The following is a 576716-nucleotide window of genomic DNA, read 5'->3' on the forward strand; positions in this document are numbered from 1 at the left end:
CTACAACAGAATGATAGCACTACAAATTTATGGACACCCATCATAGCGGCAAGCCTTGGTGCCTCTCAGGGATACTTTTATGAGACATCTCTCATTTCCAGTAAGTGCTGTTACTAACCTTTCCCACTCTCTTGAAGACCCATAGCAATGATCATTTTCCTCTCTTCACACATGATTTTGCTTCCTGTTGTGCAGCGAGAATTCCCTGGCAGAGTATATAAGGCCTTTTATTATCTGCTTCATACTTACCGCTCGAGCCTCTCTCCCCCTTGTACTCAACGTTCTGGCTATACTGAAATGTCTGCCACTTGAGATGAATACTGCTTTTGCTTCCACTCAAGTGCACATATTGCCCCTTCTGTCTGGTTAAGAGACGTGAGACCCTTTCATCTGCATATATATGGCTTCAGTGCAGGAACATTTTGTTCCATTCTACCTTCAAGAATTGTTTCTTCTCCATTTGTTCTGGTCTCTTTTAGGAAGAGCAAGTATTTGTGATAATTCTCTGTTATACCCGTTTGTTCAGCAGTAACTCTACAAATGAAACACAAAGCTCCAAGACAAGAATAGCTGGAGAAACTTAAATTGTACAACATAACTTGCATCTTTCCTGTTTCTTATTCCATCGTGAACCTGTGCTAAAAATAGAACGTGCTAGAGCTCCAGATGAGCAGAAACAAATCCGACTAGGAACCATGAGGTTTCCGGCTCAATCCCTGGCCTTGCGCAGTGGTTTAAGGATCTGGCATTGCAGTGAGCTGTGGTGTAAGGGCACAGACATGGCTCAGATCCTGCATTGCTGTGTCTGTAACTCTGATCTGACCCCTGGCCTGGGAACCTCCATATGCCACAGGGCAGCCCTAAAAAGCAAAATAAATAAATAAATACATAAAAATTAAAAATCATTGCAATTCTCACTTAAAATTAAAAATTAAAAAAAAAAGTTTCTATTATTGAGATTTTCATCTCCTTCCGCCATTCCTTCTCTTTCCTGCCTCATCCTGCTCTTTCAAGTCATTCTATGGACTTTCTCTCTCACCCTTTCATTTCCTTTGGGCTTTATGGAAGGCATATCTTCTTGCAAAAGGATAAATTGGTCATTAAAATTCTTCTTTCCGACTCCACAGTCAATAATTTTCATAGATGTCCTCTTCTTTCTCTTCCACAATAAGGTTTTGTTTACTAAAAAATATATATGGTGAAGTACACCAAACTAATCACTACGTATGTATACATAGTCTTTTGATTCATCTTTGAACAAGGTGATCTTTGTGAAGACTTTTTTTCCGGTTAATAATAAGAAATCGATTGGCCTTGCTCTGTATGATGCTTATATGGACAGAGAGGTTAAGCAGTTTGCATGAGGCCTCAGAGCTCTTGGTGGGTATATGAATAGCACACACATGTACATACACAGAATAAGCCTAAGAGAAATGCAACGTTGTCAGCCTTTACATTTCTTTTTCTTTGCTTTCCATGCAAAGCCACACCTGCTGCAGAATGTCAACGATGCTTAATACAAGGGTTCTGTATTAGTGAGAATAAATTACCCTATGATAGCAATCCCAAATCTCAATGGCCTATAGAAACAAATGTTTATTTTTCACTTATGTTTCAAGTCCATCATAGGTCAGCTTTGGTTCTTCTGTCTGGGACCCAACGTGAAGAAACTGACCCTATCCGAGACATTATTGGTGTTCCATCAGAAGAAAAGGAGCAAGAATGGAACTGTGCATTGGCTCTTAAAGCTTTAAAGCTGGGTCAAGTTCTGGGAGTAGGGCCCAGCAGTTTCAACAATGCTCCAGAGGATTCTGAAGCATACTCCAGTTTGAGAACCACTTCTCTGTGGCTTGTACTCCCTGTAAGCTAGGGCATAGAGGCTTGATAAAATTCAGAGTAGCTTTTTTTAAAAATTAATTCTTAAACCAGGAAAAAAAAAAAGTCACATTAAAAAAAAGAGAGAGAGGAGGAGTTCCCGTCATGGCTCAGTGGTTAATGACTCCGAATAGGAACCATGAGGTTGCGGGTTCAATCCCTGGCCTTGCTCAGTGGGTTAAGGATCCAGTGTTGTCATGAGCTGTGGTGTAGGTCGCAGACACAGCATGGATCCCAAGTTGCTGTGGCTCTGGCGTAGGCCGGTGGCTACAGGTCCGATTTGACCCCTAGCCTGGGGAACTCCATATGCCCTAGAAAAATACCAAAAGAGAGAGAGAGAGAGAGAGAGAGAGAAGAGTTCCTGTTGTGGCTCAGCAGGTTATGAATCCAACTAGTATCCATGAGAAGACGGGTTTGATCCCTGGCCTCACTCAGTGGGTTAAGGATCCGGCATTGCCGAAAGCTTCGGTGTAGTTCACAGGTGCAGCTTGGATCTGGCGTTTCTGTGGCTGTGGTATAGGCCAACAGCTGCAACTCCGATTCAATCTCTAGCCTAGGAACATCCATATGCTGCAGGTGCAGCCCTGACAAAGAAAAAACAAAGGGGGGGGGGGGACGCAGGCTTTGATACAGACTTAGACCAAGTGCCATTGTCATTTTTGGAGGGACACTGCTTCTGGGGAAACCTGCCAGTTGCCCTGACATGTATCTCCAGCCATCCTTCTGTACAGGTTTCTTTTTTAAATGCTGATGTGAGAATAAGGTAATTAGGAAGATGTAGGACAAAGAGCTTTCTCCTCCCTTGACAGTGCTGCTGGCCCAGATTTTTCTCATAGTTTTTGTCTAGAAGGTTTGTATTATGTTGGTCATGGCTTCAGCATCGACATTAGTCCTCCTAACCCAGGACTGACGGAACCAGGTGCGTTGTCTCTTTCCTAAACTATCTGGCTTTGGTTGTGTTGCTTGATACAGTCAATGAAATTTGCTGTATAATGATTAGCTGGCTCTGATCCTCTTTGTCTTCCATCCCGTGATATAGGCACTTTTTTGAGGATGCTGTCCTTTCTGTACCTTTGCTTTTTTTTTTTTTTTTTTTAAGGGCTTTGTCAACAGCAGAGCACAGACAGAAATGATTTATACTGTTTGGGAGAGGATGTTTTTAGACAGGCTTATGCTGCGGATTCCTTGTTTGCTCATTCCGGTCACCACCTTTATGTCTGTTTTCCTGCCGCGATGGAGGACAAATTCCTAAACGAGATGTGGTAGGGTAGCTGCTACTAGCCCTTCGGGTCCCATAAATTAATTCTGATGAACGCTGTAATATCTGAAGCAGCTTGGCCCTGGTTCTGAAAGCCATACACTATGTGTGGTTTTAAAACAATGTCTCACAACTCAGTCACTGTTTTGAAAAAAAATTTTTTGATCGATGTGAACTACCTACACTTTTTTTCTTTTTTTTTAAAAAAAGTCATTGGAGTGTTTTGGGGGGACAGCAAAGTGAATCAGTTTATGCATATGCATATATCCATTCTTTTTTGGATTCTTTTCCTATAGAGGTTATTACAGAATATTGAGATTTCCCTGTGCCATACAGTAGGTCCTGTAACTTATCTATTTTATACGTAGTATTGTGTGTATGTTAATCCCAACCTCCTAATTTATCCCTCCCCCCAACATTTCCCCTTTGGTATAAACCATAAGGTTGGCTTCCAAATCTTCGAATCTGTTTCTGTTTTGCTAATAAGTTCTTGTGTATCATTTTTATTAGATTTCGCAATTAGTAACCTCATATGATATTTATCTTTCTCTGACTTACTTCAATTAGTATGATAATCTCTAGGTCCCTTCAGGTTGCTGCAAATGGCATTATTTCATTCTTCTTAATGGCTGAGTAATATTCCATTGTGTATATAATATATTTCTACCACATGTTCTTAATTCATTCATCTGTCGATAGACATTTAGGTTGCTTCCATGTCTTGGCTATTGTAAATAGTGCTGCAATGAACATTGGGGTGAATTATCTTTTCGAATTAGGGTTTTCTCCAGATAGATGCCCAGGAGTGGGATTGCTGAATCATACAGTAGCCCTATTTTTAGTTTTTTAAGGAACCTCCATACTCCTCTCCATAGTGACTGTACCAATTTACATTCCCACCAACAGTGTAGGAGGGTTCCCTTTTCTCAACACCCTCTCCAGCATTTATTGTTCGTAGACTTTTTGATGATGGCCATTCTGAGAGATGTGGGGCGGGTACCTCATTGCGGTTTTGATTTGCATTTCTCTAATAATTAGCAATGTTGAAAATCTTTTCATGGCACGTGCCTACTGGCCATCTGTATGTCTTCTTTGGAGAAATGTCTACTTAGGTCTTCTGCCTATTTTTATTGGGTTATTGGTTTTTTGATATAAAGCTGTACGAGATATTTATATATTTTGGAGATTAATTCCTTGTTGGTTGCTTCATATGCAAAGATTTTCTCCCATTCTATGGGTTGTCTTTTTGGTGAACTATCTATATTGATGCAAAGCAAAAGGGAACAATGAAGTTAGGTTTAAAACTTAATTTTACTGCAAAATAATAATTTGTTTAAAAGTTCATTACTCACCTTATTAAATCTTCAGTGTTCCCCTGAAGCTTTTCCCCCAAATCCTTGACAGATTCGGTTCATATCTTTTCTTACCAGAAGTGGTCAAGTTTTGTCCTGGCACAACCCAGACATCAGTTCCAAAGTCATTAAGCTCTGAAAACTTTCATTTGCTTTCACTCTGTATTTATTAGGTACCCCACAGTTTCTTCTTAAATTGTCACACCAATTTCCACTCTCCCTTAGACTGGGAAGGAAGGAGAACATAATGGACCCTGTGGTAGATTTTATAATAATACAATCAAAATATGTACTGCTCTTCTCTTTGCAGGCTCCCTACTTGAAACTCAAAAATGACAAATGTGGCTCCCATTTTATTTCCATTGGACAGCTGTGGTCTCAGTCAGTCGTGGCAGCAGAGATGACTATCCACCCACCGAATTCCTTGTGCCGTCCCTTACATAGTATAGGGTAAGAACCAAACCAGTCAGGGACTATACTTCCCAGCATCCCTTGCATCTAAGTGGGGCCATGTGACTAATTCTTGCCAATGAAACCTGAGTGGAAATAATGTGGGTCCCTTAGAGACCAAGGTGGTCGGGAAGTAATGTGTCTTCTCCATACTCTTTGCCTCATCTGTCGGCAGATGCAGAAAAACATGATAAAGGAGTTTTCTGGTGGCTCTGTGGGTTAAGGACCTGGTGTTGTCACTGCTATGGTGCAGGTTTGATCCCTGGCCTGGGAACTTGTGTGTGCCATGGGCCCCCCCCAAAAAAAATTATAAAATTGGAAAATGAGGGATCTGTAAGATGAAAGGGGCCTAGTCCCTGAATTACCACTCAGAGGAGAGTTGTAATAAGGCACATCTGTTATGGGTTTCACATGAGGAAGAAAAAGGTTCTATTGTGTTTGGGATATTGTGCATCTTGGGAAGAGGGTGGGGGCTGTTATAGAAGCTAACATTACCTTTACTAATACGCATGATCATCTCTTTCCCTTTGGCCAGTGATTAGCTTAGGGGTCAGTGTAAGACCTAGTATGGGCCAATGAGAAGCAGAAATCTTCTGGGAGCTTCTGGGAAAGAGTTTCCTCCTTGATAGAAGGAGGGAACAGTACAAAGGGCAGCCTGCCACTACCGTTTTCCATGACTTTGACACAACGGCCTAGAAGATGGGATGCTGGCACCACAGAAAACTTTCTAAGAGCTGAGAAACTCAAAGAAGGGCCTCCCAGAAACCTGTCATTGGAGCTTTGTTACACATTACGTACAACCAATAAATATCTTTAATGTTGAAGCCACTTTCTGTTGCATTTAGCGGAACCATCCACACTGGTGTACTTATCTCCAATTTAAAAGAAAATTCATTCAGAGTTCCCACTGTGGCACAGCAGAAATGAATCTAACTAGGAATCACAAGGTTGCAGGTTTGATCCCTGACCTTGCTCATTTGGTTAAGGATCCAGCGTTGCCATGGGCCATGGTGTAGGTTGAAGACACAGCTTGGATCTCACATTGCTGTGGCTGTGGTATAGGCCAGCAGCTACAGCTCCAATTTGAACCCTAGCCTGGGATCCTCTGTATGCCGTGGGTTTGGCCCCAAAAAGACAATAAATAAATAAATAAACTTGCAAAGAGAAAATCTTTGCAAATGAGTCAACTGACAAGGGATTACTCTCCAAAATTTGTAAACACCTCCTACAGCTCAATACCAAAAAAAAACAAACAACCCCATCCAAAAATGGGCAGAAGATCTAAACAGACAATTCTCCAAAGAAGACATACAGATGGCCAAAAAACACATGAAAAGATGTTCAACGTCACTCATTAGTAGAGAAATGCAAATCAAAACCACTAGGAGGTCTCACCTTACACCAGCCAGAATGGCCATCAGCAAAAAGTCTATGAACAGTAAGTGCTAGAGAGGGGGTGGAGAAAAAAGAACCCTAGTACGCTGTTGGTGGGATTGTCAATTGGTGCAACCACTGTGGAAAACAGTATGGAGATTCCTCAGAAAACTAAACATAGAACTACCATTTGATCCAGCAATCCCACTCCTGGGCATCTATCCAGAGAAAACCATGACTCAAAAAGACACATGTACTCCAATGTTCACTGCAACACTATATACAATAGCCAAGACATGGAAACAACCTAAATGTCCATCAACGGAGGAGTGGATAACGAGGATGTGGTACATATACACAGTGGAATGTTACTCAGCCATTAAAAGGAACAAAATACCAGCATTTTTAGCAACATGGATGGACCTAGAAATGATCATGCTAAGTGAAGTCAGTCAGACGATGAGACACCCACATCAAATGCTATCAACTTACATGTGGAATCTGAAAAAAGGACACAATGAACTTCTTTGCAGAACAGACTGCAAAAATGTATGGTTTCCAAATGAGACAGTTTGGGGGGGTGGGAGGATGCACTGAGCGTTTGGGATGGAAATGCCTTAAAATTTGTTTGCGGTGATTGTTGTACACCTATAAAAATAACAAAATTCATTAGGTAATAAAAAAAGAAAGCCAAAAAAACCTGTAATAATATGAAAATGTTTAACAGTAGATCTGACCTAATCACCCATCACGATTGCAAATAACTTCGTAAATTATTTGTCTACTGTCTCTCTTCCCTGCTAGACTAGGGGCTCCAGGAGAGTGGGGACAATACCTGGACTCGATCTCTGCTCCATCCCCATCTGTAGCCAAATGCTTGGCATGGCGTAGGGAGTAGGTATTCATACGTAATTGTTTAATAAGTGAGCATTTGTGACATGGGTTTCCTCCAGGATGAGGAAGAAATATCATACCACTGTCTGTGCTCCCAGATGGGGGTGCAGGCATTCTGCTGGACTGAGCAATAGAAAAGTCAAGTGCCCTCAGCAGAAGATTCCCAGGGGGTTGCAAAGTCAGCAACAACTGGCAAGGGAAGCTGGTTGAGATCAGTTGGGAAACCGGCAAGTATAGCTAGGAGATGTATAGCCTGGCAAGAGCCTGAAGGGGTTGGGTCTGTGTGACTTCCCCAGGCAGGAACTTTGAAGTGCAGTGGGACAGGGCAAGCATAGTCTCCAAAGCAAACCTTACTTTGGCCTAGCTGTGTACTTCCTGGCTGTACATGACCTTAGACTTCACCTGCCTTGGCCCTCATGGTAAAGTGAACATGGCAACAGCAGGTGCTTATCTCAGGAAGCCCTTCTTTTTTCTTTTCCTTTTTTGGCCACTCCCTCCCCCGGCATATGGAGTTACCGAGCCAGAGACCAGATTCAAGCCATGGTAGCAACCTACACTGCAGCTGCGGCAACAGTGGTTCCTTTAACCCACTGCACCAGGCCGGGGATCGAACCTGCGTCCTAGTGCTGCAGAGATGCCACTGATCCCATTGCGCCACAGAGGAAACTCCAGAAAGCTCTTCTTTTTTTTTTTTTTTTTTTTTGTCTTTTCTAGGGCCGCACCTGCGGCATATGGACGTTCCCAGGCCAGGGGTCTCATCGGAGCGGTAGCCACCGGCCTACACCACAGCCACAGCAATGCAGGATCCCAGCTGTGTCTGCGACCTACACCACAGCTCATGGCAACGCCAGAACCTCAACCCACTGAGCGAGGCCAGAGATCGAACCCGCAACCTCATGGTTCCTAGTCGGATTCATTAACCACTGAGCCACGACGGGAACTCCCCGGAAAGCCCTTCTTAAGGTTAAGAGAGAGAATGCATGGAACGCCCTTAGCACAATGCCTAGCTGGCTCTGATTCTCCAGAGCAGACTCTGAGACCAGTTAGCAGGCAGGAAGGACGCGGGGAGGACTGGGTGGGGGGATGGCGGGGCAGGCGGTGGGGGGTCGAGAAGAGAAGGAAGCAGAAGCCAGGATTTGGGTAGCAATACACTCTCAACAGAGGCCTCAGCTGAACCCGAAGGGGGCTCTGAAGCTGGGACAGCCCTTCTGCGTTGCCCAACCTTGAGGCAGGGGTCTTCATATATCTGAATTATCCAGTCAGGATCCAGCCTACCCAAAAGCTGCCCAAGTGAAGGGATTTAACCTTGGTGAGGTAGCCTCCATCAGTCAAGGGCAATTCTTGGAGAGGAACTCCACCAGCACCCCTCAGCAACTGGACCTCCAGCATCTGCAAGTACAAACACCTCAATCCTCAAGGGGACGGCCGTCCAGGGGGCGCACCACGACATCCGCGACACTAGCATTGAACAGGAACCTTGAGAGTCAATAGAGCAGCTGCTTAAACTTTCCCGAAGCCTGCTGAGGACTGAAGGCTTCCTCAGTGTCCAAGAATAACGTTCCAAAGGCGAAAAGCATAGTCGGGATGTAAACATACAGGGAGCAAGTATCAAAAATGTGTCGTAAGCGTTCAAATCGAGCCTCCCTCAGATGTGCCGCTTTCACGTGACGATCGTTTGGAGCTGAAGGTCGCCGAGAGGCTGCAGATTCAAGAGAAACCACCGTCCACCTTTGAGAAGTTGACTCTCTTAACCAGCTGAAGTAAATTTTATCTAAGTGGCCCCATCTATATGGCAAGCAAACACCTGCTCTTCTTCTTCTCATCCTGCGAGTGACACTCCTGTCCTTGGACGCCCCAGACCCCATCCCATTGCTTAGCGCAGATGGCACGTAAGGCCTCACGTTACTTTTCTGTCTCCGAATGCCTCATATCCGTGCAGACTACCACTCGCAGGTGTGCAGAGTTCCCGTATGTAGGAAATGTGATTTGCTCCTGTTACTCTGTCTCATGTCGATTTCATTCTTAGATCGGCCAGAAGAACCTAGAAAGGCAGAAGTAAATTTTTTCCCTCCTGGACAGTGTTGAACTCATCGAGGAGCGGGAGGACGACGCTGGATCAAGGCAGGGTAGGGAACCGACGGTTACAGGCACAGAGGGGTCGGTATACACACGGCACTACACACGTCTATTTAGTGGGGCAAAGAATGCGGGAATAAGATGGCAAAGGGAGATACAAAATTGCTTAGGGCCTTACAGGGACCAAGAGGCATCACCTTTGAAGTCAGCTTTTTTATAGGACAAAAGTCACCCGCGACTTTCTGTCTGCAAGTGAGTAACTCCGGACTGGGTCCCAGACCACAGCACAGGGGAAGTCAGGCGAAGTTACATCTCCTGAGACTCAGCAGCGGCCTAGGCTGCCTTGTCGAGACTGTGGGGTTTTTTGGTTTTTTGTCTTTTCGCCTTTTCTAGGGCCGCTCCCGCGGCATATGGAGGTTCCCAGGCTAGGGGTCGAATCGGAGCCGTAGCCGCCGGCCTACACCACAGCCACAGCAACGCAGGATCTGAGCCGTGTCTGTGACCTACACCACAGCTCATGGCCACGCTGGATCCTTAACCCACTTGAGCAAGGCCAGGGATCGAACCCGCCACCTCATGGTTCCTAGTCGGATTCATTAACCACTGCACCATGATGGGAACTCTGAGACCGTGTTCTCACAGGGCTTGTAAGGGCACACAGTCAGCTCTCGGCCTCATGTCCACGTTCCGAACCATTTCTCACCATCGGTGAATACGGAACACCTCATATCAGCCCTCGGGGCTGTCGCTGTACAGGGGCGACCCCTGAGACCCCTTCAGAAGGCCAGGTCCATCGAGCAAATGGAATTGATTCTTTCCTCCCAGTGATACCAGTACAACTCAGTTCTAAAACAACCATGGTGACCCACTATGGGGACTGCATTCAACCCCACAGCCTCTTGGAACAGCTGCTGTGCAGGACCTAGTACCTTCCAAGCTACCACTTGTTTGTTGCCAGCTCCCTGGCTGGCTCCGAGCTGGGCCTGCACGCGCGCCTAGGACAAATGTGATCGGAGACAAGGACGGCCAACGGGCAGCCGTTGGCTCTAATTCGGAAAAGAAGTCCTTTTCCATAAAAGTTGAATTCCTTGGGCTCTGTTCCCTACATTTTGCATTTCCTGAGATGAGGTGAGATGGGGAAAGGCTGCCTTCATACTTTCTTGGAAATCCAGAAGGTTGGCCGCCTTAGCCCTTTTCCCTAATACCACCCAGCGCTCAGGACCAACTGGAAGAGTCACACTTCTGCATTTCGGAGCTGCCGCCGAGAAGCTTCTCGCTTATGTCCAGCAGAGCTGCAGGCAGGCTCCTACCACTCCACACCTTAAAAGGCACCGGGTGGACATCTGATAAGTAAGCCCATGTTTAGCATTTGAACCGATCTCTATACACAGAGAACGTGAAACCACACACCAGAGAGCCCCCGTGAACTGGGTTCGAGAAACCCCGGGCTAACTTGGCCTGCTGGAATTTAGGGGAACAAAGGCAGCGACTGGTTCAAGGAATACTGTTTTCAAACCCTGTGTTCGTGCTTCCAGATACAGTGGGAACTGGAGCCAGTGGTAAAGCCAAGCTCTGCTGCTCTGAGTTGACAGATGGGTGGGTAACCCCTGCAAAAGCACACTCAGATGAAAAGGTTCTAGAATCAGATGGCAGGGATGGCTGCACGACTGTGAAGAAATCAAAGACACAGATGCATACTTTATAAGAAAGGAATTTTTACGGTATGTGAATGGTATTGCGAGAGTTTTTTTTAAATAAAAAGCACACTCAGAACTACCATTCTCCACAGGGGTTCTGGCCCTTCTTGGCTACAAGCACCTGCTCTCACAAAACACTTCTGCTGCTCTCAGGGGCCAGAGAGCCTGTCCACTCCCCTGAGGAGACCAAAGTTGTGGCCCCTGGGTCAGCACCAGCGGTGCCAAGTTCCGGCTGTGTGTCCTTAGGTAAAGTAAGCCTCCTCTACCTCTGTCTCAGCCTGGGCAAGTCTTGGGACCACGTCGTGTCCAACAGGAATGCAGGATGTGCTGTTAGGGTGCATTCCTGCAGAAGCTTAAACCCCGGCGAGCAGCGGCCACTGCTTCCCAGCCCCTGAGGTCAGGGCAGATCCCGGGGAGGGAGAGGCATCAGTTCAAGGTATTTAGAGGTTGGTACCAAGTCTTGTGTCCAAATTTTTCCCCCGCCTTAAGCTTCGAACCACAATTGGCTCCTGCACCTTGGACTCCACTGCGAACTGGATCATTTCCTCACTGACTTCTAGGCCCTTACTCCCCCCACCCCCATCAGAGATGCAGACCTCAGGAGACACTAAACCACGTCTTTTCTCTCTCTCTCCAGAAACAAGTGTTCCACCCTGGCCCCATCAAGCATTACATTCTTTTTTTTTTTTTTTTTTTTTTTTTTTGTCTTTTTTTGCTATTTCTTGGGCCGCTCCCGCGGCATATGGAGGTTCCCAGGCTAGGGGTCCAATCAGAGCTATAGCCACCAGCCTACGCCAGAGCCACAGCAACGCGGGATCCGAGCTGCGTCTGCAACCTACACCACAGCTCACGGCAATGCCGGATCGTTAACCCACTGAGCAAGGGCAGGGACCGAACCCGCAACCTCATGGTTCCTCATGGTTCCTAGTTGGGTTCGTTAACCACTGCGCCACGACGGGAACTCCAAGCATTACGTTCTTATATGTGTGTGTGACTGAGTCACCTTGCTGTATAGTAGAAAACTGACAGAACACCATAAACCAACAATGGAAAAGATAAAAATCATTTTAAAAAAGAAATACAAATCATTTAGAAAATTATTTTTAAAAAATTCTTACATCTCTGGGGTATGTCGCTGATCTCGATTTCTATCCCAGATTCTATTTCTCTATTTCACTACACTGTTTTAGTTATGGCAGTTTTGCCATATATTTCACTACTTGTTGGGAGGGAAACTGTACATTTTTAAAAACTCGTAAGTTTCTTGGAGTTCGCATTGTGGCTCAGCAGTAACAAACCCAACTAGGATCCATGGAGGCGGAGGTTTGATCCCTAGCCTTGCTCAGTGGGTTAAAGATCCAGCATTGCTGTGGCTGTGGTGTGGGCCGGCAGCTGTAGTTCCGATTCGACCCCTAGCCTGGGTACTTCCATATGCCGAGGGTGTGGCCCTAAAAAAGCAAATCAATAAATTAATCAAATAAAACAACTCATTGTTTCTTAGCTTTGTGTTCATTTTCTTACATGAACCATACAATTGTATTTTCAAGTTGCAAAACAGAAATTCCATTGAGTGGACTTTCATCTAATTTACACAAACGTGATGGAGGGTCACCTACTAGTCTTCTTCAGGTAGGTAGGTTTTCCCATTCAGGGACATGGCCTGTCTTCCCATGGACATCTATTCTAATGTCCCCTGGTCAAGTTTTAGACGATGCTGTTCTTTTTGGGAATTGTATGAGTTTTGTCGGGATCCATTTCCTGTTTATTTTTATAGTTTATTTTTAGACTATTGATTTTTCTTCATTTGGCAGTTGGCTCCCCTCCGAAACTCTTCTCAGTTTCCCAAGGATTTCTCTCGGGTTCCCCGCAGAAAGACTACCCGCAAAGGCTTCTCTTTTCTAATGTGCCTAAGAGTGTGTGCTCCATTCGCCTCCATAACTGTGCTTCCTGAATGATGCTCAAGAGTGGGGAGGGCGGAGGTCGCCCGGTGATGTGCCCCAGTGTAACGGGTGTAACTCTAGAAACAAAAGTTATAGCTCTTTACAATTGCTTTCCAAATGTAAAAAAAAAAAAAAATTTACAAAAGCATTTGACAAATAAGAAGCCTACACCTCCTCAGAAAAATTTAGGACGTTCACAAAACAGAAATTGCTCTTAGGTGTGACTGGCCACGACTCAACCGGCTCAGAGCGCATGAGGACAGAAGCTACTTGTCATGTGCGGTCAAAGGTCAGCACGTGGAAGGGGTGGGGATGTTCACTCTGTGCTCTCGCCAGAGGCGTTGTCGACAGAGCTGGGGAGGGCGGCAGGGACTGGGCCCTCGCCTTCAGAGACAGCCGCCCAGAAGTTACCACGGGTACCTGACCTCCCCAGTCTAGTCCTGGTCCCCTGGCTCCTAGTCTTGGCTGGAGACAAGCCAGGCTGCAGACACGCCACGTGTCTGGAGATACCAGAAAAAGGTGGTGCGGGGTTTCGGCTCAGTGGAAAACCGGGGTCACCATTCCCATTATACTTTATTTCAATGCCAGACTGCTTTGTGGACTGCTTTTGTAGATGACACCACAGTTAAGGGCTCTTAGTTCGCTAGAACTCACTGGCATCGGCGGCATCAAAGCACAGCAACTTTACTGCACGTACGCGTTCATCATGTCCTGGGACAGCTCATCCCTGCAGCTTATTTCCACAGTTGGTTTCACTCAGAACTGACGACAGGGGCATTTTAATGAGTTTGACAGGGTAAGGACACACACATAGGATTTCTGATTTTTTTCCAAACGGGTGTTTGAAAATCTGATATGTGGCTTGGTTTCAGAACATGTCCTCACTGGGCCTATGGAAACAAACAAAGCACTAGCACGCCATCAGACGCTTCAGTGACAATGTATTTCACAGTACACACCATGTACACGTCATGCAAATGAGGCATCGCCACAATCACAATGGTTCTGTGAGGTACAACAGACCACAACCAAACAGACATTCAGCAAAACAGGGCGTGTGAGAAAGACGGCAGGGCATTTTTTGAAAGTCAGACCATGCTATGATTTTCTGTGTGCTTGTCACGAAAGGAGCTTCCTCCCATATTCACCAAGATCAATGAATGGCACTGTGTTACTGGAGGCATAGATTTTATTTAGTATATACACATACACAAACATACACAGCTTCCATAACTAATACAGTCTCACACTGCAGCTGGTTTTAAAAGCACATAAACAAGATTGTTATTAGGATTCCTTTTTCTCTCCTGGTTGCAAACCTCGGTCAGAATTATGGATCTTTTCAAATTCTTTATCATACAAGACCAAAAAACAAAAAAGCTTTCAAAGAAGAAAAGGTTATTTTAATCTGAAAGTCACACTTCACCACAAGAAATGAAATGAAGAAAACACATCGTCACACGGCAGAAAACATGTGGCGTATACATTCTACCATCATTTGTCCCCATCCGGATGTTTGTAAGTTAAAGGCGGCTGAAGTGACACGCTGGGCCCAGTTCAGGGCCCCCTTGATTCAGAGCGCCATGCTTTTCATTCGTGACTGCCTTTATTCGAGTTGAGTAAACGAACAAACAGAAGCCCCAAGATCCAAGAGAGAAACTACAGCAACAACATGAAAAGCAACCACCTGTGCAGGAGATGCCCAATTCATTCAGCCCAGAGGTCGCTCGAGGGTTTGGAGGGGCTACAGCTTGGAGGTTCTGAGGTGCAACACGAAAGGTCCTTGCGGGATTCAGAAGACCGGGCCTAGGAGGGCGGGCGGCGCTCCACGCCGGCCAACGGCCCCTCCCGCAACCAGACCCGCGCCGCCGCCGCCGGCTGTCCAAGGGGTAAGGGGGGCCGACACTCTGTGCAGGTGGCTGAGCTTAATAACAAAAGCCAGCTTCCTGATGGCAACTTCAGCAGAGAAACCCCAGAGATGGGGAGACCCTCTGGAATTTCTTCTCCTTCGAAACACAGGCGGGGAGATGCGCAGCCCAGGTTGGGTATATGTTTAAGGAGAGTCTGGGTACGTGTCTAGAGTATTTACAAGAACAGACATCTCAATGTTCATTTGCTCCAGGTTTGGGAATAAGAAGGGTCATGAGGTGAATTTCCAAGCCGAAATCACTCGGGGTATTCAGAGGCTCACTATGGCAAGAGAGTAGCATGGAAGGGCTGTATCAGCAGCTGAAGCTCGTGGGGATAACCGGACACGAAACTGCGCGAAAGCCCGACAAGGCCAGCGTCTCGAGGTTCTACTGGGAGGGGCCTGTGTCGGACATACTAACTAGGAGATGCAGTTACGCTTTGCTTTAATAATTTGGAATCCAGCGGTTAAGGACGACAGAAGCTTCTTCAGAGGGCCAGCAGCTCCGCCCGGACTACCGGCAGCTTCGCGGGTTCTGCAACCACCACCTGCATCAATTCAAAACCAAAACCAGGTGAGACCAAGGGAGAGACAGGACTTTGCGACTTGTAGCAACTATCCTCTCTCGCTAAAATGATGACTCGGGTGGCACTCTCTACCTTCTTGGTAACGGCACTTTCCCTGGCTGAGAGTGTCTCTCGACTGGAGTGCTAGAGCATTTCGTGGAGGGCCATTCTTTTCGGGGAGTCAAATTTTCTTTGTGGTGGACTGTTCAAAAACCTGCAGGATGTCTGATGTCACGAGCTTTGCATTACAAATGCCAGTCCTGCCTCCAGCCATTGGGACAACATCCCCCCAACACATTTCCAAACACATCTTCAGCAGGACTGGTGGAGAATTCGTTAACTGATGTGACAAGTGAAAATATACATGCAGTATGAATAAAATTACTCAGCCAAGATCTTTTTGGACAGAAATTTTACACTTCTTTTAGTTAGATGTGTAGGAAATAGATTTCAGGAGCCATGGACACTCTCCTAAATTTTGCGGATTTTCTGGTCCTTAACTGACGGTGAGATCAGTGCATCGAAGGGTTCAAGGTATGCTAACGACAAAGGAAATCTCTTACTAAATATTAAGCCATATAACTGAATTTTTTTAAGTGTCCAGGAAGGCAGCTGCTCTTCTAAAGCAGTGATTTGGTTTATTCTAAAAACTACCTGTCACACATTCCCTCGCATGTGTAACAGGACCACAGCTGCTTTTCCACGAGTCAAGGGAAGCAAACTCTAAAATGCATTGTTTGCAGCCAACATCTGAGGTCAGGCAGAAATGGGTATGTGAGGCACTGGGACCTTGGCCATGAAGCTTCCCCGACTTGTTACTCCACTGGAGAAGTAGAAAGGTTGGACTAAATCACGGCCGTTATCAAAGTTCTGTTACAGGAGTGGAATATCATAAAAAGTAAGGTGACTGAGAGAATGCTGAGAATAGAAAAAAAAATTAAGAGCTAAAATGGGAGGAGTAAATGGAATTAAATTATGAAAGGATTTAATGATAGATCCTAATTATGTTTTAATCATTCGAGGATGAGCCCTAAAATGAAACAAATCGAATATACAATTATGGACACACAAATCCAGAGTGTTTATAACCCAGAGATATAACTTTTACTCAAAACGAGAAGCTGCTAGAAGCACTGTGGCAAGAAAAAAAAAAAAAAAGACCAAAGTTGGGGAACAAAAGCTTCGGGGCACAAACTTCAGTTTTCCCCCCATCACCCACTCCCTTAGGTATGATCTAAGAACAGATGTTTGCTTTGAAAGCATTCAGAAGACGTCAACAGAAGAGCAAATCATTTGGTCCAACACTCACCAAAGTATACAAATGATTCTAGATAGAATATAAGATGTCACTGAATAAAACTAGGGGAGAAATGCTTTTTGTTAACACTACCTTGCACCACTATTAGAGCATTCTCTCTTTGTCTCCAAAATAAAGTTGCTGCTTGAGACATGGTTGGTCAAACATTCAGCCAGTACTTCTACACACCTCCCAAAAGCACGGGCACGCACGGTGGGGCATGGCTCCGAAAGCTCTCATACGAAGGATTTATTTGGTTTTTTGGGGGGTTTTTTTGTTTGTTTTTTCTTTTTATGGCCACACCTGTGGCATATGGCAGTTCCTGGGCTAGAGGTCGAATCAGAGCTGCAGCTGCAGGCCCACACTACAGCCACAGCAACACTGGACCCAAGCCACATCTGTGACCTATACCACAGCTTGCAGCAATGCTGATCCTTAACCCACTGAGCGAGGCCAGGGATTGCACTTGCATCCTCACGGACACTATGTTGGGTTCTTAACCTGCTGATCCACACGGGAACTCCTGAAGGATTTACTTGAAATCCATCTCAATTCTCAGGCGTGCTGTGGTATATACCATGAATTCACATTTATGTTTGCATTTTTTTTTTCATCAAAACAAACGTTCAGGAGGCAGAGTGATGTTTATCCTATCTCAGAGAGTTACAGGTTTGGACTGTCATCACAAGACTGTACCTTGCATTAAGGAGATGATGTAACGGTCAACAGAAGGTGTTCAGAGTATTTTCTTGGCCGGGACTGTTGAATCCTTCAATCAGGTTTTTGTTACAGTCATCCAGGCTGAGATTTTCGCTGGATCTCTTGGGGAAAATGGGGGGGCCAGTGAAATCTAAGAGATCTTGAAGGGCCCGGGCATTACCAGTTCCATTTTGGTCCAGAGATACCCCAGGAATCATTTCATTCACTGGTGAAAATTCTGGGATAGAGATAAGCTCTTCTTTTGAAACAGGACTGGAGGGGAAAGGGGGAGAGGGGGAGAGAGAGATGGAGAGACAGACACAGCTATCAACTCTATTTGTCATATTCTGTTGTACTATTCTTTTCTAGAGAAGATGGATTTCGAGCCAGAGCTTGTGTGTAATACATGATAAAAAATACAAGTTAGTTCACCTCGGACACACTGACAGAAATGAGGCCCCGTGAATGAGAACAAGGGGAGTGGACTGAGCAGGGCAGTGAAGGCCAAGCTCACACTGCCCACAGGAAGAAACTAAAAACCGCAGGCACCAGCACACTACTACACAGGAGCCAAGCACTTCCGAAACCCTTCAAATGGGGAACCCAGAGAGCAAATGCCAGCGGCTGAAGGGAGCTGAGGAAGGGGCCTCATCCATCAGCCCAGGGGCACCTCGGGGCCCCTCCGGGGAGAGCGTTTCCTCCACTGCGGAGCCATCCGCCGGCATTTCTGCCTGCCGGGGCTCCCAGCGCAGGCCGAGCTGGGAAGAGTTTGCTGGAGCTGCCTGGAGACCCGGCTCGGCTGGGGACCTGACTGCCCACCGGTCGGCTGCAGAGTCCAGCTCCCCCCAGCCCCCTCGCGGAAGCGAGGCTTCACCGCCCCCCCCCCCCCCACCTCTCCAGCTCCTGCCAGTGGGCCTGCGCTCTCTGCTCTCCCCAGAGAGGGAAGGCCGAGTTTTCGCGGCTGTGGTCCTGTCTCCAGGAGTCTCTCTTAACAGCAGAGTAAGGCTGCTGTCAACTTCGGCTGGTTCTCTCCTTTCTCTGTGAGAGCTTGGAGGAAAATCTAGAACAACTAGTTGAACTGCAAAAGCTCAGAGGCTCTGCCTCCCTCCTGAGCCTAGTTAAGGGCAGCAGCTGACCGAAGAGCGCCTCGGTGGCCTGGGCAGACGGGTTCATCAGTAGCATCGCCCGCCCCACATCCACCCTGCCCACCTCCGTTCCCCGGCCTTAAACGGCGCTCAGAGCCTGGGAGGACAGAATGGCACCCCAAGCTCGGGGGTACCCCCAGGCACCCCCCGTCTCCCAAATGCAGAGGTGGCCACCACAGGAAGAACGCGGCGCACACACAAAGCTCCTTCACGTTCTCGAACCCCGGCCAGCTGCCTCAACACGGCACAGGGGAGGGGGGTACGGGGTCATCCCTCGAGACGCCTCAGCGGTCTCCCCTGGGGGCAGAGTGGCGCGGGGGGGAGGAAGCCTGCCTGGACGGCGAGAGGGCGGCCGGGAGGCCGGGGCCGAGGAGCCCGGCTCGCTCTACTGCGGCCAGGGCGCCGGGAGCCCGCGTTTCCCATGCGCGGCGCAAGGCCAGGGAGCACGGGCCGGGACGGTCACGACTGCTGTGCCCTGGGAAGGCGCTCCTCCGCTTCCCTCTCCCCCAGACCAGGAGAGGACAGGAGCGAAAGCGCCGGCGGGCTGGAGCTCCGGCAGCAATTCTGTGTCACAGGGAGCCAGCCCTCGCTCCAGCTGCCCGGCGCCTCTGCCCCAACGCCCAGCCGAGCTCTCCTTTCGTCCCGCATTAATCTGCCAGGCAGTGTGAGCCACAAACATACCCGTCTAAGAATTCCTTACGTTTTCAGGATCTGAAAGCAAGTTAGTTCCTGTGTCAAGTTTCCAAAGTCAAGGTTACCTAAACACGAGACACTGGACACAGGAGGTGGGCCCCTCTGGTGCCTCACCCAGACCCCCTTTACCTGTGGCTGCACCTGTCCCCTCAGCTGCTACCCTTTCTCTGGGCAACTGCCTCTGGCTGACGGAGCAACACCCCGCCCCCGCCTCCCAGGTGCTCCACAGTCCACGGGGGACGAATACAGTGGCGCGAAGGCCCCTTTCCAGGGCTCCGTGGGACCCGCTGAGACTGCATCCTTGCTCGGAGACTTGCCCTGCCCATCCTGCTTCGCCACTGCCTTCCCTTTCTCCAATAAATCCCGTGCCCCAGCATCCCTGCCCCAGGCTCTGCTTCTAGGGAACATGGCACCGGACACCGATATACCAGTGGCAGCTTTCCTGAATGGCAACCACACCTGCTGGAGGTGTGTACAAAGAGAGGAGTGTGTAAAAGATGGAGAAATCAACTGGGAGGTGGGGGAGGTACCTGGGGAAGAGAGGAGGCTCAAATGCAAAAGCGACGGACTCACCTCACATCCATAGACTGAACTTCTTCAGTGGAATCATCCAGACTGTTTGATTTCCCATCCAGGGCATCCAGGTGAACAAGTCCCCCAGCTGGTTTAAGTCCATTAGCAAAAACATCTTGAGGGAAAGTTTCTGGGGCAGCACGTTCCACACCATTAACTTCCTGGCAGGTGTTCAATCCATTGATTTCTGATGGAGAACACAAAGTCAGTCTGTCAGCCGGAAAATACCCCCGAGAATGAAGTACCCGGGGAAATATCTGTGGAGGCAATTAACTCCTCCGCTTTGCCAACAATGCGACACTTTCGGTGAAAAGAACCCCACGCAGCACCTTGCCACGGGGAAGAGCAGACAAATGCCATCACCATTGTCTGTGCAGAGCTCAGGACCCACCCAGGAGGGTGGTGTTTCGCACAAGGCAACAGAGACATGTCAAGAGGGACTCTGAGGCGGACATGCCTTTCCCGACTCTGGCTGCCAGGAGAGAGGGAAACCCGAGGCGTTTTAAGTACAGATGACAGAAAAGAGCCGGACTCTCCAGACGTCTGGAAAGCAGGAGAAACTGCCAGAGAACAGCAGCGTCCGTTGTGAATAGAACCTGACCAGCAATCAAGCTCCCTGGAAAGCAGCCTGGTCAGCAGATGGCCTGGCTCCGGCGCTGGGATGATGAGAGGAAGTGAGGAACCCAGCGGTTTCCAAATGGACCTGACAGACTTCTGCTGGAGATGGAGTCTCCGCCGGGGAAGGGAAAGCCCATTGGCCCCTTTACAGCAATGACGCCCTTAGGACCCCCCGTGGGTGCTTTTCCCCGCAGGAAGCACCATGAGCCCTCACCGCCTGAAAGGAAGAACGCAAGAACCAGACCTTACACGCACCTATTTTGCTAGGGACCACTGGTTTTATCTTATTTTCCACACACACAGCAGGCTGAAGCTCCACTTTCGGTTCTTCTTTCTGAAAACAGAGGGAAGATTGGCTTTATGTAGAAAGACGAGTGTTTTTTGTTTTTTGTTTTTGTCTTTTAGGGTCACACCTGTGGCATATGGAGGTTCCCCAGGCTAGGGGCAGAATCAGAGCTGCAGCTGTCAGCCTACCTCACAGCCACATCCGTGACCTATGCTGGCGCTAGTGGCCAACGCCAGATCCTTAACCCACTGAACGAGGCCAGGGATCAAATCCGCATCCTCATGGACACAGTGTCAGATTCTTAACCCACTGAGCCACGAGAACTCCTAGAAAGACAGGTGCTTTCGAAAAGCATCGAAGAGAGTTCTCTTGTGGTTCAGTGGGTTAAGGATCCGGTGTTATCACTGCAGTGGTTTGGGTCGCTGCCGTGGCACAGGTTCAATCCCTGGTCTGGGAACTTCTCCGTGCTGTGGGAGTGGCCAAGAAGAAAAAAAAAAAAAAACAGAAAGAAAAGAAAAGAAAAGCATTAGAGGATGTTTGGAACCATGCTGGACCATCTGCCTGTTCCAGGGGAATTCTTTGAATTTCTTGAGCTTATTCCAAATCAGCTGTGTCTCCCTTATTATCATGCCACCACTCTCCTGTTCATCTGTGGACTACAGGGCTTCTCCCTGCACTCCCTGCACGCCCACCCCCGTTTCTCTGAGGACATTTTATATTACGGCCCCATCTCTGAAACGCCTCTCTTTGCTTTCAGACACCTACAGCCGCCTTAATCTGGCCAGGATCAAAGCAGGAAGAGGCCCTTTTTTTCAGGCTAATCCTGACACCTACAATGTCACTGAACGTATCCCGCTGTGCGGCTCTTCTCGGGGCGTGAATCATGACAGTGGTAATCTGAAGGCCTACCTTCACCTCCAGAGACACATCACTCTTCCTTGTTCTCTTCATAATTTCATCTATTCTCTGGGACCCAAAAAGAACCAGGTAAGAGTTCAAAATCAAATACACATAGCCAGGTCTATATGCAATTGCACATTTCTCAGAAACCTTGTAAAAGAGAAGCGTCAGCAGAGGATAACGAGGGTGGCAAGGTTTTCCACTGGTTTTGCAGATACACACCTCTGCCGTAGGAATAAGGTCAAATGCTTAAGAAGCAAGCTAGTAAGTAACTAGAATCAACATTCAAGTTATATCCCATCTGTCTCCTTCCTCTCATTAGGTTACCTAGAAATCAACCCATCACCACCTGCCATTCAAGAAGACCACCCTAGAGAGAGCCAAGCTGAGGCGTGGAAGGGGAGGCCACAGACTGGACCCCATGAGCATGGACCTTTATAACCAGCCTCCTAAACCCACCTTCACCCATTATTACCTCAAGGGCCCAGATACTCCAATTGAATGACAAAAATGCTCAGAGTGGATTAAAATAACAAATCCTGACTATATGCTGTTTACAATGGACACATTTATAGGGACACATCGGTTCCAAGTGAAGAGCTTTATCATGCAAACGCTAATCGTGAGAAGGCTGACAAAACAGACTTGAAGAGAACACGTATTACTAGAGGTAAAGGAGGACATTGCACAGTGATCAAAGGATCCATCTAACAGGAGAATTTAATAACTTGGAATACAAATTCACCTAACAGTAGAGCTCCTTTGGCAAAAATTAGGAGAGCTTATAAAAACAAAAGTGATAGAACTGGAAGGAGAAAGGGACAGATTCGCAATCACAGATGGAGCCGTCGACCCCCTTCAGTAACTCAAAGAACAGGATGACAGAAAACTAACAGATACAGAAGACTTGAGGCATGAGCAACGAACTCACTCTAATGAACCATTCTAAGGTCCCCGTAGCCACAGCTGCAGAACGTGACTGGACTCGCTTCCTGGCCCTGCCTCACCCTAGGTACTCCTCAGCCCTCAGCCCTTACCTTCTTCCTCTCCAGCCGCTCCTGTTCGATCTGCAGCATGATCTGCTCTCTTTCGAGACGCATCTGTTTAGCTGCCTCCTGGGCCTTTGCTTCTGCTGCTTCCTTCTGACAGAAACAGGCAAACCAAGGCGTAGGGTTCACTAAGCTAAAGAAAGCCCTAGTGCGTGCCCCGGGGTGTGCCCCTGTTCCTCCACCGCATCATCAGCCCCACGGATGCTGCTGGGATGACGCCCCCCAGCGGGGGCTGTTCCCATCCTCGGTGTGGCTGTCCACGGCCTGCTCAGGCAAGGCTGGCTCTCGCTCCTGTGACCTCGGTCGACCACGCAAATCACGGGCAGACGGTTTGTACACACGGTCTTTCTGGGTCTGAGGGAAGCCTCTGGCCGTGACCTATGCACGTGGCTGGGAGTTTGAGGAAGTTAAATCCCCACGGAGCGGCCTTCAACCAAAAGGAGCAGGAGCTGGGAGACAAATAACCCAGTGTCCTCGCCCTGAGAGGGGCCCTTCTAAGGCCTGCTGTCTCCGAGCGTCCCGGGGCGAGCGAGCTCCGGGTGCCCGCCGTAAGGGGCCCATCGAGGCGCTCACACTGGCTTTCCTCTCCCTCCCCAGCCAGCGTCCTGAGATCATCTCCCAAATACACCAAGGGCACCCACAGCCTCAGGCAGGGTCTGCCTATGGGAGAGCTCGCAGGGACAGCGAGCCAGCACCACCCGTGTCGTCCTTGTGGCCCAAAGTCGCTCCGCTTATTAACCACCCAGTTAAAACACTTCAAATAAACATTGCGAGTCATTCGAATGTACCTCATTTTACCTCCTTTTAACTAAGGCCCTCAAGGAAAGGTCGCCACGAGGGCTTGTGCGGTACCTGCTTTTCGATCACGACTTTTTCTTGCTTTTCTTTTTCTTGTTTTTCCTTTTCTTGCTCTTCTTTCAGCAGCAGCTCCTCCTTGGCCCTCCGCTTGGCCTCCGCCGCCGCCTTCCTTTCCTCCTCCTCCTCCCGCCTCTTCTTTTCCTCTTCCTGCCTACGGGCTTCCTCTTCCAGGCGACGTCGTTCCTCCTCTGCCTTTCTTTTCAGTTCCTCTCTCTGCAGCCTTGTGAGGACATAACTGTTATTAGAAGATGACGACGACGACGTGCTCCAAAGAGAACCTACTAAGAACTGGGTGCCGACAGTAGGGGATGATGTGTGACCCGCTCACAGACGCGTGCGAGTGAATGAGCTTCCACTGAAGAAATGGACTCTTCCTTCCCGGAAAGTCAGTCCAACCCATACAGTTAACCCCGCCCCCCAAAAAACACCAACCTGGGTCGACTTTAAATTCTGTGATACCCACAGTAAAAATGTACCGATTTGTGAACCCACTATAATGAAGATAAGCTGTTACCTAGCCAATCTACAAATGAGCCAGCCCCAGCATTCTTAGTTAATGACAATGCTTTTAAATCTGATTAAAACAAATATTTAAAAGCAACTTAAGTCCAAAAAAACAAGTGTCTCAATGGCCACACCTGTGCCAGTTGGCAATATAAGAGCAGTGGCTATGAACTCAAACAGTTCACTTGGGTTCTAATTAGCATGTGACGTGTGAAGTAGCAAGTGGAAGAAAATACTCAAGAGAAACCTGACATTTAATACAGAAGTTAAAGCATCTAGTCTCCATTTATTTTGGCGTTCTTTAAAAAATCTATTTTGGCTTTTATTCTTTGCTAAATGAAAATAAGAAGGCATTCAGACATGGTTCATCCACAGATGAATGGTGGCTGGTGTAATGACAAAAGGCTGCCATGGTGAGGGCAACGTCTGTGAGGTCTATGTGCTCATTTTTACATTTTGTTCTTCTTGCTCACATGTCATCTTCCTCATTTATGAAAAAATGTGGATCATTGTGCTCATCTTGTCATGACTTACTGACTGGCAATGTGCCACACGGGCAAGGCCAAGACTGTTTTCTGATAGCGCTACTTGCCGTGTGACCTTTCTTTGGAAAGTCACTCAACGTTTCTGATGCCCGTTTTAAAAACGAAAACAGGTAAATGACTGGCTCCTTGACACCTAGGGAGAATTAAATGAGATAATGCGTGGGAAGCACTTCGCACAGTGCCAGATCCTAGCGAGATTCTCAAATGCTAGTTTGTTCTACAATTTAAAATGAGTCCTCTCTTCAATTCCCAGTGATCTCTTAAGTACATCTATAAATATGTACTTTTTTCCCCAGAAATTACCTTTATTGCAAGCATGTACCACTGACTTACTGGGGTGCTGGTATATTGTTATAAAAAGATCAAGACTTAAAAAGAACATCCTTCCATCCTAATGGCTGGCTCCCAATCACGGAGGCAGTTAGCCTATGTGCCATCAAAGAAATATCTTAAAAGGTGAAGAAATGCATAGTTAATAAGACAGTAGCCGAAATCTATAGTGGTACATGATAAGGTACCCTTTGTCTACAGAGGTTGCAATGCCTAAAAGCTGGAACAATTGAAATTGTCAACGAATATTCTGGGAGTTCCTACCCTGGCTCAGCGGGTTACGAACCCAACTAGTATCTGTCAGGACAGAGGTTAGATCCCTGGCCTCACTCAGTGGGTTAAGGATCCTGCATTGCTGTGGTTGTGGTGTAGACCAGTGGCTGTAGTTCCAATTCGACCCCTAGCCTGGGAACCTCCACGTGCTGTGGGTGCGGCCCTAAGAAAGCAAGCAAACAAATAAACCCAAAACAAAACAAATATTCTGTAGCGCCCTGGAGCCTAATCAGAAAGAAACGCACCTCAACGAAACACTAGCCTCTTCAATCAAAGACTAGAATGCCCAACACAGGATTGTAAGAAATGGATGTGTCAATAACAAGGTTCCCCACAAGGCTCATCAGAACACTGGTTCAGTTCTTAGCCCTTTTTTTTTCTTTTTTTCTTTTTTTTTGGCTTTTTAGGGCCGCAGCTGAAGCACATGGAGGTTCCCAAGCTAGGGGTCGAATTGAAGCTGCAGCTGCCGGCCTACACCACAGCTACAGCAACACCAGATCTGAGCCGCACCTGCAACCTACACCACAGCTCATGGCAACACTGGATCCTTAACCCACTGAATGAGGCCAGGGATTGAATCCGCGTCCTCATGGATACTAGTCAGATTCATTTCCGCTGAGCCATGATGGGAACTCCTCTTATCCCTCTTTTTAGGAGCCACCCGTGACTCTCTAAGGCAAGTCCATGCAAAGGATACATTGTCTACGAAATCATTCACAAGCTACTTCAACTTCATCTTCATTCTCAGGATCCCCCAAACCACTCACTGTTTCTTCCATTTTACCATGAGGACTGAGCATGTGCCGGATGCAGACACATGCAGCAGGGAACACGTCCTCTTGGCCCTAGGTCTCCATAAACCCCCTCACCATCCACAACCTAAGTTCCCCCCACAGAGGCCCGTCAGCCCCCGCTTACAGATGAAATTCCCTCCATTTAACCGCACTCTGCTTCCCTCAAAGCATGTGAAAACGGGCTTCCCTGCGTGAAGCCGAGTCTCTCAAAATCCTCTCCAAGAGAGAACACGGGTTTGCTCACTTCCCCGCCACCCTCTGCTGCAGGCAGCCCCACCCCGCTGCCCTTGCTGACGTTACTGAGTCCCCGCCGGAGTTCACCGGACCCACGGGTAGTTCTGTCACCCTCTCCCATCCTTGTTCTTGTCACCCACTCCACAGCCAGCCCCTCTCCTTACCAGGTAGAAAGTACCAGAAAACTGCACTGTAGTCATCATTCAGCGGATGCGTCCCTTATCCCCATCCCTGGGCAGGCATTAGGGTCTTTTGTGCAATGACCCCCATCTCTCAACCTCCAGCCGCCAGCCCCCTCTCATCCCACCGGCTCCTACGTGCACCACGTCCCTGCCACATGCTCAGTTTTGACTCCTTCCGTCTCCAGGTGCGTATGTGGTTTTTACTGTGCTCCCTCCCTTCTGTGCTTCGAAGTGTTTGCTAAAACAAAAGCGTAACTGTCAACATCCTAGCCGTCACCCCCTCCACCTGCCGTCTCTCACCGCCGTCTCTTCGGACCCACCCCGGGCAGCAGTGGGCAGCCCTGGTTTCTGCTCCCTCTTTAATCAGCGGCCCCAGGCTGCCCATCCCCTCCCGAGCACCTGTGGAATGGCATGGAGGCCAGTCTGGGCCCTCCTGGGTTGGCCACACTGGTGAGAGGAAGGCCCAGACCAGGCTGACGGGTCAGTTCCTGCTGGGCCTCGGCCGCCGGGCCGGCCCTCCGCCTTGGTCCCCCAGGCCCCCATGCAAACAGTCCAATCCTCCAGCTTTCCTCAGTCTTTGACATCTTCCCTAATTGATGGCACCACCAACGACCACTTCACAGAGAAGACGGGGCCCCCTGACCTGGGGTCCCCAAACATCACTCCTCTGTGGCCTTACTGCTCAGAAAACTGCCCCCTCTCCTTCTGCTTACACGCAACGGACTGCAAAGGCCTCCACTGGTGCTACTAACTGCACCCCCTCCTGCACCCGTGTTCCTTCCAGGGCCTCGCCCCTCTACACGCACCTTCCTGCGGCCTGCCAAAACGCTGGGCCTCGCCCACCACTCTCCTCGGTGCCCTCCTCCCCGCCTTCTGCTGATGCCCAGGACCTCCGCCCTTCTCCGGGACTGCCCCGCACCGCCGTTCGCCTCCTCAACCCCAAGACCACCAGCCTTTCCTCAACCTCCACGAGTGCCACGAGGACCTCTGCGCAGGAGGCCGAGGGGCCCTGGCTCTCCCTTCCCGCCTCTGGACGGGCCCCCCGCCAAGCTCTCACCCCGACAGCCTGCCGATGCAACGCCAGGTCTGTGTGGCACCTGCTTCCTGCACGGACAGTGGGCGGCAGCCTGGCTGTACGACCTCGCTTGCGGGGGCGTCCTGACCCCAGTGGCTTTCTCCCTGGGCCCTCAGCACCTATTTCAGCTCCTTAACACAACTCACTGTGGAAGCCCAATAAAATCTCTCTGCTCCTAGTTTCTGCCAGTGCCTTCCTTGCCGTGCACCCAGGGTCTAGGGTTTCTTGTCCCCAGTCCAGGAATCCTGATTTACATCCTGGGCCATTAACAAGGCCAGGTGCTGTGTGCCCTGTTCTGCATGCTTCCAGCAGAGCCCCGGTGTCACTGCGAGCAGGGGCTGGACCAGCTTTTGCTCTTCTTCAGGGCCCAGCTGCCTGGCTGCCTCGTCAGCCCTTCTGTTCTGAGCAGTCTCACCCCGACTGGGATGACGTTTCCCTCAACGGTTTGTGACAATGACTGGCTTTCCACGGTCTGGCTCAAGTATCTTTATTTTTCTCTATATTCTCTCATCTGGCAACTACATTTCTGTGGCTTCAACTATCAACTCTAAGAACAAAACAGGCGTGAGGATGATCTTATTCCAAGAGGTGTCCGCTGTGTTCCAGCCCCTGGTTGTCTGGTACTGTACTTTCTCACCTCCCACGTAGTGCTAGCAAAGCTTCATATTCTGGCAAGAGAGAGGAAAACTGGTTTTTGGTCAAGTGAATTGCTCTCATTTTCACCTAGGCACCAGGCTTCAGTTCCATTTCTCGTCACCTGGCTATTTTGTAGGCACCTTAAACTTAGTTTACCTAAAAACCAAACAGATCGTTTTTAGCCTCTGAAACAAATTCCTTTGGTCCTTCCTTTACCTGTCGCTGGGTATACCACTCTCCTAAGTCCTTAGAATCAAATCTCAGCATCAGGAGTTCCCGTGGGGCTCAGCGGTAGTGATTCCAACTAGTATCCATGAGGATGTGGGTTTGATCCCTGGCCTCGCTCAGCGGGTAAAGGAGCCAGGGTTGCCATGAGCTATGGTGTAGGTTGCAGAGGCGGCTCGGATCGCATGTTGCTGTAGCTATGGTGTAGGCTGGCAGCTGTACTTCCAATTTGACCCGTAGCCTGGGAACTTTCATATGCTATGGATGCAGCCCTAAAAAGACAAAAACAAAGAAACAAACTCACCATCAACTTTGAATCAGCCCATTTCTGTTGAGTTGTGCATGTCCAATGGATGGACCACCTGACCTGAACTCATCCTCACTGCTCCAGGTCTACCTCCGCCAACTACCTGCTCTGGCCCCTGCCTTCTCATAACCTGCGACTGCACTGGCTCCTCGGTTGGACCTCTGCCCCCTTCTCTCCCTTCCCTGCAAGGGTACTGAGCATGAGCCCCAGTGATTCAAAGACCGTATCCCAGCCTTTTAAGGTGCCTAGTAGGGGAAGAAGGCTTGTGAGCAAATGAGGGGAGCGATGTGATCAGGTGACCAGCTGGGCTCGGGTGGGTGAAGAGTGGGAGAGGTCCGAACTTTCGCAGGGAGAGGACCAGAAAGGTGGTGGAGAGGGAGCCTGGCTTGACCCGAGTGTGGAGAGTGGAAAGTGTGTCTGGCAAGAAGGAGCACGAGTCCACAGGAGGCAGAGTACAAGCAGATGCGGAGGTGTGAAGCCAGGTGCAAGAGGTGGAGGGGCTGGTGGTGGCCAGAATGTGGCAGGCCTTGAAGGCCCACTGAGGGGCTGGATGGCTCCCGTGGGCAGGGGAGTCACTGCCTGTTAAAGGACAGGAGCAGGACAATGACACTTATGCGAGAACAGGCACTGGGGCCACAGTGTGGACAGTGGATGAGCTCAGCGAGGATGTCACAGACACAGCCCAGGTGAGAGGCCACAGGGGCCAGGGCTCAGAGAAGAGCAGGCACTGGGGGTGAGGCGGGGACAGGAGAGGAGAGAGATGCCAGAGGCAGCAGAGAGACGCCAGAGGCGGCCGAGGCAGACGTGACCAGTGACAGGAGACTGAGGAGGAAGGAAAAGGGAGAGCTGAGCCCTGGCTCTGACCCTTCTGATCGGGGTGCCTGAAGAGATGGAGGCCAGCTTGCGAAAGGAAAAGGCGGTCTGGGAGACCGACAGTCGGGTCTGTCTGGAAATGCTCAATTTGAGATGCTTGCAGGACACACTCAAAGGCAAGCATAAAACAGCTGGAAAGAGTGCCTCTAGGTTCTAGACCAGCGCGAGCCCAGACAACTTTCTGTGATGAGCGAAATGTGCTAGAGATTTGTGCTGTCCAGTGTGGTCGCCACGAGCCAGGCAGCTACACGGCACTTGATATGTGGTTAGTGCAGCTGAGAGACTGGATCTGGCGGATTTTAGGGTATTTACCTTGCGGGAGCCACCCGGGACGAGAGGCGGTTCTGGCGGCGGCATCAGCGGCCTGTACGATTCCCTGCCTCCCTTGTACCAGCAAGTACCGAAGGTTTACACACCAAGACGAAATTAGCTTCAGAACCAGATGGTAAAAGGAGGCAAAGAAAAGATACGGGCAGAAAGGGAGCGAGCGCAGAGGTGGGTGGGCACACCGAACCGAATGCTTAGCATGAGGACGGTGCGAAGCGTGACCCCAAGCACCCGAAGCCAGAGGTGGCTGCCAGCACGACGGAGGTGCGCGCAGAGGAGGGCGCGGCGCTGCTCGGGATGGGCTTGGCTGGCGAAGCAGGCCTCGGGCCGCGGGCCTCGGGCTGGGAGCCCAGGTGACGTGAGAGGGGATGAGGCCTGGACAGAGGAGACTGAGGAGAGACCGAAGAAGCAAGGGCAAGCCAGCCACGGTCAAAGCCAACACAGAAACGGACCCGGAGTGTGGAGTGAGGAGGAAGAGTGCGTGTGAGGAGAGGCCCTAAAGACACAGAGTCCGACTCCCTGTGAAGGACACATGAGAGGGTGCTGGCTGGAAGGCAGAGAAGGTCACCTTCCCCAGCACAAGCGACAGGCCTTCTACCCACCTGCTTGGGGCCTGCGCATCTCAAGGTCTGTCACTGGGGGGCCTGCGAGTCACCTTCCTCTCCTGGGACCCGCCTTTGCGCATCCTGTGGCCCACCCACACCGGCCCAAGCACACCACTCAGCGAAAAGATCTGTTGCTGCTGACCAAAAGGGTGGAGGTTGGAAAATCATCAGAGAAGTCCATGATCTGAAGAAGAGAAGAGCCAGACCCAGCCCCCTACCCCTTAAAAAACCAGATCAGCAAACGTATAATGAGAGACCATGAAAGACTTGCCAAGGTCACTTAAGGATCAAGGATATTCTATTAGAGATTCTCATACCAAGTCAGAAAGAGAAAGGCAAGTACCATATGATATCACTTACATGTGGGATCTAAAGTATGGCACAAACGAACCTATCTACAGACCAGAAATAGACTCGCAGACGGGGAGAGCAGACTTGTGTTTGCCGAGGGGTAGGGGAGGGAGTGGGATGGACTGGGAGTTTGGGATTAGTAGATGCAAACTATTGCATTTAGAATGGATAGGCAATGAGGTCCTGCACGGGGAACTATATCCAATCACTTGTGATGGAACGTGGTGGAAGATAATATGAGAAGAAGAATGTGCATATGTATGCATAACTGGGTCACTCTGCTGTACAGTAGAAACTGACAGAACATTGTAAATCAACTATAATAAAAAATAAAGAGATAAAAAAGAACATTCTATTATTTATTACTCTAAACTCAGCACTGGTCGTGAAGCACTGCAGCATGGCTGGCTCCCTGTCACGCGAACTCTCAATAGTATTGGACTGCCCTCTGTGATTACCCTAAAAGCCTCCCTTATCAATTTAATGATAAAAATTGACCTTGACCTTCAACATGCATTTCTCTTTGAATACTAAGACCAGAGAAGGCAGAACTGTCTGTATTTTGAGCAAGAGTCCTGGGTGCTCAATGCAGTGGTTCTCAAACTGTGGTGAGCTACTGAAGCAGGTCAGGGCCTGGGCCTACGTATTTTCCCTGCACTCCCTGAATGCCTCTGACACCCTCCAGAGGAGGGACCATTGCCATGACGTCTTCGGTCACGCTCCGGGATGGGAGTCTCCAGCCCTCGTGTCGCATGGACTATGAGGTCGGCTTCTGCCCCAACTAGGGGTCTCTGCACAACCCTCCTGTCTCTTACCTGGGGGAGTGAGTCAGGGTAATTTGGAGGTGGGGGGATGATTCAAGAACCAGAATCAAGACCACTACATCTGGAACCTCCTATCTTTTCAGAGTAAACCTCATTCTATAAACAAAGCTCCAGCTCCATTTTTGCTCTGCAAGGCCTGGCTGGTTGTAGAGTCCCTGAGGAGAATGAGGGCTTTCAGTAACCTTCAGATCCAGGAGTCTCCCTCCAGGGGGTCTGAAAAGGTCTGAGTGCCCCCACATACCTGTCTTGTTCTTCCTTCTCCAGCCGTTGCTGCTCTTCCTGTTCCTTCTGCAGCCGGGCCTGTCGTCTCTTTTCTGCCAGGATCTTTGCGGCCTCTCCTGCATCAGTGGTGCCCGCTGTGGGCTTCCACGAGGCTGCATTGGAGGAAAAGATAAGGGCAATGAAACAGTGACTGCACTCACAGGGCGGCTGCCACTCAGAATCGAAAACTCCAACCCAGAGCGCTGGAGCTACTGAAGCAGGACAGGGCCTGGGCCTATGTATTTTTCCTGCACCCCCTGCATGCCTGGGAAATGCTGCCAGGACTAGCACAATCAGCCACTGGGCAGAGAGGCTGCAACAGGCTGGCTGTGACCCTGGATGCATTTCGTGGTGGAGGGCAGTGGAAAGGCGAGGAGAAGAGACAGGGTCGCTAGCAGGTCTCGCAGCAGCCACCCCCGAAGTGCCTATCTGGAGGAACTCTGCACCTGAAACAGAAGCTTAAAGGGCTGAAGGAAAACCCTCTCTGTGGGAAGGGCAGAAGCTGGCTGGCTGCAGCTCAGCACCCCTGCGGGCCTCCGCAGCCAGGAGCGGGGTCAGCCCCTAAGTCTCCGCCAGGAGACCCTCAGGAGAGCGAGGGGAAGGACTTGGGGGGCAACTTGCAAGCCCGAGAAAGCAGCATGAGGGCACGAAGCTGTCTCTGGGACGAATTCCCCCCCTTCCCAAACACGAGACAGCCACGCGGACGGAGCCAGAGGGAGGAGGACCAGCTGGACCACGGGGGCCTACCTCCAGCGCCCTCGGCCTTCCCGCTCGCGTGCTTCTCGGTGGCGTGCCTGTCCGCCACGTGCTTCTCTGGGGCCTCCTCTCCGGGCAGGCCGGCCGCCTGCTGAGCCAGGGCGCCCTCCCTTTCCTTGTTGCTCTTCTCTTTGTCTGCTTTCTTCTTGGGTGTTTCCTGGCCAGAAAAGGCAGGAAGGCGGTACTTCACCGGAGACCCTAGGTATGGCGGCTTCGCATTCTTTGGAGACTGTGGATAGGCTTTTGGAGTTGCCCTGGAAAACCAAAACCGTGCCAGAAGATGATCACCGGGCCTGCCCACAGAACCCTCTGTTCCTAAGACACCTGGCTCCAGAAAGCTGAGCGACTTCCTCCTTGGAAGGAAGGGGCGGCACACACTCAGGAGACCCCGACGTACCATGACTCTGACGGGAGCATATGGCATCTAGAAGATGGCCCTGGCAGAAGGGACACTATTCAGACATGCCCAGCTAATGACACCAGTCCTAATTTCCCTGAAATTTGATGACAACCTAAGAATACAGCGTCAGGCACTCTCCCATCTCCTCTTTTTAGATGAACGCCAGGGTGGGGTCTGGCTTCAGCATACGGCAATGAACAAGCCTGCTCCTGTTTTTTTCCCGACTATGACAAAATACGTGTAACATGACATTTACCGTCTCAACCGCTTTTTTAAGTGCACAGTTCCATGGCATTAAGTGGCATTCACAGTGTGGTGCAACCATCGCCGCTCTCTCCCCATCTCCAGAACCCTGTACCCTTTCAATACTAACTTCCCATTCCCGCCTCTCTCCATTCCTCGGCAACCGCCTTCCTGCTTCCAGGCTGCAGGAACCTGACTATTCCAGGCACCTCACAGAAATGGAATCATGTGGTCTTGGTCCCTTTGTATCTAGCTGATTTCGCTCAGCAAACAATGTCTTCGATGTTTCTACTTCTTATTTTATTCGTTTATTTATTTTTTAAGGGCCGCGTCTGCGGCATATGGAGGTTCCCAGGCTAGGGGTCCATTTAGAGCTGTAGCCTCCAGCCTACACCACAGCAACACCAGATCCTTAACCCACTGAGCGAGGCCAAGGATCAAACCGGCAACCTCATGGTTCCTAGTCGGATTCGTTTCCTCTGCGCCATGATGGGAACTCCCTACTTCCTTTTTTAAATTCACCTTTACTGAGATATAATTGATATCTAGTTCCTCTTCAAGTTCTGAGAAAAAAAATCAGCCTAAGGGTGAAGAGATAGGGCGTCTTTCTGGAGGTTCTTAAGGTTTAAAAGAATCTCTCCTGCTACTGGAAAGATGCAAAAGAAGATGAGGACAAGCCCATTTCTATCCAGGGAAACACCATTTTGCTAAAATGTAGGACCCCGTCTTATGTCTGTTGGCAGGCGGTCCATCACAGGTGTGCTGGCCCAGGCCTGGCTCCTAGGGAGCGCTGGCTGTGGACCATGTACGTACGAGCCTGGCCTCAGTTGCCGAGTGTACCCAGAAGTTCGAAGAGGGATGTGACATTTGTACAGAGTACTTTCAGGAGGAACATAAAGTAATCTGTTCGTAAATGACAAATTGTCACTCTCAATCCTGTAGCAGGCTGAACTATATGAAACTGCTAATACTCAACTGATTTTGACCAATAAAAAAGCAATAAAAATGGCAACTCAACATAATATTAAAGGCCAATTTCTCACCAGAGACTTAAAGAGTTACCTAATCGGATCCTGGCGATAAGGAAAAAATATGATGAGATCAATATTAAACTTGGTAGTGAGCTGGAAAATACTCCTCAAGTGGTATGTGGCCTGAATAACATGCAGGCCAGCTTTCCAGTGATGCTCAGAGTAAAAAGGTCAATTTTGGGGCCCAGGAGAAGACCTTTGCTCAGTCAATTCTAGGCTGAGGGCCACACAGTGATGTGATCACTTAGCCAAATGAATACGACCTAAACAAGATGTGAATTTTTTATTACTTTTATTTTATGGTTTTTATTTTTCCATTATAGTTGATCTACCGTGTTCTGTCAACTTCTACTGTAGAGCAAAGTGAGATTTGAATTTTTAAAATTCAATTGAGTCAGCATCAACCATTTTGCTGATATGGAATCATCCATACCCCACTTCCACGGTGAACTGCCCTGCCTGCCCCTCTCTGGCAGTCTGCTCCTGAGCTGGACCACTGTGACCCCAGAAAGAATCGCTTTATACAAGCCATACTGCCTTCCCTTGCATCATCAACCTGTCAGACCTGGAGATACACAGAAACCCTGTGACACCCTGTCCACGGAGACTGTTCTCCCTCTGACCTTGGGCTCAGCTGAATCAGGCCCCACTGCGCCTAAGGGACCTCTCAACGACGAGGAGTTTCTTTCCACGTGCACTATATAAGCCTGGTTTTCTACGCCTATTCCTGGACCCTGACCAGAGAAACGTCGGGCGCAGACTCCTCTTGAGCCTCCTCCATAGACCTACACATACGTACCAGGGTTTCTCAATCCTGCTGCTACTGACACTTGGGGCTGGAGCATTCTTTCTTGTGGGGCTGTTCTGTGCACTGTTTAGAAGTACCCCTGGCCTCAACCCACTAGATGCCAGCAGCAATTGCTAGGTGGTGACAATCAAAAATTTCTCCAGACACTGTCAAACGTCCCCTCAGGGGCAAAGACAGTCCCCAGCTGAGATCCACAGAGATGAGACATACACACAGATCCTCCTCACATATACACACTTTCTAGCTGTGTAAAGCAGATAAAAGCGGAGCTGCTCTGGTTGCACGGGCAGCCATACCCTCTGAGACAAGCCTATGAGCCTCCTGAGAGCCTCAGCTTGAGAGGTAACCATTAGCGCCTTCTGCGTTCAGAGGGAGCCACACCTGGATCCCTCCCTCGGTGATTTGGAGCCCAGATTTCCTCTAGAACTCTCCAAAACTGCGTCCCTGCTCCAGCCCCGCAGGCAGAGTGCTGTCTACACCCCAGCCACTAGGCTGCTAAATGTAGAAATGTACATAGGAGTTCCCGTCGTAGTGCAGCGGAAACAAATCCGACTAGGAACCATGAGGTTGCGGGTTTGATCCCCGGCCTCACTCAGTGGGTTAAGGATCTGGTGTTGCCGTGAGCTGTGGTGTAGGTCGCAGACGTGGCTTGGATCTGGAGTTGCTGTGGCTGTGCCATAGGCCAGCGTCTACAGCTAGCCTGGGATCCTCCATATGCCGCGAGTGCGGCCCTAAAAAGAAAAAAGAAAAAGAAAGAAAGAAAGAAAAGAAACACACATATGCATGTATATGTGTGTCTCTTAGTTGTCAAAACTGGTATGACAGGTACAGTTATTATGGTTACTTTATGGATGAGGAAGCTGGGGTCAGAGAGGTTAAGTAGGTCATGGACTGCAGTCTGAGCCTATGACTCCCTGACTTGACTTCTGACAACTCTGCCCTACCCCCTGTGCCACAGTGGTGGCTAAGGCAGAGTCTGGGGGTCACCATGTCCCCCAGATAATCATGTCAGAATTGGCACAGAGTAATGAGCATGCAAGAGCTGTCAGATATAAGTACTGATTAAATATATGATAATATAAAAATCCAAATTATCCTCACAGATAAGAATGAATCAAAAGCAAAAGAACTATAATGGGAAACTGCAAGCCCTGCAACCTCACGATGACAGCACTCCACTAAAAGCATCGTTTTCTAATCAGCTGCAAAAACCCGGATTTAGGTTCAAACAGCCTGTACATCCATATGGCAAGAGATCTTCCGCTTGGCAACACCCTCCATTCGTGCTGTCATCCGAGGCCGTAATGTTGCTATAACCACCAGGAGGGTATCTTGAGGGACCTGGTCTAATGCGCTAAGCAGATAAAAACATGTCACCTACTCTCTGGAATGTCAAGTTCATGTTTTGTGCAGCTCCTGTCCAGCTACAGGGCAGGGGCGGGCAATGCCAAAGAAGCACGCTTGGGTATGGGATCGGGAGAGAGAGGCGCTAGGAAAGACTGCTACTTTATGTAGAGGACACCGACAGAAACGTCTCTTCCCATAAGCATTCCTACCTTGACTCATTAAACAGGAATTCCTGGTACTAAAAGGACTGGGGGGAAGAAAAAGGAATTCCTTTGGAACGGATAAGCAATGAGATCCTGCTGGATGGCACTGGGAACTATGTCTAGTCACTTAGGATGGAGCACGACGGAGGATAATGTGAGAAAAAGGATGTATATATGTGTGTGTGACTGGGTCTCTTTGCTGTACTGTAGAAAAGTGACAGAACACTGTAAACCAGCCATAGGAGTTCCCGTCGTGGCGCAGCAGAAATGAATCTGACTAGGAACCATACGGATGCAGGTTCGATCCCTGGCCTCACTGAGTGGGTTGGGGATCCGGCATTGCCATGAGTTGTGGTGTAGGTCGCAGAGGAGGCTCAGATGCTGAGTTGCTGTGGCTGTGGTGTAGGCCGGTGGCTATAGCTCCGATTTGATCCCTAGGCTGGGAACCTCCATATGCCACAGGTCTGGCCCTAAAAATACAAAAGACAAAAAAAAAAAAAAAAAAGGACTGGCAAAAAGCATCATCCTACAAGGAAATTGCTACTTCCTTGCCCTCATCCTCCTCCCCATGACTGCTCTGCTTGGTGAGATGGAGCTAAGGTGCTGGGCGCACAGCACCCAGTCTATTCACATGTTCTCGGGAACCCGCCTACAGTGAACCCACATCTGCGCTTCCTTCAGCGGTGCCCAAAGAGGCAGGCTCCGCCCGGGCCCATGGTGTGCGGTGCCTCGGCCACACATGCACAGACGTACAAGGGGCTCTTCTGCAGACACCACTCCCACCAGAAGGGTCCCCAGGATTGGACCCGGGGGAGTGGGGAAGAGGCCTGAACTGGCTCCAGGCCCAGTTTACACTACAGTCCAGCCTTCGTGGCAGAAAGCCAGCATGCATCTGGTCTACGTGGCTCACTCTCAGAAGGGAATGGAGCTCAATGAAGTGACACCCTCAGTCCGTGTAAGACGGACAGGCAGGGCCGGACTCCAATCCCAGGGAGCAAAGGCTGCCTGGCCTGGCTCGGGGAGCCTCTGACAGCTTCAGATCTACTCAGCCCTGAGCAGCCTTGGGTCAACTTGCTTTAACAGACCAGTCATGTGTACATTCTATTCATACCACAGACTGTAAGATTTTATTCAAAATAAAACTCTGCCAGTTATCTATGAGCACACACCTAAAAATAATTTTCACCTGAGAGGTAAAGGTAGATTACTTGGGAAAAAAAACTCAATATACTAAGGAGTCTATTTACACTCCCCGTGCCCAATAAACAAAACAGATTAGAAAATACACACACACACATACACACACAGTTATAGGCACACACAAACATGACCTTCAAATTAGAAGAGCATAAAAAGTCATGGATTTTTTTTTAACAGTTAGTGACCAAAATAGAGAATACAATCTTAGAAGTTCCCTATTTTATCTCCAAATTTGCTGTTCACTCATTCCTTCCCTGTGTGGATTTAGTTCCCTGCCAGGCCACACGCAAGAGCTGTTGACCATGGGCAGCTTGAACCAGGCAATGCTGGTCCGGCAGGCTCCGAGGCTCTCTGGCCCCCTGCTCACACTAACTTATTGCAAGTCAAATGAAGTCTGGCAAAGTTACCGTTTCTCCAATTTCCTAGAAATGGATCACTTGGCTGATGAAATGAACAGAAATTAATCAGGGGAACTCACTGTGCCTTCATAGAGTTTTAAGTAGGTTCTCATCTACTTCATAAGGGTCTATTTGATCATCACAATAACCCAGTGAAGTAGGTGGGAAATTATTACTAACTGCCTTATTTGTCTTTTTATGGTCGCACCTGTGACATATGGAGGTTCCCAGGCTAGGGGTCGAATGGGAGCTGCAGCAGCCAGCCTACACCACAACCCTAGCAACACCAGATTCAAGCCGCATCTGGGACCTACACCCCAGCACACGGCAACACCAGTACCTTAACCCACTGATCGAGGCCAGGGATCAAACCTGAATCCTCACAGAGATAGCACTGGGTCCTTAACCCATTGAGCCACAATGGGAACTCCTAGTAACTGCATTTTACATAAGAAAACCAAAGTCCTAAAAGCTTAAATGACCTTTCCCAAGAAGTGTAATCAGACGGGAGAACCAGGGCTGGCACCCAAATCATTTGATTCCTAATACTGCTTTTTCAAAATAACTTTTCCACTTTAATTTTTAAAAGTTCAATACCTCCAATGATAATCTAACAAAGGGAAGTCACAAGTTTTGTTGGGGTGACAGAGATAAGCCTTCCTGATGCACAGGGCAGGTGCCTCAAACCTCAAACCTCCATGTGAGTGAGGTTCCGAGACTGGTAGGAAATAGAAGCAAATACCTCTGTAAGTACAGCAGCAAGAATAACTCTCGGGAGAGGACTGTCACGCTTCTGAACGTGAGTTTATGGCCACTAAGAACCCCAAAGGTCTTTTTTCCTTTTTTCAACATCTTGAATCTAATGCTATTTTATCCAACGCCACTTGACTCCAGACACAGTGAACATAGCCCACCCAAAGTATGGGAGGGGTCTGGGAGACATCTATTTGATAACGGCCACATTTTACAACTTTCCAGAGAGAAAAAGAACAATTTAAAACCAGTGAAACCTGTGGATCCCACCTTAACCCAGGGATCAGAGTCACCATCACAGGTAATGAAACCACCTTACATCATGGCCTCCTGATATGATGCGCTGAGAAGGAACCAATATCCCTTCCACCGGATTCCTGCCCCAAATATATAACCTGAGTTTAATCATGAGGAAATGGCCAAGTGGCTCAAAGTGAAGAGCAGTGTTGGAAAAAAAAAAAAACAAACAAAAAAAACTGGCCTGTGTTCTTTAACAATGTCAAGTTCATAAAGAAAGGCTGAAGAACCATTCCAATTTAACGGAGACTAAGGAGGCGAGACAACTAAATGCAATGTGGGACCCAGGGCTGGATCCTGGATGAGGAAAAAAAATGCTACAGAGGATCGCATTGGGACAATAGGCAAAAGCTGTACACAGTCTATAAATTACGTAACAATACCACGGCAAAGTTAAACTTTCTGATTTTCACAACTGTACTGTGGTTCTACAAAAAAATGTCTTTAGTCGTAGGGATAAAGGGTTACGATGCCTTCAACTTACTCTCAAATGGTCCTGGGAAAATTGTATGTGTGCACTTGTATGTGTGTGTGTGGAGACTGTGTGAGAATGAGTGGGGGGATGAGAATGATGAAGCAAGCATGGCTAAATGCTAACAGGCTGAAAGGTGTGCAAGAGTTCTTTGCTCTAGTCTTGTAATCCTTCTGCAGGGTTGAAACAATTTCAAAATAACAAGGGTTTAAAAATTTGTCTAAAGTCAAATTATCCTCTAGTGAGACTGACAGATGTAGAACTAGGACTGGGTATTTAAGTATGTCTGTGAGGAGGGGGTATAACTTAACATTTGCAATCATCCTTTTTAAGAAAAATTTCAGGTAAGAACGTGAAAACCTGAGAACGATGGTGGTACAGGAAACCAAGAATTTAATTGTCAATGTGGGGAGCCCTGATCCACTGTAGATGCTCATCTGTAGGCAGAGATAACCAGGCCACACGGCTACTGGAGAAGCCTATGGGAATGGTGCTCGGTAATGACCAATCGTAAGTCCTCAGCCACCAAAGGACTCTGCCATGGACCTGGGATTCTGAGTGGGAGGTGCTTATTTTGGGCCATCCATACAACTTCAACTCAATTTTTTCCCTCGTATGTACTGTTTTATTTCTAATGTATGATAAAGTGAAATTAACCTACATTCCGGATAGAGAACTGACCTCAGAGATATGAGCTATTGCTGAAAGTGACTATCTCTGGCAGATTATCTTTTCCAAAGAAGGTCATAATAACATCTCCTCTCATTCCACATGATCTTTGGAATTCATTTTCCCATCCCGTGGAATCTGGAGTGGCCCCGCTGCTTTGAGCAAGCAAATGCAGCAGAGAAAGAATGCTGTGCCAATCCGGGACAGAGTCCTCAACTGGCTTGACAGCCTCTGCTTCCTGTCCGGGGGAATACTCACTGCTGGGGACGCTCCCTCTTGGAACACAGCCGCCATGCTGTGAGAGACCTAAATCAAATGAAGAGGCTCTATGTCAGCATTCTCTTCTGGTTAACAGCCCCAGGTGAGCTCCAGCCAACAATGCCAGCTTTCACTGCCAGCCTGGTGAATGGGGCATCCTGGACCTTAAGCTTAGGAGAGCCCCTAAGCTGTCACTGCAGCGCCAGCTGGCACATGGAAAACCCTAGGTGAGAAGAGCCCAGTGAGCCTAAGTCAATCCACTGAACAACCACACAAAAGACCTCAAGAAAGACCCTCCCGAGTAAGCAGAGCTGTGAGAATTAATAACAAATTGTTGTCTTATGCCACTAAATTTTAGGGAGTTTCTTAGAGCAGCAATGGACAACTGAAACATTCCCCATCAAAATGACCAAACTAACTTAGAATACATTTCTAACCTGAAACCGTTAGAGAATAGCTCACTCTGAAGAACGAGGAGTACAGGCAGCACCAACACTCAAAGGCAGAGACAGGCTGAGTAAATCCACTCGGCCACACTCACTTCCCTTCTCTAGCTTACAAGAAGAAAGCTATGCTTCATCTACAGCTCTGACGGTGTTGTGAAAGCTAGTTTGCTAAACACCCATGCAAGTACCCAACAATGCCAACCAACAATGAAAATGAACTTTAATACTTCAAAGAGCAATGCCACTGAAACACACAGCCGCCAAAGGGCAACGTACTCTATCTGAGATCCCGAAGGAGAACAATGCGCTGTCAGAGCCACACATCACATGGCCTGTCTGGGTTTCTGGATAGGAGTTCTAGGTGACTGACTAGGCCTCCCATCTAAAGCCATGTCACTTCCAGTGTGCTTTAAGGATCACACACTTGGTCTGCACAGAGGGGAGGTCGAAAATGCCACCTTGGTTGGGGTTTATTGCGTGTGACACCATTTTAAAAACCAAGTGTTTCTTTCTTTTCTTTTCCTCTTTTTTTTTTTTTTTTTTTTTTTTTTTGTCTTTTGCCATTTCTTGGGCCGCTCCTGCAGCATATGGAAGTTCCCAGGCTAGGGGTCCAATCAGAGCTGTAGCCACCGGCCTATACCACAGCCACAGCAACGCGGGATCAGAGCCGCGTCTGCAATCTACATCACAGCTCACGGCAATGCCAGATCCCCAACCCACTGAGCAAGGCCAGGGATCAAACCCGCAACCTCATGGTTCCTAGTTGGATTCATCAACCACTGAGCCATGACGGGAACTCCCCAAGTGTTTCTTTTTCATCTTTCTTCAATACTGAGTATATAAAAGAATATTTATAAAACATAAATGTATGAAGAATGACATAACAAATACCCACACATGCACCAACTATTTCAAAAGAAAGACGAATGATACCAGGATCCCCTTGTGTCCCTCCTAGATCCCATCCCTTCTTCCCACTCAGAGGCCACCATCACTGAATTTTATGTTTGCCGTTTTCTTACTTTGTCTAAAAATCATTTCACCACATTTATATTCTTTTTTTTTTTTTAAGGGTTGCACCTGCGGCATATGGAGGTTCCCAGGCTAGGGGTCTAATCGGACCAGTAGCCACCGGCCTACACCACAGCCACAGCAACATAGGATCTGAGCCGCATCTGCAACCTACACCACAGCTCACGGCAACGCCGGACCCTTAACCCACTGAGCGAGGCCAGGAATCCAACCCGCAACCTCATGGTTTCTAGTCGGATTCGTTAACCACTGAGCTAAGACAGGAACTGCCACATTTATATTCTTAAAAACACTTTGGTTTTGCACATCTGGGAAATCAGCGTAAATGGAATCATACTATTGACATTCTTCCACTATGTCCCTTTTCTGCTCGACACTACCCTCGTGAGCTCTACCCACAGGTTGTGGGCAGCTGTATGCCATTCTTTTTCACTGCTGTATAATTTGGTTGGATTTTCAGAATTTACTTACAATCCACCTGACTCACCACATTGCTCGGACTTGGCCTCTGCCCAGTATGGTTCAGCACTATCTTTCTTTCTTTCTTTCTTTCTTTCAAGTCAAGAAACATTTGCTATTCCTTAGACCTCTTGACTTGGTAATTTTGATTTAGAGGGGCCCGAGCAACCTCTATCCCCAGGGCACCTGGTAAAGAGATAAGGATTCTGGCAGCTGAACAGTGCACAGCACGTCCAACTGTGTCCTGCCTGCCCCATAGATGACACTTAAGGGGCTCTGAAAAGAAAGGCCATTCCACTCATTTTTAGCTGAAAGTGGCAGCAATACCCTTGCAGGACGGAATAGAGGCTGGCATCCCTCATCCTTCAAAAATTCCCCAAGTGAAATACATCGCCCAGCAAATAGAATGTTTGAGGAGCTGATCAGTGGGAGGACAAACATCCGGGAAGGAACGAGGAGGCAAAGGCCAGAGTCCTTGGGCAGGTCTGGCTCCAGCACTGCGTGTCCCTGCCAGCCGACCCCACTCTGCCCTCCAGGTTCTCCTTCGCTCCAGCTTTCGTGCCACAGACTCAGCCTGAGCACCGCCTGTACCACCACAAACCGAGCCAGCCCCGTGCTCACAGCTGTCTAGCAGGAGACGATTGAGTGCAGCGAGGCCTGCTTCCTCACCTCATGCCAGGCACTCCACTCAAATGTCACCTCCTCAGAGGAGCCTTTCCTGACCATCGGATCCAGCAATTCCCTCCACCATTATCCGCCGTCTGATCTGGGTTCACTGTTCTTCACAGAACTTATCACACCTGCTGTGACTATTGGCTGTTCACTGTCCGGCAAGCTCCACGAGGGAGCACTGGACACAGCGCAGGTGCTCTTCGGGTATTTGATGAATGAATGAATGACACAGCTATGCTCTGTGAGCACAGAAAAGGGTGCAAATTTAGCTTTGGCTGGTTCTGGAGAGGCTGAGAGCCGAGCTGAGTCCTGAGGGATGAGCACGTGGAGGTGGATGGCTTTCTCTCAGGAGGCCTGGAGCTGTCCTCATCTGCACCTACATCTCTCTCCTGCCTCGCTTGGGTCCGAGCTGAGACTGGTTCCATCCCTTTGGGGATTCTCTGGAGCATCTGGCACAGTGACCCGCATTCATTCGTTCCACAAATACTTATAAAGAATATACAGATGCCCAACGCTAGTCTAGATAGAGTGGAAATGTTACATATTTCTCTAAATTGAATTGAATTGAATTTTATTTTATTTTATTTTTTTTGTCTTTTTTTGCTATTTCTTTGGGCCGTTCCCGGGCTAGGGGTCGCATCGGAGCTGTAGCCACCAGCCTACGCCACAGCCACAGCAACGCGGGATCCTTAACCCACTGAGCAAGGGCAGGGACCGAACCCGCAACCTCATGGTTCCTAGTCGGATTCATTAACCACTGCGCCACGACGGGAACTCCTAAATTGAATTTTAAAAAGTCTGGGATTGTATTTGAGTCTCTTTGGTCAGAGAGAGCTATTATAAAACCCAGATGATATATATACCTTTTAACAAATAAAACACTTCCTGAAACACAACCATCAAGATTTTTCTACTTCAAAGAAATAGGACAGAGCCCACTCTAAGCTTGCTTCCCAACTCTTGAGTTCTCATTTCTATAGAGGGCAACCAACAACCCCCTCAGTTCGCCTCAGCGAAATTTACAGTGATGATGATGAAAACTGCCAGATACTGTCTACGCAGGGAACATGAGTCAATATCCAGGAAAGAGGGTAGAATGGGGGAAAACCCTAGTATGAACAGGCTTTCCTCGCTGTTAATTTCAATGTGCCGAACTGATGCCGGAATAGTGACATGCAAATGGAAGGCTCAGAAATAAGACAAAGTCCTTACAGCCTACCTAGTGGATTTAGAGTTTCCAAGAGAGCAATACCACAACCAAAGTCAGGCAATACTGGAACAGAAAGAATACAATGCACTTTGAAAAAAAGATGCTCTTAACTTAGTAATGTGCTGTGGAAAGATTTTCTTTATGGAAGACAGATATATCAATAACCAGTATTAGTAGTTTATAAAAACAAGAGAAATCTCTGAGCAAAATAATATTACTGATAAAGTCTCTGTTAGAAAGCAACAAATTAGTTATTCCCATCGTGGTTCGGTGGAAACGAATCTGACTAATATCCATGAGGACGCAAGTTCGATCCCTGGCCTCGCTCAGTGGGTTAAGGATCCGGCGTTGCCATGAGCTGTGGTGTAGGTTTCAGACGCGGCTCGGATCCCGCGTTGCTGTGGCTGTGGCGCAGGCTGACAGCTACAGCTCCCACTGGACCCCTAGCCTGGGAACTTCCATATGTTGAAGGTGCGGTCCTAAAAAGCAAAAAAAAAAGGGGAAAGCAACAAATTAGGAATAAGAGCTGATGTCATATTGAAGTATTTTTTAAAAATTCACAAGCTGTATACCCATAAATCTAATAAAATTCATTAAGTAATTTAAAAAATTCCCAAGTTAAATCTGTATTTTACCCTACATTCTCTGAACCAAACTGATGCAAAGTTTTCTATAGTTTCCTATTTTCCAAACTAAAATCAAATTTCTCTTTTTCTCTCAGTACTATTGAAGATGTTTCCATTCTGTTGCTGGAGTGGGTCATTTACTGAGTCATTCTTGTCAGTTGTTAGCAGGACAATAATTTTAAAACTTAAGCCAGTGGTCACACAGTATAAATTTGTTTTTCAGTTACACAGTTTTTCACTGGTAAGCTCACTCAATTCTTAACAACAACAAAAATATATAATGGCTTCATGAAAGACAAACCAACCAACCAACCCTGCAGGTGGTGACTGACAAGCTGTTAGCGAGACAGCCAGATGAGAGAGTGTGTGACACGGAGCAGGGAGCACACTCCAGAGACCAGGCACAAGCAAGCACCTCACTCCAGATGCAGCTGTAGAAAGGAGGAGAATGCCAGAAAAGCAGAATGGGACTGAGGGACCCAAAGAGAATACACCAAATGCTCCAGCTCCGTCAGTCTGAATCCCATATTCCCCAGGCAACAGGAGCCCATGGTTTATCCAGAAGCTACACAGTGAATGCGGGGACTCGAGGTCTGCGGCGAAGGGGAAAGATGCTTACTTGGGTGTCACGGGAGAAGATGACCTCTTAGAAACTCCTGTTGGAAAATCGCATCTTTTCAGAGGGGACATGAGGCCCACGCCGGGAACGGAAGTTGTTGTTCGAGGCCCCCTCTTCATCTTCTCCGTCTGTAGGGGACACAGGACAGCCATGGCCCATGATTACCATTGCTTTTATAATTTCTAAAAATACCCAGTGGAAGCCACGCATGGCTTGCTTTCAGAAGGAACCATGCAAAGCTATACTGTTTCCCACAATGGGAATCTTTGCAGAGAAGCACCAGGGGGTCATCGTATTTAGGTCACCCAGTCAGAAAAAAAATCTTCAGCCTTAAAACATAAAGATCGCCTTCTTGTCATTTTGAAAAAAGCTAAAATGGAACCAGATTATAGTCCTGGACATAAAGAACCTATACTGAGTACAAAGATACACTCATTACTTTTTTAAAAAAGCTCTATGTGGCTGCAAACGTGGTTATAAATCCCAAGAAAGTGAGCTGGGGACCCTGGCTTACCGGGGACTGCAACCCTTCCATCCCTCTACGTCTTGCCCACGGCCAGCCTCACACGGGCCTGTGTGCCAGGCCTGGGGCAGGTGCTCCACAATAGTGGTCGCCTTCTCTCCCTTTCTCGCTCTTCCCCAGCAAATCCTCGTGTGGCCCCCATGCCCCTTCCACAGTAACCCGCCCTACAGTAAAACCCTAGGGTCTCAAACGTTCACTTTTTTTTTCCTTTTTTTGCTTTTTAGGGAGGCACCCATGGCATATGGAAGTTCCCAGGCTAGGGGTCGAATCGGAGCTACAGCTGCCAGCCTACACCACAGCCACAGCAATGCAGGATCCGAGCCGCGTCTGCGACCTACACCACAGCTCATGGTAACACCGGAACTCCGACCCACCGAGCAAGGCCAGGGATTGAACCCAAGTCTTCATGGATACTACAGCTGGATTCACTTCTGCTGTGCCACAATGGGAACTCCCAGAAATATTTACTTTTCACATAAGAACCTCAGAACCACACTGGATTAAAAAACATACATGGTGTTATAAAATAAATGCCCAATAGTACAGCCATGTGGAGTTTAAAATAAGCCCACATGTCATTTGATGTGCCTCCCTTTAATGGGTGGAGCTTAGTTCCATCCTCCTTAAGTGTAGGTTGATCTTAGTGACTTGCTTTTATTTAACTTATTTATTTATTTACTTTTGTCTTTTTAGGGCCCAACCTGTGGCATATGGAGGTTCCCAGGCTAGGGGTTGAATCGGAGCTACAACCGTTGGCCTACACCACAGCCACAGCAACGCCGGATCTGAGCCATGTCTGTGACCTACCCCACAGCCCAAGGCAACACCGGATCCTCAACGCCCTGAGCGAGGCCAGGGATCGAACCCACAACCTCATGGTTCCTGGTCGGATTCTCTTCTGCTGCGCCACAGTGGGACCTCTGTGACGTGCTTTTAATGAACAGCACATGACCGAAGGCATGGTGTTCAATGTCTGAGACTGGATGGTAAAAGGCGTTGTGGCTTCCCGCCGTGTGTACTCACACGCGTGCTCTCGCTCTCATCCTCTCTCACTCTGGCTCTGGGGGATGCCAGATGCCATGCTATCTGGACACTCAGGCAGCTCTACAGAGACGTCCATGCAATAAGGAACTGAGGCCTCCTGCCAACAGCCATGTGAGTGAGTCCTCCTGGAAGAGCCCCAGCCAAGCTTGCAGATGACTGCAGCCCTGGCCGCCCTTCTGATCAGACCCTTAGAGAGACCCTCAACCAGAAGCATCCAGCGAAGCCTCTCTCAATTTCTGACCCAGAAAACCAGAGAGGTAATAAACATTTGCGTTAAGCTGCTAAGGTCTGGGATGGTTTGTGCCATAGCAAGTGATCACTAACAAAAGTAGTATGGCACGTACAATTTCTAAACACACATACATGATCAGGGGTCCCTGCTCAGCATGTGCCTTGCTGATGGTGTCAGCATAACAACAAAAATGTTAAAAGGCCACTGTTGGCTTAGGTGGACCTCAGTTCCAGTTGCGTGTAGAGACGAGACTGGCACAGAATCAGATATGCTGAAAGAAGCAGGGACAGGACGCGTGAAACATTCTCTGAGCCCTATCCTCTGAAGGGCAGGCTATAAGGGGGGCAAGGGCTTCAGGAATCTGTTCTAAGTCATTAAGATTTAGGAGGGTGCAAGAAGTTTAATGATTTCCAAAGGTTGAGTGCAATTTTAAAACAAGTCGGCCCCTTGAGCCACCCCTGGAGACGGACAGAAACAAAGCCCAGGTCAAGTACAGGGAGTAATCACACTGTCAGATAAACCAGGCCCGGGGGTGGGGGGTGGGGGGCGGGGAGTGGATATGAACCTACCGGAGAGGCCTCTGCTCCGGCAGGGGCTCCTTTCCCAGCATCTCCCACGCCAGATGTAGATGTAGTCTTCTTCCTCTCAGCATTTCGAGTGGGAGAAGACTTATAAGAAGACTTAAGGGGGCCACCAGCAGGAGCTAGACGAGGACAGGCATGGGATACTAGAGAGTTACAGCATAATAGCCAGAGACACAGAGCACAGAAGGAAAAAGTAGGGGGAGCGGGGAGTTGGGAAGAACACCACATTTGTGTTAAAACGTGACAAAGGCAATGCAATCCACATTCTCAAAATACCACCATATTTTTTCTAGTGTACACAAACCCGGCCTATCCTTTTTTCTTTGGGGCCACATCTGTGGCATGTGGAAGTTCCCGAGCCAGGGATCAAACTTGTGCCACAGCTGCAGCTATGCTGGAGCCTAAACCCGCTGCGCCCACATGGGAATTTCCAGACTGTAGCTTAAAAGACCCCCACACTCAATGCTAAAGAGTCCACTTCATGTCAGGAGTTCAAAATCTGGGCTTTGGAGCCAGTTGGACGTGGCACTGTCGCCTAATAGCTGGTCACCTTGGGTAGGCTACTTAACCTCTCTACAAGTCAGTTACCTTGCACAGCAGTAAGTTAACAGAGCATACCTACTGCTATCCTTTGAAAGGCCAGCTTATGAGGTTGGCCCTTGGCTGGCATCTAAGAACTTAGATCTCAGGAGGGCTCCCACCACTGATGAGCATCTAAAGTCTATGCTGAACCCCTGCTTTCTTGCTCAGCATCTGGAATGAAGTATCTGCACTGGGTACTGAGTCTCTCACAAGCTTCCCTGGGTGGCAACATTTCACGTGCGTGGTCATAGCTCGTTGCTGGGGGACTCGGGCACATCCTGTGTGACTCCACTGGGAGAGGACTCTTGGAAACTTGCACCTGGTGTCCTCTGGACTTTGTCTGTGCGCCAACTCCCTTTGCTGATTGTGCTGTGCAGCCTGCGGCTGTAACACATCACAGCCATGAACGCCACCACGTGCTGACTCTGCTGAGTCCTCCTAGGAAATCACCCAACCTGGGGGGTGGTCTTGGGGACTCTGACAAAATTGGTGTCAGAAACAGGAATCATGAGAATGACCCTGATTCCCTGACATGGTAAAAGCATTATTTGGGGAAAGAAAGGAGAAAGCAGTGGTGCCTGGTGGCTATGAAGTCACCCACCACACAAAACAGCAGCCAAGTTGCTGTGTGTTGCGAAAGGTGAATCACCTATGGAAGCTGAAGATGACCCATTCAACTTCAAGTGCTGGCGCGTGGGATCCTCTGGCTGCTTTTGACTGTGGTGGCTAAAGGGAGGGGACAAGTGCAGCCCAGGTGATGCCTTTGGTTTTCTCCTTTGAGTGGGAGTGGGACACAACCTCCTTGCTTTTTACCACCAGTAGTTCAGCTGGAATTTAAATTTAAATGAGTAATGGAACCAGAACAAGTCTCCATAGCTGACGATGAGTGCATAATGGAGTCAATGGGAAAAGGGAGATGGGAAAAGAGAGGCAGTCTCCACACAGAGATGCACTGGTGAAGTTTTAAAACCAACCTGGAACCACTGTAGATATGACATGTCCCTCCATGGGGCCCTAACCTGAGAAAACATCTCAGATGCTGGCTGGACCACCTGGGTCACAGACAAACACACACAGGAAAGGGCTTGATCTCTCATGGGACCATTGGACATATGTTTGCTGGTGGGCTCTCGATTTCCACGTGGAGCCTGACCTCACTGCTAACTTTTAACTCCCACCCGAACTGCAAGCTGGGAAAGGGCACTCATGGGGGGTGTGACCCCTGTCCTCCCCTGAGGACCGGGCTGAACTCCCTCTGGCGGGGGGGGGGGGGGTGGCCATCACTGCCACCAACGAGCTGTCAGGTGTTGGACATTCTAGAATGGCTGCAGTCTGTCAACAACAGACTGAGAGCCTGACTCTACTTCCCTTTGCCCTTCTTCCTCCGTTACACACACTGCAGAAAGGCACCCTGCTCAGTGCACCTGTCTCTGGAAAGGGACTGACTGCTCTAGGCTGCTTGATGGATAAATGAACAGGATGAAAGAGGTGGGGAGTGATGCAAAACTATTTTGAAATTTTATGAAAATTCAGGATCCAACCCTTCCCAATAAAAGGGCCACATGAGAGGAGCAGATGACAGAAAATGCAAGGTTCTAATTACTGAACGGGGTTCTAATTACTGAATGTGGGAGAAAAACCACAAAAGCCAGCCCCTAGCGTGGTGCAGGGGAGGGCAGGGGCAGGGCATTCATGATCTTGGTTTTCTAGAACTGTTCCTGGGAAGTATCTCCCATTTCTGAAGGGAACCCATACTGCTTTTGTAACCCAGCGCTTCAGATTCAGACCGACCGCTGAGCCCAGATCACATGTGACAGTGGGACTACGAGACGGCAGGGGCGGGCCAGCTCCTGCGCGGTCCCCGCACAACATCTCCACACGCAGTCCACACCTGGCAGGCGGTGAGCCAGTGTTGCTGGCACAACTGTTTGGGATGGACTGAGAAGCAGAGGCCGAAGGAAGCATGGGAGAAGCCACGCTGGGGGCCTTGTGAACCCGCACTGTCTGCCCAAGGTGCGTCTTGTGGGAGGAGCACCCCAACACCGTACACTCTTTGTTTCCACGGGCGAGACACGTGCCCTTGAGGACGGCACTTCTGGGGTGTGAGCTCTGGCCAACAGGACACTGCCTCAGCCCTGGAAGACTTTGGGTCAGTCCAGAGTAGTGGGCGGCCTGGACGGATGCCTCGGGCTGGGGAGAAGAGGTTCGTATGGAAACTTGTGGAGGAAGCCACCTGGCTTTCTAGGACAGAACTTGATGGTTACCGGTCTGTGTTTTAACTGGCTAAGCCCACCTCCCCTAAACGCCTAAGTGAGATCCACACTGTAGGTTGGCCTCAACCTGCTATATCCTACTGATAATAACTCTGCTGTAAAGACACCCTGGCCGGGGACCAAGGGGGTGGACTGTGCAGAAAAGAACAGAGAAACTAGAGCAGTCCTGACTGCTGTCTTTCTGAAGGCCTGCCTACCGTGCTGGCCCTGGCACCAGGGAACCTGGACTGGGGGACAGTTCCCACGTGAACTGGTGAGAGTTCTCACCGTGCCTGAGCATTTGCTCAAACGACATGCCTTACGCTGAGCGCCTGCTTTCCTCCTGAGAGGCTGGAATTTGGGTCTGTACCTGGCAGGGGTGCCCACATGACCAGCCTCCAATAAAAACTCTGGGTACAGAGTCTCTAATGAGCTTTTCTGGTTGGCAACACTTCATACCTGTCATAACTCATCGCTGGGGGCTGTGTCCTATGTGACTCCCCCGGGAGAAGACTCTGGGAGAGCCTGGGTCTGGTCTTCCCCAGACTTTGTCCCATGTACCCTTTCGTTTAACTGATTTCACTCAGGAGCCTTTTGCTGTAATAAATCATAGCTATGAGCCCTCCTAGAAAATCATCGATCTTGGGAGTGGTCCTTCTGGCATATTCCTCATTTTCAAAATGGGGATACTTCCTAAATTCCCAGGAATTTTTTTAATTTGTTTAATTCATATGTAATGCATACATCATAAAATTCACCCTTTTTTTAAAGGTGTACAATTTAGGGGGGGTTAAATATATTCACAAAGTTGTGCAACCATAACTACAGTTTAATTCCAGAACATTTTCACCATCCTCAAAAGAAATCCTGTACCTATTAAGCACTGACTCCTCCTTCTCCTTCTCCCCTAGTCTCTAGCAACCACTAACTTATTGTTTCTGGATTTGCCTATTCCAGGCATTTCATATAAATGGAATCATACAACTTGTGGCAAATACTGCCTGGCAAATTCTTTCACTAAGCATACTGATTTCTGTTGTTGTTGTTGTTTGGTTTTTTTTGTTTTGTTTTTGTTTGTTTTTTGTTTTTTGTTTGCTTTTTAGGGCCACACCTGCGGCAGATGGAAGTTCCGAGGCTAAGGATCAAATCGGAGCTATAGCTGCCAGCCTACACCACAGCCACAGCAACGCCAGATCTGAGCCATGTCTGTGAGCTGCACCACAGCTCACGGCAATGTCCAATCCTTAACCCGCTGAGCGAGGCCAGGGATCGAACCTGCATCCTCATGGATACTAATTGGATTCGTTTCTGCTGCGCCACAACAGGAACTCCACTGAGCATAATGTTTTGAAGGTTCCTCATGTAGCATGTGTCAGTAATTCATTCCTTTTTATAGCTGAATAATATTTCACTTTATGGATAAACACATTTTATTTATGCATTCATCTGTTGTTGTTGGACATTTAGGTTGTTTCCGTTTTGTAGCTAATATGAATAATGCTGCTAAGAACACTCGTATGCTTAACTGTGTATGTCTTCAATTTCCTTGACTCTATACCTAAGAGTAAAATTGCTGGAACATATAACTTTAAAAGGTTTCACTCTTTGAAACACCTGCCAGACCTTTTTCCAAAGCGACTACACAATTTACATTCCCAACCTTCAGCCATGCCTAATGTATGAAGGTTACAACTTCTCCACATCCTTGCCAATGCTTGAGCAACACAGGTTTGAACCACATGGGTCCACTTACATGAGGATTTCACTCAATAGTAAATACCACAGTACTATCTGTGGCTGCTTGAATCAGCAGATGGGGAACCAAGTATATAGAGGGCTGATTCTAAAATTATATGTAGATTTTTGACTGGGGAGGGTTGGTGCCCCCAACCCTTAGGCTGTTCAAGAGTCAGCTGTATTATCCTTTTTTACTTTGAATTTTAGCCATCCTAGTAAGTGTGAAGTGGTATCTCGTGGTTTTGATTTGCGTTTCCCTAATGACTAAGGATGTTGAGCATCTTGTCATGTGCTTACTGGCCACTTGCCTATCTTCTTTGCAGAAACAGCGTAACTTCTGGGAAACAGACAGAACTGTAGAGGATAATACGTCATTTACATGTTACCTACACGACATCTTGGGAACTAAGCCTGAGACCAGACACGCCTAACGTGGACATGGCGCTACTCATTTGCAGAGAATTCTAGTCCTTCTTAATTTTGCCATAACAGTCTGAAGTGCTATGGTCAAGGAAGGGCTTCGATGATGTGGCCCAGTGTTTCTCAGACTCAAGTGTGCAAGACTGGTGGGGCCTGAGAGCCTGCGCTCCTTACAAGCTCCCAGGTGATTCCAGTTTGGCCAGTGCATGGACCACCCCTTGGTAGCGAGACTCCAGGTATTTGTTCCTACTGTGCCCCTCATGTGCTATCTCATTTAATCCTCATGACAATTTAAAATAAGTCTATTTTATAGATGAGGAAACTGAGGCTTAGAGAGGTTAATTAACTTAGCTAAAGTGATAAGATCTAGTAAGCGGTGGGGCTGGTTATGGCTACTTTACCAAACCATTTCTTTAAAAAACTTCTACTAACCACCACGGTTCAAGAAATGGATTTTTTTCCTAATCCACATGCCCTAATCATAAAATAATTTACTCACCTCCATGACACTTAAAAGAAGAGCAACACAGCAACAACAAAACAGTGGTGGGTAGAATGTTATGAACCACTGAGGACATTTCACGCAGCCAGCATATGGGAAGCAAGATAGAAAAATTCAGGAATAACTCATAGGCCGACCAACACCACTTGGGGCCTTTTCCTCAGTGTCACCTGCTTGGCCTCTTTTACCTGAGTCACCGGCCTGCTCAGAGAGCATGAGTGCACTTCTGCTTCTGGCTAAAGAAGCCTGTGTGGGTGTCAACAGTCGCATAACAAGAAAAGTTTCCATGGGACTAAGGTGCATGCGATGAGCTGAGGGACGGAATCAAATGAAAATTTTAAAAAGCAAAATTAAAACAAACAAAACAAAATGTCTAAAACAACACAGTGAGGATGCAAATTAGCTCTTGGGTGGCAGAATGAGTGTGGAAAATAAAAATACTGTAGCAAAGGACGGCTTTGGAGCTTGTCCTGGTAGGAGAAAAGAGATGAAGTACCACTGTGAGATTGGGCGAGGGTGTTACTTCTCTCGGGGAGCCAGAAAGCATTCACTGTGCTCTCACAGTGTTACCCATCCACCCGAAGACAATCAGCCCACCTCCCAAGATGTACTATGGACTCAAGAAACCATTTACTCACCAGGGAGATCTAACACTGAAAAAAAGATTACTCCTACAAAATACTTGTTTTAGGTCTTCTGTTAAGAAATACGGCCTAAGACACTGATTCTGTTAATGCATCCTTTCATACTTTTCCCATGTAAATAAGGGCAAAAATTAAATAAGAAACATAAAAGTAAAAACAGCCAACTAATTATCAGCTTTGATGGAAGTGGTAGTACTCATAATCTCACATTCAGGGACTGAAACGTCATTTTGATGGTTTTAGAATGTATTACATGATAATGCATTAACTTTCCCATTACTTGGTCTTCTTTGGGTACCCACTAGCCAGTAAATGGCTTGGGAATTTAAAATTTTCAATTTATAATCCACAAGCAGATAATTCAGTTGCCAAGAACATATAACAACATATTGATAACTGGACATATTACTCATCACAAATATGAATTTAACATCAGTTGCTAACCATATGAATGAATGAAAACATATGGCATATACTCACAAATGGAACAGCTATACAGAGCTAAAAGCATGTAGATGTTTTCTCATCCAGCTCTGAGTTAATTCAAGGTTTCCGGGGTTTAGCCATGAACTGCATCGGAGAGCATTCGCACTGACACGTACAGGGTCTCTAACACGCACGACAGACCTCTGTGCTGGAGGTGCACGGTCAATGCCAGTGGGAAAAACAGGAACACACACTGGCTTCTTCCAAGTGCAAACATCCTCCTGCTCTCTCCCTGGTGATGACCTGACATGCTCAATACTCCACTGGCACCTGACACTCCTTCAGTGAGACTTTGAGATACACATTCAATGCCCAGAGAGCTTCCTTCCCTTCCTGAACCTACATACTCTGAAAGGTATCAATTCAGACTTTTAGTGCCTTCTCGGAGCTTCCGTTAGAACTCAGGTGATTTTAAATCTACTCAGTTTCTGGAACTGGCACATACACTGTACACGTCATCTCCCACCTCGAAACGGTGCCAGAAAAGACCACTCACGCTTTTTGCCCTTTTAAAGGTTTCACATTAGGTGTGAACTTCTGTTTTCAAACCACAAACAAGAGCAGAACCCCATTTTCTCACACACCTGAGTCTCACATGTATCTCTGCCTCCTCAATCCTGCTGTTTCTGGCTCATCAACTACATCGCACCAATAACTGGGCAGCTACTTTTTTAACAGTCACCTCTTCCCTCTGGTCAATGAACTCCAGGCCAGGGTGACGCCTACAGACACTGTGGAAAGCGTCGGTCTCTGTCAGACTGGGAGAATCTCATGAACTCCCATCCCTGCTCAACAATGGCCTGGCCACCTTCCCAAGTCTCCCTCGTGAGGCCTGGGGGCTCCCACGCTCAGATCACACAGCCAGGACAATGCGGATCTGCAGGAGGCTCAAGAGGGGCTCGCACAAAGACTAACGCTAAGACGCTCACGCCAGAAAGAAGAAAACTGGAGAGACCAGGTCTGCACATTCACTTGCCTCGGTCTGGGGAATAGGATATTGCCGCGGTGGATGAAGACAGGCGCTTACTCATGGGAGGCTCCGTCTGCTTTGGTAAATTCATGGCTGATGTTGAAAGTTTGTCACATGCTGCAGAGAAATGCATTAAAGACATTGGTATTCACACCACCATAGACCAAGACATTTCCCAAGTGTTCTTCCTGTCCTCATCCACACGCCTCCGATGCCCTGCTCTCCACTTAGCCTGCCCGGAGATGCCCAGAGCACGGCAGCCATCCGCTGGAAGCAACTTCTTCTCTTCCATTTCTTGACTCTGTGCTTCTCTTCAATTCAAATGTTCAGCCTCAGTCAACCTTTCAACGAAAGCCATGCTAATCCCACCAGCCTATCATTTCCTTATGTCCAGGGACTTTCAAGTATATTCAGACCACACAAAACCAAAACCAACTTGGACCCAGAGACACATCACCACTGCAAAATATTCTATGGTCTAAGACTGTGAGAGCCGAAACCAGACTTTTTCTGAAAGTCATCTATATTATAGCTCAGATTGCAGAGGGAAGCAATCTGTAACACAAGGAGCTGTATTTAAAGCAGAGCAGCCTTTAGCAGTTGGTTTCTCCCTCTTATCAAGAGATGGGGTCACAATGGCCCTTTCTCAAAGGCTATGACTGTTTACGGTTACAATTTTAACATGTGGTTCTGGGTTTGGTGCTCCTACCTTCCAGCTGTTATTTTAGATGGACTTCTAAATTAAACAATCGTAGCAAACTGAGAGGTACTGACAGTGCCAGCCTGCAAAGCTGTATCGGAGCTTGAGGCCAAAGGAAAGATGTGAGCTCCTGGCAAATTCATAGATAATATTTTCAAAATCTGCTCTCCTGCGCACCTTGTTTTCAAATGAGAGAACTGTCATGTTTAATAATTTCTCCTGATCAACTGACAATCCTAAATAATTTTTAATTAACCTGGGTTGAAGTAAAACTGTAACACAGTTTGAGTATAAATAAAATATTTAAACTTAAAATGGCATGAGTTTTGATATACCTACTTTTCAATATTTCCGTATCTTTTTCAAGTACTTGAATGCTCTGGAAAAAAATTAACCATTAGAAATTACATAAAACCATGTCTCAAGGGGTACACATTTCCCCTTTTGCCTCAGGCTCTGATATGGCTCAGCATGGTACTGCTCTTTGGAAATTCAATACTTTGTTCATCCTAGATGGTTTTCTGTTCATTTTGATTAAAATATTATTCCGTCTTGATTACCGAGATTTCTGGTGATCCCTTAAACTGCGCGCTCCAGTTGAGTACCACACTCACCTCACCTGGCCCTGGGGCCCTGGCTGTAATTCCCAAAGGGTAGTTATCACCTCTTCCTGCCCCTCTGTTGGGAGCAGGCCCAGTGACAGCTAATGGAGCCCATGCAGCAAAGTCTCTGCTGCTCAGTAACACCAATAAAAATGATTCATTGTCAAAGAAATGCTGGAAACCAAGGATATCTATTCCGACTGCTATAATTGGACTTTCGGTGCGGCTGGTAAATAAGTTGCGTCCTTTTCACATCTTGTTTTTTCCTTGCCAGCCAAAGAAGGGTTGAATTTCTAGTCATTATTAAACGGGAGCAAGGTTTTGCTAGTGCTGTTATTGATCTAGACCCTAAGAATTTCCCAGGCCTGTATACAAAACCAAGAGCCTATTACAAAGATGAAATCAAGAACAAAGCCAGTTTACCTTCTTGTCTGGATTCACAGTGCCAGACCCGATAAACTCCCTACCTCTCCCTCTCAAACACTTCTCCAGGAATCATCACTTTAATACCTAGACCTCTGTGTAATCACGGCTTTTGATAACCAGAAGTGACTGAAACACCCTACTACTTAATGCCTAAAACCAACGATAAATTAGAATGCTAAAGAGCTAAAGGCACAGCGGTCAAGCACTGACTTGATTTTCAAGGCAGAAGTTAGTGAGCTAAGGATGAAATGTCTCCAGGGTACTAGGATGTAACACATGCACACTGCACGATGAAGAACTGAGAAATATGGGCATGTCATTCACATCTCTAGAAAAAAAGTTCTAAGGGGTCAGACTAAGACATCAACTGTAAAAGTGCTTGGACAGACACAGTGATGGAAGAAGGAGACTGGGACAGTGGTCACAAAACGCGATGGCACAGGGATGCTCAGATATACCGTTGGTGGACTCAGCAGTGGCGGCAGCGGTCCCTGGGTCCGGAGGGAGGGTGCTGGCTGCTAAACCTAGAGGAGGGGGTGGGGTATTTCCTGATTCACCTACACAGCAAAAAAAAAAAAAAAATCAGAGCAAAGAGAGGTAAAAGAAAAAGTCCCAATTTCTGGTTGACTCTAGCTTCTATCAGGAAATTAGAAAAGGTAAGTGAAATGGGTTGTTGACCTCTCAAGACACAGAGAAGTAAAGCATATTCACTGACAACAGGTTGAAAGCATAATACAGCAAAATCAAGAAACTGAACCGTAAACATAAACCCATTTGATCTTGGAAAGCACTGCGTCATAGAATGGCGAGATCACAGAAAAGAAGACACTAAAAAGAGAGCAAAGCTACGCAGACTAGTAACGATCTACACAATAAACATTTGAAAATTTAAAGATGAGTATGAACTGGATAAAGAAATAAATAAGTCATCTTGAAACAAAACTGAAAGAGCAACAAAAATAATGAGAGAGAAATAAATAAATAAATAAGGAGGAGAAGGGAAGAACCCTAGCCCCTTTAGGGGGTGACGGCTGCTCAGCCCTTCCCGGTCGTGCCTTCTCAGCAGCCATGACTTAGCCTACTGCTACCGACCTTCCCTGAAATGAGGTTACCTCTGGCCTTGCTAGGTGGATCCAGTTAACCAGGCTCTGCACTCTTTGCTTTTCTTTCGCTTTATCTCAAAGCCCAGTTATTCTATCGACTGCTGTGTGCTATCAAGAAGGACGCACAGATGCCCTTCACAAGAAATGCATACACAGGAAGCGTGGCAGCTTTAAACACTGCATCTGAGAAAGGGACCTGCAGATGGGTACAAAGCATCCCCCAGATCCTGCGGGTGTCGGGCGTCGGTGATCTCCCTCTTGCCCCATGATCGTTCCCACCCGGCCCTGCAATGCAGGGACAGCCCTTCACTTACCGTCGCGTCCTCCAGTCCCCGAGGCCAGTGATGGTCCCCACGAGTACTTCTTCTTCAGCTCCAGCTGCTGCGTGCGCTCCAGAGACCTGCGCATCATCGCCTCCAGCCGCTCCTGCCCAGTTCATGCAAGGGAGCAAGATCAACCACCGAGCCCCGCTGCACTGCCGTGCCTCCAAGCCTCCGTGCCGGTGAGTCACCAGATGGGCTCTGCTCAGCATCCAAAGCCCCAGGCACACGTGCTCTCTCCAGCGCACCAGCGCCTCCTTAGTGGGTGGAGAGTAAACAATGCGGCTAGTGCTGGCTCCCAGCCCCAACACCTCTCTCCTCCCTGGGGAGAGGTTGCAGCAGCAGCCAGGGCTTGATTTGTTTAAGAATAATGCCAGCCAAGCATTAACTCCTTGAGGCCTGTCCCATCCAATAGGAGAACCGGATGCTCTAGAACCTACTGCATCCTCTCTAGTTGCAAAGCAGAAAGCACTCTGATTTGAGAAAACCGAAATTAAAATATAATTTGAATTTGCATAGCCTTTTTAAGCATAACTTTTTGAGGTGAAACATCACGACTTTCAGGTCTATTTTACAAAGCCCCATTTCCCTCTGAGAACTTCTTAAAGGGGAATAAATTGCTTTCTACATTGTAACTTTTTTCTGCTACAGAGAACCCTGGGGATGATACTGCATATTTCGCCATTTAAAAGAGACAAGTTTAGGGAAACTTTTGGCCACAAAATTAAGCATCTATGCATTCACAGTTAGATGGGGGGAAGGGAAAAAGAACAAAACAGTTTTTCGCCAGAATTAAAAAACGACGACCAGGCTTCTCTCCTAACAGAGCATTTATCAAAAGCATTCCCTTGTATTAACCAAACTGTTATTTTCACAAAACTGGGCCTGACTGCTGGCAAATCTTTCCCTGGCGCTGGAGTGAAACTGTCCTAATTCTGCACTCCCCACCACCTCGGTGACATTGCAAATACCAAACCCGCTCATCTCCACTGGAGAAGGCCTGCAAGGTAAATGATTACACAGCCACCTTTTCATCCTCATTAAACCCAGCCCTGAGGTGGTCCAGGAACCGGGCTAATCCTAGCCTAACTTCAAAACAAAAAGATGCTATTTTCTCATGGCTTAAACAAACAAGCAAGCAAAATCAATTTACCAACTAAGTATCTGCGACTTATGGACTGAGGAAAGGCTTCTTCGTTTCACTCACAGAAACACAGGACACTCAGGAGGGGCCTGGATCTCTCCCTCTGGCCCGCACCAGAGGGACGAGCTGAGCGTTCTCCACATGGCGGCCTCCTCTGCATCATTTCCCTCTGAAGAGCGCTTTGCTAAAAGATGGCCTCTCCAGGGAACTGTGAGCAGAAGGGGGATTTCTTTCCTCCTGGAAGTCTCAGCTCGCTATTTGCTATTAACTGCATTCCCGTTTTTGGCTGAGACTCTACAATCATGAGTGTGCATTTCCTGGCAGAATTCTGTCCTCGCGACCCTCCCGGGCCCACTAAATCCTGACGGCCAGCCCCAGTGACTCTGTCTGAGAAAAGAAGGGGGCTTGGAGGAACTAGAACTTCTTGACTACTTGAGGACTGAAGCAAGGTCACTCAAGACTGGGGCTGAACAGTATTTCATTATAGAGATCGAACAGCAAGTATTTAACCAGTGACCTAATTTAAGTGTTGGAATCTTTCACCTCAGCGCGAATTTAGTATCGAGTGGGTTATGGGAGATCGCCCACACGCCGGGAGGACCGCACAGGACAATCTCTCCCCTACTAGGAGATCCATGAGAACAAAGATCACCAAGACTCAGAGGCCAACCTGACCGCGGAACGGCCATCCAGGAGCGTAATTAAAAGGGAATGCTCGCCCCAAGCCAGACTCGTGGACCCTTCAGTTGCCTTTAGAAAATACACCCCTGTCATCTACCCCTAATCCACCAAGCTGCTCCAGACTCTACCGTTAGAGAGTCATTCCTGTGACCTGTAAGCAGGCTTATGAAAATGAAGTTTTCACTGAGAGAAGACACATTATTTTGCATCATCCACATGTGGACAGATGAGAAAAAACATGCGGTAACAAGCCCTACGCTCAAGGGACTTATAAAACCCAATGCTGTCAGAAGGGGTGATTCAAACACAGCAAAACCAAAACCGGTCCACCTCGCTCTTACGAGAGGTCAGTCCCATATGGTCTCATATTACCTAGTATGTGTGTATATCTTTCTATTCCTTCATGTGATGAAATGTAGAGAATCCTAGATTCGGAGTCAGGAGATGTAGATTCAAATCTCACTTCTGCCTGCTACTTTTTAGCCCCATGACCTTGAGTTAAGTGTTTAACATCCTTATGCATCACTTTTCTTATCTATATAAAGGGACGATATTATCTATTTTACCAATCATTCAAGTCTATAAGACAAAAACTAACATAGCAAGTTCTTATCCAATGCAAACAATCCAAATTTGAATAGGAGGATTACTAACACGGAAGTTTGGAGCAGTGGTTCTTAAACTTGAGTGAGCGTGCATCAGAATCCCCAGGAAGGCATTCCCATTGTGGCTCAGTGGTAACTAACCCAACTTGTATCATGAGGACATGGGTTGGATTCCCCAGCCAGGCTCAGTGGGTTAAGGATCCGGCGTTGCTGTGAGCTGTGGTGTAGGTCACAGACACAACTTGGATCTGGCATTGCTGTGGCTGTGGTGTAGGCTGGCAGCTACAACTCCGATTTGACCCCTAACCTGGGAACTTCCACATGCTGTGAGTGCAGCCCTTAGAAAAAAAAAATCCCCAGGAGGGATTGGTAAAGCACCAGCTGCTGAACCCCACCCCCAGAGTTTCTGATTCAGCAGGTCTAAAGTGAACCTGCTGAGAATATGCATTTCTGACAAGTTCCCAGATGATTCTGGTGCTGCTGGTCCTGGGACGATGCTGAGAACTACTGGTTAGAGGAAAGGCTGAGCCTGAGAGAGCATGTGCGAGAAAGTTCAATCGCAGTCCAAGCACATCCGAAGAACAATGCTAATAAATATCAGAGTTGGACACTGCGATTCTTGCCAAGCTGTGGCTCTCCGGACTACTGTCTTATGATCAAGAGAGGACAGGGAAAGGGCAACGCCCATTCTGTCCCTGGAATGCCCTCTGCTGGGTAGGGCTTAGTGGAAGAAGGAATGAGGGCAACTCACCCTTGACCCCTTGAGCTCTGGCCCTAGATCTGCCTGGATGAACTTAGAGGAGAACCACGACCAAGGCGACATGCTCGGCTGGCCAAGCAGTGTAAAAAGGCCTTTAGCATGGCCTGGCCACTGTTACCCAGACAGCTGCTTCTTGCAGGAGTGAAGGGCTGACTGGGCCTTTTCCAGTGCCCTTACAACATGTGTTCTGGAGATGACAGCTTAGGGGACAAGCCCTCAGGTGGTCCTAAGCATGGCTCCACGGAGGGCCTTTCTCTCTGTAGATGCCCACATGCGGCCAGAAAGTCACATAGGCACCATGGCCCCATGCCAGCCACTGTCCTCTGAGAGCAGCCAGCTCTCCGCTTAGTGAAGTTTTGTTGAGTAGACTTCAGAAACTTCCCGTTTTTACACTCAGCCTGGCGGGTTTTGTTAGGTATCAAGCAGTAAGAGTAAAGAGAAAGTTGTGATGTGTCACAGTAACTCAGAGAGGTGAAGCTACGCTTTGAAAGAAGCCTTTCCTGGTTATTTGTTTAGAATGAGGAACATGGGGGTGGCTTCTCCAAACCCCACTTTCCAAGGCCCCGAGTCATCATACTCCCGAGTGGAGATGGGTGAGCACGTTGCGCTGTGAGCCTTAACCCAGGTAGGTGACAAGGGCTTGTTCCAGAAGCTTGACTCTTGGGAGCTTTGTGGCAGATGAAGGTTGGAAGAACCCACCTTGGGGAAAAGGCAGCCTCTCCCACGAGAGACCGAGCTCAAGAGGTTAGGGTATCAAGTGGACACTGGACTCCTGCTCCTGCAGGACAGGCCGGCTCAGCTTCCGGCCCTCCCAGCCCTCAAGAGCTCTAGGAGCCAGGCTGGCTACGAGGCACACTTCTGTGTTGGTAGAGAGGAGGCCTCCAAGGTGAGCCTGGGGCTCATGCACACAGACCTGAGGTGTTCACAAGAGCAGCATCACAGCAACGACCCTAGGGTCGTGGAGCCAGGGCTGGGCTGGGGGGAGGGGAGGAATCAACATGCTTTTTATGAGCTCCTAGTACCAGACCCAGAGCCATCGGAGTTGGTGGGCAATCAGACACTTTTCAACAAGCCAGAGAAGCAAAATGGAATAAACCACCTTCCTGCAGAGGCTTTTCCCCGGTTGACAGAGACAACCCCTTACAAAAGGAACTTAAATCCGCACTGCGAAGGGAACAGACAGCCTCCAGAGTCATGTGCCAAGTAGGTAGAAGCACTCTCGAAGATCTCCAGCAACCCACAGGGCAAGGGCAAAGGCTCTCCTTTAGAAAGGACTCTCGAAGCTGAGACACAGCTGTCCTTCCCAAAGATCACCCACAAGAAGGCCAATCGGACCTCTGCACAAGCACAGCACCGACGACGATGTGGTTAATAGGCCAGCCTGCATGTGGAGAGTTCCCCAGGCTCTTGCGGGGCTCTGAGGGCGGGAGCAGGTGGAAGAGGGAGACCATCGCTTTCTGGGCTGCTCTACACCCGCAGGAGGCCCAGCTCTCAGCCCTGTCCTGCTGCGTCTGTGGAGCCTGTGTGTGTGTGTGTGTGTGTGTGTGTGTGTGTGTGTGTGTGTGTTGACCATGGTCGGGCAGCAGCCCCTACTCCCTGCCTTCACCGCATCAGAGGTGAGAGGGAGCACCCAAAGCCAACAGCAGGCACCAACCACCTGGCGTGTCGTTCCCTCATGTACAAGAGAGGGGAGTCTGGCAGCTGGATCTAAAATGCCTCTGGCACCACTGTTCAGTAAAGAAAAATCACAGACAGGCAGTGCCTCTTAGGTGGACCCCCGTGACACTGTCAGGCGTGACGGAGGCTCAAGATGTGTCTCCCGTGACTTCACGGTGCCCCTCCCTGGAAAGAGCAGTGACACACATTCTCTGGAATCAGCAGTCCCACAGGATGTCCGGCGTGGAAACGGAGAGAGCAGGGACGACGGGGACAAGCTGTGAGGCCGGGAAGAGAGGATGGGAAGAACAGCGGCGAGCCTAGTGACTCATGACGAGTACACAGGCTGGGAAAGGACAGAGCCACGCTGGGTCACTGAAGCAGCCCACCCACGGTGGCTCTCGTCTTGGTCTCTACACTCCGTGGTCACAGGATGTAAAGGAGGTGACTTCTGTGAAAGTGCCAGCAAAGTACCTAGCACGGAGTAATCACTCAGAAATGTTAGCTTCCCTTCAGCGACTTTAGCTGACCTTGACTGAAACAAGGTCAGGAGAGCGCCTCCCAGGAGGGGTGATGGCAGAGGAGCCAAAATTCACAATCTCTGCATCTGATCGTGTTAGCGATGAACAAACCTCTATGTTGTTCATTCTGAATGATGAGTCACTATACCTTATGAATAAAAAATGACCATCACCTGATACAAGGCTATGATTACACCCTGAAAATATATTTGTTAAGAAAATCTATACCCCAAATACGCTTTCTGAATATGTTTTAAACGTTTAGTAATAAAGGATTCTGTCAGAGTAATTACATTCCACTTCTTCTTTAAAAGATAACTGGAGAAAAAGGATGATTAAAGCAAGAACTGCATTAAAATATACATAGACTGGCACGTTTGTACGAGAAGGTAGACTATTTGATTTTCCAGCAGGGAATACAAGGTCATGTCACCCTCTACGCTCAAAGCCCTTCGTCTAGCCCCATGTCTGCCCCAGAAGCACAGACTCCCTGCAAAACCCGCGGGTCTACGCCACCCAGGCTCCGTCCACAATCCCCTCTGAGTCTTTGAGTCAGAGATGGGCAGGCCTGGAAGAGGCCTTGGAGACTGCCAGGTCCGACCCCTTCGCTTCAGAGACAAGTGAATCAAGGCCCAGAGAGGCCCACCTGACTTGTCCGAGGTCCCAGAGCAAACTCACAGCTGAGCCGAAAGGCTAGGTCCCTGTGTTCCTGTTCTAGCGCTTCTCTTCGCCAGCCCAGAGCGGGGCAGGACCCCTCGATGCCCCGAGCGCCAAGCCCTGGGTGAGCTGCGGCGGCGCTGGGGCTCCGGCCTCACCTCCTCCTCCCGGAGCTTCTGCCTCCTCTTCTCCTCCACGGCAGCCCTCTTCTGCTCCTCGCGCTGCCGCTGCTCTTCCAGTTTCCGCCATCGCTCCTCAATTTGCTTTTCGTACTGCAGCTTGGCTCTTTTCTGTTTCTCCAGGATCTGCTGCTCCCGGGCAGCTGGGGGAAAGGAAGGCGGAAAGAGGTTTCATGACCACAGCACCTCGGCCATTTGGCTTAACACCCAAAACACAAGAGTGAGAGTGACAGCGAACAAAGGGCGCCATGGGATCACAGGCCGCGGCGATGGAGATGAAGGGTGCTGGGGCCTCTGCCACAAGCCGGGTGACCCTGGGCATAAAAACCCGCCCTCTCTCAGCCTCGGTTTCCTCCTCTGCGAAGTGGGGACGTTGCCTCCGAGAAATCCAAGTGCTGTGAAGGTGGAATGAGACAAGGTACTGAAAGGGCACAGTCCCTGCTCCTACAGGCGGGAGCTGACGCCCATCCCCGTCGGGTCGGCCGGGCCCGTCAGACCGCATCGAGAAACCAGAGCGGCGAGGGCACCTTCATTCGGAGCACATGAGCTGTGTACACCCCGCCCGGGCGCTGAGCTGGCGGAGGAGGTCGACAGAACAGGATGAAGGGAATCGGCCTTGCCCTCAAGACTTCTACTAAGGGGCCTCAACCCCACCGGGAGAGCCGGACCACAGTTCCCTGCGGGATGCGAGGCCTGGACCGACCAGGAGGAAGCAGTCAAGCAGTCCACGCTTGTCGCGGTGCCCTGCAGAAGCCACTCCACCTGCCTCAGGGCAGCCAGGGGGGGAGCAGGCTGGGCCCACCTGCCTGGAGCCTGCAAGAGGCAACACAGGCGTTCTCAGCAGGGTTCCTTGTCCTGGCGGAGAAAAGGCCTTTGGGGCCGGCCGCCTCCGTCCTCCGGAGGATGACCCTTGGAGCCGCCCCGTCGAATGGGCCAAGTCGCAGGGCAGGCTTGCCCCCAGTTCCCCATGTTCACCCAGCGACCGTCCTGGTTCTCTTCCCACCCAGTCAGTCATGAGTTTCTAAGGATCCTGAGAAAAGGCACCGCCACACCTCTACTCCCCTGGACCTAAACAGCCAAAGCGCACGACTCACCAAGACATTTTTCTCTTTCTTCTCGTCTTTCCTTAGCTAGGCGTTGTCTCTCATCGGATTTTAAAAATCCATCCATGCCTGCAAGAGAGAAAACACGATGAAAGCCCTCACTCTCCCGGTTTGCTGACTGCCAGGGGCCGCTGGGCCCGAGCCCTGGGTATGGCCGGCCACACGCACATGCCACCCAGCAACATCCCTCCACCCTCGGAGGCCCGATCCATCGCTCCCCACCACACGCACGGTCCCGCCCTGGGAGGCAACGGACGGGAGCCACGGCTTCCATACTCACCCATCAAGCTGGGCTGTAGTGGCCCAAAAGCCAGTCCCAGAGAACCAAGCCCTTAGTCCTCTGTCCCCAGACCTGGCCCTAGGGTCCGAAAACGCAATAAGTGACAGAGAGGCTTGGCAATGTGGAGAAAAGCCCACAGAGCCTCCCCCAGTCTGGCTCTCAGGGGAAGGGAGAAGCCCAAAAGTAGATGCACTTATCATGTAGACAGTGAACATTCGACTTTCTGGAAGGAGCTAATTACTGAGGGACACATATGAGCTCCTGGGCTGAGCAATGAAAAAATACAACACTCAAGTGTGATTTCAGCTCTCCCAGATTTCCTCCGAGGTCCTCGCATTTCTGAATCACAAAAAAGGACTATAACAGACTCCTCTTGTTATTTAACTATCTACAACAAATAAAACAAATGGCAGTCCCCCCTCCCACCAAAAAAAATGACCAGGAAACATCCCAAGAGCTCCTCATCTCCACGACCCTAAAGGGCTTTCTGAATCAAAGATTAAATGATCATCATGGTCGTTTTAGGACTGAAAGTCATCTACCGCACTTGGTCACAACTGGTCGTTCACGAGCATCACTTACAGTGTTCAAGCGCTACATTCCGCAGAAACTGGCTTTCGTGTTAGGACAACGAGGTTCACATGCCCAGGACCCGGGCCCTCTTCTCTGCCAGTCATAGCTGACTTCAAAGTGTGCCTTGCTGCCCCAGGGACCTGCACCCCTTTCAGGAATGTTCCTGCCACTGCCCAGGAGAGGGACCCAGAGGCGTGGACTGCAGCGCAGGTGGCAAGAATGCATACAGAGATGGACGTGATAACCACTGGGTTCTCGTGGCTCCCCATGAGCATCTCATTTTGCAGCCTGGATTATGCAGCAGGAATATTAAAGCTCAAGAGAGAAGTCCTGGAGAATCAACCTCAACTACGTGCCACTGCCCAGGTTTGCTTTTAGTCAACCTTTTTTTTTTTTTCTTTTTAGGGCCGCATCCATGGCATAAGGAGGTTCCCAGGCTAGGGGTCCAGATGGAGCTGTAGCTGCTGGCCCACACCACAGCTCACGGCAATGCTGGATCCTTAATCCACTGAGCAAAGCCAAGGATCAAACACACATCCTTATGGATACTAGTCAGGTTTGTCACCCACTGAGCCACAACGGGAACTCCCTGTTTTCAGTCAACTCTTAATCAGCACTAGCAAGGACATGAAGAGCATCAAGAATTTAAAGGCCCAACTTCTCAGCTCATCATTGCTGCCCCCCCACCAAGCTGACCCCAAACCCTCTTCCCAACTTGATCTCAGCACTGCCCCTTTCCCCCACGCTCCCTGCACCTGTTTAAACCCCATCCATCTTCAAGACCTCACAGTTTCCCAGGCCTGTGATGCTCTGTGCCCTCACATGGCTGGCAGAACCCTAATTTCATTCTGCTTTGTTGCAGAGTGCTCTAAGTCAGTCTCCCTGTGGCAGGGGGTGGGGGTGAGGGGGCTACAAAGGACCCATATGCATCTCTGGGTCACCCAGCCACAATGTTCAAAGGCAGGTGTATGATCAGTGGAAGGAGCAGGGAGATAAAACCAGGTTTCTCTTTTACAATTCTCTAAACATTTTCAAGCTCTCGCCTCTACCTTAAGTGTTCAATTAATAAGGATTTGTTCTGTGTAAGAAGTTACAAAGAGAAGCCTAGGACCCCTGGACAGATGCTGGCATCAGCACCCATATCAACTTGTCAGCCCAAGCAGGTCCCATCACCCCCCCAGATCGAAGGTACAGCCTGAGTACCACTGAGAGTGTTCTTCATACAGAAGAAAGAAGGAAAAACTGAGGGAAAGGGGCCAACCACATTTGAAAGCAGCCATGTTATCTTGAGGCTTTACCAACCGAAGGCTGTTTGTTCCAGGGACAAGCATGATTTTAGGCTGCCCTCATGTGGACACTTGGAAGACTCATACCTTCAAATCATTTCCTTTCCAGAAAATCTTGACTGTCATGCCGGTAGTTAGCATCTGCTTCATCGTAACAGGAGGCGACAATCATGGGAGCAATTGCTATGAAACAAGGGCACTGCTTGCATGTACTCAGCCCACTCACCCCATGATTATGGAGGTACTATTATGATCTTCATCTTATAGGTACAGAAAGGGAGGCAGAGAGGTTACTTAACTTGTTCAAAGTCATACCATCAGAAAGTGGAGATGTCAGATGCCAATGTAAGAACCTGACTCCAAGATCCATACTCAATTAATGCTTTCCTGTGTGGCTCTCTGGCAAAGGAAAGAATGTAAAGCTTGATCTTGGTACCCATGAATGAAAGCTTCATGACTTTCTTTCTGAGACCCAGTATGGGACGCTGCGAACAAGTCCCATCCTTGTCTCAGAAATGAGCATGTAAATTTGGAGAGAAGTGCAAGTCCAGCCCACTAGAGAAGTACCAAGCAAGCACTACTGTGAGCCAAGCACTGGCCGGCTGGGCACAGATGTGCTAATTATTTGCTGCTGCTTCAAACTGATGGTTTGGAAATACTTGGATGCTGGGAGGGGAAGTAGGGGTAGTAGCCAGATGATCCTGGGGGCAACTGTGCCAAGCAATTCTGCTTTGGCCCCACTGAGGCGGCTGGAGTGACTCAAATAGCCCAAGGTGGGTAACCTGGACTCTCTATGCCATCATATGGCAGCCACAAGCCACATGTGACTCTTTAAATTTAAGATAATCAAAATTAAATGCATTAAAAGTTCAGATCCTCTACCACGCTGAGCCCGTTCCAGGCACTCACTAGCTGCATGAGGCTGGCGGCCACCATACTGAACAGCACTGAAGGAGGAGCCTCGAGACTCACTCTTGCGATTCTCCCCTTTCGCACTGAACTGCTCTGGAATGCACGTGAATACGCAAGATCTTAGAGTCCGACTGGGTTGAGTTTTGCTGGGTGAGAAAGGCTGGGGTAAGGCCTCATCCCTCCACACAGCATCTGCCTCTTCAGATTAAAAGAACTGTCAAGCACACAAATGAACCTACCTATAAAACAGAAACAGATTCAGGGACACAGAGAACAGACTGTGGTTACCAAGGGGGAGGGGGTTGGGGAGGGATGGAGTGGGAAAGTTGGGGTTAAGCAGATGCAAACTATTACATATGGGAAGGACAAACCACAAGGTCCTACTGCAAAGCACAGGGAATTATATTCATCATCCTGTGATAAACCATCATGGAAAAGAGTATCTTTTTAAAATGTGTGTGTGTGTGTGTGTGTGTGTGTGTGTGTGTGTCTAACTAAATCACTCTGCCGTACAGCAGAAATTAACACATTGTAAATCAACTATAACTTCAACTAAAAAAATTGTTACAGATGGCAAAAAAACACATGAAAAAATGTTCAACATTGCTAATTATTACAGAAATGAAAATAAAAACTACAATGAAAACTATCATCTTACACAGGTCAGAATGGCCATCATCAAAAAGTCGACAAACAATAAATGCTGGAGAGGATGTGGAGAAAAGGGAACGCTCCTACACTGTTGATGGGAATGTAAGTTGGTACAACCACTAAGGAAAACAGTATGGAGGTTCTCCAGGAAGCTAAAACAGAACTACCATGTGACCCTGCAATGTCACTCCTGGGCATCTGTTGGGAGAAAACCCTACTTCAAAAACATACATGCATCCCAAAGTTCACTGCAGCACTATTAACAATAGCCTCATGGAAGCAACCTAAATGTCCATCAACGAAGGAATGGATAAAGAGCATGTGGTACAGACACACAATGGAATATTGCTGAGTCATAAAAAGAGTGAAATGATGCCATTTGCAGTAACATGGGCGCAACTAGAGATCATCATACTAAGTGAGGTAAGTCAGAGAGAGAAAGACAAACATCAGATGGTATCAGTTATATATGGAATCTAAAAAAAGGATACAAATGAACTTACTTGCAGAACAGAAACAGACTCACGGACTGAAAACAAAGGTATGGTCACCAAAGGGGACGGGTGAGGGGAGGGATGAACTGCGGCCCCAGGTGGGGACTGGCATGTGCACACAGCGGCATACAGAATGACTGGCCAATGGGGAACTGCACAGGGAACTCTACCCAGTATTCTGCTATAAGCTATATGGGAAAGAACCGGAAAAAGAATGGGTGTGTGTATATGTATAACTGAATCACTTCGTTGTACAGCAGAAATTATCACAACATTGTAAATCTATACTTCAATAAAACTTAAAAAAATTGTTGAGCAATTATTTCCAGAACATCCATTTGAAGAGAAGCCAAATTAACTCCTATCTCCACCTTGTGATTCCTCTCCACCCTCCAGGGAACCCTGCCAAGAGGCCTTTGGCTTATCCCAAAGGAAGAAAGGGTGGAGCACAAACCAGGCAGTCTCGATCTGTTACAGCGCATGCACCTGACCAGTTATTACCATTACAGCAACACAGCCAGAGCAACTCAAGAAGACTATGGCCACAGACCCAGGGCAAGTGACCTTAGTACATGAACACTAACAATACCGGCAGACCTCCTCTCAAGACACGGGACAGTCAGGAGCTAATGCTGAATGTGGTTCCACAAGGAAGCCTGCTTTCTGTATGACCCCAAATCCTAGTGTTTAATTTCCTGACCCAATTACCCTTTGTCCCTCGTATTACATGTACACACTTATCATCTCTCTTTTATCAAACCAGAAACCCATTTTATCCTTGAAGCCCATGAGAACAGAAGCAGAAGAGATCAGTGCTTGCCAGGGGTTAAAGAAGAGGGGCCAAAGGGAAGTGGTGGCTATAAAGGGGCGTTGTGAAGGGACAGTGCAGTGATGACTGTCCACCCTAGCCATGACGGTGGATGACAACGCAGCAGGTCAGTACCACCGGTGGCAACTGGGTCAAGGGTACCCGGGACCTCTCTGTGGTACTGCTTTTAAGTGTATGTGAATGTGCCGTGACCTCAAAGTAGAACATTTAATTTTTAAAAATCTGGTCCAAGTGTAAAGCCCTGGGAGGGACTCAAAAACAAAGAGGGAGCAGGGGACACCTTCCCAGAGGCATCCCACCTGGCAGAAGAACCGGGGCACCCGTGTCAGAGCCACCCCTGTGCCATTTGATGCAACAATGCTTCCCAGGACAAGGTCATGCGGGAAGTGTGCGCCCCTGAAACGGAGGTCTTTTCCTGGCGATTCATCCCTCCAGGAAATGAGAATGAAACAGGGGTACTAAGCAGCCCAACAAGTATTTTATGTTAAAAGAAGAGCATAAAATTTCATACTTCACTGACCTGCTCTTGCTTGGAGTAACTTCCCGTTATCCTTGGGCTGCAGCAACACATTTTTAAAAACTAATTTAAAAACGAATTTTATTAGCCTGAGGCTCTCTCCCACTAGAATATTAATGAGTTGATATTAGTCAATTATTCATGGTACTGTAATAACCATTATCGAAATACAAAGTTTTTAGGGGAAGCCAGCTGTGTTTGACTTTCAAAATTGATCGCATTAAATGAATTTGAAAGTACCCTTCCCAATCACAACTCACATCCGTGCAGCTGCAATGTCCAGACAAAAGAAAGGGAGCCAGGAGGGAAGAGCTCACCAAATAGGAAGGCCAGTGGCAGCCAGCCCCCTCCTCCGGGGTGCCCACCCCTCTGTGGGCCTGCAGGCAGGTTTGCCCTCACAGCTCTGTGGTGACTGGTCTGTGCTGGGATGATCTCAGTGCGTTGGAGATCACTGGTTCTCACTGTGGCAACCCAATGCGACCATCTGGGGAGCTCTGGAAATTACAGGTGCCTGCCTCCCCCCCACCCCCCAGCCCCGCAGACTGCCCTGGTCGTCACAGGTGTGGCCGGGGTCTTGGTGCTCTGAGAGCTCCTGTGTAGGCGCTGTGAGCAGCAGGAGGGCTGAGAACGGTCCTCCCACCAGAGCGTGGGTCAGAACCGCCTAGAGCGCTTGTGGACCCAGGCCACTGGACAGCGCCCCTGGAGTTCTTCATGGAGTGGGCCTGCAGTGAGCCAGACAATCTGCCTTTCTACAAGCTCCCAGGGGAGGCTGATGCTGTTGGTCCACAGCCCATATCTTGAGAACCGCTTTTACAGACTATGCGGATTCTACACGGCAAGGCCCTGCCTTTGGCTTCTCTTTGGATGTCCAGAGCCCAGCCGAGTGTGGAGCCCAGAAAGTGGGCCCCAAAACACACATGCAGAAGGAACAACTGGCCAGCTGCCCGCACCCCCCCAACACACACAGCGCCTGCCATGGTTGTTTAGTGCCCTACACGCTACTGTGTGGGCCTCTCCATCTGCCCCTTGCTCCCTAGTCTTATCTGCCAACCCCTAGCACCCTGCACATGATACTCAAATGTTCGCTGAATGAGTAGCCATGAATATTATGTCCCACTGATGGAAACTTCCCCATTTGGAGAGCATTTAAGCTTGTATCAAAAGCGTCTATAAAAACAGGAAACATTTTTAAGTATCTCTGCAGCCATAATCCTGCTGGATCTGTGCAAGGAAATTAAAAGGTAAAGAAAGGAAGATAGCTTTCCCCCCACCCCCGCTGCTCCCCCATCCCCCTCCCAACTGAGGCTGAAATGAATCTTTCTTCTAAGTTCCATCATTGCTCCGGGGCCCTTTCCCCTCTAGTTCATGGTCCTCAAGCACAGGAAGCTCCATCCTCCATGGGCCTTCTCTCTTGACTCCCCTTTCCAGTTCCATTACCAGGACATTCGCTTCTCAAGGGCAGGGCCCATGTCCCATTTCTTCTTGGAGCCCTCAAAGGTCCCACCACAGTATTCTGTACACATTAAGTACTCAATAAATGTGGAAGTCACAAGCACCTACTGTGCGCCTTGCCTGGAGTGTTAAGACACACATTTTCTTTTCTTTTCAGCCGCACCCATGGCATACGGAGGTTCCCAGACTAGGGGTCGAATAGGAGCTGCAGCTGCCGGCCTACACCACAGCCACACCAACGCCAGAGCAAATGTGCTGTTAGAACCAAAAAAAAAAAAAAAAAAAAAAAAAAGGGAGGATGAAAAAAACTGCCAATAAATGACCAATGTGTTGTGATAAAGAGTTATTGTGATTACATGAAATGATGTATGTAAAGAACTTCCCACTGTAACAAATGCTCTTTAAATGTCTGTGGCCATTTTTAGGTGGGGAGGATGTATTTTGAGATTAGAGAAATTGAGATTCAGAAAAAGTCAAGTGACCTACCCAAAGTCAGGGTAGGAGGGTTCTCATTATCTCTCTGACCCTTAATCCACTGTGACTTCTCCCAGACACTGCTGCTCTTGTCGGGGGAAGGGAGGCAGGACCAGATTCAGATCAATGAAGGGCAGGAAGGTGGAAATTCCAGGGAGGGGTAATGGTATATGCAAAAAAATGTTCGAAAATAATAGGTAAAGCCTGAAATCTCAATGAACTGCAATCCTACCAGTAGGAAATGAAAATCAGTGGACAGAATCTAGAACCTTTTCCATCCCTGCATATGAGTATATTGTTGTTGTTCAGAAAGGATTACATATTCTTGCCTCATATTTTTTTTTTTTTTTGGTCTTCTTAGGGCCGCACCCTCAGCACATGGAGGTTCCAGGCTAGGGGGTCAGGTCAGAGCTGCAGCTGCCAGCCTATGCCACAGCCCCAGCCACGCCAGATCCAAGCCATGTCTTCGACCTACACCACAGCTCACAGCCACGCCAGATCCTTAATCCACGGAGCGAGGCCAGGGATAGAACCCTCATCCTCCTGGATACCACTAGGTGGGTTCGTTAACCACTGAGCCACGACAGGAACTCCAACCTCATATTTTTCAATTAAAATTTCAATACCAATTACAGTATTGTATGTACAGTATGTACAAGTGTGCACGTGCACACACCAGAGAACAGGCAAAAGCTGCAGGTTATAATGCAATCCTCTGACCCTTTTCGAATCTCCAGTAAAGATCTGAAATGCTTTTCTTCCTTTTGAACTAATGAATTCTATTTCTTTGGCTACCACATGGGGTTCTGGTATTTATTTGGGATATTTATTTTAGAAACAAATACCTAGGCAGGAATTGACCCCAAGATAATTGCAGTGTTACAGAGACCCTTCAGTAGCCATTTATCCCATTTTCTGTCTCTGGTAAGAGCAGAACCAGGTTACTTCAATTGCAATTTGTGTCTTGGGAAGATGATTTCTCCCGGTAGTTCACCTAGGAATTCTTGGTGGGGAACAGGGTAGGCAGAACTAATTCAGTGATTCTCAAGCGTTAGCACACATCAGAAGAGTCCCTTGGCGGTCTTCTTGAAAATGGGCCCCCCAGGGTCCACCCCTAGAGCTTCTGATTAAGGAGGTCTGTGTGGAGCCTGAAAACCTGCATTTCTAACAAGTTCTCAGGTGATGCTGATGCTGCTCCATACTTATGAGAACCACTGATCTAATACATTTCCTGCTATAATCATTTTTTTTATGATTTGTTTTCCATTATAGCTGCTTTACAGTGTTCTGTCAATTTTCTCCTGTACAGCAAGGTGACCCAGTCACACATACATATATACATTCTTTTTTCTCACATTATCATGCTCCATCCTAAGTGACTAGACATAGTTCTCAGGGCTATACAGCAGGATCTCATTGCTTATCCATTCCAAAAGCAACAGTTTGCATCTATTTTTTTTACAGTATTTTTTTTATTTATTTATTTTCCCCACTGTATAGCAGGGGATCAAGTTATCCTTACATGTATACCTTTGTTCTGTTGCAATATGAGTATCTAGACATAGTTCTCAACGCTACTCAGCAGGATCTCCTTGTAAATCTATTCCAAGTTGTGTCCGATAAGCCCAAGCTCCCCATCCCTCCCACTCCCTCCCCCTCCCATCAGGCAGCCACAAGTCTCTTCTCCAAGTCCATGATTTTCTTTTCGGTGGAGAGGTTCATTTGTGCTGGATGTTAGATTCCAGTTATAAGTGATATCATATGGTATTTGTCTTTGTCGTTCTGACTCATTTCACTCAGCATGAGAGTCTCTAGTTCCATCCATGTTGCTGCAAATGGCATTGTTTTGTTCTTTTTATGGCTGTGTAGTATTCCATTGTGTATATGTACCACATCTTAATCCATTCATTCATCTGGTGGGGAGAGCTGTGCCCTTAAGCATGAGCGAGGCAGGACAGAAAACCCCTTATCCCAAGCCTGATTCTATCCTTGTTTCCTGAGTGTTTCCCACACTGCACACGCCGGGTGATGGGGGTCTGGAGCCTTCAGGCGTCCAACCTGAGGACAGCCCCTTAGTCCCAGGCTGTCTGATTCTTCTTAGCTACCTCACTGGACTCCAGACCTGAACTTCAACCACCGCGGAGAACTCAACCATCCAAACCCCTATACTCCCAGTCTCATCTCTCAGTGGCTCAGCCCCACATCAGAGATGGCCCCACTTATGCCAGTGCATCAAGGGGCCATTCACAGGGCTTCTGGAACTGAACCCTAGGCATCGGTGTGGTACTAGGGCCTGCAGTTCCAAAAAGATTTCCTAGTTTCAAAACAAAATTACAAAGGGGAAATAATGAGGTTAGAAAAAAAAATCACTCTTCATATCGCAGTTTGAAGACATATTAAGAATTTCAAAAGCTATAATAACCTCCTATTTCTTTTCTCCCAGAAAAGCACGCCCAGCAGGGTTGCTGGCCCCATCCCAACCTACAGGCCCCGCACGTGGCATCCTGAAACAAGGATATCTTCAAGGGCACTTTGAGGTCTTGAGGCAGAAACAACTTCCCTGCCCAAAGAGATTCTTTTTAAAACCTGAGAGCAGAGCAAAATGTGTGCCTCCTGGAGTTCCTGTTGTGGCTCGGCAGGTTAAGAACCCAACTCGTATCCATGAGGATGCGGGTTCAATCCCTGGCCTCGCTCAGTGGGTTAAGGACCTGGCACTGCTGTGAGCTGTGGCATAGATCACAGAGGCAGCTTGGATCCTGTGTTGCTGTAGCTGTAATGTAGGCCTGGAGCTGCAGCTCAGACTCGACCTCTAGCCCAAGAACGAGCATATGCGGCAGGTGCGGCCCTAAAAAAGAAAACAAAGAGTGTGCCCCCAACTCAATATCATTCTGGGCAGTCAGGCATGCCATCATCAACAGCCGGGCAGATAGCCCCAGCTTGCTAATTAAATTTATCCCACTTCACTTCACACACACTCCCCTCCTGCCATAGCTCTTTAGAAAAACAAACATTGCATGAATCTTATAGTTCTACTTATTGCTGCTGGTGGACAGAAGCTAATTTTGAAAATAGTAAGATTATAGACTGTGACGCTGACAAGAGGAACGGTAAAACATGAATCTCGATCTTTCTTTCTGGGAAAGACTTTTGCAAATTAAAACAACAAGGCCATCAGAGGTGAAGTCCCAAGGTTTATGGACATGTGCAGGCTTTTTGGGGGGCCGTTCCCCAGAAAAGGCCCCTGCCATTCAAAACAGCATACGGTGAACGCCCTTTTGTGCACTACAGCTGTGTCTGAGCACGGCTGCCTTGCCTACTGTGGCTGTCACTGTTTCCTCTGCAGGAATTTAAAAACTGGGGATATGTCATGGACTTGGAGAAGAGACTTGTGGTTGCCAAGGGGGAGGGGGAGGGAGTGGGATGGATTAGGGGCTTGGGGTTCATAGATGCAGACTATTGACTTTGGAATGGATTAGCAATGAGATCCTGCTGTGCAGCACTGGGATCCATGTCTGGTCACTTCTAATGGAGCAGGATAATGGGAGACTAAAGAATGGATACATGTATGTGTGACTGGGTCGCCTTGCTGTACAGGAGAAAATTGACAGAACACTGTAAACTAGCCATAATGGAAAAAAATAAAAACCATTATATTAAAAAAAAAAAACAACCCTGGTGATATATGTATTTTCAAATCCTGCATGTTGCCTTTTACCTGCAAATACCATCACCCAAGAATAACAATATGCTGTTTGTTGCTCTTTAAGCATGCTAGCCCATTCCAGCAACCCGATTTTGGATCCACATTATTTTAAATTAGCCAAACTGCCACATTGAAAGGTCACTACACACATTTCTATTCCAGCTGACCTAAAACCAGTGCGTACAAGACCACTGCCTTTAAAAATACAGTGGTTCTCAACCAGGGGTGACTGTGTCTCAGAGGAAACACCTGGCGACGTCTAGAGGTACTTGGGGTTGTCACACCTTGAGGGGAAGCATGCTCCCACCATCTAGTGGATAGAGACCAGAAATGCTGCTGAATATCCGATGGTGCACAGGACAGCCCCGCCCACCCCGACACACACACTAAAGGATTACCCAGCCCAAAATGTCAGCAGTGCCAAGTTTGAGAAACCCTGCTCTAGAAGCTGCACTGCACACAATAAGTAGAAAAACCTCCTCCACAATGAATACAGCTTGGCTCATACATAATGGCCTGAAAAAAGCTAGAAAATGGTAAATACAGAATAAACATGATTCCCATTTGGACAACTTGGTTAAATACTGTAACAATTTGTAGTACTATCCATTGCATTTTTTAAATTCTTCAAAAATAGAGAATAAGTATCTTACAGGTGTTTGACATATCAACTGGCATAACTTGTTCCCCTAGGTAGGACTGTGGCTAAATGCTTTAATATTAGCGGTAAAGATTTTGTAACAATCACTGGAACAAACTGCCCCAGTGCTGCTTTCCTGCATGGCGGCGCAGTGAAACCACAGTGCAAATCTGCAAGGAGGCAAAGGCAATGCGCTGCCCTCAGGACCTGGGGTGAGGAGGCTTCCACCGCCAGGGAACCTCCTCAACAGGTCACCGGGGGGAAAGCAAACGCCCTCCATCTGCCTTCACACGGCCTTCGCAGGCCCTACGAGGCAAGGAAGTTCCCTCCTAAGGACCTCTGTACAAATTATACCCTTAACCACAGGCCCTACGGATGGAAACAATCCACGCTGGGTCTTACAATAAATATCCTGCCCACTTATAGAGCAAGAGAGGGAGAACAAAGATAGATGGAGCAGCTCTGATTCCTGTAAAATCCAATAAGCATTTGAGAATGGGTTTAGATGATTTTATCAGCACTAAAAGGAAGTCTTATGTATCTGATCAAAGTTGTTTTAAAAATACAGCATTTCCCTGGGCACTTTTTTACCATAAAGAATCAGTAGAATGTAGGTTGCTTCACGACTGCATCCCTTTTTATAGTAACAGGAAGGACGTCTGTGTTGCCCAGGCAACCCGAGGTTTCACTCATCAATACAGCACCAAGCACTTTCATCGAGCCCAGTATCAATCTTCTGAGGTTGCAAAATCAGACTTCTCTGCTGAGGACAGGACATGATGGTCCTGCACACAGCACAGCTGAGATGGTTAAACACAAGAAGCAAAGACAAAGGGTAGGGATCCGGTAAAGCACTTTCTCAAGTTTTTCTCCAGGTGATCATTCAAGCTGACAACAGGGCATTTGGTCCAACCGGCTCTCAGACCTTCATTCTTTGCAGACACACCCACTGGGAACACCTACAAGCTAAAAGGCAGATATAAGGCGGGGAGCTGGGTCCTGCTCACAGCTCTCCCCCCCCCCCCCCCCCCCGCCCCATGCATCTGTCCTGCCCTTCACATCGCTGAGGCCATCCCTCACCCAATCCTGTCCTCCCAGCCCACCTGGGTGGGTCCAGGGCCCGACCCACAGAAACTGTGCACCCCCCTCCCCAATTTAAGCTACACAGTGAGTGAATTATCCAGGTGAAGCTTCCTGGGGATGTCAACAAGAGGGGAACAGAGAGGAAAGACTGAATTCTAGCCCACAGAGGTAGATGCTACACAAACGGGCATTTGGCATAGAAACAGAAAGTAGTAAGTTTCTTATTAAGGAATTTGGGGAGCTTGGGAAATGGCTACAGGCAAGATTTTGACAACAGTCAGCTTAGAGACTAATGATCATGATGACACAACGATGATGTTGCTGATAAACAACAGCAATTCGTCAGGCCCAATCCTAAATACATGACACATCTAAACCCACTCAATGTTCCCAAGAAATCTATGACAGTACTACTCCTGACCTTATTTTCCAGGTGGGGCAACTGAGAGGTTCAACACTTTCCCAGGGGCACTGAGAGCTGCCTAGCGGTGAAAGGCAAGAAGGCAAAGCCTCGCCTCGAAGGAGGAGAAAGTATTTCCACATTCACAACAGAAACCTACGCTATGTACTCAACTCTGGGCTTCTAATTCGCCCAAGGAAAGGACCTTTAGAACTTGCCTTGGACAAGAAAACCACAAAGACAGCCATCTGCATTTTCAGAAATTACAATATTCCAGACACATGTGACTAACTATTGCTGAGGAAAATATCTGAGAAATCTTTCCACCTCTCTGCAAACTGTCATGGTCTAACTCACAACCAGCTAGCTAGTCAATGCTCAAAACTACACAGACAAATCGACTCGAAGGTTTAAGAGGTCCAGAGTCTTTTAATTTATGGATTCGGCAACTAATTTCTACACTGTAAAGCTCTTGTACACATGTGATACATTATTATGTGATGGAAATACGCTAAAAATAACACTCTGTGTAAATAGCTTGATGTTTAGAAGTCATGTCTCAGGGCCCTTGGCCCAATACAAAGCCACTTTCAGCCAAGCCTGAGAATGAGCACAGCTGCTACACCGCTGGTCCAACTCAAGTCTGGGACTCTTTGCAAACTGTAGGTAGCTACCAGTATTTTAAATAAATAGGGTAGTATTGACTGTACAGAGGCAAAGGGAATATTCTGGGATGACGAGAGTATTCGGAAACCTGATTGTGAAGAAAGCTGCACAACCATATAACCTCAAACTGTTCACTCAGAATAGCTGAAGTTGACAGTACATTAACTACACCTCCAGAAAGCTGTAACAGGAAGAAAAGGAGGGGGGAGGAAAGGGTCAGAGAGGAAAGGAATAGAAAAGTAAGCATCATGTAGGAAGAGTAAGCACTGTTTTGAAAAAATCTGTTTCAGCTACATCGATATATATACTTTGTCATATGTGTTTCTAACTGCAGAGTTATTCATGACCCAAACCCCCACAAAGCCCTGCTTCTGGGTAATGACGTCTAGAAAAGTGCTGCAACCCTGATGGGAACCCCTGGGGAGCACGTTACAATGCGGGCTCTACTCAGTAGGTCTGGGGCAAGGCCAGATTCAACACCTTGAACAAGCTCCACGGTGATGCTGATGCTGCTGATCTGCAGACCCCACGCTGACTAGCAAGGAGCCGGGGTACAAACTGCGGCTGAGCTGGCAGGAACACACAGACTTAAAACTGTCATCACTGGAAGGATCCTTAGAAAAATCTAATACATGTTTCTCAAATGGACATGATCATGAGAACCGTGTAGGGCTTTTTAAAATTTTTTTATTTTTTGACTGTGCCCACGGCATGTGCAAGTTCCTAGGCCAGGGATCGAACTCACACAGTAAGTTACAAAAAAACTTAGGATACAAAAAACTCAAATTGTAAAAGAAAAACTGATATACCAAACTTCACCGAAATTTAAATCTGCTCTTCAAAAGACGCCACTAAGAAAATAATAAGGGAAACTAGATAAGCAGAAAATATTCACGATAGAGATGTCTGACAAAGAATGAAAAATTATTTTTAAAAAATACTTCAATTTAACATAAAAACAAAAACTACTGACCAGTCTTACTTACGAATAAAGATGTATAACTGTGAAATAAAATACAAGCAAATAAACCTTTCTTGCTTAAATCAGCAAACAACTCGATTTTAAAAATGGGCAAAAGATATGAACAGACATTTCACATGCCAAGAAGCACATGACAAGGTGCTCAATATCTTCGACCATCAGGAAAATGCAAAGTAAAATCAGAACAAACCATTATACAACCACTGGAATGGCAAAAAAAATTTAAATCCAACAAAAATTGACCAGAGTTCCCTGATGGCGCAGCGGGTTAAGGACCCGGGGTTGACAATGCAGCCGCTGCTGCGGCATGGGTTTGATACCTGGCCTAGAAACTTCCACATGCCATGGGCATGGCCAAAAAAAAAATAATGGACCATATCAAGTGCTGGCATGGATGCAAGGCAACTAGCACTTTCCCACACTGCGGGTGAGAAGGTAAACTGGTACAGCCACCTAGGAAAAGAGTCTGGCAGCTCCTTTCCCAGTGGGAGCTTTCATGTATCACAAGCCCCAGAAGTCCCACTCCTAGGGATTAACCCAAGAGAAATGTGAACATGTGTCCACCAAGCTCTTTGCACATGAATGTTCACAGTATCTAGGTCCGTAATTGCCCCAAACTGGAAACAAAATAACCTGTCCATCGGCAAGAAAATGGCTCACATGGCAATGCAGCAAAAACACTATTACATTCATTTTCAGTGAGAGAATTACTCTTCAGCAACAAAAGGAATGAATTACTTAAACACACATACGACACGGATGAATCTCAAAAACATACTGAATGAAAGAAGCCAGAGGGGAGATCCTGTCATGACACAGCGGAAACAAACCCAACTAGGATCCATGAGGACACAGGTTCGATCCCTGGCCTTGCTCAGTGGGTTAAGGATCCGGTGCTGCCATGAGCTTTGGTGTAAGTCAAAGACGTGGCCTGGATCCTGTGTTGCCGTGGCTGTGGTGTAGACCGGCAGCTGCAGCTCTGATTCGACCCCTAGCCTGGGAACCTCCATATGCTGTGGGTGCGGCCCTAAAAAGAAGAAAAAGAAAAAGAAAGAGAGAAGCCAGAGTGATAAAAGTACACTCTATAACATTCCAATGATAAGAAGTGTTAAAGGCGCTGCCTGGGGCTGCGGGTGAGGCGTGTCTGCGAGGGGCTGGGATGATGAGGACTTGACACGTTCAGGAAGCACATGCAGCAGTACACTTAAAAGGGGTGCATTTTCCTTGTGTATAAATTAAACACACAAATCTATGTATGTATACATACACACATATACTCAATAAAATTAATTTTACAACACAGATTCCCAAACTCCTCCTCAGACCTACTTGAACCGGCATCTCCCAGGAAGAGGCAGAGAACCTGAATTTGTGAACAAGCAGCCCAGATGGTTCTTGGGATCGGACAAGAGGGAAACACTGCTTAAGTCCACTTCATGAGAGCAGAAAAAGGAGGCCTAGTGAGACGAAGTGACTTCATGAAGATCTCAGACAAAGAGCGAGCGCTTCTCCTCACAGGAATGAGTATACATCACTATTCACCTAAGCAGGATGAAGAGGGTGCTGGGCAGGGTGGGGTGGGGTGGGGGGTGAGGGCAGTGTTCGTGACATGGCCTGCTTCATCCCAGAAGCATTTATTGGGCCATAATAAAAAGCAGTAAATAAATTATTTCCATTTAAGACAGTAAGAGTCCAGTTCACATTAATAAATCCTTCAAAGATCATTCTGTCTACATCTCAATCTGCTTCTCAGACGCATCCCTGGGTCTGAGAGCATGAAGAGGACTGCTTCCCAGGGGACATGGCCCTCCTGCCACATTGCGTTCCTGTCCCTTGCTGGAAGGACCCAGGGTCTCTCTCACCTTCAGGTCTTTGCACAGGCTCTGCCTCCTGCCTCCACCCCGGCACACACACTTAGTATCGCTGAATGAGTAGCTACCTCCTCCAGGAAGCACTCCCTGATCTACCCGGCATCCCGGGAGGGAGAATTCCATGGGCCTGCCCAGTACAGTTCCTCTTCATCACCGCAGCTGCGACACTCCAGTTCCCCCACACCCTTCTATTTTGTCTACCACGGTTTCCCCAGCATCCGGCCCAGAGCAGGTTCCCAGGAAGTATTTGTGGTCTGAACACCTCAGGTATCATTCCATTCGCATGTCTGTGAGACCATCACGTCTGTGGTGTCTTCGCTATCACCCTGTGCCTATTAAATAAAAGAATTCTTTGACTTGGGGACAACAAATACCTCGATCCGTCACATTCAGTTCTGAGCACACAATACTTTCAGGGCTCTTCAAGGAGTGGCAGGGTGTGGGGGCTCAGCCAGGTGCCTACGGCCCCAGACAATGAGGCCCCAGAACCCGGGCAGGTCTGACCGGGGCCCTGTGCAAAAAGCACCATCAAATCCACTGGGCCAATGGATCTGTGTCACAGCCACGGGCATAACTTGGCTGTCAGTGTGGACAAACCTGATCCTCACCTAGACATGGAGAGCTGACTGGTAAATGGCAACTCTTTCCTTATCCATCCTGCCAGGATCAGTTTGAGGAACGCTACCATGGCTTGCACCAGTGGCTCTCAAACCTGAGTTTGTATCAGAATCACCTCCGGGGCTTGTGAAAATAAAAATGCTGGGCCCCACACCCAAAGATCCTGATTCAGTAGGGCTTGGGCGGGGTCCATGAACGTGAATTTCGGACAAGCTCCCAGGTGGTGATGGTGTTACCACCCAAGCACCACACTGTGAGAATCTCAGGCTTAAACCGCATTAACTACAAAGACGTGTGGGATCTCGTTCATCAAGAGGTCTTGGCTGGAGGACTTCAGCGGTTGCAAGATGAAGGACCCAAGATCCCTGTGCTTCTCTGTTCAGCCATCTTCAGCATGTCTCCCCTCCTGATCTCAAGATGCTGCCACAGCTCCAGCATCATCTTGCAGAAGAGCAAGCAAAGCAGAATGCAAAAGGAAGGAGTCGGCACAGGGAGGAAGGGGCTCACTCTTCATGCCTATTTCCCTTTGATGCCAGAAAGATCCCCAGTGATCTTCCCATTAAGTCTCCTTGGCTGGTACTGGGTTACATGGCTGCTAGAGCGGCCAGGAGAGTGAATGCATGGCAAAGGGGAATGGAGCCACTGAGAATGGCTTAGGTTTCAAGTAACTCAAAGCCCAGCTCCGTGCTGACTACCCCAACGCCCCAGCTCTGTAAGAAGTAGGGAACGGCTGTTGGGTAGGCAGTCAACAGCCTGCCTGCTGCTCATCCTCTGGTGTGGATGCCCCGCTGCCGACCAGTAAGGGGGTGTCGCCAAACAAAGCCTGTACCAGCATGCACGAACCTGGCCCCGAGCATCAGCTGCTTAATAAACTTAATCAGCGCCCTCCTCCTCTTTTCCTTGAAAACTGAGATAGTGCTGCCTTTGTCACAGGGTGGAGGGGAGAACTAACTAAAAGAATGGTTTGTCCCTTTTTTGTCTTTTCCAGACTGAGCTCTGGAAAACTAGGGCTGCATTAGCTCTGTCACACATCACAGGCAGTCACGTGTCCAGCAATCAAATGTTTGTGGAATAGACCGAGAGCTTCTTTTAAGCACCTGTCCTTTGATTCTGTCAAGGCTATTCGTAGAAATGCCTTCTGGGGATTTGCACATTAAAACAGATGTTGCTGGGAGTTCCTGTAGTGGCTCAGCGGTAATGAACCCAAATGGGATCCATGAGGACGGGGGTTCGATCCCTGGCCTCGCTCCGTGGGTTAAGGATCCGGTGTTGCTGTGAGCTGTGGTGTAGGTCACAGACTCAGCTCAGATGTGGTGTGGCTGTGGCTGTGGTGTAGGCCAGCAGCTGTAGCTCCGATTCGACCCCTAGCCTGGGAACCTCCATATGCCACAGGTGCAGCCCTAAAAAGTAAAACAAAAACAAAACAAAACAAAACAAAACAAAGCGATGCTCTGAAATAGAAGCTAGAAGGAAACAAAGACTAACACAGATAACAAGTACGAAAGACAAGCTGCTGTAAAAATAGAGCAAAGAGCATTATGGGGCTGTGATTCAGCCAGGCTTGGGTTTAGACAAGATGTTCAAAGGGCACTGCCGTGGAGGAGTGGGGGTGCAGGTCAGCAGCCTCACTCCCACTACAGGCTGTAGGGGTACAAGCCGACTCTATCTCTCCTACGAACCTGGACTGACTGGCACGTGTCTGCCTGAAGTGTGAGATCGGGAGCCTGTGGAGCCCACTTCCAGAAGGTGGTGAATCAAGTCTGACAAGGGGTGGATGGCATAAACAAGTGTCACCATACGTGTCACACATGTTCTCTCTCTCCCTGGATGAAATAACTGAGGGGTGTTATTTTGACCAAAAGAAACTAGCCTGGTCTTTGTGCTCACTTGAAGGTGCCACAGAGTAAACTCGCCAGTCTTTTCCAGGCCTAGAACGGCTCCTCAACAGCTGTGACCCATGAAAGGCAATACGCCACGTGCTTTAGATGTATTTTTCTTGTTTGCTTTTATTTCTTTTTCTTTTCTTTTTTGGCCACACCCACAGCATGTGGAAGTTCCTAGGCCAGGGACCGAACCCACACCACAGCGGTGACCTGAGCCAAAGCAGTGACAATGCCGGATCCTTAACCACTAGGCCACCAAAGAACTCCTAGATGTATTTTTCTAATCCTTAATACAACCCCAAGATGTAGGTAGCATTCATCCCATTTTATTGACGGAAACTGAGGGCCTGAAAGATTTTTTTCCCCAAGACAACACAAGGGGCTGAGGCTCTATGTAAAGACGCCTTTGGGAGGTGCTCTAACGCCGGGGCTCCTGGCCCCTGTCCTCCCGGGTGTCTGAAGGATGAGCCTGCACAGACTCCAGCTGATTCCCTGGCCTCCAAAGCCAGGTCAAAAGTGGTCCTCCCAGGCTAAAATTGATACAAACCTCTACCATCAGGATGCTCACCACTTTCTGTTTAAGAAATAAACAAAAGCCCAACAGGACCTTATTCTATTTGTCTCACACGAAGTACACAAGCAAAGGCAGGACAGATCTTGTTTTAGGAATACGCAATGCTTCCCTCTCACGTGGCTCAGAAACTTCCATAGAAAGGGCCTGCCCGCACTTGCTCCACGGCAGCAGCAGGGAGATGGGAGGGAGCAGGAGACAGCGCGCCTGCGGACCAACGCTGCCGCTTGCTCCTCCACACCAAAACCAATGCGTAGATTTATTAATTAGGATCCTGGCTCCCCTTTTCTGTCAAGGTTCTTTGTTCTGGGCAAGACGGTTTGCCTTGATTAAAGCTACCGGTGGCCAACAGTAAATGAGCTTTAAATTGCCTACAAGAAATTAAAGTATCTCCAACTCCCACCAAAAAACCTAAGCTTAGCCAGATCTTCTCTGTGTTGACGTTTAGAACCAACAGCACAGTGTTTTATGAAAATTATTTAATACAATTTATAGTCTAAAGAGATGAGTAAAATATGAATGCCAGCCTCCCTCTGCCTCCCCAGTGTTAAGAGCCGAGCTGAGGCACGACTGTAACATCAATAGGCCTTGGACCCCATTCAAAAGGTTTTGGCTTAACTCCTCACAAAACCTAACCTGATGGCTCTGAAAGCTGCAGGCACACAATGAAAGATGCTGCCCTGTTTGGCCACACCCGTGGCATGCAGAAGTTCCCAGTCTAGGAATTGAACCCAGGCCACAGCAGTGACAATACTGGATCCTCGAGCGCTAGAGCACCAGGAACTCATACTACAACAGGCCCTTTTGATGCCACTTGCCATTTACGGAACACTCACTCGTGGCCAGGCGGTGTATTAAAACCTTTGCTTACATTCCTTTATTTAAATCTCACGATGTGTGCAGTTGGATTCATTACTCTCCCCTTCCCCAGAGGAGGAGAGGAGGCTTCCAGGAAGGCGCTGAACGGACTTGCTCAAGGTCACCTAGGTAACAGGAGGAGGACAGTCAGGATGCAGACTCAGGGCATCTGGCTACAAAAGCAAGCAAAAAGCTATCCTGAATGAAAAACGACTTCTGTCCAAGTGCAACCAATACTTTCTTACTGGCAGTAACAGTGAATAGCATGCTGCATACATACCGATACAGTTGACTCTCAACAACATTGAGTTCCAACTGCAAGTCCACTTAGATATTTTTCAATATTAAACACTTTGATACTACAAGATCCAATGCTGGATGACTCTGCAGATGCAGCACCATGTACACCGAAGAACTGCCTATAAGGAAGAACTGTGTATAATGAGTGTTGACTTGATTTTTTTTTTTTTAGGGCCGCAGGTGCAGCATACTGAAGTTCCCAGGCTAGGGGTCAAATCGGAGCTGCAGATGCCAGCCTACACCACAGCTCTCAGCAACGTGGGATCCAAGCCGCATCTGCAACCTATACTGCAGTCACGGCAACACTGGATCCTTCGCCCACTGAGCGAAGCCGGGAATCGAAGCCACATCCTCATGGATACTAGTTAAGTTCAGTAGTAAATACTGTTTCTGTTAGAGAAGCAAGTGACTGAATTTACACCTCGAGAAACAGTGCATTTAATTTCAGTCCCAGCATTCGCTCACACAGCAAGGCGGATCGATTCCAGAGCAGCTTCCAGCCTGGTGGCTCTGACTGGCCTCGCTCTCAAGATCCCTACAGCCCAGCCAGAGAAAAGAAAGCCAACCTGGGAGGGGCCGGTGGTCAAAAGGTACAAACTTCCCATCACGAGATAAACAGGCACTGGGGAAGTATGGTACTACGGGCTGCCTCCAGCTAACACTGTGGTGGGACAGACAGGAAAACCAAGACGGTACATTCTAGGAGGGGTTAGCACGAGGAGAACATTTTTTCCTTTTAAAATTTGTTTTTATTGTATCTGTAGGAGAAGACGGATGTGAGCTGAACCTGTTGTGATAATCATTTCATGACGAATGTACATTGAGCCATCATGCTGTATGCCTTAAACTTATATAAAATGATGTGCGTCGATTATTTCTCACTAAAACTGAGGAGAAAAAGAGAACTCCAGCCTCACAGTGATAAAACGGAGGATTTAAAGCTAAGAAGAGGAAAGGAAGAGAGGGAGAAGGATGGAAAAAGAGGAGAGGAGGGGGGAAGAGAGGCAAGGGGAAGGGAAGAAAGAAGGAAGAAAGGAGGGAAGGAGCGAGCGAGTAAGGGAGGGACGCAACAGGGAAGGAATGTAGAGTGGGTGTCATACTATAATTTAGGGGGAAAAAATTATTAAACAAGGATCTAAGAAAGCTGGCCCCAAATCTGTAGAGACAGAATACTTCAGTGGCTGGCTTGCCTAGGGCTGGGGGCTGGGAGGAAATGAGGAGAGACGGCCAATGGGTGTGGGGTTTCTTTTTTGAGTAATAAAAATATGCTGGGAGTTCCCTTGTGGTGCAATGGGTTAAGGACCAAGCGTTGTCACTGCAGTACCTTGGGTTGCTACTGAAGTGCGAGTTTGATCACTAACCTGAGAACTTTTATATGTAGTGGACATAGCAAAAAACAAAATTCTGGGAGTTCCTGCTGTGGCTCAGCAGTAATGAACCCAACTGGTATCCATGAGGATAAGGGGTCAATCCCTGGCCTTGCTCAGTGCGTTAAGGATCTGGCATTGCCATGAGCTGCGGTGTAGGTGTCAGATACTGCTCAGATCTGGTATCGCCATGGCTATGGTGTAGGCTGGCAGCTGCAGCTCCGATTTGACCCCTAGCCTGGGAACTTCCATATGTCACAGGTGCGGCCCTAAAAAAACAAACAAAAATTCTGAGATTGATTGTGATGTTGGTTGTACACTGCCTAACTTTGTGAATATGCTAAAAAGCACTGAACTGTACACTTTGGATGGGCAAACCGTACGGTACACCAAAAATAAAAAGGCTGGCCAAGTATCAGAAAACCACAATAAAACCATCCATAAAACATAAAATATTGAAACCACAAGTATACAACCAAAATGAATGAAAATCAGAGCACCTGGTATGTACGAATGGTACATAATATCCAAAGTGGGTAAGTTTTATTATTTGCTTCAAAGCAGAGCAATCTGAAATCTCAATTTCAAATATTTAAGGCATTTATCATAAACAATCTGCTTCATGTCTGGAAACACAAGTAGTTGCAAAATTTGGGATCAGAACCAGAGAAGAAACAGAACCAGTTCCAAGCTAGGGGAGGACATCTGACAAAGCAAACAAAGCAAACAAGGGAGGTGCGACAAAGCAGAAAGAAGCCACTTAAAGGCTTCCCTAGTCCTATATAGCCAGGCTTCCAGATCATTCCTGAGGAGTGTGACCCATTTGTGAGGGTTATTCAACATCCCGTTCCATAAAACACGGCCTCATAAGTAGCTGAAAATATGTCAGGTAGCAGGGGACCCTTTCTGAATTTCAGGCTTAAAGCCTTGCAGTAGGCAGAGTATTCTTGCTAAAGCCTGTGTGGCATTTCAAGGATTTGGTACAAATATTCTTCTTTTTTAAAGAGTCTCACACTAATCCTGAAAGCTCCCTTCCTTACACCCAAGCCACCTTCAAGATTCTCTCTTGTTCCTAAGAAGCCATAAAAACCAGTGACCAGTGGGGATGACTGCACAACTTTGTGAATATACTAAAAACCACTGAACCGTAGTACACTTTACAAGGTTGAAATTTAAGTGACACGAATCATACCTCAAAAATAATTTTTGAACTCTTAAAAAAAGTCAGGGACAATTATAGAATTACTATTCGACCCAGCAATTCCACCTCTGGTTATATACCCCAAAGAAGAGGAAGCAGGGTCTCAAAAAGATAGCTGTACATCCATGTTCACAGCAGCATTATTCACAAGAGCCAAAAGGTGGTAGCAACCCAACTGTCCGCTAAGAGATGAAGAAGCAAACAAAATGTAGTATATACATAGAGGGGAATATCATTCAGCCCTAAAAAGGAATGAAATTTGGATACATAATACTACACCTTGGATGCACCTTGAAGACATTAATGTAAATGAAATGAACCAACCACAAAAGGATATATACTGTCTGATTCCACTTCCATGAGAAGGTATCTAGAAATATACAAGACGGAAAATAGAACACTGGTTATGGGGACTAGGGGGAGGGGAAAATGGCGAGTTATTGTTTAATGGTTACAGAGTTTCTGTCTGAGATAATGAAAAAGTTCTAGAAACAGATAATGGTGATAATGAAAAAGTTCTAGAAACAGACAATGTGAATGCATTTAACTGAATTGTACACTTAAAAACTGTTAAACTGTCGGAGTTCCCCTCATGGCTCAGTGGTAACCAACGCGACTAGTATCCACGTGGATGTGGGTTCGAACCCCAGCCTTGCTCAGTGGGTCGGGGATCCAGTGTTGCCATGAGCTGTGGTGTAGGTCACAGACTCGGCTCAGACCCCCTGTTGCTGTGGCTGTGGTGTAGGCCAGCAGCTGCAGCTCTGATTCAACCTCTAGCCTGGGAACTTCCACGTGCTGTCGGTGCGGACAAAAAAAAAAAGGTTAAACTATCAAGGTTTGTGTTATGTGTATTTTACCACAATAAAAAAACAATTCACAAATAAGAATCCATACTTGATATCTACTTCAAGATAATAAGGCAGGACAAAAAAAGACTTGAGAAAGTGAATACTCCTTTTATGCTATAAATTTGAGATAAAAATATTTTAATTACATTAGTCAGGTTTCAATTGACTAGGTAGTTAGATTTAATGCTTTTTCTTTTTATTTGGCTGCAGCTTGATATCTTAGTTCCGGACCATGGATTGAACCTGGGCCACCATGGTAAAAGCAGAGTCTTAACCACTAGACCACCAGGGAACTCCCTCAGATTTAATGATTATACATCCAACTCGGTCATTTGGAAGAAGGATCAAAACCGTCACAGCATGGAGTTCCTGTCGCGGCTCAGCAGAAACGAATCTGACTAGTAACCATGAGGGTGCAGATTCGATCCCTCAGATTGGGTTAAGAATCCAGCGTTGCTGTGACCTATAGTATAGGACAGAGGCTACAGCTCCAATTTGACTCTTAGCCTGTGAACCTCCATATGCTGCATGTAGAGCCCTAAAGAGACACACACACACACAAAATCGTGGCGTGGCATGGATCAACATCCACGCTTTCCTCTTTTTTTTTTTTTTTTTTGCTTTTTAGGGCCACACTTGCAGCATATGGAAGTTCCCAGGCTAAGGGTCGAAATGGAGCTACAGCTGCTGGCCTACACCACAGCCAGAGCAACACCAGATCCGAGCTGGCTCTGTGATCTATGCCACAGCTCACAGCAACACCAGGTCCTTAACCCACTGAGCGAGGCCAGGGATCGAACCTGCATCCTCATGGATACGAGTCAGGTTCTTAACCCGCTGAGCCACAGCAGGAACTTCTCCTTTCTATTAAATACCTTGCCACTCATAAGACACCGTGAGATCAGCACCACCCAACGGAACTTCCTGCAATGATGGGTCTGTGTCTGTGCTGTTCAATACTGTAGCCACTAGCCACATGGGCTACTAAGCACCTAAAAATGTGGCTAGTACAACTGAGGAGCTGAATTTTTATTTTTATTTAATTTGAATTTGAATAGCAACTGGCTATCATATTGACCAGCAGGGTCTAAAATCCTAAACATAAAAACTGACAGCATGCCTCATGTTATAAGTAAAGACACTGAGGCTTGAACAAACTGAGAAACTAAGCCATGACCCCACAGTTAGCAGGCAAACCAGCATCTGATCAGATGAAGGTTATAAGTGGTGAATTCTTGAAATTTTTGTTTTCTTTTTAAAATTTTGGGAGTTCCCATTGTGGCTCTGCAACCGGTAGCTCTGATGTGACCCCTAGCCTGGGACCTTCCATACGCCACAGGTTCAGCCCTAAAAAGAAAAAAGACAAAAAAAATTATTTTATTGCGGTAAGAACACTTAAATGATATTTACACTCAAACTTTTAAGTGCACACTATGGTAATGCTGACTCAGCACAATATTTAATATTATACAGCAAATCTCTAAAATTTACTCATCGTGTTTAACTGAAACGTTATGCCCACTGTTGAGAAGCTCTCCATTTCCGCTCAGGCCCTGGCAACTACCATTTCCTTCCCTGAGGCTCTGAGTTTGACCCTCTCAGTTACTACCCTCAAGTAAGGAGCATCATGTGGCACTGGTCTTTCTGTGACCGGCGTATTTCACTTATGCTAAGGAACTCAAGGCTCACCCATGCTGCCGCCTATTGCAGAATGTCCTTCTTTTTTCAGGCTGGATAATATTCCACTGAATGTGCACACATTTTCTTTAACCATTCATCTGTCCGCGGACATCTAGGGTGTTTCCACATTTCAGCTACTGTGAATCGTGTTAATATCTCTTTGAGATTCTGATTTCAATTCTTTTGGATAATCATCCAGAAGTAGAATTGCTGGATCATCTGGTAGCTTTATTTTAGGGTTTTGAGGAACCTCCAGCTGTTCTCCATAGTGGCTGCAGCATTTTGCAGTCCCAGCGTGCACAAGGGTTCGTTCTAACCTGTCCACATCCTCACCAGCATTTGCCATCTTTTGTCTTTTTGATAACAGCCATTCAGACAACCGAGAGGTGATGTCTCGACAGTACAGTCTTAACTGAAGAAAGTGGTGAAGAGGCTACACTATGGGCAATTTGTGCAGAAAGTCAGAGAAGGGAGACGCCAATGTCCAGGAATAAGAGCCAGACAGAAAGTCCTATTAGTGGGGAGGAAGGAACTGGGTCCTACAGATGGCCCCAGGTCTCACTGTGGAGACGGGGAGGCTGTGCGGAGAACGTGCTTAGCAGGGGCTCTGCCTGTCCGAGAGGGTGCAGCCAGAGGAGAGGCATTTAGAGGAGAGAGGTTGTATCCGCAGAAAGGACTTCTTGCCTGGGGGAGGAGGGTGCCCCTTGGGCCTCGGAGATCGTGGACTGAAGATCCATCCACTCTCCGTCCTGGGTGCAGTCAACATGCCCCTGCTTACAGGGAGCAGCTCGCCCCACATTCTCTCTCAAGATCCGCCCCCCACACGTGGAGTCTGCAGAGGGGGATTCCGAAAGGCCAGGTTCTCAGCCTCCTTGGCCCAAGATGCTGAGGAGCAAAGAGGGAGCGGGGGCCAAGTCCTGGAGGAACAGGTCTCAGCAGGAAGGCAACCACCTGAGCTTCTCTACGACGTGACTAGGCCAGGCAGAGAGGATGTCACTGGGACTCCATCCGCACATGGCCGCCCCAATCAGCTGCCCCAACCCCCCCAGTGCACGGAGCGTGCCTTCGCACCGGCATAGCTGGCTTGTCTTCACATCAGCCTGTGAATCACACATGTACTTATGCAAATCACCAAAGCTGAGAGTGTGTCAGTATGTCTTTAAACAAGGACCAACAACCCCAGCACAGGCCTGTCCCAGTAACTCTTTCTCTTAAAAGAGTGACTCCTTCATGATCCGAGTGCTGACCAGCCAGGTCTTGGTCAGCGACAGAGAGGTTTTCCCACGAAGACCGAGAAAGTCCTCTGCCACATCGAAGGCAAGGTTTTTCAAGCACACACACCCCGGACCAAAATCGTGTCAAGCCACAGGAATGCTTCCAACACCTTGGTGGCCAGGAAAGAGAAGACTGAAGCCTTGAAACCTGACAGCCCTCCTGAAACCAGGTGTGTGCCCAGCCAAGAAGAAAGGGGAACAAGCTAGAGCACGGAAAGCAGCTACTCACGTTAGCACGTTCCCAAAGGAGCCACAATGCAGTCTGCCTTTTGTCTGACACCAATCCTGCCTCCCAGACCGAGGTCCCTAGCACCACGACATCTGCGCCCACCGCACTGTCTGGGGGCATGGCAAATTCATCTCCACCCCGCCTTCACCTCCCTCTGAAATCCTGGTGTCAGGTTTCCAAGGCGGGTTTCAGTCTGCACACAGGACATTCCCTGAGGTCAAGACAGCCCTACTTACCTTGGAAGGTCTTTGCTCCTGCAGGTGAGAAGCGGCCGTGTGCTGCTACGTGAGCGGAGTCCAGGGAAAAGGAAAACCTGACTCTCTGCACAAGGCCCAAGATCAGACTCCCCAGCAGCCTGCCTGCTGGAACCGCACTTCCCTCCCTCATTTACAGACGCGGTGGTGAAATCATTTCCAACCAACGCCCTCAGGAGTCGAGGCCCAAATCTCCTTCTAGGGCATTACTCACTCACAGATGAACTACCTTGGGAAAAAACAGTGTGCAGCAGCTAGAAACCAGGTTCTTTGCTCCGGTCCTATTTTTACTGGGGAGAAAACCTACCTGGAGCCAGAGATGGGACTGTATGCACAGACTTCCATTCACGTGTTCAGCTTTGCTTGCCTCTCTGCTGAAAACGGCCCTCGGTCATTTGTTACCATCCCAGGAGCATTTACTGCACCAGCTATGCTATGACTTGTCTCATGAAAAAGGGTACAGTTTGGCCAATAAAGAGGCATGTAACAAATACTTGTAACATAATACTGATAAGTTGCAATAAATCTATATCAGAGCAAAGGAGGTCACGCTATCTGGGGGAGGCCGCTGTGGATGTGCCCCCATATCCCCTACAGAATAGCTCCAATGAGACGACTGACAAGAGTGAGTCCTGACAAGGATATGGAAGAACTAGCACTCTCATGCCTTTCTGGCAGGAACACAGAACGGGAGGCAGAATAACGGCCCCTCAGAGATGTCCACGTTCTAGGCCCTGGACCTGTGAAAGTGCTACCTTATAAAGCAAGAGGGCAAAGGCAGATGTGTTTAAGTTAAGGCTTCTGAGATGAGGAGATGAGCCAGGATTTTCCAGATGGGCCCCCATGTAATCACAGGGGAGGTAGGAAAGCTAATGAGAGATAGGAGATGTGATAATGGAAGCAGAAATAGGAGAGAAAAAGATTGGAAGATGCTATGCTGCTAGCCTTGATGATGAAGAAGAGGCCCTGAGCCAAGGGATGTAGGCAGCCTCCAGCAACTAGAGAGGGCAAAGAAATGGATTCTCCCCTAGACCTCCAAGGCTTTGCTACCTTGATTTTAGCACTTATGATTTTTAGAATTATAATAAATTCATGTTGCTATAAGCCATTCAATTTATGGTAATTGGTTATAACAGCAATAGTGAACTACTTCCACCTGTTTGGAAAAAAGTTTTGTCTATCTGCAAAAGCTGAACACATGCCTACCTTCTGACCCAGTCATTCAACTTCTAGATGTGTATGCAACAGAAATGCATGTGTATGGGCACCAAGAGATGTGAACAAGGCTGTGCTTAGCAGTTTTAGTCAAAATAATAAAAGCTATGGAGTTCCCATTGTGGCTCAGGGGGTTAAAAACCTGACTAGGATCCATGAGGATGCAGGTTCGGTCCCTGGCCTCGCTCAGTGGGTTAAGGATCCGGCCTTGCTGCAAGCTGTGGCATGGGTTGCAGATGTGGCTCAGATACAGCATTGCTGTGCCTGTGGTGTAGGCTGGCAGCTGCAGCTCCAATTCAACTGTCTCAGGAACTTGCATATGCCACAGGTGCAGCCATAAAAAGAAAAACGAATAGTAACACACAGGTGAAAATAACCCAATTCTCCATCAGCAAGAGAATGAATAAAACAAACTGTAGTATGTATGGTCACACAATCTACTACTACTACTCAGAAATGAAAAGAACCACTAATTCATGCAACAACATGGGTGAATCTTACAGACGTAATGTTGAGTGGAAAAAAACACACACACAAGAATGTCTATACTTGATTTTTAAAAAGTTCTGGAGATGGCTATACAACAATGTGAATGTACTTGATGCACCTGAACTGTACATTAAAAATGGCTAAAATAATAAATTTTATGTTATATATATTTTACTGCGATAAAAATGTACATGCTATAAGAAATCTATTTTAATAAAGCTCAAAAACAAGTAAAACTAATCAATAGTGAAAGGAAGTGAAAACAATAGTCACCTTTGGGGGTACCATCTAGGAGGAGGCATCAGGGAGCCTTCTGGGTACTGGAAATATTTAGCTGCTTGATCTGGGTGTTGGTGACACGGGCGTATATGTAAACATTCATCAGACTGTGTGCTTAGGATCTGTACACTTTATTTTTCCAATGCCAACCCCAAGCCTACTTGCATATGATTCACCTGAATTAATTGTCAACACTGTCATGGAGATGGAAGAGCAAAGACAAACCCACCCAAAGTGTGTGTGGTCAGAAGAGGCCTCAGGGGAGCAGTGAGCCAAGTACTGGAGGGTGAACCGGCCGACACAGAGAGGCGGGAACACCGGACACGGGCAAGGGCATGCGCGAGGGCAGCGAGGGGCATGCGCATGGGCAGCGAGGCGCACGCAGATGCAGAGCGTGCTGGATACCACCAGCTGGGGGTGACCACTGGCCAGAGAGAGAGGGCTGGAAGGGAAAGCGGGAGCCCCATCCCAATACATCCAATCTGAGAAACCCTGGCAGCAGTTTAGGCTGCGCTTATGCTAGACAGACGGCAGAGGAGGTCAGATACGAGGGTGACGTGATGGATCCATGACAGGGTGGGGGCCCCGGACAGAGACCCCTAAAGCTCTCGTGATAAGGGTCAGGCCCAAGATAACAGGGTCTGACCCGGGCTAAGGAGATGAGGTCATGAGCGACAGAATCCCCTGCCTTGGGTGTCACGGGGAGGGAGGGGGAAGGCTGCCAAGTCTGCAGGTTAATAAGCCTATGTGGCTAGTGATCCCACCAACTAGAGGGGAGGACAGACCGCCCTTCCCTCTGCCTCCTGGGCTGGCAGTGGGCGACCACAGTATGTCAGAGTTGGAAAGCATCAGTGGTACCGTCTCACTCCCAAGCAACCGAGCTCTTCTCATGGGCCAGCACGTGTGGCCCCAGCTGTGAGGAGAAGGCGGCTGGACGGGAGGGCCAAGGCTCATCTGCTCTGGTGATCGTGTCCTAAGGACAAGGGAACTGATTCATCAGCTGCGGTGCTCACGGCTCCCCAGCACCCTCACCAGCCTCACCTCCCGCCTCGGGCTTCTCTGGCCCCGGCCTGCAGTCTCAGTCCCTGCCTAACTCTCCCTGGAAAGCTCTCCCCACAGCCCACCCAAATCCTGCAGAGCTCATGGCTTCACCTCAGGATCTGATAATGCCTCATAAATCAACATGATTTCTCCTCCAACCAAGCTGTGTAACCAAAACTGAGGCAGGGACGGAGAGGCACCTGTGCCCCTCAGGAGCCAGAAATAAGTCTCGGCTAGTAGGTTCCATCATGGCCCCACAGGCGTGACATAAACCTTGGGAGCCAAGTGTCAGTTCTGTTCTTGGCATCCTGTGTACACCTGAGAGGGTCTGAAGGACAAGTACCAAATACCAGAGTCTGTGCGTGGGACACCGAGAATAGATGCATTTGAAGCAACTCATTTGAGGCCTGAAATACACTCCTCATTTCTGATCTAATCTGGCAAGGTTAGTAACCATTTAGTTAACTGCACAATCCATTCAGGAGCTCCTACCACATATGGCTATTTAAATTATTTAAGATCGGATACAATCAAAAATTCAGTTCTTCAGTGCTCAATAGTCACATGTGGCAAGGGGCTACCATTTGGAAGAGTCGTACAACTGAACAGAAAGTTCTACTGGACAGTGCTGTGAAGAGTATCTCTTGCCTGAACTGGCCTGATCATAAAAGGCACTCACTCTGAAATCACCTTTACACACCTTTACACATCATCTTTACACATCTTTACCACGTGGCAAGAATCCTTTTAATTTTTAACTAATAAAGATTAAATTATGTACCACAAAGGACACTCAACACGCTTCAGTAGAAAGGCACCAAGTCTTCCTGGGTCCCTCAGTCAAAACAGATAGAAAGTAAAAGGCAAGAGAAATGAAAGCTGAAAAGGGCAGAGTGAAATAGTCCGTTTCACTCTCTAGTCTGTTCTGCTATGAAGAGTTCATCTCATCCCAGGAGATTAGGGACATGTAGAAATTAATGGACCATTAATAAGAAGCAATTATTCTTTAGAAATAAATTGTGACTTGCGAAAACAAATTCAAGTGAAGTGGAAACTTGGGTGGGTGAGAGAGGGGCAAAAGCAGAGCAGGAACATGTTTGGCAGTGACAAACCTGCAATTAGAGTCCGTACTTTTTTCAAGAGAGCTTTCAGTTGGAAGATGTGGCAAAATCTGCTTAAATAATAATGGTCACCTTTTAAAGAAAACAATCAATGTTCATCTTTGTGCATCACACACATCTACACTGGGGGGCAGGGGAAGAAATCATCCACATGCAAGGAGAGTTTCCACTGACGCCTGTCATACTTCACCACCAACCACCCCCTTGACTGGTGCTCAAGAGAACCTAAGACACGCAGTTAATAAGGGAGGGAGGGGCCAAGTGTCCTAAGAGGCACTGCCCCCACACACAAGGAAGGCTGCCTCTTAGTCAGGGGATCCGAAAATGCACACCTAGGCGCTAAGGGATGAGAACATAGGAGAATCTTGCGGGAGTTTGGAGCGGGGAGGTTAAAAATAAGCACAGCAGGATAATCTTGTTTTGCCCAGTTTATGATTCCGATGGTTATTTCAACTTAAGGGCACATATTAAGGTGTTTTTGAAGTAAAGACACATAGTGCTGCCTAATAAAGGACTTCCAGTGCCTGGGGGAAATATCAAGCTGCAGGGCATTTCCTGCTCTGTATTTATTAATTCCAGCTATTCATTTGTGCCCTCTTCTCTCCCTCCTGCTTATATAAAGTATAGTAGAAATAAATATGGAAAGTGTGAAACAAAGAGAAAAACAAGAGTAGGGAGAGAAAAATGGACCTAAGAAGGAAGTTAACCCACTGGATCTACCATAGCAACTGGGGTTGCACAATGGTTGACCTGCTAAACCAATAGTTAACTCTTTTTTTTAAGGGCCACACCCACGGCATATGGAGGTTCCCATGCTAGGGGTCGAATCAGAGCTGCAGCTGCCGGCCTACACCACAGCCACAGCAACACGGGATCTGAGCCGTGTCTGCCACCTACACCACCACTCACGGCAACACCGGATCCTTAACCCACTGAGCAAGGCCAGGGATCGAACCCGCATCCTCATGGCTACCAAATGGGTTCGTTACTGCTGAGCCACAACAAGAACTCCCCAACAGTTAATTCTTAATGACTTGGTGTCAAAGGCAAAGACAGACCAACTGCTCTGGAGGAGGACAACCTGGTCTGGTCAGGAACTTGTCCTGCAGGCCCTGAAAGCGAGGGCTGGTTAACTGGCCCTGTCCAGCAAGTCCCCCCACAGCCAATGCCAGCTCTCTCACATAACCAAACTAGGACACGGGAGGAGAGACTAACCTCTGAATTCACTGGAACTATCCAATAACGTGGTCCCCAGAGTTAGGGGACCAGAACTTGTTGATCATGATCAGAGAATGGCTTCTGTGAACAGATGCTAGGAAGGCCCAACACCAGCCCTGGGGGGAAATGACCAAAGAGCCCATCTCAATTCAGCCCAGCAGACCCCACCCCACAGGGGGTCCTGAAGGACTTATGCACAGAGAAATAAGACACCAAGGCCTTTTACGAGGAAGTGGCATTTATTCGTGCTGGCACTGGCTCAGTGGATTAACTTCCAAAGACTGAGCCCTGACTGCAGCGGGGCACCGCCTTATATACCCCCTTGGTTTTCCCGCTACATCTAAATTCCTTTGTCCCCCTTATAGGGTGTACTATAAATTTTGAATACACAGTTACAGACACACCTGCACTCATGGATACAGGTTATGCCACAATGTTGGAGAACTGCATCTGCAGCTCAGATGCTTGTGTTGCATGTTGTCTTCCCCTTGCTCTGGGAGGGCCCTTCCCCCTCCCCACTCCAAGGGGGTTCCGCCCTGGACCCAACATTGAAGCTGGGAGAGCCCAAGCTGGCCATTACCGCTCTCTGCTCCCACTGGTCCATCGACATTACATCATGTGTTCCCTCGCTAACAGCCCAGCATTTGCCACGAAGCCAAGCCCAAGCCCTTTCCACAGCCTGTCAGGTCCCTGAGACAACAATCTGTGCCAGGGCCGCAGCACTTGCCCACGCTGGGGAAAGCAAAAACAGCTTCTTTCCTCGAGAGCCTGAGGGTCCAGGCCCATTTCGCCTTTATTGTAGGGAAGACCATTTTATCAAAGAATATTTCCACTTGCACTAGGCACCCCCACGCAAGAGATCTAAGATGGACTGAACACCGCAGCATAAACCCCGTTCTCTGTTCTACACTTGACAGCACGTGACCACACTCAATACCACGGTCCCCTGGGGTGACCATGCGGCTCGCTCTGGACCAACAGAACCCTCTGCCAGGATGGAAATGCTTTAGCTCACCACTGTACAATGTGTGAGCCACTCGCCACAGTTGGCTACTGAGCACCTGAACTGTGACTAGTCCAAACAGAGATGTGCTCAAGTGTCAACTACACACTGGTTTTGGAAGACTTGGTCCAAAAAACAGAATGTGAGATATCTCATTAACAATTCCTTATATTAATTACATGTTGAAACGACAGTATTTTGGATGTATTGGGTTAAATAAATTGTATTACTATATTAATTTCGTGTTTCTTTTTTTCTTTTTGTCTTTTCTAGGGCCACACCGGCAGGCCAGGGGTCCAATCGGAGCTGTAGCCACCAGCCTACACCAGAGCCACAGCAATGCAGGATCCGAGCGGCGTCTGCGACCTACACCACGGCTCATGGCAACACCAGATCCTTAACCCACTGAGCAAGGCCAGGGACTAAACCCACAACCTCATGGATCCTATTCAGATTCATTAACCACTCAACCATGACAGGAACTCCCCCATCTGTTCCTTTTTCTTTCTTTCTTTCTTTCTTTCTTTCTTTCTTTCTTTCTATCTATCTATCTATCTATCTATCTATCTATCTATCTATCTATCTACCTACCTACCTACCTACCTACCTACCTACCTACCTATCTATCTTACAGCTGCACCTGCAGCATCATGGAAGTTCCCAGGCTGGGGGTTGAATCAGAGCTGCAGCTGTGGCCTATGTCACAGCCATGGCAGCACCGATCTGAGCCACATCTGTGACCTATGCTGCAGTTTTGTAGCAATGCCAGATCCTTAACCCACCGAGCCAGGCCAGGGACTGAACTCGCACCCTCATGCACACTATGCTGGGTTCTTAACCCACTGAGCCACAATGGGAACTCCTCTTTTACTTTTTTAATGCAGCTATTAGAAAATTTAGGACTATGTGTGTGGCTAGCATTTTATTTGTATTAGATTTCTAATAGGTATACCATTATTTAGTAGTTTTCTTCAATTTGAGTTTTCATTTTTTTTACTCATTCTGAAAATATTCATGAAATTACACCTTCATGTATAGGTTATATTTCTACAATACATTTAAAGAATCTATAGGAATATTAATCTAAAATTGAAAAGAGGAGTTCCCCTTGTGGCTCAGTGGGTAAAGAGCCCAACTAGTCTCTGTGTGGATCAAAGTCTGGCCTCGCTCAGTGGGTTAAGGACCTGGCGATGCTACAAGCTGCACCGTAGGTTTCAGATGTGGCTCGGATCTGGTGTGGCTGTGGCTGTGGCGTAGGCCTGCAGCTGCGGGTCCGATTCAACTCCTAGCCTGGGAACTTCCATATGCTGCAGGTGTGGCCCTAAAAAGAAAAAAATTTTTAAAAAATCAATAAAATTGAAAAGATAAGTTTGTCCATGTGTAACCTAAAACCCTCTTGTATACCACACGCTTTAGGAAATGCTGGCCCTGGGCAGAGCTACTCAGTGGGTGGCCTGTGGACAGGGGTCGATCTCCTTATTGTTCATTATCATCCCAATAAGGACATGAGTAGAGACCACATATTTAGAAACATATAGCAATTTGAAAGTAATCTGATATCCACTTATATCTTGGCGTCTTCTATCTAATCTTTTAAAGTCTGGACTTGTGCTTTCCATGTCTCAATATTTTATTTTTTTAGTGTGTCCTTTAAATTGCATTTTAACAAGATATTGGTCAGCAAAAAACTGGAAATCAGAAAAAAAAAAAAACAAAACCCAGGAGTTCCCGTCATGGCTCAGTGGTTAATGAATCCAACTAGGAACCATGAGCTTGCGGGTTCGATCCCTGGCCTCGCTCAGTGGGTTAAGGATCCGGCATTACCATGAGTTGTGGTGTAGGTCGCAGACGCGGCATGGATCCCGCACTGCTGTGGCTCTGGCGTAGGCCAGTGGCTACGGCTCTGATCAGACCCCTAGCCTGGGAACCTCCATATGCCACGAGTGTAGCCCTAGAAAAGATAAAAAGACAAAAAGACAAAAACAAACAAACAAACAAACAAACAAAAAATCTAAACTGGTCCTTCACCAGACTTAGAGACATGCTAGGCTACAGTGTAAGAGAATCTTCCCTGGGCCTTCCAGAATGATAACCCAAGAGCTAGGTTCTCAGTCCCAGCCAATGCAGTGTCCTAAAACAGGAAAGCATACTAAGGAGATTTTCCAGACCCCAGCACAACAGCTGCTACAGAGAAGAAGGGGGTCAATTCCTGGCAAACCAGAAATTCTGTTAAATGGAACATCTTTCCCTCTAGGCATTTTTGTTGATAACAGTTTTGCCGTAATTATAAGAAATGAGGGTCCTCGTCATCTTTGGGGAAAAAAAACAACTGTGTACTAAGGAAAAGTCACACAAAATCCTTGTAAAACATGGATCAGTACTGAGCTGGCTCTTGAAAGGGGTATAGAAAATCGGAGAGGTGTGACCCATGTGCAAAAGGAGTGTGTTATGATCTATCTGGGAAGGCACATAGGCATGGAGATTAAAAATACTTAACTCTGGAGTCAAACACACTTGGGTGTGAGTCCTCACTTGCCACTTACTGTGTGACCTTGAGCAATTTGCTTAAACTCTCAATTTCAATGTACTTAACCTGTTCCAAGAAAGAATCTCCAAAGAGGTAGGAGACTCTGCCTTGCCCAGTAGGGCCTTGACACACCTCACCTCAAGAGGTGGAGTCCACTTCCCTTCCCCTTGAATCCAGGCTGGCACTGTGACGTGCTCTGACCGCCAAACGCAGCAGAAGGACATTCTGGGACTTCCAAGCCCAGGACATAAGGGAACTGGCAACTTCTGCTGCCTTGCTCTTGAAGTACACCTGCTACACTGTAAGTCCAGTGGTATTAGACACCTTGCGTAGTATTAGACACCTGGACTATGAGAGGCCACCTCCAACATTTCAAGCCCAATTGAGTCCCAGCTGACAGCAGTGGCATGGACGACTCCAGGTGACAGCAAATGCAGCAGAAGAAACACTCAACTGAGCCCAACCAAGCCCCTGAATAATAAGAAATACTTTTATTACGCAGAGATAAATAATGGTAACATCTCTAAAAAGAGAACAGTAGTTCCCATTGTGGCTCAGTGGTAACAAATGCAACTAGTACCCATGAGGATGCAGGTTCGAACCCTGGCTTCATGCAGTTGGTTAAGTATCCGCTGTGGCTGTGGCTGGCAGCTGCAGCTCCAATGAGACCCCTAGCCTGGGAACCTCCATATGCCACATATGTGGCCCTAAAAATAATAAATAAATAGAAGAGAATAAAAACAATTTAAAGGGTGGTTGTGAGGAATAAAGTGAATAATGCACGGCTTGAGTGCTCAATTCTTGAGACATAAGTGCTCAACAATTAGTAGCTGTTGCCATTTCAGGAGCTAAAGTGAACACATGTGCAGAACGTAACCACAGACTTCCCAGGAGGTTCTAGTCAGGTTCTGTGTGCTCTGCAGGTACTGAGCCGTGGATTGCCCAGGAGGTGAAAACACAAGGCTTTGCAGCCAAAGCAAGAGTTGGACCAGAATGACGGAGGGTGAAGAATGATGGTTTCTAGCCCCTTGAGGCATAGAGACCCGTCCAAGGACTTCCGGGCAATCACATGTGCGTGCATCAAGAGCGGAAGCCTAGAGGTCTCTATGGAGACACAGAGATGGATGGCTGCCAGGGCCTGGGGAGGGGGAATGGGGAATGACAGCTAATGGGTATGGGGTTTCTCTATGGGGTGACAAAAACGTTCTCAAACTGATTGCGATGATGGCTGTGCAACTCTGTGAATACACTGACAACCACTGAGATGTGCATTTTAAATGGGTAAAATGTATGGTATGTGAATGTTGTTTCAATAAAGCTATTATTACACAAGTGGGCAAAGAGCAGGTAAAAATTAAGAGGCTGAGATGACAAAGGAACGAGAAGCGTTCTATAGGGTTGTTTGGGGGCTCTCAGATGCCGGCTTATTTGGCATGGAGGGGAAAAGCAGTTGAACGAACCTAGTGCCAACCAGGAGTTATGTACCCTGGGGACAGATCCTGCCATTCCAAGGGATCATGGGCATCTGGTGTGACTGCTGTTCCCTCGAATACTTTATATGTGTGTGGCTCACTCATATCTGTTTCCCTTTCGCTTAAATAGCAACCCGAACTCCACTATCGTGAGATTATTAAAAAGAGGAAAACTTCCTAGGCAAGAGGAAAGCTAACGTTTCCCTAGAGAAAAGCAGCTCAAGGCCTACATTCAGAGAGACCTCAGAGGCGGATGAGGGGGGTCCCGAGGTCTAGCCTGCCCCAGAGCCTCCGGTGCTGAGCCAGCAGGCTCCACATCTGAAGGTGGTCACCTTAGACGTGAGGTGGGCGGTGGGTAATCCTTCCTGGGCCATGGAAAGTCTTCAAAACCTCAAAATGCTGCCACAGTCAACTCAGCATGTGGATGGCCTCCCCCAAATCAGGCACCATCACGCTAAGCCTGGTCACACCACTTGCCCTGTGAGCACTTACCATCCTGAGCACATCATGAGTTATCACTTGTTTTTTGTTTGTTTGTTTTTTTGTCTAGGGCTGCTCCCGTGGCATATGGCGGTTCCCAGGCTAGGGGTCTCATCGGAGCTGTAACCGCCAGCCTACACCACAACCACAGCAATGCCGGATCTGAGCCGCGTCTGCGACCTACACCACAGCTCACGGCAACACCAGATCCTTAACCCACTGAAGGAGGCCAGGGATCGAATCTGCAACCTCATGGTTCCCAGTCAGATTCGTTAACCACTGCGCCATGACGGGAACTCCAAGTTATCACTTGTTAAATCCCCCCAGCAAAGCCCACTAGACTATTTACCAGCATCCCCCAGAAATCGCCATCTCTCTCGTCTACCCAAACCCATCCCGCAAATCCTTCTGTTTTATAAGTCAATTAGTATAATTACTACAGAAGACAAGATGTTCTTTTAAACCCAAACCACTGCAGAAGACGGGGCAGCTGAATGACAGGAAAACATCCTTTAATCTTGGAGAGGAAGAAGGATTAGAAACAGAAACGACAGGCTGTGACCAGGGTCCTGTCCTGTCCTGTCACAGCGTCAGGACATCAGAAAAGATACAAATGATGCTCAGACACTTTCAGGAGTCTTCCCTGAAAGTCCTGCCAAGTCCAAGTCCTTCAATGCTATCATTCGACAAAGCCAGAAACACCAGACCAAACACAATTTACTTCTTTCTCTCCTGACGGGGGTGGGAGTAGGGGTGCGCAGCGGGGGCAGGTAGGTGGGGTGGCAAGGGTGAGGAGGAAGCCCTCTCACTACCAAAGGGACACCACACAATGCTAGGACATGCACACAATCTCAATCTGCTCTTCTTAGGTTCAAAGAGCTTTAGGACTAGTGTGTTCAAGAATATTTTTAAAAATTTTATGGCCACACCCACAGCATGTGAAAGTTCCCAGGCTGAAGACTGAATTTGAGCCAGAGCTGTGACCTATGCCACAGCAGCAGCAATGCCAGATCCTTTAATGCACTGCATTGGGCCAGGGATTGAACCTGCACCTCTGCAGGGACTTACCTGAGCTGCTGCAGTGAGATCCTTAACCCACTGTACCACAGCGGGAATTCCTCAGGAATGATTTTGAATGCAACTTCGAGAACAGATAAAGAACTCTGATTTCTTGGGGCCCTAGTCTCAGCCCTTCCAACTTGGCCCCACCCTACTGTGGCTCCCAGGGGGAGAGCTCCGCAACTTCGAGTCTGTATCCTTCCATTCTCCTGATCCAGGGCAGGGGATGGAAGACAGGCAGGTGCAAGGAGAGCAAGGAACCTCATCTCACCTCAAAGCAACTGCCTCCTTACCAGGGAACAGTGGGCAAGTGAATTTGACTAGGGAAACAGTATTTACCTGCAGAATGCACTAGAAAGCTCATCAGGCCTCAGGAAACATGCTTTCTAACTCCATTATCGCAAACTCCCCCACCGACACGCTTCTTTCTTCCATCTTCCAATTCATGACTATTTACTGAGCTCTCACCCCAGTGGAGGTGCTCCCAGCATAATGCAAATGTCAGACATCAGTTACAGACCTACTGTGTGCAAAAACTCTGAGGAGGAGGAGGATGACCATCCAGCCATCTTCTGTACCAGGTGGCACTGTGGGAGCCAAGGCCTTGCCCTCAAACTAATGATCTACTAGAAAGGATAACGGCTGACCAGCTTGAGCATCCACGGTGTGCCAGGCACTGCTTTATAGATATTAATTCCTTCATCCTCAAAGCAGTGCTCCTGTCACCCTACGGTGCCCTTAAGCCCATTTTAAAGGTGAGAAAACTGAAGCTCAGAGATGTCCTCCTGAGGCAAGACAGCAGGAAGTGGGGAGATGGCACTCACACGCAGGCCATCTGGACCTCACTATACTGAGCACCAGTGACAGCAGGAGCCACCAGCATGGGGTCCTGCTCGCAGTGGGCACCCAATGAACATCTGCTGAGAGGAAGTGGAAGGTTAAGGCCACACGGGCCACATAAAGGTGCTTCCCTGCAGGTGCTGCAGGCACAGACAAGAGGAATTCAGACTGAGAGGAGCCTAGAGGAAGTGAACCCTTGAAGGGAAAGGGGGGCATTTCAGACTGAGGGGAGCACAGGAGCGTTGTGACACCAAGGCAGTCTGACAGCTGAGACCAGGTGATTCTACCTGCCGTCTTTATAAAGGTATTTAAGCAGATCCAAGCAACAGGTGCTTACTTCTCGCACATTTGGTAATTTCCATTCTGGTGGTAATTAAAAGAAAAGAAAGAAAGCCTCACTGGGGGTTAATGGGAAGAAATGCACAGGATTTCAGCATCGGAAGAACCTGTTGCTAGAGGGAACAGCCAGAGAGGCATTCCCCTGAGACCTTCTGCACCAGCTCCCAGGCAAACCACCTGCCCACTCCTATCTCCCAAAAGTGCCACCATGTAATTGTTGGAGAGTCTAAATATCTCAGGCCTCTTTGTCTTTTCTGGTCTTCACAGCACTCAGCACAAGCCTAGGAACAATGGAGACCCTCAAGAAATGCAGGTTGAATCTCAGGAGGAATGGGTCCCAAATGATAAGGCCTTGAGTGGCCAAGAATCATCAGTATCAAGATGGATTAAAATAAAACCTCAAAAATCAAGACTTTTCTGAGGATGACATTATTTTTCCAAGTACCTGGCCTCACAAATCCCAAAAAGAACAAACCACAGTAGTACCTGGCAGTACCATGAAATTGTATATTCCAGTTTCTCCACACCAACCTTAATGCGCAGGGAAGTTTATTAAGTATTTTATACCTTCACAAAACAGGTCTTTCCATATTTCTAATTTAAAATAAAGGAAAATAGCTTAAAGCTATTTTTCTACAATAAAGTTTCCAACTAGAACTTAAGAATGCCCTCTTATTAAGCACCTTCAAGTAAATTAACATCTCACAGATAAATTTCAGGCCCAACCATACAGCTCCTCCTTGCTTCTAAAACATCGAAAGCTAATTAACTCTTGATCAAAAATGTGAACTTAAACAGCCTCCCTTTTCCAATGTTTTATTCTCTTAGGTCGCTCTCCCCCAACACTGGTTCTGATGGATGGGTGGGTTTGGGGTTCTTCCCTAGCAGATGCCTGTTGAGTTTCTCAAGCAAAAAGTACATATTTATAGTATTTATAGCACTATCCTGTGACATTTGTCAAATTCTGCCTTTAAAAAAAATGCATGATAACGCAAACTGGGAAAGATTTCAAGGCACCTCCTTTTCTGAATGATGCAAATGAAAGCCCAATCAGAAAATAACCCTCATATAAAGGCCATGATTTAAGCGGCTAAAGAACATGTCCCTTGGTTTCCTCCCCTTCCTAGGTACACCTTACATAAAACACGCAGATCTTCATTATCTGATAGTTCAAATCGTAGCCAATATCTGCGCGCTTCTGTGGGATGCATGTTATACAGCAGTAAAACACGTTTTAAAAATAGCTCACATTAACTTAAAAAAAAAAAAAAAAAGGTGTTGCCAGGAAAAACATGAAACCGGTTTCCACGTTTGCTTACACCCCCGCACTACCTGCAACCAATTTACAGAACGTTAGAAGATGCGCGAGCAGCTTATCTAAAATTCTGCCAAATGTCCTCCAAATCTCCCCCTGCTTCGCTCCTTTCTGGGCAGCCCGTCTGGGGACCCCACCTCCTTAGCTCCCAGCCGCTGCAGGCTCATGGGCCGGGGGCTCCACCGTCGTGCTGCCGCGGGAGGAGGTCGCGGTCCCGCCAGAGCCCTGGGCAGCGCACCTGCGGCCTGTGGGAGCGCAAGTGGGCAGCAGGGGAGCCCGGCCTGGGGCTCGCACCCGGCCGCCCCTGCCCACGGGTGACACGCCGGCTCTGACCCCCGGGGAAGCTGCGAAGCACGAAGCTGGGCTGTCGCTTGAGCAAAATGCCCCAGCCGCAGAGTGGGCGGACGCGCAGGCCCCGGCGACCCCCCCCCCCTCCCAGCACCGGCTCGGTCTGTCGCAGCGGCCCCCACGCCGGTTGCTCCTTGAGGCCGGACTGGCACCTCGGGGCCCCTGGGGCAGCAAGCGCGTCCCCGGGGCCCCCACGCCAAACAACAGCCATCCACCCTAAGCCACCCCCAAATCATTCACTCACTTAAGCCACCGAGAGGGGACCTTGCTACCTGCACCGCGAGGAAAGCGGCCCTGGGATCCAGCGACCAGGCGACCCCAGACCAGGAGACGTTAGCCCAGCTCCGCGCCCCGCCCCCTCCCCACGCCCGCGCGCTCCCGAACCCCTGCCTCGCGCGGCCCGCCCCGCCCCCCCGGGGGCCCCGAGGCCCCCACGCGCCCGCGGCCTCCCAGGAGCCCCACCTGAAGGCCGGTGGTTGGGCGGCGAGGTCCGTACCGCGCCTGGCTCGGCCATCTTCCCGGGAAGCGGGGGGGCCCGCGTAGTCCCCTCCGTCCCGGCTGCCGCCCCGCAGGCACCGCGGTGCTCCATCGGGATGCGCGGGCCGCACAGGCGCACTGCCCCGGCCGCCGCGCCGCACCAGACCCGCGTGCGACCTTACGCGCACGCGTTCCCCCCACGACGTGCACGTGCGATGTGCGCACCGGTTCTCACGCCGCGCACGCGCACCGTGTGCACACGCGAGGGGCCCAAGGGTCCTAACGCGGCTGGCGCATAGGTTGGGCACTTGCAACATGCACACCACTCCTAATAGGGTACACGCCGTGCACATGCCATGTGCGCACTAGTTCTCACAGCGTGCCCACACACTGCGTGCAGGTTCAATGTGTACCCCTGTCCTCACAGCGCGCATGCACACACGGCGTGCACACAGTTATTCATGCCGTGCTCACAAGCAGTATCCACACACTAGTGTAGACACACGTCCTCATACAGTGCACACACTCACAGCTTTATACAGAGAGGATGCAGTTTCTCAAGTGTGCATACACCTCACAGCGCGTGGCAACACAGAGCGCACACACCACGTGTACACACCTGCTCACCCAGAACGCACATGTTCTCACACACTGTCCTCACAGGGCTCACATAAATTCACACACACGAGGCATCCCCATACTTAGAGCTGCAGCTCTGGAAACAGGTCCTAGTAGGGCCTTGGTCAGGAGCCACTTGGGCCAGTGCTGACGCCTTCCTCCAAGCACAGAAATGCAGCCGTGGCAGGCGCCAGGTCCCCCTTCACCCCCACCAGGCGTGCGGCCACCCAGGGCGGGTCTCCAGGAAGCCAGCTGGGTGGACCTTCAAGGAAGATCAGGGGCCCGCAGTCGGCTTTCCACCATGCCCCCACTCCTCGGCTGGTTCCACGGGAAAGCTACTCAGTGGTTCCTTTCTTCCTGGGGCGCAAATAATGTGCGCTTGGAAAATCTCTGTGAGGGACAATTTCTGGGACCATCTGCTAAACATGTAGCCTCGGGAGGTGGGGAAGGGTGTGCAGTGGGTGGATGGGGGAGGTGTCTTTCCCTTGGACATCCTTTTACCCTTGCTAGGAGCATTTAACTTCTTTTTAAAAACACATACTGAAAAAGACATCTTTGCATAGCCCGCTGAGGCCTCCAGGTGTTTACCCAGGTATAGCCTGCCAAGGGAGTAACCCACCTCAGTGGAGCCCCAGGCTGCATGTTTCTCTGTTGGCCCGTGACCAGCTCCCAAGTTTTAACTTCCACCACAGGGGGAGAAAGAAATGCATGATTTAAAAGCCGAATGGATGCAAACTATTTAGAATGGATAAACCATGAGATCCTACTGTATAGCACAGGGAACCATATCCAATCTCCTGGCATAGAACATAAGATGGAAGAATTTGAGAAAAAGCATGGATATGTATGTGTGACTGGGTCACTTTGCTGTACAGCAGAAATTGGCACAACACTGTAAATCAACTATAGTTTAATAAAAAAATAAATTTTTAAAAAAGCCGAATGAAACTGAAGAAGGGTTTTGGGGAAAGAATGATGAAAACATCCTAGAAGCACTTATGCCAATGGTTGATTCTTTAAGTCTACTAAAAAAACATTGAATAGTATATCTTAAACATACCATGTGAACTTCATAAAGGTATGTCAATTTATACAATTTAAAAAAACCCCAACCAGCTGAAACCCTTGGTAACCAACAACCGGATTCTACGCAAAAAAGCTCGAGTCCCTCTGTAGCACAAAAATGTGATGAATGTGTTCATGACACTCCCAAAGGTGTGCCAGGAGTAGGGTGCAACTACAGTGAGAAAGCAAGAAGGGGAGTTTAGACACAAGTAAGCAGGAAAGCAGGCAAGCTGGGGCTGGTCCCTTGGCTGTAATGAAAACTGTCTCTAACCCAGTAAAACGGAGACAAGTTAATTAGGGTGTGGGAGCTGTTTCACTTTTTCTTTTTTTGTTACAGATCTTGGAGTTTATAACCAATCCAACGCCTGAGCTCATGGCTTCCTGACTTGTCAGATAGCAGTCCTCTCTAGTTTGATTCTATTTTTCCCTCTCTCCGCTCTCTATTCCCACTTCCAATCCTCTCTCCAATCATAGACACCTCCTCTGTTTAATATATTTTTGTAGTTCTGCTTTCAAACATATAGTGAAGAAATACATGGTTTGAGATTATACAAATGACACTGCACAACAGCTATCATTCTATCCATTTCAACTGCATACAAATCTATCAGAAATCGATTACTATCCATTCTGGTTTGCTCTTCTGTAAATTGCCTGTTTGATTTTGTCTTTACGTTGGGCTACTTGTCTTTCTCTTGTTGACTTCGTTTTTGTATTCTAGATAATCCTTATGGGCTTAAACATTTCACTAGTCAACTATGCTTTTCTAAGATTAACAAAACTTTAACTTCTATGCCAAAACCCATCCATTCAAAAGGCTTCTTATATGGAAATAATCTCAAACTTAGAGTTTTCACCTTATGCTTAGGGTTTGTGCTTTAAGAGGTCTTGGTTTTGCTTTGGATATAGACATACAAAGTCACATTGCAGGATGTTTATTGCAGCCCTTCAACCCAGGTGGAGATGAAAGTCAAGGGAGAGAGGGATCAACTCCAATTGTAGTAAAAGGAAATAACAAGGGTCTTGTGTAATATTTACTCCCCTAGCCACTAGACAGTCTATACTTTTCTCATCAGATTTACCTTTACTCTAAAGCAATGTTACTTCTGTATATGGTGTGACAAGGACCCACATTTACTTTTCTCTATGAAGTGTAATAGTCCAACACTATCTTTTGATTTGGAGCTTTTTTTTTTTTATTTTATTTTCCCACTGTACAGCAAGGGGGTCAGGTTATCCTTACATGTATACATTACAATTACAGTTTTTCCCCTACCATTTCTTCTGTTGCAACATGAGTATCTAGACATAGTTCTCAATGCTATTCAGCGGGATCTCCTTGTAAATCTATTCTAGGTTGTGTCTGATAAGCCCAAGCTCCCGATCCCTCCCACTCCCTCCCCCTCCCATCAGGCAACCCCAAGTCTCTTCTCCAAGTCCATGATTTTCTCTTCTGAGGAGATGTTCATTTGTGCTGGATATTAGATTCCAGCTATAAGTGATTTGGAGCTTTTTATTCCGACCTTTTACTGCATCTAGTATTACTATGGCTTATGGTGTGACAATGTCTGATGGTGAGTTCGTTCAAATTGTCTTAGAAATCCAGAATTTCCATATGAACTTTATATTATTTTTTACTTTTTGCTTTCTAGGGCTGCACCTGCAGCATGTGGAGGTTCCCAGGCTCGGGGTCGAATCAGAGCTGTAGCTACAGGCCTACACCACAGCCACAGCAATGCCAGATCCGAGCCTCATCCGAGCCTCGTCTGCAACCTATGCCACAGCTCATGGCAACACCGGATCCTTAACCCAGTGAGTGAGGCCAGGGATCAAACCCACAACCTCATGGTTCCTTGTGGGATTCGTTCCCACTTTGCCGTGACAGGAATTCCCGAACTTACCTTAGAACCATTTTTTTCTAGTCTCCCTCCTCAAATTCTGCTGGAATGTTACATGGAATTATACTGAAGTCAGAATAATTTGGGAAGAACTGGTTTTTTGTTTTGTTTTGTCTTTTTAAAAGGACTTTACTTTGCTCCGCTTTTCCCAATTGGTTAACTTCCTAAAAATCTAGTTAAGGGTTGAGGAACATCTTAAAATCTGTTATACCATCTAGTTGTTAGTCTAATGCAGCAATTCTCAGATTTTTTGCCCCAGAGACCCTTTACAGCAAGGGTTGGCAAACTATGGCCCATGGGCCACATGGAGCTTGGCATCTATTTGGTCCTTCAGTAAAAGTTCACCAACTCCTACTTTACACCTAAAAGTGAGACTCCTAAAGAACTTCTGTATCTGCTAATGGTGGTAAGACATTAAATTTTCCAATTTTTTTTTCACTTGAAAGTGCACATGTAATACTGGCAACAAACAAGGAAAACTTGGTTTTCCTTGAAATGACAAGTTTACTTGTGGGCTGTATCTATGAATATTGATGCATTAGAAAAATTTTTTAAATATTTATTTATTTATTTATTTTGGTCTTTTTGCCATTTCTTGGGCCGCTCCCTCTGCATATGGATGTTCCCAGGCTAGGGGTCTAATCGGAGCTGTAGCTGCCAGCCTACGCCAGAGCCGCAGCAACTCCGGATCCGAGCCGCATCTGCGACCTACACCACAGCTCACGGCAACGCCAGATCCTTAACCCACTGAGCAAGGCCAGGGACCGAACCCGCAACCTCATGGTTCTTAGTCGGATTCGTTAACCACTGCGCCACGACGGGAACTCCAGAAAATTTTAAACAGACTTGTTAACAATAAACATAAAGCTTTAGCATAATGCACTTTTAGTGAAAAGCAACTCTCCCCCCCTCCTGCAAGCTCCCCAATTTGCAAAGAATGGCATTGTTTCACATTTTTGCAAGTCTCTTTACTGTCTGGCTTAATAGAAAAGTCTCATATCTGCTTCTGTACTCAATGTGTTAGGTTTTGGTTACAGCACATAAGGGAAATCTGGCCTTGGAGCTATGTAGCTGGAAAAAGGAGAAATATTTTAATGACCTTTTTAGGAAGTTATCTATGTTTTTCTTTGATACCATATCAAATCTGGATAAACGGTAATTTTTTTTAAGGTTGGTTGCAATGTGGAAACCTAACACTAATTCAGTGATCTTTTCATACTAGTATACCATTTAGAAAATACTGGTTGGCCCTGCTATGAAGATCTTCCAAATGTCAACACATTTCACTTTATGGTATTAAAAAGAAACATTCATTATTACCGACAATGATCATTGTTCTCTTCAAGTCTTTACTGAAGCTGTCAAGCTAATGATGGTCATCACGATTTTCCTAAACTGAATTTTCACTTCAAAGTTCAAGTTTTATCACCTCCAACAAATGGCGTCAGTTATTTTCCTTGAAGCTACCGGGTCATTTCATTCATTTTTGAGAACCAGAAGCCTAAGTTCGAATAACCAGTCTGTCTGTAGTTATTTCAAGTAAAAATGGCATTCTATGAAAAATGATGCAAGTTCGGCTTACAATTCAGAGTCATATGAGTGTCTTCCTTGAGAAAACTGTTGGACTTCAACAGTATGCAAAATGGTTTCATGGAGCACTTCTTACTCTGCCATCCGAACTATTAAGATGTGTACTCGAGTTGGATTTAATAATATTAGTCATTTCTACTGCTTGTCATTTCGCTTTTAAAAAGAAATTGTGTTTCCTTGCCTTTCGTAGATAAACTATCAAGTTAGGAAAACCCTACTCATTATTATAATTCCTGGGACATTTAAAATCGTAAATATCCTTGCCTAATTTGCAAAAATCCAACTAATTCTATACCTGACAAGTCTAGAGGATCAAATCAGCAAATAACTTTTTACTCGGGTTTGGTCCCCACTTTTTGATCTGCCATCATCAGGTTGAGAACCCAACAAAGCCTGGACTGGAATACCTACAGCATAGGGAAATTCTCAGGATAGGGGTTGACTCAGAGCAGCAGCTAGTGGGCTACACCACAGCCACAGCCACGTCTGATCTGTGCCACATCTGTGACCTACGCCACATGCTGCGGCAATGCTGGATCAATCCTTAACCTACAGAGTGAGGCCAGGGATCGAATCCACATCCTCATGGATACTAGTCGGGCTCCTAACTGGCTGAGCTACAATGGGAACTCCAAGACTGGCATTTTAAAAGTGAGCAAGTTGACCAGAGGATAAATATCTACTTCACTTGTGTCTTTGCATAGTGTAAAATAAAGTCCTTTGAGGGTTCCTGCTGTGGTGCAATGCGATCAACAGCCTCTCTGCAGCGCTGGGACACAGGTTTGATCCTTGGTCCTGCAGAGTGGGTTAAGGATTCACTGTTGCTGCAGCTGTGGCATAGGTCACAACTGTGGCTCAGATCTGAACTCTTGGCCTGGGAACTCCAAATGCTGCAAGGGGGCCAAAAGGTTTAAAAAAAAAAAAAATCTACTGAGTAGACTGAATGGCATTCTGGAAATTTGAGATCATCTTGGACAACTGATTGACCATTAGAAAACATTGCTTTCAGCACAGGTTTATAACAAACTCACTAGCTCGGAAAATACAACCCTGTATCTGGAGTCTGACTGAACAGATTCATTCGAATCAAACAACCCAAAACATAAAAGTAAAAAACCAGACAAAGTATACATTTCCCTTATACATCACAATTTTTTTAAGACCAAATTTTGAGACATTATCATGAATAAAAGTTTAGATAAAAATGTCAGTCTGAAAAGAATCAATTGCATACATTGTTGAAAGTTATTTCATATTTTATTTCTAACCGCAATAGTTTGTATCTGATTCCTTTACATAATTTCAAATGATGTGAAAGGAAACCTCCAATAGTTAGCTGGCATGAATCTATAGTAAAAAAGACTCATTAACAACTTGAGAATGAAATATGATCAGAACTATCAATATTACTAATTATAAACTTTCTCTAAAGAAATACAGAGCAAGTTAGTATTTTGCAAAATACCTTTAAGCAATTTAGAGACTTCCATCTGTTAGTCTTATACTGAATTAAATGAGTGGTAGCAATTATTTTAAATATCGTGTCAACATGAATATACAAATATATATCCTACGCATTTCTTTTATTATAGGAACCAACGACTGCAAAGAAAAGAGAGAGAGTATCAAAGACGTGCATATTCTATCTTACACAAGTCCTAGATATTAAGTGAACGGCAGTGGACACCGCTCTAAGTGCATTACACATATGAACACACATTATCAATCCTCCAAATAATTCTGATTCTGCAGGTACTGTTTTCATTATTTCCACCTCACAAGTGAGGAGCCTGAAGCTCAGACAAGCTGGAGAAGGTGCCCATGGTCATTTGCACGTAAAGGGCAGAGTAGGGGTTGGGGCACTGGCTGGCTGACCCCAGGGCCCATGCTCTTCACTCTCCACCACACTGCCTCACACATATTAGGGAGCTGGGGGTAAGAGAGGACGGTCCGATACACTCTCCAAATTCCCTGGTTCACTCCATACCGCAAAGGGTAGTGTCTTATCACACTTATATTGAGACTTAATTCAGATTTTGTTCTTTTCTGAAGAGGAAGGATAAAATAAAGATAAAAAGGATGGTAGTTTACAGTAAATAAAAAACACAACACAAATGGTATGTAAAAGCTCATGGGAGTCCAAGCGGTATCAATGAAACTTCCCCTTACTATAAGCAGGACAGAGATTGAAACACCTCATACCAATACACATCTTTTAAATCTTGGACAGTCAGGTAACACAAAGAACTTACTTTCATTCTGAGTTGCACTGTCAAGCCACAGTTAATAATATTGGATGTTGTTAAATCTGTACACAATAAAGTATAAATCCAACTAGGTATTTTATTTGGAACAGGCTCTTACCTACTTGATTACTCACTTGCTCTGAAGTCAATACTGACAGCAGTTTGTATCTACTGAAGATGTTATACATCTTATAATATTTACACTAGATGAGATGAAGTTAAACTACAAGTCACAAGGAGTTTTCTAAGCAACTATATTTGTAACAATGATTCCACAGATGTGGTGAGTAAACCGACCCACTCCTTAATAAAATACAAGAATTTTCATCATGCATAGTTTACACACTCCTTAAGAGGTGGTCTCTTTAAGAGGCTGGATGTTCAAGAAAGATGTGACAGTCAAACAATTAACTCTTGGTAATTTTTTTTTTTTTTTAAACAAACACCTGGTTTGGTTATTTAGCCACCTTAGTAATACAACATATTTACACTCTATTGGAAGTGGAATAAACACTGCATAAAAAATGCAGTCCTATCAAACACATTTGGAATAATTACTATACTCTCTTAGCAGTAAGAATCATTATTCTTAGATTTCAAACATTTTATTTTCTTTCAGGGCACACCTTATACCATTGTATTATAGGAATCAAACAGGATAACACAATTTTTTTTTCCCTTAAGGACCACTTCCATTCCTCATGTGAAATATAATCAAATCAATGAAACTAATTTCTACATTAAAGTTAGTAAAATAACTCCTCTAAGTAGTGTTGCATAAGAACTACAAGTTTACCCCAATTATTTTAATCATTATGATTTGAGAGTCTCTAGGGTACAACAGCACTAGGGCTGTTACTAGCTAGACAAGGAAAAAAATACATCACTTGCAAACACATGAATTGGGGTCATAGTTGTAATTTGTTAAAGAATCTTTAGACAAACCATATTTGTTAGAGGAGGTAAGTAGAGAAACTAATGTTTGAGTTGCATGCACCATCTCTACCATGAATTGTAGCACAGATACAGAGTCAAAACATTCTCGGGTAAAACAATGTGGAGGGAAAATCTACACATCCTGCACACATTTAGCAAAACACTTTTATGTACAGAAGCCTAAATATATTAGCAAGTTTAGATGACTAATGAAAACAATCACTAAGTCAATTCTTCACGGCTGGTTCCTTAGAAGTATTAAAAACCAGATCATGGTCTCAGACTCATTCCATCTAGGTAAAGTGTTCAGGAACTCCATAGAATAGTAAGAAACATAAACTGCAATTGTCCACTCTTAATTTCTATTCTTTGATTTAATAATGTTTCATAGTACCTCAGATCTTTACTCCTGAGTTTGCACACTTAGGAATTTATACTGAGCATGGGATTAAAGATGTGCTTATTTTCTAAAGCCATGTGAAGGTTTACTCCCCTGTGTCTTACTTTTCACCACTGAAGAGCTCTCTGGAGACCAACAGAATAAAAGCTTCACAAACTAAATGAAGGATCTCTTTTTACAGCTGCACACCATTTCAATGCGGCTGGAGAGGTCTAACCAGCCCCGCCCCTAATTTCATCTTAGTAGAGTTGATAATGAAAAACTGCATAATAAAGCTAAGTCAAAACTCCCAGCAAAATACAAGCCAACAAACCTGTACACACAACAAGATACATCCTAAACACAAAGCAAGGTATAATATACTCTGCAGCATGACATCATCTTTATTATATTTCTCTGCATATGTAGTTCTTCCATTCAGAAATTGGAGACCATCTTTTCAGTAAGTTGTCATTCCCTCCTCTTTCCCCAGCTTCGGGATACTTTGAAAAAGGCTTAATTTGTACAAGCCATTATGAAATTAAATTTTCATTTACACATAATTTAAGTGTTTATAAAGCACTGGAACTGTAGCTTACATGTAGATAGATGACTTCTAAAAATAAAACGTCACTTTTAACAATCCTTTTGTTTTGTAAAAATATTCTACATACATGCATATGATCAACACAATCTTTTGTTGTTTGGGAAATTTCCTCCTGTGCACAGTAAAAGTTAAAAAAAAAGGGACAACTCTATCAGTACTTCCCAATGTTAAGACTAACTGGGCGCCACCTAGTGTTTGATTTCTGCAACTACTAACCTTAACAAATTCAAAATTGGTTTTAAAACCCAGGTTCTAAAAACTGCATTTTGGAAATGCCTTTTTGTTGATATGTTTACAGTGACAAAATACGATCATGAAAAGAATATACATTATCAAAATTAGTATAAAAATAGCCACATGCTACTTAAGTATGAAAAAGAGGCCAATCATTTTTGACTTCAAATACAGATTTCTGCCTCCCTTGAAATGTACCCAAATCTAAAGGGACCATCTAGGTAACTGGAATATACAGAAATTTACTGTACAGTCAACAGGCTAGTCAAATCTAGGGCTTACTTATAATCCATAATGTGAATGTACGGCAAATGGCTTATTCAAAACATCCATTAACTTAGTGGAAGTGGTCAAAGTGGGAAAGGCAGTAATGCATTTTTTCTTTTTAATACAGTAGATGTGGTCTTTTACCTATAAGCTCCATTACGTCAAAAGAACAAAGTGGGCTTAACGTTTTACCTAAGAGAGTTCAGTATTACCAGTTTTAAAGAAATACCTTAGAAACAAATCAGTCTGCTTTAACAAATTGCACTCATGCTAATGAGATTTTAATCTTCTTTAACAGGTCACAGCCAAAATCCAAATTGTTGAACAATCTTCAGAGAAAGTGGAATGTAAAAGGCTGAGTTTGATTTAGATCTGGAAAGAAAAAGAACATCAGGTCAACTGCAAGAATGTTCCTATTTCAATAGTCTACTACATGTAAGGGAGGCATGCACCTCCTTGGACTCTTGGGGAAACAAACCCAGCTTGAAGAGGAAACTCTGTATACAAGGTTTTTCTCAATTCTGGCCTGCTGTCAGTTAATCTTTACAAAATCCTTCAGAATGATAGGTGTTAATACAGAATATTCTCAATAAAATTGTGTCTCCTTCCTTTTGTGCTAGACATTAGGGATTAATCTTGGGGCTGGGAGCAGTGTGTCCCAGAGAGTATTACCTTCTTTAGGAAAGGGACTAATGTGTTACCAAATTCTCCTCCCAGTCAACCTGGTTATAGGAGTGAAGGCTGGAACACATATAAACCATATGGAGAAATGCCTTGGGGATCAGGTGATGAACAAAGCAACGCTTACTAAATGTCCAAGAAAACTTAAATTCCTTTAATAACTACTGTCTTTACTATCCCTCCCTGCCAGCCTGCTGCACACCCAGTTCTAAGGAAGCATTGGCAGAGATTCAGAAATATTTTAATTAGAAAAGCTTAACCCTATCTAGAGCCTCGCTCTTTCAACACTGTCTTTGAGGCTTCATTTTAAGGCATGTTCTCGGATTAGGTTCCTAATTCCCTAAAAAGACCTTCTACCCCAGCAGAATGTTTGGATCACTCCTTAATCTACAACACAATAGCTCCATGTCAGGTTCTTGTCATAGAATATCACTGATAAATCTACTGTCCAAGTATCACTAAGTTCAGTCACAAGAATTGTGTCTCGGGGGTCTCCAAAGGGAGGCACATTAAAAACAGAATGATGTATTTATTTCTTATCCCTTTTCATTTTCTATTTTAAGGTATGCTTTAAAACACAGTACTCTATGTTTAAAAACTCTTAAATGCATATACACATTAAAGAATCAAATTTTCTTTAATTCATGGTTTAGAGATGCATCAAAATGTAAGATAGATTGATGAATAAAGTATAGACAGATATGTGATAAATTAAGTTTAAAAATACGGGGAGTTCCCGTCGGGGCTCAGTGGCTAATGAATCTGACTAGGAACCATGAGGTTGCAGGTTCGATCCCTGGCCTTGCTCAAGGGGTTAAGGATCTGGCGTTGCCGTGAGTTGTGGTGTAGTTTGCAGACAAGGCTCGGATCTGGTGTTGCTGTGGCTCTGGCATAGGCCAGCGGCTGCAGATCCGATTCGACCCCAAGCCTGGGAACCTCCATATGCCGCAGGTGCGGCCCCAGAAAAGGCAAAAAGACAAAAAAAAAGTTAACTTAGAATTTTGATGGTAGTATCACTTGTGATGCCTAACTCAGACCTCCCCAAGACCAGCCTTTGTGGCATGGGGAGGTTCCAGGGCCAGGGATCAAACCAACGGCACAGGAGTGACCTGGGCTGCTGCAGTGACAACTTGGGATCCTTAACCCGCCGCTCCATAAGATAACTTGTGTGTGTGTGTCTTTTTTTTCTTTTTGCCTTTTTTTTTTTTTAGGGCCCCTCCCACAGCATGTGGAGGTTCCCAGGCTAGGGGTCTAATTTGGAGCTGCAGCCACGTCTTCGACCTACACCACAGTTCACGGCAACACCAGATCCTTAGCCCACTGAGCAAGGCCAGGGACCGAACCTGCAACCTCACGGTTCCTAGTTGGATCCGTTAACCACTGAGCCACAGCGGGAACTCCAATTTTTGAAAAACTCTAGTAATTCTGTTGTACAAACTATCGTGATCAGGAATAACTGCTCTAGGTATACTAAAATTTCATCTTTAAATCAAATCAAACATTAGTATCATTATTTTTAGATTTATATACAAAGGTGGTTTCTGAACTACATTTTTATTTAAATGGGGTTGAAAAGAAGAGCCCAAACCAGATTTAAGAGAAACTTAGGGAATTATCTTGTGGCTCAATAGGTTAAGGATCCAGTGTTGTCACCACAGCAACTTGGGTCACTGCAGCGGCACTGGTTCCATCCCTGGCCTGCTAACTTTCACATGGCATGGGCGCAGTAAAAAAAAGAAAAAAAAGTAACTTATAATACCACCTCAATTATTAAATAAATTTATATTTCCAAAAACTAAGTTTGAATTTCACTTAAATATTGTGATAGGGAAGGGCAATGAAGCATTTATTCTTGTGAGCATCACTACTTTTGTTAGGAAAAACCATGCACCCCCCCCCCACAAATAAACAAACCAACTCCAATTCAAGAGTTTGCCAATAGTGCATATCCAAGAGATACAATAATGTAATTGGCAAAAGGTCTTAATTAAAAAATAAAAACAAAATACGGCGGCACCCATATTAAATTCCCAGGCCAGGAATTTAATCTGAGCCGCAGCTGCTGACCTATGCCACAACTGTGGCAATGTTGGATCTAGGCCTCAATCTTAACAAGTCTTTTATTTATTTTTAGTTATTTTTTGGCCATGCCTGTGGTATGTGGAAGTTCCCAGGCCAGGGACTGAACCCGAGCCACAGCAGTGACAAGACAATCCTTAGGCCACCAGGGGACTCCTTAACAAGGCTTTTAATGTGATATTGTAATTCCAACACTGTATATCAAAACTGGTTCAAACAAGATTATTCTTTTAACATACCAGTGTTTCAATTAATAGAAGGCATGTTTGTACAACACAGGGAATATATAATTAAGTATAAACAGAGTAAAACATTTAAAAATTGTGAATCACTATGTGGTAAACCTGCAACTTATTATTTCTTACAACTGCCAAACTTCTTAATAGCTATCTTTCTGAATCTTCTTAAAGTTATACTGCCAAAGCAAATATCGATCTTTTCAGGAAGAAATACTGAAAAAGATTATAAAATTCTCCAAGTATAAACAGTTCAACTAGCTGTCTTCTAAATAATACTGTGTATTTTATTTAATTCATGCATAAATCTCAAAATGTACCCTTATTTAAGTGTTCAACACTCTTAGACTAAGAGAAGTTAGGGGAAGGAGCTGGTTTCTGTTTGTAATTTACAAACAAAAGCTGAAAAACGCAAACTGCATCTACTTACATCATCAATATCTTCATCATCATCTGCAATGTCATCAAACTGGATTTCATCATCATCTCCAGGACCAAATGTATCAGTCTCATTGATTTTAGCTAAAGAAAAATGAACAAATATAATATAACCAAGATGTTACTAAAATAAATTGTCTACTAAAAGTGGTCGAATATAAAATGCTGAACTATAAAAGGAGACTCTTATAAGTCAAACCTTTAATTTAATCTAAGTGCCATTACCAAAAAGATTCTATTTAACCTTTACCCAATAACCCTAGTATATCAACAGTATTTTATACAACAAAATCTCAAAAAAGTCAAGATGGAAATCATTTTCTTTTTTCACATAGGTGTTTTTAGTGAAGCAGGCTCTGATTACACAAATTCTAAAGCTATTACAACTTCCGGTCATGCTTCAAAAAAAGTCTGAGCACATGCTAACAAGCCACAAATCATGAGATAAACTCAACAAGCAGAAATCTTGGGTCAAATCATGCTTATCCCTAAATAATGAAAATGAACCAGGAAGTGCTAGTCCTATTCCCAAATATATTAGCATTTTCTAGATTGGAAATGCCAAGCAAATAATTTCAGCAGGGTTTCCACGCTCAAGTAAAATTATAGCTTTCTTGATAATATACAACAAAACCAAAAAAAAAAAAAAATGACTTTTTAATAAAATCCACAATATCTATTTACTATCCTTGCTTCACATTTAGAGTAGATGAACAATGATAATCTCTTTAGAAAGGAATTTTCAAATAAATACTATAGTAAATTTATTCCCTTGACTGGCATTATGCAAGTCTAGAGCTTATAAAGGAGAAGGCCTCATCAAAAGTATACTTATTAGGAATAGAATCTTACTTTTAGCTTCTTAAGATGTTTGCCAGTAAGGTGTTTGCTATTATCAAGTACAGGCAGGCACACTCAGAGTGAATCCCATTAAGCACAAAAGTATGTAAAATCCACAAAATTCTACCCAAATTCCTTCATCTAAATACCATCAGGTAATAACACCATATGACAGGTTGATAACTCAGACATTACCATGTTCTGGAAGTTCGCCATATGCCTTCAGACTTCTAGCCTCATCTGCATTGTATTTTAAAATTACATCAGCTTTATTATCCTTAAAAAGAGATGAATAACTTTTATAAATGATCATGCCAAAATATTATCTATTTCATCAATTAGTTTCAAACTGGAAAAAAAAAATTACATCTCTCACTCTTCTTTTTCAAAAAAACTTTTTTTTCCTACCCTCTGAAAAACATCCTTGGGTTTAACCCAGTATAAAGAAGCATGCATGCATAAATGAATAATGATCAACAAACTTAGGAAGATATTTATAGATTTCACTTCAATAAGAAGAGAACTGTACAGACCCAATCTTTCAGGTTATTTATAGTTACCCTTTGATTAGAACTGTCTTTTAAAATACAAAATGTTCACACTCCCCCATCTGAAAAGAATCTGACTCAGTTAAGGAAGAAAAACAAAAAAAACGGGTGAATCGGATAATTTCAACTTTAAGAAGGCAATGAAAGTGATTATAGTGATCCAAGAATGTGTGATTCAAACCACCACTTCTTAAACGGTAAGTAATGTGTATAGAGGCCCAAGAAATTCTGGTTAAAACATGAATTTTGACTTAGGAAGCCTGGGGCAGGGGTCCAACAATCCACATTTCTAATAAGCTGCAAAAAGCTAGTGATGCTACTGTTCCTTTTTATCAAGTGGCAGGGGCACAGAAAAAGAATCGCTTGAGATTAAGAATCCCAAAACTGGAGTTCCCGTCGTGGCTCAGTGATTAACAAATCCAACTGGGAACCATGAGGTTGTGGGTTTGATCCCTGACCTCGCTCAGTGGGCTAAGGATCCGGCGTTGCTGTGAGCTGTGGTGTAGGTTGCAGACGCAGCTCGGATCCCAAGTTGTTGTGGCTGCGGCGTAGGCCGGCAGCTACAGCTCCGATTAGACCCCTAGCCTGGGAACCTCCATATGCTGCGGGTAGCGGCCCTAGAAAAGGCAAAAAAAAAAAGAAAAAGAAAAAGAAAAAAAAGAATTCCAAAACTTACTGTGGCTGTCATTTTATAGTATGAATATTAACCTTTCCCACCTTCATTTCCTTATCTGTTAAACAGGCAAGTAATTCTCCCTACTTCTGCGATTATTTTTAAGATTAAAAGAAGAAAATGGAGCAGTTCCCATTGTGGCTCAGTGGGTTAAGGACTTGATGTGGTCTCTGTGAGGATGCGGGTTTGATCCCTCGACTTGCTCAGTGGGTTAAGGATCTGGCATTGTTGCGAGCTGCGGCTCCCATTCGACCCCTAGCCTGGGAACTTCCATATTCATAGGTGTGGCCCTTAAATAAAAGAAAATGGGCATTTCAGTAGTATGAGTTTAAAGCTGGCTATCTCAACCTCAGCACTACTGATATTTTGGCCCATATAATTCGTTGTTGTAGGGACTATCCTGTGCATCACTCCTGGTCTCTATCCACCAGATGCCAGCAGCACTGGCCCCTACCCCCCAGCTGTAACAACCAGAAAAGTCTCTAGACATTGCCAAATGTCCCCCGGAGGAAAATGATCACCCATAAATGAGAACCATTGATTTAAATATTCTACTTCTTTATTCTGGAACACATATTTTAAAAAGTCAAAGTATGATCAAGGTTATAAAAAATGAAATACTATCACTCAAAATGTAAATAAGCACATGATGATGAGTTTCAATAGGTGGAAACCAAAGGGATTTCACAGACCTACAATGAGGAGAATCTCCAGACTGAGATCATGAAGGGCAACTACCATTTTCTTCCTTAAGTGCTCAATTAAATTTAGAGCACATACTTTTATCATGGTTTGTATTATAATTACTTGTGTTTCTTGTTCTCTCCACTACCAGGCCATAAACATTTTGTGAGACAGAAGCTTGACTCATTTAGTTGTATCCCCTAAAGTAATGGTTTCCAGATATTGATTTCAAGATGTATAAATTAAAAAAAAAAAAAAAAAAAAGGAGCAGGTGGTCCAACATAAAGATACATTTTTATCTTGCCAATTAAGACCACCAACAAAATCACAATATATTTCACTCATTCCAAAAAAGGGAAAAAGGAACATTTAGCTTCATGAAAAATTCACACTGCCTATGATTCTTCTATGGTGAAAATGTAGACCCCGAAGACTGGCATTTGGGAACCATGACCCATGGGGTACCCAGCACAATGCTTAGGATAGAACTGACCCTTAAGAAATGTTTGTTGACAGAATGGTGAGCAAAGTACTGGCTTTGAACTGGTCAAATATGGTTATGAGTATGTTCTAAACATTAATGGCTCATTCGATTCAAGCAAGTCAACAATGAAAACTTTAATCTTGTTTTTACCTGGTAATCTCGTAGACCAACCAATATAATGTCTGAGGTATTTATCCAAACCTAAAAGACAAAAGTCACAGCAAGCTAGATTTAAAATAAAAATAATCAATCAAGAGCCAAGCTTAGTCAGTCTTCTCACAAAATATACAAACATACATATTATTTACCCAACTACGGGTAAAGTATCTATATTTAGAATTAGGAAAAAAAACTATAGCAAGCAGCTGAGCTAGTTTCAAATTTTCTATAGTTTGGGCTTAAAATTAGATTTTTCGAACAATCTCATTTAACTACTTGACATTACTAATTCCAGATAAATAATGATTAGTTTAGAAATTAAGAGATTTTTAACAGTGAACCACTCTAGGTAGTTAGCTGTCCATCCTTCACATAAGAAAATAGTAAATTAGGAGTGTGGTTTTATCTCCCTCCCTCCCTTCCGCATACACACAGGAAGCAAAACTCCTCTAGTTAACAAAAGGAATAACAAACCAAATTAAAAAAATAATAATAATAAAATCAAGGTTGGAGGGACTTTTAACCAGTCAATCTGCCCGAACACCTTTGTGATGGAAAAGTAATCGTTACTCTCGGCTTATTGATGGGTCACAATTCAGGAAATTTAACATTAATTCAACACTTAGCCAGCATAATTCCTATTCAAATTTTCTTAACACTCTTTAAAGCTATTTCCTCCACTCAAACCAGAATCCAAACAAGGGCCACCTACCCCATTTAACCATTAAGTCTCTTTAATCTCCTTTACATTGAAATAGCCTTCCCAGCCTTCCCCCCCAACCCCCGCTCCACAGCACTGACACTGTATTAAGAGGCCATTTGTTTTGCAGTGTCCCTCAATTTGTATTTGTGGTTTCCTCATCCTTAGATTCAGGTTAATCGTTTTGGGCAGTAATACAACATAGGTAATGCAAATGAGTCTTGAAACAGAATCTACATAAAATCACCGTCAAAGATATGCTTTGACTTAGAGATAAATAAATCACTGCTCCACAGAAACTTTTTCGAAACTCAAAAAAATGAGGTCCTTGGCCCATGAAAACCTTAGAGCCATTGTCCCCCCTTGACTACAATTTTATGTTCCAGTAAAACAAATCTCCACACCTACCTTTTTTCTCAATTTCCCTCTGATGTGACATAACCTCTTTACACCATCAAAACACATAGCTTCTAATCGTCCATTTCCCAGCATTTTGATTACTTGAGCATACTCTAGGAGAGGGAAAAGAAAAGGGCACAGGATATCGTTCAATTACTGATAAAAGCAATTTAAAAGTTCACATAAAATTGACTAAAATACATAGTGGTGTTGTTGGTTGGGAATAAGTATATGAAATAAAATAAGTACAAGGGAGTGATAAACAGCAAGCTAATTAATGACAGAGCCAGAACCAAGACATTTCTATGACAAGCTGTCTCTGCTACCAAATGTTGTAATTATCTTCTCATTTTGAGTTAAGTACACTGACTACTGCCTTCTTGACTGTATCCTCTGCTTTTGGAGATCAGGGTGGCTTGTCTCAAAATTTACAGGACATCTCATCAACCTCTTTGGATCCTTGCCCAATTTTTGATCTCCTTTCCCTCAGAACCTTTAGAGACTAACTGCAACACATTTTTTGGTAAACTGGAAAATAAAAGCAGCTTAAATGTTAATATCTTTGCTCTATTAGAATATCTTAGTGATTAAAGTTTTTGTTAAGCCAGTAAGATGTTCCCAGGCAAAATGCCAAACTTGTAACTAAAAAAACTTAAAAAAAAAAAAAAAATCTTCCAAAAGAAGGCCACCGGGTTTCAACGTCACTTGAAAAACTGAGATTATGAGCATTAGCTTGCACATGGGCCTATCTCTTCTGTCATTAAACGACAAGACCTGGGATGGGGCATGGAGTCACTTTAGGACCTTTAGCTTACTCGAGCTGTAAGACTGATCCCCAGAGGCTACCCACCAATTTATAAATACAATGAGACATTAACTTTCAAAGGCTCAAGTGTGCAGTTGACAAGTGGGAGTGACTGACTGAGAATACAGAGAACCTAGCACCCACCTTGTGCCTCAATATGGTTGGTCAATTTAAAGGCAAAATTCGGGGGGGGGGGTACTGGCAGTCAAAACTAAGTCAACTGCTAATAGAAGCAAGAATGACTAAGGATAAGAAAGAAAAAGGTCTTTTAGCCAGATAACATGCTTCATTTTTAATGGCTTAGATATATACACACACATGGCATGAACACACCAAATTCTATAAAAAGACAATCAGAAAAGTTCTCTGTCCACAACTGCTGGGAACTATTAAGATAACTGGAAAAATTTAAATACAGACTAAATACTAGATGTTTAATACACTCAAGTTAAAATATCTGAGTGTGGTAAGCCTACTGTATTTATGTGAAAGAATGTACTTGTTCTTAGGGGACGCATGAAATAAGTAGTAAGAGAAAAGAATCAAGAGGTGTGCAGCCAACTTTCGAATGGTTCAGGTAACACACACATGCAGATGAAGGGTTTGAGGGAATTCAATGTACTTACACTGCCAACTTTTCTGAATGTTTGAAATTACTCAACATATAAACATGGGAAACTAGTGTTATGTATCTTGGTCTCTGGGACTTACAAAATCTTAATCGGTTTGAAAGGGTGAGTCAACTGCTCAGTTTCATTACACGTTTACAGAGACGCCACTGACCATGGCTCAGTGGTTAACGAATCTGACTAGGAACCATGAGGTTGCCGGTTTGATCCCTGGTCTCACTCAGTGGGTTAAGGATCTGGCGTTGCCGTGAGCTGTGGTGTAGGTCACAGACACGGCTCAGATCCCATGTTGCTGTGGCTGTGGTGTATGTAGGCCGGCAGCTACAGCTCCGATGAGACCCCCTAGGCTGGGAACCTCCATATGCCAGGGGAGCAGCCCTGGAAAAGGCAAAAAGACAAAAAGACAAAACAAAAGAAAAAAAAAAAAAAAAAAAGAAACGCCATACATGCACAAGGCAGATGGAGTATTCTACCAAGAAATGATCATTAAGGCAAAGGCTCTGGACAAGTGTGAGGGATGAGAAATGGGGAAGAGCAAAAAAGGAAATGTGATTTGTTTGCTCAGGATGATGAAAAGCATCTTACGTTTAGAAAGTGAAATTCCTGGAGTTCCGTTGTGGCTCAGTGGTTAACGAATCCGACTAGGAACCCTGAGGTTGCAAGTTAGATCCATGGCCTTGCTCATTGAGTTAAGGATCCGGCGTTGCCGTGAGCTGTGGTGTAGGCTGGCGGCTACAGCTCTGATGAGACCCCCTAGCCTGTGAACCTCCATATGCCGTGGGAGCGGGCCTCAAGGCAAAGACAAAAAAAGAAAAAGGAAAAAAAAAAAGAAACTGAAATTCCTTATTTAAAAAAGAAAACTATACATCATGATTATCACTTATATGTGGGGTCTAACAAAAAATGATACAGAAGAATTCATTTACAAAACAGAAACAGATTCAGATTTCAAAATCAAACTTACGGTTGGTTACCAAAGGGGAAACATGGGGGAGGGGGTAAATAAGGAGGTTGACATTAACATATATAAATTACTACCTGTAACATAGGTAAGTAATAAAGACCTACTGTATGGCACAGAGAACTTAATACTACTATTAACCTATATGGGAAAAGAATCTGAAAAAGAATGGATAGATGTGTATGCATAACTGAGTCACTTTGCTGTACATCCAAAACTAATACGACGTTTTAAGTCAACTGTACTCCAATAACATTAAAAAAAAAACTATTAATAAGAGAAACCTAATTTAGAAAATGCTTACCTTGCCCATCTTCTTTGAACACCAGCTCTCTCTTTTCAGATTCATTCTCATTCTTACCTCTGCGTCGATTTTTACCTCCTTTACCTAATGGTTTTAAAGGAGAAAGACATTAATTATCTGCAGAACCATAGGAAAAGAAAGTAAAATAAACCAAGGCTTACAAAATGTTCTTAAAAAACACTTAAATTAGAAGGGGTACATGGGGATTTCCCTTCGTGGCTCAGTGGTTAACGAATCTGACTAGGAACCATGAGGTTGCGGGTTCCATCCCTGGCCTCGCTCAGTGGGTTAAGGATCCGGTGTTGCTGTGGCTGTGGTGTAGGCTGGAGGCTACAGCTCCAATGAGACCCCTAGTCTGGGAACCTCCATATGCAGCAGGTGCGGCCCTAGAAAAGGCAAAAAAAAAAAAAAAAAAAGAAAAGAAAAGGGGGGGGCAGAAACTACTACTATGTGTAAAATAAATAAACTACAAGGATTTATTGTACATCACAGGTAATATAGTATTTTATAACTTAAAATGGTGTATTATCTACAAAAATAATGAATCACTATGACGTACACCTGAAACTAATACAATGTTGTAAATCAACTATACTTCAAACTAACAAAACCAAATGCTAAAAACATAAAAATGACTTAAATTTGGTCATGTATCTTCAATCATATTAAACATATACATACTGTCACTGCCCTACCCCTCTCGGAAACTCCTTTCAGGATACCACTGACATAAAATACAAACAAACCAAAAGGAGCTATTAGTACATAAATACCTTTTTGAGGACATTAGCCTTTAAGAAGCAAATGGCAGTGGATCACGAACATGACGACTACTTGGTTGGGTACACTGCTCTGGGCACAACTCCCACAGTGGTCCACAAGGACCAAGGTCAGACGCATAATGGATTATGATGAAAAGTTACAATAGGGATGCAATCAGCAAAATCCAGGCTGGGGGATGGGGACAGTGGGACAATCGTACAAGACAATCTATTTTCTTCAAGAGATACATTATGAAGGAAAAAACAAAAACCAGGAATTCCTGATGTGGCTGAGTGGGTCACAAACCTGATTAGTATCCATGAGGATATGGGTTTGAGCCCTGGTCTCAGTCAGTGGGTTAAGGATCTGGCGTTGCCATGAACTGCAGTGTAAGTGGCAGACACGGCAGCTGCAGCTCTGATTCGACCCCTAGCCTGGGAACTTCCATATGCTGCACCTGCGGCCCTAAAAAACCAAATACCGTGACCATGCATAGACGAGGAACCTACAGATCAGAAGAGACTTAGGAGACATCAACCAATGGCAATGTGTAACCCATATCTAGATTTGGTGTGGATGGTACAAGTTTGGCTGTGAACTGATGATGCCTGGAGCCAGGAGTTGAGTACATGGAGGTTCATTATACTAGCCTACTTTTGTATATATTCAGGATTCTTCATAATGTAAGTTTAAAATAAACAGAGCAAGGTGAAGAAGAGTATAAAGTCACCACTGTATTAAAAAAACAAAAAACAAAAAACCAAAGGGCAAATTCATACTTGCTTATATATACATAAAATATCTCTGAAAGAGTACATAAAAAAAGTTTACAATGACTGCCTATGAGATCTCATTGGCAAGAAGACACATGTAGGAAAGAGATTTCACTCTACACTTTTTGAAACTGGAACTGTGATTTTACTATTCAAAAATTTCACTTTATTTATTTCTTTTAAAATGGCCACACCTTCAGCATATGAAGGTCCCAGGCTAGGGGTCGAATTGGAGCTGCAGCTGCAGGCCTATACCACAGCCACAGCAACGCCAGATCCTTAACCCACTGATTGAGGCCAAGGACTGAACCCACATCCTCATGGATACCAGTCGGGTTCTTAATCCACTGAGCCACAATGGGAACTCCACTATTCAAAATTTTAATCAAATATGACATGATTCTCTGGGTGAGAAAATACTATGGTCACTGTCCTTATTATACACAGAATGAAGCACACCTAGCCTAACTATGAAGCAGAAGGGACAAATAAGAATGTTTTTGAGATGAAAACAAAGGAATTGTGGCCAGATCTGGAGGGAGTGAGGAATAAAGGATAAATGGTGTTCTTACAAAACTTTTCAGGATCCCAGTCCTAGCCTCTGCAAATGAAGGAGTCATTTCTCAACTCTTTTTCTGACTTTTAAAGGGCTGCTTGCACTATTCTTGACCTTTCATAACCCCTCCCCCTTCACTCTATCTCTTTGGTGCTTAAATCCAAGTTCTCACCTTCTGCTTACCCACTTTCTAAGGAAAATTTTCTCTCACCCTTCCCTTCTATGCTAATCATTTTACATCTCACCGTACTATTTCAACTAAGCACTGGTCGACTGTCATTCAAATTTTACTCAAAAGTCTTTCTTTTGCAAAGCTGTTCCTTAACCAACACTCTTACTTCTGTTAGTGGTAATTAATCTAACTACCTTAAAGAATATAAATCTCTCAACCTATAAACACAACACCAATCTACCTCTCAATACTTCTCTTCAACTACCTTATGTTCAATCCAAGTAGACTTCTCACGGTCCCAGTGACTTGCCCTTAACAAGCTCATGCCTATGAGAGAGGCACTATTTTGCGTGTTTCAGAAGAGCTAATGTTAAACCACTTCCGTGGGCCTAGACCCTATGAAGTGAGAGCTGGGGTTTGAATCAGGCAGTGTGACCCCAGGGACTATGCTCTTAACCACTATGTGATAATGCCACCCATTTACTCTCCACAATCACCCCATGAGGTAATTAATATCAGTTGTTTATCGCCAGTTTACCAGTGAGTTCACTGAAGCTCAGAGAAGTAATTCACATACCCTTAGTCGGGGGGGGGGGGGGACACGACCAGATCCAACCTAAGCCTTTTTTGTTCCTGGCCCCACATCAGGGTATCGCTCCACAACATTTTGCTCCCGTTCCAGAACCTAAACCGCATTGGCAGCCATTTCCAAAAGGTGGGAGAAAGGCTTTAAGTGGTAGTGATACTAAGGGACTTAGGGGAAGAACCTGGAAGCTACGAAAAGAGGTTCATAGTCCAAAGAGAAAAAAGATCAGGTACCTGGCCACTGCAAAGGCCGACTCTTAACTTCTTGATGCAAGGTCACTTACTCTGTCCTGGGTGAGGTCCCACAATGGTCAGTGCTGTTAGGCAGCCACAATTGTACTGACCCACCCAGAGTCCTCAGAGTTCAGTATCTGAGGCAGTCTTGGGGCATGCCAAAATTCATTTCCCAGAAAGAGAAAAGTATCCTCTGCTTCAAGCCACCAATCACGCCACATCTTCAAAGCAGAGTGAAAGCTCTATGAGGGCAAGGAACACATCTACTTTGTTTACGAGTTACATATTTAGTTGGACAATTCTTTGAATCAGTCAAGAGTAGTTTATACCTTCCTAAAGGAGTGGTGACTTTAAAAGTAGTAACTTCTTTAACATGTGGGAGCACATTACCCCAAATGTTCTTCCTAAGTGGGCCCAAGGACACCCCCCCTCCCCCACCATGAGGCAATATACTGATAGAATCTAGAGGAAATAAGCTAAGAAGAATCATTCCAAAGTCATTCAACACATAGTTCATGGCAGCTTATATCCTTACTTGTGTAAACATCACTAGGATTATATTCCCAGGGCCTCTGGTTTTTCCAATGAAGAAAAACATAAAAATACAAATGAATGTATTTCACTTTAGTAAACCTCATTTCATAAAATTCAGGAGTCTTGAAAAGTACTGTTCCACTGAGTAAGATTCACAACTAAAGATAAAAGATTGGTTTTACAAGTATAGGAATGATAAACATGAAATTCAGGAATGGTGGCTACCTCCTGGAAAAGATGAAGAGAGGGGAAGGGGACCAGGAGGGGAACATAGAGGGCTTTAACTCAATCTATGTTGTAACTGTCAAATTCAGAGTAATGGATTGATTTCCAGGTGTCCACTGCTTATTTATATTTTGTGGTATGCCTCGAATGTTATTTATAAAAGAATGATTCATTGCTTGTCATTTTACTAGAATTAAGCATACTCTGATCATCCCCTATTTTATTGCCTCAAAAGGGAATAAACCGTAAAGGAGGATGGTGAACTAGATGGGATTTAACGAAGTCCAGTTCCCTTGGAACCAAAAGGGAACCTGTTATTCACTATTCACCTATGGGTGGAGTCAATAGAAGGGAGGTGACTTAATCTAACAATTATTTATTGAGCATCTATGAAGAGTCAAGTGCCAGTAATCCAATGTTGATTAACAAAGACTACTACTGCCCTTTAGAGATTACACTTTAATGAGAAAACTGGAAATCTTATCGCTAAAAATAAGGGTGAAAACAAGATACCTATCTAAGGGATCCAGTTACCATCTCAGAGGGAATGAAAGATTAGGTTACAGGAAAACCATGACTTCAAAAACTATTTTATCACCCCAATGTTTTCCAGATTAGCAGTAAAGTCCATGCTAAAAAGGCCCTGAAAAGTAAGATTTCTGAGGGCAGCAAGGTGGGGGAGTGTCCTGAGGGAACTGCGCTGAACCCTGCACACAACTGCAACCGAATGCCCCAAGGGATAAAAAGAGTAGTGACAGCCACAAAGAGGAAATGAGGTAGAATCCCTGGACCCAACTGTGAAGTAGAAAAGAGAACAGAGAAGGCCTGGTCAAGGGCAGGGGTCTCAAAGATGAATAACCAGGGGGAAAAAACTGTAACTGCAATGTATACATCTAAGGATGACCTGACCCCCTTGCTGTACAGTGGGAAAATAATAATAAAAAAAAAAAAAAAAAAGATGAATAATCAAAGGAAACTTGTGGGTTGTGAAGGACAACACTTCTGTAGGAATTACAATGTTCTCCCTGTTTCTACTTCCACAATTTCCTTTGAGAAATTCTAAGAATACTTAAAAGGACAATTTCTTTAGGACTGTTCTGTTTTGACCCAGATTAGGCCTTCCATTTTGGAAATTCCAAATAAACTTATCCTCAAATCTGAGCATTTCTGAATGTTTAGCCTAAGAATGGAAGGAACTTAAAGGTCTTTACTCCCATCCCAACATATACTGATCTAGAGCAAAAGGAGAAAACTTGGCTAAATATGGAACAAGTGTTCTTGGGGGGGGGGGCGTTAAACCGCGTAAAAGGATGGAGAAGAGTAAATCTTTAGGGATGAACCTTAATGAATCAAGGTTTCGTCCACTATTTACAAGGGAGAGGGAGTAGTCTCAATAATACCCAACAACTGTTCATAAAGACACCCATGCTGGCGTACCTGATGGCCACTTAAAGCAGGCATCACCCTCTCAAAGTTAAGAACTGCCGGAAAGGCCAGAAGCGCCCGTCAGAGAAGCCCAGGCCGCCCGTGGGGGCTCTCCCCACAGCTCTTTTTAGTGCCAGGGTCAGTGTGGCGCCAATCCGGAGCAAAAGCACACGTTCTCCCGCAGGAGGCCCTACAAAAATGGCGTCGGCTCCACCCCAATGTGACCAAACTGGAGGGCAGGAGTAACTTCCCAGCTCCTATCCAGAGCCCAGAATCGCGTCCGGATCAACCAGCTGCGTGCACGCAGGGCGGAGAGGAAGGTCACGGCGGCCTAGGCGACCCGGAGGCCGGGGGCAGAGCCGTGGAGACCGAGCCGAGCGGAGTCGTGCTCCCGGGGTCCAGGCGGCATTACCTTTATTCTTGGGCATGGCGGTGACTGCGGCCTCGCGACCTCGCTGACTCCTATCGGGGAGGTGTTGGCGACTCCTCCGGGGGGCGACGGGTGGGACAGCGCAGCAGCAGGCAGGCGCGGGAGACCGGGTCGCGTGCGCGGGAGAGTCTCGCGACCGAGTTCTTCCGAGACCCGCCTGCGCCCACGCTCGGCCGCAGCAAATGGCGTCGCGGCTGCTTGCGTCGCTTTTCCCCGCCTCCCAACGCCAACTGGGCCCGCCCACCTCCCCAGGCCCTACGGCGCAGGCGTGGCTGACTGATGCCTATTGTTAGAGCGGAGGGAGACGCGCTCCCGGAGCTTCCACGGCATTTAGCTCACAGGGGCGGGGCGGTGAGCAGAGTGAAAGCAGAATCTGGGAGGGAGTGGGCGGGACCCAGGCGTCACAGTAAAGGCGGGTTTAGGTAGCGCCCGCTGCTGGCTGACCCCAGACTTCTGCTGCTTTGTGGCAAGCCGGCGAGTCTGGGTTTGAGCTGCTGTTTCATTAACTGCAGTCTCATAGCTCAGTTTTAAAGGGGCCTTTTGATCCGCTCAGTCTGGTTGGGAGTCTGAGAGGAAGGGCTCGGCTTTCCTATCATACCCGTTACCAAAGTGTAATATTTGCGTACATTTGTTATTGTTATAAATATCTGTCCTCCCTACTTCACTGTAAACCTTATTACTCTAATAATAAAGAACATCTACTGCTTACCATTACCAGAATTTAGCAGAATGTGTGGCACATAGTAGGTGATCAATACACATAGGGAGGAAGGGAGGGGAGAAGACAAACTCAGTGTTAGGAGCTGAATTTTATCCTCTTAAAATCTGTTATGTTGAATTCATAACCTCCAATACCTCAGAGCATGTGACTGTATTTAGAGATAGGGTCTTGAAAGAGATCATTTCATCGAAATGAGATAGTTAAGGCAGGCCCTTTAACTGGTGTCTTTATATATAGAGATTAGACACAGGCATAGAGGGGAAGACCTGTGACCAAGGTGGGCAGCTACCTATAAGCCCAGGAGAGAGACCTCAAAAGAAACCAACACTGCTGACACCTTGATCTCAGATTTGTAGCCTACGGAACTGTGAAAAAATAAATTTTTGTTCTTTAAGCCACCGGGTCTGTGGTACTTCGTTGCAGTTGCCCCAGAAAACTAATGCAGCTGACTATGCAGGATGAATAGCTTCACTTTTAGGTAAGCTTATTTAAATAAATCATCTTTCTTCTGACGGGAGGGGGAGGGAGTGGGAGGGATCGGGAGCTTGGGCTTATCAGACACAACCTAGAATAGATTTACAAGGAGATCCTGCTGAATAGCATTGAGAACTATGTCTAGATACTCATGTTGCAACAGAAGAAAGGGTGGGGGAAAAACTGTAATTGCAATGTATACATGTAAGGATAACCTGACCCCCTTGCTATACAGTGGGAAAATAAAATAAATAAATAAATAAATAAATAAATCGTCTTTCTAAACACATGAATATTTTAACATTTTCTAAGGCTATGGGCATACCTACGTGACCAAAATACAGTTGTCAAACACAGTGGTTTTCTAACAGGGACACACGACAGTGTCTGGAGACATTTCTGGGTGTCACAACTGGGGAAGGAGGGATGAGCTGTTGGCACTAGTGGGCAGAGGCCAGGGATTCTGCTAAACATCCCCCAGTGCACAGTACAGTCCCCCTACCCCTAAACAAAGCATTATACAGCCCCAAACATTATTAGAGTTGAGGAAAATGAACCAATGACAGACGAACTTCTTAGAGGGAAATGGAAAGATCTAGGTTTCTATTTCCATACGCAGTATTTTGTAGTTTACACAATTGAGGATGAAAGGATGTCTATAAAATTTATTTAAATTTTGTTTCCAGGCCAAATGATGATGAACTTGGGCTTTGGAGTTGGAGGGACCTGAGTTCAAATTCAGCTATACAGAAACTTATTACTCTATGAACTTGGACAAGTCACTTAACCTATTTATAAGGCTATTTTCTCATCTTTAAATTGAGTGTTGGAATAGTACTTACTGTATTGGATTGTTGTGGGAATTAAATTGATATGATGCATTCAAGTGTCTAGCAATTGTACCCAGCACATGGCAAGCAATCAGATTCCAAAGATGAGAAGTTCAAATATTTAAAAATCAAAAGTCTCTGTCAATTACCCAATACAAAATCCCAAAGGAGAAAAAAATCAGGCTTCATTTCTGTTATAAAATGGCTTCCAAATCTGTCTGATCATCAGAATCACTTGAAAGGAGGTGAGTCATGGGGACATCTGGGGGGAAATGTGTGCTAGGGTGAGGGAACAGCAAGGACAAAGGCCCTGAATGGAAGCATGCTTGGCATACTGGAGAAACAGCAAGAAAAGGTTGATACTTACTAGCAGAAAGAAAATGAAAGTTCTTGTATTTAAGTTGTGTAGTTAATGAAGTATAAAAAAGGATGTTGCAAAACCAAAAGACTCCTTTGTTTAAACAATGTCTGAATACATTGCTCGGAAGGAAAGTGTCCTTTAATTCTGAATTCAAGATGCGCCATAATAAGGGAGAAAAGAGGCATTGTGGAGCCAAATCTGTAAATTTTGGACTTCCTCAAGAAAAGATTATTTCATCGGTGCCTGGTGATCACCCTGTATCTGTTAAATCATTATCAAATTTGGTATTGGGTAAGATCTGTGATTGATGTGAGTCCGATATGACAAATTCTTTGGGTTAACCAAGACTTTGCGTAGAATATTTTGCACTTATTAACTCAGAAACATTTTTTTTTTTTTTTTTTTGCTACACCCACCACACGTGGACGTTCCCGGGCCAGGGATCAAATCTGAGCCACAGTAGTAACCAGCGCCAGCAGTGACAATGCTGGATCCTTTACACTCTGAGCCACCAGGGAACTCCGAAACATACCTGTTTTAAATTCTATCAATCCAACTTGACAACTTATACTTTAGATTGAATAATTTGGTAATGTGAAGAATTAATCATCATATAATTGAAATAATCTCATAAAGGGACATACATGCATTTATTCGAAACTTTATTATATAAATTTTCATTTCTTTTAAAGATTACAAAACCTGTTCTGTGACAGGAATACAAGCAATATTGTTCCAGGATTATTCATGGATACATCTGAAAGAGCTTAGATTACACATTAATAGTATGATCTGAAAACTTCCAAGATTAGATTCTTAAGTAAAACAATTTAAAGTATTCAGTGATATTTAATCCTTTACAAGCATTTCATAATTATGGCAGCAGTGCCAAGCATCTGATGCGATTTAACCACCAATAAAAGGTACAATACATATGAACTCATGATATGGTGCCTTGGGCTTCTGGCATGCCTTACTAGAGAGAAACCAGTATAAAGTAAGATCATATATAATAGTAGAAAAATATTTGTGATTTTTTTCTTTTTTAAAAACGGTGTAAGTAGATTCCCACCCCTCTCCCACCCATGGCCAAAAATGCAAAATAATTACATCCCTTAGGTGTATACCTTCCTTTTTGCTTAGGGTAAGAGTTAAGATAAACTTAATATAGGTACATAATTTTAAGAGTTAAAAACTCATCAGCCATAATTATTAAGGAAGCTAAGGAATGGCAACAACTTGAAGCTTTTTTTAAATTAAAAAACAAAGCCTTAGATGGTAAACTAAGAGAAACACAAACCACAACCTTTATCCTTATGCCCTTGCTTTGTATTTGAAAGTTCTACTTTAAGTACTTGTTTGAAAAACTCTGAATACAGTTCATTCAGTACTATAGTGATAATAGGAGTAAAGATTTTCACTTCCATTAGATACTGAACTAATCTACTTAGAGAGGACTATTATAGCGACTCTCTTCTCACAAACATTTACATATATTTAACTCAAATGGTATGTGCTCTAAAGAGGTTTTCTCAAGGTTTGCACCTCTGAACTTAATCTCTAAATTTTCCTTTCCACTAATCTCTATTCGATGTCATATACTTTGCTAGTTGCTCTGGGAGAAGTCATGGACATTTAAACAGCTTATCATGCACTTCAAGGTTATATGGCAAAATAATGAGGAAAGTGCCTTAAGAGGTAGGAATTATGCTCTCATCCCAACCCTTGGTATGCCCTGTTATGAACAGTTAAAAGACTGGAATCAAAGTGGTAAATGTGAGACTGATAGTAATACAAAGCTTAAGAAAATTAAGTTGACTTAGGTTACTAGAGTTCTTTGAGCACATTCAGTCACATTGGAACCAGTTACAAGTCACTCAATCACACAGAATACAGCAGTGTCAAAAATACGTAAAGCGCACTGTAGATATAAATTCTTCTTGGCCATCCATATTTAGCTATCATTCTGTAGATTCTTCACTAGAAAAAGTGGTTAAGTGTGGCTCTGCAGAATACCACAGTTCCAAGAAAGTGAATTTCATCCCTTCATTAATTGGTCTCCACCAATGGTCACTTGGAGAGACCAGCAAAATGTAAGTAATCCGGAGGTGAAAAGAGGACTATTTTCATTAACTGAAACAAAAATTAAGTCAACTTATCTGTGAATTAAATAAGGCTCAAAGTATACATCCAGTTTGTTAGTCACATAGAGTTGGACCTCTCAGAGGGACAGAACTCTAGGACTAGATTGGAATCTCCTGGTTTAAGCACCAAGGTCAGCCATGGAAGCCATTGTATTTGTTCATCACAGAAAGCAGACTTTTCTGACCGTTTACATTCCTGAGATATCTGTCCTAATGCCTTCATAAATCTCAAATGCTCGATACCACTGTAAGAGAGAATTTTCTCTATAAAACATAGTAAAGCAACCTGAAAACTTTTAGGTCATTTATAAAGGGCAGGAAGCTGAGAAAATCAAAACCATGTTCAATTGTATATTGCTGGCTTTCATGGTGATGTGCATCTGTACCAAGCCCCCAAATCTTGAATGCCTTTCTGCTCTCACCCCAGGCTAGATCCATCCCAGCCCCTTTCCTATCCAACTCACTCTGCCCCCTCATGAAGACTTTTCTGGGCTGAGGGTACAGGGCACAGCTAACAGGCCAGCCCCATCTCCCGAGATATCCCCTGGTCCCAAGAGCAACCATTTCTTAAAAAAACAGATGGAGGAGTTTCTTGTGGCACAGTGGGTTAAGGATCTGGTGTTGTTACTACAGCGGCTAGGGTCGCTGCTGTGGTGTTGGTTCAGTCCCTGGCCTAGGAACGTCCACATGCTGTGGGCATGGCCAAAAAAGAAAAAAAAAGAAAAAAAAGAAAGAAAAAAAAAGATGGGTAATTGTTGGCCCAAACCTGTTCCTTGTAGCCTACTGCGTGTGCAACGTGGAATCTCTACTGCATATATACCACACTCTCCCAGACACTCGCAAAATGACTTTTCCCACATGTTAGCCTCACAACATCTTGACTCTGTGTCTTGTCAAAATTATTACATTTTTGGACTTGCTTGTGCATAAAGGGATCCATATCAAATATTTTAAAGTGAAGAGTCTATTGTATGTAGAAAGAAGACATCTCTATAAATTAGAAGGGGCTGAAATGACTTACATAAAAAGTTAAAAGGACAAAAAACTTACCTTCATTTAGCATCATCACTTGAAAGGGAAGATAGAAAACACACGATAGTGTAATCCGTATTTTCTAGTATGTGCTTGGCAATGTTAAATTCAACCTACCATTCTGGATATTATTTTGGATTATAAACTAAGAGAAGATTTGTAAAAGTGGCCCTATAGTTTAGTTCCTTCTTTCACATTGAATTATCTTTCAGACTGAACTAAAATCTTCTGGGAGAAGCCTTGGTAGCCAGCAGCACTAACTGGTAAAGGGCCTCACCACCACAACTATAGGGGCCCGGAGGAACTGGACTTGGAGAGAAATTAATGGAAAGGTTAACCCAGCACAAATACTACATTTAGAGCATACTGTTGGCCAAGTTAGTCTGCTGTAAATCAAAGACAATAGGAACACCAGAATCACAGAAGATTCAACTGCTTTTAGGCAGATAGCCTTCAGTCTTGTGAATATATAACTTGCTTTTCTCCAATAAAACTGGCAGGTGTACTAGACAAAGAAGGCAGTATCTTTGAAAGCAATTAACTTGGCATTCATATACCAGCAGAGGACTGCCCAAAGAAATATGTAGTTTTTGAACAACTCAGCTCCTGGTAGAGTGAATTATGAGAGGAAGGCAGCACGGTGTTAGGAGGGAAAAAAAACAGAACGGGAAGTTAAGAATTCTAGTCTTTGCTTTGGGTGTCAGGTTCTTTACATGAAGTATGAGAAAGCTGGACTAAATAAATTGTAAGGATTTACACACTTACTTCCGGTTCTAAAAGACTATGATGGACAATACCACTTAAGCACTTATGGCATCAGTGTCAAAAATCTGAAAATATATCTTTTTTTGCCTAAAGTTACATTAACATTTTTAAAGTGACAAGAATTTGAGATGACCATGGCTTGAAACACGTAATAGAGAGAAAAAAAAAAAAAAGCTTTCTTTCCAGGCAATAGAAAGCAGCTTCTAAGAGCATCCATATACTCAAGAATATTAAAAAAAAAACTTTCTCCATCTAGGTCTTCTGAAATATCTCCTCCTATACATTTTTCACTTAAAAGATAAAACTTAAGTTTGATTTCTATGCAATAATCATTTTCTATCACTTGGGCAAAAGGCATGTTATAGATTTTCTCTTTCTCTTTAATTGCACACAGGAGAAATTAAGGAATAACAAGTGGCTTCCAAGACATTTAGATAAACCATGCTTTCGTGGCTTTGTACTCTCAGGGGAAGATTTAAAGTTTCTGGCAGGAAAAAAGGTTTCTGATGTAAACTGCTTAGTATATGACTAAGAAAGATCTGTTCAGGCACATTCTTGATGAGATAGGTTAAATCACCTTTTCTTTGCTCATGTTTTTCATATTACATACTGATGTACTCTAGCTTGGCAAAGATACAGGTAATAATGGGTTCATATGTTTCTTTAATCTGTGGAAATTACCAAATTAGATGTAGATAATGAATAATATAAGCAGATCCAATAACCAATATGAAAAATGATCATTTCTGAAGTTAAAGAAAGCATTATGTGGCTATAAACCATCAGGAGGAATTCAGGAAACACTCAATGCTGAACATTCACTTAGCCTACCTTAGCTATGTGTTCAGGTTAGAACAGATACTGTTTGATCAAGAATGTTTTATTCCCCAGAATAAGAAAGTTTAAGCCCAATTTCATATAGAGGCCTGGGCCTTTATTACATTCAAATTAGTGTTTAATATAGAGCATCTTAATGGGACAGAATTCATCATGATTTACCTTTTTTTTCCAAAAAAGCATACTTTCCTTGCAGGTGTACAAGAGTAGGTATCCTGTTATTCATATGCTAAATTCTGCAATTTGATCTATGTAAACATGAAATATCCAATGGGACTTGAATGACCTGTTGCTAAATTTTCCTTTGTCAATCTTTTTATCAGGCCTCTTCAGAGGCCTTTGATGTATACTGGGAAAAATCCCAAATTTATGCCAAATACTAAGTACGGATACTATAAAAGTGCAAGGACTACTTCCTTAATTAAGGAAAAAAGACCCTAAGGAGTTGCAAAGTATATGAACTAACTTCACAGGTGTACTCTTGATGTCATGCCATACACATATGATAACTTTCTAACCAAAACAGCTCTCTAGGTTCGCCTAACAGAGCACCTGACTTTAAGAAACAAACAAATGAACCAGTGAAACAGACATGGGGAAAGATATGTACATTTTGGAAGTATTACATTCAACAGCTGTTCTACAATCTGGCCATTTTTAGGGCTGTCCAACAATACTGTTAATCCAGGTGAACTATTTAACCAGATTTAATAGTCAATTGATTAATAATAGATTCCAAGTTAAACAAGGCATGTATACATTAAAGAAAGCAGTACAGAAATGTACTGTATATGAACTGTTTACAAAAACATACAAAATGTTGGATGGCACAAGGGATACAGTGCTAATATAAACGGATTGTTTAAGCTAAGTGCTTAACATAAACTGTCCATCCCTATAACTAACAAAGAATATTTAAGGGACATGAAATATTTCCTATAAAAATAATGCTATGTGGTGTAGAGTACTTTATTCAGTGTATTTTTAGGTGGTATTCATATGTTCATTATTTCTTCTTGTTGATTCAGTGAATATATCTTCATCACGTTTCCATTTTCATTTCATCTGAAGCTCCAGGAAAATCTAACTTGCTAACAATCATTTAAAGCGAGAAGAGACGAAAGCGGGAGCAGCAGCAGGAGCAGCAGCATTATGGGTACCAGCTGGGACAGTGTGTGCTTGCAGGTGTCTCTCAGATATGTGCTACCTGTCGCCAGAACTTGTGCTATCAGCTTACACCATGGTACCAAATATCTCACTGAGGTCACTTCACAGGGCTGTGGAGGTGATTTTTTTAATACCTCTCCGCTGAGCAAGAGTAGAGCGGCCTACGGGTTCCAAAACTGGTGACTGATTACGGTTTAAAGCAGAATATGTAGCTGCCATGGCACCCTGAAAACAGGAAAGAAAGGTCACAAATAATGACAGTGAGTAGTCACTTGTACAGAGAATATGAAATGAATTTTTCCCAGATAACTTCTTCATATGCAAATTTATATAGATTTTATTAGGCTTATAATGAAAATAACCACACTGGTCCAACCCTCTGATTTAACTAAAGTTGAAGAGGCCAATGTGGGAGGTTGAAATTATGGATGAGGGAGTTCCCGTCGTGGCGCAGTGGTTAACGAATCTGACTAGGAACCATGAGGTTGTGAGTTCGATCCCTGCCCTTGCTCAGTGGGTTAGCGATCCGGCGTTGCCGTGAGCTGTGGTGTAGGTTGCAGACGCAGCTCGGATCCCACGTTGCTGTGGCTCTGGCGTAGGCCGGTGGCTACAGCTCCAATTAGACCCCTAGCCTGGGAACCTCCCATATGCCGCGAGAGCGGCCCAACAAATGGCAAAAAGACAAAAAAAAAAAAAAAAAAAAATTATGGATGAGTGTGGACAGGGACAGACTCATAACAAGCAGTCTCTACTTTTCTCAGGACATTTCAAGTTTTCTCCCTTTGCAATTCTTTACCATGAGAGACAGCAAGGCATGCTATCTGGAACTTGTTTTTGCCACTGCTGACAACCTTAAAGAGTCTGCTTTGGGTTGTGTTTAAGAAAGAAAAGTACAAAGAAAAGTTAGGAAATTCATAAAGCTTATCTGATTGATAAATTTAGAAATCATTCTGAAACCAGTTTTATTATGATATTTTGGCATGCCTTGACTTTTCCTTTTCTAAATCACCCACTTAAGAGAATCTCACACAAGAACTGCATGCAGGTTGGGGGGCAAAGGGAAAGATGCTGCGGTACAGAGAGGATGTCTCAAGGTCTTTGCTGGAGGGCATGTTGCAAACAGTGCCTGATTGGGCCACTCACCTTGACCAGATGTGGTGCATCCTGTCTGTTGAGCTGGTATTGTGGCAGTTGGTCCCAGTGGACGATCCAAGGATGTCTGAGCACAAGGGCAGCAGTCAGTCTCTGATGAGGATCCACATGAAGCATCTTTGACACCAGGTCCTGTAATGGCAAAAACAATAATAAAAACAAGCTTAAACCTTTTATTTTTTCTATAGCACTTAATATTGTTGAGTATTTTTCCTTTTTTTTCCCCCCTGGTAGCACTATTTTTTCCAGGTTGCAGACTTTTGGGTACAAAGCAGTTTGGTCAATATGACAATTTTTTTTTAAGCAAAAACTTAAGTCTTTGTTTTTTCCTCCCTGATAAGAGTAATTTTGGTGCATTACAAAGGGTAAATTTTAGGTATCTTTAAGGACTGTGGCTCTTTTTCCCCTAAGATATTCTGAGTTTCCTAAATTTTGGTAGGTTTATTTCTAAGTAATTTTCAGCTACTTAAGACTACTTAGTGCTATAGGTAATACTGAAAAGCAGAACATAGCTGTGCAATAAAAGGAATTAACTGGAGGGCTCCAAATGCTCTCTTCAAAGATTACAGAGTTATTTTAATTTTTTTCTACTTCAAAAGCAACTTAATGGGAGTTCCTATTGTGGCTCAGTGGTAATGAACCCAACTAGTATCCATGAGGATGTGGGATCAATCCCTGGCCTTGCTCAGTGGGATCTGGCATTGCTGTGAGTTGTGGTACAGGTCACAGACAAGGCTTGGATATGGCATTGCTGTGGCTGTGGTGTAGGCTGGCAGCTGCAGCTCCTATTTGACCCCTAACCTGGGAGCCTACATATGCCACGGGTATGGCTCTAAAAAGACAAAGGAAAAGAAACAATTTATGAGCATTACAGAAAAATCACAAATTCATAAAAGTAAAGCAACATAAACACCCAGAATCCTCTTCTTCCAAAGACAAATGCTTTTTATCTATCCAAATGCTTTACATGTGTAGAGATCCATATAATTGCTATATCGTTTTATGTTCTCCAAAATAATAACTGTAAGCCATCTATCACTTGTTTAAATCTTCTCCCAACAATATATCTATTGAGTATACATTAAAGGCCAGGCATTCTGCTAGGCATTGGGTATTTAGCAGTGAACAAGATAGAAATGAGGAGTTCCCACTGTGGCTCAGTGGGTTAAGAATTCAACATAGTGTCCGTGAGGATGCAGGTTTGATCCCTGGCCTTGCTCAGTGAGTTAAGGATCCAGGGTTGCCACAAGCTGCAGCTTAGATCTGGTGTTTCTATGGCTGTGGCATAGGCCTGCAGCTGCAGCTCCGATTGAATTCCTAGCCCAGGAACTTCCATATGCTGCAGGTTAGGCCTTAAAAAGAGAGAGAGGAAAAAAAAAAGATAGAAATGAACTCTGACCTCATGAACTTTTCAGCCCAATGAGGGAGAGACAAAGAAACAAGTTCTTTGATGGGATGGATAAATATGAAGTGCAGCTAGAGGAACACAAAGAGACACCCTACCTGAACAGGGTGGGGTAGCTTAGAACTGACTTCTGCAAAAGAATGTGAGATCTGAAGGATAATGGGAACTGGATTAGAGAAGGGCAGGGAGAAAGAGCATTTCAGGGAAAGAGAATGTCTGAAGGAAAGCCCTCATGTGTTACAGTTAAGGATGTCAAAGGAATGTGTCCTAGCTGTAGCACACACTGTGAAGGAGAACATGGCAGCAGAAAAAGTGGGAGAAGGGGCAGACCGTTTAAGGCCACATTAGCGAATGTGGACATTGTATGCAGGTGAGAAATAATTTAAAGCGAAGGAGTGATGTGGTCAGGTTTGTACTTTAGAGGGATCATACTCATTAAATGTGGAGGAAAATGGATTGGAGACTCTAATTTGAGACTGGTGAGAGAGACTGTAGCTTCGAGTTAGTGGAGTATAAGAGATGGAGAAATATGGATGGAATTGAGGTGCTTAAGAAAAGAAGTGACAGAACCTGGTGTTAAATGGATACTAGGAATTGGGGAGACGTGACTCCAAGTATCCCTCAGCTGTTTGATAATTACATTTCTCACTTTAAGTTGTCATTAACAGCTAAGAAGAGGAATAAGCTACAGAACAGAATTAGAAATAAAAAGCACAGTAATTAGGGACCTCCTATTCCAAATTCTAAAAGTGGGAGTTCCTGTTTTGGCTCAGTGGTTAAGAAATCCGACTAGGAACCATGAGGTTCAATCCCTGGCCTTGCTCAGTGGGTTAAAGGATTTGGCGTTGCCGTGAGCTGTGGTGTAGGTCACAGATGAGGCTCAGATCCTGCACTGCTGTGGCTGTGGTGTAGGCCGGCAGCTATAGCTCGGATTCAACCCCTATCCTGGAAACTTCCATATGCCGCAGGTGTGGCCCTAAAAAGCAATAAATAAATAAATAAATAAACAAATTCTAAAAGTGGGCAAGTGTGCAAAACTGTCCAGAGCACAACAAAACTCTTATTATAATTTTAATCAAGTCTGTGTTAACCAGCGCTCTTTCATCGAAGTCACTTAGAACCATTTCTCCTACAGCTACCCTTCAATGGCTACTACTGCTAAGCTCTCACTTTAAATGGTGGTGCTCAAAATTCCTTCCATGGCTCTCTTATCACTTTGCTCAGATAAGCTTACTGATGTTACAGCTTTAGCTACTACTGATGACAACTCCTAAAATCAATGTCTACCCTAGACTTCTCTACTAAGATCTATATCCATATAGCCAGTTTACCTAATAGAAAACATCTCTTAGTTATATATCGTGGAAGCATTTTATTTTATTTTTTTGCTTTTTAGGGCTGCACCTGTAGCGTATGGAGGTTCCCAGGCTAGGGGTCTAATCGGAGCTGTAGCCGCTGGCCTATGTCACAGCCATGTCAGATCCGAGCTGCGTCTGTGACCTACACCACAGCTCATGGCAACGTCAAATCCTTTAACCTATGGAGCAAGGATCGAACCTGCAACTTCATGGTTCCTAGTCGGATTCGTTTCCACTGAGCCACAATGGGAACTCCTATCGTGGAAGCATTTTAAATTTATAATGTCCAAACCTGCAATCATGACTCCTCATAAAACTACTTCTTTGTTATTTCACATCTTGGTGAAGGACACCAAGACCGACTCATTTGCTTGAGGTGGGAATGTGAACCTCACACTTGGTAGCTGCTTCTCTCATGCTTCTTATGCCCAATAAACCGCCAAGTCTATGCTGCTTCATAAATTTCTCTTCCATTTGGCTCAAATCCCACTATAACTGCTCTAGTTTAGGTCTTAATTACTTATGACCTGAGATGGTGCAAAATCTTACAAGTAATACCCTTAATAAAAGTCAGTGAAGACGGAATACAGTTACATAGGTAAAAGTGTCAGCACGGTCCTTGGCACTTAAGTGCTCAGTAAATGGTACCTATGGTCTGGTTCTTCTCAAAGCCACTTATGACACATATGCCCTATATAACTGATGACATTCACATATGCAGCCTGTTCTTGAGGGAACACACCAGACTGTGTTCTCCCTCCCAATTTTATGGGTATTCACAGTATTACATTATACTTGTAATTCCAAGTCTTAACTGGACAAATGAGCAAAAGCTATTAGTAATAACATGGCATTCATGAGATAGGCTGTGAGTTGGACGCAATTTTTTGTGCTCTATTTGTATCTCATTCTCACCTTGTCTTTCACTCAAAAAAAGCCTAATAAAATGCAAGAAAATAAGAACCAAAAGAGATAACCTTTATTTGCTTTAACTTACTAGCCTCACAACTGACCATGAAAAGGTCTGTGGCATACTTGAATGGATAAGAATCACTGCTCCACAGAGTGATCTTGAAAAAGGGGAATCTGATCACTACAATGTTTAATATTTTTCAACAGTTCCCCAACACTTAAACCCCAAGGCTGGAGCACAATCAACAAAGCCTTTCGTAATCTGGATTCACTGGCTCCCCTCTCACATGTACCCTGTACTAGTCATATTAAACTACTTGTGCCACCCAGGAAGTGTTGTGCCATTCCCATGCCTTCTTAACCATGCACAGCATGTGCTGCTCCCTCAGCCTGGGATAGACTACATCCTTCTTCCAAAAGCTGCCTGGCAAATTCCTTCACTGCTTCTGGAAAGCTTTCCCTGAACTCTTTCTGATTAAGCATCATCTGAGAACTTTAGCACAGAAAACATACCATTGTAACAGCACACATGACATTGTACTGTATATTTTTGGCCGTCTATGAGATCAGGATTGCAAGCTTTCTAATATCAGGAATTCGATTTGAGCCACATCTTTTACCCCTGGAGCCTTTACTTATTAAAGCACATTGTAGGTGCTCAATATATGAATTAAAAAGTGAACAAGGGAGTTCCCATTGTGGCTCAGTGGGTTAAGGATCCAGCACTGCCGTGGGCTCTGGTGTAGGTCGCAGACGTAGCTCAGATCTGGTGTTGCTGTGGTTGTGGTATAGGCTGGCAGCTGCAGCTCTGATTTAACCCTTAACCTGGGAACTTCCATATGCCACAGGTCATAAAAAAAAATCATTTTAAATAGTTACAAAACTAGATTATTATCTATACAGACACTAAACTGGTCAATCGCAGCTTCATTTCTTTGCCAAAAGTATCTACATAAATTTTTGACACACCCTATTTACTAATGCAATCACTTCACAACTTAAACTTCTACCTCTGGGAGTTCCCGTCGTGGCTCAGTGGTTAACAAATCCGACTAGGAACCATAAGGTTGCGGGTTCAATACCTGGCCTTGCTCAGTGGGTTAAGGATCCAGCGTTGCCGTGAGCTGTGGTGTAGGTCACAGACGTGGCTCAGATCCTGTGTTGCTGTGGCTCTGGCATAGGCCGGCAGCTACAGCTCCGATTCGACCCCTGGCCTGGGAACCTCCATATGCTGCGGGAGCGGCCCAAGAAATGGCAAAAAAAAAAGACAAAAAAAGACAAAAACAAACTACTTCTGCCTCTAAGAAAATCAGCAAGCACTTTTAACCAGTATATATCTTTCTTACCTCCTCTATGTTTTTCTTATACTGAAATGGAAAACTTTGCTCTTTTTTTTTTTTTTTTATGGCTGCGCCTGTGGCATATTGAAGTTCCTGGACCAGGGACTGAATCCAAGCCACAGCTGGAACCTATGCCACAGCTGAAGCAACACTGGATCCTTTAATCCACTGCATGGGGCAGGGGATCCAACCTGTACCTCTGCAGTGACCCAAGACAATGCAGCTGGATTCTAAACGCACTGTGCCACAGCAGGAACTCCTGTTCCTTTTAAAAGAGAATATTCTCTAAATAAAGAGAAATTAGAGTGGAGTTAGAAAGCAAATCAGTGTTATCCAGGGAATGGCAGAGCTTCCAGAGAGAAATGTTTTCAAATGGATTTCAAGCAGACACTATAAAGCCAAATTACTGTTTATTGTGAAAAAGACCCATTTCTTCATGATATGGACCAAAAAATAGAACCTGGTGTAGTCATTCTAGGGAACCAAGGCTTTGGAATCAGCTATTTATTCTGAAGCACCCACACGTGCCTGGTGTGCAACTGAAGATAAGTTCACACTAAAATTCTGGGCCTTTGTTTTCTTCTGTGAAATGGTGATACTACCACCTATTTTACAAGCCAAGGTTAAGAAGATTAAATGGGATAATTTAGGTACAGTGCAGTGTGAGGCACAGAGTAGTCACACAAATCACAAAGACTACCCCTATTATCATTCATCATGTCTGTCAGTAAGAAGTAGCTTGAGATATATAGATAATAAAGCCAAACCAATATCTTCTGGGAAAGAAACAAAATAATTGGTTAATTTTTTTTGCCCCCCCCCCTTTTATTTTAAGAGCTGCACCTGTGGCACATGGAGGTTCCCAGGCTAGGGGCTGAATCTGAGTTGCAGATGCCAGCCTACACCACAGCCACAGCAATGCAGGATCCAAACCATGTTGAGACCTACATCACATCTCATGGCAACACCAGATCCTTAACTCACTGGTGACACCAGGGATTGAACCCATATCCACATGATTACTAGTCAGGATCATAATCTGCTGAGACACAATGGCAACTCCCAATAATTGGTCAATTTTTGAGTTCAAGTTATTTGGTTAACATCACTTCAATACAACTTTATAAACAAATTTCTAACTGATATTATTTTTTCCTAGCCAAAGATTATGAAAAATTATTTTTCTGAAAGCTTTTAATAGAAAGCCATACTTACCTTTGCTGTGTCTGAAACAGAATTCCAGTAGCCACCACTGAGTGAGAATTTTCCACTGCCTATCCGCGCCAATATTTCCTCTGGTGTATCATCAGGGCCGTTTGCAAATGGAGTGTAACTAATTTATAATAAAATTAAAATGCTAATAAATAAAATTTCTTTTTTGGCTGGTAATCTGTGTATTTATTTGCAATGTCCAAAAGTACTCTTAAGTAGTTCATTTAATGTAATACTTTATTGAAATCTACTGAAGTCAAAAATATCAGCAACATGAAGCTTCATAAAGTACCAGATCAAGGTATAAGTAATGAAATATTAATTTGGATTTAATATATAATAAAATAAATACTGAGACATGATTCATTATGGAATAAAATATTTAAAATAGTATATGTTTATGACATAAGAGTATAAGAAAGATATAGAAAAAAATCAATTTATGGCCTCAAGATATTAATAAATAGTACATTATAGAAAACAGTAATGGTTCAGTTATAAATGTGATTTTATACACACACACACAATTGTATTATTAGACAACATGAGAAGATATGGAAAAAAGATATAAAACAGATTTAAAAAATAAACCTAGATACTTCAAACAAAATATTGATAAAATGGTACATACTCACCCAGTAAGCATTGTATAGAGGAGGACACCAAGACTCCATATATCACAAGCAGCATCATAGCCTTGTCGTTTTAAAACCTAGAAAAAGTAAAAATTAGTATTAACACACTACCGTTTATTATATAGATTTGGATAGGTTGTGGACTGAATTATATTTCCTAAATCAATGCATATAAGAAAAACAGAACATGTTTAACAAACAAGGCAGTACAGTAGTCCTATTCTAGAACCTTCTACTACTAATAATTTATATACATACAAATTTAAATTTTGATATTCAAATTAATTTATTGAATGCTGCTGTGGCATAGAGATGACTATGAAAATAAACTGAAGGGAAATTTCTTTCTTTCTTTTTTTTTTTTTTGTCTTTTTGCTATTTCTTGGGCTGCTCCCGCGGCATATGGAGGTTCCCAGGCTAGGGGTCGAATCGGAGCTGCAGCCGCCAGCCTACACCAGGGCCACAGCAACGCTGGATCTGAGCCGCGTCTGCAACCTACACCCCAGCTCGAGGCAATGCTGGATTCTTAACCCACTGAGCAAGGCCAGGGATCGAACCCGCAAGCTCATGGTTCCTAGTCGGATTCGTTAACCACTGCGCCACGACGGGAACTCCTAAAGGTAAATTTCTTACTTAAATTTATATTTTTTATGAGGCTGCAGAAATGTTCAACAAAGAACAATAAACATATAATTTAGTATAAATGGTATAGGGTAAACGTGTACATATATATCATTAAGTGCTTAATAATCACCAAATATTATTAGGCATAAACTGTGATAAATACAAAACAACTGTTTTCCTTAAGAAAATCAGAATCTAGCATGGAGAATAAACATATACACAGGTAACAATTCAACATGATAAATATTCTAACAAAATTCTGTCTAAAGTATGTGGGTATAAAGATGAGGAAACAATTTATTCTTGGTATGGGGAGAGAGGAAAGGGTAGGAGGCAGCCTGTTTGCATTGGGCCTATAAGTAAGAATTCAGGAGGCAAAGTGAAGGGGTGGGGGAGGGCAGAGGACACTCAAAGGGCAGAAGCAAGAGAGTAGAGCATGCTTAGGGGCAAGCAAGTCCAGTGTGGCTGGATTTCCAAACAGGGGATACTAGATAGACTGAAGGACTTTTATAAATATCTTGTTAAGGAATTCAGTTTTTCCCTATAGGCAACCAGATGTCACTGGAGCATTAAAGAGGAAAATAAAATAAGTGGATGTGTATACCAGAAAGATAATTCAAGGTATAGAGGAAATGCTGGCAAGAAGAGAGAATAGAGACAAGCCTACCTCATCGGAGGCAAATTGTAGCAAACTAAGTGAAAGGTCTGTGAGGATCGGTACTAAGGCAGGACATGAAGGGGAAAAGACAAAGACAAAACAGGAAGGACTTAGTAGAGACTGGATGTATAGGGTAAGGGAAAAGGGACCTCACATATTTAGGAATCAGAATGGAAAGGATTTAGTGACAGATTCAATGTGGAGAAATAACAGAAAAGGAGGATTTCTGGAGGACTTTAAAGTTTTAACTTGGACAACTAAATGGTAATGAGGAGACAAAGAATTAAGAGGTCAGTCTAAGGACAGTTTGATCATGGAAGATTTCCTGAAGGTGAATTTAGAGGCAAGGTCTAAAGCAAAAAATATTCCAACGTGACAAGGCATAAAAGCTACATGGTGACTTTAAGAAGCAGACTGGGAGTTCCCATCGTGGCTCAGCAGAAATGAATCTGACCAGGAACCATGAGGTTTCGGGTTCCATCCCTGGCCTCGCTCAGTGGGTTAAGGATCTGGTGTTGCCATAAGCTGTGGTGTAGGTCGCCCACATGGCTCAGATCTGGTGTTGCTGTGGCTGTGGCGTAGGCCAGCAGCTGTAGCTCCGATTTGACCCCTAGCCTGGGAACCTCCATATGCCGTGAGTACAGCCCTAAAAAAAAAGACAAAAGACAGGAAAAAAAAAAAAAAAAGCAGCAGCAGCAGATTGCTTATATGAAGCAGTAAATAAACACAAGGAAAAATGAGATGGCTAGATTAAGTGACCATGCTTGGACAGGAATGTGTGTCAAAGGCTGTGCATACGTGGACAAAAAAAGGAAAAAAAATCCGTCCTTCCTGAGGTCTAGTATCACTGGGAGAACAGGTGCAAATAATCTTTATTCATTTATTTATTTTATTTTTTGTCTTTTTGCCTTTTCTAGGGCTGCACCCACAGCATATGGAGGTTCCCAGGCTAGGGGTCCAATAGGAGCTGTAGCCTCCAGCCTATGCCAGAGCCATAGCAACTTGGGATCCAAGCCTCGTCTGCGACCTACACCACAGCTCATGACAACACTGGATCCTTAACCCACTGAGCAAGGCCAGGGATCAAACCCGCAACCTCATGGTTCCTAGTGGGATTCATTAACCACTGAGCCATGACGGGAACTCCAAATAATCTTTAAAAAATACTCTTCTATCTAAAAAAGTAACAAAATTACAAAAATATTAGGAAGCACAGAGGGGAAAATCCAACTATGTTAGTCATTGTCATTTTTGTGAAATATCTAGCACACAGTAAAAGCACAGACTTGCCAGCCAGACTGCTGGGGCTCAAATCTAGATTGGACCACAGGCAAATGACACCACCCCTCACCATACACCTGGTTTCCTGTAAAATGCGAATAAAAGTACTCACCTCGCATAGTTGTGATGAGAATGAATTATATATAAATTATATCTATGGGGATGAAATCCGTTTATATATCTATATCTATATCTGTATCTATATACCTGGCACATAGGCCCAATATTAGGATTAATTACGATTTTTTATTATCTTGTTCATTGTTACATTTTTTTTTTTTACATAGTGATAATCAAAAGGCAAGAAATTTTGAGGGCAAAGTAGTGGATTTTAGAGTTGCTACAACGGGGAACTATAGTTTCTTAGCCAAGGAAGCAACCTGATCAAAGCAGTGGTTGAAGAAGACTTCAGTAGCTTCGGAGCTCTTTTTTTTTTTTTTTTGTCTTTTTGCCATTTCTTGGGCCACTCCCGTGGCATATGGAGGTTCCCAGGTTAGGGGTCGAATAGGAGCTGCAGCCACCGGCCTACACCAGAGCCACAGCAACGCTGGATCCGAGCCGTATCTGCAACATACACCACAGCTCACGGCAACACCGGATCCTTAACCCACTGAGCAAGGCCAGGGATCGAACCCACAACCTCATGGTTTCTAGTTGGATTTGTTAACCACTGCGCCATGACGGGAACTCCGCTTCTGAGCTCTTTTGAGGACTGGTCACAGAATGACAAAAGGGAGCAACATGCCCCTAGGCGGTGGCATCATCTGGAGGTGTGGTGAGGGAAGCAGAAGCTAGGATGGTGGTTCTATGAAAAGAACTCTGAACTGGTTTTAAGGGATAACAGAGATGGTAACTGGTTCTACAGCTAAAGACAAGAAGAGACTGTGATGTTTTAGCCCTGAGAATACAAGATGGTGACAAAGCCAGGAAAATAGAAGGGTATAAGCAAAGGGGAAGAATAAGCTAGTTTCCATTTAATTCCATGAACTGACAAGCATGAGAGCATTAGTGATAGTAGACAGCTACAGTTGTGTGATTATGCAGAAAGACAGAAGGCAGGGCAGGAAAAGAACTGTAGATAATAGTGGAATGGCGACACGATGAACTACCAATGGAAGAAAAAGGGCTGACATTGTATTCTAATTATTTTCTCAAAAACTCTTCAATTAAGCAACTATCAACTATTCTGTATTAAATAGAAGAATGTTTTTATATTCGATATTAAACACAGCAAATCAGTTTTTAAATATACTAAAATATTGCAAGCAAACTCTTTCACAATTACCTCTGGTGCAACAAAATTTGCAGTATAACAAGGAGTCATGAGAAGACCATTTTCTGCTCTTAGCTGTTTGGCAAAGCCAAAATCACAAATTCGAATAGATTCTGGATTGCCAGATTCATCCACATAAAGAATGTTGCTAGGTTTCAAGTCTCTGTGAACCACCTAATTGAAATACAAATGAAAGAGGCACATTAACAATACAGTTCCATTATGGTAAATTATTTATTCACAAACTGTCAAGCAATGCACTTAACAAGATGATGGGTACTGACCTTCACATTATCCCAACATTACGAAATGCTGATAGCTTAAGTACAACTCTCTAACACAGAACTGGGGCAAGGAGAGGAGGAAGAAAGAATAGTATTTACCTTTCCTTTCTTTATCCAATTAAATAAGTGGATGAAGGAAACATGCAAACAGCAATAATATCTGTCTCCAGGTTATTCATTTCAACACATGTTTATCAAGTGTCTATCATGTACCAGGGTTTTATATAAGGAGCTGCAGATACTGTGGTGAACAAGACCCATAAGATCCTTGCCTTTACAGGCCAGGAGCTTACACAGTAGTTGGGGAGGCAGAGAATAAATAGGTGAGAGGTGGGGAGACTCAGGAGGGTCTCCAGAAGAGTTAATAACTGATCCAAGATCTGACAAACAGAATGAACAAGCCAGAAGAGTGAGGGATAGTCATTCTAAGTTGAGGGAATAGTATGTACAGTGGATGTACACAACAAACATGTGCTGTCAGGCTCAACAGAACAGGCATAGGAGTTTAGGAGTAAAAGGGAAAAAAACCTAGATTTATTTAAATGCTGCCTGATATCCAAGTAACAGTGTCATACACAAAGATACCATTCCTTTAAAGTTGTGTATTATTGTCCCCCTTTAATCATTTACACGAATACTTCTTGCATCATAAGCCCCTCTGACACTCCTTATTAGACTTATGTGTTTCTTCCATCACCAAATTCTGAGTCTATATTCTAATCAGTAATCCCAGTTTTAGGTCCTAACACCCAGAATGTTACTTTTCCAGACTATTTTAATAACTAACTACTGCTGAGGCATTGAGAAAATAACAAAGAAGACTTAGATGACTACAAAGTTACAAATTCTTTAGTGAAAACTGAGTTCCACTACTTTCAAGTCATAGCACTTGGCAAATCTTGAGCTCTGTTAAGTCAAGAAGCTCTAGAATTAAATGAACACATTCCACTTACTAGCTTCTAGAGGAATAGACAAAGAAAACAAGAATAATGTATTGAAAATAAACTCTTTAAGAAGAGATCTCGGGAGTTCCCTGGTGGTCTAGTGGTTAAGATACAGCGCTTTCACTGCTGCAGCACAGGTTCAATCCCTAGTCTGGGAACTGAGATCCCACTGCATGCCGCAGACAAAACCAAAACAAAACAAAAACAAAAACAAAACCAGAGAGAGAGGGAGAGAGAAATCCTTTATTTTTCCTTGCTTCCTAGTCCTCTTCACTCCTCTGCTGTTCTACTTTCTTCCCTCCCTCCCCACATCTCTGTCCCCAATTCCCTCCTAAACTTTTCAAAATACATATTTTTTGACCATTTACTAAAAATCTGTATGCAGGAAGAAATAACATCCACGAGCCAGAAACCAGGTGGCAATTATTCAGCCTCATCTGTTGGAAGGATTTCCTTTTATAAGTGAATACAGCCCATTAATCTCTCGTTCTCTTCTAAACTCAAAATGGGCCTAGTTCCCAAGAGTATACGGTGGCCTAGCAAAAAGGTGCTATGTCTTCCAGATAAGGAGATCTTACTCATTTCTTGGGAAGAATAAGAATTTAATGTTTATCAACAAGCTAAAATTTCAAAGTAGAACTTCAAGTTCAATGGGAGAACTCTACATAGAGGAAGAATAGGATAATTCAGCTAATAATAGTTATTTTTCATTACATGCATAAACTAACTTCTACCTTTGTAATTTCAACTCAAACATTAAGAAAGGAAAGGTAAGAAAAAAAGGTTATTTTTGTTGTTATTGTCTTTTTAGGGCCGCACCCACGGCATATGGAAGTTCCCAGGCAGGGGTCAAATGGGAGCTGCAACTGCTGGCCAATGCCACAGCTACAGCAATGCCAGATCCGAGCTGCATCTGTGACCCACACCACAGCTGATGGCAACACTGGATCCTTAACCCACTGAGTGAGGCCAGGGATTGAACCCACGTCCTCAGGGATACCAGTTGGGTTAGTTTATCCTGAGTCACAATGGGAACTCCTGAAAAAAGGTTATTTTTGTGTGTTTGTGTGTACGCATGTGTGTGTACATATATGTACATATATACATATATATATATATAAATACACACACACATAGAAATAAAATATTAAAAAGACTTACCCCTTGTGCATGGAGATATTCAACAGTTTTGGTTATAGTAAACAGGACAGCGCTGGCCTCTCGCTCAGAAAAAAATTTCTGTCTAAGAATTTTATCCAGCAATTCACCTCCTTTCATAAGTTCTGTCACTACATACACATATTTTCCATCATCATATACCTGTAAAATTCAATAACAAAATGTAAAAAATTATGTGAAGCTTTCAATCTGCTCAGCACAAAGTCCAGCATAGTAAAAAGAAATTAAAACTATTTATTTATTTATTTTTTTCTTTTGTCTTTTTAGGGCCGTACCCTCGGCATATGGAGGTTCTCAGGCTAGGGGTCAAATCGGAGCTACAGCTGCCAGCCTACACCACAGCCACAGCAGTGCAGGATTCAAGCTCTGTCTGCGACCTACACCATAGCTTATGGCAATGCTGGATCCTTAACCCACTGAGCGAGGCCAGGGATTTTACCAGCAACCTCATGGTTCCTAGTCGGATTCGTTTCCGCTGAGTCATGATGGGAACTCCAAAACACTTTATATTAAAGGAAAATTTCACTTACCAAAACAAATGAAGGATATAAAATGTGCAAACAATTTTATATACATTAAAACACTAAAATTGAAATTGATGAGACTGAATGTCAGAAAAACAACCTGTAACTTCCTTCTGTGAAGCTCAACTCAGTGGCAATCAAAAAAATTATGGGTATGGTATCCAAAGGAGAACTAAACTTCTGCTCTGAAGTAGTGTTCCTCTTTTTTTCTCCTTTTTTTCTTTTTCTTGGCTGCACCTGGGGCATGCATAAGTTCCCAGGTCAGGGATCAAACCTGAACCACAGCAGTGACCCAAACCACTGTGGTAACAATGCCAGATGCTTAACCTGCTGCATCACAAGAGAACTCTCAGGGAGCATTCTTCTTGATCTCTCTACCTACTGATGATGACAGTGACTGGTAGAAAGACACACTGTTGTGATTTTCCTGGAACTTTTGCAACTGCAAAACTTCTATATTTATATACACAGTACAATGAATTATTCTGATTTAGATGAAATTAAAAGACAAGTTGTGGCAAGAATTAAGTAGGAAGATTAAGTAGCAAGGAGAAATTCCATCCAAACACACAGAAGCATACCCATTTACTCCTAGTATAGAAAAAGAAAGCTCACTGTAACTTTGGATTTGTACTATATAGGCAATCTCAAACCGAAATAATCCTCTTATTAAACTTCAGGCCCTTTTATTTTTCCCTTCTCATAGAGTTACAGTACAGCTCTGTTTAGTTCTATAACAGGTACTATGTACTGGAGCCCCAAATATGGAGAAAACGAGGTACTTGCCCTCAAAATTTTTATTCTAGTAGGGAGAAATAGATATAGAAATAAGAGTTTTTGTTTTATTTATTTACTTATTTTTGCTTTTTTGGGCCACACCTGAGGCATATGGAGATTCCCAGGCTAAGGGATGAATCAAAGCTGTAGCCGCCAGCCTACACCAGAGCCATAGCAACTCAGGATCCGAGCAACATCTCACGGCAACGCCGGATCCTTAACCCACTGAGCAAGGCCAGGGATCGAACCTGCAACCTCATGGTTCCTAGTCAGATTCGTTAACCACTGAGCCATGACAGGAACTCCAGAAATAAGAGTTCTAAGAGCAATAGCTTAGGGAGTTACTCAAGCAAGGCTGAAATTATTTTCTACATTTGCTTTTTAATTCACTTGGTTGGATTCTTGGAGGCTATATTAATTAGAGAGTCAGTTAAGTGAAACAGCTGCACAGTTTTTTTTTTTTTTTTTTTTTTTTTTTGCTTTTTAGGGCCACACCCACGGCATATGGAGGTTCCCAGACTGGGGGTCAAATGGGAGCTACAGCTGCCAGCCTACTCCACAACCATAGCAACTCGGAATCCAAGCCACGTCTGTGAGCTACATCACAGCTCACAGCAACGCCAGATCCTTAACCCACTGAGCAAGGCCAGGGATCAAACCCGCAACGCAACCTCATGGTTTCTAGTTGGATTTGTTTCCACTGCGCCATGATGGGAACTCCCAGCTTCACATTTTAATGGGGCCAAGTTAACCTTCTCCTTCTAACAATGAGCAGTGATGAATAAATATCCTGAAGAAATTGGGCATTTTGGTTAGGAAGGAGAAGGGAGGATAAATGTTGGAATTTCACAAAATCTCAGAGGTGAAAGATACTTTGGGGGTCTCTGGCTTTGTTGGTTGCGTGTTCTATCTGGTCTAGAACACCCAGACATGGCCTTTGAGCCTATATAAGCACCATCAGCAAGAGAGGACTTAATGCTGCCTGGGAAGTTTGCACCCTTTGCCAACAGTTCAGTTATGATGAAAGCCATAGGTAGTAGGGAAAGGAAACTTCACCTGTCAGCAGGGGTGGGTGGGGTGGTTGTGATGGGCAGGGCAAGATTCCCGAAGGAAGTAATGCCTTAGACAAATATTAGATATGTGGTAGTTAGCCTGGCAAAAAATGGGAATGGTATTCTCAATGGAGGGAATTATAAATCCAAAGACAGACCAGCAGGAGAAAATCAGGCATGTCAAAAAAATTTGTGCAAAAACTCAAGCATGGCTAGAGCATAGGGTGTGTGAGGAAGTATGAAAACTACTACAGATGGAGGGATGCAGGGACCAGAGGTGATGGGGAGTATGAAATGTAGGCAGGGAAGTAAAGTAACATGGTTAGATACAAGTGAAAGTTCTCTCTGGCAGTACCGTGGAAGATAGTTTGGGGAGCCTATGGAGCATGAGACTAGTCAATCCCGAATATAATTAATACCCAAGTGTTCCAGTAAATATTGATATTAAAAGCAATGTAATACTTTTCTTCTTAAAGTAAAAGCAGAAAAATCAACTATATGACCATCTTTTCGTCTATAACAGAATTATGCTATGCATGTTGTCCTCTAAACTATTTTTACTCACTATGTAAGTTCTTTGTCTACTACATGATATTTGAATACATTCCAAATGTGAGTTGGACAACTGATTCAAATGATTTATGTTAAACAATCTACTTACATCCTTTAGAGTAATAATGTTTGGATGTTGTCCATAACGAAGAAGGATTTCAATTTCTTCTGTAGGGTCTCTCTTGCTTTTATCAATAATCTAAAAGGCAAAATATTTATCATAAAATTTCATGAACTATACAATATAAACTTGAAGTATTTACAGCTATAGACCTAAGGTGTTATCTTGTATAAATACTGTGTATATAAGCCATTTATCAACCATTCTTATTCAAGTACCCAGCCAAACTGTCTAATCAAAATTTGAAAGCCAGTCTTGATATAGACGGCAAGGCTATAGTAAACTCTATGCCATGAGTCACATTCATACCAGGTCTGTCTAGTTTAAGTTTGTAATAAGTTTAGGATTTAGTAAAAGTTCAAAAGCCTCAAGAAAAGGTACCAGTAGCACAGTTAACACCCTTCTTCCATACTTAAATGTTTTAGACCACTGGGAACTTAGTTAACTTCTAACCACTATTGATACAGATAATCAGGAGCAAGATGTATCTATAATACCACCACTATCATGTTTATTGAATTATTTCCTTTAATAAAATGTTTCAATGGAATAGCCCATTAGTTGTAAGCTACTTATAAAAATTAGTAGTTAAGCAGAATAAGCTTTCTTTTTGAAGCTAGACAGAAATCTAAGCAAAACACCAAACCTAGAATTCTACTTGGCTAGAATAAGTTTAATTATTATAATAAAGCCATTAAAGTACTAATGTAGCTTTCCAACCATTTTATGACAGCTGCTTCTTAAAAATACTTGATATTTTGATCTGTTAAAGTAATATTATATTTTTAAAAAGGCAACGAGTTTTCATTTCATCCAAAAGGTAGTCTGAAACAAATTTTATGATCTTCATACTTTCAATTTTAAAACAGCTTAGTAATTAACATATGCAATATATACCCAAGTGCCCCAATATCCTAGGAGAGCTTGCAACTCTCAATATTAGCCAAACCTGGGGACTTCCCATCATGGCACAGCGGAAACGAATCCAACTAGGAACCATGAGGTTGTGGGTTCACTCCCTGGCCTCGTTCAGTGGGTTAAGGATCTGCTCAGTAGTTTAAGGATCTGGCGTTGCCATGAGCTTGGTGTAGGTTGCAGATGTGGCTCGGATCCCGCATTGCTGTGGCTGTGTTGTAGGCTATAGCTCTGATTGGACCCCTAACCTGGGAACTTCCAAATGCCTTGGGTGTGGCCCTAAAAAGAAAAAAAAAAATTTAGCCAAACCTGCTATCTGAAACAGATTTAGTTGTGAAACAGTTCTTTATTTGGACAACAGGGAAGACAAACATACAGGTGTCCACTGTGATCAACTGCAAATGATAGTGTGGAATCAGGCAAATGGATGATTAAGTGGAAAGTATATGGAGTAGACATGCTAACTCAAGAGAGATAATTTGGTGCTCGTCTTCTGAAAACCAGAATATATTAGGAGGTTTTATTTTTGGCAACAGTCTCTCTGATCTGCTAATCTGAGCTGAGCTTACACTATATTTGTAACTGTGCTTGTAAATTTTAGATATGCAGTAATTTCAGTAGAATCAAGTTGTCCTGAGATTGGTTTTAGGAATCTAATTTAAATCACAATCTACTAAATAGATGGAAGACATTTTCAAGGTTTTGTTATACAGCTCTTGGTTTCTATAATTCAAAGTGGGCCTCAGGGCAGTTCTGCTTTTTTTCTGATATGTTTATGGAGGCAAGATACATTCTTAAATTGCCTACCAAGTACATTATTCATTCTCTCCTTTCATGTGTACAATTTGAAAATTTCTATGTACTCTAGATTGCAGTGAGTAGAAGAGTAAATTAAAATGTATTTCTATAATTCAACTTACATCTCACAGAAAGCCTTACAGACACTGATGACTTTTTAACGCAATTACACCCAAGTTTAAAATAGCAATAACAATTTTTGTGTGACTTCCCAGATATTTGCTGTGTATAAATAAACATTTATTATTATTTTTACACAGTGAAATCATACAAGATATGGATAGATGGACAGATGGGTGGAAGGATAGAAGTAATCGTAATTAATGCCACTCTTCCCCACTAACTAAATATGAGCTATCCATTACTTACAGACTAGTTCTAAAGTTCAAGGTAAATTGAAAGCTTCAGACATTACTTGAATTGTTTGTGATGGGAGAGCAAAGGCTTCCAACCCACAAAGTGAAAAGGCAGAGGCTTGCCTATAGTATTTGTTCACTTACAACTAAAGGTTTGGACTCTAAAACATTATCACAGAGCCAGTCATGTGCCTTAGTTTTTGGCTTAGAAAATCCCTACTGTATTAGGACACCTCACAAAATTAAAACAGCTAATGATAATAAATTTTATGACGGTGGTTCTTATTCTTTTATTGGTTCAACAGATCCTTTTAAATGTGAAGAACAGTAAGAACATTTTTGCTAGAAAAATGTAAACATATAAAATTTTGCACATTAATTTTGAAGAACTGCCTAACATCTTGATCATAAATGGGGGACTTATGAGAGCAAAAGGGGTGTCACTAAAAACCAGGTCAGGTGTAAAATGGTACTGCCCTCAAAAAACTGGATACATGTTGCCTTGCCTTACCTTTTTAGCTCACAGGGGAATCTATGGTTCCAGATTAAAATCCTTGAAGGTCACTACACTAGTTAGACATTTAAATTTATCTCACCTTTTTTTTTTTTTTTTTTTCTTTTTGCCTTTTCTAGGGCCGCTTCCCATAGCATATGGAGGTTCCCAGGCTAGGGGTCTAATCAGAGCTGCAGCCGCCAGCCTATGCCAGGGCCACAGCAACGCGGGATCTGAGCCGCGTCTGCAACCTACACAACTCACGGCAACGCCGGATCCTTAACCCACTGAGCAAGGGCAGGGATTGAACCCGCAACCTCATGGTTCCTAGTCGGATTCGTTAACCACCGCACCACAACGGGAACTCCTCTCACCTTTTTTATATATTAACAAAAGGCACACTTACCAAAGAAGAGTGTAATTTTTAACTGGTATTAGCATGTATGAAAAGGAACTATTAGAGCTGCATTTTAAACCTAAAATGCTTACCTTCACTGCAAACTCCATGTTCGTGGCTTTATGTATACATCTCTTGCAAACAGAGTAGGAACCAACCCCAATATCTTCTTTTACTTCATATCCATCAGTAAACTGAATACTGTTCCTGTGCAACTGCTACAAACACAATTACAAATTGATGAAGAGCTCTGTAATGACTTTGGTACATTACATAATAGGGAAACAGGTTACTCAGTATGCACCACTGACCTTAACAATAAATATAAATGAATTAAAAATAAAAATGAATCTTTACAGTATTTATTCCTCTACAACTGTGTATTTCATAAGTGTCTATGATAAAACACACGGTAAGAAATATACCCTTTTAAAAAGCTTATGTTTACAACAAAGACCAAAGAGCTACATGATAAGGGGCCAACAGCCTTCTCTGTGATGATGTTCCATTCCACTCCCCAAACAGCTAGTCTTTGAAGTATTTTTGCAAATGGGGATATGTTGAAATCTCTGGTATAGGAGAAAAGGTTTATTAGGAGGATTCAAAATTAGAACGTCTGGATTCTTCTCTCAGATGCACCACTTGTAGACCAAGTGACCTTGAGCCCATGTACTCTCAGAGGGCAATGGTTAGGATTAAAGAAAATAATCTATTTGAAGGTGATACCTAGTATTGGCAGTTTGGACCATCACTAGCCATGCCCTCCTTTCTCCCACCCTGAAGTCATAGTTTTAATACAACTTTGGCTAGAGAAGCTGTTGACTAATAACATGAAGCAGGATGATGAACAGCAAATCACTAGTTCCATAAACAAGCTGAGGGAAATTGTGCTGCCCTTGGCTATACTGATAGGAGATCTATTCCATGCCAACATGTTAAAACTCAAATTCTATAGAGTATATGTTTGTGATTTCTACACTAAGTACAGAAATTATAACTTAGAAACTTGCCATATATTACATGCTCACCATAGTAAAAGGAACAGACTAATTCAACATGAGCTTTGTTCAAAAACCAGTATTTAGACTGTTTTTCTAGAAAGTGGAAAGCAAGCTGACTCATGAAAAAAACTTCTGAGCAAAAGCAACTTAATCACAAGGCAAATTCAAGCACTAATTACACCCTAAAAACAATTCAATGTTTCACAAGATTTATCTACCACTCCTGGGCATCTATCCAGAGAAAACCATGACCTGAAAAGACACATATACTCCAATGTTCACTGCAGGGCTATACACAATAGCCACGACACGGAAGTAACCTAAATGTCCATCGACAGAGGAGTGGATCAAGAAGAGGTGGTACATATACATGATAGAATATCACTCAGCCATTAAAAGGAATGAAATAACAGCATTTTTAGCAACATGGATGGACCTAGAAATTATCATGCTAAGTGAAGTCAGTCAGATAATGAGACACCCACATCAAATGCTATCACTGACATGTGGAATCTGAAAAAAGGACACAATGAACTTCTTTGCAGAACAGATACTGACTCACAGACTTTGAAAAACTTACGGTTTCCAAAGGAGACAGTTTGGAGGGGTGGAGGGATGCGCTGGGGGTGTGTGGTGGAAATCCTATAAAACTGGATTGTGATGATCATTGTACAACTATAAATGTAATAAATTCATTGAGTAATAAAAAAAAATGATCTAGTTCCCTCTACGATTAGAAAGATGAATTAAATTTATCTTTCCAAAATACTAGGATGGGAAGAAGTGTATCTAATAGTTTGTTCTACTTGTGGTCCTCTAATAACACTTAATTTACTAGTGTAGTTCCCTATTATAAACACACACAGACTTAAAAACTGCCTCTGTAGCTCCTTTTTCTCCCACTCTGATCAACAGATAGGATGAGGAGGTAGGGGGCCCCCTAAGGCAGTACCCATAACCAAATTCTTCCTAACGACAATGGGGCTCTAAAATAACAAGGACACAAAACTTGAAAAACTTAAGATTTAAGTTCATTTTTATTTCTTCTATATTTTTATGGAAGAGGTTGGCAAACTATGGCCTCTGGGCCAAATCTGGTTCACTATCAGTTTTTCTAAATAAAGTTTTATTGGCACACAGCCAGGTTCATTCATTTATGTGCTTACTCTATGGCTGCTTTTGGGCTACAGTGGCAGAGTTGAGTAGTCACAAAAGGGATCCATACAGTCTACAAAGCCTCAAATACTTATTATCTGGTCCTTTACAGAAAAAGTCTGCTGACCCCTATTCTAAAACATCAGGAAACCAGGAGACCTGATGTCTCCTGGTAGAGACATGAGGTAGAGGATGAAACAAACATTTTTGAGGCATAAGAGACAAGACAGACAAGATGGTGATATTTATCTTAATTCTTAGAATTTCATTTTCAAGTCAGACAGATATCCCGGATTTTGGTGCATTCTATCTTTTCAACAGCTTATGAAAAGAATTTCTAAGAGTAATGTCAACGATATAAAACATTTTAGGCTGTTCACTTAAGGTCAGGAGATCAAATCTAACAAAATTATTCACACAATGAACTATATCTTACAGCATTTCCAATTTAAAATTAAACATTCACTCACCTGAACAATTGAATGCACACCAACTGTCTGCATAGCTTGGCTTTCATCATCTGAGGTAATAGCAACAAAACTAAACCCCCGAAAGAGTTGATGTGCATTAGCACTAGGTGGAATGCCAGGTGAATCTGAAAAGAGTAATAAATAACTAAGAGGTTAACTGCTTTGAAAGGTAATTAAGGGACGAACTGTAGACATTTTGACCTTTCTCACTTATTCTGGAATTCTACCTCTCAGGTACCCACTGTTTCCAGAAATCAGTAAGGTTCAGTATCTTGATGTCCTGATGGCTCACTGCCACCACAACTCTAACACCCTAGTCCCTCAGAGCCCAGAAAACAGCTAATTCATTAGAAGAATGTACTAAGTCAATGAATTACTGGGTTAATGTTATTCCAAATTAGCACTGCCCCAAAGAATCTCCTTCAGTGAAGGAAATTTTCCTTATCTGTGCTGTCCAATATGGTAGCTCCTAGCCACATGCAGCTACGGAGAACTTGAAATACGGTTAGTGTGAATGAGAAAAAAAAATTTTAATTTTAATTAATTTACATTTAAATGGCCATATATGGCTATCGGCTACCATAATGGACAATGCCACCTTAAATAACCTAACAATGCTACGGCTCCTGGTTAGGGGAAGATACAAGACTGATCTACAGATAATCTAGAAAACTAAACTCAAGTGTAAAATTGTTACATAGATGTGTATATATAATAATTTTTAAAGTAATTTTCTAGGACACTCACTACTATATGTAGTCCTTAAAACAGATTTTATGACATGACATGTATTGTTTTCAAATTATTTATGTAGACTCTATTGGCATTTACAAAAACAGAAAACTACTTTCACAATACAGTTAGTGTTTACTATAAAAATAAATAATAAAAATATAATAAATATGTTATTCATAAATATAAACAAATAATTAGGCATACTAATATCTAAAAATATACTATGAAGGCTAAAGGCAAACAAAAAACATATAGGTAAATCTACTTAAATATCAGCTCCACATAAAGCTTTTTTTTTAACATGAATTTCACATCTGTATCACAGTACTGTACTAAAGACTTTTGCTATGAGAACCTAACTGGGCCGAATATAGAACTGCTCTATTCTAAGATTTTTATCTCTATCAGGAACAATTATATTGAGAAAGCAAAGTAAAACATTACCATATATCATCAATTCCATGCATATCACTGTCTGTGCATTTGATAACATTTTGTTCCATATTAATCCAAATTTCTAAGACTGCCTTATAAAAATAAACATCCAATGCTTAATACGGGTTGTTAGGCTTTTGGCTGTAAAGCTTTATAGCAAGGTTTGAATGATACACTCTATGGGAAATATATGCAAGTACATTTTCTATTTGCTTGTCAGTGATAAACCTGGGATCTGATACACAGAAATGAGAGAATATTAGAGTGCAAAACATGCCATTATGTATAATACACATGCTAATTAATGAAATACAGGTTACTATTTCAAAGATCACTTCTCGATAACAGTCACTGTTCATGCAATTTTAGGATAAAGCATGATACAGGATATGAATCATTTTGAAGTTATTACATCTCATGTAGAGTTTAAGTTTTTCTATTTGGGATCTGAACTTTACAAGTACTTCCAGAGTATCATCTAATATTAGAGTTTTAAAGACCCCATTTATTCTGGAGTATTACATGTGAAAATAGCTACAGGTAAATAAATGTACAATCAAATAATTTTTTGCATAAGTAGTATCAAAGTTTAAGGCACAACAAAATTTGCTAAAAGATTTAACAAGGATCTTAACTGCTATAACATGCTGTAAAGGATTTACTAATGATCTAGTTATTGCAGCAGGAATACTGTATGAAGGGGAGAAATAAGAATAACAAAGAATTACACTAGAAAAGATTTTCTGACTGAACAAGAAAAAATATATATTGTCTTATATTTTGGTTTTCATGTTTTCTCCTTACCTTTGGGAGTTTTTGCAGTAAACTCAGGATCAAAATAGAAAGTATCTTCAGGCCTGCCAGTTGCAGGTTTAAAAGGTGGATGAATTTCTCTTCTATACAGTTTCTGTAGGGAAAAACAGAGACTTAAACATGTGTTAGTTATAAAACAATATTTCAAGCAATTTTCATTCTATACTTACGTTCCAGTCTATCGTTGAGAAAAATGAATGTCTTTTAATTTCTTCAACTCCATCTGGTCCTGCACCTATCAAAAGTTAACCGGTTTTCATTAAATGGTAATTTTATTTCAAAGACAAATATACACTATTCATTCAGTCTTCACTTTTAACATTTGTCCTAATATTTCACAATCCCACAACAAACACGAATATCCATCTCCCCCCAAGAAAGCAGACACCAACAAACACACAAAAGCAGCAAATTAATTTTAAAAATTTTACCTAATCTGTTTGCAGGGTTTCGTTTGAAAAGCATTCGTAAAAGACTCTGGGCTTCAGGACTCAAAAACTGTGGCATCCCAAGTTTAGCTCTAAATAATAAATTCACATAATAACATTTAATTTTTAAAAGTCATCTGTATTTTATTTTTAAAATAAACTTTAATATTAAGATAACTGTGGATTCAAAATCAGTTGGACGAAATAATACAGAGATTCAGAGTTCCCACCGTGGATCAGCAGTAATGGACCTGACTAGTGTCCATAACAATGAGGGTTTGATCCCTGGCCTTGCTGTGAGCTGTGGCATAGGTCAAAGATGTGGCTCAGATCCCATGTTGCTGTGGCTGTGGTGTAGGCCAGCAGCTGAAGCTCTGACTGGACACCCAGCCTGGGAACTTCCATATGCTGCAGGTGTGTCCCTAAAAAGCAAGCAAGAAAGCAAGCAAGCAAGCAAGCAAGCAGGCAAGAATACAGAGATCCTACATTGCATGCTCTTTTACCCAGTCTTCCCCAATGGTAACATCTCACAAAACTATAGTGCAATATCATAACCACTATACTGACAATGATACAACCTGCTAATCTCATTTAGATGTCTCCAGTTTTCATTTCATTCACTTTACAGTATTATTTTAGTTTCCAGTGTATAGCATAGTGATTCTGTATTTTTGCAAACTATATTCCATTTTAGGTAATTACAAGGTAACTCCTCTAATTCTCTGGTATCCAATACATCCTTCTTGCTTACACATCCTTGTTGCTTTACACATTTGTCCCTCCCCTCTTCCATTTCCCCTTTGGTAACTGTGTTTGTTTTCTATTTCTCTGAATCTCTTTTGCATATACATTCATTTATATTAATTTTTGATTCCATGTAAAAGTTATATCATGCAGTATTTGTTTTTCTCTGTCTCACTTACTTCACTAAGTACAGTCTTCTCTAGGTCCATCCACATTTCTCCATTTTTCATTCAGTTTTATGGCTGGAGTAGTACTCCATTGTATATATAAACACACCAAATCTTCCTAATCCAATCATCTGTTGACCGGCATTGGGGGTGCTTCCATGTCTTGGTTCTTGTAAATAATGTTGCTATAAACTATGGGGTGCATATGTCTTTTCTAAACAGCATTTTTTTTTCCTGGATATATACCCAGGAGTGGAACTGCTAGATCATATGGTAGTTCTACTTTAGTTTTTTGAAGAACCTCCAAAGTGTTTCCACAGTGGCTGTACTAACTTATTTACATTCCCACCAACAGTGTACAAGGGTATAGTGTATACTTTTCTCCACACCCTCTCCAACAAGTGCTATTTGTACACTTTTTGATGATAGCCATTCTGACAGGTGTGAGGTGAAGTTCTATTCCACTTAATCATATTTTTAAGTTCCTGTATCCACCATCACAGTAAAGATACTGAACAATTCAACACCACCAGGATCCTTCAAGTGGCCACTCTATAATCACACCCATTTCCTTCCCTCCTCAATTCCTAACCTCTGACAACCACTTACCTATCCTCCACGTCTATAATTTTGTTATTTTAAGAATGCAATGTAACTTTTGGTATGTAACTTTTTTCCACATAGCATAATTCCCTTGAGATTCACCTAAACTGCTGAATTAACAGTTCATTCCTGGAGTTCTTGCTGTGGTGCAATGGGATTGGCAGCATCTCTGCAGCACCAGGATGCAGGTTTGATCCCTGGCCTGGCAAAGTGTGTTAAAGGATCTGGTCAGTATTCCCTTAACATTCAAGATGATGGTCATCTAAACACTTGTATTTAGTATCTCTTTTCAGAAAATACCTATGAACATCTTATAGAATTAGGGTTCTGTTAAACAACAGAAACAAGGGGAAACATTGCTGTATTAGGTAACAGGGACACAGCAGAGGTCTGTAAACAGTGGAATGACCTGATATTTTAACTCCAACGGACGTACAGAATGATGTGGAGTAGGAACTAGTGGTAAGGAGTTCTATTTAGAAGCTTGGCCCTATAGCATTGCTGAGAGATTACCATGGGGAGATGTGAGAACTGTAAACAATGCAATGTAGAGGAAGGCTGGGTCAGTGAAATATTTTTCAGAGCAAATTTGGTAAATAAGTGTATATGCAAGAGAGGAAAAAATAAAGAATGATTTCTAGGTTTCTGGCTTGGGAAATAGGGTGCATGGAAATGCTGCTACTTGGGAATACAAGAAGAGGAACAGACCAGCAAAAAGAGATAAATTTAGTTTAAAAATGTTAAGTCATGGATGTCATATGTTTTGGAAAGGACACACAAGTGAGTAAATAGAAAAACAGGTTTGGCCTGTAAACCGAGGTAAGAAAAGGTGATTTGGGAGTAATTAAAATGTTGAGTAGTTACTGGAAAGACTGATGTCAGACAGGAACGTGAGCACATAGAGGGGGAAAAAAGCATATCAGAGATGGAACCCTGGAGAATGAAAACATTTAAAAGGTGGTCAAAAAAGAACAATCTGGGCATTAAAAATAATGAATACAATTGGCTGATTATTAAATCCCCTGAGTTCGTTGTAGTCATCAAGGAAAAAGAGAAAGTCAGAACTAATACAAAAACTCAACTCAGTGGACATCACCCCCACTGGGAGTAACTAGGGCTCTGACAAATAGAATTAATTAAGAAAAGAGTCAAGCATTTATTCCGCCTTTCTTGTTTGAGACTTATTTTAAGGTACCTAAGTAGCCCTAGTTAATGAAGGAAAGTTCACTGTTTCGGAAAATACCAGCTAACAAATGAAAGAACAACAGTAATAAAAAAAGTCACCATTTAAAACTCCCAATAAAACAACTGTTTCAAGTAATGATTATCAATGGATGCAACTATTAAATGAAAGCTTGACAGCGAATTTTACAATGGAGGGATCAGCTATAACCATGGGAGCTCATTACCATAACCATGGGAGCAGGAGTGTATTGTAAGCCTCTTGATGTGACGCAGTAAGGTGCAAAAGCACAAGCTATGAAATAATTTTGCCAAAAAAGTTTAACCAAAAATGTGATAAAGAACAAGTGAAACAATATCACAAGAAGAATAAAAAAATTTCCACAGTCTTAGGAAAAGACTAATTATTGTGGAACCATGGTAACAAGCGAGCCACCAGAACTGGTTTTAAATCCATTCTGTTGATCAAAGACAACCTGCCTAGGTGAATAGTTTTTCGTTTTTTGTTCTTGCAAACAAATCAGTAACTGCTTTTCATCTATGAAAATTAGCCAAACAAGAATGAACTGACTCCAATAACCACATCTGAGTGCCAACAGTCCCACCCAAGTAACCACACTCTTACAAATGATGTCAACTCACTATGGCCCTGAAGATCTACCAATTCTTGAACTCTACCCTTCCCCCAAACCCTAATAAGAACAGTAGTCTATTCACTTTGGACTAGCACTGCTATCAGACTAGCACCGTTCTCCCTTACTATAATAAGCAATAGTCATCTTTACGCTTTTTGTGTCAGATACTGAGAAGTCTCATTTTTCGACAAGATAAATTTGGAAAGTGAAATTCTACAGAAGTAACTTGGTTTCTACAAGTAAATGGCAGGGGGAAAACAGGGTAGACTGTTCTAGATGAAAAGAAGCTTAAGAAATACAACCAAATGAGATGTGTAGACTTGATTTGGGACACAGTTTTGGAGAAAACCTGAAAAATCTGGTTAAGGATCGGCATTAGATGATTATTACTAGTCTTGTTACATAAGAAAACGTCCATACTCTTTAGTGATGCAAACTGAAGTAGGTGAGAAGTGACATGTCTGGAATGTTTAATATATTTCAGTAAAGAAGAAAAAAAAGAAAGAAGGAATAGATAAAGAAAATGTGGAAAAATCTTGATGACTGTTGAATCTGGGTGATTAGCATATGTATGTGCACTCTATCACGCTATTTTTGCAAATTTACACTTGAAATTTTTCATAATTAAAAAGAAGATCAAAAAGATATATATATAAAAGATACATGCACCCCTATGTCCATAGCAGCACTATTTACAATAGCCAAGAAGATACAGAAACAACCTAAATGTCCATCGATAGATGAATGGATTAAACAGATAAGGTACATATATACAATGGAATACTACTTGGCCATTAAAAACGAAATAATGCCATTTCCAGCAACACAGATGCAACTAGAGATTCTCATACTAAGTGAAGTAAGTCAGAAAAAGAAAGACAAATATCATTATTTTATCACTTATATGTGGAATCTAAAATACAGCATAAATGAACCTATCTACAAAACAGAAACAGACCCACAGACAGAGAGAACAGACTTGGGGTTCCCAAGGGGATGGGAGGAGGGAGTGGGATAGACGGGGAGTCTGAGCTTGGTAGCTGCAAACTATTACATTTAAAAAGGATAAACAGGAGTTCCCGTCATGGCGCAGTGGTTAACGAATCCGACTAGGAACCATGAGGTTGCGGGTTCGATCCCTGCCCTTGCTCAGTGGGTTAACGATCTGGCGTTGCCATGAGCTGTGGTGTAGGTTGCAGACGCGGCTCGGATCCCGCGTTGCTGTGGCTCTGAGGTAGGCCGGGGGCTACAGCTCTGATTCAACCCCTAGCCTGGGAACCTCCATATGCCGCGGGAGCGGCCCAAAGAAATAGCAAAAAAGACAAAAAAACAAACAAAAAACAAACAAACAAAACCCACATTCTAAAAATAAAAAATAAAAAATAAAAAAATAAAAAGGATAAACAACAAGGTCCTACTGTAAAGCATAGGAAACTATATTCAATCTCCTGAGATAGAACGTGATGGAGAAGAATATTATAAGAATATATATATAACTGAGCCACTGTGCTATACAGCAGAAATTGGTACAACATTGTAAATCAACTATAATTTAAAAAAAGAGGAAAGCAGGCAGAGAAGAAATGGTAAAGTAAGAGAGACCAAAAGAGGACCGGTTAGAGAAGTGGGAGAAGCATATTAAAGTAAGAGGAGTGGCCGGCAATGTCAAATACTCCTCAAAGAGACCTCTCTTAACTGTCCCATCTAAAATGACTCCTGCCTCTGCCCCTTTTCTCACACTTCAAGAGTACCCTGGTTTACCCCTACTGCTCCTATTAGTATGGAAAACTATTATTTGTTTAAATATGAATTCCCTGTCTCCCCCACTAGAACCCAAGCTCTCTCCACAGAAGATCTTGTCAGTCCTGTTCACATTGCATCCTAAGTACATAAAGCAAGACTCCAATCATCTGCTGAATGAATTGGGTGAACAAATGGTACAGAGAAAGAAGTTTCAAGACAGTGGTAGAAAAAAATGACAGGAGTTCCCGTTGTGGCGCAGTGGTTAACGAATCCAACTAGGAACTATGAGGTTGCGGGTTCGGTCCCTGGCCTTGCTCAGTGGGTTAACGATCCGGCGTTGCCGTGAGCTGTGGTGTAGGTTGCAGACGCGGCTCGGATCCCGTGTGGCTCTGGTGTAGGCCGGTGGCTACAGCTCCGATTCGACCCCTAGCCTGGGAACCTCCATATGCCACGGGAGCGGCCCAAGTAATAGCTAAAAAGACAAAAAAAGAAAAAGAAAAAAATGACAAATAGGCTATGTAATAAAAGCAGCCAAAAAAAGGTAACAGAAAGCTGGCTACTCTTTAAAGAGGCTTTGTGTTGAAAAGATGCAGGAAGACGGTGCAGAAACTGAAAAAAAAAAAGCCAGGTCAAAGAAATGGTTTGTTCTTTTTCAACAATTGCATATACTTATTAGCTGAAAGGAAAGGGCCAGAGTAGATGGAGTGATGAAGGTTCAGTGAACGTTCATTTATATAGCAAATATTTTAAGCTTTTTTATTGTGAAGAATAACATGAAGTGCAACCCCCCCCAAACAAACTCAATGCCACAGTGCAGAGCTCAATGAATGACCACGAAGTGAACAGTCACCTAGCCAAGAAATGCAACTTTGCCAGAACCCCTCATCCAATGTAACCACTTTCCTTATTTTACTGCAGGCTTCTGCCATCTAAATATGGACCCTAAAAAACTATGCTTTAGTTTGTCTACTTTTAAAACTTTATAAATAGAATCATCTATGTAGTACTACTCAATCTTTTGTGTCTAAACTGCCTTTGTTCAACATTCTTGTGAGATTCTTATTGCATATAACTGTGGTTTGTTCATTTTTTTTGCCATGTGGCACACTCCATCCATGGGCAAAAAGCTTCAGCCTATTTTTGTATGGCTTTTCAGCTACAAATGATTTTTACAGCTTAGAAGTGCTGGAAAACAATAAACAATACAAATATGGGACAGAGACTGTGTGTGGCCTACCAAACCTAAAATATTTACAGAGAGTTTGTCAATGCCTGCTGCGTTCCAGTGTGTGAATATACCATAATTTCTTAGTCCATTCTTCTGTTAACTATTTAGTTTCCACATTTTGGCTATTACAAATAATGCTGCTATGAATATCTTGGTACCTGTTTCTCGACGTGCAAGTACCTTGATGTATATAAAATGGGTTGCAGTTCCCACTGTGTCTCAGTGGTAACGAACCTGATTAATATCTGTGAGGATGTGGGCTCGATCCCTGGCCTCGTTCAGTATGTTAAGGATCCAGTGTTGCCGTGAGCTGTGGTGTAGGTCACAGACATGGCGTGGATTCCGCACTGCTCTGGCTATGGCTTAGGCTGGCAGCTGTAGCTCTGATTCGACCCCTAGTCTGGGAGTTTCCATATGCTGCAGGTGTGGCCCTAAAAAGAAAGAAAAAAAAAAGATAATATTTTGAATATACTGGGTTACATAAAATATATTATAATTAATTTTAATTGTTTCTGTTTATTTTTTTTCACATTATACTTCTACTGGATAACACACATTTATAACACTAGGTCTGTCATAATGTGAATACAGTACAACCTCAAGTTGTTTCAGTCTTTTAAAATTTTGTAACATTTTCTAAGTTTTCTGCACTGAGTTCATGCAAAATTTCTGCTAGATTTATCTGTAGGTTTGGTATTTTTTATACTACTATAAACATTCCTTTAAAAAATTCCATTTTCTGTTGCTAATATATAGACATAAAATAGATTTTATTTACTGACCCTTTCTCCAGCAACTGTGCCAAAGTGCTTTTAATTTTAAGGATTTATATGAAGATTTGGATTTTCTACAGACACAATCATGTTAACTAAATAATGACAATTTTCTTCCTTTTCTCTAAACCTTAAACTGTACTTCTTTTGGTTGCCTTACTGTTCTTGCATGTACCTTCAGGACAACATAAACAGAAGTGGAATAATGGGCATCTTTGCTGTACTCCAAATCTTATAGGTAAAGGTAAAGCTTTCTTTCTTTATTCTTTTTTTCCCCCACACTCACGGCATGCAGAAGTTCCCGGGCCAGGGATTAAACCCACCCCACAGTATCCACCTCAGCCACTGCAGTGGCAACACTAGATCCTTAACCTGCTGAGCCACGATGGGAACTCCAAAGCTTCCAATATTAACATGAAGATAATATGAGTATTCTAGATCTATGGGGTTTGTTCATACTTAAATCACATAATATTGATATCATAATATCAATGAATTTCTTAGTTATTTCTTACACTATAGCTAAAAATATCTCATTTTTTAGTTTGAAGCATTTATTTTAATTTTAATTTTATTTATTTATTTTTTTGTGTGTGTGTCTTTTTGCCATTTCTTGGGCCGCTCCCACGGCATATGGAGGTTCCCAGGCTAGGGGTCGAATCGGAGCTGTAGCCACCGGCCCAGGCCAGAGCCACAGCAACGCGGGATCCAAGCCGCGTCTGCAACCTACACCACAGCTCACGGCAACGCCGGATCGTTAACCCACTGAGCAAGGCCAGGGACCGAACCCGCAACCTCATGGTTCCTAGTCGGATTCGTTAACCACTGCGCCACGACGGGAACTCCTAATTTTTATTTATTTATTTGCCTTTTAGGGCTGCACCTGCAACATACGGCGGGTCAAATCGGAGCTGTAGCTGCCGGCCTACACCACAGCCACACAATGCTAGATCTGAGCCACGTCTGTGACCTACACTACAGCTCATGGCAACGCCGGATCCTTAACCCACTGAGCAAGGCCAGCGATCAAACCCACAACCTCATGATTCCTAGGTAGATTCATTTCCACTGCTCCACGACAGGAACTCCTGAAGCATGTATGTATGTATGTATGTATGTATTTATTTATTGTCTTTTTGCCATTTCTTGGGCTGTTACCGCCGCATATGGAGGTTCCCAGGTTAGGGGTCGAATCGGAGCTGTAGCTGCCAGCCTACGCCAGAGCCACAGCAACGCAGAATCCGAGCCACGTCTGCGACCTACACCACAGCTCACGGCAACGCCGGATCATTAACCCACTGAGCAAGGGCAGGGACCGAACCCGCAACCTCATGGTTCCTAGTCGGATTCGTTAACCACTGCGCCACGACGGGAACTCCTGAAGCATTTATTTTTAAATTTCATCAAAACATCCACTAGGGAGTACTTACTTAAGAATCATAGTCATTGTTTCTTTTCGATCTTTTCCTTGGAAAGGTAGTGTACCAGTAAGCATCTCAAACTACAAAAAGGCAAAATAATCAGAGGTATTAGTAAGTATGAAATCTCAGGGCCAGAAGATAAAAAAACATCAGCTTAATTAATTACAACCAAATCTTCTAAAATTGCTATATAATACAACAAGTGACTTATATTTCTACTATATTAACTACTGAACTAGGCCAAAAAATACCCCAAACCTTACCATTAACACACCAAAAGACCACCAGTCTGCACTCTGAGTGTGACCTCGACGATTAACTACTTCTGGTGCCATGTATTCCACAGTTCCACAAAAAGAATACGCTTTCTTTTCATGGTCAATAGACTCTTTACTTAGGCCAAAATCTGCCAAAATAAAGATCAAATTTATAAATTTCCTAAAAATAATTTGCACAAATAAAGTTTAAACTTTGAGTTTCAAAATTTACATTAACAGTTCCAATATTTACATTGATTATTTTAAAATTCTAATTCAAGTTTTTAACACCGTGTACTACATAATATCTGTACTGTGATCTACCTTAAAAGAAATTACATAGAGTAGAAGAGATTATTTTAACAAAATGAGGATTTTTACCTGTTAACTTGATATGACCTTCTTCATCAAGAAGGATGCTGAAAGAAAACAAAGTCAGAAAATCTTTCAAACCACTAGAGATTTTTTTGAAGCTAAAACTGAAATTACTTTGTTAAACATCAGATCACAACATTCACTGCAAAATCCTGCTTTAGAATGAGTAAGAAGGCAAAGGTGGGATTCCCTGGTGGCCTACTAGTTAACAATCTACTGTCATCACTGCCATGGCTCAGGGCACTGCTGTGGTGCGAGTTTGATCCCTAGCCCCAGAACTTCTGCAAGCCATGGGTACGGCCAAAGAAAAGGCAAAGGTAAAGGAAGAGAAAAATTATTTTTCTGGACACATATATGTAATAAATACCAAAGGCAAAGCCTTAGAAACTTGTATTAATGAGCCAGGGACATTTGAGAACTATTAGGGAAAAAACCAAAACCTATACTTCTCTAAGTTGTCTAATGCCTTTCTGCAGGGGTGCCTAACAAAACTCCCTAGTACTTGCACAGTAGACCGAGGATCCACATATTTAAGTCAAATGTATTAGAGTTGTCATTCTCTCGGTCATTTAAAAAAAATTTTATTGGAGTGTAGTTGACCAGTGTTGTGTTAGTTCCTGGTGTATAGCAAAGTGAAGCAGTTATACATACACACGTATCCATTCTTTTTCAGATTCTTTTCCCATATAGGTTATCACAGATTATTGAAATTTCCCTGTGCTATACAGTTAGGCCCTTGTTGCTTATCTATTTTATACAAAGTAGTGTGTACATGTTAATCCCAACCTCCTAATTTATTCCCCCCCCTCATGTTTTCCCTTTGATAATCCATGTTGTTGCTGCAAATGGCATTATTTCTTTTTTTTTTTTTTCTTTTTAGGGCCGCACCTGTGGCATATGGAAGTTCCCAGGATAGGAGCTAAATCAGAGCTACAGCTGCTGGCCTACACCACAGCCACAGCAACATGGGATCCCAGCCACTTCTGTGATCTACCCCACAGCTCATGGCAACGCCGATCCCTGACCCAGACCAGGGATCAAACCTGCATCCTCATGGATACTAGCTGGATCCATTTCCACTGTGCCACAATGGGAACTCCTATTTCATTCTTTTTTATGGTGAATAATATTCCACTGTATATATGTACCACATCTTCTTTATCCAATGCTCTGTTGATGGACATTTAGGTTGCTTCCAGGTCTTGGCTATTACAAATAGTGTTGCAAAGAACACTGGTGTGCATTTATCTTTTCAAATTACGGTTTTCTCTAGATAGATGCCCAGGAATGGGGTTGCTGGATCATATGGTAGTTCTGGATTTAGTTTTTTTTCTTTTTTTGTCTTTTTGCTATTTCTTGGGCCGCTCCCGCGGCATATGGAGGTTCCCAGCTAGGGGTCTAATCGGAGCTGTAGCTGCCGACCTACACCACAGCCACAGCAACTCGGGATCCAAGCCACGTCTGCAACCTACACCACAGCTCACGGCAACGCCGGATTCTTAACCCACTGAGCAAGGCCAGGGATCGAACCTGCAAGCTCCTGGTTCCTAGTCGGGATTTGTTAACCACTGAGCCACAAGGTTTCTGGCTTTAGTAGCTACTTGAGTGGCGAGTAATGTCATTAATTAAGGAGCTATAGAAAGGGTCAAGTATTAAGCTGTAGGCCAATAACTGTATTTCTGCATAGGTATTTTAGTATATTGACTTGAAAGTTCAAGTAATATACTTTCACTTATATGTAAAACTATTCCATGATAGAGGCATTTCCTTACTTTTAATTCTAACTAAAAAATGTGCAAGCCAAATTCTGTTATGATAAAATTTTACTACGTCAAAAAGACTATGAACTTTCCTATATCATCAATTCAACTATAATGACAATAAAGTTTAGCAACGAGGGTAATTGAGTAGGGACATAATTTCTGAGTCTCTTTCATAACAAGGGGGTTGTTATAAAGAAAATACTACTGAGTATGCTTGATTAGAAAGCAGACCAATACATTAGGGAATATAAAAGGAATTATTAGGTATGTTGGAAATCATCCTCTTTTTTTGTCTAAGGAATACATGAAAGGCAGTCCTAAAAACAAAACAAACCTCAAATGATTCTCAGTAATTTTGAAAAAATTTAAAAAGAAAATATGGCTAAAAGAGTATTACTTATGTTTCCCATAGCAAGTGCATTCTTTTAAGATAACCATGCCCATTCTTTACCCTTTAAAGAAAAAGTCAGCTGTATTACTCTCAAAAAGCAAAGTTTCTTTTAATTATTAATAATTATTTTTAGCCATATTTATTATAAAAGAGTTCTAGTTTAAAAGAATCTGGACAACACCTCATAGTGCATAAAAACAATTGTTCTAAAAATTTAAATCTCTCAAGTTCTATAAGATGGTATCTACTTGGATCATTTAACAATTAACTGTTACTTCATTTTAACAGTGTTATCTAGACATTTATGTGAAATATCTCACTATAAGCAATCTTACCTACACTAGCTCTCATTTGACCTTTGAGACAGGGCCCATGCCCTACATGTAATTTTGTGACCAACATTAATACAATGGTCTACAATAAATACATTCAAGTAAATGAAATAAAACATGAACATATTATTATTATGAATGTATAGTCTTATATTTATAGTAAGTCTTTTCTCCTAAGGATTATATGCTTGAATATTCTCACCAGAAATTATATTTTATGTCATGATAGTTACAAATTGGGGAAATGACAAGAAAAACTCTAGTCATTATCTGGGGAATAAAATCAGAACCATATGAAACTTATCTAAAAACAAAACACCTGAAAAACAAATGGGAAATGTGAAAATAAAACCTTTTCCAAATGATCACCTAATAGGACTCCAAAGGAGAATTTCCTATTTCCTGTTGTAATATAGAAGTAAAACTGTGGGAGTTCCTGTCATGGTGCAGCGGAAACGAATCTGACTAGGAACCATGAGGTTGCGGGTTCGGTCCCTGCCCTTGCTCAGTGGGTTAACGATCCTGCGTTGCCGTGAGCTGTGGTGTAGGTTGCAGACGTGGCTTGGATCTCACGTTGCTGTGGCTCTGGCGTAGGCCGGTGGCTACAGCTCCGATTCGACCCCTAGCCTGGGAACCTCCATATGCTGTGGGTGTGGCCCTAAAAAAATTAAATAAAGCAAAAAATAAAAATAAAAAAGCATTAAAATTTCGCATGTAACATTTTAATGTAAGTAATATCCAAATTCTTAATAAAGATAATAGTTGCACAACTCTATGAATCTATTAGAAACGACTGAGTTGGTTTTTTTTTAATTTTAATTTTATTTTATTATTTTGTCTTTTTGCCATTTTCTTAGGCTGCTCTTGCAGCATATGGAGGTTCCCAGCTAGGGGTCTAATCAGAGCTGTAGCTGCCGACCTACACCACAGCCACGGCAACTGGGGATCTGAGCCCCGTCTGCGACCTACACCACAGCTCACGGCAACGACGGATCCTTAACCCACTGAGCAAGGGCAGGGATTGAACCCGCAAGCTCATGGTTCCTAGTCGGATTGGTTAACCACTGAGCCACGACGGGATCTCGCCTGTTTTATTTTTTATAGGTGGATATTTAATGTATGACACTGGTCCCAAGACCAAGGCACAAAACTTAAATAGAGCATTTATTTTAAAAAGTTTAAAAACAAATGAAACTAACCTATATTGTTTAGGAATTCATATGTAAATGGGAGAAGTATTTTTTTATTAAAAATTTTTTTAAACATATATATTTTTTTTTTTGCTTTTTAAGGCCGCACCCACGGCATATGGACCTTCCCAGGCTAGGGGTCGAATCAGAGCTACCTGCCAGCCTACACCAAAGCTCACGGCAATGCTGGATCCTTAACCCACTGAGCGAGGCCAGGGATCGAACCCGCATCCTCATGGATCCTAGTCGGGTTTGTTAACCACTGAGCCGCGACGGGAACTCCTTAAAATATAATTTTTAAAGGTTACTTTTCATTTACGGTTATTATAAAATATTGGCTCTATCCCCCATGTTGTACAATATATCTTTGAGCCTATGTTACATCCAATAGTTTCTGCCTCCCACTCTCCCAATCACTAACTGGTAACCACTAGTTTGTTCTCTGTATCTGTGAGTCTGCTTTTTCATTATATTCACTAGTTTATTTTTATTTGTTTTGTTTAGTTTTGGCCGCACCCATGGCATGTGGAAGTTCCCGGGCCAGGGAGTGAACCTGTGCCACAGAAGTGACAATGAAGGATCCTTAACCCACCGAGCCACCAGCAAATTCCAGTTTGTTGTGTTTCTTAGATTCCACATAAGTGATCTCATACAGTATTTGTGTTTTTCTGACTTATTCACTTAGCATAATGCCCTCCAAGTTCATTTTACACTGTCACAAATGTCAAGATTTCATTCCTTTTTATGGCTCAGTTGTATTACATTGCGTGTGTGTGTATGTGTGTGTGTGTATGCGTGCACAACATATCTTCTTTATCCATTCGTCTCAGTGGACACTTCGGTGGCTTCCATATCTTGGCAACTGTAAACAATGCTACTATGAACATTGGGCTATGTGAATTACACCTCAAGAATGATGTTTAAAAACTTGATAGAGGGAGTTCCCGTCGTGGCGCAGTGGTTAACGAACCCAACTAGGAACCATGAGGTTGCGGGTTCGGTCCCTGCCCTTGCTCAGTGGGTTAATGATCCGGCGTTGCCGTGAGCTGTGGTATAGGTTGCAGATGCGGCTCAGATCCCGCGTTGCTGTGGCTCTGGTGTAGGCTGGTGGCTACAGCTCTGATTCGACCCCTAGGCTGGGAACCTCCATATGCTGTGGCAGCGGCCCAAGAAATAGCAAAAAAGACAAAAAAAAAAAAAAACTTGATAGAACAAATCTCTTGTTTATATCCTTAAAAAAGAAAAAATATTCTTTCTTGCTCAAAGTGGTACACAGTAAACACTGAAAAATTAAAACACAGAAGTATGTATAATGTAAATAACACTAGCTTCTCAATAACCACTATCATAAATGCAATAGGAAATTTGCTCAACTCACACTAAAAATTTGAAATCATGTGAAGAAGAGAATTTTCGATAAATGGTATTTGGAAGAAATAATTAGCTTCATGCCATCCCTCGTAACAAATTTCTAGATGGAGTTAAAAGTTAAAAAAGAAACCATAAAATTAGAAGGAAAACATATGATGCATGAGATTGGAAAAGTCCTTCTAAGAAAAAAAGTCGTAGAAGAAATCACAAAAGAAAAGGTTGGTAGATATGACTGTGAAAAAATACTTACGTTTAAAATAACATAAAGTTCTGCACAGCAAAGGAAATCCTAAACAAAACGAAAAGACAACCCACAGAACGGGAGAAAATATTTGCAAATGAATCGACCGACTGACAAGGGATTAACCTCCAAAATTTACAAACACCTTCTGCAGCTCCATACCAAAAAAACAAACAACCCCATCAAAAAATGGGCAGAAGATCTAAACAGATAGTTCTCCAAAGAAGACATACATATGGCCAAAAAATACATGAAAAGATGTTCAACATCACTCATTAGTAGAGAAATGCCAACCAAAACTACTATGAGGTACCACTTCACACCAGCCAGAATGGCCATCAGCAAAACGTCTACAAACAGTAAGTGCCAGAGAGGGTGTGGAGAAAAAGGAACCCTAGTACACTGTTGGTGGGATTGTCAATTGGTGCAACCATTGTGGAAAACAGTATGGAGTTTCCTCAGAAAACTCAAAATAGAACTATCATTTGATCCAGCAGTCCCACTCCTGGGCATCTATCCAGAGAAAACCATGACTTGAAAAGACACATGTACTCCAATGTTCATTGCAGCACTATATACAATAGCCAAGACATGGAAGTAACCTAAATGTCCATCGACAGAGGAGTGGATAAAGAGGATGTGGTACATATACACAATGGAATATTACTTAGCCATTAAAAGGAACGAAATACCGGCATTTTTAGCAACATGGATGGACCTAGAAATGATCATGCTAAGTGAAGTCAGTCAGACAATGGTCTCTTACAAATCAATGGGGGGAAAACTAACATTCCAAAAGAAAAATGAACCAAGTCCACAAACAGAAAAATCACACAAAAATACAAACTGCCAATATACCTATAAGCATAGATTTCAATTTCATTAAAAGTCAAATGCAAATGAAAATAATATAATGTAAACAGGTATTTTACCAGATATTTAAAAGTATGAGAATACACAGGGTTAGCAGAAATGTGAAGACCAAGCAGTTTAATTCAATGTTTGTGGTAGTTTTATGAAATAATATTATTTTTATATTACATCTTAAATAATTATATTACATTTTATTTGACTTAGTAGCATAATTCCTTACTTTTCTGGTTTTAAGTCTCTATAGATTATTCCCAGGCTATGCAGATGGTCTAGAGCCAACGCAAGTTCAGCCAAGTAGAATTTGACATCTTCTTCTGTGAACATCACCTAAAATAAAATAATAATTTTTCTAACTTTATTTTCTTTTTGTGTTTGCTATTTCTATTTAAAGTTCTATCCTACAGTCTAAATATTTAAAAAATTATAAACATGCTAATTCCGAGTAGTTTCATCCACAATTTACTTATGAAAGGAATTCGCGAAAATGATCAAATCAGTCAACTAATATTTAGTGAATGCTAAATATTCACTGTGGGGGAAATAATTTTACATTTTGTTAAATAACAACTATATTCAAATTGTGCCATTGTCGTTCCACCACAGTAACACCTTAGAAATGAAAAATGATCTTTAAAATGCAAAGTACAATTAAAAGGAGGCAAAAGACAGTTTATCAATTTAATATCTATTTTCAGAATAAATTCAAAAGTTAAGAAAATAACTTTTTTTGGCTCTGACTCTTCAATGTAAGAATCTTGTGCCACTGGAGAAAACATGATAAGCATAATATTTAAGTGTAACAAAACTTTAGTTGAAACAGGATACGTATAAATAGATTTAAAACAGAGATTAATTATATACCTCTTTGGATAAGCGTGTAAACAAATCTCCTCCCCTGAGAAAGTCCAATATGAGATACAACTTCCCTTCGGTTTGAAAAGCTGAATGAAGAAATGAAAATTTCCATTTAATTCACCATAGTTTAATTTTTTAGGCTAACATAAGGTCAGTTCATTCAGAAATGAACACTATTTTTGGCAAATTAATGACCATATCATAGATCTAAATTGATTTGCATTTAAAAGTTAACCACTGATTTCTCTTAGTTTCCATGTAGAAATGTTAAATACACTGTTTCTTATTACAGAACCACTAGAACATTTGTTAGATTTTATTCAGGCCAACAGTCTCTCAGGAATACAACAGTTCTAAAACAGGTGATCAATAATATAAATTCTCAACAACAAAAAAAGACTTACTTAACTATGAAATGAAATACAAAAACCATGTCACTAAAATACACACAAACAAGTACATTCATTAGCTTTAATTACATGAAATAAGAATGTCAGGACATTGATATTAGGGATCTCTCTTGCTTGTTAGGCTAACATACCGACTATAAAATACTGGTATGTTACTATTATTTAAAAATGATTATTACTACCTGTTCCTATGGCTATCACTCAGAAACTGTAATGTTTAAAAGAAACATGATGGTAAATGCAATAAAAGCTTTTAACATTTATCTAAGAAGTAATGTTTTAATTTCCATGACTTTACTATATGTATCTACTAAACACATATAAATATAGATGAATAAATATTTATATACATTAGTATATCTGAATACATTCAGGGAGTGGGAGAATGAGGTAAAAGTATGAGATGGGAGGTTGTTCATAACTTACCATAATGTAACTTGACAATAAAAGGATGATTAACTTCTACCAAGATATCACGCTCCATTTTTGTCCGAACACGGTCTCGAACTATAAAATAATGCACAAGTGGTTATACTGTAATAGATTTCAGAGACAATTTTTTTTTTCTTTTCATGGCCGCATATGCAGCATATGGAATTTCCCAGGCTAGGGGTTGAATCAGAGCTGCAGCTGCCAGCCTACGCCACAGCCACAGTGGACCTGAGCCGTATCTGCGACCTATGCTGCTGTTTGCAGCAGTGCCAGATCCTTAAACTGAGCAAGGCCAGGGATCAAACACATATCCTCATGGATACTAAGTTGGATTCTTAACCCACTGAGCCACAACAGGTATTCCAGATTCCAGACACAATCTTTAAAACAAAATCTTTTTGGTGCCCATTTTAAATAAAACTTTGCTTATATGGATAAAAATTGGAGTTGCCATTTTTATGCATATGAATAAGGCTATTTACATGTGTAAATAAAAACTATTATTCTTGAGCTTTCAAAATTAAAAACTATTTTCTACTAAATTGTATTACCAGAAGAAACTGTATATATTTACAAAATCTGTGCTTTACACTAAAAAAATACAAAGAACATACTCGATGTTGACTTTAACATCAGATGTGCAAGTATTTTAATCAAAGTTATGAAAAATGGCCCAAAAAGGAGTAACTTTTTTAAAACAGGGCATTCCAATGAAATATTAAAACATACCAAAAAACGAAATAGGTTTTAATACACCTCCCTACCAACCTTATCATCTCAATTCAACAAACATTCGTTAAACATCTAAAATATGTGGCAGACATGGAGACGGATGGATATACTCCAAAAGGTGTATTTTGAGCGAGGCAGGAGAGGAGAGATACTGAGAGGAGATACTCTGGTGCAGCTGAAAGAGTAAGGCTTTCTGGAGTTAGAAAAATCCGAATCCAGTCTGCGTAATTTTGAACAAGTTACTTATTTAAACTCTGTGCCTCAGTTACCTCTCATCTACACAATAGGGATAACACCGTTCTATCTCTGAGGGTTGTGTGACCATCTGAGATAAGGTCTGTACATCCCAAAAGCTGGTATGTAAGAGATATTCAATTAAGTGGTAGCTATAGTACCATGGATATGATAAAGGGATAAAATGATGTCTTACCACCAGTAACTAACATAGGAATTCAGAAAAGCGAAAGATCAGTCTTAACTTGTACAGCAGAGAGGCTAGAGTGAAAAGGCTGGGTTGGGGATTTTTAGAGTGGAATTTAGACAGGCAAGGATTGGACCTAGAGAAGAAAATTCCAAGTATGGAGTACCAGTGCAGGCAAAGACATGGAGGCATTCACGGTGAGCGAGAAGGAACCACATCAATGTGGAAACTGGGGAGGTGAAGTAGAGAAGATCAAGATTCTTGACAAGTTGGACTGCTGGGATGAATTTACATTTGACCCTGTAAGCAAAGCTTTTTTAACAAACATTTCCTGAGCAAACTCTACGTGCCAGGCACTGTGAAATACAAATACAAATAAAATAATCTTTATGGGAATGACAGACAAGTGAAGAGATGATTAAGAAAATGATCTGGGAGTTCCCGTCATGGTGCAGTGGTTAACGAATCCGACTAGGAACCATGAGGTTGCGGGTTCGGTCCCTGCCCTTGTTCAGTGGGTTAACGATCCGGCGTTGCCGTGAGCTGTGGTGTAGGTTGCAGACGCGGCTCGGATCCTGCGTTGCTGTGGCTCTGGCGTAGGCGGGTGGCTACAGCTCCGATTCGACCCCTAGCCTGGGAACCTCCATATGCCGAGGGAGCAGCCCAAGAAATAGCAACAACAACAACAACAAAAGACAAAAAAAAAAAAAAAAGAAAGAAAATGATCATTAAAGCTTTTCTGTTGCATGAGAGATAATTAAGGATAAATCATAAATAACTTCTGTTTTTCAGCCAGAGAGACTGAATAGTTGTGCCAAAGATTAACACAAACAATGGGAAAAAGTCGTTTTCGGCAGTGGGGATGGGAACAGAGAGAAGGAAGAGTTGGTTTTCTTGTCAATTTAAGGTGACCATGTACTTAAAACTCATAAATAAGGCCCCTGGGAAAAATAAAGAAAGAAGATTAAAAAAAATCCTATGTTTCCCATTCTACCAGTTTTCCACCTCCAAGTGGGAGATTTTGGTGCCAGTGACTGAAAATAGGCAAAACAGGAAAAGGAATCAATTGTTCTTGATATCAATGCAGCTATCTTTTAATTGACTTGTCTTGTAGATGTATCAAATTCAATTTCAATCTCTGATTTCCTTATCTTGTCCTATCACTACAACCTGGTGTCTTATGTCCCACAGGCTCGTTCTATTATTTATGGGAATGAAGTTCATCACCCAGGCCTGTTGGTAATTCTACTCTAGGCTAGCCCAAACCTACCCTTTTTTCCACTGCTACCCATACAATCTTGGATTACGTTCTTGGATTACATTCAAGATTAAGATAATATTAGATTACTTTAAAGCTAGATTTCAAATTTCTACCTCTTTCAATAATTATACAAAGCTTATTTAAAAATCACCTAGCTGCTTAGTAAGGCACAAAAATATACATCAATATATTTACTATATATCCCTCTTCTATTATTCTACCATTATGAAAAGAACAATTACTAGGGTGTCAAAAGGTATAGTTGAGTGGCCATGCTAATAACTAGATGAGTTACCTTGGGCAAATCCTTTCATTGCTCAGGGACTTCCTGCTTCGTTCTCTATAAAATGAGAGGCTAGAACTAGATGATTTTCTTTCTATTATGATTATCTCGTGAGATAGTTCCCTGACATGTAACATCAATGAGACCTTGTTTAGTTCAAAATGGACAGTGAAATTCACTCACTAACGAATTCCTTCCTCTTGTCTAATCTGGTTTCTTCTATGTATGTAAAGACCTAGTGACAAATATAAATCATCCTACAATCAGGAATTTTGATTAGGACATAAGTGGTTAGGAAAAAGATAAGTTTTACATGGTTAAACTCCAAACTCTAAAATAGAATTAATATTAATACAGACTCATGTCAGTAAAGCAACTACATTCCTCTGAAATAATTTTTTTTTGTCTTTTTGCCTTTTCTAGGGCCGCTCCTGCGGCATATGGAGGTTCCCAGGCTAGGGGTCTAATCAGAGCTGTAGCCACCGGGCTACACCACACGGCAACACGGGATCCAAGCCGCATCTGTGACCTACACCAAAGCTCATGGCAACACCGGATACTTAACCCACTGAGCAAGGCCAGGGATTGAACCCGCAACCTCCTGGTTCCTAGTCGGATTCGTTAACCACTGCGCCACGATGGGAACTCCCCAGTCCTTTTTGTGTAAGCTATTTTTCCTCTTTCAAAGTCTTTAGAATCAGTCTACTCTTTATCCCTGGTATTCTGAAATTCGTATAGTATAATTTCTTTAGTGTGGGTTTTTAAAATTCATCATACCAGATATGGTGTGGTCTCCTTCAGTCTAGGAACCATGAGGTTGCGGGTTCGATCCCTCGCCTTGCTCAGTGGGTTAAGGATCCGGTGTTACCGTGAGCTGTAGCGTAGGTTGCAGATGTGGCTCGGATCCTGCGTGGCTGTGGCTCTGGCATAGGCCAGCGGCTATGGCTCCGATTCGACCCCTATCCTGGGAACCTCCATATGCTGTGGGAGTGGCCCAAGAAATGGCAACAAGACAAAAAAAAAAAAAAAAAAAAAGGACTGGAACCAGATTGGCAATAAATTTCATAATTGCAACACAGGAACCTGGAAGACAATGGAAACAATGCCTTCAAATATCTGAGGGAAAATAATTTCTGATCTACAATTTTATGTCCAGCCAAATTATAAATTAAGTGAGGGGGTAGAATAAAGGCATTTTTCAGACATGCAAAGCTACAAAAAATTTACCATCTATTCAGCCATTCTGAAGTAGCTACTACTAGAAGATGTGTTCCATCAAAACTAAAAAGTAAACCAAGAAAAAGGTAGATACAGAATTTAACAAAGGATAATCCAATACAGCAAAGATGTGAAGAATATGTGACTTGACTATACTATTTGGCTCAGCTAGGAACAATATTTATAAAGCATTATAAAAACATTACTAGGAGTACATGAAAAGAGAAACTGTGTAGGTCGTAGTATAAGAGAACTAAATCTTAATCTTTCATGGTAGGAAGTCAAAAGATTATGTCTTCAAATAAAAACAAAGAATTGCAATTTAAGACTACTGAATGTGGAGGTAAATAGCAGAAGCAGCAATTAGAAAGATGGAAGTCACTGTCTCTGGGGATCAAGAACTGGGATAGGGAGAAGAGTAGGATAAGCACTGCTATTTTATAAGACTCTATACATATTACTATGACAAAAAGAGAAATTAAAGAACACATCAGCAGCCTACAATTCCAATATGTCAAGTATCTTCATTTTTCTATGGTTTCTCCTATAGCTTACATCTGTATAGTTTTACATCTTGTGGCAGCCAAATTTACTACCATTGTTCACTTATAAATTTTCATTATGTTTAGTTTTGTGATTATATTTGAAATTTCATTTAAATAATATTCTATTAAGTGATATACTGTAATTTTCTAAACATCCCTCTATTTTTCAATATTGATAATAGTCCTAAATTCTTCATATTGTAAATAACGTTATAATGAAATTTTTTTTTTTTTTGCTTTTTTTAGGGCCACAGGTGTGGCATATGGAAATTCCCAGGTCAGGGGTCCAATCGGAGCTACAGCTGCCAACCTATGCCACACTCAGCTCACGGCAATACCGGATCCCTGGCCCACTGAGTGAGGCTAGGGATTGAACCCGTCCTCACAGTTACCAGTTGGTATTCGTTACCGCTGAGCTATGATGGGAACTCCTTTTTTTTTTTTTTTTTTTTTTTAATAATGAAAATTTTTATGTGCACAAACTACTTGAGATTATTTCCTCAGCTTACTTTTTGTACCTACTACAAAACTATTTTCTTTCTTTCCTTTTTTTTTTTTTTTTTTTGGCTGCCCTCATGTCATGTGGAAGTTCTGGGGCTCAAAATCAAACCTATGCCACAGCAGTAACCCAAGCTATGGCAATGACAACACCAGATCCTTAACCTGTTAGGCCACCAGGGAACTTCAAAACTGCTTTCTAATTCATGTTGCCATCATATGAAACAATAATTCATTAACATATGCATTTCTTTATCAGAAAACTGGGACATTTTCCCAAATATTATTTTATCGCCTTGTATAAAACGTATTCTTACATCCTTTAGGTAGAAGCTATAATGTTATTTCTTAGGAACTCCTAACTCAGTCATTTCCTTTACATTTATTAGTTGGAATTATACTGTAAGAGTTTTCCCCTGTTCCCCATTAATTAATTTACAGATTAACTCATGGATTCTTTGTTTATTCCATGGGTTGTAATCTATCACTATCATTAATTATTGCAATGTTTAAACTGTCCTAGATTTGACCAGGAGTCTTTTACTCAATTCTTTACATATTAATATTTTATATAATACTTGAGAGGAATAATTTCCTAATCTCCTATTTACACCATTTTTCACTGTACGCAAGGCCAAATTTTTTTGTACTGTCAATTTGTTTGTAATTTTTGATTTGCTCTTCACAAGCTTCCTAGGCTGTGTTAAGTTATAAAATTCAGTTAGATTGTTAGTTATTATGGTATAGGGTTTAAGAGAAAATTCTATTTTTTTTCCAGGTTGCTCAGGAGTATTTCAAACAAAATTTATAAAATCATTATTTAATTTCCCATCATTTTATATACCTGCTTTATCATACAGCATAGCAATTACTCAATATTGTTGTAACAAATACATTAAACTTTAACATCTAAAACTTTAGTACAATTATGTTCCACTGGTTTATATGCCTGTATCATTTTCCTCAAAACACACTGAATTATTACTGCTTTAAATAAGCTTTAAACCTGTTAAGCTTGTTCCCTTTTCACTCTTCTTTTTTCAGAATACTCTGAGGTACATGCTTTTCAAGCGAAATTTTGAACACTTCAAGGAAAATGCAACGAGAATCTTGGGGATGTGGTGGTAACAGGATGGCTACAGGAATACTGACAGTCTTAGCCTTCTTGAAAAGCAGTTGGGCATTTATTTCCTTTCCTGGTATCTTTTAGGCTTCTCAGAGTTTGACAGTTTCCTTTACATGTATTACGCACAATATAAATCCTATCTATATATATCATTACAACTCAAGAGTTCCTTTTGTAAATGAGCCCTCTTAAGCCCCATTTATGCAGTTTTATAACACGGGATTCATGATTATAAAAGTATAAAATCAGTGATATCAAATAGGGCAATAAGGATATAATTTAATTCCCTGATCCTAGCATGAATCAAGTAAGTAGTATACCAGGAGGTGGAGAATGGATAGGAAAGAAAATACATTCAGGAAGGAAGCAAGAGAATGAAAGCAAAGAGTGATTTTTATAAAGGAAGGTAAAGTTTCTTGAAATGATGTATCCAGTGTGAGTTACTAACTGGGAAGACTAACATCAGAAGCAACAAATGATCATCACAAACATTCCTTCCAGAGTATTTAAAAACCTGTTGAAAATACAGGTTAGTTAAAGAAGAAAAGGATGTTAGGAATCAATACATAAAACAATTAGAGGTTACGTGGTAAAATAACTAATACTACTAAATTAAAGGAAAATTTAGGTATTTTAAAATCTATGTACAATTTTTTCTAAGTGACTATTTACCTGTAAGAGCCAAATCTGAGATTAAATTTTTCAAAATTAGGGGATTAGAATAAAAAAAATTTTTTTTGTCTATTTGTCTTTTCTAGGGCTGCACCCACACACGGCATATGAAGGTTCCCAGGCTAGGGGCCCAATCTGAGCTGTGGCCCCCAGCCTACACCAGAGCCACAGCAATGCGGGATCCAAGCCTCGTCTGCGACCTACACCACAGCTCACGGCAACGCTGGATCCTTAACACACTGAGCAAGGCCAGGGATCGAACCCGCAACCTCATGGTTCCTAGTTGGAGTCATTAACCACTGAGCCATGACAGGAACTCCTCAGAATAAAATTTTATTTGGAGGTCAGAAGTCAAAATGATAACATCCTTAAAATGAAAGTTATTTTGCATTCAGTATTCAGTAGATCAGTAAGTTTTTAAAACATTAAAATAATCATATGAATTGGAAGATGAATTAAATCCAGTTTAAATATTCTAAACTCCTTGCCTAATGCCCAAGAAGAATTTATAATACTTCTTTTAAAACATGGTAACTCCCATTCTCACTAGTCATATGATTCTTAGCCCACTAGGAAAAATCTACTCAACCAAAGTCTAAATTTAAAGACAGTAACAGGAACAGATTCAGAATTTAAGTAACTGGCCTAGGAATCATGAGGTTTACTGAGATTTTTCGGTTTGTTCATTCTATGCGAACTACAAACAGCAGCAGCACTTACCTTTCAATGTGGCCTTCTTCAATACTTTCATGGCATAAAGCTGTCTAGCATCAGAGCCTGAGATTTTTTTGACTAAGAAAACCTGTATTTAAATAGGAGAAAATAAGTTTTACAAAGTATAACAAACTATACTATTGCTAAAGTAAGACTCCTATTGTAATATAGGTTATTAATAGAAAGGTTCTGATATATTAACTGTTTGCCAGCTTCCAAAGACCAAGCAACATGTAAGACAGAAACAAAAATCATTAAACTAAACTATGTGGCAATTAGATAAAAGTCTAACATCTTTAAAGTATAAAATAAGTAGTGATTGCTCTGCTTTTAACAAAACAAAAACTCTGATTCCACAAAAACTGTTACATGGGAAGAGTTCCCTTTGACCACAAATTTCTGTTGATGAATAGTCTTTTTTTGGGGAGGGGCGGCATCCCTCAGCATATGGAGCTCCTGGGCCAGGGATCTAATCCAAGCTGCAGCTGTGAACTAAGTTGAAACTGAGGCAACGCTAGATCCTTAACCCACTGAGCGAGGCCAGTGATCGAACCCACGTCCTCATGGATACAGACAAGTTCGTTAGTGCTGAGCCACAACAGGAACTCCTGAAAAGCCTCTCTCTTTCTTTTTAAAGATTTTAATTTTTGCTATTATAGTTGATTTACAACTGAATAGTCTTTTTTATATTTGAAAATTTCACATAAATTTCTCATTGATGGGTGGAATAATTCTTTTAAATTTTTAATTTTTTTTTCTTTTTAGGGCAGCACTTGTGGCGTATTGAAGTTCCCAGACTAGGGGTTGAATTGGAGCTGCAGCTGCCAGCCTACACCACAACCATAGCAACACGGGATCCTTAACCCACTGGGCAAGGCCAGGGATTAAACCCACATCCTCATGGATCCTAGTCGGGTTCGTTAACCACTGAGCCAAGATGGGAACTCCTAAATTTAAAAATTTTTAAGTATAGTTGATTTATCATGTTATGTTAGCTTCTGATATACAGCAAAGTGATTTAGTTATACACAAATATATTCTTTTTCATATTCTTTTCATTATGGTTGATTACATGATATTGAATATAGGTCACTGTGCTATACAGTAGGACCTTGCTGCTTATCTATTTTATATACAGTGGTTTGTATTTGCTAATCCCAAACACCAAATCTATCCCTCTCCCACTCCCTTTCCCCTTTGGTAACCACAGTTTGTTTTCTATGTCTGTGAGTCTGTTTCTTTTTTGTAAATAATTTATATCTTTTTAAGATTTCGTATATAAGTGAAATTATATGATATTTGTTTTCCTCTGACTTAATTGATTTAGTACGATAATCTCTAGGTTCATCCATGTTGGTGCAAATGGAATTATTTTTTATTTTATTTTTTACGGATTGAACCCGCAACCCCATGGTTCCTAGTCGGATTCGTTAACCACTGCGCCACAAGGGGAACTCCTATTTTTAGTTTTTTAAGGAACCTCCATACTGTTTTTCACAGTGGAAGCACCACCTTATATTCCCACCGACAATACAGAAGGGTTCCCTTTTCCCCACACCTACCCCAACATTTGATATTTAGAGACTTTTTAATGATGGCCATCTGACTGGTGTGAAGTGATACCTCACTGTAGTTTTGATCTGGGCAGAGCAATTTAAAACACTTATACTGAAGAAGGCTACTCACAAATTTTTAATGTATATTAAATCAGAATCCTGCTTTCTTACCTTTTAAAAATCAAATATACAGGTACACTTAAATATGAAGAACACAATTCCCAGCTATGTTATTGAGCATCTTGATTTTCCAAATACTTTAAGTTGTTTTTAAAATATAGTGTGGGATTTATGCAAAATAAAGAGCCTGCTCTAAATAATTCAGTCATGCTATAATATGACTCATGTAAAACTATCGATAAATCCCCTCTACTCATTTTGACCATTAGTTTTATGATCTCTTCCATCAAACCTTTAAAAGGTCTTACTTAGTGGACCTTAATTCCAACTATTTTCCTCCTACCCATTCTTTTCTAGCAGTGCTATTGAGCTGCCACAGATAGTAAGAAGAGATGCGGTTACAATCAACAACTTTAGGGTCATCTCTCAATTATCTGCATTAGAACAATAGGTTACTGGCACAAAATCAAAAAATGATTCATTCGACTTATTCAAGGGCAAGGCAGAGTTCCTTACTTTGAGAAATTGTGCCAAAGACAATGGGCAATGACCTCAAATCAAGTGAAAAGTGCCACAATGTGTACAGAAACCCTGATGCAGGGTGTGTTTCTCTCCCCAAATCACTGCCCTGTCCCCCTTTCACTGTGACCCACCCTTTAGTTTCTTTCAGTCAATTAGCACTGAGCCAACCTAGGCAGAGATAAGTATTCTCAATCGGGGTGTTTCCTAAGATGGAATGATGTTCAAATGCTAAAGGCAATCAGAGATTATGAAATTTTTTTTTTTTTTTTTTTTTTTTTGCTTTTTAGGGTCACACCCATGGTATATGGAAGTTCCCAGGCTAGGGGTCAAATCGGAGCTGAAGCTGTCGGCCTATACCACAGCCACAGCAACTCAGGATCTGAGCCACGTCTGTGACCTACACCACAGCCCACGGCAGTGCCAGGTCCTTAACCCACTGAGTGAGGACAGGGATCGAACCCATATCCTCATGGATAGCAGTCGGGTTTGTTTGTGCTGAGCAACTACAGGAACTCCCTGAATGTTTTTGAGCTGAAATAAATTCTAATTTGTTAGGTGGAGATAATTAGGAGTCATCTGATGCTTATTATTCTTTCTTAAGATTTCCTAATCAAGCCTCTTTGTGCCATTCTATAAGAAAAATTCTCCTCATGGGTTCCAAACTTTCTTCCCCCTTATTCGAAAGCACCTTCTTTATACTTTTCAGCATTTCCTATTAGTTTTTGCAAAGGACCTTCACAAGCATTTGCTATACATCATCATGATAATTTTGGGAGGCAGGCCTACTAAGCAATGCCTATTTTATAGCTGCCCAAGCTAGGGCTTCGAGAGGTTAAATAATTCACCTAGTGACACAGTGGAGGTACTGGGACAAGAACCAGGCCAGCCATTCAGTTCTGTGCTCCTGCTCAGCGCACTCAATCTGTTCCCTCGGGCTGTCACCAGTCAAGCACAGCAGGAGCAGTCCCAGATGCCATTGGATCTTCCCCCACTAGCATTTCTGACCTTTCGAACTCCTCCATGAAGCTATTCTTAGGCTCTGACAGGTCATCCCTGTTTCCTTGGCTTAGACTGGCTTTTGAGGATGAGTAAGAAAGGAGACGCCCTACTTTTAATGTCTGCTCTTTATAGTAAGGTATCTAAATTACTTTTAAAGAAATAAAAGGAGAAGTATGCTAACTCCTGGAAACTTCAATATTATGTTCCCTGGAAATAAATCCATCTATTTGGGTTTAACCATAATAAATTGCATGATAATACAATCTTACAGCAGATATTACATGCTTGGTCTTATATTATTTAATTCTCACTACTACCCTATGAGGGCAGGACTATTATTAACTCATTAATTCTTTTCAGAATTATATACTAGGTACTGTGCTACTGGTTTAATGCTGAGACATGGTACAAGGCATGCATGGGCCCTGCACTCATGGAACATATAGTCTAGTAGGGGAGATAGCTAATAAACAAATAATTATACAAACAAAACCCTCCAACTGTGGTGAGTGCTGTATAGATGAGGTATATACCATTCTGAGAAGGTATATGAATGTGACCTAGTCAGGATGGCTGGGAAGACTTCTTTGAGATCATAAGCATGAGCAGAGGTAACCAGATGAGGAAGGGGTAGGGGTGGGGCAGGGTACTTCAGGAAGAAGAAACATGTGCAAAAGGCTTTTGCTTACAGTCTAAAAAGGAAGGCCAATGTGGCCAGAATAGAGGTAGTGAAAAGTATATAAACTGATGTTGTTGAGGTAGCTAGTGGGCAGATTGGGGGGGCTCTTCAGTCATCTTAAGAATTTGTCTTTCTCCTAAAAGCAAAGGGAAGCTATTGAAAGGTTAAGGGAGTAGAGTATAAAACTAGCTCTTGTTGGTTGTCATATGGCAATGGCTTGAGGCAAGAATAAATTTGGGAAGCCCAAGTTAGGAGCCTCCTTCAATAAGCCAGGAAGAAATGATGGTGGCACAGACTGGCTAAGTACCAGGGAGAAGAAGAAAACAGGCAAGACTTGAGAAATCTTTACAGAAAATTTCTGATCCATCCACAAATCAACAGAACTTGTGGGAGTTGAGTGGGGCAGGGTGGGGGTGGGAGGGATGGTGGGGACCAGAAGTTATGTGTCAAGAATGCCTCCCCAAGCTTCTGGCTTGCTTAATTGGATGCCATTCATAGTGACAGAGAAAAACGAAAGAGGAGAGGTTTGGGGGTTAGGAGAAAGCATGAGTTTGGTCATAGACACGCTGAGTTTAAAATGCCTTTGAGACATGCAAAGAGAAAAGTAGTGGTACATAGAGTTCAGACTGGGAGGCACAATCTAGAATGGAGAAACAAATTTGTTATGTCAGCTGAATGTGGGTTTTATTAAGACAGTTGGCATAGAGAAAATAATTAGTAGGGAATAAAGACTGAGAAGAGAGCCTAGAACGAACCTTGAGGAACTTCAATACCTAATGACTGCCTAGAAATGGGGCTCCAAAAAGTTAAATAACTTGCTCAACCACACAGAGCAAGTAGAAGAAAAAAAAAGAGAATCCATGTCTGGCTGACCTAGAGCTTAAACTTGCAACCATTATCTTCTGCTGGCTACTTTTGGATTGAAAACATCATATTGGGTTTGGAAGATGTTAACAGCTGTAACAGATTACCTATGTTCGCCAAGGATTACTAAATGGTTTCATTAAAATACATAAAATGGTGTTATTTTGAAGCTTGCAAAGCATGATATCTTCAAATGTTTCCTGAGAAAGCACAGCAATGAAAAAGTTGAATGCAACATCAGAATGTTCCTCTTGCTGAGAAAAGGACCAGACAGATCAAGCAGTAGTGATTATAATGGTGTACTTCTCAAAATGGAGTACAGGAAGTGCTCTTGAAGTATGCAGCAGAAGAATGACAAGGATGTTATATCTTCTGCAGCAATTTTGGTTGGTGGATTTGGGAAATATTTTGTGATATTAAAAACACACAGATATTACTGAATAGAATGCAACCCCTGCATTCACTTTGAAGCCAAGCTATAAGTCCCCCAAATTTCATACTTATAGTGGGAGTGCCCCACCCTGGTTCCTTAGGAGTACCCATTCACTTTCTGCTGGTATTAGGGATTCTCTGGAGGATTGAGATGCACTGGCATTGCAAGATCACCTTCTAATTCTACACAAAGACTCAGAAAGAGGCCAGTGTATCAAGGAAACATTTTGTGATTTTTAATCATTCAGGAAGTGCAATTAGGGAGATCATATAGTCTTGAAGATAAAACTAACATGAGGTGAAAACTGCCAATTTACAAAAGTTTGCAATGTACTTTTGAACAACTTTATTCATTTTCTCACAATTACTGACAGTGAGAAATGTAAAAACACAGAAAATGCTGCTTTGTAGGGAGATCAGTAGTATTTCAAAAAATATTTCCGTTCCCCATTTGTATCAAATATATATGAATTACAGAAAAAACAACTTTTAAAAAAGCACACATTCATTACTTACCTTTCCAAATGATCCCTGCCCTAATACTTTTAAAAGTTCAAATTGGGAAGGATCCGCCTTTTCATGTCCTTCCTTTACATGATGTGTGATTGCAATTTCTTTGATACTGCCTTCTTCCTGTTGATGCAAATTTAAGGGGATAAAACAGAGTTAGAGCTACTTCCTCTGGCAATAATAAATTTGCAATACAAATTTAGTTTATCATATTAGAAATCCTCAAATTAATACACACAAATCAACTTTACTGGCGTGCCAAGTAAAAAGAGAACATATACCAAGCAAATATACTTTTTAAGTGTCAGAGACAGAATATTAATAACAGTCAAGGACACTGGCCAGCTGAACCTCTACATAACATTACTACTGAGTATTTTCACGTCTTCACTCTTCCTATTGGAGATAATCAGAGTAAGTGGTTTAGCTGGGTGAGGGCAGAGTGTGTAAAGAAGTCTGAAAACAGATCAGAGTAATCTCTTGTGCTCTTACATGTGGTTGTATCAGGTAGAACCAATGCTGGTCTCAAAAAATCCTGGTTATTGGGGAGAGGGGCTGAAAAATATTCCAGGGTAACCATGTATTTTCTACCCTCAGCAAGGCCATTTGAACTGGCAGGCTGAAGTTCATTGTGTTTGAAATATCAAAGTTACTTTCTGTTTCAAGGACTACCTGAGATCTGAGAGGGGAGAAAGGGATAACTCTAAAACACAAAATCAAAAAAGATTTAACACTTGGATGGAGGATTAGATAGAAAAAAAACTGTTCAGTATGATGCAACGGTAGGAAGTCTTGGGGTTAAGAGAAGGATACTTAAAGATGGTGGGTACTTTACTATATATGAGAAGTGTCTGATGAGAAAAGCTGAAAATATATGTAAGTATATACAGAATTTCAATTACTTATTTACCCTGAGTCAACAGATCAAGTACACCTTATTTAATCAAGACACATATTATAAATCAGCCCAAAACTACAACAATAAAACAAAACTCAACAAGAAACATAAGCTTGTGAAAGACTATCTTTTTTTGCATATAATATTTTTCTAGTGTATATATACTATTAGTAGGATCTAAATGTGTTACACAAACATAAGTAATTCATTATTTTTATTACCATTGTATTCCATATAAATGTTTGAACTCAAATAACATTCTCTTGCACGCTCAAAGAAGGCTGGCGATATAGGTAATTACAAAGATTTCTCAAAAATATATTCCTGGCTATCCTAATGTGGTAGCTTTTGAAAATAAGCAGTAAAAGGGAAAAAAGCTCTTCTAAGAGGACAAAAAAAGAAATCCAGGTCCATGATTTTACTCTGTAAGACAGAAGCTGTAGTTTGTAGAATGTTCTACTAGTGAGGCAGCTTAATAATCATTCTGGACTTTCTTGGAACTTTGGCAACAATAATAAAACAATCCCTTAATACTGATCCTGTGCAGCAGGCATTAGGGTAGAATCAAACATTAGCTGACTCCTTTCTGGGCATCTCTCCTCTCCAAATGAGATCAATGTACAAGAGTTTGAGAGTGACAGCTGTCCCTGGGAACATCAGGAACAAAAGAATGCAAATTATCAAAATCTTGAAAAAAAAAAAAACCATGGAAACTGTCAAAGAACAATGTATATGTGGGTGTAAGTAAGAAAGATTTAGATTAAAATCCAGCAAGTCTTTATTAAGCACGTAACATAGATGAAGCCTGGGTTACGTGCTTTTTCACCTTTTATCTTATATTTATGCTTCATGACAAATCTTCGACTACATATCAGTATTAGAGAGGGCTGATGGTAACAGGGAGTAGAGTACACCCCAGAGCAAGCAAAAAGATTTCAGAATTCTCTATGGTAATTCTTCCATTCACTGTTAGAAATCTGACAGATCATTTAAAGGTAAAATGCTTTGAAAACACTAGAGTCTTAAGTTTAAAGAGATCAAGTAAAGATCACAAGCTAGTAACTGGCAGACTTAGGACTCAATTCCAGGTTTTCTAACAACTTCCAAAACAAGGATCTTAGCATTATACCATGCTGAGACTGTCACAGGGCTCTTGGTGGTTCTCCACCCAAGATCAATCACAGGAACATAGAGACTTCCCTGGTCTTAGTAAATGTTCTACATCTCTTGGGTCAGTTCACTAAACTGATTACAGAAATGGTCTCTGAACTTTTGGTAGCACACCCTTATTAGTGAAAAACATGAGCATATACCCAGTATTTGTATACTCATTGGCTTGTAATTATATACATATACTTTCTGTATTATTATCTATATTATACATGGATGTGAAACTATAAAGAAGTTCTCTTTCTTTTCTACACCCTAAAGTGCTGTCTCATCAAAATCTGAAGACTAGTGGATTACAGACTTGAACTCATGATGCCAAGTTCACTGGTTGGATTCTAGCATGTGTCAGTGAGCCTCCTGTGGGAACTACTGTTTAATAGCCTAACTGAAATCTATTGCCTTTATATCATGACGTTGTGAAGAACTATACACTGTAATATGCTATATGTTTTTCTACTTTTCTTTCTTGGGTTAAGTGGGATGTGATTTATTAGGCTGCAACATTTTTTCATGTTATATTTCACAGCAAACACCTACCACAACTGTCTGTCACAAATAAAGATGCAACACAGGGAGGGAAGGATTACTGAATTATAACCATTTTGCATTTTGTTGCAGGTACACAGGAGCAAGCCTTACCCTTACAGCGTGAGCTACAATTAGGCCATGAATCAAAATAAAAAGCAGTTACTGTTCAAGAAAGATTTCATCTTTAATAACTACCATCTCTTTCCTTTCATGGTAAAAATTACTAAAAAAAAAAGTCTCTCTTTGATCCTTCGTATGATAGACCCATTAAAATATCCACTATATATCAAACATCATACTGCGAATACCTTTCGTTCTTTCTATTTCTAATAGTATCATCCAGGTACAATCCTTCACTACCTTTCCTGTAGAAAACTGAAACTAGCTTGGTCACTCATAATGTCCCTTTCCTCTACTGCCACTCCAATTCATCCTCCTGATAAATTCATTATCTGAAAGTAGGTAACTTCAGTTATATGACCAGACTGCTCAAAAACTCCTCTAAATTTCCCTAAATTAAATGCAGTGCTTTACCCTGGCACTGGAGGCCCTCTACAATATGGAATCAACCTGCTTTTCCAGTATTATTTCCCAATATTCCCTTACCTTTTGTCAACTTGGGTTATTTCCTGTTCCCTAAATGTATTGTTTTTAAAATCAAAGTAATACATGCACATGGGTAACAAACAAATCAAATAGTGGCAAAATAGCTTATGTGGAAAAGCAAGTCTCTTCTCACCCCCATATCTAAGTTCTAAAAAAATTTAAGTCTCTCTATAGCTACTTTGATAATTTCTTAGAAGTCATCTTCTTCCTCACTGTTCGATAATTATATTACTTTCATATAAACTTTATTTTTTCTATCAGTTTTAGACAGAATTCTAAGCCCTTACTTTGTAAAAGGAGGGTAAAGGTGCCCATTACATTCTTTCCCTCAAACTTCCCCCACCTGGAACTTGCTGTATTTTTACATTTTTATTAATATTAAGGCTATTAAGAAAATTAACATTCTCTCCTGTAACCACAATCAAATCATTTGTGCTCTCTCCACAACCTGATCCTAAAATCTGAAAGTCTGTATAAGCAGCCACGTTTTCATGGCAACCTATTGTTCAAACACAGGCTAGGAAGTATATTAAATATCCTTTCATAGTGGCCCGTAACTGACTTCTGGGACAATCCAAGGGGACTTTATTTTTTATTTCTTTATTTTATTTTTTGCTAAAGGGGACTTTACATCTTAGCTTTTAACTATATTTTCCATTCTTCTGAGAACCCTCTCTTACCCCCCATCAGGACTGGTTGTTCTTTAGTCTTTGCTGCACAGCTATTACCTTGGGATACATCTTCAGTGCTTTCCTGGTTGAATCCCTTATTTTCAGTTTCCTACATTATCTCTCTTTCTTAGATTACTCCCTGTAACTTCCTAAGAAAAGTGATGTGGAAGAAAACTTTCTGGATCTCACACATCTGAAAATGTCTCTATTTTGTCTTCACATTTGTATAGTTTGGCATGCTACCAAATTCTACAATAAAAACAATCTTGCCCAAGAATGTTGGCGCCATTCGTCCACTGCCTTCTAGCAGTCAGTGCTGCTGATGAACTGGATGATGCTAGTCTGATACAAACTTTTTTGGTATGTGACCTGGTTTTTGTTCATGGCATCTTTTTTAGGATTTTTCTCTGTCCTTGTACTTTTGAAATTCTACACTAAGATAAATATGGGTCTCCTTTTCTTCAGAATGCTAGATGCTTGGTGAACCTTTATAATCTTAAGACAAATTCTTTACCTCTGGGAGTATTTTAACATTTCTTTGATAATTTCCTCCCATCCACACTTCAGGGTTTCTCTTTTTGCAACAACTCTGTTAGTTGGATATTGTACGTCCATAATTGAATTCGTTTTTTTTTTTCTTTCTTTCTTTTTGTCTTTCTCAGGGCCCCACCGGCGGCACATGGAAGTTCCCAGACTAGGGGCCGAATTGGAACTGTAGCTGCTGGCCTACACCACAGCCACAGCAACACAGGATCCGAATGCACCTGTGACCTACACCACAGTTCACGGCAACGACGAATCCTTAACCCAATGAGCGAGGCCAGGGATCAAACCTGCATCCTCATGGATGCTAGTCGGGTTCATTAACTGCTGAGCCACAACAGAAACTCCTGGAATTGAATTCTTATCCTTTTTTCCATTTTCTGTCTCTTTTCTGAGAGACATCCTTATTTTCCTCCCCAATACTAAATTTTTTGTTCTGACAAATCTTACTTTAAAACAAAATTTCAAGTGCTTCTTTTCTCAATGTTTCTTTTTTTAAACAGCACCTTCCCTCATTCCCTTACCATCTTCCCATACCTCAAAATGGATGCAATCATTTCAAATCTCTTTGAAGATATTAACCAGAATTTTAAAAATATTTTTCTAGGAGTTCCGGTCGTGGCACAGTGGTTAACAAATCCAACTAGGAATCATGAGTTTGCAGGTTTGACCCCTGGCCTCCCTCAGTGGGGTTAAGGATCCAGCCTTGCCGTGAGCTGTGGTGTAGATTGCAGACACAGCTCGGATCCCACGTTGCTGTGGCTCTGGTGTAGGCTGGCGGCTACAGCTCCTATTAGACCCCTAGCCTGGGAACCTCCATATGCCGTGGGAATGGCCACAGAAAAGGCAAAAAAGAAAAAAAAAAATCTTTTTCTAAGTTGGGATGCAAAAAAAATGTTCTTGGGAGTGGAGAGAAAAGATAAAAGCTACTGTTCTATCCCCAACAAATTTTTCTGTTACTTCTAAGTTTAAATTTTTACTAATCATACCAGCAAAACATTTTCTATCTACTTTTCACTGGGATCGTCTAGCTCATACCTAGAATTCAATGAGATGGATGCAGAGAGGAATATCAAATTTCCGAAGACACTGATTACTAAGGACAGACTGATATTTGCATGTGACAAACCTATCTTAAGTCCCTAAATCATCTGTTACTGAAATAAATCTGTCATATGAAAACAGAGAACTATAGTTCGATAGTTTGTCAAATTGTGTTTTTGCCTATGAGTACAGAGTGAAGCAGCTATAGTTTTAAGGAAAGAGAATTTTATCAATGAAGTAGAGCAGAGATATAAGTTATATCCATTATAATTAGTCTGTGAGGCTCACACTGTTACATTTTCCAGCATAAGTGTACTTTAAATGATAGATGGATTCCTGCCTATTCATTATCACTAAAAACTTATGTTGTGGATTTTAAAAAATTATAGTAAAATCCAAAATTTTATTTTTACAAAGTCTACATTTATTTGACAAGAACTACTTGTAAGCAAAACTGTGAGGCTGGCAGCTGGTCCACATCACAACCCTGTATCATTCATCTACACTCCCAGTACTTTCAGACATTTGCCACTCCAGCCCAGGTGTTCAACACTCTCAAGGTATGAATGGGAATTCATTTGTTCATTCATTTAAACATTCATTTATTGAACACCTAATACATGCCAAGCACTCTTCTAGTTGTCTGAGATACACAATAAATGAAAAGGCCAAAATCTCTGCTGTTTTGGGAGAGATACAATAATAATAATAATGAGAAGAAGAAGAAGAAAGTTCATGTTAGAATATGATAAATACCATGGGAAAAAAAGATACTAATTTGGATAGGAGAGATCAGAAGTGCATGGATGGAAAGGAGAGCTTAGGATTTTAAATAAAAGCATCAGGGTAGGCTTTACTGAAAAGGTACTATTTCCCAAAAGAAGTGAGGGAGTCAACCATCTGGGGAAAAAATACCCCAGGGAAATGGACAAACCACTGCAAAGCCCAGTGTGGAGCACACATGGAGATAAGTGTTTGGATTAGAGTGTAGGATGGAAAGGAAGAAAAGAAAAGGTTCAACAGGGGACTAAAACTTGGGTGGCTCTTTGTGCTTTTGCATCCTCGATTGCCTGACCCTGATGGAAGTGTTTCTGATCTGTGACAAAGGTTCTTTCCTTTCTTGTCAGAAGGCAATTTGGATTATGGGCCAGATACTGTGCTAGGTATTAGCAACACTAAGATACAGAAGAGTATCCACCTACCAGCAACTTACCTAGGCTTTCAAAGATTACTATTGGATAAATACCTCTTGAGATATGACCCTGATAGGTAAAACCAATTCAGCTCAGTTTTTAAAATCTATAATTTTAGGAATTTGTAAAGAGTATAATTTTAGACATCAGAGAAAAATGGAAGAAGAAAATTCATGGACAAGTCGATCTTTTGGTGTTCCCATAGTCAGAGAAAGCCACCTTGTTTGTTTCCCAGGACCAGCAAAAAGTACGTAGTTTCCCTCTTAAATGGTTTCTGAGGTTCACCCTTTTAATGGGAAAAAACTAAACATTTCCTTCTTAAGTTGAAAGGGAAAAAAATAAAATTTTGTTCTTAAAATGCTTCTAGAAAGGGTGAAAGGAAAGGAACTGAAATCGATGTTACCTACTTGAGTTATATAAAACCCAATATTGTAACATGAAAACATCTAGAAAACAAACTGGGTGACATTAACTGATTTTAAAGAATGATTCAACTGTTGGCACTATGCCCTGCCTTGTATACATAATTTCCTTTTTCCTCCCCTCCCTTGAGTCAGGAAGTGTGTTCTTAAGGCATTGGTATTTTTTAAATTGTTTTGAATGTCAGAAAATATTGTTGAAGCTTGAAATAAAATGTTTAAGTATTCCTTAGCAAAAGCCAATAAATAAGTATTTTCCAATCATGGATATGTTAACCATTTTTTGCTCTATTGTTAAAAAAGACCTAACGAAGAAAAAGGGTACACTGTATTTACCTCTAAAATATAATCCAAAATTAAATAAAGCACTGCTCTCTATATAGATATCTACAGTTCCATAATGTACAGTTTTTTTTAAATTTTAAAAAAGATATGTTAGTTTTTTTAGATGATCAAGATGCATAAAAATTATTTGACTGTGACACATAATTAAACTGGTTGTTCGAGCTGTAGTGAGAAACCACATTTTAATTTATTCTAGACTACAATTTGACCAAATCCAATTTACGTGATTGCTAATGGATGATAAATATGCCCAGCATTTTTCATTCAACCAAATTCTTTAAGAGAGTATGCTAGCTAAGCCAGCTTCTTAAATCCACATTTGATAAAACAGCATTGCCAGTTCTCCAGGCTAACATTCTCAACAACTGCTGCAAAGAACACAGTTTTTTCCCAACTGGGAATCATGATCGACAACTTTAAATCTCTTTAAAGAATAACAGTTGATTTTGGCAAGATTTTTAGATTAAACACAATGTAAATTATCGTTCAGTAAGCACATTTTAACAAAGTAATGCTTTGAAAACTATACCTACTTTAATATTAACTTGCTTGAAGTTAAATATAACTGATTAAAACCTTCAAATTTTTAAAAGAACCAATTTCAACAAAAATCTGATTTTAAGTTCTTGACTGTTTAAAATAATATATTCCCCAAAATACTGCTTACATTATTATTACACAGCAATCCTCTAAATATTAGTAAGTTAGCAATTTTGTTCACGCTGAGTTACACCCATCTGTTTTATTATACAAAATTACAAACATTAGAAAGATAAAAATTACTTTAGCACTAAGAAGCTAATGTAAAAATAGGTTTATAAAATATACAGAGTTGAGATGTATAATATACATATAGTAAACAAACACTGCCCTTTAAATATTCCATAAGAACTGGTTTTGAATTCTGAAAAGCTAAAAGAATGTATAAAATGAAATTATTTAATTAGTACAATTATACCTAGCTCCAACCAAAATATTTTAATCTTTAAGTTGAACAAAGCTTACCTGTATAGAGCGAACACGAAAAGACAAAAATTTAAACATGGCTACGAAACCATGACGGTGATAAAAGAATTTGACGGTAAAACTTAAGTTAGAAAGGGAAGGCCAAGCCCCTGCAAAGTTTTTCCCTACCAGCTGTTCCGGTGATTAGAAAATTTCCTGTCAGGCGGGTCCTGAATGCTAGAAAAAGAGGCCTGACAATTTTCCTGTGGTAAAAGAAAGGAGAAACGTAATGACGAGGGCACTAATGTAGCTGATAGGTAGGGAGGCCAGAACAGGAAACCAAAACAGATTTGCTGATAGCAAAATCCTGTTGAAATGTTCTTTACTCCTGCTTCCCAGAAATCCAGACAATTTTCACGACTAGTGAAATGAACATAATTTTATTTCAGAATCCTGAGAAATGCCGGTTTTTCTTAACTATATGACACTTTAAAAGCAACTGAAACTAGTTAGCACTATTAAAATAATAAAAGTCATGGATACACATGTGAAATTTTACCCTTTGTAATGTTTATACACACTCCAAAGGATAGTTTCAAGACTATTTTAAGGTTATGTCTATATATAGACATGTCATGGGTGTTCCCTGTCAACGAGGAAGAGTTTTCTAACTATGAGAAGAAAATGACCCATATGCAAAAACCTTTTTGAGTCTGATGTAAGGACAAATTCTTCCCGTATTAAATGAAAGTAAATTAAATTTAAATTCACACTGGTTATAAACATCAATTATCAACCAGGATAAAAACATCAAGATTCATAGCTAAAACTCACATTCCTAGCTGATAAAATCTACATTTAAAAAAAAGTCCACTCCCTCAGTTATTAGTGAGCAGAAGGAACATTTACTGATGAAGTCAACCTGTAAAAGAAGGAGCGGGTCAACCTACCAGACAATCCCTTACTCCATTTCATCCTCTAATAGCTTTCACAAGTTCTTTTAAGATATTTTTGTTTTGGAAGCTATTTTTTAAAGCATGCCAATATTCAGAACATGATCACTGACCTCATAGCATTTAAACAAAACCAAAGGACAGAAGCATGAAGCGCTATGGGAAAATACCTAATGTACACTTAATCTATGCAGAACCAATAAAAACCTCAAACGTGAAGCTACATAGCCTATATGAATTCAATAAAATCACTGAATTTGCAAAACCTGAAGAATCTCTTGAAATCACCAAGCATGCTCCAGGCTTAAAGGACTATGGTCAAGGTAGGCACATATCTGGTAATAGAGCTATCTATCATGGGAGCTCAGTGCTGCTGTCCTGTAATGAACAAACATTAGAGGGCCCATTAGGTGCTACAAGCACCATGTGAAAGGTCAGGGCTCTTCCTGTTAGATCAAATTTTTATGGCAATGTTCTATAAATGTTACTGCTAGATCAAATTTTTATGACAGTGTTCTATAAATGACCTAATGTAAGTTGAAGAGTAAAAAAAACTGCTCAATTTAAAAAATTATTCTATGTAACCAAGTACATCAGAATCAACCAGGACTCAAATAAATATCCCAGATAAAACTTTCAATTCTGCTCAGGAAACTGTGCATATTTCTTGATTAAAAGTGTGTGCCTAGGGAGTTCCACCATGGCTCATAGTTTAAGAGAGTCAGTGTGCCCATCATGGCTCAGTGGTAACAAACCTGACTAGTATCTATGAGGACGTGGGTTCGATCCCTGGCCTTGCTCAGTGGGTTAAGGATCTGGCATTGCCATGAGCTATAGTGTAGGTCAGACGCAGCTAGGATTCTGCATTGCTGTGGCTGTGGTGTAGACCGGCAGCTACAGTTCCGATTTGACCCCTAGCCTGGGAACCTCCATATGCCATGGGTGCCGGCCCCAAAAAGCAAAAAAAAAAGTGTGCCTAAATTTTTCAGCAAGGAAAGCATTAAGGAAGTTTTCCATTGCCACATGAACCCGCTCATCTCCCAAAAGGAATTACTTAAGGCTCCTTATAAGACTGCAAAAGGGCAGCAAGCCTAGGGCAATCACCCAACACAGAACTGCCATCTGAACATGAGGTGCTTCTTAAGAATGTCAAGAAGAGGCAAACATCATGGTTACTGCTGAACCAATTAAGGTGTACAAAAAAAAACAGGGGTGTCTCTGTACAGAGCCATCATCAACTTTACTCAAGTAATACTTAAGAACAGGAGCAACCAAATAACCTTTTTTGAATTTAAAGGATGAGTCTAAATTGGGTTTAATGACTAAGTGATGCTCAAGTTAGCAATCCACATTGTTCTTTTTAATATTACCACCAAAAAAATGAAGCAATATTTCAGATATCAAAACTAAGTCTCCCTGATTTGAAATACCTTAATTAAAATAGCATGGTACTGCTGTATAAAAGATAAGCAGAGTGACAGAAAAGAATAAATGTGAAAGCTGAAAGCATTTCCACTAGGATTAGGAAGAAGACAAGGATGTCCACTCACACCACTCTTATCAACATAGTTTTCGAAGTCCTACTGTTGGCAATCAGAGAAGCAAAAAAAAAGGAATCCAAACTGGAAAAGAAGAAGTAAATGTGTCACTGTTTGAAGACAACATCAAAGTCCTAAAGATGTTATCTGAAAACTGTTAGAGCTCATCAATGAATTGGGTAAAGCTGCAGAATACAAAATTAATACAAAGAAATCCCTTGCATTCCTATACATTGACAATGAAAGATCAGAAAGAGAAATTAGGGAAACAATCTGATTTACCACTGCATCAAAAAGAATAAAATACCTAGGAATAAACCCATATAAAGAGACAAAAGACTCATACTCTGAAAATTATAAGATGCTGGTGAAAGAAATCAAAGATGACGCAAACAGGTGGAAAGATATATCATGCTCTTGGATTGGAAGAATCAATATTCTCACAATGACTATACTACTCAAGGCAATCTACAGATTCAATGCAATCCCTATCAAGTTACCAATGATATTTTTCACACAGCTAGAACAAAAGATATTAAAATTTGTATGGAAACACAAAAGACCCCAGATAGCCAAAGCAATCTTGAGGAAAAAAAAATGGAGCTGGAGGAATCAGGCTTCCTGACTTTATACTACAAAGCTACAGTCATCAAAACAATATGGTACTGGCACAAAAACAGAAATATAGACCAGCAGAACAGGCTAGAAAGCCCAGAAATAAACCCAAGCACTTATGGTCAACTAATCTATGACAAAGGAGGCAAGAATATACAATGAAGAAAAGACAGTCTCTTCAATAAGTGGTGCTGGGAAAACTGGACAGCTACATGTAAAAGAATGAAATCAGAACATTCCCTAACAACATTCACAAAAATAAACTCAAAATGGATCAAGGACCACAAGGCCTGATACTCTAAAACTCTTAGAGGAAAACATAGGAGAACACTCTTTGACATAAATCACAGCGATATCTTGTTTGATCCGCCTCCTAGAATAATGAAAATAAAAACAAAAATAAACCAATAGGACCTAATTAAACTTAAAAGCTTTTGCCCAGCAAAGGAAACCATTTTTTTTTAAAAGACAACTCATAGAATGGGAGAAATCCTTTGCAAACAGAGCAACCAACTACAGATTAATCTCAAAAATGTACCAACATCTCACGTGGCTTTATATCAAAAAAACATACAATCCAATCAAAAAATGGGCAGAAAATCTAAATAGACATTTCTCCAAAGACATACAGATGGCCAAAAACATATGAAAATATGCTTGACATCACTAATTATTAGAGAAATGCAAATCAAAACTAAAATGAGGTATTACCTCACACCAGTCAGAATGGCCATCATCAAAAAGTCTACAAACAATAAATGCTAGAGAGGATGTAGAGAAAAGGGAACCCTCCTAAGCTAGTGGTGGGAATGTAAATTGGTGCAACCACTATGGAGGACAGTATAAAGGTTCCTTTAAAAACTAAATATAGAACTGGAGTTCCCATCATGGCACAGTGGTTAACGAATCTGACTAGGAACCATGAGGTTGCAGGTTCGATCCCTGACCTCACTGAGTGGGTTAAGGTTCTGGCTTTGCTGTGAGCTGTGGTGTAGGTTGCAGATGCGGCTCAGATCCCGAGTTGCTGTGGCTCTGGCGTAGGCCGGTGGCTATAGCTCCGATTCGACCCCTAGCCTGGGAACCTCCATATGCTGCGAGAGCGGCCGAAGAAATGGCAAAAAGACAAAAAAAAAAAAAAAAAAAAAAACAAAAACCACCAAAAAACAAAACGAAAACTAAATATAGAACTACCATATGATCCAGCAACTGCACTCTGCACATATATCCAGAGAAAACCATAATTTGAAAAGATACATGCACTCCAATGTTCACTGCAGTGCTATTTACAACAGCCAAGACATGGAAGCAACCTAAATGTCTATCAACGGAGGAGTGGATAAAGATGTGGTATATGCTACATGATATACATATATTTAAGTATAATTAAAACTAATCATAAAATTGTTTAAAAGAAACCCATGTATATATAATGGAATATTACTCAGACGTAAAAAAGAATGAAATAATGCCATTTGCAGCAACATGGGTGGACCTAGAGATTATCATAGAGTGAGGTCAAAGACAAATATCATATGAGATCACTAATATGTGAAGTCTAATAAAAACTGATACAGGGTGGGGGGATGTGCTGGGGGTTTGGGATGGAAATGCTGTGACGATCATTGTACAACTATAAATGTATTATATTGAGCAATAAAAAAAATTAAAAAAGAATGCCTTAAAAAAAACTGATACAAAGGAACTTACTTATAAGTCAGAAACAAATTCACAGATTTCATAAGCGATCTTATTGTTACCAAAGGGGAAACCATGAGGGGGAGGGAGGAATTGTGAGGATGGGAATAACATACACACACTATTGTACAAAATAGATGATTAACAAGAATTTACTGTATAGTTCAGTAGGTTCTGATATATATACTTAACAAATTTCATATATACACACACACACACACATATAAAATACCAATTCACTTGGCTATACACCTGAAAGTAAAACACTGTAAGTGAATTACACTCCAATAAAATTAAAAAAAAGAATAAATGTGACATGACATCTGAGGGAGATGTTAGGACATGTGGCTACCTGTTCAGAAAATGCAGAAGCCATAGAGGAAAATACTGATGTACATTTGATTATAAATTTCAAAAAATCCTTTACATCAAAAGGTACCATAGAGTTTCAAGACTAGCTCACATGATTACAATCCCTTATAATCGTGTTACACACTCATCACTGAGCAATTGTTTTACTTGATTGTGTAGCTATCTCCTAACCAGAATGAAAGCTCTTAAGGCCCTCCAGTACATTGCTTATGCCATTTAATAGTGTTTAAGCACATCCCATTGCCTCTACCAGATTAATCTCCAGAACAGGCACCATACTTATATTTGTATCCTCAAAGCAAACAGTACACAGGAAGAACTCAAATAATGGCTAACCAATTAAGTATCAATAACTAGATAGTATTGTTGATAATTTTCCTCCTCTTTTAACTATCTTTAAATTTATCTTATTAAATTTCCAGCTAGTTTTTCATTTTTTCATCTTACTGGTTTTATCAGTTCCCGTCGTGGCGCAGCGGAAACGAATCCGACGAGTATTCATGAGGATGTGGGTTTAATCCCTGGCCTTGCTCAGAAGGGGCAATGGGATCTGGCATGGCCATGAGCTGTGATACAGGGTCACAGACGTGGCTTGGATCTCATGTTGCTGTGGCTGTGGCGTAGCTGGCAGCTGTAGCTCCAAGTGGACCCCTAGCCTGGGAACTACCATAAATGCGGCCCTAAAAAGCAAAATAAATAAATAAATAAACAACACTTACTATAAAAATTATCCATGTCCAGTATAGAAAACTTAATAAACAAAAAGAAGGGGGGAAAACAGGGGAAAAATTCACTATTTTGGCTCTTTCCAGTCTTTTTCTGTATATGTACATGTACACAGTTGGACCATACTACACATATATCACTTTTTTTTTCTGTAAAAGGCCAGACAGTAAATGTTTTTGGCTTTGCAGGCCTTATTGGTCTCTTTCAGTACTGCCATTACAGCAGGAAGGGGAATGGGTAAAGTTGTGTTCCAATTAAACTTCATTTACAAAAATAGGGTATAGGCCTTGGGTATAGTTTTCTGACCTTTGTTCTCTATCATTAAGGTCATCTTCTATACACTACTGATGATTGCAGAGGATGCTACTATACAAATCCCCTCTTGGTGGGTATTTGATCTTCTATATTGTTGGGATGTCCCCATTCTTTGTGCACATTCACAATGCACTAGAAATACTTTCTAAAAATGGCACTGTATTTCTAGAAGTAGAGTATGCAAGCATTTTAAAGTTTCTTGATCCTCACTTATTTGCCAAGTTGTCCTCCAAGAAGAACCTAAATAATAATGAGGGAACAACACCAAGACCTCAGGCAGGAGCAAACTACTGCCAGACAGGGCCAGTCATGGGCTAAATCTGGTCCTTGTTCATCTCTATTTACGTAAGAGCTCCTGCTGGTTTTACTCTACTGTGGCTACTGCTGACTTGAGTAGCTGCTACAGTAAACTCACTGGTCACAAAGCCTACAATATTTACTGCCCAGCCCTTTTATATACAAAGTTTGTTGACTCATGGTCTTGAGCCCTCAAATAGAATGCAAAAATGCAAAACCCTGAGATTAGGAATCAGCTTAATGAATTCAAAACACAAAGGAAAGACCTTGGTGGCTAGAATGTGGTGAACACCAAGGATGATACCGGGAACAATTAGGACACATATCGAGCACATATTGAGTATTTTTAGAGATCAGCTTTCATATCTTGATCACTAAATGGAAAGATTGTTCAGAAGTACACAGTCCCTTACCCTACACAAATTAAAGATGTCATGCTAATATCAATCAAAATAACTGGAAAACATTTTAAAAGACAATTTAGTGTACACTAACATGTAAAAAACACAAATGAATTCATAGTGAACATTTCTATAAGGAGAACATTCATCTCAAAAAAGAATGATAAAATTCATGTTGAAGATATGCTTGAACTAGGATAGTATGAAAAAAAGAAACACTTTATGAAACCCAATTTCTTCTTCTTTTTTTTTTTTTTTTTTGCTTTTTAGGGCTGCACCTGTGGCATATGGAGGTTCCCAAGGTAGGGGTCAAATTAGAGCTGAAGGCTGGGGCCTACGCCACAGCCACAGCAATGCCAGATCCTTAACCCACTGAGTGAGACCAGGGCTCAAACCTGCATCCTCATGGATACTAGTCGGATTCATTACCATTGAGCCATGATGGGAACTCCGAGGCCCAATTTCTAAAGCTATCAGGATAACATGAAGTAGCTGCCTATTTGATAATCTGGTTTCTTTCCTATCTCAATTTTTTTTGGTCTTTTTAGGGCTGTACCCATGGCATACGGAGGTTCCCAGGCTAGGGGTCTAATAGGAGCTGTTGCTGCCAGCCTATGCCAGAGCCACAGCAATGCCAGATCCGAGCCGTGTCTGCAAGCTACACCACAGCTCACAGCAATGCTGCATCCTTAACCCCACTGAGTGAGGCCAGGGATGGAACCCTGCAACCTAAAGGTGCCTAGTCGGAATGGTTTCTGCTGCACCATGAAGAGAACTCCCTTATCTCAATATTTAAAAGAGAATTCCTTAAGTGTCAAGCCATATTAAGTAGTGCCTCACAGACTATCAAGAAGTTTGGATTTGATTTCAAATGGGAAGCCAACTTTCCTCATTTTAGGCAGCAGAATTAATACCAGTCCTCAAAACCTGTAAGTCTTTTTCCTTTTTCCTTTCTCTTATCTTCATTATCTAATTTCCTTCTCTTCCTATTTAATCCATCAACAAATTCCACTTGTCTCTGAAATAAACCTCAAACCTATCTATTTCTATTTCTTCTACCACTCTCAGTACAAACCATTATCATATAGTGCCATCTAACTGGTTTTCCCCCTTCTAAATTTTTCCTGTATAGTCCTTTCTCTTCACGGCAGCCAGAATAACTTTAAAACATTAATCGGACCAGGTCGTACCCTACCTCATACTCTTTAATTGCTTCCCATCCCAGAATAAATCCCAAATTTCTCATATGGAGCATAGAGCTACCGTGATCTTGAGAAAAGACTCAGTAAATCATTTAAATATAATGTCAGTGTTTGGTTTTGAACTTATTTTAATCATGTTAATGTCAGACTACTTCCTCTACTAAAAGAGGGATATTTAATTTTATAAAATGTCTTTTTATTATCTACTAATGTAATAAACTTAGTCTTTCTCCTTTGACCTACCGATTGGATAACTTAAATCAATAAATGTCCTAATATGTATTTCTGGGAAAATTCCATCGTTTTAATAGAAGTCTGCATTTGATTTGTAAATTTTTAAAAGCATTTTTGCATCTGCATTCACAAATGAAATTGGCACACTTTCCTTCTATGTGTTAACTTTCACTTTCAGGGCTAGGCTATGCTAACTTTACAAAACTGACTAAAGGCAATGCAATTTTCTTCTATGCTTTCACATATTTTAAAGACCATATGCATGATCTATTTCTTGAGGTTTCAAAGTATTTCCTACTAGGGCCTTGCACTGTAGTGAGGGCATGTGGCAGTACGCATACTTTAATAACTTAAATTTTTCCCTTGCTATTGGTAAAGTCATAGGTTTTCTATTCCTTCCTAAACTGTATCATTTAAGTTTTCTTAGAAAACCACTTTTTTCAGCAAGGCTTTCATATTAGCATAGAGTTATACTTAATATACTATCATGTTTTTAAAATCACATTTATGGCAAATTTCAATTATATCTAAAAGTAGACAGAATAGTGTAACAAATCCTCATGAACCCAGCACTCATCTACAACAATTATCAACTCTTGGCCAATCTTGTTTCATATATTTATTTCCCCCACTCTCATAATTATTTTGAAGCAAATCCCAGATATTATATCATTTCACCTGTAAATATTTCAGTTGTTATACCATGTTTTAATCTCCTTCCTATCTATGGGCACACCCTATTTTGCCTTTCTAATGTTGTGTGTTTGCTTTTGTTTTTATTTTCCCTGTTTTCGAATTCACTGATTTTGGAATTTGTATTTAAATCCTTTCTCTTGCTTTTTATAGGTTTACTTGGTAGTTTTTTTCTAGTTTCCTTCACTGAATCCTTTGTTCCTTTATTTATAAATGAATTCTCATTTATCAATAAATTCCTTTCAATATAATGTATAATTCTAACAATATCATTTAAGATACTACTATATGCTAAGACCCATGCTTTATAAGAAATTATTTGAGTTAATTCTCACCACAGTAAGAATTATTATCCACACTATAGATGAAGAGGGTAAGACATAGAGAGAAGTTAAAGGATCTGCTACGCAAGTTCACAGTTTGGAAATGGGAATGGCTATGAGGCTGATGGGAGCATAGCCAGGCAATACTATCTGGGGAAGGAGCCAGTGGCTGATTTAGGTCAGAAACCAGGGTACTAAACCCTTAGATGAGACCCTGAAGGAAGACAGCTCAGTAGAGGGTACATGGCAGAGTTCCTGAACATTTTTTCTACACCATACATTATATTTGTCTGACAAGACCTGAACCTTGGTCAAACCCAGTTAGCAGTCATCTTCATGACTTCATGACAGATGAATCCCACTGGAGAAAAATGAACTACTATGATAAAAACTTAAAATTAACCTGTTCTTAACTAATTCCTCTGGATACAACTGTTTTTGGTATAAATCAATTTTTCAGACACTAAAGGGTTTAATATCTAAGGATTTACATTTAAGTATTTGAGAATTATTCTGTAGCACACATGCGTCAGCAGATAATGTCCTAAAGTGCTAAGGTTCTAAGATTTTAGAGATAGGAAATAAGTTTCATGATCATCAACTTGAATCAAATGGTAGTGAATTCCTAGAGCACTGAGAGGGGTTGCTTCTAAGGCTCTACGTCAATGGAAAGCACACTACCTTCCACTCACAGTATCTCCCCTGACCATAAAAAAGAGAGGGCAAGGGGGCAGCACTACCAATGTCCCAGGCTGAAATCTTGCGGTAAGCAGCAATATAGCCTAGGGGGTATTGCTGGTCTCCCTATTCACACAGATTTTTCCTGCTTAGCCTGGAGTTCTTTAGTCATGTTTATCTAAAATGGTTAAATTAAGTACAGAGGTTACAACTTTCAATACACCAATATTTCAGGTTGACTCAATAAACCATTCATATTTGAACAGAACTTAATCAAAAGAATTTTAATTATGGTTTAGATCACTTAAACTGAAAAGAAGACATATTGTGATGAGTAGACTACAGCAGAGGAGAAGTGAATGTGGATTAGAGGGATCAGAGGAGTTAGGCAAGCCGCGATTTTTTTTGGTGGGGGGGGCACATCTATGGAGTGTGAAAGTTCCCAGGCTAGGGAGTGAACTCATGGCACAGCAGTGACCAAAACCACTGCAGTGACAATGCCAGATCATCAGCCCACTGTGCCGCAAGGGAACTCCAAGCCATGATTTTTAAAAAGGAGGGTTTTTGTTTTTGTTTTTTTGCTGCACCTGCAACATGCAGAAATTCCCAGGCCAAGGATCAAACCCGAGCCATAGCAGTAACCCAAACCACAGCAGTGACAACAGTGGATCCTTAACCACTAGGCTACCAAGGAACTTCTGGAGGGGGGGGGGTGCTGTATTTTTTAAAAAGCTCTTAAGGGTGGGAGAATGGGACACTTGAAATGAAAAAAAAAAAAAATAGCCCTGAAAGAGAGCCAAAAACATAGCAAAGGAAACCTTACATGCTTGGAAATTTGGCTTTTATACACATACTCCATTTAATGGCACCATGAAGTACTAATTATAATGCTATTTATCTCAGAAAATACAACTTCCTAAGTGGTATATGCTTAAATCTACTAGAGCATATTTTCCCATGTTCTAAATGCTAAAATATACTCTCAGGCAATGAAAGTTAGAACAACAGACAATAGTCTACACAGTAAGTCAGTAAGTGTCGTTATCGTATCACTCCACAAACGTTCCCTGCCAATGAGGGCTCTATTGTGCTTTTCTGTGTTGAGTGGGTTCTTCACTGTCTCTATTGTATACTCGGCCAGGGCTTCTGTTTCTGTAGTTTATTTTGTCTTTGACTCATGACAACTGCAAGAGTTGTGCAAGTGTGTGCTAGATTCACGACTATGCGTATCATTTTGGATGTTCAAATGCAAGTTTTACCGTAGCCTGAGGGAACCTTCAAGGAAATGATGGAAACCAGCAGACAAATGGGACCTGATGAAATTCCCTGGATATCGTGAAGGCCTTCATACACACCACTGCTGCTTTAGGGTTATTATATGAATGGTAGCTATAGCATGTGTAGAAGTCAGAAGGAAGTAGTGCTAAAGGCCCATCATGCCTGAAGGGGATTTGAAAAGACTGGGGCAATAACAGTGTATTCCTGCCTATGTTGTTCCTAGGAGTGCTGCTCTTTAACTTGGCATCTAAGGTCATTTACAATCTATTTCCATTTTCTTTTTAAACCATTTTTACCTCTACTGCTTTTAACTAGCTTTCTCCAATTCTTCACAATCATGCATGTGACTCTGATACAAGAGCTATAAAGACTGAGTTGATAATAAATACTATGTTGAGGACTGGAGTAATATAATATTTACAAAGTTAATGCTATAAGCGATTAATGTATGCACGGTCATTAGAAATAAACAATAAGGGGAACAGAAAGGACCAAGTTAAGAGAAAGTCAAGTAATTGTACAATTTTGTCTGAGACAAGGCCTACTGTTAGCTGCAAAATTACTGGATACCATCCTAATTCCTAAGAGGTATACTTTATCCCTGATGAATGGTCTAAGAGAGCAGGATCAGCCTCTGGAAGGAAGAGGACAGGAAAATTAACACTCACTGGGCTCTTACTTTGTGCTAGGTACTTATTTACCTTCTTTAATTCTCAAACCTCAGAAGAACCTTTTCCCCAGCAATATAAGGACCACTAAGAGAATTATTTCCTCACTAAGCAAAAAATGCTTTAATGATTCTTGGATGATTATGGAGACCTGAACTGCCAAGAGTCCCTATTTCTTCAGCATGGATCATAAGAGCCTGGCATCCTCTGGCCAGGTGAGAAAGGATAGAAAATTCTGGCATCCAAGAAGATATCTTGGCTTCAGATATCTTAGCACTCTACCTTCTGCTATTAAGGCAGTCTCTCTCCCAGCTCTACCACAACAAAGGATAAAAACAATTAAGTCTCTTGAGCAGAAAATGGAGAACAAAAGGCATGAGCTGGAGCAAGTTAATTGGTGAGGAATTCAATTATACATAAATATGAATTTCACTGTTTACTGCTTAAAGAAATATACTCTAGTTACATTTCTTGTGCATAATGTTTCTTTTCTTTTTTTTTTTTTTTTGTCTTTTGTCTTTTTTGTTGTTGTTGTTGTTGTTGCTATTTCTTGGGCCGCTCCCGCGGCACATGGAGGTTCCCAGGCTAGGGGTCGAATCGGAGCTGTAGCCACCGGCCTACGCCAGAGCCACAGCAACGCGGGATCCGAGCCGCGTCTGCAACCTACACCACAGCTCACGGCAACGCCGGATCCTTAACCCACTGAGCAAGGGCAGGGACCGAACCCGCAATCTCATGGTTCCTAGTCCGATTCGTTAACCACTGCGCCACGACAGGAACTCCATAATGTTTCTTTTTTAAGTTTATAGTTGTTTTAAAATTTGCTTTCTTTTCTTTATGCCTAAATCAAATTCTTCTCACCCAGGCTCTCAAGTGAATTTTCAACACTCAAACCTACTGGATAATTGATCACTGCTAACTTTTTTTTTTTTTTTTTCCTGGAGACAGCCCTCCTGGAATCATCTGTCTGCTTCAATATGGACTGAGGATTCTCTAAGCCTACTGAATGAACCGGTCTTCTGAGCATCCTTTATTCATCATAATGGGAAAGAACTTTCTTCACTGTGCTTGTAAATGCTGGATCATTAGTTGCCTGAATCTCATGTCTCTTTTCCTTAGATAATAATCTAGTGTTGGCAGAGCCCATTTTTCATCAACTTCCTAAGAAGAGGTACATGTCTTAAAATATCTTGGTTGAAAATCATTTTCACTAAGCATCAAAGGCATTACTCCTTGACTTTTAACTTTCAATGTTGAAATGTCTGATATTATTCTTATACCCAGTGCTTTCTATATGGTATATATATATATATATATATATATAAAACCTCAAAAAAAAAAAAAAAAAAAGAGTTCCTGTCGTGGTGCAGCGGAAACAAATCCAACTAGGAACCATGAGGTTTCGGGTTAGATCCCTGGCCTTGCTCAGTGGGTTAAGGATCCGGCGTTGCCGTGAGCTGTGGTGTAGGTGGCTGATGCGGCAGCTTGGATCCTGCATTGCTATGGCTCTGACGTAGGCCAGCAGCAACAGCTCCAATTCGACCCCTAGCCTGGGAACCTTCATATGCAGCGGGTGCGGCCCTAAAAAGAGAAAAGGCAAAAAAAAAAAAAAAAAAAAATCTCTAAAAGCTTGTCTTAGTCCGTTTGGGCTGTTATAACAAAGTACCATAGACTGAATGGCTTATAATAAACAAACTTATTTCTCACAGTTCTGGAGGCTGAGAAGTCCCAGTCTAAGTTGCCAGCAGATTCAGTGTTTGGTGAGGATCTGTTTCCTGGTTCATAGATGGCCATCTTGATGTATCTTCATGTAGCAGAAGGGGTGAGAGAGGAGCTCTCTGGGGTCTATTTTATAAGGGCACTAATTCCATTCATGAGGGGTCTGCCCTTTATGACCTAACCGCCTCTCAAAGGCCCCACCTCTAAACATCATCACACTGGGGATTAGGCTTCAACACAATGACTTTTGAAAGTACATATCTAGCCCACAGCAAAAATTTTAGGATCTTCGCTTTATCCCTAATGTTTTGATATTTCATAATAATGAAATTTCTTGAGAGTAGGGTTGTTTTTCTTTTTCTTTGATAGGCTTTCAGGAGACTGTTTTTATTTTTATTTATTTATTTGTCTTTTTGCCTTTTCTAGATCTGCACCCGCAGCATATGGAGGTTTCCAGGCTAGGGATCCAATCAGAGCTGTAGACGCCGGCCTATGCCAGAGCCACAGCAACACGGGATCCGAGCCACATCTGTGACCCACACCACGGCTCACAGCAACGCCGGATCCTTAACCCAATGAGCAAGGGCAGGGATCAAACCCGCAACCTCATGGTTCCTAGCCAGATTCGTTAACCACTGAGCCATGACGGGAACTCCAGGAGGCTGTTTTTAATCTGGAGACTCATAGCCATGATGTTGGGGAAAATTTTTTTTTGGTACTTTGTATTTTTTTTTTGTAATTTATATAATCTAAGAGTACAATGATCACTGTACCATTATGAAAGAAAAAGTGCTGCCAATTAAAATGCGTCATACCTTCAATTATAACAAACATTCTGATTTCAGAGATATTAAGATGTGCGGAAAAAAACATGTATCTTACGGTAGTCTTTCTTTTTCTTTTTGCTTTTAATCCCAGGTCAATCACAGAACTTCTTTTTTTCTTCTTCTTTTTTTTTTTTTTTTATTTTCCCACTGTACAGCAAGAGGGTCAGGTTATCCTTACATGTATACATTACAACTACATTTTTTCCCCCACCTTTTGTTCTGTTGCAACATGAGTATCTAGATGAAGTTCTCAATGCTACTCAGCAGGATCTCCTTGTAAATCTATTCTAAGTTGTGTCTGACAAACCCAAGCTCCTGATCCCTCCCACTCCCTCCCCCTCCCATCAGGCAGCCACCAGTCTTTTCTCCAAGTCCATGATTTTCTTTTCTGAGGAGATGTTCATTTGTGCTGGATATTAGATTCTAGTTATAAGTGATATCATATGGTATTTGTCTTTGTCTTTCCGGCTCATTTCACTCAGTATGAGATTCTCTAGTTCCATCCATGTTGCTGCAAATGGCATGATGTCATTCTTTTTTACGGCTGAGTAGTATTCCATTGTTTATATATACCACCTCTTCTGAATCCGATCATTTGTCGATGGACATGTGGGTTGTTTCCATGTCCTGGCTATTGTGAATAGTGCTGCAATGAACATGCAGGTGCATGTGTCTCTGGTATTCTTTCTTAATTTTTTTCTCCACTATCTCCTTTTAGAACTCCTACTGGGTAAGTGCCAGATTGCTTTTTTTCCTTTTTCTTTGTCTTGCTCTATCTTGAGGGAGGTTTTCTCAAGTTTAGTTTCTAAATATTGTACTAAAATAGAAAATATTACTATCACATTTTTAATTTCTTAGAGTTTATTTTTCTGATAAAAAATAGCATCCTACTCTTGGTTTAGGAAATCAATTCCATCTCTTAGCACTCAAAGGATTTTTTTTTTTTTTTTTTTTTTTTTTTTTTTTTTTTTGCTTTTTAGGGCTGCACTAGTGGCATATGGAAGTTCCCAAGCTAGGGGTTGAATCGGAGCTAGAGCTCCCAGCCTACACCACAGCCACAGCAACATGGGATCCCCAACCCACTAAGCAAGGCCAGGAATCGAACCCACATCCTCATGAATACTAGTCGGATTAATTTTCCACTGTGCCACAACAGGAACTCCCTCAAAGGATATTAATTTAACTTTTCTTTTCCCTTTTCCTGTACAGTCTGTTTCCCCAAGATCTTATTCTTTCACATTGGAATCCTTTCTCAAATATCTGGTGATATTTCACTTTTAACTCATTTTTAAGAATGAGGCACTGGAGTTCCCGTCGTGGCTCAGTGGTTAATGAATCCAACTATGAACTACGAGGTTGTGGGTTTGATCCCTAGCCTTGTTCAGTGGGTTAAAGATCCGGCGTTGCCGTAAGCTGTGGTGTAGGTCGCAGACACGGCTTGGATCCCATGTTGCTGTGGCTGTGGTGTAGGCCGGCGGCTGCAGCTCCAACTGGACCCCTAGCCTGGGAACCTCCATATGCTGTGGGTGTGGCCCTAAAAAGACCAAAAAAAAAAAAAAAAAAAAAAAAGAATAAAGAATGAGGCACTAAGAGTGGACCGGATGTTCTAGAGCTTGTCAACTGGTAGGCTTTTTTTGTGGGTTAGCTAGCCAAGTAGCCAGTCTTACACTGAAGATCTCAGATCTCCCAAATGTCAGTAACTCAAAGAATTTTATCAGGGATCATTTGGTTTCTTCAGGAAAGATGATTCTACTTTCGTGTCTGGAGGATATGGTCCTGGTTGGTGGAATGGATAGGGGAAGGGGATCATATCACCATTGAGGAATAGGCTTTCACTTGGTCTCCCTGTTTCTATCCCAGGGTCTCACCTCACTTTCTACTATGCCTGGGCATCCCCAAGTCTGGAGCCTCTCTGGTTCATTTTTCTCTATGAAATACTTTCTGTCTCTTCCAGGAGTAGGAGAGGAAATAGAGTGAGAGCATTTTATATAGACATTTAACCAATTTCTATATTCAGTTCCATGCCATACCTCCACTTTCCATAGGACCTGATGACCTCATTCATGAGATCTTCTGGTGCTTTGGGGCCCTGGATGATGGCTTCGTGCTGAGGTACTCCTCACAAACACTGAGGTCGTATAATTTCCTCTTGTTACGACTTTTATATGCTTTTCATTTTTTTAATTTCTATTTTTTTTTTATTTTTTGTCTTTCTGCCATTTCTGGGGCCGCTCTCGTAGCATATGGAGGTTCCCAGACTAGGGGTCTAATCGGAGCTGTAGCTGCCGGCCTACACCACAGCCACAGCAACGAGGGATCCGAGCGCGTCTGCAACGTACACCACAGCTCACGGCCAAGGCCAGATCCTTAACCCACTGAGCGAGGCCAGGGATCGAACCTGCAACCTCATGGTTCCTAGTCAGATTCGTTAACCACTGCACCATGACGGGAACTCCTGCTTTTTATATTCTATACATTGTGGTTCAAATAACAGAAGTTTTCTAATTTCAAAGACCATGTTTCTGTTTCTTACTCTCCTTTTTGCTTTGGATGGTAATTTTCCAGAGGAGAAGAGGACGAAAACAGCTTTATTTTGCCATTTTAAAATTTCAAGTTTCCCATATGTCCTTTTGTTTCTCTAACAAGTAAGCAGAGTTCTTGGCACCTAACAGACATTCATTAACTACTTCATTAATGAGTGATTAGATGTAGTCAGCAGACTAAGCTGCTGTAATAAAAAGACCCCAAAATGCAAAGGTTCAAACCACATAAGTGCCTATTTTTCTCTCATGAAGCAGTTGATAGGTGTGACGCTAGGTTAGAGGGAAGGGTGTCGTCAGATCTTTAGGTCATTAAGGATCCAGGTTTCTTCTCTCTTATTATTCTCTCCATCCTATAGTTTTGTTGTGACTGCAACTGGCTAATCACACTCTTGCACTCTGACGCATAGAAAAGGGGCCAATCAACCTACAAGAAAGCCCATCAGTTGATGCTTCATACATACGGTCAGTATCTTGCAGTTTCTATGGGCCAGGAATCTGGGCTAACAAACTTGAGGAATCTGGGCTAACAAACTTGTGAGCTTGGAGGCAGATCAAGGTTCAGATGAAACACTAGACCAGGCAAACTCCTTAATGGTAGCCTGTGAGAGACTCTGAACCAAAGGACCCCATTAAGCTGTGCCCAGATTCCTGGCCCACAGAAACTGTGAAAGAATAAATGTATGTTGTTTTAAGCTAGTAAGTTTATGCATAAGCTATGTTACGCATAAAATAGAAACTACTGCAACATCTCAACTTTCACTATTTAAATTATCAGTAACTGCCAAAATGAAAACTTTCAATTGTACATTAAAGGCAAATACAATTTAAAAGTATAAGGCTTAAATGTATTTGACAATCTTTTGGCTTTAACACCATTAAAGAAATAATAAGTAGTAGGCTTTATCTCATACTTGTACTCAATTCCTATAATGTGGAATGATCTCAACAACTTCACCCACACTGCTGCTAATATTTTACTACTGCATCTTTTTAGCCAATCTCGAGAATGCTATTTTCCTTCAGATGTAAATGTTGCTAACACAGCTATGAGCACTCAGAAGGAAAGTATGAACCATGGAAAATATTTTGATTTTTAGACTATAGAGAATCAAAAATTTGAAGGTTTTTCTCCCAAAGGAATTCTTGCATAAAGGGAAAAAAATGTGGCTGGTGGCACAAAAATCAATATTAACACTTAGCAATTGTTTTTACATTTGCTTAAATGCTAATAAATATATACTATCACATATAATATAGACAAATGAAGTAAAATGCCTCAAACGGGAGATACAGAAATCTAGACCAAATCTGAAGGCAGTCTCAGGCACTGCCCATGCCTGGGTCCCTGCGCTAGCCAAGGTTTAATTCACATGTTCCTTTGATTAACAAGCAGTGATGGAACATCTACTGGGTACTCTGTGCCAGATAGATGGATATAAACAAGGAATAATTCAGACATGGTCACTGCCTCAGGAAGCTCACAGTTTAGTAGGAAATACAGACAAGTAAATAAGCAGTAGAATGTAGTGTGGTGTCATTCAAGGTATGCACAGGCTGCTAGGGTAACACAAAAGAAAAACACTCAACTCAAGGTAGAAATGAAAGTGGCACTTATGTCAGGAAGATACCTCAGTTGAACTGATATCAAAACTTGGACCTGAAGGATGATCAGGACTCAAATGGAGGGGAGTGGTAAGGGAAAAGAATTCTGGGAGAGGGACTATCACCTATGAAGGCTCAGGAGTAAAAGAGAACCTGATACATTTGGATGATTGGACTTTCGGCAGAGGGTAGAGGTGTGTGGCTGGAGACGATAGGGAGATGTATGCAAAGGTCTTATGCAGGGTCACATTTATTACTGTTTATTATATAGGTCATATTGCAGAGTTTGGATTTTATTTAAAGAAGCATAAAACTTACGAAGGGTTCTGAGAGGAGGAGTACAATAATCTCACTCCTTCATAAGTGATCTAACATTCATGACAATTTGTTTGATTTTTGAAAAATTAACTCTCCAGATATATTAAAAGGCATACAAAAACATAACTTTTTTATATATTAGCAAGAACCAGATGGAAGACATAGCAAAAAATAAATTCCACTTACAAGAGAACAAAAACTATAAAATACTCATGAATTATTTTAATAAGAGATGTACAAACCATATTAAGAAACCATAAAATTTCAATAAAGGATATAAAAGAAGTCGGAATAAATGAATGTTCTTGGAAGTGAAGACTCAACATTATTAAAATAATTTTCCTTATGTTAATTTGTAAGTTTAATGCAATTTGAATAAAAATTACAATAAAATGTTTAGGAGTGGGAGTTCTCTCATGGCATAGTAGGTTAAGATTCCTGCACTGCCACTGCAGCAGATCAGGTAGCTGCTGTGGTGCAGGTTGGATCCCTGGCCCAGAAATTTCCATATGCCACAGGCACTAATTAAAAAAAAAATTATCAGAACTGTTTGATAAACTGATTCTAGAAAATGTGTAAGACTACAATTCTGAAAAGTAAAAAGGTATGAAGGCTTGCCCTGTCATACATTAAAAAAAAAATAAATGTACAATAAGTGAAAATGTATGTAAAGCTAAAATGTTCAGGGGTATTGTGGGTTGTTGAACTGTGTCTTCCAAAAAGGTATGTTCAAGTTTTAATATCCAGTACCCGTGAATGTGATCTTATTTGAAAACAGTTTTTGCAGATGTGATAATGTTAAAGTGAAGTCATATTGGAATAAGGTGGGCCCCAATCCAATGACTGGTGTCCTTACTAAGAAGAGGGAAATTTGGACACAGATGTGCACACAGGGAGAACGCCCTGTGACAATGGAGGTAGAGATTGGAGCGATGTGTCTACAAGCCAAGGAATGCCAAGGACTGCCATCGGCCACCAGAAGATGGGTGAGGAAAAGAAGGATCCTCCCTTAGAGACTTCAGAGAGAATATGGCTCTGCTGACACCTTGATTTCAAAGTGCTACTCTTCTGAACTATGAGAGAATAAATCTCCATTGTTTAAGCCATGTAGTTCATGGTACTTTGTTAGGGGAGTCCTGGAAACTAACACTAGGGCTATAAGGCTATTTTATATATGCTAAAAGAGGGATCTCAAATGAATGGGAATGAATTGGTTTTATTTATTCAATAACTAAAGATTAGAACAACAGGCTATCCATTTTCAAAGAAAAGTTAGATTTCTACATCATAACAGGTACTAAAATTCCAAGTAGATCACAAACCTAAATGCAAAAACCAAAACAATGAAAGTGTAAGAAAATGTAAGAGGTTATTTTCATAAGCTTGGTTCAAGTAAGAATTTTCTAACTAAAACAAGAAACCCAGAAGGCAAATGTGACCATTTAAAAATGAAAACTTCTGTATATAAACAATGAAAGACAATATAATCAACGTTAAAAAATAGGGAGAAAATACTTGCAAGATATAGTCATGGAGTTATCATCTAGAATATATAAAGAGATCATACAGACCACAAGGAGACAATAAATATCCCAAAAGAAAATTTGGAAAACACAAGGCCAATAATGCATGGATATATAACCTCACTAATAATCAAATAACATGCAAAATGAAATGAGAAAGTATGATTTATTTAATGTGGCTCAAATTAAAAATAATTTCTGATAATATCCAGTGTTGAACAGGGTATGGTAAAATAGGCACTTACATATAGTGGAATTTTTATATCTTTTTGGTTTGGAGGTCAATTTGGCAATGCCTACTAAGATTTAAAGGTTCACATCCTTTGTTTTGGCACATTCGTTTCTAAGATTATATCTTACTGAAACATAAGTTCACAAAAATAAATGGGGGGGGGGGTCCCCTGATGGCCTTGCAGTTAAGGATTCGGCATTGCCACTGCTATGGCTTGGGTTCAATCCCTGGCCCGGGAACTTCTGTATACTGCAGGTGTAACCAAATAAATAAACAGGGGGAAATTACATTAAGTATAGGAGATGCATAAAACAGAATACTATGCAACCATTTAAAATGAGACAGATCTACATATACCATCATAAAAAGATGTTCAAGACATACTAAGTGAAAAGAGAAAGTTGCAGAATATATGTATTTCATAAATATCAGTAATTATCTTATGTACAGAATAAAATGATGATAATAACTGAGCTAAAATGGTTATCTTGCAATCTGTTAATTAATTTATATAATACTGAATGAGGGCCTATTATGTGCCAGGCACCAGTCTAGGTGCTAGGGATTTAGGGCTGAACCAAAGAAATAAGATGAAGAGATGGTGAACAATAATTTTCGATGTTAAATATCTCCATCAAGTATGACCTTTTTATTTATTTCACTAATAAGTCTGCAGTTTGGTTCTTTAAAAAGGTAAGCTTTAGATTGCTAATGAAAAACTTCAACAACGTAGTTTCTTTTGTCATTCTCTTAAAATTAGTCTCATCAAACTGTTTTTTAAAATGTCACTGGTTAGAGTTCCCACTGTGGCTCAGAGGGTTACGAATTCGACTAGTATCCATGAGGATGCAGGTTTGATCTCCGGCCTCACTCAGTGGGTTAAGGATCTGGTGTTGCCGGTCACAGATGAGGCTTGGATCCTGCATCACCGTGGCATAGGCCGGCAGCTATAGCTCCAATTCAACACCTAGCCTGGGAACTTCCATATGCAGTGACTGCGGCCCTAAAAAGCCAAAAAAAAAAAAAAAAAAAAAAAAAAGGCACTGGCATATATATTCAAGAATGTATTTTGTGATACAATTATTTTACTTACAGTTTGTGGATTAATCTCCTCCTCTCCCATAGGTTCATCCATAATTTGCTGTCCATTCTGTGAAAAGCATAGCAAGTAGAAAGTTACCAAAACAGATCTCACAATAAAGTCAAATGAAAGCAGACCAAACAAAATCATATAGGAATATATTTACCCCAAAGGGTTATAATGAAGTACAGAACCACCATTAAAGTATGCAGTTGCCAAATTGCAACAGGTTGTGCTTCAAAAGTTAATGTGTAAATTGATTATTTACAACTATAAAAATGTTTTTTCATGGAAATAATATAATAAATGATGGCTACCTTTCCAGGTAAGCCCTTGAGTTTGTTGTTAGTTAAATGCATTACAACAGTCTTATTTAATAACCTCTCCAAATATCACTTAACGATACTTTCTATGGCAAAACACATTCTAAATTTCAACTCCAGTGATAATTAATCAGGGCAACTGATTCATTATTTGGGGAGAAATTAAGCTAGATCTCTACATCAGAAGAGATTTTAGATGGATTACACATTTAAATGTCAAAAAGCAAAATTATACAAGTATTAGAAAAAAATATAGGTGAATAATACTTATGAGGTAAGAAAGGCAGAAATCATAAAGGAAAAAATGACACTTGAATCCATAAAAGTTTAAAATGTCTTCTGTCAGACATAAAAAAGATAAAGACAAATTATTACAAAAAAAGCAACATATGACAAAGGGTTGGTAACCTCAATATATAAAGAACTTTTGTTTTACAAACCTGTAAGAAAAAACGATGAACCTCAACAGAAATGAGCAATAAGGGAAAAAAGAGTTCAGCCTTAGTACTAATAAACGAAATGCATTTAACCAAAAGATACCTCTGCCTTTCAAACTGGTAACAGTTTACAGAAAAAAATAACACCCAGTGCTAATACAGGTTTAGGGAAAAGAGCACTCAGGATACACTGCTGGATAAAGTGTAAATCAGCACAACCTTTCAGAAAGGCAACCTAGGTGTTTATTTTTAAAAAGGAAGACACATAAAACTTTGAAATATGCCATCATTTCACCTTTTTAAAAAAAGTGGACAAGTGTGCAAAGATGTACATATAAGAATGCTCACCATAACTTTTTCCAAAAAGAACTCCAAATTGGAAACCTAAATTCCTAACAATAGAGAACTAGTTAAATATATTATGGTACATCCATATAATGGAATACTATGCAGTTACTAAAAATGATGAGAAAGATGTAAATTTATTGACAGAAAGACAGTCACATGTAATAAGTGAAAAAGCAGTTTACAAAACAATATGGATTGTAATGATCCCATTTTAAATAAATATATACATGTTTCAATGTATATATTTGTATGGGAAAAACTCTGGAAGGATATACACCAAAATGTTAACAGTGGCTATCTCTGGGTGGCAGAATTTCAGACAATTTAAATGGTTTTGTTTATTTGAATTTTCTAATGTATCTACAATATCTACAATATGTATTATTTTTGTATTAAAGACAAAGCAAAACCAAAAGTTAGTTATACATAGTGTCTTCTGTTGTTCCCTCAATGGAGAAAGGAGGAAATTCCCCTGACCACTCATTAATTCAGTAAATGTACAAGGATCTAAGCTAACCATCTATGGAGCATTATCAACTAGGAAATAAAAGGTAGCCCACACATTACCTCATATCCCACATAAGGCAGCTGCTCTGAGTTTGAACTCCTCTCTCTACTCTCCCTATCTCTATTTATCAATCCACCCATTTCATTTCATTTATGCTATGTTCTAGGCACTAAGCTGGAGATGAAAGGTTAATGAAACACAGCCCCCATCCTAAAGATCCATCCTAGGAGATCTCACAGGTCTATTCAGCCATAAAAAGGGCAACTTTCATTTTCAAACATTCATAGAATATGTTTCTAGGTTAGGGAACGCCTACTCAAATTACAAAGCATAGAAATGGTGCCAAAATACAGAAAAGGGAGAGGCAGGTATAAAATGTTTCTTTTCCTAAGACACTTTCGGAGGCTATGGTATTGCATACTTCGATGGTAAGAACTCAAATAACTCAAGTATACATCTTTCTCTTAAAAATCACAACCATGTATTCAACTGAATACTGATCATCTGTATCTAAACATCCCAGACAAACTTTAAACTAGCTCCTAAGAACACTGGCTTTGGAGTCAGACACCTAGATTCGAATTTCTGCTCTTAAACTAATTATGAAGCCTTGGACAAGTTATTTAAACTAAGCTTTACTTTCTTTATATGGAAAGTAGAGATTAAAAAGTCTTATCTTCAGAGAGTTGTGAAAAATAAATGAGATAATGATATAAATAGGACTTTAAGTGCACTACCTGTCATTTAGTAAATAATCAGTCAGCTATTTTAATAATGATTTTTATTTTTTTCCATTATAGCTGGTTTACAGTGTTCTGTCAATTTTCTACTGTATAGCAAGGTGACCCAGTCACACATACATGTATACATTTTTTTTTCCTCACATTATCATGCTCCATCATAAGTGACGAAATATAGTTTCCAAAGTCAGCTATTTTAATTGTAGCCAAAGTTCAATCACTCCCTCTGTGGCCCACTAATCTGCTACCTCTCCTATATTTGCAATCTTAGTGAATGGTATCATCATTAATCTAGTAGCTAAAACTAGATTTTCTCATTATTTGTACCCAGCATTCTTTTCCTGTAACACAGATCTACTCAATGGCTCCCCATTATTTGATTTTTAGAACCCTTGGGGGTTTTTTTGTTTTTTGTTTTGTCTTTTTGCCTTTTCTGGGGCCACTCCCGCAGCATATGGAGGTTCCCAGGCTAGGGGTCCAATCAGAGCTGTAGCCACCAGCCTACGCCAGAGCCACATCAACGCGGGACCCGAGCCATGTCTGCGACCTACACCACAGCTCATGGCAACACCGGATCCTTAACCCCACTGAGGGAGGCCAGGGATCAAACCTGCAAACTCATGATTCCTAGTTGGATTTGTTAACCACTGAGCCACAACGGAAACTTCCAAGAACCCTTCGTTTAACTTGAGCGACATTCATATTTTCCATGGAAATATGACAATCATCTGCTCCTTATAACTGTTAGTGAAAAGTAAGAATCACAGATTATAATTTACTTTTTGGTACAGTAGGAACAGAACTAAAACTGGAATTGGTAGACCAGGGGTAGAGTCCTAAGGTCTGACAATGATAACCTTTATGATTTGGGGCAGTTCAGACTTTCTCCTAGCCTACTGCTTTACTTGTTCAAAATGGGGATACTTGCTCTGTCTACTCAAAGGGTTATTGTTAAAACTGAGGTAACTCATAGGAAAAATACTTTACAAACTGTAAAAAGTGATACCAACACAAACTGCTATTATTAAGGTGAGGGTAGCTTCCTTGGGATAAAACACTGCTACATAAAGTCCTTTTGATCTTGGAATCAAAAAAATTTAGAACTGGTAAGGGATCTTCTGTTCCAAATACACATCCACATGTTTAAATTCTTATCCCATTCTCACCTATATATGAACACTATCAGGACAAGAAAGTACTACCTCAATAGGCAGCCTACTACACCACCTCAGAAAAAGCACTGACTGCTAGATAATATTCTTCTTTATATAGTAACTTCCCTCGAATACAAATTTCCTTTAAAAGGATTACTAATATATGACAATTCAGTTATACATATATATAATCCTTATTTTAAAATTTTGATTCCTCTTTTTCCAGTTCTAAATCATTGCTATAGCTTCTATAGATTAAGATTCCAAATCAGCTTCTTCACTATTTTCAGCTTCATGTAATACATAAACTGTACAAATATTTTCTTTTCTAAACTCTCCACTCAGCTAATTAACAGTAATATACTAACAAAGCAATTTAAGAAAAAATTAAGTGAAACATGATCTAAAGGTATTTTATGCTCTACTTTTTGCAAAACATCTACTTCCTTTCTGAGTTTAGCAAAGGTTTAAAATTTTAAGCAATTTAATTTTTTAATGATTTTTAATATTTATTTATTTTGCTTTTTAGGGCCACACCCGTGGCATGTGGAGGTTCCCAGGCTAGGGGTCGAATCGGAGCTATAGCTGCCGGCCTACGCCAGAGCCACAGCAATGCAGGATCCGAGCCGCGTCTGCGACCTACACCACAGCTCACGGCAACTCCAGATCCTTAACCCACTGAGGGAGGCCAGGGATCAAACCCGCAACCTCATGTTCCTAGTTGGATTCATTTCCACTGTGATGACGGGAACTCCTGAACAATTTAATTTTTAGGTCACGAAAATATAAAAGCCAGTGTTATCCTACAACCAGTGAAGCTTTATCAAAATTGACCCAGAAAAGCATCTTTACTTTGTCAGAACATTGTAAATCAACTATAATAAAAAATTTTTTAAAATACCAATATTTTTGTATTACTTCACCAAAACAAGGATTCAAATGCTACCTACTAGAAATGAGTATAAAGTTACCTCTGCAGCTAAGAATTTTCGCTTTTGAAAAATGACCCTTGGCTTCACTAGATATTATGTTACATGGACCACAAGTCATACTCAACACTGCAATACTTTTAGTTCCAAAAGTTCAAGTAATAATACTAATTAAACAAGAAAATTCATTTCTCTAATTTTAAGAAACGAAGAGAAAAAACATGTGGTCTGAATCTAGCTAGTACCAGGTTTAAACCTCAGTTCTATTACTTACTGCTATAGCTACCCAACCTTGGGTAGATTAGTTAACATTCTGAGCCTGAGTTTCTTCATTTATAAGATGCATAAAATACCTATTTCATAGGGATGATATAATTGAAAGGACCCACCAAGGGAAAGAGCAGATGATCAGTAAATGCTACTTCCTCTTTGGCCTCAACTGACCATGTAATATTTACATTTCTAGAGTGAGCTTCTAAAGCTGGAATGCAATGAAGAAATACAGGAGACTGTTGAGATACCTGTTTCACCACTTACTACAGCCAATCTTCTGCCAAGCAGGGTGGAAGAGATCATTTATATGTGTGACATGTTTTTACATAATGTGGCTAAAGAATGAGTACGGACAAAAAAGAAGAGTTAAAACGTGAGGCAAATATATTTATCCTCTCCCATCCCACCATAATGCCTTCCAGCCAAAAAACTGCAGAGCTTGGCAGACTGTACATATGCAAATATTATGTGAAATACTGGAAAAGGTTAGGAAATGCTAATCATGCTTTACTCTGGTAGTCTGAAATGTGTAGAAGTCAAAAATTGAATAGTATACAGTATAAGTCTCTTCAGAACAAATCAGTTAAAGAAGACTTTTAGCTTGAGCTTCAGCAGGTACTGTTTTCAAAATAACTTCTAATGTTGTGGTATAAAACTACTACTTAAGATAATCTTCCTGGTTTAAGAGGATGAACAATTCAATCAGTAATTCTGAACCAAGTATTGTAAAGAAAAACTTGAAATGTTAAAAATTAGAATATTTTACTAATGAAAAAATTTCCAATTTAAGCAACCCTATTAAACAGATTGTTTTTCTGTAATGGCATGTTATAGCAATGTACATTTCCAGGCTGCTGTTTGATACCTCTGAAGAAAATATAAATAAGTTTTAAAAATGCATTGAGTCCAGGAGAACATCCTGTACAAGTAGACTAGGATTAAAAAAATGATTTGTGATTCATAAATGCTACCTTGAACTTAGTACGACATATCATCTACTGATATATCTTACTACCTAGAAATGAAATGTACATAAAAACATTGGCAGAAAAGAATCTCCCACAGAGAACAGCCTAAAATAACAAGAAAGGAAGAGGAAAAGAATGGGGCCAGCGCCCTAGTGTATTAATTTGGAGACCCAGGTTGTAGATACAAGGAAGGGCTATGTCTCTCTTTTTTTTTTTTAAACCATCCTCAAGTTTCCACAAATATATCTGCCTTCCAAACTCCCTGATATCAGCAGTGGTTTTCCTGTCCAAAGCATATGCAATAGGACTTCCATGAAGGTGCTCGAGGATAAGACATTAGAAACCTCTCTAAAACTTCAGTTAAGATACCATCAAATTGTTCAGAATCCAAAGAATCTTCTACGCAATCATTGAAACAATAAGAAACAAGCATTGTATATTCTTAATAAGGAATGTATATAATCCTTACCAATGTGACAGGATTAAGAATCAGCTCCTCATTTATCCTAAGGAAATATCAGAGATGTGCATAAAGACTTATGTACAGTGATATTCATCATACTCATTATACTGAAAAATAGAAAACAATCTAAATGACCAACAGGGGAGTGGTTAAATAAATCATAATACATCTATTCATATGTAGGAATACTATGCAATGGTTAAAATCAGGGCCTCAAAGAAAAATTAATGATGAAAAAAATGCTTGCAATATATTAAATTAAAAAGGATATAAAACTAAATATTATGACCCCAATTTTGAACCCCCCCCAACATGTGTGCATGTAACTGGCAAAACATACAAAAACCTTATCAGTAGTTACCTGGGTGATAGGATTTTCTTCTTTGTACTGTATTTTCAAAATTATATGCATTTACTATATATTATTTTATAAAGAGAAAAACAATGAAATTAGAAAAATCCATTTATTTCTAGTTAAGATGCCCTTATACACCTGCTTTGCTATTCCTCTAGCAACTAAAGGCCTGCTAGTACTCAAGACTATTTCTACTTTCTGGATTAGGGTAGGAATGACTGCTGGTTATATTTACATTAAGTTTTGGAGGAACCTTTCAGAAATTTTTTTTTCTCTCTCTCTGATGGTTTCCTTTGGTTGCAGACTCAGAAAATAAATACATTTTTAGGCCTGAATCCACCTCATTTTTTTGAGTGTACCCCTAAGGGGAATTCTGCTTATGAAACAAGAGTTATGTTGAGATAATAAAGAAATGAAAACACGGTAGCCAAAATTAAATCTGCATTGTGAATAGCAAGTATTAGAACTGACACTGTAGAAAACAGAATTCATGCCACAGAGGACAAACTTGAGTAAATGAAAAAAAATGAAAGGAAAGATTAGAAAAACTATGGAGGACAGACGTAAAAATAATCTATGAATAACAGATGTTCCTAAAGAAAAAAAAAACAAACAGCAGTTTAATCAATCAAAAGTATAAGAAAACTTCCAGTTCTGAAAAAAAATACCTGAGACTGGAGACTGAGAAGGTTCAACAGAGATCATCAACACCAAGACATGTCCTGGCAAATGTTTTTAAATTTCAAGGATAAAGATATAATCCTACAAGTATACAAGCAGAAAAAAATAGGTTATTTTCAAAGAAACTAAAACCAGGTTGACCTCAGATTTCTCCTCTGCAACAATAAAATGCCAGAAGACAATGAAGTAATGACTTATAAAGAGTTAAAAGGGAAAAGTTATGATCTAAGTATTGTATAACTTGCTCTAGTTTTTCATGTACAAAGATCACAGGATATTATTCTTAGTTCTGCAAAGTCTTATAAAACTTCACCATCCTAGTAGTACCCTTTTTCATAAACCGTTCAAAGGTATGTCTTAGACCATTGAAAGAGAATCAAAATAAGAACTCAAGAATACTGAAGGAAAGAACTGGTGAAGTATACTGATACCAACTTAATATAAAGAAATAAGTGAATAAAATAATTAACCCCAATAAAGGAGAAAGGGTCAATAATGAATAAATAATTGATATAAGTATATAAACAATATAAAACTTCAGAAAGTTAAAGGTAAGATTTGTAACCTCAGGCTAAATTAATGTGGACTCAAAATAAAAGAGGTAGTGGAAGAAGTGAGAAACTAAGATCCTAAATTCTGTCCTTCCTAAAAGGATATTTTAAAAACCACTGCTTTTAGCAATTAGCTAATAAATATAAATTTTGGAATGCTTGAAAAACCATACAACAACCAAGAATTATAGTTATTTATTGCAGTCCAAATCACTGGAGAATATAATAACTGTCAAAGACTGTGAATCGTACTTTATGCAGGTATCACATTCAACCTTAAGTCCCTAAAGTAGGTACAACTGCCTGTTTTACAGATGAGGAAACCAAGGCTCAGAAAAGTTAGTGAATGGCAAAAGCAGGATTCAAAACCAAGTCTTTTCAGCTCCATAATTCTTTCTTCAATATTTCATAACCTCAAACAAAAGAATCCATAAGGCAGAAGAAAAAAAACCACAATAAAAAACTTAAAATAAGATGACAGAAATAATTTCAAAAATAATAATGTAAGAAATGTAAAGTTTAAAGTATCTAAAACAAAGTGTCTTACTAAATATTTGATTCTATTACAGAATTATTGATGTTGTTATGAGTGATGATGACATGGTAGTTAGATGTTTTAAAAATTCTTTATCTTTCAAGAAATATAAATATAAATATTTAGGTCTGAATTGATATATCTACAATTAGCTTCAAAATAATCCACTGGAGCCAGGGAGGGAAAGAGAGAAAGTAGTGTGTATGTGATGGGGAGTACAGATGAAATGAGACTGGCCATGAATTGATAATTTTTGAGGCTGGGCTATGGCAATATGGTGGTTCATTATAATGTTCTCATTACTCTGCTATGTTTGAAATGTTCGATAATAAAAGTTTTAATAGGTTATATTTTTTAAAAGCTTAAAAAATCCACAATTATTTATTGCTTTAAATAGAAACCCAAACAAAAACAGATAAGCATAGAAAAGCTTAAAGAAACAGAAAGCAAGTGGTTTTATTTTTTTTTTTATTATTACAACATTTTTTGGCAATGCCTGCACCACGCAGAAGTTCCCAGGTCAGGGATCAAACCTGGGGCAAGGCAGTGACACCAGATCCTTAACCCAGGAAACTCCCAGAAAGCAGGTGTTTTAAATATTTAGGCCAAAAATGAAATGTAAAGCAAAATCCTTAAGCTGATTAAAAAGGTGATTTGGAAAAAAAAAAAAGGTGATTTGATTTGGACTAAATATATGATTAGTGTTTAATACATAGAGTAACAATTGCTATCATTTACTAAGCAATTATCGCAGACCAGGTAAGTACATCTTTGATGGTTCTCACAACTCTGTAAGGTATTATCACTAGTTTACAAATGAGGAAATTAAGGCAAGACGGGTACGTCAATCTTTTTAAGTACTGTATCCTCAGCCCCTAGCAAAATGCCTGGCATACAGTAGGTGCTCAAAAAATACTTGAATAAATAAAAAAGTCTAATATCCTAAGGTTAATAAGCAGAGTCCAAATTCAAACCTAAATCTGATTCTAAAACCACTACTCAATCACATCTAAATATTTTCATAATGATTTCACAGTAAGAGTGAAAATGTTTATTTCCTTCTGTGTACGTTTCTCTGTTTTTCAGATTTTCTACAATTAGCCTGTGTTTTTAAAATAAGTCATTAAAAATAATAAATGCAAAATGGTACTGAACACTTAATCAGAGACTAACCTAACCACAAAACACAAAAGGAAATATTTTGGGAACTATAATATGAAATAAATGGAAACAAAATGGAAGGGGAAATTTTAGCAGACTAACATCAACTAGCAATAATGAACAAAGAGGACAAAGCATTACTGGTGTAACATACTAGAATAGGTAGATACTGAATTTTATAATGTAAAAAGAATATGGGTTTTTTCAACTATCTATGAAAAGTTATAAAGACTGACCGTGTTTGAAGTAATTAAATAAATACAAAATTCTTAAAAGCAGGAATAGTACAGTTCACATTTTGATTATGATTTTTTAAAATTGAATAAGGAAATAAAGTATTTATTCAGATATTAATATTACTCTAACTACTGGCTCAAGGATAAATAATAATTGCTATCATTTATGCAATGCTCATTTTTAGCTATGTTACATATATTCTCTCATTTAATCCCAATTAACCACTAATAAACCATGAGGGGTATTATTATATAAAGAAAAAAAGGTTGAAAAATAATAACTTGTACAAGATCACAGAGCTGTTAATCTTGCAGATAAGACAAATGAACCCAGTTGTGAAGCCAAAGCTCATACTACTATACAGAAATATCAATATTACTGTTAGATTGTGTCTTTTTTTTTTCCAGCCATGCCTGAGGCATGTGGAAATTCCTGGGCCAGGATGGAACCCGTGTCACAGCAGTGACAACACCAGATCCTTAATCTGCTATGCCACAAGAGAACTCCTCATATTACTGTGAGAATTCGTGTACAAGCATCTAGCTGTGCTCATTTTTCTCTATTTATAAAATAAAATTTTGTAATAAAAGTGGAAAAAACTACAATTCTTCCCTAACACATGTTGTTCTGAAAGTGTCTGTGAAATACCCTATACTAAGAAGGTAATGATTTGTTTTTCTAACATATCATTGATGCAATATTATATTTCAAAATGCATCATCTCCTAAAAGAGATTCCTTTGAATATATCCATATTCTTAATAGGGCAATTAAAAAAGGAAGAAACCATAAATCAAACTAGGAAATATAAGGTAAAGATGATTTGCCACTAAATTTATTTCTAAAAAGTCACTATTTTCTGGTACTTATTTCCTATCCATAAGAGTTCAATGGAATCTTGGCCAGCATGGATTTGAAAGTCTGCCACTAACTGTGGGCAAGCCCTTAGGCCTCTCTGACTTGTGGTTTCTTCATGCATAAAATATGTGAATATCTAAGAGCTCTTCCAGCTTAAAAATGTTATAATCTTGTGACTTCAAGGATTAAAAGTATTTAAATTTTTGTGCGGCTTTTACACCTGAGGAAATTACCAATTCTGTATAAAGCTGTTTCTATGTTATTTCTAACTCTTAATTCCTGCTTTCTTTTCTGAATCCAAAATACAGTTTTATCTATATCCTTCAGTGGTGTCTTTGTATCCAAGTGTAAAGAAGATAATGCCGAAGAATTGATTGTACAAATGTTGTCACTGAAAGCAAAGTACTAATAAAAAATAAGTAAGGAGTCCCCATTGTGGCTCAGTGGATTAAGGACCTGAGAGTCGTTTCTATGAGGATGGGAGTTTGATCCCTGGCCTGGTTCAGTGGGTTAAGGATCTTGCCATAAACTGCAGTATAGGCTGCAGACACGGCTTGGATCCAGTGTTGCCATGGCTGTGGCATAGGCTCCAGCTGCAGCTCTGATTTGACCCCTAGCCTGGGAATGTCTATATGCCATAGGTATGGCATATAGAAAAATAAAAATAAAAATTAAAAATAAAAATTAAATAAAATATTGTTTTTCTTTGCAGACTAAAGAATCTAAAGCAATTTTATAATTTCCAGAATCTAATCTTACTATTCCTTTTTTTTTTTTTTTTTATTTTTCCCATGGCATGCGGAAGTTCCCTGACCAGGGATGGAGCCTGAGTTACAGCAGCGACCTGAGCCACCACCGTGACAATGTGGGATCCTTAACCCACTGAGCCACAAGAGAACTCCTTATTATTCTTATTTTACTAGTAAAGTGTCAACTTATTAAGCTCCTCTATATACTCCCAATGCTATTTCTGCCTCCCTAACACCTTCGAACCTCACCTCAATAAGGAGCTGGCAGTATTTCCCAAACCTGTCTGATGATGATCAGAATCACCTAGGATTCCTGTTAAATAAAACACTATCTGGCCTTACCCCAAACCAAAACTGAATCACAAGTGCCAGGAGCCCCATGGTTGTATTTCATTTCTTTCTCTCTCTCTCTTTTTTTGGCTGCTCCGTGGCATATGGAATTTCTGGGCGAGGGATCAGATGCGACTTAAGCCACAGCTGCTGCAATGCCGGATCCTTAACCCACTGTGCCAGGCTGGGAATCAAACCTGCATCCCAGCGGTTCTAAGACACCACCAATCCCATTGCACCACAGTGGGAATTTCATTTTTCTTTTTGGGGGGTATTTCATTTTTTAACCAGGCACCCTGGATGAATTCTGTGATGAGCTAAGTCTAGGAAATCACAGTGTAGAGAAAGCATCACTGGCTTTGGAGACTGACATAACAAACTTCAGAACACGGCTTTGCCCTTTATTTATACGTGTGATTTTGAGCAAGTTACTTAACATGACTCTCAGCCTTCTAATCCGTAAGATTTGGATATTAGTTATGCCAGAGGTTGTAGTAAAGTTCAGTATGCCTGGACATGCTGGGTATTCAGTTAAGTGTTAGCTTCTCTCCTCCTGCTCATCTTGCCAGAGAAAGCAAAAAAACCAATACTTGAGAGTATTCTGACAAGTCCTTTACCTTAATGGATCCACTTTCATTTCTAGGGCTAAAAATATGAGTATTAGATAATTCTTTAATGTACTACTTGGTTTGGCTAATTTAGGCCTTAGGAAAAAGTCTAATGATTTCTTCTGGTTTCCAGAGGCTTAATGAAACCCTCCGATAAAAAACGGATTCACCACTATTCTGGGCTTCAAAGCCAAAGCTTTATTTACTGTGACTGTGGCAAAATTATCTGAACTTCTGCTTCCTCATTGGTAAAACAAGTGGTGGTTAAATGTTTTCTGAACTGAACCCAACATATGTTACTGATAACATAACTATTAACTAATAACCATTTAAAATAATTAAACCTACACATAGTCCTGCATTCTTATGAACAAAAAGACAGTAATAATAGCTTGCAAGTGAAACAAGACAGAATGGGACTTGCTCAAATAGACAATAAAAAAGAGCTTAACATGCAAGCAAAATTCTTGTTTGTGTAGTATCAACTGTATCTTAACACAAGATGCATTAGATAAGTTTGAAGTATAATTTACGTGGGGAAAAACAATCCAAACTACTCAAATATATAACTTTAAAATTACCATAGGTATAAATACAACCTGGCAGCAAGGCTTATTTCTGAAAAAAAAATGAGAAATATAGTTTATAATTACACCTCCACAGTGAATTCTAGCTACATATGTTTTATGCACACTTTCAATAAGAATAGCCTACTAAAAATTATTAGTATTAACCGACCATATAAGCTACAAAGTAATTAAAAGAAACCTAATGAAATTAGAGAAAAATTAAAATCTGGGAACATTCATTCAAGATAGAAGGAAAAGTTTTGCTCATTTTAAAAATATAAGCAAGAAAATAACAAATCTCAAATTCTATTGAAGGTATTTTAAAGAACCATAGCTTTTCTCTCAACTTAAATTATTCTTTAATGAAACTATTTTTTCATTTAGTTCCTGCCCTTTGCTTATGTTTATGTCCAGACATTTAATATTTTACTGCTATTGTGAATGAGATCTTTTTCTCCCATTATAATTTCTAACAAGGAAAGCTATTTAATGTTTAAATATACTCTGCTTAATACCACCGTATTAGACTATCATTTAACAAACCCTAGTAGTTTCTTTAGATTACCTAAGTACATGATTATATCATCTATGAATAGTTATCTTTTATTTTATTTTTTGTCTTTTCTAGGGCTGCACCTACAGCATACAGAGGTTTCCAGGCTAAGGGTCTAATCCGAGCTGTAGCCTCCGGCCTACACCACAGACACAACAACAGCAACTCAGGATCCAAGCCACGTCTGCGACCTACACCACAGCTCACGGCAACGCCGGATCCTTAACCCACTGAGCAAGGCCAGGGATCCAACCTGTAATCTCATGGTTCCTAGTGGAATTCGTTAACCACTGAGCCACAACAGGAACTCCCCATCTTTTATCTTTTTTTTGAACACTCTGTGACTTTCTTATCTAAATTCATTAGCAAACTCTTCTAGAATGTAAAATAGAGGTGAAAACATGAGGCACAAAAAATTTTTCTTTCTTTTTTGGCCGCCCTGTGGCATATGGAGTTCCTGGGCCAGAAATCAGATCCGAGCTGGAGACGCAACCTATGCCACAGCTACAGTAATGCCAGATCCTTAAGCTACTCTGCCACGCGGGGAATCAAACCTGTGTCCTGGTACTGCCAAGATGCCACCAATCCTGCTATACCACAGCAGGAACTCCATTGGGCAGTTTTAATGAGACTGCCCATAATATGTCTCTGTCAAGCATGATGCTGGCTACTGGCCTGAGACTCTTTTTTAATACTAAGGACATAGCCTTTTATTCCTACTTTACTATTTTTAATTGAGAATAGACACAATTTTATCTAATGCTTTCTTAATTTTTTCCCAAACTCTCAAGTTAGAAATGATAATATATTCACAGGAAGTTGCAAAAATAATACAGAGAGGTCCCATATACCCTTAACCCAGTGATTACGTCTTACACAACTTCCTGCCAAGACCATGAAATTTATACTGGTACAATGCCCAGACCTTATTCAGCTATCACTGGTTTTACAGGTTCTCGGGTGTGTGTGTGTGCTCATGTTACACATTTTATCACATGTATAGGTTCCTGAATCTACCACCATAGTAAAGATACTGACCAGTTCTTTACCACCAGGATCCTGAGTGTTGCCCCTTTATAAATGAATCCTCCACTCTTTCACCCTTTTTCCTAACTCTGGCAAACACTAATCTAGTCTTCACGTCTACAATTTTGTGATTTCAAGAATGTTATATAAATGGAATCATACAATATGTAACTTTTTCCCACGCAACAAGAATTCCCTTGAGACTCATCCAATTTGTTGAGTGTATCAATAATTCATTCCTTTTAGTTTAGTATTCCAGTATTCCATGGCATGAACATGCCGCAGCTTGTTTAACCATTTACCCATTGTAGGACATTCAGTGTCTAACTTTTGGATATTACAAACAAAGCTACTATGATCATTTGTGTACAGACTTCTGTGTGGACATACATTTTCATTTCTCTGGCATAAATGCTTAGGTGTGCAACTGCTGGGTTTATGTTTCATTTTTAAAGAAATTAGCCATACTTTTTAAAGAAAAAGCCAAACAGTATGGCTTTTCCTTTCCCATCAGCAATGTATGAGAGATCCAGTTTGGCCACATCCTCATCAACACTAGGTATTGTCATTATTTTTTGCCTATTCTAAAAGGCATGTAGAGATAGCTCACTATTGTTTTAATTTACATTTCTCTGATAGCCAACCATGCTGACATCTTTTCATATGCTTATCTGCAATCCATATATCCTCTTTGGTGAAAGGTCTGTTCATCTCTTTTATCCAATTTCTAATTGGACTATTTGCCTTTGTTACTGTTAAGTTTTGAGAATTCCTTACATATACTCCAGATACAAGCACTGTCTCAGATATAGGTGTGTAAATATTTTCACCCAATCTATATCTTGTCTTTTCATCCCCCAATAAAATCTTTTTTACAGAGCAAACATTTTAAATTTTGATAGAGTTCAATTTATTTTTTCTTTACGGATTATACTTTTGGGGTTTCGTCTGTGAGCCCTTCATTAAGATCAGAGTCCTGAAGATTTTTAAGTTGAGGTTCACTGTTTTACCTATGGATGTTCAACTGTTCCAAGTACCACTGTTGGAAAAAACTATCTATCCTTCCTCCATTGAATTGCTCTTGCAGCTTTGACAAAAATCAGTTGGCCATACCTATATGGGCCTATTTCTGGGTTCTCTATTCTGTTCCACTGATCTATATATTTGTCCCTTCAACACCACATTATTCTGATTACTGATAACTATACAGTAAGTCACAAAATTGGGTAAAGTGATTCCTTTCACTTTAACTTGTTGTAGGAATTTTAGTTCCTTTATCTTTGCACATAACTTTTAGAATAAGCTTGTTTTAAACCTATAGAAGAATTTGGGGAGAACTGACATCTTTACTATGTTGAGTCTTCTAATCTATGAACACAGTAGACCTCTCCATTTATTTAGACCTTTAATTTTTCAACATTTTCTTTTTAGTTTTCAGCATGCAAGTCCTATACATGTTTTATTAGATTTATACCTAAGTATTTTTTTTGAGTAATTACAAATGGTACTGTATTTTTCATTTTGGTTTCCACATATTCATTTCCTTACTCCTCTGGGCTGATCTTGTATCTTACAACTTTGCTGAACTCACTTATTCTAGTTTTAAGTAGATTCCTTGGGATTTTCATTGCAACTGTCACTTGCAAATGAAGACATTTTTATTTCTTCCTGTCCAATCTGTACGTCTTTTAATCATTGCCTTTTCTTGTCTATTACAATGTTAGGAACTTCTAGGACTACGCTGAATAGCAGTGGTGAGAGTGAACATCTTTGCTTTGTTCCCGACAAGGAGAAAGCATTTCACCGTTAAGTATGACATTAGCTGTAGGGTTTTTGTAAATGTTCTTTATCAAGTTGAGAAAATTCCCCCTTATTCTTAGTTTGCTAAGTTTTTATTATGAGTGAATGTTTGTTTTGCGTATTAATATGATTTTTCTTCAATTTTTTAACATGGTATATCAATTGATTTCTAAGTATTGAACCAGTTTTACACCCTTGGAATACAACCCACCTGGTCATAGAGTATAGTTCTTTCTATATGTTGTTGGATTGGTTTTGCTAATATTTTGCTCACAGTTCTGTGTCTATATTCTTAAGGGATATTGGTCTGTAGTTTTCTATTCCATACTGTCTTTAAATTTTGGTATCAGGTAATACTGGCCTCAAAAATGCATTGTATTGTGGCACAGTGGAAACGAATCCAACTAGGAACCATGAGGTTGCGGGTTCAACCACTGGCCTTGCTCAGTGGGTTAAGGATCCAGTGTTGCCATGAGCTGTGGTATAGGTCACAGACGTGGCTCGGATCTGGCATTGCTGTGGCTGTGGCATAGGCCAGGGGCTATAGCTCGGATTAGACCCCTAGCCTGGGAACCTCCATATGCTGTGAGTACAGCCCTAAAAAGGCAAAAAAAAAAAAAAAAGTGCATCGTGAAGTATTTCCTCTTTTATTTTCTGGAAGAGAATGTGTAGAATTCATGTTACTCTTGATCTTCCAGATCTTTTTATCATTTCCTTTCTGCTTGAAGAACGATCATGTAGTCATTCTTTCATGGTCTATTACAGACACATTCTCTTAGCTTCTCTTCACCTGAGACTGCTTTGATTGCACCTTCATGCTAGAGGGGTATTTCCACTGGTATAGAATTCTGGGTTGCTAGTTTTTCTTCAGCACTTAATCTATCATTTCCTTCTGTCTTCCATGGTTTCTATGTGGGACCTACTGTCGTTTCCCTATAGGTAGTACTTCTAACTGCTTTTAAGATTCTTTGTCCTGGAGTTCCCGTCGTGGCACAGTGGTTAACGAATCCAACTAGGAACCATGAGGTTGCGGGTTCGATCCCTGCCCTTGCTCAGTGGGTTAACGATCCGGCGTTGCCGTGAGCTGTGGTGTAGGCCGCAGACGCGGCTCAGATCCCGCAAGTTGCTGTGGCTCTGGCACAGGCTGGCGGCTACAGCTCCGATTAGACCCCTAGCCTGGGAACCTCCATATGCCTCGGGAGCGGCCCAAGAAATGGCAAACACACACACACACAAACATGGGCTCTAGGAAGGCGTGGGCCCTTATTGAAAAAAAGATTCTTTGTCCTTTAACCATGGTAAAATACATGCAAGATTAAATTTACCATCTTAACCATTTTTTGGTGTACAGTTCAGTATGTTAAGAATATCCATATTGTTGTGCAACCAATCTCCAGAATTTTTTCATCTTGCAAAACTGATACGCTATATCCATTAAACATCTTGTCATGTCCAAAGGTTTGATTTTGATGTGTCTAGTTATGGATTACTTTAGATTTATCTTGCTTGAGGTTCAGTCAGCTTCTTATATCTGTAGTTTATATCTTTTGCCAAATTGTGGAAATATCAGACAATTATTTTTTCAGGTTTACCTTTTTTCTTTGCTTCTGAGACTGTGATGACATGAATTAATACTATAATAATTAATAATCTTTTGTTAATGTTCCCCAGCTCCCTGAGGCACTCTTCAGATATTTTTCGGCTTTTTTTTTTTTTTTTTTTTTTTTTACTCTGCTGCTCATTTTGGGTAATTTCTATTGATCTTTTTTTTGGCCACTCCCACAGCATGTAGAAGTTCCCAGGCCACGGATCAAACCTGAACCACAGCAGTGAAAATGCCAAATCCTTAACCAGTGAACTCCCTATTGCTCTATCTTCAATTTTATTGACTCTTCCCAGTCATCTCCATTCTTCTACTGAACCCATGTAGTAATTTTATTTCAGTTATTGTATTTTTCAGTTCTAAAACTTCCACTTTGTTTTCTTTTTGAGATTAATTTTTCATTTGTTTTGAATGTCTTTGTGGTTGCTTACTGAAGTATTTTTATGATGGCTGTTTTAAAATCCTTGCCAGATAATTCCAATATCTGAAGCATCTCAGTGTTGGTATCTGTTGTCTCTTTTCTCATTGATGATGCAATTTTCCTAGTTCTTACTCTAAGTGAATTTCAACTGTATAAAGGACATTTTGGAGATTTTAAGACTCTGGATCCTATTTAATCTTTCCTAGCAGGCAGTCTACCAATTGAGGTGTAGTGTGAGAGCAGGCTGAGTGTGTATGTTCAGCTTCCTGCTGGGCTCCGCCAACACCACCCTGGCAAAAGTGGAGCAATGACTCACATTGCTTTTCTGCAGATGGGTGGGATGGAAGTTCAGCTTTACTCTTGTTCTCAGTGAAAGTGGGGCACCAACCTGCATCACCTCATTGCCTCTGAGTAGGGGTGTAAGCTCAGCTCCCTGACAGACCCCACTGACAACAGGAAGAGAGGAAGTGGAGGGTTGACTCACGCAGCTTCAAGGTAGAGTGGAAAGTTCAGCTGCCTGAAAGGTCCAGCTGACAGCGGGGAAGAGGACAGGGGGAAGTGGAGTGCCAAGCAGACCTGCCAACTACCACTCTGTGCCACCTTATAGATGCCACATGGGGCTAGAGGCTCAACTACTCACTCAGACCTACAACAAGGTGGGGGGGAGGAGTGTTGACCATGCCACCTCCAACCACCTTGTTTTGCCTTGTTAATGCTGGGTGAGGGTGAAGGCTCAGCACCTCACCGACACAGGGCAGAGGGAGGCTTGTGGGGACTAGCCCTGCCTCACACCACCTCATCCTGTCTCACTGCTCCCAGGTTGGGATGCTCCCAGATCAGCTGGCTGCTGGACCCTGCTGACATTACACTAGTGAGAACACCAACTCCTCCTGCAGGAAGTGGGACACAGGTGGTGGTAAGGGAAGATCAGGTCCTTGGAACTCCTGCCAAAACCATCCAGCAGGCAAAATCAAAGTGCTGTCCACTTTTGACAGACAGAGAAGGGGAGATCAGGGCCCCGATCTGCTCAGTGAACACTGCTGGGTGGAAGAATCCAAGTACTGCCATATGCTTCTTCGGAGTGTGAGTGAGTGTGTGTGTGGGGCAGGGGGGGGGAGGTGGTCTGTGGATGCTTGGCTACAGTAGGGTAGGTATTGCCCCACCCCCCAAAAAAAGGTTTACTGTTGTTAGCCTACCCTTTCCCCAATCATCTGGCTAAAGAGAATAGGCTTTTTCTTGGAGCTCTTTTTGTCCATGTCAGTTGGTGTTTCCAGGTCAGAGGCTTTTATGTGAACCTGTACAGGCTATATGGAAGACAATAAGAACACCCAGGGAACTCACTATTTGTGTCATTCCTTTAGTCCCAAAGTCATAGGCAGTGTGCCTTCTCATTTCCACCTTTCAGAGTGTTCCTGTGCTTGTTTATTGTGTGATGTCTTAGGTGTTTTAGTTGTAAAGGAAGACCTAGGAGGAAAAGGGCTCCTCCATCTTGGCAGAACCAGAAGTCTCCTCCAAGTGATTAATTTTTATGTTGAAAATAACATTTTCTGCATGTGTGTGTTATGCATATCAAAACTTTATTAGGTGTTCAGGGTAATGATATTTATTTTCCAGATTTCCACATTATAGTTTAAAATGCACTATGGCAAACTGCTACAACATCACAGATCATAATTTTCTCCCTAAAAATCTAATTACATCTGTTTGAATCATTCCTGGCTAATTTAGAATGCTTCGTGTTATTCAACTGCCTCTACCTCAGTAGTTTTAGACTCTAATAATCCACAGGAAAGAATTCTATTTCATTCATTATCACCTAGTACTATACAATACAAACAGAATAGCCAGGGGAAAAAGAACACTTTGAAACTCATTTTAAGCTTCTCTTTTTAATAATCCAAGGTAAATCCTACTTTTAACTTGCCTGTGATATTTCCTTCAGTAACCTCCCTTACTGCTATCAATAACCACTATGATAGTTATTCTTGAATTATACCGAGAGCCAGCAGGAAAAGAAGCAAACAGGGGTTGTGTTTTGCATTTTTACTTCTTTAAATGAAACATCTATATATCTCACTTAAAGAGATGGATACTTGAAAATTCATTTATTTGTTCACATGTAATTTCAAACATTCTAGACTTTATGTTTTGGTTGACCTTCAATTAATACCTGTACTCTTGCTTTAAATAAGAAACTAAAGAACAGTATAACAAGATTGAGGAGATTGCTAAGGAAAAATATCACTGCCTCGATATTTGCTTTCTTTCTACAATTTTTTCATAATTAATACTTTAACTCCTTGCTGCATTCCTCTACAAACTCCACTCTGGCTGGGAGAAGGGGTGGGTCCAGGTGATGAGGTACTCTAAGACACTTCCATAGAATGTAGGGCCCTATTCACCCAGTTGGAAAGCCACTGTTACAGAAAACGCTATTTACCATGTATAAAAATGAATAAAATCTTTTAAAAGTACAAACTGAAACTAAGTTTTCTGAGAACTGTCTATATAACATGACGTAAAGATCTTCTGTCTCAGCATTAGAGCCAAACTCCACTCAAGTCCCCAAATCAGTAACAAAATAAGCACAGGAATCAATTATGGATATAAGTAGACAATAAGCACATGTAAAGATCCTTCACATCTTTAGTCATTAGGAAAATGTAAATCAAAACCACAATGAGATACCACTTCACACACACACTAGTATGGTTATAATGAAAAAGACAGTAACAAGTGTTGATGAGGATGTGGAGAAACTGAAACCCTTATATACCGCTGGTGGGAATGTAAAATGGTGCAAACAATTTGGAAAACAGTTTTACAGTTCTTCAAAATGTTAAATATAGACTTACCATGTAACACAGCAATTCCATTCCTAGGCATATACTAAAGAGAGCTGAAAACATGTTCACATAAAAAACTTGTAGACAAATGTTCATAGCATTATTTATAATGGCCAAAAAATGAAAACAACGTAAACGCCCACCAACAGATGAATGGATAAACAAAACAAAACTGGTGTATCCTCACAACGGAATTTTACTCAACCAAAAAATGAAGCACTGGGACATGCTATAACACTGATGAGCCCTGAAAACACTATGATAAGTGAATGATGTCAGACACAAAGGCCACGTATCATGATTCCATTAATATGAAATGTCCAGAAAAGGCTAATCTATAGAGACAAAGTAGATTATTAGTAGCCAGGGGCTGGGTGAAGGAGGGAATGATTAGGGAGTAACTGCTAATGAGTATAGGATTTGAGGGACTATAAAGATGTTCTGGAACTAGACACAAGTGAGGGTTGCACAATTTTGGGACTATACTAAAGACCACTGAATTGTGTACTTTACAAGGCTGAATTTTGTGGTCTATAAATCATATCTCAATTTTTAAAAGATTAACTAGGGCTATTTAACCTAACAGTTTAAAAACCCAAAGGGGGGAAAAAAAGCCAGTAATGATTGTGTAACTTTTCTTTAAATTTCCTTTTCCTTTATGGCAGCAAGATAACTGGCAATTTTTTTAGGTTTAGCCAAATTCTGTTTTCTGGTACCTTGAGGGAAAGTCAAACAGATTTTTCTGAAAAGAAGATGTGAATATAAAAAGGTAATGATTTAATAAGCTGCAATTAAAAAACAGAGCACAGTTACTCAAGCACACACCTAGGGGCTTCTGTAAGAGGTGTTAAGTAACATCTGAGCAGCTCCCCTTTTCCAAATACAGTAGTTTCTGTTTCAAATGCTCACTTGTAAGACAGCTATTTGGAAATCTCAAAAATTTTCCCATATGATGTCACAAATGCTCTTTCTCAGGCTAGCTCACAAAAGCCTATTTAAGCCTGGGGGAAAAATATCAATTTTAGTTTTCTAAGTCAACCTATACATTCCCATAAAAACATCTACTCAATGTAAACCACCTGGAACCATTCTTCCTTAAGAGATGTCCTCTAGACTGTCCACTCACCTACATGCTGTTCTCAACCCAAGCAGGGCAGTCTAGAGGAAAATCAATGGAATTTGCAATTTGTGAGACTTGGCCTTTGAACCCTGCCTCCTCTACTTAATAGCTATGCAACCAAGAGCAAGTTACTTAACCTCTCTAGGCTTCAGTTTCCTAATCTGTAAATTGAGGCTAAGTATGTCTACCTCATCCAAGTTGATATACACAAAGCATCTAGTCAGAGAGGGCAGTCTGTAAATGCTAATCTCCAAGATATATCAATCTACTTTCCCAGTTTAATCAGCACAGTATAGTGAACATAATGCACCATTTTGGATAGCTAAATTTTCCCCATGCTTCGATGTTATCACTTGAATGAGAAATGTCACTGTAAACAGCAAAGGTGTAGAAAGTTCAGAACAGTTATTTGAGGAGCATGTACCACTTAGGGCTTCAGGGTAGAAGAGGGACAAGATAAAGCTGATTAAACATAATCTGCAAAAGCATATTAAATATATTCTTCATTTAGAAAAAGCTTTAGCCTAATAATTTCAAAATAAAAATAAGAGAAGGTAGAGGTGAAAAACACTAGTGTAGGAAAAACGGGTTCAATTTGTTTTAAGCCTACAATCTACAACTGTGTTGTTCAATGTGGTAGCCAATAGCCACAGGTGACTATTAAAATTTGAATTAAGTTAATTTAAAAATTCAGTTTTTCAGCCATACTGGACATGTTTCAAGTGCTCAATGAGCACATGTGATTAGTGGCTACTGAACAGTGCCCATCTAGAATTTTGTTTTTATTTTATTTTAGCTTTTTAGGGCTGCACTAGCAGCATATAGAGGTTCCTGGGCTAGGGGTCTAATCAGAGCTACAGCTGCTGGCCTATACCACAGCCACGGCAACGCCAGATTCGAGCCGTGTCTGCGACCTACACCACAGCTCATGACAACACAGGATCCTTAACCCCGCTGAGGGAGGCCAGGGATCAAACCTGCAAACTCATGATTCCTAGGAGGATTCCTTTCTACTGTGCCACAATGGGAACACTTGTTTTTATTTTAAAGTGATTACTTTATGTTGTTTTTGGGTAGACGCCTCTGCTTCTAAACATGAAGACATGAAATAACATTATGGGTAACTGATGATTTATTTATTTAATTTGTCTTTTTAGGGCCGCACCAATGGATTATGGAAGTTTCCAGGCTAGGGGTGGAATCGGAGCTGTAGCTGCCCGCCTACACTACAGCCCAGCAACACAAGATCTGAGCCAAGTCTGTGAACTACACTGTAGATCATGGCAACACTGGTTCCTTAATCCACTGAATGAGGCCAGGGATCAAACCCGTGTCCTCATGAATACTAGCTGGGTTCGCTACTGCTGAGCCACAAGACAAACTCCAACTGATGATTTCACAATAAGTTCTGCTAGATTTCTGGAGAGAAGATTTTTCCCAAAACACTATACCTGAGATGCACTTCAGTCTATTAATGTCAAAATGATCTTTTGTTTCAAGCTATCATTTGACATCTGCTTCTAACACATATCAAATGACTGAACCAAGTTTCCTATAACAAGCTTTGCAGGCCAAAGGATTAGAGACAAGTTCACAGAAATTTAGATGACCAGGTCAGATATGAAGATGAGATCATCATCATATGTAAGACTGTAAAAATAAACGAGGTGGATAAAACATAATTAGTTTTTAAGGTATGTAAGAAACCATACATACAGTATTAGTTAAGATGGGCAAATCTGATTTGTCATGCTACCACTATAATTCTACTTATACTAATAAAAGAATGGTACAAAGTATACAAGTGCTTTTGGATTTACGCATAAATGTACGATTATCTAAAATTCAGGAAACTAGCATTATTTCATGGAAAACAAAAACACAAAAATACTCTCCAAAAGACAATGTGGTGAGCTGACTCCAGGTGGGGCAGTAGGCTAGCTTTCAGTCTTGCAGCTATCTGATCTCTAGTTCATTCACATTACTTTCTAGCTGATACCTTCAAGAGGAGAGGGTAAATATTCAGAGTAGGTAATGCACATAATTGAACCACCCATTATGGTATGCTGAAGCATAAAATCACTGTTTGTTAGTAGGTAATATGCCCATTAAATACCCCTGAATCCAGAGCTATGTGTATATGATGGGCAGAGATTAAAAAAAAAAAGGGGGTGAGCAGGTCATTTTACATGATTTGGTAAGCTGTAAGTGTAAATTTTTTAAAAGATGAAGTAACAATGTTTCCAAATTAACAACAGCTGCATCAAAAATCATTAACCCCAGCTGTTTTCTAGTATCTACAAGTTTGAAGCAATTAATTAAAAAATAAGAATGGAAGAGGTAGACAGATTGACAACAGCACTAAGTAGCAAATAAAAGAGTTCCCCAAAACGACAGATATTAAACATAAGTTACAGAGCAAGTCAAGTTATAGTCGGGGCAATTAGATTGATATTAAGGTAGAATATGACCATTAATTTTCAGAAGATTGAATAAAAGTTTAAATTATTTTAAAATATTTAAATTATTGCATTTAAAATTTCAGTCACTATCAAAATGGAAAATTGTTTCACAAATTGAGAAAGACTTCAATTCAAAATGAAATAAAAACTCCTGACAGTTAAAGAAAAGGAAGCTTTGATACAGTCAATTAAACATAATAACTCATTTCCAGGCAATACTGGATCAGGTTACTGCAGTTATCAGATTTTCTAAAACTGTGCTCTGCACAGCACTTGTGTCCTTTGAGACTTCAATAGATGGTTCATGAAAAAGGGGTGCTGATATAGAGCCTCAAATGCTGTGAGCAATTTCTTTTTTGCAGATTCATCACATACATCATCATCTTAAAAGTTCTAAGTTATGCAATAGAGACATTGGTCAAATTTCATTTAAATTCACAACCCTCAAATTTATTTGATTTTATCATGCTCCTTCGCTTTTTTTTTTTTTCTAGAGGTGGGAGATGGATGTTGGAGCAGAGACACACTTTGAACATTTTCAGACTTCTCAACTGAAAACACCATACATACTATTGAAAGTTCCTTAAGTACCAATACCACATAACAGAATAAAATCCAAAGGATTGTATTTCTAGACAGGAAAACCCAGTTATTCAGGGCATATCTGAATAACCAACCAAAACAAATGTGTTTATAGTAACAAGGAGGGAGGTGTGCCATATTAATTTCTGTCCCTAAAAAATGAAATTAACAAAATTGATCCTAAAATATAAAAAGGTGTGATTTTCTTTTGGTACTTTTTAGAAAGTAAGTTAAAATTCCACCTATTGATGCTATATATTGATTTTATCCATTCAGAGACACACTTTCTTCAAGTGTTGACATATAGGGTAATACACCATATTTCATCCATTATAAGACACCACCATGTGTAAGATACACTATTCTCTTTTAAATCTCTAAGAAAAAAAAAAACCCACTACTAATTAAACAATGACATGCATGGATCCTGAGAAGGCTTCCAATTTGAGCAATGCTGAAATATGAACATACTTTGCTTTCTTCCTTCTTCCACTCATAGTGTTCAAAAATGTTTCCCCCCTTTAAAGACATCAAAGAGGAGAACAGTACAAAAAAAGAACAAGATTCAAGAGATTTCTGTTCACCTTACCATTACAGTTATATTCAAATATTATAAAGGCTCTGTCTGAACAGATCAAACAAACCATTTTTAATCATTCTGTTTGATTCCAAAAAAATTACTCCAGAAGAAAAACACAGAACTTCCTAAGACAGTTCTGTTTGAGAGATGATTCATTATAACTATTACTTATTAAACACTTGATATATGCTTAACATATATTATCATTTACTTCTCACCACAGCCCCATGAGGTAGATATTATTTTCATTCCTATTTTATGGATTAGGACATTGAAGCATAAACACATTAAATAACTTGCATAACAAGATATTAAGCGGCAGAGCCAGGGTTCAAACCCAGGTCTTCATGGCTTCAAAGCTTATGTTCATCAACACTTTATCATATATCCAAATTATCTCATAAAGTGGACTAGGTAAAATTGTAATAATTAATTGCTAGTAACTAAGGTATCTGTTTAAAGCAGCTCAGTGTATGAAATGAGCTTTTTTATATGGATATATTTTACCTTGTTTTACACAACATATATAGCATGTTTGTTTCATCAACTTGACACATTTTACTTAATTAAAATTTACAGTTATTTTGTCTTTGCTTCTGTGCTATTTGGTATTACTGAAATACAGAAGTATCTGAGATTTGCTGTTACAAATTAATGACACAGGAAATTTTATCAACTCTGAAAGAAGGAGCGGGCATCTAATGTCAAGTGTTAAAATGCAATTGCTTATTTTTTCCTTCTATTATGTGAACTCTGGAATGGGATGTGTAAAATATACATTTGCTCAATTCCATTCTGAAGCGTCAAAACTTTTATCCATCAAAACACATATACAACTGAGCACTATCACACTCATGCATTACCAAGAGATCAAGATGTCACTGTTGTACACTGTAATCTGAACCACTGGGTCTAAAGCATCCAGTCTGCACTGGACAAACTGGGCCACTTGATGTCACCCAACATTCCCAGCCTGGCAGGTCACATGTCCTTGAGCACGGAACTCTAGAGCAAATCTTGTGAATGATCACAACGGGATAAAATTTTTAGTGGATAAATTTTTAAAAAATCTTTAGAGCAACTTTTCTGAAACTCAGACATCTGATAAATGATCTGCTATATTTTTGATCATTCTATAATTTACTCAATGTCATGTCCTTGGTCAAGAGTGTACAACTCAATTATGCCACTCTTCTTACATAAAAATAGATACTCATTGTGATCTCCAGAAACATACTAATGAAAAGGCAAAGTCTGCTTATACTTGTTCCTTTAATTGGCTAAGTTTCTCTCTATATTTAAAATGTGAATGCAGCAAAGAAGTTTCACATTTTGGATCAACCCCATTAGTATAGGATCAAGCTGCCAAAATGAAGCAAACCCTCTTAAATTTTAGTTTAACAAGAACTGATATCCAATATTATAATCACTGAAAACAACAAAGTGTTTAATAATGTTTCACAGTTACTTGACAGTTGACATGTAACAATACCTGTCCTCTCCTCAGATCTTCACTTTGGGGAAAGAAAAAAACCTGAAAGGTGGTAAAAATGAAACAGGAAAAGGAAAAGAAACTTAATAAAACATTTTTTTTCAAAACCAAAGATCACACTTTAATAGAATGTTTCTCCCTACAAATGAAATATAAGAGATACTGGTATAGTGGAAATACTACAAAATCCAATATAATCTTTGACGTTAAAAATGGTTGCACACCCACTGAAAATGGTTTCCAAAACAAGGGTCTCATTTTTTTTTTTTTTTGGACATGCCCATGGCATGTGGAAGTTCCTGGGCCAGGGATCAAACCTGCATTGCAGTTGCTACCTGTGCCACAGCTTTGGTAACACTGGATCCTTAACCGGTTGCACACAAGGGAACTTCCAAGGGTCTCATTCTTTATAAATACTTATATAGTTAATATTTTTCAATGTCTTATGGGTAACTTGTTATTTAAAAGAATGAAAGTATCTTTTTTTTTTTTGGCTGTGCCCCATGGCATTCAGAAGTTCCACGGCCAAGGATCTAGCCTATGCCACAGCAGTGACCTGAACCACTGCAGTGACAATGCTGGATCCTTAACCCAGTGAGCCACTAGGGAACTCCGAGGTAGCTATTTTTACATAACACATTTCTATAAAGCAAAAATAAACCTCTTTAATTTTATTATTTTTGAAAATTGTTCATATTTAGAGTTACTATAATTTATCTTTACTGAAACTGAGAAAAAAGTGTCACTTTAGTTCAGGCTTATGATCCAGTAAACGTCCCTGACAGCAGTGGCAAGGAGTTTGTAGAAGAGAACAGCCACAATTCTTTGATATCAACCTCCTAAACAGTCAAATATTCAAAAACATACTAGCATCTTTAAACAACTAATTAAAGAGTTCTGAATTCACCTGGACTATTTACAAAGCTATTTTGTTTTTAATCCTGCACCAACCTTGGTTCTGCTTACATAGCACTTGCTTTATTATCCTAAATTTGCTTCTTTAAATACTTGGCATAGTTCTAGCCTATCATGTTCTGACCCATGTTTGAGTTCAACCACAAGGGTTTTTTTGTTTTGAACACCATGAGACCCATGTGAGGTCAAGAAGACATGTAAAGGAATGAAGAAACGGATGGTACTTTTGGTGAAGTACTCAGGTCTTTAAAGATTGTTCATATTTCAATGGAAGATTAAAATGCTAAGAACAGGTGTTCCCATTGTGGCTCAATGGTAACGAACCCAACTAGTATCCACGAGGACACAGGCTCAATCCCTGGCCTTGCTTGGTGGGTTAAGAATCCGGCGTTGCTGTGAGCTGTGGTATAGGAAAAAAAAAAGATCTAGGTCAAGAACCAACTATAAAAAAATTATAAAATGCTAAGAACAGAGATAAGATAGATAATTACCCTATTCCTGACCTTCATAATTAATTCAGCGGTAATGGGGGGGTGTCTATGCTATGTATGTGCCATGCACTGTATTAAGTGTTGAGGATATAAAGGGAAAAAAAAAGTCTCTGCTTTGAACAATTCAACCTACCAGGAAGAGACCAAAAAGGTAAATTTCTATAGAGATCAACCCTGAAATCTTATACTCTGAAGAGAAATATTCTGGTGTTTTTACTCAAATGACTATTTTAAAAATTATTTTATTCTAGTAAAATACAATTATTTCTGAGAACTTACTGGGGAAGAGATGGCATAAAAGTAAGCATAATATTAAGTTCAATATTACTTTTGAATGAAAATCAACCTTTTCCTTACCGACCTCAATATTTTGCAACATGAATCACAAGTAATTTACTTGAAACAGCTGAAAAACCAAAGGCAATAAAATATCTAATGGCAATATGTTAAAATCTAGTTTTAATAAAGCTAGGCAACACTGGCTCTGATTGATTGACATACCTTATACCAGAATCTCAAGACAATTACTTTAAAATGGCAAATTGTGGAAACCTATCTGCCATGTTCTGGAAACCATGACAGTAACTGAAATAACTATGCTTTAACAAATGAGACATCTCATAATACCATAACTGTTTCTGAAAAATACATGACCTCTAACTATTGGCTTATTTATTTATACTCTGCTTTTTCCATAAAAGATATGAAGCAGTTACTCGAATATAAAGCAAAGCACATGAATTATATTCACTTAGCTTTGAATCATGGCTCTGCCATTTACTATTTATAATCTTTGTGCCCTTAACTTCTGAGATCAGTTTCTTAATCTGTAACAATTGGGACCATAATCATACTCTGTTGGATCACTGGAAGGATAAAATGAAATAGCATGTACTACACTATCTGGCATGTAGTAGGTGCTAAATAAACATCAGCTCTGTGCCTTCCTAATCCAAATGTGTACTATATAGAAAAAGGATCAGGTGGAATTTTAACTGATTTTTAAACACACTGATGTGTGCCAAGCAGAAATGTGGACTGATTATGAGTTGCAAATGTTAAAGTTTGCATCTAAAATTCAGGCTCAAAGCAAATTCAATTTCTTTCCACAAGGTCGGCACTTAGAGACATTTTATTAACATTTAAGCTATATTATTTAATGCAAAATGTTTTCTGAAGAAAAAAACGAATGAAATGAGCCTCAGACACCCTATTTTTCATGCTATCCATTCAAAAGCTGATTAAACATTCTAAATTTGATTTTCTTATTAAAAATTTTACAGTATCGGTCTGGCTAACAATTTTAAATGAAATTCTCGTAATTCTGCCAGACTTTAAAGCATAATTTCCTTTACGAAATTTTTGGCTTAACATTTATCAATGTCTTTTCTACTGAAGAGCAGTGTTTCATTTAGGTTTTAAAAATGTGATCCAAGTCTCAAAATACTAAGCACCAACCATAAGCCACTATTACAACTCTGCCTGCGGTATGGAGAGCAAGTAAACATTTTACACAGCAGCGGAGGTGACTAGGAAAAAAGTGAAAAGTGATTTGAACTGATCCCTGTCCCCCTCCCCCTCCTTTATACCCGAGAACGCAAGCGTCCCGCATCTCAGATCAAACTGAGCCTGGGTCTTACTGACGTAACCAGTAACCCTATCCACCTCTCACACTGCGGAGGCCGGCAGGGCAGCGGCTGCCGCCAAGTACACCACTCATCAGAGCCTGCCCCATTCCACCCCCGCGCTTCAGTCATGCTTTCCAGAAATGGGGTCACTCACTCAGTAACTATTACACACACGCAGCCTACCATCCTGTAATCCCCCAAAGTCCGCTGTGGGGATATAAGACAGCAAAAAGTCAAGAAGGAAGAATCACAGACGCGCCACCATCAGGAATTGATTTTCCACTCCGGAGAGGAGCGCTGATGCCCTGGAATGGGTCTTGCCCGGATTATTTTCACAGACCCGAGTTGGTTCTGGGACAGGGGTGGCTGCGAAGAGCCGGGGAAATGCTGGTGTGCCCTGTTTAGGTACACAGTTTGGGTTTGGGTCACTTGGGTGGGTGTCTCGGGGACGGTCATCAGATTCCGGGCGAGGAAAACCAGAAAGCCCTTTACCGCGGCTGCCGATCTCCTTGAAAATCACCCTCTCACCTCTACGGACAGGAAACTCATGTTAAACTCGCAGGGACGGGGTCCTCGAGCTCAGCGACCTCAGAAACGGGGCGGTGTGTGTGTGTGTGTGTGTGTGTGTGTGTCTGTGTTCAGGACCCCAGGCTTCCACTTTCTCCTTTGCAGCAGCAGAAACCGCTGCTGCAGTTGCGGGGGGGGGGGGGGAGGCAAAAAGTCTTGGTTGTCCTGCACCCCTTCCCCGAAACCCCCAAAGGTCGCCACCCCTGTCCCGGGGCGTGCCTGCCCCAGCGTGCACGGCTCCCCAGGACAACCCCCGCCCCCCGCCGGACTCCAGAGTCCCCGCTCCCCAGCGAACCCAATCCACACCCCTCCCGCATTTCCCAAAGTCACCAGGGTCCAGGGAAGCCCCCGACCAGGCAGGGCCGAACTTCGTAACTCCTCGCCAGCCCCCGCTCCGCCTCCCGCTTCCCCCACGCAAAGTTGATGAAAATCGGCTGCTCGCAAAGCCCCGGCGCCCACTCCCAACCCCACGCGCCACCACACCACAGCCCCCAGAGCGAGGGAGGGGAGAGGAGGGTGCGGGTGGAGGAACAGAAGGGCAAAGACACCAACCCCAACTACCCAAACCGGAACCCCGGACCGAGGGGAGACGCGAAGGGGCCGAGTGGCCGGCTCCGGGTAGGGAGCGAACAGGCAGGGGCGCGGGGAGGGGGGCGCGCCGGCCCCGGCCGCCCGACTGCACTCACCTCAGCGCTGTCGGACGGGCTCTCCACAGCCATCTTCTGCCACGGGTCCGCCAGCTGCGCCAGCGGCATCTTCCCCCCCGGCCCGCCGCCTTCACCGCCTCCTCCCTCCCCGCCCGCCCCGCGGCCGGCCCCGCTCCGTCGCCGCCCGAGCCCCACGGCAGTAGCGCCGGCGGCAGCTGCAGCAGCAGCGGCGGCGGCTGCTGGGTAGAGGGCTCGGCGCAGACACCGACCCTCGAACGCCGCGCGCCCGGCTGGAGACGCCCGCGCGCCGAGCGAGAGCCTCGCGCCGCTGCCGGGCACCGGGTCTCGCCCCTTTCTTCCTCTCCTCCTTCCGCCGCCGGGACTACAGCTCCGCCCCCCCCCCCCCGCCGGTTCCCGCGCCCGCTCCCAGCAGAACAGCAGCCCCCGCGCGCTCCCCCACTTCCGCTCACAACATGGCGCCTAAGCGATACCTGTCTCTCAGAGCGAGGCTCGGGCGCCGCCGCCACCGCCGCGCGCACCCGGGGGCGGGGCCTGGGAAGACACGCCCCCGGCCGCGGCACTCCACTTCTCCCTCCTTCCTCGCCCCAGCTTCAGCTTTTGGGCCTCGCCTACTTTCGGAAAGGCTGAGCCGTAGAGATCTGGGGGCGTCGGCGGGAGGTGGGGGGAAAAGAGGCGAAAGGGAGGAGGTGCGAAAGGCTCGGAGTTTCTAAGCGCCCTGCGTCCTAGCAGATCGAAGGCTCCTCGGGGATGTAGAGAACAGTGGTCCCCGCCCAACTAGGGAGGAGATGGGCGAGGCGCAAGGACTCGGGGAGGGGGCACGGGGTTGTCTTTTCGTCCTGATTATTCCGTGGGTGCATGTGGGCGCGCCAAGGCTATGGACGTATGCCGTAAAGACCCAGAACCCGCCCTCTCCAGGGTCATTCGATGGGCATTCACCTGCCCCTTCACCATCCCGCCCCCCCTCCCCCAGGACTGGGAGACTGAAGGCATCGTGCCCTGGTAGTCGCCTGAGGGTTCGGCTCTCCCTTTGATTCAAGGCTCTCCAAGTTGACGCTCTTGTGTTATATTTTTAATATTTGGAGTTAGTTGGTCTTGCATGAGTCGACACCTCCCCCTCCAAGGCCGCAGAACCCTCGGGCTTCAGGCTCTACCCTCGAAGCGCACCCCCACCCCCGTTCCCCGTTGCTTAAATCTTCATGAAGGAGAAAACAAGGAGGTTCTTTAAGGCTGCCCCTCTCGGCAGAGGTCGGGGAATTATTTTAAAATATCTTGTTGGCAGGAGCCCGGGGTTCCTGCTCTTCTGTTGACTTTAAATAAAAGATTAGATTAAAAATCAGGTTGGCGGTGGGTGGAGGAGGGGAGAGAGGGAGGGGTTCTAACTCCTCCTGCCCGAGATAGGGAAGCCCCAGGTTAAGGAAACCCAAGCCCCAGACGGCGACGGAGCGCAGGAGGACAGGGAGAGCTCAAGGGAAGAGGCCTGGGCGACTGGAGTGGCTCGGGCGGGAGGGGAGGTTCGACCCCTTGTTTCCCGCGCCAGGTGCCGTGGCGAGCTCAGTGCGCCAGGGGAGAAATGTACAAAAGTCGCCGGGCTGAGTGGAAAGCTACTGCAGCCATTGGCTAACCGCCTTACAAGGAGACGGAAAAAAAGTAAAGGGAAACCTCCAGGCCGGCCAATGCCTCCATCCCCTCAGGCCTCGGCCCAGGCGTCCCGAGCCTCCCACGCCCCGCGACCACAGCGCGTCCCCCGCTGCGCTCCCGGTGCACGCCTTTTAACAGCTTTCTTTCATCCTCCCAGGACCCACACACCTGGAGAGCCCTCGCCTTCCTCCCTAACGCAGGTGTGAGGACGAGATTAGAGCTCCACACCTAGCCGGCCAGTCTGCGCGGGCGGAGCAAGGTTTCCCGCTGGCCAGAGAGAGCCAGGTGTTAGGCTCTTTCTCCTGCCTTTGCGGGCACGCCCCTGGGCACAGGCTCGGGAGGCCCGGGAGCCTCGTGGCCACCTGAAGAGGCTTCATCTGTTCAGGCGGCCCGAGGAGGCGGCCGGAAATACTCGCTGCGCGCCCTCTCCCGCAGCCTTGGACTCAGGGGGACAGCTCAGGGTTGAGCAACATCTGGGCAGGCTCAGCGTGGTCTGTGGGGTGGGGGTGGGGAGGACTGAGCTCGTGATTCTGTCACCTCCCCCAACATGCTGATTCAAGTGCTGCAAATCCAATCTGGACCCAAAACTCAGCTAATTTGGCAGCCACCGTCTTTGTAATTCTTGACGGTGAAACCAGCTTGCCAAAGTTGGAAAAGATAGGGAGTTGTGTATTGTTTTGCATTTATGTACAAAGTGCCTCATTTATCTTACATTTATATTGCAAAGCCACATTACCATTCCTTACAGCGAAAAGAAGTTGGTCAATTTCGTTAGTTTAAGGTAAGTTACCCCCCCAACAATGCTCAATTATTCCAATTAACATTCTTTCTTTAGTAAAACATACATAGTTGAAAAGAGAGTTATTATGTGTCTAACACCGCCCAGCGTTAATTACTCCACTCAAAGAGTGAACTAACCTTTTTTAAGTAAATCAAATTGTATATTGAAAAGCTGATTTCAGTATCAACTTTTATTCATTTCTTTTTATCTTGAAAACTAGAGAAATAACTTAAAACAGTGAGTTGATCTGTAAAAGTAATGTGAACAGTGGTCATATTGCAGGAATTAAGCATTAAAGTAACTTAATAATGGGCCAAACTACCAGTAGCACAGCTGTCTTGCAGATAAAATCAACTTGATAAGTATTTGTGAATTGATTTGGGGAAAACACTATTCTCCTTCCTTTTGGCCGAAAAGAAAAGAAAGTGATTTTTTTTTTCCTTTTGGTTAACAATATTTTTAAAATTTATTTCATTCATTTATTAAATCCAAGAGCAGTGCAGCCACTCTTTCTGGCTGAGAGAATTTGGGGAAATCTGGGGGATTTTTCTTAGGTGACAACCAAAAGATTTATTTGAATGTAGAAGGTGATTTTACCCTGGGCAGGATTACTTTTTTTTTTTTTTCCTGTTTAAGAAATGAAAATTCTTAGTTCTTTAAAGAATAGCTGCCTCTAGAGATCACCTGTGCAAGCTAATATGTTAGCCCCTAGCCACACAGTGATTCTTGATCAGTGAAAGTTGGCTGGTCGCTATTGAGACACGCTGTAAGTGTAATATTCACACCAGATTTTAAAGACTTAGTACCCCCAAAAAATGTAAAGTATCTTATTAGTAATTTTTGTAATGACTACAAATTGAAATGATATTTTCAATGTATTGAGTTAAATAAAATACGTTGCTAAAATTAATTTCCTGTTTCTTTTTATTTTAATGTGGTTACTATAAAATGTACACTTACATACATGGCTTACTTGTCCAGAAATTTCTATAAGACAGTGCTGCTTTAGAACTTTCCTTTAACACTGAGCCTTTTATGTAATCCTACAAGTCCTATAATGTTAAGTGATATTCTCACATTCCACTGTCTTTTGAGGCTCCTGGGTGAAAAATCAGCAGAAAGGGCTGATTCAGTTACCTACTGATTCAATACCCTCCCCCCTCCATACACACATATATCTCTTAGTCAGAACCAAAATATTGGAAAGTTATTACTTGAAACTACAGCAAAAGAAAACAGCAAACCTCAGTCGAAAATCTGGACTAGATTTCCAAGAAATCATTCCTGATGTATGACAGGACAACCAGATTTAACCTCCTCTGTCCCCAACAATTTCCTGCTATAATTATAACCTTTGTATACAAGTTTAAATGGGCATTTACTTAACAAAATAACATTTGTTCAAAAAATGGAGTTACATCAGTCTGGAAAAGTTACAAGATGACTAAACTATGGCTCATGGCACAATCTCTACCTCCTATACATCCAAAACTCACAGCTCTGTTACATATTGGTTTGTCCCTATGGAAAACCCATAACGTGTAATCATCATTATCTCTCTGAAAAAAAAAAAGTTTTTTCCCTTTACATTATCTGAAGCATTTTTACTTTTCATACAAAAAAAAAAAAAAAAAAAAACCCACTAGAGACTGTATAACTATTCCCTTCTGGAGAGAAAGAAAAAGTTAGGCTTAAATTTTATCTTGCTTAAGACAATAATTAAAATATATGATGACATATTTTTTCATGTGTATGAATTTCATTTTTTCTTTGAAATTTCCCAAATAAAAATTAATATTTTCCTGTTGGACACACAGCTTAAGAAAAAAATCACTATTTCTACATTTGCTTGAACACTTTATTTGAGAGAATTCAAATTCTGGAAAATGTAAGGATCTTCTCTTGGTTGCCCTGCAGATATAGAGTTCAATGATTCTAGGGTTACATGTGATGAAAGATGCTAATAAAATCTATAAGGAACTAAGGGGAAAACAATCTATGATACAAATACTTGCAGCATGTAACATTCTTCGCGGTAAGGCAGTAGGGGATCATGCTAAGAGCAGATCCAGGCCCACGTCCAAACTCCAGATTCCTTTATGTTTATAAGCTTCAACTTAACAGCCGAGAACAGGGTCTGGCACATAGTAGCTGCTCAATAAATATTCGCGACATAAGCTTTGTTTTCCTCGCCTGAAAATAGGATAATAACACCCTCCTCAACACCCTCCTCATAGAATTTTAAGGAAGATTAAATGGAAATAAAGTCCGGGAAGCATTAAGCACAGTGCCTGCCACAAAGGAAACACTCAATAAATGGAGCTATTGTTATCAGCTTCGGAAAGGGAGTATTCCTGCATACGTAATGTAATTCAAATTATTCACTCCTGAAAGTTCTTTCTTTCCATTTGTTATGTGAGCATTTTATTATGGCACAATCGATTTCTTTAAGGTACTCATATCACACACACACACACACACACACACACACACACACACACACACACAAATGCTACTGCAACTTCCTGTGGAATTCAAAGAAAAGAGCATGTAAGGTAACTTACTGTTCTGTTTTTCAAGCCACATATGTTGAAATGCAAATGATTACAGGTCAGTTGCCTCATAGGCTATGATCAAAACTTTGTTTATGTAATGCTCAAAAGAAACTAACAAATGTATGATTCAAAGTTAACATTACCTGACTCATACTTATGTAGGGAGGATGGGAGGAACAGGGAAGTATGGAGCAGAAGTCTGTGTCAGACAGGCTTTAATGTTTTCTTTTATTGGTTTCCAAAATATTTAATCCTTAGAGGTGTCATTTTGTTTCAGAGTTGTTTGAAGGGAAAGAATTATGGGGCTTTGAGACCTGACAAGAAACGGAGAAGCCATTCGTGGAGCTTTAATAAGCTGCTGTTTTCCTTCTACTAGAACAGAGAAGATACACTAAATGTTCTTGTTTATAAACACTAATTCATAAGAGGGAGATAATACATTAAAATTTCATTTTCAAACTCATATTCAAAACAACTGCTTTAACATTAACCAAAAATCGCAGTATAAAGTACTCCTTCAGAGGATAAACATTCCCGTTTTATAACTATCAATTTAGTTTGGTTGGTTAGAGCGGTGGTTCTCAAATTTTTTTCAGTCCACAAACGATTCTGAAGCAAAAACTAAGAACCACTACTCACCACTATGAAAAAAAAAAAACAAAAAAAAACCCCCAAACTTTATGGAACTGTTGTTTTAGAACGTGGCTGTTATTGTGGTTATGGGTTTTTTTAAATTTTTATTTTTAAAGTTTATTTGTGCTTTTGAATGTAGATTTAGGTCTGCAGCTAGAAAAGATACTTTAAAAAAATATCCTAACTTTTTTAGTGACTTTCATTTAAGACCAGTCTATAACCAGACCTCAAGTGGGGAAGTGACTTTGGGGAAAGCTATGGCATTATATGGAACTCTAGTCCTTGACCACCAAGTCAACATCAGATCTCTATACTTGAGAAATCTGCCACTTTGGAGTTCGTGGCTCAGCGGAAATGAATCTGACTGGCATCCATGAGGACGCAGGTTCCATCCCTGGCCTTGCTCAGTGGGTTAAGGATCCAGTGTTGCCATGAGCTGTGGTGTAGTTTGCAGATGCGGCTCAGATCCTGCATTGCTGTGGCTGTGGTGTAGGCCAGCGGCTACAGCTCCAATTTGACCTGGGAACCTCCATATGCTGTGGGTGTGGCCCTAAAAAAAGACAAAAGAAATCTGCAGCTTTAATCACAAAAATGTGTAAGAAATTGTGTGAATGAGGCAGTGTCAGATCAGGGCTGTTACTGGAGAAAATGGTTGTTGACTAATAATGCCATATTTGTAAATGAAGTACATTTTCATCAAACAACGCATTGATTATGATTTCAGTAGCTTATTTTCAAGTCATGTTCCTGGTAACTGGGTAAATAAAATACTTGGGGAAGTATAGATACTAAGAAATTCCTTTATTAGAAAATAAATCAAATTTAAATAACTTACAATTGTCTACTAAATAAGGGATGGAGTCTATAGATTAAACGAAATTTAAAGAAACCCCACCAAATGAAACTATATGCAAATATTGTTTAAGTGCAGCTAGTTAACAAACCAATTCAAAGTAGCATTGGCAGTTTTGACGCTTTACCATCTTATAGAAAGATGGTAATGTCAACAGTAACAGGTAGATATTTATTTAGTAGATACTATGTTTCAAGCACTATTGTAAGCGTTTCATGTATAATAATGTATAATCATCATTGAAATCCTAAAATACTAAATACATATGAACAGCAGCTAATAGCTATTGAGTACTTGCAAACTGTTAAATGGTTTACATACATTACCTTATTTCATTCTTCTTTTTTTTTTTTTTTTTTTTTTTGTCTTTTTAGGGCTGCACATGGCATATGGAAGTTTTCAGGCTAGGGGTCCAATCGGAGCCGTAGCCGCCAGCCTATGCCAGGGCCATGGCAATGCTGGATCCGAGCCACGTCTACCTACACCACAGCTTATGCAACCCCAGATCCTTAACCCCCTGAGCAAGGCCAGGGATTGAACCTACGTCCTCATGGATGCCAGTCAGGTTCATTAACCGCTGAGCCGTGACAGGAACGCCCCTAAAATTATTCTTATTAAATATATCTGCATGTCATGTTGCTTTCTAATTCTTTATTTCACCTTGGTGGAGAGAGCAAGATTCTGTGAATACCATTTCTTAAAAAAAATGAAAATAAATTTTAGTTTCTCCAAAGAGCATTATACGGCTTTTGAAAGGATGCTAAAGGAGATAATTTTCAAATGAAAATTTTTTTCTTTCCATACTTCATGTTTCTCTGTGTTACTTTATGGGTCTTTAGATCACTGTTTTGGGTTGAATTCTGCCCACCCCACCCGCATCCCACAATGATTTGTTGAAGTTCTAACACCCAGCACTTCAGCAAGTGACCTTATTTGGAAACGAGGTCACTGTAGTTATAATTAGTTAAGATGAGGTCACATTTGAGTAGAGTGAGCCCCTAATCCAATATGTCCGTTTACCCTATAAGAAGAAGGCCCTGTAAAGACAAGATTGGAATAATGCATCAACAAGCCAAAGAAAGCTGGCAAACCATCAGAAGCTAGGAAGAGACAAGGATTCTCCCCCAGGTTTCAGAGGGAGATTGGCCCTGCTGCCACCTGGATTTTGGACTCCTAGTCCCTAGAATTGTGAGCCTTAACTTTCTATTGTTTTAAGCCACTCAGTTTGTCATGCTTCATATGGAAGTCCTAGCAAACTAATACAACACAGAATATTTTTGCTTATACACTTGAGTAGCGTTTTTACTTCTGGAAACACTGCATTAAGGATTTCCTAAAATGGTAGGTACACCTCTGTAAGCAATAGGGCAAAAAATAATGATAGATAGGAGTTTGAAATATGTTTAAAGATGGATTGTGAATCAAATTTAGAATTTAATTTCTTCAGGTTCAACACCTACTGCTAACAAAAATAATCCCTGATTTTTATTTACAGATCTCTGGAATCCAAACAAATCTATACGAGCAATTTCCCCCTAGTAAACTATAATATGCACTCACGATTATTTATTAGGCCAAAGTGCAAAAAAAAAAAAAAAAAATATGCTGTAGCATCCCAAATCTTTCCTTATGTCTGGGAGGTCTGTGCTTGGGCTGATTTAGTTTTTCATTTAGAAAGTAACTTCTCGGAGTTCCCGTCGTGGCGCAGTGGTTAACGAATCCGACTAGGAACCACGAGGTTGCGGGTTCGGTCCCTGCCCTTGCTCAGTGGGTTAACGATCCGGCGTTGCCATGAGCTGTGGTGTAGGTTGCAGACGCGGCTCGGATCCTGCGTTGCTGTGGCTCTGGCGTAGGCCGGTGGCTACAGCTCCGATTCAACCCCTAGCCTGGGAACCTCCATATGCCGCGGGAGCGGCCCAAGAAATAGCAACAACAACAACAAAAGACAAAAAAGAAAAAAAAAAGAAAGTAACTTCTCTGTACTTTTCTTCCTGTATTTCTCAAGATGGCTTGTGGCATTATCACCTACTTAGTTCAGCAGATTAGAAATCAAGGGTTTATCCTGTCATCCTACCACACTCCCTCTCACCCCTACCACCTATATTATTTGACAGCTAGATTTTATTGATTCTGCTCTCTATTCTATCTGGATTCTGTCCAACACTTCTACCCCATCACTCCCACCAGAGTTCATCATATCTGGCCTGTGTTATAACAGCTACCTTCCTGACTTTCACCCAATATCCACACTATGGTCAAAGGTTGCTTCCTAAAATGAAAATCTCACCTTGTTTATACCCTGTTTGAAATCCACGGTGGCTTTCCTTTCCTCAGGAAAAAATCCCAGCACCTTTGTATAGATGCAAGACATCTGCCTTTTTCTCCAGTTATTAATGACAATTACAAAGAAATATTTGAGGATTTCTCATGCCTTTTCTTTTATAAACTGTATTTCAGGCCAATATGTAATATTAGTTGATAAAGGTTCCTTAAGAAGAATTCTGTAGAAGGAATGATAGACTTAGAAAAGTGCCATTTTGAAAACCGTGACAAAAGAACTGATTGATGCAACAATTGTAAATGAATGAAGCCATTAGATGAAAGGTGGGTGGAGAACTTGAAATTGGCTATCACCACTTGAACTCAAGATCAATCTTAGCATCAAAAACAGTGGAACAACCAAGCACTATGAGCCTCTTGTGTCGTGCAGTAGGAAGAATATATCACCATTTATGAAGTATTATTTCTAAAACCTAAAGTGGAATTAAATTAGGCCTCCAGAGCTGTGCTGGTCCAATATGGTAGCCACTTGTCACTTTTGGCCATTTAAATTTAAATTAAGTAAAATAAAATTTTTAAATTGAGTTTTTAACTCCCACTAACCACATTTCATTCTTTTTTGTTTGTTTGTTTTTGGCCTTTTAGGGCTGCTCCCATGGAATATGGAGGTTCCCAGGATAGGGGTCGAATCGGAGCTGTAGCTGCTGGCCCACACTACAGCCAGAGCCACACAGGATCTGCGCTGCATCTGCGACCTACCCCACAGTTCACGGAACGCTGGATCCTCATCCCACTGAGTGAGGCCAAAGATTGAACCTGTGTCCTCATGGCTACTAGTCAGGTTTGTTACTGCTGAGCCACAACAGTAACTCTGACTAACTACATTTCAAGCGTCAATTTTCACCTGTGTGTCAGTGCACATTATAGAACATTTTCATCATGGCAGAGAGTTCTGTTGGACAGTGTTGCCCCAGGGATAACCTCTTTTGTGGGAAAAAAAGGAGTTAGAGAAATTAAATGACACCAGAAGCAAGCAAGTAGACAAATACACAGAATGTGATGTTTTCTTCAGGTTTAGTTGAGTCGGTTTCTACAAAAAGTCAATGGAATGAATAAAAAGGGGGAGGGAGTAATACTTCACATTAAAAGAGACCATCAGATGTAATGCATGGACCTTGTTTGGATCCTGACTTGAACAATACATTTTTGAGATAACCATGAAAATGTGATTAAGGGTAGGATTTGGTGGTTTTAAATTTTTACCTAGCTTTGGTATCCCATTCAGCTCTTGGGATGCCCATCTCCCTGACTCTGACTCTGATACCTGCAGCAGCTTCAGGAGAGAAGAAGGACTCCAGGTCTGGCCACAAGACATCACGCATGTAATGAATGAAGAAGCAGGAAGCAAGGCAGAACCAGGAAAATGTCAACATCTGGGATGGCAGAAGGAGTGTCCCTTCTCTGGCAGCAAAAGGACAGCCCACAGCAAACAAATCCCTGAGTGCAGTAGAACTTCAGAATCACTCTGGGAATGGGTCACTCTCCTAGGGATGTTTGCTCTCTGGAAGCAAGGCTGGGCTATGGTTCTGAGAAGGATTGGTGGCACATTGTATTATTGATGGGGAATAACTATTTGGACGTGAAGCTAAGAGAGCAGAATTGAGGTCCACGATCTGGAGATAGGGCTGGTGTGAGTGAAAAAAAAAATGGTGAGCCTGGGATTGGAATTTCTAACATGCTATTGGAAGCCAGGAAAATTGAAGAAAGCATATGAACTCTAAAATCCTGGAGAGAAGAGGGCCAAATGAGCAGATAGGTCTCGTCTTTCTTCCACCGAGGAAAGGCTAAATTCTGGAACCCTTTGCCTGACAGTGGTCCTTAGAGACTGAAGAGTAGAGAACCATTTTTCAAATCCCACTTGCTAGACAGGTTTCCATTAGCTCTAGACTGGGCAAGTTTTTCCTCCTTTGGTTTTCTTTTTCCTTCTCTCCCCAAAGTATGGGTTGTGTCCAAGGTCCTATTATTTAGAAAATATTTTATTTTTAACTGTGGTAACAAACATATAAAATTTACCATCTTATCCATTTTAAAGCATATAGTTTTGTAGGATCCAGAATATTCACATTATTGTACAACCAATCTCTAGAACTTTTCATCTTGCAAAATTGAAACACTGTACCCATTAAACAACTACTCCCATTTACTCCTCCCCTCTCTGGCCACCATCATTCTACTTGCTGCTTCTGTGAATTTCACTATTTTAGATCCTCATATAAGTGGAATCGTACTATATTTGTATTTTTGGTGACTGGCTCATTTTACTTAGCATAACGTGCTCAAGTTTCATTCCTGTGTAGCATGTGTACATTCCCTTCCTTTTAAAGGTCAGGTATTATTCCACTGCTTGTATATACCATAATTTGTTTATCCATGCTTCTGTTGATGGACACTTGGAGTTGCTTCCACTTCTTGACTATTGTGAATAGTGCTACTATGAATATGAGTGTTTAAATCCAAAGTTCTTTGATGACATGGTAGATTGCAAAATGGCCATAAATTATTCCCTTTTCTGTATCCATGTCCTTTTTGATGTGACTCTGCAGTTTCTCCTGTGAAAGTGTGGAGTTTATTTCCCTGTTACTTGAGTCTAGAACAGCCTGATGACTAGCTTTGGCCAATAGCATGAGATGGAAACAAAGTGGAACTTGGTCCAAGTCTGAGCCTTAAGAGGTCTTATATACATCTATTTGCCCTCTTGGAACCCATATGAACAAGCTCAGGTTAGACCACTAAAGGATGAGAGAGCATATGTAGCAGAGATGAGCCATCCCAGATGAGGCCTGAAAGATGTACATTCTATATAATGGATAGGGAGAAATTATGGAGTCATACTCATATAGTCTGAAGCGTGAGTTTTATCAAAATCCATTTCGACGTAGTTCCAAGAACTGTAAGCAAAGATGACTTTATAGCTGTACTGGCAGATACTGAGTGAGCCCGCAAGAGACCAATATAAATGTCCAGCTGAACCCAGCTCAAATTGCTAACCCACAGAATTATGAGCTAGATAAAAGGTTGTTGTCTTAAGCATTTTTGATTTGCTGTGCAGCAATCGATAACTAATACATATGATTTCTCTTTCAACTATATGCATTCTTCCTTGGAGATCAAATCCACATTCACAGGGACTTCAATAATCCATTCCATATTGAGTGATTTTAACTCACTCTCCTCAGCTTTGACTCTGAACTTCTGCACAGCTCTATCTTGAATTTGGAACTCCACGTTGGATACTCTGTCTGGATATCATGTTAACACTTCCAACTTAATATTTTGAAAGCTGAATTTGTCATCCAATATTCAAGCCTTATATTCTCTATTGATGTTTTTTTTTTTTTTGGCTTTTGTTGTTGTTGTTGTTATTGTTGTTGTTGTTGCTATTTCTTGGGCCGCTCCCGCGGCATATGGAGGTTCCCAGGCTAGGGGTCGAATCGGAGCTGTAGCCACCGGCCTACGCCAGAGCCACAGCAAAGCAGGATCCGAGCTGCGTCTGCAACCTACACCACAGCTCACGGCAACGCAGGATCGTTAACCCACTGAGCAAGGGCAGGGACCGAACCCGCAACCTCATGGTTCCCAGTCGGATTCGTTAACCACTGCGCCACGACGGGAACTCCTCTACTGATGTTTCTATTTCTGCTGGTGGTGCTACCATTCTTTCAGTCAACCATACTTGAAACTTAAGTGCCGTCTCTGATTCTCTCACAGCTTCTCTTAGTCCATCAGATGATAGTTTTCAAAGTTTTTTTTTTTTGCCATATTTCCTCACTTTACATCTATAGAACTACTCACTCATCAAAACTTCCTTACTGTTCTCTCATCTCTGGCCTTTGCATCCTCAAACTAATCTCACACATTGATTTTAGATTCGTTCTTCTAAAATACAGAGAGTTGAGTTCGCTCTTCAGCTTTATGCATTACAAGCATATTTTCCTGATGTCCATTTATTCCAAAACCTGGTCATATCCATTGATTCTCTCCACTGATTGTTTTTTCTCTTGAATATAGATCATGTTTTCCTATTTCTTCATATGTCTCATAATTTGGGATTGTATCCTGGCTATTGTCAATGACATGTTTTAGAGATTGGGTTCTGTTCTTCCAAAGGAAATTTGTGTTTTTGTGGGCAGTTAACTTGGCTGAACTCAAATTCTAAACTGTCTTCCCCATGGTGGGCAGCACCTGAAATAAAAGGTCATTTTTTTTTAAACCTTACCTGAACTTCTTGGAGCCTGCCCTGTACATGTGTTCTTCCAAGATCACCCAGAGATTTAGGCAAAATTTAAATACAGAACTTAAAGTACTTCCTTTGTGTCTCTCTCTGTTCAGAGATCCAGCCCCCACCCAGTCCTCACTCCAAACTCTACAAACTGTCCTCTGGTTCTTCAATCCAATAAGACTACGGGTTTGGCAGCCCTTCTTGGTGAAGATTGGGACATGTGTTCAGGCAAAAAGCTGTAAAAAGAATATGGAAAACTCACAAAGGGCTGAAGACTTCACAGAAGTCTTCGAGTGTTGACTTCTTCCAATACCTTCCTGCTTTTGTTTGAACTTAGGTAAGAGTTTTTTTTAAAAAAAAATCTTGCCCAGTGTTTATAGTTGTTATCTAGAGAAGGGTGGTCACAAAGGAGCTACTCTCACATTGTCAGGAGCAGAATCACCCCGCAGATTATCAGGAGCAGAATCACTCCACAGATTAAAAAACCTTCCATGATTCTCCACTGAAATCTGTGGACCAAACCTAGGACTTGGCATCTATTATAGGTTCTCCATAAATGGATTACCTGTGCTTCCCCACTCCAGATAAGAGACTTTCTTGTCTCTGAGCTCTTGTACACTTTGTTCCTTTCTGTTAAGTGATCTTCTCACTTCTGCCTATCAAAATGTTATCCATCCTTAGAGTACCCCAGAGCTTAGTCCTATCAACACTTTCTCCCTGTTGATCTTATCTAGGTCTACGGCTTTCAATACCACCTATATGTTAATGATTCACAAATCTATAGCCTCAGCCCTTATGCCTCCCATTGAGCTCCAGATTTGTATATGTAACTGTCTACATGATATTTCCACTTGAATGTCCAACAAGTATCTGAGACTTAGTACGGGCAAATTAGAACCCTTATTTGTCTTTCTCTTCAGCCCCACTCCTTCTGCAAGCGTTCTCAGTTTTAATAAATGTCAATACCATTCATAAGCCAACGTCTAGGAATCATCTTTAATTTCTCTAGTCCCCTACACTCCACATGCAACATCAGGAAGCCCTTTTGGCTCTGTTTTCACAACAGATCTTGAACCTATCCACTTCTGTCTAGCTCTCCGGTTACCACTGGAACTTAAGTCAACATGATCTCTTACCTGGATTCTTCCAGTTGCCTCCTGAGAGGCGTTTCTGCTCCCACTATTACCTCCCTACAATCCCCTTTCTACCTTGCAGCCACAGTGAACTTTTAAACATGCAAACCAGATCATGTTACCCTCTTGCTCAACCGTTTAATAGCTTCTCAAAGCATTTAGAGTAAAATCCAAACTCCTTCCTATGACCTACATGGTTTTACGTGGTTTGAACTCTGCCTACCTCCTTGACTTCATTCCCTATCACTCTCCCTTTTTCTCATTACACTCTGCCCACATTGGCCCTATTTCTATTTCTTCATTTTACTACTCTTGAATCTTTACTCGTCATCTGTCTTCCCCATTGGATTGCAACTTCTGTGAGGGCTGGGACCTTTCCAGTACATTTTTCTTGAAAGAAGGAATGAATTCATCATCAATGGACTTTATCCACAAAGTATTTCCTGTACCTCTCTGATGGTAATATACTCTCACTCTCCTTGAAGTTTATATCCACATCTCTTTTAGCATTTACTACTTCCTATCTTGTGTTATAGTCATTTGTGTATGTATCTTAACTTCTCAAATTAACTGTGATATCAGAATGGGCAGAATCCCTGCCTAATTCATCTGAGTATTCCACACATGGCCTACTGTAAAGCTTTGCACAGAGTGATGCTGATGAATGTTGAACTAGCAAATAAATAACCAAGTTAATATTTATTTCTATTGAAGGGAGTATAATTAACACTAAAAACAGTGTCAACAACTGTTTTGGTTAGGCTTTTGCTGAATTCTTTTAGAATTAACAAAACATAATCATTAATGTCTATTTTATGACATGTTTATAATGCGGTTTATAATGTTTTAGTCCTTAATTAGAAATGGTGAAAACTACTGAAGTATTCTTCAGTACAAATGAAGGTACATTTGAATAACACTGCTTGAAATGTTCATGCAACCAATACATCTAAATGTTCTAAAAACATAGCTATGAGTCATGACTAATTCAGCCAACAGAATTTCATGGGTACATTCTATATAATGGATAGGTAGCAATCATGGAGTCATACTCATAAAGTTTGAATGGTGAGTTTTATCAAAATTCATTTCAACATAATTCCAGTTCCTGAAATGGAAAAGTTTTCACTTTAATTATACAAATCTCAAATCTGAACCTTAAGTAGAAGGCTTTTAATGATCTCATCTTTCTCTTTGGCTCCATTTTACTTATTCTTTCTAATTTCCCAGCCCTATGCTGCTGAACTATGCATTTCCCTGGTACTATTTCAAGCTTCTGCTCAGTACTTAAACTCATTCACCAAGCTTGTTAATGTCATAACAGCTTTACCTTAGAGAGAAATGCCTTTTGATATTTTTTTTCATCTCATATAGCTATTCACATTTTTCCCCCTTTTTATGGCTGCACCTGCAGTGTATGGAAGTTCCCAGCCTAGGGGATGAATCAGAGCTGCAGCTGTAGGCCTATGCCACAGCCACAGCAATACTGGATCCAAGCCACATTTGTGACCTATGCAGCAGCTTGTGGCAACACTGGATCTGTAACCCACTAAGCAAGGCCAGGGATTGAATCCGTATTCTCACAGTCTACTTCGGGTTATCAACTTGCTGATCCACAGTGGGAACTCCATATTCACAAGTTTTATTGTCATTGTTTGCTGGTCACTTTTAGCTCTTTTTACTTGCTATACTAACTTTTTGTACAGCAAGATCAATGTTTTACATGGTGGATTATTTATCTGGAAGTGACTGCTTATTTCCATTTTCTCTGCTTTTGTATTTTGCATGTATTCTGTTGTATTTTGCTCAGGTTTGACAAAGAGTTTTAATAAATTGAAAAGAGGAACTGAAGTATAGCCTACATGGAAAAATATATAATTGAAAACTATGTGACCAGGGTAAATCAAATACAAAGCTAAGATGCTGCTAATCTTCAACTGCAAAAGACATTGCTCATAAATGACACTGTGGAACAAAGTATTAAATAATTCAAGACCACTGATGTCATAGTTATCTGCACAAAAACATTGTGCTAATGATAATAATCTTTTCTCTCTTTACATAAGAGATTTTCCCCTTCTCATACAAAGTTTCTATTCTACTCATATTTTTATCCCAGTGGTTAAGCTTGTAATGTACAAAAGTCTAGTTAACATGAAGTGAAGCTAAACTATTGCCCTTTTGGTTATCAATTTGGATGTTTTTGACTGCAAAGAGCTGAAGACCTAACTGAAAGAAGCTCAAGGAATAAGGGAATTTGTTATTTTCAATAAGAAGAGAACTAAGGGTATAGTGATTGCAAGGTTAATTAATTCAGTGACTTGACAACATTATTAAAAGCCCAGGCTCTTTCCATAGTTTTACTCTGCCATTCTCAGAGAATTGGTTTGCTCCTCAGGCTTGTCCCATCATGGTTCCAAGATGTCCTCAACAATTCCAGCTGACATATGTAGATGACAGAAATTTATTCTCTCATAGTTCTGTTGGCTAGAAGTCAAAAATCAGTTGTTGGCACAGTTGGTTCCTTCTGGAAGTTCTTAGGGAGAATCTATTTCATGCTTCTCTCCTAGCTTCTGCTGGTCAGAGCAATCCTTGGCATTCCTTGGCTCCTGGATACATCTCTTTAATATATGTCTATATTTTTTAAAATTTATTTTTATGTTAGTTTTTTGGCCATGCACACAGCATGCAGAAGTTCAGGGGCCAGGGATTGAACCCACGCCACATCTGTAGCCAGAGCCACAGCAGTGACAATGCTGGACCCTTAACTAGCTGCGCCACCAAGTGAACTCCAACAAGCCTCTGTTTTAGCATGGAGTTCTCACCTGTGTGTCTGTGTGTCCTCATAAGGCCTTCTTATAAGGAACATCGGTTATTGGATTCAGGGGCTTCCTAATCCAGTTGACCTCATCTTAACTAATTACATCTGCAAAGACCCTATTTCCAAGTAAGGTCACATTCTGAGGGTCTGGATGGACATGAATTTTAGGGGACATCATTCAATCTAGTACAGTGGTTAAATGCTTTCTAGGCCCATATGACCCTTGCCAACTCAGTGGGAAAGGATTTTTCTGAAGGAGAGTCAGTAGCCTGTCTGAAGGAAAATGATGTGAAGAACATTACAATGAACTTCCTTCATTATTACAAAATTACACTCTCGCATATGTGTTTAACACATTCCTATATATGTAGCTCTGTTAATATTGATATTAAAATATCAACAGAGCTCTGTTGATATTTTATTTTTTAAAATATCTATCTATCTATCTATCTATCTATCTATCTATCTATCTATCTATCTTTTGGGGGCCATACCTGCAGCATATGGAAGTTCCCAGGCTAGAGGTCGAATTGGAGCTACACCTGCCGGCCTACACCACAGCCACAGCAACACAGGATCTGAGCTGTGTCTTCGACCTACACCACAGCTCACGGCAACACTGGATCCTTAACCCACCAAGCGAGGCCAGGGATAAAACCCGCAAGCTCATGGTTCCTAGTCGGATTCGTTAACCAGTGAGCCATGGGAACTCCCAATAGTTTATCTTTGAAGAGTTCCTTTCCTTTTTTTTTTTTTCCATTTAGCCAAACGTATCCAATTAATTTTTTTATATTAACATTTAAAAAAAATATAGTATGGGTGATTTACCATGTTGTGCCTGAAGAGCTCTTTTTCTATTTTCTGAATGCATTACAGCTATTGAGCAACTCTCTGTACAATGTTCAAGCATATATATGTGTACACATGTAACACTACATAAATACTGTAGGTAGCAGACAGCTTGCTTTGTGGATGATTAATGACAAATATACATCTGATGAGTTTTCAAGAAAATTATATTAAAAGGAAGAAAAAAGAAATACCATATCCTGATTTGATAGTCTCTGACAAAGGAGGACTCTCAATACAATATAATTTCTCCAAGTGTTTCTTTTTTTTTTTCTTTTTCTTCTTTTTTTTTTTTTGTCTTTTTGCCATTTCTTGGGCCGCTCCCGCGGCATATGGAGGTTCTCAGGCTAGGGGTCTAATCAGAGCTACAGCTGCCGGCCTACACCACAGCCACAGCAATGCGGGATCTGAGCCGCATCTGCAACCTATACCATGGCTCATGGCAACGCCGGATCCTTAATCCACTGAGCAAGGCTAGGGATCGAACCCACAACCTCATGGTTCCTAGTCGGATTCATTAACCACTGAGCCACGATGGGAACTTCCAAGTATTTCTAATCAGTTATAAAGTTCCCGATGTAATCATTCCCAAGGCTTCTTGTCTCCATAAATATGAACTTGAGGAAACCCATTTTTCAATATCTCTGGCACTATTATTTTTTTACTGTTGGATATTAAGATGAACACAGATTTTTAACATGCTGGACTCGCAGGGTAAAAACTGGCTTATAATTTATTAGAGTTTCATGGAAAGTTAGTTAACTCAGACCACTTCCCAGCATTGCTAGAAAGAGCTAGAAAAAAGATAGGTTATCCAGGAACTAGTTAATATTCTAGAAAACTCCTTTATGGTCTTTGTGACAAATATGAGTAATATCATGTTCTTCCCCATTGAGAGCGTCTAAAGGCATTGGTGGATAAATTACAACAAATACAAAAGCACCCCATTCTCTTATGTAACAATCATCACACGTATAATTACATATTTATGATCTTCCCTATTCTAATGTAAGGCCCATGAGACCAGGAAAATAAGCCTGTCTTACATTTATTTTGTTTCCAGAGCCTGGCACAGTGGCTGGCAAAGGGAAACAATGAAATATTTGTGGAAGTGAATTGAAAGAGAAACAGTCTTAACTCCTTAGGGATATGGATAATCCTACTACTAAATATTGAATGAGATTTCCTGGCACTCTATTAGAAGTGTTGACTTTTTAGATGATGTATGATGCTGACACTGCAAGGTGTTCCCCAGTAACCAAAATGAAGATCCCAGTTTCTCTTGCAACTTAGTGTAGCCAGTGGGATATTAGCAGAAATGGCATGTGGAAATTTACAAGGATCATCCTTAAAGGACGGCCATTGTGTGATCTTTGCTGCTTATCCTATTTTCCCTTTCTCCATCTTGCTGCCTAAAGCACAGGTATGATGACTGGAGCTCTAGCCACTATTTTAGGCCACGAGGATGAGGTTCACACCCTATGGTAAATACCTTATGTTCTTGAGGACTTTGTGAAGCAAGGCTGCTTAGCGGTCTTAGGTTCATTACTTCTTAATTTTTATGTGAGAAAGAAATAAATTTTGGCCTGGCTTTTGCCACAGTTATTTTGGCTCTTTGTTATTTGCTACCAAATCTAGTCTGTTGATAGATAGAAATAAGATTTGGGAATATTACAGCTGGAAGATGATTCAGTGGGAACTCACCACTCTTACTTGACAACTAATATGCAAAGAGGTTAAGTCATATACCCAGGTCACAAAAGTAGAAAGGAAGTAAAGTCTGGTATAAAATCCAGTTCACTTTACATCACTCTTGCCCACTTCATGTTGCCCATTTAATGATTCAAATTGATCAAAACAGTTTGTAACCTGATTCTTATGTTTCCATTCATTTTAGTTACAATAATTATAGTCATAAGCAAATAATCTTTTAGTAAATTGACTTGTATATTTGGTGAAAAAGGAGGTCTTTCTTTGCTATCTACTGATCACTTAGCTATATGCTTGAAAATCTCAGAATTTTGTCTCTGTTTATTAAGACATGAATCTGGGCAAATAGAGGTAAATTATAAGGTAATTCTCACAACTGGTGTAGTAATATACAGAATGACCTACCTTATCTTGAAAATCTTTAGACATAATTTTAGGATGATCCAAAAACTACCTACTTATTTCACCAAGTTTATATGCCAAGTTTATCCATAAGACATACTTTTTGTGGACCGAATAATAAAAGCTGAATGACGAGGTCATGATGCAGATTCCAGAAGTTATTACCTTACAAAGAAGCTCAGGTATTAGGAGAAATAACTAACTATAAAATATATTAAGAGTAATCAAGGACAGAGGCATGGACTTCCCTAGTTGAGTTCTGGTTCTCAGTCTGAAATAGTTTATGCTCCATTTTTCACTAGAGGAACTCTCTGAACTATCATTGTTAAACATTAATTAAAGATCACATACATAATTATAATTTTTCTTTAGCCAAAGACATGTTTAATGCCTCCCATTATAGTAATCTGAATAATAATATATGACTAGAAAAACAATGAACATTGGCAAGAGATTGACTATGGAATCTGTTGATCTGGCATGATAAAATTGCCGATTCTAATAATTTAGAATTTGTGGGAATTTCATTGCACTTACTTTGTACAATCCTTAAGAAAGTTTAAGTAATAATGTAGTATAGAAATACTGAGGGAAGCACATATATGTGTATACGCCCTGGTGTAGGAGAATGTACGTAAATTCCTTTAAGGCAGTAACAGTTTGAGGTCAGGGTCCTTTGAGAATTTGATGAAATTAATGGGTCTATCCCAAGAAGAAACCTATATTCAAGGCATCATACATATATTGGGATTATTTCCTTATCACCTTTCTCCTGGAAACTGTCTTTCCGTCTACTTGGTTATCATAGGAGCCCCATTGCTGGTACAACATGAGCTCATCCTTGGCTGCATCTGATTGGTCAGTGGATGATCATCTGACCCAAATCATGCCAATCAGAGTCTGTTCCCAGGAACAGGAAAGGAGAAAGAGGACCAGTCTCTCTTCAGATACTTGAAAAAGTAAGATGCAAAGCTCTGAAGTAGTTATTAGCTATATTTTCCGTCACATGGATAAAGTCAGTTTCCAGCAAGGGAGAAGAATAAAGCCAAAGAGCAGAGAGACTTATGATAGAATTCATCCAACGTGCCTTTTATTCTAGTAGTTTTTAAGGTTCAGCTAATCACATTTTTGACTTTGAATCCTGTGAGAAATCTTTATCTTAACTTCCTCTTTCTGCTTGAACAAGTTTAGTTTGAGTATTTTTAACCTGTAACAGAGAGAGTACTACCTACAACATACAGGTACATGTGAAACTGTCCCTTCAACATCAGGGGATTAACCTGTGCTTAAGAACTTTGTGTATTAGTGTCATTACTCATGTTCAAAAGGATTTTGCTAATTAGACATGAATCATCTATTAAATGAAGTAAGTTTAACACATCTCTTGTTTATAAAAGTCTGTTAGCAGGTTAGGCTATCATAAATACGTATGAAACAAAACTTTGCTTCATTAAAAATGCCCTACAGGAGTTCCCATCGTGGCGCAGTGGTTAACAAATCCAACTAGGAACCATGAGGTTGCGGGTTCGGTCCCTGCCCTTGCTCAGTGGGTTAACGATCCAGCGTTGCCATGAGCTGTGGTGTAGGTCGCAGACGTGGCTCGGATCCCGCGTTGCTGTGGCTCTGGCGTAGGCTGGTGGCTACAGCTCCGATTCGACCCCTGGCCCGGGAACCTCCACATGCCACGGGAGCGGCCCAAGAAATGGCAAAAAGACAAAAAAAAAAAATGCCCTACAATTCAGACTTTCCCTTATTTTATACTTCTCCATCCACATTTATCAAGATTTTAAAAAAGTTTTAAGTGCTTTTAACATTAGCGCATTGATTTTCCTTTTGAATATAAAATGAGAGAGTAAAGAAAAAATAGCATGCCATTTTATTTCCTCCTACTCTAGGAAGCAATCAGGTCCCAGAAAACCATAAAACAAAATTTATAGGAGTCCAGTTTGTGAACCAGAATGAAAACTTTATTAATTTATAGAGAGGTGTAGACTTTTCTAGTGACTTGAACCACAGAGTTCTTCTCTCCAAGGTACTCTCTTCCTGGTGTAGCTAGAGACCATCTTATTTATCAGAAGGTCATGCTGATGAGGATGGAATTACAGAGAGAAGAAATCAAAATGACGATAAAAGATATGTCATCCAGGCTTTGCTATATCCTAATGAACTGCTCTTTTCAAAAACAGAATAGTAGTCTATGGGAAAGTTCTAGATATCATCCTCACTATTGCACTGACAATTTTTTTTCCTGGCATCTATTCTGCTGGATGGATCCTCTCTAGTTTCATCAAAGACATTATCTTCTCTCTAAATTTTGACTGATTCGCTATTCAAATATTTCCTGGCTCTTACCTTTACCTCTTGAACCTGGAACTCTTTTTTTTTTTTTAATGATTTTTATTTTTTCCATTATAGTTGGTTTACAATGGTCAGTTTTCTATTGTACAGAAAAGTGACCCAGTCACACATGCATTTATATATTCTTTTTTTCACAATATCCTCCATCATACTCCATTATAAGTGACTAGATATATAGCAGTGCTATATAGAAGGATTTCTTTGCTTATCCATTCCAAAGGCCTGGAACTCTTTATTACTCACCAGGTCCAGCAGTTTTGACCAGGAGAAGGTCCACAGAAAGCTGACTGTTGAAAGTAACTCCAATTATCATAATAAGAATTTAATAAAACTAAAAGAAACAAATAAAACAAATCATGCTAATTCTAGGGTCACAGCCTGAGATTAAACATGTAACCTAATTCTGAAAGGAGAGACTAAGCTCTTGGAGGATGGGGGTAATTCTCTCAATCCAAGTCTGCTCCCCTTTCATTTACATGAGGCTTCCCCTTTTGTAAAGAGGTAGACATGATAGAGTCACCCTGCAAAGAGATAATGCCTTTTATCATGTCTGCAAGAGAGAAGCTACACAGAGTATTTCATCAAAGAGATTCTATCAAAATCTAGAGGCTCCCCATATTTCCTGTTTTAAAATATTCATGCTTACTTTCTTTCCATCCTCTTGCTGGCTTAAATGCTATTGTGTTTCCAAAACAAAGCATTTATAGGCTTTAGAAATGTACATGGGTTGTGACATTTGTAGCCAGGGTCTGACATTTAGATAGGTTCATATTCAAAATCTGTCTTCCAAAATTAGCATAGGAACCAAGGAAATATAATCAGAGAGAACTGATGATGCACACATTTCAGGGTTTTACTTCAGGCATTAAGTAGGAAATGATTGAAATAAAAAAAAATTGGCAACAGGGCTCTTGTGAGTAAACCATCTTAGATCTTTCAGCCCCAGTCAAGCCTTCAGATGCTTGCAGCCTTGGCTAATATTTTGACTGCAATATCAAGGAGCCAGAACCTCTCAGCTAAATGACTGACAAATCTCTGGCGAACAGAGACTGTGTGATAATAAATGTTTATTGTTGCCTTAAATGGCTAATTTTGAGGTAATTTGTTATGTAGCAATAGAAATTGATACAGCCTATAAAGGTACATAATCTTGCACGAGGCTGCCTCTCTGACTGCATCTTATACCACTCTTCCATTACTCACTGCCTCTAGTCATGGTGATCTTTTTACTATTTATTGATTTATTAAGCATGTCCCCTCCTCAGAGTCTGTACTCTTACTGTTTTTTCTACCTGGAATGCTATTTCCCCAGCTCTCTATATAATTCACTGCTTCAATTCATTCATGTGTGCAAATAAGAAGATATATATTTTAAAAATCAATACCTTTTCTCTTTTCTATCAATATGTACCTAGAAAAGGAAATTGAAAAAATCTATTCCATTCATAATATTGAGAAAAACTCACATGAGATTCATAACAGAAAGCCAATAAGAAAGGTTCAGAACTGCCAGGAAAAGGCTAATAAATTCAAATCAAAGGTCATAAAACTATGTTTGACCAAATGGAAAGACACTTTAAATCTTGGAGGAGACAGTAGAAAAACCTTGGTTTTCTCCAATTAATATATTAATTCAATTAATTCTAGTTAGAATGCTAATAGGTGAATTTTTGTACACTTTTAAAAAACTGAGCAAAATATCCCCTTTCCCCCCTTGGGTAGAAGAAGAAATGTCTGAGAAGAGCCAAGGTACTTTTTTGAAATATCACATTACAAGAGGCAACATTTTTCCAGATAAGATAACATATTATAACACCCAATCAACATAGCATTGAATAAGAATAAACAAATCATTTAATGAAAAAAAGAGCCCAGAAAAATTCCAATATATTTAAGAATTTAGTAATGACAAGTAATTGTGGGGAAGAATAGAGAGTTGTGAGAGGGAACAGAGAATTGTAGGAGAAACATGGAATTATGTGAGAGGGAATTTTGAGAACAGAGAAGTATGAGAGAAACAGGGAATTGTGGGAGAATTGTAGGAGTAGCAAAAATTGTGGCAGATGTAAGGAATTTTGGAAGAGAGTATTCTGGGGAGAATGAGAGAATCATGGTAGAAATGGAGGAGCCACAGAGATGTGTCAGAAAGAACGGGGAATTGCAGGACAGAATGGGGAATTATGGGAGAGAATGGAGAATTATTGGAGATATAAGGAATTGTGGGAGAGCAAAGAATTATGGGTGAAATCAGAGACTTCTGGGAGAAAAATCAAGAAATGTGGGAGACACAGGGAATAGCGGGAGAGAATGAAAGATTGTGGGAGAGATAAGGAATTGTGGGAGAAACTAGAGGATTTGGGGAGAGGCAGGGAGTGTGGGAGAGAATGGAGAATGTTAAGAAGAGAAGGCTGATGTGGAGTTTCCAGTGTGGCACAATAGACCTGGTGTTGTCTCTGTGGTGGTATGGGGTTCAATCCCCTGCCCATTGCAGTGGGTTAAGGACCTGGAGTTGCCACAGCTGTGGTGTATGTTACAGCTGCAGCTTAGATCCCTGGTTGGGGAACTTCCATATGCATGAATGTGGTCAAAAAAGAAAAAAAACCATCTAGATCAGCTTACACTTTATATGCTTCAACCAAGTTTCTGTAGAATAGGCAATCTGAAGATAAGTAGCCAAGAAAATTGAGTTATAGGTCCTAAGCTTTCTACATTTCTATTTTATACATGTAATTTCTCTGCCACTAGAAAATACAGGCCAAAGTGCAAATCCAGATGGTCAACAGCACATGAAATGATGCTCTTAGCAAACAAAATGCAAATTAAGGTAACAATAAGATCTTGCCTAAGGAACAGGTACAAAATTTAAAAGTATCTCTAACTCTTGCTGCTCGTTGGAGTTCAGGGGAAAGGCCACTCTCATTCACTGCTGGATGAAATTTGACCTGCTACAGCTTTCTGCAAGACAATCTGGCAGCATCTATCAAAACTAAAAATATCCAAGGCATTTTACCTAGTCATCCCTTCTCAAGATATTCAACTCTTAGAAATTAAGAGCAACAGTTGTGCATTTACACACACTGCTTGTTAGTGGCAGAATATTATCAAAGTAAATGCCCATTAAGAGGGAAGGGTTGAACAAATTATGGTATATCCATCCAATGGAATATTGTATAATAAGCTATTCAAAAATGAATGAGAGGAGTTCCTGCTGTGGTGCAGTGGGCTAAGAATCTGACTGTAGAGGCTCTGGTCACTGCAGAGGTGCAGGTTCGATTCCAGTGGGTTAAAGGATCAGACATTGCCATAGCTGCAGCTCGGGTTGCTGCTCTGGGAACTTCCATATGCTGTGGGTGTGGCCATTAAAAAAAAAAAAAAAAAGAATGAGAGGTATACTATTTTACTTGGAAATTTCCAAATGGTGCTTTTGAATGAGGAAAATAAGATGCAGAAAAGAATCTATAGTATAAACCCATTTTTCTATAATAATGACCAAAATAACCCCTTAAATGTTATATATGCAGGTGTGTGTGTGTGTGCGCGCATGCGTGTGTATGTGTGTGTATAAGATATGAGCTTGGAGAAAATGTGTATGGAGAAATACTAAGTTGCTATCATGGATTATTTGGAAGGAAGATACATGCTGGAGAGGAGGGCAAGCAAGGGGGAAAGGGAAGCCACGTTGAATGGAAAAAGAAGAAGAAAAGACGCACCAAAAATTCAAATGTGGGAATTCCCGTCATGGCTTGGTGGTTAACGAATTTGACTAGCATCCATGAGGATGCAGGTTCAATCCCTGACCTTGCTCAGTGGATTAAGGATCCTGCATTTCCGTGAGCTGTGCTGTAGGTCGCAGACCAACGTAGCTTGGGTCGCGCGTTGCTGTGTCTCTGGCGTAGCCTGGCAGCTATAGCTCTGATTTAACTCCTAGACTGTGAACTTTCACATGCCGCAAGTGCGGCCCTAAAAAGTGGAAAAAAAATTCAAATGTGTATGATATGATCAGATTCATGCACTTTTGTAAAATTATATTTGCAAGTAGAAATAAAAAAAAAACTTTTTCAATGTGAATACTGGATTTAGAGAAAAAAAGGAAAGTAAGTGTTCTGAGCTCAGGGCATTATTTGAAAACATTTTTATAAGGTGAATTCTCACCATGAAATTCTTTTCATTTTTGGCCTTTCCTCTTCCTCTTTCATTATGAACCAAAGGCCAGAATAAAAGTGGTCATGCAAAAGTTCTAATTGAGTTCAGGTTCTCATAAATTTTCCCTAAGGAAGGAGATTATATTTGCCAGTATGTCTTGAAGTTTTTCACAGACATACCCTTTAGCAGAGGACAATACATTCATACTTTGCATTTTGCTCTTTAATATATCCATGCTTGCGATAATATAAAAATATTTGAATTACTTAGTCAAATTACTTAATGTCCAATTTGACTATCAGTTAGGGTCTCGCCTGTAAACAGATGGCACATTCAAACTGGGCAACTGAAGAAGGTGTGATAGAGGACTACTTACAAAAACACTGCTAGAGGTTAGGGAAACCAGAGAAGGACAGTGCATTACCCTGGAAGTAGTCATGTTGGGAAGCTGTTACTACCTCTAGGACTGGAGGAGCAAGGGGGAGAGAGTGGCCACGGGGGCCCAGCTGTAAGGAGTGGGACAGTAGCCAGCCTTCAGGAGAGGGATGGAGGCAACCTGTAGAGATCCTATGGAGATAGAGCTGAGGTAATCAATACCCCGACTTCCTGCTACTCCTGCCCTCCCACCTTTTTTTGGTCTTTTTTCCTTTGCTAGGGCTGCTTCCGGTGGCATATGGAGGTACCCAGGCTAGGGGTCTAATTGGAGCTGTTGCTGCCGGCCTACACCACAGCCACAGCAACGCAGGATCCGAGCTGTGTCTGTGACCTACACCACAGCTCATGGCAACGCCAGATCCTTAACCCACAGAGCAAGGCCAGGGATGAAACCCGAAAGCTCATGGTTGCTAGTCGGATTCGTTAACCACTGCACCATGACGGGAACTCCCCCCGCTTTTTTAAGGCTGCAGCTGTGGCATAAGGAAGTTCCTGGGCTAGGGGTCACATTGGAGCTGCAGCTACAGCCTACGCCACAGCCACAGCAACACTGCACTGCATATCTGCGATCTGCACTGCAGCTCCTGGCAACGCCAGATCCTTAACCCACTGAGCCAGGCTAGGGATCAAACCTGTATCCTCATGGATACTATGTCTGGTTCTTAACCCACTGGGCCACAATGGGTTCCTCCTGCCCTTTGATCTCCTATTGATGCTCTCCATTCTTCAAGCCCAATCAGAAACCAGAAGAGAAGGGAGGTCATTGATGTGGGCCATACAGGTCGGCCTCCAGGAGCACTGAGTTGGGTAGAGAGGGATGGAGAGTAGATCTGAAGGGGCAAAGATTTAATCACTATTTTCCACAACCGATCTCTTCAGATAGTTTGATAGTTGGTAAAGATGAATCATAATATTTAATCCATGCCTTCAATTATCCCATGAACTTGGCCTGATACTGATGGGTATCCATATTTGAACAGCTTAGCATGAAGCCATATGACACTATCATGTGACTTTAATTAGTTAGATGCCACCCAAAACACAAGAGAAAAGCTCCTGAGTTTATGACTCAAAACAAGTTAATTTTGATAAGAATGGGAAAGGAGAATAAGGAAAGAAAAATTTAGGTTTTCTTTCAAGGAAGAAGGAAAACCTTGGGGCACAGGGAATGAGGTTCAGAAGATGTATTTCACTAATGTAACTATTTTGCCTAAAGTTGGTTATGTTCAGCTATACATATTCTACATGTAGACCAAAGATTGTTAATTAGGAGTGAGAATACGCAGGCTCTGGATCCCTGCTACTACGTATTTCTGGCATTCTGGGTAAATCACTTATTCTCTCTGAGCTTGTTTCAATCTTCATATAAGTAGAAGGTAGGGCTAAAGATCAAAGTTTCCATTCCGTTCTACATTGTACAATGTTATTATTTCACTCAAACAGAAATCTTCGGGTGACTTGAAAAAAACTTTAATGCTGAGTTAGTAAAATAGTTCAGAAGATGCAGAACAAGAATCTAATCAAAATTATGATTTCAGGCAACTTCTAATACTCGCCTTAGGATACCTCACCATAGAATTCAGCAGGCTACTAAGAGACAATAAGCCTCCCTATTCAATGAACATTAAGTTCAAAGCATTATATCCTTAGGGAACACTTTCATTCGGTAATGACAACAGAGTGCTTTAGGAAGAGGCAGTAAAAAGCAGGGGATAATGTGGTTTCAGTATATTGTATTATAGCTGAAAACCACTGGATAATCTCCATCTTACTTCTTGTAGTATCACACAGAAATCGCAGAATAAAAACACTAGTAAGAATGTACAAAGAATGGAAGAGCTGCAAAGACGGAACCACGGTACACTACGGCCTATTGCAACCCCATTTAGCAGAGGAAATGACTGCCTCAAGGTTACCACTAAATTATATGAATGGGTATAAAAACCATAGTAATATTGCTGTGGTGTGCTAAGAAAGTGGCAATGGACATTGCAGTTTGACGCTTCCTTTTTTCTTTTTTTGTCTTTTGTCTTTTTCGAGCCACACCGGCGGCATATGGAGATTCCCAGGCTAGGGGTCTAATCAGAGCTACAGCTGCCGGCCTACACTACAACCACAGCAACACCAGATCCTTAACCCACTGAGCAAGGCCAGGAATTGAACCTGCAACCTCATGGTTCCTAGTCGGATTCATTTCTGCTGTGCCACGATGGGAACTCCTGACTCTTTCCAATTTTTATATATACTAAATGTTCCTGGAGCATTTTTTTTTAAATGGCTGCACCCATGACATAAGGAAGTTCCCAGGCCAGGGACTGAATCTGAGCCACAGCTGCGATCCACAGCTGCGATCTGGCAGCTGTGGCAATGCCAGATCCTTTAACTCACTGCACCAGGCCAAAGATCAAACCTGCACCTCCATAGTGACCCAAGACGCTTCAGTTGGATTCTTAACCCATTGTGCCACAGCGGGAACTCCTCTTGGAGCATTTTTATAAATGCATTCTCTCTCTCTCATAACTGGAGGAAAAAATTGTTATTTACAAAGATTATTAGGTGATAATACTTGCTATCCAGAGTGTCTCAATTTTAGAGTAACATTGAGGTCTGCTTGATTAATTCTTATCAACAATTTAAAAAGGAGAGGGTCCCCTAAACATGGAGCAGGTTGAAGCAACTTATAATTGACCAAGATGAGTATGAATAACTTTATTTTAGAGATATAAAGCCCTGGGAACAGGCAATACTATCTAGAGTCCTAGAAAGCCAATATTCTATCACAGTTATTCACTGCTATGTGGAGGAAGATGTTCTATGATAGAATATGGCATAGCCTGTTAGTCAGTAACAAAGAGTGAGGAGCACAAGATGAAGCCCTAGTCCTAGAAGGGATTGGGGATGAAGCTGATTACCAAGATAGGAATTCAGACACAGAGACAAAGACAGAACTTGGGTATGAGCATGGGAGCATGTGGTGGGCAGAGTCTTGGAAATCAGACAATTGCCAGAACTGGAGTCTGGGGCCCAAACTGATGGATTCTCAGGTGCCTGAATTGAGGTACAAGAACTACTGAAGGATCGGGTAGAATTGGCTGTCCAAGCCTGCATGCATCGTCAAGAGGGGATCTTAACTTCTGGGAGAGGGAGGCCAGCACAAACTGGGGCTCCATGAAAAGCCAGGAAATGGAAAATCAAAGTGGAAGGCATGGACTTAGTATACTCCTCAATGAAGCCTGTGTAGAGAAATTTTGCCAAGACTGCCTGTTCCCCCTCCCTGCCCAGATGGGCGTAGCCTGATGCTGATTATCTCTGCTTCTGATTTTCTCAAAACTAGAGTGTGCTAACCCTAAATTCTCAGACATGTTCGGGACAGATACCGGAAGCCACAGGATAAATATGGTTCCCATTCTTAGAGCATCACTTTAGCTTAGAGACTATAGCAGAATGAGATGCAAAGTTAGTGTGAATTTTTATAATAAATCATGAGACATTTGAAAAATTTCATGCTTGCAGAATGCAGCTGACCATTTGGGTCACACCTATGTCTCCTTGACATTCATCATTCTGGTACAAGCCAATTGGTGTCTTACTATAAATACCTGTGACTCTCTGCCTATGGTCAGAGTAGCAGTTAACAAACCTCAGAACCATCTTAAGCCAACGATGAATGGGAGCTGAAATTCAAATATTCTTGACTTTGGGCAGAGGGTGGGAGAGGACACTTTGGCTTATGTTCCACACTGTTTACCAAAGGTCCTCTGTGGGACCGAGCCCTCTGCCCACAGAAATAAGCTGCTCCTTAATGTACCCTGGATTGGTTTCCTTGCTTTTCTAGCATACGTCCCTCACCCTTCTAGCCATGCTTCTTGGGATTACCCCCTAAATAAACCATTCAAATCCTAGTCTCCAGGTCTGCTTCTGAGGCAACATGCCCAACATTGAGTCTGGTATGAATTAAACCCCCAGACTCTAGGGTGGGTAGGGTGATGATGGCATTTTAAGAGTTCATATCCCTGTGCCTGTAAAGGAACTATGCTGGTAAATTAAGAAACACTGGCTTAAGAGACTCAGTCATTTTGCATTTTAAACTGTTAAACCAGTGACCCTCAACATTTTTATCCTCCCTGACTCATCTCTGAGGTTCCACATATTTATCATCAACAACCATCAGGATTCCACCAGAACTAGTTTCATTCCTCTGAGTTGTGAATTACCTTTTATTTAAAAGACACATATCAAAAAAGTGCTAGTGGATTTCTGTGTTGCTAGAAATGGTTCCTTTACTTTAGGGCTTATTTAAAAATGAGAACTACAAAAGAATCTCCCAGGACTCTTTATTGTTGCTTAATAAAACACACTTAGTAGCAGAGATGTCCCTTGACTTGAGCTCAAACAGCACAAAGGGGTAAGTGGGAATTATTCCATTATCCTTCACCCTGCTCATGCTTCATTATTTAATAACACTGCCTTATTTGGCTGTAAGTGAGCCACCTAAGAAAAGATGATGGTATCATGCTAAAGAGGTGGCACATTCAGTTGCTGCTGCTTCTATGAATATTGCTCCGTGATCTATGCACTTAATTTTTTATTTCAATCTTCTTTCATTATTTCTGTAAACAAATTTTGATAGCAAATAAAGGAATACAATAAATAAGTGAGACAACAACAACTTGCTCTTGGAGTAAATTGAATGTTAGTAGGGGCATGCTTCTTCTATTGATGATTTAAAATGTTTATAGTTTACAATCATTCTTTTTTTTTTTTTTTTTGTCTTTTTGCTATTTCTTTGGGCCGCTCCTGTGGCATATGGAGGTTCCCAGGCTAGGGGTCTAATCGGAGCTGTAGCCGCTGGCCTACGCCAGAGCCGCAGCAGCGCGGTATCCGAGCCGTGTCTGCAACCTACACACAGCTCACGGCAACGCCAGATCCTTAACCCACTGAGCAAGGGCAGGGACCAAACCCGCAGCCTCATGGTTCCTAGTCGGATTCGTTAACCACTGCGCCACGACGGGAACTCCTACAATCATTCTTTATTGAAAAGCACAGTGATATTAAACTGTACCAGTGTAGTCTTCCCACCCCTCAAAGTATTCCTTAAGATAAACAGGCAGGCATATTTGAAAAAAAATTTTAAATAACAGTAGCAGAACTGCTAAGAGAGTGAACCTACTGGGATGCTGGAATGGTTTCTATTTAATTATCTATGTTTTTACTCATATCTCTATGCTAGAATGTTGAATAATAAGGTATTCTGAAGGAAATGGACATAATTATTGACTTGCCATGTAATTTATGGAGAGGCCACTAGCAAGATTCATTTAGGTCTAGGGTTTACTTTTTTGATTTCAAGCTTTTTAAAATTTTTTAATTTTTTCAATTTATCTTTTATTTTTTAATCTTTTATTTATTTTTATTTTTTATATTACTCAATGAATTTATTACATTTATAGTTGTACAATGATATAGCATTTCCATCCCAAACCCCCTATTCCCCCACCCCCCAACCTCTCTCCTTTGTATGCCATAAGTTTTTCAAAGTCTGAGTCAGTATCTGTTCTGCAAAGAAGTTCATTGTATCCTTTTTTCAGATTCCACATGTCAGTGATAGCATTTGATGTGGGTGTCTCATTGTATGGCTGACTTCACTTAGCATGATAATTTCTAGGTCCATCCATGTTGCTAAAAATGCTGGTATTTCATTCCTTTTAATGGCTGAGTAATATTCCACTGAGTATATGTACCACACCCTCTTTATTCACTCCTCTGTTGATGGACAATTAGGTTGTTTCCATGTCGTGGCTATTGCAAATAGTGCTGCAATGAACACCAGAGTACATGTATCTTTGTGAGTCATGGTTTTCTCTGGATAGATGCCCAGGAGTGGGATTGCTGGATCAAATGGTAGTTCTATTTTTAGTTTTCTGAGGAATCTCTATACTGTTTTCCACAGTGGTTGCACCAACTGACAATCCCATCAACAGTGTGCTAGGGTTCCTTTTTCTCCACCCCCTCTCTGGCACTTATTGTTTGTAGACTTTTTGCTGATGGCCATTCTGGCTGGTGTAAGGTGGGACCTCAGAGTGTTTTGTTTTGCATTTCTCTACTAATGAGTGATGTTGAACATCTTTTCATGTGTTTTTTGGCCATCCGTATGTCTTCTTTGGAGAATTGTCTGTTTAGATCTTCTGCCCATTTTTTGATGGGTTTGTTTGTTTGTTTGTTTGTTTGTTTTGGTATGGAGCTGCAGAAGGTGTTTATAAATTTTGGAGATGAATCCCTTGTCAGTCGGTTCATTTGCAAAGATTTCCTCCCATTCTGTGGGTTGTCTTTTCGTTTTGTTTAGGGTTTCCTTTGCTGTGCAGAAACTTTTAAGTTTAATTAAGTCCCATTTATTTATTTTTGTTTTTATTGTCATTACTCTAAGAGGTGGATCTGAGAAGACGTTGCTGTTGTTTGTGTTGTAGAGTGGTTGGCCTATATTTTCCTCTTAAGAGTTTTATAGTGTCTGGTCTTATATCTAGGTCTTTAATCCATTCTAAGTTTATTTTTGTGTATGGTGTTAGGAAGTGTTCTAATTTCATTCTTTTACATATGGCCTTCCAGTTTTCCCAGCACCACTTAGTGAAGGGCTGTCCTTTCTCCATTGTATATTCTTCCTTCCTTTGTCATAGGTTAATTGACTGTAGGGGCATGGGTTTAAAATATGCTTGGAAGCACAACAGATCCAGAATAGCTAAAGACATCCTGAAAAAGAAAAACGGAGCTAGAGGAATCAGGTGCCCTGACTTTAGACTATACTATAAAGCAACAGTCATCAAAATTGTATGGTACTGGTGCAAAGACAGAAATATAGATCAGTGGAACAGGATAGAAAGCCCAGAATTAAACCTAAGCTTTAAAAAATTTTTTTTTATTACTTAATGAATTTTGTTACATTTGCAGGTATACAGCAGTCATCACAACCAAATTTTATAGCATGTCCATCCCAAACCCTCACTACATCCCCCCACCCCCTTAAGCTTTAATTTTTAAAAATGATCTTTTATTATAGAAATGAAATTGGGATGGTCCAGAGAATTAAAAGTGGATATATCTAATGCTGCATGTATAGTGATGACATTTACAAGAGCAATGTATTTAGTGCCTTGCTTAATCAAATGCAAGTAAACATTTCCAGAAAGGGGTCTTTACCAGATAAAGGCCTTGGTGTTCAGAGTCTCATTTTCCAATTGGAGAAGAGAGTGTGCCAAAACTGAATTTTGGGGGGTTAGAAAATTATTTTTTTTTAAATTTTATTGAGGTATAGTTGATTTACAATGCTGTGTTAAGGGATATAGGATTGACTTTTGTCCTGACTAGAAAGTAACCTCATGAAATTAGTGCTATCATAAGTGGATTATTTGACTCATTTGTTTACTGAAACACTGAGGTTTCATTTATTTTTTTGTGAACCTGGACTTGAAGGGAATATTAAGGCCTCTTCTTCACTTTTCTTTAGGTTTAAAGAGTAATCCAGCTTTAAAGATATTTCCCCCTCTGCAATGCAAAAATTGAGTCTCCAGGCTCTGACCTTTAATTTTTGGCCTTGGAAAAGCATATGTATACATTATGAGGTAATTTTAGTAATACATTTATTATTTATAATCTTTAAAATATAGTTGTCTTTTCATGAGGGTTTATAGTGATTTTTCTCTTGCAACTTGATCCAGACTCTGGGATCGTACAAAAAAGGTCTCTGTATTCTGGGATTTAACAAAAGGCTGATAAGACATTTGTAATAAGTAGGATGCATGTGACATTAAAGCCACAGGATTATAAATGTTCTACTGTGACCACTTTGATTTGTTTAGGATATTTATTAAAGGTTGGAGAGATGGACACTTCTAAGTGTTAATGTAACCAATGCTGATTTGAAATTCAAAAGACATTTGAATATGAAATGACATCATATTCTTTCTCCAGTAAAACTGCCTTTCTGTCCCTCCTCCCTACCTATCTATCCTCACTTTTGATTGTAAAACAGTATTATAATATCTAAAAGCATTAAGGAACAAAATTCCTAATGCTACTATTATTTCTATTTGTTGCCTTCTATTCTTTGCCCATGCATACACATGCATGTGTGTGTGTGTGTGTGTGTGTGTGTGTGTGTTTATGGTGGCACCTGCAGTATATGGAAGTTCTCAGGCTAGGGACTGAATCTGAGCTACAGCTGCAACCTACGCCACAGCTGTGGCAATGCTGGATTTTTTTTTTTTTTCTTTTTAGGGCCACACCCACAGCATATGGAGGTTCCCAGGCTAGAGGTCTAGTCAGAGCTGTAGCTGCCAGCCTACACCACAGCCACAGCAACATGAGATCTGAGCCGTGTCTGTGTCCAGCAACGCGGCAACGCCGGATCCTTAACTTGCTGAGCAAGGCCAAGGATCGAACCTTCGTTCTCATGGATGCTAGTCAGATTTGTTTTCCGCTGAACCATGATGGGAACTCCGCAATGCTGGATCTTTTAACCCACTGCGCTGGGCTGGGAATCGAACCCGTACCTCTGCAGCGACCCAAGTCATTGTAGTCAGATTCTTAACCCACTGTGCCACAGCAGGAACTCCAATATTTTTAAACATAGTAACAGTCACAGTATGTAATACCGTATTGCATTCTGCTTTTCTACTGTTAAGTCTCTTGAAAAGAGATCTGGAATTTCTATAAGGAGATTGTAAAATAGGACTAAGGAAGCTACGTCACTGTTGCAGAAAAAGAAAAGAGGGGACATGTGTTGACTGCGAGTTTCAAGCTTTTCAAAAGTGATGTAACATTTACCTAAGTTTTTTTTTTTTTAAACCAGAGATTTGAACCCAACCATCTTGGGTTGGGAAAGGGTGAGGAATGTAATTAAACTAAAATTTGTGAATGAAAGTAGAGCAGCTTTTGCTTTCTGACAGATTGCTAATTAAATGCCATGGAAGACTTGCATATTTAATTTTAGCCATGCAAAGAATGTGCAATAGTTGGTAGGCAAGAGTTTGGGCCAGGAAAGAAATGAGTATATTTTTAGATCATTTCGCTATCCTTGTTAATTTATTATCCTCTGATGTAGCTCAAGTGTAGAAATGGACAAATTTCTTTGTTTGATCCAGAGTTAGGATTTTACCAGGTGAAAGGGCAAGATACTTGAGAGGGCTGGCAAAAGAATGATTGAAGTGATGTGCCATGAGTTCTAGACAGAAGAAGGAAGGAGATGGAGACGCGAAGGCTGATAGATGAAAATAAAGTAGGAGATGTCAAGGGCCAGAGGGCTCTGTAACAAGAACAGACGTAATGATAAAAATAGAGCAAGAGAACTAGAAGAGTGGAGGGCTGTATTCAGCAAGTTTATTAAAAGAGAAATAAATCTGAAATGCAAGTGAGTTGGCCTATTTAAAAGTTCTTTTGGTTTTGTTTTGGTTTTTATGCTATAAAATATTAGGAGGAATTCCTGTCGTGGCTCAGTGGTTAACGAATCCCACTAGGAACCATGAGGTTGCGGGTTCGGTTCCTGCCCTTGCTCAGTGGGTTAAGGATCTGGCATTGCTGTGAGCTGTGGTGTAGGTTGCAGACGCGGCTCGGATCCCGCGCTGCTGTGGCTCTGGCGTAGGCCGGTGGCTACAGCTCCGATTCGACCCCTAGCCTGGGAACCTCCATATGCCGCAGGAGCAGCCCAAGAAAAAGCAAAAAGACTATATATATATATATATATATATATATATATATATATATATATATATTAGGACTAGAACAGAAAATAAGGCATGAGAGTTGAATTCCATTCATTAACTCACTCCTGCATTAATTCAACAAATACCTTGCCAAGCCCCTCCTAGGTGCTGGGCATTATTTCAGGGACTGTGAATACAGTATTGAACACGAAAGACACTTTTTTTTTAAACATGCCCAAGGCATGCGGAAATTTCCAGGCCAGGGATCAAACCCATGCCACAGCAGTGACCTGAGCTGCTGCAGTGACAATGCCAGAACCTTAATCCACTGGGCCATAAGAGGACTCTTTTTGTATTTAAGGAAGAAAATTTTTTGATGGTTTGGAACTTATACTCTAACGGAAAAGTTAGACAATAAATAAAATATCAGGGAGTTCCCGTTGTGGCTCAGTGAACCTGACTAGTAATGATGAGGATGCAGGTTTGATCCCTGGCTCACTCAGTGGGGATCTGCCCCTATCAGCTGTGGTGTAGGTTGCAGATGCGGCTTGGATCCCGTGTTGCTGTGGCTGTGGCGTAGGCCGGTGGCTGCAGCTCCGATTCGACCCCTAGCCTGGGAATTTCCACATGCCCTAAAAAGCAAAAAAAAAAAAAAAAAAAAACAAACAAACAAAAAAATCAAATCAAATTGTAACAAGAAAAAGAAATTATGGCAAGGATATAGCGATATGAGGGCAGGGAGCTGTTTGAAACATGATGCTCAGAAAAGGGAAGAGGAGGGATGGGAGGAAGAACATGAGGGAAACGAGGGGGAAGCCAAGCAGAGAGCCGGGAGAAGGACGTTCCAGGCATAGGAACAGCAAGTGCGAAGGCCTGTCCCTAACACTTGTGAAGCCCAGGGCAAGAGTGCACATGGAAGCCCATGACATTTATGTCTAGACATCAAAAGTTCTAAATCATATCGTGTCAGCCACACTTGACCAATATACCTCAATATAATTCGGGAAGGATGGGTTTAGATTTAGAATTCTCGGACTCCTCAAGGAGGGTGTGCCAGCCTCTGGCATCCGGTCCCAGCCAGAGGTCAATCCCCCTTTCCCTTCCCATCCCAGGATCCTCCCATCACCAGGGGCGGTCTTACACCACGTGAGTGGACATCTCTGCCTGTGTGTTGAAGTTCTGTCAACACCCCCCTCCTCCAAACAGCTGCTTTCTGGTGACTCTTTGGAACTAGGGATCTGCACCCGGATGACCCAGTCTGCTCTTGGGAAAACAAACCAGGGAAGCGACCCATGATGGCCCTGGAAGCCAGCTCTTGGTCAACTGGGCAACATCCTCTGGGGTCCTGGGTAACCCAAATGTGGTCTAGATGGGGCACAGGCACTTGATGGGCACCACCCCTTGACCCCACTGACTCTGCCCTGTAGAGCAGAGTGTGGTTGGGGCAGGTGGTCAGAGCAAGACCCTTGAAATCATGGATCCCAGAGCAGCAGCCCCTTTTCCAGGACCCGAGGGCAGCGCTTTTGCTTGTCGTGCTTGAGGAGGAACAAGGAGGCTATTCCTATATGCTCAGGATTTTAACTGTGATGGTGGGAGAGATACGAAACTTTCATTCTGTGGAGGGTCTATAAAAAGTAAAGGAAGGAAGAAAAGAAAACCAGAATGCATGGAGCATCTGCGCTGAGCCTGGCTGTGTGAAATACACTTTGGCTCGTGTGATCTAATTTAATCTTTCAAATAACCTCGGGAAAGAGGCTTCATACGCTCCTGTGTACCGCTAAGAAAACAAACCCAGGGAGGTCCCTTCCTTGCCCAGAGTCACACAGTCAGAGTCATGGAGAAGAGGCTCAAGTCCAGGACTCTGGCTCATTCTGAAGCCCATCTTCTTTCTACGACATATCGCCTTTGAAAGACTTCTTCAAAGACAGACTCTATTTGGAAGGAGAGTGAAGAGCAGTAAAGAAAGCAAAATCCTATGCAGTTCAGAGACGAAAATCTGCAGGAGTCCCTTATCCAGGGCTGGTTCCTATCCCGAGGCCCCTAGAGCTCCCGGGAGTCCATGAGGATAGTATGTAAGTTTATGGCCTTTAGGCATTTTTTAAAAAACTGAGGTAAAACTTACATACAGGACAAATCTTTTTTTTTTTTTTTTTTGTCTTTTGTCTTTTTAGGGCCACACCCATGACATATGGAGGTTCCCAGGCTAGAGGTCTAATCGGAGCTGTTACTGCCGGCCTACGCCAGAGCCACAGCAACGCAGGATCCGAGCCGCGTCTGCAACTTACACCACAGCTCACGGCAACACCAGATCCTTAACTCACTGAGCGAGGCCAGGGATCGAACCCGCAACCTCATGGTTTCTAGTCGGATTTGTTTCTGCTGCGCCAAGATGGGACCTCCTACAGGACAAATCTTATATGCACAATTTACAGAATTTTGTTTTGCAAACTCAAACACCCATGTAACCACCATCCCAGTCAAGATATAGCCTCAATCCCAGATACTTCCTCAAGATGTGTCCCTCTTTTCAGGAAATTTCCTGCACTGCTTTCCAGGCACTCTTGTATCACAATAGGCAACCATGTTCTGATTCCTATCACTGTGGGTTTGTTTTGCCTGCTTTAGAACTTCATGTAAATAGAAGTATGCAGTGTATATTCTTTTTATCTGGCCTCTTCTTTTTTTTGTCTTTTTAGGGCTGCACCCGCGGCTTATGGAGATTCCCAGGCTAGGGGTCCAATCAGAGCTACAGCTGCCGGCCTACACCACAGCCACAGCAACATGGGATCCAAGCCGCGTCTGCGACCTACACCACAGCCCACGGCAATGCTGGATCCTTAACCCACTGAGCAAGGCCAGGGATTGAACCTGCATCCTCATGGATACTAGTCAGATTCCTTTCCACTGAGGCACAATGGGAACTCCTCCTATCTGGCTTCTTATGCGTAGCATGTTTTTGTTGTTGCTGTTGTTGTTGAGATTTAGCCACATTAAAGGATAAAAGGAGGTAAAAGCATTCCATTGTATGACCATATCACTATTGTTTATCCATTCATTTACGGATGGGCATTTGGGCTGCCTCCTATTTTTGGCTATTATAAGGCTGTTATAAACATTCTTGTATATGTTTGTTGTGAATGTATGTATTCATTTATCTTGGGTCTGTACATTAGAGGGGAATTGCTAGGTCGTACAGTAAGTGTAGATTTCACTTTTTAAGAAACTGCCAAGCTCTTCCAAGGTGGTCACATCACTTTACACTCCCACCAGTAATGAATAAGAGTTTCAGTTGATAAACTTATTTTTAATTTAATGTGTTTAATTGTAAAACATTTCAAACATAAAATAGAATGAATGCTATTAATGGTGGAAAGCCTTGCGTCTACATTAAAAATTTCTTGTATTTGCTTCAGATCTTAATAAATGAAATATTACAAATGCACTCAAAAGCTCCATCTCCTACCCCTTCCTCCTCCCTGGAAATTAGCATCATCCTGAAGTTGGTGTGATCTTCCCACATTTGTCTATTTTTAAGTGTATGACATAATATATTAACCATTTTCAATATTTCACCAAGTCTAAAAAAGATGGCATATTTTCCTGTGATAAGTCTGGTCATGGTATTTGAAAGAGCAGCCTTCTTAATAAGACTTTAAGACTTTTATTTTCTATTTATTGTTGTTTATTGAGTCTAATATATATTACTTTGGTTGTTTACACCTGCAATTAGTAGGAAATGGGGAATATTAATTTTATTTAAAAGGCAATTTACAGGGCAGATGAAAATCCTTCAAAGCTTGGAATCCTTGAAGGGAAAAGTAACGAGGGAGTTTTTGGCCACCTGGCTACTGAGAACTATAGAGCTGACCTAACCCTCCCATGTTGCAGATAAGGAAACTGAGTCTCATACCGGCTATGACTTGCTAAGTTTTTAGAGCTAAAGAATGCCAATACCAGAACCAGGCTTTCGAATGTCCATCCTAGAATTCTCTGGACCACAGCATGCAGCTTCCATGTCGCCGAAGGCACGCAAAGATGGAGAAGGAAGAAAGAAGAAAATGTGATGTGGAGGTGGGAGGAAGGAAAAACTTCATAAAAACAAGACGGCAGAAATGTGGTATTTTAAGGAAGAGGTTTGCCCTTCATATGAATGATTCTTGGATTTTGGTGTATATTTTTGGTAGCAGTATGCGGTGAGTCACTAACAAAGAGCTTAAGACAGATGAGTTAACATAAATGGACCAAAATAAGCTGTGGTCTCTAGGCTGAGCAGCTGTTGGACAAACCTGCCAATATTTTATTTCCCAGAGACACTTGCAGCAGATTAAAGTGAGCAGGCAGTGAGGGCCACATTAGCAAATTCCATACCATTCAGAGTTTCCTGAGCCTGAGATGTGGCTATCGAGGGGAAAGGGGAAAACTCCCAGCTATTTACTGAAGCTCCACTTTGTGAAAGAGGGGAGGCAGGGCTGCGGGTCCCAGCGGGTATGCTCGTGGCGGAAAAGGCAGGGACCAGGGAATCAGAACGTCCTGAGTTTTCAGCCCTGATTGTGTCACTAGCTATGTAACCAACAGAGATTCCTTTAGCTTCTCTGTGGCTCTGTTTTTTGTTTTTTTCTTTTTATGGCTGCACATACAGCACATGGAAGTTCCCAGGCTAGGGGTGGAACTGGAGCTGCAGTTGCTGGCCTATGCCACAGGCACAGCAACATGGGATCCGAGCTGCTTCTGCAAACTACACCGAAGCTCACAGCAACACCAGATCCTTAACTCACGGAGTGAGGCCAGGGATCAAACCTGCATCCTCACAGTGACAACACTGGGTTCTTAACCTGCTGAGTCACAACAGGAACTCCTCTGTGACTGTGTTTTTCATCTTTTGAATAAGCAACTTTAATTAGATGAACTCCTAAGTCCCTTCCACTTAAAAAAATGTATAGTTCACATTTATTACTTTGTGCCAGGCACCTCATGAAGTGCTTTACCTATGATCTCTTTCCTCCATTAAACTTTTTTTTTTTTTTTTTTGTCTTTTTGCCATTTCTTGGGCCGCTCCCACAGCATATGGAGGTTCCTAGGCTAGGGGTCCAATTGGAGCTGCGGCCCCCAGCCTAAACCAGAGCCACAGCAACGCAGGATCCGAGCCTCGTCTGCAACCTACACCACAGCTCACGGCAACGTCGGATCCTTAACCCACTGGGCAAGGGCAGGGATCGAACCTGCAACCTCACGGTTTCTAGTCGGATTCGTTAACCACTGCGCCACGACGGGAACTCCTCCATTAAACTTTTGAGAGGAGTTCCTATTTTGTGTCTCAGTGTTAATGAACCCGACTAGGATCCACAAGGATGTGGGTTTGATCCCTGGCCCTGCTCAGTGGATTAAGGATCTGGCATTGTCGTGAGCTGTGGTGTAGGTCGAAGATGTGGCTTGAATCCTGAGTTGCTCTGGCTGTGGTATAGACTGGCAGCTGCAGCTCCGATTTGACCCCTAGCCTGGAAACCTCCATAGGTTCGGCCCTAAAAAGACAAAAACCAACCAACCAACCAACCCACGATAAAAACCTTTGAGATTGTCTCAACAGTAGTCCCATTTTGCAGAGAAAGAAACCGAGGCTTCAAGAGGCTAAGAGACTTACCTGGAGTCATGCAGGGAACAATGGCAGAGCCTGGACTCAAATCTAAGACTATCTTGGAAACCTGGTTTCTTAATCACCATTCTGTGTTGTCCCTTCTCGCTAGGCAGGAAATTAGGAATGAGTTGCCTTCACATTCTTTTCCCTCTCCACAGCTTTTTTTTTTTTTTTTTTTTTTTTTTTTTGGCCTGCGCCTGCAGCATGTGAAAGTTCCCAGGCCGGGGATGGAACCCGTGCCGCAGCAGTGACCTGAGCTGCTGCAACGATGATGCCGGATCCTTAAGCTGCTGAGCCACCAGGGGACTTCTCCATGCTTTTACCTGTTTCTAACTGTTATGCTTTCATTGCACTGCACTGGATTTCCAGGTCCTAACCAGAGTCCCTTATGGCATTCACATACTACACCGTGGGTGAATGGCGTTAAAGATAGTAAATCGAATTCAAGATACACAACTCACACAGGACAGAAATAGTGTTGAACAGGCCACAGCAGGGCTGCTTGCTTCACAGGATCAACATCATCTTGAATATTTTTTACATCCTCGGCAGTGGACACTCTGTACTTGGTGTTCCTGCTGATGTCACTGGCAGAGATGTCTCATGGGGAGACACTCTGTTTAAAAACCTGATTCAGTACCCTCCTCTATCCTGATTTAATATGATAAGGTCAAGGCAACAGCTGTGATAGTGGCAACTCCTTTGTTCCCTTCCATAAATGAAATACAATTTAAGCACCTTCTTGTGCTGCCTCTCTTCCCACGAGGACATCAGATGTACAAGAGCATCCCTCTCTCCAATACAAAAGAAAGTGAACTCTAAGGTTGTGGGTGATTTTATCTAACTTCTGCTCAAGATCGCTCTTCAGTTGGTGACTGGCAATCCTCTTAAAATCTCTTGGGATATTTATGACCTGAATCACACTTTCCATAGTTCTTTCTCTGATATCTACATGGAGAACTGAAGCAATATTTAATAATTCGAACCAAAAAGGACTGACTGTTTGAATTTTTTTAGAGCTGCACCTGGGGCATGTGGAAGTTCCCAGGCCAGCGGCTGAATTGGAGCTGCAACTGCCACAGCCTACACCACAGCTGTCGGCAGAGTGGGAGCCTGAACCCACTGAGTGAGGCCAGGGATTGAACCTGCATCCTCATGGATACTAGTTGGGTTCTCAGTCTGATAAGCCATGGTTGGAATGCCTATTGGAATATTTTAAGATAGAAATTTTGAGCTGAAAAGGGAAGGGAATATACACTCAACCTTCTAAGTCAAAAGGCAAGTAGTAAAATACAGCGGATTGCATTAATGACCTTGATTCTTTACCACTTCCTATAGCCACATCCTTTACCACACGATCTTGGAATTTCTTTCACTAAAGAATCAGAGTCTATTTTCCCTCCTCTTGAACTGGGGTTGGCCTTGTAACTTTGGCCAATGGAATGTGGTGGAAGTGATGCTATGTCAGTTCCAAGTCTAGGCCTTAAGAGATCTTGAGTGTTTTCACTTGCTTGTTCTTCTTCTGTGTTTGCCATGACGATATGTCCTGCTGGAAAATGTGACACGAGAAATAGAACTGAGTTGCCCCAGTCATTGCAGTTGAGGTTATCCTGGATCAGCTGAGTGGCAGCTGGCTGCAAGACCTCTGAATGAGTCTGTTTGAGATCAAAAGCACTTCCCAGTCTAAACTACCACCACACAGATTTGCGAAGTAAATAAATGCTTATTGCTTAAAGACCTTGAAGCTTGGGTTGTTTTGTTACACAGCATTATGCAGCAAATGAGAACGGTACAGAAAGTAAGACTTCAGTTGTTAGAAAAACATCCAGGAGAACTTAAGGATTTGGAGGATTGCAGTGAGTAGCAAGAACCAAACTGAGATTTAACACAATTTTGAAGTCTTTCCACACCAGCCCAGTTATGTATCCCCCTCTAACAGTCATTCTGCATGCATATACCGAGTCTATTATTGGTAAGACACAATGGTTAGAGGAATACCTAGGAATGGGAGCCCAAGAAAAGCAAAAGTCAATGACCAACATGATTTGGAGAGGCTGGCCATAGGAATGCAGCTGGTCAAATGGTTAATGATATTTACGGTGATGGAGAAGGGTGAAATCAAGGAGCTAGCTGTGGGGTCAAGGGTCAAGGAAAACAGTGACAAGGGGGTAAAGTTAAAAGCCTAGATAAAGAGGAAGATACTGAATCTCAGTTATGGAAGGAAATACCTATATCAGATGTGTGTATGTGTGACTAAGTATTAAAATAGAAAAGAGGTAAAATTAACATAAGAAAAACAGAGCACTGCTGTCAGTACATCCCTGCCCCCAAACTGTCCATTTCAGTGGGCTCTGGACAATTTCTAGCTGCCAGCATCTGCATTCCTGTACCCAAGGGCTTTTTTCCAAAATTGTGGAGATCACTTTACAGAAGTGCTAGGGAATGGACATCTACCTCCCATCTCAACATGTGAGCTGCGATTCCCAACCAATGACTATGGCAGTTCATACATAAATATCCCAGCTCTTTCAGCTTTTGGGTGGGATAATTTTGAAACATGTATTTTATACCTTTCCCACAGAATTAAACTCTAGTCATCTATGGTGGCAGCTGGCTTAACAACATACCCTTCATCTGCTCACTTCCCTTCCCTGTTTCACTTCCCCCCTCACTCCAGGGCCACCAGCCGACTTTCTGCTCATCTTCTTGCCCAAGGACCTTTGCAGGTGCTGCTCTCTGCCTGAACCACTCCTCCCCTGACATGTGTATGACAGACTTCTTGTCACTTAGATCTTCAGCTAAATTCACCTTGTCAGTCTCTTTAACAAGTGGTTCTGGGAAAACTGGACAGCTACAGGTAAAAGAATGAAATTAGAACTTTCCCTAACACCCTACCCTACACAAAAATAAACTCAAAATGGATTAAAAACCTAAATGTAAAGCTGGATACAATAAAACTCCTAGAGGAAAACACAGGCAAAACACTCTTTGACATAAATCACATCAATATCTTTTTTTGGATCCACCTCCTACAGTAATGAAAATAAAAACAAAAACAAATAAATGGGACCTAATTAAACTTAAAAGCTTTTGCACAGCAAAGGAAACCGTAAAAAACCAAAAAGACAACCCACAGAATGGGAGGATACCTTTGCAGATGAAGTGACTGACAGGAGATTAATCTCCAAAATTTACAAACACCTAATACAGCTTTGTATATGTGAGTATATATTATATACAGTATATATATGTGTCAGTATATATACATGGGATTGGATGCTCTCATGACCTTCTCCTCAGATTTGATTAATTTGCTTGAGCAACGACGCAACTGACAAGGGCTTAATCTCTAAAATAAACAAATTATACAACTCAACAGCAAAAAAACCAACAACCCAATCAAAAAATGGGCAGAAGACCTAAATAGACATTTCTCCAAAGACAGACAGGTGGCCAAAAAGCACATGAAAAGATGATCAACATCACTGATTATTAGAGAAATGCAAATCAAAACTATGATAAGGTAGCACCTTATACACATCAGAATGGCCATCATCAAAAAGTCTACAAACAGGGAGTTCCCGTCATGGCTCAGTGGTTAACGAATCCGACTAGGAACCATGAGGTTGCGGGTTCGGTCCCTGCCCTTGCTCAGTGGGTTAAGGATCCGGCGTTGCCGTGAGCTGTGGTGTAGGTTGCAGACGCGGCTAGGATCCTGCGCTGCTGTGGCTCTGGCGTAGGCCAGCGGCTACAGCTCCGATTAGACCCCTAGCCTGGGAACCTCCATATGCTGTGGGAGCGGCCCAAGCAAAAAAAAAAAAAAAAAAAAAAAAAAAAAAAAAAAAAAAGTCTACAAACAATAAATGCTGGAGATAGTGTGGAGAGAAGGGAATGCTCCTACACTGTTGGTGGGAATGTAAATTGGTGCAGCCACTATGGCAAAAAAACTACTATATACTATATACTAAATATATACTAAATATAGAACTACTATATGATCCAGCAATCCCACTCCTGTGCATATATCTGGGAAGAACTATAGCTCACAAAGATACATGCTCCCCAACGTTCATTGCAGTGCTATTTACAATAATACAGAAGCAACTGAAATGCCCATCAACACAGGAATGGCTAAAGAAGATGTGGTACATATGTATAATGTGGTACATATGTAAAAAGAATGAAATAATGCCATTTTCAGCAACATGGATGGGCATAGGAGATTATCATACTAAGTGAAGTAAGTCAGACAGAGAAAGACAAATATTGAATGAGATCATTAATATGTGGAATCTATTAAATAATAACCAATGGGAACTTGTTCACAAGACAGAAACAGAGTCAAAGATTTCAAAACCGAACTTCTGGTTACCAAAGGGAAAATGTTAGGGGAAGGGATAAAATGGGAGGTTGAGATTGACATATACACTTTACTATATATGGAATGGATGAGTAACAAGGACCTACTGTCTAGCACAGGGAAATTTGCTCAATACTCTTTAGTGACTTATGTGGGAAAAGAATCTGAAAAGGAATGGCTATATGTATATGTATTATGTATAAGTGAATCACTCTGCTGTACATCTGAAACTAATACAACATTGTAAGTCAACTATACTCCAATAAAATATAAAAAAAATTCACCTTGCCAGAGAAGTCTTGCCTGGCCACTAAATCTAATACAGCTTGATCATCTGATCTTAATTCTGTCAGTTACTTTTTTCACTCCCAGATGTTTTTCTTATTTGTTTGTATCTTTATTTTCATGTGTTTTTGGTGAAAGTACAAGTTGGCACAATTGTTTCGAGAAGGATGTTGGGCAAAAGCCACAAAAGCCAACTAAGCACCAGCAATTCCATTCTTAGGAGTATCTCCAAGAGGAATGAGTGCTTATGTCCATCAAAAACCATGTACAAGAATGTTTTTTTAAATGATTTTTATTTTTTCCATTATAGTTGGTTCATGTACAAGAATGTTTATCACATCTTCATTCACAGTAGCCCCAAACTGGGACCAAACCAGATGTCCGTCAATAGGAGAATGGATAAATACATTGTGAAATGTTCGATTTCACACAGCAATGTAAAGAATGAACTGCTGCTACACACAGCACATGGATGAATTTCACAGACATTAGGATGGAAAAGAGGAAGCCAGGCACAAAAGAGAACATACTATATGATTCTATTTCTATGACATTCATGAACAGTCAAAATCTAATCTATGGTGGTAGGAGTGGGAATGGTGGTTTTCTCTGGGTTGGGAGGATATTGACAGAGAGAGAGCATGAGGTGCTGAAAATATTCTGTATCTTGATGTGGGTGGTGATTACATGGATACGTACATATGTAAAATGTCACTGAGGTGTATACTTAAGACTCATGTACATTCTAGGTATGTCATACATAAATAAAAATTAAAAAGTAAGTTCCATGAGAGCAAGGACATTCTGTGACCTGGGCACTACAGCCTGACACATACTTATCACTGAACAAGTGCATAAATGTGGATTTGCACTTAAAACATTCCCAGGCTAGGGGTCGAATTGGAGCTGCCGCTGCCAGCCTACACCACAGCCACAGCAATGCCAGATCCGAGCCACAACTGTGACCTACACCACAGTTCATAGCAATGCTGGATCCTTAACCCACTGAGCGAGGCCAGGGATCAAATCCACATCCTCATGGATACTAGTTGGCTTCGTTTCCACTGAGCCACAACCGGAACTCCGCACTTAAAATTTTTAAACCAAAAATTAGGTTGGACTGATTATCTGCTCCACATGCTGTATATAACAGAGGAATCAAAAGTGAATTGGCTTAACAAAAAGTACACGATTATATAAAATGGCAGCCTGCGATAAATACTATAAAAACAGATGCCAAAAAAGTGGTAGTAGACCTAGAAAGACAGAGAGCCATTCGACTGCAACTTTAGGGAAGTGAGATTTGATCTGGCCCTGGAAATACTAATGCAGGTAAGGCTGGGTGGGAAAGGAGATAAAGAAGGGAGTGGGTGGTAAGTGGCAGGGAACGAAGACTCTGGGACAGGACGGCCAGGGCACATTCGGAAAATGAAGAAACTTGAGGTGGCTGAGGTCAGGGGTGAAGAGTCCTGGGCGAGGGAAAGATGAGTGTCTGTTAGAGCAGGTTGGGGGCTGCTCTCAAAGAGCCTGCATTACACTGTCAGGAGTTTGGCCTTCACTCCTTCTATAGGGATGAAGTTTCAAAGGTTTTAAAGCAGTAGAGTAACTTTGAGGAGACAAGTGATTTCCTTCCCAAATTAATATTAAAAAATACGTTGACTTACAGAAAATCTGAAAAGCCAGTCCAACACAAAAGACACAAACCTGATAATCACTGCTATCATTTTCTTATGTCCACTCTGAAATACTTTTAAAAATAAGATATGATTCATATACCATACGATTATGATTTTAAATTATACAATTCAGGGCATTTTCGTGTATTTACAAAGCTCTGCAACCATCTCCACTGTCTAATTCTAGAACATTTTCATCACACTCAAAAGAAACTCCCATATTCATTAACAGTCACTCCCCATTTCTCCATCTCTCCAACCCCTGGCAACCACTAACTTACTTTCTGTCTCTATGGATTTTCCCAGAGATACTTTCATATACGTGCAGAACAAAAAAACATATACATATACACACACATACACACTTAAGTATATAAATACATATATACTCCCCCCACCCACACAAATGGATTTGTACATACTGCGATTTGTACAACAACAGTATAATGGATTTGTACAACACAGTACATATTGTGTTGACTCTCGAACATGTATCTTGACTCTAGAACATATCAGATTGACTTGTGAAAAGTTAGCCTGGGTGGCAGGCCAATGATGGATTGGAAAAAAGAGGTTGGGAGCAGTGAAACTGCTTAGCAAAGCCTGCAGTAGTGGGGGCAAGAAGTCACGTGGGAATGGATGAGGACACAGGCAGCCTAAGGAATGCTGTGGTGTGCTTCCAAGATCCCCACCTCAGGACTACAGTGCTTGTTAGCCTAGTTGCAGGAAGTGCTGGTGGCTGATGGATTTCAGCCGAGTCTCCTTTGGGGCCCTGCACTCACCTGAGGAGCACTCCCCTGCCCCAAATCACATTTCTCTAGGACAGCTTACATCCCATGATTAATCGATGGGGTGTGTGTGCACGCATGCATGGGACGGTGTGTGATTTCTAAAGGTCATCCCAGCTCTAGAGCTCCCTAAAAGATGAGGCTTTAATTGTGACGGTATTTCAGTCCAACTCCTCCTTCTCCCTAACCCTACTAACTGCACACCTCCACAGGTGTTCCTAATCAACTTCCTGCACTGACGTCTCTACCTCAGAGTCTGTTTTCCAGGGGACCACACTTGCGGAAAATACTTAGGCTAGAAGTGGAGCTGTAATTTATAGGTGTCTTTGTAGAGCACTTGAGTGGACTGAGCTGGGTGACTGATTAGAGACGTGGGGTGGAAAGGGTGGAAGAGTTAAAAGAGAAGCAGCAAAACACCCACACATATAATTTATATACTAAATATATGTACATACACACATACTTTGTGTATATATAAATACATCCTCAGGCACTTAGCATCTACTTGGTACAAGAAACAGTTTTGGAAGCTAAAGGTGCGAGATGAATTAGATCTGGTTCTTTGGTTCAATGAATCCACAATGTGTTGGGGCAGACAGAGTGTAAGCAATTAATTCTAAGAATTTGTTGCACACCATAGTGGATGATAGGGAAATGTGATGAGGAAATACTAAAGGAGTGAAGATGCTGCCGCGGTTTTAAGTTGAGGGTCTTGAAAGATGGTAAAGTCATCATGTAACATAGAGAATGTAGATGAAAGACACTGTAATTAGAAAATAAATATCAAGGTCAATATGTCCTCCAGAGAGTTGGATTTGGATCTCCTGAGAGAGGTCATGAATAGAAATATGTATTTAGATTGTATCTATATAAATAATAGTTAACGCCTTGAGAACAGATGAGATTGTTAGGGAGATCATGTAAAGCAGAAACTTGAGAAAGATGTACAGCAGAGCTGATTAATGTCTGAATTCAGGCTGCTGCTCCTTATGTCAATCCTCATAGCTGACATAGCTAATTGAACATAGGGCCTCAGAATCCTTGTCAACACATGGCTTCAGGGAACCCTTGCCAATAAATCCACTTATCATTTCTGGTTTCTTCCCCAAGTCTGGCTGTAGTGATCAGGAACAATTGCAGGCATCCAAGGAAGAGTCAGGGGCTCTGGTTATAGAGAAAGCACCCAGGAGAGCCGGGGAAGCACTAGAAGAGTGGGGAGCGGGGAGCGGTGTCCAGAAGGAAGGAGAGTGTTTCCAGAAGGGAATAATAACATTTATCAAGTGCCTAAGTTGAGGACTTGAGGAGACAATGAAATTTGAAGTGGAGGCCAGCGGTGACCAAGGAAAGTGGTTTCACTAGTGGTTTGCAAGAGAAGTGAGATGAAGGAAGTTTGAATAGAGAATGGGAGGTACTTCCACATGCTCATCTATAAATGGACTGCTTTGGACCCACCTGGGGAGCTTATTAAATATGCATTTCTAGGACTCACCCTAGAGGCATAGCCCCAGGGCTGTACTCTGGCCTCCTGGGAGCTCTTCTATCAGGGTTATTACTGCGGCAGCAAAAGGCTACAAGCTATGGGTGGGTGCTCACTATAGCAGATGCTGTTGATGTCCCTTTCACACACATTCAGCACTCACCGTTCTGTACACACTGCTGGCGTCATACCCAAGCACATGTACTCTCTGCCTGAGGACTTTCTCTGGCAGCTGGAGCATGCTTGCCTGCTTGCCAGAAATGCCAGAGAGTTAATTTCCTCGGGAGCAGCCTTCAACCAAAGAAGGACAGAAGTTGGTGGATAAATAGCACAACTTGCTCACCTCTCAGGTGGAACAACTCAGTGCTAATTTTATAAAGTCTCCTAATAGCCCCCAGGACGATTGAGTCTAAGGTGCCCAGAGGATGCTCATTAACATACTCTGCATAGGCTTCTTTCCCTCTATCTCACTTCCCTACTCTCCTACTGATGTTCCCAGATAACCTTTTGCCTAAACTATTGGTACCCATATGCTTGTCTGAGAGTTGGCTCTTGGGGGAACCCCAAATTCACCGTTTTATTTCCTCTTCCCGGGGACACAGAACAACTACATATTCCATTGGATTTTGCAGTCTGCTTGAGCCTATGTGACTAGGCTCTGACACATGGTCAAAAGTGATATACATCACCTCCTTCCCTGACCACAAAACTCCTGGTGCGATCGATCATCCCTCTCAATCTTTCCTTGCCATAGTGACTTCAGAGGCCATGTGTTTAATATGGTGGCATCACAAGACAGAAGTTGCCTGGATTCCTGAGTCACCCGATTGGAGGGGACCTACTAAGGAGAGCTGTCCCACTTATACCAGACCATGACATGAATGAATGATAAATAGAACACTACTATGTTAATCACTATGTTTTTTTTGGTTACAGCAGCTAGCATTAACTACCCTGATTAATAAACCTGCCCTCTCAGTCTTCCCTCATGCAACTCTCAAAAATTACTGCTCTCCATCCTTCTTTAAAAATTTCCATTCCCTCAGCATGGTTAATAACGTAGCTGAAATAGCCACATGTTCAAAGCAAGACACGATTATCTGATGAAGTGCACTCAATTGTGAACAAGAAGTACCAAATTAGCTGCCCAAAGATAGTTCTGTTTTCGAATGGATTTCTGGTTGGTAGGCTCTACGAAGGACATGTTCCTTAACTATGTGAGTCCTCTCGTCATCTTTGCATAATCATTGGCACAGCCCACTCCCAGCTCTATCTGTGGTTGTCCAGAAGAAAGAGGGGCCAGCCATTTCTAAGTGTTTGCTGACCTCTGACCTCTGGAGTAAAGCCCAAACTCCTTAAACTGGCATTTCCAGGCATCCCTGGTTGGCCGCCACCTCACTGATACCTGACCTTTGCCGCATCCCCCCTTCCCCCCATGAAACCTCTCGAATCATACAGAATGTGCTTTCCCAACTCCACACCTTAGCTCCACTGTACTCTTCACTTGGAGTGTCCTCTCCTCACTTCTGCTCCTTTCTAGACCCTTCCCCCAGTCACAGGCCTGACTCCAATTCCATCTCTTCTCTAAAGCCCTGAAATCACATTTTGCCTTCCCGCTTGTTGCCATTACTCATTTGGATTTTGGCATTTGCTGCTTATTAGCATTTCTATCTTTTTCTGTGTTTATGCCCTCTCTTCTGAATTAAGACAATGCTATGCCTATTTCTTTTTTTAAAAAATCGTATAGCTTTTAAAATATAGTCAAGGACATGATTATTGAAGATAGAGCAAATCGAACTTAAATATCACAAAAGCGAAATTTTGCTCACACATGATTTTCTAAAAAAAAATATTTGAAAATAATTTCAGATTAACAGAAAAGTCGCAGGGATAAAAACAGCATAAACAACATCTGCAAAAAAACCCCCCCAAAATCTTAAAAAAATAACATCTGTAAATGTCTTACTTAGACTCCCTTCTGTAAATATTTTACTTTGTTTCCTTTATATCCATATCTATCTATCCATGAATCATGTTATCTACACACACACAGGGGGTTTTTCTGAAGCATTGGAGGGTAAATTACATGCATCATGAGGCTTTACCCTTAAATACTTCAGTGTGTTGTTTCCTAAGAACAGGTTAATTTCTCAACTAATCACAACAGAGGGATCAACTTCTATCACTTTAATACTAATATAACACATTCGTATCAATAATTTGTTCTCATTTCAATAACTGGACCCAGGACAGGGTCAGATACAGCATTTAGTTGTTGTGTCTCTTTAGCCTCTTTTAATCTGGAACATTTTCACGGCCTTTCTTTGTTTTTTATGACATGGTTAGTTTTCAAGGTAACATACCTCTCCCTTTTAAAGAATGTCAGAAATGAGAAACATCTCTTAGGTTGACAGGCTCTTTTATACATGTACATATGGATAGATGTGCAGTGTCTGAGCAGTGCCATCACCACTCCCAGTGCCAGACTCTAAACTTGAACTGCCTTTTATTCTCATTCTGAACTTAAAATCAATGGCGATATTTTTCATGCTGCTATACAGGAACCTTTGACTTATTTTATTTACAATACCTTTCTCCTTGTTTAAGTGGCGTTGGAGTGGAAAAGGAAGTCGCAAATCTCTTTCTCCTCCAGCTTCTGCTGGGCTGCAGGCTGCATGGGAGGAAAAGTCAATATAGGAAGTGAGAGAGTAAACTGAGAAGTTGAAATCAAAGTGGTAGGCCGCTGAGTCTTGGCTGCGCTGTATCTCATCTCTGAAGTCAAAGCATTTTTACAGACAGCATTCAGCCATTGTTAAATAAAATCCCTCGGCTGTAGAAAGGGAAGGCGTTAGTAATTTCCGTTGTCTCTGTATGACTAGAAACAGAGACGGGGTGACAGGCGTAATGGCTTTTCTACTTTGAGTGTGAGAGGCAGTGAGGAATCATGGAGAGAGCTGATAAAGGAGCGAATCGGTTTGGGAGATTTGAATCTATTTATTGCCATCACTGCCAAGTAGTTATATAGCTCAGCAAGTCATATCCTCTCTGAGCCTTGATATCATTATCTGTAAAATGAGAGTCTGGAGTGACTAGACTCGCTCTAAGTTGCCTTCAGTGATTCGAAAATCCAGCGATGATGAATGCGAGCATACATCCAGTGCATACCTAGGGCGGGCTCATTATGTGTTGGGTACTGGGCTAGAATTAATCGGGCCTAGTCTTTGTTCTCCAGGATCGCCCAGGATGGTGACAGTGGTGGAGGGAAGGCAGGTAAGCAAAGAATTGTGAGAAGGGCCATGATGTGGACAAGTGCAAGGGACAAGTGTGTCACGAAGGAGATAGTGAGCAACTTTCCCTGGAGAGTGGCATGCTTCGTAGAGGAACTGTCTGCCAGTGGTTGATGAACTGAATCTCGAAGATGGAGACAGACCATTCCAGGCAGAAGGCACATGGCTGTTTGCAGACTGGATGCACTTTGGAGTTGAACACAACGTGCTTGAGGTAAAGTGAGGGTAGTGAGGCTGGAACAGCCGTCAGGCAGGGCCAGATCTAGGAGGGCCACGTGGCCAGATAGAGAAGAGTTTGAGGGGTGGGGTGAGACTTGAGGCACGGGGATCACTGGGAAATCCACTGAAGAAGACAAAGGATAAAGGATTGCAAGACACAGGGTAGATGAAGCAGCAGAGTGGTTAGAGATGAGCTTAGGAGAAAGAATTGAGAAGGCGGAGGGCAAGGGGAAGGGGGAGGAAGGGCTGTCATAGGATGTACATGTTTCTGATGTGTGCAGTGGACTGGACTGTGGTAATATATTTTTTTCAGGTTAAATGAAGTATTCATTTAGACTAAGAAATCACAGTAGATCACACATTTTATGATGACTGCCAAAACTCACTGCAAAATTGGAAAATGTGACATTTAACTAAATGCCTAACATACCTCTAATACTTTTTTTTTTTTTACTAAATTTCTTGGCTGAATATTCCTTGATTACCTTGTCATACGACAATGATTTCTTTTTCTTAACAGATGAGATCTATTTTTTTTTTTTTTCTTTTTAAGGCAGCACCCACAGCATATGGAAGTTCCCAGGCGAGGGGTTGAATCAGAACTACAGCTGCTGGCCTACGCCACACCCATAGCCACTTGGGATCCAAGCTGTGTCTAGGACCTATATACACCACAGTTCATGGCAACAGTGGATCACCGACCCACTGAGCGAGGGATTCGAACCCACATCCTCATGAATACTAGTCGGATTCGTTTCTGCTGCATCACAATGTGAACTTTTCTATTTTCTTAATATTTACTGGGATTCTGCTATATGACAGGTTTTGTACCCAGGTACTTTGTATGCCTAATCCCATTTCAATGTCACAGCAAGCCTATGAGATCAGTGTTATGAATATGATGGTCATTTTTTAATGATAATAATTTTTTATATTTGGAAAAATGGCACAGAGTTCACTCTTGGGACAGGCATCAAACACTCCTGAGGATGTCATTAGAATATAAAGCCAGCTGTCATTGTTTTTTTTTTGGGGGGGGGTTGCTTTTTTATTTTTGAAATTATTCTTTATTATTAGTTTGAATAATTAATACATTCACGTGCTTTAAAATTCAAAAGATATCATTACCTTAATTTTGTTTTTTTTACACAAATGTTAGAACACTATCTCTACACTGGACTGATTATTATAATTATTATAATAAATAATAATAATTATTATTATTTAATAGCAAACGTTGGAGTTCTTCATATATCAGTATAACAAAAGTTTCCTTGTTCTTTTAATGGCTTTTTGAATAAGTGTAATGTATTTATGTCATCCTTTAAGAATGGACTTCATGTCGCTTTAAGTCTTTTGACCCTTGCAAGAAAGTTAATCACTGAATGGCCGGGTATATGTACAATTTTGACTGTAAACATAAAGTATAGTGTTAAAGTCCTAGAAATGGAATTGCTAGGTCAGAATTGCACATTTTTTTATTTTGTAAAGTATTTTATTTCATTTTTCAATCTTACCATTAAAATGTAGAGCCCAGAACAATCCCACACTATGATACAAGTATAGAGAAAGACTTCCAAAATAGACAACTTTCCTATAAGCTAAATTCTGATGAACTCAATCCAAGACTATGTTTATTTCTTAACTACTGCATCTCGATACTGACTTCTGGGGAATTAAAACTTCTAGGTCTTTTTGGCAGCACAATTAATCATTTAAATTGACATAGAGGCCTTTTCACTCATTCCTGTCCAAACACATCTCACTGATTTTAACCCATCTTTTTTTTTTTCTTTTTAAAATTATTATTGTTAAAGTACAGGGCTGTTTTTTTTTAATTTTTAAATTTTTATTAAAGTATAACTGATTTACAATCTCGTGCCAATTTCTGCTGTATAGCAAACGGATCCAGTTATACATATATGTACGTTACTTGTCTTATATTCTCTTCTATCATGGTCTATCTCAAGACATTGGATAGAGTTCCCTGTTCTATATGGCAGGACCTCATTGCTTATCCACTCTAAATGTAATAGTTTGCATCTACTAACCTCAAACTCCCATGGGCTGTGGTGATCTTATAGTCAGAAGTCCTCAGGGAGGAGCAGGTTTGGGAGATGTATGAGTTCAGTGTAGGATGTGTTGGCCTGGAGGTGTGTATGGGACACCCAAGTGGAGATTGCTAGCAGGCATTTGTATATATGGGCCTGGAGCTCAGAAGGGTGGGCTAGAGACAAATTTGATGGTTAACATGTCACAGGTGTAAAGGATGTCACTCAGGGAGGGTAAGTTAGCAAAGGACTGTGCCTGAGAGGGAAGAACAGGAGCTCTCTTATTTTTGTTGTCTTTTTTTTTTTTTTTTTTTTTTTTTTTTGTCTTTTTAGTGCCACACCCGTGGCATATGGAGGTTCCCAGTCTAGGGGTCCAGTTGGAGCTGTAGCCACCGGCCTAGACCACAGCCACAGCAACGCAGGATCCGAGCCATTCCTGCAACCTACACCACAGCTCATGGCAACCCCGGATCCTTAACCCACTGAGCAAGGCCAGGGATCGAACCCTCATCCTCATGGATGCTAGTTGGGTTCAGTAACCACTGAGCCACAACAGGAACTCCGGAGTTGTTATTTTATTAGGTCTGGATTCTTTTTTTTAATCATTTATTATATATATATATTTCCGACTGCAGCATGGTGACCCAGTGGGATCCTGCTGTGCAGCACTGGGAACTCTGTCTAGTCACTTATGATGGAACACATAATGTGAGAAAACAGAATGTATACAGGTCTGGATTCTATTTGCTGAGATCTTCTTAGCTGTATGATAGTGGGCATGTAACTTTGAACCTGTTTCTTCATTTTTAACAATGAGCCCCATTTGAAGACTTATGTGAGTTTGAGATTTAAAAAATCCAACTGACGGAGCTTGTAAGAAGAGCAGGATGGGCACACCGGGGAAAACCTTTCAGCTGACATTTAGCATACATAGGATGGCTCCTGACTGTAGGTTTCAGGAGCAGCCATTTGCTGAGTTGCCTGCGCCTTTGCGACCTTTCTTGTGACATTAATTTGCTACCAATTGCTTAATTTCTCTGAGCCTTGGCTTCCCCTTCTGCAAAAATGAGACAATAACTACTCTTCTGGTTATCTCAGAGAATTCTTTTGAAAATCAAGTGAGATAAGGTTCGTGTGAATACTGCAAACTGTGATATAAATGTTAGTTATTATCAAAATGAATGGAACAAAGAGATGAGACCAATTCCTCAGCAAATTTCCTGCTGTTATCACCATGAAGCGTGTGTCAGCATCAATATCGAGGAATGTTCTGACTAGTCAGGGGCAGAACTGGCATAAAACTGAGGGTCTCTGACTCTTGGCCACAGTTAGGCCAATCACTATATGAGACTTTCTTGCTGACCTGGGATTTACCCAGGATTGTGGGGCAGAAAGAAGTAGAACTGTGGACTGCAAACCTTGTGAGACCACCAGGGGCTTGGGGGTCTCCTGTGATAACGACTTTGTCTATTCTCTCAGCCCCAGCTTCCATTCACATTCAGGAAGTGCAAAGATGAACTCTGCCCCTAATGGTGTGATCACAACTCCTCCTACAACTTCAAGTTCTCATTTCCAGGTAAAGAAAGATAACCGCCTCTGTGTAAGTAGTAGCATCAATGCAACAACATGGAAGAAAGCATGCCAGCACCCAGAAAACCAGCAAGAGATATTAGTTCACTGGGCAGGCCAGATACAGTATTCAGAATGGAAGAAGGCAGCAGTATTCACTGGGTGAGGCAACCTCAGGTCCAAACTAATCCATGATTACAGAGGGACCAGGCCAGATTCTGGTCTGGATGCAAGGATGGGTGAGCTCACCTTGAGGTTGCTTTTACTTTCTCTCAAAGCAGCTAGGAAAGCATGCAAATACTATATGAGATAAGAATGCAGAGATGTAGATGCAGCTCCCCATCACGTTTCTGGCTTTTTCTTCTCTTTCTTTCCTTTTTTTTTTTTTTTTTTTTTTGGCCACACGCATGGCATGAGGATGTTCCTGGGCCAGGGATCAAACCTGCGCCACAGCAGTGACAATGCTGGATCCTTAACCCGCTGCACCATAAGGCAACTCCTTCTCTGGCTTTTCTTGGTGATTATGGCAGCCTGAAAACAGTGAGACATTTCCTAGGCCAGAGGAACCCAGAGTTGTGGGCCCACTGGTTTTTAAACGCCATCCATGTCAGCATCCAGAAACAACTTGTACAAGCATGTAAGGCAGGAGTCGGGCACTCAGCAAGCCTCTCGTGCAGGCCGGAAATTCTTGCTGGAGCATCACAGGGAAAACTGCTTCTTATCCAGGGTGACAGTGTGCGCCACAGGAGTTTTCCATTGATGGTTCCTTACAGGTTCTGTGTAACAGGACTGGCCATGTATATCCTAAGGGCACAGACCTAAACCGTCCAGCTCCTTCTTTCTCTTCCACTCCTTCCTACTCTCCCTTCCTTCCTTCTTACCTCCCCTCTCTCTGTTTAAAAATAGACTATTCTTAAGAACAGTTTTATATTTATAGACAAAGTGATCAGATAGAACAGAGAGTTCCCACATACATCACCTCCCTCACTACCTCACACAGTTTCCCCTATTATTATCTTACCTTAGCAAGATATGTGTGTTACAGCTCATGAATCAAAATTAATGCATTATTGGAGATCTTGTCATGGCTCAGCAGTAACAAATCTGACTGGTATCCATGAGGACACAGGTTCGACCCCTGGCCTTGCTCAGTGGGTTAAGGATCCAGCATTGCCGTGAGCTGTGGTGTAGGTCGCAGATGTGGCTTGGATCTGGCATTGCTGTGGCTGCGGTGTAGGCTGGAGGCTACAGCTCCCACTTGACCCCTAGCCTAGAAACCTCCATATGCTGCAGTGCGGCCCTTAAAAAAAAAAAAAAAAGGACAAAATTAATGCATTATTAACTAAAGCCCATAGTTTATCCAGATTTCCTTAGTTTTTCCCTCATGTCCTTTTTTTTTTTTTTTCCAGGATCCCATCCAGGAAACCATATTATAGGTTCGATCATCATGTCTCCTTGGGCTCCTTGAGGTTGTGACAGACTTTCCTTATTTTTGATGACCTTGACAGTTTTTTTTTTCTTTGTCTTTTTTTCTTTTTTGGCTGCCCCACGGCACATGGAGCTCCCGGGCCTGGGATGAGATCTGAGCTACAGCTGTAATCTAAGTTACAGCCATGGCCAAGCCGGACCCTTAACCCACTGTTTTGGGCTGGGCATCATTCTTGCATCCCAGTGTTCCCAAGACATCGCCAATTCCATTGTGCTACAGCGGGAACTTGGACCTTGACAGTTTTGAGGAGGACTGGTCAGATACTTTGTAGGATGCCCACTATTGGGATTGTCTGTTGTTTTTCTCAAGATCGAACTGGGGTTATGGGTTTGGGGGAGGAAGATCACAGAGACGAGGTGCCATTTTCATCACATCATAGTATGTGTAGACACACATACTGTCTACATGACTGATGACTTTTGACATTAATATCGGTCATCTGGCTAACATCGTGTTTGTCAAGTCTCTCTACTGCAACATTACTTCTCTTTTTCGTACTTTCCCTCCTTGGAGGGAAGTCACTCTGCACAGCTCACATTTAAGGACAGGAAGTTAGCATCCACTCCCTTTAGGGCAGAGTATCTACAAAATTTATTTCCAATTCTGCATGGAGGATTTGTTCCTTCTCCCCATTTATTAATTTATTCAATCATTTATTTATGTGAGTATGGACTCATGGATATTTATTCTATACTTTGAATTATAATTCAATACTGTTTTATTTTGTTATTCAGACTGTTCCAGCTTTGACCACTGGGAGCTCTTTCAGTTAGGTCCTATATTTTTTTCCTTTTTTCTCCCTTTCTCCCCACCTTTTTCTCCTTCCTTCCCCACCCCCTCTTCCTCCTTCTCTTCTCTCTTTTTCTTTCTTCTTTTCTTTTCTTTTCTTTTTTTTTTTTTTTGTATTTTAGGGCTGCACCTGCAGCATATGGGAATTCCCAGGCTAAGGGAAGAATCAGCTGATGGCCTATGCCAAAGCCGCAGCAACACCAGATGTGAGCTGCATCTGTGACCTACACCACAGCTCACAGCAATGCCAGGTCCTTAACCCACTGAGCAAGACCAGGGATTGAACCCGAATCCTCATGGTTACTAGTCAGGTTTGTCTCCACTGCGCCACAATGGGAACTCCCTTTCTTCCTTCCTTCCTTCCCTCCCTCTTTCTTTCTTTCCTTTTTCTTCTTGCACTTCCTTATTTTCTGTCATTACAAGTCTCTTTTTAAAAATAATTAGGAGTTTCCGTCGTGGAGCAGTGGTTAACGAATCCGACTAGGAACCATGAGGTTGCGGGTTCGGTCCCTGCCCTTGCTCAGTGGGTTAAGGATCTGGCGTTGCTGTGAGCTGTGGTATAGGTTGCAGACGTGGCTCAGATCCCGTGTTGCTGTGGCTCTGGTGTAGGCCAGCGGCTACAGCTCCAATTGGACCCCTAGCCTGGGAATCTCCACATGCTGCGGGAGGGGCCCAAGAAATAGCAAAAAGACAAAAAAAAATTAAAAATAACTATTATTCATTTATATACTCATCCAAAACGCAGTGTGCATACCAGACAAAGAAGATTCAAGAATGAGTAGGGATTACCTCTGCCTTCAAGGAACTCTCAGTGGAGGTGACAGAAGGGAGGAGAGACCAGCAAGGGAAGAGAAAAGGACGTGACAATGTGGAGAGTGTTTTGGCAAAGGGAGGAAGTTTATAATGTCTGTCTCAGTTACATGGATTCAACTCCCTGCCTGCCTCACCTGAGCATTTCTGATTCTCTTAGGAGAACTTTCAGCTCCACACTCTGGGCTAGATTCTCTTTTTTCCCTTGGTATCCAGTCAAATGCCACACTTCCCTAGGCAGGCCAGTATTATAGAAAGAGCATAGCACCCACCACAGATAAGCATTAATGATAATCTATAATGATATTTAGCAGACATAAGATGGCTTCTGACTTTAGCAGAGAAGGACTATGCTAGCCCTTTATTGGCCCTGTGCAGTTCCTGTGGGCATGGAGCAGCTTCTGATTATGAAGAGGAATGGAAAGTGAGTGAGACCTGTAAGAGCAGGGTTTTGATTTTAGTTCCTCCCAACCTGCAGCCTTATCAAAGATCAGTGTCCCAGGAACCTGGTCTCTTAGCCTTCAGCTTCACATTTTCAAAGTCCGGCTGCTGGCCAACCCTTGGTTAATCGACATCTGAGCAGTAATTATTTTTAGATTACCCACTATACGTTCTGCCACTCAGTGTTATGCGATCGTGTAACGAAATCCATGCCCTGGTGCATTAACTAACCTTTTGAAAAAAACCTTTCAATAGCATCCCTCCCCCACAACCTCCCCCTTCACAAAGAGGTGGCAAAAAGCTCCTGGACTTGAGTGCTAAATGTCGAAACATTAAAAACGCTGGTGAAAGCTATGAAGTCATCAAGTATTGACCTGAGAGAACATTTAGCACCATCTGATTTCTCCATCCTGACATCAACATGAAACGGACCTTACATGCCAATGAATCACTTTCCCTATTTAAGTTCACAGGGTTTGTCTAAAATAGCTTCCCTGGTACAAAATGGAAATTCAGCCTAGGGATTATAAAGGTGAGTGATAGATTCAACTTCTATGCTTTCATTATAAGAAAAGGAGGGCTTACTAAAATTTGATTTCTTTTTTTTTTGGTGGGGGGGGAGGATAGAATAGAAGTGTCTTATGCATAGAAGCCATTGGGAAAACAGGAATCCAATCCCACTTGTACTACATTTTCTTAACACTCCATGCTCTCCAGCTATAGTGTGAAGATCTTGATCAAAATGTAGATTCCGGCCCCCCACAAAGGTATGTTGATTTAGTTGGTGTAGCAGATGATGCTGGGTCCCTGCCTGTAATTCTTCAACCCTTATGACAACTTCAGTGCACCCCACCCGACACCCTCAATTCCTAGCACCTTCATCTTTTTGCCGGAGAACTATGATCCTGTAGGCCAGAGGTATCAGGGAATTAACACCACTCAAGCACAGCTTCAGTCAATGGCTGAGGGGAGTTGGTGTCCAAACACCCTAACCCCTTCTCCTCCTCAGTGTCGAGATTCTGAGGTGAGTGTACTATACTGTTTCCAAAGTTCCCAGTGGCATGCAGCTCTTCTTGTCCACAGTAGTAAGGGCCGTGAGAGCCTACCTTTCATTGGCTGCCTTCCCTTCCATGTCTTAACTTTCTCACTGTCCCTCACAAGTGTTTCCTAGGACCACCTACCAAACCAAATTTCTGCAATTGAATGCTGGCCTCAGGGCCTGTTTCTGGGGGAACTCAGACTAAGACAGTTGGTCTGGAGTTTAGCCCAGTAATCTGCATTTTTTGCCACACCTTCAGCATATGGAAGTTCCTGGACCAGGGATCAAATCTGAGCCACAGCTGCTACCTACCTACACCACAGCTGCCACAACACTGGATCCTTAACCCACTGCACTGGGCTGGGGATTGAACCTGGGCCTCTGCAGTGACCCAAGCTACTGCAGGGACAATGCCAGATCCTTAACCCACTGTGCCACAGTGGGAACTCCCAGTGAACTGCATTTTTAACAAGCACCCTAGGATGATTCGATGCACATGGCATAACATACAACATTTTAAGAAGCTCTGCTTTGAGACTTTTATGATAATTAAATCCAAGGATGTTAGCATTCTTTTTTCTTGATCTACTATTTTCTAGAGCCTTTGCAATTCACTCGAGTCTTTTTTTTTTTTTTTTTTTTTTGTCTTTTTGCCATTTCTTGGGCTGCTCCCGCGGCATATGGAGGTTCCCAGGCTAGGGGTCTAATCGGAGCTGTAGCTCCCAGCCTACGCCAGAGCCACAGCAGCGCAGGATCCGAGCTGCGTCTGCAACCTACACCACAGCTCACAGCAACGCCAGATCCTTAACCCACTGAGCAAGGGCAGGGATCAAACCCACAACCTCATGGTTCCTAGTTGGATTCGTTAACCACTGTGCCATGACGGGAACTCCTCACTCGAGTCTTATGACTATTACTTGGGGATAGAGATAGGGCGGGATAAGGAAGGTTTACCTGCTTGACCTCTTTCTTCCATGTCCAGGCTAGAGTTGGAAGTGGGAAGCCAGATGGTGTCCAGCTAAGTTTCCTCAGGAAGTCAGGCAGTACGAAGGGGACCTGGAGAGGAATTGAAGGGGATCATTTCTGAAAGAGCTATTTCAAGGAAGCACCATGAGTGGACAGAAAAGAGGTGAGGAATGAAGTAGAAGCACTGAGTGGTGGCGCAGTAGAGTGGTTAGGTCACAAACTGGTAGTGCTGAGTACAGGTACAGTCAGAGGCAGAGGGACAGGCCGAGGGCATAATGGGAGGTGGTAATGAGACTGAAGCCCTGCTCAAGGTTAATCACATCAATGCTAGTTGTTCACTCTGGAGTTCCTATCATATGTCCTTAATGACCTGTTGGGCTGGGGACAGACCAATATAGATGATCCCTGAGGCAGACTAAACATAAGATCATGGTACATGCACACATGCTATTGTACGCATGTGCATGTTTACACACACACACATTTGAAGGAAGTGGATATTGAGACAACTTTAAGATGACATCAAGGGAAAAAGCAGAACTCTGTTGGACTTCCTTATATTTATTTTCTGGTTTGGAGTTGTTTTCATTCTACATTACATGTCTTTTCAGAGTGTAGCACCTTTAATGCTCCTAAACTGGACCTGGAACTACCCTTCAAAGAGCTCAGCAGGAGGCAGCCACATACTCACTGAATCACTCTTTGTTCCAAATCCAATCTGGAGTGTCCATTCTAGCTCATGAGTTAGTTTTTGTTCCTATGACTAGTTTCCAGGGGAACACCAGCTTGTTTCACTATGACCCCACCCTTGTCAAGCACTCACCAGATCCCCTTCCTTGAAGGAGTTGTACACTGTCCCTTGTACTTCCAGCTATTGGCTGGGCTTGGGTTCCTCCTAGATCTCACTGAAATCAAGGTGTTGCCACACTTATTAATATTGCTCAGAGCCTTTTGATCCTGGGCTCCTGCCCACTAGATTGTCAGATAAACTTGACTGTTGGAGCCTGCAGGCCCTGGAACATTGTGATATAGATTGCTGGCCATGTTCCTTGAGACTGGCTTTATGGACCACTCAGAATATTTTGCCAAGCTCCACTGAACCCTGCTGTGCTGTTCCAAAATTCCAGCATGCTTTGCAGCTGAGCCTGCATGGTTAAGTGGGAAAAAGCTTTAAAAAGTAACAATTACAAATATAAGCTCTACCAACAATATTCATCTGTTTTTTCATTGGTGTTTCCCAAGCCCTTTGAACAGTGCCTGGCACAGTAGGCATCCAATCGAACTTTGTTGAATAGATGAATGATATGATGTTGACAAGGAAGAAAAGGAATATGGCATGTCACATAGGGAGCTTTTCAATTAGCTCAAATATGTATGTATTATAAACGGAAGGGGGATGAGACATAACTTTTTAATGAAGAGTTTCAACTCAGTGGGGATAGAAACATCAAAGTGTTTGATTTAGCTTTAATCTCTATTTCCAACTGTGCTCTGTCTTATTGCCCTTCCCGTTTTCTTAATAACATCTTGGGCAGATTCCATAACTTTCTGGTCACTTTTGATTATTAGAAGTCCAGTCCAGCTTAAAATTTCAACCTCAACTTTGATCTCTATTGCTCATTTCCTCTCCTTTCCCAAGCCTAAGGTTGAGCTGTGTTGGAGTGGCCTGGTCTTGCTTTAAAATATATCCTTCACTTAATATAAAAACATATCTTTACTTAATGGGATGCTCTTGTTGCTCTCTCTTGGTTGTTGTGGTTTTTTGGGTGCCTACTACCAGGCCTCTATACCCTCTGGTGGCAGCTTTCCAAATGCTGACTTTCTTATGTGGTACATGGTGGGTTCTTTACAGAAGGTTCTCATAGACCCTTTCTTTGGTCTGTGAGACCAAAACTATTTTCCTGTTAATACTGAGATGTGATCTGTCTTTTTCACTGTGTTGGAATTTGCAATAAGCAAGGGTGGCTAAAACTGCCTTGCCTTAGCACGAATCAAAGCAGTGGCACTAAGCTCTGCTAGTAGTCATGGCATTCTTCATTACTGTCACTCTTGGTAACACAACAAAACAAAACAGAATCCAATTTCAATTAAGAATCCAATTTCAATTAAGAATCCAATTTCAATTAAGAATGTCCTTGACAAAGCAGTAAAAATTACTAATTGTGTTAAACACTGACCTTTGAGTACATGCCTTTTTAATACTCTGTGTGATAAAATGGGAAGTATGCAGAAAGCATTTCTGCTGCATACCGAAATACGATGGTTATCTGGAGAAAAATTATGTGTGCGGTTGGTTGAGTTGCGAGCTGAACTAGCCACTTATTTTCATGGCAGACCAGCTCTGGTTATTTAGACACAGGCATTTGGCGGTCATTTTGCAGATGATGGAATTGAACCTCCCACTTTGAGGAAAACAAATGATACCATTTGTTGTCAATGAGAAAATTTTAAGCTTCAAGCAAAAGTTGAAAATTTGTATTTTCATGTTTTTTAAATGAATCAATAAATATAAAAATTATGTTTTAATTTTGAATTTAGAAAACATCAACAGCTATAACCCACACAAACAAAAACTCTTTAGCACCTCAATAATTTTTAAGAGTGCAAAAGGCCCCCAAGACTGGAGAGTTTGAGAACTAGTGACTTAGGGCTTTGACACTCCGAGCCAGTTCACAGACCAGCAGAATCTGGATCACCTGGGATCCTGTTAGAAATGCGGAGCCCCATCCCAGACTCACTGAATCAGAACCTACATTTTAATAACATGCCCACACGATCCATGTGGGCACACTACAGGCTGAGAAACACTGCTTAGAAGACCCTGGAGGGCCTCCCCACTATATAGGTCCCCGATGGATGACGACTGGCACAATCTCTTTTTTCTCTCCCTTAGCTACTACCATAGCCTGCATGCCTCAAGCCTCCTGCTCCTGAGGGTCCCTTTGTCTAGTGGGCAGCCATCTTGAGTGGGTTGAGGGTGATAATTTAAGCCCAGATACTTTCTTCCTCAACGTCTCCTTGGCCTGTAGGAAAGGTATTCATTTTCACCTTGCTAAAGTGTGGCATGCGAGCACAGCCTTCCTCACTGTCATTCTGATGGGGGCAGGGCAAGGGGGTGAGGGGTGGGTGGGTGGGGCTGTTGCAGTATCCACCTTGCTCTACCCTGTTCTATACCTCCAGGCTAGAAGCAGGCTCTAGTTTCCATGCTCACAGAAGCCTCCAAACCTCCAACACTCCCTCATCTTTAAGAATGTGGAACTAATTATGACTTCTCTGCCTTCAGGTTTAGGCCCAAAGTCCCATCCAGCATCCTCTAATTTTTAAAGGAACAAACACAAGCCTGTAAAACTGTTATCAGAACTATTTTAACCCCAAATGAATCAAAACTAATTCTTTTGGGGATAGGCTTTTCCATTTGTCCTGGCTCACAAAGAATAAAATGGGATTAGCCTGACTGCTTGGGTCTGATGGGGTCGTGTCGGTGAGCAATTGAGAGAATGAGAAAGGTCAGAACACATTTGGTTAAGAGGAATTGAAGGCAGAGATAAGTGAGGGAATCAGCAGAGAGCCACAAGCTGCTATAAATGGATTTATGTCTTCTGACACAGAAAAATGACAATCTGAGGGAATTTAGACAAATGCAGATGAAACTGCTGAGCCACTGCTGGTAATTCTGAGGAATTGTGGGGAAAAGGAGAGCTCAAAGGCTGGAAAAGAGAAAATGTCTGAATGTCCCCCAAACTCTAACCTCAAACTAGAAATTGAATTCACTCAAAACTCAAGAATGAATTATTAAATTGAGTGGTTTCTAGGTACTCAGAAAGGGAGGAGGGGTTGGCCAGCAAACAGCGAGGACTCACTGTGTCATGCCCGATGAGTCCCCTCATCATTAGTGCTCTGGCAGATTAGGGTTTGTATTCCGGCGTCGAGACTCTGCGACTGGATTTTAGCCCTGTTTTGCACAGCAATTTATAAAACTCCATTTCCTGATAAGGTGGAGAATTATGGACTGGCTGAGAAGCAGAAAGGGATGGTGTGCCTACGAAACTTGTTGAACAACTCTACCCGGAGAGTGCTAATTAATGTTGAATCAAAAGCAGAGCTCTAGCAATAAGAGTAATAATAATAGCAATTATAATAATGATGATAATAAGAGTAGCTCTTTCTTATTGAGTTCTTACTGTGTGCCAGGCATTGCTAAAAGTGCTTTATTTGTATTAACCCATTTAACCTTTACAATTACTACAGGAGATAGAAGCTATTCCTATGGTTGGGTTTACAGATATGGAAAATGAGGCTCGTGCAATTAAGTCATTTGTCAAAGGCCACACAGTAGTTGATGGGGCCGGCACCTGAAACCAGAGCCTGTCCTCTCAGCAAGCATGCTCAGTCCTATTGAGGATGTGTAGAGATGTTGGAGGATAGATCCAGGATTCGGCTAGAGACATTCTGGCACCAGGAAGTAGTATTTTTATTTTTTATGCACCAGGTCACTGTCTTGGGGTGTATGCTTCAAAAGGGATTGGAATGACATTTTTCACAGAACTAGAACAAAACTTTTAAAGATTTGTATAGAAACACAAAAGATCTCATATAGCCAAAGCAATCCTGAGAAAGAAGAAACAGAGCTGGAGGAATCAGGCTCCCTGACTTCAGACTGTATTACAAAGCTAAGTACTCAAGACAATATGGTACTGGCACAAAAACAGAAATATAGATCAATGGAACAGAAATAAACCCACACATCTATGGTCAATTAATCTACAACAATGGAGGCGAGACTAAACAGTGGGGAAAAGACCATCTCTTCAGTAAGTGGTGCTGGGAAAACTGGACAGCTACATGAAAAATAATGAAATTAGAACATTCTCTAACACCATACACAAAAATAAACTCAAAATGGATTAAAGACTTACATATAAGACCAGATACTCTAAAACTCCCAGAGGATAATATAGGTAGAACACGCTCTGTCATAAATCATGGTAATATCTTTTCAGATCCATCTACTAGAGTAATGGAAATAAAAACAAAAATAAAATAGGACCTAATTAAACTTAAAAGTTTCTGCACAGCAAAGGAAACCATAAATAAAACGAAAAAAACCTACAGAATGGGAGAAAATGTTTGCAAATAATGAATTGACAAATAATTCATCTCCAAAATACACACAAGGCCCAGACAGTTCAATAGCAAAAAAAAAAAAACAAAAAAAAACAAAAAAAAAAACAACAACCAAATAACCCAATCAAAAAATGGGTAGAAGATCTAAATACACATTTCTCCAAAGAAGATATACAGATGGCCAAAAGGCACATTAAAAAAAAAAAATGTTCAACATCGCTAATTTAAGAGAAACACAAATCAAAACTACAATGAGGGAGTTCCTGTTGTGGTGCAGTGGAAATGAATCTAACTAGTATCCACGAGGATGTGGGTTCTATCCCTGGCCTTGCTCAGTGGGTTAAGGATCTGGCATTGATGTGAGCTCAGATCCCGAGTTGCTGTGGCTGTGGAGAAGGACGGCAGCTGTAGCTCTGATTTGACCCCTAGCCTGGGAACTTCCATATGCTGCGAGTGCAGCCCTAAAAAGAAAAAAAAAAAAAAAAGAAAAAAGGCTACAATGAGCTATCACCTCACACCGGTTAGAATGGCCATCATTAAAAAGTCTACAAATAATAAATGCTAGAGAAGGTGTGAAGGAAAAGGAACCCTCCTACGCTGTTGGGACTGTAAATTGGTGCAAGTGCTATAGAGAACAGTATGGAGGTTCCTTAAAAAACTAAAAATCAAACTACCAAATGATCCTGCAATCCCATTCCTGGGCATATATCCAGAGAAAACCATAATTTGAAAAGACATATGCATCTAAATGTTCATAGCAGCACTATTTGCAATAGCCAAGACATGGAAGCAACCTAAATGTCTATAGACAGAGGAATGGATAAAGAAGATGTGGTATATTTATACAATGGAATATTAGTCGGCCATAAAAAGAATGAAATAATGCCATTTGCAGCAACGTGGATGGACTTAGAAATTATCATCTAGGTGAAGTAAGTCAAATAGAGAAAGATAAATATCACATGATATTTCATGTGTGAAATCTAAAAAAAATGATAGAAATGAACTTATATACAAAGCAGAAATAGACTCAAAGACGTAGAAGACAAACTTTTGGTTACCAAAGTGGAAAGGGAGGTGAAGGGAAGGAAAACTAGGAGTCTGGGATTAACGGATACACACTGCTATAATATAAAATAGATAATGAACAAGGACCTACTACATAGCACAGGGAACTATACTTAATATTTTGTAATAACATGTAATGGAAAAGAATCTGAAAAAAATATGTAAAACGGAATCACTTTGTTGTACACCTGAAACTAACACAACATTGTAAATCAACTATGCTTCAATTAAAAATTTTTAAGTAACATAAAATTTACAAAAGGGATTGGGATGTGAGTGGGGTGTGAGTATAGCCCCTTGAGGCCCAACTCTGGGGACCTGATGCCCAGGAAGGACAGTTCATCTCTATTTGCACAGCACAGGTCTTTTTCACTTTCCATGGGAAGATAAGCCAAGGGAGTGGGAAAAACTGGAGCTATAGGGTCAGAACAAGCAGGTATGTTTGGGAATTTAGTCAGTATCCTCCCTCTTCCAGCAGCTGTTTATTCTTAAACCTCATCTCTGATTGTGGAGTAAAAAGCTATCACCTCTATTTAAGATACGTACCTGCACACAGGCAGATTTGGGGGTCTCCTTATCATTCCCCTCCTCCCTGTATTCCCTCCAGAAAGGTTCCATCACATTGGTGCCTATGTGGGAATTATTTTTTCTCAGTCTTTTATAACCAAACTTCTTTGACATTAATGTGCATGGGATTCTCCTGGGGATCTTGTCAAAATGCAAATTCTGATTCAGTAGGTCTGGGGAGGGACCCCAAATTCATTTCTAATGAGCTCACAGAGGATGCTGATACTTCTGGTCTATGGAACCACTTGCAGTAGCAAGATTCCACATCACCCTTCAGAGCTCGGAATCTATTAGTAGCTCAAAAATGCTTAGTAACCTGCAAGTTGATCTGAAAATATCTCTTATTTAAGAACATTCGTCATTAGTTACCAGGCAATAGAAAATACTGTAAAATATATGGGGGTGGGGTGGTTTGCAGAAAAAGATATTTTATTTGCAATTCAGAGCAAGACTGGACTAACCTTTAGTCATTTGAGGCTTCAAACCTCCCTATTACATAGATGGCCAACACAAGGTTTAATTCTCATGACAAAGACTGAAAGACAAACATAGAGATTCACTGCCTACATGATGAGTCAGTGATGAGGGAAACCCATTTGGAGAACATCGTCAAGTTGTCTCAATCAAGTATATTTATTGAAAAAAATCCATGTATAAGTAGACCCATGCTATACCAACAAACCCATGTCCAAGGGTCAACTGTATATTTATTACACAATCTGTAGGTTTTTTTTCCTCCCCATTGCTATCTTAAAAAAAGGACTTTTTATCAAGACAGTCCTTTTCTCTTTGTCACTCTGGAGGTTATGGAAAAAATTTTTTTTTTGTCTTTTTTTGTTGTTGTTGTTGTTGTTATTGTTGCTATTTCTTGGGCCGCTCCCGCGGCATATGGAGGTTCCCGGGCTAGGGGTTGAATCGGAGCTGTAGCCACTGGCCTACGCCAGAGCCACAGCAACGCAGGATCCGAGCCGCGTCTGCAACCTACACCACAGCTCATGGCAACGCCTGATCGTTAACCCACTGAGCAAGGGCAGGGACCGAACCCGCAACCTCATGGTTCCTAGTCGGATTCGTTAACCACTGTGCCACGACGGGAACTCCAGGTTATGGAAAATATTATTGCTTTTTAGCTAACAATTTTACATTATGAAATCTAAATTTGGCTTTTTGAATTTTTTTCAGAAAAGTTATAAATATGCTCATTTTCTACATTTTCCACAACAGTCTTATCCCTTCTAAAATTATCCAGGCTACCTCTCTGCTTCTGTAGAGTAAGAAAAATGGAATGGTCCATGTAAACATTCTAAAGCCTGGCGAAACACACCGGAAATGAAGCCCTGTGAAGATTGAAAAAGGATTAAAATGCAAAGAGGCATATTGAGCACAAGCCCATTCTCCATTTCTAGATTGTTTTTAAGGCAAACTCATTTTAGGGTGAGAGTTTGTGGGTAGGAGGGGGAATTAAGAGTAAGAAGCCTAATATTCAGTTAGAAGCTCTCTCATTGACTTTTCAACTTTTCTTTTAGACAAAATTTTTGAGTAGTGTGTCAAGATGACTATTGACGTAGGTCTAGGTTTTCATTGACCTAAACTGACTTGTGTTTCCTCTCAGTGGCCTCAACGAGTTCACCTATGAATGTTAATTATAACTTTAGGAAGGTAGCAACATCCATAAGCAGCAAAACGCTAGACCAGGATCTAATAGTACATCCCTGACAAGCTCTGTTATTTAATATCCCTTTGCCTTATGAGATAAATTTCTGCTCTGGTGTAGAGATTTCTGTAAAAGGTCAGTTCTGATATTGGAAGGGAACATTTAATCAAAAATAGTATGTGAAAAGATAATGCAGAGATTATATCAAATAATAACCTTTATTCCTTCTGACATCAACCATTACCAAGAATATTGAAATGCAAAGCAATTGTGCGCTGAGTCATATTTAGCTGTATTTTTTAGCTATATATTTTAGCTATATATATATTTAACATTAGCTATAAAGTAGCTATTACACATAATATTATAATGCAAAACCACTGTGTTATATTTAGGGAATTAGCATCTTCCTTGGAAAAAAATAACTTGTTTTTTTAATATTATCAAAAGTTAGCAAATGCTTTTGTTTCATTCAAGACAATGCACCATTTAGTTATTCATACTGTTGGTAAAATTGTCACTGAGTTTTTAAATATATCTCATTTAGGTTCAGCTGGATTATTTTCTTTTAGTGGAAAAAGGGAGACACGAGTGCAGTAAACATTTTGTTTTCAATTATAAAATTCTCAAGTGTCATTAACGTAAAACCATGCCAAAATTCTTTGTATATGTCCATTTTCAACAATTTATTAGGAAATATGGGATGAATAGTCTAGAATGTAGAACAAAATTAAAGATATAATAATGATTTTAGTATGAGCCAATGGGCAAGAGTGTTGTGGGTTGCCTTAGGAATTTTTGGCATTTTGCAGGATGACAGTTGGGTAATTCATACAATTATGGTGGTGTCTTCATGCAAAAGGTAGTCAGTCCATGGCAATACGTACCCATCCCCACCCCACACTTCCTTCTCGGAGTTGACTGCCCCAAGACCCCTCTGGCCCAGCTTTTCCAATTAGTCCTTCTTTCTCCACACATTCCCACCTGGTCCTTCCCCATCCAGGTGCAGAAGCCTGCTTGACTCTCAAATGAACCGTGATGGTGATGCTTACTGGCACCTGCTTTGGTGGTGGACCCCTCTGGGTTCAAATTTGAGCTCTGCCACTTCCTAGATGCTTGCTCTTTACTGGAGACAACAGTCCCTCATTGTCAGGGAGGCTACATGAACCAAATGACACTAGGTATGTAGAGTGCTTGTGGGTGTGCAGCATGCCCACATTTAGCCATACCATATCCTTTGTTTCTTTCTTCACTTCTTCTCACTTGTCATAGTCAGGTATATTCTCCCCACCTGGCATTGGTCCCATCTTCTGCCTCCTCTTGGTCTCACACTAGTTTCCATCACTGGGTGCAGTATAACCAGAGTCTTGAAATGGCTATTACAAAATCCTGCAATTAGGCCTGTGGTGGGATATTCAGGTGATTCCAGGGGCTGTGAGTTCTGGAATCTGCATAGTGCATTCTACCAAGGCCATGCATTATGCATCCCAACACAATCTCAGTGCCTGGAACATAGCAGGTACTGAATACATGTTTATGCAATAAATCTACTGCTGCCTCCTACCATCAGGAGTCCCAGATTAGACTGGAGGAGGGAATAGAGGAGAGCCCTACATTGTGTAAATAAGGACTCCTGGGGTAATTTACCTCCAGGCTCAAAATATTTCACTGGGAACCATCTTAACAGTTTACATTGTGCTTTCACATCCATTATCTAATTTAAGATAATAGTTTACTCCAGACTGTCCTCCACAGAGCCTTCAGAGTAATTTTCCTTAATAAGAATCTAAACTTGGCACTCTCCTGCTTGAAATCTTGTAGGGCTGACTGGCTGACCTCAGGATAAAATTTAAACTTCTTCACAGGGCATGCTCAGTCCTTCTACATGTAATCTCTTCTTCCCTGATTGTCATCGCCTGCCCCCTCTTCTCCTTAGACATACAGAACTCTCCAGACATAAAAACCCCCCTGCTTGTCCCACATTCACACATGAATCTCTGCCTTCTGTTCATGCTGTCCCCTCTAGAATATACCCTCACCTATCTGGATCACAACATCCATCTATCCAATTGAATTCCAAGAATTTATGGGGCTCTGGCATTGGCGATGGAGGTATGAGGCACAACTGGCCAAGGATGCAGGGACAGAAGATGTTTACAACATTTGTATATAGGGTATGAGGAAGGCATGGGAATAGTTGGACTTAGGATCAATCTGGAAGTTGGTAGTCCAAGTGGAGGCAGTTGTTAAAGGCCAAGGGAATGTTATTGAGGAGAACAGCTTCATACTGAATCCTGAGAATCCCAACCAGGAAGTCAGGTTGGGATGCGGGGGCATGTCGTCTTAGTTTGAGTCCTCTCAGAAGCAGCCCCTGAGACAGAATTAGAGTGCAAGCAATTTGTGTGGTGGGAGATTCCAGGAAGCACTGGTAGGGAAGGAGAAAGTGAGACAGGGAGAGAAAAGAAACCAGTAGAAGGGGTATTACTTAGGAGCATCCTCATCAGTGCACCTGAGAAACAATAGGAGATAATGTAGAATATGCTTCATATTCCACCTGTGAGGTAAGGGAGCAGGGGAATTTATCCACCAACTTCTGTCAGCCATTGGTTGAGAGCTGTTTTTGGGAATGTTGTGATGAAGAGGGCATTAGGTACCTACAAACAGGCTGAGGGCTCCAGCAATTCGAGAGAGCCCCCAAGCAGGTGCTTGTATTTGGTAATCATTGGGTCAGCAGGTATAGGAATGGTAAATTCCAAGGGCATATAGGCAAGGCTCTGACACCACTTGCTACACACTTGTACAGGGTGGTCGGAGATGAGAAAGGTAGACCCAAGGAGACACCAATCTCAAACACAGCAGTCCCAAGAAAGTTCAGGCAAATGATCAGGAACCATAAGGGGAGATCCCTTATAGAAGATCACATTCAAGCAAGAAGGGGAATAACTGTCAGAACACTGGGTTAGGTAATGGGAGTTCTGGCTCTGAGTTTCTTCTCTATCGTCTTTTATCCAGGAGACTCTGGCCAAATTACTGGATCCCTGTGTATCTCAGTTTCCTCACAACTAAAATCTGCCACACCTGCTTACTGATTAGAGTGAGGAACAAGTGAAGTAACTTAGAGGAATCTTTCAGAAATCTGTGAAGCACCATAAAATTTTTTAAGAGGAATGAGATGGTGAGGAACAAATTAGGAAGACATTTAATTCTAATATGTTTTTTTAAAAAATTATTTTTAATTTTTTTCTACGGTACAGCATGGTGATCCAGTTACACATACATGTATACATTCTTTTTTCTCACATTATCATGCTCCATCATAAGCGACTAGACATAGTTCCCAGTGCTACACAGCAGGATCTCATTGCTAATCCATTCCAAAGGCAATAATCTGCATCTATTAACCCCAAGCTCCCAATCCATCCCACTTCCTCCCCCTCCCCCATTTGCAACTAAGTACCTTCAAAGATGGCTTCTACAAGGAAAAATGCCAATGTCAAGTGACAAACCAAGCTTGAACACTGAGTTATAAACATCTGGCTTGGGTAGGGGTTATGTGGACAGGATGCAGAATTTGCTTCTGGCAGCAAGGAACTGACTGCAAGCACTGCCACCGATACCAGTAAAGGCCACTGTGTACACACTGTGACAGGTAACACTTGGGGAAAGGTGCTGGGAGATGAAAGGGCTTTAGATTTAAAAAAATGAAGACTTGAACTTTAAAAGGAGGGAATGTAATTCAAACACTAATCCTTTCCATTTAAATTCTCTGAATCAATCACCCCAATTAGACTTACACAGGGCATCAACTGGATATGAACTTTCCTCTGAACTAAGGTCAGGCTTTTTGTCATCGGAGGAGATAGGAGGGTAGAACTAATCGGTCACAATTCTACATAAAATTCAAGTCTGCCAAGATAATCCACGCAGTGGCTCTTGTAAGTAGACTTGCTCCTGGTGCAAGTGTGAACTATCACAAAGGGACAATAGGGTTGTTGCAGCATCTTGGGGATGGCTGCTATTTTTACCAAGACGTCTAATGTCTTTTTCCTCAAGGGATCTTGATAATGGTATAATTTCCAGCGAACACTATTTAATGGAAAACATTTTGTGGGGGTTTTGCAAAACATAAAGGCTTGAATTGATGGTGCAGCTCTACACTGGGATTTTCCAAGCGTGGCGCAATAGTGCTATTAAGAAAACCAGTGAATGAACTAATGGGGGAGGATGGTGCCTGTGATAACGAAGAGACTGTACTACCACAGTTTTATAAGAGTCAAGTAAGATAAAAATTCCTAGTGGGTGTATCTGGGAAGCCCCTAATTCTGGAAATAGGAAGGACGTAACTAGTATTTTACAATCTCTTTAAAGAGAATTTCCCCCTCTTTAACAGATTCTTCTCTTGCCTTATGCAAAACGTTTTTGTATTTGCTCGTTATTTTCCCATCATTTACGAGTTTTCCCAGCTTCATTTCTGACTAGTGAATTACCAGTGACATTTGGCTTTTCAAACAGACAGGAGAAGGTAGTGGAGTTTGCCACATGAAGATGGAGTAATTCATTGTAATCTAAAGTTGGAACTCCAGGCATCTATGCTGGGCTGTGAGATGCAAAAGCTTCCAAATAACATGTTTTTACTTGGCTGGATACTAGCCTTTTCAGTCCTTTAACATTGCCTATATGCCTCCTGGAGCACAGAGAAGTAAGTCTGTGTTGATTTACACAGATTTCCTGAGATCCTGTCAACCAATTCTAGTTTAAGTCTTCTCTCCTCTACTCTCCTAGTTGGGTACCTATAGGAAGGCCTGGGTTTAGCATACTTACTGAGAGCCTCTTCTCCTGGTCCTTTCAGAAATATGTGGAAGGACCCCATGATATCCTTTATATCTGTTAGCTTAGTCATTGCATCAGAATACCACAGAAATTTCCTTAAAGGTTTCGGTTTCTTCACATTAAATAACATATCTTTACTCCAAAGATGTTAGTCATTTACTCATTATTTGTTTCTGGGGCTTCTCTCTGAAGTTATATCAACTTGTCCAAGATTCTCATATTAATCTATTTGGCCAAGAAGTATAGTCAATAGTTTAGGAGAAAACAATCATTATGGATACAACGAATGTATTATGTGCCTCTGTTGCTGCACTCTCTGGATGCTGACTTAGATGGAGTTTGTAGTTACTAAAGCTGGCTCTGTGAGGTCTTGTCCCATCATCTGACCTCTGCTTTCCTCTGTAGTCTGATCTATTGCTACAGTTTCCCTTGCTTGCTCTTCTCCAGCTTACTAAACTATCTTCAGTATCCTGAATTTTCCATAGCCTCTGCTTCAGTTCTGTTGCAAACAATAGAGCTCATTTATATCTTTAGGGTAATGCTAGCTGTTCAAAAGATGCTAGGAAGAACATATGCCCACTACTGTCTTAGTTTGGGTTCCCTTGAAAGCAGACCCTGAGAACAGACTTGGGTGCAGGTTGCTTATTTGGGAGATGGACACAGGAAGGACGAAGAACCAGCTACATGTGCCTTACTGAGCTGGTTATCCCTGTGGGCAACTGGGCTCGATGCCTCCAGAAACCATTTGAAGAACTGTGCAGAATGCACCTCAGAAATGTCCTCCCAGTGTAGGACATGGGAGAATTTATCCATCCTCATTCCCCAATGGCTGAAGGTTTCTCTGGATTAGTAACTGCATCACCCCCCACCCCCACCAGCCAACCTAACTATGCTTCTGGACTGCCTTGGGAGAAAAAGCCTTGGAAAAAGTCTTAAGGCAAAAAGCAGAGAGATGTGGAAGACCATGGGGCAAGATGCTTGTAGCATGTGTGGTACTGTCCACACAGCTAAAGAGGAAATCAGAGGTGGGCTAAGGGACATGGTACAGAGCACAAAAAGTGCTCTACATTTTCTTGGCTTCTTGGTGGTTGCCTGTTGCTTCCTGCTATGGACTGGACTCGGGGAAATAATGAAGAATGAAACTGAAGAGTTCTACCTCTCATCAAAGTTAGAGCCAGTAGGGGAGACAGATGTTAAACAAATACGTGACACATGTAGTTACAAATTATGATACTACCACAAGGAAACTGAATGATGTGATGGGAAGTGTGGGCCTGATGTTGAGCATGGGGCAAACCATGCAGAGCTTTGTAGAGAATATTAAAAGTTTTGTTTTTTCCCCCTAGGCAGTGTTGGTAACCACTGAAGAGTTTTTAATCAAGGGAGTGATATACAGTCATTCCTCATTATTCATAGGTTCTATACATATGAATTACGATGGAGTCTGAAATTTATTTATAACCTCCAAGCTAAGACTCTTGGTGCTTCATCAATCATTTGTGAATACGTGTAAAGAGGTGAAAAGTTTGACTGGCGTGACATGCATGTTCCAAGGTGAAGTCAAATAAGGCAACACCCTGCCTTCTTGTTCCAGCGCTCATACTGTAAACCAATGTCCTTTTTTGTGGTATATTTAGTGCCACGTTTTTCATATTTTTATTATTTTTTGTTGGTGATTTTGTTGTTTAAAACAGTTCCCAAACTAGTGCTAAAATGTTGTACAGTGTCTGTAAGTGCAAAAAAGCTGTGCTGTCACTGGTCAGAATGGCCATCATCAAAAAGTCTATAATCACATAGTATTTGTCTTTCTCTTTCTGACTTACTTCACTCAGGATGAGAGTCTCTAATTCCATCCATGTTGCTGCAAATGGCATTATTTCATTCTTTTTTATGGCTGAGTAGTATTCCATTGTGTATATGTACCAAATCTTCCTAATCCAATCATCTATCAGTGGACATTTGGGTTGGTTCCATGTCTTGGCTATTGTGAATAGTGGATTAGCAATGGGATCCTGCTGTTTAGCACTGGGAACTCTGTCTAGTCAGTTATGATGGAACATGTAATTTGAGAAAAAAGAATGTATACATGTAAGTGTAACTGGGTCACCATGCTGTACAGTAGAAAAAAATATAAATAAATGATAAAAACGTCTACAATCAATAAATGCTGGAGAGGGTATGGAAAAAAGGGAACCATCCTACATTGTTGGTAGGTGTAAATTGGTACAACCATAGGGAAGAACAGTATGGAGATTCCTTAAAAAAAAAACTAAAAATAGAATTACCTTATGATCCTGCAATCCCTGACTGAGCGTATATCTGGAGAAAACCATAATTTGAAAAGATACATGCACTCCAATGTACACTGAAGTGCTATTTACAATATCCAAGATATAGAAGCAACCTAAATGTCCATCAACAGGGAAATGGATAGAGAAGATATGGTACATGTATACAATGGAGTATTACCCATAAAAAGAATGCAATAATGCCATTTGCAGTAACATGGATGGACCTGGAGATTATACTAAGTGAAGTAAGTCAGACAGTGAAAGACAAATATCATTTGATATCACATATGTGGACTCTAAAAAAAAATGATACAAAGAACTTATTTACAAAACATAAAAAGACTCACAGACTTCAAAAATAAACTTATAGTTACCAAAGTGGAAAGGTAGTGGGAAGGGATAAATTAGGAGTTTGGGATTAACATATACACACTACTATATATATAAAATAGATAATCAACAAGGACCTACTGTATAGCATAGAGAACTCTACTCAATATTCTGTAATAACCTCTTTGGGTAAATAATCTGAAAAAGAATGGATATATGTGTATGTATAACTGAATCACTTTGTTGTATACCTGAAAGTAACACAAATATTGTAAATCACATAATACTCCAATATAAAATAAAAATTAAATTAAAAAACACCTGCAGCATATGTAAGTTTCTGGGTCAGGGATTGAATCCAAGCCCCAGCTGCAACCTATGCTGCAGCTGCAGCAATGCCAAATCCTTTAACCTACTTACTGTGCTGGACCAGAGCGCTGAAGTTGGATTCTTTATCCACTTTTCCATGGTGGGAACTCCAAAAAACCCACATTTAAAGCTCTAAGTTCCCTCTGAAAACTGTTTTTTGACAAATTGTGTTTTTATCTTTTAGGTATTTCTCAATTTCTTTTTTAACTCAAGGGCTATTTTTATCTCCAAAAATTGTAGGATTAAAAAAAAACATTCTTATCTTATTTTTACTTATATTGCATTATGCTGAGGAAACATATTCTGTGTAAAATTTGTTTGAAATTTATTAGGATTTCTTTTATGCCCCAATGCATGGTCAAGTTTCGTACATGTTCCATGTATGCTCTGATTCAATGTGTATCAACTACCTGTTGGGCTTAGCATTCTCTCTATATCTATTTATTATAGCGTTCAGGTCTTGATATGTGTGCTTATTTTCTTTGTCTGCTTGATCCATCAGTTTTTGAAATGGTATGTTAAAATACTGGTTCATCTATGTATACCTGCAATTTTGTCCATAGTGGCTTTATATATTTTGATACTATAATGGTAGTGACACATATTTTCATGTGTGTAATATGTATATTTTATTTTTCCTTTAAGCAGTTTATGATATCTTTAAGTTTCCCTGGCCAAAAGAAAAAAAAAAGCTGTGATGTATTTCACGGTGAAAATATGCTGAAACATGAGTTAAAGTGCTACTGGCTGGGAGTTTAATGTTAATGAATCAACCATATGCATTAAATAAGGTATCTTTCAATATTAACATACATTAAATAAGGTTATGAATTTATTGGTTGATGAAAATATGACCAGAGGCTCACAGGAACCTAAGTCTGTATTCCCCCTAAGAGCAATGCTTCAGTTTTTGCCAATTTAGTGTTAACAGAAACTTCTAGAATGTAACTACTGCAATAACAAGAACTGACTATATCTGGTCATGCTTTAAAGAAGGTTCCTCTGGTTGCTCTGTGGAGAATAGATTGATGATAAGCAAGAGTGTAAAAGTAGAGCTGAGTTAGAGTTTGTTGCAGTCATTCAAGTTAGAGATGATGGTCATATGGGTTAAAATGGTGGCAGTGGAAATGGATAAGAGTGAATTCTTTCCAGGTACATCTTGAATGGTGATGGATTGGATTGGTAGGGGGACTAGAGGCAGTTGACGGTAAGAAGGAAGATGTATCAGTCATAAATTATTCCCAGGTTTTCTCCTTGAACCAGGAGCCACTTGCTGAAATGGGAAAGTTTGGAATTAGACCAGATTTGGGAAGGAATAAGTGGGTGTACTTTCTGTCTATGCCACGAACTTCTAGATGCTTAGAATGCAAAGAGAGAAGTCAGTTTATTGGAAGAGACTATCAGGTAAATTGATACTTTCAAGATAATGTACTGAGAGCTGATGTAGAGCAATGCACCCAAACATCTAACAGCAGAGAAAACAGGCGCCTGGACCAGCTGGGTATTCAGAGATGGCTTACTAGGTGATTTGGCATCTGAACTAAGACTTGAAAGATATATTCTAGTTGTTCATCTGAGTGTGGGAAGAATATTCCCATGGGAGTATGTTTGGAATTCTGGCACTCTGCATGTATTATTGTGATGGTCTCCCAACTGGCCTTTTGGGATTCCTCCTCCCGATTAAGTCTATACATCATTAGCTGGTAAAAGTATGACAGCTATAGTCATTCTATCCCTCTGCTTAGAGACTTTCAAACTCCATGCCTGACAGTCAAAGCCCTCTAAGAACTGGTCCTACAGACATTTCTTTCATTCTCTTCTATGATCAGTACATTAAGATGTAGCATAGGAGTTCCCGTCATGGCGCAGTGGTTAACGAATCTGACTAGGAACCATGAGGTTGCGGGTTCGGTCCCTGCCCTTGCTCAGTGGGTTAATGATCCGGCGTTGCCGTGAGCTGTGGTGTAGGTTGCAGACGCGGCTCGGATCCTGCGTTGCTGTGGCTCTGGTATAGGCCGGTGGCTACAGCTCCAACTGGACCCCTAGCCTGGGAACCTCCATATGCTGTGGGAGCGGCCCAAGAAATAGCAAAAAGACAAAAAAAAAAAAAAAGATGTAGCATAGCACTCCTAGGATTGGGTGATATTTGTAAAACAAACAAGAAAGACAGGGATGCACTAAAACCTGATCAGAAGGCTGATGTCAAGAAGGGACACCTGTCCTGGATACATCAGGCTAGCAAACCTTGATGAGATCACCTAAAAAACCATCTCCTAGACTCCCTTTCTCTGTAAGAATAAACTGAACTCTGATGACTTCAATAGGAAAAGGGTCAATGAAAAGATTTTGCGTAGCTCACCAAGTATCAAGGACAGCTGGACTGTAGCTCAGACATTGGCTGATATAGTCCAAACTGCCAAAAATCACACCTCAATGTGATGCTCTTCCTGCTTCCAGTGAACATTGGATGCCATAGTTTGTGTCACCACACTAGTGGCATTGGACAGCAGATGCTGCCACCTCTGCCCTGGAATCCAGATATGGCTGCCATTGCTGCCAATGCTGTTGCTGGCACCATCAAAATGGATTCTCCATTGTCCCTGCTCCTTTGTTTTGCTAGTTCCCAACTCCACGTCTGGGAAGAGTGTGTGCAACTGTTACAGCAGTCTCAAATGGGCAAGTAACATGAAATAATAAATGTAATAAGTCATTATTCACCTTGAGGCATCTGTTCCCCATTGCCACACTTACTGCTTTCAAAAAATAAATTGCACAACTTGGTCTACATAATACAAGATGATCTCTAAGGTCCCTTTTTGCCTCTGAGAGTCTATGATTTGCTCATTTTCTACAGCTAACTACTTTTTCAGTGGGGAGTTTATTCTCCAGGGCAAGGCTATTACAAAAAAAAAAAAAATACGGACATCTTTCTTGGTTCATTTACTTCTCAATTTTATGCTACCAATTTTTGTTTCAAACTAGGATGGAAGGGCAGATTCCACATTTCTTCAGAGCAGCAGACTGCATTAACTTAATGTCTCAGTATTATAAGACAGCCAAAGGGCTGTGTCAAAGATATTTAGTTGTTTTTACTCTCATAATTACACTGGTTTTAGTGAGATGGGTGTGATTTCTCAGGCATTCTATTACAGTAGGGAATATGAAACTGCCTTTCAAAATTGCTAAAAGCACCTCAGTGTATCTACAATATGATAATACTAATCCTAGCTTGACATAAATGCTAGTTTTATGGCTGCACACTGTAAAAAGTGTATTTTAGCCTGAAGAAAATGCCAGTGTTCAGATAGTTTTGACTTTATTTTGTCTCTCTTGGTCTGTAATAATCATGTTTAATTTTGACACATTTAGTTAGACATGTTGAAACCCTCAATGCTCTGTTACAGTAAAAGAACTTGGAGCTGAACTAAAATTTCAGTAATTCGTTGAAGAATTGCATAATCAACTTTGGGAAATTCTAGTCCTATAGACACGGTCACTTAATTGTATCAAAATGTGAAAATCACTTGTCACATTTCTGTTAGGTCTTCAGTGGAGGATGAAGTAATAGAACTATGAAATCTTTGATTTGGTAAGAATTGTTAATGTTCATCTTTTATGGTATTTCATTGAATTATCATAAGGTTTTCTGTGAAAAAAAAAACTTGTTATGAGGTAAAGAAGTATGTGGAATTCTGCACTCTATATTCCTCTTGTGGAGATTCATGGTGCAAGTTACTACCTTCAAGGCCCTGAGAAATCCTGCAGTAGAGAAACCTGTTTAACTTTGCAGCATGCTTCTTAAATTTGGTCAAGGAATTTGTTTTTATTTGTTTTTTTTCCTTTTAGGGCTGCACCTACAGCATATGGAATTTCCCAGGCTAGGAGTCCAATAGGAGCTGCAGCTGCCGGTCTATGCCACAGACACAGCAACACGGGGTCTGAACTGCATCTGCGACCTACACCGCAGCGTGTGGCTAACTCACTGAGCAAGGCCAGGGATCGAATGGATACTAATTTGGGTTCTTAACCCGATGAGCACAACAGGAACTACTTTTTTTTTTTTTTTTTTAAACAAAAGTATGTTGACCTAATGAGATAATCAGTGTCTCTACAGTTTGGGAAACACATCTATCATAACCTTGTATTCCATTCACAGCATCCTTGCCAGACATGGCCATCCAGCCTTTGTTTGATGGTTACCTTGGCAAATTCAAAGAGAGCATTAGGTAGGTAGACCTTGGTATTGGGGTGAGTAACATAGTGACCCTCGTTACCACATTGGAACCTTCGAAGAGAGAACTCACCTCAACTATTAGGCTGTGGAGGAATGATTGGATGAACTAAAACATAAAGTCAGCCATTTACTAATGTAACTTGGATCAAACTATCTTAAAGTCAAATATTTTCTTAGAAAGACCATCTTGAGAAATTCTTAAGTACTGCCCTCAAGGTGTTTGCCCTCATAGTATTTGGTTTTAACTTCACTTTCTTTTGGTATTACCACTGTTCTGCACTTAGTTATAGTTGAGGGACATCAATAACATGCTATAAAATTGGGGTGCAAGTGCCAAAAGAGAAGCTTGCTATATGATTCAGGAGGCATTTTCACAGATTTGTAGCCAAAGAGTGATCGTTGCCATCAGCTGTCACATTTGGAAATGGAAGGTATGGAGCTACCATATGTTTTTTTTTTTTTTTTTTGCCTTGGGGCCAACCCCTCTTGCCCGTTCTGGGATATAGCTCCAACCTGGCCCGTCAATGCAATCCTTCCCCATGACCACAGCAACTGAAGTAAGAAAAGGAACAAAGGAAGCTAGAAGGTGGGAGTAAACGAGGCTCTGAATGAGGCTCTCTGAAGCCCTTAGGTGTGCCTCTTCCTCCTCCTTCCTCCCTTCACCCACTCTCACCCCCTCAGATAACGGCAACAATAACAAAAACAACAACAAAAGCAGGTCCCATGTGTTGAGACCCTGAATGTACCAGGCACTCTTCTAAACACGCTTCACAAAACAACTTCCATTCAAAAGAGAAAAACAAACAGAAAAGAATATAACTTGAACCAACGTTTGATAATTTCCCTCAGATCAGCATCCCTAGGTTCCAGGCTCTAGGTTTCTCTTTTCTGTGTTATTAATATTCATAACTTTGTTATGCTCTTCAGTTTTAGTATCTGTCCAGATACTATTTTTTTTTTTTGTCTTTTGTCTTTTTGTTGTTGTTATTGTTGCTATTTCTTGGGCCGCTCCCGCGGCATATGGAGGTTCCCAGGCTAGGGGTTGAATCGGAGCTGTAGCCACTGGCCTACGCCAGAGCCACAGCCACGAGGGATCCGAGCCGCGTCTACAACCTACACCACAGCTCACGGCAACGCCGGATCGTTAACTCACTGAGCAAGGGCAGGGACCGAACCCGCAACCTCATGGTTCTTAGTCAGATTCGTTAACCACTGCGCCACGACGGGAACTCCTATTTTTTTTTTTTTTAAGGTGGCTTTACTTCTCCTCCGTTCCTGACTCCTGACACTCAGGCAGACAGAGCAGTTTAGACGTATTTATCTTTTTTTTTTTTGCCATTTCTTGGGCTGCTCCCATGGCATACAGAGGTTCCCAGGCTGGGGGCTGAATCGGAGTTGTAGCCGCGGCCTACACCAGAGCCACAGCAACGCCCGATCTGAGCCGCGTCTGCAACCTACACCACAGCTCATGGCAACGCCGGATCCTTAACCCACTGAGCAAGGCCAGGGATCAAACCTGCAACCTCATGGTTCCTAGTCAGATTCGTTAACCACTGAGCCACGATGGGAACTCCAGTTTAGATGTATTTATACCTGGCTTCCTCCTGTATGATTCTGACACTTTAGCAAAAAATAAATCCTACAGAACTTAAACAATGTGAAACAGATACCCCTTTAGAATTTCTTTACAAAAAAGACTTTTAAAATACACAAGTGTATATTTTCTCCACTCCTTAATTTGTTTCTTAACAGCTTATTTTTTAAATTTTATTTTTTATTAAAGTATAGTTGATTTACAACGTTCCTGCAGTGTCTGTTGTACAGCAAAGTGACCCAGTCTTACATATATGTTTATTTTAATAACAATCATATTAGCAGCCACTGATTTGAATGCTCATCCCAGAGTTCCCCTGGCATCATACTCTTTGGATTTGGATTTTTTTTTTTCTCAAGCTTTGGACTTTTCTCCAGTTCCTCTCTTAGGCCAAGAAGGCAGGGGTGGGTTGGGAGAGAAGGGCTAGGGAGTGGGAAGGACCTTGCTGCAGCCCATTCCCAATGCTTGCTGCTCTGCTTCCTGGAAAGATGTTCGTTCTGCTCATCTACAAGGAAGACAACAGAGCCCTTGCTCTCCTGTTCACGCTGGTTTCATTCTACAAGGGATTTGAGACCATTGCCTCCTTAATACCATGGCAAACAAGCCAGGAACAATGGGAGAATCTGGGATGGGACTGGTCTTTCTTATTTAGTGATGGGTATATGTCAAAAAACAGAACAAAAACAAAAATAAGCAATGATATCACTAATAACATAGCTTGGCAGTGCTTGGACTTTTTCGTCTCAAGTCCCCTTTACATTCTTAAAAGATAATTAAGGCCCCCAAGGAGCTACTGATTACATGGGTTATAACTACCAATATTTACTATGTAAGATAAGAAAATATGTTTTAAATTATTTACTAATTCATTTAAGATAGCATTAACAAACCATTATAGGTGAACATAAACAACATTTAAAAAATCAAAATAACTATTTTCCTAAACAAAAAACACTTAGAGGGAAAGTAGTGCTTTTTTTCCCCTGATATAATCTTTTTAAATTGAATTTGGTTGATATACAATGTTGTGTTAGTTTCGGGTGTACAGCAAAGTGATTCAGTTTTATATATATATACACACACACACACACACACACACATATATAGATTCAGTTTTATATATATATTTTTCAGATTCTTTTTCCATTATAGGTTATTACAAGATAGTGAATATAGTTCCCTGTGCTATAAGTAGGTCCTGGTTGTTTATCTATTTTATATGTAGTTGTGTGTATCTGTTAATCCCAGACTCCTAATTGATCCCTCCCTGCCAAGTAGCTTGCTCTTTTTACATTTTTGCGAATCTCTTTAATGTCTGACTTAATAGAAGATTCATGGATTATCTTATCTGCTTCTGTGATAACACATATCATGGAGCTTCTGGAAAACTCCACTGTGCATGTGGAGAGAATAAAAATGAAAAAGATAATGTCTGTATTATTATGAAAGTAGTTTTAACCTTGCAGACCCCCTGACAGGGTCTTGGGGAACCTCAGGATTTCTGGGCTCTATTTTGAGAATGGCTGACACTGATGAGCTTCTTTTTAAAGCGATTTCAGGCAAAGTCACAGAGGATCTACAGAGTTCCCATTGTGGGTCAGTGGGTTAAGGACCCAGCGTAGTCCCTGTGATGATCTGGGTTTGATCCCTGGCCTCGCTCAGTGGCTTAAGGATCTGGTGTTGCCACAAGCTGTGATGTAGGTCACAGATGGGGCTTGGCTTTGGTCTTGGCTGTGGCTGTGGTGCAGGCCAGCAGCTGCAGCTCCGATTCCACCCCTAGCCTGGGAACCTCCATATGCCTCAGGTTCAGCCATAAAAAGAAAAAAAAGTCATAGAGGAACTAAAGGATGATACTAAAGGGAAAATCAGATTCTGTATAACTAAGATGACATGATTTTTTTTTCCTAGGTGACTTTGAGAAATAAGAGTCTGAATAAATCAAGTACAGGGAAAGCCTTGACACTAGCACTGTCCAACAAAACTTTCTATAATGATGGAAATATCTCCATCTGTGCTGTCAAATACTGTAGTCACTAGGCCCAAGTGGCTATTTGAGCACAGAAAATGTGGCTGGTGAGACTGAGGAATGAAATTTTTAATTTTAATGTTTAATTGATTTAAATTGAATCTGAAATAGCCTCATGCAGTACATTTCTAGACAGAGGAACTGCCTGGAGGAAGCCACTCCATTAAAGGTACAAGAAATCTTCCCATTGGAAAGAGACACCCTTTCCTTTTGGGGGAGACATCTCAGGTCAAAAAAAGCCTGCACTGCCACGTGACATTTAAGGACAGGGCTGAGGACATGAAAATGAGGCCGTGGGTGGCTTTTCTGGGTGGCTGCCACCACTCTCCTTTTCACAAGGGAGTTTGTGATTCTTAGAACCTAAGGGTAATTTCTTATCGATGAGTATTGCACAACACCACCACTTCTTATGGTGCACAGTTTTGCCACAGTCACACGCACAATGTCGCTTGAGGATGACTTGTCTCTTAGGGTTGCCAGGGTCACGTATCCCCAGAGGGTGGCTGTTTCCACCCTGGAGGTGGTGGTCCTGGGCAGGTTTGGGATGAGGCACTCCTCTTCCCTCACCCTAGTCCTGTTATTGGTCTTGGTGAGATATGTAAGGGAGATAGAGAGGTAATATACACGATAGCCCTGGTACATTGTCTCAAACACACTAGGGTCTCAGTGTTAGTGTCATTGTTTCTTAAGGGAAAGGAGCCTGGAAACAGGGATGGAGCTGCAGTTGAACTAACTGCTACTGAAGTTCTTGGGCTGGGAAAAGTCCAAACCTGGGGTCCTCATCCCAGATCCCAGATTGAGATACTCCCAGAACAAAGGGCTATGCATCACTCGAAGGTATATGCCTCTGAGTGGGGCCTCAGGTTCCTCATCTATAAAATGCAAGGCTTGGAGCAGATCAGTAGCCTACACCCACTCAGTTCTTAGAACTGTTCCCTTGCCCCACAGTGTCACCACCTCATGAAAATTATTGAACTGGATGATCTGTATGTGCTCTTCCAGAAAAGAATAGAGTTAGCAACATGGCTGGCTGGCAAGGAACTGCAGCAGGTCTTCCACTGTTTGAACCCATGTCAAGCCCTCCCTGTGTCACTTATAGACAATCAAAGTGAGATAACTACCCTATGGTTTTAATGAGTGTAGCCAATAAAGGTAACTCACAATAGGTTCCACTATTTTTAAAAATGTAATAATTACCCTTAACCTAGGCCTTAATAAAATAGGGGCCTACAATGAAATGTCAGCAATGGGCAGGGAGAGGAAGCTAAGAACGTCCTGAATCAGCTGTAGAGGAAACGGAGGGGGAAGAAGTGAAGATGATGTAGGGCAGTGGTTTTCAAGGAGTGGTTTCTGGACCAGTGGCAAAGTATCACCTTGGAACTTTCTAGAACTTGCCGAGTCCCTCTCCCTCCATTGCTCCCACCCCCGGCTTACTGAAGCAGAAACTCTGGTGCTGGGGCCCAATCACCTGTTCTAAAAAGCTCTCCACCATGGGATTCTTTTTTTTTTTTTTTTTGTCTTTTTTGTTGTTGTTGTTATTGTTGTTGTTGTTGTTGCCATTTCTTGGGCCGCTCCCGCGGCATATGGAGGTTCCCAGGCTAGGGGTCGAATCGGAGCTGTAGCCACCAGCCTACGCCAGAGCCACAGCAACGCTGGATCCGAGCCGCGTCTGCAACCTACACCACAGCTCACGGCAACGCCGGATCGTTAACCCACTGAGCAAGGGCAGGGACCGAACCCGCAACCTCATGGTTCCTAGTCGGATTCGTTAACCACTGCGCCACGACGGGAACTCCTCACCATGGGATTCTGATGGACACTAAAGGTGGAGAATCCTCAGTGTAGCTGATGCTGCTGGGGCCCCACCCACACCCCCTTCCCATGCTGTGCACACAGCTGCCAAGTGCCAGAAATACTGGTTGCTGACTGCTCTCAGCCAGCCCCATCTCTGGAGACTTGCCTTTGGCCAAATAGAAGCCACAGAGCCCGAGAGGTTACAGCCCCCTGCCCCTGGCCCCCAAGGCCCAGTCTGAGACTGGGGTATGACAAGCTGGCCCTTTAGTCTTGAAGAGGGACAATTTGTGGTGGATTTATGCTCTGGGCTTTACCAGAGACCACATCCTTGCTTGGCTCATTCCCCATCCTGTTCTGCCTCCTCCCCTCCATAACGGGCTTTTCCAGCAAGCAGTCCTTCACCCCATCATGAGCATCTGAATCCCTCTCTCAGGTTCTGCTTCTAGGCAAAGCAGATGGGAAGGCGAAAAAGGCTCCCATGATGGAAATGAATATGTAGAGAATACATGACTTAGACATCATTCAGTCTGACCTTGAGTCAAAACAAATGTGTTTTCCAACAGAAATACATTTACATGCTTCAAAACCCACACAGTAGAAAATGATATGTGGTGAAAGGTCTCTCCCCTAGCCCACTCCCTGTCTGCACATTCACCTCCTTTCATAGGTCACCACAGTTATTATTTGCTTCTGAATTATTCCAGGGATTAAAAAAAAATGCTGCATATACAAGCAAATACAAATTTCTATTCTCTCCTGCATCCCCTTTACACAAACAATACTCAGTGTTCTGTATTTGCTTTTTCCAACTTTACACTATACTTTGGAGCATTTCCAATACATATACATAGAAAGCATACTCATGCCATTTTTATAGACACATAGGATTCTCCTGTAGGGCTATACCACAGTTTCCGTAACCAGCACCCCTATCCATGGCCCTTTAGGTTATTTTCAACTTTTTCCTTCAATCTGACATTTGAAAATTATTGGACCACATAATGTTGCCTATATAAGTGTGAATTTTCAAGATTTTGTAGTAGTGAGGTATTGAAGAGGATAATAACTCTTTCTCAGATGGGCTATCTTAAATAAATGTTGAGGGTTGTGTTAGGTGGGAATCTCCCCTTTACAAAAACCAGAATCTGAACTGATACATTGAAAAGGCACATAAATTAGGAGATGACGACTTTCTTTTAAAATTGCTTCATTTGATAAAAGGTTGACCAGAGTTCTCCTTTAGATGGAGAACTGTGGTCTTTAAAATATGACTTAATCTTGCAAAAATTTGAGCTACCTTAATCTTTACAAGAACACATCTAGTATATTAAATAAAGCAAGCTGTTCCTATATTGTTTGATATTTAATCACACAGTGTGCTGGAATTCATAAGGACCATTTAAACCGTAATATCACTGTGCTGAACTACTATACATAATATAGATGAGTAACAAGGACCCGTTGGATAGCACAAGGAAATTTACTCAATACTGTGCAATAGCCTATATGGAAAAAGACTGTGAAAAAGAATGGATAAATGCATAACTGATTTACTCTGATGGACACCTGAAATTAACACAACTTTGTAAGTCGACTATATTCTAATAAAATTTTAAAAAATATTACTGTGCTGAAATTTTGTTACAGTCAATGGCTACTGGTTAGGGTTTGGCAATCTTTTTGTTGAATAAACATTTTTTTGCCAAAATGGTACTCATTTTTATGAAATTCAATCTGGAATCATCCTTGGGGATTTTGAAAGATGCAGTTCACTTTTTAGAACCTGGCTTTGGAAAATATTTTGGCTTGGCATTGTAGATATTTTGTTTTTAATCTGACAAATCTTTTCAACTCTCATTACTAGTTTTTCTTTCACCAGAAGGAAGGAGGTGTGCTAAATATTTTCCAAATCGATTTCTTAGAAACAAAACAGTTTGTTTTACTAACTGCCGAGGAAAGCCTAAGTAAGAGCTATGCTTGCGATAGTACGAATAGATTTCGGAGCGCTTTCTCTCTTTTTTGACATATCAGATTTCAATGGCATAAACTGCCATTTCGGGTTCAAAATTTGTTTTTTTAGTTCCCTTTAACACCTTACTCTTAATTTCCACCAATGTTACACCTACACAGATGGCAAATACTGAGAAGTGTTATCAATACTGTTTCCACAGAGCAGGGAAGCTGTCAAATGTTGACGGAAGGGAAGAATTTGGTCTTTATAACAGACTAGTGGGTCTTCGCTGTCTCAGCAATTAGGATTCAAAAATCCTCAGTCCTGTATATCACCCCATGAAAGTGCAAAATAAAAATAGGAATTGTTGCTGCTTTAGCATATGTAGGTACACATTAATTCAGGTAAGAAAGGAATGTGTTACCTAAGGCCAGAGAGGTTACTTCCATTACCCTGGGCAGGAGCTTTAACTGGAAGGGCACTTTCTAAATTTCCGGAGGAGCCCACAGAAATGACAGACAGTGAAGAGTCACAGACTTTTCTGAACAGAATTTTGTGGCAAAACATGGAAAACAGGGAAAGCATTTCATGTTTTATCCATGTGCTCGGTTTTGCCAATATTGGCTGAATGTTGCATAACAACACAGTAGCTGTACTTACCGCAGCTGTCGTTTAAGGAATGTGGCAGATTTGCTTGACTTAAAAATTCTTCCAGCAAAAATTCCATTTTTTACTTTAGGAATTTTACTTAGGAATTGGGGCGAAGGCTCAGAAAAACGCAGACTTGAATGCCCAGTGCTATTTTCCTGTCCCATCCGCTTCCCTGCTATTTGGGCTCAGGGAGGGCACACTAGGGACGGGACCCCAAGGGGCTGGACGGGCCGAGGGGGAAAACTATGAGCTTCACTCAGGGTGGCGGTGTCTGTGAAGCTGGTGGGCAAAGAGAATCAACTCTGTTGAAGGTGGGGCGGGAGGTGCTCACCCTGAAACAAGGTGAAGGAAAGGACCAAGGCCAGCTGCCTAAGAAGGACTCGGGAAGCCTAGGGTGGGAAAGTGAGCCTGCGGGAATTTTGGAGCCCAAGTGCACTTTCTGTGCAGTGGCCTTTCAGGGTCTCACGGGTGGCGTGGGCATCGAACTCTTCCTTCTCTCCCTTTCCTCACAGCTCCCTTTCACCAGGTGACCTGGTGTGGAACTCTGAAAATCTAAGAGCTCACCCATCTGGAATGTGAAGAGGCAGCATCTAGATAAGAGGGTTTGGATTACAGGAGTGAAATGAGGCTGTTTTTTCCTTTTTTTTTTTTTTTTTTTTTTTACCTCCTATCGACTTGGTTGATCAAAAAAAAAAATGTTGTCCAATCTACCTCACAAATATTTACCATTTTAACCACTTTTAAGTGCACAGTTTTGTGGCATAAAGTACACTCGCATGGCTATGCAGCCGCCACTAGCATCCATCTCCAGAACGTTTTCATCTTCCCAAGCTGAAACTCTGTCCCCCTTGCACCGGAACTCCCGGGTCCCCTTTGCCCCCGGCCCCTGGCAACCAGCATTCTGTTTTCTGTCTCTAGGTGCCTCATCTCATCATTTTTGCAAGCATAAAACTCCTTCACTTTGCTCCATACTGGCTGGTTGAGGGCTTGCATTTGACTGTAGATACTCCTTATGGGGACAGACCCAAGGGGGTCTGTCCAGTTGGGCAAATGCTGCCTGCACCAGGTTGCACATCATCCTGCCTGTGTGCCCGTGTGGACCGGACCGGGGAAGGGGCCAAGGGGAAGCCGCTGTTTCAGGCTGGAGTTTGGGATGGAGACTCCCCTTGTATTTTGGTTACTCACGGGTAGACAGAGGAAGTTGAATTTTAAAAGCTGTTTAATGAGGGAATGGTGAGGGCTGGGCAAACACGATTAGTCACGCAGCTCCCGGCCGAGGTTATTTATTCTCCGGAGAAGCCCAGTGCTGGTGACGGGGATGGATCGCTGATCGAGAAGCTGAGTAAATTTGACCAAGAGGCCTGAACCGAGGGGGAAACTGGTCTCTCTCTGAGGTCTATTGACACTGAATAGAAACGTGGGCTTAATTCCAATTTGTTTCCTAGCAAAATAAATACACAAATATCAAGGGAACTTCCTTGTTTTCAGAAAGAGGAAAGAGTCGAAGCTATTACAAGTATAAAAGGCAAATGAAAAGGAGATGAGTGGTTTTGAGGATACGATAAAAATATCTCGGTAGGCAGTTCCACATAAGTGTAAAAGGATACTCTGAAATCTTTCCCGGCTGCAAGGGCGAGGAGGAGTGAATTACATTCCCCAGAAAGGTTGTGGGTGGGATTATATTCGCGGACATGCTGGGCTTGAACACCGTGTGGACCAAGTCACAACATAAACCTTAGGAAAAACGTGTTCTTTTTTGCTAAAATCACGACAAACTCATCTCTCTTAAAATGCCGACATTATGCTAATAAAGCCTAGAACCAAATATGCAGAAAAATATTTATTGAGTGGATGAGTGAACAATATACATACTTTAGAACTATAAAGCGTTCCCAGTTTAAAGAAATCCTATGCATTTTAAGGTATGTTGATGAAGCTCCAGTTCCTGACACCATGGAGCTCTCAGAACTCAGGGCTGCATTTGCTTTAATTAGGGATCTCAAGACTATGATGTGCGCCCTCTCTTACTAGGAGCTAAACTGTTACAACCAACATTTTACACTGTCAAGCAGAGACTAGTCTGTCCATGGACAGTGTCCATCTGTTATTACCTACAATAAACCAAACATTTAGACGTGAACTGAGAATTCACGGTGGGTCCTTTCACACCACCTTTCACACTAGTTTCTTGCAGCAGTTTTGAGAATGTATTGTTTATTTAAACTTATCATGTCCTAGTTCTAAATAAATAGCACAGACACATTGTAGAAAATTTAGGATTACAAATAGCTGTAACAAAAGATAAAAAACACTGGTGACTGACTACTCAGATGTAAATATTCTGATGTATTTTCTTATTTGCTATATATACTAATAATGAGATTCCAGTTTCATATCTTCCTTTTTCATTTAATATTTGATCGCGAGCATTTTTCTTGGCCATTAAAGATTCTTCAAACATGGTTATGATTATGGCTGCATCATTTAATCATGAAGCTGCAACATACTTTATTTAACAGTTCCCCTGGTGTCAGAGACCTAGATTCTTTCAAGTTTTTGTTATCAGAAATGGCTCTTTGATGAGCATTTTTCCCCTAACAATCTTTGACCTTATCTTCAGGTCAGAATCCCCAGGATTAGGAATATACAGTTGTTAAAGTTCTTAAAACATTGTGCTATATTCTTTTTTCCATAATCACACTCTCACCAGCAGAGTAAGAGTATTCCTGTTAGTGTTCTCCTTACAACAGAGGAAGCACGAGAATTTGAAAACTAACCTTCCCGCTCTGGCAGGTGTAAGATGATTATCTCAGGGTTATTTGAATTTGCACTTTTTTGATTGCTACTTAGGCTGAAAAACTTCAATACGTTGATCGGTTGTGTTTCTCCTGAAAATTTTCTGTTTGTGTCCTTTGTCCACTTTTCCCCTGTTTGTTTGCCTTTTTATGCTTGAGAAGAATATCCTTGACACTAAAAATATAGTCCTTTGTCACTAGTAGTAACCAATAGAAAACTCAATAGGAAAACAGAGGTTCATAATAGCAGTATAAATTATAAAATTCCTGGGAGGATTTTATAGAGAAAAATTTTTAACTTTTTTGAAGGATCTGAATACATGGAAAGCTTGCTGCATTTATATGTAGGAAGACTTAATACTTTATAAATTCTCCCCAGGTTAAGCTATAAATTTAGGATAATGAAAACAAAAATCTGTACAGGATTTTTTTGGGGGGAACTCAACAACAACAGAGTCTACGTTTCATATGAAACAATGAAAGCGAACAAAGATCTTAAACAATTTTGAAAAAGAACAAAAGATGGAAGTGGGGGGAAGGGGAAAGCCAGTCCTTCTAGATATTAAGATATAATCCCAAATTACAACACTCTGAAAGAAGGGTATTGGCACAGAAATAGACAAACTAAATCCATGAAACAGAATAGAGACCCTGCCCCCAAAGAGCCATGGGTATGTAACACGGCTTTTTTCACAAATCATTTGGGAAAAGATGAACTGTGCTCAATAAACGGTGGGTGCTGGGACAATTGGCTCTCCATATGGAAAAAAATTTAAAATTAGATCCTTATATCATGTCCCCAAATAAATTTTGCTACATTAAAGTCCTAGAGGCTAAAACAACAGCAAAACAATGTCCTTAAAGAGAAGAAAATATGAGAAGCTCTTGATGACGTAGTTCATGACGTTATTATCTCTTGCCTGGATGCCGTGGTCCCTTCCAACCAACCTCTCTGGTTTCTGTCATGCCTCCCCCAACCCGTTCTCGGCACTGGAGAACACAGTGACTCTTACATTGTAAGTAAGATAAGGTCCCTTTCTTGCCTCTCCACAGTGGCCTATAGCTGGCTCTTGCCCTGCCTAGTTCTCTGGCTCTATTTCCTAGCACTTGCTCCTGCCCTCTGAATTCCAGCCCCACTATGACCATTCCTCAACCACTTCAAACATCTCTTCCACCTCAGGGCTTTTCCTGTGGCTTTTCCCTCTGTCTGGAAGGCTCCTGCCCCTGATACGTACATTGCTTCTTTCCTCACTCCATCCAGGTCTCTGCTCAAGGTCCCCTCCTTGACCATCCTAGATAAAGTAGCCCCCTTGTCCTTCTATGAGCTTACCCTTGTTTACTTTCACTTCCCCACAGTCAATTCTATATTTATGTAAGCTCCACAAGGGCAGAGCTCATCTGTCTTATTTGCTGCTACAAGTAATAGCAGAAGAAAGAATGGCGCAGATGCCCAATAAACATTTCTTCAGTGAATGAATGAGTGGATGATCTTGGGTTAGATCGCTTCTTTCCTTTCTTCTTTCTCTCTCTGCCTACCTCCCCCCCCCTTTTAATAAGACATAAAATGCACAAACCATAAAGGAAAAGATTGATACATTTGTATATCAAAATATAAAACCTCTCTTTGGCACATGATATCACAAAAATGTTAAAAGCCATATGATGACGAACTACTATATATGAAAGGGATAAACAAGGACCTACTGTATAGTGCAGGGAATTCTAATCAATATTTTATAATAACCTATATGGGGAAAATATCTGAAAGGGAATGGATATGTGTATATGCACAGCCGATTCACTTTGCTGTACACCTGAAACGGATACAACATTGTAAAGCAACTCTACTTCCATTTTAAAGCCACATGACGACCAATAGAAGACCTTAAAAAATGATATTATCTAGAATATACGAAGAGGTCTTACAAATCAATAAGGAAAAGACAAATAACATAATAGTAATGAATAAAAACTATGGCTAGGCAATTCACAGAAGAGGAGAAACTAAGGACTACTGTCCCTGGGAGTGAAAGAACAGACAGAAAAGGTTGGAATGTTTAAGACTTAGAGGTTGGGAGCAGGGGCCCCGCTGGGCTTGGACTTAGACCTGTGAGGAGGGCTGATTGGCTGGTCCTGGTGTCCTTGCGCTCAAAGGGAACGTGGGGAGCTTGTTCTGGGCATGTGGGAAAAACTGCAATCTGGAACCTACTACTACTACTGGCATGAATCACCACTGCTTGGGTGAAGAAGCGTTGCTAGATTAATGCTGACAGGCACAGGAAGTAAATAGGAAGAAGCATGGACTTTTCTTTCTTTCTCAGACTTCTAGTTTTCTTCTAGAATCTTCTATTGGCAGTCAATAGAGGGATCAGCTGGCAAAGGAGAACTGTGGTTTACAGTCTCAGCTTTGGCCTCACAAAATGGGAGACAGGAGACGGGGTTGGAAGCTGAGGAAAAAAAGTAGCTTGATAACGAATACTCCCCCGCTCTGTGAGTCTTTTTGGGAGATGGGGTCTTGCCTCAGTAAGGGGATCAGATATACCCTCTCCACAAGCTTGACAACTAAAGCATGACCCAGGCCATTTGAATTAACTGCGAATCGGGACAGAGTGATGCCCGGTCTGGAGAAGAAATGAAAATTTACTCAGGGTTGAAACAGCCGTATTGAGAGTCCAGACTCCAAATAAGACTGTTCTTGTGCCACATCTTGTGCCACAGCAACTAGCTACTGCCTAGCTGCTCTTGCACTTGCCTGTCTTGTGAGGCCATCTCCAGACCTACCTTCTATAGTTTAATGTCCCAATAACCATGTATCCTTTTTTTGCTTCCTTGCATTCAAGTCCGCAAACTAATAAAAATATCGTGCATGTGAATTTTAAACAAATGATCAGAAGCAAACATTACAAAACATCAACTGTTACTAATTTTGGGTGATGAGGCTATAGGAGTTTGTTATACTTTTCTTTGCATTTTTGTAACTTTTAAATTTCTCAAAAGTATGAAAAATTAAAATTTAATCATGTGAACATTCCTTTAAAAAGTCACGAAAGAAATCAGCTAAAGAGTCACGTATATATGGTCCTATATTTCAAAAAAGCTGCATTTAGCTCTCAAATATACCTGAAAACGAACTGGGAGATATAGGAAGTGAAAGCCATATCCAGAAATGTTTCCCCAAAGAGTGCGGTTTTCCCAGGGTCTCATTTCCTAGGCCCATTCTGCCAAGTTAACACTAACTTGAGATGGTTTTTGAAAGTCGTTGTGCATGTGAGGGCTATTTTTCTGGTGCTGTATAAATATTTTAGCAATAGGTTTGGACAGGCTGTATTCAGTACCAGCCAGCGCTCTACACCATTTTAAAACCTGAATTCCACACTCTCCTGTGGCAGGTGCGGTTGCCCCGGAAGCAGGCTCCGAGGTGGCTGAGTGGGCAGGATGTTTATTATGTGTGCACTGGGAGGCAGCACCTGTGGCAGGGACGGAGGGGGAAGCAGGAGCAGGAGTGGACAGAGGGAGAAGCTGACCTGCAAGGCAGGCCCGGCAATAGTGTGGGCCAGCAGCACGGGGAGCAGGGTGACAGTATGGCCCATGGCAGGTGTCCTATGTTGGGCCCAAATGGTCAGGCCTTTCTACTTCTCCCTTTCCAGGGTGTGAGCCACCCTGGAAAGGGTGTGCCTCGGCCCAGGGGGCTCTCTGCAGCTGAGGTGGTCCCTGGAGGAGCCGACAGCGCTCCTGGCAGTGGGGGTGACCAGCCCTTCACAGAAGGGGGCTCTGTGGCCACCACGTGCTCTAACATTTGAGAAGCACGTTCCACGTATCAGGGCTGGGCGGGGGCGCGCTCGCATTTGTTCTATCACACCATTCTCACAGCACTCAGAGGTACAGGTTGTGTTTTGCATTTTACACATGAGGAAACTTGGCTTGTGTTTGTTTTTCCTGATGAAAACCCAGCATGGGGCAATATTTCACAGGTGGCCAACTGCTTGGAGCAGCCTGCCTGCTTCCAGAAAGGAAGAGAGCCAGGTCTTTCCAGGGGAGGGACAAAAATTTGGACTTGCCCTTCTGCTCTCAACTTCCTTCTGTATCCTCGGGTAATCACTCTCCCTCCTTGCTCTCATTCCTTCCGTCTTTCGCTTCAGTTTCTCATTTTTAAAAGACGTATAAGTTGAAACGAGGCTAGTGAGAGCTAGAAGGAATTCTCCTTTCTCTTTTCCTGTTAAGGTTATTGCAAGAGGCTGGGTTGTCTTGACCTGACAGGTAACAAGCAGGATCGAAGCAAAGAATCGATGCCCGCTTCTCCTCTGACTTGTTGCCCCAGAAACGCTTGCCTGCCCTTCATTGAATTTCCCATTAGTCAGCAAGTGGATGGCCGAGGCACTGGGCGGAACACAGAAGTGACTCAACTCGTTATCTGATGATCCGGAAAGTTAACACCAGCAGGGCGGTGCTTTAATATCGCCAAGGGAAGCAGATCGGTACCCATTAGAACTTGGGAAGACATTTCTGCTAGGGAAGCGGCAGGCATAGCTTTCTCCGTGAGCAGTTTGATGGGGAGACTGGAGAGAGCCAGTTAATCAGGAAGGAAGCAGTGGGAGCGAGGCAAACCTGGGCACAACAGGAGCCAGGGGGCTGGAGCGACTCTCAGCACTGGCTCTCACAAACAACGCATGAGGCCAGCTCTCTGGGCCCCCATTTTTTTTCCCCTGTAAAGGTTCCCCAAAGCTCTGCATTTCTACAGAGTCACTTGGAGAGGGAGGCATGGCATTTGGTGAAGACACAACATTTAAAAAAAATTGTGTGAAAGCATAAATGATGAAATCAACAGATTGTATCAGGTACTCCTATACCTTTACTTTTTAAAAAATCCTGGGACACGGTTAAAAGGGTCTAATTCTCTTCTTATTAAGATGTGACGATCCTGTGAAGTGATGGGGGAAGGAAGGGTTGCTCAGAATTTCAGAAAATGAAGACTCGGTCCATTTTCTTCTGGTGAGGGTTATAAAGGTGAGTCTCAGGATGGCCGTTGTTATACTTGGAAAGGGTAAAACTGATGTTTTCACAATGAAAGGAGGATTCCGAAGAGCTTGGCACATTACAGAGAGAATTAAAAATTCTTGGATGTAACAGATTATGGCTCATGTTTACCAAAAATACTTTGATGGCCCAAATAAAATGATGAGAGAATAATAATTCAGAGGAGCAGAGGCACCAGAGGTAGAAATTTTTAAAAGAAATGAAGATTGAGACTTAGTAGGTACTCCCCACTACAACAACGTCAAGGGAATGAGGCCTCTACCTTTCATGTAGTAAGAGCGATGTCAATGAGTTCAAGGACATTGGCGCAGCATCCGTGCTTCAGATTCAAGGTCTCGGCTTTACCAGCCTCGTGTCTCTGGGAAATCTACTGAAACCTCTTTCAGCCTTAGCTGGTTCTGCTGTAAAATGGAGAAAATGCTAGTGCCTGTCCTTTGAGGATGAAAAGCACCTGCACAGTGCCTGAAACAAAAGAGAGGCTCAAAAATATTAGGAGACTATAAATCTGAAACGAATGCCTTCATTTTTACAAAGCTACTCTGAAAACGGTAGCAGTTACAGAAAAGAGAGAGAAGCAAACCGAGGACGTCTGACTAATGTAATGAAAGTCATCGACGAACTCAATTGTGGAGGTTTTAGCACCGGGAAGAGAAGCCAAGAATTGAAATTCTGTATTCCAGTCATTATGCCTTTTTACGCCAGAACTCCAAAGCCGCATTACTATTTCCTGTTGCTTTAAATATTGCATTAATTACTACGTCCCCTGAGAATGAATTAACAAAATTCCATCTAGACTCGTGAGTGTAGAAATCACCCTATTTTTATAGAGATTTAAAACGGTTCCTTCATGAGTGGATACACATGCAGCAGGCTATGCATGTCATTGCTTCTCTTATCTTTGAAAAAAGGTTAATCAAATACCCTGTTTGAGAAATAGATAGAAAACAGCCCCTACTGTTTGTACTTCTTTAAAAAGCTTTCCGACCATTATCAGTTGGTTGACTCAAAGTGTGACCTTATCCTGTGGGCAGTGAGCCAAGTCCTTTCTGTCCAACTCAAGAAATAGATGCAATATATAATGTAATAATAAGGTATAATACATGTGTAATTTTCCTCCCTAGGGCCATCTTAGCTATTTAACTATGTAGTATTCCATGTTGTACCTATTCTGAATGATCCAGAATGGAATGTTTCTTTTGGCTCCTTCCTTTCTCCTTGTTGTTTAAGCAGTTTGTTGTGTGTAAATACATGCGTATGAGTGTGTATGAATAAAACACTGTGATAACACTTCACCCCGAATGAATGCAGGGATGTGGCAACCTGACCTTTCAGGAACTTGGTCAAGAACTAATAAATACGTAAAATAGGCCTCTGAGTGGCTACACCAGATTAATCACTCAATTCGTGCACTTTATTATAGGAAACCTTCCCAGACCCTTATTCAGCACTTACTTATTTGTACTTAACACGCAATTCTTAGCCATATGATTATCTGCCCTCACTCCTACTCCCCATAGTTCACAACAGATTAGAAGCAGCAAACTATTTCAAATTTTTTTTTTTTTGTCTTTTTGCTATTTCTTGGGCCGCTCCTGCGGCATATGGAGGTTCCCAGGCTAGGGGTCGAATCGGAGCTGTAGCCGCCGGCCTACGCCAGAGCCACAGCAACGCGGGATCCGAGCCGCGTCTGCAACCTACACCACAGCTCACGGCAACGCCGGATCGTTAACCCACTGAGCAAGGGCAGGGACCGAACCTGCAACCTCATGGTTCCTAGTCGGATTCGTTAACCACTGCGCCAAGACGGAAACTCCTCAAAATTTTTTATTAAAGTATAATGATTTATAATGTTGATTTATAATGTTGTGCCAATTTCTGCTGTATGGCGAAGTGGCACACACACACACACACACACATATATGTATATATTCTTTATATTCTTTTTCTCATATAATCTTCTATCAGGGTCTATCCCAGGAAACTGGGTATAGCTCCCCGTGAAGAGGCAATCTAGAATTGTTTGGGCAAAGTACACACTCTGGGGTAGGGTGGGAGTGGAGTAGGGGTAGGGTATCTGCCAATGCTGACAGCATATAGGAAGGGGAGAGAAAGAAAAAGTATAAAGCAGTCACAGGGACTGACAAAGCACAGCAATCTGGGACCCTTTAGTCTTAGGGAAAACAGGCTCTGAGGGCATCAGTTTTATATGGAAGAGAGCAATTGTTAGAATTCCTAATTCTTTTCAAATCCCAAATTGATAAAGATCAGATTATGTTTAGAGGTAGAAAATGCAAGAAAGTAAAAGGATTTCAAAATATGTCACTCTGAATAGATGAAAAAAATTCAGACAGGTTAATTGAGGATAATTTACATACTGTTAAACTCCTCCTGTTTAGGTGTGTATAGTGCAATGAATTCTGAGAAGTTTATACAGTCATCTAATTATAGGATATAGCCCTTCAAGTCTGGGTTCTTTCACTTGACATAGTGCTCAAGATGTGAACTGATTAAAATTAAAAAAAAATATTTTATGTCTAAACCTGGAAGAACTAGCTCATCACCTAAGGTTTCCTGATAACTGAGATTTGCACTACAGATAATATAAAAATAGTAAGTTCCCTTAAAATAAATCCATACTGCAGGAAAACAGGCTGCGGTGTTTACCAAGGGTGAGGAGAGGACATTTTCAGACGTTCATATTCTTTCCCAAGTTCTTCCTCCTCTCCTCGTCAAAGGAGCACAGCAAAAACCTGTGGCAAGTGTCCATCACATGGTTTAGCGCATAGTAGGGGCACAACAAGCCTTCATTCCTTTCTCTGGACCTTTTCTATCCTCTCTTTCTATCTCACTTTCTCTTTTTCCCCTACACCCTTCAATACTCTCCCTTCAAGCTGCTTTATAGGTCAGTTAAAGTGAGTAATTACGATAAGAGTTGCTCATTATTGCCCCAATTTCCTTGACTTCCAAGAGGTACTGTACAAATGTTAATCTTTTTCCAAGGCTCTGGGACTTAGTCACCTGTTGAAAAATTATCCAGAGAAACAGGGCTCACAGTTTGGCCTTTCACACTGTGCTTATTTACAGATATGTGTCAGGCCCACTTTAGGATGTCAGTGGAAATCATCCTTCTTTGAATTTGTCCTTGTGCAAGGGGAGGGCCCAGGCAGCCATGTTTGTACTGGGTAACCTTTGGCCTCAGCTGATCAGGCTGGGAGTGGACACCTGACTTGGGGCCACCAATCACAAGCTGGGCTGATATAATCAGACCACCAACTGAAACAGTAGAATCCAGACAGAGACTCTGTAGTGGACTCTTGATTTGAAAAGTTATTAAGACTTCTTTCTGGTGGCATGAGAGCCCCCAGAATTATTAGTCTCTGTCCCCGACATGCCAGTTGCTGCCTCCTAGTGGCCTGATTAAACTATACACACTCCTTTGATGTCTGCCTGTGGGCTTGCCTGTTGTATCCTTATAGTCGCCACTTCCCTTATTCATGCAAAAGTGAATGGCTTTCAATTAACTGCCACCAGACAATGTCTATTAGGACAATTGCTTTGCAGGTAGGATATTTATGTTTTTGGTACTCTGATAGAAATGTGCTTATGTATAATAGACTCTTCATGGAATATTTCAGAATTGCAATATAATCGGTGCAGTCATTTCTTAAAGCTGTTGTAGCAAATTACCACAAACTTAGTAGTGTAAAGCAACATAAATTAATTTTCTTACAATTCTAGAGGTTAGAGCTCAGAAGCCCAAGATCAGTTCTGCTCTGCTAAAGTCAAGGTGTTGGCAAGATTGTATTTCTTCTGGAGGCTTGAGGAAAGACTCTGTTTCCTTGCCTTTTTCACAACTTCTAGAGGTCACCTGCTGGCTCTGGGCCCAGTCACCCTGTTGGCTATGGGCGCCTTCCCAACATCAGCCTAACCTCTTGCCTCACCCTAACCTCTTGCTTCTGACATCACATCTCCTACTGTCTCCCTTAACCTTCTTGCTTTCCTCTTACAAAGACTCTTGTAATTTTACTTAAGGCCCCACTCAGATAATCCAGGATATTCTCACCATTTCAAAATCCTTACTTAATCACATCTGCAAAGTGCTTTTTGCCTTATAAGATTTACAGGTTGTTAGATGCAAACTTTTATATTTAGAAAGGATAAGCAGTGAGGTACTACTGTACAACATGGGCAACTATGTTCAATCTCTTGGGATAGAACATGATGGAAGATAATACAAGAAAGGGAATGTATGTATATTTATGACAAGTCACTTTGTATTACAGCAGAAAATGGTACAACATTGTAAATCAACTATACTTTTTTTTTCCTTTGGTCTTTTTTCTCTTTTTAGAGCTGTACCCACAGCATATGGAGGTTCCCAGGCTAGGCGTTGAGTCAGAGCTGTAGCCGCCAGCCTACACCACAGCCACAGCAACACATGATCTGAGCTGTGTCTGTGACCTACACCACAGCTCACAGCAATGCCGGACCCTTAACCCACTGAGCAAGGCCAGGGATCGAACCCGTGTCCTCATGGATCCTAGTTGGGTTTGCTAACCACTGAGCCATGATAGGAACTTCAACTATACTTTAATAAAAAATAAATTAAAAATGATAACCTTCACAGGTTCTGGGGATTAGGATGTGGGTATTTTGGGGGGACTTTATTCAGCCTACCACAGTCAGGATTTTTTTTTTTTTTTAGTCTCATGAGATCACAGTATATCAGAAGGAAGATTGTATTACTGAAATGTGTGAAGCTGAGTGAAAATGGAGGAGGAATTAAAGGACAAACCAACACAGAGTCTAATAGAGTCTGAGCCCTGGAGGCCAGGAGTATGGATGTGGAAGTACATTGTTGTAAGGTTCTTATACTATACATGGAGTGGCATGTTACTTGAAAGGAGACTGTGATAAGCTGAAGACATGTGCTATAAACCCTAAAACAAACACGAAAATAACAAAGCAAAGAGCTCTGGCTAATGAGTACATAAAAAAAAGATAGAATGGAGTCATAAGAAAACTCAATCCATAAGAAGGCAGAAAATGGAGGGAAAAAGGAATAAAGAATAGATGGGACGAATAGAAAACAAATAGCAAGATGGTACATTTAAACTTGACTCTATCAACAATAAGATTAAATGTAAATGACCTAAATACCCCAAATAAATGGTAGAGATGATGAGATAAAAAAGCAAGATTAAACTATATCATAAATATGAGAAGGCGTGTTATATTGAATTATGATTATTTATTTGGTTATTTTCTTTCAAATACGGTTAAGCATACTAGATAGAACTTGAAGTGAACACCTTAAGTGTGTTTTAAATTGAAATATTACTCATCAGGTGAAGTTTAGACATATATTTATCACTCTAAGACTCTAAGATATGTTAATTTTCAGTACCAAAATGATAAAGAATTCTAAAACAGCTAAATAAAGAAATGAATGTACAGATAATTGAAATATTAAGAGAGTGTGTTAGCTTCATAAATTTAGGGACTTCACTACATCCTATTCAAGTTAACAAATGTTTATAAAATGTAATAACGTAAGAAGAAATTACAAAATTGCACATAACAACATTGATGAGATATCATTCTCAGTTGCTACATAATGAAGACGATAAAGAGCATGAGATAGGAGGAAATGATGTTGGAAAAAAAAATGAGCTACATGAAAATATCTCCTTCCTTCATCAGCCTCAGCTGAAAGCGGGCATTTATTGAATACCCCAAATTATTGTTCCGATGCTATAACAGCAACTTTAACATTTTGACTACTAGAATTTTTATAATGAAATTGGAATTTATTTAAATTTTGGAAAAAAGTTATAATTTATCCTTATATCTCAGAGGTTCATTCTGTGATGGTGAGATTTGCTTTTAGCCAAATATCAATTTTAACAGTCATGTGACACTGAGCCAAACCATTATTCACTGTGACTCTGTAAGTGTCCATATCCTGTTTTCTAAACTAAATATTGCAAATAAACATGAAATGCTCTAAGTATCTAATATCTTTATGATGTGATTTTAAGTAACTGTATAAAATAGAATAATTAGACTATCATAATTTAATTATTCCTTTATCATTGGCCATTCAAGTCTCTACAAATTTCTGAATGAATATATAAAATGTTTTGAATGTCTGGCACAATATATCTTTAATTTCATGTCTGAATTTTTTTCCTTTCCAGAAACCTAATTTTCACTCCTACATCGAATGTATAAGAATCCCATTTTCCTAAAGCCTTGCTATTATTCATTTTATATTTTATAATTTCTGACAATTTGATAGGCAAAGTGGCATCTCATTATTAATTTATTTTGCAGTATCTTTGCTTCCTTGGCCCAATTTCTTCTTTTGTGACATTCTTATTTATGTCCTTTCTCTGTTGTCCAAATGATGTTAGTATTTTTCATGTTTATTTATGAGTTCCTGCTTTAATACAGCAAGGATATTTACGTTTGCTCACTAAAAATGAAAAATGTTGACTTAGAAATGCCTTCTAGAAATGCCTTCCATATTCCTATGTGTTACTTTGATAGGCTCAGATGGAGTGGGCGGTGAGGGAATGTGAGAGTGTTTACTGGGAACGTTATTGGTGGGGAGCGTGTGAGAGCGAGCGGAAAATCAGTTCATCCTCTATACAATTCCAGACTGATTATCCTAAAATAATACTGTCAACAAGCCTTCTTCTGTTCCAAATCTCCCCATTTATCTTTATCGGCCATCTAGCAAAGCATAATTTCATCAGCCACGTGTTAACATTTCTCCATAGTTTGGCTTTACAAGTTTATTTTCAACTTGTGTCATAGTTTGGCTCTAAAAGTTTATTTTCAAGCTACTGTCTTTGCTAGCCTCTTTATGTGCCAGGAGGTGGCTTGGGTTGGACACAACTTGAAAATGTTTAAGTGTTGAGGATATAGAGGCAACAAGGGCTTTTTCTTCAAGGTGCTCACAGAGGAGGTGAAAGTGACAAACAGAAGATTGCAATTTGTGATTCAGACCTCAGGTCAGAAACAATGAAAGTGCACTATGGGGGAAGAGGGGATGGCCACCCTGAGTGGAAGATAGAGGCCAGGGAATCTTACCAGAAAGAGGATGGCTAAAATACATCTTGATGGATGGCTAATTGTCAGTTCGCCAAAGATAGGTCATGGGGGAGGAGGGATATCCTTAGCAGAGAGAAAAATCAGGTGAGACTCGGGTCAGGTCCAGTAGAGGAATGTAGGGGGAAGGGGTCAAAACTGAGCTGGGCAGAGTCCAGATAGTCTGTTTTGTCAAAGGGGTTGGATTTTAACCTTAGGGTAGTGGAGAATAATTGAAGAGTTGTCAACAGAGCACTGACCTGATCAGGGTTATGCTTTAGAAAGGCCACCCTGGCTCTCCTCTTGGAGAATCAATCCGGGGAGTATTCAGAGTGATGCAAGTGCCAGCTGTCTGGAAACAGTTTTGATTTACACCTGTTGTCTTGGGATTCTGCCCAGTTTTTAGCATTTGTCCTAGGCCTTTCATTTTTCAATTAAGTATTATAATTACAAAGCATTAAATTAAGTCTAGTTGAGTTTGGTAGACTTCCATTTGGTACTTCCAGCTTCTATCATGATCTTGTCTTGTAGTGAGAGGCATATTCACTGAACAGAGGTCTCACTTTATCATGTGGTTAAATCTGGAATAAGACCAGGGAGAGCCCAGTTCTCTTTTTCTGACCCTTTCCAGATGCAAGGTGGCTAACACCTGCCTTGCAATGAAGGGGAATGTGCAGACTGCTCCCTGATAAAACCAAGTGGGTTCCGACTTTAGCATCTGGGGGAATCAAAGCCCTTCTGGTCTTGGGTGGTGGGAGAGATATTTCAAGCTGCTGTCTTGGCTAGCCTTTTTGTGTGCCAGCCAGTTGCTGTGATTCATGCTAAAAGGCCACCTCTTGGCAGTGTCAGTGGGAAATGTGGGGCAGCATAGGTTAAATGTATGTGAAGTATGTGCAGGAAATAGAAGCTGAGCAGTGCTGCTGTGGAGTGTAGAAAGTGTAGCCTCAATGCTTTTGCTACAGGGGTTTTACTGTTTAGTGTATAATGCTAACCTAGGTCTGTTTCCTCCTTTATTGTATCGTTTGCTAATACTTTTTTCTTGTTGTTTTTGCAATAAACCCTTTTGACATCAAGCTTAAGGGAATGTTAAATGAAAAATTAAGTACTGAATTTTCACCTCTCCAGTACATTAGTGTTGAGTACACAAGCTGCACACAGTGTTAGTGCACATTTATCACCTGCCATGGAGGCCATGGAGATGTCACTGACCACGTGGAAAACAGAAGAGCCAAAGCTGCTGAAGAAGCATTATCATCTGCTCCAAGAGGTAATGGCCACTGTGGGGAGACTGCCTGCAGATGGTGATTTACCACATACAGCTGCAGATAGTGTGTTCTGGCTGTTCCTGACATTTGTGGGCCCCGGGCAAGAGGACAAATGAAGGCCCACATTCCATTAGGTTTAAATATTTACAAGTGATAAATCAAGCTAGCAAACTGTTAAATAAAATATGTTCTATGCTCCTACCTTGACAAAATACCTTCATCATGACAAAAAAATGTATAAAGCTACAGTTCTATATGGAATTGGCAAAAACTCAAAGACAACTGAACTTAAATATTGAGCATGTCTGAATGTTGTCTTGATGCGCCGTCAAAGTTTAGATGATTAACACAAATAATACATTATGTATGACTTATTATATTATTATATATTTATCTGATAAAATTGTTTTTTCCTTCATTTCAGCAAAATCACTAATTACATATTCATAGCTGAGATCTGCAAATAATTTGTTTTCTATTGACGGTCAAGGCTAAAGGATTAAAAAATAAAACCTAATTCGAATAAATACATAAAAATTAATTATATTTCCATTCAAATATGTAAATTGAAGTGAATTTAAAATATAAAAAATTAAATTACTTTTCATGTTTTCAAAAGTGGTGCTTTTCTTCTAACATATTCAAAATTATCAATTAAAATTACAAGGGAAATGAAAGTTATAATTCATGAATATCATCAAATTTTACAATCAAAATTAAAGACATGTGAACATTTCAATTTAAGTCTGAAATTAAAGTGGAAATCCAACTATATTAAGGAATTTTATAAAGCTAGAACTATTCACAATTTTAGGGTTGTCTATCCAGTTGCAAATTTAAAGAATATGCACATGCTTCACCATGTTATGGCTAGACTTATATGTGCACACACATAATTAGATAAAGCTAACTAAATATATTTATATGTATGCATACATTTACACACACCAATTTAAGAATATTATGAATTGTTTAACATTAGAAAATATTACTAATACATACTAAATCAATGGTACCTGTGGAACAAAGATGTGGGATGAAAAGAAAAGCAATGGATGCTCAGACTAATTAGAAATAATATGGTTATGCATAAATCTCCTGCGTTCTGGCTTTCTGCAGGGAAACATAAAAAAATTAATTTACTTTGTCTCTTATATAAGTCCCTGTACTGCTCAGCTCCTCCTTGCAGTCTAAAACCGTTTCTGTCTCTGATTTCAGCAACAGCATTTGGATGCAGTTGCTTTTTGTTTCTAGAACCCAGGGGAAGAGCTATGGAAAAGAGATTCCTGAACTTTGAAAGGTTAGTCTTGAGTATGGATGTTTAGGGTTTTGGTTCATAGTCTACCATATTGAGTTTTGGATCATGAGTGACCATGAGTTTTTGTTTTGTTTTTTTCTTCTTGTTTTCTTTTTTACAGCCATACCTGCATTATATGGAAGTTCCTGGGCTAGGGGTCAAATCGAAGCTGCAGCTACAAGGCCTACATCGCAGCCATGGTAACATTGGATCCGAGCTGCAACTATAACTTACGAGGCTGCGTGGTGCAGCAGTGCTGGATTCTCAACCACTGAGCAAGGCCAGGGATCGAACCTGCATCCTCAGGGACACTGTACTGGGTTCTTAAGCAGCTGTCTCACAACAGGAATTCCTATCCATGAGTTTTTCAGTGTCCTTATTTCTTGTGTGTTTGTGGCCCAGGGCAGAGGCCTGGGGCAGGGGTCCTTCTTGATTACATCTAAGGGTATTTACATATCACTGTGTGGAGCACATACTCTCATTTGGATCAAATGGTGGAACTTCATTCCAAATTTTCTTGTGCACATAGAAAAAGTGAAACAAGGAGTTCCCATTGTGGCACAGGGGAAATGAATCCGACTAGTATTCATGAGGATGTGGGTTCAATCCCTGCCCTCGCTCAGTGGGTCAGGGCTCTGGTGTTGCCGTGAGCTGTGGGTTGGTTGCAGACACGGCTTGGATCCCATGTTGCTGTGACTGTGGTGTAGGCCAGCAGCTGTAGCTCTGATTCGACCCCTAGCCTGGGAACTTCTATATGTCACATGTGTGGCCCTAAAAAGAAAAAAAAAAGTGAAAAAAGAGCTGTCACTGTGTTGGCTCTATCGGAAGATGAAGTTCATAGAGTTAAATGATACATTTTATTTATTTATTTATTTTTGTCTTTTTGTTGTTGTTGTTGTTGTTGCTATTTCTTGGGCCGCTCCCTCGGCATATGGAGGTTCCCAGGCTAGGGGTCGAATCGGAGCTGTAGCCACCGGCCTACGCCAGAGCCACAGCAATGCGGGATCCGAGCCGCGTCTGCAACCTACACCACAGCTCGCGGCAACGCCAGATCGTTAACCCACTGAGCAAGGGCAGGGACCGAACCCGCAACCTCATGGTTCCTAGTCGGATTCGTTAACCACTGCGCCACGACGGGAACTCCTAAATGATACATTTTATATGAATGTCGTCAGATGCCTTGAATAAAAAATTAGTTCATTTCAATTATAATTCGATATTTTCATCCAATTCATGGAATCAAATAAAGCTTTTGTAGGTTAATTCTATCAAAGGTGAAATATCTGCCATTATTGTTAGTAAATTCATAGTAAAGTCATTTTAGAAGTTTAACATTTGAAGATAAAATTGTTTTGAGGGTAATGGTTAAAATACAAATATTGGTGTAGCACAACATAAGAGTAAAAACAATGTTTTTACTAAAATTAAGAAATCTTAAGTATACTTGGAACTAGTCAAGATACATACATACTTTATAATTAATTGTGTACAAACAAGCTGTAGTATTATACCAATCAAACTAGAATATATGGAGTTCCCATTGTGGCTCAGAAGGTTAAGGACCTGATGTAGTCTCTGTGAGGATGCAGGTTCGATTCCTGATTTCACTCAGTGGCTTAAGGATCTCATGTTGCGGCAAGCTGTGACATAGGTCGCAGATGAGGCTCGGATTCGGTCTTGCTGTGGCTGTGGAATAGGCCTCAGCTGCAACTCAGATCCAACCCCTGGCCTAGAGAATGTCCCTATGTCGCAGGTGCGGCTGGTTAAAAAAAAAAAAAAAAAGATACAGTGGTCAGAATTTACAAGTATTTCTATTTATATAATTAGAGTAAGTGAAATACAACATTTTAATGACAAAGCTGATGCTGAATTAAAAATACTTAACATGGTAATACGTGCTTTCTCTTTTTCCTGGCAGTAATCAGGTTGATTTTAGATATGTTTGAGGCTTTGAAGAATTGCTTTGTAAATTAAACTATGTGTCCTACATTGATGTTGAACATTTTTGTAAGTCCTCTAAATTTTATTTTACTGTTTTCTCAAAACTATTTGGAAATCTTTAATCAAAGCATTCAAAGAATGTTCACGTTTGAAGGCTTTAGAAAAATACAATCATTTGCAAACAAAACTTGCAAACAGAAAAACACTGAGATTTATTTCTGTGAAACCAGAGGGGAACTAAACAAACATGTGGAATTTAAGATGCCTGCTTACAACTCATCAGTGATCCCAATGGCTTTCCATTAGCCTTAGAATTAAAAGTTCCTTCAAATCCCAAACAAATGACTTATCAGCAGACTTGGAAGATACTCATTGTCAAGTTAGGGAAGGGAGCTGGGAATAAGGCAGGGCATGCTTAGTTTCTAGGAGATGGTGATACAGGACTGAGATGTGGTCACAAGGAGGCATAAGAGAGAAATGTGGGTGCTGGGATTGGCTAGGAATGCGGGACTGGCAGCAAGAGTTGCTTCAAGGCTGGCAAACAAGTGATTTGGTGCTAAACTGGGGTAGTTTGGAAAGCAAGCCTGGGAGTGAGGCGAGACAGGGAATCTGGCACAGCAGGGACTCCTGTGTAACCATGTACTTTTTCTGAATGCTGAAAACCAGGACTAGGGTCATGCAAGAAAGCTGCCAAAGGTACAGAATTTAAGGTGGCATTCACTCACAGATGTGTGCAAGGACACCCGAAACCTTGAGAGTGAGTGTCCCCTTAAATGTTGCACCTTAGGTACTTCTTTTTCTTGGCTCCGGCTCAGGCTTTGCAGAAAGCACTTTCTCGGGAGTTCCCATATCGGCTAACAGTTAGCAAACCCGACTAGCATCCATGAAGACACGGGTTCAATCCCTGGCCTTGCTCAGTGGGTTAAGGATCTGGCATTGCTGTGAGCTGTGGTGTAGGTCACAGACATGGCTCAGATCCAGAGTTGCTATGGCTGTGGTGTAGGCCAGCGGCTACAGCTCTGATTGGACTCCTATCAGAGTCTTGGAACAGACTCTTGGAACAGCCTTGGAACCTCCATATGCCATGGATGCACCCCTAAAAAGACAAAAAAAAAAGCGCTTTCTCACTACATTCAAACAAGAGATCAAATCTAGTTGAACATCATAGTTACCTGCAGAGTTATTATTATTATTATTATTATTATTGTCTTTTTATCTTTTCCAGAGCTCATGGCAACGCCAGATCCTTAATCCACTGAGCAAGTCCAGGGACCGAACCCGCAACCTCATGGTTCCTAGTCGGATTCGTTAACCATTGAGCCATAATGGGAATTCCCCCAGAGTTATTATTTTTTAAAAAAATTTTAAGTACTATTTTTTTCTTTTTATGGCCATACCCACAGCATATGGAAGTTCCTGGGCTAAGGGTTGAATTGGAGCTGAAGCTGCTGGCCTATTCCACAGTCACAGCAACGCGGATCCAAGCCACATCTGCAACTTATCCCGCAGCTTGCCCACTGAGCGAGGCCAGGGATTGAACCCACATCCTCATGGATATTAGTGAGGTTCTTATCCTGCTGAGCTACAATGGGAACTCCTTTTTTTTAAAATGGAGATTTAAAAATGCATATTCTACACCTACACTTCAAATATACTAAAGTAGAATCTCTGAGGAGAGAATTCAGGAAACTGTATTAAAAAAAAAACAAAACACTTCTGTGATTCTGATGTATGAGGTGTATAGGATCCACTGGCCCGTGGTACTTGGATGCTGTTCCTTTGTGTCTGACCTCCAGCTTGATCCTGGTAAGTAACTGGGTGGATGATATTAATGAAACACACCCCTTTGTCATTTGCATTCTGAATCAACTGAGAGACAGATGCAAGATCCATAATGAATTAAAGAATAGCATCATTAGCTAAAGAAGAAACCACAAAAGGAAATTAGAAAATACCTGAAACTAAATGTATCAAAATTTGTGGGACAGGAGTTCCTGTCGTGACTCAGCAGAAACGAATCTGACTAGTATCCCTGAAGAGGCAGGATTGATCCCTGGCCTTGCTCATTGGGTTAAGGATCTAGCATAGCTGTGAGCTGTGGTGTAGGTCACAGATGTGGCTAGGATCCATCGTTGCTGTGATTGTGGCACAGGCCAGTGGCTACAGCTCCGATTCAACCCCTAGCCTGGGAACCTCCATATGCCATGGGTATGGCCATAAAGAAGACAAAAAAAAAAAAAATTGTGGGATGCAGATAATACAGTGCCTAGATGACAATTTAGAGCATTAAATGCTCATATTGGAAATAAAAAAGATTTTCAAAACAATGGGTCATGCTCCTACTCTAAGGAGCTAGAAAAAAAAAGAACAAATTAATTCCAAAGCAAGTAGAAGGAAGGAAATAATAAAAGTAAGATAATAAATTAACAAAACAGAAAACAAAAAAAAAGAAAATCAAACTATAAGTTGGTTCTATGAAAAGATAAATAAAATTTATAAACCTCTGCCCAAGCTGATCAGGAAAAAAAGAGAAAATGCAAATTACCAATACCAGGGATGAAACAGGAGACATCGCTAAAGATCATACAGACATTAAAAGGGCAATTTTATTTAAAAAAGGGCAATAAGGAAATATTATGGACAGCTTTATGCGAATAAGTTTGATAAATTAGGTGAAAATTTTTGAAAGGCACACATTACCAAAATCTCACTCAAGAAGATATAGATACTCAGGATAACTTTAACTATTAAATAAATTTTTTCCATAGTGAACTTTTTCCCCAAAAAACCCTTAACTGGGGAATTCTACCAAGCACTTAGAGAAATAATAATACCATTGCTATATAAACTTTTCAGGGAGTTCCTGTCATCGTGCAGTGGTTAACGAATCCGACTAGGAACCATGAGGTTGTGGGTTTGATCCCTGGCCTCGCTCAGTGGGTTAAGGATCCGGCGTTGCCGTGAGCTGTGGTGTAGGTCGCAGACATGGCTCGGATCTGGTGTTGCTGTGGCTCTGGCGTAGGCCAGCGGCTACAGCTCCAATTAGACCCCTAGCCTGGGAACCTCTATATGCCGCAGATATGGCCCTAGAAAAGACAAAAAAAAAAAAAAAAAAAAAAAAAAAAAGACAAACTTTTCAATTAAAGAGCAGCAAAATTTTCTCAACTCATTTTATGAGGCTTATGTTATCCTGACACTAAAACCACACAGAGACATAAAAAGAAAAGGATGTGTCTTTCAATGCAATCAATGTAACTTATCATATTAACATATTTTAAATACAATGATTTTTTTGATAAAATTCAACACATTTAAAATAAAAACTTTCAGAAAACTAGCCATAGAAGGGAAGTTCCTCTATAGCTAAACTTAACAGTGACAGAATGTTTTATTTTTCAGAACAAAAATAATGAATGTATATTTTCATTGCTATTCAACATTGTGCTGGACTTAGTGCAAGAAGGCAAGAAAAAAGGGCATAAAGACTGAATTGGAAGAAATAAAACTGCCTTTATGAAGAGATGAAATGCTCACCTACATAGAAAATCCAAAAGAATCTACCAAAAAGCTACTAAAACTAAAAGTGAGTTTAGCAAGTTTGCTTGATATAAGGTACAAATGCAATATACTAACAATGAATAATTGGAAAGTAAAAAAATCATTTAAAATATAAAATTCTGGAGTTTCCATTGTGGCTCAGTGGATTAAGAACCCGACACAGTGTCCATGAGGATGTGGGTTCAATTTCTAGCCTCATTCAGTGGGTTAAGGATCCGGTATTGCTGCAAGCTGTGGCAGTGGTCGTAGATGTGGCTTGGATCTGGCATTACTGTGGCTGTGGCGTAGGCCCCAGCTGCAGCTTCGATTTGACCCCTAGCCCAGGAACTTCCATATGCCGCAGGTACGGCCATAAAAAGAAAAATATAGAGAGTTCCCATCACGACTCAGCAGAAACAAATCTGACTAGTATCCATGAGGTCATAGGTTCGATCCCTGGCCTCTCTCAGCGGGTTAAGGATTGGGCATTGCTGTGAGCTGTGGTGCAGCTCACAGACATGGCTCAGATCTGGCGTTGCTGTGGCTGTGGTGTAGGCCGGCAGCTACAGCTCTGATGAGACCTCTAGCCTGGGAACCTCCATATGCTGTGGGTACAGTCATAAAAAGACAAAAAACAAACCAACCAAAAAAAAAGGAAAAAATATAAAATTCTGAAATACCTTGGTATAAATATAACAGACTATATATAAGATTTTAATGCTGAAAATGATAAAACACTGCTGAGAGAAATTAAAGAAGGCCTAATAAATACAGAGATATGTCATATTTACGGATCAGAAAACTCAATATTACGATGTCCAATTCTCTCTGACTTGATCTATAGATTCAGTACAATACTAATCTAAATCCCTGCATGATTTTTAAACAGAGGCTTGCGAGTTTACCCTAATATTTATATTCATGTGCAAAAATATAACATGAGGTTGACTGTTAGATAAAGGGATGCTGGAAAACATTTACTGAATGCTTACTGTGTTCCAGGTACTGCTTCACGTACTTTGAATATATTAAGAAATTGAAATTTCACAGCAACCTTCTAAGGGACATGAAATAATGTTATTCCCATTGATGGATGGATATGCAGATTCAGGAGGGCAAGTAACTTGTCTAAGTTACTTCTGGGTGGGTGAATTTACCATTGAATTCAGGCAAGTGGAACCAGACTCTGGCTGTTTAATTACATGGAACCATCAGTTTCTGTACCAATTAGCTACTGCTGCAAAACTCCACAAAATCTCAGTGGCAAATAACAATAAGCATTTAACATTCCACCTGTCTGCAGGTTGGCTGGCATGGCTTTGCCCATTTTGGATGGGCTCAGCTGGGTATCTCCAATGTCTGCTCTACATGTGTCTCGCCTTCCTTGAATTACTGGCTTAGTCATGGGCCATTCTTCACGTGGTGATAACAGAAGCAAGAAAGGGGGCCTCCCATTAGAACCAAGGCCCACATCCATCTCTACTATTTCCATCTTTTTTTGTTTGTTTGTTTGTTTGCTTTTTAAGGCCGCACCTGCAGCATATTCCCAGGCTAGGGGTCGAATCAGGGCTGTAGCTGCCGGTCTACATCACAGCCACAGCAATGTGGGATCCTTCATCCACTGAGCGAGGCCAGGAATTGAACCCTCGTCCTCATGGATACTAGTCAGGTTTGTTACCACTGATCCACAACAGGAACTCCTACTATTTCCATCTTTAATTGACCAAGGAAAGAGGGAGCAAGCAGAAAACTGCAGGTGTCTTCTTCAGGGCAAGGATGACCCACCCTGGTGTGGAAGAGACAGCAAACCCTTCGAATCTCTCCCCCCCGCCCCGGCCCCTGCCCCCCTACCCCAGAGGCAAGATGTCTTTAGAAAGTCAGATGCAAAAGGATGGGCCATTTCTGTCAGTGACATTTCTACCACCTGATGGAAGATCAACTGACATTGATTTTTGTTTATATTCATGTCTCACCAGGAGAGGAGTAAAGGGTGAAAGCTCCTGTCCACCACTTCCCTGAGGACACAGAAGTGTTAGGAGAACTTTCTTTTTTTTGTCTTTTTTTGCTATTTCTTTGGGCCGCTCTTGCGGCATATGGAGGTTCCCAGGCTAGGGGTCGAATCAGAGCTGTGGCCACCGGCCTACGCCAGAGCCACAGCAACGCGGGATCCGAGCTGCGTCTGCAACCTACACCACAGCTCACGCCAACGCCGGATCGTTAACCCACTGAGCAAGGGCAGGGACCGAACCCGCAACCTCATGGTTCCTAGTTGGATTCGTTAACCACTGCGCCACGACGGGAACTCCAGGAGAACTTTCTATTGAAGAGCCAAGGAAAAACAGGGAGCAGAGCCTTTTCTCTCCCAGAAGGCAAGGACTGGGTTCTCCACTTCATGGCATTCCTCTTGCAGTATCTACAACAGAACTATCAACACGGAAGGGTTTCAAGAAATATTTGCAGTTGAACAGTAAGAGAAACTGTTGTTTTCCTTCTGGAAGAAGGACCTCTAAAATTTCCTTTTCTCAAACCTCACTTCCTGGGGGTTCCTCTTGGTTTGGCGACAGAAACACTAGTTTGTATTCTGAGGAGTACTTTGGCCATTTGTTTGAACTGTCCTGAGTTCCTCAAATGTAGCAGAGAAGATGCTTATTCTGCTGGAGTTTAGCATTGATTGCAAAACTAACCCTGGCTAGTGAAACTGGCAGAATTTGCTCAGTGTGTGTTTTGTTGCATTTGTGTTTGTGATGTGATGCAGTGTGTGTGTGTGTATGTGTGTATGTGCATGGTGTGCGTGCTTTGAACAGAGTTTCCATTGGAAAAAGAAAGGCAAGACGTTGCCCAGCTGTATTGTTCTGGCAGGATTTTTTCACATAATTCTCCATGGAAGTTTCTGTAGTGCTCCTCTCGCTTCCTCACTTCCTGGCTTCCTGTTTATATAGAATGGCAAAGATTTACTGAGTCTTTCCAGCTGTGGCCAAAGGCATTGCTGAGACAGTTTCAGAATCCACTCTGGGGTGGGAGGGTGGGGATGGGCGGTAAGGAGGCCTGAGCCCTTATTATATAAACCAATCATTAGTAGAAGGAATTTGGGGTAGGCAACTAGTAGTGTCTGCTCCAGATGTTTTGTTACTAGCAATAGCTTTCAGCATGAGTTTTCTAAGAAATCATGGCAGAAATGCTAAGATTTTATGGATGGAAATGCAGCTCCCCTCCCCTCTGAGTTTCAATGAACTATACAAGATCCTTGTGCATCAGGCCTGTCTTCGCCTCCTCTTCTGACCCTTTCAACCTCTCTTGCCTGCTGGACTTGCTGCCCCTGTGTTGCTATGGCAGTCATCTGGGTGTGGGCCCAAGTAGTCCCCTTTCTGGAGGCTGAGGCAGAGACTCTTGGGATTTTCTCACTGTTCCCCAATTCAAATATAACCTGTAGTTATATTTGAATATCTGACAGTCCTCAGGTGCTGTCAGAGGACTCAGGTGATGCAACAGGGAAGGGCAGGTGAGTTAACTCCGCATGGAGTCAACTCTGACCTAGGGAAATGGGAGATAGATGTGAGCTAGCAGGTAAATTCTCTTTCCATCCCCCCCTTCTATGGACTGTTCTAAGACATCACATTTCTGTGCATAGCCTGGTGGGGCATCTTGCTTGGCTAAGTGACTGGCTGTGTCTCTTGGAGAAGCAGTGTCAGCTCAGGAAATGCATCATTTTACTTGGCTGTTAACTTTTCCCTGACTTACTTCCCTTGTCCCTCTCTCTTGCGGTCCTAGGATTGTACCGTCTAATAAAGTATTAGCCCTTAAACTTTGATTCAGGGTCTCTTTTATAGAGGATATAGGCTAAGATGGTATGGTCCAAAGTTTCCGCCATCTCCTAAAAAGCAAGGTTGCTGATACATTGTGTGGCTAATGTGGTCTGGCCCTGAGGCTTCTTACCTCCTACCCCAAATATATATACTTTGGGGTCCACATTCATGTATGCTCATGGGGATATGACTGAGCTTGCAGAACAGACTCAGTAACCAATCAGTCATTAAGACCAGAGGCCTGCCTCCCACTTGATCACAGCTTAGACAGAATAATAGACAATGCAGGTATCTCACCGTGGGGATACCTTGCTTGGTGTTTCTTCTGCACAGAGACAGAGAGTGACAGGGTGGGCAAGAGCTAGAGGTTCCCATGCAGCCAAGTACCAGAGAGTGAGAGGAAAGGATAATGGGAAAGCCCTGTTGGCTGGGTTCACATCATGGGGGCTGGAAGCAGAGGTGAATATCGGTCAGTCCCCATATCCAATCCACGAGGCAGACCATAAGAGAGGAAGTGTGGAGCTATGTTCTTGTACTAGAGGTATGGCAGGTCCTGCCAATTGGTAAATACGGACAGATCAGGTTACCATTGGCCAGATTAGGTTACCATCACTCAGATTAGCCTTTCCTTTTTTTTTTTTTTTTCTTGGAGAGGAACAAGAGGTTAAAATTGTGAAGGGAGTAGAAAGCCCATTCTCTGGGGAAATCTGACAAGAGAAGGCTGTTATGCCCCTGAAAGAAAAGAGCATTTCATTTTCTCCTTTAAAGTGGTAACTAGAATTTTCAAAACAAAATCAGACCTATATATATTTATGTTAGAAACAATATATCTGGATTTCAGTAAGACCTGTTACAAAGTCACTCAGGATATCCTTGGACTAGAATTTGTCCTCCTTGGCATTACTGACATTTGGTGGAGACTAATTCTTTGTTGGGGGGGGGCTGTCTTGTACATTGTCTAACATTTAGCAACATCCATTGCCTCAACTCACTAGTTGCTAGTAGTACCCCTCTGCCAGTTGTGGCAACTAAAAATGTCTTTAGATATTGTCAAATGTCCCTAGGTGGGCAAAATTTCCCCTGGTTGAGAATCAATGCCTTAGTTTTGATGTGCTTCACAGTTTTACCTCTGAGCATCCTATTTTCCTTCTCTGTACACACTTGGTGATTTATTCACCTCCTTTATCCCTTCTCAGTGCATGGTATTACCATGTTACCAAGTTGCCCAGGTGAGCAAAGGAGTCATCTTTGACCATTCCTCTCTTTTATCATCTCCATGCTGACTAGTCACCACACTTTCAATCCTTCCTCCTTAATAGCTCTTTCAGCATCCGTTGTCCTCCAGCCCCAAGACTCCAGGTAAGACCCTTATAATTTTTTGTCTCAGTAAATCTCCCTGCCTCCTGTCTTATCTTTTTCTGATCAATTCTCTACACAATGGCAAGAACTACCTTTCAAAACCCCAAATCCTTTTTTTTTTTTTTTTTTTTTGTCTTTTCTAGGGCCGCACCTATGGCATAGGGAGGTTCCCAGGCTAGGGGTCTAATTGGAGTTGTAGACGCCAGCCTATGCCAGAGCCACAGCAATGTGAGATCTGTGACCTATACCACAGCTCACGGCAATGCAGGATCCTTAACCCACTGAGTGAGGCCAAGGATCGAACCTGCAACCTCATGGTTCCTAGTCAGATTCTTTAACCACTGAGCCATGAAGGGAACTTGGAAAAACCTGAATACTTTATTTAGGTTCTTTCAAAGTTTCCCCATACCCACCCATCAGGATGTAATCTCAGCTTTATACTTTGAAAACAAGGCTCTAGGTGCAGGGCTACAAGTAGGATTAGGCAAGCAAGGCATCCTGGGTGCAAGATTTAAGGAGGCACTCACTCTCAAGGATTGGGGAAATCCAGAGTTTGCACTTGAGAGTAATTCTACCTTAAATTTAACTCCTTGGGTAGCTTGCTTGCCCCAGCTTTGTTGCTTTGCCTTTGCACAGGCCCCTGTTACTATCTTTGTTTTCATCTTTGATCACATTCCCACTCAAGTCCTCATTTCTAACAGAGTGGGCTACTTCTTGACCTCTAAACTCACCTATTCTTATCATTCCCACCATAATACCTTGTCTGAGGAGTGGATTCTTCCTGAAGCTTCAAGGTGATGATAGACAGAAACCCAGAACATACTGGTATCATCATGAGTCCCAAACATCAATAGAGTAGGAAATTTGATTTTCTTAAAAAATTTATAGTGATAAAATGCACATAACATAGAATTTACCAGTAAGTGTACAGATCCGTGATATTAAATACACTCACACTGTTGGGCAACAATCTCCACCATCCAGCTCTAGAATTCTTTTCACTTTGCAAAACTCAGACTATATACCCATTAAACACTAATGCCCCTTTCCCCAACCCACTAGCCCCTGGCAACCATGATTCTACTTTCTTTATGATTTTGACTACTTTAGGTACCTCATATAAGTAGAACCATATGGCATTTGTCCTTTTGTGACTGACTTATTCCACTTAGCATTAGTCCTCAAGATTCATCTATGTTGTAGCATGTGTCAGAATTCTCTTTTTTTATAAGCCTGAATAATACTTTGTTGTATGTGTATACCATATTTTCTTTACACATTCATCTGTCCATGGACACCCGGGTTGCTCCCATGTTTCTAATACTATAAATAATGCTGCTATGAACATGGGTATACAAATATCTCCTTGAGACCTTGTTTTCAATTCTTTTGAGTATATACCTTGACACAGACCTGTTGGATCATATAGCAATTCTAGCAAATGTGATATTTTTAGCCTAGCTCAAAGGCATTCATTTTGACAAAAGCTTATATGTGTAAAACAAACAAAAATATTGAAATCCATCTTTTATTATAACCATTGCCATAACAACATGATATCTCAGAGCATATGGTTGCTGCGGTATAATTTACTTTAAAATAGTTTAACAAAGATAGCATGATAGATATTTGTGCCTGTTAACTTTAATCTATACCCTAGGGGCAGTTGTTAACATTTGAAGTCCTCTAATTGAGGATATTCATTCCAGAGATTATTCTCCCTTGAAAGACTTTAATCAGAAACCAACATTCCCAAAGCAACTACTATAAGCCTTCAAATATCTTTATCCTAGATCAATATCACCAGCTTTGTTAATTACCCTAATGGGTGTTAGAAATAATTTCTCATTGATGAAATAAATGGCATTCAAGCAGCATGCATTAGAAAATAAGAAAAATTAGAAAAGCTGTGTAGCTAGAAATATTGTTTAGGAAGTCCTACCCTGCATGATAGGGGTATAAGAATCTGTTGAAGTCGAGAACCCACAGCCCTTTAGAATGGTACTTTAGACTTAGGATTCCAAACTGGTCCCTTGTCTTACCATTTTTTGGGGGGACTTGGTTACTTCTGGAGAGAAGTTTTGGTATATTCAACAGTTTCAATATTGCACATGTATCTCACATGAACCTTATACACAAAAGGCAGCAGCAACAGCCAAAAGGTCACCGAGATGGGACTTCATTGAACTTCAAGGAGAGACTGTATGGCAGTCTGGTTATCTCCTTGCCATGAATGTCTGAGTGCCAGAATTTGGTCTGACACTTTTATTATAACACACTATCTGACAGCAAGATTGTTGGAGAGAAGGACTATTGCCTTCACCTACTTCTAGCTACTGAAGGCTACTCCTATCTATCCCAACCCCCAAAAAACTTGTGACTCAGCAATTTGCTCAGGTCATTTGGCCCTAGTTGCCTTACCAGAAGCAAATGGGATGGTAAATCTGCCTATGGAATCTTTGTCCCAATGTGGATATGCCTGCCTGCATGTTAAGGAGATCTCACCCAATAATTTTATCATCCTTTGGTCCTGAGCCCAACAGAAGTGAGAAAAAAATCATCACAGTGAAGATGAAACTCTAACACTTTGATAACTTGTTCCCATATATTGCCACTCTGCTGTCCAGCAATAAAGCTCAGATAAATTAAAAAATTATGTATAGATGGAAGGTGAAGGAAGAATATTCTACTGCATTTTCCTTTTATGGCCCTTGGATGTACCAAGCATAACTGAAGAGAAACACTGTATATTAAAAGTCTGAAGAACAGACATTTGTTGATGCCACAGCCAAGGATCACTAACTTATTTAAGTGGAAAAATCATAGAAATTTTATAAACAATTAAATGGAGCAAAAGCAATATATGCTTTGAGTAACAGTTAAGTTTTCTTCAATTGTTTCAGCTCTGTATTTTATGAGCAGCAAATTACAAAGACGGAAAATTCATGATATAATTATAAGGTAGGAAGATTAATTTTCATATATTGTTCATAGAGTAAGCCTCATGGATTATTGTCATAATCAAATATAACTTGAAACCTATCAACAGGACACATTTTAATGATATGCACATAATTGCTATTGTGCTGAGTGGTGATTTAGCTTAAACAGTAAACAGATCATTTAAAGGATATAATTAGTATTACATTTACAGAGTTGAATCAATTTTTGTCCTTTTCTCTTCTTACTCTGATGCAGATTATACATCTTGGAGAATTAAGGCTGACAGTTTCCTCCCATCTTTAAACCGTCTCACATGTACACACCAAATGGTGCCCACTGAAAGCTGAGGCTGGACTCAGACATACATATCAACATTTGCGGTTTCATTGTGCCTCATGCATCAGTCCTTTAGAGCCCGAGTTGGAGGCTCCTATGCTGCCACTCTCCACCTTGGGTTCTTGTATGAGCCTGAGTGGTATCATTAGCCCAGTGAGTGTGGTGGTGTCCCATGGAGGGGAGTAAACTCCTAGGGTACAGGGGAAATTACTAAAAGGGAGAACCTGAAGTGTGAGGAACAGTGGACTCAAGAGTAACTCAAATAGGCCCTCTCTACTCCTCCTCACTCTTGGTTCAGTCTCTTCTCCAAACCATCTTGGAGCCCAGTGTGGGGACAACACGAAATGAAATTGGATATTCAGTGCTCTTGTTTGGCACCAGACTGCTGTGAGAAGCTGTCAAAGTCAAGTTTTCATGTCAATATGTTTTACCAGTTATTTGTGGATAGAGTAAGTCTCTGCATAGGTTTTTGAAAGTATCAATTAATAACGACCATGATAAAAATACAGCCCTTCTCTGGTGGCTCTCTTGGGACTCCTTCTCATGGGTCCCTGACTATACCACCCTGAGGTACCCTCTCCTCTTTCTGAGCCTGCCAGTCTAGGCTTATCACGTTCAGCTCAATGGCCCCAGGGTCCACAGCCTCAAGACCTCCTTAATGATACCATCTAGGCTGAAAGCTGACTCAAGGATCCCCAAGGTGAGAAGTGGCAGCATAGCAGTACCTTTGAGCAGCATAGAGAGACTTCACCTTGGGCTGTAGAGGGTTGGGGAATCTGGGACAAGAGACTGAACCTCAGAGGGAGTTCCTGTTGTGGCTCAGTGAAAACGAACCTGACTAGTATCCATGAGGACGCAGGTTCGATCCCTGGCCTCGCTCAGTGGGTTAAGGATCCGGCATTGCAGTGAGCTGTGGTGTAGGTCGCAGACATGGCTTGGATCCTGTGTTGCTGTGGCTGTGGTGTAGGCTGGTGGCTACAGTTCTGATATGACCCCCTAGCCTGGGAATCTCCATATGCCACAGGTTCGGCCCTAAAAAGATAAAAAGAGAGATTGAACCTCAGGTAAAGTTTCATTTGAGCTCAGCCTTAGGTATTCAGTGGAAGCGATTTTGTGTGTGGCAGTGAGTGATTAATTTTGCGCCCAGAGAAAAGCAGATAGGAATGGCCTCTGGAATCTGAGTTGCTGGAAGTCTTGGAGTAGGGGATGGTAATACTGGGGTTGAGCTAAAAGCGAGAGAATGGAAGATGAAAGGGTGTTTCTATTTCGAAATTCTACTAGGAGACACCCGATGGAAACGCTCAATAAATTGAGTGTTTCCCAGAACTGAACTTCACTGTATATTCCGAAGTTATATGATATCTCATGGTTAGTGGATTGAGCACTGCCTCTGGATTCATCTAACTGGGTAACTTGGGATAGTTTCTTAACCTCTAAAAGCCTTCCTTCCCTTCCTTCCTTCTTTCTGGCTTTGCACTGCTTTTTGTAAAGGATTCTTACAAAAAGAAAAAGGAACAAAGAAATAAATAGTGACCTTGAGGGAAGGTGGTCTTGATTTGGTGTGGGGGTGTGGGAGGCTGGGGCAGGAGCTTTGCAAGAGTGAACTGGGTAATGGGTATTCTGGATCTTCCCAAACCTTTAGGAGGGACAACTGAGCCCTCACCAGGGCTTCCTCACTGGATGTGTGGGTTCCTTTTTTCCTCTCCCCTTTGTCACTGTCTCCTTCCTGACTACCGCTCATTGCCTTAATGTCTCCTATCCCCAAGCCATATCTGCTTGCCAGCCCCCGCCCCCTCCAGGCCTTGCTATAATGTTTAACCAAGCAGCATGCAATTACGGGCACTGCTTTGTGAGAGAGCCTGGAGAATGCCTTCCCAGTGGGCCCTCATTACCACCCCGGGTGACAAGGCCATACCATGCCCCCTGCTCCCCAGCTTGGCTGGCTCAGCTCCAGCAGATGCCCAGCACAAAGCTTGACTCCAACGCCTGTGCTTCCCGCTCCCCTGCCCGGATCACTGGGTTAAGGAGAATCTATCCATCATGCCCAGTGGTTTTGAGGACTCACTCTCTACCACTTGGTGGGGCATTAGCCAGGCCTCAAAAAAGCACAGGTCAGCTTAGAGAACATGCTGTTGGCCTGAGCCTTACTTTCATTATCTACAAAATAATGAGGCATCTGGACTTATTCTGTGAAAGACTATACTTAAATACCAAGAAGTGTAGTGGTGGTGGTGGTGGGGAGTTGTGCTCTATTACTTCCATAACCCCCACAAACCCATGTCTTCGTATATTCCTCCCCCTTTGAAGTTCCTGTCCCTTGAATCTTGGCTGGAATTGTGGCTCATTTTAATTGACAGAGTGTGTTCAGTGCCTAAGCCTTAGAAAGACCTGGTAGTTTCTGCAATGGGTACTCTTGGAAGTCTCCTGCCAGATGGGAAGCTCTCTGAAGTGGAGAGAACATGTAGAGATGCAAAGGCCTTGAGATTACATGGAGAGAGAGAAAGACAGGGAGAGGAAGAGGAGGAGGGAGAGATCTAAGTATCCTAGGGTCCTAACTGAGCTCAGCCCTCAACCAACCGCCAGATGAATCCAGGCACATGTGTGATTTCTGCTAAGACCAACAGAAGAACTGCTTAGCTGAGTCCAGCCCAGATTGTGGAATTGTGAGCAAATGAAATATTTGTTGCTCTGAGACATTGAGTTTGGGGTAGTTTGTTACATAAGCCTAGATCATTGAACGGGTTCATGAATGTTATATGCAGATTTTTGTTTTTTGTATAGTAAATACATGTCATTCCTGTGGTGTGTGGCCCAGGCCTTGCATGAAGACAGACATTATGGCACTTAAACTCACTCATAATATGCAGTCAGGTAAGATGAAATATCCGAGAAGCCCCTTCAAGGCTTATGATGATTTTTGAATATACTGTGTTAGTTTTTATAAAAGATCCTGTCACTTCTTCACTGCAGTGCCAGCATCAAGAGTTGCTGTCACCTGAGGGAAGCGTTCCCTAAGGAGAAAAGTTTGCCTCCTATTAAAGCTTTCTGTGTAGATGCAGAAGAGAGGAACAAAGCCATTGTGAGATGTGGTTGATAGGTGGTCAGCTAGGCTCATTCACTAGCTAAGCACCGTTTCCCTGCTCTCTGGCTTTGTAGTGCTGTGCTTTAGTGAAATTATAAATTATGAATACAATAGATATTCAGAGTGACTCAGGAATGGTTAGAACCAGGAATGTTAAATCCACAAATGGAAAGTGTAGTAAACTGGGGTAAGTATAGTTATTAGTTATTGTCTACCTAATATAGTGTCCTTCCCTCCCAAACCTTCCTCTTGCAGCAGGATTTATTTTGCTTATGGAAAATTCATCCTGGATGACCTTTGTGGAAATGACCCCTCTTTCTTGCCAGAGAGTTGAGCACGTGATCCAGCTTTGCCATTCAGCAAATGTTGGGCTCCCTTGGTAAGTGTTGGGAGCCTCTGGTGGTTAGCAGCTGGTGAAAGTCATGTGTCATTTCCCCTTAATCCAACTATCTTACAATGAAAGCAAGTCATAGACTAAATATTAGTAATATGCTAATACTAACTTATTAGCAAGAAGCCCCAACCATACTATTCATACATTCTTCTCTGTAGTTCAGGGAAGTTCCATTCTTTCCCGGACACTTAAAATAGCGCCTTGCATGAGAATCCTTTGTAGATATCACAGTATTCTGACAGTAGCCCTGTAAGTGGGTCTGGTGACAGGGTTCTTCTAGAAGGGAGCAACTCAGGGCAGTGGGGCTCCATCTCCAAGGGCTGCCTATGGCATTAGGCAGCTGGTCTTGCCAGGTTCTCACGCAATGGAGGTACAATGCCTATAGCTTCGCTAACCATTTACTAGTTTGAATATTATACATTACATCAATAACATTTTTCTAACACTCGATGTTAAGAGACATCCCATGTTTAGATTTTGAGCGTGACATCACTATATCTTTCACTGAATATTTTCTGCTGGCTTGTCCAGATCGTGTTCACCATCCTTTCTCTCTCTGCTCTCTGGCCTGGGAGGCTGACCTGTATGGATTGTGTCAATGGGCTCCCATATACCTCTGGCTTCCAATTTGGATTGGCCAGTGGTGAGCCTATTAGGTGATTGGGAAGAGAGAGGAGAGTGGGGTAAGTGTATATATTCCCCCAACTCTGTCCCTGCAGGACTTTCTTAGGCTGGCTGTGACCCATCTTGAAGGTCACAGTTCCTGTCAGGGTGGTTCCCTTTACATGACTGTTTCCTTCCAGGTTCTGGTAACTTCTCCTTTTTCTCATCCCTTTGGGCCTAGGGTGGTAATGACCTTGTTGTTACTAGATCCTAAGTACTGTACATCCTTTGAGGTTTCTTTTTTTTTTAATTATTAAAAAAGGTTTTAGTGGTCTTCTTAGGGCCACACCCGTGGCATATGGATGTTCCCAGGCTAGGGGTCAAATGGGAGCTGCAGATGCCGGGCTACACCATAGCCACAGCAAAGCAGGATCTTAGCCATGTCTGCAACCTACACCACAGCTTACAGCAATGCAGGATCCTTAATTCACTGAGTGAGGCCAAGGATGGAACCTGTGTCCTTATGGATACTAGTCAGGTTTGTTACTACTGAGCCTCGACAGGAACTCCTTGAGATTTCTTGATACCCTATTCACACCCTTGTAAATCATACTTTATTAAACCCTCCTTGACTTATCCTAATTCGAGTGGGCTCTCTTTTTCCTGCTGCGACCTTGGGAAGGTGCTGATACCTGATTAGAGTACTTTGAGCTAATCACTCCTGATTATAGGATTTCAAATCTCCATCCCATCCCTGGGGTGGAGATTAGACTTGATTTATACTGGTATTTCACATTGCTCAGAATCAAACATTTAAAAATAAATTGTCACATTGACAATTTAACATACAGCTTCTTGGCAAGAGTGATTGGCTCAAAGAAGGATCTCTAACTCTAGATGGACCAATTGGGGCTTCCCAGGATTTTTTGCTAAGACAAATTGTAAAGAGGCAACCACTTTTGGCTGTGATTGCTAGATAGAAGGGTAAGTATGTCTTGAACTTCTAATGGAAGTATCTGCCACCCAGACAGAGAGGAAAGCTTATCAGAGACAACAAGAGGAAGACAGAATTGAGAGATGGATAGAAAGGGATGAATTCTGGGTTACATTATTGGACTCCTAGATCCAGTTATGTCTGACACTGAAGCTTTCCTTCTGAACCTTTCAAAATGGCTTAAAGACTTAAATAGAAGACAAGACACCATCAAACTCCTGGAAGAGAACATAGGCAAAACATTCTCTGACAACAACCTCATGAATATCTTCTCAGGTCATTCTCCCAAGGCAACAGAAATGAGAGCAAAAATAAACCAATGGGACCTAATCAAACTGAAAAGCTTTTGCACAGCAAAAGAAACCCAAAAGAAAACAAAAAGACAACTTACATAATGGGAGAAAATAGTTTCAAATGATGCAACCGACAAGGGCTTAATCTCTAGAATACACAAGCAACTTATACAATGCAACAGCAAAAAAGCCAACAACCCAATGGAAAAATGGGCAAAAGACCTGAATAGACATTTCTCCAAGGAAGATATACAGATGGCCAACAAGCACATGAAAAAATGCTCAACATCCCTGATTATTAGAGAAATGCAAATCAAAACTACCATGAAATACCACCTCACACCCGTCAGAATGGCCATCATTAATAAGTCCACAAATAACAAGTGCTGGAGGGGGTGTGGAGAAAAGGGAACCCTCCTGCACTGTTGATGGGAATGTACGCTGGTACAGCCGCTATGGAGATCAGTATGGAGATGCCTTAGAAATCTATACATAGAACTACCATATGACCCCGCAACCCCATTCTTGGGCATATATCCAGACAAAACTTTCCTTAGAAAAGACACATGCACCCGCATGTTCATTGCAGGACTATTCACAATAGCCAAGACACGGAAACAACCCAAATGTCCATTGACAGACAATTGGATTAGGAAAATGTGGTATATATACACAATGGAATACTACTCAGCCATAAAAAAGAACGACATAATGCCATTTGCAGCAATATGGATGGAACTAGAGACTCTCATACTGAGTGAAATGAGTCAGAAAGAGAAAGATAAATACCATATTATATCACTTATAACTGGAATCTAATATCCAGCACAAATGAATATCTCCACAGAAAAGAAAATCATGGAATTGGAGAATAGACTTATGGCTGCCTGGGGGGAGAGGGAGGGAGTGGGAGGGTTTGGGAGTTTGGGGTTATTGGATGCAAACTATTGCCCTCGGAATGAATTTACAATGAGATCCTGCTGTGTGGCATTGAAAATTATGTCTAGATACTTGCATCGCAACAGAACCATGGGAGGAAAAAGAATGTATACATGTGTGTGTAACTTGGTTTCCATGTTGTACAGCAGGAAAAAAATAAAAATAAAAATAAAAAAAAGTTCCAGTCATGGAGTTCCCATCGTGGCTCAGTGGTTAACAAATCTGACTAGGAACCATGAGGTTGCAGGTTTGATCCTTGGCCTTGCTCAGTGGGTTAAGGATCCGGCGTTGCCATGAGCTGTGGTGTAGGTTGCAGACGTGGTTCAGATCCCGCGTTGCTGTGGCTCTGACATAGGCCTGCGGCTTTAGCTCTGATTAGACCCCTAGCCTGGAAATCTCTGTATGCTGTGGGTGCGGCCCTAGATAAAAAAGGAAAAAAAAAAAAGTTCCAGTCATATTCTTTGAGATACTTCTCAAAATCTTTTAGGTGGGATGGAGGTATCCTCAGATATTTTCAGCCCCGTTTACAGGATCTAAATAGGTTATTTTGGCGAATGTTAATTACATCTGTTACTTAACCTCATCCCTTTCTGGATGTGCTTAAATGTCACCCTCTACATACTGACTGCAATATATGACTCTGGAATACCTAAACACCAAAATTTTGTCCTATCCATTCTTCTCTTCCCTGTCTCCTTACTCTAATGCACGCACATGTACGCATGCACGCGCGTGTACACACACACACAGTTTCTGGAACTTTCTGGATAGTTTCACTTCTGTAATTCTTTTGGATTGTTTGGATTTGGGCAAAACTGAATTTTCACCTCTTGGTAAATGTCAATACAAACAAGATTTAGCTTGTTTAATGCTCCCAGCCAACCTTGAATTAGTATATGAAACAGGCACATTTGCTATGTTCTGATTTTCTCCTACTTAGTACAGAACATTTAAGATCCCTATGATGCTCTGTAGCTTTCAGAAAAATATGAGCTATTCCTTCAACTTTGGCAGGCACGACAGCCATGAGGAAACTGCCAGCATCTGCTTGACAATTTAAAGGGTAGAAAATGGAGCCCATAAATTTGACAAGCTCTTTATGTTCCATGCATGAGGGTTGATGATAAACAAATCTTGATTAAATGCTTATTTGTCCTGTTACTGGCTTTCAGAAGAGGAAAATATTTAATTCCCTCTGATTGTAGACTACTCTTCTTGGGACTCCTGCCTCCCTTTATCAACACAGGGCAGATTTGATTCAATATTTAATGTGTAAACACATGGCTCAGTCTCATGGGTGACCAATTCTGGTCACCAGGCCTCAGCTGAGTGCAGCATCTCCATTCAACAGAGGTCTTTGTATTAGTTTACAAAGGTTGAGGGACTTGAATACAATTTTTTTTCTCTTTTGCTACATGCTATTTTTTCTATTAAGTAAATGACTTAGATCATATTCAGGTTACCTCGGAATACATGATATAATAGTATTTTACTTGTAGGCCAAAAAAAAAAAAAAAAAAAAAAAAGATCCTGAGAAAGCTTATCTGGTGCTACCTTCTTGCTTAAAATATTAATTGGTGGTGCCTCATGACTTACAGGATAAAGATTAAACTCATTTACTTATATTCATGTTTCTCCACCATCTGCCCCCAAGAAACCTCTCCAATTTTATCATCACTATTTGCTATTACAAAATGATCCCTGAATATTAATTTCTACCTCCTTCTCTTCCTCTCTTCTTCTTGCTCTCTTTTCCCACCTTCGAACCCTCTTTCCTTTCTTTCTTTTTTCCCTCCCTCCCTCATTCCTCCTTCCCTTTGCTTCTTGCCAGCACACGCTCACTGGGCACCTATAGTGTGATGAACTCTGCTTGGTGTGAGGGGAAGATGAAGTCAGCAGCACAGCTCCCAGGGGAGATGGACATAGCAGTGATACTTAAGTATTTGTAGTAGTGGATGAATCACCCAACTTTGCTTGAGGAGGTCAAAGAAGTCTTCAGGGAAATGAGGACTTATACCCTGTGCTTTGATGCATAGTCAGGGCTCACCAGGTAGACAAAGCCAAGGCATTTATTGTTGGCAGAGGCATAGCACGAATGGAAGAACAGGGGTAAGAAACACTACATCTTTCCTCCCTCCCTTCCTCCCTGCTTCCATCTCTATCTGCTGAATGCCCATGACCTAATAAGCACTGCTCTAGTACCGGAAAATCCAGCACTAAAAAAGAAAGATGATATCCCTGCCCTAGGGCAATTTTCCTGCTAGTGATGGAATGGCACATGATTTGCTGAGACCAGCATGTCCCAAAAATGTATCCGGGGCACCCTTGTCCCATGAGACATTTCATATAATGTTCGAGAAATGTTGCATTCTGAATGCTCTCTCCTAATGGTGATTCGCAATGTGCAATTTCACAGTTAAGGCCCTAAGTCCTACATCAAGAAACCTGTTATCTTCATTTACTCAGCATTTCCCAAATGTGTTTAACCAGGGGAGTCTTGTTTTGAGTTATAGTTATCATCACACAAAGCTAGTTTTCTAAAGGAGTCTCTGCAGGAGACGTGCGAGTGTTCCATTCTCCCAACCTCTGCCTATCAGTTTCCTATTTTGATAATGATGCTGCATAAAAACAGTCACAAAACCACAGTGCCAAGCAACAGTAAGATCTTAGTGCCCTCATGACTGGGGTGGTTGGCTAGGTAGCTCTGCTGACCTTGGATGAGCTGGCTTCTAGGTCTGAGGTCTGCCTGCTTCTTGGCTGGGACAAATGGGGTGAAATTGGCTTTGCCCTGCTGCTCTCTCAGTCTCCAGCAGACTACCTGGGCATATCTTCCTGGTGGTTGGTGCCTGAGGTGTAAAAGGCAAGCTCAACTATGACAGCCAATTTGTCAAGCCCCTGCTTTGTCAAGTCTTCTAATGTCTCCATGTCCAAAGCAAGCCATGTGGCTTAGTCCAGAATCAAAATAGCCAGGGAAGGGGAGGTGGGCCCCCGCAAGTTACAGGACAAAGGGTGAGGATACAGGGGTGGGGGGAAGAATTGGGGGCCACTTTAGTAATAGGCCACACCTACTTATGGCCTCAGCTCAAGTATCACCTCTCAGGAAGCCTCTTTCTTTCTTATCTTTTTGGCCATGCCCATGGCATGTGGATGGTGAAGTTCTGGGCCAGGGATCAGATCAAACCTGTGCCACAGCAGTGACAAGGCCAGATCCTTAACTGCCAGGCCACCAGGGAAATCCAAGGAAGCCTTTCTCTGACTTCCTCAGATCTACACCCATTTTTTTTCTTTCTGAGATTCTCCACTGCACCCCCAGTCTTCGCTGCAAAGTTTAGTATTCTCTGGAACTCTCTTGAATTCTCAGCTTGCTTCACAGTGGCTTCTCCAATTAGATGACAAATCCTTTGAGGGTAAAGACCATATTTTATACCTCATTTTATTTGCCAGACCACCTATCACAGTGCTAGGCACACAGGGGACATTTACTAAAGACTAACTGAGGTCAGAAGTCTTAAAGATGCACAGAAACCAGGGCCCCAGGTCAGGCTGCTGCTTGGGGGCTACCCCTGAATGCCCCATGCCACCCTGGTGCTACCACCCAGGTCTGTGTCCAACTACAGGCCTGGGCCAGCTCCAGGGGGTTGGCTCCTGCGTCAAAGAAACACCAGGAGGGTCACGCTGCAGAGCCGGAAGTGGCTCCTGACAGTGCTGCTTCGTTCTTGTTGTGTTCTCAGCCCTCGCCAGGACTCTAACCACTTCCCCTGAACTTCAGACCCCTCCGGAACCTCCCCTCTCTTGTGGTGGTGGTCCTCCTCAATTCAGGTCACTCAGCTCATTCCTTCCTGTCTCACTGTGGGCTTCTTGTCTCACTGTGGCCTCTTCCCCGGACGCCTGCTCTCGGTCTCCTTCCCAGGCTCACCTGAGAGCTGGGTAGAAATGCAGACTCTCTGCAAACAGACTCTGCAATTTACCCAGATCCCTGGAGGCCCAGCCAAGGCTGGGAAGCAGCAGCAGCAGGTCACATCTCCCCAGCACTCCAGGTCTGTGACTTGGGCAAGTCACTTCACTTCTCTGTTTTCTCACTTGCAAATGGAGGGGGTTGGACAAATTGATCTCCCTGACCTCAAGTTCCATGTGTTTAACTGTGCTGTGGTAATATGGATTAATTTGTTTCCTTGTCAGATAAGTGCAAAGGTGTGGAGAGTGGCAGGAAATTCTATTCTACAAAAATCCAGAACTTTGAGAGCTGGAAGGAACTTCACTGAATATCTCCTCTAGCTTTCTCTTGTTTTAGAGAAAAGGAAACAGGGAGCACAACCACTCAGGGACAAGCCCCACTAAGGAGAAAGTCTGTCTTCTACTGTCTGGACCCTCGCTGCACAAAGCCTGGTCCCCAGACCAGCAGCATCACTGTCATCTGGGCATGTGTGAGGCATGCAGATTCTTGGGCCCCAGCCCAGAACTTCTGAGTCAGAATATGCATTTACCAAGCTCCCCAGGTGATCCGTGTGCACAGCAAATTTGGAGAGTATGGGACTCAATGATGCGGTCATTGGGAATTCTTGAAGACAAACCAGGCTCAGAACAGAAGGGTCATTTCACAAGCAATAAGAAGAGCACTGGCCCTCAAAGCCAAGAAGCCTGGATCTGACTCTCAACTTGCCACTTTCAGCCTTGTGATTCTCAGGAAGTTACTTAAGCCTCCCTAAGCTTCAGTGTCCTCTCCTGTACTTGGTATGTCATCCAGCCCTTGGGGAGTACTTAGGATATGTGAGCACAACAGGGCCTAGTGATTAGAAGCACAGATTCTGCTGCCAGACTGCCTGAATTTTTAATCCTCACTAGCTGTGTGACCTTCAGCACATCACTTAACTGCTCTGTGCCCTAGATTTCCCCATCTACGAAATGGGACTAACAATAGGGTTGTGATGACACTTTCATGGGCTAATATTTGTAAATTAGAGAGTGTCTGGCATATAGTAGGAGCGAAAGGTCTGTCAAAATTATAATATTGTTATTTTACAGAGTTGGTGAGAGGAGGAAAGGCAGGCCCACATGAATATTTTTAAGCTTCAATCAGAGAGCTGTCTTTTTCTCCCTCATATAAAGGAAGTCGAGGAGTAGACAGCCCAGCCCCATGCTGGCTCTCTGGTATCGTCAGGACCCAGACGCCTGTCTTTTTGCTTTGCTATCCTCATCATGCAGACTCTATCCTTGTGATTGAGGATGGCTTCTGCAGCTCAAAGTCTCATACTCAGGTATTGGGGTAGAGAATGAAGAAGAGGATCTCTATTAGTCACATATCGCTACTTAACAAGTCACGTGAAAACTTAGGGGTTGGAAATAACAAGCATTTATCATCTTGGCTTCTATTTTATCTCACGGATGTTATCATCTCACAGTTCTGTTATCTCACAGTTTCCCACAATTGGGAGCAGCTTAGTTGGGTAGCTGCAGTCACCTCAAGGCTCAGCTCAGGAGGGTCTGCTTCCAAGCCCCACTCACGCGGTGGTGGCAGGGTCCAGAGTCACCATCCACACTCACTTACGTGGGCCTCTCCACGGGACTACCTCACGACTTGGCGGCTAGTTTCTCCCATTAGAATTCCAGCCTGTGCTCAAGCAGAGGGAGTTGTACAAGGGCCTGAATACCAGGAGGTGGCCATCACGGGCACCATCTTGGAGGCTGCCTCCCACCGGCTCTTCCTAGTGACCCAGCTTCCTGGCTAGAACTTAGGCATATGGCCACATCAAGTTGCATGAGAGGCTAGGGAATATCATCTTTCACTTAGATGCATTTGTACCCTGACTGAAAATCTGTTTCATTATGAAAGAAGAAAGAAGGAATGGCTAGTTTGTGCTCCATGGCCTGTCTATAGAGTGGTGGGTTTCAAGTCTGGACTCCAGACTGTCACCATATGGAAACTGGTTACAAATACAAATGTTTGAGTCCTACCCCAGACCAGATGACTCAGAAACTCAGGGGTAGAGCCCAGTCATCTGAACAGGCTCTCCAGGGGATTCCAGCACATGCTTGAATGTGAGAACCACTGCTATAGAGGACAAATTAGCTACCATACATATGGATGTTTTAATAAAACATGCAGTTCATTTACAAGAACCCACAACTTGGGGTTGTCTTTAGTCAGTGTCAGTCATGAACTGGGAGGCTTTTAAAGATGAGCTGGGTACTATCTAATAATTTAATCACAATTCACTTCATTGATTCCATCTTGAGATAACAATTTTATCAGGGATCAGCTCCATTGTACAGAGCAAGGAAAGGGATCCTGAATGAACTTTCCTTTATGATGAGCAAAGAACTACAGGTTGTCAGTGCCTGAAAATTCCATACATAAATACTAGAATCATAACAGGTTATGTAATGGACTCCTTAATTAATTACTTCCTGCAAAGCTGAATGTGTTACTCAAAATGCAGGAATGGGAGCTATGGTCTGAATGTTTGTGTCCTGCTCCACATCCATACCTTGGAAGCTAAGCCCAAGTTGATGGTATTAGGAGGTGGAGCTTTTGGAAGGTGATTAGTCATGAAGGCAGAGCCCTCATGAATGGCATTTGTGCTCCTATAGAAGAGACCAGAGAAAACTCCCTTGCCTCTTCCTCCAAGTAAGGTTACAGCTAGAAGGCCCCGTCTATGAATAGGAACTGGTCTTTCACCAGACAATGAATCTGCTGATGCCTTAAGTTTGGACTTCCCAGCATCCAGAACTGTGAGAAATAAATTTCTGTTGTTTATAAGCCACCTGGTCTCTGGTACGTTGTTGTAGGCGCCCAAGTGGTCTGAGGCACTGGAAGGTAGCTGCATGGGATGGAAAAAAGGACATGGAGGCTGTGGCCTAATTCTATTTGTCCAGGCACCCAAATTTCAGTAAGATTTGGGACCTCCGAGCTCCATTTTTTTCTCCTAAAATGGGGATGGTAATAGCTGCAGCTTTATTTGGCAGATGAGAGTAGATTCTCTGAGATCCTCTATGTGAAGCACAGAACTCAGCCCCTGGCACATCCAACATTGTGATGTGGTTTATCTTCTTTATCTGAATAGTGTGTAGAGACAAGATAGGTAGTCCTAGTACTTTGAAGTAGTTTCAGAACCTACAAGGAAATCAAATCTCTAAATTTGGTTCTAATTTCCTTGAAAATCTGTATTTTCTTTTGTTTTATTTCATTTCTCCTCATTATGCCAGTCTACATCAAGTTACATGATTCTTGTTCCATTTGGTGTTTATTGTCAATCTTCATTTTTTCCTTATTGTTGTTACACTCTTCTTTTGCAAATGGATTTTTCTGTGTAAACACTCTGGTTCTTTTGTTGGTTTTGTTCGGTTTGGGGTTTTTGGCTCTCCTTTTAATTAAATATTCCAGACAACATTTTGCTTCTGAAGACTTGAGGGAGATCAGTAAGAATCCATCATTTCAGGTGTATATCTACCACAGGAAGTAATATGACCTTGTGGTGAGATGACACTGCTGAAAACAATGCCATCTTTCTATTCCTCGTGTGTGTGTGCAGTGTGTATGTGTAGTTCTAGGTGCTTGCATTATGACCCCCACTTCTCTCCCCACCCAATTCTCTTCTAGCAAAATGGACCACACACTCTTCAGCCTCCTTGTTTGAAATGCCCGCCACTGCAAGCCCCCCCAGCAACCTCACTCCAACCCACGAAGGGCACTATTCTTTTTGCTGAACACAAAGCCTCTTCTCTCAGAGTGGGACTAGGTGGCGGTGCAGAGGTGCTGGAGGAAGTTCAACAGTGAACACTAGCAGGCCTTTTGAAGGCACTGGGCCCCTTGTAGGTGCATCCTCTGGAGGAGAAAGGGCCTCTCCTTAAGGGCTGTGTGGTATGTTGTTCTTTTTAGGTTTTCTTTGTGGCTTAGTTTGTGGAATAGAAAGTTGTCAGGTGACCCCATGGAGCAGTCAGTCCTGCGACCAGTTGTGGTGTATCAGCGTGGGATCTGATGACAGGGTCTAGTCAGGGGACAGAAGCCACACCCATTATTTGAACAGTAAGGGTTTCTATGAGGACATAGTTAACTAGGTATAAAGTTGGTAACCGAAAGAGAGAAAGGAGAATTCTAAGATGTCACTGAGGTAGCAACTGTGGGCAGCAGCTCCCACCCTTGAGGCCAAGGGGGCCAAGGAAGAAGCTGGAAATAGGAAAGGCTAGAGTCTTGGAGGAGGGGCACTGCCCACTGGGGCCGACATCTCCAACTTCAGAGGAGGGGCTTGTGGGGCCAAGCTCAGACCCCTGAGGAGGGGGCATCTTGCTGGCAGAGCACAATTGGCAAGACAAAAATGTAGCTTGCAGCATCCCAGCTCCAGTGTCACAGATCAGAGCATGGAAGCGCAGGCTTGGGGCTGAGATAATACACAAATAACTGGACTAAAGCTCAAATAACTGGCCCACGTCCTTCAAGACAATTGAGCACATCTTAAGACAGGATGACTCAACATTTGGGGGCATATGAGTCCCCTGGGCCTAAGTTTCTGCATCCCTGACAAGCTCCCAGCAATGCTCACGTTTGAGCAGAGAGATCCCTAGGGGGCCTTGAAGAACCCAGCACCTGTGCCTTCCTGTTGGGCATGGAGAGCAGCCCTTTACAGGACTCCTTGCTAGTCAGTTGTGTCCTTGCACCACCCGTGGGGCAGGCATGTGGCGTTCCCTCCTTTCCCACCTTCCTTATTCTGGGGCTTTCTCATTTCTTTCCTCTGTATCAAATTTGCCAGGACTCTGCTGGCTGATGGGGATTCAAAGAAGTCCCAGGTGAAAACTTGGCTTCTTCTAAATGGTATTAACCATTTAACATGAGCCATTTCATGCCAGGAAGGGGCCCGTTTGGGCTCATCTCAGGTGATTCCTCCTATGTACTCGAAGTTGATACAGAACATCTACACTGCAATTTCCTGTTCAAGAGACGAGGAAGAATCCCAAACTTATACCCGGTCTCCACAGAGGTTCTCAATATCATATCAATCTTTTCCTAAGGGGATTATCTTACCAAATTAGTTTGAGGAGAAAGTAGATTGTCCTCCAACAGCTTGAATTCTAAAACAAAACTTCATAAATTGAAGGTATAACAGCGTGGTGGTGGCCATAGCCCCAAGTGGAAACCTGGAAACAGGTTTCTTGAGGAAATGATAGCCAAAGAAGGGACTCAAAGCAGCCGTGGCCAACACCAGCTCTTGGCAGCTTGCTATGGGATCTCAGTAGCTCCATAGCTGGACCTAGCTCCTCAATTCCCGCTGAAGTGGGTACTTGATGCTGGCTATATGCTTCTATATCAAAAGGACACTCTCACAAGAGAGGGGATGCAAGGGCCAGCAGGCAGTTAAAAATATTGTGATTCAGATGACTCAAGGTGCAAAATGGATACTTCTTGCCTAGGTCATTTATGCTTTTCATCATGGTGTCCACAGAAAAACTTTCCTCCTCGCATCTCAGGTTATAGTATTTTAATATCTTCCTCCATTCACATATGAGGAGTGTTACTTTACATAGGATCACCATGGCCTTCTGAGATAGGAGCAAGAAGAACTTTTCGTGGACTGATGTTATAAATGAGAGGATTGGACGGAGAGATGTTAAATGACTTCTCAGGGTCCCAAGGTGGCAAAATTGTGATCTAGTCCCTGGCTAGAGAGACAAGTGCTCCAAAGACCCTGGAAATATGGCTGCTCAATTCTGGGGCCCATTGTTTTATACCAGGTCAGCAAACTTGTTCTATAAAGGGCTCAACAGTAAATATTTTTGACTTCATGGGCCATATGGTCTCAGTCACAACTACTCATCTGTGCTGTTGTGACATGAAAGCAGCCATAGACAGTGTGTAAACAAATACGCTTGGCTGTCTTCCAACCAAACTTTATTTCTGAAAACAGGCAGAGGGCTGAATTTGGCCAGAAGGCTGTAGTTTGCCAACTCCTGCTTTATACCAATGGCAAACGTGGAAAGCATAATCTGCAGACCTGATTTAATTCTTATACGAACAAAAAAGAACATGAAAGAGAAAGGAACATGGAAGGTGCTGGGGAGAACTTCCGGGTGGGAATAAGAGAGCTGGATGAGAAGGAGGAAGACGAGATAGATGGAGGATGTCAATGGAAGGAAGGAGACAACAGATGAAAAGAAAAAGAAAGAATAGGTACTAAAACAATTTCAAATTTTTGGAGACCCATAAAAGAGAGTTTTGAGTTTATCCAGGGCCGAGTGAAAGCCAATAAAATTTTTACCATAGTTTTTCCATGTGAGATGAATTCACTTTCCTCAAACCATTTATTTTCAAATGACAAACAGAGCAGGGCACAATGAAGTTTGCGATATCAAATCACTGTCAAGTTATGCCTCTGTAAAAAGAATTGTCCAGCCGACTCTGTCAGCTGGCTAACAACAATTTAGAAATACCTAATTTATGACCAGGAATGATGAAATCTAGAAAATATTTCCTAGGAAAGAAATATGTTTTAGCTGCCCGATAGCAAAACAAGTCCTTTGTTGTTAATGCACTGATGCTATGACGTCTTTACTTTCTCAGAGATTAAAGAGATTTTTTTGTAGATGTCAAGTGCCTGGTATTGAAGCTTTCAGAAGGTTTTGGAGACAATTCTTACTGTTTTGCAAACATATCCTCCTTCTACGTACTCTGAAAGATGATTTCAGATCTCTTTAAAGAAGCTTTCTTCTTCAAACTTTCCTTATTGGCTTTATTGCTTTCCAATGCCAGCAAGAATACTATCTGAGCCAGCAGCACAAAGACTTAAAAACATTTGAAGAAGCAATTTGAATTGCTACTTTAGAGAGTATGTTTTTTTAAAAAACAGGCACCTAGGGGCTGGGAAATTGCATGACTATGGATAGGGAGCCAAATCAAACATGACACTTATCATGACTGCACTGTTTTTTACTCCTTTACTTTTGAATTCTGGAGTACTCCTCCACTTTTGAATCCATGTGGCCAGAAGTCCTGTGGGTGCCTTCTTTTGCTAGGGGCAGTGGTGTGCAGTGCTTATGGGCATAGACACCCTTGGCTTGATTTCCACCCAGCTCTGGCACTTGTTGGGTGGGCAATGTTAGAACAGTTAATTTGCCTGTGGCTCACCCTTTCCATCTATAAAATGGGCATGGTGATATCAGGCTCTACCTTAAAGAGTCTTTTCAAAGATGGGCACTTAGGAGGATGCCTACAGAAAACACTCAGTATATTACTATTATAATTAATGAGGTATAGAGAAAAATCACAGAGTAAGGTTTTCTTTTGAAAGTGTGTCACCTCTGGAACAGTGTGTGTATGTGTGTGCATATTATTCAACCAGGCTATTAAATGTTGGCAATATATAGTTTTACAATGTACACATTTATGCAAATTGTCATGACAATTTTTGTGCAGAGGTGATATTGTAGCTAATGAGGTTCTAATCAAAGCACAATTATTGGAGTTCCAGCTGTGGCACAATGGGATCAGTGGTGTCTCTGCAGCACCAGGACACAGGTTCAATCCCCGGCCCAGTGCAGTGGGTTAAAGGATCTGGCATTGCCATCAGGCAGTCAAAAAAGAAGAAGAAAAAAAAGCACAATTATCATTGATTGAAAGCTGCCATGATTATCAATGTATTTGTAGGTGAGATTGATTGTACTTAAAATTTAGCCCAGATGTTTCCTCTTAGCTCTAGACTCCTTTTGGATATTAAAGGTACCTCGAACTCAACATAGCCCAAGCTAAACTCAAACTTAGTTCAGTTTCAGCATAACTTAACTTAGTGAAGGCATCATCTATCCAGTTTTGTAAACCAGAAACTTGGAGTCATCTTTGACCCTTCCTTATTTCTCCCTGGATCTAACCCATAATTTTGCCAATTTTACTTCCTAGATATCTCTCACATGTGGGTATATCTTTCCATTACCATTATGGAGAACCACTGTAATCCAAGCTACAAATATCTCATAGACTACTGTGTTAGCCTCCAAGTTGGCTTACATCCACCCGTTCTTTTCCCCAGGAAATTTTTCTTAAAATCCAGATTCAGTTTTATTCTTGTAGCTGACATCCACTTAATCAACCTGCTCGATTTACCAGTGCTTGCCACTGATACCCTCTGTAAAAATACACAGTCCATGGCCACAGCGCACTGCTGGCTCATTGCTAGTAGACTACTTTACAGGATGCTCATATATTTCTGCTCCTACCCATTGAGTTCTACGTTTACTAACCTGTTTTTGTCAGTTTTTGAAATAATTACCTAATTTAATGAAGTATTATGTAAGTTGATGAAACATGAACACATTCATATTTCAGAGAATTTTTTCCCTCTGAAAACTAGGTTGGATGCTTTGGGAAGTCTTAATAAAGACAGATTGCTATAAAGAAAATTGTTCAATTAAGTACAAGTGTGAAATCTGCAAAAGATCTCCTGACATAAAACTCTAGAATAATTCTGCACTCAGAATTCTTTACAAGCGTATTTTAGTTCTTTCTTAAAAGAAACTAAATTGGAAAGTTGTAGTCAACACATTATGGATAAGAAAGAGGCCAAGGAAAGACATTCATCTAAACTCTACTTAAGGACAAAGTCTTGGCTCTTCATGGATAGAATGATGAGTGAATGTATATTTCAAATAAAATGTTAAAGGTATGCATGTGCCATTTTAAATGATTCTTGCGGAACTTTTTCAACCAACTGCTTAATTTTCTGTATGGATTACATAGCATAACTTGAACTTTAAATATTTGAATTCTTCTCTTTTTATCTCAGATTATACATCATATTCCTTAAAATGGCTGATAAGTTCTGGCCTAGATGAAGTGGAACCTCAAGGTCATCTTAAGAGTTGCCTCCCCCTCCCCTTATCTGGAACTAGCCAGTGCCACCTTCTTTCACAGGGACTTTCCATGTGCTGCTCCCTCTGCCCAGAAAACTCACCCCTTCCCTCTTCATCTCTCAGATCATTCCTTGATCTTTCTGAGGAGATCAGATTTTGTGCTGTTTTCTTTTCTTTTTTTTTTTTTTACCTCACTTAATGCTTCATCATTACTTTCGGCACAGCTGTGATTTTACATTTATCTTGTGGTTTCTTGACTAGTATCTGCTGTATTAGTTTCCTAGGCTGCCAGAACAAATTGCCACATTCTTGGTGGCTTTAAAAAAACAGAAATTTGTTCTCTCACAGTTCTGGAGGCCAAAGAGGCTTTCACTTCTCAAAGCAATGTGTTAACAGGGCCACAATGACTCTGAAGGCTCTTAGGACAGTGATTGGATTTTGATCTTATTTGGAGAAACTTACCTAAATTGTATCTTCAAAGGCCCCCTTTACCCCCGATAAGGTCATACTCACAAATTCAAGGTAGCCATATCTTTTGGGGACCACTATTCAACTCACTAGATCTACCTACCCCACTAGATTCTAAGTTTCACAGTGGCAGAAATTATTTCTCTCTGCCTATTGCAATGACTGACACCTAATAGGTACTCAATAAATATTTGTTTGAATGAATAAATGGATCTGTGTGGTCTCTAAGGTGATTAAAATTATTAATCAGTTAAATGTAAGTTTTGGACTACTGAAACGCTAACGCTAAGATAGACATGCTGACCACATTTTAAAGTAGACAGAACTCATTCATTTCTCGAAGAAATCCTATTGCTCCCCAAAGTTGGTACCTGCCATTCTGTAAATGTACTAAACCCTTTTTTCAAATGAACTGACCACCTATTTCACAATCTTTTAAAATAAAGCTTTAGGAGTTCCCGTCGTGGCGCAGTGGTTAACGAATCCGACTAGGAACCATGAGGTTGCGGGTTCGGTCCCTGCCCTTGCTCAGTGGGTTAACGATCCGGCGTTGCCGTGAGCTGTGGTGTAGGTTGCAGACGCGGCTCGGATCCCGCGTTGCTGTGGCTCTGGTGTAGGCCGGTGGCTACAGCTTCGATTCGACCCCTAGCCTGGGAACCTCCATATGCCGCGGGAGTGGCCCAAGAAATAGCAACAACAACAACAGCAACAACAAAAAAAAGACAAAAAGACTAAAATAAAGCTTTAAAATCCAAGATCTAATTCCTTCTGGTTTATCATTATTCTTTTACAAATTTAAACAGCCTAGTTAGCACTTAGTGACAAACAGATAACTATGGGGATAATAGGAGAAAAGGAGTAACAGCAGGCAATGGTAACAGCTAGGAACCATGGTATAAATATAAATACCCCAAAGCAAATGTCCTTTAAATATAGTATCATAGAGTTATCCATTTCTGAAGAGCATTATTGCTTATTATGACTTTTAGAACTTCTAATAATAAATGGGAGTTTAGTTAGGACAAAGGGAAAAAAATCCTAAACAACCCCCCAAAACATCCCCATCCCAAAAGTTTGAAGTTCAGGCTGCCCATTTTATTAAAGTTTTTGTCTTGAGTTAAATGTGGCACAGCCAGGGTGTTTTTGGCATTGAATTTATACATCTTACAATTATAAAAAAAGTGTATTTATTCTATAAGCTGTACCTAGATTTCCATAAATTACTCAACATTCTAGAATTTAAGAGAACAAAAAGGGAGCTGGCATAATAAATTGATTCTGAGCAGCTACCTTTTGGTATATACACATGTAATGAGTGCGCTGATTTAGGATTTGGGTAAAAGTACCAAAGAACTGCTTGGGAACCTAGTGTACAGATCAAGAATGCTTGTGAAAATTCCACTTAAAAGAGACACATGCACCCGCATGTTCATTGCAGCACTATTCACAATAGCCAAGACATGGAAACAACCCAAATGTCCATCGACAGATGTTTGGATTCGGAAGATGTGGTGTATATATACACAATGGAATACTACTCAGCCATAAAAAAGAATGACATAATGCCATCTGCAGCAACATGGATGGAACTAGAGAATCTCATACTGAGTGAAATGAGCCAGAAAGACAAAGACAAATACCATATGATATCACTTATAACTGGAATCTAATATCCAGCACAAATGAACATCTCCACAGAAAAGAAAATCATGGACTTGGAGAAAAGACTGGTGGCTGCCTGATGGGAGGGGGAGGGAGTGGGAGGGATCAGGAGCTTGGGCTTATCAGACACAACTTAGAATAGATATACAAGGAGATCCTGCTGAATAGCATTGAGAACTTTGTCTAGATACTCATGTTGCAAGAGAACAAAGGGTGGGGGAAAAATGTAGTTGTAATGTATACATGTAAGGATAACCTGACCCCCTTGCTATACAGTGGGAAAATAAAAAAATTAAAAAAAAAAAAGAATGCTTGTGAAACTGCCCAGGCCATTAAGGTTATGCATATTCGAAGCCACAAAATATCTGAAAGATGTCACTGTACAGAAGCAATGTGTCCCATTCTGTAGTTACAATAGTGGAGTTGGTAGGTGTGTGCAGGCCAGTGGGGCTGGGCACAGGGTTGGTGGCCCAAAAAAGAGTGCTGAATTTTTATTGCACATGCTCAAAAATGCAGAAAGTGGAGTTCCCGTCGTGGTGCAGTGGTTAACGAATCCGACTAGGAACCATGAGGTTGCGGGTTTGGTCCCTGCCCTTGCTCAGTGGGTTAACGATCCGGTGTTGCCGTGAGCTGTGGTGTAGGTTGCAGACGCGGCTCAGATCCTGCGTTGCTGTGGCTGTGGTGTAGGCCGGTGGCTACAGCTCCGATTCGACCCCTAGCCTGGGAACCTCCATATGCCGCAGGAGTGGCCCAAGAAATAGCAAAAAAAAAAAAAAAAAAAAAAAAATGCAGAAAGTAATGCTGAACCAAGGGCTTAGATGTAGATTCCCTGGTCACTGAGCACATCCAGATGAACAAAGCCCCCAAGACGCAGTGTAGGACTTATAGAGCTCATGGTTGTATCAACCCTTACATGAGTTCTCCCTAACACATTGAGATGACCCTTACTGAAAAAGAGCAGATTGTTCCTAAGCCAGAAGAGGAGGGTGAACAGAAGAGGAAGGTGAACAGAAGAAAGAGATATCCCAGAAGAAACTGAAGAAACAAAAACTTATGGCCCTGGAATAAATTTCATAAAAATAAATGCAAATAAAAGCAAAAAAGAGAGAGAGAGAGCGCGCAAGAGAGAGCTAGCATAAATAGTAGCAGTATCATTATTGACCCTTTCATAAAGTAGGTCCCTGTCAGGTGAGGTTAAACCTGACCAAAAGTCAGTCACTGGATCAAGGAGTCCTGTCCTCTTCCTGATGAGAAGCAACTATCAATTTCTATGAAGTCGTTTGGCTAAAGTACATGGGAATGGGCTGTTAGCCTCATTTTCATCCCCAAGAGCTACAGAGAGGAGGAGCTTGGAAACCAACGAGGAAAGGCTGTAATATGCATTAGCAGATAATGACAAGAGCAATTTACCACTGATTAAGCATCTAGAAGGTCCTAGGCACCTATATTAGAGCAAGTTTTCATAACCACCTGGTATGGTAGAGATTCCTAGACTCAATTTATAAACAGGGAAAATAAAATTCAGAGAGGTTAAGAAACTGGCTCTAAGTCACACAGCTAGCAAATACCTCTTAACACTGGAACACAGCTGGTCTTGCCTCCAAAGCCACATGTTTTCTATTTTACCAGAGTGCCTTCCAGAAAAGGAAAAGGGCTCTCTAAGGAAAAGGGCTAGCCCGTGAGTGACTTATTGCTAAGACAGCCTCAGATAGCCCTGGGTTTCTTGCCTCTCAAACAGATATTTGCACCACAGGACCTATGTGGTGATATACCAGGATAAAATCACATAATATACCTGATGCATCTTTAATGTCAAGTCATTCATGATACATATTTGTATAAAAATCAAAAACTTAACATGAAACAAGAGATTCAAAATATATTTCCTGCTTTTGGAAACTGCTTTGGGCTAATCATCAGATGCCAGGTATGGGAGAAAAAAAAGAAATCACACTCACCCTTCTCTACATTTTAGAAGGGCTTCTATTGGAAAGGTGGAGAACTACTGCAATAGTCTGGGAAAAGTTAGTTGTGTGGGTATATCAGTCATATCAGTCAGTGCTTGGTCAGGAAGACAGAGTCCATTCTAGATCTTTCAGAGGGAATTTAGTACAGGAAATGGTTTACAAAAGTTTTGCCAAGGCACAAGGAGCATGAGGGGAAGGTGAGGACACTTGAGAGTAGTAACTGCAGGAAGCTACCCTAAAGACTGGGGGAACCATTGATAGAACTGGAGGAACAAAAGGGAAGAGGTGGTGTTATCAGAGCTCAGGGGTATGCTTGTCACTGAAATTGTTCAAACACTCTGATGCTTTTGGAATCCTAGTCATTCCAAAGGCCATTGGAGCCTGTAGCTGCCCCTGATGTCAGATCTGCTACTTTCACTGTAGCCCTCAGTCAGTTGCTAGCAGCCACCAGCAACTGCCCACCTCCACAGCTGCTGGGAAGACAGAAGGCCATCTACTGTGCCAGAGATACCAGCAGAAGCAGGAGAAAGAATACCTCTTCCTTTTTTTCACTTTCCAGTCTTCTATCAGTCTCTCCCATTGGCAGAACCCAACCAGAGACCAATAGGCAAGGGAGTCTGGGAAATGTAGTTTTCAGGTTTCCAATCACTTCCAAGAAAGAATGAGTGAAGAAGCGTGGGAGTGGTGCAATCAGTCAATTGATCAGCCATGGCCTTTTATGTTATTACCAGTCTAATGTATTTCCATGAGGGCTTACCTTCCATTTACTTCCCAAGGAAGTTAAAGAATATGTCTCATTTGAGAGAGGTAAATACCAGTACTCCTTGATTACCCAAATCTCTTTGGTTTCAGTGAGAATTTAGATGACAAGTTCAGATAGTGAGGGATACCATTTGTTCTTTTTAAAGTGACAAGCTTTTATTCTATGTTCTAGTGTCAAGCCTCACACATAGAGGTGTGGAAGTGCCAAAGCCATCCAATGGGTTCACATCTAGGTCCAGCAAGCAATTACAGTTAATATGTACTCTGCAAAAAACTCAAACTTTCGATGGGCCAGTATCTTCTTTTTGGTAAATGATGTGTACTGCAGCATCCCCTCCCTTTTTTGCATTTGCATCACTTCTTCCCCCCACCAGCTTTACTGAGATATAGTTGACATATAACATTGTATAAGATGTACAATGTAGTGATTTGACACACATTACATACAGTTGACCCTTGGACAACTGGGATTAATCTACATATAATTTACAGTTGGCTCTCCGTATTCGAGGTTCCACTTCTGAGGATTCAACCAACCATGGACCATATAGTACTGTAGCATTTACTGCTGAAAAATATCTGCATATAAGTAGACCTGTGCAGTTCAAACCCTCATTGTTCAAGGGTCAATTGTACTGTGAGAGGATTACCACAACAAGGTCAATTAATGCATCCAAATCCATCACCTCACATAATTACCATTTTTTTTTGATGGTGAGAAATTTTCAGGTAGACTCTCTTAGCAACTTTCAGTTAAATGGATCACTGCGCTCTACAGCCCCCCCATTTATAGTTTTGCAATACACACATACATTAGAGGCTTTGAGACGTTCTGCAGCAGATAACCTAATTTGACCTCATCTTATTGGATCCTGGAAGCCTCTTTTCACTAACAGCTGGCAGGGGCCCTGTGACCTGCTGCCATGGGGAAGCACCACCAGGGAGGCCTGTCTCAGCCAAATGGTGATGTGTCCAAATTTTGTTTCAGGGAAGCATAAAGTTAGCTCTGCATTTTATTCCTTGGCTCCAGCTCTCCTTGCTTTGTAATATTGGGAAATTATTTTTCAACTTCTGAGCCTTAATTTTTTTTCATCTACAAAAAGGGGTAACTAATATCTAAAGCCTACATGAGATTACATGAAAACTCTATAGTAAAGTGTAAAGTACCACACAGACTGAGGATTCTAGGCTCCTCTAAGGTCTATCTGAGGTCCCTAATTGAGAAGGCTGCCCTGGAGGCTTCTCTGCAGCAGCCCCTCTTGGGCACAGACTCCACTGTGGAGCCCTTTCTTCAGCTTCCTGGGATTCAACGCTTATCTGGGGCTTATCACTCTCTTCCAGCTCCAGCTCTCAGGTGAATCCTGATAGCTCTAAGTGACTTACCTACTTATCTGACTCTCTTCTCTGTTCCCCTCTGAACCATCCTAGACACTGTTGCTACACACATCATTCTATAAGAGATCTATGATCTTTTCAGCACCCATTCGTTTTTTTCTTTTTTGTCTTTTTTGCTATTTCTTGGGCTGCTGCCGCGGCATATGGAAGTTCCCAGACCAGGGTTCCAATCGGAGCTGTAGCTGCCAGCCTACACCAGAGCCACAGCAATGCGGGATCCGAGCCGCGTCTGCAACCTACACCACAGCTCACGGCAACACCGGATCATTAACCCACTGAGCAAGGGCAGGGACTGAACCCGCAACCTCATGGTTCCTAGTTGGATTCATTAACCACTGCACTACGATGGGAAGTCCCCATTCTTTTTTTTTTTTTTTTGCTTTTTAGGGCCACACCTGTGGCATATGGAGGTTCCCAGGTTAGGGGTCTAATCGGAGCTACAGCTGCTGGCCTACACCACAGCCCCAGCCATGCCAGATGCGAGTTGTGTCTGCGACCTACACCACAGCTCATGGCAATGCCAGAGCCTCAATCCACGGAGCGAGGCCAAGGATCGAACCCAGAATCTCATGGTTCCCAGTTGGATTTGTTTCCACTGCGCCACGACGGGAACTGCAATTTTTCTTTTTTTGATCTTGATTTTTTCCCATTATAGCTGGTTTACAGTGTCCAGCACCTATTCTTAAAGTAGCACTTTCATTGACTTCCTTTTGACATCAAGTCCAACTTTCCTTAAGTAGGCAATCAAGACCCCTTTCTAACTTCATCTGCCCCTCACTTCCAGCACCAAAGTTCTAGTCATACAGTCCATCCCTTGTTCTCTACTAAAACTCTAAGAGACCTGAGTTTAGATTCTGACAGAGCCACTTATGAGCTATGTGACCTTGGACATATTACTCAACCTCTCTGTGCCTCAGTTTTTCTCTTGTGTAAAAAGGGATAACCGTAATACTTATTTTATGGGATTGCTTTTTAGGATCACATGAGGTAACAAATACTAAGTTTTTAGGACTGTGCCTGGCATTGTTAATTGGTCAAGAAATGTCAGCTATTTACTATGACTATTTTCATTACTAGTAGAACCTTATAATTTTCTTTCTCTTCTGTTGCTTCTTCATCTGGGGATGCCCTTCTTCTTAGCCTCACCATTTAAAATCTTACTCATTTGTTTTAAATGTAACTTTTAGCAAATTATTTTAGCTCTCTCAGCCACCATCTCTTCATCTATAAAATGGAGAAAGTCACATATGCTTCATGTCATATATACTCATATATACTATCCATCTCCATTTTGATAATCCCTGAATACTACAATCTCCTGAGACTGTACCTCATTTTTGGTATTTCTCATATCACAGTCTCATTATAACTTGCCTTGTACATGTGTAGATTGGAGACTTCTTAAATGTAAACTGCTATTTTCAGCTGGCAAGGCAGCAGAGGGAGTTTGCTGAATTGAGCTGAAACATAAATTCATAACACAGGTTTAGTTGGTAATGTAGCTTAGTGTATTTTATTTGTATGTTTCTTTATCCCAGGAAAGGAATATCCAAAGGTGAAATTTCAGCCCTCACTGAATAGGTGATCAGTGCTATTCAAAGGGTGGTTCCCAGACCAGCAGCAACAGTAATAACTGGGGGCTTGTTAGAGCTGCCACATCTTGGGCTCTGCCCCAGACCTGCTGAATCAGATTCTCTGGGGGTGGGTAGAAATCTGTGTTTTGACAAGCTGCTAAAGTCTTATTCAAGCTAAAGTCTAAGAAGCACTGGTATAGACAGTTTGAAGGAAGAAATCTTAATTTTCTACATTTGACACTTTACAGAGGAGTGCTTATTTGTAACACCTATTTAATCAAAGGCAATTTATTTCTAGCAAAGTAAATCATGTGTTCAAATAGGCATTTTTTTTTTTAAGAATTCGACAGAATTTTCTCTAGTTCCCCAAGGTGTTTAGAGCAGTAATTTTTATTAGTTTATTTTTGTCTGTGGAAAATTTTAATTTCTAAAAGAAAAAGAGAAAAAAGTTTAAGAGAAAAAAGCCCACAAGACCTCTGGTACTTTGTTAATCGAGTCTATAAAAGTGTTTTTGCAAGAAGGTGTGACTCTATCCTCTTTAAAAGGGTTCTCCCAAACTGTTAAAAGGGAGGAAATATCTTAGGTTCTCTCTTTTGCTTTAAAGGCTTTATCCTTCCATATTGAAATGGGGATTATATATTGACGACGGTAATGGTTTGAGGCTGGAACCTGGTATAAATGTCGTCTTCTCGGCTGTGGGAATAAACACTTCAGAGCTTAGATACTAATTATTGTCACACGAAAAGCAGGGAGACATATTGTGACTTCTCAGGCTGTCAGAAAGCCCTTCTTCTTGCAAATGGCAGCACTTCACAGAGAATTTTACATGGTACAGTTTATAATTTCCATGGGTGATCTGTTATTTTAAAATACCAACAGGAAGATTAAGAATGTGTTGACACAAAAGCGGCAACAACCAATGCCCTTTGGCCCTCCTAAACCTGAACCAGAAAGCTCCCTCGCCTTTTAAGGAAAATTATAATCTGCCAAAATAGAAAAAAGGGTTATGAAAGGATTATGTTCTATAATAAGTTTAGGACAATCCAGAATTTTCCTCGAGCAATTGCAGACTGCAGCGTGATTTGTTTACATGTGTTGGTCCTGACTGGGTAATTTGGGCATAGGTTGTTTCTAATAAAAGAGTAGGACAAAGGAAGGCTAGCTCTGGAAATATTTTTGCCCCAAAGTTTGATCTGTTTCTGAATTCTGGACCTTTTGGGGAGGGTGGGTGTCTCATCCTTCAGTGGATTTCCAATGGAATAAATTATACAAGGCTTTATGAAACATGTATGACCTAAGGATGTTGGACTTCACTGAGCAGACAGAACTAAGTGGGATTAAATGAATTAATATTTGTAAAGCACATTGCATAATGCCTGGCACACAGCAAGTGCTATATAAATGTTTGGCAAATAAACGAGAAGCTCTACTTTGAACTAAGGAAGGTTTTGTTTGTGCTGGAGGAAGATTTTGGATTAGAAAATAAACGGATCTTGGGATCTCGAAAGAACGGGTATACTGGGGTTCAGACTGTAGAGGTTATTGGTTCACTTGGCACCAATAACCTTTTCCTGCTCATGAATGCCACATATGCCCAATTTTGATCTGAAATTCTCTGTGACAATGTAGAAGATCAGAAAGCACATCACATTTGTGGTCTCATTCTAGATAGCACTGCCACTTATCAGTTTAGGACCTTGGGAAAATCATTTCACCTTTCCTGGTTCCTCATCTTTCTTAGATGTAGAGGCTCCTAGGAAATAACATGTGCCAAAGAGCTTTGTGAACATGAAATCACTATTCATATGGATAGTTTTATCCTTAGATGTTCATTTCCAGCACAACTGCGGGGGGCAGCCCACATAGTTGCTGAGTCACTGGGGTTGAATGGCTAAGAGTTAACAGACTTCCCAGAGGAGTGTGAGTGTGGGGGGCGGGGGGGTGCACCATAGCAGGAGTATCAGGAAACTCCCTTTGGGTGAAATGGCATGGAGGGAGGGAAGGGAATTCATCAATTACTATCATTAAAAGGTAGTAAGATATCAGAAGGGTTTTCTAAAATACTTCATAAGTATTTTCTCCACTCATAATAAAGAAAGTTAATGGAAATCATTGATTGTAAGTGTCACTGCTCTTGTCTACCTAGCGTCCATTCTACCTTCTTTCATAATGGAACCCTGAGTTTTCTTAGCCTCGTGTCCCAGGGGAAGCTAATTCCATCTACATCTTCAGGGATAGCCTAGTTCATTGAAGATTATTCCCCTTCCCTTTAAATTGACATGTGACCTAATCTGTCCAGTGAGATAAAGGAAAGCCTACTGGGAATCTTCTGGAAAAAGTTTCCTCACTCCCAAGAGGGAGTCACAAAAGAGATAGTTTCTCTTCTTCTGAGTTGCTGTGCCTGGAGGAGATGACTGGAACTGCTGCAGTCATCTTGCTGCTTGCCTGAGAATGAAGCCAACACCCAGGATGTTGGAATAGAGAGGTGGGCGGGGAGTGTATGTGGGGGTGAAGTTGAAGACACTGTGAGCCGAAATCACCCCAACTGACACAGAACTTCCGATCTGTTATCTCAGTCATCACAGCCATCTTTGAGGTAGGTGGCATTATCCCCACTGTATGGGTTGAGGAAACCAAGAGGTTAAATTGCTGAGGGTCACCTAACATGTAGGTGGAACATTTAGAACTCAAATAGAGATCTGTTCAACTTCAAAGGCTGCACTCAGGTTGTTGTTGTGGTCTCCTAAACCTTGCCTCAGATGAAAAATGGTCAACAGACAACATATTTACTGTGGCCATGAAACTAGCAGAGCCTGAGAGTTAGACGGCCTGAGTTTTTTTTTTTTTCAATGTTGGCTTTGCTGCCCAACATTTGACCTTTCTGGACCTCCATTTCATCATGTGTAAGACAGTTGGACCAGATGTTTACTGAGGTTCTTTTTTGGCTCTAAGATCTTTCGAAATGCTTGGTAAACCACAGGGAGGGATAAGAGAAAACAAATAACATACATTTGGTATCTTGAGAAAGGGCGCTGGGCAGGATTTCCCCTCTCAGCCTGAGGTTCAGGGTGACAACACATCAGTGATGTTGCTGAAGAACAACAGAAGGTTCCATATGGTACTAAAAAAAGGACACGCTTAAATCAGATAAAAGTTCTTGCTATGACAAGAAGGACAAAGCTAAGAAGAGACCAGTCGAGGGCCATTTTCTCAAGGGTCATCTTCAGAAATCCAGCCAGTTTGATTGCTGAGTTCCTGATGAGAAGTTAGCTTCTGGGGGGCATTTCTGAGTGCCTGTCTTTCACTTCTTATTCCAACAGTGCTTAAAACAGGGCAGGGCATGGTATATCAGGCACTATTAAATACTTGTGTTCCCTTATTATTGCTAGAAAAATTGTTTCTGTGATAGTATCACCAACAGTAATAGTCATGCTGCTTAAAGAATCTTTAGCCACGAATCATCAGGGAGGGATCCCTTACAGGAGACAGGGAAGGCCCCCATCTGGGTTTAAGAAAGAAGCTGGACTCTTATAGAATGTGTGTAGGTCAAATCAAGGCCCTTCTCTACCTACATAATTTCCTAGGGCTTCCATAATAAAGTTCCACATATTAAGTGGCTTAAAAGAACAGGAAGTTATTATTTCATGGTTTCGGAGGTTAGAAGTCCAAAATCAAGGTGTTGGCAGGGCTATGATCCCTCTGAAACCTGTAGGGGAGAATCCTTCCTTGCCACTTTTAACTTCTGGTGGTTTGCTAGCAATCCTTAGCATTCCCTGGCTTGCAGATGTATCACTCCAAAATCTGCTTCCATATGGCCATGTTCTCCCTGTGTGTGTTAAGGACACCAGTCATACTGGACTAAGGGTGCACCCTACTCCATTATGACCTTATTTTAGTTAATTACATCTGCAGTGATCCTATTTCCACATACAATCTCATTGTGAGATGTTAGAAGTTAGGAATTCAACATATCTTTTGGAAAGACACAGTTTAACCCATGACAAAACCTATCAAAGCAAAGTTCTAACCCTACCTAATCAAGTTCCTGCTATATGAGGCAGCATATTTGCCTACTTGGCTTGCTTTTCTTCTTCAAACCACTTTTTATGTTTCTTTTTTTTTTTTTTTTTGTCTTTTGTCTTTTTGGTTGTTGTTGTTGTTATTGTTGCTATTTCTTGGGCCGCTCCCGCGGCATATGGAGTTTCCCAGGCTAGGGGTTGAATCGGAGCTGTAGCTACCGGCCTACGCCAGAGCCACAGCAACTCGGGATCCGAGCCTCGTCTGCAACCTACACCACAGCTCACGGCAACGCCGGATCGTTAATCCACTAAGCAAGGGCAGGGACCGAACCCGCAACCTCATGGTTCCTAGTCGGATTCGTTAACCACTGCGCCACGACGGGAACTCCCAAACCACTTTTTATGTTTCTTGAAAACGAATTCTGCCTGCAAAAAATTTGGGGGGTTGGAGGAGTAGGAGGAAATGGATGTTCCTGGAGCAGCAGCCAAAGGATGTGATTCCTCAAGACCAGCACCTCTCAAACTTAAGTATGGACACAAATTTCCTGAGGAGCTTGTTCAAAAGCAGATCCAGTGCAGTAGGTCTGGAGTGGGGCCTGAGATTCCCCAAGTGTAACAAGTTCCCAGGTGATGTTGATGCTGCTGGCTCCCAGAGTATCAAATCTCCAGATCTAGGAGTTCCCATTGTGGCTCAGTGGTTAACAAATCCAACTAGGAATCGTGAGGTTGCCAGTTTGATCCCTGGTCTCACTCAGTGGGTTGGGGATCCGGTGTTGCCATGAGCTGTGGTGTGGGTTGCAGATGCAGCTCAGACCCTGCGTTGCTGTGGCTGTGGCGTAGGCCGGCAGCTACAGCTCCAATTTGACCTCTAGCCTGGGAACCTCCATATGCCATCAATGCAGCCCTAGAAAAGACAAAAAGACAAAAAAAAAAAAAAGCTTCAGATCTAGATGAGATAGTGGTCCCATCTACTTAGTCCAAAAAACTAAAAATCATCATTCTTGGGAGATTTCCAAACTGCAGCTATACACCTCAATGTTCATAGCAGCATTATTTATAATTGCCAAGGTATGAAAGTAACCTAAACGTCCCTTGACAGATGAATGGATAAACAAAATGAGGTGTGTATACACAATGGAATATGACTCAGCCATGAAAAAGAATTAAATCTTGACATTTGCAGCAACATAGATGGACTTGGAGGGCATTATGCTGAGTGAAGTAAGTCAGACAGATAAAGACAAATATTGCATGATATCACTTACATTCAGAATCTAAAAATTACAACTCATGAATAAAACAACAACAAAAAAAGCAGAGTCATAAATATAGAGAACAAATTAGTGCTTACCAGTGGGAAGAGGGCAGGGAGGAGGGACAAGGTAGGGGTAGGGGATAAAAAAGGGATTATTTATTATGGGCTTATACGAAATCATGTGTGTGAAACTTGAAAACCGTCAAGTGCTACAGAATTTAAAGAATCATTCAGTTAAAAAAATGAAAAATAAAAAAACTCTCAGAAAAAAACTTCAACTGTGTATTAGCCAGAAAAAGCTCCAGTAAACTAAATCAGAGTATTCCAGAATGAGAAAGAACAATTCAGTGACGTTTTTTCACATGAGAGTGAAGTCAGAAACATCTGTGCACATTCATCTGGATGGAAAGAGTGTTTTCTAATCCCTGGACTTTGGTGAACCCTGGAGATGTGCATGTCAGGAACCATGATTCGGAGGGACAGACTGACTTCAAGGTTTAGGGAAACCAAGCAACTTCCTGTCTCGGTGTGCCAGAAAAACTGCAATTGAAGAAGTTTTAGGCCAACTTTGACAAGGACTGCCCACTTCCTGCTTCGAGAACTCAAATGGCAAGATTTTCTTGAGTCTCAATTCTGGTGGAGGCTTAGCCTCAGGGCCCACCCAGATGCTCTCTGAAGGCCACATCTGTGGCTTTGCTCCCACCCACATCTGTGACCCTCCTCACTTGCTGCTTCCCTCAGACTCTCAATGACTCCCAGACGCTCCCCAGCCATGCTGGTCAGGGCCTAGCCCAGCATGTAGAAGAACCAGGTGAATGAGCCAGGGTATATCCCTTGGAGGGTCCAGCCTCTGGATGAACTTGTGCAGAGCAGGTTCCAAAGAAGTGCAATCCGTTTGTAATGTCAGGGGCTGGCAAATTTGTTTTCCAAATTCAATAATGACCTGATTATTTCCAGCTCGAAAACACCCATGCATTATTGGCTCTCTGACAATACTTAGTTGGAAGTTTCTAGGAAGATAGCTTTCTGAGTGTTCAGCGTGGTGCAACTTTTTGGTCAGAATGTTAGTTTACATGGTCAGTATCATGACTACAGGATTTGTAATAAGCACCAACTCTTTCAGACTATAAATTTCTGTAACACCTTCTTATAGTTGAAAGAGGGGGAGAAAAAGAATAGCACAGAGAGTTTTGGTTACCGAATGCTGAGTAACAAACTACCCTAGAACTTAGTGGTTTAAAGCAATAGATATTTTACTTGCTCATGATTTTGTGAGTCAGGAATCTGGAGAGGCATAGTCGGGATAGCTTGTCTCTGTTCTGTAATGTCTGGGTCCTCAGCTTGGTGGCTTGAATGACTGGGAACTAGCTGAGATGGCTCAGTTGGACTCATGCATCTGGGCTCTTAGCTCTTTGCCATGTGACTTCTCCATATGGCTGGCTAGCTATGCCATCCCATAGTGGTTTCAGAATAGTCAAACTTCTTTTTTTCTTTTGCTTTTTAGGGCCGCACCTGCAGCATATGGATGTTCTCAGGCTAGGGGTCCAATTGGAGCTACAGCTGCCAGCCTCAGCCACGGTCACAGCAACGCCAGATCCGAGCAGTATCTGTGACCTACACCACAGCTCATGGCAAGGCCGGATCCTTAACCCACTGAGCGAGGCCAGGGATTGAACCTGCATCCTCATGGTTACTACTTTGGTTCCTGACCACTGAGCCACAATGGGAACTCCTCAGAATACACAAACTTCTTAACTCCATAGATGGCTCCCTCGCTGCCCCCATAGTGGAAGCTGCCAAGCCTCTCAAAGGCTTGGCACAGAACAAGCAAACTGTCAGTTCCAGCATGTTCTACTGGTTCAAAGCAAGTCACAGGGCATGCTCAGATTTAAGGGGAAGGGAAACAGATGCCATCTCTTGATGGGAGGAATGGCAAAGAATTTGTGGCCCTCTTTAATCTACCACAGAGGGAGAAGTGGAAAGAAAAAATTTTTTAAAGATGATTTTTATTTTTTCTATCATAGCTGATTTACAGTGTTCTGTCAATTTTATACTGTACAGTAGGGTGACCTAGTAACACATACATATATATACATTCATTTTTCTCACGTTATCATGTTCTATCAGAAGTGACCAGACATAGTTTCCAGTGCTACACAGCAGGATCTCACTGCTTATCCATTCCAAAGGCAATAGTTTGCATCTATTAACCCCAAATTCCCAGTCCATTCCACTCCCTCTCCCTTCCCCTTGGCAACCACAAGTCTATTCTCCAACTCCATGATTTGAAAGAAAATTTTTTATTCATGTTCTATCCAGGTCCTTATCAGATTAAGTCAAGCCCTGGCAGTCAACAGAATTCCCTGTGATTCCTTGCCTCTTCCTCCCAGTGGCCAATTTTTAACTTTGGGGTAGAGAGTCAGCAAGTGGTCTTTGAACCTTCGGCTACAGAGACTCATTTGGTCTTTTTTTTTTTTTAATTTCCATTTTGCTTTTCTGCTTTTTAAGACTTTTCTAGATGAGGTTTAAAAAAAATCTTTCATTATATATTTCTGTTGTCTAATAAAAATAATTTAATACATAAATACATTTTCACATGCAAGATTATGACAATATTGCAGCATATACAGTAAAATGTAAAAATGCCTCTTCACTTTATCTCTCTGGCTGCTCACCTCTCCAGAAGTAACAACTACAGTTTATTGTTTCTCTTTTTATATTTTTTCTATACACATATATTCAAGGATATGTACATATACTCATAGCTTTTTCCCCTTAAATGAGATCCTACAGTATGTATAATTCAGCAAGTCGCTTTTTCCATTTAACAATACATCATGATGATTGTTCCATTTTCATATATCTACCCATAGATTTCTTTTAAATGATTGTATACTATTCTGTTGAATTGACACAGCACAATTCATGCAGTGACTCCTTTGGTAATGGACTTTTAGTTGTTTGTAATTATTTTTCAATGATCACAAATAGCAACTTAAATAAGTATTTTTGCATATATACCTATTTGTACATGTGCAGGTATTTTTTAGATGCCTGGGTGAGAGAGTATGGGCATTTGCAATTTCAATAGTATAGGCAGTTGACCCCCAAAATATGGAGAACCCAATTACACTCCTCCAACATATTTCTCCACACCCTTGAAAATGTTAGATGCTACTGTTTTTAATTTTTCTAGGCTGATTGATGGATGAAAATGATATCTTACCACTGTACTTCTTTCCTATAATAATTGGTTATTTATATTTCTTCCTCTGAAAAATCTTCTGTTAAAATCACTTGCGAAGTAAAAAAGCATGTTCTTTATAATTGTGCTAATTATTTGCGGGAGCTCCTTACATACAAATCCTTTGTTATTTTCTAAAGTTAAATCCCCAAATATCTAATTGCTAGGTCAAAGGGTTTATCTGTTACAAAGACTTTTGATATTTTCTAGTTGAGTTGCAGTCAACTTTCTCATCTTCCTTCAAACTGTACTCTTAGAAGGCAATCATCTCCTCCCACTGATGAATGGAGTCTCATTTCTTGCCAGGATATAAACCCTCCGTGTAAAGGAGATAAAGCTGTGAGCTGTATACTAACACATTCTAAGGTTGTTGGTGCCCAGCTGTGCTGACTTACTTCACATACAATTAGCAAACTTCTTCCTGAATATAGCTGAGGGGATAGGTCTCACTGATCAAGACAAGAGTTGAGAAAGATCTTTCATTCAATGATTATATACTTTTTCTTGTTCCGGAAGATTTATGAGAGGAATATACACTCTAGTTAGTGACTGAGCCAGTTGCTGAAAATCTACTATAAACCAGGTACTGTTTTAGGCACTGCTGCTTATTATGATCTGGAATCTCTAAGGATGAGTTAAATTTCTGAATATGGCAGTACAGTTGAGGAGGCAGTTTCAGATTGTGTGTGTGTGGGACTTGAACCTTATGCTTTACGAGGCTGGGTTATAGGACTGTATCATTTAACTGCGAAGTTTAGCTGACTACTTAGTCTCTGAACTTCAACGTGGCTCTTGTGTTCTCTATTCACATAAGATCCAAAGACAGTTAAAAGTGTTTCTTTGTTAAATGAACCTATCTATGAAACAGAAACAGACTCACAAACAGAGAACAGACTTGTGGTTGCCAAGGGGGAGGGAGGGTAGGGGAGGGATGGATTGGAAGTTTGAGATTAGCAGAGGCAAACTACAATATATATGATGGATAAACAACACAGTCCTACTGTATAGCACAGAACACTATAGTCACTATCCTGTGATAAACCATAATGGAAAAGAATATGAAAAAGAATATGTGTGTGTGTGTGTGTATGAATCAATTTACTGTACAGCAGAAATTAACACAAGATTGTAAATCAACTATGCTTCAATAAAAAATAAAATAAAAAAGTACTTAGACATAGCTGTAAGTGAAAGAGAAAACATTAGTAAAAGTTGAAAAAAAAAAGATAACTTGTGGTGTGTGGACATGCACAGGAAATAAGCTAGTCTTAAAGGAAATATGATTTAGGAGATAGCCAGGAGCTTGCACAAACATCTCTATCATTTGAGAATTTAGAAATTGTCTTCTGCATATATTTCAGATGCATTTTATTAAAAACTGTTTCTACAGAAACAATTGTGGTTAAATGGTTTGTGTCTCAGTTATCCGAAGCCTTTAAAAAATCTACACTAAGTTTTGTACCAGGAGTGACTGAAGAGTGGTTACTACTGGAGACGGTTTTTGTTGTTATTTGTTGAGTAGACTAGTGACTTGTTCAGTTGAAACCTTTGAAGCAAATGTGGGTACACTGCACAGACATAGCATGAGTATGTTTACTGTTGATGCTCATTAGTTGAAGGGACATGGGATTTAAAGTATGAACATTTTATTTGAGTCCTGACTCTCTTCCTAATTGACTGTCACCTTTGGGAAGTCGCCTAAGTCTCAGAGCCTCATTTTTTTTTTCCTTTTAGGACCACACCTGCGGCATATGGAAGTTCCCAGGCTAGGGGTTGAATTGGAGCTGCAGTTGCTGGCCTACGCCACAGTCTTAGCAACAGTGGATCTGAACTGTGTCTGTGACCTACACCGCAGTGCACAGTGATGCCAGATCCTTAACCCACTGAGTGGGAATAGGGATTGAATCTGCATCTTCTAGCATACTAGTTGGGTTTCCAACCCACTAAGCCACAATGGGAACTCCCTCAGAGCTTCAATTTCTTATCTGTAAAAATTGTAGAAGCTGGTGACAGAATTTTGTAAAAACAAAGCAACTTTTGGATGGGAAATTACTTTATAAATATCAAAGTGCTCTTCCAATGTAAGTTTATTACTTTTCCATGATGATAAACAGAAGGAAATTGCATTCACTTATTCATCCATTAACAGTTTCTAATTACCTGCCATGAGCTAGGCATTGGGCTAAGTGCTGGAATACTGAAATAAACAAGACCTGGTTTTCTGCATTGTGGACGTTTACAGGCCAGTGGAGATGGTGGTCAAGATAATGTCTAGACCAGTCAGTGCTGTACTGGAGCTGGCTCATTCAGGCTCACAAGAGCTTTTAAATTTTCAGGAATTCCGCAAGTGGATTGTTAAATACGGGCATTATAAAAAATTAGTTGACACCCATTATTCACAGATTCCATATTTGTGTATTCACTTACTTAACTAAAATTTACTTGTAAGCCCTAAATCAATACCTGGAGCACTTTTGTGGTCACTTGCAGAGCTGTGAAAAACTTGAGTTGCCTGATGTGCACGTTTCCAGCTGAGGTCAAAGAAGGCTTTCTTGTTTCAGTTTTCATAATCTAAACAAGTGCCCTTCTCGTGGTATATTTAGTGCCAGACTTTTCCACATTTTTTTTTTTGCTTTTTGTGAGTGATTTTACTGTTTAAAATGGCTAAGTGTAGTGCTGAAGTTCTGTCTAATATTCCTGAGAACAACAAAGGCTGTGATGTGCTTTACAGAGAAAATACATGTGTTAGATAAGCTTTGCTTGGGCCTGAGTTAGTTCTGCTGGTCATTCACTGTTATTGAATCAGAAATTTACATTAAATGAGGTGTCTTTAAACAGAAACACACATAAAACAAAGTTATGCATCACTTAGTTTACAAAATGTTTTAACCAGAGGCTTGGAGGCACCTAACCCCATATTTTCTCCAGATGCAATGATTTAATATTTGCTAATTCAATGTTTGCATCAACTTTACAGAACACAACTAGCATGGATAATGAGAAGTGACTATATAAACTTACAATAAAATAAATCATATTACTCAAAACAATACAACTCCTCACTTTCTAATTATTTTACTACATATTGCTATTAGCTATGCTCTTAGGTTTATTCTTACACATTGTATCTGTGTAGTAGAAATACTACTCAGTGGAGTGTGCTACTGTGTATCTCTTTCCAAGTCCTCATGTTCTGTGAGATCAACTTGGTAGTTTGACATTGGTCACAATGGGAATATTTACACCACAGAAATTGGCAAATGCCACAAATCAAGGCTAACCCCAAGCAGTTGTTAAGCATTTGCCAGTACACAACTGCCTTCATCTTTCTTTAAGGACCCGTCCTTGGATTACTGAAGCCAGCTTTCAGACACCAGGAGAGAACTCAAAGGTTTTGGGAGTTTCTCTCCTCCTACCTCCACCCCAAATCCATTAGCTCGTGGGTGACTGGTGCTCTCTTGCCTCAAGGTGGGATTTACATTCCAGGGTTCCCTGGGGACCCACATGAGCTGAGATCCCCAGATGCCTGAGATAATACCCTTGTTAGGCTTCCTCCTCATCTCTGTCCTGCTTCCCTCTTATCCTTACTGGTTTCTCCTGGAAGCTCTTCCTTGATCAATCACTTACATATAAACTGGACTGTCAGGGTATGCTCTTAGAGTATCCCGTGTAAGACAGAACTTCAACAAACCTGAGAAGTCAGTCATGGGGTCAGCAACAGGTTTGTAAGTATATGAGATTGGCCTTGAAGATCTCATATTGTTGATTTTTCTGGTTCTAACTCCTCAAGAAGGCATTGCTTTCCAATTTTATCCTTCAATTTATATGTTCAAATGACTTATAAAGAGGTATGAATTAAAAATTCTTCAGGTTCTGCAGTGGCAACTTATGTGCTCAATGCATTCATGTTTTGATAAAATATAAAGGATTACTAGAGTGTCCTTTATTCAGCCTAGCTTGTTGGTGGGTTTGCCTCTGCCGAGCTCAGCTAGTGGCCTTGAACTCTGACATGCAATAATAAATCAAGCTTTCATCAAATTCTTAGCCTGTTGAGAAACAAAAACCCTGTAAGCAATGGTGCAATAGCTTCCTTTGAAATTCTAATTTGTTTTACTGTGATAAAAGAATGTGATACACAGGCAAGAAGTGCCCTGTGTTGTTGTATGGGACTGGAATATGATTTTGTGAAGAGTTAATATTTTCAAATTATTCTTGCTATAGAGTTAGCAAGTGCCAGTTCAGATGCAGGATCTAGGTAATTGTGCAGTAATTAAACGTTTGCTCTAGAAAACAATTTTAGATCACTGAATTGCTTTATTACATTTTGAAAGGCTGAAAGGGGCATTCAATCAGGTAGAACCTGTGTGTTTGTTTTCTAAACCAGACTTGTCATAAATTATTCACACAAGCAAAGACCGAATGTGAAAAGGAAGAAATTTGGGGCATAGGGCAATTATTGCTCCAACAGTCACTGTAGAGTTTAGTAGGCCTCATAAAAGGAGGCCTGTCTCGAAGATTCCTGGCAAGGTTTTGAGGATAAGGAAGAAGTGCCTCCTTAGCAAATCCAATTTTAAACTGAAACCACTCACTGACCTGGGGACGTTTGCTTCCTCTCCTGGATGCTGCCCTGGCTCAAACAGCCCTGTTCAATTACATAATTTAGAGGAAAGCATAAAAATATGATTTTGTAACATATGACATAGGTGACAAATATTAGTATAAACATTGGGCATCACACGTAATTATTGCATACAAGAGAAATGCTTCACTGAGGCTTCTAACTGTATTATTTTACAGTTGCCCTGGAATTTTTTAAATTGAGGAATAATTTACCTACAGGAAAATGCACAAATATTATGAGTAAAGTATGATGAATTTTTATCTATACACTCATATAACTACCACTCAAAAATACAGAAAAAAGTTCCCTGTGCTCCTTCCCAAATAACACCTTCTTCCAGAGGTAAACAGTCTTCTGATTTCTAACATTACAGATTCACCTGTTCTTGAAATTCATCTAAAAAGATGTACTCTTTTTAAAATCTGGCTTCTTTTGCTCCACGTAACACAGTTCATTCCTTATTATTGCTAGGTAGTACCCAATTGTATGGATGTACCACAGTTTGTTTATCTAGTCACTTGCTGACGGATTTTTCTGTGGTTCTTGCCTACTGTGAAAAAAGCTGATTTAAATATTCTTATACAGTATTTTTGTGGACAGTGTACAAAGCAGGGCTGTCTGAATACTTATTTCTTTTGGATATATATCCAAGAGTGGTAGTTCTGGGTCTGTCTTTAAAATTTACAAAGCTCACACACACACAAAATTAAAATTGGTACCAACTGGAAGAGTAAAGAAGAGATTGTCTCTTATCTGTTCCCGGCAAGGTGAGAATAAAACCTTGTACTGCCTGAAAGCAATGTTTCAGTATTTAGGCTTGGAATATCTCAAATTATTGCTTAGCCTTGGGTAACTGGAGAAACACAATACAGATTCTTTCTTGGTGAGATGAACACAGGCACTGAGTGTCTGAATGAATGGAAGTGCTCAGGAACCCTTGCAAAGGAATGCTTAACACCTTGGAAATTGGGTTAATTTGGGATTCATCATTTGGTTGGTTTGATTCACCTTGAAATCACTCATGGCCAAAGATAATCAAACTGTTGGGGGAAGAGAGCCAAGGAGGATTGATTATGAGACCTCTGTGCAGCTGAAGTGCCGTGGGGTTACCAGAATTGGCTTGGTTGTCTGCAGGCAATCACACTGGATAGTTATTCTTTGCTACCAACATGGTGATAATGGAACTGAGCTACAGGCCAGCCTAACCACAGAACGGAGGGTTGTTAGACTTGTGAAGGGGTTATGGCGCCCCCTGGGGGATAGTGAAATGTTCCTCCTGTAGACATAACTTCCTTGACTGAGGGCAAGTCCAAGTTACATTGAGTAATGTCTCAGATATCACTACTTCGATAATTCTCCTCAAAGCTTTCAAAATAAATTTAAAAGTATTTTGGAGTTTTATTGAGAACGATTCAATTCAGGGAAGGCTTAAGAGAATATATGTGATGTTTAAAGCTCTTGCAAGAAGGGAGGTGAGGGACTCCTGGTTTATTTCTTGTAGAAGTGCATCACTTGGTTTGATAGTTTAAAATTTTTCCTTTGTTAATGACAGTGGCAGGATAAGATGACAACTTCATTTTCAAAGTTCTGCAGAAAAAAATGCCTCTATAAGACAGCTGTGAGCCTTTTGTGTCTTGCTAGCTCAGGATGCAAAATGAGCAACTCTGAACCCATGCCACTACCACCATTCCGGTGACCACTTGGAAGAGCGTGGGAGCATTTTTGATGGTCACAATGACTGGGGCTATGTAACTTTCAATTGCTGAGGTAGGGGTGAGAGGGAAAATGTCCAGCAGGAGGAAGAGTTGTCCCATCCAAAATGCCAATAGGTCCTGGTTGAGAAATATTTTTTTCACCTCGGAGATATTTATATGTAATTCTTACTCAGGAAGTTTAAGAACATAAACAAAATATGTCAAGCAAGTGAAAGTTAGCAGACTTATGGAGCTTACTGAGACAGAAGGAGTGGAATTAAGTCTGGTTTTGGACATTTCGAGCATAGGATCCCTTTACCCAAAGCAAAAATGTGGCAGTGCTCAGCACTGACCTTAAGTATGATGTGGAGATGGGGAAGTTTGTTTTCCAGGCTCCCCAGCATCTCTTTCTTCATTCTCCTTCAGGCATTCACTGATCCTGCTGTCCTTCTCCCATGCTCCTCGGGTTAAGGAAGCAGCTGATAAATTCATTAAGTTCTAAGAATTTTCTCTTACTCCTCCCAACAGGATATCAAGAAAGGAAGAAACTCAAATGTTGGAATTTCAGATATAGGGGAGGAAGGTAGGTGTTTTTGGCTGTGAGATCTTTCTAGAACTTCTTAAATTATTCCTGGGCAAGTAATGACTTATTTTCTTGTAAGGCTGGCTTTAGATGCAGAAACTTAAGTGTTAGAATTTGCTATAACCATGGCAAAGAAAGGGAAGGAGGGCCTGGATACCTTTGTGAGTTTATTGACATATGATTGGGTTGAACAAGACTCTTTTGAAGTTCAAAGTCTATAATGTGTCCTGTACTTTGTAAATTTAAAGTACTATGCAATTTTGATGTATTTTTATTATACCACTGTATTTCTCATACCACTTGTTTCACAACCTCACACAAAATATCTGTTCAGTAAATTTCTCCCAGATGAAACACATGATTAGCCATAAGGAGTTGCAGTGGAGATTATGGAATAAAGTCACATGTTGCCATACTTATTGATAGGCTGACATGCCTCAACGTGGAAGAAGTTCTCCACCGAGAAGGAAATTTTGCTGCAGTATTCTTTTGCTTTCCATTAAGCATTTCCTGGGAGGAAATTTTCACTTTTCCTTTGTGAACAGGATTGATAATAGCTCTCTCCCGGGCTACGAAATGACATGAAATTATTCTGTATCTATTTCAGACATGAAGGAAGGGTTGGGAGACTACCACTAGTGTCATCATTATCCCGGGCCTGAGCCAGCTAGTGAACATGAGACTCTAATTACAAGAGCCCCTGGGATTGTTAGATATAAGATTCTAAGAGCTGAATGTTAGGGATATCTTGATCATTTCCTTCCTTGGTTGGAAGAGAATCAGAAATGACAAGATCTTATATACCCACCTGCATTTATCAAGCAACTCTTGTGCTAGCCACTATGCTATACACCAGGTACATGAGGGCTGACTACAACACAGTCACTGACTTCATGGTGCTCACAGTCTAGGGAGGGTGTTGGATAGGGGGATCTGAAACTTGTTGGCGGATTACAGACACCTGGTGTGCTTTAAAAAACATGCCCAAGTTCCCCTCCCAGTTTAATGGAATCAGAATTTCTGGGAATAGAACCCAGACTTTCATATCTTTCTAAATTTTCCCAGGTGATTCCAAAGTGCAGCTGAGGTTGAGAAACACTAGGGAAGGAGGAAAGAGACAAATCTGTGAAGGGAAAATTTAGATTAAAACATGAAAAGTATTATGTAGAACAGAGCACTGCTGGAGGAACACAGAGGAGGAGAAATTAACTCTTACACCCAAGAGAAGATCTCTTTGTCGACAGGAAAATTAGAAAAGCACTGAAAAATGGTGAACTCTGGAAATAAGAATGAGGGTGGGATCTTAATAATTTTCTGATGAAACAAATTTCCCTTTGTATATTAATCTTTATTGGTGATTGCAGGGGGTTGAAAATGAACAGTGATAATTTGTGTAGTGTACTTCCCACTCCTTTCTTTTTCTTACCTCCATGGCCTTTCTTTATTACAACCTTTGGCACACATATGGTACACTGAATGCTAGGTATAGGTTAGTGGCTGCTAAGAGATTAAAATTAAAAGAGAAAATGAAAGCTTATTATTTCTCTCTGCTTGTGAGAAAGCACATTAATACAGTATGTGGTGTGGTCATGTAGCTGAGCCTAGACCTGAAAATAATAATTAAGAAGACCCATTTAATGTATTAAATTGCCAGGAATAAATCCATTAAATGGGATTCTTATAGCACATATCTAATAAAAATATTATTACTTCTGGTAAATGGATGAGGAAACTGAGGCCAAGAGAGGATAACTTGCCAAAGCCACATGTCTTTTGGAGGCAGAGGTGGGATTCAAGTCCACATTAGTCAAACTTGAGAGTGCTGCTTTCCATTTTGCATTTGAACTTGTTATATTTGCCACATGACTTAGTTGAAGTACTAATGTGGCAAATACAACAGGTACAAATGGAATATATCTCAATATCACACTGAAACAATGAAGCTAGTAACTAATTTAATACTTTTTAGCAACGCCATTACCATTACCACCACCACTCAGTGTATAGATCTGTGGGCTGAATTCTTGGATAAATCTCAGTGGAAGGGGGAGATACAGGTAGAAGTGATTTGAAGGTTCACTGAGTTGTGAGATTATAAAAATAATGAGAGTTATTAAGTATCTAACTGGATTTTTAGTGGAAACATAACCCAGAGGACAGGATTTATTTGTGCATTGTAGAGGAACAAGCTTCCAGAATGTGAAATAATTTGGCTGTATAGTAACTGTACTAACCTGCCTGTAGAGACTCATTGCCACAAGATCATTAAAGTGATCTGAGCTTCTGAAAAGTGAAACCAGAATGAAAAACAATTTAAACTCTAAAAAGCAAACAAACCTACAAGACAACAGATGCCAAGGATGTTACCCCCACCCCCATCATCGCCCCCCGAAAATGCATATGTTGAAATCTAACCCTCAGTATTATGGTGTTAGGAGGTGGGGCCTTTGGGAATGATTAAGTCACAGGGATGGAGCCCTCATAAATGGCATTTTTTCCCTTATGAAATAGACCTTGAGAGCTCCCTCACTCCCCTGCCATGTAAGGACACGGTGAGAGGACACCCATGTATGAACCAGAAGTGGGCCCTTGCCAGACAAAGAATCTGCCAGTGCCTTGATCCTGGACTTCCCAGCCTTCAGAACTGTAGGAAAAATATTTCTGTTGTTTTGGACTCACCCGTCTATGGTATTTTGTTATAGCAGCGCGAACAGACTAAGATACCTAGATATGATCCCATCTTCCCCGTTTTCTCTTGAAGAAAACTAGTGAACCTACTTTTTAAAGCTTTGTTTTAAAAGCCTTATAGTGGAGTAAAACTTTGATAGTAACCTGGGTGTTATTCATCTATATGAATTCACATTTACCCCTCTCTTTCTTGTCCCATTCAGGCAGCAGTGAAACCTTTCCATACAGATTTCCCACAAGGTAGGATGGTTAAACAGGAAAATAGAAAATACATGAAATCTCACAGCTTTTTGAGTTTCTAAATAGACTCAGAGAAAAAGCTTTGAGATGTACCATAATAGCTAAAATTTATGCTACAAACCACCAGTTCTCAATATTCTAGCATTAGCATCACCTGGGGGCGCTTTAAAACCTACTAGCACTTGGATTTTACCTGAAAAGATTCAATTTTAATTGATATTTGGTGGCCATTCACTATATATATATATATATATATATATATATATATAATATTTAAAAGTATGTATTTAAATTCCCCAGATAATGCTAACATGCAAGCAGGGTGGAGAGTTGATGCCTTAAAACAGCGGTTTCCAAACTTTGTCTAATGTTAGAATCACCTGGGGAATTTAAAATCCCCAATCCCCAATTGCACCAATTGCACCAATGAAATTGGAATGTGTGGAGGTGGGACCTAGGTGCTTTCAAGAGTAGATTTAGGAAGCATTCCTAATGAAAGTTCTGCTTCATTATACTTAGAAGATTCTACAAGTTAGCAGGTGAGAGGAGAGGTGAAACAGAGAGACAGTAGCTTAGACGTTGGTATGCCTTGAGAAGGGCCTTTGTGACCTCTTCATCTTCCATCCCCATCAAGCTATCAAGAGGGCATTGGCAGTGATGTGGTGGTAAATATGTAACAGATTAAAAAAAAAAAAGGAAAAAAAAAAAACTCCAGATTTGTAGTGTTTGCCACTTTCTATGGTGTCAACACTCCCATTATCCATGGCCGATTTCAAGTTACCAGGACAACATTATTGATTGTGGAGTTGGGAAGAAATATATACAATTGGCTTTACCTAGTCCATGTGAGCTGGCTCTAGCATGCCACTGGGTATGAGCATGATAAATCCTTCACACAAATTTAGGAATCTGAGGGCAGAGGATCTTGTGCTATATTTCTAGGCTTGAACCAGAAAAGAGATTCAAGAACCTAAGGTTTCCCATTATGCATCATTTAGAGTGGAAATGTGGGCACACCTAGGAGGGTCCAGGTAGCAAGAGCATGAGACCAACTGCCATGTCTCTTGTCAGTTCCTAGTGGTGTAAGAGAAGAACCAGGTTCTCCTGAATCCCTGAGAGCATTATGGAAGTGGTTGGACATGGGCTGCAAGAGCTCAAGGAGGTTAGGATGAGAAGGCTATGGAGAGTATTGAATGACTGGCTACTGATGGACACACAGAAATAAGCTGTAGATGCAAATATGGGGGGGTGCCAGTGAGGATAAAAGCCAGATACCTCCTGCTGAAGCCATAATACTGCTAACCTCTATGACCTGCAGTCAGAGAAGTAACAGAAAAGGCCCGAGGAAACAGAAAAGGTGGTGGCTGTTAATCACGGCAGTAATTACAGGTTATTGCAGGGGATACAGCCAGAATTTCTTTCATTTCTTGGCACAAGCCAAAAAGGGAAAAAAGAAACCCTGCTTTCAGGCTCATCTTGTTACAACTATTGAAACGACGCAGCAGGATATTTTTCTCCTTTCTTGCTTCTGGAAGAAATAATGGGAAATATTTTGCAAATTTACTCTGACAAAGAACAGCATGCCCCAAGTTCATTGCAGTGACCTCACTGAAAGTTGATATAAGTAGGACAAGGTGGAACGCCTTATAAAAGCGTGCATGTACAAACATACCACTTAGAAAAGGAGTCTAATGGGAGACTTTCTGCCCTCTCTCAGATGTGCACTACTGAACTTCTCCCTGGCCATTCATAGATGCTCAGTGGATAGTACTCATTGAGTGCCTGGTGGTGTTTAAAGTACTGCTGGCCCTGTACACTGTGATTCTGGCATACTGTTGGTGGTAGGAGCAATTTTATTAGGAGAGGCTGAGCAGCAGAAAGAACACCAGAATGGGAATCAATAGATCTAAATTCTCATCCTGGCTCCATATCAGCTGTGTGATTATGAGCAAATTTGTTTTATAAAGTTTTAATGGAACACAGCCATGCCCATTCATTTACTTAGTATCTATGGCTGTTTTCACGTTTCACGGCAGAGTTGATTAGTTGCAACGAAAATTGTCTGGCCTGTAAAGCTGAAGATATTTGCCATCTGGCCCTTTACAGAAAGAGTTTGCTGACCCCTGATCTAAATTAATGGGATTATAGTTCACTCAATTATTCAGGCTCCAAACTGGAGTCACTTCTGATTTCTCTCTTTCATACTTCCAGCCCAATTCTTCAGTAATCCTCTCAGCTCTCTCTTAGGAAAATACTCTGCTTCTCATGTCTTCTCATTACCACTATCATCTCTTGCCTGGACCAGTATCTCTTCTTTCAGTCTTATCCTGTTTATAATCTGTTCTCAACATGGCAGGTGGAGTGATCCTTTAAAAGTGCCAGCCAGATTATGTCACTTCCCTATCCAAAACCTCCAATGGTTTCTCATTGCACTTAGAAACTGAGAATTCATATCATATGAGGCCCTACAAAACAGCCCCTGCCTCCAGTGGCCTCAGTTTCCTCATGTGTAAAATGAAAGAAAAGGCCATCTGGCTGGAGCATCTGTTACTGAACTGGTTATCAGGATTGTTTCCACTGATCTGACTGGCTAAGTGGGCATCCCTTTCCTCTTTATGTCAATCCCTCCCAAAGCCTAATGTTGGAATGGAGTCTTCCTCTTCTTTGGTCAAGAGTATCCAAGTCCCAAAACTCACTTGCTGGAACCTCAAAACAAGGTCTCTTTTCACTAGGGGCCATCACAGTAATTAACACCTTTTCTACCTACCTCTATAAGTACTGTGAACATCAAATACAACAGGAAATTTGAAGCTCTAAAGCTCTATGTAAGTGGAAAAAGTGAAGACAATGCAACATAAATGAAGAGGGATTCTAGCATCACAAGTCACCCCCCCTTTCCCACAACCCCATGTCCTGGGCTAATTTAATAGGCCATAAGAGACCCAAAAAAGGAGTTGGAAACAAAATAGAGCAGCCCCAAGAACTTGAGATCAGTAATGTATTTGTCACAGTGGTTAAAAAAAAAATCAGTTGAAGAAAACTCAGATATTTCTGGCTTCAAATTGAGACCAATCCCCCCACCTTTCTAGGCTCTAACACTGAAAATAAAAACACCCTCTTACCCTAAAAAAACTTCATTTTAATCATTTTAGGATTCTTAAAAGTTAACTGGTTAGACATTTAGGTAGTAGTAATTCCAAAGCCTAAAACGCTGATAAAATGTTGAGACTAGTGGGACACTAAATTCACATCTAAGTTGTTAATCATTTAAAGGTAACTTTGACCTGCTCTTTAGCTCCTTTCCCCAAATGTAGCTCATGGTAATGATGGGGATTTGTCTCTGGGTTTTGCAGGGGAGACAAAGAGGCAATTGAGTAAAAACATTGGTGTATTTGAAACGGAGCTTTCTGGCTTTTAGCTAGTGCAGGAAGCTAATGATTATTTAACTCAGGTATTTTTCACCTAGGCAACAGTAATGTATGGTTTGGATCATATTTCTGGCTTTATCTCTGTCCTAACAAGAATAAAAGACTGAGTATTTCGAGTATCTAATAGGATAGAGCTGACCGAAAGCTATTTTAAGTTGACTTGTGATGTGAGTTGTATTCAGAAACAATGGAGACACCAGTAACTGAGAATGAAAAAGCCACTTCTTTGATAGGGTAACCAAAAGACCAGGACATGTGGCCTTCTGAGTGTCCCTAGGTCCCTAGTTATTCAGGGCCCTGGCTTTTGCTGTCTTCTTCTTGGAAAATGATACAAATTCATGTGAGGAATAATCATGAGATACACACCAATGAAAAATCCTTGTCAAAATATGATCCTATTCTCATCTCAACCTTCATAGCATGGTGATTAAGTGCATAGGCTGTGGAGTCAGACAGATGTATTAAATCCCACTCTGCCATTTACTAACTTTATCAGTTTATATAAGGTGTTTGATTTCCCTTGGCTTTAGTTTTCTAATCTGTAGAATGGAGGCTAAAGTTATCTGATAGGATTGTTTTAGAATTAAATTAGATAATTACATGGAAAGTACTTGGTTCAGTATCTTGTGCACAATAAACACATGATAAATGTTAAGTAATAATCATATTCTTCCTTTTGAAGCGAGGATTGGCCAGTGTATTAGTTTCCTAGGACTGCTGTAACAAAGCACCATAAATGTGGTGGCTTAAAACAACAGAAACTTATTCTTGTATAGTTCCGGAGGCTAGAAGTCTGAAATCAAGGTATGGGCAAGGCTCTGAAGGCTTTAAGGGAGGGCCTTTCCTTGCCTCTTCCTGGCTTCTGGTGATTTCTGGCAATCCTTGGCTTATAGACACATCACTCCAATCTCTACCTCCATTGCCACATGGTATTCTCCCTGTGTGCACATCTGTGTCCAAAACTCCCATGTCTTATGAGTACAACAGTCGTAACAGATTTAGGGGGTCACCCTACTTGAGTATAACATCATTTTAACTTGATTACAACTGCAAAGACTATCTCCAAATAAGGTCACATTCTGAGTTTGTGAATGGACATGAGTTTTGGGAGGGGGACACAATTTAAACAAGTATACCAGTATGAGGAAGCACTAAGTTCTAGAAAAGATTAAGAGGGGACTTGAAGAGCTCACTCTGAACTTTGAACTAAGCAGAACCTGGGCAAGAAGGGAAGGCGTGTGACAGAACCAAGTCAGAGGGTACTCTCCTGCTCTCCCCCTGCCCCTGGAGAATTTTCCATATTCAGTGGGTGACTGCTTCATTCCACTGAGTACAATACCACTTCTTCTGACCAGACTTTTCTTAACCATGGAGTTGAAAATTGGAAGCCACTAGAAGCAGTTATAAGACAGGGGAATGTGATGGACAAACTAGAGGCTAGGACCCAGGCCATTTGGGGATGGAATGGGAGCACATCAGTGCTCTGGGAGCTGGAAGCAGAAGCAATAGACCTCCTTGTCATAACATTCTGCAGTGGCTTCCTATGTAGCAAGATACATGCAGTACAGCCATGCTTCTCAAACTACAATGTGCAGAGAAATCCCCAGGGGATCTTACTGAAACACAGCCTCTGATTCAATAGGTCTGGGGTGATGACTGAGAGGTTATGTTTCTAACAAGCTCCCGCATGATGCCTATTTTGCTGATTCATGGACCACACTTTGTTCTAGGCTTGGCTTGTGCTGCACCTGATAAGCAAGCTATTTAGTACACATTTTTAAGAATCATCTCGGGCAAAACAACGTTTTCACACTTAAAGCTAAAATTGTGCTCACTTAATCTAATATCAAGCCAGTATTCAAATTTCCCCAGTTACTTCCAAAATGCCCTTTCATGAATCAGAATCCAATACAGGACCACCAATTGCATGTGGTTATTTCCTTTAAGTCTCTTTTACTCCAAAACAGTCTCTTTTTCATGACCCTGACTGACTGATGGGCAAGTTGCCCATAAAAATATTTCGCTTTCTGGATTTGTGTGGTTGCTTCCTGTGTCACTTTGCTGTATTTGACTGTATTTCCTGTAAAGTAGAAGTTGGCTCAAAAAGCTTGATGGATACTTGTTAAATATTTGCTCCGATAATTCATCATAAATGATGAGTACATTACAATGTGTCACATCAGGTAACATGTGGTACCTGCTTGTTCTACCATTGGTGATGCAGAGACTTAACTCTGGATTAAAGTGATGACAGCTTGATCCCTCTGTTATACACTTAAGTTTTACTCTTTAAGACCAGAGTTTGAGGAGTGTTTCATTTTTCTTGGCATCATATGAATGCCTAATTCCTTATAAACCATTCTCCTAATAGGGTTTTTTTTTATAACACCAATTGATAGTCCTTGCCTGAATAAATTATTTCTTTGGGGGCTGCAAAGTAATGATTGCATATTTCTTGCATTCTTTTTACATGTATTAACTGGCATCATATGGAATGAAGAGTTTTTTTTTTTTTTTAATCAAATGGATCTCTTTGGCTACCTTTCCAGGATAAATGTTTAATTCTTTTCCTTCAATCACCAACTTTCAAAGGAAAGAGTTAGTTTAAGAGCTGCCCTTAACGGTGCCGAATGGATTATTCCTGGCTTTCTTTTTTGATTTATGGATTTTCATAGATTCAATACATTTCAAATAACTGCATTGTTCTTTTTGATGCTCATTTGTCACAACTTTGGCCAGGAGGCGGGGCACTTTCAATCTGGCTCCTGTGTCCTTTTGACATGACTTAATTAATCTTCAAAACTCCCTTTCTTTCTTGCCCAAAAAGTGCCTCAGACTATAATTGTACCTTCTCTGCCCCAGGCCTGGAATCAGCCATTTCTCCAAGGATCCTAGTTCCTTTCAATGAGGAATGAGTATTAGACAAAAACAAAAAGTTTCAAGGTTAAGTATGATGATTGGGGTGACATTGCTTCTGGGGCATATTAATGCATTTTAGTTATAGATATACGATTTTTTAAACAAATGACTTCATATTGATATATCCAGCTTTAAACATCAGTTTAAATATTTTTGACTTTATAATTTTTTCCTTATTCTGAAAATCTTGATTCTTAACATAATTACTTGTATTATCTTACAATGTTAAAAAATAGTTTCTGAATAAGAATATCACATTATGTCTAACAATAACATTACCGAATGATTTAAGTTCTCTCTATGACTCTTTTTGACCTTAGATAAAACTTCCCTCTTAGACTGAGCTCCTTAAGATTAAGAACTGAGTCTTGGTTAGATATTAGAAACTCTGTAATGTTACATGAGTGAATAGTTTGTTAAATAAATAGTTTCAATTCCTAAACATTGCATACTACAGAACAAAAATGTGTTGGGAATACAGGTAAGTTATCAAGAGAATTTTTAAAAGTTCATCTGGTAAGCAACCAGTAGCTATTTAACATCCACAAGCCTGTTTTCATTTCCCATTTCAAATATATTGATGTAATTTAAGGTGTACTTAATGTATAGTAATGTATACAAAATCCTGAATTTGGACTGAATCCTTATTAATGGGATCATAGATTGGAATTTTTTCTTCTTTTCTAGTCCCATTAAACATCATGAGGAAAAGGTAAGGAGTCATGGGAGGCTGGGAAAATGAGAGCAAGTTTTTCTCCATGAAAGCATGAGGCATTGAGAATGATCCCAGCCTGCACAGGCTTCAGTTATCCATTTCCAACTTCACAAATTAGTTAATTCTTATCTTAATCCTCCTTTCAAATAGATCTCAAGCATTTAATCATTGGTCTTACATAGACATATTAGCTTTCATGTGATAGAGAAGCAAAGAAACATAGCCTTAAGAGGATCTCCAGAAGGCCTTCTGGTATTTTGGGAGTTTTGGGGATTTTTCTTCCTATCTTATAAGGGGTTGATGATCTAGAAATTTGTTTTTTATTTAACTCTGAGCCAGGAAGGACTTTCATAGTCATATCACTTATGCTTCATTTAACAATAGGGTTTGAAAAAGGAAAGCCCGTTCTAACATGTAATTTAACTCTGTTCCTGACAATAACCAATGGGTACAATTTATTCATCACACATCAATACTCCTAACTCATAACCACAGGAAGGTTACGGAAGACAGTCATTTGAGAATTAAAGGAGTCTATACACGCTGACAGAACAAGTGGCTTGAAGCATTTTCTGTCGATTTGTTATTGACCCAATGGTTCTTTTGAAAATTCTCCACTTAGCAAGAGAAAATAGGGAGATGTGAAAAAGAAATTGTTCATAGAGGCAATATAGAAGCCCTTTTACATCAGGATGTTTTTAGTGGATTTACTGAGCTTGAGGCATCTATCCTTCTCTCCAAACTCTTACTCTCTTCGTTTCCTTTATAAGCATAACCTCGGGTCAGGAGCTGCGCGGCTAATTGGACAATAAGAATTCACTTTATGTATCCCCACATAAATGTCAGAGCCTGACCAGGATAAAAATATCCCTTGCCTTAATCAAAACAAAACAAAGTCTTCATTGTGTCTGAGGGTTGTTGCTCTTTAAGTATGATGCTTACAAAAGTACACTGCTTGTTTCTCATACTTTCAGAATCCTTAGCATTATGATAGGTAATGTAGTTGATTTTTAGAGGCACCAATGTTCAAAAGTGAGAAGCACCTCTCAAAATATAAGGGCAGAAAGAGTGCTACCTTCTTTCCTGAGACAATTGTCCACTCAACCTGAGATTCTTTATCCTTAGCAGTCTTTCTTTAGGAAATTCCTCCCAGGGTAAGATTTGGAGATACCCTACTGATGAGAATCTGGCACTTCACTCTACGTATTGTGACCATATTTTCTAAACTGAAAATCAGCACCGGATCTGGCAAGATGATAAAATATTTGAATTTGGGATTACTCTAGAAACCATCCACATATGGCTGCCATACCTTGACGTCTTCAGAAAACCCGCATTTGATTTGTGTTTGATGTCATCTGGATATCATATGAGATCATATTCTTTGAATCTCCCAAAAGGAAGTTGGGCTTTTTTTGATTTGAGAGTTAACCACCATCATATAGAATTTACAATAAGTGAAATATGGACATGTGTAGTGCCTTTAGTTTTAGTGGTTTTTTTTTTTTTTGGCATGTGTACATTTGTCTTATGTCTTCAGTTATATCTTAAACTTCTTGAAAGGCAGGTCATTTTAAACCTGCTATAGAACCTTGAATGGTAGAATTACTGTTTGCAGATTTAATACATGTTATTTTGCACATTCCTAAATCCTCAGTGATCGAAATTTCTACCCAGAACTGTGCTTTAGGTGATCTTTCTGATGTAACTTCACTGTGACATAAATGCAAGCAGCTTATTGAGCTCATCATAAGGTAAGGTGACTATGAAGCGCAGGCTAAAATGTTACTCCCTTTTTAGGAAAAAGTCTCTACATAGAAAGTTCGGCCTTTGGGGGCAGGTGGTCTTTGAGCACATGTCCTCGTCATCCCCAGTGAATGTACTGCTCTCCTAAGAATGCGTAGATGGAAGAAATGAGCTAGAACTGTTAGTCATCCATCTAAGTGCTTTAGGCGTTTTAGAAATGGCAACAAATTGGGCCCTGTTAGAGCACAATTTTTCTATTATGTGTTTGAAAATGTCAGACACAAGATAGAAGGCAAGGTGTGGCACACCTGCCTTCATTTATGCTCGACACCATTCATTGCTGTCGTTCTTTCCAAGACACTGAATAAGGAACCAAGACAGCAGCATAATGTACCTTTGTGCTGATGCTTTGAGCCTGGATGGGACAGGAGGTGAAAGAGAGACAGGAATCAAACGTATGAAAAAGCCAACTGTCTGTGATGCAGGAAAAGAAGGTTCAGCATGTATAGAAAGAATTCATTCAAGCATGAATGGCAACTTAACATTTCTATTAAACCTTTGAAAGAGATGTGACTGGGGTTTACTTTGCTTTTTATTCCTTGGGTCTTGAAGGATGCAGAGAATTCGCTAGTCGACATTCAGGTTAGAAGGAATTTGTCATTGCCCAACAGCTACAACTTTGAAAGAGAGAGGTGATAAAGACAGGAAAGGGGTAAGGAGAGAGCTTGGTGATTTCACTAGGTCTGTTCAGATTCTGTTCTACAGTGAAAAAGCAAAGTGAAAATTAAGAGACTGTTATGGCTATTACATTGAAAAGAAAACAATTCATCCTTTTTAAACTTTGAGGAAGCATGAAAATACTCATCATCTCACCTGTCACTAGCCTTTGAAACAAAGAGCACTGTCCCTTCTCAGAGGGGGCACATTTGCTTTGCTTTGCCCCGAGCTGGGTGACGTTTCCATGGAGAACACTGATTGATCTTTGTATGATCTTGAGAAAGCAGCGTGGGTTTTATTTGCCCCATAAAAAGTACCAAATGTGGAAAATGCACTTAGCATGTGCAGATGAGCCTGCAGCCACACAGTGCCTGGGTTTTCAAGTCAGAGCAACTGTATTTAGTTCACAGCTTCCTGTGGTGATCAGCAGCTTTAGTTGTGAAGTCAAGAAATCCCACCAGACCCCCAGCTACATTGCACATGTGTTAGAAAAATCTCTAATGAGCACAAGTTATTTCAGGAAAAGGTGGCATGTAAATAAGGTAACAGCAAAATTTCAAGTATTTTTAGAACATTTAGAACAGGGTTTTTCAATCCTGGCACTATTGACGTTTGAGGCCAATAATCCTTTGTTATGGGGCTGGTCCTGCCCATACTAAGGATACTTGGCCTCCACCCACTGGATGCAGTAGCATCCCCTTCCAAGTTCTAACAGTCAAAAATGTTTCCTGCCATGGCCGAGCGTCCCAGGGAGGGCATAACCCTCCCTGTTTGAGAACCACTGATATAGGGAATAAATGTATGCTCCTAAATGTACGTGACTCATCTGAGAGACTTAAAGTCTGGAAGGCTCATCTCATTGACAATGATGATTTGTCTTTGTCCCACTGTGGTGCAACAAGATTAGTGGCATCTCACTTTGTATGCCATGGGGTGACCAAAAAAGAAAAAAACAAAAATTAAATCAGCTTCTTGCCAAAGCAGAAGTCAGCAGATGGATAATTTTCTTTCAAGGGCTGAGGATTGTTAAGAGGCTATATGATTCCATTTGGCAAAGGCAGAACATCATTTGGTCAGGCAGGTGATCTCAACACTACCTTTGACAGAGAGCTAACTCACCTCAACTTCACCTCAAGGTGAAAAGCAATATTAACTGTGCAAGGACTTATGGGAAAAAGTTATCTTCATTTAGTTTTCTCATCTCCCCCACAATTCCTTCTGTTTTTTATTCAGCTCTTTTCTTCCCAGCCTCTATTTCTTGAAGAACAGAAATTGCAGGCTGTGTAATTGGTTTTGAAGAGGTGTCATCTTACCTACTCAATTATTGGAATTGGTGCTGTTATGGTTCACTTGTTCCTTGGGCAAAACTGAGATGTGAGAAAACTCCCTGGTTTCCCAGACTCCATTTTCTTTGCTCTTTAACCTCTCTCACTCATGCCTTTCCTTTCCCACGCGTTACATCCTCTGCAAATCCACCTCCAGGTGCCCCAAATGCCTTCTTAATCTTTCTTCCCTCTCACTTTATATAAATCAGGTTTTTGGAGAGAAGGGGAAGCTGATTATCCTTTTACACTGTAGCTAAATATACGTCTCTCTTTTCTTTTTGAGATTGGCATGTATCGTCTTAATTTTTTTTAAAAGTGACATTAGAGAATTTTGGGGATATATAATTCTATGAATTTTAACACAAGTATAGGTTAGTATAACCACTTCCACCATCAGGATGCAGAACTTTTTGATCACTTTAAAAGAGAGAGACCCCTGGGCTCCCCCTTGGCAAAACCCTGCTCCCCACACCTGAACCCTTACAATGGCAGATCCTGTTCTCTATCCTTATACTTGGTTATGTAAAGGGAATCATACTGTGAATGTGACCTCTGAAAGTGGCTTCTTTTGCTCAGTATAATGCCTCTAAGACTCATCTGTGTTATTGCCTGCATTGTTAGTCACTCCTTGCTCTTCCTGGGTAGCATTCTGTGGTATAGATGTACTACAGAGTATTTATCTATTCACCTGTTGGAGGACATTTGAGTTGTTTGTAGCTTTTGGCAATTATGAATACAACTGCTATAAACATTCCTGCACAGGTCTTTGTAGGAATGTACCTTTTCATTTCTTTAGGGATGGTATTGCTGGATAAATAGTTCTTTCCATTTTCCAGAGGAATTTTTACTTTAACTGGGTTTGGAATGAATTCAACATTTAAACTGTAGTGATTTTGTATGTGAGGGGTCTCAGGCTGTGCTTGTGAGAGATATAGAGTAAGATTGCCTGTGTATGTGAATGAGCACGTGTGTGTGTGTGTGTGTGTGTGTGTGTGTGTGTGTGTGTGTGTGTGTGTGTGTGTGTATGCACAGGCTGGGTGCATTAATAGTTGGGAGCCCTGAAATCACTTGAGCTCAAATGGGTGGCCTCTTCTTGCCCACCTTGTGCTTGGGCGTTGACACACCAATCTTTCTCCCAGTGCTTTAATCCTGACCTATGGTATCAGTACAGGAAGAGCTATTTAAAGTGGATCAGTGTCTGACAAACAACCGTCTGTTCCCGATGAGTGGATTTCCTTCCATCTCTAAATCCCATGACTATGACTGTGACTCTTATGCTTGAATCATTCTCTGGCTACATCAATTTCATGGTTGTCAGCAATGCCTAATCCATCTTCCATAGTCTGGAACTACTCAGGCGGCAGACTCCCTTGAGGTGGGAATGCTCCTTACATTCACTAATGTACCTGCCATCCTTGGGGTGCTTCCAGTTTATGTGTTCTAAAGAATTATTTAATTTTTGCTGCAAGAAAAATAGTGAAGGAAAATATGAGCAATGCATCAAACTAGTCTATTGATATTTCTTTTAAAAATGGCCAGAGGTTTTGCTCTAAATTTCCAAAATTTAGATTTCACACACACAGTTATTCTTCATCATAAATATCACTGCCGTGTGTGGCTATTGCTAAGTGTTCCGTAAATGTTCGTTGAGCTGAATGAGTGAAAAAAATAGTTTGGTAGACAACAAACAATAAGGTCTATACAATTATAATTTTTTTCTTTTGTAACTGTTTACACTATATCAAGCCCCCCTCCCTTTTTTTGAATAAGTCTTGGCTTTAAATGCCAAAAATTATCTATGTTTTTTGATTAGCTATTTTGTATTGGAAGCCACACAACTAATTTATCTTAGAAAATAGTGACCCCTCTGAATTTTCAAAGTGGATTGTTTATTCTATAAATTGGGATATTAATTTAACTATTCCAATTACTAGACAATGCATACTCACCCTCTAAACTTCAAATGAAATGCCATATTCTTTAATGAGATTTTCCCAAATGAACCCATGCAAAATTGTTTTATTCAAATGCCACAGTTCTATCAAGATTTGTTTGAGTGCAGGTCCATCTCTCCCAATGAATGATCTATGAGCAACTTGAGGATGGGACACAAGCCCCATTATCCTTCGCAAGCTTAGCATTTAGCACAGTGTAGGGCACGTTTTATGTAATGTAACCACTTGTCACATTAAATAAGACAGTTCAGGTATAAAGATAACTTTGACCAACATTTCAGTTTTTTGCACGCATGTATATGTTATATACATATATATGCATATATATATATATATATATATATATACACACACACACACACACACATATATATAAAGTGGTAGTTGGTGGAACTGAATGAAAGCAGAGCTCTTTCCTGGAGTTTTATAGACTGGGTGGATGGATTTTTTTTTAATGAGGCTGATAAGTCAGCCTCGCTAAAAGTTTGGGAATATTTTGTAATTATGGAGGAGAAGGAGGTCTTCTTTGATTAATTTGGCAAGACATGGGTCCCAATTTGCTCTGTTAATTCAATTTCAAGAGATTTATGAATATTCCTTGACAAAATTTCTTTGTGAAATGGCTTTTTAAATTGCAGGAATAATTCTGTTGCCACAACTCAAAACCACTCTGCAAAGTAATGGAAAATCTAGCTATCTGGGAAGCACTGCACCAAAACTGTGGATCCCAGTGATATTAGCAACACAAATCACCTTCTCTTTAGTTTTCTTTTGCAGATCAAGTTTAAAAAATTTCTAGGAAGAGTGCTAAGGGCTACATCAAATTATTTCAGTTGAAATAAGGTGTGAGCCACAATAATTCAGGCCAGCACCTGCATGTTGTTGCTTTTATCACAACCCCTTCCAAGGTGGCTTGCTATGATGCAGACATCTGTCTGATAAGACCTTGGACAGTCAGTGAGGCTCACTGGGTAGCTATGCCAGGCATCTGGCCAAAGTATCTTGGAGAGAAATGGTCTGGTTAGATTCCTTCTGAGGAAGGTGCCCACGCACAGAAAAGCTGATTTTTCTTGCTGGGAAATAATGCTTGGTTGCATGCTATAGTAAACTATTGGTACTCCATTCAGATTCTCTTTACTGGGCTGGGACAGTGTACTATGAGAGTTGGCTGCTCACGGCTCATAGTTGTATTCTTTCTTGAAGAATTATCCCTGGTCAGTTGGAGCTGCTTTCCTTGGAACTGCCTAGGACATTATGCCCTTCCCATGAAGGTTGCCTGCTTTAGGGGAGGGTACAAAATCCTGTGCCCTCTTGTATCTAGGTAGGACAACTCTATGGTACCACTCACATTCCAGAGCTCCTTGTGGGATCAAGCTAAGGCTAGACTTGAGCTGAAACTACATCTTTTATGGCTTCCTATCCTTCTTCCCTATCTCCTTTACTCCTGAGAGCACTCCTTCAGTCACTTGTACAAAAATTTCCACTTCAAATTCTGTTTCTGGAGAAACCAACCTCTGAAGAAACATTCTGTGGAGACACATGCTGATTACTAAATGAGCTGGCAATGAAAGGGCACTAGAAGGATCATCTATGTGGATAGCGAAATTTCCAAAAATTATGAGAGGAGTAATGTTGCAGACAGAGATAGCTATCTGGGTGTTAAAAACATTGAGGATGAGGCTGAAAGGCCTGAGGTTCAAAACAGGACTCTACTTACTCCACATCTGCACTGAGGCTTAACAGGGTTGGTGAAAAAAAACCACAGCACACATAAAAGTCATGTGAGTTCTAGATGCTGCCTGGTCATCTCAGTCAACTTGCTATCAGAATTGTCTCTATTTATGTTGTTCTACCTACTAAAAAGGCAAATTCCCAACATCAGTGGCTCAATCCAATAAAAGTCTCATTCTTTTTATGTAAATCCCCAAAAAGTGTTCCTGATTGGCAGGTGGCTCTACTCTAGGTGATGATTCAGGGATCCAAGACTCTTGCCCTCTTGTCACTTTGCTGTCTTTGACTCCTGGTTTTTATGATTTCAGTTTAGGGAAGGAACATGGAGGATCGCATGTGGGAGGATTTTACGGGCGCACATCATTCTCACATTTCATTGGCTTCATGATGACCACATATCAGATCATCTACTGACCATATGACAATATGTAAATCCCCCATGCATTTGACACAACTGTGGAGAAGGGGTAATGCTGAAGTGACTAGAACTAATTTTCTACCATTGACTGAAATGGGGGTCTAAAAAAGAAATTGAGTTTAGCTATAGAAAGTAAGTTAAATTCCTTGGCAACCTGGGTTTGTATACTGAGAGGGATACATACCCTATATGCTAAAAATGGTATCTGGAGGAGACGGTTTTGGGGTGGGGTGGGGTAAATGAAGTAGAAGAGCATGGAATTGAAAAACCTAATGAGAATGTTTAAAATTGCATAAAATTAGTGGACAGTGATACAGTGGTAGTTTTTGATGCTTTCAGTGGTGAATTTCAAACCAGGCTCCACTAACTCAGGCAGCACTTTTGTTAGAAAAAGAACACAGCCCCATGCCAGGGTGCATGGCTTTGGGGAGCAGAGGATGGGCTGTCTTCCAACCCCTACTACTGGTTTTGCCAGGTGTTGTTGTGCAGGATACACCTGCACATCAACTTGTGGCAGTTCTGATATGAAAGCAACTCCTTCTGCTCTTCCACTGTGGGAGAATGAATTAATGGTCCTTATTATTTTTTACTTCTTCTTGTGTCCACACCCTTTGCCATATGACTTTACAGTTCTTCCCACTAAAGAGGTAGACTATATTTCTCTAATGCTTGACTTTGAGCTTGGCTGTGTGATGAGCTTTGGCCAATGGAATGTTCACAATTATGAGACAACCCCAAAGTAGAAGTGCCTACATGATTAGGCTTGCCTTATTACCTTTCTGCCAACACCTTGAGAGGCACATGCCCAGGCTAGCCTGCTGGCCCCAGGAAGAGGATGAGAGATATGCAGAGCAGAGCCAAGTCACTCAAGCCAAGCCCAGAGAGATCCACTGATATTCAGTCAACCCACAGATGCAAAAGCAAACCCAGTAGGAATCAGCAGAGCCACTCAACTAAAGCCCAGCCTAGATCAGTTGAACTCCTACTGACTCAATCACTCATGAATTTAACAAATGCTTGTTACTATTTGACACTGAGATTTTGTGGTTGATTGTTACATAGCATTATTGTGGCTATAGTTAATTGGTAAATCCTCTTTCTCTCCAAAAGTCAGAGGTACGTATGGAGCATATAGATTGTTGTTTCTGCCATGACTGCCCTATCCCATCAGGATTTTGCTTTCCTTTTTAGACTCAATGACTTTCCACTTTTTCCTTAGAATCAGTCAAAAACACACATTGCAAAAGACTTAGGAATGCTTGATTATAATGTTTCTGATAAAAAAAACAAAGCTGGTACTAGGTCCTAGACCTGCTAGAGGAAAACAATCAGAACTACAGATGATTCTGATAAAAGAAGTAAAGGTATGAAGAGTAGGTGGGAGGGGAAACAGATTAACCTCTTTATTCTTGGTGATGAAGATTTTTCAGTACAATTGCATATCAGCTCATAACTGTCCTTCTATTTATAATTCCATGTAGGATTTGGGTATATAACATAGTTTTAACAGGCCATAAAAACCTATTTATAGACAGGAAAGATGTCATTTTCCACCTTTCTAGGATATGGGAAATGAGTATGTCTGAGTTCCTATACATAATGATAAAAAAAGTAAAGGTAATCAATAATTCTTGAGGTGATGCATTACAATGTTTTTATTTCCTTTCTTTTTTCTTTACTTGCCTATTCTTGCAAATGAAACAGTTGATGACACTTTTCTTGTCACTATTCATGTTAAAATATATGTCTATCATTCTATCTAGTGACAGTGAATAATTTTGTTAGCTAAATAAACATTTTAGTCATCAGTGAAACTTTCCATCAGAAATCCGGTAGATTAGATTGTTAGGTCAAAAGAGAGCTCATTGTAATAGTTGTCACCACTATGTAAAATTTCAAATAATGACTATTTTTTCTTTTTTAATCTTGACGGCTTTGGGGACCAAGTAGCAAGTCCACCCACAGCTATTGTCAAGCTTATTTCTTTTTTCATCAGTACTGAGGAGCGATCATTCCTTTGCCTAAATTTATCATCTGAGAAAAAGATCTAGAGATTTATGTTGCAGTGTTGAATTCCTGGTGTTATATTTTCTTCTTTTTGAAGTCTCACAGTTTCTAATCTAGTCAAGGCCCCTAATCATAATATTAAATGGGAATGTTTAGATTTTTCTGAACCTAAATATATTTACTACATTGAACCTCCTTTCCTATAAGATTTGTCTGTTAGGATGTATGTATTAAAAATTCCAGTTCTCCCATTGTTTATGGTTATCTGCCAGTATAGCTCATGAGAAGAAATGATTATATCCATAAATGACATTGTGCTCTTCTTGGCTAGTGGGTACTTTGAATTAAATATCCCATAGTCTAAGGTTGGACCACACTCAGATGAAATTATATTTAAGGTGAATGGACATAAACATTTTTATTTTCCCATGCTAAGTACTGTGATACATAGCACTGTTGTAGGTTGTGTTTCCCAGGAAGCAGATCCTGAGATGGAGTTCAGTGGGAAAAATTTTTATTAAGTAGTGTCCCTGGGATCATCACATTGCCATTCGATTTCTCCTTCTGTACAATTATGCTTACCTCCCCTCACTAGCACTCCCATTAGTTTGCATAAAATTTAAAATAAACACCATATCTACAATTACAACTGGAATACAGACTTGCCAACAAAAACCCAAATGATCTTTTTTTTTTTTTTAAACATACAACTTAAAATATGAGAGCTGAGTGGCATGAGTGGGCTGGAATGTGGGCATTCCAAGTATCACGGCCTTTGATCATCTTGTTTTACAGAGGGGATGATATGGCCAGTTAGTCAGTTAAGTGGAGGACTAGTAAGGGGACTTCTTTTCTACCTCCACTTCAGGCAAACTGATATATTTTCACCTGTATTCATGCTTGGACAATATAAAGCACTCATAATACAATTTTACATGTTTTAAAACATTAGTAATTCAAGACACTAAAGAAACTGAAGAAGACACAAATAAATGGAAAGATTTTCTGTGTTCACAGAGTGAAAAAATTAATACTGTTAAAATGTCTGTACTACTTAAAGCAATCTAAAGATTCATTTTAAATCTATTAAAATTCCAATGATATTTTTCACGGAAATAGAACAAACAATCCTAAAATTGGTATGAACCACAAAAGACCCCAAAAAGCTGAACGATTTTGAGAAAGGAGAATTCTAGAGCATCACATTCCCTGGTTTTCAAACTATAGTACAAAGCTATAGTAATCAAAACAGTATAGTATTGGCATAAAAACAGACACAAAGATCAATGGAATAGAACAGAGTCCAGAAACAAACCCATGATATAGAGTCAATTAATGTATTAAAAAAGAGCCAAGAATATACGATGGGGAAAGGACAGTTTTTTCAATAAATGGTGTTAGGAAATGTGGACAGTCATGTGCAAAATGAACCTGGATCACTGGACCACCAAGAGATAGATGAAAAGATCCTGAACATCACAAATCATCAGAGAAATGCAAATCAAAATCACAATGAGCTATCACCTCACACCTGTCAGAAAGTTAGAATGGCTATTATCAAAAAGATAAGAAATAACAAATTTTGGGGAAGATACGGAGAAAGTGAAACTTTTGTGCACTGTTGGTGGGAATGTAAATTGGTATAGCCACTATTGGAAACAGTACGGAGATTCCTCAAAGAAAATTAAAAATAGGAGAACAATATGATCACAGTTTGACTTCTGGGTATTTATCTGAAGAAATTGAAAACACTGGCTTGAAAAGATACATGCACTTCCATTTTTGTTGCAGCACTATTTTTAACAGCCAAGATATGGAAATAACCTAAGTATTCATCAATGGATGAATGGATAAAGAAAATGTGACCCCCCACACACACACATTATTCAGCAATAAAAAGAAGGAAATCTTGCAATTTGTTATAACACAGATGGCACAGATGGCCCTTGGGGGCATAATGCTAAGTGAAATAAGTCAAACAGAGAAAGGCAAGTTCTGTATAATCTCACTTGTACGTGGAATCTGAAAACAGAAAATCAAGCTCAATAGATCGAACAGATTGGTGGTTCTCAGATGGAGGGGGTGAAGGAGGGTAGGTAAAATGGGTGAATAGAGTCAAAAAGTACAAACTTCCAGTTATAAAATAAGTAAGTCTTGGGGATGCAATGTACAGCATGGAGACGATTGCTAATAATCCTATATTGCATATTTGAAAATTGTTGAGTATGCCTTAAAAGTTCTCATCACAAGGCAAAAAATTCTGTAACTATGTGTGGTGGTGGATATTAACTAAATTCTCTTTGGTGATCATTTTGCAAAATACACAAACGCTGAATCATTATGTCATACACTGAAACTAATGAAATGTTATATGTCCATTATACCTCATTAAACCCTTAGTAAATTGTTACTGTTGAATTGAAATTCTTAGTCAAAAGGATTCTAATCTTCTGAGTAGAAGTAAAAGAGAAGTAAAAGTAAAAAAAAAAAAAATCATGGAGTAGAAGTAAAAGAGAAGGAGCAAGACCTTTCATGGAGAAAAGCAGAATGGGGTAGGCTGATGAATGGGTTATGCCTAAAGTTTCTGGTTGAGTTGAGTAACATGGCAGAAACATGCAAGCTCTTAGGGATGGAAAAACTTTGGTGGAGATGTAGGAGGGTGTTGTGACTGTGGATGTGTGAGTGGAGTAGTGGTTTTTTTCGGGATAGCCTTAACCGTTTTTTGTTGTTGTTGTTGTTGTTGTTAAGACTTTACTATTTAAGAGCAGTTCCAAGTTCATAGCAAAGTTGGGGGGAAGTTTATGGAGATTTCCCATAACACCCTTGTCCCTACAGAGACATAATTATTTCCATTACCAACATCCCCTACCAGAGAAGAATGTTTGTTACATTTGATGAACCTGTATCAACACACCATTATCACCTAGACTTCATAGTTTACATTAGGGTTCACCCCTGGTGTTGTATATTCTACAGGTTTGGACAAATACATAGTGACATGTATCCACATTTATGGTAAAAAACAGTATTTTCAGTGTTCTGAAAATCTTCTGTTATCTGCCTATTTATCCCTCCCAAATCCTCTTGACTCCTGCAACCTCTGACAACCACTATTTTTTTTTTACTGTCTCCAAAGTTTTGCCTTTTCCAGAAGGTCACATAGTTGGACATACAATCTGTACCCTTTTCAGACTGGCTTCTTTCACTTATTAGTAGATACTAAAGATTCCTCCATGTCTTTTCATGGTTTGAGAACTCATTTCCTTTTAGTTCTAAATAATATGTCACTATCTGGATGTACATTTGTTTATTCATTCACCTATGTGTTGGTTGCTTCCAAGTTTTGGCAATTATGAATAAAGCTGCTATAAACAAATGTGTGCAGTTGTGTTGTGGACATAAGTTTTCAGCTCATTTGGGTAAATACCAAGGAACAGATACCTTTAACTTTTAAATTCATTTACTTATAAATTGAGACTTTTAGTAGTGATCTTCATCAATTTTATAACTCAAGTTAAACACTTAGTAGCCATATTGAATTAAACCAAATGAAAAATATCCATTAAGTTGTGAACACAGCAAACCAAGAGTGTGGGATAGAATCATTGCACTGGGTTAGGTAACTGACCAGGAAGCACAAATAGTCTTACAATGGGAAATAAGGCATTATAAGCACACATGATTTAATTTGTTAAATATATTCCCTCAAACACACATTTAAATTAAATGATTATGAATGGAATCATTTTGGTACTGAGCTATTATCTAAGATATTCATTATCACAAGAAACAAAAAGCCCAAGAAAGTGTAAAAATTCTACCACCAAAGGAATTTGCTAAAATCATGGAAGTTTTTATATTTAATAAACAAGCAAATACTTTTCCAGTGTAGAATTAGAAATAACACAGAGATCAAATGCTCCCCTGAAAGTACAGCACTGTTCAGGCAAATGATGCTTGTCAGCGAGATAGGGAGGGAAGATGCCAAGATGGCTACATTAGATGGATGAGCACTTGCTGGACTTTTTGTGTGTGCATTTTTTATATTCTGAGAGAGCAGCTTTCCACAGCTCTTTCCTTCAGGGCTTCCCTTTTCACTTAGTGCCCTCTTTGAGCCATCTTTTTTCCAGGTGGCAAAGCTGCAAGTATTAGCATAGTATTTCCTCTATACTTAGTAACGGTATACTTTTGATGAGTTCATTTAACCTCCTCTCCAGCCCAGCAAAGCAGTACATTTACCAGAGGCAAAATACCAAGGGTACAAAGAACAGGGGCAGGGGTAGGGTGAGGGGAAACGAGGCATGGGTAGGTAGATACAGAAGGGAAGTAATAATATTGTGTGCTCAACTACACATGCCAGGCATTGCATTTACTTTGCCTCATTTAATCTTCCCAAGAAACCTGTGATCTAAGTATTATCTTTTCTGCATTTTATAAATGAGGAAAATGAATTTAAAAGCATTTAAGGAACATGTATAAAATGCACAGAAAGCATCATAATAATCTATTGCAGATTGAAAATTCTATTTCAGCTGGATTTGTCCTCCAACATACCCTCTGCCACTACAGCAGGATGCTCTGGCTAAGAAACCAAAGGCTGAGAGAGCCGGGATCATGTTTATCTGGACCTGGGCATTTGACAATGCCTCATTTAGAGGCATTTAAAGTCTAATGTTTTAAAAACACGAGGTTAAACTGAACATATGTACAGAACTGAATTTGCACCCAGAATTAGCATGCAACTTCTGCAAATAAGGTTGAAAGAAAAACGACACAGGTATACACCACATTCAATGCTCCTTTTTCTTAAATTATTTAAGGAATGAGATTGGAGGCTGGTGGTATAAATACCCAGGAGAACGAGTGATGGTAGCTTACACTTTTCAAAAGTTATTTAGCACAGAATGATATCTTATTTTGAACATACATTAAGTGATAAAATAAAAGTTAATAGAAAAGGGGTGATGATGTCTAAGTCACTGCCAATGGCTCTCTTATTTCAAGGAATATTTGACATGAAGTTTAAATAAAAATATAATTTTGACCTATGGAACTTGTAGTGAATGTAACTTATATCGGCCAGGGTCACTCAAAGGGTGGTCCTTGGACCGACATTGGTCCACAAACTGTTACTGGTCTGTAATAAGGACAGAGATTGAAAATAAGCATGTAGAAACATCTGTGAAACTTTAAAAAATACTGTGTGATCGGTGGGCTGACACTGTGTATGCTTTTAAGTATTTCCCTAACAATTTATTCTCACTAATTTATAAAGGTATTGGTCTACGACAATAGCTAGAGAAGCACTGATCTACATGACATGTGAATTATGATGTTAAGGTCTATCCTAGTGCATGTTAAGTCAGATGGAGATGCATGGCTTCTGTCTCTGATATTTTATTCTTTACTCTTTTTAAATTCTATGTATTTTATTCTTTAAAGAAAAGTGAGTGTTGTTAGTCACCTATTAAATCTTCTTTTATTGAATGATTCAATCTTAGATGTGATAATACAAAATATAGCCATGCTGGCATACTACAGGCAAATATGATGGGTAAATTGGTTCTCTATGGGAGACAGCATATTTCAGAATAGAGAAGTAATAGCTCTGTGCATATCCTAACAAATATAACCATGATAGCCTTAATTAAAAAAAATCTAACACTTGAATATTCTGATTCTTAAACAACTCCTTGTTAAATGCCTTGAATGTGTTATTGTGTTTGCCTTAAGTTTGTATAGGTTTTACAAAGTAAAGTCTGCCTAGGGTATATACTTCATATTTACTTCTCTAATTTCTTAAGAATACTGAACTCATTCACCAGAATATTAAGTAAAGCCCTCTAACACAGAATTTTGTTATTTCAAATGATTATTTTAACCCACAACTGAGTGGTCCCTAATTACATTTAAAAGTCTCAGCAAGTTGTTCTATAGTATATCTGCACCAATGAAGGGCCTAGCATCAACCATTTCTCTTCCCATTAAATTCTGGAGCTCTTGGCTACTGTGCTGTGCTAATCCAGGGCTGGGGAAGAGGAAGATAGCTCATCCAGAGGCCAATGTGTCATAGCAAGGTCTGTGGGGGATCTTCTCCAGTTACAAAGATGTCCAGTGAGGTCATGGATCAACCACTAGTTCTAGCTCTGGGCCACTTCTTAAGGGACATGATATATCATCCCCTTTCTTCTTTTTCTTAAGGCCTTTTTTTATAAAGCTAGCCTCTTCGAGAGGGGTCTCTCCCAAATTGGTGGAAGGGTTTGATGGGGAATCCTCAGCCTCCGATCTGTTATCATTGAAAGCAAGCAGTCACTTTCTTTGCACTTAAAGGGTCTTTCTTGGCCCAGAACCCATTGCAGGGCACCACCCAGAACGTATAACCAACCCTTTTTAAAGTCCCTGCTCAGCTTCAGTACCTGTCCTCTTCTGGTCTGGGGGGATCCCCTCCTCTGTAAACCTTCTAATGTGCCTTTGATTTGTATGTTCTCTGACTCAAAATCATGTCATGTTCAATGGATACTCAATCAGTTTTAATCACTGATAATTGCATTATTTCAAAATAGATTTTTCTGAAAATAGTTCATCATATTTTTTGGTATCTTGTGAGTGATTAACAGTATATTTTAAATTAATTTTGCATGGTGTCTGATTTTATAGTACACCTTTCCAACTAGCTTTATAACTTCTATTAACATTTTCATGATGAAATCATGATAAATTTACAAGATAATGAACAAATTAACAAATAGTGTGGTACTATAAATATTATATAAACTGCCATAACTGCAAAGAGTCAATGGGTGTTATTCTAATCAATTCTCTGGAAGGGAGCCTATGAAATGTGAAGGGAGCGTATGAAATGTGATTATACATTGAACTCTGGTGACTCATCAGAGTAAAGGACATTTGTACAGAAGATGTGTGTCAATTGTGGGTCCTCCTTTTAGCAGTCAGAGGACCCTGGTAAAACAGTTTCTGACCTTCAGATTGTCATGTTTTATTTACAAGATCAGAATGTGGCATGCTTGGCTGATATTGCTTCAGGGACTCTGGGATCTGAACACATGAAGACGTAACACAAAGAATCTTTTCTTTTAACCCATGATCTTTGTATTCTCAGTAAGTTTGCCTGGTGCTCAAAGCCACTGCAATTTCTGCGGAATCTGTAAAACAAATTAACTCCTAGTTTAATTCAGCAAATAGGGAAAATGTATGTTTAACATGTAGTGATTCGAGTCAGATTAGAGTATTTATCTTTGAGGAAAAGCTCATAGTCATATTTCTTATTCTCTCATGTTGAAAGGCCCAGCATTTTACAGTCTAAATTCCCGAGTTTCCTTTAATATTCCTTATATATAATGTAAATAATTGATTTCAAGGATTTACAGAGCTAGTTAGAATACCTATTCCCTAAGTTCAACCAGTGTGCATTATTCTAATATTTCACAGGTCTTTTAAAAAACTCAACACATGATATGAAAATAAAGCTTTTTTTTACAACAGAAAATAAAATTTTCACCAAAGTATTTGTTAGCAGAAGTAATTGATCACAGGGTGATTTTTTTTAATCTCAGCCTTTTCAAGGAGCTACAGCTGTGATCATTCTTAAAAGCTTCTACCGTGAGCATGGTTACTTTAAATGGTCTGCTTGCTATGTTTAGCTACAAGATGCTTGACAAAGAACAGTGCACATGCTTGATAAACTCCTCATAAATTTATTATAAGGCAGTATCAATTTGTCAGCCCTTGAGTCATTATTTTTGGCATCAAGCTAAGATTCAAATGGAGGGTGAACATAAAGCCTCTGCAATTATTTTAAATGACTAATATATATGATAAGGAAGGGCTAATGAGAGTAAATAAGATACCATTTGCTGGCAGTATGATGGTTGCTATTATAAAACCAAGAGTGGTTAAAATTTAATGTTGATTAGGATCTGCTAAATCACAGGTGAGTGACATTAAAATACATCTACATGAAAAAACTACTGTCCCTCCATTTTTCCAGATATCATATATAGTTTACATAAAAATCCATCGTTTCTCATTTGAAGTTACTGTTAAAATTACATTCAAATAATTTTACTACCTTTGTGCTAGGTACCACTGAAGATATGATCTAATGTTTAGCAAACAGAATTTTAAATACGTGGCTGTGATCATATGTTCAGTGATCTAGGGAAGAGACTGAATTCCTATTAAAATTCACCTCCCATCTAGATGAGATTTGGTGGTTTCAATAAATCACTTCATAGATTATTGAGCTAATGTGGTCACAAATCATACATCATCCCCTTCTACTGGTCTCTGCCCTCTAGGATCTTAAATATAATTGGGAAGACAAGATATACAGACATGAAAAGTTAAATAATCATTCTAGACAGTGATATAAGAGCTATCACAAGGAAATGCCCGATTGAATGTCAAATGATGCCTCCTGTCTCTGAATCAGTGACATTTATTGCTGTATACAGAAGAGATCAAGCCAAGAAGAGCTCCAGGAGTTCAGAGGGGAGAAGAGGAATGTGGCCTGAAGTGCACAGAGACAGCAAAGAAGGCAAGGAGGGGAGATGGCCCTTTAGGAGTAGGTGGACTTTGCAAAGATGGAGAGAAAGGCCAAGTGTGTCCTGTAGCTCTATAGTTTGAACCCAGGTTCTCAATTATATTTCTCCTTATTTTATCTTTGGATTATTCCATCTGCTCCTGTGGAAGACTCTGCTTACTGCTTTCCTCTTAGTCCTGGGCTAGACTACATCTCCCAGTTATGTGTGGCCATGTGGCTGATTTCTAGCCAATGAAATGAGTGGAAATGTATTGGTAACTACTGTGCATAACAAATTACACAGAAACTTAGCTGCTTTGAACAACAGACATTTGTTATCTCATAGTTCCTGAGGGTCAGGCATTCAGGAGCATATCGATTTGGTGGTCTGGCTGCAGTCAAGGTGTGGATTGCGACTACAGTCATCTGAAGGCTTGCTTTTGGGCTGGTGGATCCACTTTCTAGCTGGCTCACTCACATGGCTGGGGGTGGGAGACCTATGGGCCTCTCTGTGGGATACTTGAATGCCCTCATAATATGGCAGCTACCTTCTCTCAGATAAGTGGTTTGAGAGACCAAAACTCAGCCTTGGAAGTCATACTCTCATTTCCACAGTATCTTCTTTGTTACACAGGTCAATCCTTCAGTATGGGAGGGGCCTATGCATGATCAGGCAGACTGGGAGGCAGGGGTTATCTTGAAGGTTGGCTACCAGGGGAAGAGAGAGCTACTGCTTTCATGCTTGTACACAAACAATTCCCATTTGATGCTTGAAGCTCCTTTCCCCTTCCTGGTGGCTGAACTGCAACGACCCTCAGGGCAACTTGGGATGTGCATGTCGAAGGTAGTAACGCCTCCACCAACATGGGTCCTGAATGACTATATGGAGGAGAGCTCCATGTTGGATCTGTTTACCTGCCAAGCACTAGTAAGGGAGTCAGAAATCCAGTTGTACTGTATATGAGCCATTGTACCATTTCAGATCTATTTGGTTTAGCAGTTAGTCCACCCCAAGCAGCATTTAACTCCCATGCAGTGAATCATTTACAGTGTCTTTTACTGAAGCAAAGTCAAGCACAACAGAATGTTGAGGGAGTGAAGGACTATCTGTATTACATTCACTTGCCCTGTGGTGTTTTTTAAAAATTCTCAACAAGTATCAGTTCAGTGCCTACCATAGCTCAGGCCTTGTTCTAGCTGCAAGGGGCACAGCTCTAACAAGATAAAGTCCTTGCTTCGTGTCGCTCATGTTCTAATGGAGTATCTAGGGGATGCCTCTTGATGAATGCACCAAACAAGTTTGCCAATATTTTTAATCAGGGGTTTACAAACTATAAAGGCATTTGCTGAAGCTCCTGATTCTGTGGGGGCCTGATAGTTTCATGTTTCCCCTAATCATGCTCTACGTCAGTGCTGGTGATTCTCAAGCTTTTATGTGCACACAAGTCACCTGGGGATCTTGTTAAACTAGAAAATATGATGCAGTAGGCCTGGGGTGCTGCCTGAGACTCTGCATTTTTAACAGGCTCTCAGCTGTTGGGCCATGGATCACCTTTTGTGTGACAAGGTAACACTAAGTTACTGGATGTTAAAGACATCATATGTAAACAGGATTTCATGCTGTAAACCTAAAGCTAATACAACATTGTACATCAGCTATACCCCAATAAAAATTAAAAAAAAAAAAGAAAGGATTTCACGTTTAAGTAAGTGAGAAGATGTTGCCCTGGTTCCCAATGGCTTTCTAATTCCTGGTGCCAGTGCTATCAGAAGCCTAACAGTGCTTTCTACCATACATCCTTGAGATAATCCTCTATCTTTTTGAGAAAATTCCTGTCATTTGTGGCCCCCCATAAACCTTGAGTAAAGGCCAAAAGACTCAGGCACAGGGAATGGAGGAGAAATTCAGGAACATTGCAGAGCTAGGGACAAAATTAAGAGCAATCAAGCTGCAAGAGGAACATGAGGCAGATGCCCCAATAGCCTGAATTATCACACACCCTCTTGCCCTCTCTCAGCCTCAGTTTCCTCACTGATAACGTAGGATTTGCTATGAGAATCCAATGGGATGATGTGCTGGGATTTCCCAACACTGATAGTCTAGAAATGGCTAGTCATAGTTTTCTTCTGTGAAATATTACCTGTGTCCTAAGGTTTGGGAGAATAAAGTGGGACAGTGACCAAAAACAATTAGCAATTTGCCAGCCCTCAACGAATGTTAGCTATGGGGAACTCAGCTGGATTTAAGATAAGAATTAAATGTTTTTTTCTCCCAGACGAAGAAGAGGAGAGGTCATTGATAGAGGCTGCAGGGAGCAGTGGGGATAATGGAAGGAACAAGGTCATCCACATCTTATCTGAATGCTGGCATCTTGAATGCACTCCAACCACAATTGTTCCTGAAGGAATATTGCACCTCGACTAAACAGTACTTGCTTACCAAGAGGAAAACAATTATTTTTAAGACATAAATGTTCACTCTCTCACAAGATAAAGTATGTCAATCTACTACATTTCAAGTGTCCAGGTAAAGACTGTAATTCTCACTTATTAACTATTTTGCTTATGCGCCTAGAAGAAACAGCTCAATATAAAACATATTTAGTGAAGATTATTAGGTAATAATTTATCCACTATGGCTCAAACTCCCAGGCAAAGATTCAGTCTCAGTTTTCAAGTATTAACTTTATTTTTCACGCTTGTGTATCTTTGCATCCCCAATTCATCAGTTGAAGAGAGATAGGGGAAAAAAAAAGGACAAAAGGTGTTCTCAAGGATACATCCTGGTGGTGATGGAAATGGTTTGTGTCATGATTGCGGTGGAGGTAAAAGGACTGTACGTATTTATCAAAATTCATAGAATTGTACACATAAAAGGGGCAACTTTTACTATATGCAAATGAACCTTAACAAACCTGATTTAAACTAAAACTAAACCAAAAGAAAGAAAAAGAACACATCCTTGAACCACGAAGTCCGATGTAGAGAGCACATAAGCAGATTTAAAAACCTGATTTTACCACTGAATTAGGAAGGAAAACTTCCAGCGTTGTAATCCAAATTACCATAAAGGAAAATCTCCTAGGCCACCACAGTCCTTTGCACACTCAGCCCTGAGCAGCTAGGCAGATATCAAGGGAAGGCCCTCACTTAGAGCTGCCTTGACAAGACGGGAATATACCCCCACCTCCACCCCCTTAGCCACAGGGGCCATGGCAGCTCTGCTCAAATGCAATCCCAGGAAATATGCTATTTTATCTTATTATTATTATTTTTTGTCTTTTTAGGCCCGCACCCATGGCATATGGAGGTTCCCAGGTTAGGGGTCAAATCAGAGCTGTAGCCGCCAGCCTGTGCCACAGCAAAGCCAGATTGGAGCTACGTCTGCAACCTACACCACAGCTCATGGCAATGCTGGATCCTTAACCCACTGACTGAGGCCAGGGATTGAACCTGCGTCCTCATGGATGCTAATCAAATTCATTTCCACTGAGCCATGACGGAACTCCGAAATACGCTATTTTAAAACAGTACGATTTTCAAGACTCTTGATTGCGACTGACAGAAATTCAACAATAGTCCAGTACTTGCCTAGCTCATACCCTCATTTTATTCAGGGCTCTGCTCAAATGCCCCTTTGCCCGAAGGCCTCCCCTGTCAGCCCTATTCCAAATAATCTCCTCACTCTTCACTCTATCCGCTTGCTCTGAGATGATTTTTTTTTTTCTTTTTGGTAGCACTTGTTCCCCCACTAGACTGTAAGCTCCGTGAGGACAGAGGGCTTTATTTTTTATATTAACTCCCACAGCCTCAACCTTTGAGCAGTGCTTAGTATACAGTAGGTGCTCAGTAAATATTTGAAGAATAAAGTGAAGAGGAGAATTAATTTCTGAATCCAAACTGTATTAAAAGGGAGGAATCATGACACAAGGGAATGAGCCCTCAAGGCTGCCATTCCATCTGCGTCCCTTCATTCTCTCAATGATTCACAGTGGCCGCCTTTGGCAGCCAGCTTACCTTATCACAGCTCCACAGCCAGAGAAGAGAGGGGTTCTCAGCTCCAAGTCGCAGAGTCTGGGGAGTGTTCTGACTGGCCTGCCTCCCAGAGACGTCCAAAGGAGCCCGGACAAAGCCATGGTGCATTTCCCTTCTCCCTCTCTATGGATTTTGGGGATGCTGTCCCCGTTTTAATTGTGAGGCTTTAGGGCTCTATAGAAGATGCTGTTAGAGCTCAGCCTCTTATCCTCCCAGGTCCCCTCAGCATTTCTGAGCACACCTGCTCCCCGAGTGCATTCGCTTTCAAAAGCAGCACCTCCATCTTCTTCCTGGAGGACTGCCCGGGCTGCTGGCATCTGCTTTGCCCGTGACAAGAGAGCTGGAGGTGCCCCCTGGAGTAGCCCCTGACCAACGACCGACAGAACAAGGGAGCAACTCCAGTCCCTCTGCTCCCAATGGGGACAACTCTGATGTGTGACCTTCAACTGTCCCCAGAGCTCCTTCAGGACCAAGGCCAAATTATCCTCTGTGGGCTTGCTGGCTGCTGCACCCTCACTCGGCCTCCCTCCTGCCCAGGCCCCTTCCCACTCACCTACTTGGGAATGTCTGCTAATAAGTCACTTTCACGTGAATTCTCATCTCACAGTCTACACCTGGGAAACCCAACCTACAACGAGCTCTGTCTGCGCCTTTAGCTCTCCACTGATTTGCCCTAAGTATTTTTGAGAGAAAAATCTTTTCACAGATTTCTGACTCCTTCTGCACATGTGCATTACAGAAATGTTTACTTACTTGCCTTTAATATGTTCCTATCCTTAGAGTTCTTTCCCATTTTCCCTGTTTTAAATTGGGATCCTTTCACTGCTTCTCAGATGTGCTAATTTTCCCACTTTGCTTATGGCTGATGGCTTATCTCACCACTCTAACTCAACATGTTAAAGAAACATTCCTTGTATTTTCCTCTCTTATTTTCCACACTTTCTTCTATACTAGGTTCTTGCTCAAGATACCTCAAGGTCATGTTTGACTTCACCTTAGTTTAACAGTCAATCATTATTAATCATACCACTTTTTCCCAGATTACAGCTGTGAAACAGAAATGTAAAAGAGGGAATGCAATGAAACTGTCAGAACAAAGCAGCAGTCATCTTTACTTCTTAACTATTTTCTAAAACATTATTTAATTCAGTTCAATTGACCAAAACTTTTAGTAATCATTATCACATAAATATATATATATATCTCCATTGTGGAAAATAATAAAACAAGTCCTGAGTATCTACGATTGATACTCAATTGAGATAAACATTAAAAACAGAGGGTTCAAGTTTCAAATAGCAGCATATGAGAAAATACGGGGAAAAAATGTAAGATGTGACACAAGCATTTTTGACAATTCGAAACACCGGGTTAACCATTACTCTTTGCTTAGACAGATAAGGGAGAAGTTTAGCAAATATTTACCTACAAGTTTTCACAACATTTAAGCTAAACCTTTACTTCTATATGTTGTTATTATCAAGTTGAATTTCTAAGGTTGTTAACTGGAAAAGGGCAAAGAGCATTTCTATAGTATTGCAAGGTTTGTTCTAGTAACTCTAGAGACTGTTGACTTGTAACCTTGAGACTATGAATGTTTGTGACGGGAAACTGCATGTTAGAATGTTTGGGGTAGAAAATTCGGCTTGTTTGCTTAAGCTTATAAACTATGTTTGTCCTAGGAGGTTGATTTTACTCACCAACCCTTTGATAACTGATCTGCCATTTTTTTTAATTTTAATATATTTTTTTATTTTCCCACTGTACAGCAAGGGGGTCAGGTTATCCTTACATGTATACATTATGATCTGCCATTTTTGACCTAGCTGATCCAACTCTAAAAAACCCAACAAGTAAAAGAATGTACAGATTAATTTGGAATTAAAGACATTGCTAAAGGTGTTTCTTGGGAAAAGTAATTTTACCAACACAATAAATGACTAACAGAAAAACTCTAAAACATGACTATGGATCGCAGCACTCTGTAAAAGCCGCAAATCAGAAACTCTCCAAATAGTGCCTGATGATATTTGGATAAATATACTGTGGTACATTTACACAATAGAATACCATATAGAAACTAAAATGAACAAATTACAGTCAGACCCAACATAGTTGTGCTGGATCTCATAAACAAAATGTTGAATGAAAGAAGCCAGACACAAAAGAGAACTTATTGTGTGCTTCCATTCAATTTAAAGTAAAGGAATAAACAGGCAAAACCGATTTATAGTGTTGGCATAGTGCTTATGTTGGAGCAGTAATGCCCAAAAGGGGCGTAATGGTGGTGGTGGTGGTGGGAAATCCTACTGGGTAGCTGATGCTATTCTATTTCTTGAGTCATAGGTTTCTTTGAGTAGTTTTTTAAATACTACCCTTCAATAAACGTATTTTAAAAACCTTATGCAGGAGTTCCTATCGTAGCCCAGTGGGTTAAGAATCCAACTGCAGCAGCTCAGGTCTCTGTGGAGGTGTGGGTTCAATCCCTGACCCAGCACAGTGGGTTAAAGGATCTGGCATTGTTGCAGATGTGGCATGGGTTGCAGCTGCAGCTCAGAGTCAATTCTTGGCCTGGGAACTTCCATATGCCATGGGTGTGCCCATAAAACAAACAAACAAACAAACCAAAAAAACTCCATGCAATCTGTATTCTCTATTTTCAATGGCACTTTATCTATTTCCCAGAAGAATCTGATTAGTCTTTCAGATCCAGGAAGGACACTGAGAACACCGAGGTGAGAAACAGATTCTGCACTTAAAAGATCTCGAGGTATGATGAAGGAAGCCCTGACATAGGGTTAGATGTAAGCAGAGGTTCCTCCAGTGGTACAGAGGTGAATTCCTTTCTCAGTCTAGAGATGAGAGGGATCATGGCAGGTTTCCAGTAAGAGGTGAGACTTGAGCCATTTCTGAAAGATTGTATAAGCATTAGCCAGAAAGAGAAGAGGGCAAAGGGAGCAAGGAATTCTCAACGGGCAAATCATAAGAGAACATACCCATAACTGGATGTGGCATGAGTGTAGCATACAAATAAGGTAGTAAAGAGGTAAGTAAGAGCCTGATCCATAAGAAAACTGTGCTCAAAAGCTAAGGGGGTTTGGACCTTACTCTCTGATCAATAGGAAGTCACTGAAAGGATTTAAGCAAGGGAATGCTGTGATTGTTGTGATCCTATTGGTATTTTTTTAGCTTTATTGAGGTATAATTGACGGCTACAACTGTAATATATTTAAAGTGTATAATATGATTTGATATACATATACATGTACACACTGTGGAAGAGTTCTCAAATCACATTAATCACCTCACCAATTAACTGGTTTTTTTTGGGGGGGTGAGAATTTGAGATTTGTCTCAGCAAATTTCAATATATGCTTCAAAGTTGCTAAGAGACTAGATCTTAAATGTTTTCTCTACACACACACAAAAAGATAATTATATGATATGATAGAGGTATTATTTAACGCTTTGGTGACGATCACATTGCAATATACAAATGTATCAAATCAACATGTCGTACACCTTAAAGTTACAAAATGTCATATGTAAATTATATATCAATTAAAAATTATACAATATAGTATTATGAACTATAGTTATGCTATACATTACTCAACTTTATTCATTTTATAGCTGAAAGTTTGTACCATTTTACCAAACTCTCCTCATTTTTCCCACCCCAGCTGTTTCTATGAGATTTTTTTCCCCTAGATTTCACATGTAAGTGACACAACACAGTTTTTGTCTTTGGCTTATTTCACTTAATAATGCCCTACAGTTTTATTCGTGTTGTTACAAATGGTAGGATTTCTTTCTTTTTTTAGGCTGAATAATATTCCACCCTATCTATCTATCTATCTATCATCTATCTATCTATCTATCTATCTTTCCTCTTCATATATATAGTTTTCTTTATCCATTCATCAGTTGATGTACAGTTAGGCTGTGTCCATACTTTGGTTATTACAAATAATGCTACAATAAACATGGGAGTACAGATATATCTTCAAGGTAAAGATTTAATTTCTTTTGGGTATATACCTGGAAATGGAATTGCCTCATCATACGGTAGTTCTAGGTTTAACTTCTTGAGGAATTTCCATAATGTTTTTCATGGTGGCTGCACCAATTAACATTCTTACCAACAGTGCACAAGGGTTCCCTTTTCTCCATAGCCTTGCAAGTACTTGTTATCTTTTGTCTTTTTGACGTCTGTCCTAACAGGTGTGAGATCATATCTCATTGTGGTTTTGATTTGCATGTTCCTGCTGATTAGTGGTGTTGAACATCTTTTAACATACCCGTTGGCTGTTTATATGTCTTCTTTTGAAAAAATGCCTATTTAGGTCATTTGACCATTTTTTAGTTTTTTTCACTTGCTTTTTTGGCTATTAAGTTGTATGAGTTACTTGTATATTGTGTGTATTAACTTCTTATTGGGTATGTGTTTTGCAAATATTTTTTTCCCATTCCATAAGTTGCCCTTTCATCTTGTTGATGGTTTCCTTCGCTGGGCAGAAGCTTTTTAGTTTGACGTAGTCCAACTTGTTATTTATTTATTTATTTTTTGCCTTTGGTGTCAAATCAAAAAAATCATTGCCAAGGATAATGTCAAAGAGCCTTTTCCTTCTTTTCTCTTATGAGTTTTATGGTTTCTAGTCATATGTTGAAGTCTGTAATCTGTTTGCTAATGTTTTGTGGAGGATTTTTACATCAATATTCATCAGGAATACTGATCTATAATTTTCTTTTCTTATGGTATCCTTGTCTGGTTTTTGGTATAGGAGTAATGCTGGCCTGGTAAAATGAGTTTGGTAGTGTTCCATTCTCTTTAATTTCCTATTAGTATTTTTAAATGGTCATTTTGGTTGCTGTGGGAACCAGATAGGTTATCCTAAGTAGGTGGGTGAACCTAGTCAGTTACTACAATAACAACAATAGCAAACATTCAAACAAGAACAAAAACACAAGATATGGAATGTAACAGGGTGGTGAGGTGAGGCAGGGAAAGATTGGAACCAATTATTTAGAGTCTTCTATGATAGGAAAACATGGCTCCTGGTTCCTATCACAAATATTAGCAGTCCAAATAAGCCCACTGGTAGCCACCCAGGACCACAATGTTGCAACGATCGTTTTGCTTTGCCTTAAACCCATAATCATATACTCAAATATATCCATGGGAACTTTCATTGCACAATTCTCCCATAGATACATCCAAAAATCCTGACCATCCAAACTGTGAATAGTTTTAGTCATCTCTAGAGTCTTTAATTGTTTCAGGTTTCCAGGCCATGAGCCTGTGATTTAGTAAAGAGATACTCTAAGCACCTCAGGAACCAGCAGAAGCATGTCATCAAGTACTTGCCCACCATCTAGTTCAGTGGGTAAAGTGTCAACACACTAAGCCTGGGTTGTGAGTCTAGGAGGCTTGGAATCAGTTGAATTCTTTGTTCCAACAGTACTTAGCAAATTGTTATCTGTCAATGAATATCTAGGTGAAGATGATTCCTGCTTTAAATATGAGATGGGGAGCAGACTAGGGAACAGCTTCTTATCCAAAGGCCCTGATGGAATTTAGTTGGGTGCTCTCACAATAACATTTATCAAAGTTTTTTTTTTTTCTTACAGTGAAACAAAGTCTAACCCACAGGCTTTTAGCTAGGCACAATAAAACAAAACAAAGATTATGGCTTTGACATCCAAGGCAAATGATGTTTTGACTTGAATGCTTTTGCTTTCTTCTACTGACAAAAAGTTTGCTGAAAAGTTAGAGGGGAAGGAGGTATTCCCTAGGTGTTGAAATAGGAAAAATACAGCCCTTCTATGATGTTTTGTTCCTCCAAAACCCCAACACTCCATATGCTTTATAGACTGAGAACCTCTTCCAATTTTTAGTATACCACAATGCTAAAATCTGCATGGAGAAGTATGGCATGAATCAATGTCTTTTGGTTAGGAAGATCCCCATGAAGTCATTTTAAACCAATCTTTGGATGTTTCAATGTGCAGTATGCAGAATGAAAAAAAAATCCATACTTAGAAAAGTTTGATTTACAGCGTGGGATTTTAGAGCCAGATATTTATTAACAGATAACAACTTGCTAAGTTATGTTGGAAAAAAGAATTAGACTGATTCCAGTCCTTTTGGACTCACAGTCCAGGCTTGGTGGGTTGAAACTTCACCCACTGAAATAGAGAGTGGGGAAGTACTTATGGACATGACATGAGGTTGTTACCTTGTCCCATCCACTTCCCTGCACTGTGTGTCCAACTTAAACATGTATCAGCTCAAACTAAGATTTAGAACTTAAACTAACCCCATTTGGCTATATAACCCCAGTGTTAACTTATGTAACTAGAATTTCAGCATCTGGGCAATTGTGTTATCTTTCCCAAACTCATTTTCTGAATTAGTTCGTCCTTGCAAAATGGAATAATATTTAATATTTTTGAAGTCTTTTAAGAAGATGCTGAAGATTCAAAGTTGACATGTTATACAATACCTTAGTTGTAACACATTTTTTTCTTGATCCTTAAAAAGTTGAGACATCAATGATCCAAACTATATGAGCAGAATAGTGTCTCCTAGAGTATGCACTGGGAATAAAATATAGGATTGTACTACCTGGCCCATAGGTGGCACACAAATATAAAGTATCCCAGGCTTCCCAACACCCAAGTGAATGCAGCAATTTCATCACCAAATAAGCTCAGGCTCGCAGTTTCATAGATCCATGCAAAATAGTGATAGCTCTATTGTTTGCTGGTTGAGTTGGCGCATACCTACACATAAGCTAGGAAACAGGCTCACTTCAGGAGGAGTTAGGGTGGGGAAGTTTTGTTCTCTTCTTCTGATAGCCAGCCATGGTTTATCATCCCATTTTAACAAATATAGTTTTAAAAATGGAAGCAAGCCCAGTTTTCATAAGCAAATGGGGGGTATTTTTTCCCACCAGGATTAAGCGTGTGCAAAGATGGTGGTTCAAGGCAGAGGAAAACCGTAGGCAGAAAATGAGAGTGGAAGTGAGGGTGGAAGTTGCACTAGGATAGGGAAACTGTAGGAAGTGGAGGTATTTACAAGACTGAGGTTGAGGGGATCTGTTTCCTTAGACAACTTGCATATTTAATGTTTAGGATATTGCTATCTGTTAACTAACTCTATCTCTCTAGCTATGAGCTAGAGTCATTTTCTAGGAGCTGGGTACCTGCCTGAAGAAAGTGAAGCATAAGCTGGACCCTTTCTCCCATAAATGAAACCCAGACCTTTGGTGCCAGATGATCATTGAAGCCAAGGGTTATACTGGTAAGCAGTATCAGTCCTTGAGTCCTGAATTCCAATTCTTTTTTCAAAACAGATGCACTGTTTCTAAAAGTTATTTGCCCCAGCCTTACTGTTTGACCTAAATCAATCTTTTGGCTTTGGGGGATCTCAGCCATTCTCTTTGTCTATATAATAGACTTACTAGCTCATCTTGAAGAGCTTCAGACTGGATGAATAATTGCCCTGAAAAAACCAGAAGCAGTGACTCATCATTCTAAAAATCCATACTGCTTGGCATTTACAGCACTCCTACTCTGTATCATAGGAGATGAAAAAAGAATTTGCTGTTTGTGCCCTCCGAAGAATGAATATGCTTCCCATCCCTGGAAGAGGAAGTGCATCATCAATGGAGCAGATCATTTCAGACAAAACCTCTAGTCCTTTCAAGGACACTGGGAGCAGGAAGGATACATCACTACAGGCTTGAGGTCTTGGGCTCACGAGAATCTGTACCTTTGGGTAGGATGCCAGGGACCACTGTCTGGTGACAGTGCCATGATTAGGATCCATAGTTTTTACCTTCTTCTCCTCTACCATTGGCTTGTCCTCAGACTCTTCTCAGAGCCAATGAGATTAGTAGAATACAAAAAGCAAGAGAAAAGGCATAGAGATTAGAACGTGGACCTTAAAGTTATCCACTGGGGACACAATGCCCTAACCAGGAGGGTTATAAGGGCTTTTCCATACTTCGGTTGTGGTAGAGAAAGGTCAGTGGAGAAGAAGAAAAGAAATGGACAACAAATGGCCTTGGGTGGTAGAAACTGATGGGCTATGCAAAAAACCCTCTTTTCTCCCCCTCCCTACCCACCCCAGCTCCTGACTACACTACATTTCCCAGCCCCCTTTGTGATTAGGTGATGCCACATGACTGAGTCATGGCCAATACAATATGTGTAGAAAATCCACATCTGCCACTTCCAGGCTTGGGCCTTTTAAATCCTCCTGTGAAAGCAATTTCTCTTACTCTCTCCATCTTACCCACCCTACCATCTGCTGATTGAACTGATCTTCAGAGTAATCTTGGAAGCTTTATTTTGAAGATTTTGAGCCTTCTTCTGCCTGAGGTCACAAATACTGAGAGAAGAGAGCCCTCCAGCCCCAATCCCTGCACCAACTGTACTTTTTACGATCAAGAAATAAACTTCTACTTGATCCCCTTGCTGTACAGTGGGAAAATAAAAATAAAAAAAAGAAATAAACTTCTGTTTAAACCACCAAGATTATAGGGTTTATCTATCATAATAACTAGTTTACCTTAACTAGTAAAGATTTCGACCTAATAGAAGAAACATTTTTATATGGCTGGTGAAATTATTAATCTCATCCACTTGAAGACATGTTTAGATTTTTTTCCCTAGTTTTCCATTGTGATGACATAGTTTTTAAAGTCTTATGAATCCCCAGAAGGAAGGGATTTCAGACACGAGCTAGGCCCAAAGCCTAAGCACCTGGAGAATGGGCAGAGTTCCTTTGAGCACAGAAACATGCCAGAAAGCAAGACAAAAGGTGACCTCATTTCTCCCAATTACAGAGACGTAGGAAGAAAGGGTAGTAACTTTTAAAATTTTTTAAAAAGATGATTCCCATTTGAAATAGCCTATATTTAGAATGTTTGAAAAATGTATATTTTTAAAAAGTTTTAAAAGCCCTACATAATTAGAAACATATGATCTTGACTGATCTCCAAAATTAGGCCAATATTTAGCACTGAGGTTTTGTATTGAATTCCCAGGAATTTTTTGATATATAGTATATTTGTTTTTCTCACCATCGATTATAAGCTGGGTTCTGCCGCTCTTGAATTGTCAAATTCAGACACATCTGTCTATCCTGCTTCAGGGTGCCAGTATGTTGAAGCTAGCCTGTGAGAGCTATGTCAGAAGCTCCATGAGGCCTCTGCAACACCTTTGGAACTTCTCCAGGCCACCTAGATTAGTCTATCCATCCTCATCAGTTTTCCTGGTTTCTTGACCACTTTTTAATTTAATTTCTCAGTTCCTACTCTCTGCCTAGCCCTCTTAGGTCAATCATCTAATATTGTACATCTAGTATTTTACTGGCCTCCAGCATGATCCTAAAACAATGCTCAATTGTTAACCAATGTTCAACTGTCAAAGCCAGAACATGGGCTGGCCAGTGGGGGTATTTCCATGTGGTCACAACAGGGCATATGGCAGCAATGCTGTCACCACGAACTCAAAGAGCATGGTCAGACTATGCTAGAGGAGGCAAATTTCAGTGTAAAGGACACTAGTCATTTACAGATACACCCAAGCCTCAATTTTAGCTACTAACTTTATCCAACGGTTATCACCAGCCTTTTACAAAAGCTATTACAGAGGAGCAGAGCCATAATTTGAGTTTCCTGTGTTATGCCTTTCCATGGCTTACTGTAGCAGATGCTATGGGTGCCCTGCCCATATCTCCTTGGCATTAGTGCCGTTTATCGCTTACTATGAAAACCTGTGACTGTCTGCCTCCACTCTCGTTTTATGGTTGCAGAATATACTTAGTCTGAAGTGCTAAGGAGTTAATGGCCCCAGAATTAGCCTTCAACCAACAACTAAATGGGGGAAGTGGTAGATGAGTACCCCAGCTTCCTTAACCTTCAGATGGAATAACTCTGAGGCATGTTCTACACTGGTTCCTAGAATTTCCCTATAAGATCGAGTTCCAGTTGCCCATATTGGTGACTGGTTTGCTAACACAATATGAATTGGCTTTATTCTCTATCTCATTTCCCCACAACCCTACTGATGCTTCCTGGGGCTGTCTTCCAAATAAACCATTCACACCCAAATCCTTGTCTTAGGTCTGCTTAACAGAAGTAACTAAGCTAAGAAAGCTACTCTCCTCTGATTGTAAAACAAAGCAGAGAAACGATCTGCAAAAAATTAGCAAAAGAAGGAAGAAGCAATGAAAGAGGTCTACATATTCCATGGAACGAAACAGAGCTCCTTGACAGAGATTGTTTATTATTGTAGACTTGTGCTGTTCAGTATGGTAGCCATTAGCCTCATGTGGCCATCAAACACTGAAATGTGGCTAGAGCAACTGAGGAAATACATTTTAGATTTTACTTAATTTTAATTATTTAAATTTAAACAGCCACACATGGCTAGTGGCTACTGGAATAGACAATAAAGGTTATGGAACACTTTCATCATTTTGGAAAGTTCTATTGGACATCAGTGGTGTGAAGCAAGGCCAGGAATATTTTTTCTGTGCCAGGGAGTAAATATTTCAAACTGTGGGCCTTGGGACCTCTGATACAACTACTGAACTCTGCTGCTGTTAAGTGTGAAAATAGCTATAGAGAACATGTAAGTGAACAAGCATGGCTGTGTCCCAGTACAACTATGAACACTGAAATCTGGATTTCATATAAGTATTTTTTTTTAACAGCTGCACCTATGGCATATAGAAGTTCCTGGGCAAGGGGTCGAATCTGAGCTGCAGATGGGGCCTACGCCACAGCCATGGCAACACCAGATCCTTAACCCACTGAGCGAGGCACGCATTCTCACAGAGACAACGTTGGGTCCTTAACCTGCTGAGCGACAACAGAAACTCCTCAAATAATTTTCTCATGTCACAGAAGTTATTATTCTTCTTTTGATTTCCCCCCAACAATTCAAAAGTGTAGCTCATGGCACTGTACAAAAACAGGTGGTGGGCTATTGTTTAGGTGCTGGCCCTTTAGACTATCATCATTGTTAACTGTTACTGAGGGAATTATCATTTGGATGCCCCATTGACACAGTGCAGATTGTGACATCACTGACCAAAGTGTCAAATGAGCTGATGATGCTAAACTAAATCAACCTTTGAAGACAAAAAAGCTTAGCTCAGAGTGTGAATTACTGTTAAATGAAGATGGTAAGGAGAAATATATTTTTTTGTGATGTTTCTAAAGTTCCTTTCATGGTGGTCACTGAGAATCATTAGGGTTGCTTTTAAGAAAATCACTGAAGCCCAGAATGTTCCTGTGTCCCTCTCCTGGCCCATTTTGCTCCGCACAATGGCACTTTCCTCTCAGAGAGGAACCCAGTGGTGTTTTCTAACCTCTTGACTCCTATTCGTTTGCCCTGTCTGGTACATTTCTTTCCCCACCTCCAGCCCTTGCCACAAAGATCAATACGTAGGCCTGGCAAGATTCACTCAAAGCTTGCAAATGGCTCCCAGCATGATAAAAGGTTAGTTTTCAAAAACGTAGTGTTCATAGAATATGAGCCCATCAGCATTCCTAATTTAATCTCGAGACACCAGGAATTAGAGAAGTGTTATCTGTATGACACAGACAATTCTTTATTATTGAGAGCTGTTTCAGAGCCAGCTCAAAACGAAATGGGGAGCTGATGGGAGCGGGACTGGGAGTGTTTCCAGCTGGACAATTTAATACCACAGTTCTCCACTGTAACTCAACAGAGAATTGGCCACATCAAGTGAAAGGATCAAAAGTGAGGTACCTGGCAGGGATCAATAAAGCAGTAGGGGAGAACCATTGCTGGAAAAGACTGAGCTATCTGCTCAATCAGCTCTCAAGAGCTCCCGGAAGAAATGGTGGGCACTGACATTTTGTCAGCTTTGCCAACAGAGCCCAGAGACCCAGCTGGTACCTCTGATGGTAGCTCTCACCGCAGAGTCAAAGATCTTGAGGCATGGAGAAGCAGGCTTTTTTTGCTTCCTTTTAAAAAAAATGATGCATGGTGTTTCAGAGAAAAAAAAAAAAGGTAAAAGTAATATCCTCTTTGGCCAGGGTTTAAAACAGCTACCGGAAGCTCTCTGTAATCAATAATATAAATCTAATTATGGGGCCTACATTAAAGAGGTAGGAGTTACGTTAACTTTACAGCTTCCTTGTGGGAAAAACAAGCCGAGATAGACCCTATGTGTTTTTATATCTCTTATACCGAATGCACATACATAGCATCTGTAGAGGACTTCACCCATTATTATGTTCTCATGCAACTGTCACAACAAAGAGTGAGAAGCTATGCTTCTTTCCTTCTTTTAGAGGTGGGGAAACAGAGCCTCTGAGAGGTCGGTTTGACCCAGACACTCAGGATGGATGGTGGAGGCAGGAGGCAATCCAAGTCTTAATCCTGATTCCAAAGCCAGCCCTGGCCTGCGCTCCCATGCCGGGTGCAGGTGCTGGTGAAAGGTCATGGGCAGACCTAGAGAACCTGGCTGGGGTGCTTCTCAGCTAAACACTTTAGTGTTATGGAGAATCCATAAACAAAGGAAACTGTTTTCTTTGAAGCCCTGACCAAGGCCAGAGGCCCAGAGTGACCGCCTGCTAGAGGTCAGCCAATCAGTTTGCCCATAAGTGTGCAAATGAAATCCCTATCCCTAGAATATCTGCAGGTTTTCCCTCCACCTCTCTCCCCTCTCTTACAAATCCTCTTTTGGCCTTCTTTAACTCAGTCCACCCACTGATTCCCTCACTTGTAAGGAAACAACCTGAATATAAAATAATTCAATATCTCTAAGTTCTTCAACCATGCCAGTGGCAGTGAGACTGTACATATTCTAGAACTAGGTAGTGTTTAAGTTTGTTTACATCAAGCATGCATCTTTTTTGAAATTAAACACTTGTTATTCTGAGATAAATGTAGACTCATATGCTCTATAAGAAATAATAGATTTCCCCTGTGCCCTTCACCTAGTTCCCCCCAGTGGTACCATCTTGCAAACCTATCATACGATTCTGTATTTTCTTTTTTTTTTTTAAACTGTCTTTTAAAAAATCAGCTTTTTTTGAGGTAATATAAAATTGTAAGGTATTTACAGTATACATCGTGGTGATTTGATATACGTACATACTGCAGAAGGGTTCCTTACATCTAGTTAATTAACACGTCCATCGCCTTACATATTTATCTTTTGCTCTTTTTTTTTGGTGAGAACATTTAAGTTCTACTCTCTTAGTGGATTTCAATTAGAATATACAGTGTTATTAACTATAGTTTCCATGTTTTACATTAGATCCTTAGACCTTATTCATCTTATAGCTGAAAGTTTGTACCCTTTGACCAACCTCTTCCTATTTCTCTCACCCTCCAGCATTTTTCTATTCTCTATTTCTATGACTTTGATTTTTTTTTAGGTTCCACATATAAGTGACACCATGCAGTATTTGTCTTTCTCTTTTTGGCTTATTTCACTTAGCGTAATGCCCTCAAGCTCCGTCCATTTCACTGCAAATGGGAGGATTTCCTTATTTCTGCATTAACATCTATAATAGCTGAAAAATTGTTTCATTCCTAAGGAGAGGGGCATTCCCAAAGAAGGGGCAGCCGGGGATGAATGCAGAGTCATGGGGATGGATCTGTTCATTAGTTTAATGGTGGGTGAGAGTAAAGCAAGTTAAAATGATGACAGGAACTAACGGGAGATGAGAGAGGAGGACAGAAGAGACTTAATCCTTCCTCCAGGCCAACTCACCATGCTCTCCAGGAGTTTCCTGCCACTGTGTATTCAACACATCTCTGCTCCAATGGCAGAGAAGAGAGAGGGTATTTTGCTTCTTTCCTGTTTGAGAAAAGAGAGATTTCCTGATTGGGGCCTTATAATTGGATTCTCCAATGGACAGAAATATGGATGGGATAATACATCTGCTATGCTACCTTTATCATCTCTCTTCTCTGTCCTCCTCCCTGACATTCTAGCTCAGGTATGAGTTCATTTAGCCACATCATGAAATGGGCAACAAAGGGCTGACTAACTTTATGTCACTGAGCTGTTTATTATCCCCAGTTGTCTCCTAAACTATATCTCAAAAAAACACCACATTTTCTGCAATTTCCTTTTCTCCTTCATCTTCACACAGACTATTTCATTAACTTTCTTTATCATTCTGATATAAGAGCAACCAAGAATAATGCAACAATTTTGTTCTTAATTTGCAAAGAAGACATGATTCTGTTTCATTTGTTGATCTTCAGTCCTAACTCAAGAAAACATTCTAAAAGACCATAATGAATAACTCTTTACTTTTCAGATGCTACCTTAACAATTACTCATCACTTATAGCATTTTCTTATTTAGAGGGCATGTAAATATCCCCTCTGGGTATATAAATATGCTGAATAAATATTCTATCTCAAAGGAGGGTCACACTGGATAAGAGTCACTCAGGAAGCTTTATTCTGTTCTATTTTTGTGGATTTATTCCACATAGTCTACATTCATTTCAATGTGACAACTCCCCTGTGGTTTAAAATAGGATATGCTTATTCTTCCTAGAATTGAGGGACACTAAAATAAATTTGATTTAAATAGTTCCACCTGCGAAAAGTGCAGCAAGCTATCCAGCGGTAGTGCCATAGAAAGGAAATTTTGAAGCAAATCATATAACATGCCTTTTTCTTCTAAAATTCAATACGGATGAAATATAGAAGACATAAAGACATTCCACTCCAGGCTCTGGAAACATCATCCTTGCTTGATAATTAGGAGTACAAGAACCCACCTCTCTCTCTTCACCCCTCATCCCATTTTGCTTTCCTCCAGTCTAGACAAGTGGTCACCCACAGCATTGGCGTGGTGGGAGGTACAATCAGATTTTGGTTGGAGGAGGACAAAGGAGAAGCATCTTAATTTACAGAATTATATGAACAACTCTGATATGCATTCTCAAATTAAGGCTTCAAATACGCTCTTCTTAACCATGGTCTGCAGCTTATAGACAAATAGAAGAGAAGTAAGGAGAAAATTATTGTATCAGTTAGGACTACATTGGAACTGTATGTAATAGCAATTATTTTTCCTTTTTTTAAATGGTTGCACCTGCAGCATATGGAAGTTCTTGGGCCAGGGATTGAATCAGAGCTGCAGCTGCTGGCCTACACCACGGCCATGGCAACACTGGATCTGAGCCGCATCTGTGACCTATGCTGCAGGTCACGGCAACACCGGAGCCTTAACCTACTGAGTAGAGCCAGGGATTGAACTCACATATTAATGGAGACTATGCTGCGTCCTTAATCCTATTAGCCACAATGGGAACACAGTAACATCTTCTAATGTAAGAAAAATAAGAATTCTGGAGGTGACAGTACAAATGCTACCAGGGACACAGGTTTCTTTCATCTTCTACTCTACCATACTTGTGCTGTGGCTATCATCTTCAACATTGCAAGATGGCTGCCCTACCACCACAGCATGACCACATCCCAGAGAGGAAGAGGGTGAAGGGTGAAGGGAAACACTGAGTTTGCCCTTCCTAGTTTGCTGCTTTCTCTCAGGAGAGCAATACCTATTGGGAAAGCCTTGCCCATTTGACATCTCCTTACGTTTCACTGGACACAAATGGGTCACATGGACACTAGCTCTAAGGGAGTCTGGGGACATACTGCAGCCTTGAACAGTAATAGGCTCCCATCGGTAGAACTCATGAATGGATTGGTAGCCATCACTATCAGCAGAATATGCAGGGAGAATGGATGGACATCCATCGGTATCCAGTGAAGAAGTTAATATTTGCCTTTATGTTTACAAGTCTGGATGGTCAAAAGAGAACTTGGTCTCATCCTCTACAACTTTCAGGAAACATGCAGAGCAGTATAATGCATAGCATCTACAAATAAGGCTTTAAATTCTGGAACATGTGTATTTGAATGTTAGCTTTACTTGTTATCAAGTCTGACTTTGAATAGATCACTTTGTTTCTGTTTTGTCATGAGCACATTTCTCATGCCTACATGAGAGAGCTATTTAAGGATTACATAAAATCATGTTTTCAAAAAGCCCTTTCCTCCATTCTGCTACATTACAAATCCCAGCACACAGACACAGCAAGCACACTTGCATGGCTTTAAAGAGCAGAAGAAAGTGCTCGGCAGCCCCAGAAACAAGAGAGGATTTAGATAGAGCAAAGTAGCTCACCCCTTATGTTACATTCTTGTGTAGCATCTACCCTACAATGTCTGTTGTGATGTCAATGTGTGTTGTGATGCCATGTGGAACATGTTTAGCTGAAGATGATAAAGGTGCTAAACCCCAAATGGGCCAGTTACTCTAAAGTCCAGAACTTTCAGCCAATAACATATACTTTAACAAAACTGTTTTAAATAAATATTATGGCATAATATAGTGCCCAACTTAAGAGAACAAACACTCCCCATCAGCTTCCATCCAGTTTTTGAGCATCACAATGAATGGGCAGGGGAACATTATCCAGGGAAACAAAAAAGTTAACATGAGCTTTGAAATGCCCCCCCGAATGGCTTTGATCCTCAGTAACATGTTCTGTACTCAAATACAGGGGAAACCTTACTTAGACTGCTTAGGTAGGTATAATTTCAGCATTTCTAAGCACCTTATATTATTATATCTCTATTAAGGCAATTTTATTTGACATCACAGTTCAGGAGATGGTTTGATATGCATTTTAAGGAACAAACATTCTTTGATGGTATCATAAAAGATTAAATACATTTATAATTTTGAATAGTCTTGGCTAAAGTCTCCACACCTAAAGAGCTGCATTTGTGGGTCGTGAACTGCACAACCCTTCCACAGTAAAGAATGATTGTACCACAACAGCTATTTGCTGTCAGCTATAAACTAAACACTGCTAAGCTGCTCTAATGGAAGGGTCACATAGTGTGAGTTCTGTGTGTCTGTCACGCCAATGAATCATACTGTTTTAAGGACTGGATCACACTTTAAGAGTTTTATTGGTTATTTTGAATGCATATGGGCAGGACCCAAAAAAACTGTATCAGGAAACAATGATTTTAGGAACTAACGTTGTTTAAACTAGGGAAGCAGAAATTAGTAGGAAATACGACCACTGTCTTCAGATATTTAAATGGCTCTCAGACTCAAGAGAATACGGTTTTACTCTACATGGCTTCAAGGTCAGAAGGAAGAGTGCTGAATATAAGTTACCCAGGGAGGGCACTTAGTTCAGTGTAAGAAAGAACCGTTCCAACAAGGAAATGAGTGGCCTCGTAAGAATTGAGTTTCTGTGCATTAAATATCTATCCAAGGATAGTGATCATCTGTCAGAGATATTGCATTAGGTGGGAGGATAGATTAGGTTAAATATTGCTTCCAACCCTGAGTTGATTCTAACTCTCACAGTGCTTGGTGATTTTGATTTTCTGAATTCAGAAAGAAAAACATCTCTAAATCTGACATAGGAGCCATAATGATCTTCATTTGTTTTTAGTATACTTTAGGCTTTGAGGATTTTAGTGGATTATTGTATTCTAGTGGTGTAAATAAGCTTTCTTACAGAAGTACCCAGAGCCTGTTAAGAAGGGCTATTCTGTTTCAATGAGTTTTTGGTAAGTACTCCTCTTTATCATGTGATCTATCAACATTAAGGTCAAAGTCATAGTTCCAAAGTTGTCCCTATCAAAGAAGAAAGGATTTCTTCTATCTACTGCTCGCATTTCCATGCTGACTTTTCTCTTTGCTATCCTTTTCTCTGAAGAGGGAGGGCAGGGGCCACCTCACCTACTAGGGTTTCCAAATCTTACTCCTTGGTCCATAGATCCCTGCCACAGATGTAGGTCATTTTCTTCTGATCTATGATGTAATCCACAACAGGCCAGGAAGGACTGCATGAAATAGAAGCTAGAGGTTGTCAGATCAGAATGCGGACTGTTGCCTCACTCTCTCTTCTCCTTCAGACTCAAAACGTTTTTTGCAGAAATGGAGAGGAAACAGATTCTCAGTACATTAACATAGAATGCCAAGCATGACATGTATTATACATGCCTCTATTGCATGTGAATATATGAAATCAGTACAGTATACAAAGCAGAAGTAACCTTGTCTCCTGCCACCAAAGAAATGAAGGAGGGTAAAAAATCCTTTAGTGGTTTAAGCCAGATCAATACTGAACTCTCAGGCAGGAAATTGTGGTGCTCTCACACAGAAAGCTATTCAGACATCGCGCGCACCAGACTTGGAGCCAGACATCCTGACAGAGGCTAACATAATGGCTCATAAGTAGCGAGTGACTCCTTAAATTGCAGCCTAAATTCTCCCACAATATCTCCAACTCAAAAGACCCCCTGCAAAGGAAGTCTGAGATGAAAGAGCACTAAATATTTCCAAACAAGTTTTAAATCTCCTGATTTGGGTGAATTACACCCCAGAAAACTAAGACAGCATGCAAATGAGGTGAAAGAATAATTATTTATTTCTTTGTAGGAACTGGCAATATAAAAAGTCACAAGAAACTGAGATAGGGAAGTAGAGTTCCCATTTCAAAGGGTAGAAGAAGACAGCTTTCACATAGTGTGGCTAGGTAAACTTGATAATGATTTTCAGAAATGCTCTAGAACACATTATTAAAAGAAAAATTTACATGTACTTAGAAAATGATGTATCAGTCTCTGGGACCCGGCATAGATTCATGAAGAACGGGACTAATTTTTCTTTAATCAAGTTATTAGATCATTATGTGGTAAGCAATATTATTTTTAAAAGATCATCTTTATCGAGTATAATTTACATAAAATAAACTGCATCCATTTAAAGTGTATAGTCTGATGAACTTTGACGAATGTGTATACCCATGTAGCTATTACCATAGTCAATATATAAGCACCTCAATATGTAAGGCAACTGCTAACAGCAATAAAAGGAGAAATCCACAATAACACAATAATAGTGGGAGACTTTAATACCTCACTCACAGTAATGGACAGATCATCCAGACAGAAAATTAATAAAGAAACACAGGCCTTAAATGATGCATGAGACCAGATAGACTTAATTGATATTTATAGAACATTTCATCTGAAAGGAGCAGAATACACAATCTTTTCAAGCACACATGGGATATTCTCCAGGATAGATCACATCTTGAGCCACAAATCAAGCCTCATTAAATTTAAGAAAAGTGAAATCATATCAAGAATTTTTTCTGAGTACAACACTATGAGACTAGAAATCAACCACAAGAAAAAACTGCAAAAAACCAGAAATCTGTGGAGGCAAAACAATATGTTACCTAAAAACCAATGGATCACTGAAGAAATCAAGGAGGACATTTTAAAAATATGTAGAGACAAATAACAATGAAAACACGATGATTCAAAGCTTATGGGATTCAGCAAAAGCAGTTCTAAGAGGGAATTTTATAGCAATACAATCTCTCCTCAGGAAATAAAAATCCCCAACAAAAAAACCTAACCTTATACCTAAAGTAACAAGAGAAAGAAGAACAAATAAAACCCACAGTTAGTGAAAGGAAAGAAATAATAAAGATCAGAGCAGAAACCAATGAGATAGAGATGAAGAAAACAATAGAAAAGATCAATGAAACTAAAAGCTGGTTCTTTGACTCCAAAGAAGATATACAAATGGCCAAGAAGCACATGAAAAAATGTTCAACATCTCTGATTATTAGAGAAATGCAAATCAAAACTACTATGAGGTACCACCTTGCACTGGTCAGAATGGCCATCATTAACAAGTAAACAATTAACAAATGCTAGAGAGGGTGTGGAGAAAAGAGAACCCTCCTGAACTGTTGGTGGGAATGCAAATTGGTACAACCACTATGGAAAACAGTATGGAGGTACCTCAGAAAAGTAAATATAGAACTACCACATGATCCAGCAATCCCACTTGTGGGCATATATCTGGACAAAACTTTCATTGAAAAAGATAAATGTACCCCTATGTTCATTGCAGGACTATTCACAATAGCCAAGACACGGAAACAATCCAAATGTCCATCAACAGATGAATGGATTAAGACAATGTGGTATATATACACAATGGAATACTACTCAGCCATAAAAAAGAACAAAATAATGCCATTTGCAGCAACATGGATGGAACTAGAGGCTCTCATACTAAGTGACATAAGTCAGAAAGATAAAGCCAAACACCATATGATCTCACTTACTTCTGGAATCTAATATATGTCACAAATAAACCTTTCCACAGAAAAGAAACTCATGGACTTGGAGAACAGACTTGTGGTTGCCAAGGGTCGGGGAGGAGGTGGGATGGACTGGGAATCTGGGGTTAATAGATGTAAACTATTGCATTTGGAATGGTAAGCAATGAGATCCTACTGTAGAGCACTGGGAACTATATCTAGTCACTTGTGATGAAGCATGAAGGAGGATAATGTGAGAAAAAGTATGTATATATGTATGTGTGACTGCATCACTTTTGTACAGTAGAAAACTGACAGAACACTGTAAATCAACTATAATGGTAGAAATAAAAATCATTAAAAATTTTTAAAAAGCTGGTTCTTTGAAAAAGATCAACAAAATTGATAAACCTTTAGCCAAACTCATCAAGAAAAAAAGGGGGAGGGCTCAAGTCAGTAAAATTAGAAATGAAAAAAGAGAAATTACAACTGACACCAAAGAAATACAAAGGATCATGAAAGACAACTATACACAAGCAACTACATACCAATAACCTGGGCTACCTAGGAGAAATAGACAAATTCTTAAAAAGGTACAACCTTCCAAGAATGAACCAGCAAGAAATAGAAAATATGATCAGACCAATCACAAGTACTAAAATTGAAGCTGTGATTAAAAAACTCCCAACAAACAGAAGTCCAGGACCAGACAGCTGCACAGGTGAATTCTATTCTCTATTCATTTAGAGAAGAGTTAACACTTATCCTTCTGAAACTACACCAAAAAAACAAACAAACAAACAAACAAAAAAAAACTGCAGAGTTAACAACCACCAATGCACACACTATTTTTACACCCACCAGGTGGAAACTGCTGACCTCAAACACATAGATGGTAGACTGGTTGTTATCAGAAGATTGATTATGAGATTCCTGAGATACTACCTTGCTCCTGATCACCAACCAATTGGAAAATTGTCCACAAGGTGGTTACAAATCCTTGAACCCTTTCCCCTGTCTTTAAAAAACCCTTGCCTCATGACATCAAGGAGTTCAAGTCTTTTGAGCATGAGCTGCCCATTCTCTGTTCTTGGCACCCTGCAATAAACACTATACTTTCTTTCACCACACACACACACACACACACACACACACACACACACACACACACACAAAACTGCAGAGGAAGGAACACTCCCAAGCTAATTCTGTGAAGCCACCATCACCCTGACACCAAAACCAGACAAGGATATCACAAAAAAAGAAAAGTACAGGGCAATATCAATGATGAACATAGATGCAAAAATCCTTAACAAATTATTAGCAAACCAAATCCAGCAATACCTTATACACCATGATCAAGTGGGATTTATCCAAGGGATGCAGGAGTTTTCAATATATGCAAATCAATCAATCAGTGTGATACACCACATTAACCAATTGAAGAATAAAAACCATATAGTGGATGTAGAAAAAGCTTTTGACAAAATCCACCATTCATTTCTGATAAAAACCCTCCAGAAAGTGGGTATAGAGGGAACCTACTTTAACACTTCAACATAATAAATGCCATATATGACAAATCCACAGCTAACACCATTCTCAATGGTGAAAAACTGAAAGCATTTCTGATAAGATCAGGAGAAAGAGAGAGAAGCAACTGGAAGACACATGGAATAACACTCCAGCTATTAGAATGGTCCAAAATAAAATGTGTTTTCCTCAGGATATACTGAATTACTGGTCACTCGAGGTGTTCAAATACAAATCCAGTGACCGGGAATGCTACTTCACCTGTATAAAGGGCATAATAATGTTAATATATGTTAGCCAAGGATAATGTGAGTAAACATACCTCTATTAAAATAATCATCATATTTTATTAGACTTATTGATTGACATGTCTGTTTCAATTAGCTAAAGAATTCCCCAAATCAAGGACCACAGCCAATTCATCTTTTAACTGCAACATCAACTATTCTATCTAGCTTGTGAAGGTGTTCAATAATTTTTTTTTGAATAGGTGAATGAATGGCTGGAGGTAAGAGATATAAGAGTACTTTAGAAATGAAGAAAGCACAACATCAAGGTTGTTAATTAATTTATTCCTAAATTGCCTGGCAACTTAGGTTGTTTATGTTCATAATTATAACAAAAATTTGTACTTACCATGTGGCTTACTGGTGAGTTCTTTCTATCCAGCAAGAAACACATAATTTTCATGCTATATAAACTGTTCAAGAACAGAAAAAAACAAAAACATTTCCCATTCATTTTTATTACCAAATTTATTTTATGAAGTTAGCATTAAACTAATTTTGAAACCTGACAAAAAAGCCTCAAAAACAAAAATTGTAGCCTAATCTCAGTATGAATATAATGCAATAAAATAATATAGCTGCAAATCAAATTTAATAGCATATTAAAAGAATAACTCACAAAGTAACATTAACCCAGGGATATATGGATAATATAATCTTAGCAAATATATTAATATAATGCATCATATCAGGATGACAAACAAGATAAATCACAAGATTGCTGTAATAGATGTTGAAAAGGGAGTCGGTAATTCACTAGCCACCTGTGATTTAAAAGTAGTTTTAAAAAAGAAAGAAAAACCAGCATAGCATTAATAATATCAATCTCAGTATAGCAGTAAATATCTAATTAATTGTGATATGCCAAAAGAGTCATTATTTAAAGCTAAAGTTCTGAAAAACCAAAACCAAAACCAAAGCAAAAACCCCAAACAACAAAAACAAAAGTAGTAGAAGTAGATATGAAAGAAAGGAAGAAATCAAAAAGGATCAACTAAAAAATTATTATAATTTATGAGATTTCATCATAGTGGCCAGATAAGCAAATGCACAAAATTAAATAGATCTACCCTATAACAGAAATAACCAGTCAGAAGACGTTATGAAAGAAAAGAATTCATTTGAAATATGAAGAAGAACATAAATACTAGCATAAAATTAATAAGAAAAGTTTAGGAGCTCATTTGACATATAAAAGAAGAGATTAATGAATTGAGAGACCATTCATCATCTTAATGTATGGAAATACGAAATACTTTTAATAGATCCTTTCTTCTCTAATTAATATTTAAATTTGATGTAGTCATGATAAATACACATTAGCATTTTTGTAACCTGATAAAATAATTCTCAATTTCGTAAAGAATAATAAATAGATGAGAATAGCTGAGAAAATATTGGGAGGGGAAGGATTACAGTACTCCTCCTATGACAGATATTAAAACCTATTGTAAAGCTTCAATAATTGAAACATTGTGACCCATTACAAAGGAGATATCATATAACAATGGGGACAAGAACTCAATAAGTAAATGCTCCCTTAAATGCTAGCAGGCACTGCATTTAAGGGAGTGGGGAAATCAGTTTCAGGTAATTCTTTATGGATTTAAAGGAAATGTAATACAGAAATACAAACCATAAGCTATTAGAAGAAAAGATAGGTGAATATTTACCTACTATTTGGATAGGAAAAGACCACCAAAGCTCAAATACAATAGGAATAACCTCAAAGAGAAAGGTTAGATTTAACTTCAGAAAACAATTAAATCATTTATTTTTCTTTTTAAAAGCTCTCCTGTCGAGGTCTGACTTCCAACAGATGGCAGCAAGTGAGCTGCTTTGCTACGTCACTTAAACTATTTTATGTAAAAAAAATTGAAAGGACAAATGGCAAGATGGGAATCTTTCTAAAAATATAACAAAGATTTATCACTACTTTGTAAGTGATAAGAAATACCACATGACTTGTAGAAAAATTTGCCAACGGTGTCTACAAAAAGAAAAGATAAAGGTCAGCAAAGAGGTTAAAAAAAAAAAAAAACATAACTCCATTGGAAATTGAGATGATCAGTGTGGAACCAATAAGTGAAATTTTCTTTTGTAGATTTAATAAGTTTCTAAAGAGATGAAAATACCCATTGCCAGCAAGGGTGTGGTGGAAGAAAGACACTCTTACATTCTCTTGGTATGAGTGTGAATTGGTATAGCCTTTCGGGAAAGCAGGATACATACTTTCTGGAAATCCTAAAAATGTTATTGCCCTTAAAAAATGATTCCTTTTCTGAAAAGAATCCATAATGCAGATGAAGACTTAGGTACAGAAATATTGATTTCAGCATCCGTAATAGGAGTAAAAAAAGGAAGCAATACAAATGTTCAATAATAAGGGAAGAGTTAAGCAAATTTGGTACATCTGTATGTCAGGAAAACTATGTAGCCTTTAGAATGTGTTTGTAGGGTTTTTTTTTAATGGCATGAGGAAATGCTTATAATATAAAAAGCGATATGCAAATTTATAAACACAGAGTATATCCTCAGACATCTTAAAAATACAAAGACAATTGGTCAAAAGGAGATGCCCACATTGTTAACTGTGTGGCACAACTATGGAGAGTTTTATTGACTCTTTATGCTTCCCCATATTTTCTCAAATCCCTATAAAGAGCATATAGTTCTCTTATTTTCAGAAAAAATTATTTTAAGATAAAAATTATTCCTTAAGTGCTAAAAATCTGTCAAAAGGGGGAAAGAATCATAATCTATTTAGGTTCCTTCAGACTTTCTGATAGGTTCATTTGGAATGTGTTGCATTTAGGATGATGGTAGAAACCTCATGACATCCAGTTAGCAAATGGAAATAATAGCGCTTAGAGCAATATGGGTTGTAAGTAAGTGCAGAGACATCAGAACCTTGGATGATTTAGCTCCCGTGATTCTTGGCTTCATCCTCCTCCTCCTCAAAACAAAACAAAACAAAACAATGGGGATGATAATGGATGGTACCTCAGGAGCTGTTGTAATGATTAAATGAGCTAACACAGGTAAAACACCCAAACTAATACTTAAATGTTAGCTATTATCACTGATAATTTTACTTTCATTGATGAGAGTAATCAAAAGATAACGGTTAAGATGAATAAAGAAGGTGACTGATGTTGTTGGTGCCCCACCCATATCCCTTAGCTCTTGACATTATGCTTTGCATGGCAGCCTGATTCCAACTATGATGCCTGCAAATCTTTGCCTGAGGTCAGGCTTGTGCTAGAGAACTAATACAACCCTCAGCCAATTTATTGGTGAATAAATACTCTAGTTCTCTCACTCCACAAGCAGGATAATTCTGAGGCATATATTCTACAGTGGGATTTTGCTGCAATTGCCCACAGTGGTAACTGGCTTGATATCACACTACCAGCTTCCTTCCCTTACCTGTCTCAATTTCCCACTCCCCTCCTGGGATCATCTCTCCAATAAATGATGTGCCTGTAAATTCTTATCTCAAAGTCTTTTTCCAGGAGAACCAAAATTAGAATAACTAAGGATGAAACCTAGTCTACAGTAACACTCAAGGGATGACTGGGGAAAAAGAAGCCCATGATAGAACTAGAGAAGAAATAGAGAGAGGTACCAGAAAACGGTGGAAAGTGTGGTCTAAAAACCCAAAGTAAAGGAGAGTTTCCCAAAGGAGGTAGGAGGAAACAGCATCAAATGCCATGGAGATGAGATGCAAAAAGAACTGGAAACTGTCCATGTGAATTGGCATCTTTGAGGTGTGAGGTGACCTCTGCCAGGAGATTTTTGGTACAGTGGTGGAGGAAGCCAGATGGCAGTGGGATGAGGAAGTGAATGGGAGGTGAAAAAGCAGAGGCAGCAAGTGTAGGCTATTCATTTAGGAAGTCTGGCTGTAAAAGGAGAGAGGGAGAGATAGGGAGAGATGGAGAGAGGGAGAGGGAGGGAGAGATGGAGGGAGAGGGAAGGAGAGGGAGAGAGAGGAGAGAGGCAACTACAACTATACAGGAAAATCTTTAATGTACACAGGAAATCTTTAATCTCCATCTTTAAGATGGAGAGACTTGGATATACTCTAGTTTGATGATGAGAGAAAAAGAATCTGTTGAAATGTGGTTGAAAAACCTTATCATTCTTGGAATTCCCGTCGTGGCTCAGTGGTTAACAAATTCGACTAGGAACCATGAGGTTGAGGGTTTGATCCCTGGCCTCGCTCAGTGGGTTAAGGATCTGGCGTGGCCGTGAGCTGTGGTGTAGGTTGCAGATGCGGCTTGGATCCTGCATTGCTGTGGCTCTGGCACAGGCCAGTGGCTCCAATTCCAATTAGACCCCTAGCCTGGGAATCTCCATATGCCGCAGGAGCGGCCCTAGAAAAGACAAAAAAATAACAACAACAACAAAAAAAAAAAAAAAGCAAAAAAAAAACCTTATCATTCTTGATATAATGCTTTAACTACTATCATATTCCAAGAGTTTCCCAACATCCTCATCTTCATCATTTCCCTTTTATTGAGCACCTACTGTTTGCAAAACATTGCTAAATACTGAGAAAATAAAGAATGTGAGACACAATTCCTGATCTCAAAGACATTATACTCTAGTAGGGGAAATGAGACATCAATATATGAAAAAGTTATTAAAATATGACATAATGATCAAATGAGAGGTATAGTTAAAAGTTTCTTTAACCATTCAAAGGAAGATAGGACAGGTGGGGAAGGCTTCATGGATTTGAGGTATAGATGAATTGGTGGAAAAACCTGCTGGGGAGAAAGATTCAAGGGGGGAAATTTAGGAGAGAGGTAGGAGCTGGTAATAAACAGGGCTGGAAGGGGTTTGAATGCTCTACTAAATTTAAAAACTTGCATTTCATTTAGTAGGCAAAAAGGAGCCATTTGGTTTGTGAACAAAGTGAAAAGCAGAATTTTGGAGAAAGTAATTTGAAAAAGGTATGCAGCATGGTTTGAAAAATAAAATAGAAGTAGGAGGGCCAGCCAAATAGGAAGGAGAATCAAGCTTGGACTAGGATGGGGAGGATGGAGGGAAAGGACAGAGAAGGGACCTTTTGTATTGTGGATACTAGGCTTATCTTATTTCACCATCTAGATTACAAACTACTTGTGCTATGCTTTAGTCATAACTGGAACCCATATCATGCCTCAAAAATATCTATTACATAAATATCCCTGAATAATCAAATAAATGAAGTAACATATGAATAAAATGAATAAATGAATGCACATCAAATGAATAAGCATTACAAGAGATGAACCACCAAATGGATCTTGGAGGACAAAGAAATCAGAGAAGGATTGAGAGTTTCCAACTGTGGTTGATTAGGGAAAATAACGGCATCAATAACTGAACTGACTGGCACCTAGCCAATGCTCAATGAGTGTAATCTTAAATATCAACATATGTAATCCTATATATTCATGATATATACTTATGATATTTGTCTTATTTATATGGTATTTATCACATATATGATATTTATCACATATATGATATTTATATGATATTGAAGAGACAAATCTGGAAGGCACTTCACTCCAATGGTAGTTGAGCAGAGAGGTAGCCCAGCAGGTCTGAGTTAACAAATGCCAATTGCTAAGTTCCACAGGCTCCCCTTTTCTAACCAGGCCACTTCCTCGAAGATCAACCTTCTGTTTTTATATAGTTCCTGAGAATTCCCTACTCCCCATTAAAAAAAAAATATGTATGGTATAATGGGAGATGAGATCTCTCTTTTGGAACCCTGTCCAGCCCAGCCTGGCCAGTCTAAGTACACCTTTCTATGCAGGCAATGAGAGCTTCAGGGATATGCATACTCCCTACCTCTCTGGTGTACGTTTATCTTAAAAAAAAAAAACCTTAGGTATTTACATCATGTGGTCATAGTGTGTGTGGAACTGAAAAACCTAGCATATCATGAATAATAAGTAACAGACATATATAGTTCAGATTTTACAGGGAGAATTTTTTGAGGGAAATTTTAATTTTAGACATGATCCAGAGAGTTATCATCTGTAAAAACAACTATAAATCTGATAGAAATAATAAAATCCTTTAAAAATCAATTTGTAAATGCATAAATCTCTTTAATAGAGAAATACCATAAAACTTTTTGATGAAAAATAGTCATTAAACATGAACTACAGATCAAATCAACTGATACTTCTTTACTGAGTGCGAGCTTATGTGTGGTAGAGTTTCATGGCTAATAAATGCAAAAAGAATGATAGAATTAGAAATTACCAATAGAATAGAATAGAAAATTACCAATTTTCAATTTCAAATTAAGTGACAGATCTAGGAAAAATGATAATCAATAGATACCTAAATCATCAGGTCTGAGGTTATCAATTTTGGATGTCATTGGAATCACATAGGGGATTTAAAAATGCTAATACCAGACACAACTTAGAATAGATTTACAAGGAGATCCTGCTGAGTAGCATTGAGAACTTTGTCTAGATACTCATGTTGCAACAGAACAAAGGATGGGGAAAAAAATGTAATTGTAATGTATGCATGTAAGGATAACTTGATCCCCTTGCTGTACAGTGGGAAAATACAAAAATATATATACAACTTAAGAACAAACAAACAAAAAATGCTAATACCCATGTCACATCCTCAGTGATTCTGATTTAAATGATTATGCATGTGGCCTTGTCACTGTGACTATTTAAATTTCCATAGGTGATTCTAATGTGTAGCCAAGGTTAGGTGAGAAGTTGATGGAAACCGGACATTATATGCCTCATGAAGTAATGCAACGGAATGTTCCCAGCATCACTGAGAAAGGCTTCTTGCCTAGAAAATCACTGAAATCTAATAATATTTCTAGATATAACTCCCAGTTTATAAGAAATAGAAATAATAAATAACACTGAAATTCATCTGTAGCTATGTGAATCAGTGTTATATAGAAATTATATAGTGGATAAAGGAAAAACTTAAATAACCTCAAAAGGAATTAATCAACCAAATCCCAAATGTGGGATAACCTACAAGACAAAAACTCAGTCTCTCTATGAATGGCATGTTAAATAAATAAAAGGAAGGTAGGAACTGTTACAGAACTACAGAGTCTTAGAAACAAAACAATCAAATCCAATGTGTAGGACTTGTTGGATTCTATGCCAGAAATTTTCTCTTTGCTCCTCCAGATTTTCTGTCTAACCTTCTCTATGGCCTGGAAAGTTTGACCTATTAGCTAAAGCTGTGCCTTTAGACTCCCTTGCCCTCTAGCTTTTGGTTGGGTTTGGCAGGAAATCAGAGTGGGGAAGAGAGGGCAGACTGGGGACTTATTCCCCCGGCTTCCTCTCTTTGGGATTACCTGGGCTGGCTGGATCCCTCCAGAGAAGGACACCGTTCCTCTCAAGAAGGTTTACTCTACAGACTTTCCTGGAAAGGTTCAGTAGCCTCCACATTGTCCTCCTTATGCCTTCAGACCCAAAGATTACTGCACTGTTCTCCATGATTCCCCTACACCTTACAGGGCTTCGTAAATAAATCCTCCTTCAACTAACCTAACCTAAGAGTGCTGTTTCCTGATGGGACTGATATAGATTCTCACTGGACCAAATCAATTCTCCTTTGCAACAATGGAGAGATTTTGAATATGAAGTAAACATTAAAAACTATTCAGGGATTACTGTTAATTTTATGAGGTGTGATATTGCCACAGTGCTTATATAAACAAAAAGTACCAGTTAGACATACATACAGAAGTATTTATTTATTTATTTGAAGTATTTATTGATGAAATGATAATGTCTAGAAGTTGTTTCAAACATACTGCTTTGGAGATCTGGGCAGGGAGGTGGAAGGTAAGAAAAAAGTACAGGAGGAACAGATGAAACGAGATTATCATAAGGTTGATAACTGAAGCTGGGTGACAGATATATGTGGGTTCATTATACATACTATTTTCTTAATTGTGTGAACAATTCAAAGTAGAATATAATAAATTCTATTATAAAAATAGAATATATAATAAAATATAATAGAAATATAATAGAAGGTTAAAATGGAACAATCAATCTCTTATTTTTTCTTAGATGAGACCCAGTTTGCAATCTTTCATTAAAGAGAGAGGCACACAAAATCTGAATTTATAGCAAATGAAGGGTGTGTTTAAAGCATGGAAATATAGGAGTTCCCATCATGGCTCAGTGGTTAACGAATCCAACTAGGAACCATGAGGTTGCAGGTTCAATCCCTAGCCTTGCTCAGTGGGTTAGGGATCCTGAGTTGCTGTGAGCTGTGTCTAGGTTGCAGACTCAGCTTGGATCCCATGTTGCTGTGGCTCTGGCATAGGCCGGCAGCTACAGCTCTGATTAGACCCCCTAGCCTGGGAACCTCCATATGCTGCAGGAGCGGCCCTAAAAAAGGCAACAAGACAAATAATAATAATAATAATAATAATAATAATAAAGCATGGAAATATAAAGATGTTTCTACATTTTATTCTTTCCTGGAGAGAAAAAATGGATGAGAAAGATGCATATATTTACTGGATGTGTTTTCTTTTTCTCTTTAGACATTCAGAGGCCACTTGAAAAGGGAGGGGGTGAAAAGGGTTTGCTATTAATGGTCAATCTGCAGCCTAAGTGACAAAGTCTTAATGCTTGGAACGTCCTTTTTGTTTTGTTTTGTTTTGGATTTTTTCTAGTAATAGATACTAGTAATGAAGCAAATTTATGCATAAAAATTGTCATTATTTATAATCCTTTCAGGGGATTTAGGTGCTTATGGTGCAGCTCAGAAGCAAACATAATTTCTTCTGCAACAAATTCTGCCTTAACCAAAGGAAGCAAGGTGCTGGATTGGTTCGGCTTCAGTAGCACTTTTGCTTCTCAAACACCATAGATAAGAGAATTTTGTAGATATTTGAGAAGAATGAATGAATACAAATTGATAGATGTAACTATCTTGCCACTAAAATAAACTTCCTCTTATATGAAGCAGGTAGCAGACAACAATAAGGAAAATCTGAGTGCAAAGTATTCTATTGCATGCTCCAAAATAAAAATAAAAGCCATGCATAATGTCTGTTGGGTTAATAAAATTGCTTTGTTTTCTTATGATAATAAAAGTTGGCAGGGCTCCACCTACATTAAAGTATTTCCTGGCATAATGTTCTTTACTCTGCTTCTTCTACCCCTACTTTGCTAAGCTTGTTTTATTGACATTACTGTTAATTGATGGTTACTAGATATAACCACAAGGCAGACAGATGAGGAAGGAAAAGTTGAAGCTTGTTTATAAAACAGGAAAATGCTGCTTTTTAAATTGTAGTATTAACATAGGAAACTCAATTTACCAAAATAAATGTAGTATTAATACAAGAACCTCAAGTCACCAAGATAAAAGTTTGACTTATTACAATGTAAGTTGTATTAAATGTTGAAAACAAGAATCAATATTGGGGAAAACAATTTGATTCAAATGTGTTTTAAAAACACCCTCCTAAAATATATCTGAAAGAAAGCCTCTATCTCTAAATTATTTCTCTGCTAAGTATCATTTGCAAAAGCTGACTAGGTTATGGGAATAGATAATTTCAACTGAGGCATCTGGTGAAGTCAGTAGTCACCAAACCCAGTCTGCCTGGGTTCAAATACTGGGTCCATGACTTTACAACTCTGTCATTGCTGTCAAGTTCCTGGATCTCTCTGAAATGCTGACTCAAATTCCTCCTATGAGAAATAGGGATGGCAATAGGGGGTTGCTGGGAGAATTCAACAAAATAACTAACTTAGATAATATGACTTCAGATCCTCATGAAGGAACATAGTCCTGAAAGGAAAGAACTAGAACAACTTAAAGAGTTGGCTACTTAGTTGTTCACAGGATAAAACTATTATTTGGCCATCTTAAATAATTTATGGAACATGCTAGAGAGTAGATGAGTAGCTAACAAACCAATAGGACAAGAGAGATTAATCAGAACTATTAATACAATAGCAACATTTCTAAAGGCTGATGCCATGGGAAAATCTACTCCTCTCTCCAAAAGAAAATGGTCAGTTGCACTCATCTTGAAGTTGTTTGGCATCAAGAATTATTGAGTCTCCATTCAGGAGAACAGTATGGAGGTTGCTTTAAAAACTAAAAATATAGTTATCATATGATCCAGCAATTCCATTCCTGGGCACATATCCAGAGAAAACTCTAATTTGAAAAGATACATGCGCCCCAATGTTCACAGCAGCACTATTTAAAATAGCTAAGACATGGAAGCAACCTAAATGTCCATCAACAGATGAATGGGTAAAGAAGATATGGTCAATATAGACAATGGAATACTATTCAGCCATAAAAAGAATGAATTAATGCCATTTGCTGCATCATGGATGGACCTAGAGATTATCATATCAACTTAAGTAAGTCAGAGAGAGAAAGAAAAATATCATATATATCATTTATATGTGGAATCTAAAAAATGATACAAATGAACTTATTTACCAAATAGAAATAGACTCAAAGGCATAGAAAACAAACTTACAGTTACCAAAGAGGAAAGGGGTGGGAGAAGGGATGAATTGTAAGTTTGAGATTACCATATTTACACTATTATATATAAAATAGATAAATAAGGGCCTACTGTAAAGTATAGGGAACTATATTCAATATCTTGTAATAATCTATGATGGAAAAGAATCTGAAAAAGAATACATACATATAACTAAATCAATTTGCTATATACCTGAAACTAATACAACATTGTAAATCAAATGTACCTCAATTAAAAAAAGAATTATGGAATCTCATCAACTCAGTCATTATTTGGGATTAGAAGTTACTTTTATATTAGGGTTTAATATGCAGAAAGATGGACATTCAGGCTGATTCTGAATCAGGAATGAAGTCATCACAGTGACTTTGAATATCTTACCATCATTATTTTATTAAACTGAAAGGAGGGTTAACATTGAGTCAAATTACATTAATATTAAGTACATACCCCAAATGAATTCCAATTCACATTAATTTTCAAGTGCTGCATTCACTCTGCCTTTCCACATCAGGACCAAGCCATGATTCAGAAGCAGCCCACTGATGAATCATGCCCCGCTGGTATTTGGATGGGTCAGAACGCCTTATGTGGGTTGAGGAGGAGGAGGCAGAGTCCAAGGGCTTCCTTTGATGTGACATGGCAAAACCTACGGGTCAGGATCTGAGTCCTAGGACCCAGGAGAAGGACCCAACAAGCCACGTCCCTTGTTCTCAGAGAACTCAACCTCTAATTGTCCCCTGATTGAGGCTTCCATGTGCCCAAAGGATGCATGAGTCCTTTGACAAATATGGAGGTTTTATGGGCAGAGAAAGATATCACTTCCAGCCTAGAGGAACAGTCTTCTTCCCAAATAGTCCTGGTTCTTGATGTCAAAAAAAATGGAAGTGTAGAACAAAGAACACCCAAGACACCATAGCTGAAAATCCCCACAAGGTGCTATATCCCACTTGGTGCTAAAACATCCAAATGAGCTCTGAAACAAAATAAAAAACAAACCAAAAAACCTCCCAAACAAAAACTAACAAGGTTTCTATGAGAAATATTTCAGTTGTCTCAGATGCCAGCTCAGTATTTTATCTTTCCTCTTCCATCCCTCTTGTCTTCTCTTTATCATATTCTAGCCCTCTGACCTCTGCCCAGTGGCTCTATTCTCTGATAGACGGATCATATCTCCGTCTGTTCTCATGGTGAAGGCTTCCAAGGTCTACTCCGTGCCCACCATCTGACCACACACGAGGCCAGCCTCTCTCACATATCTGTCTTTACCCAGGCTTGTGGGTATTTCCCATTCCACCATGGTCACATAACTTAACCAGTCACCTCTACAGAAAATCAGGGCAAGAGGTACTTCCTGAGCCTCTACTGAATCAGGCAAGAGAGAGTTCTTGCCACACTGGATTCAGTGTTCAAGCAAAGGCCAAGATGTTACAACATCTGGGTGAACCTTGAAAAGACAGTTTTATAGCTTCCAGTTTGAATGGCCTTTGCAGCTGAGGTTCCATTTTTTCAGTTACTAGAGGGCTTATACCAATGTCTGAGACTTTGGGAACTACTTCTATATATTCTGTCCTGTGTACCAGTACATAGCAGAGCAGTGAGCCCCAAACTGATAGGTGGTAATTTTTTTTTTTTGGTCTTTTTAGGGCCGCACCTGCGGCATACGGAGGTTCCCGGGCTAGGGGTCAAATCAGAGCTGTAGCCGGTGGCCTACATCATAGCTACAGCAACGACAGATGGTAAATTATTTTTTGATGTGTCATAGAGAACTAAGCTTTCATTGAGATAATAGTTGGATAATAGCTTCCCTATTAGAGAAACTTGACCTGTTCTACAATATATGTATTTATAGGTCACAATCTAGAGAACTCAAGTCAGTAACTGGTTATAGAATCATGTGAATTAACTACTCCTGCATCATTAGCCACCCCCAAATGTTGGTGATTTAAACAATTATTTGTTATTGCTCACAAGTCTGCAGTTGCCTGGGGGTTGGCTGATCTAGGATGGGTTCTACATGGGAGACTCAGCTCCACATGTCTTTTATCTTCAGGCATATTATTCTTAAGGGAAGGCAGAGCCACAGGAGGCTAAGCAGAAACATGCAAGCCTCTAAGGCTGAGGCTCTGATGCCACTCTATACTTCAGCCCACCTTCCTTTGAGTGAAGGACATCATGCGGCTGAGCTCAAAGACAAGAGGTGGTAATACAAACTCTGCCTTTAGGAATGAGCTCCAAAGTCACGTGACAAAAGGTATGCTATAGGGAGGGGTGAAAAATTAAAGCCAACAATGCACATTATCATAATTACAATTCCTGAGAACATGGGAAATTTGACTGTGAGGAGTACCTTGTTGATGTTAAAATAAGAATCAGTTTTGGACATCAGTTGCAAGGTACTCATTTTTTCCAGATGCTTATTAAGTTCTTAACTACTTTTAGGAGGGTCACAATGGTTGAAACTAAAAATTACATGCTGTGTGCATGTAAATGTGTCTTGTAAGAAAGCAATGAGGTACCTGGTTTTTCATTGCATTTTCTCCCATCACCCCCGACCATGCACTAGAAAATGCAAAATTAACTTACTTACTCCAGAGAGATGGGTTTAGCTTAGAATCTCAAACCGTGTACAAGTTCCATCTGATAAACTAACTATAATGGCTTTTCTATAGACCTCAAAATTTGTTTAATCAGAAACCCATGATAACCAAAACCCTTAAAATATTTTTTATTGATCTCTTCCTTGTTTAATTAAATCAATTTCCCTCATGGTCATCTAAATTAACAATACAAGTTTATGCTTCTTCTTCATCTTTTTTTTTGGCCATGCCCATGGCATGCAGAAATTCCTGGGCCTGGCATTGAAGGTGAGCCGTAGCAGTGACAATGCCAAATATTTAACCACTAGGCCACCAGGGAACTCCAAGTTTATGTTTCTTGAATCTATAATTCTATTGAATCTATAATTCTAATATACAAAAATCTTTATGGAAGCATGTATCAAAACACAAAGAAAACTTATCCACAGAGAGTTTTTGTGGATGGCAATTTCAATTTCATGATAAGATGCAATATGAAACAAACTCTAAAGTACCTTCAGAAACGTCTTGTTTGGACTCTGGCAATTACAGAGCTACCTTGCTTCTGGTGGCAATTATAATTTTTGTGTATACCAAAGAAAAAATGTTTTCCCCTTGCTCAAATTTGAAAGCTCTGTGCTCTATATGAAACAAGCAAAAGATGGTCTATAGTGATTAATTAGGGGTTAGGATATTTAGATGCACTAGTGAACAAATTACCAGGGCAGATTTTCCTGTAAGAATCACGTTTATAAACATCTTGCCTCATTTGTACACATAGCAAAAACAGTACTTTAGCTCCAGCAGTACCCATGTTCTTCCCTTGAGAAGAGTGCTTTCTGCAACAGCACACAAATTTCAGGTAATAGTAAAAGAACATCAAAGTCATCTTTTAGCAGAAAAACAAGCCAAAATACCCACCCACTCAGCTCCTCCCAGAGCTCTTTACTTCAGCAAGATACACATGACTGCAATAAGAAATTCATGTACTAAAGATCCTACTTATGTTACATTTACAGCCAAACCCAGGGAGACAGCTAATGGCACTCTAAAAATGGTCATTTTGTCAGAGCTTTGGTGTCGATTACTGATTACATACAGGAAATGGTGACATAAAAAAACCCCTAGTAATAGCGCAAACAGCACCTGGCCAGCGCCTCTGCATGAGCACAAATGTTTGGTACACAGTTATATTTGGTTCATTTGATTAAAACTCTGGGTATCATCAGCCAGCAGGAAGAATTAGAACTAGCCAGCTCAATAATTTTTCCTTTCTGTTCAATATCTAAAAATCTATTCCTGTGGGTATAGCCATGAGGGATGAGGCAAACAATGATTAAAATTCAGGAGTGGTTTATACAGTGTGGCAGAGGTTTGGAAAACATGCTGGTCTGTGAGTTGGAACATAGCTAACAACAATAGCTAGCATTTAATGAATGCTTATGATGGTGCCTGGAACTGTGCTGAGGGCTGTGTGTGCCATAATCTATTCCATTCTTCTTTCTGACAACTCCATGAGGTAGATGGTGTCGTCATCCCCATCTCACAGCTATGGCAGACAGACAACATCATAATGTCAAAATGTGCTGGACTCGTATCCTGATATTCTACTAGTTAAAAGTGTGTCCCTGGACAAATAATTCCTCTTTCCTGTGCCTCTGTGTTTTCATACAGAAATGAAGAGGTTGGATTAGTTCAGTGGTTTGCCCTTGCCTGCAAATTAGGTTTTCATGGAATGCTTTTATAAGGCAGTTTGTTGAATATTTACTGCATGCCAAGTTTTTCATATATAGCATCTCATTTGATTCAACAGTAGCCTGAGCTATCTTTGAGGAAATGAGAAATGCCTGATCGCATGGAAGAAAAATTGAAGTTCAAGAAGTTTAAGAACCTGCCTACATTATAAAGCTTGAAGATGGCAGCTGGATCTGGGCTCAGGCATTTCTGGTCCAGGGATGAACAACTCTCAACCTTTGTTGACTGAGGACTGCTCTTCCTGTTTCCAGGTTCATGTCCTTCTAGCCTGTCCTCCTCAGTGTTTCCTAAATGCTCTTTCTAAAACATACAACTTACTTCCACCTTGAAATCTGATATTAGAGCTTTCAGACTATTTCAAACTCCTTACTGCAGCACAAGAGGCACTTCAGATTCTGGTGAGTTCTCCAGTCTCATTTCCTGTCAGGCCCCTGCCACCCCTACTTTGTCCAGGCAAAGTGTATCATCCAGATCTTCACATTCTTGTCTTCAGTTATGTTGCTGTTTCTTCCCAGAATGTCCTTTTCCTCTTTTCTCCCTCACCACCCAGCTTAATTCCCATTCCTCCTAAGCTCTGCTTAAGCATCTCCTCTTGAAGACTCCTCTAGGTATGACTGGCTCGGCTGCCCTTATTTGTTCCCAAGGCACCTAGGGCCCTCTTTAAGGGAGCTGATTGGAAAGGCCACTTCCTTCTGAAGCATTCTTTAACCCTTTGACGTATAACTGACCCATGGGCCTGAATCAAAGCTGAGGAAGGGGAGCTGGAGAGGAGGAGATGGGCTGGAGAGGTAGCAGGATTAGGCCATTTGCTCAGGGCTGACCACCCTGGCTTCCTGCACCCTGGTCCCAAGCCCATCATTTTACCCTTGGATCATGGTAAGCTCCCAACTGCTCCCTTGGCTTCTATCCTACAGGCTCTTCCCAACACATAGGCCACAATGATGCTTTTAAACATAAGGCAGAGCTTAAGAATCCTCTGCTTAAAACCCTGCAATGACTCCCATCTCCCTCACAGTGAAAATCAAGGTGTTAACAAGGGCCTTTAAGGCTTGACATCAGTGCTTCTCAAACTTTCATGTGCATATGAATTAGCTGAGGATCTTGTTAAAATGCAGACTATGACATAGTAGGTCTGGGGTAGGGCCTGAGATCCTGCATTTCTAACTAACCTGTAGGTGAAGCTGATGCTGCTGGTCCTCGGACCCCTTTTTTAGTAGCAAAGCTTTCCTTGACCTGGCTTCCCATTTCCTCTCTGATCACCTCCATCATCTTGCACTCTCCACTCCAGCCCTACTGGCATCCCTACTGTTCAAACAACACACAAGAAATGTTCCCTTGCCTTAGGGCTTGTGCACTAGTTATTACTTTTACCTGGAACGCTCTTGCTCTGGATCCACTTGGCTTACTCTTACTTTCTTCCCATACTTGCTCAAATTTCACCTTTTCCATGAGCTCACCCTGACCACTTAATTTAAACATTACAACCTGTCCTTTGCTGCTCAGGTCCTGCCCTTTTGAAACTCTTTATCTTGCTCTTCTGTGCTTTCTTTCTTTCTTTTTTTTCCTGCATAGCTCTTTTAATCTTTTAACCTATGCTATAAATTTACTTAACGTTATTATAGTCATGATTTTGTTAGCTAGCTCCTCCTTGATTCCACAAAGCCAGGTCCTGAGAGCTCCCACTTTGGGTGTTCTGTTCACGGATGTTCCCTAAGAGTCTAGGACAGCTGCCAACAAATACAAATTTGAATTTTGAATGTGAATGTTGTGGGTGAATGAGAAGGAGAAATTAAGGTAATGTGGTGTGACTGTGCGTCCTCCACTGAGTATTTCCCCTAAGTGCATTTTGCTTGGTGCTTGGCATACTGAAGTGAGATATTGTTTGGCACATTCCAAAGACTTTTTTTGGTCAAGACACAGCAAAGCATGTTGTGCTGGAGACATTTCATGTTTTCCTTTCTTTATTTCCAGATGATACCAAATAAAATGCTATCTTCTAATAAACTTGCCATCATCCTCAAAGACAAATTTCAGAAAAGAAATAAGAAAGAGTATTGCAATTACTGTCTTCCGTCTTAGCCATGACTCAGACAGGTAAGTGCTTCTTCTGTACTTCATCATCTTCAAATTTAGTAAAGCAGTCAGGTGTGTCTTTTATGATGGTAGAAGTTGTTTCCCTTTTAATTCTACCAGTCACTTTATCCTCCTTCTCCCTTCATTTTTCTCAATCCTCCTACATTACTAAGCTTTCACGAGGCATTGTTTGACTGACATTACAGTCAGCATTTTTTATATAACTAAGATATCATGGAATAAGACATAAGCTAAATTCTCCACTGATATAGCTCTTGAACTGATCTTGAGCGGCATGCACAAAGATCAATAAATTGCTTTTTTTAATAATTTATTTTTTGGATAGTCTACTCTTCCATCCTCAAGAAGATAATCTCTGAAATAGGAGGTTGAATCACATGAAACTGCTAATATTCAACCAATCTGACTTAGAAAAATATCAATTTCAGGTGGTTCAAACTAAATATAATTAGGAGAGTTCTTCTCTTCATAGAACAATCAATTCCTTAAAAAAGAAGCAAGACTTGTGGGTTGCAAAACAAAAAGATTTTTGGAAAATAGGGCATTTAGCCTTGGAGAAGAGAGAACAGGCTTGTTCTCATCCCCATGCATATGCTCCATTCTGACCATCATGGGCCCTCTGAGAAAGCTCTGGGATGGGAATGAAGTCTCACTGACGATAATGGGTAAGCAAGGCAATAGGGGCTTTCAGGTGACCATTCACACTGGATAGAAATATTCTCAGTCTCTTAGCCCACTCAAAGAAATTCATCCATATAGCCTTTTCTCAATCCTTGCCACCAATTTTACTATTTTGTTTCCTTTAGGTTATGTTCAACTACTCAGACCTTTAGTCAGTGCCAAGGAATTTGTGGAGATGCTGATCTCAGGCCACCTCCCTTTCCAAAGTAGGCAAAGGGATGTGCTGCCTGAAATTCTATTGTGAGAGGATTTCTCTTCTTCAACATCCTTTTGGGCCATATCTGAGGTAAGCTATATTCTGGTTATCTACCAATGTGTAACAGACGACCTCAAACATAGTGGTATAAAACAACTATTTTATTATGCTTATGGATTCTGTGGGTCTGGAGTTCAGATGGGGCACAGCAGAGATGGTACCACAATGTCTGGGGCCTCAGCTGAAACACTTAAAGGCTGGGATTGATTCTATAGCCAGAGTCTGGAATTGTTTCAGGGCATCTTCACTTACGTGTTTTGTGGTTATTGCTGGCTTTGGTGGGACCTCATCCAGACTATCAGCTAGAACATCTACACATGGCTCTCCATGTGGTCTGAGTAAGCTGGGCTTCCTCCCAACATGAGCAACTAAAGAGAATCAGGTAGAAGTTGTATCATCTTTTATGACTTAGCCTCAGAGGTCACCTAGCACTACTTCTGCCATGGTAATAAGCCTGCCCATATTCAAGGGAAGGGAATATGGATTCCCTACCTCTCAATGAGAGGAGTTTCAAAGGCCCATCATAAAGAGAGTATGTAGGATGGCCAACATTGTTGCAGTGTATAAATGCTATCTATTATTATTAGGCAGTCCCAGAGCATTTTATTGGATGCAGATTATTGAAATAATTATTCCCAATAGTTGAGTTTCACTTATCAAATCTTCTTGAGCAATCTGGGATGATTTTTGCAAACTTTCATGTGACTTTAAGCATTTTTGTTCATTTTTTCAGTATTGCAATATTTTTCACTCTATTTATTTTTAAAATTTCCAATTCTTTGAGAGCCTAATACTGTGTGTAGCAGTATCAGCTGTCAGCTGGAAAAGTGGCTTTCCATCAAAAGAAAACTGAGGTTTATTTTTCATTGGCCTCAAACTATAACTAGCTACAATGATTAATGATGGCCCAAAGCCCATGAAAATCATATGAGGATCAATGCTAGTTTTTCTATCTTTCTTTAAAATCTAGGAAGATATTTCTGTCTCCTGTCTAGCAGCAAGGCAACCAGAAGATCGATCTGCCTTCAGGCCAGCAGTGCAAGCAACCTTAAGCTTGTCCTTGCATTCACATTGCGGTTGCACATGCTTTGTATTACAGCTTCAATTCTGACAGCAAACACTGAATGCTGGCCACGAAATGTCAAATACAGCTAAGGAACCTTTAAATATAAACTAAATGTTTATGCAAAGATAGTAAAAACATGTTAAATTAAATTAAGTGATCGGTGATGGTTGAAAATTACAAGGATGAAAAGGCTAATGAGGAGGTAGACAAAATTACTTTGATGAGTGTGTTTAAATTTTGTGCAATTATTCTAGGTTGCATACAAGTTATAAAAACATAAACTGAATACTGTACATGTTAATTATTACACTAATTTGCTTATAGACAATTCATTTAGAGCTAGAGGCAAATATAAAAGTTTATTAAAGCATTTGCAAACCAGCATCGCAGGAATAAGTGGATGGGAATAAAGTATAAATAAGAAAATAAAAAAGCAGTGTGTGCATGTGAAGACTCAAACATGCACACACTGCTGGAGAAGAAATGGATACATATGCCTTAAAGCATTTAAAGGACCATAAACCTACCCTGTGCTGTAATCTCTATAAGGGAAGATGACATCATATTTATTTTGCTCAATATTTTATTTCCATTCTATAAATATTTCTTAATTATTAATGCTGTATCAAATTATCAATATTTGAAAAAAGAAAACTTGGAATATTAAGCTTCATTTTCAATCAATTTGTTTCTTTGCATAGTTGTGTTCAACCAAAAATTTTCAACCAATTTATTTTCTGTCAGTCAACCTGGATCCATGCTAGGGAAAACACTATCATAAGCAAAAAGGCCTATGTGTAATGTATTTGAGGAGAAAATATGTGAAAAAATTTCTTAAGATTTAAATAATAGGTCAAGACAAAAATAGGAAATCTGTCACAAGGTTCTCTACAAGTAATTATTAAAACAATTTGTAAACTTCCTCTTTTGTTTTTGGCTGTATCTGAGGCATACAGAAGTTACCAGGCCTGGAATTAAACCCGAGCCACAGCAGTGACAATGCTGAAACCTTAACTGCTATCCCACCAGGGAATTCCTAAACATCCATTTCTTAATAATGTGGTATATTAGTAATATTAACCATTCCAACACAAAATACCAACAAATAATTGATGAAATATAATAAACATCCTTTTTTAAATATAAAACTGAGATAAGAGGAGACTAAAGGAATTCCCTTCAAGAACCAAAAATGGAGAGGAAAACTGAAACAGGAGAATCGTAAGGGGTGGGAGTTGAAGCTCTTGCTGTTCGAAGTTTGGGGGTGGTGGGCTTTAGTGGTTTCTGTAACCAAGGGGATTAGGTTTTAACTGCCAAACATGAATAAGCTCTTACACATGAGTCCAGAGAAAAGCAGAAAGAAAATAAGTGCATAAAGCTATGCCACAGTGAAAGAGTGGAACAGAAGCAAAATCTACCACTGCCAGGAAGACAGCTATCCTGTCTCCCAGGTCCCACACCTGAAAAGTTGGGAAACAAGTTTTGCACTCAGTTGTATTTCTGGTGCAAATACATACTCCCTTTGTGGTCTGGTACATCCAACCCATGAAATGAACATAAAATGTGGTCCCCATACAGTGACTCCCCTGGGAGAAATAAATACCAATCTTGTCTGTGGAGTCACCCTCAACCCAGACCTCAAAGGATTTTTGCAGATGAAGCCTCACTAAACATGAGTCCACCAGCCAAAAAAAATTAGATGTTAGTAGCCAACACAGCCAACCATTAGATTAGACCAAGTCCCTTAGATGATGAGATTATTATGTACCATGAAATATGTCTAAATATATTTTCTAGAAAAGTATGATAAAATATCAAGGTACTATCAAAAACACTAGACAGGCTAAAAAAAACCCCAACTTATTTGGTTTGAAATGAAAAATATAGTCATTAAAATACAAACTCAGTAGATAGATTAAACCACAGATCAGACAGAGCTAAAGTGTGAATTAGTGAAATAGAAGACAGAGTTGAAGGATTTTTTTTTTCCTTTTTGGCCCGACCTGTGGCATATGGAAGTTACTGGGTCAAGGATCAAATCTGAGCTGCATCTGTGCAACACTGGATCCTTAACCTGCTACACCACAGCAGGAACTCCGAGCTGAAGGATTTACTCAGAAAGTAACACATTCTGGGACTCTGGGATCAATTCCCTTTAGATTGACACAATCAGAGGAAGCATGGTGAAGGAGGTGAAATTTTAGCTGAATCTTAAAGGCTGTGTAAGAATGGGTAAGAGAAGATATTTCAGAGGAGTGGCAGGACAGAGCCAAATTTCAGAGACTAAATTCAAAACTTATTTAGATTACAGTGAGTTGGCCTCTTTGGCTGAAATGGAGAGTTTGTACAGAGAAGTAGAGTGAGATAAAGGCTGGTTATGAATGTTAGGGCCTATCCCTAAAGCTACATATGAAATGCTATAATAATCACATACAATTAATTGGTTTTAAAACAAAGCAGACATATAAGGTATGATATACTGACATTGTGATCCCTTTGACATACAACATTCCAGCTTGCCTAGCTTCTCTCCAGTGAGCATGCATCATGCACAGTGCATACCTGCTTAAAAGGGAGGGTTCCTGAAATCACTCCCCCACCTCCCCTCCGCCTTCTATCTCTCCACACAGAGGTACATTTCATAAGATTTCAGGTTGAAATCTTTTTTTTTTTTCTTTTTAGGGCTATATCTGTGGCATATGGACGTTCCTAGGCTAGGGGTTGAATCAGAGCTACAGCTGCTGGCCTATACAACAGCCACAGCCACGCCAGATCCAAGTCTCATCTACAACCTACACCACAGCTCACAGCAACGCTGGATCCCCAACCCACTGAGTGAGGCCAGGAATCGAACACCCATCCTCATGGATTCATTTCTGCTGCACCACAATGGGAACTGCCAGGTTGAAATATGAATGATAGAGAAACAGATTCCATGAAACTTCTAGTTGTGCCAGGCTTTTTTTTTTATTCAAAAAAAGAGGCTTTGTTATCCCCTTAAATTGATTCTCCAAAGTATAGAAGGCTTTGTTACTTCTAAATTCCTTTCAAATATGATAGTAAAATGGATTCCAGCACTGTAAATTTAATAAGGCCTCAGAGGAAAAAGAAGATTTCAGATTTCCTAGCAAGGAGTGAACTCAGTTCCTGGTGAATTATCTCCCCTGCCTTCTTTGCATGGCTTCCACCTATATAAAAGAATGTAATATCCATCCCTCCAACAGGGAAAAGGACAGACTCACCCTGTACAAAGTGGGGAAGGTATCAATTAAAATTACCCATGCAATTTTTCTTTTTTTTTTTTTTTTGTCTTTTTAGGGCCACACCTGTGGCATGTGGAAGTACCCAGGCTAGGGTTTAAATTGGAGCTGCAGCTGCTGGCCTATGCCACAGCCACAGCAATGCAGGATCTGAGCCGTGTCTGTGACCTACACCAAAGCTCAAGGCAACACTGAATTCTTAACTCACTGAGCTAGGCCAGGGATCAAACCCATGTCCTTATGGATGCTAGTTGGGTTCATTACTGCTGAGCTGCGATGGGAACTCCCCTGTACAATTTCTGGGCAGACATATTTACACAAAACTACTCATATTCACCATTAGCAAGATGAAATAAAATTTCAGGGAAACTATGGAACCATATTATAGCTAAATAAATGGGTAAAGGGAGATATATAAATAATAGAAGGAAGGTAGTTGTAAACAAAAGAACAGTAATAAATAAATGAATGAACAAATAAAAGACAGAAGGCCCCCTTCCAGAATCTGGAATAAGGAGGCTGTTCCTTATATGTACTACAAATTATAAAAGAATTTGTAAGATAAATCCAATAAAACAAACAGTAGTAGATGAGATAAGAAAACAATAGTGAAGAAAGGGAGATTGCAGAGGTAAAATATTTGTTTACTACTGGACTTGTAAAAATTAATTTGATATAGCAAGGAGAAGAATATTTAGGGTTGAAAATTGGCATGGGAAAATATTTGAGATAGTCTCAGTATGTATATACAGAGGCAAAAAGATGAATAGGAAAGATAAATATGGAAAACAGACAGGTAATCCAACACACTAGACAATTGTGTTCCTGAAATGCAAGTAAAAGGAAATATTAATATCAAAAGGGTGTCCTTTGTACCAGGGAAAAAAGAGAGAACAAATGATATTCAATATTGAACTTCAAGTTTAAAAAAGAGGAGTTCCAATTGTAGCTCAGCATAAACAAATCCAACCAGTATCCATGAGGATGCGGGTTCGATCCTTGGCCTCGCTCGGTGGGTTAAGGATCTGGCGTTACTGTGAGCTGTGGTGTAAGTCGCAGATGTAGCTCAGATCCTGCCTTGCTATGGCTGTGGTGTAGGCTGGCAACTGTAGCTCCTATTCAACCCCAAGCCTGGAAACTTCCATGTGCAACGGGTATGGCCCTAAAAAGCAAAAAAATTAAAAAAAAAAGAAATTTCGGTATGTAGGTAATAAAAAAAATATGCAAGTCATCTACCAGGCAAGGAGGTAGGAGAGTAATCAGACTTTCCTTCAACTTTTCCACAGCTTCAGTAAGGTTATCGAATGCAGCAAATAAAAATACATGATGCATATGGAGAACAGTTTGGAGATACCTTAGAAATCTATACGTAGAACTTCCATATGACCCCACAATCCCACTCTTGGGCATATATCCGGACAAAACTCTACTTAAAAGAGACATGTGCACCTGCATGTTCATTGCAGCACTATTCACAATAGCCAGGACATGGAAACAACCCAAATGTCCATCAATAGATGACTGGATTCGGAAGATGTGGTATATATACACAATGGAATACTACTCAGCCATAAAAAGGAATGACATCATGCCATTTGCAGCAACATGGATGGAACTAGAGAATCTCATACTGAGTGAAATGAGCCAGAAAGACAAAGACAAATACCATATGATATCACTTATAACTGGAATCTAATATCCAGCACAAATGAACATCTCCACAGAAAAGAAAATCATGGACTTGGAGAAAAGACTTGTGGCTGCCTGATGGGAAAGGGAGGGAGTGGGAGGGATCAGGAGCTTGGGGTTATCAGATACAACTTAGAATAGATTTACAAGGAGATCCTGCTGAGTAGCATTGAGAACTATGTCTAGATACTCATGTTGCAACAGAACAAAGGGTGGGGAAAAAAATGTAGTTGTAATGTATACATGTAAGGATAACTTGATCCCCTTGCTGTACAGTGGGAAAATGAAATAAACAAAATACATGATGCCCAGTTAAATTTTAAAATTTAGACTCAACATTTGGAACAAACTTATGCTAAAAAAATTCATTGTTCATCTAAAATGCAAAATGAAAGGAACGGATTCTGAATAGATCAGGGGGGCAACTATTTTGTACACTATATTGTTATTTCCCCAACTAAAGTGCAAACTTCTTGAGAATAAGGTCTCATATTACACTTCTTTTTATTTCACACAATGACTGCCTCAGTTCCTTATTATAATGTAGTGCTCAAAAATATTAATTTCCCCTTATATAACTTCCTTTATTTACAGAATGAGGAGTTTTGAATACATGAAGTCAAGGTCCCTCCAGCTTTAATAAAGCCCTGCGAAAAATTCCATGAGAACATATCACATGGGGCCCTGCATTAGGCATTTTTGGTATACTCCATAACATTTGAAGATTTATTTATAAGTATGGCTCACAAGAGACATTTTCCATCTCGGAAGTGTCAAAGGTTTTACAGAGTCACATTAGATTAGTGTATGCTCATATGCCTTCCTCAAGTCAATGATTCACAATATGAAGGAATAGTTTTCCTAATCATGCAGAGATTTCTTCCTAATGCTCACATTTTTCAGTGAAATATGTTTACTTCTCATTGCTTCTAAGCCTCTAGCCAAGAAATGAGAGTCTTATCTTCATTTGTTCTCCTCCCATGTATGCCTACTTGCACTGTCTTGACTCATTACCGTCTCCCATTTTGCTTAGCCAGAAACTCTACCACCTTCCCTCCACCTCTCCTCCCCATTCAACTGTCCACAGAAGCCTATTAATTCTACCCCATTAAATATGCTTTAGATCTCTCCCTTACTCCAAATTCTTGCTCCCATCCTCACTGCCATGGCTCATGTTCTAAAGTTACTATCTATTCCTTCCAATATATTTGTCATACAAATATATGGTGGTAAGAGAACAGGCTACAGCCCGTTGGCCTAGTTCAAAGCCTGGCTCCAGCATTTCTTCTCTGTGATTCTAGGAGAGTTAAATAAACTTTCTGAGCCCCAGCTCCCTCTTCTGTAAAATGAGGCTAAAAAATAGTACCTCATAGGGTTAGTATGAACATTAGGTGAGTTAAAAGAGGTAAAGCACTTATATCCATGGCTGGCACATAGTAGGCATAACATAAAGACTTTCATTATTATTCTTGGTTTAATTTATAGCAATTAAAGTAGCTGCTTCCTCCACTAAGAACTATTCCACTAAGAATGTATCAACAGCAGGGCAATATCATTGTTAGCAGGATTTTAAAAACAACAGCATTAATATTTTAATCACCAGCTTTCCGCACAGTGTAGGGGCATTTTAAAGATCTAGTTCAATGGATTTCACTTGTCAGAACAAGACAGTTCTACCTAATAACCACTAGATGGGAGCAAAACCTTTTTATAAAATCAATTCTTCCCAGAAACTGCTGCAGTGTACAAAGACTTTTATCCCTTTTGTCTCCTATATTTGTACAACCTCTCGGTCGGTCGTCAACAACAAAATACCCCCTCAACAAAAAAATACCACCATCGCTACCATCATCAACAACAAAAACTACAACAAAGGCGGCTCATAAAGAGGTTCAGAACTTTGTGTATTGAATACAATTCAGAATTAAGGTTTTGGAAATTCTTTGCTGCAGAATTTAGAAACTATTAATAAAAAATGCTGAAAATATCGCCATTAAACCAAAAGCCAGATGCCACCCACTCACATTTACAGAACAATCATCTCCAAAGGCTCCTCGAGGGAAAGGTGTAGACTCCCAGCTCTCTGCAGAGTGACTGCCACATAATGACCAATTGTCCCTGTGAAAGACACACTTCTCTTCACTAGTAACAAGGAATTGTTTTTATATATTGTTTGGGACGGGGTACTGTAGGTATTCAATGACTCAATTACTGGGTTTTCTTTCCTTTTTAAGGGTTTCTATAGCTCATCTTCAAATGGGTTTTTGGTGTCTTTCATTTGCAGTGAAGGGATTCATTTCTTTCGCCCTCGCTTATTTTCAGGGGTCCTTAGCCTGTTCTTTCTCCACATGATTCTCATATATGACATCCTCACATCAGTGACACGTCCCATTATATCACTGTAAGTGTTATTATTACATCACTGTAATGATCCTCAGCGACCAGGGGGCTGTGTTGAGTCGAGATACCTTCAATCTCAGATTCTGATGAAGTCCCAGAAACCCTCAGTTTTTTCTAATTAGCCCTCTCTAACTGATGATTTTTTTTTCTAACTGATGATTAACAGCAAGTGAATTGACCCCACTCTTAGAGTGGGACTTGCTTTCTCTCAATACTGTTAAATATCCCTGGAATTTTTCACTTTCTGCTTACCTTTTTTCCCCTTTCTCTTTTCTCCCCTCCCCATCTCTATCTCCTCTCTCTTTGCTCTTTCTCTTAAAATTCTAATCTCTTTTCTACAGTGCAATGCTATCTTAAACCTGTAACAACAAGAGAACATCCACACAATACAAATTTGATCTCAAAAGTAAGAGAAAGGAGTTTTCTTGCATCCTAAACATGTCTGCCATATCGTGGTAGGAAAATAGTATTTCTACTTAAAAGCAAGGCTCAGTCACTGCTGCCACCAGCCCATAATGGAATGAGCATCACCTGAATGCAGTACCGAGGCAAAGTGCGACGACCTACTTAGGACCAACTTCAAATCACAGTGGATGAAAAATGACTATGATTCCAGTTTCTTTTTTCTTACCACAATCTCTTTCCGAGTGGAGAGAGATTTTACTTGTCTGCTCATTTCTCAAACCAAATCTCCATTTGAGATTTAGACTTCTTTAAATGGAGTCCGGAACCTGAGCAGCTATGATTCAGGTTATCACAGAGGAATTCAATTTCTCGCGATGCCCTCTTTTCTTCCCACAGAGCGGCCAACTGAGAAAGCTCAGGCACGGAGCAGGGAAAACGAATTTGGGTTACCCTCCTGTGATCTCAGCTGCTCTGTTCGCCCTAGTCACTAGACACGTGCTGACCAGGTAGTAAAACAAATGAGCTAACGCCACACCAAGCACACTGTTATCCGTAATAAAGAATTGAAGGAATTTCAAAGGAGGAAAGCACATTTCCGTATCCCCTGGGGCTACAGGAATTATGCTAAGTATTTCAGTTTCAGAACACACAATGGAGAGATTCTGCTCTATACCCGGTGCTTGCCGCCTGGCATACAACGTACGCACGCACAGCTACAGACGTCTGGGTTTGTTTCTCACAAGGGGCTGGTGGAGATTCTCCAAGAACGTGGGTGAAGCTGTGGCGGTGTGATCTTCCTTCCCAGCTCACTGCTGGCCTCGCGGATGCCTTATGTAACGTGGTCTGTTTGCTGATGGGCTCCTGCTTGATTGGCTCAAGAGTGGGTACTGCAAAACTTGTGCTCGGTCCCCGTGAGTGCTACACTCAGGCAGCTGATTTGATTTTGTATTTCTCGCGCACCAAGAGGTTAAACTGAGTATCGCTAAGGAAATAAACGTGGATGCCTGTGCACCGCGTGGGGAGGAATGATTTAGATGAATAATGGAGGCAGTTTAGGTGGTCTGAATTAGGAGTAGGTGGGAGAGTGAAAAAAGAGAAACCGGGGAGTTGTGAGGGAAAATTCTCTCGCTCCTAGCAGCTAACCGTAGATCATTGGAATTCGTTCCTTATCAAATGTAAGCAGGAACCAGGGAATGGAATATGGCTGAGTGGAATGCCTAATAAAGGAGCTGGCTTTCCCTCACTGCCCTTTCCATCTAAATACTGAAGTAAAGATAGGCAGCAGCTTGTAGGGCCTTTACAAGGAGGCAATTAAAGATGAAAAGACAAGACTCATCGGTGGAGGAGGCATAGCTTATTGTACTGGGTTTTTTTTTTTTCCCCAAAAAACTTGATTCGTTTTTAGTCAAAACACTTTTTAAAAAGTATTTCTATTTGCTTTGGCATTCTTGTCCATCTTCCCAAATTGAAGCAACCTCACACTGCTTCCGACTATTTCGGTGAGGGTTTAAACGTAGATAGCCAAAGTCTTTACACTGCTGCCCCTTTGGAGTTGCTTTATTTTTACTTCTCTATAAATACGCCCGGCAACAAGGTATTTGGAGAGCTCCCCAAGTAGCAGAAGTGTTTTGAATTCCTCTTGTGCAAATCTCCAAGCGAACCAACACAGCTCTCCGTGGGTTCTCCATAATCGCTAACTTAGGACTATAAAGTTGAACATTAATGAGTTCTCTATAGATCTTCCCCCCTCCTCCTCACTAAAAAATTCTTTTTGGTATGATAATTTTGTTTACTGCTCCCGAGAGCCAATCGTTACCTAAATTCCTCACCAGAGGGCGGACTTTCACAGAAAATACACCAGTTCCCTGCTCTGGCTGATCTCTTCCCGTTTGCAGGATGGAAGAAACAGGTTTTATTCGGAGGTATTTTCAGTTCAAATTCAAGTTCTAGAACTTTGGTTTATTATTAGCCCGTTGTCTTACTTGGGTGGAAGGCAGGAGAGAAAAACAGGTCTGTCTGTTGTATCCCACCCCACTTCATGGATGGCCTCAAACTGCAAAGATGATCAAATAGAGCCTGGTCACGTATGGATCTGAGAACACAGACTCTGGCCTCCCTAAAATGACAAATCGTTTCATGTTACTCAAGAAACCACAAAAGATTCACACCCACCCTCGCCTCCCCCAGGGCTTGTCCTTTTGCAAGTGATTTGCAATCCCAGACAAGTATTATATAATGATGAAGCAGAAGCCTGGAGCTTTGGCTTGTTATTTCTTTCGGAGAAAAGACATTAAAAAACTGTTATTATAGCACTATCCTAAATGCCTGTGAGAAAAACATTCCTGAGAATTGTTAGAAACGTGGGCAGTGGAACTGATCAACATTTGCATCAGTGCTAAAAACTGACCATTTGCAACTGTCCAAGGGGGCAATTTGAATGAAAAGACACAGTTTGGTGGGGTGGACGGAAAAGCTAAGGACCTGAAGTTGGGAAACCCAGAATCTATCCCTAGCTGATGGCCAACTAGCTAGCTGAAGGTCACTTAGTTACTTAACTTCTCTGAGCCTTCTGTCTGTGAGCCGGCAATTAGATCACCTCAGAATTTCTTTATTTCTAACAAATTATTCTTCTTCCAACAACAAAGGTAGATGATATTATTAATTTGACTCCTCATGGACAATACAGTAGCACTCATTACTAAATCAAGCATTTTGCAGGATGTTATAATATTTCAAGCTTTCTGAACTACTCTGTATTTTCTATTTATGAAAATAGCCCATTATTTAGCAATCATTTCTTTAGTGTTTTTATGGCAATGCATCCTGGGGCATTTCAGTCCAGGGAATACTAGAAAAACACTGTGGTAGGGCAGATAAAAAAAAAAAAACAGACTTAGGTTTGGACCTTGGATCTGCCTTTTATTTACTATGTGCATACTTCTGATTATTATCTTCTTTTTGGGGAAGGAGGGGGAAGTGATGAGAGGACTAAAAAATTGTTGGAAGGAAAGTTTGAGGAAAATGATGCAAGTGGATGTGACAGTAATTTGACACTCAGAGGAAAGAGAATAAGACTAATTTTGATCTCCCCTACCTGCTTGGGTCAGCCTAGAACCTTCTCTCCCAGATCTAGCTATTATCCATCTAACTGAGCCACTTTCCATTCCTCTGTATGTCTGGTGTCTGAAGCCTATAAAACTTGGGGTACATAGGAATGGGTGCTCAGGAAGTGCCAATGAACATACCTGTGGGCTTTGGATTTTTAAACTGCAAGAATCTCTTACAGTTATGTGGGAAATGATGGGCCAACCAAATGGCTGGGCACATAACGAATCATCAATATATGGGGACTCTTTGGTATTCTTTAGTATTATTAATATTTGTCATTACAATTAAAATGCCCAACTTGTAAAATTATTTAGAGAGTTCATTAGCCCCAAAGAACTATGCCAGTATTTAGTTTTCTTGGTTATGTTTACTAACTTAGGAACTTTAGAATTACAAAATGGAGGTTCCCAGGCTAGGGATCGAATTGGGGCTGCAGCCGCCAGCCTATACCACAGCCACAGCAACATGGGATCCAAGCAACATCTGCGACCTATACCACAGCTCACAGCAACGCCAGATCCTTAACCCACTGAGTGAGGCCAGGGATTGAACCTGCATCCTCATGGATACTAGTCAGGTTCTATACCACTGAACCATGATGGCAACTCCTTACAAAATCTTGAATGAAGAAATTTAAGGAAGGGTTTTTCAGAGACAGGATGTCTTTGAAAATGACCTTATCTTGGTCTTCAGAAGTTGGAGTTTGGGTAACTATTAGAGTATCCAGTCTTGGCAGCCAAAGGAGAGAGTGTGAGAAACCTGTCACTGTGGGAGGGTGCAGATTTCCACAGGATAGGGTAGTGCTGACAAGAAGAGAGTCCTGGTGTTTTGTGGTGGGAGGGTAGGTGGGATCCCACTGTTTCTGGTGGTAACAGCCTCACAGTCATTCCTGTGACTCCTTGGATGTTCCTACTGCCTAGCTGGAGATAGTAAAGAGAATTACTGAAGAAAAATGGTGAAAGCCAGTACTGAGAAGTCCCAGCTGGTTCAGCTGAGTGCAGAGGGTGATGTGTGAAGCAGTGTAACTGAATGTGGGTGCCCAGGGGATGGGGATTTCTCTCCTTCTTTCTTAGCTCCCAGGGCCATATACACATATAGCAGACACCCCTCATGCTCTGGCCACATCCCTCAGTATTCACCTCTACTTGCTGTAGGCTGCTTTCTGTGGAATGTCTGTGACTCTCTGTCTGGAGCCTTTTTCTGATTGGGGAGCATACCCAGTCTGTGCTCAGAGCAAGGTGTAAGTGCCCCCAACAGCAGCTGTCAACCAATAACAGACATAGGAGTTGGTGGAGAAATATCTCAGTTTCCTTGCCCTCTGGTTGGATTAACTCTGAGACTTGTTCTAGGCTCTCTCCCGGAGTTTCTCAGAGGATGCACATACTTTATCGGCTCCCTTCCCTTCCCAGTAACACTTCTTCCCTCCCCTCCTGGTGCGTATAGAGCACTGCCACACTAATTCTTGTTTCTGGGTCTGCTTCTGGGAGAAGCCAACCTAGGATACTGGATATAAGCTTCGATTTCAAAATTTATATATGATTTTTCTGCAGAAACAACATGAGTTATGGTGCCATGCTGATCTAGATCTGAATATGAGCCCTGCCACTTAGCTTTGTGACCTTGGGTCAAGTTCTTTAACCACCTCCAAATTTTGATTTGCTTGTCTGAAAAAGGAGTGTAATAATACCTAGTCATTTGCGTGATGGTTATGTATGATTAGACTTGTGATGTGTCTGGCACAGTGGCTGGCCCACAGTCTTAGCTTTTAAATAAATATTGTCAATCACTGACTATTATTGTTCTTATTTCCCCTCCCAATGTACATAGGAAAGCTCCTATATGGGCTGCAAAAGATATCTTCTGGGGCTACTGTGGAAATCAGAAGAGAAAAATGATTTGTAGCCTTTTCATTCTCATGGGATAACATCATTTCCTCAGGAGTATCAGCTTCACTAAAAAAATGCTATATGAGCAGGAAGAAATGGAGACACACACACAAAAAATGCCAATGAAAGTGATCTGTCCCAGTCGGGCTCTGACCATGATAGGTGTGCAAGTGGGAGCTAAAACAGTGAACAAAGCAGCATCTGAAGTGTTATTTTTAGAAGGTGGAGAAGCTGGAAGAAGTAAGAGGGGAAATATGCAGCATTTATGTAACACATTTCCAAGTAGCTCTGAAAGGAAGTTTTATATTTAATGGAGTTGTTAACAATTGGGATTGAAAGCTTAAAATAGAAATAAGAACACTTAGAAAATATGGGAGTATTTTGCTGGGTCTGCTGTAGAATATTAGGTTTGGAGAATCTGTATGTAGGGATAGGTAATCTGCATGGAAATTAACATAGCATTGTTTGATATATATATATATATATATTTTTGGCTGCACCTGCTGCATGTGGAAGTTCCCCAGCCAGGGATTGAACCCACGCCTCAGTTGCAATCTGTGCCACAGCTGTGGCAACATCGGATCCTTAACCCCCTGTGTCACATAGGAACTTCCTCATGTTTGATTTTGTTTTAAGACTCTTACTAATGGTTTTTCTCCATCCTCTTCACTGACCCATATCTCTCTCTATGTGACAACACCAGCCTTCCTTGCCAATTAGCTTATCTCTTCTTTGTCTTCCCTTTAATAAAAGACTGTTTGCGACTTTAGTGCTTTTGCTCATGTTACTTCCCTACTTGAGCATGCACTTCTGCTTATTTCCTCACACAGGAGTTCTATCTTTCCTCACATTTCTTTTGTTTCTGGAAGCCCCAGAGCCTCTTAAATTTGACTAATGAGGCTAGAAAGAGAAATCGGTGCCATATCATAAAGGGCTTTAGATACTGCTGTCTTCAGCCTATAGAAATGGAAGCCACTGGAAGTCTTTCAAGAGATAGTCACCTGACCCAGTGTTCATCTTACACAAGTATTAACAACTGTGGAAGCAGTGTGAATGACAACTTTAGAGAGGAATAGATTGGCAGGCTACTGAGATGGTTTGGGTGCAAAGAGGTTGGGATATAAACTAGGTAAAGTAGAGCTCAAGGACAGAGGAGATGGCTTTGAGAGACCTCTGGAGTACTAATTTGAAAAAACCTGATGATCAGTTAGATGTGGGGAATGGGAAGAAGTGAGGGTTAAATGTTACTGTGAGGGGCTTGAGGTTTCCACTGATTTGTGGAGGGCAGTGATAGAAGGCAAGCAGTAGAGGGGGGAAGACGTAAGAATTTTATTTGAATGTGGTCTGCTTGGCCACTCATTGGTAGCTATCCCAGTGTACAACCAGAGATGTGAGTCTGAACTCCCAGACAAGGGCAGAGGAATGATGTAGATTCGGCAATCTTCTCCCAAAACCTGGTAACAAAATTATTTGGAAAGAGTGCATAAGAAAAGAAGTCTTTAGCAAAAGCAATAGGAAAATCCAGTATTTCAAAGGTTAATAAGGGAAGAGAAAACAGCAAGTGAGAATGAGAAGCAGTATGAGAAGTAGAAGGGTGATCAGTGTGTAGACAGATATTGAGAGAGATGTTTCAAAAGGAAGGGACTGCTCAACAAAGTGAAAACTGTAGAGCCATTGCATGAGATGAGAACTGAGGAAAGCCTATTGGGTTTGACATGTTGGTGACCAAGAGCAGTTTCTAGGTAGAGGTTAGGGTACAAATCAGATTGCAGGAGACTGAAGAGGCCGGGAGATGGGAGAAGGGGAGAGAGTGGAGTTAATCAACTTCTCCAGGAGTTCCCAATGTGACTCAGGGGAAACAAACACAACTAGTATCCATGAGGATGTGGGTTCCATCCCTGGCCTTGTTCAGTGGGTGAAGGATCTGGTGTTGCTGTGAACTGTGGTGTAGGTCGCAGATGTGGCTTGGATCTGGTGTTGCTGTGGCCATGGTGTAGGCTGGCAGTGGCAGCTCTGATTCAACCCCTAGCCTGGGACCCTGCATATGTCATGGGTATAGCCCTAAAAAGACAAAACAAAAATAAAAAAACCAAAAAAAACCCCAACCAACTTCTCCAAGGACTCTCGACAGTGAAGGGTCACAGCTGGACTAAAGCTAGAAACGATGAACCAGGATCTTTTCTATATGTCAAACCAGTTTCTATTTTGACTTCCACTAAATGCTGATTTGGTCCTATTGTCTAAATCTGTCAAAATCAAGAGAGAGGCTGGAGTGTGGCAAAACAGGATCAAACCCCCCCAGGGCAGTGAGTCCTGCCAGGTACTGTTACAATGAATTGTTTAAAAACTAGAACAAGAGAATCCAAAAGTGTCTCCTCCTTTGTGTGAACCAAATTTCCTTTTGTTCCTTATCACAGAGGGGAGGAAAATACATTCATGCCCTAAATGCTCAACTATGTAAGCAGGGATATAATTTGCATACACAGCCCAGGTAATGCTATTGGGAAAATTGTACCTAAAGTCTTAATGAGGAAATTTAAGCAGATGTGATGGAAGAATTAAAGCTAATGTTAGCCTTTGCAGCCACTCACTTCCAGGTATAGCAATTTCTTCTTTTATGAATGTGAGGAGAATTTGATGACTAAATTAAAAGGAACAGGCTGCCTAGGTATTGGGATAGCAGTGAGGCCCTTGACTCTATAAGAGCTAATGATGAGAGGAGAAAAGCAAGCACTCTTGGCATAAATTACATTTTAGAGGAAATATTGGCTTTCCAATTTAATTTGACTAACAGTTTTGGAGTGCCTGTGATGTCACAAGGACCATGCACTCAGCACTGAGGGCAGAAAGAAGAATGAGATACAGCCTCTTGTCGAAAATGGCTAGATCTCTGCTCTAGATGTCCAGTTTCTCATCAAGTCAAATCTAATTTCTAAAAAATATTGGGATAAACTAGAATAAAACTTGTTTGTAAAAAATTGAATCTGGACAGTGATCATTGATGGATACCATATCAAAAAGAGAGGCACACAGATATTGTATGCCTCTTAAGGAAAGGGTAAATAACATATATGAAGTTTTTCTTGTCAAAATAGTAAAGTAGAATACGATCAAGCCTGTAGATTTGACGACCTGTTTTTGTTTTTTGGGTTTTTTTAGGGTTGCACCTGTGGCATATGAAAGTTCCTAGGCTAGGGGTCAAATTGGAGCAGTAGCTGCTGGCCTACATCACAGCCACAGTAACACAGGATCCAAGCCATGTGTGTCTTCAACCTATACCACAGCTCACAGCAACGTGGCAACACTGGATCCCTAACCCACTGAGCAAGGCCAGGGATTGAACTTGCATCCTCATGGATGCTAGTTGGGTTTGTTTCCGCTGAGACACGATGGGAACTTCTGACGACCAGTTTTTATAGGGAACAGAGGATCACATTAGAAGATACCACAGAGATTCAATTAGCAAAATATAGACTATCAAACTCTAAGGACAAGCAACATGCTTTCTTCAACAACTAAACTGCACTGAAAAGTGTGTGTGTGTGTGTGTGTGTGTGTGTGTGTGTGTGTGTGTGTGTGGGAGAAGGGGTGCGGGAATTAGAAGGTAAAGACTGAGAGAGTCTTAAAAGACATATCTACTAATTGCAAAGTATGGACCTTGTTTTGATTCTAACTCAAATTGTAAAAAGTATGAGATTAGGGGGAATTTGAATACTTACTAGATATTTAATATTATTAAGGAGTAACTGTTTTTTAGTGGGAATAATGACATTATGGTTATGTTTTAGAAAAGGAATACTTCTTTATAGTCATCTGCTGAAATACTTAGGGATAAAATGATTTGATGTCTAGGACTTGTTTCAAAAGAATCTAAAAGGTAGGGGCATGTAAGAAGCACACCTGGTCATGAGTTGGTAACTTTTTAAACTGGGTTATGGGTACATGCAGGTCCCTTTTAACTTTCATTTCAATTTTTCCATAATAAAAAGTTCTTAAAAGCTGGCAAAAATAGGTCTAGCATCATTCAAGATGATTAAAAATTAAATTTAGATTCCCCCCCAATCTGTGTACTAGTTATAGAGCTACTGTGTGGCAGGTACAAGGCACTTTTGTTCACATGGGATGGGAAGGATGACAAATTTAGCTGCATTTCCCATGGCTTGAATTGAGACATCACTGGCATTCTTTTATCTGTTTTTACTTTCATCTTGAAGATGTTACTTCAGATGGTGATGTGAGTTTTGGCATTGAGTGGGCTGAGAGCAGTGTTAATGTGTGGCAAAACAAACTCAGAAACAGGGAGAGTGGGGAAAAGGAGGGGATGCTCTGCTCTCTCACTGCCCAAGTCTCTTTCCCCCTACCTCCCATCTTCCTGGGAGAACATTAGATCCTTTAAATGCAGTGAAAAGGGATACTCCAGTCACTTAAACTTGGGCTCAAGATGTTTATAAAATAGAACTGAAATAATAGTAGTAATAATAATAAAGTGATTTCCCACATGCTAGCCTGTGCTAAATACTTTACAGGCATAGTCTGGTTTACTCCTCATAACTCCTCTATGAATTAGATATTATTACAGTTATATTTTATATCTTATAGACTTGAAGAAGATGAGTGTTCTGTGCAGGGTTGGACAGCGAGTGGCAGGGCCATGTTTCTAACTCTAAAGCCTTTGCTCTCTATTACAACAGCAAAGGCCTCTTAGCCTTTCTTTTCTAGATCTAAGGAGTTCTGAAGAGGCAACATGAGAGATTTAGAAGGTCATCATTTCTCTAACTCTTCTGCTTTATATACTTTCTAAGTGCCCCCAAATGTTATTTCAGTAGAGACAGCAGCCTGTAGAAGCTCTGCATTGTGCTTAGCCATTGTGCACACATGACTTGCACTTTAGGTGTGAATTTTCCAAATTCATCTTTGGGCCATGATGGGGCTTACTGCTCAGGATAACATGTTCATCTGTGGCCTTCTCAGTGAGCAGGGCTTTGGAAATCAGGATGTATAACATTGGGTATAGAATTATTACGCCAGAGTACTTCCCTTGTGAAAAACTGTTCCCCATAATCTGCACTTGAGTCTGTGATGTATTTTGCACACTTAGGTTTAGAGAATGAATGTAAAGTGTTATCATTAGAGTTATCCCATCTAAAAATGCAACTGCAGGAGATGATAGGGCTCAGAATGCAGGCTTTGTAATCTGACAGGTCTAGTTAAAACATATAACGTAATAGGTCTCTGGCCTTAGGAAATTATTTAACTTTTCTGAGGTTTAGTAAAATGGAGATAATAATCTAGTGCATTATTGTTGTGAGGATAAAAGGGGATGGCATACAATACATATAAGGAACTTAAATGTCCATTGATGGATGGATGAAGAAGATGTGATAAATACATACAATGGAATATTATTCAACCATAAGAAAGAACAAAATAATGCCATTTGCAGTAACATGGATGCAGCTAGAGATTCTCATACTAAGTGAAGCAAGTCAGAAAGGGAAAGAAATACCATATGATATCATTTATGAAAGAAATACCATATGATATCACTTATATGTGGAAACTAAAATGTAGCACAAATGAACCTACTTACAAAACAGAAACAGACTCACAGACATACAGGCTTGTAGTTGCCAAGGGGGAGTGAGGAGGGAGTGGGATGGACTTGGAGTTTGGGTTTAGCAGATGCAAACTATTACACTTAGAATGGATGAGAAATGAGGTCCTGCTGTATAGCACAGGGAGCTCTATCCAGTCTCTAGGGATAGATCATGATGGAAGATAATATAAGAAAGGGAATGTATATATGTGTATGACTGGGTCACTTTGCTATACAGCAGAAATGGTCACAGCATTGTAAATCAACTATACTTCAATAAAAAAGGAGGGTGATGGCATGAAGCTTAACACGTAGTATGGACTCAATAAATGGTTGCCCTTGTTGGTTTAAGTATTACTCTTTACTACTATTTTTGTTACTTCCTTGGTTTTTAGCCATTGAGTTAAAGGTTGAGAACGTTCTCTGTGCAGAGCCAAATATCCAGATGTCCAGTCTGGGGATGGAGGACAGGTTTGGGGAAGTGGAGATGGGGAGGATGAAGACAAATTTAAGAGAAAGTTTAATTTAAAAAAAATGTGGTTCAGTAACACTATGGATTCTGATTTAGCCAGGGAGAACAAGCTCAGTGGTGAAGTCCTGCCCCTTCTTTCAAAATTGTTCCTTAGGAAAATAGGAATTGCCACCCTCTATTTGAGTCTTTATAACTCTGATTAATTTTGCTTGAATGATAAAGTACCATTTTTGCAGGAACATTAAAACAACCTCAATCAATATTAATTTGGGAAGTTTATATAGGTCTCTGCACAGATTAGGTCAAATGAAAGAAAGATATATAACAAATTTAGTAATTATAACCGGGGTCATGACTCCACCACAATCATTTGATATTGTAGTAAACAAGTCTTTTAGTCATTGCTTTATAGAGCAATATATTAAGATGCTCCATTGAAGAACGGCGATTATAATGCTCATAGTGTAAATTAATTTTTATAAAAGTGTGCAAAGGGGTACTTTAATCTCACATAGAATTCCCCAAAATCTTATCATATATGAAATCAAAAGATGCTGTATGTCAATAGCTCAGAATGAACTGAAGCTGATGCTGTTAAAAATAATTAGGACAATGAAGACACTGAGGCATAGTTACATATGAACCTGTCAAAGATGAATAAAGTATTTCCTGACCCATGAGTTTTGAAAAAAAGCAGTATTTTAACAATATATTGCTTTATGCAATTTGAGATATTATTTATGTATGTGAAGTGTTAAAAGTACAATATTATAAGTAGGCATTTGACTACTTGATCTATGACTCCACAAGTTTATTATTTACATTGGCTCCAATTTTGGGGAGTCGCAGAATTTTCTCTCTTGAAAACTAAGGGTTTGCTTTAGGTTTGGGCATATGAAGTAAGCAAACTTGGTATATTTAGGGGCAAATAAGGAACACATTAGACTTATTGAAATTCAGGGCGTGAGTATTCCAGAAAAATAAAGACAGCATAATGTGAGGTCAAGAGCACAGCCTACGGAGCTAGCCTCGCTGGATCAGAGTCACTAGTCTCCTCTGAAATTGGGCAAGTTACATAACTTCTCTGTGCCTCAGTTTCCTCACCTGTAAAATCATCAGCATCATCATTATCATAATATTTACCTCATATGTTGTAAGAACTGAATGAATCAATATTTGTAAAGGGCTTAGAATAGGGCCTACACATAGTAAGAACTAGTGTTAGATAGATGGATAGGAAAATAGGTATGTTTTCTGTATGTCTTCTTGAGATAGCTGGCCTTTCCCAAGAAGAATTTGTGCTTCTACCTGGTCTCTGTGTTAAAGGATATGTATATTTATTTATTAGTTTATTTATTTATTTACTTTAGGAAAAGCAAAGTAACTTATTTTGCAATGGAGAAGACTGTGTGCGTTTGGTGACAATACAAGATGGGATATGGAGAAGAGGGGAATTATGCTTCTTTGGTCCGACTTGTGCCCTCAGTTTTGGGTGCTCTCTTTGAAGGAAGAGATCTCTCAGCCACCTGGAGGCTGGGCCTTAAATTCCTGGTAGCCTCTGCTCAAACCCATGCTCTACCCTATTGGTGTGTTGTCAAAAGCTTGTCCTGCAGAAAATACTAAATGTTGGCAAGGATGTGGGGTGGCCCAACATTCATGTACTGTTGGAGGGAGGGTCAGATGGCATAACCACTTTGGAAATCAGTCTGGCAGTATCTATGAAAGCTGAGGAAATGCCCTCTGTATAACCCAGCAACCCCATTCATGGGTATATTCCCAATAGAGATGTATACATGTGTTGACCAAAAGTCATGAACTTGGATGTTCATGACAATACCACTCATCATATCTAGATGTCCATCAGCTGGGAAATGGATAAAGGCATTTTGTCAGACATTCCCAATGGAATAGTCTACAGCAGTGAGAATGAACTATAATTCACAACAATATGTATAACTCTCTGAAATGCAATGTTGAGCAAAAGAGACCAGGCAAAAAAGAATGTTTCTATTTACATAAAGTATAAAAAGAAACAAAACCAATCTATGGGATATAAGTCAGGATAACAGCTACCCTCAGAGGAGACTAGTGACTGGAAAAGAGCAAAGGAGGGGCTTTCTAGAATGCAGGTAATGTTCCTGTTCTTGATCTGGGTGTTGGCTACCTGGGTGTGTTCCACTTACACAAATTCTTGAAGCTATATAGTTACAGTATGTGTACTTTTCTGTGTGTGTATTAGATTTTGACACGTTTTAAAGAGGGAATGCAGGTAAATTTTTATATTTTGCAAACTGCCCATTAAGCATATGGAGTTATTAATGCTACTGCAATCTAAACCTTGTATTCTAATTTTGTAAATGGTTTTTGTTTTCTTGTGTTTATGCCTTGTTCCCCTAATTAAATTTTAAACTCTTTGATGGGGATGACTGTGTCTTGTTTTTCTTTGTATTCCTGCAGAGGAGGAACAGTGTGCATGTTCATTAAATATTTGTTCATTTATCAGGAGGAAAAGCAGTCTTGCCTAGCTACCTCATGGAAGGGTATGGTTTTCATGTCCAATTGTAGCTGATCTTTTAATAATTATGTTTCTTAATTTAAGACAGTCTTGGAATAGAGTGGCTATTTTGAGCTCTTAACCTTGTGTTTTAGACAATCTGATGTGCCAAATGCTTTGACTAAATTCTCCTGAGGTAACGTGCCAGCTTTGGAATAGATTTTTCTGAGAAGCCAACTTCGAGTGCTGGCAGAATGGAGTGGCCGACTGCCAGCCGTGGGTGGGAAAACTTGCTCTGAACTTTGGTTGACTACCTCGTTAACCTAGTGTGTCATGGATGAATTCTCTCTGGTTCATTAAGGCCTGGAGAGAGAGAGAGAGAGGGAGAGAGAGAGAGAGAGAGAGAGAGAGAGAGAGAGAGAGAGAGAGAGAGAGAGAGAGGGAGAGCAAGAGAGAGAGAGCAAGAGAGCGAGAGCGAGAGCGAGAGAGAGAGAAAATGCAGCTTATCTGAAGAGCAAGTCCAGGGCCTCATTCACAGTGGGAAATGGTGCTGGCTTAAGACACCATTGGTGAAATGAGTCAGCATGTCAGCTCAGACTCAGGACGAAATCTCCACAAGCAGCTATAACTGGAAAGAAAATCTACATTAAACTGAGAGCAAGCAGTCATCTTCTTCCTTAAAGTGAAAACAGCCCTTGTTGGAAAAATTTTATATCATAAATAATGCACATGAAATTATACTTCAAAACTTGTGGGGACCTATAGATATTTTTTTTAAATCTTTTTTTTCCTTTTCATTTTTTTTACTTTGTTCTGAAAATAAAATAGTTGATTCATTTTAAAGAGACATGTGGAAGAATCTTTCCAGACCTTAGATTACTAAAATATTTATGCTGAAAAAAACTAGACAAATACAGATCTTTCTGAAACTTGTATTTCTTTTAATGCATTCCCATTTGGGATGCTATTGTGACTCTCTAGTATAGTATTTTTCCACTTGGCAACTGAGAGCTAATTCTGATTGTAGCAGAAGGAAAAAGAATGGTGTCCCCAGTAATTCTGTAGAAGGCTGCATTGGTTTCTTAGTTTTATGAACATCACTTTTGGGGGCATGGAGATTTCCTCACAATTTACTATTTTCTTTTCCTTTCTTGAACACACACACGCACACACTCTTGAAGGTAAAATTAGTCTCAGCAAAAATTCAGTGGAAGTTGGGCTTCCTTTGTTTGGGATCTGGGGGGAATTTGCTGCGTGTCAACATCATGAACAAACTTCTAGGAGTATGGAAAATTGTGGAAGCCATTAGACCGGGCAGAGAAGCACCACAAGTATAATGAGAGAAGTATAATGAGAGTGTGAGCTGTTAATTTCCTTCCCATTCTTTCACAGCCGAAAGTACAACCTTGCCTAGGCCCAGACATCAATGCTGATTGAAGGTAACTGGTCCTCCAATCAGAAAGAAGGAAAACTTCAGCTGATTCGGAAACACTTATGAACTCACATAGATTTATTCCTTTTAGGGAAAGTAGGACAGACTCTTTCCTGAAACTTCCAAAGCTTATTAGACTTGTGCCTTAAGGTATAGATTGGATTTTGTTGTTAGAGCCATATATTTAAGGAGCTGGAAAGCTGTCTTTCAAGATAGCTTATTGTCACATCACCTCTGTAGTCCCAAATGCTAATGAATGGGGCAGTTGTGTGTTCCAAATAGTTGAATGAATAGTTCAGTGATGCATAGTTATTTAAAGAGCATTGTATAAATAAGGCAAAAACATGACAAATTTACCAATTTAGACAGCTAGGACTATGAATGTTCAGTAGTTAGTAATGAACTTCTGTTTTTGTGGGTCTCGATGTAGGTAAAAAAAATGAGATGAGAGCATACAATTTAGGGTGGGGATGGTGGCAAGTTTTTCTTTATTTCTAGGGGCTTTTGAAGTGGGGTGTGGGACAGAGGGTTTCTGTAATCATAAGGGTAAGGAACTTAGAGCAACAGGATGTCTATTGCACCTTGCACAAAGGCCTGTATGGAATGGTCTGGAGTCTACTGGTATCATGCCTGCTTTCAACTCCCTACCACGTGTCATAAGAAGGAATACATCCATCTCCGGTTACCTTGTATGCTCTGCTTCTGTTTTCATTTCCTACCACCTCTTTCTTCTATAGCCCCCCCCCTCTTTCTCCTAGTCCTTGTCTCTTCTCAAACTTACCTCCCTCACCCCTATTATTCCAATTGAGTATTCAAGCATGTAGCAGCTTCAGAATCATTTAGATAGCTTCACGATCTAGTTTCCTTGATTAGGAAATCAGATGTTGCAGAAATGTTTCTTAAAAATGACTACTACATCATATGAGTTTTTCATGCTACTTTAAGATTTGGGTGAGATTGAAGCCCATTCCCTGCCATGAGGATGTCAAAAGCAGGCAACCCACATGATCCTAGGGGTTTTGGATCCACTGTTATGGACCAGTGAATGTTATGTATTTATCATTCTTTCTCTTTCTGAATGGGAAAGTCTATTATGGATGTTCTATCTCATTCCACCTATCCCTATACATGTTAGAGCAGAGATAAAGCAAACTTTTCTGTAAAGGGCCAGATAGTAAATATTTCAGGCTTTGTAGGCCTTATATCCTCTGTAACTACTCAATCTGCCATTGCAAGATTCAAGTAGCCATAGAAAATGTGTAATGGGTATGGCTCTACTCCAATAAAACTTTACAAAACAGGCTGGATTTGTCCTGCAGGCTGTAGTTGGCTGCCTTCACATACATTTTTCTTTTCATTCTGAGACTCCTATTATCAGGATTTTGTCACCTTAAGCCTCCATACCACTTGGCTTTTATTTTACAGTTTTACAATTTTTTTCCCTTATCTTTTGCTATTGTCTTATGGCAAAGTGCTCCAATATGATTTCTAGCACAGTAATTTGGTCTTTGGCTAGGTCCATTGTGATACATATCCTAGCCATTAAGATCTTTATTGCTATGATTATATTTTTGATACTTAACATTTTCACTTGGTTCTTTTAAAGTCTTCCTTTTACTGCTATATAATTCAAATAACCTTCCTTATCTATTTGAGAATATTTAATATGCCATCTGTTCCAGTAACTCTGCTTCATGTGGTATACATTATTTAATTTGTTTTCTTTGTAGATGCTTTATTACTCAGAGATAAAATTCTTTTGGCCAGCATGGCCATGTTCCTTGGGTACCAGCTACTCTCTCTAGTGATGTAAATTTGGAATGGATGAAACCCAGGCTCCAGTTGTTTATATCCCTCATGATGATTTAAGGAGAGAAGAGTGGATGAACCCAAGACTGCAATACCTCAGAAATCACAGAACCACTTCCATTTGCTGCTATAGCACAAGCAACTCTTCTAATCCTTCTAAATCCTTTCTTTAAATACTTAAAGAACTCACATTGGGTGGTGGTGGTCTCCTGAAATTGCAATCTACCAGGTTGGGGAATTAGAGAGTATTAGGGAAGAAGCAACTGCTTGTATGGCCCAGAACAATCCATATATGTTTATCAACTCCTTATGCAAGGATGCTTTTGTGTTACACTGAGAGAACCCCACTGACACTGACATTCGTCTGCGACCTACACCACAGCTCACAGCAATGTTGGATCCTTAACCCACTGAACAAAGTCAGAGATCAAACCCACATCCTCATGGATACTAGTTGGGTTCATTACCACTGAGCCACAATAGGAACTCTGAAGCTGTCTTTTATACCCACCTTAAGACCTGTTTGGTCAAATAATTAAGGGATGTGTAACAGCTACACTGAGTTACATTGGTAAGTAGGAAAGGAGTAACAAGAAAAAAAATAAAGGCATTAAATGGATAACATAAAATATAAGCAGAAATAAGTTTTAATATGGAAGTAACTAATACATGTAAGTGTTCTAAACTCACTGTTAAAAATCAGAGAACATTAAATTAAATTTAAAAATAAGATTCAAAAATATATGATCTACCTAAAACAAATGAAACAAAAGAGTAGAGAAAGATTGACAACAGAAAGGATGAAAAGATATGCCAAGTAGATAGGAGCCAACAGAATCTGGAGCAGCATTTTACTACCTGATAAAATCAAATTAAAGCAAAAAGTATAAGGAATAAACAGGCCTTTGTATATAAGGAAAAGTTAGAATCAGAAAGAAAAAAAGAGGCATCCCCGTCATGGCTCAGTGGTTAACGAACCTGACTAGTATCCATGAGGACTCAGGTTCGATCCCTGGTCTTGCTCACTGGGTTGGGGATCCAGTGTAGCCGTGAACTGTGGTGTAGGTTGCAGAGGTGGCTCGGGTCCAGTGTTCCTGTGGCTGTGGTGCAGGTTGGCAGCTACAGCTTAGATTCAACCCCTGCCTGGGAATTTCCACATGTTGAAGGTGTGGCCCTAAAAAGACAAAAAAAAAAAAAAAAAAAAAAAAAAAAAAGAAAAGAAAGACAAAAGAATCATGAATATATATATGTATCTAACAATGTAACTTCAAAATATATAAGGCAACTACTTATAATATTGGGTAAATTCAACAATAATTTATTTAGATGTTTAAATCTACTCCTTTCTAAAACTGACAGATCAACCAGTCAAAACCAAACTGAGACAAGGTTATCTCAATTTACAAATTAATAATATTCAGCCATTTTATATTAATTAAATCCAAATCAACAATTCTATTGAGCACATTTTAAAAATTGACAGTGTAATAGGCTGCAAAGGAAGCCTTAATAAATTCCAAAGTATCAATATTAAAAACCTATGTTCTCCTATAATAATAAAATTGGAACATAAAATTAAAGAATTGCTAAAAATTCCTGTGAGACTAGAAACTGAATAGCATACTAAAACCCCTTTTGGTTAATAAGTAAAGCATTAAAATGAAATTGAAGTGAATTACAATGAAAACACTACTTGTCAAATTTTGCGGGGCACAGAGCACTGTCCTTACATAGAGGGAAATTTATAGCTTTTAATGCATTTATCAAGAAACAAGTAATGTTGAAAAGAGCTACACTTTCAAGTCAAGAAAATTTAAAACTATGGATAAAATAGGGACTAAAAATAATAAATGAGCCTAATGAATAACTCTAAGTAATTAAATTTGAAAACCTAGATGACTATATTCTTTTCTGGAAAAAAAATTTTAAATGCTAAAATTCACCTAAGAAGTTGGTGAAAAAGAACAGGAAGCATTAAAAAAATTCATGGCAATTAAAGACTCCCTTTCACTTTTCAGGACCTTATGTTTTTATAGGTAATTTCTACCAAATCTTAAAGGAATAGTTAATTTTTATCTTAGGTAATTATTCTGGAAGATAGAAAGTATGTCCATTTTATATTATAAGGCTAATGAACTCTGGCTTCCAAGAGATGAATGGTACAGGAAAAAAAATATTTATACATCTATCTAACTTATAAATGTAGAGGCCAAAATTGTTATGGAGGAAAAGAATATTATTCTCTCAAATGATGCAGAAAATACATTTGATAATTCCAAATCTTTTTATGATGTAAGTCTTCACAAACTAAGAATAAAAAGGAATTTTTTTATTATGTGAAAGATTATATACCAAATCACTAGAGAATATACCATATTTAATTAAGAAATCTCAAAGAAACTTTTAAGGTCAGGAACAAGGCAAGAAACCTCTATCACAGCTACTGTTGAACACAGACTGGGACCTACAAAGTAATAAGAAAGAAAAGCAAACTAAGTTTATAAAAATTGGGAGGTAAGCAATAAAACTATCATCATTTGTAGATGATATAGATAGCTACCTACAAAAACCAATAGAATCCAAGAAACAAGTTGGCTAAAAACAAGATCAACTTATGGAATTAATAGCATTTCCCTACACTAGGAACAATGGCCTAGAAATGATGTTTTTATAAAAAGTTATCACTTATAATAGTAAAAACAAAACAAAACTTAAAAATGCACAACAACCAACCAAACAAAAACAATAAATCCCTGAAAAGCTAGGGTTGACAAACTATGGCCTATGGAATAATCCAGCCAACCACTTGTTTTTGTAAATAAATTTTTTTTGGCACATAGATACAGCAGTCTATGGCTGCTTTCATGCGACAATGACAGAGTAGTTTGAACAGAGACTGTATGTATGGCCTACAATGCGTAAAACATTTATTATCTATACTTTTACAGAAAAAAACCTACTGACTCTTGTTCTAATGTATACAGGAATTAACATAGCCCCAAATATATAACACCTGTGTGGGGGAAAACAATTTTTAAGCTCTATTAAAGGATAGAAAAGAAGATCAGAATGATTGAGGAGACATTCTTTGCGCTTGGATTGAATGACTAAATTTTATTAAGATGTTCTGTCACCTCTAAATTAATTGAAATCAATTATTTAATTGATGTGAAATAACTGTTTATATTCATTAATTACAAAATGTAACCCAAATCCAGAATTAACCTGGATTTTTTTAGGCACTCGATAACTTTAAAATTAATATGGAAGAATAAAATTCTGCAGATATCTAAATCAATTTTGAAAATGAAGAACAAAGAGGGGAGTTACCTATTTAGATATTAAGGCACAGTATAAAGCCATAGCAGGAAAAAGGTATGTGGTACTAGCACAGGAACAAACATCAATGGAATGGAACAGAGAACTTGCATATATAAAATTAAAAATATGATTAAAGTGGCACCAGAAATCAATGGAAAAATGATGGACTGTTTAGCAGATGGTATTGGGGAAATTAGCTCACTTTAAGGAGAAAAAGAAAACTAGGACCCTACTTAATATCACGTTCAGAAGTGGACTCCAGATGTATGAAAGAACTAAATGTGAAAGATTAAGCTATAAAATTAATAGAAGAGACTGAATAATAATAATTTAATAGCTGGAGATTTGTTTGTGGCCAAAAGGAACGATATATTTTTTCTTTTTAGGGCCACACCTGTGGCATATGGAAGTTCCCAGGCTAGTGGTTGAATCAGAGCTACAGCTGCAGGCCTACACCACAGCCACAGCAACATCTGATCTGAGCCACATCTGTGACCTGTGCTGCAGCTTGAGGCGATGCTGGATCCTTAACCCACTGAGCAAGGCCAGAGATCAAACTTGCATCCTCATGGACACTATTTCAGGTTCTTGACCCACTGAACCACAACAGGAACTCTGAGAATTCCTAAATAAAACTCCAAATCAAAAAAGAGAGCGAGAGAACAGAAGAGAGTAATTTGTCTAAAAACTTAAGGATTTCTCTTCAATGAAGAAAATATGGACAAAGTAAACAGTTAGGTGATAGTTTGGGAGAAAATACTTTCAGTTTCAAACTAACAATAAACTCCAGCAAATAAATAAGAAAATGATACTTTAGTAGAAAAATTGAGGAGTTCATGTTATGGCTCAGTGGTAATGAATCCAACTAGTACCCATGAGGACTTGGGTTTGATCCCTGGCCTCATTCAGTGGGTTAAGGATCTGACATTGCCATGTGCTGTGGTGTAGGTCACAGATGCAGTTTGGATCTGACACTGCTGTGGCTGTGGCATAGGCCAGCAGCCACAGCTCTGATTCAACCCCTAGCCTGGGAACTTCCATATGCTGTAGTTGCAGCCCTAAATAGACAAAAGAAAGAAAGAAAAGAAAGAAACAAAGATGAACAAAAGAAAAAGAAGTAGCAATTCATGCAAGAGGAAAGCAAATATCTTCATCAAATATATAAAGATATGCTCTAAATCATTAGTAACTAGCAACTGGGAAATGCAAATAAAACAAGGGATATCATTTTGCTTCTATCAGGTTGACAAACATTAGAAAAGTGGACAACACTAAGCCTGTGGGGAAATAGGAACCATTATACATTGCTGGAGGGAGCGTGGGGGTATAGACTGTTGCAACCATTCTAGAGATGAATATGGCAGCTTTGAGCCAAATTAAAAACATCTGCAAACATTATAACCTAGAAATTCCATTTTTCTTTACATATCTCAAAGAAGGTGCTCATCACAGTATGCCGTGTGGTAGTGAGGAGTAGGGGAGCAATCCAGATAAGCATCACTGGAGAACTGAGTTAAGAAAATGTCAAGGGTGCAACTCATGGAATATTGTGCCATAATTAGAAGCATCTGGCCAGTTGTACACAGTCACATGAATATCTTAAATTAGTGCTGAGTGGGGAAAAAATTAAGTATGGCATGTAAGTGAGAGTGAGGAATAGGACTAAAGAAATAAAACAAGAGCTGAACATTGCATGGATCAACGATGACAGAAGAAAAGAGGAATATAATTAACTCAATCCTCTCCCAACCAATGTCCTTAGCCGAATGCCTGCGCCTTCTGACTTTGTTGTTATGCTGAGCTTTCACTGGGAAAAGTCTCCTTGAAAAGTCCTCACTTTTGCCCGTGCTGTAAAAGGTTAGGATTTCCTCTGCTTCCCAGCTTTTTTGGGTGTCACTGTCAGTCTCAGCCAACTGAATTTATAACTGCCAGATATTTCTTTTTTTTCTGGTCTATTGCTGACACCCATCACAGACTCCCAATAGGCTGTGGAATGATTATTTTTATATTTCTTCTTAAATGGTTTTTGTAAGAAGGAGAGGTAAAATGTCTGTGTTCACTCAATTATCTTGAATCAGAAGTCTGAAAGATTTATTATTTACTTTTTAATTTTGTGCTTCAACACTCCTAATCTAAATTTCAAACCCAGGGTTTTTGAAATAGCATTCTTCAATATTTTAAGCTTGGCTTCTGAGAAAATTGCTTTAAACTCAGAACTCCAACAAGTTTAGACAGATCCACTATTTGTGGGTTTTTAATATGCCCTCACGCTCAACATTCTGAGTGCAAATTTGAGAACATGAAGCTATCTTTAAATTGCTTTAGTACTTGAAGTGAAATTAAATTCATAAATCAATAAAGAAAAGAAAGCAAAAATGCATAAAAGCAGTGATTTATTTATGCATTAAATGCTAATATTGACACCTCATACTTTTTTAAATTCTAAGAACTTTCTAAACTTGTTGATTAATCTTATTGCTACTGTGCTTGTAAATGTAATTTTTAAATTAACTTTTTAAATTAAAATATAACATTAAAAAAGTGCACAAATCCTAAGTACACAGCTTGATGAATTTTCAGAGTAAACAGACCCATGTGTAATCACCAACTTAATCAAAAAGAGCTTGGTGACCCAGTTACACATACACGTATACACTCTTTTTTCTCACATTATCATGCTCCATCGTAAGAGAGAGCAGACATCCTCTAAAAAAATAAAAAAAAGAGAGACTTTGACCACATCCTGAGAGGGCCCCTCACTCAAATTCCCAGTCAAGGCAGCTAATATCCTAACTTTTAAAACCGTACATTTGTTTTGCCTGTTTTTGAACTTTAAATAAGTGGAATCCAACAATACACATTTTGTCTGGTTTCTTTCATTCAATATATGTATGGTTCATCCAGGTCACTGTAAGCAGATTTAGTTCAGTGATTTTTTTATTGCTGTGCAGTATTCCACCATATGAGTATGTCACAATTTGTTTATCCTTCTAATACTAATGAATACTTGGGTCATTTCTGGTTTGAGGTTATTAAATACAGTGCTGCTTAAATGTTCTTGAGATGCCCATATATGCTCTCTTCTGTTGGTTCTAGTGAGAGTGAGAGCTCTAGGTTGTAGGCAATACATATGTTCAGCAACTGCAGATGCCAGTTTCCCAAAGTGGTCGTACCAATTTATATTCCCATCAGCATTGTATGAGAGTTTTTGTTACTCACATCCTTGCCAATACTTGATATTATTAGTTTTTTAAATCACAGCCCTCTTATTAGGCATGTAGTCATATTCCATTGTGGCTTTAATTTGCTTTTTCCTGGTGACCAGTACAACTGAGTACATTTTTTATGTCTATTGATTATTTGGATATCCACTTTTTGGAAATGCTTATGCAAGTTTAATGGTCCTTTAGCCACTGGCTTGTCTTTTTTCAAAAACTTTTCTTAAAAAAATTAAAGTATAATTGATTTACAGTGTTGTGCCAATTTCTGCTGTACAGCGTAGTGACCTGGTCATATATATATATATGACACATACACACATATACATTTTTTCTCATATTATCTTCCTTTATGTTCTATCCCAAGAGATTGGATATAGTGGATATGCAATGAGATCCTATTGTATAGCACATGGATTGTCTCTTTGAAAGGATTTGTATAAGTTGTCTTTCTCTCCCTCTTTTTCCATCACTCTTTCCCCACTCACCCTTCTTCCTTGTTCCTTCTTCTTTAAAAAAAGAATAAATCCTTTATCATTTATATGTGTTGAAAAATATTTTCTCCTGGCATACGGAATTTTTTCACTCTTTTAATGATGGATAAGCTCTTAATTATAATGTAGTCCAATTAATGGATAGTATAGATATATTTTTTCCTTTTTAGGGCTGCACTTGTGGCACATGGAAGTTCCCAGGCTAGGGGTCAAATCAGAGCTGCAGCTACAGGCCTACACCACAGCCACAGCAACACCAGATCCGGGCTGCATCTGCAACCTATAACACAGCTTGCAGCAATACCAGATCCTTAACCCACTGAGCAAGGGCAGGGATCAAACCCGTGCCCTCATGGATCCTAGTCAGGTTCACTACCACTGAGCCACAACAGGAACTCCTGATGTATAGCTTCTTAACTCTAGTTTCCAGTTCTGAGAAGATTCTCCACTTGTAACTTAATCTTCTGAATACATTATTTGGTGCATTTTAAAATCTGTGTCTTATAACTTCATTCTATGGATTTCCTGTGAATCTTTTTCTATTGCCTTTTTTTTAAAATATGATTTTCAGTTACATCTCATCTTCTTAAATGTCTGATTGTTTTTGACCAAGTGCCAGATATTTGCACTAAAGATTTTATAGATGTTTTGATGCTCCATATAACATAAACTTTCTCCAGAGAGGATTTACCTTTGCATTGGTTAGGTAACTAGGTATGGGGATGATAACCTTTTTCCAGCCAGGAATTGAGATGACTTAAAGCTGTGTTTTAGTCCTTCTGAGGACTGTTTTATTTCCAGTTCACCCTTCCTCTAGGGCATAGCCCTTTGTGATCTTGACTGACAGCTTGAGATAGTTACCAGGGCCTCTTCTCCTGGGCAGTTTGAACTCCAATTTTTCTCCCTTTATGCTCTGTTATGCTTAGCTTTTCAGCCTCTCAGCTGCTGCTTTCAAGTTTGTAATTGGCAATCACCTCATTGGTAAAAGTATTCCCAGATGCCTGTCTCAAGAGTTTTGGCTTCCATCTTCTTCTGAATCTTGATTCTGAAAATTCTCACTGCCTCAGTAGTTCTTTGATTCATTCAAGCTAAGTTCTTTTTTCCCCAATCATTTATTCTCCAAGCTTTTCTAATTGTTGTCAGCAGAACTGTTGGTTTGAAACACTTAGTCAGCTATGGCTCTGGAGAAAACTTAAAAGTAAAAATCTGATCATGCTACATCCCTCCTCAGAAACCTTCAATATGTTCTAATTTCCACCCACTACCCACTCTTGCCTTTATTTTTGCACTTTCGCCTTAAACCAGAATACTATTTTATACTTCAGTGACTTTTCCTATATTTTGTCCTCTTCCCGAAGGTCTTTTCTGTCCTTTCATTGCCTCAAAAATGAAGTATCTTTCTTCACAGCCCATGTTCTATTTTATATTCCTCTCAGTGTTTGGCCTCTTATTTCATACCTACTATTCTAGTTGTACCTTACATGCAACTATATAATTATTTGTTCATATGTCTGTCTTCCTCACTAGAATGTGAGCTCTTTTTTTGGCCCAGACCACATATGATTCATCTTTTTATTTCCAAGTGCCTAGTACAGCATTTGGCATCAAAGAGGTATCAAATGAATATTTCTTAGACTGAAATGAATTGGGCTGCAAAAACATGTATGGTTCTAAGTATGATTTGGTTCTGATGTTACCTCCCTGTCTGTCTTGTCTCAGGAGCTGGTAAGGGCCTTACCTAGGAATGACCAACTTAAATGTCTCAGGCTTCTTCCTGCCAGGTTGGTGGTCTTCATTTACAGACGTGGTTAATTACTATCTCTCATTGTCTATTGTGTCTAAGGATATCGCAGACTGGTCAACAATACTAGGCCTGATATGAATTTGAGTCACCTCTCAGCCCCTGTCTGAACTGTTCAAAATCCAAAACAAAGTACAGAGTAATTAATTTCTGTTTCAAACCATTTGTTCTTATTAGGTCTCCATGGTTCTTCACAAATATTTTTAGCTCGTCCTGGTTTTCATTAGAAAATGGACATCTTCTAGGTTGAGTGTTACCTCAAAGAATCCTTCTTACTGCGTAGAAGTCATTTTCTGTGAGCCTATCCCCAAGATCTTGTTAAATATGTCTGCTCTGCACCCCTCCAGCCTGAATGTGTCTGGGGATTTGTTAGTTCAGTGTTTCATGGCATATGGGGAACATAGCTCTCAATAAACTTGGATGCTCATTAAAGCAGTAATAAATATTAAAATTAGAATGTGATTCAATATATTAATATTGACTCATTTATAGTCTTATAATCTTCAAAAAATGGTTTGAGACAGTCTAGGTAATATTATAAAACAATGACAAGATAAAAAGAAAAGAATTTTCAAAATAAGAAAAGGAGAAAAACCCTAACAAGAACTCCTTGCTACATAAGAAGCTATAGATTTCACTTACCAAATTTAGCTCTGTGTCTCCCAGTGGCTAGGGGAGAAAAAAAGAGAAATAGAAACACAACAGGCTTTATATCTCTCATTTTCTCTAGTTAGAACCAGTTCAGTTTCTCCATAGAAATTAACACTATCTTTATGAAGACACCTGAGAGAAATTTATAACTGGGTTTTTTTGTGTAAAAGCATTTTTAGTATCATTAGAAAATATGTTTCAAAATTTTATCGAACTAGTATCTTTAAAATTTAAAAAAAATTACCAAGGGACTAATCTCCAAAATATACAAACAACTCATATAACAACCAAAAAACCCACAAACGCAATCAAAAAATGGGCAGAAGACTAAATAGACATATCTCCAAAGAAGACATGTGAATAGCCAATAGGCACATGAAAACATGCTCAACATCACTAATTATTAGAGAAATGCAAATCAAAACTATAATGAGGTACCACCTCACACTGGTCAGAATGGCCATCATTGAGGAACAAAAACCAAGCAGGAGGCATAACTCTCTCAGACTTCAGACAATATTACAAAGCTACAGTAATCAAGACAGTGTGGTACTGGTACCGAAACAGACATGCAGACCAATGGAACAGGATAAAGAAAAAAGAAATAAACCCAGACACCTATGGTCAATTAATCTTTGACAAAGGAGGCAAGAATATAAAATGGGAAAAAGATACTTTCTTCAGCAAGTGGTTCTGGGAAAAGTGGACAGCCACATGTAAATCAATGAAATTGGAACACACCCTCACTCCATGCACAAAAATAACCTCAAAATGGCTTAAAGACTTAAACATAAGACAAGACACCATCAAACTCCTGGAAGAGAACATAGGCAAAACATTCTCTGACATCAATTGTATAAATGTTTTCTTAGGTCAGTCTCCCAAGGCAACAGAAATAAAAGCAAAAATAAACCAATGGTACCTAGTCGAATTGACAAGCTTTTGCACAGCAAAGGAAGGCCTAAAAAAACCCCCCAAAACAACCTACACAATGGGAGAAAATAGTTTCAAATGATGCAACTGACAAGAGCTTCATCTCTAAAATATATAAACAACATATACAACTCAACAGCAAAAAAGCCAACAACCCAATGGAAAAATGGGCAAAAGACCTGAATAAACATTTCTCCGAAGAAGATATACAGATGGCCAACAAGTACATGGAAAAATCTCAACATCACAGATTATCAGAGAAATGCAAATCAAAACAACTATGAGGTACCACCTCAGACTGGTCAGAATGGCCATCATTAACAAGTAAAATAACAAATGCTGGAAAGGGTGTGGAGAAAAGGGTTCCCTACTACACTGTTGGTGGGAATGTAAATTGGTACAACCACTATGGAAAACAGAATGGAAGTGCCTCAGAAAACTAAATATAGAACTGCCATATGATCCAGCAATCTCACTCTTGGGCATATATCTGGACAAAACTTTCCTTGAAAAAGATACATGCACCCGCATGTTCATTGAAACACTATTCACAATAGCCAAGACAGGGAAACAACCTAAATGTCCACTGACAGATGAATGGATTAAGACAACATGGTATATATACACAATAGAATACTACCCAGCCATAAAAAAGAACAAAATAACGCCATTTGCAACAACATGCATGGAACTAGAGACTCTCATATTAAGTGAAGTAAGTCAGAAAGAGAAAGACAAATACCATATGACATCACTTATATGTGGAATATAAAATATGGCACAAATGAACCCATCTACAGAACAGAAACAGACCCAGACATGGAGAACAGACTTGTGGTTGCCAAAAGGAAGGGAGGAAGGCATGGAATGTATGGGGTTTGGGGTTGGCAGATGCAAACTATTACATTTAGAATGGTTAAGCAATGAGTTCCTACTGCATGGCACAGGGAACTATATCTAATCTCTTGGGACAGAACATGAGAGAAGATGGTATGAGAAAAAGAATGTATATGTATGTATGACTGGGTCACTATGTTGTATGACAGAAATTGGCACAACACTGTAAATCAACTATACTTTAATAAAAATAAATAAATTATCTTCCTTGGCACTCATTGAAAGCCAATGTTTAGTGTTAAAATAACGTTTTGGTAAAGACAGCTGTAGAGTGAGAGGAAGGTAGGTGAAACATGTAGGTTTCTGATGATATAGCTTAACCCAAGGAGGGAACTGGAAGTGCCTTGAGGAAGGCCTACTGATGTCTTTCAGTCTCACAGTTTCCAATCCCAGGTAAATCATTTGATTTTTTTAAAATTTAAAATGTTACAGATCTCCAATTGTGGAAAAAGTGGTGCAAATATTTACAGAAGTGATTAAAGAAAGCAACTAATTTGATTTAAATAATAATTTCCTTCTCTCTCTGGGAAAATTAATGATGTCAGATTGGGTTGGATTGCTATTATGTTTTCTGTAGGATCTGATTTATCATTAGTAACCACCACCAGCATGAAGAAGGGGCAGATGGTACCATGATAGATGCTGAAGATGTGGAAATGAACAGGACACACATAGCTTATAGTCCCATAGTTAAACAGAAGAACATATGTAGATGTTAAAAGAATGCACGGTGTATCAGTTCCTTCCTTCCTTCCTTCCTTCCTTCCTTCCTTCCTTCCTTCCTTCCTTCCTTTCTTTCTTTCTTTCTTTCTTTCTTTCTTTCTTTCTTTCTTTCTTTCTTTCTTTCTTTCTTTCTTTCTTTTACTATTTTTTATTAATGTATAGTTGATTTGCAGTGCTGTGCCTATTTCTGCTGTACAGCATAGTGACCCAGTTATACATATATGTATATCTTCTCTTTCTCACACTGTCTTCAATTATGTTCTTACTGCTGTTGTAACAAATTACCACAAACCTGGTGGCTTCAAGCACATAATTATTCACTTAAAGTTCTGGATGTCAGAAGTCTAGAATGGGTCTCAAGGGATAAAGTCAAGGTGTTGGCAGGACTGAACTCCTTCTGGAGGCGCTAGGGGGACGATCTGTTTCATTGTGTCTTCCAGCTTCTAGAGGCTTTCTGCTTTCCTTGGTTTGTGGCCCCCTTCAGAAATTTTATCACCATAATTTTTATCACCACAGCTCCTTCTTGGATGAGCTCACCAACCTCACTTTTATATAGGGAGCCTTATAGTTACATTGGGATCATATGAATAATCCAGGAAGTTCCTTAATTAGTTACACCTGCAAAATCCCTTCTACCATTCAGGCAGCACATTCAGAGGTTCCAAAGTTAAGATGTGGATATTTTGGGGGCCATTATCCTGTCTACTACACTTTGGATGCACACAATTGCCATGGTCTTTATTTTTATTTATTTGTCTATCTCTATCTGCCATGGCCCTTATAAACACGGTCAAGTTACTTATATTCTAATTTTCAAATTTTCCATCTCTGAAATGGGGGGATAATATCCCACTCAGAGGATGGTTATGAAGATTAAATAAAGTGAGTGTAAAGGCAGTTACCACCATATCTGGCACAGAGTAGGTACTTAGTAAATGTTGGCTGAGTGAAAATTTAAATCTAATACATAAAACCCATGTGCTACAGGGAGTTTGAATCCAAATTTTAAGACACTCTGGACAGAGAAAATTTTTTTGTTCTTTTAGATTGGTGCATGTTTTCAAGAGAAAATGAAAATGTGGCTCCAGATAACACTAGCTTTGTGTCCCTATTTGAGAACTAATCATATGGTGAAATATCACATGCTTTGGCATTCTCTTCTGTAAAACATAAGGGTGGAAACTTAAAAATAGAAAAATAGAAAATCTCAACAATAATTCTGGTAGAAACGACTTGTAACTATTTAGCACCTTATTTTTATTTCTGGAATACTTTCTGTTTGAAGAGCTCAAATTACTTGGGACATGTTAGCTAATTCTTAGGGCACCAGATTTATCTGGTGCAATAAGGGAATAGGTAGTAGCAAAGAAGGGAAAAGGGGGGAAATGGGGCAGGTGTGACAAGCTAAGGTTTGTGTTTGGAAGCAGCTCTTGGAAAAGGTGAAAATATTTTTAGGTAATCTTTTCTTTTTCCTGTGAAAGTCTGTAATACTCTAAAATTTGCTCCATTCTTACAGCCTAGAAATAGAACCCTGGAAATAGAATGACTGCGCTTTGGTGGTTATTGTGGGCTGGGAAGTGAAAGCCAAGAGTGGTGGTTATAAAACTTTTACTTTGTGATTTCCATGCCTCACTACTCCCTGGATTCTCTGAGCCCCAGTGGGCTCATGTATCAACAATTTTCTGCTTCTTTCCACTATTCTCTGATGACCCTCCCTCCACACCAAAATAGTGCTATTTAAACTTTTATTTGGATCACCACTGCCTGACAACAGTTCAGAGTTCTCTCCCTCATGAGATCTCAGCAAATTTCAAAACTTGGTCAGAAGACAGTATTGGTGGAGATAAAGGAGATGCATTTCCTCCCTTCTTATTGTGTTCAAATTGCTACTTCTTTTGAATCATTCATTTCACAATTTTTTAAGGACCATTTTAATAAGCCATGGGTGCTAGATACTAAAGTTTCAGCAGTAATTATATCTTCTGCCTTTATGAACCTTATAGTCTAGTGAAAGAGAAATAATAAATGAGGAAACTAATATGCAAATTAGATAATTAAGGTTGCTATAATTACTGAATTAAACAGAGTAACAAGATGGAATGCAATAGGAGCTGGTTTAGAAGAGGTGGCTATTTTAGAGACTTGGTCTGGGTGAGAAACACAAAGAAGACTAGTGTGGTTGGTTCATGGTGAGGTGGGGAAGGGTTTCATGAGATGAGTTTAGGAAGGTAGAGCTCTTTTCAGTGATGCCTAGAAGTCTTGATTTTAAGAATAATGGGAAGTCATGATGGGGTTTAATGGGGGTGATAACATTATCTGATTTATGGTTTAAAGAACACTGACTTCTGCATAGAAAAGAATTTAGAAAGGGGCAAGAGCAGGGAGACCTTCTAGGAGGTGTTGGTGGTGATAGGAGAGGTGATGTGGCACAAACCAGGGGAAAACAATGCCAATGGACAGATCTGGGATATTTTAAAGGTATAGTTGGAAGGGGGATCTGTCAGATTGGTTGTGGGGGTTGAAGGAGAAAAAGGAAATTTGGGTGATCCTAGGGTTTGCCTTGACCAACTGGGTGACTGCTGGTGCCATCTACCAAGATGGGAAAGACCAGTGGAGGAATGGATTTTGTGTAGGGAGGGATTATGAGTTTTTAGGCTAAGTCAGTAATTTAAAGAACCTTCTAGAACAGCCTACCTGACTTTCAAGAGAGATGTCATGTCAGCAGAAGCCACAATTTGGGAGTTTGAATATCAGTGGTATTTAACACTATGAGACTGCATGAGTCCATCGAGGTAAGATAGAAGAGGACTATTTAGAGATCAGTTTGCAAAGGAGGACCAGTCAGGGAAAGTGTGATGTCACTGAAAGCAAAAAAGGAACTTATTTTGAGAAGGAGGGAGTGATCAACTGTGTTAAGTGCCACTGAGAGGATACTACATTTGAAGACAGAGAGGTAACCACTGAATTTGGCAAGATGGAGCTCACTGGAGAACTCGATTGAATTGGTTTCAGTGATGTGGTGGGGAGAGAAGGCACACTGTGAAAGAGTGAATGGGAGGGGAAAAATGAGGTAAACAAATAGAGACACCAGTTTTGGCTTTCTGCACCTCGTGTTGTTATCTTGTCAAAGTTTGTTGGGATGCCTTGGAGCAATCCTGGGGAACGGGTCATGGTATGGTAAAAAGGAAGAATTTATATTCCTCAGTTGAGCTATATTTGTCATAAAATACTAGTTCAATTGTCCTTGTCAATCATAGTTGTATTAGAAGCTCTCATTACCTTATTTTTAGGGCGACTCTTGTCTTTAACTCCCTATCCTCTCTTTCCTCTTTCCACTTATCCTTTCAATAAAACATTTTTGTCATATTCACTCTATACGTACTCTATACAATTTGGTATGAACTTTATACCTATTACAAACACTCTTGATTGTCTTTTAGTTCTTTTATTTTCCTATCCTTTCATAAGTTAAAATTAAATTCTCTTTCTTATGGTTAGTTTCCATGTGTTCATAATCTTTCATTTTTCTACCTTTTTCCTTTTGGGTTTTGGGCAGAGTTCCCTGGGCTAGGTAATGTTTGTATGTCCACTATGTTGCTGAAAGAAGTCACATTTCCCCAAATGAGAGCACAATGCTGGAGGAAGGTAGATATTCCTGGCACAGACTGTAGGTGGTTGCTAACTCCAGGGTGAGTATTATGTTTGATTACTACCCTTTCACTCAACTCTTGCCATAATGGTAAGTGATGAATGACACCTAAGATTAGACCAAAATTTTAAGAAGAGAATAAGAGTTTACTACGGGATATGGAAGAAGGTCCAGTTCATATATTGTAGTTGAGGCTCTTTTTTTTCAAGCACACTGCTAGGTTACATTTCTAAGTTTCTCTTGCAGTTGTATGTAGCCAAAGCATTGAGTTCAGGCCAATGGAATAAGGATCTATGTAAAGTGAGAAACGTCAAGGTTTGTCTATAAAAATTTCTAGAATGCTTCTCCATGCTTTCTCTTCCCTTGCCTCCCAGCAAGGAGCAGAGGCTCCCACAGTACACACCAAAATTTTGAACCTGGAAAATCCACTAGATGGAAGGAATCTGGGTATCTGAAGACCATATGCAATGCAATCTTATACCTTGGAATATATTCTTCAGGCTTCACATGAACAAGAAATAAACTTAACAAGCCATTGAGATTTGAGGGTCTGTTTGTTACAGTTACTGATGTTACTGACCTTACTAATACACTTTCCTTGTGTGATTGTTTTCCCTTTGTGAATTTGCTCATTCCTCTTCACTCTCCTGGAGTGCCTGTTTCTCACTTTATCAAATTTGACAGCTAATTTGATGATCTGTTTTCTATTTTTTTTCTGGCATGAAATATTTTCTGACCATCTTAGCTTGATGCAATCTCTCCCACCATATTTCTAACGTGACTATTAGCTTTGTGTTCTACTGACGGAATAGCGAAAAGATCACAAGCTCTTAATACCTGTATTACTTTGGATAGGTTACTTAACCTGCCTTAAGTAACTTTAATTTTTTTGAAAAATAGGTATAGTAGTATCCTATAACTCATAAAACTGTCATGAGTTTAAGATGAGGTAATAAAGGCAGAGGGCTTAAAACAGTATCTGCCACAATATTATTAGGGTCAGTCTTCTGCCAGTTTAGTTATATACTGAAATACTGTGTGAAGCAAAAGTAGGTGTTGCACTGAGGAATATGCTGTTCTCATAGTTTCCTCAAATGTAACATTTATTAATACATTAATGTAACTTTTCTTTTGGCATTTATTGAGCATCTACTGTATACAAAAGATTGGGCAATGTATTATTGAAGATACAAATATGCCTCCACGGAGGTCAATTATTTTCCATATCCCTATAAATATCAAGGTCAAATCAATTAATATCATTTAAAGAATTATTTAGGAATATTTTGGTTTCTTCTCCAAAGCTGAATTTCTGTAGGTTTCATGGGCTTAACTAAACTCCTCACCTCATAGAGCTATTTTGGTGATCAAATGGTAGAATATGTGGAAATACTCTGCAAACTCAAAAATGTGGAACAAATGTTTATCAAGATGTCAATTTTCAAAACTTTAAAGTTCTTAACTGAAGTTTTCACCTTTATATGATTTTGTGTTCTCTCCAAGTTGAAAATAAGCTTTCCTTAGGTGAGGTTGTGCATTATTACATCTTTGTAAACCCTTGGTATCTATCTCAATACTAAGCAAAAAACAGACACTTGATAAACTTTTATGATTTAAATTTTTGTACAATGTTTACCATGAAAACGTTTGACTTTCCCTTTCTGGTGGGGGATTACCATATACTGGGTGGGGGATTTGGCTACATTGATTTCAAGAGGAGAAACCTGTTTAAAGCATGTGGCTAAGTAGAAAATATAATTTAAAAAATATACTTAATTATCTGAGCAAAACTATCTTGAGTTTGAAGCACAATTTTCAATGAAAAATCTGACAGGCAAAGAATGATTATTGAGCTCTTGGTCTGCTCTGTGCATCTGTACACACAGTGTTGAATAAGCTGTTAATCCTTCCATCTTTACAGGATATTTTAGGGATGTTCATGGTGAGGTCATGCATATCCATTTCTGTAGTGTTCTCCCACTCTGCCCACTCACCATGTGTTCTGCTGTTGTGATATTTTTGTCCACTCTCATAGTACTCTCTCTTTCTTACCTTATTTCCCTCCCCCAAACCTAAGAAGAGGAAAGTTGATTCTTCAATTTTTCCCCCCAAATGAAAATGTGACCAAGATTAGGAAGGAGGGCACTGCTATTTTTTTTCTTCCCCACTTCAGACTGGTGTTGAAATGACTCAGAGCAAACAGCTTGATATTCTATAAAAACAATTCCTCAACTGAAGAAAAATTTATATCAATGATAAGAAACAATGTTTGTTTTTCTGGAAGAGAATTTCTTATATTCCTAGCTCTCACTTTTAAATTCTTTCTGCTGTTACTGCCTTTAATGCAAATTCAGGTCTGCAGAAGGATTTTATAAAAGAAAAAATTATCAAGTTCTGCCTTTTACAATGATCCAAGGTGTGATTTAAATTAAGACATTTTTGTATTGGACAGAAATAAAATCTCTTCATTGTCAGTCCAGCACCATGGACAGAGAAATGTCTTCTAGTCCATTTCTCTTCCCACCTTCTTGGTTACTTAGCACTAGAACAGTTTGCTAAGTCCTTGGTTCATCTTGCCCTTATATTAAATAAATTCATGTCATGTCTGTTTTTTTTTAATAATTAGGCTATATCTCACCAGCGATACAGTGTCAAATTATTGTTTTAAAGTCACTTGGAATAGTTTCTCTTTGCCTAGTTATGACACCAAGTAGATATATAGTTATGTTCATTTGTGTAATTTTACTTTTGAATATTTTAGGAATTGCTTTTAAATTTAAATTTGGTTTATAGAATATTTACATGGTTCTAAAGTCAAACTTACATGAATATAATTTCAATGCACTTCTACTCTAAATTAGTTGAAGTTAGTTTGCTCATTTTCACATTTAAAAAAACAGATGCAATATTGTTTCCCTAGGTACCACCCTTTTATGATTACTTTATAAAACATCTTTCTGAAATAAAATGATCCCATAAAGACAGGCTGTTTAACACTGGATGACCTTCTTTTAAGTTACTTTAAAACAAGTCACCTTGTACTCAACTTACAGAGAAAGTGGAATTTCATGCTAATTAGCCTCCTAGTTCCTTTCATTTTGTACATGACTAAAAATATTTTCATAAAGTTCTTAAACAGAAAACCAACAAGGGAGTTTTGCAAATGTAATCCTAATTAAGGTGTTTGAATTTTATTTTATTTTTAATTTTTTTCCATACAGGAATTTTTAAAATTAAAAACTTATGAGGCCCTGGATGCCCCTGAGATAACACAAGAGTCTCCTGATGATTTCAGCACAGGCCAGAAAATCCACACAGGTAGACCTGAGGAGAAGCTTCTAAAACATGCCTTATTGTACTGTTACTTGATTTAAAACAAATCTATCTGTAGTTTTTACGTTTTGGAATTGTGAAAAAAAATCAATGATTTAATATTTCTTAAAACTATTTTGGGGGTGGGAATTAACTGTTATTCAATGTTAATTCAATTAAAAAATTAAACAAGTCCTCTGAATATTTATGTATATTTTAATTTTAACAAGAGAAAGATGACCAGTTCAGGTCTAGCCAATAGATGCTATTACCACTTCTGGGGTAGTTTTATATCTATCTTATCTTCTTGCCTTTGATCTATGCCTCTCTATCCTTTGTGAAAAAATAACCCTTACCTTTAAAATGAAAGTATATTTTCATATTTCTGACTATTAAAGTAATATGTGCTTATTATAGACTATACGTTATAGGATTTATTGAACTGTGACAGCGATTGTTCATCACAGGGTTTATTTAGAAAGAAAGTGGGGAAAGCAGGTTAAGAAAGAGGAAAAACAACTATGCAAGGATGTAGCGTGTGTCTGTGTATTCCTCTGTGTCTTCATAGACATTTTCACGAGAATCTGGAGGATGCAGTTCTTTTCTACGTCTTTTTATTTTGTGTATCCTTAACATATTATTATATTTATATTTATAGTTGATTTTACTTCTTCTGTGTTTTAACTTTCACACTAGCTTTTAAAGTGGCTGGTCCACTAATTTATCTATCTATCTATCTATCTATCTATCTATCTATCTATCTATCATCTATCTATCTATTTTTTCTTTTTGCTACTTTGGGTGAGTTCTATAGTCCTATCTTCTAGATCACCAATCTTTTCTTCTGTTTCATCTAGTCTACTGTTGAACCCTTCTAGTGTATTTTTTAGTTTAGTTGTGGTATTCTTCAACTCTGTGACTTCCATTTGGTGTTTTCTTATATTTTCTATCTTGTTGTTAAAGTTCTCACTGTGTTAATACATTCTTCTCCAAAGTTTGGTGAGATTTTTATGATCATTACTTTGACTCTTTATCAAATAAATTACTTATCTGCATTTCATTAACATTTTTCCCTGAGGTTTTTCTTGTCCTTTCATTTGGAACATATTTTTCTGTTTCCTCACTTTGCTTGATTGTCTCTATTTGTTTCAACGTATTAGGTGAAAGAGCTACCCTTCTCAGTCTTGAAGGAGTGGCCTTATGTATGAGATGAAACCTATCATTCAACCTTGCCCTAGTTTTTGATTGTCTCTCAAACCATTATTATTATCTGGACTTGTCTTAGTTGTTGAGGTTGTTCCAAGACTTGTCACTGTTCCAAAGAGAAGGGTCTCAGTAAGAACCTAGTTTCAGGCTGATTGGAAGACAGGACCACAGGCAGCAGATTTTAAAGTAGCAAAGCTCGATTCTTTAAGTGGTGTTCTCCCTATGTGTATGGCTGTATTCAAATTTCCTCTTTAATAATGACACTAGTCATATTGGATTGGGGCCCCACCCTTACTCCAATATGATCTCATTTTTTTTGGCTTTTTTTTTTTAGGGCCACACTTGTGGCATATGGAAGTTCCCGGGCTAGGGGCTGAATCAGAGCTGCAGCTGCCAGCCTACACCACAGCCACAGCAAGGCAGAATCTGAGCCATGTCTACAGCCTGCACCACAGCTCATGGTAACAACAGATCCTTAATCTACTGAGCAAAGCCAGGGACTGAACCCACATCCTCGGGGACACCAGTCAGGTTCATTAATGCCGAGCTACAATGGAAACTCTCAATATGACCTTATCTTAACATATAACATCTGCAACAATCTTATCTTTAAGTAAGGTCACATTTTGTGGCACTCAGGGTTAGGATATCAATATATGAATTTTGGAGGGGACACAATTCAATTTATAAAAGGCTCCCTACCTTTATATTTGGATCAGTGGTTCTCAGTATTGATTGTACATTATAACTTGCTGGGAAGCCTTAAAAATCCTGGTGTCCACATTGTACCTCAGACCAAATACATCAGAATATGTGTGGGACTCAGGCATCAGCACTTCTTAAAGCTCCCCAGGTAATTCCAATGTGTAGCTAAGGTGAAAAGCCACCTTAGTTGTGTGTCCTTCACTAAGAAAAACAGAAATCACCCAATTCTAGAGATAAAATGTTGAGAAAATAAAATTCCAGTAACATATTAAAATTTTTCTCCCTGTTGTTAGTAGCAGTGAGATTGATTTCAGAATCAGGACAAAATTTGGTGGAATGGTAGGATTATGGGTGATATTTTTTTCTTTTCATTTTTTTTCTTGTGCCTATTTAGAAAATTTTCTACAATTCACATGGAATTCTTACACAAAAACCCATTAACCAAGAAACTTTAAAAAGTAAAAAATAAATCTCTTTTTCTTAACTATCATGGACCAAAATATAGAAAAAAATGGAAAAGCATTCCCTCTGGATTTGGTGTCATAAAGGGGCTTTGATAAATTCTTGGCCATACTATCTAATTACTAATAAGTCAAAGAACTACAGATGACTCTTTTAAAACAAAATGACCATTTCATGGTAGCAGTTTACCAATATTTAACTAATTCAGGTAACAAAACTACGTTGCAAATCAACTTACTCAGATACCCAGGAATACATTTCAAAACCAATTTATCTTGAAAGTTATTGTAGGAAATGATATTGTGCAATCTTAAACATTCTAAGGTAAACCATATTAAATGGTTTAGAATTTTTGTCAAAGCCAAGGTAGTGTTTGGTTACATGTTTTAAACTTTTTCAGGATTAATTTATTGTGGTCTAGAATTTGGGACCTTTTGGTCTGCTCTCTATAGGTTAGTGGTGACCAATATTATTTCTCAAGAAGAATGTTGGCCCTGATTTGGGGTAGTTCCTTGGGCTTCTATTCACATTGTTCAACTTACGTTAAACAGTATGACTCTCTATTATTGACTTGGCTGACTGTTACAGCATGTTGTTCTACACGCAACTGGCAATGTAGGATACCCCAACACCAAGAGCTCATCTGGAAGAAGAATCTCTAGCTTGCTGTTATTCAGTACTTACTTACAGCTTGGTTGGAATCCTGGTAATTTATCCTTTAGATATAAATGCATACATGCATGTTGTATGGGATATGTTCAAGGTTATGCATTTTAGCATTTTTGCAATATAAAAGACTGAAAACTAATCTATCATTTATTTTCTTTTGAGGTTTTTTCTTTCACTGTTGTACCTAGAAAATCTGCCTAACCTAAGGTCACAAAAATTTTCTTCTGTGTTTTCTTTTAGAAGTTTTAGAATTTTAGGTTTTACATTTAGGTCTATGATCTATTTTCAGTTAATTTTTGTATATGGAGCATATTACATGCTGAAGTTCATTGTGTTTGCATATGGATATATAATTGTTCCAGCAGAACAACAATTTGCACAGTTGCCAAAATCAGATTTCTATATACATGTGGATATATTTATGGGCTCTATTTTGTTAAATTAATCTATTTGTTTATGTTTATACTGATACCACAGTGTCATGATTACTGTGTCTTTATAATGTCTCAGACTCAATCAGAATTAAAAACTTCTGCTCTTTGAAATACACTATTAGAGAATGAAAAGACAAGCCACAGAATGGGAAAAAAATTTGTAAATCATATATATAATGAGGGGCTTATATCCAGAATATATAAAGAACTCTAAAACTCAAAAATAAGATAATCCAACAAAAATGTGCAAAAAATATGAATAGATATTTACATATGGCTGGCTAATAAGCACCTGAAAAGATGCTCAAAGTCATAAGTCTTTAGGGAAATGCCAGTTAAAACTACCATTCCTGCAGTAGAATGGGTAAAATTAAAAGGACTGACCATACCAAGTGCCAACAAAGCTGTGGAGGTACTAGAACTCTCTTACACTGTTGATTGGAATGCAAAATTATGGAACTACTTTGGAAGACAGTTTGACAGTTACTTAAAATGTTAAACGTATACCTTCCATATGCTTCAGTCTATCTACCCCTAGTCATTTACCCAAGAAACTACCTTGTCCATACAAAGACTTATGTATGAATATTCATAGAATATGTCTTGATACACAATCAAGATACAGAATCAAAAGCAAGGAAATCCTGGGAAAGGGGAAGGGGAGAGACAAATTAGGAGTATGGGATTAATATACATACCACTATATGTAAAATAGATAAACAACATGGATTTACTGTATAGCACGTAGAACTATATTCAATATCTTGTAATAACCTATAATGGAAAAGAATCTGAAGCTGTACACCTGAAACTAACACAATATTATTAAGTCAGCTACAGTTTAGTAAATAAACATTTAAAAACGAACCAAACAAAAACATAACAGAGAAAGGAATTCCTTCAGGATGACCTTTTATATTTATTTGCCTTCCAATGGGTTGCTTTTCAAACCATGTGACTATATTACCTGTTTTAAAAGTCAAATTAAAAAAAAACTTGTCGAGAGAAACAAGCAATATTAGCGGAAAATTTCTGTGACTTGGGAAAGTCCTACATTGTATGTTGGGGGACAAGGGGTGGAAGTGTGGAGTTTTTTGACCATAAGGCAAATGATAATTATTTTTTAATTTAGTAGAATATATAGTCTTAATGAACTGCCCTAGGAGACTACTGTATTACAAGATTTAGGCTTTTCTATTTACAAGAAAATTTACAGAAATTATTTCGAGGGTAGATTAGATTATTCTGCATAGTTGTAAACAAAAGTGTATGCCTGTTGATGAATATAAACCCCATAATCCCAGAGACTCCCCTGGGAGTTTGTTAATGGACAAGCCTGTTTTTGTTATTTCCTCTAAGGCAGCATATTTCTTCAGGGTTCATACTTTTCAAATAGTTTCTGTGAAGGAAAGACCAGATGGTTGAGAATCCAGGGTGGTTAATATATGATTTTCCCTTACTGCTATTTTGACCAGAAAATAAAATGGACTTGATTGAAAAACTCTTTTATATATGCCTCTTAGTCTTCTGAATCTTTCACTGTACTATGCAAATAAGCAAAAAATTAATTTTGGGTCTAATTTTTGGCTAAGACATTCCCTGAAATAGTGGCATGAGCCCTAGGCCTGCAAACTGCTTAAAATTGGGCCTAGGCCTAGTAAAAGTTCAGCTAATAATAACTGGTGGCAGATTGTGGAGACCACGTTTTTTGTGAGAACCCAAGGGAGAAAATTTTTTCTGGTGTTCCTACCCAGAACAACTCTTCTTTCTCCTGAACCTCCTGGTCTATTTCTGTCTCATGGACACTGGGCACCAAGCTTAACTGATTATGTTTCTTTTATGTATCTATTTCTAGGTGCTTGAGAGTCTGATTTATGGCCTGCCTCTTGTCATAGTATTTTGTATACTAACCTCATTCTTGGATTCAACCTATCTTTCTTATCTTCATTTTCTCTGTATATATATTACCTTCAAATTCCTTACTTTCTGACATAAGAGGGTATAAATAAATGAGGCACATTAAGGTATTAATAAAGAGAGGCCCTGAGCTTTCACCTCAGCATGGAGGTATATTTGGAAGGAGTCCACTGAGTTTACTACAGGTTCCATTACAGGTCTTACTGTGTGTTGGGGAGGACAGCAGGTAAAAGATTTTTTTAATGTGAAAACATCAATCTCAAACATATATAAAATGAACATGTGTTAATGACTTTAGCTCATAAATTAACTGAGAAAAACAGGCAGATATAATAAATAAGTCAAGGGTGAAGTCACAGAAGTAAACATTTATATGGAATAAAGGAATGTTGAAACGAATGGCAAAGGTGGCAAAGCCAGTTTTTTTTTTTTTTTTTTTTTTGGTGGTACGGCTTGTTTCTCCACTTCACAAAATTCATTCATTGGCAGGCCTATAGATGCCTAGAGCCAAGAAATAGCTTTGCATTTCTGTCGGTTACCCACAACTTGGGGAATTGTAGAATAGCTCCAGAGGATCAGAACCAGATAACCTGGGAAGAGTGCACTGTAGACAAGGGGCTGGAAATTTGTTTCCAGAAACAAAACCAGCTGCAGCCTATTTTTGTATGGCTTTGAGCTAAACATGGTTTGTACATTTTTATTTGTTTATTTATTTATTTGCTTTTTCAGGGCTGCACCCGCAGCATATGGAAGTTCCCAGGCTAGGGGTCAAATCGGAGCTATAGTTGCCAGCCTACACCACAGCCACAGCAATTCCAGATCTGTGCAGTGTCTGCAACCTACACCACAGCTCACAGCAATGCTGGATCCTTGACCCATTGAGCGAGGCCAGGGATTGAACCTGCATCCTCATGGATACTAGTCAGGGTCATAAACAGCTGAGCCACAATGAGAACTCTGGTTTGTACCTTTTTAAATGGCTGAAAAAAAATCAAAAGAGTAATAATATTTTGGGATATGTCAAAAATTGTATGAAATTCAAATTTCAGCATCCACAAAGTCCTATGAGAAATAGCTGCTTTCACACTACAATGTCAGAGTTGAGTGGTTGCCACAGTAAGTCTATGGCTTGCAAAGCCCATGGTTTGCTGATCCCTGTTCTAGACAATGCACAGTTTTCCATTAAAGCACATATTTATCCTAAAAAAGATAAAAATATTAATACCTCTAACTTTATCCCTCTGTCCCTCCTCTCCTTTATTTCTTCCATCCTTACTGTAACTAATGTTTCTGGAGTGCCTAGTGTGTGCCAATATGCTGATATAAATAGGGAATAAAAATGGGGAGAGGAAACACCAGTTCTGTGCTACTGTAGCTCATAGTCCATGGGAAGAGAAACATTAATCAAATATTCACATACAGATGTGTAACTATGAACTGTGAAGTTTCCAAAAAGGAAGGAACAGAGTGTTATAACAATATGAGAGACCCAGGCTTGGTGGGCTTGGGGGGCAGGGAGAGCCTCTCTCAATAGCAGAAGATGGAGCTGACATGACTGTCTGACTGGCCATGGTGAGTGTGTGGGAGAGGAAGGTAAGAAATGAGGCTGGAAAGGAAGATAGAGGGTAGTTCACACAGAGCCATATAGGTCTTGTTAAGAGTTGTGGTCTTTGTCTTGAGGGCAATGTGTGGCCACTGAAGAGTTTTTAGTAAGAGAGCAATGGTGTGTTACTTGACCTAAGGATTGGAGAATAGATAAAAGAAGTGAACTCGGGATATGAGATGAGGCTACTGCAAGAGTCCAAGCAAGGCATTTGCAGCAACATGGATGGATCTAGAAATTATCATGCTAAGTGAAGTCAGTCAGACAGTGAGATACCAACATCATATGCTATCACTTACATATGGAATCTAAAAAAAGGATGCAATGAACTTCTTTGCAGAAGAGATACTGACTCAGAGACTGAAAAACTTATGGTTTCCAAAGGAGACAGGTTAGGGGGGGATGCACTGGGGGCTTGGGATGGAAATTCTATTGGGTTGTGATGATCACTGTACAACTATAAATGTAATAAAATTCATTGAGTAATTAAAAAAATAAAAAAATAAAATAAGGGGTGCCTAAGTCCCCCTTCCAAAGACTGCTTCCATTAGTTTAGGCTGGGGCCTGGATAGCCAAAGTTTGACAACCTCCTCAGGTAATTCAAATGCATATCCGTGATTGGTCCTCACTGTTCTAGATCAGTGTTTCTTAAACATCCATGAGAATATGAATCACCTGGGGATTTTGGTAAAATGCAGATTCTGGTTTAGCAGTTCTAGGATAGGGCTAGAGTCTACACTGCCAACAGGCTCCCAAGACGTTGCTATAAAAATCATCTGAATTCATAGTAACTGCTGAGCACCTAGGTGATGGGTCTAGTTAGAAGTATTGCTTTCTTAGATACATTTAAACTGATGAATTCAAAATCCCTCCTTTGTGGCCTCTAAACCTTAGGATTTTTAAAGCCTTCTGCCTTCAACTTATCACTGGTAGCTCCAATGTGATGTCCACTGTTCCTTGGGTTTGTGCACATGGAGTTAATTGTGCTTTTGCTCCTTGTGAAATCCACGTGGGATTGTACACACTCCTGGGATTCAGCATGCTGGCCTCCCATTTGACTAAATGTCTCAGGGTCGGCCTTTTCCTCTTGGAGCTACTGAAGGTCCTGGAATGCACTGTGTTCACTATCCTAAGATTGGAATCTAGGGAACTAGAGTTTGTGTATTTGACCCAGCATGAGGCCACAGCCAAAGACCTTATTGGGTGGCATTTCATTTCTTTGGATATCTCGTTCCCTATTCCTGGTTCCATATAGATTACTTTGGCTATCAGTTGCTCTTTTGAAGGAGTCTTTCAGAATAAAGCCATTGGGAGGGGGTGATTCACAACAGTCTTTTTCATTTTCACCCCTCACCAGTCTATTTGGGAAATGGGTATAATTCTGAATAAGTCTAAACAGAGAAGGAGTGAATAGGACTGCATTATAATGGAGGTGCAGCTCAGACATTCAGGAGCCTTTCAACTCTGCTCATAATAAAACAAAGGAATTAAACTAAATTGTGTTTAATCATTATTAAAGTAAGTAAAGGTCATTACTATTTTCTGCCCAGCCTCTCATTTTAGTATCTTTTGTAGAATTCAATGTATTAGACGTGGAAGCATTTCCTAACTTGTCCACTGATACACATAAGATTTCTAAATTGGGTTAATTTCAGTCTTGAAAATACTATCCCCTTGTGTCATTTCCCCACCCCCAACTTTTACTCCTCCATTTAAATGTGAGACAGGGCCAGTTTTTCTTAAATCTTTTTTTTTTTCCAAATAACATTGCTCTAGATAACTTTGATTCCAGGTCCAGTTCCTGAAGTCTTCCAGCCATTTCTAGGAAGCACACACACCAGCTACAACCCTCCACAGTGTCTATTTTCCCCTTGTTTGATTCATAGCCAAATGTATATCTGAAGCTGACATTTAATAACAGCAGAGTGTTCTTATGAGTAGGAGGAGTAGGTGACTGCTTCTGGGGACATGACTCAGAGGACTGGGGAAACCCTCCTTTTACCAAAATGCTTTCCTACCTTCTGTCTGATGCCTAAAATTCTTGCAAGAGAACGCTCTTCTTTTGGTTAAGGTTCTAGTTCTTGTTAAATGCTCTAGGAGGTGGTTAACACTCTAAACCAGAGCTTCTCAAACTTTAACACGCATATGAATCACTGGAGGATCTTGTTAAACTGCAGATTTTGTTTCAGTAGGTCTAGGGTAGCGCCCATGAGTCTACATTCTAACCAGCTTTCTGGTGAGGCCAAAGTTGCTAGTGGGTGGACCACACTTTGAGTGGCAAGGCCAGATCTGTGGTTCTCAAAATTGGCTCAACATTAGACCCTCCTGAGGAGTATTTACCAATCCAGAAGTCTAGACTGTGCCCCTGATCAATTAAACGAGACTCTCTCAGGGCGGGACCCAGACATAAGGAGTTGTTAAAGCTTCGAAGGTGATTACAATGTGGAGCCACATTTGAGAACAAGTGCTTCAAACCAGTGGCTCTTGACTCTAGCTACTGATTAGAACCATCAAGGGAGCTTAAAAAAATACCAATGCTTGGATCAGCCCAAGAGCAATTAAATCTAAATCTCAGCTGGTGTGATTTAGACATTAATGCTTTTCAAAAGCAGACTGAATGTTTTTTAACATGTGTTGACGTTTGAGAATCACTGTTGTAATTAATTATCCCTTGTCACTTCAGTGGATGAAGTCTCCTGTGGGCAATATTTGGTTGGAGTAGGGAGGAGAAGCAAGAGATGGAAGACACAGAAAACTGGGCGGCCACACCAAGGGCGGGGATGTGAAGAAAGCTGTAAAGTGGGGAAGCGGGGTAGCTGAACATTTTGCACATAGTACAGCTGTGCTGAGGTTTACCTTGGGGAGTGTCAGCACTGCAGGGCTTGGGAGGGTCTGATGATCATTGCACTACCTTGTTGGCTAGCAGGCCTGAGGGGTAGGCAGGGCAGTGAAAGCTGAGCCTAATAACTCTTTTTAATTGTCCTTGGAATTAGATGCCTCAGTGAGGGTGACCAATCATCCCAGTTTACCCAGAACTATCCTGGTTTTAGCACTGAAGGTCATTCATCCCAGGAAACTCCACAGCCTAGCCAAACTGGGACTGTGTGGTTACCCCAGCCTCACCTCTGTGGCAGGGACCCAGATTTTGATGTGTGGCTGCCACAGAAGAGAGGGCTTTTTCTTCTGGCAAGTCAACTGGAAGAAAATTTGCCTTGTTGAGTTCTTAAGTGTATTTTATTTATGCTGATGGGAGGAATTTGGAAAAACCTGATCCTGAATGCATGGCATAAGGGAAATATGAATAGGTTATCTTTGTTCTTTCTCTCTTTCTTTTTTTTTTTTAAAAGACTTGTTGTGCCAAGACACACATGCACGCACACGCACACATACACATCACTGTTTGGTTGGCATAGCATTTGACCAACATAAGCATGGAGGCCAAACAGATTCTAAGGAGATGAGAAAAAATCCTGGAGCCCATGAGCTCCAGTCTGACAGATGCTCCTACTCAGGAGCATTTGCGAAGCACATGGCCTGAATGCCGATTAATGCCATGCAAAGTGAATATGCAAATGTTAACAGGACACCAAGTCACAGAGTGAAATGTCACATCAAAGGAATATGGGGTTAATCAGGAAAAACCTTTTTGAAGATGTGAATGTCACTTTATGAAATGAAGATAATGTCACCTTTCTAAAACATGCAAAAAAGGCCCCAAACACCAAAACTAAAACCCAAACAACTCGAAGTGCTCATTAAAGGGAGGAGGTACAAAACTGGATGATTCAATGTCCACGTTCTAGTTCACAATCTTTAGGAGATAGTCTCTGAGGTAATCCACCCTTGGCACAATCAAAGCCTGGTTTGGAAACTACTTCAGTTTGTATGATCAGGCTGCTGGTAACTGGTTTTCCTGACTTAGAAGCCACGAGGAATTCCTTGCTGGAATGGAGACTTTGAAGTAGACTCTAGCGAAGTGGTTGTCACATTTGAGTGTGCGTCAGAATCTTCTGGAGGACCTATTAAAGAGATGCTAAGCCCACCCCTAGAGCTTCTGATTCAGTAGGTTTTCAGTGGGGCTTAAGAATTTCCACTCCAGGTGATGCTGATGCTGCTGGCTAAGAGACCACACTTTAAGAAAGGATGGACTAGGAGAGCACAGTCCTTGAGCAGTTTTATAGACACATTGATACGGCTCTTCTTAGAACAGACCTTGCCATTTAGCACATCATGACTAAAAGTGAAGGATGTAAAAGGGATGAAAATTGGAAGTCAACAAAGCAAGATGCCATCTGGGGAAACAAACTGAAAACATCCTTATTTTTGTTTGTGGCGAGAACTATAGCTATCCACTAAAAATATGGTGTTTCTGGATTTTATATGTGTGCAATTAAAGTGAATTCTACCACTGCAGTCTCAAAATAAAGAACATGCTACTCTTTGGAATGAGGAAATAAATTTTGTTTTCTCATGAGTGATAACAGGGTCACCATATTCTATTCTGAACATATATATCAGAACATATCATAAAGTCCATTTTCTTCCCTGACAGAGTCATCTTATTGGATAATAACTGGGATGAATGAATTTCTTAGCAGTTTAACTATGCTCATGAGGCGATTTAATCAGTTGCTCAGGTAACACTGCAAGACGCCTTTCAATTAAAACCATGTATTTTGAGTTCAGCAAGATAGACAATTCTGTTTACTTTCTTAGGTCTGCTCGACCACAATGTGTAAAGTAAATGCTTCTAACTCCTGCAGGAGAAATTTAAGGTGTAGTGACTTTGTTGGTGACTGATCCACCATCCATTTTCTCTTCCTTCCCAATAGCACTCTACTTTTGTTCAGGTATGTGAGGGGTGACCTCAGGAAACAGAGTAGAGAAAGAGACAGAGAAGGGAAGGAAACCGTCAAAGTAACATTATCAAGTGAGTTACCACTGTGGTGCTCAGTCCTGCTGGGGGAGTGTGATGATGATATACGGCACACAGCTGAGAGACAATTCTCATTGGTGTTTCTATACATCTTGTGACAGCTTTTGTACTGTTCTGTTTGCTATGCAAGCATCCTTGGAAATAGAGATAATGTCTCCACCCAGGGGCAGAGGGCAGATGTGCATCCAGACCAGGATAATAAAGATGTCTTTCTCTGGAACAAAAGTTGGGCAAGTTCCTAAGCTTGGGGTCCTTCAGCTATGATACAGATGCATTGTGTGCATTGCATACACTTGGACTACTCCACATCACCCCCATGGAATTCAGGTGTCAAAGGAAACAAATGGGAACACGAAGCTCATGCTATCTGCCATGCTGTGAATAGTAAAGCTCTTTGTCTCTGACCCAGGGGACTCGTGTCTTCTGCCAGCAGCCATGAAACTGTGGCAAGGTAACCTTTTGGCTTGTGGGGAGGGGAAAATCAGACTCTTCACAGTCCTTGAAAGATGTCCCAGACTTATCATTCCCGAGAGATAATGAAGCTGGGGTATTTAACAACCCTCAGTCCTTGGTTGAAAGCTGCTCCCAGGAGGTGTCAAATCTCCAACACTTCCAACTTTCTGCATGAACAGGCTGAGTGACCTTCTGCAACTTGGAGAAAGCTCTAAGACAAAGAGATATAAACACTGCCATTTAGAATTGGCTAGTGTATGGTGAGGTGGTAAAGGCTGAAGGATATGTTTAGGGCATAAGAAGGGTCTGCCGTACTTCCCCTGGTGTCCATATACATCACTTTGGAGACCATCAGTGGAGAGTACAAGAGGGACATGTTACAAGATGAAGTCACCAGACGTAAGGAGCATCAGATCATGAAGGATCTCTGGAGCCATGTTAATTAATGTAAGCTCAATGGGCAGCCATTGTTTTTTTAATGGCAGTAGAAGCAGGGTAGCTACTATTTATTGAGCATTTACTACATATTTAGCATAATGCCTGGCCTGGGATTTTAAACATATTAGCATAAGTGTTAATCTTCATGGCATTGTTTTCATGATTTTAATATTTAGTATTAATGTGTACATTTACTCAAAAAAGTGAATTGCACCAGCCCTCAAGCCCAGTTTGCTCTGGAGCCAGTGGTCTTTTCACTATGCTAGAGTTACCTCTTTTCTTGAAATTCTCTACATTTGAAGAAATGGGATGCAATCTGCCCAATGTGAAATGATTCATCTTAGGTATTATATTGGTTTGTGACTTTTCATTTTACTCTTGAATCAGAGAAAGCTTATGTCTTCATTAAGCTGGTATAATAACATGACTGTGAAATAACAATTTATTCTTTAACACAAATATTAAGCAAAAGCCAAAACCAGGTTGTAGTTGATCAGTAAATTCCCTCAATTCAAATTTGAATATTCAACTCTCATATTTTTGAGACTCATTCCAATCCAAGTTACTTTCTTATATTAATAAATTGGGAAATTAATAGACTATATATTTAAATAGAAAAACTCCAAATGTCAAAGTTTTGATGTTTATTGAAATGAATCCTGTGTTTTTATTCTCATGTAGCTATATCCTATTTATATAAAGTAGATGATTATGTCCCAAGAGCAATCTCCATTTATGTTGCTAATGGCTCATAAAGAAATCTCCTCTCCACTCCTAAATACCCAAAGAACTCTTTGAGATTCAAGGCACCGTGATTTACCTTAGCTCTCATGTGAGAGTACTGAGAAATGTTGGCAAAAAATAATCCAGTTATTTTTGAGCTAAGTATGGCGATGAAAGTAACTGGTATCTACATTTTTTTGTCTTTTTGCCATTTCTAGGGCTGCTTCTGTGACACATGGAGGTTCCCAGCTAGGGGTCTAATCAGAGCTGTAGCCACCGAGCCGCATCTGCAACCCACACCACAGCTCATGGCAACGCTGGATCCTTAACCCAATGAGCAAGGCCAGGGATCGAATCCGCAACCTCATGGTTCCTAGTCGGATTTGTTAACCACTGAGCCATGACGGGAACTCTGTCTCTACATTTTGAAAGCTAGCTAGGTGTTGAATTTTTTCCCTAAACATTTTTCCAAGATGTTTAAAAACAATGTAGAAATTCAAATGGAAAAATCCTCTCTATTAATTTGCTTAGTGCAGGGACTTTGGATTTTAAATGAAAGGCTTCTAGATTACAAAGCATTTCTTAGAGTGTTCTTCCCTCCCTGCTTTTCTTAGGGTGACTAAATGTCAGTGCTACACTGAAAAGGAGCATTAAGGATACAGTTCAAACTTTACAGTGAAGCCATTACTGAAGTTATCTGTTTGATCAGCTACATACTTGTGCAAGCTCACATTTTTTATTGTGTCTAACAAACGATAATATTCCTGGACTGTATTGGTTTAGGAAAATTGATCTATTTCATACTTAAGCATAATGGCATACATTTACGGCAAGTTCCAGAGTTCCTTTGATGAATATATTCACAGTGGGCAGGCATTGAAGTTTGCCTTAAAAGTGCATTCTCAAAATGTCTGTGTTTGGTTTGTCATTTCCAGTTCAGTTGAGGTAGGAGCCTGGAGGTGACAGAGCTGACAGGAATTAAGTATGTCTATCATGACATTTCATTTAAAAATTACTTATAAATGCTTATGGAAATCTACATCTGCAAGCAAAGGTCCATAATTTATGCTGTGAGATGAAGGAATGTAGTGAAGGTCAAAGCTTCCTCAGGAAACTAAGAGGCCATTGTCCACCTCTAAGAATACTGTTTTCCTTAGATTTCCTAAGTCCTTGTAAGGAAATAGGATGAGTATTTGGGAGCCTGAGGTTAATCCTCTAGACATTGGCATTATCACCTCCCTCACTCAAGGAAGGGAAGCTAAGGTTGTCTTTCATTTGGCCAGCCAGCCTGTCCATCAATCATCACATCCTATCAGACAAGCTCCTCACCCTGACTATCCATCATACTCCATGTGTGATACCACTGCCTTGGTTGAGACCCTTTTATTTCTCTAAACTCTATATGGCTATCAAATTATTGGCTAAAAAAGACAAATCTGATTATATTGCTCCACTGCTAACAAGTCAGTGTCCTCCCCACTGCTGCCTAGAAAGTAAAAAGCAAGCTCCTTTGCATGGTCAAGTAGTGTGCTGGTAATCCAGCTCTATTAAAATAAGGCCCTACTTTGTAGTTTTTGCAAATTTCCATAGTGTAAATACTCCCACCATGGCCCATTGCAAACTACCACAGTTTAACAGCCAGATCACAACATTTCCGAATAATTAAAAAGTGGCTGCTAGCTGGCCCAAGCACACCAAATACATCAAGCCCTTGAAGCCCATCAAGCCTGCCTGCTTATCACTGGCTCATGCTTTCCTCAGACTTTATGCTCCAGGATGTGGTTGTAGCTCTTTGTGTATTCCAGACTGTTTTTTGTTCATACCATCTGAACACAGTGCTCCCTTTTGACCGTCTCTTGGGGTGAAAATCTTACCTCCTTCATCTTGTGAAATTCTTCCATTGCTTAGTGACCTGGCTTAGATGGGACCGCAAGAAAGACTTCTCTCCTTTACTCTGCCTGCCTTAATTTGGGGATCCCAGAAGCAGGACTTGAGATGAGTATTCATGTGCATTTATTAGTACTGTTCCCAGGAAAGAGAAATAGGGAAGGAGAACAAGCAAGGATGGGTTACTGCTATGGAAAGTATCTTTGGCTCCATCCCACTAGGGACTTCTGGAGGCAAGGTAGAATACCCAGCAGAGTTATCTTGATCAGGAGCAAAGGGTCTGGTGCACTTGTCTTCCCACAGCTGTCAGCCATAGGGCAGCCCCTGGGGGAAGTAAATTCCCACATACTTCAGTTCTCTGTGCACATGCACAGACCAAGTGGGCTCCTGTAGCCTGAGAGCTGTCCTCCAACAAAAATACTGGCTGCTGAGAGTGAATGCAGCCTGAAGCTGAGGCACTCACAGTGACTGTCATATACCCTGCTCTCCAAAAGACACATGTATGTATGTAGCCACCCCCCCCGCAGGGTGCTTTGGGTTCTCCTGCTCAGTACTTCTCTAATACATTGGTTCAATCACCATCATTGCAGTCACCTCATGTTTTAGAATCATTTCTTCATGTATCAGTGTTGCTCATATTCCTGCCACCACCTGGAGGAATAATTTGTCTTTGTAGGACAGTCTGGGCATATAATAGGGGTTTAATAAATATGTATAGATTTAAAGCACAAGGGAGAAGACTATGATAGCAACACCAATGGAAGTATTCAGGGTTGGGGAAGGGGTATGGGTAGAGGAGAGACTCAGAAAGCCAGCATGGGAAGCTGAGGCACAAGAATCTTTGACTATAGCCTAGATCTAAAGCTTTGTCTGCCCCGCCTCCATACTGCTCTCCCCCCACCCCCCGACCACCCCTCTGTGTCTGGTGTGCTCTGAGAAGACAGCATTCACACAAAATAAGTTTTGTAAAATGAAATTGGCTCTCCAGCTTGCCAGGGGATTACCTTTCTACATTTTTTTTCCTTTTAAAAAGCATTCTAAATTATCAGAGCCAATTAGATATTATGCTGGCATTTAAAAAGAACCTATGTCTGGCCTCCAAGCCAGAGGTGAGAGGAGATTTGAATGCATTGTTCACAGGGATTTCCCTGAAGTCTGATTAGCATCTAGGTACACACTTCAAACTGCAGTGAGGCTGTCTGAAACGTACAATTGTGGATATCACCAGCTTGCCTAATTTGACAAGTAATGTAGAAGGCACAGATGAAATGGAAACTGTACCATTTGGCCAATGCGTGCTGCAGAGTTCAGTTCTGCGCTACCACCAGAATCATCTGTGTGTGCCAAAGAAAAACTCATGAAGATGACCGATACTAGGAAATTAATGATAGAGTAGTATTTATCTACCTCCCCCGCCCCCTCAAAATAATAGTTTAAAATAATTGGTTAAACTACTGCACAATCCATGAGGAAAACTGAATTCTAATTACCATTGTTTAAAAAAAAAATCATTCACGCTCTGCTCTCAAACATTGGGCTGCTTGTTTCTTGCCTGTTCTGTTCTCTTGGAATTTAAAGCATTTGAACCAACTGAGGGTAACTGGTGGGCACTTGAGTAGCATAAAATTCAAGGAAAATAAAAGGAGTTGTGATAATTATCTGAGAAAAATTATAAATATCCTAACAAGAAAAGACTAAAAAGTATGAGAGAAATATGAGACCAGACCTAAAATAAATTACATATTGTTAAAGAATTTTGTTAAAATAACAACCCTACATTTAGTAAAAATCCATTTTCTCTCCTGCCCCCAGTCTATTTAGTGGCCTTATCAATCGCCCAAGAACTTAGGGTTGAAATTTAGAGTCATCCATCTTTTCCACCCCCTAACTATTTAGTAAATTCCTCACTTTTATCCCTTCACAATGTCATGTACACAAGTCTGGCCTTAGGATAGATGGAGCAGGTGTCTGCTGACGTGGATTTGAGGGGTTTCAAGGAACATCATTGTTGAGGATCTGGAAAATGGTCTGGTCTTTAAATAGTACACAAACTCAACTTCCTTGAAAAACGGTGCCAAATATTTTGGTTGACATCCATAGGCTAAAAGGAATTGGCTGGACACATATTAAACCATGAGTTTGAATGAGGGTTGGAGGAAGGATCAGGAAGAAGCAAGGGAAGAAGCAAAGGAATAAGCATACAGATAGGATGCTGGCAGCAAAATATCTATTTCGCTATGTTGATGAGGTCTGGTTCAATGTGTTAACATCCCACCCTGGTTTCTGATCTTTAAGATCACATCTCTCCATCCTTTAAAATCCACCAACCTGTCCAGAGATAACTGGACTAATTTATCCCCATACTTTCAACCTCTTTCATCATTCACTCCCGTTTTGAATCTATCTGATCTCTCCCTGGTTCTTTAGCTAGGTTCAGCCATCAGGCACTGGCTAATAAATATGAAAATGCTGGCTTTAATATAGAACCACCCACATCACTCCAAGATGATTCCCTACTCCCATCCTTCATTCCTTATCAAGTCCCCACCACCACTTGCCTCTCTGGTCCCAGGTACCTGGCAATGTATCGCTCTTGTCTCCCCTCTTGCAGTTTTGTGCCTTGTGTTTCCTTTGGCATTTGGATCTTAGCACCCCCTTTCCAGTTTGTTTTGCTTACTCTGGGCCTCAGAAGTGCTCCCTGTTGTGTGCTTTAGCCCCCATCCCCACATTTTAGAGGAAAGGAAGGAGAAGATGTTCTTGTCTAATTCCCACTGCAAATCTGGGAGCTAATTCTGCCAAAAGAGCCATGTGGCATTTTCGTGAAAGACTGAAAGGATTGAGAGGAAGGGGGTAGGAGTCAGTGGTTGGTTGTTTTGAAAAAAAAAAATATTAATCTTCATAATTAGGGCCACTCTCTTTGTGGCACCTACGTTTTGACCTCAGTACAGGGTATATTAGCTTTCATAAACTGTCTTTTGTTGGCTTGTTTTCAATATTCACTAAAAATTTGCAGCCCTACTGAGAATTTTGATTCTCAAATGGTTTCCTATGAAGAATAGAACCTGATGAAAATGACCTCAAGAGACTCTCGAGCAGAGATTTTTAGACTTGGAAAACCATGCAGATCACCTGAGGGTCTTGTTAAAATGCAGGGTCTGACTCTGTAGGTCGGGAGTGGGGCCCGAGATTCTTCATTTCCAATATGGCCCCAGATGCTGCTGCTGCTCTTGGTCCAGGAACCACATTTGAGGATTCAGGATCTAAGTATCTCTTTCAACTAGCAATAATCACCCCCACTGGCTAAACATCATTGGCTATTATACCACCATTGCGCAAAGCTCTTAGTGTCTCTTGATGTCACACTTTTCAGCCATGATTAATGAACAATAGCTGGGTTAATGGAGGTCGCATTTAAGACCTAGTATTTTCCACAAGCATGTATGCTAAACGTACCTCACTTTGGAAGGGATCTTGTAAAACTCTGGACTCACTGCAGGCAGATAATGGCCACCTGGTAAATTTCCTCATGCATCTTCTCAGAGATCTCCTCTGATAGGTCCGAAAAAGAAAAGAAGACCAGAATCTTGCTCCAGAACCATTTCTGTCTGTAAGGATATTTTCCATCAATGTGGCCTGGAGAATAAGAGCTGAACTAGCAACTTCCTAGGGGTGGGCAGGGCAGAGCAGGAGTGGGGGGTGGGAGGAGGTGTGTGCAAGTGTTTTGGATCACTGAGAGGCACAGAAATGATCAGCCACACAAACTTTCCCGAGTGCAGCATCCTTGCAAACTGTTAAAAGTGCTCATGTGCAATTAACACTGGTGACAAACAAGTTAGTGACTACTCTTATGTCCCATTTTTGATCACTCATCTTCCCCCTTGAGATACTTCTTTTGATTCCAACTACTGATGCTGTATCACAGATATTTTCAAAGTCACTGCAGAGAACCTAAAGCCTATCTGTTCCTAGCAGCAAAATTAGCCTTAGACATGATAACTGCCCTTGCAACTCTTGACTGGCTGCAAAATCCAGGTGAAAGCAATGGAAATATCAGGTGAAGACAGGCTACGACCCAGAGCTGGCCATGGCTGTCAAGACACTGTGTTATTATCAGTTCTTTCTATGTGCATCTCCCTCCCTCTTTCCTCAGCCCATTTCCGTCTCCCAGAAACATTTCTCTTTTATCTTAACCCTTGCAGACAGCACAGTGGCTGGAAACTCACTCAACGAAAGAGTGATGATGAAGGTATCTGAGACTGTCCAAGGCAAAAATGGCCCCAAAGTGGAACCTCTTCTGCTTTTCTTGGTTTATCTATCACTATTAGAAGGTGCCTCATACTCGCTTAGACATTTGTGTTTTCGTATTTAGGTACGTATTTATCTTTTAATGAACTAGTCCTCCCTCCTAAAGTTTGAGTTAATAGAAAGCAAGAGATACAGGAAATTAAAAGAGAAAAATCTTTTTAGGCTGTGGATGGCACAAGTACAGGTTCAGAAATCTGGAGTTGCAGGGAGTTTTGCTGACCCAGCTTTCAAAACCCTAGGGGTGATTTAATTTGTTGACCTTCTCTCCCTCCAGGCTGCTTGATGTGTTTTTCTTTTTCTACCCATGATTTAAGCAGGAGATTGAGGCAACATGGACCCACAAACCTTTAGTTGATGGTTTTCCATGACCAGAGTTAAACTCAGAGGGACATGCCACAGGTCTACTATAGTACCCAAGAAATTTCCAAATAAGCAGACCTTGTTTAACCCAGATTCTTCCCCTCATGAGCTCACCTTTTGTCTGATGTATAAAACCTTCCAAAACGTCTACTGAGATCACTGTTCCACACCTAGCTGCTAGTTAATTCATTTGCATGGGGCAATTGTACTATATTAGTACCATGGGGAATAAGTCCCAGAGCAAGCAGGAGTGGCTCCTTCTTTGATGATCTCTCAGGTTTACTTGCTTCAGCACTAGCTGAGCTCTTGGCTCATCTCACTGTTTTAGCCACAAGAAAGAATGTCTTTCTGAAGCAGTACAGTTGCCTTTTCTAGATCCTTTGACCCATACCTTTCCCTCCAGAACTACTTTGTTCACACTAATTAATTTTGAAAACTTCTCTCCTTTAGTACACTCAGCTCCTATCCGAATCTGCATTCAGCAACCTACATTTGGATTCCATCTTGGACTTCTGGGTCAAGTGCCACTCCCTGCAGGAGAGTCCAACCATGACATCGCTGTGGGGCCACCTAGCTGCATATCTCTGCAACTCAGAAAGCATCCACGAGTCTGACTGCTGAGTTTGTGAGCTTCTTGAAGGGCATGTACCCTACTCCCCAATTGGTATCCTACAGTCTGTTAGCACAGTGACCCCTTGGTTTTGTTCCCCCAAATGAAAATGGCTTTTAAATTTATTTCTCATTATAAAAATAATCCCTACTTCTGTAAAACATACAAATGATACAGATTAGAATAATGAAGCAAAAACAAACAAACAAATAAACAAAAACAAAACAGGACCTTAAATTCTACCATTTGGAGATTAATACAGTTCATGATCTTCCAGACCCTTTTCTACACAGACATGATTTTACACAATTGGGGTGCACTCTTTTGGCCAATATATTGTTACCACTTCAGCAAGTACAGATATTGACACAAGGATTTATTTATTTGCACTGGATTGAACCACAATACGAACAGAAGCCTAAGGCTGTTTATAGTTCTTTTACTTCAGCCTTATTTTTCTAGCCCTCTCCTTTCTTTCCTCTTCCCTCATCTCTAACCAGGCCCCGAGAAGCCCCTGAGGAGCAGCCTTGGCTGATGCACTTGCCAGGGAGAGGAAGAGAGGGAAGGAGGTGCAGGTGGTCAGGCAGCGGGAGGCACGTTACATGCTGTCACTTCCAGGAGAATTGGCCCTCTCTACTCCTGCCAGGTGGGAGTTGAAGTGACGTCAATCTCTCTTTTTATACTGTTTTCTGATTTTTTTTCCTCCTTTCTCCACCCTTTGACTCCTTCCTAGGCAGCAGAAGGGAGGTATCTGCAGAGAGGTATCTGCACAGCCATCAGGCTCCTCAGGCGATTCTGATTTAGGGGCTCACAGCTACTCTTTGAGACCTGCTGCTCTCCTCATTGCAGGCCAGGTGCAGCTTACGGCTGAATAGGAATCACCCAGGGAGATGGTTAATAATACAAACTCCAGCACCTCTTTCCCGGAGATTCTGATTCTGTAGAGCTGGGATGTGGTCCAAGACTTCTTTTTTTAAAAAAAACAAGATCTCTAAATGATCCTGATGAGCAACCAGGTTGATCCATGCTCTACCCTCTGGCTATTCAAAGTGTGGTTCATGGACCAGCATCAGCAGGGAGCTTGTGACAAATGCAGAGCCTGTAGGTCTCAGCCTTGACCTACAGAATCAGAGCCTGTATTTTAGCAAGATCCCTGGACATGTTGTACTGCACATTACAGTCTGAGAGGCGCTGCTCCACCCCAGTGCTATAGAATGCGAAAAGTCTTCTTTGTGGGGTTAAGCTAAAAACATTGTGATTTTCTTGATTGCCACCTACCGATCTGTTGGTGGGATTTCACAAAACATACCTACAGCTTATTGTGATGTTTTCTATTAACGTTGAAAAGAGAAGTGGTAAACAGTACAGGTAATTCTAAGTTAAAGGAAACTCTCCACTAGTTTGAAACTTGGCTTCTCTTTGATTTTATGCATTTAATCCTCATGAAAAAAAATCAAGATTTGCATGAATATTTTAAAGGTTAAAATTGCACTATATTTTTCTCTGAGTGATTTGACATCTCGGCTCTTAAAGGACAAAAGTTCTTGGTAAAATATTCAAGTGGTCCTAGGTAACATTTGTATCAACTTATGCACTGCCGATGTCCAGCCAGTAACAACTGCATTTCAGGAGAACAAAACTAACAATTGAATGTTCATTTTAATCTGGGAGCTCAAACCCATGCCCTGCCCCTGACCAGGTCCTGCGGACCCATCACTCAGGGGAAGCTTTGGCCTTCTACATTGCTTATGAAAATCTCTTAACCAGAACTGTGACTCACCTAGATATGTCCTAGAAAAGTCAGCCTTAAGCATTTGCACGGTGTGCATTTAAGTTGTTTCTTTTCTCCCACTTATGGAAGATCATGGAATTATTTCTTCATTTCGTTAGTTGAGAATGCAGGGTAAAACCTAAGTAAGGTTGTTCATGATAAGCCAATTTTCAGGGTCCCATATCCCATACCTTTTCACTTCCACAGTTTTCTCCTCCAGGGACACTTCCCCCCCCGCCCCCCGGTACATCTCTTAAAGCCTTTAATGCCTCTGGTCTTCTTGTTTTTTTTCAAAACTCATTTTCTGGATGATTTCCCAAACCTTTGTATCACTGCGCCCATTAGAGACAGAAACCTATCTCTTGTGCCTTAACCCAATAGGGTGCCCACCAGGAATCTGGGATGGAGCAGGCTGACTATGACACCAGCACAGTGATACTGTGGTACATCGACAAGTTAGGCCGTGCCATTTGTGATGTGTAACTCTTGTCCTTAGGTTTGCAATATGGTTGTTGTGCTTTCACGAATTGTGTCCATCTTTGATGAAGGAGGAATGGAAAAGGGAAAGAGCCACTGTTTCTAGAAGTCTTCTCATATATATATACATATACACACACACACACACACACACACACACACACACATTTGTCTTTTTAGGGCTGCAACTGTGGCATATAGAAGTTCCCAGGCTAGGGGTCGAATCGGAGCTACAGCTGCCGGCCTACATCACAACAATGTGGGATCCAAGCTGCGTCTGTGACCTACACTGCAGCTCACGACAATGGCAGATCCTTAACCCACTGAGCGAGGCCAGGGATTAAGCCCATGTCCTCATGGATACTAGTTGGATTCGTTTCCACTGCACCACAAGGGGAACTCCTGAAATCTTCCATTTTAAACAAGATTTCCAGGTAGCCCCCTACCTTTAAAAAAAGTTATGGCTGCACCCACAGTGTATGGATTGAATCTGAGCTGTAGCTGAGACCTATGCTGTTGCTGCGGCAACACCAGATCTTTTAACCCACTGTGCTGGGCCAGGCATTGTGCCTCCACAGTGATCTGAGTCCCTGCGATCAGATTCTTAACCTACTGTACCACAGCGAGAACTCCCAGGTAGCCCCCTTCAATAGTTTCCACTTACATCTCAGAAGTCAGAGCTGAGTGGCATAATCACCCCTAGCTGAAATGGAATATGGATACACTGCTACCCTGACTCCCAAATTGGAATTCTGTAACCAGATAAAAAGGGGAGGGAAATAGGTATTTGGTCATTAGTTAGCAAGACCTGCCACTGTCAGTACGTAATATGTAACTCATAAAATATTTGAATTTTAAAGAATGAAGCCTAAAGCCAAAGGAATAAACCTTGAATAATACAACTTCAGGCCTTAGCTACCCTGTACTTTATGTCTCAGGATGAGAATTTCCTATTGCCTCTCAGCTCTCGTCATGCAGAAGACATGCCTCCATCTGGGTGTAAATTGGAGCCTGCTTAGATAAGAAACCACAGACACCCTGTATGAGACTTAGGTCCCCTTGGCTCAGCCCCAGCTGTGCTTTGGGAAGTGATGTTCCTAATCAGAGCCTCTTAAAGATATTTTCAAATTCCTGTGGGGAAAGTGTTAGAACAGTTATCATGACTTTGTGTTTTATATGGTCAGTTGATTGTTTTGACTTGATTGAGAGTCTAATGCAATCCACACGTGCTTCTTATTAAAAATGATGACATGTGTTTAAGGTAAGGGCTTAATAAAATCAAATTCTTACTAAAGCTTGATGATTGTTGAGGATGCTCTGGTTGTCCTTTCTGGACAGACCCTTGACCTGACACCTCTGCTCTCTCTAGGGAGAGGACCCTACAGGAGAGAAGAATAGATGCCTTCCTGTCCTCATGCTTTGTGCTGAGAGAATGGGAGGCATATCTCTATGGTGAGTGGGCTTGGAATCTGTGGAAAATAGTGACTTCAACTGACATAGGGTTGGTAATCAGGTCTTGAGACTGACAGGAAGAGAAACTAGTTTTTTTCCCCTTGCTTTTTAGGGACCAGAGGGAGAACTGTGAAGAATGAAGACAGAAATCTTAGTGCTAGGAAGGGTCAGAGGGGCTAGTGGTGCTAGACAAAGGATGGTTTGTGTGACCAAAATAAGGTACCAGGCAGAAAAATATAATAGAAAGGTCTAATAGGAATATGTGAGAAATTGTTGAGGCCAGAGGTTTAGAAATAAAGCCCAGATCAGAGTTTGGATCAGAGTCCCTACTTCCTGATCCCCTGTAATTTTGAGGGATCTGGGTAGCACTCATGGGGACTCCATGAGCTGGTGGGACTTTATGGGATTGTATGTCATCACAAGTGCACCGAATATTTTAAGTCTGGGGAAAGGTCCCTGTTATAGTTAGTATCACTGCCTAGCAAACCATCCCAAATTGGTGGTGTAAATAACAACCACTATTTTATTATGCTCACAGCTTATGGGGTCAGGAATTCAGACAAGGCACAGTGGGGATGCCTTGTTTCTGACCCATGATGTGGGGGTCCCTAGCTGGTTTGGGGGGGGACTTCCATGGCTGAGGGCTGGAATCATCTAGAGACTTCTTCCTTCACATGTCTGGGGTCTGGGCTGGGATGACTCAATGACTGGGTGCATCAGGAATGTTGTCCAGATGATCTAAACATGGCCTCTCCATGTGGCTTGGGCTTTTCACAGAATGAGAGGTGGCTTCTAAGAGGGGAAATCTCAAGAGGGAGCTTCTGGGTGATTCCAAGAGAGCCAGGGCAAGCTGCATGGCCTTTTATGACCTAACCTCAGAAATCACATAGCAGCATCCTTTTCACCTTTGTCTTGTGGTCAAGTTATAAGCCTGCCTAGATTCAAGGAAAGGTGTTTTAGAGGAGTGGCAAAGAATTTGAGTCCTTTAAATAAATGAAGTGCCCACTCCCTGAACTTGCATTTGGAATCTTGGCTGTACATTTTCTAGCTATGTAACCCTGGAAGACTCACATTCTCTGACCTCTACTTTTCTCATCTACCAAATAATAGGTGCCCATCTTATTGGGTTTGGGTGAAGACAATATGTGATAAACTTATACTGAAGAATCTATGTGGGACAAAATATGTCAACTATCGTTTGAGCCTAAATCTGAAGAATGCCTGGGGAATACCACGCCTAAAGTTGGGGTTATTTTTCTCAGGTGTGGAATCAGGAATTAAGTTGAAAGATACATTGTGCTTTTAACAAATACACAACTATTGAATACCTACTACATCACAGAGATGTTCCTCCTGGCCAGGGATACTCTTCATCCAAGAGTTACACTTGCATCCAAAAATACCAGACATGCTATTTCAGGTGGTTATGGACACAAATCTTTTCTAAACATCTTCTCCTTCCTCCAACCATAAATACTGTCCAGAAGAGAAATTTTGAAAAAAAAATTTGTGCATATTTGAGCTTTTCTCTATGTAGCTCTTGCAGGTATTTTATTTTTCCATTCTTGTATCTATGAAGTTTCTTGCATCTTTAAAATATAGGATTGGCTTAGTTATAATTTTCTGAAAAATGATGAGCACTCTGTCCTTAGAAAAAGTCCTCATTTGAAGATGTTTATCTCTGAGCAAAGAACAGTGTTCCTGGATACTGTAACATATGGGTGACTTGCTATTAACAGTTTCAATCAATCAGTGAGAAGGATGAGTCTTCTGAGGAGGCTGTCAGGAGAGTGATATGACAGACAGAAGTTTGTGCTGAAATACCACATATACCTTGCCCTGGGAGGAACAGCGATCATGGGTAATATCTTTACTTATATACTAAAGATTACTGGGAGGAAGTGCTCCTGTGGCTGAAGGAAAATTCTCACAATCCAATGAGCCACATTGCTGATGCCAATAAAGGTGAACTGAGAACTGTAAGCTAGCTTTCTATCCATGGGGTAGCTGTGTTCTTCTCAGCTGATGGGTTCACTGTGCCATATCATAGATCACATCCTTCTAGCAAAGATCATTTACATACATGAAAAATGAAAACTCAGTAATACAATGTACAGAAATATATTTTGATTGTGAGATACAAAGCAGTTTTTTGTTTGTTTGTTTGTTTGTTTTTGCTGTTGTTGTTGTTGTTGTTGCTATTTCTTGGGCCGCTCCCGCGGCATATGGAGGTTCCCAGGCTAGGGGTTGAATCGGAGCTGTAGCCACCGGCCTACGCCAGAGCCACAGCAACGCGGGATCCGAGCCGCGTCTGCAACCTACACCACAGCTCATGGCAACGCCAGATCGTTAACCCACTGAGCAAGGGCAGGGACCGAACCCGCAACCTCATGGTTCCTAGTCGGATTCGTTAACCACTGCGCCACGACGGGAACTCCCCCAAAGCAGTTTTTAAAATGTAATTTATTGTAACCAAATGTAGTTTGTGCATTTGTGACCCCAATGTCATTCCCTCAACTTCCTTGTGATTTCAGCGGTAGCCATGGTGCCATTTCCTATGTATACTGAAGGGTTCTCTCAAGTTACAGCTGCATCTTGCTCAGCTCATACAATATGGCAGCCTGAGAGTATGGCACAGAGTGGGACATAGGAGTTAACACCTCTTGATGCTACTCTGAAACAAAGGGGGATAGGAGGGGGACTGTAAATGCTCCTTGTGTGATGGAGGAAAAATTACAATGCATATACTACAATGTTTCCCTGTGGGGCATGGGCAGGAGTGAGCTCCAGTTACCTACAGCAGCAGTCAGTTCAATAACCTAGGCTTAACTGGTTTCCTTCCTTCTCTCCCTTACTTTCCCTGTTCCTTCATTCCCTGAGACCATCTCCCAAGGGAGCCACCTGCATCCACATCCTAGTTTAGGCTATACTTTGAGGGAAGCCCAAATGGAAACAACAAGAGTCCTGCCTGAGGTGTACCTGAAATTCAGATATGCCTTGGAAATAGGGTCCCCCAATTCCAACTTCAGTATCTCTTGCCTTGTACTAATTGTCATGGGAGCTGAGGACCCACCTGAACAAAGGGCTCAAATTGCATCCTCAAGGACTTACAAAGATGCTTCCTGATGGACTAAGGTAAGGATTAGGGCGTCTGAGAGAGAATTCACAAAGCAGTCACTAAACTGTATAATTTGTTGGGGCTCAAGTGACCTGTCTGTGGCTGCCGTGTCACAGAGCAAAAATCATAGGGAGAGAAACCCTTCCTTACCACACCTCAAGGAAGACAAAGTGTCAGTGGGGACTGCTCAGCATGGGGAGGTCTCCTGTTAGTGGATGACCAGGCCCTCAAAAACGCAAGGAAACTGTTGCAGAAATAATCAGACAGCCCGGGGGAGAAAGAGAAGAGTCAAGAAACAGGCCTCCCTGTATAAAGGGAGTGGAATATTATATGAAGAGAGTAGCAACTTAAATCTGTGGTGAAAGAGGAAATAATTTAAGAAATGATGCTAAGATACTTGGTTAATGATGTGGAAAAGATTAATTTGGAGCTCTATTTAAATCTAGATTGCTTAAATATTTGAACATTTGAAGTAAAAAATATTGTTGGAGAAACCATAGGTACATGTCTTAAGTTGGGAAGGACTTTCTCAGTATTATCTCAGTAGGAGAAATCAGAAGGGAAAAAGACTGAAATACTTAACCATAAAGAGGTTTAGAGGTTCTCTATTGAAACAAGTGCCATAAAGATAGATACAAAACTGGAAAAATATATTTGTAACATTCATGACAGAGAAAAAATTAATATCCTTAGCATTTAAAGAGCTATTATAAATCAATTTAAAAATAAAAACTCATAAAAACTGTATTAAGTTTGTGAATAGTAAACTTACTAATGAAGAGACATGAAACATTAAAAACATGTAAGAATCAATGCAAATTCAAATAATAATGAGATCTTTTCTCTGACTAGCAAGGATAAAAAGATTACAGACACATAGTCTTGGCTGAGAAATGGGAAAGCAGTCACTTCTTCATATATCGCTGGTTGTTACTGATAGAATTACTTCGCCAAGAAATTTGGCAATATATATCATATCCGTGTATATATAATTTAGCTCAAAATTTCCACTTCTAATCATTTATCCCAAGGCAATGACTCCATATACATGTAAAGATGGGTAAACAAGAATGTTTATTTTGGTGCAGTTTGTGCAAAATTAAAATAGGGAATCATTTAATAACTAACAAGAGATGGCTTAAATAAATTGAGGTGTGTCTAAAATGAAATAGTACGCAGCAATTAAGAATAATGATAAAGATGCATATCAATATGAAAAGCTTTCTTTCTAAATTGTGAGTAGATGACACAACAAGTGAATCTCCAAGGACTCTGTAGTCCAGCCCCTTGTGCTTGCATATATATACCTGCATAGAAAAAGTGAGGTGAATTCATGAACAAGAATGCCTTTGCTATCTATATATTATGGATTCACACAGCTGGTTCCTTTTGCTCAGTTTGATTGAAATTTATACTCAACAGTGGCTTATATGAAAGTTAGGATGCCAGAAATACCTTAGTATGATGTGAAAGAAGGAATACAAAGGCTTAGAGAAACTAGAATGTTGAAGTGGATTTATCACGTGCAATTGGCTTGCCCAACGCACAACTGTGTCCTCTGAGAGAGCCTAGAATATATTCCCTTCATTATGGCAATAAAGAATAAATTGGCGAAGATATAAACAGCAACCTTGTATTGGTGGCAGGGGACAAAATCAGGAAATGCAAGCATTGAAAGAGAGTGGTTGAGGCAGAGGCTTGGTAAAAATAGCACTTAGTCATTAGACATCAATGGGTGTGGTTACCACAAAAGGTGAAAAACCTAAATGATTATCAGAATGGCTTGACCACATGGATCTTTGGTGGTGGCTGATTATGGTGTCTCTAGGACTGAAAAAAATGACAAAATAACAGCTTGCTAAAATTGTTCCTAATCTACAATCTTCTATTTTTGGTGAACAGAGACTGAGTCATCATGTTACAGTATAGGGGATCCTCTTCCAACTCCCAGCCTCTGGTCAATCCCTAAATCTGGAGCCCCTTAAACACTCAGTTAGATTGGTCCGTTTGAATCTAGCTTGATACCTGGTTGGTGGATGAAAATGTTTAAGAGAAAAAAAATCCTCCTAATCCAGTACTGGAAACTCCAGCATAGGAGTAGGTAGAAAAAGGAAATTGTGGGCTAAAGGCTACTTCAGGGTCAGTAAGACATGCCAGTTCCACTGGACCATAGGCAGCTTCTCAACTGGGGTGCTGAATCTGCTCAGATGGATGAAACTTGTCTCCAAGGTACCTCCTGATTATAATGGCTATCACAGTTTTCCTTGGTTGTTTTGATTGATGCAACACAATCTATAAACTAATGGTAGGAATAGTTTTAAGTTGGTCACTTTTTGGAAGCTTATTTGTTATAGGCTTATGGTTTCAAGACCCTTTCAATAAGCCTACCTCAACATCTGACACAATAATTTGCACATAGTAGGTGAACAATGTTTGTTAGTTCATTATTTCTTTAAGACAGGATCATACTTAAATCTTCTCAGACAACCAAGAACTTGTCCCAGTTTCAAAGGAATATATATATGTGTTATAGCTATATATCATTGTTATTGTTGGAAATTCTCTCTCTATATAGAGAGAATTATATACATAGAATATATATATAATTTATATATTTATTTATATATTTGTATTTAAAATGTATAATAAATTCTATATAAATATATATCTAAATATCATATAATATATAATATATATTTAAATATTATATAAATATATACCATATATAGTTAAATATTATATAAAATTATAATATAAAATATATAAATGAATATATAAAATTATATATAATATATATCTTATAATATATATATTATATAATATATATAATAGATATATAATAGATATCTATTATATATATATAATAGATACCTATTATATATATAATAGATATCTATTATATATAATATATATAAAGATATATAATTTATATATTATATATAAGATATAATTTATAGATCTAAATTATAAAGAGAATTTATGTATTCATATAGAATTTATATATATATAAAATCCAATATATAGTTATATACATAGAATTTATACATATATATATAAATCTATATATATAGCATTGTTATTGTTGAAAATTTGGGAAATAACAATAACTCAAAACACACTCAGAGATAATTAAGTTTTGAGGATATGCTTCATTTCAGTTTTTGCTGTCTGCCTGCCCCAAACACAAACTTAGATAAATCCTACTATTTATTAGGTCTACATCCATGATTTCTGACAATAGGGACCACGTTACATGAACTATTATTCTATCACATAGATATACTTTAATATTTTTAAATAAATTATTCTATTGTTACATAGAAATTTGACTTGCTTTAAAAATTATGGATAACAAACATGTCCACATTTTAATCTTTTATGCAAGATAAAAGTCTAGAAGGAGAATTACCTGGTCAAAGAATTTAAATATATTTAAGAACGTGGTGAACACTGAAACATCATTTCCCAATTTGTACCTGTTTATACTCCTAGAATTATGGTGGTTTGTTAATTGTTCCTTGATTAGTGTCTTTTTTTCTTTTTATTAAACTATAGCTGATTTACTTTTAATTCTTTGCTAATTTGGTAGATAAAAATGGAAACTTACTTTATCAGTTATGTAACAAACTACCCCAAAGTTTAGTAAGTCAAAACAATAATTTGTTACTTCTTATGATTCTTTGGGCTGGCAAGCTGGGGCTATGTGGTTCTTTTCCTGGTCTTAGGTCATTTACACATCTGCAGTCCTGTGACAGCTCAGGGGAACTGAAGGGGATGGCCTCATTCAAACATCTGGAGGTGATTTCTAGCTGTTGGCTAAGTCAACTTTCTTCCTCCTATCATGGTCTCTTATCTTGAAATATATGTCAGACTGAGCTTCTTCACAGTCTAAAGCTTCCAATGCAGGGACAAGTTTGAAAAGGGAAGTGCAACAAGGCCTAAGCTCCAGAACCAGCACAAAGTAATTTCTACCACATTCTTTTGGTCAAAGAAAGTCATAAGGCTCTACCAGCTTCAAGCGTGAGAGGAGTATCAAAGTCAAATTGCAAGGGAGCATGAACTCAGAGAGGTGTGGTTCATTGGGGGCCATTAGTATTACTCTATCACACTCATTATTCAATTTGATTATTTTCAATTATGAATGAAGTTATTTTCTATCCATTTTCATTTCTTCTCTTATGGATGGTTCTTCAGGCATTTTTATATCAAGTGTAGCATCATCTTACCAATTTTGAAGAACTCACATATTATTAATATTAATTTTAGTTTATCATATTTGTTGCATATATTTTTCTCAATTTGTTGATTTACTTCTTACTTGGGTATATATTATTTTTTGTCATTTAAAAAGTTACTTTTAAATTTAAGAAACTTCTTTTTTTTAATAAAATAATGTATTTTATTGCAATTTCTTATTGAAGGAATCTTTCTTCCTGACCCCTCCCCACAAACCTGCAGCACCCATAACAGGTTTCTTGTCAAGAGGCAGCAGCTGTTTCGCTCTGCCCTGCAGGTTGGAGCAACTCATCAGGAAGAAATTTCAATCATCGCACTGTTTTTTTTCTGAAATTTTCTTTCTCCTACAGCTGATAATCTTCAGGTCTACAGGAGTTAGAGTTCTGATACCCATGTCAAGTCCCCATACCTGGGGATCTGGCATTGGGAGAAAGAGCCCCCAAAGCATCTGGCATTGAAGGTCAGTGGGGCCTGTGCACAGGAGCTTCATGGGACTGGGGGAGACGGAGACCCCACCCTCAAAAGGCACACACAGACCTCCACATGCACTGGGTCCCAGGACAAAGCAAAGGCTCCATGGGAATCTGGGTTGGACCCGACTGCAGTCCTTGGAGGATCTTGGAGACCAAACTCTTGGGAAAGCCTCTATTTCTTCTTATGTGTACTCATCTAGACGTCAGAGCACTTTTCATGGTTAAAGAAACTCTTCCACTAAATTCTTAAGGATATCTTCTGGTATATCTTCATCTGGGAAAAGATGCAACCTCTGCATCATAGTTCTGTGAAGGTTTTTTGGCAACAAGCCATAAACAGCTAGTTTTACAATTGCCATTGTATCCTTCCGGCGAAGCTGAGCAGCTGTTACTTGTCTGAATCCACCTGGGTAGTCAGTTGATGATACACAGGTTTATGCAATCCTTGAAGTTTTACTGATGCCATAGCAGCAAGTTTGCCAAGGGGCTGCATTTTCCCATCTAGGAGATACCAAACTTGAGCAAATGCGGCCCATTGCTCAGTTCCCTACCAGCAGCTGCCTCATTCCTTTCCTTGCAGCACAACAAACTTGCTGTTGTCTTTACTCCAATTAGTCTCTCCTCATTCTCCAACCTACTCCAGCCCGGCACACTACTACTGCCTGCCAAATTTACCATGACCTTCTTTACTGAATCCATTGGTCAATTCCGTCTTCAATACAGTCCATCATTCTCTTCTCCTGGGTATTCTTTCATCACTAGATTTCTAGGACACCACCCTCTATTGTTTTTCTCCTCTAACTCGCTGGTTCTCCTTTCCTTGTTTCTCAGTTCTTGGCTATCCTCTCTTTATT

At 41.0% G+C, this 576716-nt stretch overlaps 3 protein-coding genes, 1 long non-coding RNA gene and 1 pseudogene across 41 annotated transcripts; all 5 read right to left on the reverse strand.

The window, feature by feature from the left end:
• Positions 1 to 14087: 14087 nt before the first annotated feature.
• Positions 14088 to 109437, reverse strand: MAP7D2 (MAP7 domain containing 2). 27 transcript variants are annotated; one of them, XM_085008713.1, is made up of 18 exons: positions 109292 to 109437; positions 66179 to 66256; positions 65064 to 65227; positions 58876 to 58987; positions 57917 to 58015; positions 55737 to 55847; positions 53819 to 53941; positions 48123 to 48280; positions 45755 to 45882; positions 32603 to 32865; positions 31836 to 31968; positions 23504 to 23729; positions 22640 to 22744; positions 21612 to 21668; positions 20672 to 20750; positions 19799 to 19985; positions 17385 to 17660; positions 14088 to 15373 (listed from the first exon to the last, which is right to left on the reverse strand). In XM_085008713.1, exons 1-17 carry the CDS (start codon positions 109416 to 109418, stop codon positions 17411 to 17413), a joined length of 2400 nt encoding a protein of 799 aa, XP_084864839.1. In that variant the 5' UTR covers positions 109419 to 109437; the 3' UTR covers positions 14088 to 15373; positions 17385 to 17410. The 27 variants fall into 27 exon arrangements, with proteins under 27 accessions (XP_084864839.1, XP_084864845.1, XP_084864842.1 ...); XM_085008719.1 differs by lacking the exon at positions 109292 to 109437 and adding an exon at positions 109102 to 109182; XM_085008716.1 differs by lacking the exon at positions 57917 to 58015 and having other exon boundaries at positions 22640 to 22741.
• Positions 109438 to 115715: 6278 nt separating this feature from the next.
• EIF1AX (eukaryotic translation initiation factor 1A X-linked) lies at positions 115716 to 135673 on the reverse strand. The gene is given in 7 exon segments (NM_001243218.1): positions 115716 to 119518; positions 122573 to 122664; positions 123616 to 123697; positions 125960 to 126010; positions 127077 to 127180; positions 129767 to 129850; positions 135445 to 135673. Coding segments are annotated over 7 exon segments (435 nt in total). The 5' UTR covers positions 135461 to 135673; the 3' UTR covers positions 115716 to 119512.
• Positions 135674 to 138493: 2820 nt separating this feature from the next.
• Positions 138494 to 262952, reverse strand: RPS6KA3 (ribosomal protein S6 kinase A3). 11 transcript variants are annotated; one of them, XM_085008742.1, is made up of 25 exons: positions 262742 to 262952; positions 236572 to 236665; positions 235555 to 235591; positions 230514 to 230557; positions 229418 to 229474; positions 199217 to 199333; positions 193535 to 193616; positions 186053 to 186133; positions 185223 to 185302; positions 184582 to 184688; positions 178207 to 178244; positions 177832 to 177974; positions 177578 to 177648; positions 169076 to 169164; positions 168815 to 168879; positions 168636 to 168738; positions 166662 to 166786; positions 164128 to 164253; positions 161065 to 161154; positions 158033 to 158191; positions 155656 to 155817; positions 151808 to 151884; positions 151176 to 151293; positions 144937 to 145077; positions 138494 to 144018 (listed from the first exon to the last, which is right to left on the reverse strand). In XM_085008742.1, exons 4-25 carry the CDS (start codon positions 230514 to 230516, stop codon positions 143896 to 143898), a joined length of 2157 nt encoding a protein of 718 aa, XP_084864868.1. In that variant the 5' UTR covers positions 230517 to 230557; positions 235555 to 235591; positions 236572 to 236665; positions 262742 to 262952; the 3' UTR covers positions 138494 to 143895. The 11 variants fall into 11 exon arrangements, with proteins under 11 accessions (XP_084864868.1, XP_084864867.1, XP_084864873.1 ...); XM_085008741.1 differs by lacking the exon at positions 262742 to 262952 and adding an exon at positions 261406 to 261447; XM_085008747.1 differs by lacking the exon at positions 262742 to 262952 and adding an exon at positions 261406 to 261447 and having other exon boundaries at positions 235555 to 235655.
• Positions 262953 to 308050: 45098 nt separating this feature from the next.
• Positions 308051 to 459656, reverse strand: LOC110257765 (uncharacterized). 2 transcript variants are annotated; one of them, XR_014835813.1, is made up of 3 exons: positions 360950 to 361090; positions 324364 to 324465; positions 308051 to 314386 (listed from the first exon to the last, which is right to left on the reverse strand). It is a non-coding gene; the product is annotated as an uncharacterized LOC110257765 (long non-coding RNA). The 2 variants fall into 2 exon arrangements; XR_014835812.1 differs by lacking the exon at positions 360950 to 361090 and adding an exon at positions 459092 to 459656 and having other exon boundaries at positions 314306 to 314386.
• A 116077-nt stretch (positions 459657 to 575733) lies between these two features.
• The window catches only part of LOC146394502 (large ribosomal subunit protein uL13m-like), a 2336-nt pseudogene continuing 1353 nt past the window's right edge, over positions 575734 to 576716 (reverse strand).

This window comes from Sus scrofa, chromosome X (assembly GCF_054392235.1).
Source record: "Sus scrofa isolate SSC_HxYL_T2T_F1_AM1 chromosome X, Sscrofa_HxYL_maternal_Yorkshire_Landrace_v2.0, whole genome shotgun sequence".
Taxonomy (NCBI): domain Eukaryota; kingdom Metazoa; phylum Chordata; class Mammalia; order Artiodactyla; family Suidae; genus Sus; species Sus scrofa.

Bases quoted from the DNA above. Each gene is read 5' to 3' on its own strand.
- MAP7D2 (XM_085008713.1), bottom strand. From the start codon at position 109,418: ATGGAGCACCGCGGTGCCTGCGGGGCGGCAGCCGGGACGGAGGGGACT. The intron at 22,745-23,503 runs GTACCGCACAAG...TGTTTCTGTCAG, and splicing joins AAGTCGTGATCGAAAAGCAG to AAGGAAGCAGCAGAAGCAAA. The intron at 19,986-20,671 runs GTGCGTGTAAGG...GTTCTCCATCAG, and splicing joins AGTGGTCCCTAGCAAAATAG to AAATCAATGGATTGAACACC.
- RPS6KA3 (XM_021080343.2), bottom strand. From the start codon at position 261,022: ATGCCGCTGGCGCAGCTGGCGGACCCGTGGCAGAAGATGGCTGTGGAG. The intron at 177,649-177,831 runs GTAAGGTTTGGG...GCCTTTTTGTAG, and splicing joins GGTCTTTTGGTGTGTTAATG to TTTGAGATGCTTACTGGTAC. The intron at 144,019-144,936 runs GTGAGTGGCCCA...TCCTGTTTTCAG, and splicing joins ATGCACCACATCTGGTCAAG to GGTGCCATGGCAGCTACATA.